The sequence below is a fragment of the Dermatophagoides farinae genome, chromosome 1 (genome assembly GCF_024713945.1).
Source record: "Dermatophagoides farinae isolate YC_2012a chromosome 1, ASM2471394v1, whole genome shotgun sequence".
NCBI classification, from domain to species: Eukaryota; Metazoa; Arthropoda; class Arachnida; order Sarcoptiformes; family Pyroglyphidae; genus Dermatophagoides; species Dermatophagoides farinae.
Window position 1 is genome coordinate 7,403,736 of NC_134677.1, and position 561,125 is coordinate 7,964,860.

Sequence of the window (561,125 nt, forward strand, 5' to 3'; positions counted from 1 at the left end):
GAACGCATAAGCGAAGCCCGTATTGTTATTTTTCGTCACTACCTCCTCGTTCTGAGAGTGGGTAATTTGCGCGCCTGCTGCCTTCCTTGGATGTGGTAGCCGTCTCTCAGGCTCCCTCTCCGGAATCGAACCCTGATTCCCCGTTACCCGTTACAACCATGGTAGGCACATAACCTACCATCGAAAGTTGATAAGGCAGACACTCGAAGGATATGCCGCCGGCACGAGGCCATGCGGTCAGCTGCAGTTATCCAGAGTCACCACCGTAAGGTGTTGCCACCTTTGGTCTTGGTCTAATAAATGCACTCCACCACGAGGATGAAGCTTTTCGGCATGTATTAGCTCTAGAATTACCACAGTTATCCATGTAATTGGTCAACATCCAATGAATCATAACTGATTTAATGAGCCATTCGCGGTTTCACCTTAATACGGTATGTACTTAGACATGCATGGCTTAATCTTTGAGACAAGCATATGACTACTGGCAGGATCAACCAGGTAGCAGCAAATGTTATAGACTTGCTTCATATTCAGGTAATTGTTGGTGACAATTAACCAGAATATTCAGCTGTCAAACATTGCTTGTGTTGTTGCAATAACAACACGACATGACGATTGCTTTGCACATCACTGCTTAGGTGGAAAGCTTAGCATATATCGATCATGCCACAAATCGTACAAAGTACGATCAAAACCCGTAATCTTTCGATTTCAGGCATTTTCGTCGATCTTCTTCAGCTTGTTGCAATGAACAACTGGCTTTTCCACCGTTTATCGGTACATTTAAGCACGAAAAGCAAAAACAAACCAAGTTCTGGATCCATCCAAAACGACCACGTAACCACGAATTCGATATGCGACCATCGAGCAGCTCCAAGTTGACGGGAATCTTCAGCAGTTGAGCATTTCAGTCCATGCCTTAAAGATTAAGGGGAGACCCAGAAATGCACGGCGCTGATTTGAGATCCAATACCATACACACTACATCCGAGTATGGATTAGAATCTCAAACGCCGAGACTTAAGCGAAAAACCGAAGCTTCTCGCTCAAGCCCTACGCATTGAAGCGCGTTAACCATTTGAATGTGAGAGACACCACGATTTCTCCGGTTAAGGGTACTACTGTGATAAGGCAAGCGTCAAAATGGAGAAAGCGCTTTGCCAAGCCGAAAACTCAAATTGCAACTGCAGCACTGACACAGCGCTAACAAGTTACAATCCTCGCTTGTGTATCAACTTTGTCAAATCGTCGATTTCTTTCGAACGATCGTCTCGCCACAAATATATCAAACCTTGACCACGATTCATAGTATAAGTAAAATGAGCATTGCATCAACTACGAAACACGGGATATTTAGTAGCAGTATATATTTATTCGTAAAAAAGTTGAGAGAAGCAGCAAAATCCAATGATACGAGAAAGATACACACATATAAAAGTAAAAAAGGCAGATCACAGTGATCCATTCGCGTAAGGATACATGAGTATTGTTACATTGTAGACATGCGCGTTCGTTTTCAAGTCAGGAAAATCCTTGCACAGTTTTACGTTCTTTTAACATGAATAAATTGCAGCAAAACTTTTCGGACACTTGAAGAACTTTGCCATTTTTCGAAATCCATCCATAGTAATCATTTTATTTTATTGCATTCAATGGTATTCTCAAACACTTTTCTGCATATTGAATTAGCTTTGAAAGTTTTTAGTTTTCCAAACCAAGTTGTTCATGATTTAACCACCATTTACGAAACTTTATTAAATTATTATTCACGTCAACACTACCAATTCAAAGTGAATTAATTCAAAGTACAAAAATCAAAGATTGAAAACCAGGACCATTTGCTACTTGGTTGACAAATTTAATTTAGAAATTCAAAACAATGATGACCAAATTCACAATTTCTTAGCTCAATTTTTATTAATAAAATGAAACAAGCGCCATAATGAATTAGATTGTTTGCCATTTATTGACATGTATCGTGATGAGCAATGTGTAGCAATTTCAACATTTCATCAAATATATCGAATCGAACATGACAATTATTTTGAATCAATGATAGCGCCACCTGAAAACGATTGTATGCAATTATATTTCATATGTGCTCATTGTGTGAATCATATGAGAATCAAATTCGAGTTTTCAAAAAATCATCATCAATTTTATTAATCAATTAAATTTGAAAAAAGAAATCAATTATCTACATTGTTGGTGTATTGACAGAGATATCTTCATTAATCGTTTCAACATATTCATTTGGATTGGGAAATGAATCCATCGAAATATTCAATTCCAATTGACGTTTTTTCGTATGCGGCAGCTTAAAATGTCGAATACGTATGTGTGTAATCAGATTGGTTTTCTGTTCACAAGCATAACTACAATGGGGCCATTTACAACGGAAACGTTTAAAATTTAAATGTACACGAACATGATCTTTCAAGGAAGTATTGTCGAAAAACGATTTCTCACAATCAGGCCATGAACATTGATATGAACGAATATTCTGGTGTGATCGTAAATGTCTTGTGTAATATGTAATGGATATATAACGATCGCAACCATTGAATTCACATTTTTTACGCATATGTTTCGATTGTTTATGTGTCAATAGATCACCGCGATAAGAAGTGAAAAAATCACATCCATCATGATCACAACGATAATGACCAGTATCATGTACAAGATAGATATGTTTCGATATTGCTTTACGGTTTCGAAAGTTTTTATTACATGAATTACATGTCAAGTATTCTTTCAAATGTTCCATTTTCAGGTGTCGTTTCAATTCATTTCTGTAATAGGCAAATGATTGATTTTTTTTACACATTTACAAATACTCGTCATACTTACTCATTCCGGAAAATTATTGCACATTTTTCGTTTGAACATTGGAAAATATTGTGAGATTGTTTCAAATGTTTTTCCAGATCAAATACCGAATCAAATTGCTCAGTACAATTATTCTGCAAACATTTATGCCGTTGACCACTATGTACAATTTGTTCATGTTTGTTAACTTTATCCTTTGATGTACTACGATATCGACAGCCATATGAACAGATGTATTTCATTGCTAATCCGAATAAATCATCATCATCATCATTCAGTATGGTAGAGTTAAGATTTCTGCTATTTTCCTTTTTCTCTGAGTCCTGATAACATTTTTTCTTGCTTGTCACAGGTGCAGAATCAGTTTGTTTACGTTTTTGCGTTGTTCTTTGACGTTGTTGATTGATCTTTGAATTTAATCCAAGTTTTTGAACCAAATCAATATTGATCAATTCTTCATGTGAACCATAATACGATTCAGTTTGTCGAATCAATTCAACAATAAACTTGTCTGGTTGATTCATTTTATCATCATCGGTGGATGTGATTTCACGGAAAATTTTATCACAGTATTCGAGATTTGCTTTGAAATCATCATCTTTTAATTCTTGTAAAAAATTATCAATTTCATTGGCATAATGTTTCAAGAGATACAAAAACATATGACGATACTGTAACAGAACTCGAATCAGTCGGCAATTATCTTTGTTTAGAAAAATTTTTGCCATTTTTTTGACCAGAAAAAAAATAAATGAATCAACAATAATTTTTGTTTACATTACATTCAATTAAATGTGATATATCCATCCATTCATAAATAAAGTTATTATTATTATTATTCAATTTAAAATTTCTCAATAATTATGTCTTATTTTTGGCTAAATAATAAATAGATAAGTATATAGATTGATCATGTGATAAATAGTTTTGTTTTGTCACAGAGAAAACTTGTCGTTGACAAACAAACGCCCAAATATTTTTTTTTCCATTATAAATATGTAGATAGATAGATGTTATATATTAAAAAATCAATCATGATCATCATATCTATTAAATGTAACTGTCTTGTCAGGCTAATATATTTAATATATATACAGTTGTCAGTTTATGTGTGCATGTGTGTTTTCTTTACATTTCATCATTTTATTATCATCACAACAACAGTAAAATAAAAAATAAAAATGTACACACAACATAATCTGTAGTACCTGAAATCAATCTCTTCTCTTTCTCTTTATTTTGTTGTTAGTTCATTCATTCCCTCAAAAAAAAACCATAAAACTGCTTGGCCCAAGATCATGGATCATTTCCAAAAACATGCAACGCACACATCTTGAAACACACATACACACACGCACACACATTTATTGAAAATTACTACATTTGGAAAAAAAACAAGCAAAATAGAATGAAAAAATGAAGATTATCCATTTATGGAAAACAAAAATAATTATTACACTTGAAATTTCTCCACATCACATCAGCATCATTGTAGGGGATGAACAAAAAATGAAAAAATGCAGTTAAATCATAGAAAGAAATACCATTTACTTACATTACCATTTCACTTATATAATTGTTGTTGTTGTTATTGCGATAATTAATTATTTGATGATAATAAACATACCAAAATGACGACAGACTTATGGATATATGCTTACCTGTGATGCGATTTGATAAATATCATCATCATCAATGTTAGTACTGATTTTGTTTGTTTGTTTGTTGTGTTTTTCTTTCCCATTTTCATCGAAAAAATATGGACCAACGGAACGAGTGAATTTTTTTTTTTTTTTTATTACAACCATATCGACCAAAGAAAATGTACGTGTGTATGGTGATCAATTACTGAATGTTTATCATTAAAGTCAAAAGCAAAAAAATTCTTTACATTTTATGATTTTGATTAAATGACAGTATTATCATGATAAGAAAATTATCCATTCTTTGCCATCTTTTATCTATTTTATTAGTTGTGATTTTTGTGTGTGGTCACCATTGATACCATTGATCGGATGTAATCAATTTTTGTTGATTTTTTTCTTTTTCCTAAAAAAATCACCCTCAACACAGATCTAATTTCATGATCTTTTTTTTCTTCTGTGCACGTGAATGTGTAAAGAACTAAAAAAATTTTTTTTTTGTTGTTGTTCTCATTCGAAGAATAATTGATTGATTGGTTGATAAAAAAAAATGATTGTAACAAAATTATATGATGAACCACCTGTTGATTATAGTGATGATGATGATGATGATGATGATGAATTTGATGGCAAAGAATATGATGAAAATCATAATTTTGCATCATTTAAATCATCATCTACATTTGCTGAATCACAGTCGAAACAATTTTATTCAATACCAATCATTGATTTTAATCAATTACAAATTGGAAAATTAATTGGACGTGGTGGCTTTGGTCAAGTTCATCGTGGCATTTATCAAAATGAAATGGTTGCCATTAAAGAGCCAATTTACCATCAACAGAAATCAATGAACATGATTAATAAATCTTTGAAAGAAGAGGCACGTCTACAATTCTATTTGAATCATCCGAATATTATCAAAATTCATGGTCTATCAATGAATCAGAAAAAAATCTATCTAGTTATGGAATACGCTGCAGGAAAATCATTACGAGAATTGTTAACAAAACATAGCTTATCACCAGAAATAATTATCAATTTTGCCAAACAAATATCCAGTGCAATGGAATATCTGCATAATTTTAGGCCAAAACCAATCATTCATCGAGATCTTAAATCATCAAATAGTAAGCATTATTCGCAATTTTTCTCTTCTGTACTTACGTTATTTATTTAGTTTTACTTGATTTACCTATTGGCACCGGTGGATGGCTGGACAAACAGATAAAATTGACCGATTTAGGTTTAGCACGTGAATTTACCGATTCAGTGTCCATGATGACACCATGTGGTACATATGCATGGATGGCACCGGAATCAATAGCGCATTCGAAATTTTCCAAAGCTAGTGATGTTTGGAGGTTTGTGGTCATGATTGGTTTTCTAACAATTACAAAATATACAACTAATCCAAATCTAAATCCAAATAATTACATAGCTTTGGTGTTGTATTATGGGAACTATTGACGGCAGAAATACCATATAGAAATATTGCCGGTGCAGCCATTGCATTCGGCATTGGTAATCGTCAATTAACCTTACATATACCGAAAACATGTCCTGAAGAATTGAAAAATATTCTGCAAGGTGAAATTACTTTTTGCTTTCAACAATAAATAAATAATTCTTTTCCATTTGTATCCGATCAGAATGTTGGCAACAAGATCCTAAATTACGTCCAAGTTTCCAAAAGATTCGAAATGACCTTGAACAATCATCATTCAATGTAATCGATATGGAACAATTTAAGCAGATGAAAAAAAATTGGTTCGAAGAAATATGGAAAAGTTTAAAGGAAAAAGAAAAAGAATTAGAATCACGGGAGGAAAGGGCTAAATTAATGGAGAAAAAAATGAATGAAATTGAACGTACATTGAGGGAAAAATCCGAACGATTAAATCAACGTGAAATCGATGTTGTTGGTCGTGAATTGAAAGTAATCTTGCAACAGAATCAAAAAACACGGAATAAATCACGGCGAAAAAAAATTCGTACAGCTGCTGGAACACCGCCATCGATTAGTTATCCAAGAGATTTTTGCCACAATGTAACAGTGACAAAAACTAGTCATGAACATTCATTACAGCCAAGTTTACAGGCAAAAGCTTTGAATCAAACATGTAGGAAATTTTGTCAATTTCTTCTTTCAAAATTTAATCTGATTTGATTGTTATTGCTATAATCACAGGGACACCTGGAACAAAAACACGTCCTGAATTACATACCGGTCTTTTTGTGAATGTTTCTCGAGCTAGTTCAATGTCACAAGGTAATTTTTTATGAAGAAAAAAAATTCGTACTTATTTTCTGATGATTACCAGAACCAGACACGGATATTGAATGTAATCTTCAAATGGAACAGCAGCAGCAGCCATCAACATCAAAGAAATCGATAAAACGCAAAAAATTTGGTCAATTTTGGAGAAAATTATTCACCATATCTCGATCGAACGTCAACGATGAAGATGATAAACATTCGATATTGAAAGTAGTCAACAAGCAAGATGATCATGATTGTGAACGCTCATTATTTCATGTTCATGTTGAACACGGTGATTGTGATAAAGTATTGGATGTGAATTATCATCGCGATTTATTCTCAATCAATCGCACCTATCATGGTCTGACAAAATATTCACAGAGAATCCCTTTTTGGGAACAATTTATGACTAGAGCAGAAGCGCCAGCAACAATAGAACAAGGCGACCAGACCAGTTATGACTGGCAACATGACGAGTATGATGATGACGATGATGATGATGATGAAATTTCATTTGATTTCGAACAACAGAATGTCAGTCATATTCCTTTCATTCCTATCATGATGAATCATGATAGGAATCAAAATCAATTCAACAATTATTGCCATTATCACAATCAAATGCAAATGGCTAATAACAATGATGACAACGATGACGACGATGATCATGATTTAACAAATTATTCGCAACATGAAAACAGTAATGTTGGAACAATTTTCATCAATCATGATGGGCCACCAATAACACCATCACAACCAACAATAATAATGATGGAAACGGATAAAAAAATTGATGATGATTTACGTCAAGAATTGGATCAATTTGAACAAGAATTCCAATCAATGAGATTATGATTTTTTCTTTCAACAATAATGTGATATATTTATGAAGAGACAGTGACAAATGTTTTAAATGATAATCATCAATCAAAAGTTATTTATTTATTTACAAAAACAAATGATTGTTTTGCACAGGGCTACAATTGTTTCTCTCTTTTGCTCTGTCTGGTAAACTGAATTTAAATGTTTGTTTTTGTTGTTGTTGTGCAAATGTTTTAAATGATGGTGATGATAATAAAAAACAAAGTTAAGCATATCGTTCTCGGTTCAATATTTCAAGCCGTCAACGTTAGGTTATAAATCATACCATAAAGATAATAGAAGAATGACAATAAATAGAATGCCAACTTAGCCCAACCTTCTTTCGTTGCCCGGGATAATTGATCAGCATTCATTATGGTTGTTGGATCATAAAGACCCGGTGATGACATTACAGGACGATTCATGTATCTATGTTGTGGTTGTGTTTGTGCGAGTAAATAAAAATACAATTAAAATAGACTTGATCACGATTCATCATAAAGACAGAATAAACAAACCTATGGATATGATAGGCGATAAGTGGAGCATTAATTATCAAAGTAAGCCTGTTATTGACAATAAAATAAAAAAAATTGAAATGATTAACTTGTTCGATTATGTGATTCTTTTATGGATAAAAAAAAAATCTTCAATTACCATTCTCCACAGAATAGAAACAAAAAATTGAAAAAGAAATGTATTCCAAATTCTGGCAATATAAGCTATTGGAAAATGAGATTTTTCAATTATAATTTGGCGATTTTTATATCAATTTATAACATACCGGATTCAATGTATTGCATTGTGTGATGGGATTTTTGAAATCATTTTTCAATTCATCAAATGCAATAACCTGTTATTTGGATCAATCAATCAAATTTTGAATAAAATGATGATTTACGCAATAAAACTCACATGGAAGACGGAGAAAAAGATGAGAAAGGCATCCAAAATTAATGCCAATATATAGGTGAATGCAGTGAAACCAAAAGCCATTACTAGAGTTGTTGTTGTTGTTGTTGTTTATTAGACAATCATGAAATGGAATGAAAATAATAATAATAATAATAAAAACAACCAAAAGTTCAAATGCCAAATTGGAATCAATTGCCAAATTTGGTAACAGTAAAAAAAAACTGCTGTGTTAATCTGCAGGATAAAATGCATGGTAAAAATCAAACGACAACTCTGTTCATAAAGGACGATATCAAGAAAAATTAATCGCAAATTCGCGAATTTTACCAATTTGTTTGAAAATTATTTAATTTAATTTAATTTATTGTTTTGACACTCTTTATAGAATTGATATAATATAATTAACTAATTCATTTCATCATTTAATGGTTCATTCATTATGTGATTCATTATTATGAGATCGTGTAACTTGATTTTGAGTGAAAAGGTCTTCAATCTCCTGAAATGATTTGCCTTTGGTTTCAGGTAGATAAATAATATTGAATATAGCACATGATAGACATATGAATGAAAACATCAAGTATGTGAATTGGCTACCGACCGTTTCAACCAATTTATAATAGAATGTAATGATAATGAAAGCACAAAACCAATTAAATGATGAGACAATGATTGATGACAGTTTTTTCACATTAAACGGCAATATTTCACCCATTATCAACCACGGTATCGGACCAAGACCCAATGAAAATGAAATGATGAAAAACATTAACGATACGATTGGTATCCATCCATAATGAACATTTAAGTCATTACCATGATGTTTATCAACAATATAGTAATAGATGATCATTGGTATTAAACTTAGATGGCCGCCAATACTGGAAATAATCATTAGGAAACGTCTTCCGAATCTATTCAAGAAAAAAAAAATTAAATTAAATTTCATCACAGATTAAACAACAAAAAACATACTTATCGGATAGAAAACATGCCAATAGTGTGGCCAATACCTGAATGAAACCAACAATAATAGTCGAATCGGATGGTGAAATTGATTCAAAATTTGAACTTTCAAATATGGATGTCATGAAAAAAATCATTGCATTAACGCCGGAAAATTGTTGAAAAAACATCAACGCAATAGCAATATATAATGGTTTATAGTATTTAGATAATGAGAATAATCGAAATTGTTGTACGATTGATGCATTGCCATTGATGTAAACACCATCACCGATACCAGCAGCAGCAGCAGAAGCAATGCCATTTTCATTCGAATCTTGTGGAATCACGTAAGTTGCCGGTATGGTTATATCGACGGCCACACGTCGACTACCTTCAGCACCATGTAAAAACATATTTGCTTCAGTTGCTTCAGATATACGGCCTTTTTTCAATAACCATACTGGTGATTCGGGCATGAATAGTATGGTCAATAATAATAACAACGGAAAAGCGGTTAGAAATAACGCCAAATCAGACCAGATGAAATATTTTCCAATTATATAGGTGAGTACAATTCCTAGTGTGACCGTCAATTGAAAACCGGAACCAAAAAACCCACGCTTAGCTGGATCACATGTTTCACCAATATAAACAGGAACAGTCAACGATATTAGACCACAACAGAATCCGGTAATAAAACGACCAATCATTAATGTTGCCAAGGAATCGAAGTTTCCAGAATATGCAATGAGAATCCAGCCGGATACAAATGGTAATGTTGTAAATATTAATGTTCCTTTACGGCCAAATGATTCAGTGAAGAAACCAGCACAAATAGAGCCAATAATTGCACCAAATGGCATAAGACTAGCGAAAATTGAATCAGTAAAACTATTAAGATGAATATGAGATCCTTGCTGTTTAAAGCTAGCTAATGCAGGTGCAGAATAACCAAGTACAGTTCCCATTGAAAATGAACCAATCCATGCGCTTAGTGCGGCAAGAAAATATTTCGGATTTCGATGATGTTGATCTTCAATCAGCAATGTAGTATCAGCCATATTGTGTTGCTAAAATTATCACACAAAAAGATTATTAATTAAACACTGAAAATCAATAATCAATAATAAGTAATAATTACCGATGATGAGGAATTTCAATCGACAACAATAAAAAATATAATAAAACCACCACAAGATTTATGAATGATAGACTCTAAACACACACCAACAGAAACAAAAACAATGGGCATTTATTTTTTAATATTGGAATATTTTTTAAACAATACATTTGATCATATGATTATCAGTTATAATATTTTTATTGATGATATGGGGCAATGTACGCGATTTTTTTTTTTTTTTTTGGTGCTGGAAAAAAAATCAGATCAACTTAACAGGTCTGGATCATTATGCTCGATTATGTCATCCTTGGATGATTTTTCTCAAGATTTTGATTGTAAACATGTTTATTATTATTACGAGCTAAACTATTCACACTTTTCTTCGTCACAAATCAGATACATCGAACTGAAGCTGAAATGGCGTTTTCCTTTATTATTTTGTTCTCTTAACAATTGTTATTGTTGTCATCGTCGTCTGTTTATTGTTACCTCGTTGATTATTGGCGTCATCTATTGTTTGAAGTTTGAGTTTAAATATTAATATTTGAATTTAATAATAATAAATTTCTTTAAAGAGAAAAACAGGATTTTATCCAAATGACAATAATCACATATCGGTCATGTTGATCTAAATTTTTTTTCAAATCAAATGACAGAATTGTGATCAGTTGAAATGTCAATCACATTCAATTAATTTCAATTTAAAGAATTTTCATGTAAACAATCGATACCGGTAATTAAGAATTCGATATCATGATCACAGAGAAAAATAGCCTCCTCATTTGAGGGTGAGAAATGTAAAACGAAAGTAAGAATTCCATTTTCAAACTAACAGCAAAACTATCGATATAAAAGAATTCTTAAAACAATTTAATGATATGCCACTAGCATTAACTGAAATATTCCTGTAGTAGTAGTAGTGGTGGTGATTATCATTAACAATACGGAAATTTTTGAACAGACAGACAGACAGACCGACAAACGATATTTGAAAAATTGCCCAAAATGAATCACGCAAGCGCAATTCGCGAGATCTTGATGTAAAAAAAATGTTTATTGATAGATATCAAGATTCAGACTATTGAGTCAAAATTGTATTTGTATGTCGGCCGCTTTTTCTCTGCTTATTCATTCATTCGTTCATTTCTTAAGTTTATTATATTAAATTTTTATTTTCATTATTTTTTTCAAATTCCATTCTATTCATTTTTAATTGTCGTCCAGCAATCTAATTTTATAACCGATTAAATCTGATTTTTTGTTCTGTTCAACCGCTGTTGTTGCCGGTTTTGTTTGAGTTATGAATTTTTCTTGATCTGGATTGGACCGAAAACAAAATGACCGAAAAATATCGAAACACACCCAAAGGTTAGAAGATATAACAATAATAATTTTGTTTACGTTTTTTTTTTGAAACAACAAATTCTAACAAATAACAAACAATTTAACTATAGGTCGTATTGCGCCAAATGGTTATCGTTTATGTGATCCATTACCCGAAGGACAAATTTTACTTGATAATGAAAAAAAACAATGGGTTATCGGTTAGTAATTTTTTTTTTTGAAATATAATGCACTAATAATCATTATCGTTTGAATCAGGAAAACCCATTGGTCTTGGTGGATTCGGAGAAATCTATCAAATCCATCCGAAAGATTCTCCATCCAAACAATGTGTCATGAAATTGGACAATAGCAAAGGTCCATTATTTGTGGAAGTAAATTTTGTATTACGTGCTTGTCAAAAATCACAGATCCAGGCCTTTATGGAATCTCGTAATTTGTCGTTTCTAGGAATACCTCGTTTCATTGCTTCAGGAACCCATAATGGTAGTTATCGTTTCCTTATTATGGAGCATTTAGGTGAAGAATTACAAAAAGTTCTCGAAACTAGACGTTTAAGTGTAAAGACAACTTGCAGGATTGCCTGTAGAATAATGGGTAATTAATCAATGGAAATGACATTCATTAAGCTTAATTAATTATAATTTGTTTAGATGCACTTGAATATATTCATGATCAAGGCTATATACATGCCGATATTAAAGCGCAAAATATTTTACGTTCGTTAAAGACAACAACAACCGATAATGATGTAACGAATAAACGAAAAACTGGCAAACGAACAATGGAGGATTGGTCCGATATTGATGAAGATGACAATTATTATCTTATTGATTATGGCCTTGTTGAAAGATATACATTTCAAGGTTCACATAAACCATATGAACCAGATAAACGTAAAGCTAATAATGGTACATGTGAATTTCGTTCACGTGATGCACATATCGGTGTCATATCACGTCGTAGTGATATTGAATCGTTGGGTTATAATCTTATACTCTGGTTCTATGGCCGTCATCCTTGGGCTAACATACTTAAAGATGCAGAAAAGGTATTGGCTAAAAAAAATTGGGCCATGTCAAATATAGATGATTTTCTCAAAGAATCATTCAGTGGTAAAACATTTGTTAATGATGAAGAATCGAATGATTCGAAAGCCTCGAAAACGCCATCATCCAAATCAAAATCGAATGCCAAAAAAACATCAGCAGTAGCAGCTGTTCAACAACAACAGGCAAAGAATAACATTCCTATATCAACTGTTGTGCCAAAAGGATTTAAAAATTTTTTCGATGAAATCAATCAACTATCACATGATGATCGTCCTAATTATGAAAGATATAAAAATATTTTACAAGATATTGCCCGATTAAATCCAAAAACTGGCAATAATAATCTATCCAATGATAGTCCGAAGCGATCTCGAGCGGCACGATCGAATAATAAACAAGAAGGGCCTAAAAAATCAAACAATAAAACGACGAGTAATAAAAGCAAAATCTTGTACACTAATGACAATTCAGAATGTCCATCCAACACTGAAAGTGATGATACCGAAATTGAAGATGAAGTAATCGATACAAGGATAACATCATCAAGAACGACGAGAACGCAAACGACAAAAGCAAATCAAAAACTATCGCCAACAAAACGAACGATTAAAAAACAATTAAAAAATAAGAAAGTTTTACCAGAATCACCTCAGACACCGAAATCAGTGATGAATCCACGTAGAAATCTTCGAAACCGTAGGAATAATATTTTTGATATTAGTCATGATGATGATGAATTGGATTCTATTAATGAAACAAAAAAATCACCCACTAATTGTAATGGAATGAATACTCGAAATTTACCACGCTATTCGACGCCGTTAATATCATTCACCCCGTTTGATGGTGATGATCCATTATTTGGTCCATTCGAACCGGAAGAAAGCCTTAACTATGTCACTAATAATGGCAACAAAAGAAATCAAACGCTCAGATCCACACCCATTATAAATGGTAAAATAAAACTTGGATCGAAAAATATGAATAGTATGAATAGTATTGTCAATGATGAAAATGAAACCGATAATACTAATAATAACAATACTAATAGAAGAGTCAATCAATGTCGAATCTATATCAATAATCAACGGTGTCGTTCACGGAAATCATATGATGATGATGATTGGAATCAAGCATATCAAATTGTGCCGGATAAACATAATACATCCAATGATAATGGTCCAATCATGAAAATAACCAATGGTAAATCATCCAAATCAACTATAACAATGACATCAACAACGACAACGACAACGACAACTGCCTCATCAAAACCAAATAATTGTAGTGCTAAACGTAATGTACAAAAATCGAATAATGTTTCATCAAAATTTGTTACACCAAATACCGATAGTGGTGTAACAGAAACGGCTGCAATGCAACGAATTCGATTAATGTTGCAGAATAAGAAGAAAAAATGATTGTCATTCAATTCAACTTTTTAAATCATTTCATCATTTACTATTATCAATCAATAAAATATACAAACAGAATTCGATATCATTGTATTTGTTTTTTTACATTTGTTTGTATTTGTATATTGAATGTGTTTTCTTTCGTGATGATCAACATGATGATAATGGAGATGGATGGATCAATCAATTTGTGATGCGAACCATTTTTAATGGAAATTTTTTTTCAATTTATGTCTTTTCTATTCACACACACACACACACACACATAGACTTTTTATTATGATCAATGTGTTTTTTATTCATTAAAAGTGGTAAAAATTTTAAATTTTACAACAACAAACAAAATAAACAAAAAAAAATTCATTTTTTACAATAAACAATGGAATTTATGTACAACAACAACAACAACAACCACAACAGTGGATTTTGATCACATAAGTGTGAGAAAATCAAATCACATAATCAAAACATTGATATAGTTTTTTTTTATAGATTCAATGACTGATCATCATTCGTTGTAGCTACATGCGTTAAATTGATTAGTTTATCAAACCAAAATGGCATTTTACCGGTTACATTTACAGATGAGTTATTATTATTATTATTATTATTGTCAAACATTGGTGATAATGACGATGCAGCATCGAATGATTCAACTTTTTCTTGGAATCTTTCCACAATCCCAACTAATGAGAAATATGTGCCAGTACATAATACCAATAGGCCAAATACTAGAATCGATGTATTCTTTATGATGAGCCATTTACGAGATAGACCACTTTTACGTTCAAAAAATGTAACCAAATGCAATACTGTTGGTATGATTATGGCAACCGATGTACAGGCAAATGCACCGATTAATTCGATGATTAGATCAAGTTCAGGTATGGAAGCGGCCAATACAACTAATACATTGAAGAGAAAATTCGATTCAGAACAATTTATAAATTGAATGATTAATTTTGAACTTTGTTATTCTAACAAAAACAACAACAACAACAACGATTACTCACATGTCAAAATAACTAATGACGAACGAAACATGTAATCAGACATGTTTACAATAAGTTCGGATTTTTTCCTTTCCATCAAATAATCACGTATGGTTGGCCACATTAAATGAATGGCAACATACATTTGTATCGGATATGAAAATGTGATGGAAAATGCATACATAAATTGTACGGCAATATATAATGGTTCATTTGGTAATGAAAATGTAATACTAGCACCAACATCTTCACCATATTTAAGATAACCTAAGAATCCTACAGATGAATATAATATTATGACAAATAATATGGCCATGTTAAGTACACCAAAAGGTTTAGCGAAATTTTCCCGTTTTTTCATTGAACGATATAATGGCATTGTCTGTTGTGTTATAATACAAGATTAAAATTGAAATTGAAATTGAAATTAAATTCATTCATTACACATCAATACATACCACTGTAATGCCTTCGAACGTAAATGCTGTTGTACTGACAAATTGTGGCAATTTATGATTGAATGGTTTACGATCACCAATATATGGAATATTTGTGACCAGATTATATAAAATGATCAATAAACTTGCCATTTGTACAACATTGGCGAATAATGATCCCAAAGATAGATGGTAAATACTTTTTATAAAATTCAATGCTATCATTATGGGTAGTAATAAACATAGAAAATAGACGACATCATCTTCATGCCAAAAACCTATCTCCAAATTGATGGCAAATTGTAGTAGATTTTTCGCAATAAACAGTGCATATGCACAACAGAATCCGGTTTGTGATAGACAAAGACATATGGTCAATATTTTCCTAGACATTTGACCGTATTCTCGTAATTTTTTTGGTCCATTCTCGAATGATAATTGTGCTAGCTGTTGTGATTTTGTTTTTTTTCAATAAATCAAAAAATAAAATTATTCAATTCAATTCTATACGTGATTGAATGATTCAACAAAAAAAATCAATCAATCAATCAATCATTTACCTCTTGATAATCATAGGGAATTTGTTCCGGTTTTGTAACCAATACTTGATTAATTTGAACGAGCATATGAATGCATAGATTACACAGAAAACCGATAAGAATGACACCAAGTACACCGAATATATAACCAGAATCAGCGAATGCTTTTGGCATTGATAATATACCAGTGCCGATATAACATTTAAGCAATGTCATCAATGCTTGCAATGTTGTTGTTTCACTCATAGATGGTCCGTGTGACATTTTCGAATGATTGCCAATTGTAATTGATGATGTGGAAAACCAAGAAAAAAGATATCTGAAAATGAACAAAAAAATCACAATACATCTTGACTGTTGGCAACAAGTGATATTTTTATCTGTCAATAGAATCAATTTACCAAAAGGAAACATTTTTTCTTATCATAATCATGAACAATTCGTTCGAATTACGTGGAAAAACAAAAAAAAATTGTAAATCTGAGAATTTAATTGAACGACTACGCTAATAACTAGTACGGAAACGGAATAAGAAAGTAATTTATTCATTACTTACCACTGAAATAATCACAATATATGAAAGTTTCGTGTGTGTGGATGAATGAATTCTTTATTTTCAAAAAAACAAGATTTTGATCAAATAACTTGATTTCTTCCAAAGCGATCTGATCAATTCAAATGAATGAATGTTAAGTGTTAAATATACGGTATATGACGAGATCATTTATAAATGTTTCTGGTCCATCAAATATTTGAATTTTAATCATAAATTATTATAATAAATTTTGTGCCACAAGATGACGATGATGATGATGATGATGGTTTCCAATGAAAAGAAGAAGAAGAAGAAAATTGCTATATGATGGTGGTGAGATAACGGTTTTACTAAATGTATCGGATGCCTTTTGTGTCACAAATATACACATACTTATCACACATACACACACATACAATGAAAACAATGTTATTGTTGATGAGATTTCTTTTTTTTTTCTTTTTTGTTTTATTTCATCGAATCCCCAAATGTGTTAAGTAGCAGTGGTACTTGATTGATGAGATGAAAAAATGATTTTTAGATAGAAACTATTTCTGTTCCACTAATCATTATGGACAAAAAAAAACCAAAGAAAATTCTTTTCAATTGTGGAACAAATGATTGGAATTTAATTAAAAGAAATTCCCAAAATACACAGTACACACACCTGACATATAACCGCCTTATTGTGATTTGTAACACTTACCACCATCACAATAAATTGACAAAATACATCTCTCTCTCTCTCTCTCTCTCTTGATATAATAATGATAATCAATGGAAAATTTTTTCATTCAATTAGAATGAAAAAGTATGCCATGAAATTTTGTGTGCATAGATAAAATGGCAATATTTGAAAGAAAGAAACAATTTAGAGAGACAGAGTTTCAATTTGTGTGTTAGAGAGCAAAAGTGAGAGGACATTTTCTCTTCATCCATCCATCCATCCATCCATCCATTCATCCATCCATCCATGAATCAAGATCCAGAAAAACTCTTTTTTTCCACCACTGTTTCCTTCTTCTCAATCTCTCCTTTCCCCACTTGTGTGATAAAGTGAAGAATAACAACAACAACAACAAAAAACGAAAAAAGTATGCTGACCTGCCAGTTTTAAAATTTGCCCTTTGAAAATGTTAAAAAGAAAAAGAAAAAATCTATTGGCAGATCCTTATCATTATTTTTTTTCTATTAAATTATATGAAATTTCTATCCCCTTCTCCTCCGGTCGATACAATCTCATCAAATTCGGTTGACCATATTATTCGATTTGAATAGAGCCATTCACACACATTGATTGTTTTTTTTCACTTTTTGTAATCGAAGAATATTTATCTCATAAAAAAAATTCCTTTATGATTTGATATTGATATTTTTTTCTCTGGAAAAAATCCAGGTCATTACGACATTGTTGTTTGTTTGTTTGTTTGTTTGTTTCATTGATAATTGCCATTATTGTTTTCTGAAATTAATTTAATCGATTAATTGTTGATTGATTGATTGGATAAATCATTGTTGTTAATGATGATATTGAAAACAAATTGAAAATCAATGTCAAGTGCATCAATCATTAATTGAATGGAAAATAATAAACAACATTGAGTGTTTTACATTGAATCTTTTGTTTCGAAAATTTAATCAGCATCAGCAATTCATTTAATGTAATTACCTATAATCTCATCATTGTTGCACACTTTGAAAAAAATAATCTAACAATAATTAGGCACAAATGTGCCTTGTATATACTATATTAGACAATTTACATGTTATTAGGTGTCTGTCACTATCATAAACACACACACACACACACACACACATCTATGGTTAATTAACAAAACATGTGAATAGTTTTTTTTATTATTCTTTCATTCCAAATGGCGTTATCATCCGTCCAACGAATGATACATCGAAATTAATTATAGTCCTATTAAGGTACATTCTTTTTTTATTATTGTTTTTTATTACAAATAAATTGAAAAACCATTCATCATCAAAATGGTTATTGATTTTTAATTAAAAATTACACTTGAAACCTGTGATTTGACAAGGAAAAATTAAATCGGTTGTTGCTGCAATCAAACAACAACAACAACAAAGAAAAAACATTCGACAATGACCTATAATTTATATATCTGTTTTGTTGTTGTTAAATGGATTTTTCTACAGATTTTCAGATAATTACCATGTTTTCCCCATCATTTTCCTTTCGATCGCCAGCCACCGCTCCACAATGTGATGATGCATCAATTTTATTATTTGGTTTTTCATTCAAATATTTGTATTGAAATTTTTCCACACAATATTGAAATGAATAACTGAAATATCACTAAAAACAGTCAGGTGATTGATCCATTTATTTTTAACGAGATTAACATTCTTTATGATGATAATTATATTTATATGTCATTATTATTGTCTCTTTATTATCACTGATGTGTGTGTGTGTGTATCTAATGTCTATTGTTTGACCCGAAAGCTTGACATTGGTGGTGGTGGCGACAACCACCGTGGAGAAACAAAATGGAAAGGAAAGAATTCAACTGATGATGATGTCAAATAAAACATTTTTTTCCATGTGATTCATTTGAATCGATAATAAAACATAAAAAACGAGAAAAGAGATAAAAATGGGTTTTTAGGAAAATTTTCCATTTTTTTTACCGAAAAAAATCATGATTGCATATCGTCGAGGTATTTTTTTTTTTGTCATTGGGAAGAGAAAAATTTCCTTAAAATAAAAAAAAATTCAATCATGTGGAAACCATCAACGGAATGACCGAAAAAATGAATGAATGATAATGCACATCTTTTGTTGACGCAAAGAAAAATTTTGTTCCAATTTTGGTTTCTTGTTTCAATTATATCATCATTTATTTTCATGAATGGAAATTATTCAGAAATATTAAAAATTGTAATGCAAATTACATTCATCATTATTCGCCTTTAATTTTAGCCAAAACGGCTTGTTTTCTTTGCTCAATTTTATTCTTACGTGCAGCCAATGTAAGTTTCTTGGCCTTCCACACTTTAACCTTTGTTTTATCCGATGGTTTGGTTCGTTGTTTCTTCGCCGGTGGTGATGGATCATTACGGATTGCTTCATGAGCTTTTTCATAGATGTTTTCAAGCTATTTATAAAAAAAATAAGAATCAATAAAGCTTTGTTTTGATTGAAATAAAGAAAAAAAAATACCTCATCGCTAGTGATACCAAGTTTAATGTATTGAGAAAATTGTCGTTTATATGCTTCTTCGTCTTCTTCCAAAAGTTTTTTCATATATTCGGCTACATGTTGACCGAATATATGATTACGATGAACTTCAGCATTAAATTCTTTGGATTCATTATCATATCCAGGGAAACGTTTGGTCGAATGAGGAATATCGATACCACCATCGGCTGCACCTTTCATAACACCGAATACACGTGCACCAGTTGTTGTACGTGCTAAACCGACATCCAAATAAGCACGGAAAGAACGTGGTTGGCCATCAATATTCTCCACTGTATATTGTTCACCATTCACTTCTTCAGTTCCTTTATAGATGCCGTCAAGTTTGTATTTTTGAAGCAACTAAATTTGGGAAAAAAATTTGGATAACTTGAATTCTTATTCAATTTTTGACAAATTACCCGACGAGCAAGCAACAACCCGGTACAATAAGCGGCAGCATAATTGGTAAGACCAACTTTGATACCATAACGTGGCAATTCATGAGCATAGGCAGCACAAACAATTTGATCACCTTCAATTTTAGCGTAGGCAATCTGACAAATAATGTCTTTGTTTGTGAATCGAACAATCAAACGATATTTCGGTGTATTGTATTTGTTCTTGTCTTGAACAACCAACCGACGGCGAGCATAGTAATCGGTTTTGCCCTCTAATTAATAATAACAAAAAAAATACAATTAATCAACTAAAAATTTTAAAGAAAATCATCAAACTATTATATACCTCGCCTCCTTTTGAATTTAACCTGAAAACGTTTGAAATAAGCTTTGTTCTTGACGACTTTGACAAAACCAGCCTAAATATCAGAAAATTAGTCACGTTAAAAATTCTTTTTCATCAAAAAAATTGACACAAACCATTTTTATTGAAAAAAAATTAAAAAAAGTTCAAATTTGAAAGCCGAAACAAAAACACAGACACACGATGAAAACGTGAAAGGAAAAGAAAACAGTTCCGTCTGCGTGCGTGTGTGAATCGCGCGTGCAGCTTTTTTTCCCCACCTTATGTTTGACCGTTCATATAGTACGTTTCACAATAAAAACATTCGATTCGATGATGAAATTGATTCACGCGCGTTTTTTCTCTGCAATTGGTTAGAAATTTAATTGTTTTTTCAAAAAATGTCCGATTCTGAATTGTTTTCTGAGGTATTTTTTCAATACAAAAAGACTATTTTTTTAGAAAATTTCATTTTATAGGACAATTGTGAGATCGAAGATTGTGTTCCATCGACTCAACTTGATGATAAGCTCATTTTCAAACTTTTGGATGATGATGTCAATAATGAAGAAACTCTTCTCGAATTAAGTCATCGTGATGATTTTCCCTGTTACATCTTGAATGCAATGCATTATAATGATGATTATCTCATTGGAATAACAAATCTAATTCGAAGATTGATGAAGATTGACCATGAATCGGTTAATCGTTGGGTCGGTTTAGAACAATTGGATGGGGATGGTGATGAAGTTGTTTCAATATTTTCTTTCTTTTTTAAACTTTTCGGTGAACAAACCGAAGCATTTGCCTATCCTGAAGTTATCGAATATAAAGATTTGTAAGTTGAACCAACTGCATGTGAGAAATAATTTTTTTTTTAATTTTTGTCAAATTTTTTCAATTTCAAAGAAAATTTAGTCTTTATGATTATGTTGCATCCATACTTTGCGCTTTCATTTTGACACTAAATGAAGAACAATTCGAAGAAGCTGAAGAATTTTTATTTGATAAATTATTCTCTTCGGATCCAATCAAAGCTTTAATGGCCTCGGATATCATTTGTTTCATGTGTCGAGTTTCAAAACCATTTGCATTGGACATGGCTGAAGTTTTGTTCAAAACAATGAGTGAAATCTGGTTTGAAGATGTCAAAACCGCCTCATCGGAACATCAATCGATACTGCAAGTTTTGCAATTTACCTATCAAATTTTGTTGAATCTATCGAAACGTATTTTTAAATTCATTGATAAAGCTCATTTTGATAAATTAGATCAATCATGTCCTCATCATACCAATCTAATGATTTGGAATAATTTCGATTTCAAGGATTGAAGATATCATTGTGCCGAAAAATAAGCGCGTTCTCTATGAAAAAATTTATAATCACACAAAATTCATTGACGTAAAACCCGATGATTCAATTATTTATTCATTGGTTAAAAATTTCTTCAATTCAACCAACGAATATGATGCATTGTTACATCTAAGACTTCTGAACAATATCAAGACCTTTTTGAGTTATTCCAATTTCAATAGTATAGTGTTTAAAATCAAAAACCTGTTGCTTTCTTCGAATCAACTATCCCAATATCGGTTGGAATTTTCCATTGGCTGTTTGAAATTGTTAAATGCTTTGGCCAATGCCAAAGATGAAAACTATAAAAAATCATCTTTCAACATTAATTTATATCAAGTTATTGTCGCTTTATTCGATGAATGCAACAACGATTTTGTGAGCAAACTTTATTATTTTGCCACATTACCAAACATTTTCCAAAATCCATTATTCGCCAATATTTTGGCTAACCTAAAAGATTCTCGAATCAAAACATATCTCATTTTTCAAATCAAATATTATCAAGATAAAAAATCATTGCAACAAGATGAAAAAGAAATTTATATGAAACAATTGTATAAAACTGATGAACTTTCTATACCATTCGAAGCTCGATACAAATATATCGATTCCGAAATCAAAGACATTCCAATCGATGAATTATCTTTTGATCATTTTAATCTCTTTCGAAGAAATGAAAATCTTTCAGTTGTAAAAAACGAACAATTGATTAAAGAATTTCGTTTGTTTATTGAAAAAATGAAAAATATCCATTTCGCCAATGATGAAGAACGGCAAAAATTTATGCTACTATACAATGAGTTGGGTGAAATTTTCAAACAAAAGTGATAATCATAATCAATCATCATCGTCGTCGTTTCGTAAACCTCCAAAAACTTCTTTTGGAACCATTTTTTGTTCAATTTCTGTTTCAAATTTAAATAAAAAAAATATGTCAAAGTTGATTTTGAATAAATAAAAAAAAATCCAATTAATTATAATTACCAGTCAATTTAGTTTTAGATGATTGTCCATTTTCGTCTTCATCACCATCGCTTTGTTCTGCATCCAAATCTTCATCGTCATCCAGATTTATTTCATCTGGATTGGCTGTATCGGTAATGATGATGGTTTCATTCATTTTATTACCATTATTCGTTGCTGAATCTGATTTGACAAATTGTACGGCATTTTTAATCTCTTGTTTTGTCTGTTGATTAGCTTCTGCAGCGATGTTTTCCAAATCATTCATTTTGTTATTCTGTTCTTTATCCTGTTGATGGAAAGCAGAAGCCATCATTTGTGCGGACATGAAATTAACTTGTGTATTGAATGTGGCCATCACTGAACGTTTTATTCGAAGCATTTCTCGTACCGTATCTTCATTTCCATGTTTTATCTCAAAATCTTTCCACGCATTCCAGAATGTAGTGGCCGTACGTGGATCACATATCTGGCTACAATGTGCATATATGGCACGTGCACGGTCAATTTCACCCAATTTTCGTTCGAGATCGGCAAATTTCAAACACATTTCACGTGCTTCAGCATCTGGCAACATTTCGATTGCTTTCTCATAGATTGATCTCGTATGTGTAACGCCAAACATTTCGGCTGCTTTACGAATAAAAATATTGAATACTTCCATTCGTTCGGATGATGGTACTTTTTTCGTTGCTCGATCATAAATAGTGGTTGCATTTCTAGCCAAACCATATTCTTCTTCACATTTAGCATAAAGGAAAAAGAAATGCTTACAATATGTTGCCGGACAATATTCTAGACATTGTTCAAATAGATCTCGTATACGTTCCAATTTGGAACCTTTATATCGTCGTAGAAATTTCGTTAGATATGTATTCCAAATGTCGAAAACATTTGGCCATCGAAACAATGCGATACCTTTCTCATATGCTTTGAATGATTCTTCAAAGTATCCGTTTTCCTCGAGGAAAAGGCCATAATTTATGATTATTTGCGGTGTGACGATTTTCAATTCAATTATTTTATCATACACTGCTTTTGTTGATTCAAATGTTCCAAAACTTTCCTCCAAGTCGGCATACATTGACCATATTTTCAATGATTTATATAAACGGTTCTGTACCGATTCGGATTGATCATAATATGATGTTTTTCTAGTTGGAATAGAAACGGCTCTTTGCATTAATTTTAATGCCGTTTCGAAATTGTTATTACGCACTTCCATTTCTACCCATTCACACCAAACATTGGCCAGATCTTCAACTTTTACGTATTCAACTGTGACGGCTTTTTCGAAAATTAATCTTGCATCTTCAAGCTGGCCATTAGATTCATAGAATTGGGCAAATTTTACCCACAATAAATAATACTTGCCGATTGCTTGTTTTGCCTGTACAGTTTGTACAGCATCACTATAAACTTCAACAATCTCGGCTGGTTTATTTTCCAACAGTTTAACTCTTTTCAACCATTCTTCAACATTATGTGGATTTTGTCGCAATGCAACATTGTTCAATAATAACGGTCGTCGTTCGATGATATCTTCATATCGTATCATTCGTAAATCCAATTCAATTTCATCATCTTCACTTAGATTCTCTTGATTCATACGGATCTGAATCAATTTCTCTTCACTTTGTGTGTAAGCATCGAAAATTTGTGAAAAATCACGAACAGTTTTAATGTTGGCCAATGCTTCTTCGAATATATCACGTGCTTTATCAAATAAACCGCTACGAGTATAATATTCGGCTAAACTAATCCATAGTTTTCCTTGTTGATCAACATATCGTTTTATGCCTTCACGAATAATTACATCAACATTGAGTGAATGAATTTCACCCGGATGACGGCATAGAATTTCGGCTAATTCTGTCCATAGTTGATGTTTAGATCGACCTTGTTTAGAAACGAAATGTTCATCATTTACAATTTCTGTCAATTTCAATGCAGCTTCATCCCATCGTTCTATCGAGATCAGATAATCGATAAAATCTTCAGCTTCTTCTGGCGATAACATTAGATAACGACGATAAACACGAATCGAGGTTTCGGGAAGATTATGTGATTTAACGAATTTTAAATATAATGGCCATATACGATTATGTTGAGTGATTGGTAACGCTTGTAATGCACGATCAAATGTTCGCCGTGTTTTGGTCAAATCACATTGTGAAATTAAAAATTGTAGATATTCGATCCATATTCGTGGCATTTTATGCATAAAAACCAATGAACGTTCAAAACAATTATTCGAATCCTTTACGAGTGGATCAAATATTGATAACGAACTTGTCTGTTTAACGCGAAGCTTAAGATAACTATACCATAGTTTATAACTACCAGGCATTAATTTCAAAGCTCTTTCATATAATAAATTGACAACATTGTTTGATGATTCTTTCTTATGATCAATATAACGCAACCAATGTTTGATTGAATAAGAATTTCGGAGAATATCTTCTTCGTGAGCCAGATCTTCTTCGCTCTGTGTGTGTGTGTAAAAATAAATTCATTGAATTATAAAAGTTTAACTTTTTTCACAACAATACTCACGATAACAATAGATGAATTTTTCTCCGTATCATTATCCATTATGATTTTTTTGAGATGAAAATTTAAATTTGATGAATCAAAGATTTTTAGCCGGCAAAAAATTCAAGCAACAAATTCGTTTCAAAGAATATTGTGCGTGTGTTGTAACTGAGTATATTTTGACACTAGTTAGACTATTCCGACATTGATTGTCCATTTTTTCGGGATTCACACAGCATGTATTTTAATTCTCAAATGGTGATGATGATGATTTGGATGGATCTTTTACTGTGATTTGTGGAATTATTTTAGTCTGCTTGTAGATAATTTAATATATCCAAAATTTCAAAAAAAAAAAACACAAAAAACATGGACAATAAAAAAATTCGACTAGCTAGTCCAAATACAGTGAATGAATCTAATAATACTTCGATCAATTCCAATCAATCATCAGTACCACCAATAACAACATCGAATTCGAATGAATTAATTTTTCCTTTTTTAAACAATCCACTACCGATCCCTCCTCATACTCATCCGATTGGATTATTTCCACCCAACATGGCCATATTTCCACATTTAAATCCATTCTCGTTTTCACCGATTCCTTTTTCATCTCCTTTCGGATTACAATGGCCACCACCACCACCACCATTTATTCCACCATCAACAACATCTATTCCACCAATGGCAAGAATATTGCCGCCACCGCCACCACTGCCTGCTTTCAATCGAATGACTACGACAACGACAACAACAATCATTGAAAATAATCCTAACAATGTTATACGACCACAAACTCCATGTTCAAATTCCAGTACCACGAATGTGATCAAAAACCAAAATTGTATTCATAATAATAATAGACATCATCATATTGTATCCAAATCTTATAGTCATCGAGATGATGAAAAACGAAATAATAATCGATCATCATCATTTGATCGTTATAAAAATGATGACACTCGAACAAGATCTAATCGTTTTAATAATGGTGGTGGCGATGATGATGATGATGAAAAATACATGAATAAAAATAAAATTCAAGAAATAATGGATCAAATTTACTCGAAAAAAATCATTTATAAACGATCAACACCATTAGAACCTTATTATAAACAAAAACCGTTGATTGTTGATAAAGATGAAATCATTCAAACTATTGAAGGCACACAACAATTGATCGATCTTAGAGATAAATTCAAAAATGAAATTCTATCACGTGCCGAACGTTTTCGATCATTAAAACCAGCGTTTAGTTTTCCAAAACGAAAAATCAAACTGAAAGCACATAAACATCATCATGGTAAGCTATTTATTATTCAAAAATTTTGTTCAAATTTAAATTTTTCTCCCACCCACAATTAGATAAATGCGGATATTCATGTGCAAGCGATGAAAGTGATTTTGATGATAGTAGTGATTTCAGTGATGATTCCGATGATGAAAATGAAAATAGTTCAATGAAAGAATTGGAGAGGAAAAAGTCTCATCCATATCGATTACATGAAGAACTTTGGTATAATGAACCCGGTGAAGTAGATGATTTTCAATGTTGCTTTTAACACAAATGATTCTATTAACAAATAATTTTTTGTTTTTGTAACCACAAATAGATGAATGATGGCCTATTATGTCGTTGTAGTTTGAAAGCACAACGTAGTGGCATCCGACATGGTATATATTTAGGTGAAGGACATTTACCTCCATGCGATCCAAATACGAATAATCGTCATCGGCTTTATCATTATGTTGTATCGATTAATCCGAAAATTAATTTTCTCGCCAATGCACCAACGAAAATCAAACATGATGATCATATTTATTATTTCGAAGGCTATTCATTATTCTCACATTTTCCGATACCGAATTCATTTCCATCATGTAAAATTATACGCTATAATATTGGCTATGAAATTACATTCGTTGAAGATGATTTTCCACAAAATTTTTGTGTCGGTGATCTTGATCTTATGTTTGATTATATTTTCTTGGAACTATTAGAATTGGTCGATCTTAATGTTAAAGCTAAAGATGATGATAATGGTTGTAATCGTTTCCATTTCATGCCAAGATTTGTTCGTCTACTAGAAAATGATGGTAAAGAATTACTTTCAATGAGTTTGGTACTCGAATATTTGTATCGAAAATCTCAACCATTAATTGATGACTCAAAATTAGACCACTATTCTCGTATGACCATACATGAATGGAATACATTTGCAACGAAACATAAAGGATATCTGATCACATGTCCATCAATGAAACCATGTTCGATACGTGTCGATCAAGTTGACCGTGAAAAAGATGATATCGTTGATGACGATAATAATCGAAATGCCGATCAAAGTCGTGATGATGATGATGATAAATTTCCCGTAATTGTTCACTTTGGAATTCGTCCACCGCAATTAAGTTATGCTGGAAATCCTAAATATCAGAAAGCATGGCGTGATTATGTGAAATATCGTCATCTATTGGCCAACAAGGAAAAAGTTACATATGATGATAAAGAAATCCTATTGCAAAAAGAAGAAAAACTACAGGAAATGCGATCAAAAAGTGATCTAAAACGTGATGTAACAGTGGTAGTTAGTAGTAAAGGATTCTATTGTACAGGTCTGCAATGTGACATTGTTCAACATTCATTGATCATTCCCGTATTAATTAGTCATTTAAGATTTCATTATTCCTTGCAACATCTCGAAAAGATCATTGGATATACATTCAATGATCGATCATTGTTGCAACTTTCACTTACACATCCTTCTTATAGAGAAAATTTCGGTACAAATCCGGATCATGCCCGTAATACGTTGACCAATTGTGGTTTACGTTATCTTGAATATGGTGACCGAAAGGTACATTTCATGAATACCCGTAAGCGAGGCATTAACATGTTGATCAATATTATGTCACGGTTCGGGTGTAATGAGGAGACCGTTTCGAATATCAACCATAATGAGCGTCTAGAATTTCTGGGCGATGCTGTCGTCGAATTTCTAACATCTATTCATCTTTATTTTCTATTTCCCGATCTGGAAGAAGGTGGCCTTGCAACATATCGTGCTGCATTGGTACAGAATCAACATCTGGCCGTATTGGCACGTAAATTACAATTGGAAAAATTTATGCTTTACGCTCATGGATCAGATCTATGTCATGATCTTGAACTAAGACATGCAATGGCCAATTGTTTTGAAGCATTCATGGGTGCATTATTTCTTGATGGCGGTATCGATGTTGCTGATCGCGTTTTTTCCTCTACATTATTTGATGGTGATGATGAACAATCTGGATTATTGCACAAGATATGGGTGAATTATCCACGCCATCCAATACAGATACAGTATCCGAATGGTGATCGTCATCTAATTGATAAGGTAAATCGTCTTCAGGAATTGGCAAAATTCGAACAAATGACTGGTATCGAATTTCAACATATCCGACTGTTGGCACGTGCATTCACACATCGTAGTGTTGGCTATAATAACCTAACATTGGGTTCAAATCAACGAATGGAATTTCTCGGTGATACTGTTCTACAATTAATTGCATCCGAATATCTTTATAAATATTTTCCCGATCATCACGAAGGACATTTATCATTATTACGTAGTTCATTAGTCAATAACAAGACACAGTCGGTTGTTTGTGATGATCTGGGCATTATCGATATGACACAATATAATTCGATAAAATCCGAATTAAAAACAAAAGATCGTGCTGATTTATTGGAAGCATTTATTGGTGCACTTTACGTGGATAAAGGTATTGATTATTGTCGTACATTTTGTGAGGTTTGTTTCTTTCCACGATTAGAACAATTCATTATGAATCAAGATTGGAATGACCCGAAATCAAAACTACAACAATGTTGTCTAACATTACGATCGGCCGATTGTGGGGAACCAGATATTCCTACTTATAAGTACATAGTTTTTTTTCCTAGAAAATGAAACTTTAATTTCAATTTGATTCTTTTCCAACTTTAGGGTCATTGATAGTAAAGGTCCAACGAACACACGAATCTATGAGGTTGCCGTCTATTTTCGTGATGATCGATTAGCCACTGGAAAAGGTCATAGTATACAGGAAGCTGAAATGAATGCCGCCACTAATGCTCTTCGATTATCCAAAGGTTTTTTTTCGAATTTTGCTAATTTATTCAATAATTTTTTTTTTCTCTCTCTCTCTCTGTTTTTGTTTGTTTGCAACCATAGAACTTTTTCCACATCTAATGCTGCAAAAACGAGTCATACAACGAAATATAATCAAAACAACGACAATAAAAGATTCACGTGATGGTGAAACATCATCATAATAATATGGATGATCAGATTGATGATAATCGATTTCATTTTTTAAATATCTAGTTTTTATTGAATTTTTTTTCGATTATTAATCGTTCTTTTTTGTGTGATAATATAATATAATAATTATTAAAATTAAAAATTGCCAAAAAGAAATGAAATTGTGTCCGATAATCATAGTTTTTTTCTTAGTTAACAGATGGTAGTACTTTCATAAATTGAAATTAAATACCTGCAACTTTTATTTCAAGTTCATTGAAAATAAACTCAAGGCTCAGAACAAAAATATCATTGATCAAACCAAAAAAAATTTCGATGCCACAAATGAATGTCGAAGATTCCAATCGAAAAGCATAAATCTCATCCTGACAAGTTGCCGATAACATCAGGCCGTACATCAAACCACATAGGTTTTGTATACAACAACAACAACAAACTGAAATCTATTTTGCAATATAGAATCTTCAAAATGTCCAATTCATATGAATTTTTTCTTCTTTCCGAGTCTTTTTGATGAGCAAGCGTAAAAGAAATGGAAAAAATGGCCGATTTTTTTCTTTTTTCGGCATAATGGCTATCACCAACCAAGAAAAAAAAGAAAAAATCTTCAAATTCATTGAGAATGATCGGTTCTGGTATACCCCATATATGGAGTGTGTGTGGATCCTTCAAGAAGGGCGGAAATTCTTACATAACATCGATATATAGTATTGTTGATTGAAGAATATGAATTGTAAACTATATGTGTGCGCGTGTGTACTTCATATATGATCTATATATCTTTTGGTATTCATATAATAATAGTGTTATTATTTTGGTGATGTTGGAAGTTTTCACTGATGATGATGATGATGATGGTGGTGGTGTCCACGATGATGGTGGTGGTGGCGGTAGTTATCACCAAAAACGATGACGTCAATTCATCCTGTTCGATCATTTTCTAGTGTAAATTGAGTTCTGGTAGGAAAAGAGAGAAAAAGAGTTTTATTTTTTTATCCAATTTTTCATTCATTTTCTGGATTATAATGATCACCATAATGATTGCCAGTGTATTGGATATTTGATTGTTGTTGTTGTTGTTGTTGTTATTGTCATCATTCAATACTATAGAAACAAAAATGATTCGGGTAGCCATTGTATTAACCATTGTTGTTTGGTGTCAAATATCATAATATGACTATGTCTAAGTTATTTTAAGTCATAACACATGCTGATTTACATATAATCCATTTATTTTTGTTTGTTTGTTTGTTGTTGTTTTTATTATTATTATTATTATCTCTATGGACGTGTCCATTATCATCATCATATCCATATATAATATATTATCAATCAACAATATTGTCATGTTTACTGTTGTGAAACTTTAATTTTCCAAATTTATGTTTATTTTTTTTTTATGGTGACATATGCCTGTTCTTCCTTTTTTGAAATTTATTTGATTCGATATTGGTTATGATAATTACAACATAACGAACTCATCGATTTATGAAACAAAGATTCATTTTTTTTTTGTAAAAAAATCAATTACCGAATTTTTCTCACTTTCTTTACCAATTGGTAACCATTGATATGAAATGAATCCATTAATCAATCATTTCAAGTTGAATTGATATAAAATTGTGAATTAAAGAATTTAAAAAAAGATGTGAGCTTCATTATTGTGAATTTTCATCGACCACCAATTCAATCATTTTGATAGTTTGATTTTATTTAGTTCCTTTTTATTCATTCATTCATTCATCATTGAGTCAATTTGCCACTCATCACAACCAAACAAACGATGAAACAAATTTATCTAACTACATGTTTGCTATTGTTGACTTTGAATCTGATCGATGCATTTCAACCACAACAACAACAAAGAGGTATGTGTGTGTTTGGTACTCGCATTCGAAAACAAAAAATTATATTATTCATCGAATTTCATTTCATAATAATCAAAAAACATCCAACTTTACTTATTCCCCCAAACAACAAAAACGTGTCATTCATTCCTTTTGATTAATTAATTGATTATTTGCCCAAAGAGGGAAAAAATCGAAAGAATTTATACCAAATAATTTTGGGTAAATTCACATTTCTACCACACACACACACACACACACATCAATTTTATATATCAAACAACAGATCAGACAATAGATAGATAGAGAGATCTGACATTGAAATTGAAATCATTATTATGCACATGCTCCAATCATCATCATATGAATGGTTTGGTGATACCGTTCCTTTTCCGTGGAAAAAAATTCCATTGATTATATTGTGATGACAGGAAGGATTTTTTTTCATTTTCTTTTTTTTCTGCTGCTATATATTCGAGTATAAGAATTGAAAAAGTGATAAAGAAAAAAGAAATTCATTGATTTTGTCATGTTGGCGTGTCATGAATTTGGCATGTTTTTTTTACGACGACGACGATAATGATAACAATTTATTGAATCAACAACTGTTGTTGTTTTCAAAATGGAATTTTTTTGAATTTAATTAGCTAAATGGAATGACTTTTTTATGGTTACTTGAAAATAATAATTATTATTCATTTATATTTCTGTCATTTCTGTTTTGTTTCGTTTGTGTTTAGTTAAACCGCAAAATAAATATGAACCATTTTCAACAAGCTATCTAAGAACACTATTACCATATGGTGGTGGACATAATAATGTTTATTATCGACGACCATCACAGCAACAAGAATTCGATCTTCGACGGCAACAGATTGATGAAGATCCATCCGAAACAGAAGCAGCAGCAGCAGCATCAATCCAACAACAATTGGCATTATTAAATGATGATGCTGGTGTTTTTCTCAATGGACCCGAAGGACTATTAAGTAAATATAAGAATTTAAATAGACCTATTTCTGTTGCTGCTCTACAAAGGAAACAAACATACAATCAACAAAAACAACCAATCAGTGATGAGGAATTGAATAGACTATTTGTTTCCATACAGAATATACAACCACCAATCGATGAAAGAAATGATGATTATTTGAATTTGAATGATGAAAATAGAGCATCCGAACAATTATTGGATTTTGCCAACATTATTGGCAACAGGCAACCCGCTGCTGCTGCTGATGCTATTATAAATGATAATATAAACTATGGAAATTCCGATTTCAATCGAAAATGGAAATTACAGAAACATTTAACATCATCATCATCATCATCATCACCATCATCAAATCATGGGCAACAGCAGCAGCAACACCAACAAGCTCCGGTTTATCGTGAAGAAAATATGGCAATACCATATGATGAAATTGAACAAACTAAAAAAAGAAAGGAAACAAAAAATGTCAGTGTTAACAATAATGGTGATGATAATCAATCATTAATGGAGAAAAAAAGGTTACAAGTACCATCGAATGTTATGAATAATGAACATTCGATACAAGCACCGAAATCATATCAACAATCAATTATTAATACGAAAAGTTCGATTCAATCAAAATTCAGTAGTTTATCGGACATTTATTTCATAGGTAATACAATTTTTTAATTGAACGAGCATTATCATCATTAATTTAATTCAATTTTTATCATAGCAATCGTTGCCTGTGTCAGCACGATTGCCATATTTTCAGTGATCGGTGCCGGTTATTGTTTCTATAAAGTACAACAAAGTAACAAAGCTGCTGCAGATGTGGATTTCCCTGCATATGGTGTAATAGGACCTGTTAGTCGAAATGATGGTAATGATGGAAATAAATGTACATCACCGAATAATGATCGTAAATTAGTGCAAAGTGCACAAATCTATCATTATCATCATCAAAAACAACAGATGATTTCAACCGAAAAGCAAGTGAAATGATTGATTGTTGAGTCCATTTTTTAATTTTTTTTTTTTTGTTAACAGAAATTCCAATGCACCAAAAAATAGTACTCTTGGTTCAGATATTGAATCAGATGAAGAAAATGAAGATGGTGAATACACCGTATATGAATGTCCGGGTCTTGCACCAACGGGTGAAATGGAAATTAAGAATCCATTATTTCAAGACGATATCACACCAATGTCATCCCCATCAGTAAATGGTTCAACAGCAACAAGTAAAGATACAACACCAAAAGATAATGATTCGAAACAATCAATAAACAATCAACAACAAAAACAATCACAAAAATTTGATAATAATCTAAATAAGAATGGAAAAACAGAGTAAAATTTCAGACATTAATAAATAAACAAATGTGATGTGTTTGTCCAACAACAACAAAAAAGGGTCAACAACACAACAACAAAAAATTATTCATCAAATTACAAAAATCATTCATCATCACAATCATCAATCAAACATCGTTTGTTTCATCTATCTAATGATAATTAACAAATCATAGAAATAAAGAGAGATTTTAAAGGTTGCTATGCGATGATATATATAATGATCACACACACACACACACATACACACGCTTACAAATTTACACCCAAGATAAAGACATTATATAACAAACGAAAAATAACTTTTCTATAGATACAACAACAACAAACACAAATATGAGACCTGACACACACCAAATACCAATAAAAAAACATAGGACACATTCAATGGAGATTCTGGATGAATGAAAAGTGAAAATCAAGAAAAAAAATGACCAAGATTCAGGAAATAAAGAAATGATTCGAATGATTGCAATCTTCAATGATTCTTCAAGGCAAGGATACACACTCACACACAGACACGCAGAAAAAACACACACACACAATATTGTTGTGGACAGAAACAACAAAACAAAAAAAAAACTAATCAAATATTTCTTTGTTACTCACAATTAGATGATAATAATAATGATAATGATGAAAAATTTTATTCTCGTTATAATGAAGCGATCCCCACCTATCCGATTACCGTAAACACCGTTTCATATAAATAAAACGTTTATAAATGGGCCACTTACGTTTTGTTAATGATCATTTTGTTTCGATATATGATTAGGTTGATTTGATGATTTTATTGACAAAATGCTATAATGAAAACTTGAAGAAAATTTTTTCGATCAAATCGAATGTTGAGAAATGAATTCGGATATCATCAAAGGCCATTCGTAGAGAATGTGTAAAACATTTGTTAAAAAATTTTATTAATTTTTTCCTATCTTTTTTTTGTCATGAATTATCCGCATTCACTTGTGAATTTATTTATATTTAATGTGTGGGCATCGACCGATAATAATAAGAATAATAATGACAAATGGATTGATTGGTAAATGGTCAATACGTTTTATTTTTCTCACTTGTAATTCTTATTAAAAAATTTATTTCGTTTTTTTTCAGGCTAAATAAATATAAAAAAAACAAACGAAATAACAGATAAGCAATTATGGAACTGAATCCCGTTTCGCATATCTGTGTTTCATTGTATATTTTTTTTCCAAAGTAAACATTTCAAAATGAAATTGTCAAGATCACCTTCAACGATAATGACAATAAATCTTTGATTGCCACCTGCAGACACAACAGAATGAAAAACAATTCTATTTGGAATGAAATCCAAAAAAAAACAATCATTATCATTTTGGGTATTGAACCAGGTCACATCGGTATCGTAACCATTTTACTTGGATGATTGAAAATCATGGAACCTTTGTTTTGTTTTTGTCAATCAGTCATATGGTTTGCATTCAAATCATATTCAAAAATGATTTTTCATTCTGAATTTATGATCACCATATTAATATCGTTATTTTTGTTTTATGATTCTTCCAACAATGTACAATATCCATCTCAAAGATTCAATATTCATAACAACAACAACAATAATGTAAAGAATCATATGGAACAACAATCAACATTGAATATTAATGAACATGAAAGAATCGATTCGAACCCAGAATCATCTTATCCAATGCATAATGTAACCGTTTTAATGTTAATTTCTAATCAAAAAGAATTACCCGTTCATTATGAAACATTAAAGCCAACAATGGAATTGGCTTTGGATGAAATTCGTACAAAATATTCGCATATAAATTTTAATCTAATCACCCGGCGTGATCATCATGATTGTGAATCAAATTTAATGGGCGCAATTGTGGCTGAACATTATTTCAATGACCGAATAGATGCATTAATCGGGCCAATATGTACGAAAGGTCTTGAACAGGTAGCACGTTTAGCATCATATTGGAATCTACCATTGATGACAGCCGGTGGTGTTGGTGTACAATTTTCCGATAAAACCATTTATAAAACATTGACAAGAGTATCATTTGCATTGGGTGAGCAATTCATTAATTTATTAATTATTAATAATGAATCTGGTTTTTTTATTTGTCATCAAATATCAGATAGAGTTGCATTATTTTTCATCAAAATACTACAGGATCATGATTGGCATCACATTTCAATGATTGTAGATGAAAGCGATTCACAAAGTTTGTTGATCAAGACGAGTATTGAAACAAAATTTAATGATATTACAGATTATGAAATCTTTTTGGACAAACAAATCCTATCTGATAAAATTCATCATGATGAAACATTATATGATAGGTATTTGTTACAGGCCAAAAAATCGGCTAGAGGTAATTAACTTGACTTTTTCAGTTTGTTTGTTTTCACCATCATTTCATTTCATTTCTTTTTGGTTCCAGTTTTCTTTTTGACCACAAACACAGAAATGACCCGTAATTTATTGATCCATGCATATGATTTGGATATGACAAATGATTATGCATTTTTTGGTCTTCAATTACTGAACGATGGTGATGAAAATTTCGGATGGTATAAACAAGGAGATAAAAATAATCGTAAAGCAAAAATCATGTGGGATTCATACATGACGATTAGTGTTCATGTTCCAACATCACCGGAATATAATCTATTTGTGAGCAAAGCATTTCGTAAAGCTTCCAATGAATTTGACGGCATTTCGGATAAAAACGTAAATGTTTTAACAATAGTTAAATGACGTTTGATTTAATTTCAATGTTTTTTTTTGATAATCAGATAAATCCACTTCTTGCAGCTTTATATGATTCTTTATGTTTTTATGCTCTGGCATATAATAAATCCATTTCATCAAATAGTAATGCCACTGACAATAACAATAGAATTAATCGTTATCTTTGGAATAATGTTTTTCAAAATGGTTTGTTTCCTTGGAAATGACTTTTTATTCTTTGAAATTGATTTGTCTTGAAATTCAATTAACAAAGGTTTAACCGGAGAAATGTATCTGAATGAAAATGGTGATCGTGAACTTGATTATACATTGAATGATTTTGATGCTGAAATGGGCATGATGCGACCAGTAATGACATTTTATGGACGTAAACGATTAATCAAAAGAGTCGATGGTATTCGTATTCGTTGGCCAAATGATTCGATAGCACCACCAGATTTTCCATTCTGCGGCTTTGATGGTAATGCTGAACATTGTCAGCATAAAGGTAGTTCTAAATGAATTTCTGTGGTGTTTTTAAGAGAAAAAAGATTGAGATTTTTATGGTTAATTTATTTTTGTCCAATATAAAAGTAGGACCATTGGCCATCATATTGACATTGTGTACCGTATTGGCAAGTTTTACATTCATATCCTCAGCAGCTGCTTACTTTATAATCAGAAAAATTAAATCCGAAAATGATTTGCATAGTAATTGGTGGCAAGTACATTACGAAGAGATTAAATTTCCCAATGAACAAGCGGGTAAAAAATCATCATTATCAACTGGAACATTCGAAGGTGATGGTACTACAAAATCAGATAAAACATCTGTAATGACAAGATCGGTCACACAAGTATCAGCAACGCATTCATTGAATAGTGCTTATGGACGATCAGGGCCAGTATTAGTTGGCCATTTTAGAGGCATACGAATTGCGTTTAAATCGTTGAATATTAAAAAACTTTCAATCGGTCGTAAGTTGCTCATCGAATTGACTAATATGCGTGATTTATTACATGAAAATTTAGTCAAATTTGTTGGCCTATGTATCGATGAGAATAATACCGGTGTGGTCACTGAATTAATGATGAAAGGAAGTTTACGAGATATTCTCGAAACGGAAAAAATACAGATCGATTGGGCATTTCGTTATTCAATCATAAGCGACATAATTGAAGGTATGATCTATCTGCACAACTGTGCATTTGAATACCATGGCCGTTTAAAATCGACCAATTGTTTAATCGATGGAAGATTTATGGTCAAAATCGGTGATTATGGTCTACGAAATTTATTTAAACAAATTGGAAAAGAACAAGAAGTCAATCCTCGGTCATTGTTTTGGACAGCGCCTGAACATTTGCGTTCAACTGAACCCTACAAGTGTGGTTCAAAAAAAGGCGATGTTTATTCATTTGGCATCATTCTTCAGGAAGTGATTACTCGATGTGAACCATTTGAATCATCTACGGAAGATAAATCTTGCCTGGAACCAACGGAAATTTTGGATCGTGTCAAAATGGGTGGAGAAGTACCGTTTCGACCGGTTGTAAATTGCGAAGATTGTCCACGTAATCTAATTAAACTAATGGAAACATGTTGGAGTGAAAATCCTGACATTCGACCAGATTTCGTTAAAATTAAACCATATTTTAAGAAAATTTCAAAAGGTCTTACTAGTACAAATTTTTTGGACAATCTCCTGAATCGAATGGAACAATATGCAGAAAATCTAGAAAAAATTGTCGAGGAAAAAGCGGCCATCGTTATTGAGGAAAAAAATCGTGCCGAAGAATTATTGTATCAGATACTACCACAATTTGTTGCTAATGAACTAAAAGCAGGAAGACACTGTGTACCAGAATCATTTGAATCCGTGACCATATTTCATTCGGATATTGTTGGTTTTACAACAATTTCATCACAATCGAATGCAATGCAAGTTGTTAATCTATTGAATGATTTATACACATGTTTTGATGCTACTATTGGCTATTTTGATGCATTCAAATTTGAAACAATTGGAGATGCTTATATGGTTGCATCTGGGCTACCTATTCGTAATGGCGATAGTCATGCCAAAGAAATTGCAATGATGGCATTGAAATTATGTAAAGCGGTAGACAAATTTCGCATACCACATCTACCGAAAACGAAATTAAAACTTCGCATCGGTATCAATAGTGGACCATGTGATGCCGGTGTTGTAGGATCGAAAATGCCTAAATACATTGTATTCGGTGAAACGGTTATCATTGCCACAAAAATGGAAAGTCATGGCGAACCGATGAAAATACACATATCGGAATCGACAAAAAAACTATTGGACACATTCAAATGTTTCAATATTAGTGAACGAGGAAAAATTAATATCAAGGTATGAATTAGAAATGAATTTTAGCAAAATTTCCAACAAAAATTGATTTCTTTTTCTTTCTTTCTAAAAACAGGATAAAGGTGAATTTTTTACCTATTGGCTTGATTCAACAATTGAACCATTATAATCATGCTGAATTGGTTTTTGGAATTCTCATTCAAAAAAAAACCTATTGTGGTCGATTAAAGATGAATTTTATTTTAATAGATCATCGTTATGTAAACTTAGAATATACATGTAGCTAAACATTGTTGGATTAATAAAAAGAATTATTAATTATTAATATGAAAATTTATATCCAATGAGAATCTTCATCTGTGGTAGTTTTATCATCATCTTTAATCATCATTGATTGTGATTTGATTGTTTCATTGGAAAATGAGCCTGATTTATTCACAATGGATTTATTTGTCATTGTTTGATTATGTTGTTGTTGTTGTTGTTGTTGCAATGACAACATAATAGGTTGACTTAATGACATTGAATCTAATTTTCTAGCAAATATTTGTCTTTTAATATTCGCATCGATTACCATTCGACTATCGATTGTATTATTACCATAGCTACCATCCGTATTCATTGTTGCATCACTTTCAATTGAGTCTTGACTTTGTGAAAATGTTTTCACCTTTTCACGTTTGGTTTCAATCATTTGTCGCCATCTTGAATGTGTTTTTTTATTCTGAACAAAATTCTGTGCCGTTCTATAGAATTTATTTTTTATCACACTTGTTGATGAACGAATTGATGTTTTCTGTGAATCGGAAATATTTGTCGAACTTTTGTCTTCAAAGTCTTCATTAATTTCGAAACTTGTCACATTTTCTTGATTATCATTTTCGACAATTGGATGATCAAAATTGAATCCTTTCATTAATCGCCTTTCACGTTGTCGGCTTTTCTTTCCCATGTGACAATTACTATTACTACCATTACTGAGTACGGTATCGAAACCATGTTTAGAGCGGCGATGTGATCCAAGCATTTCCAATAGGTCATAACGAAGTGCACTGACCTCTTGTTTAATTTCATTACAGTCATCTTCGGTAACACCACGTTGTCGTTCCTGTATCCGTTGTTCATTCATAATATAACGACGAATTAATGCACGTACCACTTTATGATATTTATAATCTCTTTCATTTGCGCGACGTTGTTTTCGCTATGTGATCAGACATCAGACAACAAGTTTATTTTATTAATAACGATTTTTATTTGAAAATTTTATCCTTACTTTGATTGTACGCATTGCTTCATTTTTACCACGTTTAGTTTTGCCTAAACAAAATTTTGCCAGCCATACGATCGTATGTAGAACGGTTTTAGGTGTCGGTATTATATTGAATGGAGGCGGGACAGTTGCACCATCACTGAAATAACTCATCCATAATTTACTTCGGGCAAATTTCCATTCCGTATCCGCTTGTTCCTGTTTTAATATTGATAAACAAAGATTGATTTTGATTTTGATTGAAAAAATGGTTGAAACTCACACTTATCGATTGGTATGAATGATTCATCATTGCTATGAGTAGATTCAAAAGAACGGCTACATTTATGATACTAAAGAAAAAAATTCAATTTTTCAAGTAAAAAAGAATGAAAAAACTTTTTTTTACCTATAAACACCAAACATTAATAAACCCCAGAATCTTGTATAGCTTTTGATGCCTATAGTGAAATACGATGAAATAACAATGGATTAATTGGAAATCACATACCGGTTAGTTCAAAATTATCCAAATCAATCAGACCAAACGTTGCCCAGAATAGTGTCTGTGTTGATTCAAATAGACTGTATGCATATATAGTGATGTGAAAATACATTGAATAAACATTGAACATTTGTACATCACATCCAATTTTTGAAAATGGCTTACTTTGCAAAACGTCTCCATGCTAAACAGGCATTTGGATGTAGAATTTCATTAATCATGGATTGTGATTTCATTGATTCATCCAATGAATTTGTTTGAACAATACAGCTCTGTTTTTCCATATCGGCATAATACCACAATAGCTGATTCATACCACATGCAAATGAAAACAATACCAACAAATAGATGCTAAAAAATTTCAAAATATCAATAACCATACGACCAAGCGAAATCTGTAATGGTCCTAGATATGGATTCACTGAAAATATATAGACCAATTTTAATGAACTAAATATGTTTGCCGTTGCAAATAGCCCTTCAGATAATAATATTGGATCAAAATCATCCCAATTCTCTCGTTGATATGCTAATGATGATACACCATTCATTATTTCTTTTTTCGTTTGATAATAGGCAATAATACGTAACGTAATTGTTGCAACATAGATGGAATTATTAATGAAATCTAATATATTCCACATATCGCTTAGATATTCACTTATGCCAAGATCCCATAGCTGTTTTATTTCACTCCAAATTAGTCCAAATACCCAGGCTAGAATGCATAATTCAATATATGATGGCAATGATCCTCTGTGATTTGTTGGTTGATTAGTGAAACAAAAGAATTGATGATTGAGTTTTCAATAAACAAAACATTCAATGTTCGAACCTTTTTGTCGTTATATTAATGTTTTCCACGGGATTGATGCCAAAAATGTTCGATTCAATACGTTGTGAAGCTAACATTAATAAAACTTGGAAAAACAAAAAAATTAAAACAAAAAATAAAATTAAATTTCATCTTTTTTCTGATCAATGATTGTCAAATTTTTTTTCTCTGCATGCGCACACACCAAACAATTGAAGATGACTGATTTTTTAGATTAACATTGACCATGAACTTACTCAAAAATGTAACATAACTAGCCGAATGGCATATGAATTTGATGAATGGTTTTTTAATAAATTTTCCAGCTGTTGAATATGGAGCCAAAATGTATGCAATGGAAAGCAATGGAAAAAGTATTCCAATGCCGATCAATTGAAAGATTTGTATGACGATATTTTTGCGCCGAAAACCAGGCAGACCTTCGTACCATATGGATGCTAATAATTGCTGAACACTGGCATGAGCGCAAAACATTTTCTGTTTAATTTGTATTGCCAATTTCAGTCTCGATAATTGTAAACGTTCTTGATCTTCAAGTGGATCACGATCTGGATCATAATCAAGTAATATTTCCAATTCTTCACTGGTTCTCGTATGATCTAAAAGCGCCGTAGCAAATAATTGACATTGTTTACGTAATTGTAGGTATTCATTCTTGAATTCTGGTTCAAGAAAACTTAATCGTCGTAATTGCCAGCTAAGATCGAATGCGGTAAGGATTGGATCTTTACTATGAAGTGCTATAAGTGATGGTGATGATAATGCTTTGAAAGCATTGATACGTGACCGTGAATGTCTTAGACAATCTTCTTTGCTAGCCATACGGCATTCTTTACATCCACATCGTGTACCATGTGGTATCGGTATCGGTGATATATTACGATCCAAGATAATTTTAACAATTTCATAATTATTTCGATGAGCAGCTAAAACCAATGGCGTAATGTCATTGGTGAATGTTTCACGTTCGAATGCTTCCCATGAATGTGGCTGACCCGGTATATGAATCTGATCTTCATGATCTAATAGTAACTCAACGGCTTCGACAAAATCTTCATTTATAGCATGCAGCAAAGCATCTTTCATTTCAACACCGGCCATCAATAAGAGTTTAATCATTTCAATATTTTCATTATCAATGGCCATCAAAAGACCACTTCTGCCTAATGGATCACGACAATTTATGTTGAATTTGTTCATTGAATTAATCTGGCAGATTATTCTGGTTGAATGAATGAAAAACAAAAACATTTTTTATTCAAATCCTAACCAATTGAAATGGAAATCATTAATTTTGTTGTTGTTGTTTTTATTGTTACCTTTTCACGGCCGGAAGATCACCACGTTCGACGGCAAGCAAAAATTTCTTCTCCATTATGGTCAATCGATTGGGAACATTGGTTTGGTGCATATTTTCCGGGAAATTTTCCTTAACAATATCCTCTTCGATTGATGTATGTAAATTTTCTCCATCGCCAATAGTCTGTTCAGAGTGATTGTCCATTTTTTTCTCTTTAATTAATCATTCATGTATTTGACGATTATTTTGATTATGATTGAAATATAAATGGAACGAGAAAAATTTAAAATTCTATTCAATATTCACAGACAATAAAAGATTTGGCAATAAAAATGTCAATAAAAAAAAGGCGAATGAATGAAGAATATGCGGAATGCAAAATCGAAAAATTCTATCATCATCACCAATATTGAATAGAAATGATTGCAGAATTTAATAGTCAAAATGATTATTTTAGTCTTTACATACACATCGTTCAAGTTGCACTTTTGAAGCATTTAATTTTTCAAGAATCGACAATTCGCTACGTCTTAAGGATCATCATCAATATTATGGCATATCGGCATGCGCTGATTTATTTGATGAAAAAAATGGCAAAATTTTCTTGTCTGTCCATATAGCAATTTATAATGTGTTTGAATGGAATTTGTTCATCGAAAATTTTAGGCGATAAACAAACAACAAATATTCATCATTGGTTTAGAATAATAATCGGATTGAATGATTGCCAAACAACAACAACGACGACAACAATAGTAATAAACCTTGAAGAAAAGGGAAAAAATGAACAATAATAAAATTGTCTGGAAAAAGAAAAAACATTATCCATGATGGCCAGAATTGAAATCCAAATAAATAAATGAATCAATGATTATTGTGTTTTGTGTTTGGGTTGCTTTTTCCTCATTCAGAAATTCTTCAAAATTCAGGAGGCTAAAATATTCCATCAGAATAGAAATGAAAAATAAAATTTCAAATTTTGAACCATCGCCGTACATAGACAACGTTCGTTAATGTTATGTCGCAATCGTACATTTTACGATGAGCAACAGAATTATAATTCTGTCTGTTGAACATTTTTTTTTAGATTTTTATTTTCTTACATAATTCGAATTGATGATTCTGAATTAAAAAAAGTGCCTTACAAAAAAAAGCAAGAAACCATGTCTAATTTGATTCAAAATCCATTACCGTCCACATCATCATCAATACAATCATCATCATCATCATCATCATCATCGTCATCGAAAATGAAACGAAAAGCGCCCGATGGAATTCCAGATTCGAACAAACGATTAGATGCTGAATTCATTTGGTAAATATGATTATTAAATAATCAATCCATTGATTTATTGTTGGTAAACTCATCGCGAATTCAATTCAGTCCGATATGTTTAGATATCTTAGAAGAGGCTCAAGTGACCAAATGTGGCCATACTTTTTGGTAGTTACAAATTATCATTTTAATCAATTTAATCAATTTTTTTTTTGTTTTTTTTTTAGTTGCAAATGTATTACCGATAGTCTTTCGGAAAGTAATAATCGTTGTCCACAATGTACTCATTTTGTCGATCAATTTTTTCCAAATTATTTATGTAAGTTTAGTATTGCATTTTTTTGCCCATTGTGATTTTCGGTTTTAAAATTTAAAATTTTTACATTAAGTAAATGAATTAGCAGTGAAATATAAACGAATTAAATCTATGGAACAGGAATTGGCCAAAACAAATGTATGATTTCTTTCTTTCTTTTTTTGGTTTAATGAAATATTTTGAATTTTTTCTATTTGCAGCCAGGTAAAGGATTAAATGATGTACAGAAAATGGTTGTTGAAAAATCCGAACAGCTTGACATTAAAGAAATTGATCAAATTTTAACCATACTTAATGGACGAAAAAAAGATCTTGAAACGGTATTTGAATTATTAGTTCTGTATCTGTCAAGAATAAACATTTCATTTTTTCCATGTGATAGAAAGCTCGAATTTCACAAAATGAACTACTCAAAGAATTCCTTACGAAAATAGCACAAAAGAAAAGAGAACAATGCAAATTGCTTCAATCTGAACTTTTACAAATTGATGATGATTATAAGAGATTAATTCAGGTGATGGAGAGTGAAAAAAATTCGTCCTCACCCAACATCAATGAACTTTCGGAAGAAAAAGGGATAAACAAAAAACAAACAAATTCACCCATTTCATTCAATTCAATAACATTTGGTGCTTGTTCACATCAACAAGACGATACCAGTTTCGATATGAATGCCTTATTCGAAATGCGACGAAAGAAAATGAATTTCTATTTTGATGATCTGGAAAAATGTTATCTAAATTATTGTAAACGTGACAATTATCTTGCCGACAATTTACCAATGGATAGAATGGATGAATTTCGAAAAGATCTCAATCAATTCACCCTTTATTCACAGATAAGACCATTAGCAGTATTGAATTATTCGAAGGAATCATCCAATATTGTATCAAGCATTGAATTCGATAAGGATGCTGAATTTTTTGCTATAGCTGGTGTTGCAAAAAAAATCCGAATTTTTGATTATGCTGACGTAATTAAAGAATCGTTGGGAACTTGTTATCCAATTAGTGATATTGATTTTACATCGAAAATAAGTTGTTTAAATTGGAATTCCTATCATAAAGCAATGATGGCCTCAAGTGATTATGAAGGAAATGTTATCATTTGGGATGCGTTTCTTGGCCAAAAATTGAATCTGTTCCAAGAACATGAAAAACGTTGTTGGAGTGTCGATTTCAACAAAATTGATAGTAATATTGTTGCTTCTGGTTCTGATGATTGTACAGTGAAATTATGGAGTACAAATATGGAACTTTCTATTGCAACATTGAATACAACAGCCAATATTTGTTCGGTGAAATTTAATCCAAAAAATTTATATTATCTAGCATTCGCATCAGCCGATCATAATGTTTATTATTATGATTTACGTACGACAAAATCACCATTATTAATATTCAAAGGACATAACAAAGCAGTATCATATGTGAAATTTTTGAATGAAAAGGAAATCGTATCAGCATCGACCGATAGTCAGATAAAGCTATGGACAACCGAACATTCGAATTGTATACATTCATATCGTGGACATTTAAATGATAAGAATTTTGTTGGTCTCACAACCAATGATGATTTTTTCGCTTGTGGCAGTGAAAATAATTCATTATATGTTTATTATAAAGGAATTGAAAAACAAATGCTTAGCTATTCATTCAATATCAAATCGGTCAGTTGTCAAAATTGTCAATGGATTTTGTTTAATTAATTTTTTCTCTCCTCTTTTCTTAGGAAAAAGAAGATGTTAATGATTTCTGCAGCGCTGTTTGTTGGCGAAATTTAAGTAATGTAATTGTTGCTGCAAATTCTCAAGGCGTCATTATGGTATGTAATGATAATAATAATATAATATATACATGTCATTTCTGTTGTGATAGAATCATCATAGAATCTGTAAAAATAGAATAGAGATATGTTACTATTCAAAAGAGAGAAAAAAGAGCAAAAACCATAGAATGATGTAGTGTATCATTCAATACATACAACTTTTTAACACACAATCATCGACTATAAAATATGTGTGCTATATGCACATACAAACACATACACACACACACACTATATACATAGATTTGTTCCAGAATTCTAAAGTAAAAAAAAAGACAAAATACGAAAGAACGAAAATGGAAATAAATAATGGATCGACCCCTGCGAATGGTTGTCGTCATCGTCATCATCATCCTTCGCATATCGAGCTGAATGAATTTTTTTTGTGTGTGTGTGTGTGTGTATTGGATCATATATTTCTTCACTGACTTTTTCAGTTTCAGTGAATCTATTTTTTTCCCGTTTCATTTTAAAACCAAACACACATACACGTACATATGGCAATAGTATCGGTTTTTTTTTCACTTTTTCTGACTCGATTTGATTCAAAATTCTTAATATTTCTCTGAATATCGGTGTTTTTCGTTTTCAACGTCTTGTTCATTTTATTTTCTTCGACAATAATAACAACAATATTCTGCCTGGTCTGATGTTGTTGTATATACAGACCGTTATATAACAGACAATTTATATACACAGAGAAAACAGAAAAAAAACATGCACACGAATCCACCAACCACACAAACATAGATACAGTTCCCGTTCCTAAAAATAATACCACATAATCATCATCGAAAAACTTGAATTGTCGACATGGTCTTTGTCGGTTAGTTGGTTGCTTAGTGGTGATTGTATGCGTCCATAAAATTCGTTTGATTTTTTATCTGGACTGTTTTCTCCTCATGAAAAAACTTCTATCATCATTATCATTCGACTAAGAAAAGTTTTTAGGTTTTGTTCCTTGTTCCTTGTATTCACTTTGTGTGTGTGTGTGTTCTTTTCTTCATGAGGCAAACCATTCAAAGTTGTCAAACAAACAAAAAGCGAAAATTCTTTGAACTTTAAGATTTTATCATCATCATCATCATTATATATCTATCTCTTTATGACGCTTACGTTTTATAAAATTTAAAATACTAAACAACATTTTGTTTCTAATTCATTCTGCATTGTGTTCAAATTTTACAAAAAAAAAAAAAATTTCTTTTTTGTTTTTCATCCAGATTTTGGAACTCGTATAACATACGTACATGTGCCAATTCTCTTTTCAACTCTCTTTCTCAATATAATTGATTTAAATTTTTTGCATCAAATTGAAATCTCAACAACAATGAATGGAAGAAAACATTAAGAAATTGGTTGCCTTTAAATATTCTCGAACATTTTGACGAATGAATAATGTATGAAATCTGATTGAAGATATATAATCGATAAATAAAATGATAAAGTTGAATTAATTACAAACAACTATATATATAGTTAATAATCAAAAATCTATGAATTTTTTTTCATTGAATGAAATAAAAAACAAGATCAACAATTGAAAAATTGATGCATGCAATTCGTTACAATCGTAATGTTTATCCTAATAGTAATAAGAATTTTGTTATTGGAAATTGTTTCGATTATTCACGCGATTCATTATTGAATGATTCCCATGATTATCATCATCATCATCATCATTCCATTCATTATAATCCATTACAATTATTACATCAAACAACAAATATGGCTGTCATTTCGGAGATTGAAGAACACGAAAATAAAATTGTACATGAATTTTGTTTATTATTGGAAAAATCACGACAATTATTTAATGGTTTAAGGTATGTGATTCAATCAATTCTAGTGTGATGAATATAAAATTTTGTCGTTTTTTTTAAAAATAACACTCAGAGATTTACCACCATATGGCCATAAACAATGGCAACCATATTTTGGTCGTACATTCGATGTATATACAAAACTATGGAAATTTCAACAACAACATCGACAAATATTGGATTCAAAATATGGCCTTAAACGTTGGCAAATTGGAGAGATTGCATCGAAAATCGGTCAACTCTATTACCATTATTAGTAAGTTGTGAATTTGTCATAAATTTTTTTTAACGTTATTTTTTTCATTCATTCAAGTTTACGAACAAGCGAAACAAATTATTTAACGGAAGCATTTTCATTCTATTCGGCCATAAGAGCGCGTGGTTATTATAGTAAAGCTAGTAAAGAAGAACGTGCTGAGTTGATGGTGAAAAAATTACGATATTATGCTCGATTCATTGTCGTTTGTTTATTGCTGAAAAAGATGAAATTGGTTCGTGATCTGGTTCGAGTATGTTGATGTTTTTATTATTGGAAAATCCATTTTAAAATATCTTTTTTTTTATTATTTCATTAGGAACTTGATAAACAAATCGATGATTATACACTCACCTATGATCCGGAAGATCAACTTGAATGGAAATTAGTTTTGGATGAAATTCGTTCGTTTATTGAGGTTAGTAAGGTTGGATTCTATTGGATATGAAATTTTGATGGAAATATTTTTTCCATTTTCTAGGCTGATAATGTACTTGCCGTGATTAGTATGAACAAAACGCCATTAATTCTATCACATAGAATGACTCCATTGAACGTACCGCCCATGGAAAAAGTTATGCCCAGTCATTTAGTTTTACAAGAAATATTAATTGTCGGTAATTGTTCGGACCAGGTACTTACTTTTTTTGTTTCATTATTCTCGGTAATCGTTTGTTTATGAGTTAACATGTTATTATCTCATTTTTTTTGTTCATTCAAGGTTAAATTTAGTGAATTAACATTAGACATGTTTCGTATGTTACAAGCATTGGAACGTGAACCACAAGAAGACGTCAATCAAATGCATGATACATCACCGGCACCTGGACGAATACCGAATGAAAATGGAATGGATTATCGGCAATTCAGACGTGAAAATCCACATAAATATCTACTATTCAAGCCAACATTTAGCCAATTTTTATTATTTTTATCGTCCGGTTTCAAAGAACTGCCTGCTAATGGTGTACTATTGATTTATCTTTCAGCCGATGGTTGTTTTATAAATTCCAAACAACCCGAAGATAGTAAGTTTGTTTTTGTTTTGTAGCATCATTAATTGATTGAAATGATAATTTTCTCATTTCCCGCCATAGTTGGTTATGATTTCGGTGGTGTTATCACAAACAGTAAACTACGAGATAATATGGATCCAAACATATTGAAACAACGAACCAGTAGTTCAATGGTGAAAGAGATACATTGCCTATATCCGGGTGATTTATATCCATTCGGCCGACGGCCATTATTCTTAATCGTTGATAGCGATAATAGTTCAGCATTTCAACATATACCAAGATATTTTGGCCAACCATTAGTGATATTAATGTCACCGGAAGAATATCCGGCACCATTTCATGATCAACAATGTAAAGGTTCATTGTTTACATTGTTTCTTCATTGTCCAATTACTGCCATTTGTTTTATTTCAAACATAATTACCTTACCGATCGTATTGTGGGAGAAAACACAACAAATTATTGATAGATTTTTCGCTGAAGCCGGAAGATTATTAGTACGATCACGATTAACCGATATGGCCTATATTCAATTCTATAGTGATGACTTTCTTCGGCTACAAATGTTACGATTCATATTCTGTTGTGTTGTCCTTCGTATGCATCGTCTTTTTCGGGTAAATCATTTTATGAAAACAGTAGTACCGTAATTATAATTTACTAATTTCCCATTGTTTTCAACAAATAGGTTCGACGAACATACATTCCTAAATCTCATCCACCAATTCCAGATAATGATATACTTGATGCACCAAGTTTACGACGCCTAATACTTGAAACATCCGTATTGTTGGACATACGCTCATTATTCACTGATAACGACGATGAATGAAATTCCATTCATTCAATCTTTATTGTTGTTTTTATTATTGTTGTGGTTTAATTGTCATTTTAAACCATTTGTTTGTGTGTGTGTGTGTGTGTGTGCGTGCGTTTGATTTTATTGAAGAAAAATTCATAATTCAAACTTGAAATGTTTCGTCTATTATATTTTCGGCGAATCGATTATGGATGTTTGAATTAAATCGTGAGCTATATTTGGAAATATAGAAAGTAATGGAGAGAAAGAAAATCAAGATTCATTTCATCTCTTGAAACAAAATCAAACACGACAAAATTTGATGGTCAATCTAATCAATTGAATTCAATGAAAAATTTCCAGGTGTTTAATCATTGTCATTGAATAAAAACAAAGACAACAAAATTTATATTTAGCATTCATCATCATACAAAAAATATTTATTGAATTTGTTGAACAGTTATTAATTTTTTAGTCCTGAAAAATCACATTACATCCATTAGATTTCAACGGCAGTTTATAGAAAAATTCTTGTGCAACAAAAAAAAAACAACAACAAAAATTATCGATCAAAACTATATCGAAAAAAAATGTTATAGTCATTACATAAAAAGTGAATATTTGTTGGTTTTAAATTATAAAATAAATATATAATAATTGTGTGCCTCCTCCTCCTTCTCTGAACCATGGATTGAAACCCAATCACACCCAGCTATCATAAACACCGTTTCTTCGTTACACATTTGTTTCAAAAAAAATTAATCAATTCTGTTCAGTTCCAGAAATATTTTTTTTTCGCCCCTCGCTTGTCAATGTTTGTCTCATCATCATTATTATTATTATGACAAAAGATGAACTGGATTTTTAATTAATTTTTTTTGTCTAAATTTAGTCCAAAATGTTTGAAATTTCTTTTTTTTTTTAGTTTAAATTAAATTATTTTTGCAATGATGAAAAATGTTTTCCAAACACACACAGAAAATCAATAAAATGCTTTCAAAACTAAAACAACAATGAAAGAAATGCGGTACTTTCTATACAACAAAGTAGGATCAATTTTATTTTATGAATTTTGTTTGTTTGTTTTCCAAGAAGAATTATTGTTTCTTATTACTATCATCAGTAGCACTGGTAAAACCAAATTCCGGTAGCTTAATATTTTTCATCAGATCAGGACCTGTATGGTTTTTTTAATTAATTGATTAAAAAAGAATAGAAAATCAATCATAAATGTTTGGTATATGTGGAAAAAATGGTTTGTCTTTTATACCTCCGTATTGATGGTATGTTTCGGAAATTTTGCTTTTAGCCAATTCAAAGCTAACTTCAGCATAATCACGAGCCATTTTAGGTTCACATGTTGCTGCTGCTGCACCGGCAGCAATCATAGCCATAAATGTACGACGGAAAAAACCACGACGTCCCAATAAATATCCAATGAATGCAGCCGATGTAATGAATGTAGCACGTACAGCTGCATTCTGTTCATCTCGAACTGTTTCGATTAATTCTAAGATTTTTTTTTGTACCCAATAACATGAAATGAATTTAAAAAAAATTCTAGTCAAATTTAGACAATATCATACCATATGTATGTGCTTTTGATGTGGCCATGATTTCACCGAAACGTTTAAAAGAATCGGCAAATTGTGGACCAATGAATGTTTCGATTTCTTTTCGAGCATCGCTCACATATGGTTCGAGAATGTTTGCCGGCTCTTCTTTCGGTGTTGATGCTCGTTTATTTTTACAACAAGATGTATAAATTGGCAACTTTATAGAAAAGAGAGACGAATATTAATATTGTGATTGAATATTTTCAAAGTTATTTATCTCTATCAATATACTTACATCAGTAATTTTAAACTTTTTATTATTATTATTTGGATTTGTTGATTCCATTTTGGATAAACAAAAAAAAAAAAAAAATAACGAGGTTATTCTTATTGTTAGTTTAAAAAAAGCCCAATGTCAATATCGCACTGTACACAGATAACGTGTGGTAAAAATTTTAAATTCTTGTAATATAATAATTTTTGCAACTCTGATTTTATTCAATTAACTTTAAAAATTAAATCAAATTATTATTATTATTATCATTATGTTTCGTTCATGAACAACAAAAAGAAAATAAAATTTGTTTTGGAATAAAAGAAATTCGATGAATTTATTTATTTTCAATCTGTTTATTTTATTTTGTTTGTTCTGCCATTTCCCAGTTTTTTTTCGGTAAATATGTATGATTTGATTTGATTTTTTTTTTTGTTTTGTTTTTGGTTTCCTATCCATTTTGAAAGTAATCATCTTTTACATGTCATCATTTAAATCTCGTTTAACTTTACTAAAATCAAAATCTTCACCGGTACCACGACGGAATATGTCCAATACATCGGAACAAGTTGTCTCGAAATGTGATGTAGCATCGAATGATGTTGAAATGAAAACCTGATTTTCTTTGCCATCATCTTTGGGCTTGTAAAGATCGCTTACGGTTACAAATCTAGCAAGAAAGGAAAATTAAATAAAATTAAATATCACATTTTAATTAACCCATCATACTTTTGTTTGATCGGTCCCAATAATGTTAAACCAGGTAAAATTTCTGCTTCTGGATTATCAGTCTCAACAGTGGTACTGACTAAAGCAATGAACCAATTTTTAGATGCCACTTGATGAGTGTATGATACCAACGAAATGTAGATATCTATCATAAATGTTTCATTTCATTATTAATCATAATTTAACACTATTAATCCAAATATAATAATTACCTGATTTACGGCCAAGCTGTTTTTGTGGAATGATAATCTGACATGAAAGTGCATTATTAGTGTTTGGAATCGGATGATTCATCAAACATATACAACGGATAACTTGGCCCAACTTTTTCCACACGATCAAGTACATATGATGGATCACAATAAACTTGTTTACATTTGACCGTTTCGGTACCGGAACGAACACCAACAGTACGGCCATTTTCAAATACAAGTTCATCAACCGGTTTATCAAGCATATAAGTTCCACCATAGATAGCGCTAAGACGTGCAAATCCTTGTGGCAATTCACCTAATCCATACATTGGATAAAGATATGGACTTTTTCCATACATTGATAACGAATCGCTATACAATCGAACACGATTGATTAGATCCAGACAAGGTTCTTGAAGATAACTATGTTGGATAAAGATGAATTTGTTTTCTATAAATAACAATCATGTGGAATACAATAATACATACTCATCATCTCGATACAATGCCAATGCATGACCAGTGAAATCGGCGGTATCTTTTTCCAGTTTATAATATTGATACAATTCAGCCGCGGTAGTTTTATGTGGATCAATATTGCTCCATGATTTTGGATCATCAACATTAAAATTTTGGACGAATAACAAAAAGCTACGGAAACGACGTTTCTCGAACATACCCATCAAACCTATGATTACACAATAATATAATAGTAATGATAATTATATATAAAACAAAAAAAATGATTGATAAATATTTACTTGAAGATAGTGCTTCTTTTTCATCAGCTGGTACTTTATAGATTTTTCCACCTTTATAAACATAACTACCTTCAATTGACTTAAATTCAAGATATCTTGTAACGCCAGTGTGAAGTAAAAGTTTAACCAATTGTCCTATGCAAGTTTTGAAAAAGGATAAGGCAAATTAAAATTAAAAGATAAAAAACAAAAGAACCGCCCATACCATTGGCCATTAAAAACTTTGGAATTAGGTCAACATTCCAATCTCTTGAACGGCCATATTCTTCCATGGGAATGTTGTTTGCAACATCGAAACCAAATTTAGTGAATAAATCTTCCATTGGTGTGATTGATGCACTTTCACCACCATAATATTTATTACGATCAATATGTAAAACTTTTTTACCCGATACAGATAGCATACCGGATAGGATACATTCCTATTATTCAAAACGAAAAAGAAAAACAGTGAACAATGCATAGATAAATCTTGATGTATAGACAAAACACACATCACTATAAACATACCTTTAGGCCAGTGCCCAATACGATAGCATCATATTCTTCATCCATTCTCTTTACAAATATATGTGTGTTTTATTCTATTTTAATTGATATAATTGGAAAATGTTTTTTGTTTATCGAAAAATTCTGGTCCTACGAAGAATAAGAAAAAACTATAATATTGGTGTGTCCCTAAAATTTGATAAACAAATGTATATGAACGGGGGTGGATAGTGAAAATTTAGTGGAAATGACAAAAGACTAAAATATCAAAATATGTGGATTTTTATAAATTGACAAGTTGTTGATGTGAAAATCATCAATGATGATGATATGATAATTTTAGAAAAAAGAGAACCTGGCTTGTTTGTTGTCCACGAACACACACACAGAGAGAGAGAGAGAGAGGAAGAAAGTGGGAGTGATGAAGTAGAGGAATATTTTGATGACAAAAAAAAAGCTAAACCAGTCAGCACACAGTGTCGGCGACATTAAAAATACCAGCAGCAGCGCCACTACACTTTCTACAGTTTTTAATATTTACAAGTGGTTCTCAAATTTTTCTCATTCGTGTGTGTGTGTTTGATTCTGTATTCCCTGTATATGTGGATTCTGCTTGATTTTGATATCTGAAGAATTTGAGAATCAATAAATTGTTTGGATGCAGAAAAAAAACTGGCAGTCTGTCTGTAATTGTGTGTGATGGTAGTAGTTGCTCATTCATGCAAAAGTTCATTGTTGGCTTGTTGGCAAGGTTACAACTGCTGCTATATATATGAAAAAAAAACTGAATGGATGAGTGATCACAACGAGGATGGATGATGAGGAGGAGGGGGAGGAAGGATTATTATGGAATTTTTTTGATTTTAATACCCTTAATAATAAATTAGCCACACGTAATCTATAATTACAAAAAAATGGATTAAAAAGTTTAAAAAACTTTGATGATGATTTTTTTTCTTGAGATGAATTTTTATTATTTGACAATTTCTAAATTTTAGAATTGAATGCCAATGCATTCATTTATTCAGCGCATTCTCTGATTTTTTTCAATTTTTTTTTTGCTACCAATTTTATTGTATTTTTTTTGATAAAAACATTTTTTTCTAAATGGATAAATTGATTTTTTCGGCTGAGAAAAAAAATGCAAAAAATAATTTCAGTTACGTCCTATATGAATGGGACGATTATGAGTGTTTTGTTGTTTGGTTTCCCTCCACAATTGTCAATTCAATTCGAAAATTTTTGTCTTAAGGCTGAAAAACAAAGATTTTTTTTGGTTCTGTTTTATACATCATTTATTTGTTTTCGTTTTAATCAATATTTGAATTTGAATAAAAATTTTTAATCATGCCTCGTGGACGACCACGGATAAGCCGTGATGGTGAACCAAATTATTCTTCAAGTTTTAATTCTGATGAAAATATAACAGATTATGTACCAGATGCTTCCATCACAAATGATGATTCAAATGATACTTATGACGATGATTTTCGTACACGAAAGCCACGAGGTAGACCTCGTGGTCGACCAAGGGGACGACCATCAGGTGGTGGCCGTACATCGACTAACCGTCAAGATTTGGATCAATTGAATACGAGTCGACCAAGTTTAGAAGAATCCGATAGTATTTATGAAACTGTACGACAAGGCCGTTCTGTTCTCCAATCTGTCGTCGATGAATGGATCGAAATCTATCGACAAGATCGTGAAAATGGTATCATACATTTGATGCAGTTTTTTATTCGATCATCCGGTTGCAAAGGAAAAATTACAACACAAATGCGACAAGCATATGATAATGCTCAGATTATTCGTGCTCTGGTGGATGAATTCGATGAAGAAACGGGTGATTATCCACTAATTATGAATGGACCTCAATGGAAAAAATTTCGCTCCAATTTCTGTGAATTTATTCACACGCTGATTCGACAATGTCAGTATTCGATTATTTATGATCAATTTTTAATGGAAAATCTTATATCATTATTGATCGGATTGTCCGATTCGCAAGTACGAGCTTTTCGTCATACAGCGACACTGGGCTCGATGAAATTGATGACAGCATTGGTTGATGTTGCCCTTACGTTAAGTATCAATTTGGACAATACCCAACGACAATATGATGCTGAACGACAGAAAAACGCCAACATGAATAAACGCTCAAGTGAACGATTAGATATGTTGATGAGTAAACGTAAAGAATTGGATGATAATAATGAAGATATCAAAACAATGCTTGGCTATCTATTCAAATCAATCTTTGTTCATCGTTATCGTGATACATTCCCGGAAATACGTTCAATTTGTATGTATGAAATCGGTATCTGGATGAAACGTTTGCCTGGAATATTTCTGGATGATTCCTACCTGAAATATGTTGGCTGGACATTACATGATAAGGTTGGTGATGTACGATTAAAATGTCTCAATTCTTTGCTACCATTGTATGAAAGTGAAGAGATCTCAAGAAAAATGGAATTATTTACGAATAAATTCAAAGATCGTATCGTATCAATGACGTTGGATAAAGAACCAGAAGTAGCCGTTATGGCTGTAAAATTGGTCATCAACATTCATAAACATCATCCTGATGTCTTGAGCGATAAAGATTGTGAACATGTCTATGAATTGGTATATGCAACAAATCGTGCAGTTGCACAAGCTGCTGGTGAATTTCTGAATGAACGATTATTTCAAGTGGATGAAAATGCAACGGCTAATTTGCGAACACGTCGTGGTAAAAAACGTTCCATACATACATTATTGATACGAGATCTGATACAATTCTACATTGAAAGTGAACTTCATGAACATGGAGCATATTTAGGCGATAGTCTAATTGAAAGTCATCCGATGATGAAGGATTGGGAATGTATGACCGATTTGATGATTGAAGAACCTGGACCTGAAGAAGAAGCTCTCGATGATCGCCAAGAAACATCATTGATTGAAATTATGGTCTGTGCCATTAAACAAGCATCCACTTGTGATTCACCGGTTGGCCGTGGACCACAACGAAAACAATTGACCTCAAAAGAACAGAAAACATTGCACGAAGATCGAATGAAAATATCCGAACATTTTATTCAAGTGTTGCCAATGTTATTGAATAAATATAAAACCGATCCGGAAAAAGTTGCCAATTTGTTGACCATACCACAATATCTTGATCTAAACGTTTTCTCCAAACAAAAAGATCAGCTCGAAAATCTTCTCCGATTGATCAATGAAATTGTCGACATTCATTCGGACAAAGAAGTGTTGGAAGTGGCAGCCAAAACATTTGAATATCTTTATGATGAAAATTTTTCCTTCAGTAAAAATGTCAATATTTATAAAGGCACATTGATCGATACGATTTGCACGAAATATAAAGACGCTATTGAACGTTATAATCAAAATCCATCTGGGGATGAAGAAAAATTGATGGTAAATTTACAGCTGAAAAAAATATCCGTTCTTTATGCTTGCCATGATTTGACCGGTTGGAATTTGTGGGATGATATTTTTGAACGTTGGATCAAAACGGCCAATCATGAAGGCGAATATATTCCGATTATGGCCGTAAAATTTTCCATCATATCATGCCATATGAGTCTTGTATGGGAATTACATCATCTTTCACAATCACGACAGGCAGTTGATCGTGCATTGATTGTCAAGAATAAATTGAATAATTTTATGCATGAAATTCGTTCACTATTGAATCATAATAGTTCAGATCTTGAAGAAGAGGTATGTTTCGATATTCTATATATGTGATATGTGATGTTGAATTTTTTTTTCTCAAAAATTTTTGTTCACTCTATTTCTTCATAGGCTTATGTATCGATATGCGATCTATTGGTCATATTTAGCCGTCATTTGGAACAGGAATCACCGGCTACCGCACATCTTGTATACAAACCGGATGTATTGCTTATCAAACAGCTTGAAAATTTCATTGCAACCAGAGTGTTTGTCGATAATGATGAAGGTAAAATTAATTATTTTTTTCATAAAATTGATTAATAATTGATTGTTTTGAATATCCAAAAACAGAATCATCCTTGAATGCAAGAAAATCCAACATTGAAATTCTACATAAACGTCGTCATTTTTTAGCAGGCTATTGTAAGCTAATCGTTTATAATGTTATACCGATTAAACATGCTGCCTGTGTAATTAAACATTATGTCAAGGTTAGTGGAAAACAAAACCAATGTGCTGATATGATTTAATTAATCCAATTGATTTTATCATAGTTTTACAATGATTATGGCGATATCATCAAACATACATTGGGAAAAATCCGTGAGATTAATAAAGTTTTATGCGCAAAAACAATGGCTGCAGCATTAATATCCGTATTCATGGATCTCCGTAGCGAATGTTCAAACAATATCAATGCATTCACTAAACAAGATGAAAATTTTCAATCACTGAAAGAATTAGCTAAACGATTTGCTTTATCATTCGGTTTGGATAATATGAAAAATCGAGATGCTATTGCGGCATTACATCGTGAAGGAATACATTTTACATTCAATACATTGGAAAATCCGGAAAATCCATTGGGACCACCACCGAATCTGCCATTCTTGGAGATAATCATTGAATTTTCCAATAAATTAATCAAGATTGATAAAAAGACAGTGTAAGTTTAGGATTTTTCAATTTTGGTTTGTTTGTTTGTTTCATTTTTTCCATCTCATTAGACTTTCCTATCTGGATCGTTATATAAAAACAGCATTGCCCGGTGTTCATAATGATGAATGGCAACCATTGATTAGTTATCGTGCTAGTTTACAACACAATGAATTTGAGGTACCATTAAATCGACAACCAGGACGGCAATATAAACCGAAAAAACATGGCCGTGATGAAGATGGTAATTGAAGAGAAAAATTGCTTAATTTGCAATTTATAATCATACTTTTTTCCCATTATCTTCATATTCAAATTATATAGGTGAAGAAATGGAAGGCGAAGATGACGAACAAGAGGATGTGGAAATGGCTGAATAAAAATAATCAGCAGTAAAAATATATGATCAAGTTTTTTTTCAATTCATTATTTCATAATCATCATCATTAATCATTAAATTATATGGTTTATAGCAAAATAAACATTTTACATTCAGGTTCACAATTTTTAATTTGAATAATAATAAACGGTATTCGATATTCGATTCATCATCATTTTTGTGTTAGTCACATTCATATTTATCTAAATAAAAATTTTTTTTTGCGTGTAAGATGTATCAACATGTTATGTAAAATTGGAATGATTTTGGTACCGTTTTTGTTGTTTTGTTTCATAAATAGATCATTGATTTTCATTATTGGCAACTTTGGTGGTGGTGGTGTGTATTATGGATGTTTTTATTTTTATTTTTTTTTTGGAAAAATTTCATTTTATAACGTTGTTGTTGTTCATCCCATTCGAATACTTTGAATGATTTGCAATAGGGCCGAACCACAAACGACAAATATGAACAATGCTAATAGCCATGGTCCAACTGGATATTTTTCATCCGATGCCTATTTTATAAATCATAATTTAAAAAGTATTGAGTTCAAGAAAAATCAAAAAATCAATCATTTGATACTGACCGCTGATTTGGGTACATTGCCACGAAGCACAACATTTTTCGATGCCTTTTCATTGGCCAAACGCATTCGTTGTGATTTTACCATTTTCTTCAACAATGAAAAAAAAATTCTTCAAATGAAAACAAAAGATAAAAATCTGCCACGTGTATAAGAAAAGCACTACTTTTCAACTTGAATGAATATGTTGTTCGTGTAGAGGCGCGATTGAATAAAAGAAGGGTGTGATGTAATCGCAAATTTTCAAAAGAAGAGAAAGTTGATCAACGCTTTAATAACAAAAATAAAATTACAACGCAAAAAAATAGAAATTTTTTGTCCGGTTTAAGTGGAAAAATCTCGATTACGAACTCAGCGTTACTTTTTATATCGTTTATATATAAACACCAGATCGATCGATAAAGAGACTGCCAACTCGACTGGTTCGTATTACGTCGACTCAACAACTATTTATCAAAATTAACCTGATATATACATACATGTAGCGTCATCTGGTGTCGATAATTTATGATTCAGTTTCTATTTTTATTCAATTTTTTTTTCTAATAATTACCGGCAATCGATAATTGGTTAATTGGATCTGATACTTAACCATGTGAATCATCACAAGATTAATATAACTCTAGTAATGGTCTTGTGACAAATAAATTTTTTAGCAAAAATTTTTTAAATCTAATTTTACATGATAAAATATATTAAATTTGATTAAGATTCAAAATAAAAAAATTCAACTTTCCAAACTAATATAATAAAGAAATGTCATCTCTGTTTATATTGTTGTCATTCGATATATATATTATATGTTATATTTTGATAGGGCCTATTGCAATAAATTTTTTTCTGTTTTCTGCTTATGACACGCCATCATAATCACATCACACGATAAAAGCAAGCAGCCAATTTTTAGATACAGCAAATCATGATTTGATTTTTCGGCTACACACATTATACTATGTTGCTACTATGGTGGTTTCATTCATAAACATCGTTACCGATGATGATGATAGAAAAATATACCGCTTCGCCTGGCTAAACAATTAATTCTAAAATGGAATGATGCACATTTGGTTGGGAGTGATATATTTGTTGTGTTTGTGCGTGTGTGTGTGTGTATATAATGGTAAACGGCATACGTTTTTTCTACAGAACAAACAAACAAACAAAAAAAATTCTCAATCATCATTTTCTGGTCATAGAATGTGAATCCATGCCATCATCATTGCATACAAATGAAGCCGCTTTTTCCCGTTTTATGCTGTGTGAAAAAAAATCGCTTTTCCTATTGATGTGCGTGTTATGTGTGAATCATTGTATCGTTTTGAATATTCGATTTTTCGAATTAAAAAATAATCAAATCCATCCATTAAATCAAATTCGTTTGAAAGAATTATAAAGACAAAAAATTCGCATACATTCAAATCATTTTCCTGTTTTTTAACAAGTTAATCCTAGTCATCGTTCTTAATTTTTTTTGTGTACAGTCAAAAGTTTTTAATTTTTATTCTGTTATTATTTAAAATTGTTTTAAATAAACATCAACACCAAATTATTTGTTCCAAATGGGAAAAAAATACATTTCCTGTTTGATTCTATCATTACTATTAACAATTACATATCAGAATTTTTGTTATGGACAAGAACATGATGAAACGGTAACTTCAGATTCAGATGATGATGGATCATCTGAACAACAACAACATATTGATTATGTAACACCGCAAATTGATGAACAATACTTATATGAATCATTTGATGATGAACAAAAATTTCAATTACGTTGGCATAAATCGACTGCACATAAAGCCGATTCATCTGATCTTAAATATGATGGTGAATGGGGCCTAGTACAGACACAGGATCGTCTTAAAGGTAAATAATAATATTCAAAGTATTCTTATCGTAATTTTGTTTCTTTTGCTGTTCGAAATCGATGCAAAATAAATAATTCAGATACAATGATTTAGTTTGTTGTCGTTTAACAACTAAAAATAGTGTCACATACATAGACATTTTTTTGTTTTGATTTTTTGGCTGTGTTCCCGATATATGAAACAAATTCAAATTATTATGTACGATGTATTTTTTCTTTATAATAGATGATTTAGCCCTTATAACCAAAAGTAAGACCCGTCATCATGCATATGCGGCAAAATTGGATAAAATTTATAAATTCAACTCGAAACCATTCATTTTGCAATATGAGGTTTGTATTGAATTGCATTGAATTGAATTTTAGAAATGAATCGAAATTTGTCTACTAAGGCTCAATTCCGAAATGGACAAGAATGTGGTGGTGCCTATCTAAAACTATTGGCCGTACCATCAGGTGATCTACAGAATTTGAATGATAAATCCAAATATTCAATAATGTTTGGCCCGGATAAGTGTGGTAATGAGAATAAGTTGCATTTTATTTTCAACCATAAAAATCCCAAAAATGGTACTGTTACGGAGAAACATTGGACAAAAGCAAATAGTGTGACTAATTTGGATGAGGTTAGTTGAGTTTAATTAATGATTTTCAATTTTAAAATTATTCTTTTTTTTGTAGGTTTTCAAAGATAATCGTTGGCACCAATTTCGTTTAGAAATTTATCCGGATAATACCTTTCAAGTTTCAGTTGATAAACATTATGCTCAAAAAGGTTCCTTACTTGAAGATTTTAAACCACCTGTAAATCCACCCAAAACTATTGATGATCCGAATGATTCGAAACCAGAAGATTGGGATGAACGTGAAAAAATTCCGGATCCAGATGCAGGTAAATGTTGTTTACTTTTATTATTGAATTTCTGATTATTTTTTTTTGTTTTAGTAAAACCTGATGATTGGGATGAAAGTCAACCAAGAAAAATTGCTGATCCAAATGCAGTCAAACCGGATAATTGGGATGAAAATGAACCAGAAATGATAGCCGATCCTGATGCAAAAAAACCTGATGATTGGGATCAAGAAATGGATGGTGATTGGGAAGCACCATTAATACCGAATCCAAAATGTTCATCATTAGCCGGTTGTGGTAAATGGTCAGCACCATTAATTGATAATCCTAAATATAAAGGCAAGTGGAAGGCACCATTGATTGCCAATCCTGCCTATAAAGGAAAATGGGTGCCTAGAAAAATACCAAATCCAGATTTCTATGAAGATCTTAATCCATTCAAAACAATGGCTCCTATCGATGCTGGTAATTATTACATTTGGAGAATATTGAAGGTGAAGTTTTTCTAAAAAAATTTTCGTTTTTTATAGTTGCATTTGAATTATGGACAATTTCGGATAATATTGCCTTCGATAATATATTAGTAACCGATGATTTAGACACAACCAACTATGTATCATCATTAACGTATCAGATTAAAAAAGAGATTAGCGATGAAGCAACCGATAATCTGGTGGTAAAAGCAATGAAATATGCCAATAAAAATCCATGGATGTGGGCTGTTTATCTATTTGTCATTGGTATACCCTTGGTATTATTCATTGCATTCTGTTGTGTGTCACCTGTGAAAAAACCCTCAGATACCCCAGCTTCTAGCCAACAAGATTATGATCCAGCATATAGTAAAAAAACTGATCATCCACAACCGGATTATATACCACCACCAGAAGATGAGGTAAGATGGTAAATTTTTAATATTTTATTTGAAAAATAATTTTCAAAATCCTGACTATAGCCTGAACAACAAGCTACAACTTCGATCAATAAAATAGATGAAGAAGAAGAAGAAGAAGAATTGGAAGAAGATGATGTTGAGGAACAAAAACAAGATGAAGAGGAAGAAGAAATTGAAGAAGATGAGGAAGAAGATGAACCAGAACCGGAGCCTGAAATCAAATTACGTTCATCACCACGACAACGACGACCACGTAAAGAATGAATGTTGAGTGTGTTGAATAGCAGCAACAGGAAAAGAGAAGGAGATGGAATAAAGAATAAAACCATTTTTCACACCCATAAAACAATAACAACAGTGAGTGATTCTCGAATTATTATTTCATCTCATTCACTTGGTGTCACACTTTATACAAACATCATTTTTCATATATATTTCAGTGACTTGATCTTTTTTTCCGTTTTATTTTATCATCTCTCTTTCTCAGTCTTTGTCTTCGAATATTACTCTTTTAGTATTTTACAATAAAAAATAAAATTTTTTAATGATGATTATGATGATGATGATTGATTGTGAAATGAAACCAATTTCAAATGATGATTGATTGTTGATATTCATAGCTTGATTTACCATCCTTGTGTCTGAAAATTTCGATTGACATTACGTTTAGATCCGAATAATTTACGTCGATATAATTCAATGATTGGCCATAATTTTTCAATTTCTTTCTGATTCGCCATTCGTATCATGTTATGATTGTTATTTTGATTTGATTGGTCATTTGTTTGGATATGTGATGCTAGTTGTGATAATGATAACCTTAAAATCAATTGCAAATTAATTGTTTGAATTTTTCAAGTTTACAAAAAAAAATTAACAAATTTTATACCTTTTCATGCATTCATCTTCATTATCATTGTTGCCATTATTCATACAATCAAGTTGTTCACTATAATGGCCAATGGCCAATAGATTCAAAACGATAAACAGCAATTTTGTTCGAAACATAATTCGTTTATATGGTCGTGTAATCACAATTGTTAATCGACAATAGACAAAATGAACATCAATTAGTCGTCTATTTATACCTTTTGTGTGCGTTTCGATGTTTGTTTCGACAACGGAAGTTTAGTTTGTCAATGTCAAATTTTATTTCCAACAATATTTTTCAATGTTTATTTTAGCATCGTATGCATCAACAATAAAATCTATTCTTAGATTACCGTTAGATAATGTATGTTGTTTTTGCAACATTGATCTTGATGGCAATAAACCAATATTCGATATTCGATTCGATTAATAATGTAAAAACTCATCATTTAAACATATTATGTAAACAATTTGTTGATACTATCTCATTATTTTATAAGAAATGATGAACAGATGTCCAATTTATGGTCAGAGAATAAAACGCCGCCGTTTTCGTTTTCGTTTTCGTTTTTGTTTCTTTTTCGTCGTCTGGGCTGACAATTCAAGCCTGTTTGTTGATGGCTATATAATACGATATTCGAATATTGAACCATTCTTTGGATCGTTCTACAATGATTGCGCAGAACCCGATCGAGTTCATTTCGTCGAGAGAACATTATTATTATATATCGCCCGACCGAGAGAATCAATCAACCATTCGAAAATCTCAAGAAAATAATAGAATGAATGAATAACTTCGAACACATCGAGCCAACTGAAATATTTGTCAATTATAAACCATGAAATTGTCTATCCATCAATGTCAATAAAAAAAACAAACAAATGGATCCCGATCACTTTCATCACTAATTGCCATCATATGTTGTTATCAAATCATTTGAATTATTGATCAAATTGCAAGCTTCCAAACAAATAAAATCAAATAATCGTCTATACAAAAATGCGAATATTACAATGCCAGCTTCGGGGAAATTTACTTTTCCTATTATTCCTGTCCATCTCGGTTTTAATTCCAATCATCCGATGCTATGAAAAAACGTAACTATCATTGTCATTGTTTTCGCAAATGAGTTTTTTTTGTGTTTAATTTTTTTTACAACAGCATCCAAGATATTGCCAAAAAATTTGGACTCCAAATGCTTAACATTGGCTATGAGAAAACTTGTTTCTCCAAAATAAGCGAGGTATTGTGTTTATCAGTATTTTTTTTTTGTATTTTTATTTATATGAAAAACCAACAGAATTTCCAGAAACATCGTTCCGAAGTTAAACAGATTGATGCATCCAAATTAATGAATGATATGCGACAAGAATTAATCAATATGTTCAGTTTGAAACAAGAAGCAGCCGAACGTATTGCAATTGAGACGGAAAAATTGGCCGAAAAATATGCCTATCGTAAGAAATTTATTTTAAATGATTCGTGTTTCTATAATCAATTTTTCTGGCTGATTATCTAGAGAAAAATGGCGACACTGTTGTTAATTATTATAATGTTAAACGAATCTATGATGATCGTTATGGTGAACCAAATGTACCAGATCTATACAATTATCAATCACTAGCCTTAAGTCATCATCCTAATTTTGAAGATTCAAAAGTCAATCTTCAACATAGCGCCATTCATGTGCCTATAAATGTTTATGAAGTAAGTCAAGTCAAGTCTTTTGTCGTTTCCTATTCAATCAAATTTGAAAATTCAAATTCATTAGCAAGCTTCCGATATACAAAACGATATACAATGGACCGAAACATTGGCAGAAACTTTTATCAATAATCTTGCTTATGATTCATCACTTTCATGGCAGTTTTTCTGCTCAAGCAAAGGATTTCTACGTGAATATCCGGGTAATAACAATGGATATGACTTTAATTTCACTCATTTTAATTTCATCATTAAGCATTTCAATGGAAACTTGCCGGTGATTCGACAACGAAAACACCCGACCTCTATGATTGTCGTATGCGACAATGGTATATACAAGCTGCAGCATCACCAAAAGATATTGTGATTCTATTAGACACTAGTGGATCGATGACTGGTCTACGAAAAAATATTGCACAAAATGTTGTATTCAATATTCTCGACACACTTACCGAAGATGATTTTGTCCAGGTTTTAAAGGTGTGTTTGGTTTATAATAGAAATTTTACAATTTTAAATTTCATCTCATCATACATACATACATTATAGTTCACAAACGAAATAAAATATGTCAACAAATGTTTTGATCGAATGGTTCAGGCTACCAAACGAAATATTCGGGTAAGCAAGAAAAAAATATGGATTCAAACATTTGAATGCAACTTTTCTCTAAACAAGGCAATTAAAAATCAATTGGAAGGTTTCAAAACTTCCGATATAGCCAATTTTACATTGGGTTTCATTGAAGCCTTTAAAGTGCTTAATAATGTAAGATTTTTATGTGGAAATTTCTTTTTTCAATCTAATAATTTTTCTGTTTTTTTTACAAAGTTTGAAAAACAAAAGAAAGGTGCTCAATGTAATCAGGCCGTTATGTTGATAACGGATGGTGCACCAGAAACATATGAACATATTTTCCTCAAATACAACCATAATGCTAAAATTCGTGTATTCACCTATGTGATTGGCCGTGAAGTTACACAGATACAGGAAGTATATTGGATGGCCTGTAATAATCGTGGATTTTATGCTCAAGTCGCAAATCTAGCCGAAGTTAGGGAACAGGTTCAACAATATATACCGGTCATGAGTCGACCATTAGTATTATCAGCTCAACGATTTTTTACATGGACACCCGTTTATGCACCAGTTTCGGTAATTAATCAATAAGAAAAATTCAAATTCAAATAAAAATTAAATTTGATTTTCTCTACATTACAGGAAATTCAATTAACCGATTGGATATGGGAAGAACGAGGTAACTTTGAAAATGCGAAGTTAGTTTTTTCAATAATTAATTTTTCCACACACACACACAAACACAGTAAAAGCAGTGAAAATGAAATTCCTCAAACAAATGCAACAACAACCGATACCGATACTTGAAGAAGAAGATGATGAAGAGAAAAAAGTGAATGAAACTTATGTTACCGAAGTGATTGTCGATGAAGATCTTCCGTTATCAGCGGCAGCAGCATCACATTTACAGCAAACAGCTAATAGCATCATGAATAATGTTGATATTCTTCGCCAAAGACGTTCGAATATTGAACATGAAATGGCAAAATTACCTGAAAGAAAAAAGGTTTATTGTTGATTGGTTTGATTGTATAATTGAATTTCATTAATGTAAATTTTATAGAAAATACCATTACGAGTAACATTATCGACACCTGTTTTCAATCATCGTAAATATATAGTAAGTTTGGTGTATGTTTTTCTCTTCAATATTGCTCATTATTTATTATTCCATTAGAATATTACACGAAAAATTTTGGTCAAAAATGTGTACAAAGATTCTGATCCTGAATCGGTATTTAATCTTGATGCATTTTTTTGATATAAATTTCTATAATCTATTCGGTTAGATACGAATCGCTCAATTACATGGCGTAGCCGGTATCGATGTTCCCATACGTGAAATTGAAAAAGCTGCTTCTTCTTATCAGGTATTTGGATTTTTTTTTCTCTTGTTGATTAAAAAAATTTCTTTTGTAAAAAGTTAGGAGTAAATGGATATTCTTTTATGCTGACCAACAATGGTAAAGTGCTTTATCATCCTGATTTCCGACCAATCGTATGTGATTTTACAAGACCACCATGTTTAATACTAATATATTTAATATTTCACAGTTCCAAGACATGCTGAAACCATATTATACATCAATTGATTTAAACGAAGTGGAAATTTCCAATGAAACATTCAAATCACGAGTAATAATACAATATTATGATTTTCACAAGCTTATCATTATTTATTTCGAATATTTATCATAGTGGGTGGATCCGATCATAAATACTGTCCGCAATGAAATGATTGATGAAAAGATAGGCCATCAAAAAATATTCATCAAAACACATCTGGATTTTATGGTGAGATTCGCTTATTTTTTGAATATAATTGATGTTTTTTTTTGTATTACAGAAACGACCAGTTTTCAAGTTGCAACATTATTTCTATGGAAAAATCGATAATACACCATTTAGTTTTGCAATTGTTTTGCCAGAACCATATGGCTCTTATCGATTTAAAGGTCAAGTGGATTTGAAAAGTGAATCAAAACGAGAAAATTTCACACGATTTTTTGAGGGAAATAATTGGCGTATTCATCCGGATTGGATTTATTGCGAAAGTCCTCATAAATTATCCGGAATTGTGCCTAGAACACCGGAAGATGCTATACTACAATTTCTCAATTATGATTTGGCCACTAATTCGTTCGTATGGAAAACATCGATGCCAATACCACGACGTTATGATAATGTTACATGTGAGGCATCTATTTTAAATCGATTAACTAAGGTCTAGAATTTCTTATTTCTAGGTGACAAGGATCTTATTCAAAGTTTAATATTCGATGCAAAAATGACACATACATTCGAAGAATGTAGTAAATTCAGCCTTCAATTCAATCAACAAGAGTAAGTATAAATCTGAAAAGATGCTTGATTTGTGATTGGTGATGGTCAATACTATTTTTGTTTCAGTCAAAAAACCATCGATATTGCCAGTGCATTCGTATCGACAAGAAGTGGAATGACAAGATTCAAAACAGTCGATGACAATGATATTGATAATAAGACAGATAATGATTTATTCTCACGATCAATCGATGAAGTTTATTATCGTAGAGCGGTCGATTTCTATTATAATGATAGTAAAGCATTCGTATATTCGATACCGTTTGAAGCCGGCTATAAAGAGCCGAATTTTCTTGTTACTTCCAGTCATGCTATATTCGTTGGTAGCGGAAAAATGAGTGCACCAGGTATGATTTTTTTTTCTGTTCAAATCGAACATTAAATAATTCTGGTTTTTAATTTTCGAAACAGTGGCTGTTGTCGGTGTCCAATATAATTATTCATCATTTTATTCAACATTTTTCAAAATTGCCGATCATTATAAATTGAATTGTCTTTCGGATGAAATCAATTGTTTTGTATTGGATAATAATGGCTTTGTTATTGTCAGTGACATTTATCAACATGCTGGCCTTTTCCTGGGTGAAATCAATGATGATCTGTTTGAGAATATGGTTCATGAACAAATCTATCGTCGAACTAAACTATATGATTATCAAGCAATCTGTATTCGGATAACACCGTTTTGGACATCGGCTTCAAATTGGCTACAAACACCGTGGAATCATGCTAAACAAATTTTTTCGTGGCTTGCAACAAACATCATTACTTATTTAACATTATTATTCAACAATTATTCATTGGCTCTAAATGACGACATGGCCATGAGTATGGAGGAAACGGATTATGAAAGTAAGCCTAAATCTGATTACGATGAATTCAGTATCATAATTTATTTATTTCTGATTTCTGATTTGCTCAACATACAGCCGATTCATTCGACATAAAATTCAACAAAAGTAATCCAAAACCATGCGATAAAGAATTCAATCTATATGAATTGATTAGCTTTAGTAATCAAACACGTAAATATTCCTATACATGTGAACCCGGTATCTGTACAAGGTAATTAGTGTATGATTCATCATTCATCGAATGATTATTATTAATGATGATTTTTTTTCATATATTCTATAAATAGGACATATTATGTGCAAAATATTCCACATTCAAATCTTATCCTATTGGTACTATTAAAAACATGTCATTGTTTTGAAAATTCAGCCCGTTTTGAACCGAAAGAATGTGAATTAACAGAAGATGAAGCATGTGAAATGTCACGTGCGGAAAAGTTTCGTAAAGGTCCAGATGTATGTCACAAAGAACATGAACAGGTATGATCAAATGTTTGCCTCTTTTTTTTCACTGTTATCATTTTATTAATAGGAAGAAGAAATCAAATATTGTGGCAAAGCAATAATGCTACAGCAATCATTCCCATTGATTTTATTGTTGGTTTCCGCACTACTTTACACACATTTAATATGGCAAGAATTGTTGTTTTGATCATCATCACTTGTATTTATTTTGATTTAATTCAGGTGTGATTTTTTTTGTCTTAATTGTGTGATTTATTAATAATTATAATGATAATTAATATATATTAAAATATACAATTTATTTCTCGCGTCTTTCGTCAAGATGTGTTGGTAAATGATAAAGATAAGACATCGTGTTTTTATCGTGTTTTAAATTTGTCTCGGGTTTGATTCCACTATTTCCAGCAACTTATCATCGTCAATCTCTTGAGGTCGGCCAGATCTGGAAAAAGAAGCGTTGAACACGATACGAACAGGAGAAGATGTTGATTCGGAACGAAAAACAGCATGATGTGGAATAAAGTAACTCTCAAGGTCATTTACTTCCACAGCTTGACCGGAAGAAACATATTTCATTAATTCGGAACGATATAATTCATAAGAATTTTGATCATGTAAACGATTAACCAATTTGTTTAGTAACAATAGAGCTTTTGGATAATTTGATGGAGGACGAATATCAGATATTCCCATTTGAGTGATTTCAATGGATCAATTTTTGTTATTCGTAGGAGCATATAAGATAAGATAAGATATAATAATAAGATCACAATGAGGAAGATTAGGAATCACATTAGCATCAATTGAAACTTGAATAACATCAGACTCAAGAACAACAGAGATTTTCTTATTTGACATGGTAACCGAGCCACCAGAGAAACCAGATAAACATATCGGTGGAGCAGAAACACAATCGTTTAAATTAACTAAATTATTTCGGATTAACGTAAAAGGCGAACATGTATCGATTCAGACCATGCATTTACGACCACTGAAATTAATAATGAATGCCGGACAACAGTAACATTAAATTATAAGACATCTATTAAATTAATTATATCAACAAATCAACAATTATTGTTTTTTAAAAAATTTTATAATCAACAATTATTGTTTTTTAAAAAATTTTATAATCACACGTACACGTTTTTGTTGTTCGAATATTAGTGCGGAAATCGGAAATGAAAAACATGATTGGCTTAAATGAAATATGTAAACAGAGAATGCGCTTGAACCTTGCGGTACACAGATGACATGATGAGAGGGGAATAAATTCTGATTAAACGATGATAAAATCAATGAGTCGCTAAACGTGTACACTGAATTAGTCGATTGTGTTCAGCAAGTCATTACCGGTATATTACAATATGTATTAAACTCAACACAAGACTGCTTCCATTTGCAAAGCAAATAAATTATGCTGAAACTGGAAAATTGTTTCGATTGTGGAACCACTAATTTTCCTAAATAAATTGTGGTCCTTCAAATGAGATAATGAATTGGCAAATAATTTGTCAATTCATTGTCTCATTTGAAAAATAAACTATTAAGATTAAGATAAAAAACGGCCATCAGATGAAACAACTTGGTTTTTTTTTATTTCAATATAAACATAGAAGCTCGAAGTGACCAAATCAAATGTCAACATCAACATTATTACTTTAAACTGGAGGCTTTAGCCCAAACATATGTATAATATATTTATAATGCACTTTCATCGAATCGATGACATTTTAATGGTGGTGTAACAAATCGTACTTGCGGTAGGCTTCCATGTATTGTTGATGATTTTAGCTGATAAATCATTTGATCGGTTCGATTGGTCGTATGATGACATAGTTTTGGTTCCGAATGACTATTTGACATTAGACAATTTGTCTCTTCGATATTTGAAATTAGATTCAATGAATTTTCATCACTCGATTCATTGAATGAAATCAATTCTGGTTGAGCTACTGATGCTTTTTCTCTTATTGTTATTGTAGTGGTTGCTGTCGTTGTCGTTGGCGTCAGTGTAGGTGTTGTTCGATTTTCATCGTGATCAAAAATCGGTGTTGTCGGTTTTGTTGTTGGATTTTCAATGTTTTTCAATGCTGATAATTCCGGTCCATCCGATTCATTATCGAATTGATCCATATATAAAAGACTTTGACTATTGGCTAATAATTCCATTTCATTAGTGATTGATAGTAATTCTTTTCCTTCTTCCTTGGAAAAAAATGATTTATCGATATTCGTTTGAATAATTTGTTTCTCATTACAACAACACATACATGGTATCGGTTCTGATTGATTGGTATTTGATTTTTCATTTTTCATTAATCTATATGCTTCTTGTTGTTTGTCGATAGCGTTTTTCTTGATCAATTCATTCAATTCAATCAATAAAGTTGATATTCTATCCAATCCTTGTCCCATTTGATATTCGATTCTATCCATGCGGCTAGAATCATAGAATTTGGTTTTTTAATAAATTTTTTGCATTAAAATTCATTAATGAAAAATTTACCTGAATAATTCTTCTAATTTTAAATCTGTTTTTTGTTGTGAACTGTGGCTGTTATGTAGAAAACAAGCATCATCAGTGGAATGGCCAGTGGTGGCAGCGTTCTTCATGATTGAACCATCAGGAACTGGATGACAATTTGGTGGTTTCGGATGATCCAAACTTAAGGCCGATATTTTATTAAGCTCGGTCATATTGACAACTGATTTGAGGTAGTTTTTCTGGAATGGTTTTTGTAGGTTACAACTGTTTGCAATCGATAATGTTCCTTGATTTTTAAAAGTGAAAATTTTTTATGGTGAAGATTTTGAGATTAAAATTTGAAATTCAAAACAATTTATTTACTTTCAAAATTACCAAAAGTCAAATCAGTAACACTATGTTTTAATTGATCAAGCATTCCTTTTGGATTAAATTGGAATTAGATTTTTTTTTCGTTTTATTCATAAAATAATTTTAAAATTTACCTGTCAATGAATTTCCTTCTTGTTGTTTGGATTTAGCTTTTGGAAAATTATAATTAGCTGGCGTAACATCTAGACCGGCTTTTTCTGGACTAAATTCCAATATGCCGATCCCGGGACCAGTTATACCGGTAAATTTCCGTTGGAATTGTCGTAAACATTCACCAGTTTCATCATAATCACCGGTAATTGGATCAATAACAACTTTACTTGAGAAATCTTCATCAATATCATTGGAATTTTGCATTGAATCAAAACAATTTAAAACTTTACAGTCGGTTACCGTTGCTTTACGATCCAACATACTATTCACACCCAATTGATTCTCATCTCTTAAATTAAAATTTATATTTAAATTTTGATTAAATGACTCGATAAATTCGGGATACATTTCTAATACTTGTAAAAGATCTGAACGAGATATTTTATGCAAATCACAGTATGTCAATGCACGAACATCACATTTTGATTTGCCCATTGTGGGCGTTTGTAATGGATTTTCACCAAAAATGTCATCTTTACCTATGGAAAAATCTTTGAAATTAATTTGAAACTATCAATACACTAAAACATACCTAATGTTTGAACAACAACATCGTCGATGAGAATTTCAATCGTACCTCTTGCAATGAAATAAAGTGCAACAAGAACATCGCCTTTATGAACTAATGTATCGCCCGGTGGAGCATGTGTAGTTTTGAACTAAATTTTTAAAAATAAATTATTAATTTAATTCATTCCATTAATCATAAAAAAAGTCGCAATAAGATTAACTTACTCGCATGGAAAAAGCTCGTAAACAACCTTGTGAAGCATCTGATGATTATCCAGAAAAAAACAATATAAATTGATGACCAATGGTAATGGTGAAGAGTGAATAATATTTACCTTTAAATGCGGCACAATTTTGCAAAAGATTACGATTCAAATGTAAACATATGTCGGCTTGTAAAAATTCGGGAAATCCTTTCAACACCATATTCATATCGATACCATTTGAATATGTCCATGCATGTTGGAAATATTCTTCCAATCGTTTACGTAATGGATTCGGTATCTGATGAAAACGAATGAATTCGCGCACACGTAATAGCTGTGTGTGATAACGTGCAGTTCCCGAATAAAGTCTTTGTATGATGGCCGAAACATTACCGAATATGGATGCATACATTAGTGCTACAAATGAATTGAGAATAGATTATTAGTGAAATTATCATTGATCAATGATTAATTTTGATTTTTGTTCATGAAAATCAAAATCAAACAATTACTTACAACCACAAAGCATGACTAGTATACAGAAAATTTTTTCCGTATTTGTTGTTGGTGAAACATTACCAAAACCAACGGATGTTAATGATGAAAATGTAAAATATAATGATGTAATGTAACGTGATTTGATCGAAGGACCACCCGAACCATCTGGATCTATAAGAGACAAAAAAAAGTTAATAATAATGTCAATTAACCATAATCAATTCAATTGTTGAAATGGGGCACCAATGGTAATAAAAATAATAATAATAATATTTACTGTAAAATTGATATGTAGCATTAGCTAAATGATCAAGCCAGCCAATTTTACGTTGTAACATTGGACGTTCAGCATTTCCTATTGCATACCTTGGTGGAAAAAAAAATTATCATGATTACAAATCATCAATAATTGAATGAATAAACCAATTACCAGATACATGCTAACCAATGTGCAACCTATAGTATTTTTTTGGACGATAAATTATCATTATTATTGGTTAAGTTAATCATTGATATCAAAATGGATTTTTTTTTGTATCATTTCAATTACCAATGCAAAACCGGCAACCAATAATATCAATACGGCTGCACCATATTCAGAATAGCGATCAATTTTCCTAGCCACACGAACTAAACGTAATAATCGTGCTGTTTTGAGCAATCCAATCAATGTTGTTGTCTTTTTTTTGGAATGAATGAACAAAAAAAAAACAGGAAAAATTACAAAAAGAACCGGAAATGTAATCCCAAATCATAATATATAATGTTTAGATTTGAATTTACCTCATCGGTTTGTGAGCCAAATAATAAAAGATCGAATGGTATGGCAGCAACCAGATCAATAATGAACCAACCTTTTAGATAATGTATAGCAATTTTACCTGGATGTATAACCAGCTAAATATCAAAATAATGAAAATGTATCAATTATGATTATCACTCAACTATTATCATCATCATCATCATGGTAATTATTATTTGATAACCAAAAATATTACATCTTATCTAAAAAACAAAAGTCTAAGTAATGGGAATTGTGTGTGCGTGTGTGAATTGAATTTAAATGTCAAAAAAAATGGTTGATCATAATGTGACCATTATCTAAATCAGAATTCCGGCTTTCTCTCTTGGAAATTCTAAATTCTAGTCGAGAATATTTTAAATGAAATAAATCAATGAGAGGTTTGAATCATGTTTATCTATTTCGATTCATAAACTACAATCATTTATGTGCGTGTTCCATATTCGTAGTGTTTTTTTTCTGATTGAAATCCGGTATCATAAAATACTAATACATGTGTGTGTGTGTGTATACGGTATGAAACAAGACAATTATTGCGAATCAGTTTAGTAATTTCTCTCTCTCTCTCTCTCTCCGTGTGTGTGTCATATATCTTTGTTGTTGTTGTTATTGTCAAATGAAAACCCGTTCATATGGAACTAGATTACAGAGAGAAAAAAAAATATTAAAACATTAAGTGAACACAAACACCAAGTGACACACCTAATCGCCGTAACCAGAATGAAATGAAATAAAACGAAATAAAACAACAACAACAACAACGACAACGACAATGTTGGTTAGATTATTGTATAGTTTATGGTTATGGCAATCATTCTGTGGTCGTCTTTTGTATTGTCTAACTATACAACTACCAATGTGGATAGAAAAAAAATGAGGCCGAATTTTTTCGGGTTTTGAATATGAAATTGGACTAATCAGATCGGGTCAGTTAGTTAGAAAAATAAATGTTATTTTCGGAATCGAATCCCGAAAAGGAAAAAAAATGTGTGTTGAATATTCTTCAATAATTAATAAGACATTATTTTTTTCCTTTTCTTGACTGATAATTTTTTTTTTAAATTTTCAAAACGATTGATTCATGATAATGACAGACAGAAAAAGAGAAAAAAGAATCGGACGTCATCATAGAAATTTGTGATTGGAATTTCAATCAAATTGTCAATCAAACAAAATGTAATCAAATGGATAATGATAATGGTCAGATGAATGGTGGAGTAGTGGTGTGATGACCTATCCATCATCAATTGCCAGAATTGATCATTAGCCATAGACCGAGTAATTAGCTTCAGATTGATTGAATGAATGAATGAATGGACTAATCATAATATGATAATTATTTGGTTTGTAATCGTGATCAACAATGAAACAAACTATCAACATTAAATCGAATGCTTACCTCATCTTTTTTATTAATATATGTTGTACGAAAATTGATTAAAATATCGATGATAAACATAACATCGACAAATAGATCGATGACCATTAATGAATTGGATCCATATGAATCTGAACCGATTGTATGATGATTATCATCTGATTATTAACCATAATAATAATAACAAAATAACAATAAGAAAAAGCATTCAGAGAAAAATAAATGCAACATACGTGAATTGGCAATGTTTTCATTGAGCAAAAATGCGGCTGAATATGGTGTGAAAATGGCCGTATAAATAACAAGAATTAAAATGATCCAATCCCATATTGCTTTGAATGGTGAATAATGTAATACTGTTAGACGTCTATATTTAAAATGTTTGATTGCATCACTTTTTTCATCTTCACTTAATAATGTTCGTGATTCATATTTATAATCCGGTAGATCCGTTCCTAATGATAATACCTTTGTTGATCAAACGAAAATGAAAATGAAAAATTAATTAATGGATTTATTTAGTGTTGGGTGAATCTATTTTTGATATAAAAACATACCTGCGGTATAAGACTAAATCGATGACGGCTTTCTTTATGATATTCTTTGGAATATTCTTTATCCGAACTACGGCGTGAATCACGACGTGAACGTGGTGCTGTAGCACAGCTACGTACTTCACCATTCGAATAAATGGATGAATTTATCGATGATTGTTGTTTAGCCCATTGTTGTTGAAGTTTTTTCTGCAACGATGGCGTGGTGGATGTTGATTCGAATGAATTGTTGTTTGTTGTTGTTGATAGCCATATGTTTTGTGAATTACTGCAGGAATTTGTTGAATGCTGTTGTGGCTGTGTTTGTTGTTGATGATAATTATTGTTGCTCGAATTGTTATTCGATGATGGCAGATCGACCGCTTGTTGTCTTATTATTCGTGGTGTATTATTTGAATTATTTGTCGAACTTGATGTTGGACTAATCTGTGATGATGGTGAAACTTTAATACTGATATCAATATTCGCATTATCCAATGATGATGACTGTTGTTGTTGTTGTTGTTGACGATTCATATGATAATTATGTTGATGATGATGATGTGCTAAACGTTCTTTATATTCATTCTCCACTGAAGAGATTTGTAATGACATTTTTGATGATGACATACATTAAGAAAATTGCGACTATATTAACACTTCTTTAGGCACAATAATTAAGAGCACATTGAATGGATTGATTTCGAATTTGATTCTGGCGGGATTTTCTTGTGAATTATTTCAGTCAGTTGAAATTTGTAAACAACTGACTGAATGGCGATGAAATACTATACTGGAATGATGAAAAAAAAAAAAATAAATGGACATTATTTTATGAACAAAAAAACAGTTAATTTTCAATTGTTGGTGACAAACACTATGCGCTATGATCACCATCACCACCACCACCAACAACAACAACAACAATCCAAATCATATGACCAAAGAAAATCAGGTCAATTTCCATGGATAAAATGAGATTTTTATAATGATATATGGGTGAATGATGATGATAGTGATTACCACAAATGAAAAACGTTCATATCAAACGGTTATTGTTTTCTGTTAAATTCGAAACAATAATAGCCACAACAAACATAAAAACAATATATGTAAAAATCAAAGACAACTGCATACACAACGGGTTAAACATAAAGGGAATATACATTTTTCGCTGTCTATCTGGTTGATTTAAAATCAACTTTGCAAACATTCATAGAATAATATAAATGTAGATAGAAACGACGATGATAAATAATTAACAATGAATTACCAACGAAACCGACGACTACTACAACAACAACGTTGTCATATCATGTGTCTACTTATAAGTGGATCACAAATGACCCTTTCTTGAAATTCTTTGTGAAAATGGAACAATGATGATGATCCAAAATGATTTGACGAGCAAATTTTTTTTTGAGAAAAAATTTTTTTTTTCTTTGTCAATTTGTAATGTAGGCGATGTCCGTTCGTCAAATGAAATTATTATCGTTTTTTTTTGATATTTCTGGTTTTTTCAACCAACAAACAAAACAAAAAGATCTTAGTTGTAGAATGCAACTATCATCGTAATATATGCCGCTATTCACAAAATGAAAACAACAACAAAATTATTGACAAGAGAGAGTTATTAGTGAGCGTAGAAAATCGAAAAAATTGACGACGACGACGACGAAGAATTTCGTGAAGAAACCAAACGAAAAAAAACCGACCATCAGACCAACAATATACCACCTTCATTATGGACTAGGTGTATACACAAGAAACCAATATAAACTTCAAATATACTTCACCTACCTATCTGATGACTGTCTGTTTGCCACATACACACACATACATTTCTCAACTACAAAGGTTCGATCATGATTTTTTTTTTGATTTCATTGTTTTCCACTGATCATCATCATCATCATCAATGATAGTCATACGCAGGTTTTCGTTAGAATACCTCAATATCTATCCTATACCTGACTAAATATCCAAAAAGGGAAAGAAAAAAAATCCGTTAATGAAATGGAACCTACACCACACACACACACACACACACACACGCACTAATAAAACAATCGTGGAGCGAAAAAAAACCAGGATCGAACCAACAACAAAAGTATTACTATCATGAAAGACTAACCATTTTTATACCTGTTTTCATTCCTCCCCTTTCTCACTATCCAATTCCCTTACTCTTGATTATATGAGACACGAATATCTGTAGTAACGTACACAGACACTAACACCCGTTATTGGTTAACCCGGTTGTCACCAATTCGCCTTGTGATTTAGATTTGGTAATCAAAAAAAAAAAAAAAAAAAAGAATGAATAATTTGTTCAATATGTTGCTTGTAGGTTGATGGCATTTTCATTTCTTTCTGGATCACATTACAACACTCATATAAAAAGAGATTTCCAGTTTTATCATTATCAAAATCATTCGAATCATATAGCGTCATCTAATGATGAATGATTCGAATAATTTCTTTTTGTTTTATAATCGATAATAATAATCGATTTGAAAGATAAAAAATGATGGTTCATTTTTGATCCAAATCGATCATCATCACCACTAAATGTCATATGAAAGGAAAGACTAATGAATCATAGGGACACAAAGAATGAAACTTTGGTCCATGGACTCTATTTGGATCAAACAAAATCATTTTTTTAAATGAAAAAAATAACTTTAATTTCAACATAATTTATTTCCGTTTGTAAAAAAAAATTAGTAACCATAGTAATCATCATCATTAAAATAAGTGTTTGTTGGTAAAAAAAAAATTTTTTTTGAACATTTTTGTTTTCAGTGCAAATCATACTAAGGTCATTATTCTTTTATCAGTCTCCTTTTTTGGCCCACTTTTTTTCTGTATTTAAATTAATCCATAACGAATCAATTTCGGTGGTTGTCCTCCTCGAATCTCTTTAATTCGTTTACAATGACGAAGACAGATCAATACTTTTCGCAATGTTGAGTCATTTTTCATCGAACTCAACTCTTTGATATCGTTGATGGTGACAAAATAGATGCCTGTGTAGAAAAAGTCGTGGACAATTATTATAGAAAAATAAAAGATTAGTCAATTTAGCCTTAATGAATTAATTAATCAATCAAATCAGATGATTAATTGGTGTCACTTTACCTTTTGTATCGGCATTTTCATGTGATTTATATTCTTGATAACGTTTATATTCCGTTTCTTTCGTTGAATGTAAATCAAATTTTCGAATAAACATATATTTGCACATTATCGAATGATTAAATGCATCAACCGATTCATTCAATGTAGAAAGAGTTAATCGACTCAACATATATTTTGGTATTGAATTATATTCTGCTTGGGTTAGATGTTCCATCATTGGAAATGGTGATGAATTTGATGATTTGGTTGTTGCCTTCGATGATGGTTTGGTCGCCAAATGGCCATTCTTTTTATCATTGGTCATCATAATATTCGATTTATTGTTTTTCTTAATCTTTTTCGTATCCATATTTGTATAGGTTACATTTCTTGAAATTGATTTATTATCCACTCGTTTTTCTTCAGCTGAAAAAAGCAAAAACTTTACTGACAAAGTTTTGATTGAAAATTTGAAAAAAAACTTACTCTTTAAAGCCGGTAAATTTGCTTCAATATGGCTGACATGATCTTCCAATAATTGCAATATATCTACACAACGTTTGGATTGTATTTCAAATTCATTTTCAGCTTCGTCCAAACATTGATCGATTGTATGCAATAAAAATTGAAGGCGACCAATGTTTGCATTCATTTCGATACATTCATTTTTATCGTTTTGATAATAGAAATCCAATAATGCCAATTTGGTACTGGAGTTGGAAATTAACTTGTCAAAATATTCAAATAAACCATTTAAATCGGGAGAATCCATAATGATTTGAATTTTGTTTTTTAAAAATATTGCTATAGCAGTAAAAAGAATATAACGATTTTTTTCTCACACCTTCAACCTTTCACGAAAAACGTTACACTTTTCGAATATTTTTGATTTCCGTTCATAGATGTCGCACTACTTTATTTATAGAATGTTTATGATTTTTAGCCAAATTCAAAAATTTCGATTTTCGAAATATAAAGAATTGTCTTTTGTAATTTTGTTTCTTTTTTTTGCCATGGTATAATAATTAATCATCATCAAACCGACGACTGAGAAGAGATGGTAATTTTTAGATTGCTTTTTTTTAAACAAAGTCAAAAAAAAAAATCTCATAATGATGTGAACCTAGCATGAAATTCATATTCTACTTGCTTAACAACAAAAACAACAACAACAACTAAAATTTGTTGAAAAATAATAATTGAAATATTATCCCTGGCCATCATTTTGAGGCTCGCGTTTAGCTGTTATGCGTGGTGGTGGTGGTGGTGGTTATTTGAGCTAATTAATTAATTTTTTCTTTTCTTTTCTTTTTAGTCGTCGTTGTTGTTGATGCTGTTAATTATGATCATATGGATGATTCACAAAGACCTAGGATAGACAGCAACAAACAAAAAAATAGATTTTTCATTGCGAACCGACAAAGGAAACCTGATCTTTTTGTTTTATATTGATGAAAAATGTGAACTTAATAATTATACTAAACAAAGACCGGATCATAAATCTGACATTTTGATGGACATGATTTTATGATTTATTCTCAACATGCATTTATTTTTTCTATTTCGAACAACAACAAGCTGATAATTGACAAATTCAAAAACATCATCATCATCATCATCGATGTTATCACACGCAATTTTACTATTCCATTCATTCGTCTTGATAGATCGATCGATTAATCAATATCAAGATCAATCCTTTTTTCATGTTGTTGATGTTTTGATAATGATCATATATAAAGTGTTGAAAATTGAATTGAATTGAATGATTTTGATTTCGAAAAAAACGAAAAATCTTGTTCATTCAAATTATCGATTCAATTGATTTGTTAATCGATTGGCTTTTTATAATTTTGCCTAATCATCATCATGATAATAATTATAATGATCATGATGATGATGATTATCAACAACAATAATAACAAGTGGCTATTCGACATCGACCTTGATCTTTGAGGTAAGACAAAATTTGATGATTAATTGAATTTCAAACAGCTATAATCACATCACATTGAATAATAATTATGGAAAAACACACGAATATACGATAAACAAGGTAAAAGTAAAACACCTTTTTTTCGGCTGCTGTAAGTTGTCGGCTTTTTTTTTGTTTTGTTTTGTTAAAATAATGACCAGAAATTTCTTTTCCTGCAGATGTTTCATCTGGACAAATTTATGATGATAACGATGTGAATGATGATTATCATTAGCCATCCTATTTATTCGAATAAATATTACCAATTTTTTTTCTTCTTTTATTCTTAATCATCATCATCATCATCATTACTAGTACTATGGTGGATAAGTAGCCTATAATCATCATCAAGATTATCCATTTAAACAACAACAACAACAACATTATTTTTCAGTTTGTTTCGAATACCTAACCAATTATATTTATGATATATTTAACAGTTGGCTAGTAGTTAATATTTACGTTTGTTGTTGTTGTTCATTTTTTTCCATCTCATTATTATAATAATAATATCTATATGTCTAGCTATTCAAGTGTCGACGACAAACATATACTCGTCACAACTATTTAGTTGCTAGTTAGTTTAATCATAATCGGATAGGTAATGTTGTGTAATGTTGTAATTTATTCCAATTTTTTTTCCCCACACATACTCTTGTTTTGTTGGCCTGAAAACAAAACAAAAAAAAATTAATGTCGTATGAAAAACAAAAAAAAAATTATAACATAAACATGGCATAAATTGGCCACCAATTTTACACCACCATCACCACCACCACTGTATACAATGATGATGATCGCAGGCAACACACATTTGCCGTGCGAATCATCATTAGATTTTGCGAATGAAAAAAAAAATAGTTGTTGTAGTTATGGTTAAGTTGGCTATATTTATTCCATTCATGATGATGATGATGATGATTATGATCGTGGCCATCATTTTCGATGATGATGATGATGATGATAAAGATGAAACTTGAATCATTTAAGAATAAATTTTTCTTTTTCTCTCATTCTAATTCATCTAACTTTGTGTATGTGTGTGTGTGTGTGTGGTGATGACTTTGGCTCATCGGCCAAAGGTGTCGGCTTTTTTCACACACACACACATAAACAAGAAACGATTTCTTTTCCTCTTCCAGCTAACAATTATGCAAATTTACAATATATATCGTGGGCTATTCCATCTCAAGAATGATGATAATGATGTTTAAAAAATGATGTTTTTCTTGCCTCTCTATTTCTCGATTAACCATCATCATCATCATCATTCACTTCACTTTACTTGTAAGATTTTCGTTTAAGTTGATGCCACTTTATCATCATCATAGTCATGATGATGATGGTCATGTTAATTCTTCAAAAACAACAACAACAACAACAACAACTTTAATAGCATAAAAATTCATCTTTTTCTCTCTTTTCTATTATACTATACTTAGTAGTAATACCCAGAATGATTCTAAAAGGGCAGCTGTCAAAAAAATCTAACTGAACTAACTAACTAACTAACTGACTAACTAACAACAACAACAACATAGACAGACAATAAGTATTGTTTATTAGTGTCCAAGTTCAAGTGTCATTAATAATAATGAGAATTAGTTTTTTGTTTTGTTTTTTGTTTTTTAAATGTTAAAACTTGGTTCAGAAAATTGGTATCCAAAAGTAAAAAAAAAATTGCCCACAATTTTTTGAAGAAATAAAATATCACTAATTTTTATCCAGAATGTGTCAAAATGTTTTTTGGTGTGAATCTCATGTAGTAATTTATCCCAAATAATAAAAAAATTATTATTATGCTGGAAAAAACACAAAGAATTTACTCAAATCATTGATCATCATTTACTCAGGCACACACACACACACACACAGTGAACATGATATCCGTTTCTAAATGCTTTTTTTTCCCAGTTTCATTCATTCAAATGATTACCTTTTTTTATTCACTTTGTTGTCAAAATATTTGAAATCTAATATTACAATTCAAAACAATCGTCATCATCATCAAACTGAACTGAACTGAACTGAACTGAACTGAACTGAACCAAAACATTAAAAGTGTTGGCTATAATTATGTTATTATTATCATCATTATAATTGTTTTTGTTGTTGTTGTTGTTGTTGTTGTTGACACTTATCATCATCATCATCATTCTGTACGTACACTTTACCATCAAGTGTGTGTGTGTGTGTATACAAATGGCAAATTGTTTCATAAACGTTCGTTTTATCTAATTGACTTTTTTTTTGAATATTTTGTTCTTTCTTTTTTAAATGATTGTGTATTGTATTTCTAAACGTTTTTTTTTCATTTTTATATCCGACAGACACACAATAATGATGATGATGATGATAAAGACGATTAAGCATAAAGAATATAAATATTTTTTTTTCTGGAAAAAAAATTGACAAATGCTAAATGATGATGGTTATTTTGTTACATAAACTAAAGTGAAAAGAAATTCCTTTCCAAATGTTCATGATGAACTTAAAACACACACACAGACACACACACTGGTTTTAAAAATTTTGTCTTGCCCCCCATATATATAACATAATTAAATTCAATTCATTAAATGGTGGATAATTTATATGAATTTATTATTCAATCCATTGAGATTAACAAAAAGAAATGGTAAAGAAAAAACACATTGATATTACAAATTTTTCTATTTTGAATATATATATATATAATATATGTTGAAAATAGTGGAACCGGAATCATTGTTGGTTGGTTATTTATTTGATTTCTTCCAGTTTCACCATTGTCAATAATAATTCATTGTATCATTCTATAATCTAATACCACACTATTTTTTTTTTTTTTTTTGAGGGGGTGGATTGATTTGATGAAAAATAATAATAATGATGATGAATTGAATAAATATAGTTTCTTTTGGGTTGGGGGCAAAAAAAAAAAGATTATCATTTATGGCCCATAGTTGAAATGCCAACCAATCAAAGTCTAAAATATATCTCTCTTTTTGTGTGCATGCTTTAAGTGTCTATTGTTTAGGATGAGAAAAAAAAATCATTGTGAAAAAAAATGTCGGTATTCTGTATACAATTGCCAAACAATAACAAAAAAAAAGAAAAAAAATGAAGCAAAAAACTATTTCAAATTCAATTTTTTTTTCAAAGGCATTCAATTTCATTTTAATGTCTAATATATCAAATTAGTAGGGAAATTTTTTTTTCGGGTAGAAAATTATAACTCTCCATATGTGATTTGAGTATCCGGTTTTTTTTCAGTATAATATTCAGTTCAATGTTAAAATTTGATGATTGGTCGTTTTTTGTTGTTGTTTTTGTTGTTGTATATATATAGGGTTTACTATTGTCATTTTTTTTTACAGTGCTGATGCAGTTGCTGTAGCCGTTGTAGGCGTTGTTGGATTTGTCAATGTATGAAGATGGTGATGTTGTTGTTGTTGTTGATGTAAATGTTGAGCATGTTGATGATGTAATGCAGCAACTAATTCTGGTTTTTTCAATAGATTTAAATCTGTTATATTCTCCAATATGCTTGTCGGCACACCATTCAATTTGGCTGCATCGACATCTTTTTTTAATTCTTCAACATCTCGTTTTAATTTTGCCCGTCTATTCTGGAACCTTTTTTTGCCATATAAATAGATTTAGTGAATAAAAATGAAAAATTTTTTGAAAAACCAAAAAATGAATTATATACTAACCATGTAATCACTTGTGCATTGGTCAAACCCAATGATTGGGCAATCTCATCACGATCAGCTGGTGATAGATATTTTTGATAAAGAAAACGTTTTTCCAATTCAAATATCTGATGATTAGTGAATGCTGTACGTGATTTTCTTTTCTTTTTAATCTGCGTATTACGATTATTGAATAGATTTAGATGGTCCGCCGTAGGATCTGTTTGTGTTTGTTTCGATTGATTCGATTCGATTCGATTTGATTCGAATGATTGAATGAATGAATAAAACAAGAGAGAGAGAGAGAGAGAGAGAGAGAGAGAGAGAGAGAGAGAGAGAGAGAGAGAAAAAAAAGAAAACAATAGAATTAAATTATCATCATCATTTTTAGTTGTAGTAGTTCAATGTGGTTAAATAATCGGAGGAAAAAAAATGATGAATGAATGTTTATCACACTGTTGAATGACAATTGATTTATTTTTTTTTTACATTTGATTGTGTTCAATTGTCGACAGCTATTTAATTTAATTTAATTTAATTTAATTTTAGCCATTTCATTTCATCAATTATCTTGGGATAAAACTTTTTTTGTTGTTGTTGTCAATTTCCTTTGTTTCCACCTGTCATCATTATTTTTTGGCATTATAATAGGATGACGAAAAGAAAAAGGCCGTGAAAATGATTTTTTTCTCTCTGCGTCTCGATTTTTTTTTTCTTTTTGCTTGATAGATCAGATTTGATGATCAGCATTTAGATTTTCTTGCCAACAACAAAATGAAATAAAAACATTGTGTTTCACATTTGATTGATTTCTATTTCGATATTTAAGGTGATCTCCAGACACACATCCAATCAACGTCAAATGTCAGATTGATGGTGTGTTATCAATTGATATTGATCATTGATATCTGGTTGTCTAGTTGTTGTTGTTGTTGTTGTTGTCTGTGTTGACAAATTATTAGAAATTTTTTTTTTTTTTTTGTAAAACTTTTTAAATCATTTGTCATACAAAATGAACTGAAATAATGAATATAATTGGTTTTCATGCTTTTTATTCATTTCATTTCATCATCATCATCATAATTATTTACAATAGATAATAGTGGTTAATAATGATTGTTGTTTGGCTGGCTGGTGTTGGTGTCATTAGATTGATAGAAAAGAAATAAACCCGATTGATCAACCAATTTCAGTCACCAAGAAAAAAAAACCCATCATTATTGAATTCTAATGGTTTTTTTTGTGTGTCTGTCATTGTTATTTGTAACAATGAGATTCTGTTGATTGTTAGATGGACTAATTAGTTGAGTTAGTGAGCTAGCATCATCATTATCATTGTTTGTTTGAGATTTTTTTTCTTCGTTTCATTTATTTCCACTGATAATAAATGTGTTTTTCATTATTATTATTTTTTTTTTGCTATAAAAATCAATTTTAATTTTAATGTAATTTAACAGAGATTGATTTATTCTGATTGATTGATTTTTTTTTGTGTATTACGTTCGTTCAGATAGTTATACCGGCAAGCAGCGTGTTGATATAAAATTGGTTGACCATTTCATTTGAAATTAATTAAAGTGATTTTTTTTCTGCTAATACTATTGATATATAACATCATCACTACCAGAAAACCAGAATATAAAAGTTTTTATTTTCTTCTGGACTGCATGGTGATGGTCGGTCGTATGTTGTGTGTTAATGAGAAAAAAAAAGATAAATAAGATTTATCTATTGTTTGGCAATCTCATTATTATTATTATTACCAAGGGCTAAATGGCCTTTATTTATTAAAAATCAACGAAAAACTATAATAAATCTCATGTGTGTGTGTGTGTGTGCGCGCAAAAAACACGTTGATTGATACAAATGTGATCTTTTTCCTGTCTGTTGTCCATTGTAGTGTTGTTATTTGCTTACACATTATTTTTTTTTTTTGGCTAAATTTTACGGACAAGGTTACGTTCGTATATTTAATTAAAAATGCCGCGTTCAACATCTTCATGTGGATGATTTCTTTTGCATTATGAAGACGGATGAACAAATCATCATTCTTCATCGTTAAATCTTATTCAAATAACATACACACACACACACACACACACACACACACACATGACTTGATGATAGGTGTTATTTCCGACATTTCATACAGCTATTGTTTCGGTTGTTTTTTGTTTTGTTTTTGTTTTGAATAATCAATTTTGATTCAGCTTGTCAATGACGGTGATGATGATCATGTTCTGAGAACCTGTCGGAAATGCGCATATAAATTATGAAATGCGACGAACATTTGAGAATTTTCAAGCCAAAAAAAAAATCAATATCGATCTTGATATTTATTTCTTGAAGCAATTGAATTAAATTAGCTTGAAAATCCTTGAAAAACTATTAACTTATATAATCCATATCTTTCTTTCTCTCTAGCTGTCATCATTAAGATGTTATCAAAATATAAAACTGGATTATATTTGAAGGGATTATCATCATCATCATCGATATGGCTACCGGAATCCGGTATTAAATTTGATCATCATTCGTTTGATTGGATTGTAAATGTGTGTGTTTGTGTTAATAATATAATAAATTCATTTCATTACATTTCTCAAATTTTCAATGATTTTTTTTCCTATCAATTGCTCAAAGCCAAAAACTTTGAAGGAAAAATCAAAAAAAAAAAAAACGAATCGCCTTTAGCCATTCATGTTAAATTAGTTTCTAATTAGTAAATAGTTTTTTTTCTCGTGTTTTTGTTTCGATTAAACATCGGCTTCGTTTCAAAAAAAAAAGAAAAATTATTATGTAGAGAAAGAAAGCCGCCGATCATCATCATCATCATCGTTGATTTTTTTTATTCGCCAACAAGCCCGCGGTATGAATGGTCAAATGGACACCGAATTTATTATGGATAGAATATATATATATAGAAAGAGAGATAGATGGATAAAAAACACATCAAAATCATTTTTTTCGATAATCATCATCATCATCATTATTTTATCACACCGAATTAATCACGATACTAATTACACTGAGATAAGTTAATGGTTGCTAGTTAATAGTTAATATCAATTGGCTTGATGGAATCATTCATTCATGGTATAGGTCATTTATTTTTTTTTTCCTTGCAAACACTTATTGCTATCCATCTTTAATATATGAATATTATTATGAACAACAACAACAACAACAACAACAGAAACAGCAACAAGCAGTTAATTAACACTATTTTAGACAAGTTAGCTGTTCTCTCAAAATTTATCTTCAATTGAAAATTTTCGTGAATCCAATCATTCATTTATGGATTGCCCCCTGATCGCTGTCTCTCTCTCTTTAATGATAATCAAGTTGTAAAAAAATCTTAATCATTAAGAATCATCATCATCAAATGATCATCATTTGTTTTACTAATGTTAATCATCATTAACTATTAGTGCAGCTAAATGTCGGTCATCATCAATAAATTGGATTCGGATTCGAATTCTGTCAGTTTTTTTTTCATTCGGTGATGTCGTTTTGGTTATCTTTTAATTTTTTTTGGTAAAAATTACAAAAAATCTAATGAAGATTTTTCTCTTTCTTAATTAACTTTTTTTTTATTTTAGTTTTGTGTGTGTATAAATGTGTGACGGTGTAAGTCTTGTAATGATGAAATTGAAAATGAAAGAATTATTTGATTCTAAATTCATGATGGATCCATTTCGGTAGCCAGAACAAGAAAATTTTTTTTTGTTGCTGTTTGCTGTCTAATACACTGCAGGCTTCAGGTTTTAACCAGCAGAAACCAATTATGACAAGCATCTTAATGTGATGTGCTTGTCAGTCAATCATTCATTCATTTATTCATTGATCTTGTTGTTGTTTTTATAATCATAAATAAAATTTCTAGCTAAACTAAATTATTAATATAATTGAGATACACAGAGAAAGAAAATTCTGGTTTTTTCGAAAGAATATATCACACACACACACACATGAAATTCAACATGGTAAACAGATTTTGACAACACAAAACAAAGCTACGCGGGGATACCAGTTTTAGTGTGATTGAAGTGATGATCTGAAACACTTTATGTTTGTATTTGGCTCACTCTGGCAATCAAATAGATTAATTTTCATTTTCATTTCACCTCATTTTTTTCAGTATAAACATTCATCGATGGAATGTATGATAACAAGATCAATATACTAACGTCTATTTAATAATAAACGATCTTGGTGATCACAGCTTGATCTAGCTTTGTTTTTCTCCCAATTCATGATGATGATGTGAGTTGTTGTCCAATTCTTAACATTTGATTTTTGATTACCATTCATTGTTTGATATCCAACATGGTTTCTATCATTACTTTTACCCGAATAACGATGATGACGATGATGATCTATTTATATTAACAGCAATGAATTTGAATTTTTCAATTTGTGATCATTTTTATTTACTCGATTTGTTTGTGATGATTTTGTTTACTTATCAAATCAAATCAAATACACTTTTCATTCGTATAACAAACTAACAGATGAAATGATTGATAATTAATTTCCATCATCATCATCATCATCATTCATTTATAAATAGAAAATTCATTTCAATTTTTGACAGAGAAATGTCGACAATGCATAATTTCAATTTTAGATTGTTGTCATCATCATTATCATTGTATATGATGATCATGTTACAACAAAATGATCTATCTATCGTGTATCGGTAGTTGTTTTGTTTTGACGTTGATTATAATAACCGAAACAAGCCTAATTAATATTTTTTCCGTATCAACATCAACATTCGATTAATTTGAAAGAAAGAAAGAAAGAAAGAATGGAATAAAGATTCTACAATTACACATGCACACATACTATAAATATCACTTATTCCTGCTTGAAGAATTGTTCAGGCATGCATGTCATAGCAAAGCAAACAAATCCCAATTTTTGGCTATTTATTTTTGTTTTGTTTTTTTCTTGTTTGATTCTTGACATAAAAGTGGCTTTCATTTTTTTTCTTTTGCCTTACAGTGATTAATTACGATCCAAAAAAAAATAACGATTATATTCAATAATAACAAGGATCACGATTTCCCGGTATTCATCAACAGAAAATTTTGCCATATCGAATGTGTTGTGTGTGTGTGTTTTTTTTTACTCATTCAAATATTTGTAAAGAATGACAAAAAAAATTGTCAAATGAATCGAATTGAATTGAATCAAATGGGCAATCATAGGAAATAATAATGAAGGGAATGATGATTTGATTTTTGATGATTGCTTAAACACGTGGAATGTCGAACACATTTATTGTTATTGTTATAACACTATAAACGACCCCAAATGGTTTTGATTTTTAATAATAATGGTGTGTTAGTGGATGAAAAATGGATAGCATCATTTTGGCTACAATTTTATAGTGGAGAATTTAGAATTTACTCGAAAGAAATATATCCAGTTATTATTCATTCCACATAAACAACACATGAACAAACTGGATGTAGAAGAATAAAGTTCTTTCAAAAATAAAAATAAAAAATTCTTTAACTTTTCCCCCGCTTCAAGCATTGATTCATTCATTCATTCATTCACATCACTTTTTTTCACATTTAACAATTCGGTTATGTTATCCGATGATTTTGTTTCCATCATCATTATCATCATCACATTCCTTTGTGTGTGTGTGTGTGTGTGTGTGTGTGTATGTGTATGGTGTATCAGCAAATTATTCAACAAGAAAATTTGTTATTTTTCACTAATCGAATATTGATTTAATGAATGCTGTCGTTGTGTATGTGTGTGTGTGTGTTTATTGTTAGCTTTTAAATGGATAGCTTCCTTATTCTTTTATTATACACAGAGCAAACGTTTGCCAAAAAAAAAGAAAGATTCATTATGTTATCTAATTGGCGTAAAAAAACTAACATTTTTTTTCGCGCTCATTTCATTCATTCATTTCTCACTTTTCATCATCATGATCACATTGCATTCAATGTGAATTAATATGAATAGGATAGTGTATTTTACAATGAGCAATAAGGGAAACGAATTGAAAAAAAAATTCCTGCTGTTCCGCCAAGTGGATCAAGTATAGAATACACATGAAAAGATTCTATATAAAATCTGGTTTTTTTCTGGTTCGGGTTGGAATGCATTTCTCGTTGCTATGCTTGTGTGTGTGTGTGTGTGTGTGTGTGGCTGGCTTGCAGGAATAACGATTTTTTTCACATTTACACTTGACACACACACACACACATAAGTTACAGGAACAGATTTTGTTTTTGGCATCATCATTGATAATTTTGAATCGATTCATCCGGTATAGTCATCATTAACCAAAAATAAAATAAACAAACAAACAAACAATGAATGTATTCAGCTTGTAAAATGTCAAAATAAAAATTTTAAATATAAAATCATGGCTTAGAATGGCCAAACATTTACTAATTTCAATCATGTAGAATTTTATTCAATTTTTTTTCACTTTTCGGTAACAATGAATATACACGACGACGATGATGATGATGATGATGATGACGGCATCGTGTTAAACTCATCATTATTAACATTTTTGTAACATTAATGGAATGTGAACGAGATAAAGAAAGAAAATGACATGACACACACACACACACACACACTCGCACATAACCACCATTATCCAGCCAAACTTTACGCGGACATCAATGAATCTTCTTTTTTTCCCATTCGTCCATTCATTCATTCATTCATTTCATTTTATTTAGAAATTATTTTCTGGTTGAAAAAATTTCATTTCATCTATCTTGAAAATGCTATGTATATAAAAGTATATATTATTATATATAGTTGACTTGTATGTATTTGTTTGTTGACTAATCGTTGTTGTGTAATAATAATAATAATAATACACAAATATGACACACCAGTACACAAAAGGGCCAGTTACAGGCCATCAGTAGTAAGGGTATCATCATCAGACAGTAGGCAAATTATTGAAATGTTTATTTTCTTTTCTTTTTTTTTAAAAAAACAAATTCATTTTCCATGTAAATGGATACAAAAACATTATTATTAAAGCATCATTTACAAAATTATTTACACATTTCTCTCTCTCTCTCTCTCTCTCTCTCTCTCTTTCTCCTTCTGCTGTTTATTTGTTTGTTTTCTATTCATTCATTTCATTTCATTAATAGTCTTTTCGACGTGTTGGTAGTTTACTGACATGCACAAGTTTTTGCTATTCATTCATTCATTCATTCATTCAATGAAAATTTTGGTGGTTCTTGTTCCTTCCCTCTACCCAAAAACACCATTTTCTCATTCTTTTGGTTCAGCTGTTTAGCTGACTTGATAGTGATGATCTAATATATTCAAATGAAAATTTGTTACGAGTTCTTGTTTTTTTTTTTGTTTTTATTTTTATTTTTGTCTTCAACATCATCATGACATTTGATTCGCTAGTAGAAGTAGTGATAAATTTTTATTTTCAAGATATGCGAAAGAAACATCTACCATTAATAGACATTATTTAAAAAAAAATGGAATCATTATCATCATAATAATCATGATGATGATGATGATGATGATTATAATATTAATTTGTCTATGCCAAGTTGTTTATATTACACATTCTTAAAGAAAGAAAGAAAGAAAATTTAAAAGATGAATAAATTGAATGAGAAAGAAAAAGTGTAGGAGTGGTCTAAAATGAATTTTTTGTTTTCTTTCATTCTTATCATCATCATCATTGTTGTTGTTGTTGTTTAGTGTTAAAAATAGAATTAATTACATTAATTAATGATTTGAAAATATATATATGCATTTTGCATCACGATAATGACGATGACGATGATGATAATGTGGCAAAGAATGATAATAAAGAGCAAAAAAAAACAAGACAATTTTTTTTCAAAAATGAAAAAAAACAACAACAACAACAACAATTATGATGATGATGATGATTAGTGAATATTTTATAAATTATATTTTGTATATATATATCAAACAAAAATTCAAGTTAAATTTCTTTTCTTTTTTTTTTTTGGCCACAATGGTGAATATTAATTGAGAATTGATCGATTGGTTGATTGATGTGAATAATGGGGGGGGGAGATTTCATATCAAAGTTTCTAAAAAAATTGGCAACAATTAACATTTTATCTCTTGTTTCTCTCTTTTTATAAGTTCGATCAATATAAGTGTTAATGAGATTAATCAACTTGTGTTCAAAGTATATATGATGATTATTATTATTTTATTTAACACTAAAATAACTAACTAGCTAACTAGCCAAAAATAAATTGATTGATTGATTGATTGAAACGCTATGAATTTTGGAATGATCATTTTAGCCTTTTTATTTTGTTCAACATTTTTTCTACTACTATTACTACTACTACTACTAAACTGCTAAGAATTTTCAAAATCCTTTCTTTTGTTGTTGCATATAATGGCTAAATTTGAACAATTTAAACACTTGTCGACAATGATTAAAAAGGGTGATTGGTTAATGAAATGAATTGGTCCAAAATAGATTGTTGCTTGTCATATCATATCATATAGAAATTGTTATGGATATGGTTAACTTGTTAGCCAGAAAAAAAAATTATACCAATCATCTTGGATCTTTCATTTTATTTCATTACTCACGACGTCGATTGTTCATTTTTATTTCTGACACTTTTTTTTCTGGCTTCAACTTTGAGACGAAAATCATTCGAACGGAAAAATTGTTGTTTTTGTTGTTGTTGTTGTTGTTGTCGAGGTGTTTTTTTTTTGACGGCCAATGGTGGTGGCCATACTTTTCATCTTGATCATCATCATCATCATCATCAAAAAAAAAGCCGAAAGAAGAAAAGAAGCCGACTCGTGACTTGTGTAAAAAGAGAAATCATCAATATATTTGAAAAAAAATGAAAATTGTTTTGTTGTTGGACCATATTAGTTCACAAAAGGTGCGAGCACTAAAGCGAGTTGTTGTGTATACACTTGTATATCAGCCGACAGTGTGTATAATTAAAACTGACACGCACACACACAAGAATGTGTGAGAGAGATGGAGGTGTGAATTGATGGAAAATGAATCATCATCATCATCATCATTCAACAAATGAAGTGTATAAACGAATTCCAACAGGGTCCACTATAGTCTATGGACCATAGTCTTGTTTTCCAAGGTTTTTCTCCTGTTTTTTTTTTTTTTTTTTTTTTTTTTTTTTGTTCATTTTTTCCACATTAAATCAATGGTGGTGGCAATAATCAATAGTGTCGGCAAAGCTCTGAAAAAAATGCATAAATTCTTACCAACGATGAACCAAATGTCTTATTTGTCAAGGAAAACAAGATGAAGACAGAGAAAGAAAAAAAAAGTTGAAGAAATTGTTGTTACTAGCCGAAAAAAAACAATAATAAACTAGCGGATCTTTATTTTTTTTGTTGCTTTGGTTATTTCACCATCATTTAATGATGATGATCAAGATGATTTCTATGAGGATGCCTGTTTTTTCATGAAATGTAATATCAAATTTAGGTGTTAATATTATTAACGTCATAACTAAACTATTACCTTACTACTACTACTACTACTACTAATATCACAGAACAAAACAAAAAAAATGTCTACAATTATCAAGTCGGCAAATAATCAAAGTAAAAATTGGTAAAATTTGATAAAAAAAAATGGTCAGACAAGCTAGAGATTTACCGCTTGATGGTAATACTAAGTAGTAGTAAAAAAAAACACATCAAAAAAGGTAATTATTATATAATATAACGCCTGGTAAACACTATTATCATCATTATCAATTGATCCATCCGATTCGTATAAAAAAAAATAACTATGATTGAAGAAATGAAATTTGAAATTGTCGGCAATCAATAATTTCTCATTTTCGAAAGAATCAAAGTTTGTTGGCGGCACACGAGCTGCAATATATTAAGTAATGACCACCACCACCACCACCACATAATCAAAGTGCCTCCAAGAAAAAAAAACAACAAAAGGTGAAAAAAAAAGTTTTTTCTTCACGATTACCGCGCCCAGGTATATTATATGTGTGTGTGTGTGTGTGTGTACGTTTGTGAACTCCCGAATATTTAAAATGATGATGGTTGGAAAAAAAAGAAGCCGACCACAGGTAATAAACATTTTGCTGGGGGTTTTTTTGTGCAATGAAAATTATTGAAGAATGGATTCGGCAAATGTTTGTGTGTTGATCATATAAATTGAATTCAATTCTTTTTTTTTCATTCATAAAAAAATATTTCATCTAGACAGTCAATCAAACCTACAAATTCATTCATATTGTCGGCATCGGTAAAATGATCATATATCATAAAGATAAGAAGAAAGATTAGATGAACAAATTTGATAAAAAGTTTCATTCAAACAAATGATCAATAGGTAATTAAGCTGAAGTTTGTTGTTGTTGTTGTTGTTGTTGTTGTATTCTCTATCTACGAAAGCGCTCGTACACACACACACATTTTTATTGTTGTGTTTATTGTTTCTTTGTACAAGTAATTGATAGAGAAAGAAGAAAAAAAATTGGGCGTCATTTACCTGTTTTTTTTTGTTATATTCATTATGTTTGATCAATTCAATCAGTCAATCAATCGAATAGTGTTTGATTGATTGATGCTGACAACAGCAGCAACAACAAAACAAAAAAAAACAGGCCCTTGTCAATCATTTTGATTATATTAATTCACAAATTGATCATTGAGAAAAAAAAATTAGCGACCTAATCATTCATTCATTCATTCATTCATTCATCAATTCTGTGAAAGACAATAAATTTTTTCACATTTTATTTTTTTGTTCAAAATAAATAAAATGAACTTGATGTTTATATGATGATGGGCTATGGGCATTCAGTGAATGGTGATGAATTTCATATTGACACATGGACAGATAGCAAGGATTGGTCATTTCAGTAATTTTTTTTTTGTGTATATGAATAGTACTAGTAGTAGGAAGGTTATTTTACATGTCAAAAAAATTATTATTATTTTCTTTTTCGTTTGATTTGGCTGCCAATAATATGTGTGATTATGATTATTATATTGTTATTAAGATGAATTTTTGTTCCATTCATTCGATTCGGGTATTTTGCCTACTATTTTGGATATATATTGATATATTGTATATATTTATTTTATTACAGAAAACATTTGTCCGACACTCATAGACACACACACACACACACACACACACAGATGTTTTAAGACGTCAATCGAGTATATACAGGCATTTAAGTCTATTTACTCGTGTTACCAAAAAAAAAAAAAAATTGCATAAATTATCAAATAGCGTCATCATCATCATCATCATTAAATCTCCGGAAAGCTAAGAATTTTTTCTATTCCTTTGAATAATAAGAAGCAAAATGATCCATTTTATCATTTGTATAACTCGTATTCGCTGCTAAATGTGTACACATTTTTTTCTTCTGTCTTTTGTTTTTGCAACAACAACACGATTGATTGTCATCATCGTCATTGTCGTAGTGTTTGATTGTCGGTTGTTGTCGTCACTGAAATTGAGCGCTTAATTGTATAAAATTAAATCTTGTGAAATTCATTTCCATTTGAGAGAAAAAAAGGCACATTGTAAATGTGAATGGTAATAAATTAAGCTTTTTTTTTCCTACACCGGGGTCCATCATAATGAACAGAAAGAAAAGTCTGTTATAAAAAATGAGAATTCCTTACATATTCATTCCACTGTGGATTGAGTGGAATCAGAGACAATCGAATTAAGATTTATTGTCTTTTCGTCTACAGATTTATATAGTATATATGTTTAAGTGTTTTTTTTGTGTGTGTGTGTGTGTGTAATGAATTGAATATATATGCGAATTTTATGCTTCCAAATTATCCTATTTTACTTCTTGCTACTACATAATGGTGCGGCAAGGATGTCTGAATATTTGATGATAATATCAGTTTTCATTTGATGACATTCTAATTTCATTGTGTGCTTAAATGATTCGATTTTTACTCAATTTACTCAACTACTCACTACGCATTCATATACATACGAAAAAAAAATCTGGATAGTGTTTGGTTGTTGTTGTTGTTGTTTTGACATTTGTCAAATATTTACAGATTTCAGCTTTGATTCTTTCTCTTTTTTTCTTTCTTTCTTTCTGTTGTGTCTCTAATGACATTTCACCAAATGTCTATACCGTAAATTATTGGTCTGTGGTGTTATTTAGGATTTTTTTTTTCTTCACTATCGTAAATAAAGTAAGATCTTCTTGTGAATTATAAATGTGTGTGTGTGTGTGTGAGAGTGTGTAACGGTATTGTTTTATTTTTATAATATTGATGATGATGATGATGATGATGATTTCTTTTGGGTTAATGGCTGCCCACATTAAGCGTTTGAGTACAATACAATACACAACACTATGTGTGATGTGTTTGTGTGTGTGTGTGTGTGTACTTAAACTTAATCATCACCCGAAGAATAAGAAGCAGAAGGACTTGCATAGGACAGGACAAAAAAAGCAATGTTTTTCATATAGATCATCACAATTGTTCATGTGTTTTTTTTTTCTTTTATATATTGAGTGCTATATATCTTTGTATTTTTTTTCTTCTTCTTTCCTATTTAACACTATCTATTCCTGTTTTTTTCAAAAAAAAAAACAAAAACGGAACCATAACAACGATAATTAAAAGCCAGAAAACTCAATTTAACAACAATAACAACAACAACAAAATGTTTGAATGAATGAATGAATAGAAACATGTGCCTAATTTCTTTAGCTGGTTGGCAGCAATAAAAAAAAATTTTTTTTTTTTTTGAGAAAAAAAAACACCCTTAACATTAACCATTGATGAGTATTAAAATATGATCTAATTTATGATCATTTTTATTTTCAAAATTCATTGAATAAATCGTAAAAGTAGCTGATTGTGGATTGATTCCAGAAGTTTTTCACTAACATTTTCAAATGTGTTTAAAAAGTGTCGTGTTCAAAAAAAAATAAAATAAAATAGAGAGAAAAAAAATTTGTTAGTACAAACCAGAAGATTTATCGTTATTTTCATTACGTTCGAATGCTTTACTTGTCATTTCGAATAATGCATCCAATGGTGATGATCCAGTATTATTGTTATTATTATGGCCATTACCATTTGTTGTACCGGTTGTACTGATTGGACTTTCAGGTGAATCACTTTCTGATCTTTCGGATATTTCCGATTCATCATCGGCTGATCTTGGCCTTCGATTTGTCATGATATTATTACGATGATGATGATGATGATGAGGATTATATGGATGATGAGGATTGGTCAATGTATTGTTTGATGTTAATGATGATGACGATGATACAGTGACATTTGTAGCAGAAGCTGAGGCAGCTGCTGCCGCCGCCGCAGCAGCAGCAGCAGCAGCCGATAATGCTCCATGATATGAATTATGTAATAATGCTAAATGATTCGGATGTAATGTACCGCCATTTAATGCAGCATTATATTGTATACTTTGTATGAATGTTGATGCCATATTTAATTGTTGTAGATAATTTGCTGGATTCATTGATGATGTTGATGATGACGATGATGATGTTGATGATGAATTATCCATCAGGACAACATTATCCCATGGCCTTATAAAATTCTGGCCCAGTGAACGTGTCATGGTTTCGTTTGTTATTTTATTATTCTTATGATTATTGCCACTACTATTTGTATTATCGAAAAATTCTTCTTTTTCATCATCACCATCATTATTATTAACATTTGGTGAAAGAATATCTTTGATTAGAAATGATCGAAATGGTTTGCACTTTTCATTATCGGATATAATCATTTCATTATCGGCCTGTTGTTGTTGTTGTTGTTGTTGTTCATGATCATTTTGATCCATCTTTTCTCTGCAATGATTACTTTTCAATTCTTTTGATTTTCGTCCATTTTGTTGCCTATGATGATGTTCATATTCAATTTTCATACGATTATAGTCATTACAAAGACGTTTATTTGGACTTGGCATTATCATTGTTGTCGTATCATCCATTGATGAATTAATCATATTTATTTCCGGTTTATCTTCACCTGGATCAATTATTGATGATGAATTTGTTGATAATGTTGATGTCGATGCTGATGACGATAATGATGATGATGATGATGATGAAGATGAACTACGACTAGTTGAACGTTCATGTTCCATAGTTGTGTTTATTTGAAATGTTGTTGCCATTTGATGTTGATGATGATGATTAAATACGCTTTTCAAATGATTATTTGATGATGTCGAATGTTGTCCAAAATGGTTATGATGATGATGATGTTTTCCGATTACGAATAACGAGTAATTCATTACATTCAATATGATCATTTGCCATTATGTGTGAAAAAAAAATAAAAATCATTAACACATACACACACACACACATACACGAAAAAAAAATTTAATTTCAAAATATTCAAAATTTCAAGATTCAGAATAAATTTAATATTTTGCTAATTGAAAAGTCAAACTTGAAAATGATGAAAACCGTAAACACACACACACACACACATTCAACATGATTGAAAGCAAACACTAGAATGATTATAATGATGATGATGACGACTACCAAGAAACTCAAACACAAAATTAAGATGATGATGATGATGGAATAATGAGAAAAAAGTAGGACTTAATTTATTCTACTTGTTAACTGTTTCTTGGTTGTTGTTGTTGTTGTTAATGTGTTTATTTCATTTCTAATAATTCAACATCATCAACAAACACAAATGCGAGCAAGAAAGCAATCATTTCAAAATGAATTGATTGGATAGTTGTTGAAAGAAAAACATTGAAGAAAATTGTGTGTGTATGCGTGTGATAGAGAGAAAGAGAGAAAAGAAACTTAAAATGATTTGAGAACGATAGAAAGAAAGAGAGAGAAGAGAGAGAGAATCATATCATTATGATCAAGAAAACCAACACACACACACACATCAACGATGATGATGATGATGATGATCGTGTTTTTTTTTTAATATTCAAGAAACAAAACAAGTTGATATTGAGATGAATCACAAACAAGGCATAGATCTAAGAAAATTGATCGAATATATAACAAGAATGAAATACTGCTTATTCTTTTTTTTTCTTCTTCTTTTTTAATTCACAAGATTCTCTCTCTCTCTTTCTTTCTTTATTGCTTCTCTATGTGTTATATATATATATCTTGATGTGTATAAAAAAGGCCTGGCCTAGCGCAATTGTTGTTGATGATCTAGTTGATGTTCAAAATTGAACTAAACAATTTCATTTCGCGTTTCGTATCCCAAAAAAAAAGAAAGAAGAAAAGTAGATATTCAACAACAACAACAACAGCAACATTAACAATATATATGTTCTAATTTTAATTAACACACACACACACACACACACACACACGATTCACTCGATGATTTACCATCGTAATCATCATCATCATATCTTCAAGCTCTTTTTTTTGTTGCTGCTTAGTTTTTTTTTTTTTTTTGACAACTTAACTTGTTTTGTCTATTCTATTCTACATACATAGACACATTTTCACCAATCATCATCATCATCATGATGATCATGATCATCGACATCATGATGATGATGATGTTCTTTCATTGTTTTGTGTATTATAACAATATATATAATATATATATTCAGTATATATAATAATAATAAACAAGCAAGGAGGTGCTTAGAATTTTCATTAGCATTACTATGTATATTATTGACTATCCAATCAAATTCCATTTTAGAAATGAATAGTATTGTAAAATGGGCGTGAATTATTTTATTTTCATGTGAACATAGAAACGTTTTTTTTTTTTTTTTTTTTTTTGGTTGCATATATAGCTCAACAACGTGTATGTTTAGTTGTTTTTTTTAACACTTTGCCGCTTGGCTGCCTTTTATTTCAATTCATTCATTCACTGATACAGACAAACCAGATATCCAAACAGAACAAAACAAAACAAAAAAAATGACATGTATAGTCGATGAAAGCAGACATTTTTCACAATTATTTTAGATTTAGAGATATGGCTGCTTTTGTAGTGATATAATCATCGTTATCGAAACAGAAACAGAGAGAGACTGCGTAGCTGATGATGAGTTTTTTTCCCAACGTTATTGATGTTGAAGTTAACGAAATAACAAGAAAGATAGTGCAAAGAGAAGAAGAAAAAAAAACGGATGCATTGCCATTTTTTCCATTTAAATATGGTTAACAAAGTTTTCTGGTTTGCTCATCTCTAACTTGTGAAAACAACAACAACAACAACTACTCTGCACCGTACCAACGCCAAACAATAATAAAGCAGAAGCAGAATGAGAGAAAAAAAAATGGCTGAAACTTGACTTCCAATTAATTTTTCTCAAATACAATAACAACACACAGCTAGATAGATAGAGCCAGAAAAAAATGCCATATGTTACAATAATATAACAAACATAAATCGTGTTCATCATAATCAACATTCATTTTTACCATGAACACAAATAGACACTAGGCATTCGATTTGATCTAGTCTAGAATAGAAAAGAGAAAGAGCGAAAAAAAAGCACATCCGTGGTAATCATCATCATTATCATTAAATGTTCATCATGTTAATGTTTCGGACACAACAGCTCATTGATGATGATGATGATGATGATGATGGAAAAATTGAATGAATTAGCATGAGAGAAAGATAGTGAGGTGATAACATTCTTGTAAACTAGCCAAGTTATCGCTCTATTAGATCATTCGATTGTGAATAGAAAAAAAAACAAAACAAAACAAAACACTCAAATATTGAAATCTCATCAATTTTATTGAAAAAAAAATCAATCAAATCAAAGAGTTAAATCAAATGAAATTAGATTATTTTGAAACCTATATAGATAGTAATAGTAATTTATTACAATAGTTTGTCATTGTTGCTGTTACTGGTGATGGTGGTGGTATGATCATTTCATTTTTATTACTTTCAGATTGATTTCAATTGAATACATATGTGATTATTGATTAGGTTACAGTCATATATAATGATGATGATGATGATGAATAGAAATAGAAAAAAATAAATGAAAATTGATTTCTGATTATGGATAATGAATATTAGTTAGCAATACAATTAGCAATGTTTTTTTTTTCTTTCTTTCATCTCATAGTAGTCATCATGATTATTATTATTATTGTATACTATGCAATCAATGAATGGAGAAAAAAAAACAGAAATCATCAGCCGAAATGTTAATCAATCATGATCAATTTGATGAGATTTTTTTTTGAAAAAAAGGGGCAAAAAAAGAGAAAAATAAAAAATCTTGTCCATTAATTTCATTTATATGCATCCCAATATTGATAACAATTTTTTTCTTCAATTGTGTCAATGATTATCATCTAGTGTGTTTTTTTTCCATTTACTTACACAAGATAAATCATCAAATTTGATGCCAATTCCATTTCAAATGTGAATATATTTATTATATGTTTTATTATTAAAACTAACAAAAAAATGCAATTGAAATTGTAACAGTATAGAAAAATAAACAAACTCAAGATTAAAGAATGAAAAATGATTGCGATGATTGTCATTTGAATGATGATGATGATGATGATGATGATGACAATGAATCATTTTTTTTTCTCCAGTTCTGAACAAAAAAAAAAATGATTCACATCAAGCTCGGATGTAATTAAGCCAAATCATTATGGTGTGTATGCATCATTATTTACCACCATCATCATCATCATGATCATCATCATCACTAGATACATAAAAAAAGGGATAGATTTATTAGTTGGACAAAATTTAATGGAAAATGAATGTAAATGAGAGAAATATTTATTATTTTTTTTTCAAGATCAAATTGTCATTTCTTTTTTATTATCATGTCTGTCAGTATGTTTATTTATAAAAATAGATCACAGACACACACACGGTGACTGAATTTTGTATGGTTGCCAGAAAAAAAACAACGATGATTTTTTCCTATTCTTCCAACATTTTCTTTTCTTTTTTTTTGATGAATTAAATATAATTGAATTTAAATTTTTCACCATGAATGAATCGTTGTTATCGTTGTTGTTTGTGGTTGTTGTTGTTGTTGGTCATGCCTTTGCTCACACCTCGATCGTCTGGACAATTGAATTTATAAGTTGGAAATACTTGCATACATTTGGTGTGTGTGTGTGTGTGTGAGTAACTTTATTTAGAAACAATTCACAATCGATGACATTTGACTTTTAACTTTTCACAATTCATAATCCTCATCATCATCATCATCGTCGTCATCATAATTCAACCAAACAAAAGTCAATTTGTTTCACCATCATCGCTGAATCTGTGACCATTTTTTTTTTTTTGGAATGGAACAATTCGTTTCGGTCACCATTCGTTTTTAATAGGTCGAATGAATAGTTTCAAAGATAATGATGATTATAATCAAAGAAAGGTGAAAGAGATTTGCGTTCAATTCATTGATTGAATTCAGCAATGACATTGTTCTTTCAAATGTGTGATCTGATTTGATCGTTTTTGATTCGGTTTGAAACATTTTCAACACACACACACAGGAACCAATCGAGTAAATGTTTTAACTGCCCACCTTTTTGCCTTTAGTTTGTGTATCACACCAATTCAACATCTGATAAATGAAAAGCCAATTTTTTTTAATGAAGTTGTTGTTGATACATTAATCGATTCTTATTACTGCACATTTTTTCACACTATTTATAGCTTTTCACACACACACACACACACACACACACACACACACTTTAAAAGTTTAGAAAAAGAAAAAAAAGAATTGCCAATTAAAATTACCGGACAGAATGTGAATGAATGAATGAATGAAAAACGACGACAACCAAACTGAATGAATTGAAAAGGTGAACGAAAAAAAAAATTAATAACCACCTTTTTACCTGCTAGTAAAATAATAATAATAATGCCGCGAAACGAATCGTTTTGTTCACAAATGTCGATTGATTTTTTTTTTATTTTATTTTTGGCGAACAAAATCGAAATTTTCATCTCAAGAGAAAAACAACAACAATCAATTGAAAAAGGAAGGAAAGAGAAAGGAACTAAACATTGAAAAACTTGTCAAAAAAAAATGCTTGATTCAGTCACACACATTCTGACTGATCGATATTTTTTTCCAATCAATTCTTTTCCTTATGATGATTGTTCTAAGCAAAAAAAAAAAAAAATTCTCATCATTCAATTCAAGTATACGTCGTGTGTAGTTCAAATGAAAAATGAACTAAAAGTTATTAATGAGAGAAATGGTCATGTCGACGAGAGTCAGTCATTTTAACAATAGACTTATTCAACTAACTAATGAGCCATGTAAAAGAGAGAGAGAGAGAGAGAGAGAGAGAGAGAGAGAGAGAGAGAGAGAGAGAGAGAGAGAGAGAGAGAGAGAGAGAGAGAGAGAGAGAGAGAGATTATTTTTTTTTCTTTTCTTCGAATCAAATCCATAAATATAAATGAAAATTATATATTGGCAATTTTGCCATCATTGGTTTTTTTTGGTCATCCAAGAAAAATTTATGACCTATAGGCAATTGTAGCACAATGTGGTCAATCCATTCATCCATCCACCACTGATGGCGATCAATTTAGTCCCAAATCAGTTGATTATCATTATTGATTGATTGATTATCTGGATAATAGTAGGAAAAAAAATCATCTAATTAAAGCAATTATGTTTAGCCCAAAAAAAAACACAGGGCAATAATTATCGGTTTTCAATGTGGATAAAATTAAAACAGTTTTCCTTTCCAACACCCTGTTTTTTTTACAAAAAAATTACAACTCATTCTAATTGAGATATTAAAACGTTTTATAATTTAGTCTAGTAAAATAAAAATGGACACACACACACAGCTGATTGATACTGAATGAACAAATAAATGACGACGACGACGACAAGCGTGTTAAATATAGTTTTGTTGCCCTTTATCATCATCGTTATTGTCTAAAATTATTGTCATTGGCCCCTAAAAGGCGCCTTTTTGTCGTCATTTCATCATTTCTATTTTATTTGTTGTTATTTGAATCTATTCAATTATCATAATAATAAAATCTTTATCTTTATCGAACCAACAACACAATATCGTCATCGTCATCATCATTTAGATATGCAACATACACACACAATGGCATTTTATTTTTCTAAATTTTCTTCATCTTGATTTAGCATACACACTTGAAACGATAACAAACGACCATTATACCATGACCAATTTTTTTTTTTTGGATTTTTCCATTCTCGGTCTGGTTCTGGTTTTTTTTCTTTCTATAGTTTTCGTTTTCATTTTCGGTTTCAGTTTCGGTTTCGGTTTCGGTTTTCGGACCGGATAAGTTATGATTTCTTCAGTGTTTTTGTGTGTATTCAACACTTATCAATTTGTTATTCAATTCAGGCCATGACTTTTTACTTCTCCTCGTTCTACCCTCCATAAAAAAAACCGGCCAAGTTAGCAACAACAACAACAACAACAAAAAGGTCAAAGTATAAAGGGCAATGTCACCAAGACAAACGAATATATTCATAGGTTGTGAAAAAAAAACAACAGTTATTCCTCAAACACACACACACTCATCATAAGTGCGTGTGTTTGTGTGTGTTGGTAACCATGACAAAATTGGCGACGTCGGCAATGGGGCAATGCCAAGAAATGATGATCATTTATTTTTCATAATATAAAAATACAGTTATCATAACTGTAATGTTTTCAAATGTGAAATTTAAATTGAAAAACAAAAATGAAAATTTTTGAAATTTGAAAAAAAAGTATGCAACATGAAACCCAAATAATAATGATGGTGGCTTGACTTTGAATTTCACCGATTTGTAACCAAGATTTTCGAGAGAGAAAGATAGAAAAGAAACATTTCAAAAAGCAAATCATTTTGGTCGTCGGTCAGTCGTCAAAATAATAATGATGGCAATGATGATCATTGGCCATAAATCCAGACGACAACAAATACAGATAAACCAGACTAAATGGTTGATTGAATGACACAACAAGACAGACCTATATGAATAGTGGGTGTCAATCGATGATGATGATGATGATGATGGCAAAAATGACAACACAACGATTATTATTGTGTTGACAGTTTTTTTTCTGTTGTTATTGCCAATCATATCGATAGTCTCGATTTCAAATCAATCAATTAAGAAATTTAGAAAATTATTATCAAATCAGATAACAATTATTGTTGTAAATTGAAAAATTATTTTATCTACGGATGTTTTGTTTGTCGGCTTTCTTTTTTTTTCTTTTAGAATGAAAATGAATGGCCTTTATAAAAATTTGATTGACCGTATAAACAGCAACAACAACAACAACAACAACAACAACAACAAAAGGAATGTGTATTTTGAGCATCATTTGTGAAAAGGGGCCAAAAAATTTAAAACAGAAAAAAAATGAAATCATTTTTTTTCCACGCCGACAAACCGTTCAAATCGACCATATCATCATCATCATCATTCAATTTATGATTCATCCTCATCATCGTCTATAAACTCTATAGTCAAGTCATCATTGAAGTAAGTCATTTTATGATACTAAAAAGTACGTCAAACAAAAAAAAAATTGTTCAATTGACTTGTCGACATATCAGTTTACATAAAATTGAAAAATTGAGCTTTTTTTTTGTTGAACAAAATTTTATTTGATAGAGTCTATATAGCCAGATTCTTCATTTTTTTTTTAAATGTCTATTATGAATGATTGATTCATGACCAACATTCATTCATATGCTGTTGTATATAACAGAATTTTCATCATCATCATCATCATCATCATCAATCGATGTCAGCTGACGACTGCAAAAACACATTGAATTATGATACATTTTAGTTTCAACGCAATTTTTTTTTATATCAATGTTCAAAAAAAAAACTAATGAACTTATTGTTGTTGGTGTGGATAACACAATTTTTTTTTCAAACAAAATTGTTAAATTCGTTTGAACATAGCCCGACTATACGACTATATATGTGTATGTGTGTGTTTGTATGAGCCAATGCGGTAGTAGTAGTTGGCCGGTGGTCAATTTATTGGCGGCAAAAATTCAAAGTCAAAAAAGCCCGAATCATCAACAACAACAACAACAAAAGACTTTTGAACGCGTCCGTGTATACACACATACATACATACACGGTATTGAACCATTTTCTCTCTTTTTATTTTAATCATTATCATTGAAATTGATATTACCTATTTAGAACAATTTTAGACAAGTTATGATGATAATAACAATAACAATATGTTGATGATGATGATCATCATCATCATTTATTCGAAGACCGACAAAAAAAACCGATTATGATGATGATGATGATCGGTAATAGTTTCGACAACAACAACAACAACAACTTCAGAAAATTCATTCAATTTATCCATACACACACACATCGTAGTTCGTAAGTGTTTAGTATAATGGTTTTAAATATAATAATCGTTTAAAAAAAAAAATATTTCATTCAATGTTCCCAGTGTTTATGTGTGTGTTTAGATTCGTGCAAATTTTTTTTTCCTTTCTCTTTGCCATATTCTTCTTTTTATTCGTTTCGATAATCATTTTCAAATGAACGATAGATGAAAATATTGAGAGACAACACCTAAATCTGTCGTGTATCACGTCCGATTATGTTTTTTTTTTTTTTTTTTTTTTTTTTTTTTTGGTGTGGTTTAATGTATGTTTGTTGTGAGTATAACGATATTGGTATCAACTTGAAAGTTTTTTTTTGCATTGAATTTTTTTTTTTTTTTTTTTTTTTTTTGGTTGGTTATTGTAACCATGGAAATTGGCTTGTAAATTATATTTTATTATTATTATTATTATGAAAAAAAAACTACAAACATGTTAGCCTCTAATGAGGAGGGGGTGGGGTGGGGGGTAATCTTGTATCAAGCTAATCATTTTGGTCGTGGTTGTAGTAGTGGTGGTAAATATTTTTTTTGTCGGCTGTTGTTTTGATCAGGAATTACAATTTTTTTTTCGCAAATAAAGTCATTAATAGGTCCAATTGTGTTGGGTTTTTTTTCCTCAATCAAATGGCTAATCGGTAATGATTCAAGGTTGCCAATCCTGTAAACATCGGTTTAATCTTTTTTTTTCTTTTCCGGTTTCAATCAAACAAACACACGTTGTTGGTGATTGGCAAATTGAATTTTTATTCAATTTTTTTTTCGTTATTCTTGAATTTGAAATTAAATTACTCGAAATCACTATCATCATCACTCACTCACTCACTGACTCACTCACCCAGCAGCAGCAGCAGCTAATCTTATTCATGTAATGTGATTATTATGTTTCAATCAAATGTTGTTGGTAGGTTGGTTGGCTAGCTAGCTAGCTATATTTTGGCTAATTTTTGGCTTCAAGCAGCTGCGCTCTGCTTGAAGCCGAAATCTAATCACATGTTAATCATTGAATTTATAAAATTTGAAAAAAAAATTATCTCGATAAACAGCTCAATTCACCCGAAAAAAAATATACAAGCCTCTTGAAGATGATGATGATGATGATGATGATTAAAGACCACCACCACCACCATCTGACCAGTTGAGCCAGTAAAAATGACCGGACAAAATGGTGAAAATTAAGTTATTAAAAACAAAATATGTATTGAAAAGGCTTCCTGGATTTTTTAAACATCTTTTTTAATGAACAAATTTTTTTTTCCTTTTAACAAGTTGTTTGATACGCTTAATTATCATGTCTTTAACGATGGTAATGTCTTTGAAATCCATTTATTCGTGCTTGAATTTTTTTTTCTTTTATAAAAAAAATGAAGATTTCGTCTTTTATTTGCAAACGGGCACATAAAAAAAAATTAGAATTATTATTGCAGTTCTATTGAAAACAAACAAAAAACCTCACAAATTATTCCACACAACACACAAACTATTAGGCCGGTTGCACTTTATGCGACATTTGTTACTTTTGCCTTTTTTTCTTTCAATCATCATCAAATAATAGTATATTTGTGAATATTAATGAAAAAATCAAGAGATCAAGTAAACTGAATTAAATCAAAAAAAAAAAAAAAAATTGGGCGTGCTGCCATTTACAATCATCATCATTTCTACAACAAAGATTAACTAGAATGAAAAGATCATCATCATCGAGTATCTGAATTGAATCTGAATGATTGAGTGTTTGTGTTTTGTATGGGCGAATTTAAGAAAGAGAAGAAAAAAAATTCATCATCATCATTACCACATTGACTTATTCAATGAGAGACTATTTCGTTGTTGTTGATTTGTTTGCACGCTTTCGTTGTTGTTGATTTGTTTGCACGCAAATATTGTATATTCACAGCAACAACAACAATAATCTCGACACCTTTTTTTCGATTTTATTATTTATTCTCCGGTTAATTTTTTTTTCACTATTTCATTTTGATCTTAGTTTTTACCGCCTTAATAATGATGATGATCGTCGTCATTATCGTTTATGATCTGATTTTTTTTCTTGTTGGCCACCAAAATGTTTTCGGAGTCTTTTTTTCGCTGTTGTTGTTGTTGTTGTTGTTGTTGCTGTGAATGCAACGTTTGCAGATTTGAAATTTAAAGCGCAAAAAATGGCAAATGATGATACAATAATGAATTCATTTCAATTTAATAGCTGTCTATTTTGTGTGAAAATCAAATTTAATTTATCATTTAATGTCACATAAATTATTGGTTACCAACAATTGAAACAATCATTTTGGATTCATCAAATGATGACACTGTTTCCAAGTTGTAAACCAGTTATGTTTGTATGTGATATTCAAATCAAATTTGATTAAAATAAAAAGAATATAGATCTATACACTTTATTTATAACTCCGCCTTTTAACCTGATTCTGCGAAGAAAAAAAAATTCAATTTTTTTTGGGGGGGATGTGTGGCAAAATACGATGATATCATAATGTTGCAAAAAAAAAAACAATTGATTCAATCATCATCATCATCATCATCAATCAATAAAATTGGTTATATGAAGAAAAATGAATAAATCTCATTCACATTCAATTTTATTTTCTCCCTTCACTCCCCCCAAAAAAATATGGGCGGCAATTATTTGTGATACGATTGTGGTCGATCGATTTACGAAATCAATCCATGATTACACACACACATACACACATAGCCACTGATTATGATATCATCAATGCAGCTATAGAAAAATTGTTTGTAAATCATCATGTATGTGAATTCTCGAAAAAAGAAAAATTAAATTGATTATATTCTCTCTCTCTCCAAGTTGTGTTTCAGATGTGGGCGGAAACAACTGAAAAAAGAGAATTGTTTTTTTGTTGTTGTTGTTGTTGTTGTCACTCATATATTTTGTTATAGAATAAAAATTACTCAGCCGAACAACTCAATTTAATAGAAAACACTTGACAACGCACAATTTCATTGCTGATTTGATGACCTGGTAAATTATGATTTTCATTCAATTGATTCATTTATTCATTCATTTTCAATCATAGATACACACACACATTGAAGACAATTTCTCAATTATGAATCAAATTGAAAACAAAAACAAAAACAAAAAATGAAATGAAATGAAAATGACCACTATAAAACACAATTGTCAATTGGTTTGGTGACATTTTGCTGTTTTTGCTGTGGCTGATTGTTTTTTGTTTTTTTCTTGGATCAGAAACTAATTTTCTCATTCATTCATTCATTCATTCACATGTATCTCATTCAATTGTAATTGTGCATAGACCATCTAATTAGCTAGAAAAGGATGAATTATTATCATGTATCATGGATTCAGCTTGTGTCTATGTGGATAGAATATCTTTACAAAATTTGATGATTTATAATTGCAACTCACAACACACTCTGTGTATATATGGTTTCATCCCAAGCAAAAAAAAAAAAATGAAAAAATATTATGATTATGATGATGGGATTGGGTGGTGGTATTCAAATTTTTTATTTTTTTCGTTATAATAATGATTATACAATCACATAATAATTATTTTTGTTTCGTTTTGTTGTATATTAATGTGTGTGTGTGTGTGTGTGTGTGTAATATGAAAAAAGTTTGTTGTTTTGTTGTTGTTGTTGGTCTCTCTTTCTCTCTTTTTGCATTTAGCTAAAGCAATCAAATTGGATCGGATAGGATGGCTGAATGGATAGGCTGACTGGCCCAAAAAGAAAAAAATTATTATTACTAACAATAATTATTTTCATTTTTTTCTTTCTCTCTCTCTCGAAAATTGATATCTTTATTATCATCATCACGATTATTATTATTATTATTATGTGAAACAATCATATTGAGATAGGAAAAAAGTGTTGGTCAAAAAAATGACAAATATCAGTTGTGTTTATTAAAAAAAAAACAACGACGATGAATTCAATTTATAATTTAAAAAACACCTATATCATCATCATCATCATCACAGAATCGGTCGATTGACCAACCGAATTATTATCATTTTCGATGATAATTCAATTATTATAAGAAAGTAAGAAAAAAAATGATTTTTAGTTTGTGTGTAGACGATGTTTTGATTACGGAGAAAAAAAACACACACACTTACATACACACGTCGTATATAATTCTGATGGTCCATGAACCGAATAATTTTGGTTCAATTTTTTTTCTCTAATTCTATGGTTCTAAATTTCCAAGGTTTTTTTTCTCTATGCTGATTGTTATTAAGATGTTTTGGGTTTTTTTTTCTCTCTCTCTCATGAGTCAAAGTGTCAATTTTGTATGTTTCGTGATTTGATTAAATTTGATTTTTTTTTGTCGCTTCTGTTATATTTTTATTTACTTATATGGGACAATGATACCGTGATCCACCCAAATAAACAGTAGCCAACACTAAAATTTGATGGCGGTTTCGTTTCATCATCATCATCATCATCGATCGATCGATCCGGATGACCACCATTACCACCTTTGTCTATTGTATGATCGATAATTTAATAGTCCCATATATATTGTGGGTGGATAGTTTTTTTTCTCTCTCTCTTTGTGTGTGTGTGTGTGTGTGTTTTGGATGCCGCCGTCATTGAAAATTATTAACCAAAAGTAAAAAAAAAGAGAGAGAGAAAAAAAAAGAAAATATCGGTTATGTAGAGGAAAATTAAAAAGCGCGAAATCTAGATTATTATAGAGTATGTGTGTGTTCATAATAAAGTCATAATGATAATAATAATAAAATTTCTATTTCAACCAAATAACCAAATGGTGGTTCTCTTCTCACACACCCCTCTCTCTATTTCTACATTATCTATTTGAATAAAAAAAAGCCGAATCCAATAACTAAATGTAGATCATCGTTGGCATCATCATAATAACGATTATCATCATGCCCAATGACGGTGGCCTTCCATGATGATGATGATGATTTTCATCCATTGTCATTTTTTTTTGTTGATGTGATATGGATCCATTCCATTATCACCATTATAATAACCACATAACCACAATCATTATCATCATCATCATCACCATCACGATATTGAATCGTTTGACTATTAAATCGAAAGAATTCACAGCCACAATTGAAGAAAAGCCGGTCGGTATGTCTTTTATTTTTTTTTTTTTTTATTCATTCTCAGAATAATTTCTTCGTTCAACATTTAAATGAATTCAATTTTCATGGCAATGGGCAACCATCAGAAAAAAAAAATTCAGTTAAAATATCTGAATTGAATTAAAAATTCAATTTAATCTTCAACCAAAAAAAAAAAAAAAATTCTCTCGATTCTCGATGTGAAATAATGTGTTTCTTCCATCGTAACAATGACAACAACAACAACAACAACAATCGACAATCGAATGGAAATGAACAAAATAGGAAAAAAAACGATTTGAACTTTGAATCTGATCTAGTCGAAACGAAACCTTTTTTCTAAATATAATAATAATAAGGTTGTTGTAATAATAACTTTATTATATTACAACAACAACTTTTCGGACCATGGAATCATCGATGTGGTGGAAAAGAACAAAAAAAAAATAACATGAACATGATCCATGTGTGCGTGTGATCATTCGATTTTTTTTTCTGTGGATGGTTCATCATGTCGGTAAATTTGTCTGTGTATGTGTGTGTGTGTGTGTATGATGAGATACATAATCATTGGGTTTGTGACGCGAAATAATTCAATTTACCCCTGAAATATAATTCAAATGACGAATTTTGAATATTTCATTCAGTGTGTGTGTGTGTTTCATCGTGATCGTTTTTTTTTCTTGTTTGGAAATTGCGGTCTTTGATCACATACACACACACACACATTATAGAGAGAAATAATATCTTTGAAGAAAGAAAAAAAAGAAACAACCTCTTGGATTGCATACAAAGTCCATTGTCGTTGTCGTTGTGGTTGTTATTTCACAATCAATAATTTGTATATAATCAAATCAGATTAATTGAAAATTCGTTCTTTTCGTTTGTCGATATGAAAAAAAAAACTTGTTCAAGCAAAAAATTATCACCACCAATATACAATATAGCATAAATTGATGATTCTCTCACCAGATTTTTTTTCTTTTTCTTCTTTTTTTTCGTAATGAATTTTGATTTGCATTACAAGTTGGTTTTTTTCGAAGATACAAGATGAGAAAATAATCGACAAAAATTTAATCAAATCAAAATATTTTCATTTTACTGTTGGTGTGAATGAAATGTGAACAAGAAAAAAACAAACAATTTAATTGTTTTTCTTTTTTTTCGCTTATCAATCGATATAAAATAATTATATCATCGAAAAAATTGAACATTTGATTTGGTTTTTTTTCTGGATAGCAGATATTTTCGTTTTTGATCATTTGATTAAAACAAACAAACATTATTATTTTTTTTTATTATTTCGAACCTGATAATCGGACAAAATCAATTTGTTCTCGATTTGTTTGTCGATTGCGATCGACAAATAGAATCAAATTTTGATACATGGTTCAAATTTCAAATTTTTTTTTCACAAGGAACCGTTCATATAATCTGTTCAAATCATATGTTTTCGCCAAAGTTTTTTGAAAACAGTGATTTGAATCAAAACTTGTTAAATAAAATCAACGATGCTTCTATCTGGAATTTAGCAATCCTAAAATTCAAGCAAGTAAAAAAAATATGGAACAAAAAAAATCCACAGCGAATGATGATGAAATGAGTGCATTGGAATGGATTGAATTGCAGAAAACCATCGATGATTATAGTAAAACGGAAACATTTTTCCAAAAAGCTAAACGCCGAACATTGGAAAATCCTATCGCACCACTTGGTTTGTGGCAAAATTTTATTCTTTAAAAACAAATTTATCAATTTTAATTACATCCAATTAGGTTTTCTCGGTGCTTGCGGTTTTTTAACATACGGTTTACGTGCATTAAATCGTGGTGATTCTCGTCAACAACAATTAATGATGAGAGGTCGTGTCATTGCACAGGCCATCGGAATCGGTTCGATTATGATCGGTTTATGGTTAGCGGCTAGAAATGAATCAAAATAGAAATCCTCCATATATATTATTTGTTTAAATTCATTGTAAATTTCGTTGTTTTATAATTGAAAAAATAAGACAATTCTTTAATTTGTTTTCTTTAAAAAATGGTTATTGTTTTTTTTTTTTAAAAAACATCCAAATTAAACAACCGTTATAGTTCCATCTTGATTACCGAAATATACTTGTGATGCCATTCCGATAAAAAGTCCTGTTTCAACAACTCCAGCTATGTTATTAAGTTCCGTATTTATTCGCGGCCATTCTTCAGCTGGAATTGTTGGAAATTTCCAATCCAAAATGAAATTCGAATTATCCGTAACCAATGGGCCAGCTTTAGCCTGTGCCATTCGTAAAGTAGCTTGACCACCAAACATTGATTCAATTTTTTGTTTAACCAACATATAACTCATTGGAATGACCTCGATCGGTAAACCTTTTTTCCATCGTTCGCCTAATACAATTGCCCGTTTATTAAAATCAGCTACAATAATTAATTTTTTCGCTGCGGATGCAACGATTTTCTCCTGTGTCAGACATCCACCTCCACCTTTAATAAGATTTAATTTTTCATCCACTTCATCGGCACCATCGAATGCAACATCCAATTGTGGATTACGTTCAAGATCACTCATTATCAAACCATGTTTGGTGATTAATTGTCGTGCCTAATTATTTAGTCAAAAAAAATGAATGAATGAATGCAAAAACAGATAATTACTTCATGATTATTATTACCTGGAATGATGTTGGAACACAGGTCACAATTAAGCCATCATTTTTGATTTTTTCAGCTAAACGTTCAACGGCATAAACAATGGTTGATCCACTGCCAACACCAATGGCCATATTATTCTAAAGAAATAAATATTCAAGAGCAAAAAAAAAAGAATAATTATAACCATTGTTATTTTCATTGTCCAAGGATTCTTTTCAAAAATGAAAAACCTTCAAATGATCATCAATAGCTGCAAATGCGGCCAATTTTTTTGCTTCTTCAACCATTTTGTTGTTGTCAATAATAATATTTGAATGGAATGAAAATAATTTTCGATCAATCAGGATGTTACTGAATCGGCCAATTCGACGTAATGATATGACAATCATTCAGTATTCATCAGTAAAATAAAATTATTGTGGTTGATGATTGGCTGTAACGATATGATATAGACCAATATATGAGCATTCAAAGCTATAGAAAAAAAAGTCCTTTTCGTTGACAAGGTTATCATATCGCTATATTGAATCATAATCATTGAAAAGAAAAATTTGAATATTTTATTTTAGTTTGAAAATTATATATTTTTTTTTTGTTTATATATAAATAACCATCATCATTTTATTTGTGAATTAATTAAAAATTGTAATTGTCCAGATATTTCAGACATTTTCTGTAGATTATCAATCTCATCATCAACACGTTGGTTAAGTTCTTTAAACAATATCCTTACTTTTGTTACATGTCTTATATCGCTCGTATAAATATTGACCAATATTAATGAAACATCTAATAATATTCGTGAGAAACGAATATCTGACAGATGTGTAATTATGAATTTAATTATCCGTTTTAAATCGGTAACATTTCTTCCGGCCAATGCGGATTGTAGACCATTTCGTCGAATTAATTCTTGCATAAAATTTACCACTTTTTCAGGATCATTATTGGCAAATTTTCTCATCACTCTATTCAACGCAGCTGTATATTGGAATTTTCTTAATAATTCTTCTTGTTTTTCTTGTCTTGGTCGATTGATGATATTGTTGCTTGCGACATTCGGAACGATAAACATATTTTTCTTATCCAATTTTACTGTCTTTCTTTTTGGAATATTGCTGAATAAAAATTCGTTGGCCATTTCTTCATCATCGTCAGCATCATCTTGTTTTCGAATTTTATCACCACCATGTTGAGCTGAGCGTCCTTTCGTTGTTTTAGGTTGTGGTGAAATTTTATTAATCGATAAAATTCCATTATTAGTTCCAACGGCCAAATATGATCCATTATAATGGCATGATAATAATTGTGATGGTGTATAGCTGAACGATGCGATAACATTGAAATTAAAATCGAAAATCTTTAAATGTCCGTCGATGGATGCCGTTAGCAGATAGGTACCATAATTATGTACACAAGTTATTGTTTTATGATGTACATTATCCAATGTTCGCAATGTTTTACCGGCAACAACATCAAAGACTTGTATGGTTGTATCACTGGCCGATATGACCAATAAATCTCGATTTGTAACCGATTCGATTGCATGTTTATGGCCATATTGATAGCATGAGGTTTGTGGTGATCTACTGTCCCATATTTTTACCGTATGATCATATGATCCAGATACGAAAAGTGATGCACTTTCAATTAAACATGATGCACGAATATAATCGTCATGAGCAGATGAACTATCACTATTAAAATTATACAGGATTTTTTCCTCGATAAAATCCCATAATTTAATCTGTTTATCATCACCACAGGAGAAAAGCTGATTTAAGCCATTGAAATTGACTCGATGAACAGGTGCCGAATGTTTCAAGGATTGGGCATTATCATTATTACCCAGCAGACGCAATGGTTTCGATTTTTTACATTCCCAAATTCGAACGATACCATCGGCGGCACCTGTGGCAAAAATTTTTTGATTTTCACGGCGAAAGTTACCACCATAAAGTAATGTATGATTTGGAGATTGAAATGTACGTTTCTTTTCCGATGATTCTGGATCATAGAGTGATACTTTTGTTGCCGAAGTAGTAAGAATCTGATTATGTCCATTTATATCGATCCAATTGATTGCATTAAGCTCACGATAAACTGTTGCTGGATTTACATTATTTTTCCAAAATTTTGCCGATTCTGATAATGGTTCAATAATGGCAGGTAATGTTGATACTGTAGTCGGTTTAAATGTAGTCATTATTTGTTTTTTTTGAAATTCTGATCCAAAAATTTGAATAATAAATTGTTAAATTCAATTATTTTGAAGAATCTCGGCGAACCCACGTGAATTTAATGAACCATCAATAAACAATGTAACATTTGTTGTGATATTTTTTTAGGTTTGAAAAAATGTTTTTTCGAAATTGGTATCGTTATTTGAATATTAACCGAATTGAATCGAAACATTTTTCCACTTTAAGAGCTAATATTGCATTAAATATATCGAAAAAATTTGAAAATGTCTCGCTCATCAATTTTCCATTGAAAAAATCCCCAACATTTAATCTATCCGAATTTGTCGATATTAAAAATGCCCATAATCGCTGCCATCAGGAACATTTGGATGATAATCCAAATTATTATCCGAGCGTTACTGCGATATTGAATCAAACATTATCACCGGAATCATTGGCGGCGTTGAAAAAATGGGAAACTGAAAAAATCAAGTGAGTTTAAATTGAATTTTTTTTTAATGATGAATGAAAACTAATTTTTTCCATTTCATCAGGCAATTTGGTATGGAAGGATTCGAAAGATATCGCAAAGAACTATTACTGCGTGGACGATGGTTACATAATAATATTCGAACCTATTTAGAAACGAATGATACGTCTGGTTTAAAAATCTCGACCAAAACACAAGAAAATATGTGGAAAAGTATTGAAAATGTTTTACCAAACATCAATCGATTGTATGCATCTGAAATGGTCGTATATCATCCGATATTAAAATTTCGTGGAATTCTCGATACAATTGCTGAATTTCATGAAATACCAGCTGTGATTGAATGGAAGACATCGGAAAAATTACGACCAACAATTGCACATACATATGATAATCCTTTACAAGTTGTTGCCTATTATTCCTGTCTACAATTCAATGATGATTTGAAATCGAAAAATCAAAATACCAAGATTGCAAAAGAAATTCTATTGATAATTGCCTATGAAGATGGTTCAAAAGCAAATGTTCATATTATTGAACCATCATTACGTATTGCGATTTGGCGTAAATTTCTACAAAGACTTGAACAATATTGGATTATGGTTTCAAATCAATCGAATCAATAATTTTTTTTTCTATTCATTAATTGTATAAATGAATCTGGTCTTGTAGATATTGTTTAAAGGAATTGATTCATTTTCAAAATAATCAAATTAAAATAAAATTGCTTAAAAGCCAGGCAACTGGGAATGGTGAATTTCAATTTTTAGTTTTGTTTGATAAAGTTTAGTGAATTTTTTGCTTGTTTTTTTTGAAATTAATTTTTGAATAGTATTATTAAATGGACAAACGCAAATATACGATTATGGCAGCCGTTACCGCAGCCGTATTTGGAGCAATCGGCTATTACTATTATCAAAAAGAGATTCTATTGATGAGGCGTTAAAAAAAACGGCCGATACGATCAAAAATCAAGCCGATGTGGTGAAACAAAAGACCGATAACGCACAGAAGAACATCCAGGAAGCAATGAAAGAATTGGAGAAAAATATTCCGGATAAAAGTCAAAAGACTCCAAAACTTTCATCAAAAAAATGAAATGAATGTTTTATTTAAAATTTTAGTCAGCAATTAAAATTTATTTATTTTTGTTTGTTTAAAATGTTTTTTCTGCTTGATTGTTTAATTAACAATAACAATTGTTGTCATCGAATCAATTCATAATGCATTTGAGAAAGATGCCGGTCAAATTTTTTTCAATACTAGATGGCGCAGTTTTTTAGCAAATTTTCTTTTTTCTTGTTACCATTAATTCTTTTATAATAATGATGAGTGTTGTTCATGCGTGTTTGGGTTTCTATTATATGATGATGGCTGAAAATAGATTCCTTTCATTCATTTCAATGGTGTTTCGTGTAACTGTGTGTGTGTGTGTATATATTTATGTGAGAGTCTTGAACACACATTGATATAAACTAATAAAAATAAATTCTTATAATGAAAAGAAAGCTTGAATTTTGTAGTGAAGAAAACGATTCTGCAGATAATAATAAAACAATTATCATTAATAATAATAATAATAATTCAAAAACAATGAATGATACATCAATGGTTTCAGATGTATTGATGGAAAAAGAAAACATTATTAAACATGATGAACGACGATCAAATGTGCATGATGGTGATAAGATTAAATTTGTTGAGAATAAAAAAGGTATCGAACGTTCGACACAAATTCAACGAAATAATGTGGCCAAAAAATTGATTATTAAAAATTTTGGTAATTCTTTTGTTATTGTTTATTATGATGAATTTTGTTTGATGACATTCGTTTTTTTTGTGCCATGAATTTTATAGAAAGTCCAAAATTACCTGATGATTATCTTCAACAAACATGGGCCAATCTAGAAAAGGCAATCGTAGCCATACAAATGTCAAAATCGGTTAACATTTCCAATGAAGAATTATATCAAGAGGTGCAGAATTTATGTTCACATAAAATGTCATCAATCATTTATCAACGATTACGTTCATTGATTGAAACATATGTAAAGAATAGTGTTTTTCAATACGTCGAACCAATCAATGAGAATGTGGCATTTCTTAAGATGCTTGAAAAATGTTGGAATTCTTATTGCGACCAAATGGTATGAAATGAATGCAAATATTAATTTTCGATCATTAGTAATGGATATATTTTGGTTATATTTTTTTCAGATAATGATCCGGTGTATATTTCTCTATTTGGATCGAACATATGTGCTTCAGAATGCACAAATTTCATCGATATGGTAAATTTTACATTACTAAAAAATTAATTTTTTTTTTCATATTGAAATTTCATTTTTAAAGGGATATGGGCCTGGAAATTTTTCGTGAAAACATGACAAATAATAATGTAGTCAAAATGAAATTACAAGATTTTCTATTGGAATTAATAACCCGTGAAAGAAATGGCGAAAAAATTGATTGTATTCTCATCAAAAATATTCTACGAATGTTGATCGATTTATCAATCTATATTGATTTATTTGAAACGAAATTTCTTAAAGAAACGCAACAACTTTATCTTGTTGAATCGGAAAGAAATATATCAACAATGGGAATCAGTGAATATCTTTCCTATATTGAAAAACGATTGAATGAAGAAAATGAACGTTTAATGTCATATCTGGATCATTCAACATCGAAAAAATTGATACCGATTGTTGAAAAAGAATTGATTCAAAATCATCTGGATAAATTATTCAATATGAATTTCGAACAATTAATCGATGAACATCAACTTGATTATCTACGTTTAGCATATAATCTAAGTTCACGTGTTCCGGATGGTTCGAATAAATTATGTAATCAATTCAATCAGTATATCAAGACAAAAGGTAGAGCAATTGTGAGTGCTTCACCGGAACGTGATAAAACTATGGTTCAAGATTTATTAGATTTCAAAGATCGTATCGATGAAATTGTCTGTAAATGTTATTTGAATAGTCCAAAATTCATCAATTCAGTCAAAGAAGCATTCGAATGTTTCATCAATCAACGGGCGAATAAACCGGCCGAATTGATTGCCAAATTTGTTGATTTAAAACTTCGTGCCGGTAATAAAGAATGTGGCGATGAAGAATTGGAAAGATTATTGGATAAAGTGATGGTATTATTTCGTTTCATACATGGTAAAGATATTTTCGAAGCATTCTATAAAAAAGATTTAGCCAAACGTTTATTGATTGGAAAATCAGCATCGGTTGATGCAGAAAAATCGATGCTTTTGAAATTAAAACAAGAATGTGGCAGTGCTTTCACATCAAAACTGGAAGGAATGTTCAAAGATATGGAACTATCGCGTGAATTGATACCCAGTTTTAAACAATACATTCATAATGCTATGCCCGATGCTTCGATCGATATGACTGTTTATATATTAACCACTGGCTATTGGCCAACGTATCAACCAATGGACATACTTATGCCACCTGAATTATTGAAATATGAAGAAACATTTACCAAATTTTATCTATCCAAACATATGGGCCGTAAACTACAATGGCAACGTAATCTTGGACATTGTGTATTGAAAGCTTATTTTGCAAAGGTTAGTGGTCGAATTTCGGTCGTATTTCGTATATTTATCGGTTTTTATTATAGGGTGCCAAAGAACTTCAAGTATCATTTTTTCAGGCAATAGTTTTGCTATTGTTCAATGATACCGATGAAGAACTCAGTCTAGAACATATTCGAAATAAGACTATGATTGAAGATAGTGAATTACGTCGTACATTACAATCATTAGCTTGTGGTAAAGCACGAGTGATTACTAAAATTCCCAAAGGACGTGACATTGTTGATAATGATAGATTTGTTTTCAATAATGAATTTATAAATAAACTATTCAGGATCAAGATTAATCAAATTCAGCTAAAAGAAACGGTAAATTTTTTTCAAGTAAAATTCTTTTACTCACAATTTTAATAATTATTCTGTTGAATTTTTAAAAATATAATTCTCTATATCTATAGCAAGAAGAAAATGAAACCACACAGGAACGTGTATTTCAAGATCGACAATATCAAATTGATGCTGCTGTGGTGCGAATAATGAAAACCAGAAAAAAATTACCACATAATTTACTCATATCGGAGATATATAATCAGATTAAATTTCCAGCTACGGTAAACAGAATGTTTTTTTTTGTTTTTTAATTTTAAAAACTAATTTGTTAAATTAACGTTTTTTTCTTGATAAATATTAGCCTTCTGAAATGAAAAAACGAATCGAAAGTCTAATTGAACGTGATTATCTAAATCGAGATCGACATTCATCAAACATTTATAATTATGTCGCCTAAATATTTCGAAAATTGGTGTGGAATTGGATGTCAATCCGAAGGGATTTTTTTCTCCCGAATTTTGTCTGTAATTTAAATTGCATTAAATGAATTGTATAAAAGTTGTAGTCACATGAACCACTGAATAAAAATGAATCACAAATTCACATCTTTGTTTTTGTTTATTCATTTATTATTATCATTATAATAAACGATCATCATCATCATAATCATTTATAGACTAAAAGTTATAGATTTTTTTTCGGTTTACAAATAGTTCGAGGCTACTTCACTTGTTTGTGTTAGCAATAAAAACATTTTTTTTCATTTTTGCTCCCAAAATTTCTCAGCTGGTACCGCTTTGAACCAGAATCCACATTCACATCGTTTTGGTTCATTTAAATGTAGCCACATATATTTGATTGCAGAAGAATCTTCTTCACATTTACAGCCAACCATTCGTGTACCGGAAAATGTTTTTACTATGTTTGGATTATCTATTTGATGAAATAATGTTAGTTTAAATAATTTTTCAAATTTGAATCTCTACCTTTAGTTCCTGGTCCACGAACTTGTTCTTGAAGATCGAATGGATCTTTGTTGCCTCTAGCAATGGCCATACGAACTAAACGTTCTTCACCAGTAGCATGATCATCATCTTTTGGAAAACGAACCTTATCTCGTCCAAACCAAAATGTTCGCGATGATTGAATGAAATGTTTGGATTCTGGTACTCGAGCAATTGAATTCAAAGTCGTTCTCAACATGGACATCTTGACGGATTATTTTCGGTATTTTTTCGTGTGATCAAAAATAATAAACACACAGAACGAGATAGAAACTGTGAAAAATACCAATGAGAAACACAAATGAAGGTGATCGTCGAGACAGAGATGAAAGAGGCAACGTTTGATCGTTAATTCATAAACAACGTTATCGATTGTTGGAGCTGAAAAATTTTTCGCTGATTCACTGGATTGTTTGAGTGTGTAAATTTGCTTTGCAGTGTCCTTATTTTCTGTCAATTGAATTTAAAATTGTTTGATTTTCGAATTCATTGAAATATATTTCATCCGAAAATTATGGAGACAATCATTGGAATCCGTTGTAAAGATTGTGTTATTATTGCCACCGATCGAGTGAATGCTTTTAGCATTATAATGGTCAAAAATGATATGAATAAAATCTATCAGTTGAATGATAATTTGGTTATGGCAGTTAATGGTGAACCTGGTGATACCGTACAATTTGCCGAATATATTAGTAAAAATATTCAATTGTACAAAATGCGTCATGGATATGATCTATCTCCAATGGCTTCGACCACTTATGTTCAACGTAATTTGGCCAATTATCTTAGATCACGAACACCTTATCATGTTAATTTGATGATGGCTGGCTATGATACACAGATGAAAAAACCACATTTATCTTTTATTGATTATCTTGCAACCACTGTTGAAGTTCCATTTGGTGCCCATGGTTATGGTTCTTTTTTTACAATGGGCATTCTGGATCGTGTCTATAAACCGGATTGTACGGCTGATGATGCAATGGAAATGTTGAAACAATGTATCACTGAAATACAACGACGTTTAGTGATTAATCAACCTGTTTTTCAGGTGTGTAAAGTTGATGTTAACGGTATTGAACATCTGGATGATATTGTCGTTAATCCGGATAAGGTTCTTAATTCAGAATTGAAACTACAAAAACCCACGGTTCAACCAATGATTCATTAAAAAAAAATTGTTTACAAATTATAATTTCTGATTTTTTTATGTCTCAAAAAAAAATTGAATTGAAATTCCAAATGAATAAAATTAACACTAAACTTGAAAATTTATTTAACGATAATCAATTTTTACTGATCAAACTATTATTGTTATTATTCAAGAATAATGGACATAAATTCTTATTCTTTATTTCGATGATGGTGATTAAAAAAAACCACATTGATCAACACACATAAATACCCATCTTGGAAATGGATCACCATCATAATGATTATCAATTGTTGAAAAAAGAGAGAAAGAGAAAATAATTGCCAATAAATAGTAATTTGTGACAAAAAAAAAAAACAAAATTTGAAATAATAAAAATGATACAAATACAAATTACAAACCTAATTTGAAATAAAACATTTTGAAAAAAAAATCAATCAATTAATCGAATAATTTACGCAAGGAAAGAAAAATGATGATAATGAAAAAAAATGAATGAAAATTTCGAAAATTGTGAAACAAAACTTGAAATATTATGATATATACCACAGATTATATTGGGCGGGCGTGGATAATGAGGACACAGATTTGACAATGCGATGGGTGTGTTCGTGGTGGTGGGTGATTTTGTGTAATGAAAACAGAAATCAATTTGTAATTTAAGTATTTTTTTTCGATATTGAAAAAATTGATTTGTGAATCAATTTAAAAAATGTTTGCATATGTTTCTGTTTTTTGGTGTGTTTAAAACTAATTTTTTAAGAAAAAACGTGTGTAATGTTGAAAACTCTCATTCATAATCGGGAGAGAATAATATGATATATTTATAACCATCAATTTTGACAAAGATATTTTGCATTTGTTCAAGATATTGTTTTCATATTTGGATTAATTTTTAAACAAATACTTTAGCCAAACCATCAGCACCGGCCGATGCAAAATAAGGCTTCGATGGATGAAATGTAACATCAAAAATTGCTTCATCAAACTTTTTTCTATGTGATGATATTTCCTGTACACAATTTTTATTATCGAAATTCCATAGACGAACACTACAATCATGACCTATTTTTTTGGAACGAAATTGAACAATTATTTTTGAAAAAGAATCATTCTGCCACTTACTTCCACTTAAAATATACCATCCATTAGGATCACAATCGACCGAAGTAACCTCATCCAGATGAGCAACCATTGAATGAATACATTTGCCTTTGATGATCATAAGGAAAACAATTTTACATTACAAATATTGTAATTGTAATAAAAAAATATTTGATAACTAACCAGTATTAATATCCCAGAGTTTTATCAACCGATCTTCATCAGCAGTGATCACAATCGGCATTATTGGATGTACAGCTATTGAAAAGATGCTACCGGTATTATTATCGGTTGACTTTTCAAAAGACAACAATGGACTGGCTGATGAGTTACCACCGGAATGAGCTTCAATATCATACATGGCCATTGAACCATCATTATAAGCACAAATTAATAATGGTGATGAGCTAACGTTTTGATTCGTATTTAACGATCCAATCACAGCGATATCGGTTGGCGTTTTATCTATTTAGAAATTATTTTTCAAAAATTAATCGATTTTCATTTTAAATTTGAAAAATTTAATCATCACCTTCGCTTTCGATGCTTTTCATACAAATCGAACGTGTTGTGTCCCATATTTTTACAGTTTTATCGGCTGATGATGAACAAAGTATATTCGATTGTGAATTAGGTGATGTCAACGATGATAATGACCATATGGCATCATTATGAGCTTTGGCTATAGTGTTTAATTGTAATTTATAATCATATGGATCATATATGTCCATATACATATTATTAGATGGTATCGCCCATGATATAATTTCACCATTCTGTGATCCAGAATAAAATTGATTTCCATTCACACATAATGATAATACTCGTGATGAATGGCCACGATAAGTATAGATTGGTTCCAGATCAATTGCATTTACCGTATTGATTGGCTGTTTATCTGTTATGAAAAAAAAACAAATGGATGATAATCGAAACCCATAATTAATAAATCAACAAATCAATGTGAAATATTCTGTTAGGAAAACATACTTTTAGTTGACTGTGTTTTATTGATATTCCATAATTTAAGTGTCTCATCATCCGATGCTGTTATCAATAATGGTTCGGTTGCATGAAAACGTAGTGAACGTATACAATCATAATGTGATCTGCAATCAACATCATTAGAAATTAATAAAAGTCCAAATAAACTATAATAATGTTTTTACTTGAGAATATATTTTTGACTCCATGTTTTTCGCATTTCCGACGAGGTATTATTATTGGTTGATGCATTGCAATTATCAATCACATTATCCGTTTCGGTTAGCGATGCTAATTCACCAAGTATGAAATTTCGACGTGCTGAAAAAAATCCCGAAATGATTTCTATTAAAAACAAATTTTCCTATAAAAACAAATTCAATTACCATTAGGACAGTTCCAATCGGATCTTTTCTTTTCTAAATCATAAAGATTTTCACGTTGATTATCCACACGATTATTGAGTATCATATCAAATTCATTTAGTACTTCTTCAGTTTCATCATTATTCATTGTTCCTCCTGATCCATCACTTAATGGTTGATCAATAACATCTTCATCTTCAACATCAATATTTTCAAGCATAGACATTGATTCATGATCATTTTGATTATTTAAAAATTCAAATGTTGCCAATACACTTGATTCAGTATCGTTGACCATTGTATTTGTTTGATTTTTTATGTGTTTATTTCTTCGACGAACATAATCAATATAATCAGGTGATGATGATGATGTTTCATTATCATTATTTCCACCGCTTATATTAGCAACAGTATTCTGATTTTTTTTCTCTAAACCAATTAATTTTGATACAGCTTGTTCACTGGTCACTTGATCATTAATGGAAAGTCCTAATAATGCTCGTACACGATTTGAACGAACATCGATTATTGTATCCGTATAGCCAATCTCTTGAAGATAAAGACGTAATAATTGACGACCCTATTAAAATCAAACAAACAAACAAAAAAAAAACAAAACATTATATTCATCAATTGATTAATTATCGATGATGTGTTGCTTACTTGTTTCCAATTTAAATTTTTCTGATCACCATCATTTTTATTATTGTTATTGTTGACATTTTCATCAAGTTCAAAATTTAAATCATTCAATTCATCCGTCGTATCATTATTATGATCAGGTGGATCGGTACCATATTTTAATTTATGATATTTAGCTCGTTCTTGTTTCAGACAATATTCCAACATTTTTATTCGTCGAATAAGATCATTTTTTAGATTTTCTTGGCCTTTACGTTCACCTTGTAATAATGCAATACGAGCTTGTAACTCGGATTTTTCCACCTTTGGAACATTTTAATCGAATTAATCAAAATAAATATAAATGAATCCATTATTATCAATCATTTAGACTTACCTCCCATTGTTGACGATGTAATTCAAATTTTTGCCATTCATATTGTAAAAATTGTACAATTCCAGCGATCGTATATGGCAGATTAGATCGTGGATCTGAATTTGAATTTAAATTTTGGCCATTATTGTTGACATTATTAGTGTTATTATTATTAGAGTTATTATTATTATTATTATTATTGCTATTCATTATTGATACATTATTTGTCATCGCCATACGTCCATTCGTTAACGTACAACCATTATTTGAATCCATTGCCCGTTACACTTTAGAACGATAAGGGAAGAAATTTCTGGATGATCGATATGAAATAATGTGACAAACAAGGAGTGGAAAAATTCGGATGCACGAAAATGAATCGAGAATAAAAGTGAAAATTTTTATTTTCTTTTTGCGATTCTAAAATGATAAAATTTTCATTGAAAAAAAATTTATCGCTGAAAAGTGTCGGCTTTTTTGGTCAAAATTTTGTTAGCAGAATCACACACGCACACACACACACACACAAAGATAATAAACACATTGAAATTGAAAAAAATTATTAAATTATATCAGTGAAAAAAAATATAAATAATAACAATAACAATCAAATAAAAAGATTGAAAATAGAATCAAGACACATCGCATATTCACAGTGTGTATGTCTTGTATTGAAAATGGCAGACACTCGATATATCCCGATACGATTGATGTGAGAATGAGAAGAGGGTGAGCAAAAAAAAAAAAAAAGAGACAGAGGGGCAAAGTGAAAATTACAGAGACACGCCTTCAAGAAACACAATGTAATATATTCTTGCCGGTAAATGACGCCATCTATGATTGATTATTGATATATTTAATTGTTGTTTGATGATGATGATGATGATTATGATTTTAAAATTTGTCATCAAAATGAAAAAAAGAACGATTATTTTGTGTTTGCAATGAATTTCTTAATCCAAATTTTAAATTTGAAAAAAAACAAAGATTGAATTAATTATCAAACATTTAAAACATCAAAAAAAAAATGAATAAAAATCACTAAACACTAGAGGGCGGGAAAAGCAGTGGCTGTGACCGTTGAAATAGACGTTCGACGTCATAACAAAAAAAAAATAAGAAAACAGATCACGTGACCTGTTTGACAGCTGTTTGTTGTTATATTATTGCTACTATCATCAATTATAATGATGCTTTTGTTGCAAAATTAATTTCTCCTTTTTTAATGATTATATTTCACGACGACAAAATTATTGAAAAAAAATTACAATCAGTTTCCTGAAATATTTTATCTAAAAAAAAAAAGATTTTTAATTAATTTTTGGCCAATCAAAAACATTCTGGTCATCGTGTTTGATTTGTTCATTGTTGTGAATTACAGATAATATAATAGATTTAGATATTATTAGAGTAGAATTTTGTCATCAATAAAACAAAACAAAATCATTGAAACAAACAGATAAAAATGTCTTCAGCATTTATTACAATACCTGCGAATACGATACAAGCATTGAAAAATATTGGCTATTCCATCACTACAACCACCAATGCTAATATAATACCAAACGATTTCAGGTATGAATTTCATTTATTATTCCGTTTTGTTTTCCAAAATAATAATAATATATTCATTTATAATTCTATATAAACAATACAGCAATAATAATAATACGATGATGATGAAAGATAATGATAAAAAAGTTGAAGTTCGATGGCTAGACTCTGAAGCTGAATTATATATAAAACAATGGCGTCGTAGATATCGACAATTAGAAGCAATTGATAATAATAATGATACAAAACGTTTACATTCATCATCATCAATATTATGGCCACCATCAAATCAATCATCATCATCGTCATCATTGGATGATTGGTATCGGACGGCTCATACCATATTGGATTTGGATGTTTCCTATCTGAATTCTAAAGAATATCATAAATATAAATGGAATGATGAAGGTTTTGATCTCATATTCAATAATCGATCCAAACCATTCTCATTGTTTATCGATGATGATGATAATTATAATTTCAATGATGATGAGGATTTATTAACATTTCATCAATTTACACATCAGCAGCAGCAACAACAACAACAATTTTTACCATTCGAAGCGATGATTACATTGGATCCAACTATACCAATTAATCAAGAATTTTTAGCTGTATTAAAATCAAATAATTTGATGGTGAAAAATGGTAAACTATTGGAAAGTATGTATAAGAAATTAAATGAAAAACGAATTTTTTTTTAATTAATTTGATTTTTATTTATATATGTTCCAATAAACAGAAGAAAATATTGTTTCCACAAAAGATAATCATCATCATCATCATCATCATCATAATAATAATAAAGTTTATGAGAAACAAACAACGAGAAGAAATCAGAAACAAACCGCTCACGCACCAGCACCACCACCCCCACCACCACCATTAGTACCAACAACACCGATAACCAATGTAATTGAACCTTTGTCATCATCAACAGCAACAATGGCAATGATGAATATGAATGAATTACAATCCGCGGCTGCAGCAACGGTATTAACAACACCGTTATTAGCAGCGACAAATATTACCCCATCACCATCATCACAAACAAATCATGGTGGGAAATGTAATAATAGTTCAAGTGGTAAAAGTCAACGAAATAGGAATCATCATCATAATCAGAATAATAATTCAAACCAAACGAATAACAATAATAACACAACAAATAATAGCGGTGGTGGTAAACCACGTAATCGTCCCAGTTCAACACGAAGACAGATGTACATATGTGAATATCCAGGATGTACATATCAATCGGATAGGAATTTTAATTTTCTTCGCCATAAACGTACACATATTAAACAAAAAAATGATTCAGATTCTGGCCATCAAAAACGTAATAGTAATAACAATAATAATAATAATAATTCATCATCAACATTAACAAATGTAACGGCAACACCGACGACGACATCATCGTCATTGGTTACATCGAATAGTTTTCCGTTCAATACACCGATACCACCAAATGCAACAAATTTAATGATTATGGCAAATAATGTTCCCCCAACATCATCTTGTTTTGAATCACCAACAACGGCGGGTATAGAATTCAATCATCAGAATGGTTTAATCATGACCACTAATCTACACAATGATTCAACATTATCAAATACATCGCCATTATTACCGAATGACTTCAGTATAGATCTTGGCCACCACCACCGTCATCATCCATCAGCATTACCGACAACAATTTCGACGACACCAGCAACAACACCACGACAACAACAACAATTGAACATTGTGGCAACGGCAACCAATGTTGAATCAACAATAAATTTACCAACAACAGTTAGCATTACAGAGAATGGACATCCATTTATATTGAGTACCGGTAGTAGTATTGATCATGATAATTATCTACAGCCGCATCTTCATCATAATCATCACCATCATCATCATAATCATCATCAGAATATTATTATGAAAGATATTAATAATTTTGAGCATTTGTTGGCTGATAATCATCATTTTTCAACATTAACATTGGATCAATCATTTTTATCCTAATTCATTCCATCTTTACGAATTATAAACCAAATTCAAATTAACTAGCTTTTGTGGCAAACGGTAATACAAATTAAAAAAAAGTACAAATGATCATTAATCTGGAATTTGTTTCGTAGAAAATTTTTCGGTGTAGACCATATACCTTTTTTGGTTTCTGTTTGTGTGTGTGCTGTCCATTTTTTTTTTTTTAGTAATACCAAAATTTCCCGGGAAAAAACAATTCAATTTGTACAGAACAATAATAATTCTGTCATTGTCAACCGCGTTTTATTATTATCATTATTATTATTATCATCATCATTATCCAATTTTCCTTTTGCTTATTTATTCAAATATCGCGAATCTCTATCATTAATCATCTAAAAATTTGAAATAACCAAACATAACATCTTATTTGGTCTTTCATTCATATATTCGAATATAATATAAACAAAACAAAAGATTCTGGTTTCATTTATGTGAGTATGAGAATGATATAAAAAGGATTGTGAAGAAATTTTAACAATCATTTTTAATCAATTAAAAAATATATAAAATTGTCAACATTATCACCATACATGCACACACACACACACACACACATTCATCATGTTTGTCATTTTACATAAAAAAAAATATTCTTCACCATTTTATTCAAAACCAACATTGAACATGTCAATTTTTCATAAATATTTCTTGAAAATCTTGAAATTTGTATAAAAAGACTGTTCTACTTAACACAAACACACACACACACACATACACATTCTTAGCATGTTTTTTCTTTTTATTATTCCATTAAAAATATTGATACATCAATCGATATACCATCTTTATCTTTTTTTTATTGCTTCTTATATTTTGCAAATCCAACATCGATTTTTCCTTCATTTCCAATGGAACAATTTTCTTTTGAATTTTTCAAAATAAAATCCTTATTAATAAATATTCAATCAAAGGTAGAATCAGATTATCCACATGTTTTGTAAATGTTTCATATAGACAACTAATGGTGGATAAGATTAAAATTCTGATGACTAGCTGAAAATCAAAAATGTTTAAATGATTTTCACCATTGAAATAATAATCAAACAGAATTAATGATAATGTATGTGAGAGAAAAAAACCGAATGTACCCAAATAGGTTTTACGTGATTTTGGCCATCGTCGATTGCCATATGTAATTCCAACAACGGAAGCAATAGTATCACCAATACCAATGGCCATAATTCCGGATGCAAGTGATATTTGATTCGAATGGTGAAGATTATTGCATAGCCATAATGGCGATGAACAACCAACCAATAGATAAATGTGTGATAATGTAAGTATACCGGAATCTTTTTCATCACGAAATCGATCAAATATAGTGTTTATAATTGAAATAATCACCGGTATATTGCTTAGACGAATAATCTATAATAATCGGAAATCAATTAGAAAAAAACCATTATATGAATGAATCATGTTACCTCAATGAAAATAAAAATAAATAGAATAAGTTTGGATGCAAAATCGAGCAAGATGACATCATATTTAATTCCAGTAATATAGACCAATGATATGGCTAGATGAAATATTTTTCGTGTTGCCGTTGTTGTGGCTCGATGAACTGTATGAAATGTATGAATGTAAGCAAACAATAATGTCAACAAAAGAACCAATGACCAGAATAGAAGTAAATAAATCTATGTTTAAAAAAAATGAATTCATCAAAGCTGAAAAACAAACTGAATATATAGTTACCCTAGTTTGATTGAATGAAAGAAAATTGAAGAACCAATATAATGGTTCAATGTGAAGAAAATGATACAGAAATCCATATAGTGATAATGGAAACGAGATCAAATAAATTATAGGATCTAAACCAGAAATTCGAATCCATTTGGCCACTATCCAATGAAAGGCCAATGTTGAATAACAAATCTATGATGAAATTAAGAATCATTCATTTTGAAATCTTATAATAAAGAAATTCAAATATTTACCAAACAAAATTTATCAAGTTTTCGATAGGCCGTGAATTCGCCATCAATCCAATATTGCCAATTAAATGTGATAATTGAAATTAGATAATAATTAATACATTGAAAAACAATGGCAAATTCGGCAAATGTAAAACATTTGGAATATTTTCTTGCCAATGTTCTCAATGTTTTCAATGCGATAACATTGAAAATTAAGAGAAGAAAACCAATGGGAAATAAATTAAACAACGTTTGATGTACAAAGATGAAAATGCCAACATTGAATAATATAAATAAACTAAATGAAACATTGAATCTATATGCGAACAAACCAATGCTTGCATTGATCAACAGATAGTATGGAAAAAGGTGAGACTTTGATCCTGAATCATCGCTATTCCAGAGTTCATATGCACCTATCAAAGGCAATAAAAGAATATACTTGGAATCGGCAATATTCTCACGAAAATTTCTATCGAATTCCAAATTATTTTAATAATTAATAAACATAATTTAAAAAAATTGAGGGTTAAATTCTTACAATGGATTAAATAAAGCCATTTGGAAGAGGGATTCAAAATTGAAATTATGATGTCATCCGCAAACGAAACGACAAGGCACATTTTAAATGATGATTATGCAAATAATTTGGGATCAATCAATTAAATCACAAGGAAAAATTGTTGATGAATTAAATTGATTAAAAAAATATAATCTTCTATCGATTGATAAATTATTAAGGCCATCTATCGGATCGAAAATGCATGAAACATCGGTTATTGGCCGCCGAATAATAAAAAAAATTTTGAGCAGGCAATTAACGAAAGCTAGTTTTATTCATCTTGCTTCGCGAACTCGAACGATATACACATACGCGCACTCATCATTTCCACATACCACAATTTTTGGGCTCATCCCATTCGATTTTGATTCGATTCATTTAATTTTGTTCATGTTTCGATTGTATTAAAGATAACTCTTAAAAATCTTGTTCATTTTTTTTTCGTCATTCATAAATTATCTGTAATTTTCAATCCAGATTACCTCTCCAATTCATCTCTTATTCCCACACACTTGGATACAGCTACGAATTGCATTAATCAAATGTAAACGATCGTTGATTGTTCATCATTACAATCATTAAATTGAAATGAATCTTTGAATGATTGTGTGTTTCTTTATTTCCATTCAAATTATTTAATGGTACTCTCACGACCATAATATTCAAGATCATCCTCATACGAATAATCAACATATTTGATCCATGTTTATGTAATATGAGTTTTTTTTCTTCTTCAACACACTTTTGTTGTTGTTGATTGTTACGTTCGAACATCCATTATAGATTGATATCGATCAAGATATGGGTAAGTATATTTTTTCCTTTGAAATTTATTTAATTCTTTTAATTAATTGATTTAGGTAAAACTGGTGAAGTAACCGTTATTGCTAAATTTGATTATAAAGCACAAGGAAGTCAAGAATTGGATTTGAAGAAAAATGAACGTCTCGTCTTGTTGGACGATAGTAAAAGCTGGTGGAAAGTGTTGAATTCAAAAAATCAATCCGGATTTGTACCATCAAATTATGTGAAACGAGAAAAAACATCCATTTTTGATAGTATAAAAAATCGTGTAAAGAAAAAAGATTATAAAAATTCACCGGTTTCATCACCATGTTCGAATAAAGCGTTTATTAATATTGACATTAATAATACAATACCGACAACGCCAACAAATTCACATCGAAATAATAATATTGGTGATGCTACAACATCACCACCGCCGCCGCCAATCACATCATCCGATTCACATTCACCATTAATGATAAATGAAATATTGAAAATTGTTACAGCAAAATATAATTACGAGGCACAACAAACGGATGAATTGACTCTAGTCAAAGGCGATAAGATATCGGTGCTGGAAAAATCATCAGATGGTTGGTGGCGTGGCCGTACACCAAATGGTGAAACCGGATGGTTTCCATCAAATTACGTCCAAGAACAAGATGATGTTCTGAATAATAAAACTACAAATAATAATCCAGCAGATCCAAATGGACAAAATTTATATCAAAATGATGAACTACAAAATATCGTTTCATTAAGCCAGAATGGATCGCAGAAAAATTATTTTACATTAGATTGGGTCATTGCATTGTATCCATTTCAATCACAGAATAATGAAGAGTTAAGTTTTCAAAAGAATGAAAAATTAGAAATTGTCGAACGACCTGAAAATGATCCTGATTGGTGGAAAGCACGTAATGATAAAGGTGAAATTGGTTTGGTTCCTAAAAACTATGTGAAAATCATCAAAGACAATCAATTGATTGATTCATTGAATAATGATTTTAATCGTTTGGCTGTGGAACCGAATTTTAATGGATCATTAAATAATCCGAATCAAAATGATCTTAGTCATCAAATCTGGTACTATGGTAGCATTTCACGTGGTGATTGTGACAAATTATTAAATGAATATGGCCAAGATGGTGATTTTCTCATACGTGACAGTGAAACGAATGTAATCTCAAATTTTTGTAGAATAAAAAAAATCATTCACAAATTAACTATTTTTTCTTCCATTCTCCATTCTAGATTGGCGATTATTCTGTTTCATTAAAAGCACCACAACGTAATAAACATTTTCGTGTACATTTTAGCGATGGTATCTATCATATTGGTCAAAGAAGGTTCAATTCATTGGAACATCTAATCGAACATTATAAAAAGGCACCAATCTATACTAGTTCTGATGGTGATAAATTATATCTAATCAAACCATTTTTCAAAAGATAATCTCAACAACAGAAACAAAAAATTTTTTGGATCTTTTTTCTACTGGACAAACACACACACACACACACACAAAGAGAAAATTAAATGAAATTCGGGCTGCTATTTAATTTAATATAATGACATACAATCGTACTTCATCTTCGATTCCATTCTTTTCGTTGTACATAATTTTATCTAGTTTTCTTTCTTTATTCTTCTTCTCAATACTTACAACACAGACACTTGAATTTTTTTTTATTACCCATATTTTTAAAATCGCCGGCAGTTTCTCTTAATACTCAGTTTTTTTTTGCTTTTAATTTTTTCTGTTTGTTAAATTTACATTTTTTTATTTAATTGATTATTATTATTACACATAAATGAAATTAAAAACAAAAGAAAATTATAGCTGAAATCGTATTGGCCATTGATTGGTTGTATGTAGATTGGATGTTGATTTGAACAAATTACATTCATCGAAATTATTTTATTTTATTCTCATTATGATCATTCGTTTGTACGATGAGATGAAGCTATCGATTGATTATGATGATGATAATAAACACTACTGTAAAATTCTACTAATCGATCATCTTTATTCTGACAGAATCCACGAAAATCTTGCATAATTTTACGCATTGAATTCTCATCACCAGTTACATTTGTTTTCCAACGTTTCGTTATTAGATAATTCCAACACCAAAGAAATCCAATCTATTTTGTAAAAATTTCAAATTAATTGAATGGCAAGATGTTTTTTCCGATGACTTACTTTTGCATCAATATGAGCATCCTGACCTTTTAATTGCATTCCACTAAAATGTCTAGTAATATATTCTTCATGTCCCATTTCTTGTCTATCGATACTCTGTGATACGAATTCAATATAAAATAGGAAATTATTCAATTAATCATCATTCTGAAATTGATCCAAAAAATACAAACCTGTAAAAATTTGCCACGTTTATTCAGATGTTTCTGTGCCGATGTAGTATTCTTTCTTGGTATCATAACAAATATACTACCGGATACATGGACAAATTGTCGTTGATTTTCGGTGGTCGGATCATGAAATGGTATGAAACCGAATTTGACTAAAATTTTCTCTTGAAAATTAAACAATCGTTCACCTTCCAATATTTTGAAACAAAGAAGACAATCAATATTCAATGATATATAGACTGGACCACGAAGTGGATCTGAACGATTCGAAAATGGTAATGCAAACGGATCCCATGGTATCGGAACAATATGTAGATTAGTTCCTTTCGTACGACTCCATGTTGAAACTTTTTCCGGTATAGCATTGCCGGTTGCAACCATCCATTCCATGATCATTTCAAATGCTTGTTCTGGATCATAAAGACTATGATATTTAACATTAACCCATTCTACTCGATCAGTTTTGCTATCCAATTCTACTTGAAAATTTTTGAATGTAAATTCTAAACAAATTTATTAGTAAAAAAATTAACAATTCGAAAATTTCATCCACAAACCTGGAGCTTGATTCGAGATAAGTTCATCTTCATATGCCGTTACCGTAGCAGTATTTTCCAATTCTTTTGGATTATGTTGTTGTACGATACCAACTTCCATCCAGGCACGTTCAAAATATATCCTTTCAATTTCATTTTTAGCAAAAAATTGTCGATTCTGATCAGTCATCAGGCAATAAAGATGGAATCCACGTTTAAAATTTACTGACATATCACCAGATGCATGTCTAATAAGATCTTTATTTCGAAAATTCTGAAACATTCGTTCAGCTACAGTTTCATTCGGTATATTTTCCACATGTTTAACAGCCCATTCGATCGCTTCCAAACTGATGAACGTATATTCAGGTAGATTACGAAATTTAATCGTAAACAAATTACTTGATTGTTGCATAAAGTTGATGATTTCATTCGGTAATGATTCGATGGTGATTTTATCAGAAATTTGTTCCGGAATAGAATCACATGTATCATGGCTACCACTATCAGCGGATGATCGATTTAATGTGGATGTTAATTTTTCATGTTTTATTGTACGATTTGATGATGATTCATTGATCGATGTAAGCGATATAGGATCATTCGAAGAACGAAAATGAGTGTCAAAATTATCGCCAATAGAATTGGCACTATTAGGTGTTTGAATCGATGTTGAACTATTTCGACGAATCAATGATGATGATGATGACGATGATGATGTTGAACAATTTTTACATTCAATAGATTTATTCGTATTTATCAATTTAACACCATTGATTACTTTCAATAGTTTGATGAAGCCTTTTTGTAATTGAATTTTTTCTTCGAATGAAAATACATCATAAAGATCACAATTAAATTCATTATCACCAGACATATAACGATCGATAATTTTTTTCGTTTTCGAATGTTGTGTAGGCAAAACAAGTAAACGAAATCGCCAATATTTAAGGCTTTCAATCAATGGATATTCAGTGTAATCACCACGTAGACAGATATAATTGTCTAGATAATTCCATTTATATGTTTCTAATTTTTCACTTGTAAATGTTACCCAACTAACACCATATGTTTCATTATCCGGTGTACGAATTCGATAACAATAACATATATTATTTGCTTTATATGGATGTCTTGGATGATAATTTATAATCGATATACGATTCTCTTTATGTGCTAATTCATGATAAATTCTTCCAATACTCAATATGAACGTATGTTTATTACCGGTACGATCACTGAATGTATAACATATTTTATTTTTTGGCAATAAAATTATCTGAAATCCTTGTTGCAAACGTTGATTGATCAATTCATTATAGAATTGATCAATGGTTAACATGTTCATTTTTTTATGATTATTACCACCACCATCTTCATTCGATTTCATATATCGTTGTTGATATAATTCATTTGCTTGTTCTTCAGGTAATAGATCATAAATATGTGTTACATAATCTTGTTCTAATGTACGTTTATCCGGAAGAAAATCGGTGGTTATCGGTAAACAAGCGGGCATCACTAATGATTTCCAATCAACACCGGTTGTTATGGCTGGTGTCCATTCTTGTTCACCTGTTGCACCCCATGCCCACAAAAGACTATTATCAGTAAGTAATAAACTACGTTGTTTCAGATGAATATCCGATTCATTCATTACATTTTTCTTTTCCAATTCAATCAAGGCATTCGATCGAGATTTTGTGAGATTTTTCTTTAAATCTTTATCCACATTTTTCATAAAGCCATCAATTTGATCAAACGATGTACGTTTAAAATTTTTATCTTTCGATAACACTTCTGTAGAATCATAGATGATATTAAAATCATCTGAATTTATTCGATTCTGTGGTATAGCTTGATAATGATGTTGTTGCATAAAAATTCCAGTTGGTCCAAGCGGAAATACATGTGTCCATCGACGACGATTTGAATTCAATTTAATCGTTACATGTGATGGATCAAATGGATTGATCAATGCTTTTGTACGATGTAATTGATCTTTGAATTTATGAACAATAATATCATCTTTTGATTTGATCTTAAAATGTCCTTCATTATTCACTTTATTCTCGACGGATGTTGAAAGATTGTGTGAAAATGAATTATTTTTTGGCCGCTGTAAAACATTTATACTACCACCACCACCACCATCGACTATATCATTATTCTTTGGTGATTGTGATAAAGATAATTTTGAGTATGCTGAACGTGATGGAACCACTACCGATTGACGACGTTTTGGCCGTTGTTCATCTAATACCATTAAATTATTTCCATCATCTAAATTTCGATTGTAAGACATCATCATTCTTTGTGAATGTGTAGGCTGATGAAGATGATGATGAAAAGAACCATGTTGATTAATCAAAAATATTGATGATGGTTTATTCGATGCGGATGTACGAAATATTTGATTATCATATTCATCATAATCAATGAATGGTATATTTTGACATGATGTTAAATCGATGCCATTTGAACCGGATTCATTGTTTTGGTTACCTTTTGAATTTGAATTATGGCTAATGAATGGTGGTAGATTGAGATTGGCGGATTTTTTGACAGGACTTTGTCCCTGTTCTGGTGGTGAAATGTTTGGCATTTTAATTCGTGGTATAAAATTAGACGAAGGAAATCGTTGTTTAGATGAGTAAAAACTAAGATTAATCCAATGAGGCATATTGTATTCATCGTTTGACATGTTTGCACGTCTTGAATTGAACTATAATCATCAAAAAAAAATTAGATTAGACATTTTGTATATTTGTATTACTGAAAACGCCTAAATTTATTCATTCAATTTATTACCTTAAATAATGGCACAGCATGAAGAGGTTGTTCGCCCAAACAAACCAGATCGCTACCAATACCTGCATGCACACAATGGATAATCATTTATTAGAATTTTTAGAAGACAGCTCAATCTCATTATATATACCATTATCAATGATTCGTTGTTTTGTTATGTTGGTCAAATCTAAATCCACTTCATATACACCAACACCGGGTGATATTACAACGGAAAGTTGACCGGTCCGATCAAAACTACGATCCAGATTATGTCGTTCAAAAACTGTTACAAAATCAAACAAAATCAGACGATAAATTGTCATTATTATTGAACTTACCATTAAGAGACATGTTTAAAACTTCGAGAAAATTTCCTTGTGATGCTGTCGAATTATATGCTTTAACACCTTTCAGACCTCTTTTCTCATGATAATGAATCACTTCTTCTTCATAAAGATTGAATAATTCTCGTAAATATATCAATGTCGATGACCAATCATCGAATCGTTCATTTTGAACAGCAACACGATAATAATCTTCATAGAATCGTTTCTGATAATCTTGTTGTAAACATTCCTGCATAGATTCAGGAAATTCATTGATATCACTAGCTAGATAGAAGGTTCGTGAAAACATAACAATGGTTACATCATGACTACAGTTGAATGTCTGTATCAAAAAAAAAATGTAAATAAATTCATAATAGATAGAATTTTATATTCACCTTCCATTTATTGAAAAGATCGGATAGAAAACCTTTGACAGCTTTCTCAAAATATAGATCACCATTAATATCATAATCCCACATTTCTGAACTCATCTGTAAGAATAGATAAACCATACTGGATGCAGATCTAAAAACTACTTTTGTTTCTTCATTGATATAACCACTGGCCATACGGACACCATGATGCCACATTTCAAATACCTGACATCGGATATTACTAAATTCAATCTTTTTATTCAGATAAACACAAGTGTTGGTTATATGTTTTTTTAATCGCCACATGTCACTACGTGCAAGATATTGATCTTTGAAGAATAATTCTACAGAATCTAATGCAACAATATCTTCATCCACAACGTTCATGACAACATCGCTAAAATTTCTTAGCTGAAATGTCATTGCAATCGAATGTTCGATTGTTATGGTTGGACAATTGGCTTTCGGTTTATCAACATTGGTTATTTGTAATACCAAACGACTAAAAAAAAGTTAAAGCAAAAAAAAAAATAAAACGATTGTTTTGTGAAATTGTTTTCAATTGTTATTTTTTAAAATTAAAATTCAAAATCAAACCTAAAGTTCTCTTCACTGGAATAAATTTCAACAATATCACCAATTTTAATATCGGAATAATCATTTTGACAGATGACAATATCATCATGATAATGAGTACGTTGATGTGTATTCAATTTAACGGTGGGCATTGTTTTATTTTCTATTATATTCTGTCTGAAATTCTTTAAAAATTTTTAAAAAATTCTTTAAAATCATTTCACTAAAATGTACGCATAAAATGCATGAGTGTTATGACAAAATTGTCTACAATGCCATCTATAATCATTTTATCGCAAGACTTGAAAAAGAATTTTTCAAATGGAAAAATTATGCAAAAAAATTATATTAATTTTTTTTTATTTTTTATGAAAAAAATCGAACATAATTTTGTTGAATGAATTTTTAAAAAGAACAATCTTATGCCGTGGTTGCCATAGCAGCATTTTCTTCCAGAATCTTTTTCCGAGATGCTTCTTTCAATTGAGCAGCAATACGATTCATATCTTTGCAACCTTGACTTGTCAAACGACGACCACCGCTGTTGGCATCCTTTTCCACCCAGTTGACGGCTAAATTGAAATTAAAATTAACAAATTACGAGAAAAATCAATTTTTTTATTGGGGGAGGGCTGGAAATGATACAAACCTTCCAATGCTTGCAGGGATTTACGAGCAATATTCGAACCACCACGGCAAAAATGCGATGGACGTACACCACGACGATTTCTACCACCATAGATTTTGGTAATGGCACCAACACCTGAAATTTACAAAAAAAAAATCAAAACAAATCAATTTTGAAAACGAAATAATTCAACTGACCAACTGGGGATCGATGATACAAATGACGGGCAACCGAAGCACAACGTGTGTAGAACCAATCATCATCATATGGAGCCAATTCTTTATACACAGCAGTTTTGACCAAATCACTCCAATCCGGCACTTTTAATTTACCCGATCTATTATCAAATAATAACAAAAAAACGAAAATCAATAAGTTGCTTTCGTGATGACATGTGGGCTAAAAAAACATTAAATTTTCAAAAAATTTACTTTTTAAGAAAAGCGGCCAATGCAACAACAAATTCACTTTGATCAACATCTTTAACACTGACCGATTTTACATTCAAATTCATTTTTTCTGAATGATAATTACTGGAGAAAAACGTCGAAAAAACCAAAATGAAAACACGAGGCAAGCACAACAGTGAGCGAAAGGAAGAGAGGAAATACAGTGTACGTACACGCGTGATTCACGGAAAGTTTCTTGTTGTTGAAAAAATTTACGGGAAAATTTTGAAAAATTTTTATTGAAAAAAAATTTATATTTAAAAAAATCAATTTAATCAAAAAAAGAAATTAATTAATCAATTAATCATCCTGATCATCCGTGGATTCTTCTTCAGCTTCCTCAAGCCATTTAATGAAAAGGCCCACTTCTTTTGATTTTCGTAATGTTTCCTGTTCACTGGTGACATGATCCGAAAGACTCTTTGGCTTATAAAACCATTTTAAAATCAAATCTTCTTCAAGTACATTTTCTTCATATAAAAATTTAATTATTTTGATCAAATGTAAGCTGGTAACCAGTTCCTTGTTTTGTAGTTGAAATTCTTCAATAGAATAGATACAATCATTTTGTGATGAAATACTTTTGATATAATTTTGAATTATAGGTAGACCATATTTTAGATTTGATTTAACAGTGGATGAAAAATTTCCATCACTATTCAGTGCTAAATTTAGAACGGCTTTGATTACCAATGAATTCACCTCGTTCACCGGAACATTATATGCATGTTTTGATGAATTGATCTCCAATATAATATTCTCTGCGATGGAATGTTCTTCAATTCCTCGTGAAACACTATCATATACTTCATTGTAGAATGCTGCGATAATGATAAATAACATTAATAATGAAATTAAAATAGCAACAAAAAAAAATACCAGAAAGAATCTAACCTGAATACTCATCACCTAAACTATCATAACTATCGTCGGAAGCATCGGAAAATTTTGTACTATCTGAATCACATTCATCATCATGATTTTCGTTCATTTCTTCATTATGGCCAGAATCAGAATCCAATTGTAAACACTCAATATTTTCATCATCAATATTAATATCACTAACACGACCATTCGGAACAATTGGATAAACGAACCGTTGCAATAGGTCACGACTTATATTACGATAAGCTAGAATACTATCGACACGAGCAGCATAACCTTCTTCAAGAATTTCCACATGAATATGATGACAAAGCAGCTGGTAAAAAATAAATTAAAATATAAATTATGAAATTCAGTGCATAGTTTACCACTCACTTCAATATCAGCCAAAAGACCATGAATAAAATTTTCACGGGTTTCAAAATCAAAATTGTCCGAAAAATCAGGTGGAACTTTTTCCGAACAGATAGCAATTTGAGTATCAAGTAGATCATAATGAATCGAAATACAAGAGTTTCTTTCAAATAAATCCTAAAAAAATTGTATGAGAAAAACAATTTGAAAATTTTTGTAGAAAAAAAAACAAACCGTTGGTATTTCGGCGCGTTTCTTCATGGATTTTTCAAACAAAACTATTTTCTGTTGAGAATCCAAAGCTATCATTGTCTTTTGATTTGGCGATGATCTAGAACGATGATTTGGCCACACTTTACGAAAAATACAAGTCATTACACAGCCAGGATCTTTTTTTATATTTTCCCTGTATGTATAAGATAGAAAGCCAAAAAATAATTAGACCAACACAACCAATTGTTGATTCATCCAGTTTTGATTACTTGTGTTTTTCAATCATTTTGTCCAGTCTAAGATTTCCTACACAATCACCATGTATTAGGATAAAATTTGATTTTATTATTCCACGAGAATACAGATCTCTCATCACCGGTCCAAGGCTTGTGTAATCTTCAGAGAAAAATATTTGAATATTCAATTTGACATACACTTTACGTTTATAGTCGCTATAAAAAGTGATAAAATAAAATTAACTAGTTTTTCAATTCTATTAAAATAATAATTAATAATTGAACTTACTCGATGAATTTTTTAATTTCTTCAAAAAATTTACCACAGAATAGAAAAATTTCATCAATATTTGATAATGTCAACATATCGATTGTGTATTGCAACATTGGACGATCGACTAAATTCATCAGAACTTTTGGCTTGGATAGCTCAATAGGAGCAAAATGTTCATCATTATCGATCAATACGACCGCTTGATGAATTTCTTTTTCCATTTTCTTTATATTCATCGTTAATTGATTAAATGATTTTTAGCAGCAAAAACAATTCCAAAAACATTAAATGAAGAGAAAAATAATAAAAAAATTTATAAATATAAATTCCACACACACACACACAAACAAACACACATTGTCAGTGGCTTTTCACATAGTACATATACAGAAACAACAATTTCAAGTTTTTTATTAAGAAAATTAAAAAAATTTCAAAGAAAACAGATGACAAAAATGATATTTACACATATATAAATATTGTTTGATACGTGTTATTATATTACAAATTTTTTTTTTGAGAGAAAAATTGGTAAAAATATTAATGTTTAAAATGTAAATTTAAACGTATATCGACCACCGAATGGATCGAATCCTTGTGTAAATGGATGGAATGCATTACCATTCTGTTGTTCAGGATCTAATGGATCTTCTCCATTATCAAATTTTTGTCGTTTTTCTGGATCGGTTAACACTTCTTTGGCTGCAGCAATATCAATAAATTTATCCTCTGCCTTTTTTTTCTCATCACCTTGATATTGATCGGGATGCCATTTACTGGCTGCTTTACGATATGCTTTCATTATATCTTTTTTCGTTGCATGACGTGGAACGCCAAGAATTTTGTAATAATCACGTTTTTTCGATTGTTTTTTCAATCTTTCGGCTTTATTATAGCCATCTTTGGCACGGGTCATGTTTTCGTCGATTTGTAACACTTTTTTATAATCACTTGATGCTATGTTTGTTGTAAGGATGAAAAAAGGATGAAATTTTAATTTAAATTTATTATTTGCTTACCATCATCGTAATTTTCAAGATTAATATATGAATCAGCTCTATCACATAATGCATGGATATCGTTTGGATGTAATTCTAATACTTCTGTGCAAACTTTGATTGCTTGCTGGGCATCTCCTTTCTAAACAACAACAACAACATATATCGGATACAGAGAAAAAATAGAATTTCATTTGAATTTCATTCAAAATCCTAAATTGTAATTTACATACCAGATTTAAACAATGGCATAATTTTGATTTGAAAAGATGAACCAAATTCGGCATCTGATTTTCCAATTCTAAAGCTGCTTGTAATTTATCAATACAACCTTGATGATCATGTTTTGAAGCAAATTCTGTCCCACTTTTATAAAGATTGGCCAATTTTTTCACTTTTTTATAATGTTGATGACATTGCTTATGATCGGGATCCAATTTCAAACATTCACGTATTGCATTCAACGATTCTTCTGGTTCACCAATCTGATAATGAAGTTTACTTAGCTTTAGGAATCCATCGGTGTTATCGGATTTCATTTTTGTTAATGCACGTAAATCGTTTATTGCATTGATTATATCGCCAATATTTTCAAAACAATGTGCTCTCATTTCACGTAGTTCGTAGCTCCAATACAATTCTTGGCTAAGTTTATTCAACAACGGTATTGCTTCAGAACATTTACCGATTTCCACCAAATGTTCGGCAAGATATTTATCACTTTTTAAATGTTCAATCTGCTCATAATAATGATGTGCATCTGGATGATGTGGATCAACATGTATGATATATTCAAATTCTTGTTGTGCTTGATCAAGATTTCCTTGTCTATAAAGAACGACAGCTTTTTGTAATCGTGCCGGAACAAAATCTGGATTCAATTTCAAACATTCATTCAGATCATCCAATGCTGATCGATAACGACCCATTGCTTGATAAACGGTTGAACGTTTGAAATAAGTTAGATAATTATCTGGATCATTTTCTATGCATAAAAATTTGTTTTTGTTGAACAAATAAAAAAACGATTAAATTAATTAACAATTCAAGTATTAGTTTCTATATTTATTATCATACCAACAGCAAGATGATAATGAGATAAAGCATCATTTAGTTGTCCTTTCATTAATAGCTCCATTCCAAGTTCTAGATGCGTATCGACATCCGAACCATAAACACAGTATACTGTATAAAATTGAATAAAAATGTTAAATTTCAATTTGAAAGAAAAATTTTTCCAAAAATCACTTACAAAGATTAAAAACAATATCGAATAATAATGGAAAATAGATTTTAGCCATTGGTGGCATCTTGATTACCATAGATGCTTGTACCATTTTTATTTTGGACTTTGTTTCAGATTGCCACTCGAATGTAAACAAAACAAAACAAAAAATTTTGATCCAAAATCCAAAATATGGTGATGACGTATGCCAATCAATCAATAAATTACTGGCTGGTCAAACGATGCAATTTTATTAATTTAATTATTAATTAAATTAGATTCAATTTAATCAATGACCATATGAATGATGCAAATAGTAATTTTCATTGAAAATGAATGAATGTTTCTATGTTTGGCTTTATGTGTGTGTTGTAATAATCAGAACTTGCATGCAAATAACAACGAAAAAAATGCCATGTATCGTGTTAACATGTGATTGGCTAAACCAAAAAGGGGAGGATAAAAACATTCGGATTACGCATGCGCATTATCAAATTTATAAAAAAAATTTTAATTATTAATCATTTTTTTTGCTGATTAAATTCAATTAATTAATAATGATGATTGTGGATTGTGGATATCAAATTAATGGTACTTATTATAATATCTGATATTGGCCAATAGATTATAATCGATAAATTGACATTTACTTTCAAAAATGAATGGTATGCTAAATGTACGTAATATATTTGGTGATCGTTTTTGATCAAGAAATGGTAATGATTTAATTATTATCCATGATTCTGGATGTTTAGAATATGGATAATCACGGCCATAATAATCTGGATAATCTGAATCAATAATATAATGACAATCCTTTTGAACATTTTTGATGTAGCGTTCGGTTTCTTCTTGATTCATATCATTCATATGATCAGGTATCGTACGAGTTGGATATGTGACATTTGTATCAAAATGTTTAGGTAATTGTCCACGAAATTCCGATGCAATAAATTCAATTCGAAATTTAGATGGAATGAAAAAATTACTTGGAAATCGATGCCATTCTTTGCCTAGGCAAATAATTCTTGTTGTTGTTGTTGTTGTATTATGTAAAGTCGAATCGATAATCATGTTTGGTTCCCAGAATTTATGATAGATATTCATTGATGAATAATATCCTTCGTATAGTGCAGATATTCTAGCAGTGCTGAGAATGAAAAATATTGAAAATGATAAACCAATCAATTTTCGCATAAATGACTGTAAACGGTGGGAAAAACAGGCGACAATCAATGTCAAATTGTTGAATGTCAGAGATGTTGTCAAACACAATAAAGGATAGATTGGATACATAAAACGTTCTTCTTTATGAGCTTGATAAAAGAATATCATATACCAGAGATGTAATGAACAATTTAACAAAAATTGCTTAATCCAATTCTGGTTTTTGATTGGAAATTTTATACTCATAAACCATGTGATCATCTATGGATGTGTAATTATTTTGAAATTATTTTAACGATTGAAAAAGAAATCTACTCACCAAAATCGGAAAAGATGTTAAAGAAATGAAAAAGAAAATGTTGAAATTAAGGAATAAATTTCTTATGTAGTATGAAAATGGTTCAGTTCCATAAATATTTGGACCATGTTCACTGAACACATTGTAAAGGATAATGTTCAAACTGGCAAATACAAATTTACCATAATAATATGAATCGATCGCAATAGTTGGTATTAATATTATCAAAGCCGAAATGCAAGACGCTTTAATGAATTGTTTCGGATTTGACAGAAGAATAAGTAATGCCATAGGGATTCTAATTGGTTATGAATTTCAATTGAAATTTATTAATAAATTTGATTGGAAAAAAATTCTTTGAAAATCATACCCAATTACCGAAATGAATGGCCAACCAAGAATCGACCCAAAAGCAAAGAAAAAGATAAAAAGCTGATCATTGTCACGAAGCCAAAAAGCCAATGATAAACAAACAATGTAGATGGCAAATGAACTTGGAAGAAATGTTGTCATCGAATTGAACATACCGGCAGCCAAACAGGAAGTAGCACAATAATAGACTGCAGTTTGATTACCAAAATATTTTCGAATTGATCTAAATCAAAAAAAAGAAATTAAATTTTTTTCAATACAATCATTACTAACATGAATAAAAAAGTTTCGATAGAAGCCGAAATCATCACCATATAAAAACGGGTAATGTAGAAGATCACAATTTTACTAAAAAAAAATTTCAACAATTTAGCAGGTAGCATATAAAGCCATAGATATGCATATGATCGGATAGCGTATTTGGGTGAATATTCCCATGTTTGAAATCCATTACCATAGATTAGAAAATGTGATGGTTCCCAATAGTTAAATGTTTCATCACAATCATTAATGTTATTCCATAAAGCTGAACAAAGACGTGCAAATAGAAACCAAACGAATATCCATTTAGTTGATATGTAGGAATGAGTGTTTGTTTCCGATTGCTTCGTACAATCTTGATCTTGTTGTTCATTTTTTACCCGCGGCGGTAATGATGGTTTCCGCTGTTTGCCTAATCGACGTTTGGTCGGCATTTTGGTTGATTGTTAAAAAAAAAAAAATATTTTCCACAACCAAACATCTGTTGCCAAATTCAATATTACAATAGATAATGACAATAACAGATGGCGTAACATTTGCATTAATTGTTGACAGATTTGTTTGATTCTGTTAAAAAAAAAGAATCGGGTGTTGTCAAATAAATGTGATTCTTATTCAATTCAATACGATGATAATGGATTATCTATTTTGTTTGAATCGATGTTTTGGATTTCAATCAACACGATTAACACATTTTGAACAATCATTTAATGAAATATGTTTGGATGGAACAAGTGTTGGTTCGTTTTTTCCAATCTTTAAATTAAATGTAATTGGCGCTTATCAATTGGTTTAGGGAACGATGTGGTTATCATTAAAAAAGGACGTCGAATATGTGGCAGTGGTGGTGCTATAACCAATTTTCCAATCGTACAAAACAAAGCCTATTTCGAGGCTAAAGTTCAGCAATCAGGTATCTAATGGAATTTGACAAATGAATTGAATTCATTCGATTTTTTGTTTTTCCATATTTTTTTTTCTAGGCAATTTTGGTATTGGCCTTGCCACTAGTAATGTAGATCTGAATACAATACCATTAGGTACCGATAGTCAAAGTTGGGTATTACGACAAGATGGTACGATTGTACATGATAATAAAATCTTATATCAATTAGGCAATGATATCCAAGAAGGTGATATCATCGCCATACTTTATGATCATGTGGAATTACGTTTTCATATCAATAATAAACCAATCGAATATGAAGTACGTAATGTAAAAGGTTCAGAAATATATCCAGTTGTTTATGTTGATAATGGTACAATAATTGATATGTATTTTTCAAATTTCACACATCAACCACCATCATCATTTGATGCTATACTAATTGAAAAAGCATTACTTTGATGACCATGTGTCTGTTTGTTATCATTATTTTTTTTCAAATTGTTTTGTTTGTTTCAAAAAAAAATTGATTTATTCATTATTAATCAAATATTTACATTATTACAAAACTTACATGCACACACACACATATGCACATATAATATCTGGTATTAATTAATTGATGAAACAAAAAAAAAAAAAAATTTCTTAAATCAATTATTCGATTGTTTTTGTTTAATCATCTCTTTGAATTGTGTTAGAATTTTGGTTTCACGTTTTGTACGTTCTTCTTTATTAAACATTGCCAATGCACGTTTTTCATCTGCACTATAGATTTGATTTTCTTTACGTATACGTACAGCTTCCATACGACGATGACGACTACCACTCATTACATAGCCAACTTCTTCAAATGATTCAATTTGATCGCTAGTCAAACCGATTTCACCACGACGTGGTATACGTTTACCTTCGTTAACAAATGCAGCCATTGCTGCACCTTCACCTGGTAACAATGCTTTACCGAAATCACGATTATTCAACTCTAATGTTTCAATCGGTGCTGGTCCAACAATATCACTTTCATCGTTTTCATCATGTTTTTCATTCAATTTACGTTTCTCATTAAATTCACGGACAAATTGTTCCTCTTCAGCGGTTCGGAATTTTATTTCATCATCATTATTACATTCTGACGATGATGACGGTGATGGTGATGATGAATGTCTTCGCTTTTTATGTTTATCTTTTTTTCGTTTTTTCTTCTTTTCCTTTTTCGATTTATGTTTGCTACTATGTTTATGTTTACGTTTTTTACGATCATTTTTTCCATTCATATCATTAATATTTTCAAAATTATCATCATCATCATCATTTGATGTTTCACTATTATCCGTAGGTATTGGTGATGTATTCCAAATATAACCGACACCATTTCGGCCAATCGATTCACGTTGTTTTCGTCGTTTTATCCAATAATCTCTGAATGAAATGAAAAATAATGAGAATATAATTGAAAAATCAATTTCAAATCAATTTACCTATTGTCTTTATGGTCATAATTTCGTCTATCATATTTATCATGTCTATAATCAGAATGATAATAATCATCATCATTATTGTGACGGTTATGATGATGATGATGATGATCACGATGAATTGTTGACATTTTTTAAATTATTAAAAATTTTAAAAAGAAAAATGAGCAACTTGTAACGATACGTTCTGTATGCAGGGAACAATGCTTGTTAAATTTATCAAAATTCTAATCAACTTGCAATGTATGAACAATGCATAGAAAAAGCCGCTTCCTTTATATGTACATTGTTGTTTTTTATACTCATTCAGTTCAACGTGTTTCCTTGTCTTTTTTTTGTGTTTATGAAGTAAAGATTTTTTCAATTTCAAATAAATTTTCATTTTTCCAGAATCAAAAATGATGGACGATCATGATTCCGATGATTATGATGATAATGGATCCGAATATGAAAATGTTCCCGATCAAATTCAAGAATTTATTCTCAATTTAAGAAAATCTATTGTTGATCGAAATGTTTATGAGATTCAAGCTCTTTATGAAAATAATTTCAATAAATTGACCGAAATGTATTATAAAAGTGAACCATGGCCAAGTGAAAATGCTGTCAGAATGATCATCGATTCAAATGATAAGGATGATTTCATTTTTCTCATTCTTTACAAAGATCTTTATTTTCGTCATTATTATTCATTGGATGCCGAAGTACCGACCGAAATTCGATTGAAATCATTTTTTAATTATTGTGAATTATTCAATTATATTCTTTCGAAAAACACTGAACCATTGGAATTGCCCAATCAATGGCTTTGGGATATAATCGATGAATTTATCTATCAATTTCAATCATTTACAGCTTTCAAAGCTAAAGCGGCCGAATTATCACCAGAAGATAAGGAAAACATTAACAAACCAAATGTTTGGAATGTTCATGCCGTATTGAATGTTCTTTATTCATTGGTGGATAAATCAAACATTAATCAACAGCTTCGTGAATTTAATAATGGACGTGATCCGGATCTTGTTGCCGGTGAATATGGTCGTCTTATTTTTTACAAAATGCTTGGCTATTTTAGTTTGATTGGCTTACTAAGACTTCATTGTATGCTTGGTGATTATTATTTGGCCATTAAAGTTTTGGAAAATATTGATTTAAATCGTCAACAATTGCAAAGTATGGCTATATCACGTGTATTGGCTTGTCAAGTGACAACATTCTATTATGTTGGTTTTGCCTACATGATGATGCGTCGATATTCCGATGCTATTCGTACGTTTTCAAATATTTTGGTCTATATGCAACGTACAAAACCGATTTATAATTATCGAACATTTCAAATGGAAATGATTGAAAAACAAACTGATCGTATCTATCGATTATTGGCCATTTGTTTAGCATTACATCCACAACGTATTGATGAAAGCATTATGAATCAGGTGGAGGAAAAGATGCACGATTCATTCATTAAATTACGTTCTGGAGATATTAAAGAATTCAAAAATGTTTTTAAACAATCATGCCCGAAGATTGTATCATTTATGGCTAATAATATTTCGTATCGACATCAGATAAAAATTTTCCTGGAAGAAGTAGAACAGCAACAAAAATTATTGGAAATACGTAGTCTATTAAAATTTTATACAACAATGACTATTGAAAAATTGGCAAGCATCATTGAAATACCTGCGGAAGAATTGAATCGTTATCTTCTTTGTTTCAAACATAAAATGCAAAATTATTCATCATCATCAAAACAATTGGATGAATTTCAATCCGGTTCAGATGTTGATTTCTATATTGATAAGGTTAGTATTTTTATCATTTGTGTTGTTGATGATGATGACTAAAATTAAAATTGAAATTTTCAAACTATTGATGAATTAACTATAGGACATGATTCATATTGCTGACACAAAGGTGGCACCACGTTATGGTGATTATTTTCTACGACAAATTTATCGTTTTGATGAATTAAATCGAGTCGTTAGCAGCATTGTGGTTTGATGACACAACACAACCATTAATTTCATTATTTGTGACATGATCAATCGGAAGAAAAAAAAACTTGATGGAAATTACATATTTGTGATTGAATGAATGAAAAAAAATAAATTCTTTTTTTTTAATAATTTGAATAATAAAGAAATTGAGAAATCACAATTGAGATAATCATTTCAATCAAAAATATATATATACAAAATACAAACAAATACACACATACATTCACACACACACACACACAACGCATATGGCCTAAAAAATATTATTACAAATGATACAAGTATTCCCAAAAAAAATACAGGAAAATAAAATCAGCAAAAAAAAAAAATGAAATGAAATAAATCACAGCAAATCAATCAATTAAATGATGATAAAGGAAGGAAAAGATGGGTAAACGAAAGAGAAAGAGAGGAATCATCAATAACAAGCAAACAAATAATTGACGATAATTTCATTGATATAGCCAAAATGTCAATAATGTTGATGAAATAATAATTAGGATTTGTGAATTGTAATTTGGTCGATTATTATGTCCCAATGATCCAGCCGTTTTTGTTATATCCAATGTAATGATTTTTGTTGTTGTTGTCGTCGTCGTCGTTGTAATGGGAGTGGCGGATTCAGTTGAATCGAAATGGATGTCATTATTAGATGATGATTGATTTGTTCGTGGATCATTATGCTGATATATTGGATTTTTATTATGTTCATGTTCGTCGATGGAAGATGAATCAATAAAACCGCTGCCATCGTCGTCGCCCGATGATTCACCACTTCCATCATCGGATATTTCATCATCAATTGGAGCATCATTGTCAGTATCAACTGTATTAATGGATTAAAAAATGAATTAAAATAAAATTTTTTATCCATAAAAAAAAACATCTGGTTTTTGTTTCATTTTTTTTTTTAAAAACATACAATTATTTTCAAAATCCACATCCAAACCATTGTATGCTTTATTCAGATTGAATGAAATTAATCGTAATGTTGAGATCTGTTGATTGATGATTTCGACATTGTTTCGATCACGATAATTTGGCTCATCTGAATTTCTGTTTTTTTTATATATAATGGTGAAAAAAAGAGGGGAAAAATAAAATCCTTTTCAATTTTTTTAACTTTAAAAATTTCACATACCGAAGCGTCTGATTAGCAACACAATTCGCACTGGTACTATAATATGAACATAATTTTCTTGGCAAATTTGACCAAAAATTTTTAAATGTTTTGAAATCATTTGTCATTGAATCGATTATGCTGTCAATATTTTGTTGTTGTTGAAGCTGCTGCTGCTGCTGTTGTTGTTGTGAAAGTGATGATGGTAATTGCCTATGAGAATTGTTCATTGTATTTGGTATTCTTGGAAATTGGTATGGCTTTCCAACATTCGATGGTTGTTGTTGTTGTTGTTGATGATGGTAATGATGATGATGATGATGATTATTGTATGGTTGATTTAGTACTGGATTATCATTTCGTTTTTCACGTTTACGATGAACAGGTCGGCCACATTTGTTAAATAGCTGTGTGCATGTATGGCAAGCAAAAATTAATTAATATCATATAACTAATATCCAATTCATGATGATATTTTTATCGTTTGTTTGTTCATGTGTGTGTGTACAACATGAATAAATTACTAATACTTACCCTCTGTGAAATAGTACGGCCATTTTCCTGGAAATTCATAATTGCATCCGATATTTGTATATGAATAGGGCTAACGATATGTTCAATATTGAATGATGTTTTCAATCGACTAGCTAATCGTATCATATCGTTGAGATATTTATTCCATTCTTTATTGAGATTATTATGACATTGTAGACAACATTTTTCCAAAAAATTCATACATGTTGATTGACATATGACATTTACATTGTTTGCTGTTGAATGATGACCATTTATGCATCCATAACAATAGGATAATGAATGTAGACGATTTTCACAGGTCGTACTTGTGGGCAACTAAATTCAGATTGAAATTGAATTAGAAAAAATTATTTTCTCAACATTAATTGATTACTACTAACCTCGATGATTGTTTTCAATATATCACTACCATATCGAAGTGCCTGTACAAATGTACGAATAGCAACAAATGAACGTCGTACCTGTACAATTAATTTTTGTGGCAATTCACCAAATGGCATCATTTCTTCCATATGTTCTACTGTACAATTAAGATAATTTGCATCAAATGCATATTGTGCATTCAATTCTTCAAACATTTTTTTATATAAAAGATTAAAAAATTCTTTCATTGCCACTGTAAGATCTAATTGACCATCATTGTAATATTGTTCAAGATTATGAAACATATTATTGAATATGAATGAATGACGATCATATAATATTCCATATGTATCGGAAAACATTCGATGAAAATCCGCATGTGACATGGTTAATACATGGCGAAAGAATGCTGTGGAAAAAAAATTAATAATAATAATAATTCATGAGTTCATAATTCATAATTCATAATAATAATAACATAACAAATCACAGTAAAAAAAAAATATTCGTCAAAAGTTTTTTTTTTTTTTTTTTGTTACTTTGGTGTGTTATATACATTCACATTGTTGAAATTCCATTCCATGTACACACACACACATAGTTATAATATTGGAATTTTCTTTAAAAAAAAATATTCGTGAATTCTCATCATTTTTTTTCTTTATTTCTTTTCGATTGATTATTATATTAAAAATGGAATCATCATTTTGGGTGAAACTTACAAACAACAGCAATTACAATAGATAAAGCTGGATGGATAAAGTTAAGAATTAAAGCGAAAATGATTGAAAATCATTTGATCACGATTTTTTTCTTCGATGTTTTGTATGTGTGTGTGTATTTGGTCATCATCATCATAGCTTGTATGAATGAACCAAACGAAAATAAAATTATTGTTGCGTGTTGAATTGAAATATTAATGATGATGATGATGATGATGATGAATAAAAGCGAAAAAAGTGGGCTAGATAAGAAGCCATAAAGAAAAGATAAGAAGCTTCGGTCAGAGAAAAAAAAAGAATTTTTCCATGAAATTCGTGTCTATGTTAAATGTGGTGTTCATCTTTATCTGCAAAAAATGATTTTTTTTTTTTTTTTTGAAAAAAATTTTAAATCGATAGTGTGTGTGTGTGTGTGTGTTTGTGCTTGTGTTTGTTCGATTTACTCATTCATTCAAAAATCACTTCAAAAAAAAAAACATAATGAATAAATAAATCGATAAACAAAAAACGACAGGCAAGCAGAACCGAATCATTAGTGGCTTAATTCGGATTAATGATGTACGTACATACACATCTTATCTAAATGAACATCAACCATCTGCACACAAACATATATTGATGATGATGATTAAAAAAAAAACATTGATCAATAACACACACACACACAAACAGGACGGGTATTCGTTCAATTTTTTTTTCCTTTCATTTATTTATTATTATTATTATCATCATCATTTCTTTTGATAATCAATGTCGGCATCCAATGATGATGATCATAATGGCGTCCATAGTTTCTCTCTCTCTCTCTCTCTCTCTCTGTGTGTGTGTGTGTGTGTGTGGAATTCTCCACCTTTTAGCACACCTTAGATATTAAATGTTTCGTGTATCGCGATGTGTGTTTCGCGATCGGCAATGTTCATAGAATTTTCTTTTTCTTTTGTTATTGTTGTTGTTGTTGTTTTTTTTTGCCGCCATTTGATTTGTAGTATAGAACAACAACAACAAAAAAACTTCAATGATGATGATGATGATGATGATGGTCATCGATTTTGAACCACTGAATTTATTTTATTTTCGATAAAAAAAAATATGTGTATGTTATATGACTATGAATGATGAAAAATTTCGCTTGATCACATGCTGTGAAATGAAAAATTTATTTGGATTTTGTTTAGTTTTTTTTTCTTTTTTTTTTGATAGATAAACAAAGAACACCAAACAACAACAACGACAACAACAAAAAAACGAAATTTAAAATTCCAAATGGCAAATCAAGAATTTGTTGCTTTACTTGGCTTTTTCTGTTTTTTTTGTGTAATAAGTTTTCTTAGTGTCGAACATCTCGAACAAATCCAAAATTGTATTGAATCTTGTTGTTGATGTCAATAAGAATCTTAATCAAAAGAAAAAGCTCACACATATCGGTAGTAATTAGTAAAGAAGATTATCTATCAATCAATAGGCAAAAAAAAATTAAAATCTCACATGAAAACGGTCATTACCTACACACATTTATATCACATAATATAAAATTATTAACGTTGATTTTTCATTTTGACCATTTCAATAAAATTCAATCTATCTAAATCGTTTTTAATGATGAAAAGTTGGAAAAAAAAATTCGAATGTTTTTGTGTTTGTTTGATGGAATGTGGACACACAAGTCACCACCACCACCACCACCAACATACTATTTGCACACAGACAGGTAAATCGAATGTGGTCGTTCGAATATTTTTTTTTTTTTTTGAAAATGTTGATAATGTAATAAATTTTTATATTTATTTTTTAAAGAAATTTTTTATTTTTCGGGAAAAAAAATTTGACGATAAAAAAAAAGAGCGCGACCAACCATTTCATCATCATTATCAGAATGAAAATTAAGTGCATCATCGCTCTATCGTACATCCGGAATCTTTGATTTTTTTTTTTATTTTTTTCTGTTTCTATCTATCATTTTTCTGTGTCAACTCCACTTTTAATCAGCAATTTTTTTTTCTGTGCAACATTTGCCCTCAAATTTTAATTTAGAAGAAATGACAAAATGATTAAATTATAATTTCTGATTGATCGATGATATGACAATCGTGATCAACCAGATTAGAGATGATATTTTTTTTCGTTTGTTATTGTAATTGATTGAGAGAGAGAGAGAGAGAAAATTAAATCAAAATCAATCAAAAAATCAGTTCACTAATCAATGAGTGTTTATGTTGTTGTATTATACCTGTTGTTTGTGTTATTTCCATATAATGTCATCATTTTTATTTTCCAACAACAAGTGGTAAACACTATAGTGTGTGATTTGAATGAATTTAAAATGAAAACGATGATGACAACCGATGATGGTGATGATGATTATTTTATGTATCGGTTAAAATTTGATTGACAAGTGTGTGTGTGTGTTTTTGTGTGTATTTAGTTGATGAAAATACAGATAAATTGTATCTGTGTCTCGTCGTTAGTCATAACAATGATTTTTGAATTTTTTTTTCTCAATTGTAATATAAACATTGAAATAGAAGAAAAAAAATTCTTCATCACTAAAATTGTGTCACTGAATTTGATGATGGTGGTTATTGTCAGTAAAAATTGAGAATAGCTGATTATTTGAATCCAGTGTGTGTGCAGGTATTAAGCGTAATTTTTTTTTCTCTCTCTCTTTTATGATTAAAATAGACAGGTAATATTCAGTAAATAATAATGTTAACTATGTTTATTTTGAATATATAAATAAATACGGTAAATATTTGGCTAATGATGATAATCCTCTTTTTTTTCTAAGAATAGACGGGGGGCTTTTAATGATAAAAATATTATATTTCATAAACATGATCTGATGACATTATCAACAAACCAATCACCAATCATCATCATAATCATATTTGACCTCATGTAAGTAGTTTTCTCTCTCTCTCTCTTTCTCTTGACAATTATCATTTTTTTTATAATCATATTTAAGGAATATACAAATCCTGAATGTATATTATCTGAAAGAAAATGTGATAATAATATCGTCATTCATTACATACATGCAAACATACACACACATTTACAATTGTTGTATGATGGACAATAAGGTAATAATTCTATCAAAAAAAAAAACCTAGACAGGTATATGTCTTTTTTTAGGCTGGTGACAATATTCACTAAATTAGTTTTTCAACAAAAAAAAATGAACAATAACATTCATGTGCATTTAGACCATTAGATAGATAATTTGAACTTTGAGTTTGTGCGTGTGTGTGTATATGATAGGGTTTTCACATTTTTTTAGCTATTCATTTTCGGTTTAAATGCTGAAAAAAAAAATCTTTTTTTATTTTTATTTTTATTGATCTTTTCTTATTTTTCAATTCCATTCTTCAAATTGTTTCAGTTTTTTTTTCAACTAGAAAATCAGTCAAATAACAATAACAACAATGATGGCAATAAAGGCTTAAAAAATCGACAATCCTAAATGACGGTATGTACCATGATGATGATGATGATGATTACAAGGTTATCATCATCATCATCCTCATTTTTGTTGTTGTTGTTGAAAAATATATACATGGCTACAAATATAACAAACAAATAAACAATCCGAACAAACAAACAAACAAATAATAATAATAAAACGGCCATTGAGCTATTTGAATATAGAAGGTAGCAAATATAGGCATACACACACACACACAAAATCAATGGTAAGCCATTTTTTTAAATATTTCTTACCTTTATGATATGTACCCACTATACACACTACACTTTCAAAAAAAAAAAAAAAAAAAAAACAGCAAGGTAATAGTGTTTTTTTCTGGGGTTTCAAAAGCAAAAAAAAAAAATTCCAATTACAATGTACAATCCGACTAAAGTTTGGCCACCATCATCATCATCATCATCATCAACGCTATCACCACCGCCACCACCAGCACCGCCAGCAGCAATAAGCGATTCTACATTTTCATATAAAAAAAAGTCAAAGTCTTCGATATTGATGGTCGTCGTCGTCGTCGTTCGTTCGTTCGAAATAAAAAAGAAAATGAAATCAATGTATATATGAACGAACGAAATGAATATTATAGAATGGAAATGGACAAAACCAAAGGTGAGAAAGAAGAAATGTGTGTGTGTGTGTATACAAGTCATCGTTTAATATTTATAATAATACCCCTCATACTCCCCCACCCAGAAAAAAACAGCATAATAGCATGATATCGAAAGCTATGTTTCTTTCACATACATCAAGAATTCTGTTTTTGTTGTTGTTGTTGTTCAAAAGCTGAAAAAAATTTCTGTTTTTTTTTTTTGTTTTGTTTTGTTTGACGAAGTACGAGGTCCAATCATCGGACCAAATCTCCGGCAAAAACGAAACAAGAACGATAAACGAAACGAATATTTAAGCAACAACAACAACAACAACAACAACAACCAAACTTAAATGAATGGTAAAAAAAAACTTGTTTTAGTCTTTGGCCAGATTTTGTTGTTGTTATTGTTATGATTTTTTTTCTTTGTTGTTATTTTCGATTATCATTTTTTACAATTTTGTTTTTTCTTTCTCGATTAATGGATTCTGTAGGCAAAACATTTATTTGTCATTTCAAAAAAAAAAAATTGATTTTTCCCCCAAAAAGAATGAATCATCAATTGAGAAACCGGAAAAAAGTAATTGAAAAAAATTAATTTTTTTTTTTGCTAATGTCATAAATATTTATATATTTCATTTCACAGGTTGTTTTGTTTGTTCCGTTATTATTATTAATTTACTAAAAAGTTTTTGTTTTATTGCAACTTGTTGATCACGATTGATTGATTGATTTGCGATTGTCATTGAAAAGAATAATTACACACACACACACACCTACACTATATATACATTTTCTATGTCATCATCATCATTATCAATTGGATTGGAAAATATTTTCATAATTAAAATGATGGATAGCTAAATGGCAAATCAAAATGATAATTTTTTTCTGATGAATCAAACAAACAAACAAAAAAAAACACGAGAGCCGATGCCGCCTAATCTATCGAACAGGATTGATTGATTGATTGATTGATTGATAGATTGAACATCGAGGTTCTTGTTGTTGTTGTAAATCAATGTTTTCGTTTTTGTGTATTAGGCCTACGCACAACAATCATCATTTTTTTTATGGTTTTGTTTGCTCATTACTCTCTCTGTGTGTGTGTGTTGTTCAAGCTTATTTATTGATTATTGATTGATTGTACATACACATAAACACACACACACACACATCTTGAACATTTGAACAGGTGATGTTTTATCATTTGGTTTTTTTTTTTTTCTTTGGTTCTGGTTTACATTGTATAAACACACATACACACACACAAAATTATCCAGACATACAAAAATTCTTTCAACACACACACACACACACAGAACAAGTTTTTACTTACCATCAAAATTATAATGTTGTTTAATAAATATTGTTCGTATCTCATTAATCGATTCTTTATAAGCATTTTCGAAATTAATTCTTGGATTATTATTATGATGATAATATATTGATGATAATGATGATGATGATGATGAAGATGCTGCGGCGGCAGCAGCAGCAGCAGATGATGATGATGATGGCTGTGAAGAACGTTGATGATTAGAAGGATGTTGTTGATAAGTATAGGTACCAATCACAGGTGTATACATATTATTATTATTATTATTGTTACTAATACTACTACCATGAACAATATAAAAATTATTTTGATTTTGATTAAAATCAATGGCAATTATGTATAGCATCATTATCATCATAATTATTATTGATGATAATCGATTTAAATAACAATAACGGTATGTATGATGATTCATCGTTGTTGTCCATCGTTGTTGCCACCACCACCATGATGATATCGTCATCATCATCATCATTATTATTAACAATGGATACATTTTTATATTAATATATTAGATCAACGACAAATGATTTCAGATTCTTATCAGATTAAAAATATTGGTTATATTATCGTTGATTAAGTGTCTGCTTTCGTTGAGAAGGTGGTTTTGGTGATTGGTGGTAGAGGTGTGTGTGTGTATGGTGTGTATGGTGCGGTGTGGTATGTGGTGTGGTGAAAAGATTCATTCATAAGATTTTTTTTTCTATTCATAAACACACAAACATGTATTGTTGGTTGAGATATATATATGCTGAGAAAAGGCTATTGACATTTACATGACGAAACAAACAGAAACAGAAACAGAAACCGACATACACATCGATGACATTATTATTTTTTTTTTGGCAGACATTTTTTTCTGGTGTAGCTTTTCTTTCGGTAACGATATTAGAATTAATGATGATGATGATGATGTTTGATGGCCTCGTTTTTGTTCGTGCAAATTCAAAGAAAATTTAAATTTCCGAATGAAAAAAAAGTTTTCTTTTGAAATCAAACGAAATATTTAGAATGAATGGATTTTTTTTCGAAGAAAAATCTTATAAGGTCAGAGAAAAAAAAAACTCCGACAATGTTTGATCACAAAGGACAAAGAAGCATATGACCGTTGTTGTTGTTGTTGTTGTTGTTTATACGAAAGGTCATATGAAATGGCCAACAAATGTCAACTTCCGAATCGTTTTTTTTTGTGTATCATATGACCGTATTTATCAGAGATACAGAGAGTAAGAGAATCAGAAAATGTAGAAAGTCAATGTGATCCAATGATGATGATGATGATGATGATGATAATGGTTTTCCATCGTAACGAAAATGAAAAAAAAAACACCATACAACCAGTAGCAGCAACAGAAACAGTTGTTGTTGTTACTAAAGTTCCAAAATACTTTTCACGTTAAATTTTCTGAAACTGTTGTGAATTGGTCCAAAGTTTTCTTTATTTGAGTTTCATGATTTAATGGATCATCAATCTTCATGGAGAAAAGAAATGAGAAACAGAAAAAAAATAACAAACATGGATTTGGAATTTAATAATGATGGTCCCACACACACACACACACAGATATATATGGAGAGATTGCACAATAAACTATATATATGGTTTTGGTGAATGAATGACAAGGACAAGTTGTTGTTGTTGTTGTTGTTATTGGAACGAATGATCCATAATTTCTCGAAAACTTTCTCTTTCTAAAGCTCCATTTCTGGTTGTGGATAAATATACAAAAAAAGGCACACAACTATACGATCCTTAAGAACCACATGAATTCATAGAAACCGATTCAAGACTAGTACCAGTACCAGAAATGAATCGGTCGAGAAAAAATTTTCAAGGGCTTTTTCCAGTACACACACACACACACACACATATATAAACAAACATTTGATAAAAACTTGAAAATTCAAAGACACAAATTCTATATATTTAAAATGGTCGATCCGATAGCACCAGAATCTAGAGAAAAAACCGACCAACGAATCAATGATGATGGTTAATGGCAATCACAGAGAATGAACCAACAACTATGAATGACTATCATCGACTGACTGACTGACTAACTGACTGATCGACAAGGCATTTTTTAGCCTTAGTTTTTTTTTACCGATTTGGAGGAGAATCAAAATCCTATGTTTATGTGTGTGTGTGTGTGTGTAAGTTGGATGTGGCAAGAGGAGTAGTTGTTTCACCATACCAACGACAACAACAACAACAACAAATCATCATTGAAAAAAAAGGAGAAAAATAAAAACCAACCAATCTACCATATGTAATAATAATATGTATTTTACATTTTTACCAAAGCAAGTTAAGTGTGTGTGTGTTGTATATCAAGGCTCACACTATACACACAAATTGTGATATTGATATATCGAGAAATGAAAGCCGGCTTTGACTTGAAAGTTTTTTTTTATTACGGATTGAAGAAACTAAGGTAGAAACACGGTGGTGGTGGTGGTGGTTACAGTGGTTCTCTACCGATTGATTTACCGGAATGAAAATGAATTGAATTGGAAAAATGAAACAAATTTTTTTTTTCATTGGGTTTCACAAAATGTTTCATGATCATTTTTTTTTTGTTTTCTTAAAAGTCGCGCGCCTCGTCATTTTGATTCAATTCATGATATTCACTAATAACCACCACCACCACCACCACTGTATGTTTGAATATAGTCGTCGTCGTCGTTTTTCATTCTTTTTTGTTTTGTTTTGTTTTGTTTGAATAAAATAGAGCCGCGATCATCAGTTATTGATTACACACACACACACACACACTCTCCAGGTGACAACACCTGAATTTAAATAAATATGACCCTTTCGTTTATCGTTAAATATCATCATCATCATCATCGTTTGAATCGCAACAATCTTTATGATATTGTCAAATTTGACATTTTTTTTTCTCAACAATAAAAACGAAGAAAAGAAAAAGAAACCGTTTGTCGAGAAGAGTGGTGAATATATATCTTTATTATTATTATCACCCGATGGAATGGAATGGAATGAATGAATGGTAGAAAAGAAATAAAAAGAACCAAAAACTCAAACTCACTTGATTGAATTGTAAAATATTTTCAAGTTTTTTTTTTGGCTTTTACTTAATTCTTTATCATTCATGACCTTTTTTTTCTTCGTTACAAATTGGCCATATATAAGATAAAAGATCTGATTGCTCGGTAGGTCGGTAGTACCAATATTTGTCCAGTTCTCAAAAGATTAAAATCTTTTTTAAAAATTGATCATCAATAATAAAAATTGTCTAAAAAAAAATTACCTGTGTAACTATGAGTTGAGTTGTTTTTTATTTGAAATTTGTAGGTCATTTTTTTTCTTTTTCTTCTTGGCGAAAAAAAACAAACTTTATTGAATTCTGTATGCCATACACACACACACACCACTTGTGTTCAAGAAAAAAGATGTTCAAATATGATAATTATCGTTCGTTGTTTGACCAGTTGTAAAGCTAATAAAGGGTTTTGTTGTTGTCGAACAGGATATATTTCGTATCCCGTAAATTGAATTTGGATTTTTATTTTCTCACCGAAAAAAAAATTCGGAAACAAGTTATGTTGATGAGTGAATCAGAAAAAAAGGGTCGAAATATTGGTTATTTTCTCAAAGTTTTCAACCTTCCTGGTCGTTCGTATGTCTTTCTCTCTTTAATTCGATCGTTGATCTTGAATGTGTATGTGTGTGTGTCTCTCTCTTTTCATGTTTTTTTCATCATCATCATCATCATTTTAAATATAAACTTCCATGGTCAATTCGTAGAAGAAGAAGAAGAATATGAAGAAACGATGTCATGTTATATCATGTCAATGTTGTTGCTATTGATGATAATGGTGGACAACAAATCATATCATTCGTATCCATATGATTTTTTGGTTTGCTGCAATATGACGATGATAATTCGTGATTCAACATTAATCATATGGTGGTTAGCAACAATATTTTGGATAATCATCGAAATTCGTAGCCAATCATGTGGTCCACGTATTAGTCCAAGATTATTAAAAGAAAATGTGATACCTTGTGATATAAATACAAATGGTTATTGTACAGAACCTGGTCAAGCATATCCATGGAGTTCAATGAGACGTTTTATATTTGAAAATCAAGGTTTTGTTAAAAAAATGTATGGTGAACAGCGGCAAAGTCAAATAATTCATGATGAACTTGAAAGATTAAATAATCTTTATCAAGATTCATCGTCGCGATTATCATCAGCATCTAGACGTCATAGTAAACAACGACAAAATTTTGGTAAATTAAATTCCAATCACAATGTTGATGATGATTCGAACAAAACCGGTGATGATCGTTTTCAATCGAAACATAGTCAAGCAACAACAACAACAACAACAATAATGATGACGGCAACCACCGATCATTATGAACAAGATTTAATTATTAATGAGAATCAATCAATAACTGATAATCCGATCATAAATGAATCACGTTCATTATCATCATCCAACGAATCTACGAATATTTTGGTGGACAATAAAAATATTGATGATGATGATAATAATAATAATAATAACATCGTTATTGATGATAATGTGACCGATGTTGAAGATGAAAATTACGATGATGATGATTATGGTGGTGGTGGTGGTGGTATGACGACCACAACTACGACAACGACAACGATGACAACGGTCAAAGGTTATAATGCATGTCCAATTACTCAAGAAGTGGTTGCACCATACTGGGCAAATAATACCCGTGGTGAAACATTAGCATTATTAAATGTTTATCCATTCGAACAATATATTCATTGGGAAAAATGTACGAATGAATATGAACAAATGTTCTGTAGAGATGGTTGCCGCTGTGAACAACAATATCGGCTACATCGTCTATTAGCATTTGATCCTAAAAATGAATGTCGTGGTATTTTCGCAGATTGGTTTCGTTTTCCTGGCTGTTGTGTTTGTATCTGTTATGATTATTATCATGACAATGATCAACAAAATCAACAACATGAACGGATTAATAATCGAAAAGCTCGTCTTTGAAACCGATTCGAAAATTCATATTCAATCACTAGCACTGTATTATATATCAATGAAATTTACCATTTTTTTGATGAAATCGAAAATCAAATCCAAAAAAGCACTGTAAATATCAATAATCAATAATTTTTGAGAATAAAAATTGAATTGAATTGAATAAAATTTTAAAAATCAAAATAAAAAAAAATTCTTAATTACAATCATAGACAATAGATGGTGACATGGTCGTTTCTTAAATTTCACGTGTTTCGCCACTATAAACGCTGAAGCAACTTCCACAAGTCAAGACATATGTGACTCGCAGTGTGTGTATGTGTTTAATAAAAAAAAAATGTTCGGATTTCATACATGCACGAGTTGAAAAGAAATCATCATCATCATCATTTCAGCAGCCATCGTAATCGACATCATTTAATATATCTTTTACAATAAATTAATTTAAAAAAAAAATTCAACTTTTTCATCTAAAGATATCCACAGAAAGAAAAACAAAAATAAAATGGATGAACTAAGTGAATTTAATCAATTATTGAACAATCTTCTCAGTACGGAAACTGAATTTCGGCAAAAAGCCGAAGTAAGTTGTTTATTTGGGTTTGTTTTTTTTTGAGATAAATTCGATTAATTTTTATCATCAATTTTAGAAAATTTACAATGCGATTCCATTGAATAATAAAATTCGTCTATTGTTCATGGCCATATCGGATGATACAAAATCTGAAGAGGTAAAAAAAATAATGTCATTTTAAACCATATATAATATATAATATTCATCGACAATAATTTCTTTCTATAGACCAGACATTTGGCAGCCATTTTAATGCGTCGAATTCTATTCAAATCAACAATGGAAGAATTATCGAAAGAAATGGATGAAAATTATTTTACACAATTGAAAAATTCCATCCTTGCACTCGTGCAAAAAGATACGATTCCTATGGTGTTGAGGAAAAAAATTTGTGACATCATTTCGGAATTGGTTACGAAATTTATCGATGATGATGGTAATAATCGTTGGCCAGAATTGTTGAATTTTATGTTTACTGCAGCCAATTCAACGAATCTTGAGCTAAAAGAATGTTCATTAATCATTTTAAAGTAAGTTTGTTTTTTTTCCTCATTCACTGTTTTTATCATCATTTTTTTTCCTTGACAGCACTTATCCGAATATTTTCGGTAAAGAACAGAATAAATATCTGGATTTCATTAAAAAAATGTTGCTAAAATGTTTGGTAGAAGAATCGAATGAACAGGTAAAATTGGCCGCATTAAAAGCAACCATTTCGTTCATATTGGACAATAGTGAAGATAAAACAATCATCAAAATTATGAGCGACACAATTCTACCAATGTTGCAGATAACGAATACAGTAATTGAAAATGATGATAATCAACCATTACTTTCATTGATTGAATTGGCCGAAAAATGTCCACAAATATTACGTCCGAATTTTAATCTTTTAATGCAAATTTGTATGAAAATTATAACCAACAAAGATTGTTCGGAAAGTTTACGACATTCAGCCATTGAATTAGTGGTTAGTTTTGCTGAAAACGCGGCTGGAACTTTCAGAAAACGTGGTTCATCATATCTAATTCCATTGGGTATGTTTTTTTCTGTTGATTTTGAAAATTTTTACGAATGAATTCAATATGTATTTTTCTTTGCAATCAAGTATCACAATTTCTCATGATGATGACCGATCTTGAATATGATGATGGATGGTCACAACGTGAAGATAATGATGAGGATGAAGAAGATTCAAATAGTGATCATATTATTGGAGAAACGGCATTGGATCGATTAGCCTGTGCACTTGGCGGTAAAATTGTTTTTCCATTGGCCATCAATATTATATCTCAAATGTTACAGAATGTTGATTGGAAACAACGTTATGCAGCATTGATGGCCATTTCGGCATTAGGTGAAGGATGTAATAAACAAATGTTACCAATGTTGGATCAAATTATCACTGCTATTCTACCATTTATTGGCGATGCACATCCACGTGTACGATATGCTGTCTGTATTGCTATGGGTCAAATGGCTTCGGATTTTGCGCCAGTTTTTCAACAACAATTTCATGATAAATTCATTCCCAATCTATTACTTTTATTGGATGATAATCAAAATCCAAAAGTACAATCAAATGCTGCAGCTGCATTTGTGAATTTTTTCGAAGAAGCTAAACAAAAAATTATTCTCCCATATTTGAATGCTATTGTTGATAAATTTGAACAGGTTCTAAAGCTTAAAATTGACGAGGTATGTACCAAATCCGAATTTTTATATTTTCTAATAAATAATAATTTCTTTAATCTTAGCTAATGAAAAATGGAAACAAAAAACTTGTTTTGGAACAAATTGTGATATCGATTGCATCGTTGGCTGATTTAACTCAAGAATTATTCATCAATTATTATGATAGATTTATGCCTTACCTTAAATTTATCATTGAAAATGCTAATCATAAAGATCTTCGTCTACTACGTGGTAAAGCTATCGAATGTGCCAGTTTGATCGGATTGGCAGTGGGAAGTGAAAAGGTATTTGTTTGATTCTTTTTTCTTATGATTCAATAATAATTCCATGTCTGTCTAGTTCTGCAATGATGCCTCTCAAATCATGAATCTATTACTCAGGACACAAACTGGTGAAGTTATTCTTGAAGATGATGATCCACAAGTAGGTTTCTGAATGAATTGTAAATTGATACATCATCAATGTTAATAAAATGATTCATTATCAATATAGTTATCTTATATGATTACATCTTGGGTGAGAATATGTAAGCTTTTGGGTCCAAAATTTGAACCCTATTTACCAATGGTAATGCCACAAGTGTTGAAAACGGCATCAATGAAGATTGAAATGGCATTTATTGAAGGTGATGTGGATTCATCTTGTGAAAATAATAGTGATTGGAAATTTTTCAATATCAACGATCAGGTACAGATGACAATGTACATTTAACAATTACTATTTTTACAATTCTTTAATTTTAATTAGCAAAATTTCGGCATCAAAGTATCATGTTTGGATGATAAAGCGACCGCTTGTGAAATGCTTGTCTGTTATGCACGTGAATTGAAACATGGTTTTGTTAATTATCTGGAAGAAACAGTCAAAATACTTGTACCATTACTCCGTTATTACCTTCATGATGGTGTACGAACAGCTGCTGCACAAAGTTTACCATACCTTTTGGATTGTGCGAAAATTCGTGGTGATAATTATGTTTATGAATTATGGAATTATATACTACCACATTTATTGTATGTGCTGGATCAGGAAAGTGAAAATGATGTTCTCATTGAATTACTTGTATCGTTGGCTGATTGTATAACAACATTAGGCATGAATGCTTTTAATGAACAACAAATGGAAGAAATGATTAAAAAATTGGATTTTCATTTTAATGAACATTTTGAACGTTCAAAAGAACGGCAAGAAAAACGACATGATGAAGATTATGATGATGGCGTAGAAGAAATTCTTAATGATGAAGATGATGATGATATTTATATATTAACAAAATTGGTGGATGTTTTGCATTCATTGTTTGTTTCGTATAATGAAAAATTTTTACCATATTTCAATCATTTATTCAAACATATTATCAATCTGGCTGTAAGTATTATTTATTACAGTAATTTTATTTTTTCCAAATTGATCTCTAAAATAATTTCATTTATTTCAATCTGAATCTGAATGAAGAAACCGGAAGCACCTGTAAGCCATCAACAATGGGCCATTTGTGTTATTGATGATCTAATTGAATTCACTGGTGTTAAATCGATTGATTATAAAGATTTTTATCTACCATTATTGATGAATAATCTAAAAAATCCACATAGTGAGCTAAGACAAGCGGCTGTCTATGGTATCGGTGTTTTAGCCAAACATGGTGGTAAAACTTTTGAACAATTTCTTGCCGATTGTATACCTACATTGGTTGCCATAATTCAAGATTCAAATAGTCGTAATGCAGAAAATATTTTTGCAACTGAGAATGCCATTTCGGCTGTAACAAAGATAATTGAATTTAATGGTGGAATGGTATGTTTATTTTTGTTAAATTGTTTGTTTGTGAATTCAATGGAAATTGATCACATCTTTTCCATATAGGCCGGTATCGATTCATTACTACCATGTTGGCTTAGCTGGCTTCCAATCTGGGAAGATGAAGAAGAAGTTATCTATGTTTATAGTTTTCTATATCAATTATTAGAAAGAAATCATCCACAAATTCTTGGTACTGATAATTGTAATGTACCTCGTATTGAATCGATCATATTGGAAGTGTTTGCACGTAATGTAATTGAACATACTAGTGAACTTGGACAAAAACTTATTTCATATATTAAATTTGTAAATGTAAGTTTGTAATAATAATGATGATGATGATGAAAAATCAAAAATCTATATTGATTGTTTTTCTTTTTCCACATATATAGCTTGACAAATCGATAACGAGTACATTTTCATCAGAACAGCAACAAGTTTTGGAACAAATTGCCAATTTATAAGAAAACAAAAACAAACAAATATGCTAGGATATATAGGAGCATATAGCAGAAAAAAAATTATTTTGGTTTTTAATTTGGTAACCACATTTAATTATTAATTAATAATTATCAACAAAAAAGAAATATTTTGAACGAAATGATTTATTTTTTTGTGTGTGTGTGTATGTGTGCTGATTCAAATAATAAAATAATTTGTATTTGAAAATAATTTTCATTTTTTCATTTAATTTACATATTTATTTATGAATATACGATATTATTGAAGTTTTTATAAAGAGATTATTTTATATTTTAAAAAAATCCTAATCGCCTAAGCATATATGTCCTTTATGGATGTCACATAATAATAGTAATATAACAGTAATATACTGTATTAACACGTGTAATTACACGTGGTTATGCTGGTTAATCGAAAAGGCATGGAAGAAGCTAGATATGATATTTTCCTACCTGTAATTAAAGATTTAAAATTGTTGCTATGTCTGAAGGAATCGCAATAAATTCAACTTCAATTCAAAATTTTGAAAATTTCAACCGATTCGGTTGAAAAAGTCGTTAAAACGAAATTTTTCAAGAACGATAGAGTCAAGATCTGTGGTTACAGCGATTCCGCCAAATTGAAAGGAAAAAACTTCAAGCCCAAAGGAACCACTGCATCGGTAATATTTTATTTTTTTCCATATATTCAACACATTAGTTTTTTTCATTTACAGAAATTTGCATTTTTCATCCGTTTGGAAGAAATTATCACTCAAATTTGAAGTGATTTCCAAACTCACAAAACGACCTTTGCGCTAAATCAAGATGAAATCTTGAAATTAAAACAATGAGCAAAGAACATTGTTAACATTTATGCTACAATCCCAAGCTGCAAATTAACGCCTAAATTCCACAAAATTTTACATTATTGGGAAAATGCATTGGAATTTGGTCCGATTTACAGACATTCATCATATAAATATGAAAGATTTCACCAATTGAACAAACGTTCAATTTCGACATCGAAGAATATGAAAAACCCATCATATTCAATGGTGAATTTCATTCAAAAAAAAAATTGCTCTTACACTCACGAAAGAAAATTTTTTTGAACAAAATTTCTATGAAGATTTAGAGTAAAATCGTTTGGCAAGAAAGACCAAATAATAGGCAAAGCCGCGCAAGTATGTTCCCTTAATCACTTAAAATAACTTAAAAATAAATTTAAAATTATTGAAATTTGATTTATTTAGAAATTTGAATTTTTTTGCCGGTTGATCGAAATTTTTCCAGAGTGGCTAACTGATCCGCCCAAGATTTTTTATTTTTATGATCTCCTGAGAAGGATGATCGGCTTGATGTTTTCAAAACCGACAGAATCCGGATTGAAAGAGCTGATCAAATCATTCCAACAGGTAAACTTTGACATTTTTGTTGATTGTTTACTGATATTATTTTTCTATAAAATAGGAAATCAGAAAATACGATTTAATCACTTCCAAAACGCATTTCCTCTCCCATTATCCCTCCCTTATAGAATTTTATGGGTGTTTAACTATTTTCTCTACAATGGCCTGGGAGAGAAAACATCGCATGTTAAAAGTGTTAATGCAACACAGCAAAAATTTCAAAAATGTTGCTAAAACTTTGATGATTTTACACAAAGCCAAACTGGCATGCGAATCGATATCCAGTAAGGATTATATGATTTCAAACAGGCGGTTGTAATTATGTAATTTTCTTTTTAAAAAACAGAACCTAATGAATGGCCATTGGATAAAAATATTGTCCGACAAATCAATGATGAAAAATCAAATTTCATCCTGGCCAAGTGTTTTATTAAAATTGGCAATAAAATAATGTCAATAGGTGGCGACATAGGTCATGGAATTTGAAATTTAAAAAAAGGATTATAAAATGAAAAATGAATTGTTGCTATTTTATAGAAACAAAACAAATTGAAAATAAAATTCCAATCTTTTTCATTCGTGAATAACAAATTATTTATTATTATTATCATTATCATCACCATAAATTGTTTTCTTTGCTCTCTCTCTCTCCCTCTCCTCTTTTTATAGTAATCAGTTTGTTTGATTATATAATCGATCAATCAAAATGAACATTCGATCATGATGATGATAATCATCATTTCGGAAATTAAAAAAAAAAATAAAATAATCATTACAAATGATCACGATTTCTTTTTTCACTTGTTCAAACACAATGTAATGATAATAACAAATGATCAGTATTTGAATTGACAAAGTAGAAGAAAAAGTAAATTAAAACTTGATTGAATCATTACCATTATTACATACAAATGATTACGATTCTATTATCTTTATCTTTGTCTTTGTCTTTGATTTAATCTGGTCGGTTTATATATTATAATATAATTTGTTATTACAAATTTTCCATGATGATGATCGGAGCCAGTTCCTTCTTTTTTTTCTTGTTTTTGTAAATTGACAAATTCATCTAAACGTTTGCTTTATTCGATCATAATAATACAGGATGGTTTTGTAAACCTTTTGTTGTTTCCCATTTTTATTTTTGCCATTAGTTCTTCTAGATCAAAACCACTTCACAATGATGATGATGATGTTGTTGTTGTTGCAAGTTGATGACCAACCATTTTTAATTAATCTAATTAAACATTCACAGTTAATAGGTAGATACTTTATTTTGATTAAAGAGAAAGAGATAATTTCATAATAATATAATAGTCATTCAAATGAAACGAAAACATTAAACAGAATGCCAAAAAAGAGAACTGAACTGAAAAAACTAAAACCAAAAAAAAAAAAAAAAAAATAGCCAAGCCATAGTGATAAATGGCTCATATAAGCCAACTCTATCAACCAACCACTGAATGATAACAAATAGAATATTCTATTCTGTGTGCAAAACATTCACAATTCCTAGATTCTATTATAAGCCATTCTAGTTGATTAAATTATTATTCTTATATTTGATTAGCCATTATATATTTAACGTTCTTCGTATAGTATGATATGGTGTGTGTGTGTATGTCTGTATGCAATGGAATGGAATGGAATCTAAAACCAGGCACGTATATCATTTACCCATCACGCGTATCATATTATTCTATAAACCAATTTTAATTGGTTAACAATTACAATTTGGATAAATCGACCGAATAAATGGCAAAAAAGAGAGAAGAAGATAATACAGTCATTTTATTCACATGAACACAGGTGAATGGCTTGATTGTTTGTTTGCCACAAAAATGCCAGAAAATGGTTCACAATTTAGTTGAATCGATTTTTTATTTTTTTTTCACTCGAAAAATATTAACTACCACCACCACCACACACACACACACACACAGACAAGCTGCTTAATTCATGAAATGAATAAATGATTACTCTTGAGATTTAATCATTATCGATTGGATAGAAATGGAAATGAAACAAAAACAAAAAAAAATTTTAAACCCTACTTACACCGAGATCACTCAAATAAAACGTCGCTTTATCTTTTATACATTCATAGACGCAAACATTTTTCGATTAATTTCCGATCGTTTTATTTTTATAAAAAAGAATCGGATGACATAAATGGTGCAGAATAATTATCAACCAAAAAATAAAAACCGATCATTCACATTTGAATGATGGATGAATGAAACGCCTCACATAGTGATTTTATTATCATTCCAACAACAACAACAACAACAACTAGTAAATGAAAACCAAAAGAAAGACATTCAAACATTTTTTTTTTGATCATTAAAAGTAATTTTTTTTTCTTTCTTTCAATTTTGGCTCTAATTTTCATTCATTTTATTCATATTCACGTGATGAACAACACAATGAGCGACTAACGAGGTCTTTTTTTTGATGATGATGATGATGATGATGGTGGTGGTTAATTTAAATAATCTATTACAAGTTACACTGTGACAATACTATTCATTTTTTTTTATAAACCGGTAAATTCAAATATCTATCTGTATGTCTCTTTGCTGTCATCATCATCGAAAAAGAAAACCAAGTAGCTGACCAAACCACAATTTGGTTATTATTGTAAAATAATAACCAGAAATATGAAAACTTGTTTAGTATGCAAACAATGTTTCACCATATCCATATCAGAATTCATTGAATAATCATAATAATCATCATCATTGACGATGATGATGATGATGATTATGATTATTGTTGCTTAGGTAATTTGTTTTAATGGCATTATGGCGTTGTCTTCACATATATATGTTTATTATTATGTTTGTATGACACATACATGTAATTGTTGTTAATGTTGAACAGAACAAAAGAAAAAAAATTCCAATTTCAATAAACTATATTGCCAATACTGGACATATGAATGAAAAAATTTTCTTTTGGTTGATAATGAGAATCGTGAACTGAGTATTGTATCATTTTATTATTTTTTTTTTTTGAATTCCATATGATTTATTATCGATTATTGAATGAATGAATTTATCAATTTATATAGCAATTAATGTTCGTTTTTTTTGGTAATTGAAATTTTTGTTTTTTTTTTAAATAGACCAGAAAAAAAATCCTACCATTTATCAACATATGTATTGTGTGTGTGTGTGTGTGTATAGTTTGATTACGACTTACACAGTTTATTGTTTAAATCATCATGTTTTGTGTATGTGGTGCCAAAATTCAGTATTCAAATTTGGTATACAGAATAAAATGTGTTTGTCTGTGCGTGTTTAGTATGCAAAAAATGTTTGCCCATATATCTTGTGTGTGTGTGTGTGTGTGTGTGTGTGTATATCCACTCGATTGGATATAAAGATCATCATCATCATCATATTATATATATACAATGTATATGTTTAGAAGAATAATTTAATTTATATATGGCACTCCATACAAACAATACATATGGAGAGAATATTCTGTACAAAATAATGAATTATGATATCATCATTTTGGAAATAAAATACAATCAAAATAAACTGTCTTTTGGATAATAAACTTGATGATGATAATCTTGGACTTGGATGATGAGAGACTAGATAAATGGATGGTTGGATAATAAATCTATATTATTAACACACTGTACTAGTTGGTATTGGAAATGATGATGATAATCTATCCGTTGTTGAATTTGTTGATGATGGTGATATGGTTGCTGTTGTTGTTGACGCTATCGATGCTGTTATCATCGAAGATGTTGAAGAACCTATACTATGGCCAACACTACCACCACCACCACCACCATCATGATGATGATGATTACCCCATGGTTGAAGATTTTGTAATGCATGTAATGAAGATGCATTCAATAATAATTGATGTTGTTGATGATGATGATGAAGATCACGTTGTGAAAAAGCTGCTGCTGCAGCAGCAGCAGCTGCGGCTGCTATTGATGATGTAATTGGTCCCACCGTTTGTTGTTGTTGATGTTGTTGAGATCCAACAACAACAGAATTGATTGGAGATGATGATGATGATTGTTGTTGTTGTTGATTTGATGCGGGTCCGTGATGCTGTTGATGTTGATGTTGATGATGATGATGATGTAATGCAAGATCAACGGCCATTTCATTTGTTAATGTTTGATTATTATTACCATATAATGATTTTGATACAACTTCGGCCTGTAAACTCATCATTAATCTATTTGCAGCTTGTCGTTCGGCTTCACGTTCTTCGGCTGTTTGTCGTCTAATAATAATAACAATGAAAAAAAATAAACGAAAATAAAATTACCATAGTTAAGAGTTTCATTTTTAAAACTAAATGATAATGACACTTGTCTCCATTTGATTCGATCAACAACAACAACAACCTCGCTATTATTTGTGGTCAGAAAACAACAACAACAACAACAAAAAGTCATTTTACCGATTCAGAAGAAAAAAATTGACTGATAATAGACTGACAAAATGAACAAATTATCTAAAGTCGGATCTAAATGGATGGTGCACCACACACACACCATACAATCAACCGGCCATAGACACAAATTAAACATTTGTTAGTTGACCAATGTAAAACCATGTAATCAAAGGCGAAACAAAAATATTTGTGCAAAACATTCATAAAATAAGCGACTATTGTGTTATTACTAAATGACCCAAATGATATTTTTTTTCTGGTTCGTCATTTGACCAACAAAAAAAAATAACAGCAACAACATGGAAAAAGGAACAACAATCGGCTGTTCAATGATCATCATTTAAAAAAAATCACTGAATCGATCAAGTGAAAAAGTTCTGTAAAAGAAGAAGAAAAAAGACAATCAATTACTTTAAACTGTGTAATCTTTAACTAAAAGTGAGATTATTATATGATGGCGGTAAGTAAAATTTACTTGAATTTGTTGTTGTTGTTATTATTTTCCCAAGTCTAAAATATGGTAATGATGCCATGATTGGACCCAGACAGTGGTTATATGTGGCGACATACAAACAAAAAAAAAAAAGAACCGCAATTCACAGACCCCGCATCACTTATCATTATGTGATGATGGTGGAACAGTAAATATGCCACACCAATCAGTCATTCATTTTAGCAAGTCAGTCAGTCAGTCAGTCAGTCGATCTGGTCAATGATTGTGTGTGTTTTTGCCAAACAACTACTAACTAAAACGAAGAAATTGATATTCAAGGAAAAAACTATTCAATGGAATAACCTTTAGGGCATTTTTAGATCAAAAAAAAATTATGATGATTATTGATGAAATTTACTGATTTAAATTTTTTTTCAGAAAAAAAACTTTAGTATTAAGGTTTGGTTCGAAAACGTTGATTATTCTTCTGTTCATCTTCTTTTCTAATAATAATAATAATCATCATCATCATATCTAAATGCTGGTTCATTTAATAAAATAAAAATGCGTATGATATACAGACAATTGTTATTGCAATTGCTTGATCAGATCAATTAAATTCATGTTATAACATTTCATTTTTGACACAATCGTTCATCATAATCATTGAAACAATCGCTTAAAGATCAATTAGTTAATGATAATTATGATCGTTATCTAAAATAGCCAAATAATTTACATATAAACAAGATAGGTGTTTGTGTTTGTACATGTGAATGAGAGACTTACCTCCATTTTGTTCGTCGATTCTGGAACCTAAATATTGGAATCGAAATAATTTTTTTTTGGTTAAAATAAAATGAATTCAACATTATATAAATCATCAACATACCATGTTTTAACTTGTGCATCGGTCATTTTTAAATTTTTTGCCAATGTTGCACGTTCAGCTGATGCTAGATATTTTTGTTTATGAAAACGTTTCTCTAATTCACATATTTGCATTCGTGTAAATGATGTTCGTGGTTTTTTACGTTTCGGTGGCGTACGATTCTGATATGGATGGCCAATACGACGTGCCGGTAATGTTGGATAACCGGCCGTTGTAAATGGAAACGATACTGAAAAGAAATTGAAAATTATAATCAAAATAAAATGAAATGAATAAAATAAATCATGCGCATCATAATTTGGTAAATTAAAATTCTAATATTAAAAAATTGTAAGCTATCATTAAAATAAATAGCCACAACAGTTGTTAATCATCACATTTCAATGTCTTAGATTTAACTTAGCAACAACAACAACAACAGGAAAATTCCAATAATGTAAATTATTTATATTCAAATTAGCTAAATGTTTCCACAAACACACACACAGACACACAACAAGAAACAAAACAAAAAAAAACGAAAATGATAGACTTGTTCTTCTATCTCTTTTTTTTGCCATTCTAAGAGTTTTAAAAATTGAGTGATTGCACACATTTAAATTACAATGATGATAAACAAAAAAAAATGATACAGTCGATTAATGATGATAATGATGACGACGATGACGACGACGACGATGATGATGACGATGTTATAATAATAATGATAATGATGATTGTGATCACAATCATCACAAACATTTAAAATCTATATAAATGAATGAATTTAACTTGCTAAACACATATCCATGAATTGAACATGAATTCCATTCAATTAAATCAAAAGAAAGAGAAAGAGAGAGAGAGAGAGAAATCTTTTCTTTTACTATTTGAATGTAATATAACTTATAATAAATATATATATAAATATTATCGAAAAACTAAACGAAATGATTATCTTAATTTGTATCGTTTAAGTTAAAATTCGTTATTTTTCGTGTTTTAATCATCATCATAATAGTAATAATAATATCATTCAATCGACATTCATCAACATCATCATCGTATGGGCAGCCAAAAAAAAATTGGCGTCAAAAAGTCGTTTTTTTTCTCATTCAGCGTTTGCATAATCATCATCCACCTTTTTTTTCCTCTGATAATGATAAATAATGATGAATAGTTGTGTATGTGTGTGTGTGTGTTTTTTAGACTCATCATAGGCCACGATTTTTGTTTTTTGTTTTCTTCTTTGAGATCTTTGAATATGATTATATTGACAGTGTATTTTGTAGACACGAATACGATATGAATCGTTGGCTATTAGAAATTATAAGTGATCATCATTCGACTGCCAACAAAAAAAAATGACACGATTAACAAGAACAACAAACATACATATGTCACCTTTTTTTCAATAAAAGTTGAGGGGGTATAAAGTAGAAAATGATAATCGGTCGTCGTCATCATCATTTATAGACATTTTAGTTGTTGTCGCCAATTGGTATTTTTTTTTCTTCATTTTCAAATTTCCGATATATAATCTATAATCATTTTCATTTAACATTTAAAAAAAATGAAAACGCCCAAAATTTATCTTTATGGTGTTTTTTTTAAAAGAAAAAAAGACAAATGCGCTTATTCAATCGATTTTCACCATCATCATCATCATCATCATCAAGGGTAAAAAGTTTTAATTTATTTTCATTCAAACAATTTTTTTTTGTTGTTTTCATTCACCTTCCATAATTGTTCCTGGTCAGATTGTTAGTTAGTTAGTTAGGATTTAATGATTGTTTTTGTATGAAAATTTTTTTTCTTTTCATTCATTTGAATATATATGAATCATAAATATATTCTATATATTATAGTACTCCATATTCAAATTCATCTATCACGCCAATGATTCATGTCCTGATTATAATGATGGCCACCATCGCCATCATTTGAATAATGATCAAATGCAAATCAATTGTCAAAAACAGAAACAAAAAACATTACACCTGCTCATAATGATGAAATAAGACGATTGGAAAGAAAAAAACTTTCCAATAACCTCCAACACCCTATATTTTATATTTTGATGATGAATTCAATTAGCACAATAAATAAGAAAATTTTTCAAAAAAAAAAAAAAAAAATTGCAAATGAATTTCAAATGAAGTGAACAACAAAATATCATGCTTGTATTTTTTTTTCTTTTTTCAAAAAAAGAAAAATCTTACTTGATAAACCATCTTTGATTGCGAATGGTGTTGAAGTATGATGATGATGATGATGATGTGGATGTGGATGAGTGGTCAACCATGGATAAGTAACCGTATATGGTGGTGGTGGTTGTGGTGCTATTGCTGCTGTTGTTATCGAGTTTGAATTTGTTGAAGTTGTTGTTATCGTCGTTGTTAGTGATTGTGGTGATGAATTATGATGATGCTGTAATAATTCCGGTCTTTGTGCTGGCACTCTTATCACAGAATGTTGTTGTTGTTGTTGTTGATGTGGATTATCTTTTGTTTCATCATCATTATCATCATTAGTTATAATCGTTAATCCATTGGTCGTTGTTGTTGTTGGACTATCCAGATTACGGTCCAATGATGATGTTGATAATGATGGTGATGGTGATAATGATGGTTCAGATGAACATCGATTATTATTATGATGATAATTCGATATATCGATATTTCGATGATATGGTGATAAATTATTAGGACTTGTCGTTGAAAAGAATCGATTCTGTTGTTGTTGTTGTTGTTGATGGTGATGATTATGATGATAATTTTTAGTATCAATAGGTGAATCAATCGATGATCGTTCAGATTTAGGTGAATTTAGATGATGATGATGATGGTTATTGAATTCCGACGAATCTTTACCATTTTGCAATTTTTTACCATTATTATTATTCAATGATGTTGACGATGATGATGAACAATGATGATCCAACAAACGACTAATGCTAAATGTTAATTTTTCATTTTTCACATTAGTAGTTGTTGTCATTGTTGTTGATTGATTGTTTCAGTGGTTTTTTATCGTTGCCACCATCATCATTATTACATTCATTGACATTATTCAATGATGGAGAATCATCACAACCATCATCATCAATATCAATATTACTACAATCATCAGAATCATCATTAATAATATTGGCACTAGATCTGGATGAATGGGACATTTTTTCAAAACACATTTGAATCAATTATAAAAAACAAGAAATCAGCAAAAAAAAAAACACACAAAGGTAAAAGTGAATACACAAATTGGACAATGTTTAAACGAAAATTGAATTGAATGATTTTTTTTCACTTGTTAATCTATTCGCATCATTATTATTATTTTGTGTAAATTTGTTCAAATCATTTCTGTCGTTTGTTTGTTCTCTTTGGTTATATCGTCAATTTAACGATTGATTTTTTTTTCATTCATTCATTCTTTTGAACCACTTAACTTTATCGACATCAAAAACACACGAACAAACAAAACAAGAGAAATAAAATGCGCTGAAAAAAACATACAAACACAAGCAAGTATACATATATGTACACCAAAAAAAAAAGAGAAAGATGTGAAGAGAGAGGTGCGGCCACACAGAATATTTGGATCAGATTAACTTTACAAAGGAAAAGAAAAAGACTTGCAAAAAAAAAATAAAAACAATTGGCTACACACAAACACAGACACCAAAATAGTGAACATGAACAAATTGGCTGAGTGTGTGTGTGTGTGTGTTTGTGTGTATTAACGACAACAACAAACATAAAATGATAATATAAGTGATGATTGCTGTTGATTTTCAATTTGTTTTTCATTCATTTTTTGATGTGTAATATTCTCTCTGTGTGTGTGTGTGTGTGTATTTACCAAGGACAGCCCATTTAAGGCGTGTTAAGTAGCTTGATTGATTGAAAATAAGTATAGTTAGCTAGACCAAATACACCAAATATATTACATGAATGCCGTACATACAATTCGTGGAAACAAGTACAACTTTTTTTTTCTCTTTCTCTTTTTTTTTTTCTATTCTCAGTTTTTAACATTCATAAAAGTCTGTGTTTTTTTTTTCTTCTGTCGAAAACAATCCAATCGTCACATGCACTCTGAATATACAACATACACACACACACACATCTACATATCTTTTGCTTTGTTTGTGTGATTCTACAGAATCTTTTTTTTTTTTTGTTGTTGGAAATATTAGACAATTTCCAGCATTCATTGGAACCAATTATTCATGATGATAGTACAGAATAATTGTTAGAATAATGATGATTGTCAATAAAGGTAATGTTCATATCGATAACCATAATAATAATAATAATCATATATATGAGGATAAAACCAAAATGAACATTATTTTAAATGGGCAACCAATTAAAAAAAAAAATAGTAACGTTTGTGCAGCACACACACACACACACATGATGATGATGAGAAATGAAATAAACATCAAAATGATGATGATGATAATTCCAACTACGACCATCATCATCATCATCATTCGATTTGTGCTAATTTTTCTGTATGTGTGTGTGTTTGGAAACTATCAGAAAAAAAAACGACAACGATGAAACATTTTTTGTTTTTTGGTGGAGTAAATTAAATGTAATTATAGTTGAGTACTACAACAAACACAGGTACAAACATAGAAAGATAGAGAGACAGAACATCATTTTGAAATATAAACATCATCATCATCATCATTGAGAACCTGGCGTCATGCGTATACGTGTGCATTTTTCAAATAATTGTATTAAATGTAACAACACCAACATGACGACTAAATATCCGATTCCATTATATATGACTCTAGAATAATAAAAAAAAAGATACTCATGTTTAATTGTTATATAACATAAATGGATAGATACAGATGAACATTGATAGACTAAAAGAAAGAAGCAGAATATAAATTAGAAACATTTTGAAAAGAAAAAAGGCAATAGAATAAATTGAAAATTAACCATTATAACCTGTGTGAAGAAGATGAAGAGAATTTTTCGACTTGACTTTCTTTGCTTGTTCAATATAATCGAACGATCTGTTCAATGTTTTTATTTTTTTTTTATTTTTTTCGGATGTTTTCGTGTTCATTTGTTCGATTAATCGATCAAGTTTAATTAAAGTAACAAGCAAAAAAAAAAAAAAACAAAAAACAAAAACCTATACCAAAATGAAGCCAATTCACACAATGAGAGAATCACAAAGATGGATTGCCCATCGGGTTTAATTTTCGAAATAAACAGAGAAAAAGAGAGAGAGAAAAAAAAGAACAGAAAATTCATTCTACGATCATAGAATAATTGTTTTTAATTAACTGAATGGTATTTTTGTTTCAGCTGAAAATTGAATAAAACCATTAATATTTCTATACCCAATGTTGGATGCAATGTCTGGAACCATCACTAGAAATGTGATTATATTATTCATCTAATCATTCAGTGGAAAAAAAGCTTCAAAATTCGAATTGAAATTTTTTTTTTTTTTTAAACATTGATTATATCAGGTCTAGCCAATTATTTTCAAAACAGAAAATCTTTCAGGTGTTTTTTTTTTTTTGCTAGCTTTAAATATATTATATAATTCATTACAGCATTGATGATTATATATTGTTTTTGTTCATTTCGATAATGTTGATGATAATTGGCAAAATGAATGATTTTGATTGAACCTTGAAGAAAAGGGGGCTAATTTTTTTTCAACCTTTCATCTACCTTTATTTTTAAAAAAAAGGATGGCATCATTTAACCAGTCAATGGTTGTTTTTTTTCGAGCACAAATTAACGATCGATTGATGGAAAGAAAAACATTGCATTTTTCAAAAAGGATTAAAAAAACAACGACGAAATTTCACATCTTTCCTTCGATAATATTTCGACTTTTGTGAATTTTAATTCTTTTCTCTCTCTCTCTCTCCTTTAATCCTATTTATATATCAATTGGCTATTAACAAGAGAGAAAGAAAAAACCCCAATAATGATGATGATTTAACGATATTAACAATCAATCAATCAATTGACTATTAAACGCGTATTGAAATTATCAAATTTTCTCTCTCTCTCTCTCCTTCTCTCTCTCTCATCAACAATTTCACAATTTATTCATTAAAGTTTTGAATTTTATAATGGAATTGTTTTTTCTCTCTTTCTCTCTGTCTTTTCTCCATTATCATAATCATCATTGTGATGCAATTTAATTTGGGATAAGATGTGAATCACACACACACACACACACACATTTAACATCGATGTTTTCATCATCAGTGGAAGGAAATAAAAGGAAACAAAAATTTAATAACGACCATTTGAATAAAGATTCACTGGATTCATTTGATAGTCAACATCAATTGTGTAATAATAATAATAATTATTATTATTTCTGGAAAATTGCAAACTTGACGAAAAAAAAAAATACAAGCCATGTTATAACATCAACAACAATAAAAATAATGACAACAGAATCTTTTTCCAGTACCAGATCCATGATATGATGGAACACGCGAACTGGGAAAACTAGGATTACAAAACGAAACGAAAAACCGGGGGCTGATGGTATACACACGTATTTACATTATGAATTTTTCTTTCATTGTTATTGTTGTTGTTGTTGGATCTTTGAAATCCCAAATGCACATTGCATACACACACACACACACACACACACGCTACAAAACAACTAAACTAAAATCAAAAATGTTAGTCTGTCTGTCAGTAATAATAATTGTTAAACACACACACACACACACACACAATATCTACCTATTCTAATTCAGAATTAAATAGGAAATACCTTTGAGATTTCATCATTTTCTCATTCACAGTGTATGTGTGTGTGTGTGTGTGTGCAAAACGACAAAAACATTGGAACTTGTTGTTGTTGGAAAGATAAAATCGACATAGTTAACAACATGCAAGTAAAATGAACGGGACCCAGGAAAAAAAAAGACTTGTGGGACCTAGAGAGAAAGATTGTTGTTTGGCATCATCATCATCATTCACATTAATGTAAACGTGTGCCACACAAACACATCAACAACAACAACAAAAAATTCATTACATTTTCCCATTGTAATTGTGATGAATTTTGCTTGCTTGCTTGCTTGTTTTGTTGCAACACTACGAATTGGTCAATTCAAAATGAAAGATCTATCTATCTATTCTATATATTATATATAAAATGAATGGGAAATTTTTTTTTCTCTGTGTATGTGTGTGTTGTATGTTTATATTTTAATTAACAATAAACATCAAAAATACAAAACCGTAAACGTGTCTGTAAATTAAATTATAAATAAATTAACTTTTCGAAAATTGATTATTGTTATTATTTTCAAGAAAATTTCCCATTTCAAAACCCAAACATCCAAATAATATAGATAATAATAACCGTAATACATCAAACGCCATTTTCATTTATGAATTTTACATTTTCATTTTCGATAAATATATTGACGGTTGGCATCTGAACAAAGTGTTCCAACGAACAAAAAAACATTGAGAATTTAATTGAAATTATGGCAGCACACACACACACACACACACACACACACACACACACACACACGTTAGACCAAAATAGATAAAAATGGAACAAATCGATAAAATGCACAAAATGATTTTTTTTGTACAAATCATTTTAGAATAAATGTTTTTTTTTTCGCTATTATCATCGATGATTATCATTATGATGATGATGATGATAATTCGTGATCAACCATGATGATGATTATGATTGAAAAAAAAACGAAACAAACAAAGATTTGAAATGAAATTTTAGCTATTAAATGGTGATTAAGTAGTGGTAACAAGTAACCTTGATCATGATCATGATCAATAAATGAATGAATGAATGAATGTATGGCTGTTGTTGTTGGTGATCATTTGCATATGGACATGAACAAGTATTTTAAATATCATCATCTTCATTTAAATTAACCTAGGATCCATCATATATATATATATCGAAATCATATACCATTAACCATGTTTGCGATTTGATGATGAATTTAAAAGAAAGAAAGAAAAAAAAATATTCATTTGAAAATCACGAACTTTTAATGTATATCATCTTGGATAGATATTATTTGTTTATTTATTTTTTGTTTGAAAAAAAAGTCACGAGTATCAAATTTTGTCTCTCTCTCTGTGTGTGTGTGTGTGTAAGTAGTTTTTTCATTCTATTCACTCATTCATTAAATGATCCATTTTTCTTGTTGACCACAATGAACAAAATAATGACGACGACGACGACGACGATAATAATGATGACAATGGCAACAACAACAACAACAACAACTGGCTAGAAAATCGATCCAATCAAATTGATGAAATGAAATTTGATTGACATGGCAATGCCAATTGTATAACTTACAAATGATAATAATAATAAACAAAACAGGACATGAACAAAGTTAACTTTGTAATTAAGCTAAATTGAATGGTAAAAGCCGACGAAATAAGACAACAACCACTGACAACTTTCAAAGACAACGACTGGTACACAGATTAGCTTGCGGCTATCTTTATATTTTAAATAATAATCAATGTATTTGGTTGTTGTTGATGATCATCATATCATCGTGATCATCAGACACATTTTACTAATTGAAACCATAACTTTTTTTTAGTGTTTGTGTCCTAATTAGTTGGGATTTTTCCCAGAAAATATAAATATTACGGAAAATTTCGTCGAAAAAAAAATTTCGTATCGATTGATTTGGAACATATTTTGATATATATGAAACAAAAACAAAAAAACAATAAAACTCTATATCATCATCATAAAATAATCGATTTTGGCTGGCCAGGTGCCTATATTGTAAAATTTTTTAAAAAAAAGTAAGATATTTCTTCATTCAAACATACACATCTTACAATTATTTATGATTATCATCATTAAATATCAGCAGCAACCATGATTATTTGAAAATTTTTTTTTGTTCAATGACTACAATAACAGAAAAAAAATGTTTGACCACGATCAATGGGCTGTTCAATGCACGATTTTTTTTTTGTTCTCTGTGTTCATCATTCATTCTGTTTATAATAATCGTAGAAAAATTGAAAACTCTGTTCAACATTATTAGGCTGATTTTATCCAATACAAAAAAAAATCAGTTTCAGAACATATGATGATGATGATCATCATCATCATCAGAAAAAGAAATAAATGATTCAGATAGATAGCCAATCAACGTTGACCAGTGGCCAAAACATTTATATTTAACTTTAACTTATGTTTGCACAATTGCCCCTTGTGTGTTTGTGGTATATTTTTTTGGGGTGCTTTATAGTTTAAAATTTATTATTATTATTACAGACAACACCTCTTTTATTGTTATTTTGATGATGATTGGTAGTCATCATTTTATTCTCTCCCTGCTTCTGCTGCTGCTGCTGCTATTGTCTCAGAGCAAAACATTATTAAAAGCATCAAACACATAATGTAGTCAATAAATGTAATGGTGTAATTTTTATTGTTGTTGTTGTATGATCGCTGCCAATTTTTTCATCAAACAAAACAAAAAAAAATAATCGATGTTAAGTGTGGCAGTGTGGTGTTTGTGTGTTTTCAATCAATTTTTAATATGATAATGATCATCAACATTATCATCATAAATGATTTCTAACTAAACAAACCAAAAAATAAAAATTCACAATTCAATTCAATTTAAACGATATTTTTTTAGGCTAAAAAAAAATAGAAAGAATCATTCGTCATACTATATACACATGAAACAACATTGGACAACTAAAGTTGACTAAGTGATTTTCATCATCATCATCATCATCATTTTTTTTCTCTTTCTTTTAAACAGTGTAGAATGTGTATAACCAATATGATCGACTATAATCAAGTAAATTGAAAATTATTTATCACGTGCCACACGTTTGTTTGTGTGTGAGGGTATATTCTGGATTCTTGACATGTAATATATGTGGTATAATAATAATAATAATAGCAAAAAGCAAAAAAAAACACCACTTCTCTTTATCTAAAAAATAATTTTGGGGAGGAGGGGGGTTGTTGGCGAAGGGAGAGTAGAAAAATAAAGTTTTTTTTTTATTTATTTATAAATATTTACCTCGTCCTCCTCTTTTTCATAGCATTTATGATTTTTGTTGTTGTTGTTGTTCTAAAATTATTTTCATCATTTATATTTTAGATTCGATAATAATAATAATAATAATAATAATTTTTTTTCAAGATAATCACTTACCACACATGATAATAATGGGCCCATTTTATAAAACGAAAAATAATGATGAAGAAATGGAATATGTCTAAATGGAATTGTGATGTGTAGTAATAGTATAATACACACATAACATACACATTGAACATCATCATCACAAGTATATATTTTGTTTGGCTATATAATGATAATAATAATGATAATTGAATATGTCTTCAATGAGAAAAACAGAAAAAAATATACAGACAACAGACACTTATTTACAAAGTGTGTGTGTGTGTTTGTGTGTTTGTGTGATTGAATATGTCAGATGCCTGTCGTTTGTTTTTCGTTTTCAACAAACAATGTTTATTTGTCGGTCTATTGTCGGTTGGTTGATGATAATCATCATCTTGTTATGGCTGCTGCTGCTGCTGTTGTTGTTGCTGTTGATGACAGATCCCTTAATAGACACAAACAAACAATAAAGATGATCAAGAATGAAAGAAATGAAAAATTCAAATGTCAATTATGGCAAAAATCTCTATTTTTTTCAAATTACATACTTAAGCGGCCATTATTGAATGGATGATGATGATGATGATGATGATGATGATGTAGTATGAATGTTATGTAATGTTATTCAATGTATTAAAATGGACTTGTAACTATCGATTTGAAACGATTCACGTTTGATTGATTGATTGATTGATAATGATTTGAATGTATATATCTGGGATAGTTTAATGTGGATTTTTGAGAAAAAAAAATCAATTTTTTTTCTCCCATCTTTGTTTTGATTACATTTTGATCTTGTTTTTTTTTTGCCGAAAATTTCTTTGTATTTTGTTGGGGTAATTTAATGTTGCTGTTGTTGATCACATCAGTTTAAAAATTTTAAATTACTTAATACTGCTGATGATGATGATGATGATGATGAATCCACGAAAAACACTGACATTGATGAGTCTTTTCGAATGATCAAAGATTCGAATCTTGAATTTTGGTGCAAAATAGCCGCCCATTCATGGTCAGATTGACATAAACACGGTCTATTGATCGATGATTGGATTCTAATCAAACAAACAAATTTTGTTCTTCTCTCAATCAATACATGAATTCAATTTGAACGAGAAAAAAGAATTCAATCAATAATTGAAAATTGGCAATTATTCAACCGTATAAATTGTTTGTTTTTTTCAATATTTGTTTCGTTTGTCGCAAGTTTGCACCCAAAATTTTCGTTTATTTATTTTTTCATTGAAATTAAAATTTTCAAATCAATCGAATTCTTTTTTTTTTGCTACTTTATAACCATGACGATGATGATTGGTACAATCAATCGACCGATCGATGCAATTCAAATAAACACCCGATTGACATTATCATCATCATCATCATCATCGATTGATCGGTTGAATTGTTGTTGATTGATTTGATTTGATTGCCAATTTTTTTCTTCTTTGATTTTTATTTATTTATTTGATCGTATTGCAAAACAAAAACGATAAGATAAATTACAAGATCATTTCGGCTGAATAATGATGATAATGATTGAAGCAATGAGGCGTGGTTGAAACAACAACAAAATTCAAATTCAAATTCAAATTTCAATTAATCACAAACCAAAAACAAAGAATTTCCAAAATTTGTGAATTCGAAATTCCAACTGCCATCTTTTGAGTGAAAAATGTAAACATCAAATGTTTTGATTATCCACAACGATAGATGGCAGCCATTTTATGATCAAAGTTTGTTAGTAATTTTTCAGACAAAAATCGATCAAAATCATATCGTTCACATTTTAGGCAAATCAACACATATGAATATGCTTTTTATCGAAATAAAAAAAATCCATCAAATTCTTGAATCGAAATATAATCGGATTTCACATTTACTTACTTTGTATACTCTCATGTAAGATTATCATTACCATTACTTTTACTTAGTTTGATTGCTTTTTTTGCACAAATACAATGAATGAATGATGAAATGGTTTTCCCATTATCATTATTATTCTTATGTAATATGGTCAATATTCGCTAACAACACTTATACCTTACATTAATATAAGTTTTGTCACTGTGTGCTGATACTACTCACCCATCATCATCTGCATTAAGTAGTGTATTGCAAAATGGCAATTATCGTAATTGTTCGATGACAAATCTTATTTCTTGAAGAGAAAGAGAAAAAGAGAGAGAGAGAAAAGGAAACGAAAATAATCGAATGTTTTTTTCTTTCATTTGATTTGCAATGATAAATTTAGAATTGATTTGGACTGATATTCTTTTTTTCGGATTCAATCGAAGCTGGTCCGTGTGTGTGTATGTGTGTGCGTTTTGATTCATTCAAATCGATTTTGAGCGTGACAATTGTGAATTGATTTGATTCAATCAAAACAACAACAACAACAACAACATATGACACGTGCCATAAAGATAGGAAATTTGTTGTTGTTGTTGTTGTCGTTGTGGTGGTGGAAAATCCAAAACACGAAAAAATTCCATTCAAACACACACATATAAAATCATATCTATTATTTTAATTGAAAAGTGAACAAAAATGAAAAAAAAACGATTTGCAAATTATCAATATAGAGTTGAATTGAATATTGATTGATTGATTGATCGAATGAATGAATGAATGAAAGTGTGAGAAAAAAAAAGAATTTTTTCATATTCTGTTGTTGTGCTTCTTCTTTTTCACAGAAACCATTGCGAAAATAAACCTCTAGTGGTGAATCGTAATTGATTCACATCATCATCATCGTCATCGACTACATTATTACTACCACTATTATTATCATCATGGAAATCAGTGTTGATAATGTCGAAATGGCCACTTTTAATTCCAATTTGGCCATTTTCATCCACATGGTCCTCGTTAACATCGTCATCGTCATCATCATCATCATCATTATCATCGACATCGACATCGACATCAATTAATAAATTTTGTGAATCATTTGAATCCGGATTCATTGATGATCTTTTTCCAATCATCATTGTCATTGCTGTTTGCGGTTGTATCGTTATTGTTGTTGTTGTTTCATCATTATTCAATGAATCATTTCGTAATCGTTGTTGATGGTGTTGCTGTTGCATGGACGATTGTTGTAATTTCCGTTTCGTTTTATATCGGCGATTTTGGAACCTTTTTATTGAATGCAAAAATTAAATTCATTTGGACAAAAAAAAACAAAGACAAAAACTTTTTCGCTTACCATATTTTTACTTGTGTTTCAGTCAATTTTAATGTTCTCGCCAATTCCGAACGTTCCGGTCCGCTTAGATATTTTTGATGATTAAAACGTTTTTCCAATTCATAAACCTGTGCATGTGAAAATGCTGCCCTTGATCGTTTCTTTTTCGTTTTCGGTTTATTCAATTGATTATTTAGATTATTATTACTATTATGTGATTCTAACGATGGACGAATTTTATTATTATTCATACAATGTCGGCCACTGGTCGATTGATTTCGATGATTAAAATCGGTGGTCATATCTATTGAAAATCGAATGGTAAAAAAAGAAATTTTCATCATTTTAAGACAAATCTAACCTTTTATTGATAATGATGATGATGTTGTCGTCATATTCTCAGCTTTCAATTCCAACGATTGTTGCTGTGGTTGTTGTTGTTGTTGTGGTGAAGAATTTTGTTCATTGAAAATGTGAAATTTTCTCAATAAATTACAATTTTTTAATAATCGATTATCATTATTCATAAGGAATTTTTGACTATTATACAATGACGATGACGATGATGATGATAACATGTATTGGTGATACATTTCCAAAAGATTTTGATGATGATCAACTATTGTTGTAGACGTTGGTGGTAATGTTTGTGTTTGATGATGATGATGATCGTTGTGATTTACCATTACCGGAATCGATGTTGTTGCCGTTGACCGATGATGAATCCATGAATGAAAATTTGAATAAAATTGTTCAGCAGCAGCTTGTATTGCAATGTTGAAATCATCATGAGATATAATTGATTGTAACTGATGATGATGATGATGAGAATGAACCGATAATGTTCGATCGGATATGGCGATAGAATTCAATGATGATGTATTATCGTTAATTATTGTTTCATTTAACCCTGTCGTCGTTGTTGTTGATTCAATTAATCGAGCAATTGGAATTGGATTTAATTCATCATTACCACCTGGTTGTTGTTGAGATAATTCAAGTCTTGAATGATCACGATCATCATCTTTACGTTTTAATAATGATGATATTGAAAATGGATTGGAATTCAAATTCTGTTGTTGCTGTTCATGCATCATATTTCGAAGTGGAGAATTTTTTCAGAAATTTCAGAATTATCACTGACTTGTTTGTGTGTGTCACACACGCGCCACTTCAAATGGAAACTCAATTTTTTCTTGGAAAATTAAGTTTTTTTTTGTTTCATACAAAATTTCATTGATTTTTTCTGGTAATCCATGTATGTAAATAAATTTCGTATTTTTCTTCTTATTATTCTTCTTCTTTTTCACAGTTCTCAATATCAATAACATCCCTCTTTACATAAACATACAAACAAACACATCTCTTTACTGTGTATTGAGATGTGATTGACTACTTTTATTTTGAATGTGAAACACACAACAGCCATTAAAAATATTATTACACTGAAAAAAATAAAATTGTAGGCGGCTTTTACCATTGAACAAACTAAACTGTGATATTTACTCTAAATGTTAAACGATAAAAAAAGGGCGGGCGTCAATCAAATATGCGCCAATCATATACACTTACATAAACATCACAAATGTTTTTAACAACAGTAGTAGTAGTCTGAAACTTATTCTTCCTTGTTTGTTCAATGTTAATATCGGATGTGTGTGTGTGTGTGTGTTTGTGACACATAAAGGGCGCTACTACTACTCGTCACCCAAAAATGAAAAACTTTATCTGAGTATTAAATAGTTAAGTGCAAATGAAAAGCTTCCTTCATGATTTTAATGGATCCTAAAAGTTCACAATCATCCTAAAAATTTTTAAAAAAAAGGTTGAATTTTTTTTTATCTTGGGAGAGTAAAATAAAAATAAAAAAAATTTAATTCGAGAAACAAGAATTCATCAATAAATCATTGAACAATCATGTTTGTATCGTTCGACTTTGTTTATTTTATCATCAATTTTATTCACTGATCTTATTTCGAATGAATTTTGAATTTAAATCTAACTAATTATTATTATTATCAGGTAAGGTAGCTCGATAGATTGATCATGACCATGAATATGAGCCAAAAAAAAAAGATGGTGAACAATGATAATACGATGATGATGAAGATGACATCTTTATCGGAAAAAATATATAAGAAAATATGAAATATTAGAAGCGCGAGAAGAAATTGAAAATTATTAACTTGAAAAATAAAACATAACATTCATATCAAATGACAGCAAATGGTGGTGATAATGATGATGATGATGATGATGATGATGATGATTATGTGATTAGTGTGTTTTCTTATGATGATGATGATGATGATGAAGATTTACCATTGTGTTTGATTTGGATTAGCTTAGTTTACCTTTTTGTTGTTCAATGCTTTAAAGGAAAAAAAAATCTTTCATCCAAACAAACAACCAAGAGAAACGATAAGGAGTGTCGTTCATTTTAAGACGATAAGATCGATGATCATCATCATTAGGAGGAAATTTTTTTATTCCAAAAAAAAAGAAAAAAAAATCTTAATCATTATCAATTGATTTGAAATGACAAACATTTGTTGACAAAAAAATAAAAAAAATTAATAAATGCATGTTGTCGCCAAATAAATAAATAATTGATAATCATCATTAATTGCAAAGTATGTATGTGTATATATATAAAGTAGTCTAGCTGATGAATAAATCATCAAATGTGAAGAGACGAAGAGAATTTATTTATTGAATACAAATCAGAGAGAGAGAGAGAGAGAGAACTCTGAAATCTGCTTATCATCATTATTGATCACCTGTGTGTGTGTGTGTGTGTGTGTGTTCTCGTAAATCAATGGATAAAAAAAATTTTCTCTCCCACTCCTTGTATTTATGAAAAGAGGCTTCAACAACTGTCAACAAGAAAAGAAAAAATTTGTAAATAATTGTTTCATAGTTGTATTTAGAAAAATTTTGGTTTATCATATTATCACATTATCGACTTTTTCACTCATATTGACTAGTCAAAAAAAAAATAAGTAATTAATTAACGATAAAACTATGCTTTTATTGTGATGATGATCAACGAAAAAAAATGCTCATGTCGTTGTCGTTATTGTCGGCGTTTTAATGTTTTGATGTGTTGATGACATTTATATTTGACCATATTCGAAAATATGTATTTTCCATCCTTATTATTTGGTATATGGTTAGTATGATAAGGTGAGGTTAATGTGCGTGTGTGTGTGTGTGTGTGCAGCGTCGATCCTTGATCATTGATGATTATTATATCCAGATATCCAAACTTTGAAGAAAATGAGATGATGACAGGTGGCTATAGTAAGCTTTTCATTTATATTTATATATGAAATGAAATGTAATTGATTTGTCAACATTGATCATTTTTGACTTGAAAATAGAAAAGAAAATTCATCAACCAAAAAAATCATCAACTAGGTGCGTTCTTTTTTTTCTATGATGAAGAAAAATCAAAAATCCAGAATAATTTCAGATTTTAGAAATTGTCGATAGAAAAATACATGGTTAACATGATAATGATGGTGGTCCACATCACACGATCTCTATAATCCGGTCTCTTTACGGATTTTTTTTCCGTTTAAAATGATTGACTTTAGTTGATGATGATGATGATGATGATGTTGACGATGATGACGACGACATTGACATCAAACCAAGGCTTTTAAATTTATTTATGCTTACTTAATGTATACATATATTGATTGTATACAAATGGATTCGTGTCAAAAAAAAAATTGAAGAACTGCAAATTGGATCATGTTTCAAAAAAAAAGAAAAAAAAAATGTGTCGGAACTAATATTTACCCAGCCAGATATTTTAAATAGCTTAGTGTGCGGTATTTGGAACTTTTCTTCTTATTTTGTCCATTTGTGACCAGAAATCGCGTTCCTTCAGACGGAAAATGCTGCTAAATGCTTGATGATGAATGTTTTTTTTTTTTTTTGTACACATTCTAATTTGTGTTTTATGGATTTTTCTTTTTTTCTCTCTGGATTGATGGTGTTTGTGTGTGGCATGTAAATTGATGTAAATAAATGTTTAAATAAAATACTACTACTATAGTTTGATGGGGTGACTTATATAGTTTGTTTCTTTCTTTCTTTCGCTCTTATGAACTGTAATTTAAGCCTTCGAATGAAGAAAAAAAAAATTCAAACAAATGATGAAAGGGAAAGTCCAATTATATTATTCTTATTATTCATTGACTGACAAACAGACTATGAATGCATTTGATGAAGAATAGAGACATATAATAATCGCGAATCGACTAAAAAAAAATGAGAAAATCAGTCCATTTTCAGTAGCTAATTTCCACTGTATTTGAGGCCACCATCATCAGATCTATCTATAACAAATGGAAAAAAGAAAAAAAAATAAATCGATCAAATATATACACACTTGTGACAGGCACATTTTTACTATTTAATGATGTTGATCAATGACAGGGATTGTTGTTGTTGTTGTTGTGTTCATACAACAACAACAACAACAACAAGGATGAATACATTTCGGAAAAGCTGCTATACGATTTATAATATAGAAAAAAAAATTGGAAATTGAATACATCGTGATGACAAACAAGAAGCATTTTATCGTCTTCGTATTTTTTTTTCTATTTAGAAAAATAATTCGACACTAATTCGTCGCGACGTTCATCATAACCATAATCATCATCATCATCATCGTCAATCGAATATGGTTCGAATCGTTATTTTTTTTTTTTTTTTTTTTTTTGCAAACATTCGAATCTAATTCAACTCAACAATATATGAAACACACACACACAACTCTTCGATACAAGATGATGATAATTCTTGATGGTTTGAAAAAAATGGTTGTTAAAAAATGTTTTAAATTCAATTAATTTATTTTTTTTTTTTTGTTCGTTTTGAACGCTAATTTAAATATATCAATTATACAATGACACAATTGTGTTAACATTGATGATGATGATGATTTGTTTATGCAATATTTGATTTGAATTTTTTTTTATTTATTAGTGACGACGAAAGAATTAGTGTTTTATCAAGAAAATCAAGAATTTCTTTTACATTGAAAAAATTTCCCGTTAAATAAAGATGAATTTTTTTTTTAATTACCCTAAAGAAAGGAAAAACAAAATTTCAATTCTAACACAAAAAAAGTAATGATGATGATGATGATGATGATGATGAAAATTCTTTGCCCGAAAACACCAGAAATTCACCAGAATTATTGCCCGATTTGGCGCGGCATTTTACTATTTCATGCGCGGTATCTGTTTCATCCATTGATGGTGATCATGATGATGATGATGATTTCAGAGCAATTAAATTTTTTTTTTTTTGTTCAACATCAAAGAACGGCTATGGAAAACGGTACCGATGACGACGACGACGACGACATTAGCTGTCGGTTTGATCAAAAACAAAACAAGAAAAATTTCGAAACAAGAGGTCATACAGAACGATTTGAGTCGAGCGGCATTTTTTTTCACACTATATTTTTGTAAAAATGCTCTTTGGTCATTGATGTGTTGAATATAAAATAAACAACTGCTGTTTTTTGTTGTTGTTGTGTTGACCGACACACGCACACATTCAAAGAAAGCAGACACATTAAACATCAATACAATATAATTATTCGGACCACACCATCATCCGGATATTATTGTTGTTGTTGTTGTTAATTATTCCGGTTATTATTGTCATGACCAATGACAAGTACAAACACACATAGATGGATGAATGTGAAAATACGAATACAAAGTGTGTTAATTAATTCACAATTCAATCGATCGAAAAAGAGAGAATTTCAATAACAAATCCAATTAAATCAATACGAATGGTGATCAAGAAAAAAAAGAGGTCAAAATCAGAATCATCACCATTTGTGTTCGTTCAATCGATTTTCGCTCCTTTTCACACATGAAAAGAGCTCTTATTCCACACACACACACTCATCATTCGAACCAGAAACCGAAATTAAAGAAAAGGGAAAAAAACATTACTAACGAGAATGAGAAACTATTCAATTCGAATGTTAAACCAGCCACATATACAATACACACACACACACACACACACACAAGAAAGTATTTGGAAATGATTTTCTGGTGAAAATTCAATTGAAATCAAATCAAATCAAATCATCTTCATTTTACAAACAAAGAAAGTTTTTTTTTATTTCAATTTATATAAAGCAATTTTGATTACAACAATCAACAACAACAACAACAACAGAAAAACATTTAGTAATCAACAAATCTCAATTGAATGAATGAATGAATGAGTGAATGCTAGACAATGATTGCCATTAATTGACAAATAGATTTTCTTTTTTCTTTGATCACGAGAATCATTGAATTTTTTTTTTTTTTTTTGGTTCTTGTGGAATTTGTGTGTATATAATTTTGTTCTTTTTTTTTAAATAAAAAATTTTCCAAATCGTTTTTTTCGGGTTAACTGTGTGTGAAGAATTAACACTTTATTCAAATGTAGAACGATATGTTTTACATTGTATATGATATTGATAACCTAGATATAATGGTATTAATAAAAGAATACTTCCAATCGTATATGCTGTTTCGATTCCAAATCTCCAGAATACTTAAAATGGAATAAAAAAGTTATTTTAAAATTTAAAATAATCTATATTTACGCTTACTGAACGACATTGTCATTGGTCCACATGCACGAGCTAATGCACCGATTGAACGAAATATACCTAATAGGACACCTTTTTGACTTGAATTACCGAATGATGAGAATGTAGTCGATAATGATGGTATAACGATTGCCGATGAATATGCATATGGTATTAATCCTAGATAAAGTCCGGTAATGGTTTGTGCATATCCAACAATGATAAATGCAGGTATGACCAATAATATTCCCTACAAAAAAATGATAATAATCATCGATTAATTTGAATATGAACAAAGTTTAATTTAAAGAGCTAACCGATAAAAGAAGATGATTGTAATAATTATGATTGATACGTCGTAATAAAACACCTTGTATCAGAAACATTTGAAAACCAACGTAGAAAAATAATTTTCCTTGATCCATACTATGACAAACAAGTGGTGTGGAAGGGACAGAAAAAAAGAAGAAAAACACAAATTAATTAAAAATTAATTAATTAGTTAGAAATTTTCAAATTACCTAGTAAAATTGAAACGAATAAATGTTAGAAATGCAAGTGTAAATTCTAATCCAGAATAGATGAATAAGAAGGAAAAATTGACAAATGCACCATATCGGAGGATGGATTTTTCTGTATAAAGAAGACGAAATGTGTTAATTAACTTTTAATCTTTTCATTTGAATCAATTCATACCTTTGGTATTTAAATTTTTAACAATTTTAAATGAAAACAATGACCATGGATTAATATAATGGAATGCATCGACAAGACTGTTACAAAGTGATGTAGCCTATAGTAATTTTGGATTGAATGTTTGTTAAATTAAAATTTACACCGTCCAAAAAAAATAAATTACTTACTCGTTTATGAGGCAATAATGTTTCAGGTAAATAATGATATGAAAAAATCATATTAATCAAAGATAAAATAAATGCAAATATTGGTGGGAATAATTGAAAACAAAATGAACCGGTGCCATCTGGTGGTGACCAATGTAATTTGGATAATATTGCACCAATCATAGGGCCAACCTGTTGATTGAAAAATCAAATTAATTATTTTGAATGAATTGAAATCAGTAGAATTGATTGAACATACAATAAATCCAATGGAAAATGCAATGCCAATCGTTGCGAATCCTTTACCACGTTTATTTTCCGTAGTAACATCAGTTACAATTGCTGTACTAAGACTAACATTTCCTTTGCTTAAACCATTCAGGATACGAAATAATACAAATATTCCAAAATGATTGATAGAAATTGACCAAAAAAAATAAGATATTGAAATTCCAGTTAAACAAATAAGATATAATGGACGGCGGCCATAAATATCCGAAAGCATTCCAATGATTGGCATCGAAATGAATTGAAGAAATGAAAACAATGAACCCAATAGACCACCGAATAAAGCTTTTATTTAAACGAGGAATGAAAAAAAAAATTATTTAATTGAACAAACAAAAGAATAATGATAAATTATCCACATACATCTATTGAACATTTGTGGTCCACCGATCCATTGTTGAGTTGATTGTATAAAATTATCCACATAATTATAAAGGCCACTCTGTACAAAATAAAATTGAAATTTTAAAATCATCAAGAATCAAATGGAATCGGAAAAAAATACCGTATCTTGTTTAGCAAAACATTCCAATAATGATGGCAATAATGGTAATATCAAAGTGAATGCCAGTAGATCGATAAGTAATGAAATGAATATGAATCGATTGACATTCATTTTGACTACAGACACACACACACACAAAAACCGATTGATTGATTGAAAATTAAATTAATCGAAGCTTTCACTATGATGAGAATGACCGAATAGAATCAAAGAATAATTTTTGTGTATTATTATCAAAGGATCATTGTGATTTTTTTTTTTTTTTTGATTGTCGAAAATTATGATGAAAAATGTGCAATTACTGGAAAAAACTTGTCAAACAACAATTTCTATTCAGTTGTGTGTGCAAATGTGTGTGTGTGTGGCCACATCAGCAGTATTTCTTTATTAGTTTGTTGTTGTTGTTGTTGATTGCATAACAAACAACGATGAAGATACAATTAAGCTAAAAAATAAAAATAAAAAAAAATGTAGAGCAAATCGAATTTTAATCAATCTCAGATGACGTGTCCATTTTAATAATTGTTGGTTGTTGTTGATTTTTATCTTCTTTCGGTTTCAATATAACACGTTTCATAATAATTTTTGAAAAACTTTTATGAATTTCTTGAATAAATTTATGATTCGGTTCATATGCAAACAGAACCGATGTTTGTTGACGATTATCTAGATGGCCAAAAAAGAATGAATCACCAATACGTATCAATAATTTTCCATCATGTATGCCCAATATTTTACAATCATCAACACTATAACGTAATAATGGATGTGAATCTTCATCAAATTGTAGATGAATTAAAAATTCTTCATCATCGCCACCGAATTGAGGTTGTTGTGATGTTTGATGATTATTATTAGTATTGGAATTTTCATCATCATCATCATCATCAACATAATTATTATTGACAATTGGATTATTTAAATTATTATTATTATTACTACTACTGCTACTACTACTTGTTGTTGGAAGTGAATTTTCCGTTGGATTCATGATGTGATTGAATTATTTTCGTTAGAAAAAAAAATAAAAAATACTTTCACACAATTCAGACACACACACACCTGATTCGAATCGAATAAAAAACATTCAGGTCCGTTCATAAAGTACATGACAAAATGAAAAAATTCAAATAATGTATACATTGGTTTTTTTGGCAATGATTTTGTTTGTTTTTTTTTTGAGCAAAATTTTTTTTTGTTTCCCAAGAAAATTTAATTTAATCAATTTATTAGAAAACTATCTAAATAATAATAATATATAATACACACAAGGATTTAAAATGGATTGAACTTCATTTATGATTGGTCCAATACAATGGACATTCTGTTGTTCCGTTTCATGTATTATTAACGTGATTAACGGCTAAATTTTCTAAGTTGTTATTATTGCTGTTGTCTTTTTGAGTTGCGGTAGCCATCAAATGATTTGCATGATGATTGAATAATGCTAACTGTCTAATTAAATCGGTCGATGATGATTGATGTTGTTGTGTGGATGATTCTGATGTTGTCAATGAATTCAACATTCTGGTATGAGCCAAATTGGCTATATTTGGAATAATCGATGGATGCATACCACGATGATTGACCGATGATGATAAATGTAATAATGAACGTGAATTTAATCGCAATTTTTCAATCTCTGCTTCTTTTAGCCGTTTTTCTTTGGCTCTACGATTCTATCAATTGTTTTTTTTATATATATAAATCATAATTGTTTTAATTTTTGAATTGCAAAAAAAAAATTTTCGTTTACCTGAAACCAAATTTTCACTTGTGTTTCGGTCAAATTCAATGAACTACAAACAATGACAACAAAAATTTTTGATTATCAAAGATATCATGTGTGTGTGTGTGGGTGTGTGCATGTTTATCATTGTATTCACATTACCTGGAAAATTCTGCACGTTCAGCAATGGATAGATATTGTTTATGATGAAATTTTTTCTCCAATGCCAATAACTGTTGTGTGGTGAATGGTGTACGTGGTTTACGATTCGATTTATGACGTCTTAGTTGACATTTAACTGGACCTGTTTACAATTAAATTTTTTTTTCCAATGAATCAATCGGACAGATTTTAAAAATGAAAATCAATTAAATAAAAAATGAGCAGCACATTATATGTACACATAAACACAAAATAAATTCATCAATAATTTATATTCTGGCAATAATAATGATTTCATTGATTGCGTGCAATTAATCCATTGGTTATCCAATCAATAGAGAGTATAAATACTAGGTGAACACAATAATAATTAAGTTATTATCGCTAATTACACCAAAAAAAAAAAAAATCAAAAATTAAAATGAAAACCTCAAATATATATGGTGAGATCTTTTTCTTTGTCCGCCTTTATATAGCTAAAATATTTCAATGATGATGATGATCATATATTGACTTATAGTATTAGTGTGTGTTTATCCGCTTGATCAATTATTATCTTTGATACATCTGCCCAATTTTGATGAAATAATGATAAAATTACAGTGTTGAATCATAAGTTTTGGTGGTTATTTAGTGTTGTTGTTGTTCACAATTCAGCCAAATAACGACAAAAGTTGATCAAAAAGTCACGCGAATGGAATTATCAAACACACACACATACACACACTGTGTGTGTCTTGTGTTTAATCAGAAATCACCAAAATTTTGGTAATAAAAAAAAAATCTGCCGATTTTTTTTCCTATCCAATTGTTAATTCATTGATTTCTGTTTTGTTTAGATTTTATTATTATTATATATAGTCATCAGACACGAATCATCATCGAATGTATTGTATTGTCAATGAAGATTCGGCAATGGCATGATTTAGGATGATGATGATGATAATTATCAATTTGGCTTCAAATTCCTCCCCTAATCATTATTTTCAAATTTGGTTACATTGATTTGATTTGATGGATAATTATTGCTTATTTGATAGAAAAATTTATTTTCTATTACAATTAAATTATCAATTGATAAAAATGACACATAGAGAGAAAAGACAATAATTTAGCGACTTAGAACTAACGAAATTTTAAAAAAAAAGTGTTAACCGGTGATAACCGAATGTCATAAAGGCCATTTCAATTTGATTTTGGGAAATTTTTCCTTTTGATTTTTTTTTTGTTGAAAACTTACTATTTGGATTCATTGATGAATGCTGTTGCTGTTGTTGTTGTTGTTGTTTGATCAATTGTGTATTGAGCCATGTTAAAGATGATGCTGTTAGCTGTAATTGATTATGATGATTCAATTTGATCAATTGATTATTATTAATTTCATTCGATAAATATGCTGGATGTCGATGATATATATGATGATGATGATGATGATGTTTGATTTTGTAAAAAATTTGTATCGAAAATTGTTCGTTGTTGTGGTAAAAACAATTGATTAAAATTTGATTTCGGCAATGATGATTGATTTTGTTCCAATAAACGATCAATACTAAAAGGATGACCTATTTCACCGTTTACCTGTGTAGATTCAGTTGATGTAGTGGATGATGATGATGATGATAATGCTGGTGAATGATGATGATGATGATTTTCAACGTTCATTTTTTGTTTTGTTTTTTTTTACAAGAAACAAATTTTTCGTTTAAACAAATTAATAATCATTTTATCTGATTATATTCAAGATTAAAATCAAAAATCAATTGAAGAAAAAAAAAGAAAAACGTAAAACATCGTGTTTATCATCATCTCCATTGAACGGATGAAATCGGAAAAATTTTCGCAACAAGAAAAAACGATAAATAAAAAAAATAGAAAGAAAATTGGCCACGCCTAAATGGGTGGTGCTTTGCTCATTGATAACATCATAATTCACACACACACACACACACAATGATATAGCAGTAGGAAAAGAAAGAAAAAAGCAGCCAATCAGCCATTGTAATTACCGATCGACACCAAAACAGACTTACCGTTAGTTGTAGATAATTTAATGAAAAAGAAACGCCTTTTCTTTGCGCTCATAGAAATAAAATCAATTGAAATCTCAACACTTGCTATACACGTGTTTTTTTCATCATCATCATCATCAACATCATTATTATTATAAGCCTAATAAGCATCATGATTTGTCTGCATGATTAGCGTCATCATCATCAACAACAACAACAACAACATAAATAAAATACGAATTTTCTTTTACAAATAAAATTCAAATTAACTTATAGTTATAATATTGAAAACATCGGGGGGTCGGCTAGAGGTGGGTGGAAATTTAACAAAAAAAAGAATTCAGCCAAAAATTCAATGGTGGTGACATGTCTTCATCATCATCAACATTACACACGAATGTCGAGACAATGGTTGTTACACATATATTTGATCACATCACATCAGTGACATCACCACACCATAGATATCAAACATTGATAATATAACCACTATATGAAATGGAAAATTTTCATTCTATCTTTGATGAATTAATGAGAGCATCATGAAATAAACCAAATTATGAATAATGGTTATTTTTGGGGTTTTGTTTTTTTTTTTTTTTTTTTTTTGGCTGATTTTCGGTGACAAACACATGATATTTTAATTGTTTGTTTTTCTATTTGAATTTGAATTCAAATTGTTTTGAACAGAAAAAAAAACATTTTGTTTATCATTATGATCATATCAATCAAATAATAATGATAACAGTGTGTATATATATCATTATTATCATTCGGATCATTCTTCATATTATTCTTGTGGTTTTGGATTCGTTTGTTTTTTTTTTCTTCACCGACACACACATACACACATTTACACAGAGTATCTGTAAAGTGTATGGTGAACCAAAAATAGCCTGTTAATTTAAATTCATCTTTGTCAGCAAATTTTATCATTTCTTTCTATATAAAATAGAGATGATGTTCCGTTTGTTTTTCTGTTTTTCTTTGGTGTTGTAAAAAAAAATTTCCCCACATTTTTTTTCTCTCTTTGAATTATTGTTATTATTATTACAATGATAACGATGATGATGATGATGATGATTGTTGTTTGATAATAATCACATTTAACAGATGAGGCGAGAATCCGGACGGAATTCACACGAATTTTCTGCTTTTCAAAAAAAAAATAAAATAAAAATATTTCACATTCTTTAAATCCAATTATCATCATCATCATCATCATCGATGACAGATCGAATTAATTTGAATTTGATACGAGCTGTAATTATTAATTGAATTAGATTTTTTTTTCTAATTCATAATTAACACATTTAGCAATGAGTGACGGGAAAAAAATTTAAAATTTTTAAATACTACACACATGCATATATAGACAAGAAGACAAGACAAATGTTTGCTCATTATTAAAAATTGCAAATTGAAGAAACTGAGAATCTTTGCAACAAAAAAAAAAGAGAAAGAAAAAAAATATTTGAAATTTGATTTTCTGTTGTTTGTGTGACAACTTTGTTTACACGAAAGAATAGATGGAAAAAAAATGATAAATATTTTTGACAGTTTTTCTTTTTCTATCATCTGACGGTCGGTCTGTGTTGTATTTGTCTTTATCTGTTTGGGGTTGGAAATTCGTTCAACACACACACACACACACAAACACACACATATGGCAGTTGATTGTTTGGTTGGTGGAAAGAATTTTTCATTTCATCTCATCATCATATTTATTATTTGTTATGACAGATAAATAAATCAATAATAAACGGTGAGCAATAAATTTTTTGTTTTCTTTTTTCGTTTTCGTTCCATACCAGTTTGTTATTCAAAATAAATTCTGTTGAATATATCGTTAATAATAAAAACGATGTGTGTGTGTGTGTGTGTGTGTTGTTGTTGTTGTTGCTAAACATTAATCAATTGACAAAATGATGATAATTATTATTGTACGAAAACGCACACACACACTTGGCTTTTATAAATTAACATACTCAGTGATGGTAATGGTAGCTTCTTGAAATGACAGGTCATTTATGGTCAAACACATATGGATGGATCTTCATCATCATTGATCATAATTATTGCTGACTTTGGCCGATTTTGAATTGGTTTGTTTCTAAGTTATTTGATATGTTTGCTCAAGAATAAATCCAAAGAGATGATAAATATCGGGTCAATTCATTTCAATTTTTTTTTCTCTACTCATTTATGGGTCACATAAATCAATCGTCGATATCGGATAACAAATATTTTCAGCAAGAGTTCCGAGTTGTTGGTTTTCAAATTTGAATTTTTATTACAAAAAGCGCGAAATTTGATTCTGTTTTGTTTTGATACAGACACACACATTCGACTATTTAAACACTACAGTGTTTTTTGTGTTGCCTATTTCGTCATGTTTATATTGCATGCAAAGTTCAGTGTGTGTGTGTGACATTTTAAATGAATCATATCTTCTAATTTAAACTTTCTTTTCGTTTTTGCCCGGTCAAAATTTTGATATATGCTCGAACACAAATGGCTAATCAAGAATCAACAGCTCATGAACAATTGACAACTGAAATTTCCAACGATGACACGGAAAGAAAACAGAAAATTATCGATTTGAAAATAGAAGGTAATCAACAGTTTAAATTGGGTAATTATGAAGAAGCGATTCGATTTTATCTAAATGGATTAGATATCTGTTTGGCACACGATCAAGATGATGATGATAATCGGCAAACAATGGTAATTTTATATTCAAATTTGGCTGCAGCCAAAGATCATCTACAGCTATATGATGAAGCAATCGAATATTGTGATAAAGCATTGGCAATAAATGATTCACATTCAAAAGCTCTAATACGACGTGCTCAACTTTATCGAAAAACCGATAAACTTGATGAAAGTGTGGCCGATTATAATCGTTTCGTCGAATTGAATCCCAATGATAAAAGTATTCTGCCAATTATTCAAGAATTGAAATGTCAAATCGATGAACGAAATGAAAAACTAAAAGCCGAAATGTTAACCAAACTAAAAGATCTTGGCAACGTTGTTCTCAAACCATTCGGTCTTTCAACGGATAACTTTAAACTTGTAAAAAATCCCGAAACCGGTGGTTATTCAGTTGATTTTCAAAAAAATCAATAAATGACATTGAAAAAAAATAAATTGATTTTTTTTAATTGTAAATTTTCAAATTAAAATTTTGATCCAATTCCATTGGCAAAATCATAGACTAAATTTCCAACTTTTCGAGCCAAATTATCGGCCATTTCTTTTGTTTGAGCTTCAGCATAAATTCGAACAACATCTTCAGTACCGGATGGTCGTATGAATGATCGTGCCTGTGGACCAAATTCGGCCACCACCTTATCGATTGCCATTTGTAATCCTTCTGGTTTTACGCATTTACGTTCAGCATCAGTTGTCGTAATTACATTACGATCTTTAACAGCCACTTTCAGTAATTTATTCGGAAGATCCTGATAGAATGAATCCCATTCATCAATGGTTAGATTTAAATTATCTAAAATTGCTTCGACAATCAACATGTCGGATATTGCATCGCCAACAGTCTAATAATAATAATAATTAAAATGAGTCCGACAATTAAATCAATATACCTGATTAACTAAATCAATAAAATGTAAAAGTTTTTTGGCATTTTCATTCGAACATTTGGCAATCTGTTTTTGTACATTGTCCGAAAACAAAATCGTACCATGACCATTAGCTTCGAAATAGATACCAATTTCTGATTGTAATGCACGATGATGTAAATGTTTAACACCGGTAGGTACACAATCACTGATCAATTTAAGTGTATCACTAATATATTTAGTTGAATTTCCATTTGCATAAGCTGTTTGTACGACAATCATTTCTATGTTGTTTAGACCGGATTCATTCAATAATTGTTGCAAAAATTTAGCCACCAATGCGGAAATTTTATCACCATCTAATAGATGAAATTTACCATCTCGATCGTTTCGATAATAGAAAACAATTCGATCAGCATCACCATCGAATGATACATAATGTTGATTAGATTTTAATTCGATTGAATCAGGTTGTCGTTGATTAACTTTGACAAAATCGGCACCACAGCCAAGATTAAGTGTACCATCACCAATGTTTATCAAATCGAATGTAATTTTTTCTATAAGATATGGAGCCATCAATTTCATTTTTTGGGCACCAACTCCATTAGCACAATCAACAATTAGATGAAGTTTTTGTTGTTTTGAATGTTCGGTTAATCGAAGAAATGCATGACTTAATTTTTCATAATAACCTTTTTCACTTGGTTCACCATATTGACCATTGGAATTTGCACATCGTACAATATAATGTAATTGTGGTGTTGTAAGCAATCCAAAGTCCTGAAATTCACCATGACAAGCTTTGATTCCATCCATTAATGCAATACTTAATGATGGGCTACTTTTTCTTGTATCACGTGCAAGATAGACTTTAGCCACGGTATCTTTAAGGTTTATGTTTAATTCTTTAACCATATCGGCAATGCATTGTTCAAGATTATCATCCGGAATATTAGCAATTTTTGTTGCTAATTTTTCCCATGATTGTTCCAACATTGATCCATCGGGTTCAATAATTTTAAGGCCATTATCTTCTTCAGGATTATGGGATGCCGTTATCATTACACCAATAATACCATTGGTAGATCGTGAACGTAACGTTGCCAGAATACCGGATCGAAATGTTACATGAAATAATGTATCAGCTCTGTGGATATAATTGTGTTTATTATATAATTATTAATAGAAAAAATTTTCATAACAACATACTTGTTCCGAAAACCAGCCGTACCATATTGTTGAATAATATCCGGTCGTTTATTCGGATATTTTTTCATATAATCATCCAGATTATTTAGTAACATTTTTTTTTGCCTTTTGTTTCACTGTGAAAAATGAAAAAAAAATATCATAAATCACATATCTTGTCTAGTTTTTATTTCGTTTCATGAAATACAATAGGATTATATTTTGATAGATAGATACCAAGTTATTTGCAAAAAAATTGATATTATCACAGAGAAAAATCTATGGTTTTTTTCCAATGATAAGGATTATCTTATCATTATCGATGAAAAGCAAATCAATCAATTTGCACTTGATTGAAAGGTTGATTATAATAATAATTTTAAATGGAAAAAGTGAAAAAATTTTGAAAACATTAAATTTTGTAAATTCTCGCGGAATTCATGAGGGTAATGAATGAATGAATGAAAAAAAAATGGAATAACAATGATTAAAACATTGTAATTTTGTGTGTTATTCATGCGATTGTGCAAAAAAAAAAAAAAAGAATGTTAGAATCAGAATCGAAATGGCCCAAGACAAACATTTCATAGATATTCGTTGTTATATATTTCGAACGCCAAGAAAAAGAATTCGATGAATACACAAACATTCGACATACACACACGCACACATCCTAGACACACTAGATATAGAGTGTTAGCGCCCAAATGCTAGGACCGAGAAAATTTTTTTTTCCCAACATTGATGATGATGATGATGATAATTATTATATAGAAAAATAGAGAGAGATATAGACCATCAAATTGACATCATTGTTATTGTTGTATTTTATGGTTGATAAAGTCTACAACGAAAATTTATCTATCGCCTGATCTGATCTGAATATCATCATCATCATAGCTAAAAACCAAATGGATTAAGGAATCTAATTTAATTGAAATTCATTTACAATTAAACAAAATGTTACCAAAACAACAACAACAACAACCAAATAGCAATATAAATCAATTGTCCACACCAACAACATCATCAACAAATGCCACAAGAATAACAAAATGTTCTCAATTACAGATACCTGGACAAGAATCGAAAAGAATTTCACCATCACCATCATCATCGTCGTCTTTTATAATTACGACAACAACAACATCAAGTAATACGAATGATAATTATAACAATGAAAATCAAATAATAAAAACAATAACAACAACAAAAGCCGGAAATTTAATTGATGTAAGAGATTTTTTCGATGATAATTATAATCAAGATAAATTGAAATGTTATACACAAATTATCGATGGTCATCGATGGATTCGTATGAAAAGTTTTTCTACAGCCGATATAATGACAGCGAATAGTGGTGGTGGTGGTCAAATTTGGGATAATAATAATTTTATTATTAATCATCATCATCATGGACCATCATCATCATCATGGTGTTCATCACCACCACCATTATCATCAATGATTAATAATAATAATAATAATAATCGAAAATATCTATCCGATTGTAATCTAATCGATTATTATCGTTTCATCAATATGAATGATAAACAATGTATAAAAGACTATATAACATATTCATGTTCAACATTGGCTATTTGTGGTGATACGGTAAATTCATCACAATTACCATCACCACAGGCACAATCATTTCGGCAGCTAAATTCATCGTTGATATTTTCCGATCTAGATCTAGCCAAATCAATGAATCGTAAAGTTATTAATGATGCTATCAAACGACGATTGAATGAATTTATCAAAGTGATTGGCAATCAACAAACATTGACTGAAACCGAGTTAACAAATATTGATGAAATTAGTTCAGATATAATAATGAAACCGATTAAAATGATGAGCTATGATTATCCACCGGAAGAATATACAACCGGAGACATTCTAATCAATGTTGTTAATTATGAACAAAATGAGGTTAAATTTACGAAAAAAGATAAAGAAAAATTCGTATTGAATTGGTTACAAACAGTCGAACCGACGGGTATAATGGAACCAAATTGAATTGTTTGTCTTTTTTTCTTGGATTTTTCACACACATACACTTTTCTTGAAACATTAACTGTTGTAAAATGAAATTATTCTTCACTACTCTTCTCTCAATAATTTATCACCAAACCAAAAAAAAAATTGCATGACGTTTGTAAAGCCCAACCATCACCGCCACTAATTACCACAATTACCAAATAATGATAATTTAATCAAACACAAAATATACAATTTGGTCCACAAATATTGAATGTTGTTGATGTTTTGATGATGAATTTTTTTTTCTTTTTTTTTCGTTTTTTGTATTTAATCTTCTCTATTTCTGTGTTTGTCTTTTGTGTGATTTTTTTGTCACTTGTTAAACATTGATTAATAATTATTTGAAAAAATCTTGTTTGCTGAATATTAATATGAAATAAAATAAAACTTTGTTGTTTGAAAGTGATTTGATTACTTGATTTATCACTGGTTGAAATGTGATGATTGAAACAATTTTTTCAAAAATTAAAATTCCAATTTGACAAGTTGGCAAACTCGACTATTTCGACTCGTTTCGGCTCTACCTCGTTGTTTGTTTATTTTTTTTTCTGGATGATCATCGTTTTTTCGCTATTTTATTCTCCATTTGATTCAACGAAAAACAACAATGTCCGATGATCTTTTACTCGATCCCGATATTCGGGTATGGGTGTTTTTACCCATTGTTATTATTACATTTTTTGTTGGCATTCTACGTCATTATGTATCGATATTGCTTCATTCAAATAAAAAAATCGAATTACAGCAAGTAGTCGATAGTCAAGCTATGATTCGTAGTCGATTGCTAAGAGAAAATGGTAAATACATTCCCAAACAGGTAAGTTATTCGTGGGAAATTTTTTTACAAATATTATATTCTAATTCTCCTTATTCTTAGTCATTTTTGATGCGAAAACATTTCTTCAATAATGAAGAGAATGGCTATTTTAAAGAAGGTCAAAAAAGGAATTCGACACCACCAAATCCAATGACCGATCCATCAATGATGACCGATATGTTGAAAGGAAACATAACGAACGTATTGCCCATGATATTGATTGGTGGTTGGATCAATTGGACATTTTCTGGTTTCGTTACGACCAAAGTTCCTTTCCCGTTAACATTACGTTTTAAACCAATGTTACAGCGTGGTATTGAACTTTTGTCATTGGATGCATCATGGGTATCTTCGGCATCATGGTATTTTCTAAATGTATTCGGTTTACGTTCAATTTATATGCTAGTCTTGGGTGAAAATAATGCTGCCGATCAAAGTCGTATAATGCAAGATCAAATGTTTGGTGCCGCAATGTCAATGCCAGCCGATTCTAAACAGGCATTTAAAGCCGAATGGGAAGCATTAGAAATCTGTGAACATAATTGGTTATTAAAAAATGTTGATAATGAACTCATTGCTTTTAATAATAATAATAATAATCATAATCTTCATAATAATCTTCAGTCAATCAATAATAATTGAATTGAATTTTAATAATTAACATTTCAAATTCATATATATCATTATCATTATTATGTATGATAATCTAATCTAATCTAGACCTAAAAACAGCAATTTATGTGAATTATTATTGAATAAATTGAATTTCAAATTTTAAAGTACATTTTTGATATATATTAATTGATTGCTTTAATAATGATGATGAACAAAATTGTTGAAATTACGTGTCGAACGCAATTGTCTCATCATACGTTCTTGATTGATATTGAAATCGGCGCTTAGATCCGGTACGGCACTATTACCGAAATGTTTCGATTTTTTACCTTCATTTATCGTGATAACTTTGGATTCTTTTTTCTTAAAATACCAATATTCAATGACTAATGTAATGCAAGCCAATATAACACCGATAAATATGACAATGAATACGCCGCCAATATTTTTGATACTGATACCATCGCTTTGTCTTCGTGAACCTTGACATTCTTTTTTCACTGCATCATTATTATTCCACCAACTTTCTTTTAGGTTTTCCAATCGTCTTTGATTCAATAATTTTAATATGGCGCTACTTAGCTTATCTTTTAAATCTGAATTCTGTTGAACAGCCAATGCAATTGGTTTACGGCTAAATTCATTACCAACACTTTGTAGCTCACAATTGGTCATGACAGCATATTTTACCAATGTTGATTCAGCTTTTTTTCAAAAAAAAGAATTAATTGATTTCCTTAATAAAGACAAGTGATGAAACTTACCTATGAAAGCAAATGATTCACCACCTGTATCAGTTTTTTTCACACGTTCAATTGCTTCGGCAAATGTTGCTGGCATTCCAGCCTCAATTATCTGTGACCAAATTTTCGTATATTTATCGCTTACCGGATAATCCCATACGGCCAATTTTGCACGTTCATCATCGCTAAGGCTATCATTTAATGACATATCTTTCCATATTCTTATTGTATGATTTGAGGATCGGCGAAATAAACAAACAAGAAGGTAAGAAGTTTATCAATTTTCAATTTGTTTTTCATACATACTCATAAAATTTTTCCTCAATTCCGGCCATTCGTTCGAAATAAGTTGATGTGGCTGTGCCTGATTGTGGTGCATATTTAATTTTATATTGTCTAGCTAAATCATCAAGATTTTCAATTGGTGAATCCAATCGAGATACGGTCAAAAAGGCAGCCAAATTAGCTGTATATGAAGCTATAATGATAAATCCAAATAGCCACCAAGTGGCAGCAACTAATCGACCGGATAGATTTCTTGGTGCCTCACCACCACCTTGTGGTGTCAATGATGTCATACAAAACCAAAGACATTCTTTCAACGTAAATTCTCGTTGTTCTTCATCATTTTTGTATTTTTCTCGGTTATTATGAAAACTGTATGGGCTAAGTCTGTCGAAAAGATACATTAAAAAACTATAAACAAAATAGGTGATAATTTTGATTTCTCTAGATTTAAACATTCAATTTTTTTTATGCTAACCTTGTAAAAAAATATGCGGCCAAGATGCATAACCAAACTTTGGTTTCGAGTACGGTTAAAAATTTAAATAAATGTGATTTCGTTGTAGTTTTCTTCATGAGTATAGTTATACCAACTAAATCATAATATGGTACGGTAAAATCGACAACAATTTCTCGTTCAGCCATTACAGAAATCGGTGCCAATGCTATATCGGCTTTTTTTCGATGTAATTCACCAATCAAACCGGTCCATTCACCGTTTTCATTTTTATGGCCATACATTGCATCATCAACCACACGTAATGTATAATCAAATTTGAAATCACTACTATTGACAATTTCTTTCAATAAATCAATACAATAGCCATAGAATCTATCATTTCCTGTTGTTTGATTATCATCTTTTATCATTACAAATGGTGCTTCCTATACACGAAAATTGAAATAGATAATCATTAGTAGATCGATTACTAACTAATCGATTTGTTTGTCCATATAAAAACAATTTACCACTATTGTAATAATCTCATAATGAGGTAATCCATCCTGTTCTTTTCGTTCTTGTGGTGATGTAAAATATAATCGACCAAATTGTCCTTCGAATTCCCATTCGGCAACTTTTTTCACCTGTTTCACTTTACCCATTTGAAATTCAATTTCATTGATTCGCATACTTAATTCTTGATAATTAAGTTTAGCATTACGATCGAATATGAATTGTCCAAATAGGCCATACATAAATCGTGTAGCTAATGTTTCATAAAGATTTAAATTTCGTCGTTCATTCAATTGTGGTTCATTCAGATGTTTACCACATGATGGATAGGTAATTTCATTCGATAATAACTGCCTTGTACTCTGTAACATATGATCAATTGTTTCCGCATAGAAACGTGAAAGATCATAATAGAAATAATTATCTACAATATGATGAATATCCGATGTTAGATTTTCCGGTGTATCATATTCATAATGATGTAGATGTGATTTTATTGGTTGTGAAAGGAACACCTTTACATCATTACAATTATCACATTGAAATCGGCCTTTTTCCTGGTCAGGCAAAAAAAGAGAAAGATCATTTCATGAGAGTATTTCATTAATTGATTTTCATAATGAATCAATGAATTACCTTGGAAATGAAATACCATTTTCGTTGTCCACGTAACATTGATCGATGATGAGCCTGTTATAGAAAATGAATTTGATTCTGTCTTTGAAATCTTCAGAACATACACCCATACACACACACACACACATACCATTTGTACAAGTCGGTTTAACATTGAAATGGAACCTAAAATGAAAAATGTTTCCCCATATTGATAGTTATATTTTAAATCATCCAATGTTTTTTCAATCGTTTTATTATTAATCATTGATGACCAATAGATTTCTTTATGTTTTAGATTTTTAAATACATGACCACCAATGGCTTTCTCTATATAACGAAACAAAACAAAATGACAAATGTTAATAAAAAATTGAACCAAATTTAAAATTCTCAATTTGCTTACTGAATGTTTGATCATAAATGATGACAATATGTTTAAGTTGAAATTGTTCAGATAAATCTTTGATTAGCTGTAATATGGTTGCTTCTGGTGTGAGCACCGAAACATATAGATTTTCTTCAATTTCATTCAAATTTTTCCATGCTAAATTATCCTGTTGTGCTTGTGCCCAGGTACCGGCTCGTAAACTTGGTATACCCATTTTTCGTGCCATAATCTTACCGGTAATCGATTCACTTAAATCAAGACCAAATATCGGTAATCGATAATAGTACACAGATTGTGATTGTATCGATGTGGCGAACAATTTTTCACATAATTGACCATCATTCATACCCGATGATAATTCAATGATTTCTGTATCAAAATTTCCATTTGCTGATTTTAATCCTTCAATACTTGAAACGAGTTCGATTATTTTGTATATCATCACTAATGATAACTGATAATAGAAATTTTATTATAATTTTATCAGCACACACATAATAATACTTTTTGGCTTACCAATTTTAAATCGATTCGTTTTAGATGTATTAATCTTCAATATAAACACCAAAAGGATTAGAATCAATTTATAATTTGCAAACATTTTTGTCGCACCATTTCACAATAGCTGTGTTATGAATCGTACAATCTCCTAATGAAATTCTGATCACTATAACATTGAATTCATGTATTGACAATTGACAATCAATAAATCGTTCAAAGTTCCGTCCATGAATTCGAATTACAACACACACACACATTCACACAATCGATTAATATAGATCGATTTAATCGATTCAATATATCTAACATTTTTAATCATATTTTTCTTGTAAATGGAACATGCATTCATTATATTCAAATATTTTTTTTTCTTCAATTAATCAACATAAATGTATTTTTTTTTTTTTTTTTGCTATTTTGATAATATAAATCAATATTTTTGTGTTGTTGGTTGTTTTCGTGAATATGACATTGGATTTCTTTTGGGAAGGTTATCTAGATTTTTCTGGAAATAATACAATTTCTGTTGACGACGAAAGGTTTTATTCCATTCTTTTCTATATGATGATGTTGAATCACTACTGTAATCATTTAGGTTACGATTAAATTGGTCACGAATGATATTATTGTAATAATTAGTATTGTAGGTAAAATATGCTGGCCGACCAATTGCTGCTGTTGGTTTGACCATCATCATCGATGTCATTGGATCATTGGCTGATAATTGTAGTGGTTGTTTTGGTCGATCCAGATCTTCATAGAATCCATTACGGAAACCATTTTGTATTTTATGAAATAATGAACGTAATTTATTCATATTCATCTTATTCATTAATGATGTCGATTCTTTTGCTTTCGGATTATTTTTTATTGAAATTGGTAGCTGTCTTTGTTTGATCATTTCGACAATCAACACAGCGATACCGATGATCAAACCACATCCAAGCAGAAAGAAACAATCGATCATATGTGATAATTGTATTTCTTTACCTTGCGAGTTTCGCATGACTAATGGATACAGGCAATTATTACCCTTAACATTGTATTTACGATTCCATAAGGTAACCAATCCGGATTTAGCCATACGACCCATTCTAATTGATTTTAAACAAATTTTAAAAAATTGTGCGAAAAATAAATCAAACTTACTCATGATTAAGACGAAGGACAAAATTTTCTTCCAGATTTTTTCGTAATAAAAATGAAACTGGTTTAGTTGTCAATGGTTCTTTTGCTATGCGCAATTTACAATCCTGATAATTAGATTGTTGATATTCTTGTGATATTAGAAGTTTAGCCTCTTGATCCGGTGATAGTAGAACCAGTTTCAAATCTTTAACCATATTGAATACTATTTGAGTTTCGGAATCTTCAAAATATTCCAGATTATCGGCCAACATTTGAATTCGATTTTCCGGTGAATCAAGTATCAGATCGGCTACACCACGTGATTTAAATACACCATATTTGATGCTGCCTTTCTGTGACAAAAGATCATCTAGATTTTCTATTGGATTAAATATCTTCGGAAACGTAAGCAAAGCAACGAGATTTCCACTATAAGTCGTATAGATTACGATTACAAATAGCCACCAGAATGCTACCAGAATTCTACCAGAAATAGCTAATGGTAGATAATCACCACCTTGATTGACTAATGCACCATAACAATACCAAACACAATTTCCCAATTTGAAAAGACCACGACCATTTTTTAGTTTATAATATTCATAATAACAACTTGAATGATGAACAAGCCAAAGTGTTGGTCCAATCATTATGACAATCATTAATAAACATAACCAAGCCTGCAACATTAACATTTCAAATTTTTAAAATTAAAACTTATTAGATTAGATTTTAAAGAAAAACTTACATCCCATGCAAATGGTGCCAGAAATAGAAATCGATGATCTTCATCAGTTTTTCTCACTACAATACTAATATCTTCCATATCGTATGGATAGGTGAAATCAGCAATTTTAAAACTAGCCATTGTTTTCCAATAACCATTTGCTCCTATTTCTACTTCACCTTCGCTTACTTTTTGAATTAAATTTTTCAAAGAATCATTCTGGGTTTGCAATGATCCCATTGTATCGTATACGGTATAAACAGGTGTAAAATTCATTTTTGCCGCAATCACAAGAATCATTTCATAATTTGTTCCTTTTATATCTTGTGTACCGTTCACCATTGTTATCTGTACATATGGTGGTTGATGTACGATACCGATTTTAAGTGGTCGATTTTTATAATCAACAACAGCCGGTATAAATGGGCCATCACGGCCATCAGTAAGTAAACCTTTGAATACATTCCATGTACCGTGTGTTTGTGTATGAATTTCATATTTAACACCTTTATTATTGATCTGTACGATGCCTTTTTGTTCATCCACCAGATCATTAGTACGATGACGAAATAAACTTTCCACCACATATGTATGACAATCTTGACCAAAATCACTTGAATCTAATGAAATCTGTAAAAAAATAGGAAATTTGCCTTAAAATATGGTCGTATTAATTTGTTTGAGGTTTTACCTTTATATCGGACATTAATCGATTTTTTATCTGAATCCTTTTACTTGCTGTACCATTTATGAATGTATGTATAGTCTTTGGATCGAATACATTTTGAATACTTTTGTTTATCACATGTAGTATATCGGTTTGAATATAATCATTCATACGTGAAAGAAAACATTGCCTATTTGATTGATTGTGTATGAGAAATACATCGGAAACGCTAAGTTTTTCTCTTGTTTCCGATGACATATCGATGAATGTCGTATCCACATTATTACTATTATTTTTATCAACATCTTGATTATCGGTGATAATAAATGTCCATTTATTCTGACGATTACTCAATGATGATAATTTTAATGTTCGAATTATTTTTTCCAATAAAATCATTCGTCCAATAACAATGAAAAATGTTGGTGAATCAATATCGACGTTGAAACCGTTGATAATTTCTTCATTTGATCGTGTTAAACGTTCGTTAGTACCGATTTCTGGTTCCAACCTGTATTCTAAAGTTTTCGTTGTCATTGATTTATGAAAATATCGATGAAAATCATATAAATCTATATTTGGTTAATAATAATAATAGAATCAGTTAATTGATCATTCGAATCGAATCATACCTAGATTATTTTCATACAAAATGATAATTTGTTTCGATGATTCAGGCAATACTAGACCAACATCATAAATCAATGGTAAGATTTCATTTGCCGATCGAATATTCGGTATTCCAAATCCAATATCTTTTGGTGGTCGTTCACAGATTGATTCAAAGAATGTAAACAGGATTGATCCATAGCAATGAATTCGTAGATGACGATATAATTTGGAATTTTGTTCACATGATGCCATTGCCATTACGAATGAATATGGACAATCTATTTGCAATGAGAAAATCAACGATCACATAACACATAACAAAAATCATTATCATCATCCAAAAACCTGTTTCAGTTTCATTAACAAATTCATCCAAACGATTATAGTAATCAAAATTGAATGAAACCGTTTCATTGATTGGATTAAATTGTCGTAGTTGATGTTCAAATTCCACCATTGTTGATGAATTTGATTGATCAAATATGAATGCTATTTAAAAAAAAATAAAAAATAAATAAAAATTCAAAAAAAATTATCAAAACAATTACCGTATAACAAAACATACCAATTCTCATTGTAAATGATGTTGAACCTGGTAGATCGATCATTATAATTATTAACAATGATATAATGATAAATAATAAAGATGACGATGAATGACCCATACTGGCCGATGGCCAGTTTAAGGTTTTCATTGCGAAACCCAACAAACAAAACGCTAGAACAGTTCTGTTTGAATCGAATATGTAAAATTTTTATTCAACATGCAATGTATTCACAAATAACTGTTATTGAATTTTCCTTCATTGGTCGATTGATTCTTATCGATTTTCTTTCCTGTTCTTAGGTGTCTAACATAGTTGATCCAAGAAAAAAACATTCATTCATTATGTAATCACAAAATTGGAAACAACAACAACGACCCAAAAAACGAATCGTCGTGAGTTTTTATTGTCAAATCAATCGATTAATCAATAATTTTTCTTTTTTTTTATTAATAAAGGTCAATTGATCTAAAAAACCGAAAACAAAAATTTATTAAAAAGAACCAAAAAAAACCTCAATCGAATGATACGATGGGCGTTTTGCATGTCCTTCAAAGTTCGTCTAAAGATAATTTGCCGTTGAAGAAATCACGATCAATAAGATATTCACCATAACCACCATCGTTACCGCCAACCGATCGTAATAATGTTGCCAATTTCATTAATTTATTAATCGATGAAATTTGTTCTTCAATGAAATCATTTTCCAGAAAATTCATCAGCTAAATTTGAATTATTGAAAAAAATAGATTAATTAATTGTACCCAAAAAAAAAACAACAAATCAATAGCAATTTACATGAACATCTTTGCAGGTTTTTTCGGCAATACGATGTATACGGATAATTTCATTTGTAACAAAATGTTCCAATTCGATTGCATCTTCAACCGCTTCCAATGCTTTAGACCATGATGTTTTATGTGGCATCTATTTCGGTAGATTCGATAAATTGTTGATAATTTACGATCATGAATCATCAAATATTACCGTTATATTAAAACTTCCGATTGTAGCGCCACGTAAATCAATATATTTGATGAATTTATTCGAATGTTCATGTTCTTCAGTGGAATGATGTTCAAAAATTTTTGAAAATCCAGGTCTGGCCATTTTTACGCTACCAAAATGAAATGCCATCTGTTTATAGACAAGACTAGCATGTTTTTCAAGATTCATCTGTTTTCGTAGTTCAATTAAACATGAATCATGAAGTTCATAATTATTAACACTACGTGGTAATGAATATCCTCCAAGATCCAAACCATCTGTGAATGCATCTATGATCATTGGGAAAAAAAATAAAAATTCATTCATAAACCAGATATGGAAAAATTAAAAAAAAAATACATACCAAGAATGGCCAAACAGGAACCAGAAAATATGAGCAAAAATATCGACGAAAGCAAAATGGAACGCATTGTATTTTTTGAGGCTGGCTAGATTCGAAAAACTAAAAACTAAAAAAAAATTATGAGAAAAAGAAAAAATTATTTTTTTTTTGTTCAATTTGGCAGCGTTATAGCGACTGTGAAATGAAAAATGATTCGAATCGATAATAATGGATGTAGAAGCCAAGAAAAAAAAACCGAAACATTATCATTGAAGACAAACAAACGCCATTACCAACAATAAAATGGATATGGTTTCCAATCAATCAATTAAACATAATCAATTTTAAATTGATCAACTATCACCATCATACTACATAGATTATCATGTTAATTTTTTTTTTTCGATGAAATGTTATCATCATCATGTTCGACGAATAGACACGAACAACACTGACAATTTAATTTGATAATAACAACTAAAACATGTTGTTCATCACATCAATTCAATTCGATCAGCGATAAAAAAAAATTGCCACATTTTTTTTTCTTCAATTGGCTTGATCGATTGATTCGATTAGATTAGTTGATCTCATCATCATAATTTCGTTTCTGCTGATGCGGTCAATATAACTTATTATTTTATTTTTATTTTTTTTTTTTTTTTTTGCTTACGTGATTCAAAGTTCAAAGTTCAAATGTTTGAAAATGGGAGAAAAAAATTTTCTCTCACAAAAAATGTATCACACATTGAAGCATGCTTCACATAAAGAGATGTGAAACTTGAAAATGTTTATTTTTTACTTTTCTTTGTTCTAGATTTTTTAATTACGCATTAATTTTTCAAAAAAAAAGAAAAAAAATCATTGTTTTTTGAATCATGGCCAAATCTTAATTCTAAATCGGATCAAAATTGTGTTGTGTCATTATGTTTGTGTTATGCTGACGCTTTTTTTTTCGTTCGAATTATGCATTTTGAAACCAGAAAAAAAAGAAAATAAAGATTATATTAATATAATTAAAATTGAAATTAAATTTTATTCAAAAAATTTTTCCTCGATCATTTTTAATGACCTGTGCATATGGACAATCATTAATCAATAGATGAGGTATTTGTTGTTGTTGTTGTTGTTGTTGTTGCTGCTGTTCAATTAGATTTGATTTTTGCCGATCGTTTTCATCATCATCATCATCATCATCATTGATGATTGTTGACGATTCGCAGACTATCGGTTTATTCTTGTCTTGGCGTTGTTGCCGACACAGCAAAAGATGGTTTGATAATGATGATGATGATGATGAACATTGTTGTTGTCGTTTTGCATTATTATTATTATTATTATCATCATCATTGACAACAACAATCAAATCATCATCGGCAATCATCGACGATGATTTCTTTTGTCGTTTTATCCTATCAATATTGTTGGTAATCTGATTGTATAAAATTTTTGATTTTTTATTACGAAATATAAATAATCCTTCACCAGTCTGACATTTAGATCCGGCTTCAAATGATATACTATTACTTGTATAACCATAACGTCTTACATATTTATAAGGCCATTCAAACAATACATTCAATCGATCATCATCCTTATTATTATGATCAGCTTTCAATTGTAATTGATTTGATCCAATAATTAAACGATATATGGTGAATGGTTTAAGGCCACAACGGATCGATGCATCTGTTTCAATAACTTGAACATGATATATTTGGCTTGTAATTGTTTCTTGGTTGTTATTTGACATCTTTGATTTCTTCGAATATTTGTTCACATCTTTAATTATGATGGGATTATTAAATAATGCACTGCAACAAATTGGGTTGGATGTACTAAACTTTGTTGTTGCTTAGTATATATTTTTTTTTAAAAAGGAAATTGAATATATAGCAAATGTGAATATAAATTGTCGTCATTAATGCTCATGATGATGATGATATACAATTGTCAAATGAAATTTTATCATTTCGTCGTCCATGATCATAATTACATGCATGCATGTACAGCGGAAACGATGAATGTATAGTGTATTATAGCGTATGTTATTGGTAACCAAATGGCATCGAGATCAATGTAGTTTTGCCAGCAATCATTCCTGATATATCATTAATTGAAAACAATGAATTGAATTAGAGAATGAATAGAAAGAAAGATAGAATGATCATTACCTCTTGATGTTAAATAAATTGGCTCATGATAATGATGTTCAATTAAATCGGCTATCGTTCGAAATGTCTAAATAATTATTATATTATTAATATAATGGATAATTGATGAAATGGAAATTTTTTTTCTTACCTTTTCTTTTAGTTTTTCAGTTCCTAATGCGAATTGTTGATCAGGCCGTATACGAATATTTAAATGAAATATACGATGATTAAAATATAATGTCAATGTGTATGGCATACAAATGCCGGCACGTTTACTTTTTCGTACCAGAAATCCACCATTAATATTACATCTACGTAATAGGATTTCTGATTCATCACGTTCAATATCCAGAAACCATGGATGATTTTTAAATATATCATCATTTTGAATGTATTGATATCTCGGTATCGGTGGTAATGGACGATCTGTCACTAATTAATAAATTATTATTAATATATTAATTTTTAAAATGATTATTCAACATTTTACCCGATGTAATATTTGGACTAGAACGAAAACCAGGTTTAATCTTATCACTTGATCTTAATGGAATGTTTGGCATTAGATAATCACTATTGTCAATGATTTGTGAACAATTGTCCATCTTTGCCGATAATGTTTCATAGAAATTATCTTTTGAACTTGTAGCTGAATTCAATAGTATGGCCTCTTCCAATAAATCTGGAGGTGGGCATTTTGGTAATGGTGGTGGTGGAGGATCCGAAATTGGTCGTCTTGTATGTCTAATTGATTAAATTATTTTCATTTTGACAAATTAACCATCATAATCAATCGTATATATATGATACCTTGAAATGGGTGATGTTTTGAACATTTCTTTGTCATTTTGTTCATTGAATTGTAAATCATCCTACAAACACATTCAAGACATGGGTATGAATCATTGTCAAAAATCAATGTTCGCTTTACCTGATTCGAATTTGTTAATTTTTCGATTTCATACACTCCTTCATCATCCACAATTTCATCGTCAAAATCATCATCATTATCATCGTCATCAAAATCGGAACCCCAACCAAATTCATAATCACTTTCGGAATGTTTGGTAAGAGTTTTCGATGATGAATAACCACCGGTCATCAATGATCGTTTCATCATACGATTAATTGTTGGAATTTTACATTTAGCTATTCTTCTGTTGTAAAAAAAAATTTTTTTATTTTTTTTCAGAAAAAAACATCTGACTTGACTTACTTTTGTATAAACTGTTTCATTTGTGGTAGGCTAGTCGATTTTATATTATCCAATTGTTCATGAAAACTATTGGTCAATGTACGATGGCGATTCATCATCATATGGGTCGATTTTTTTCAAATTATTGTCTTTGTTGAAATGCAAATGTAGTATTAGTTGACCAGATATTAAAATGATTGATATTTACATTTACTATCCTTTTATAACAAAAAAGGATGATTTTCGGTCATTCATCATCATCATCATCATCTGGTTAAATAACTGTCGGTTAGATAACTATATAAAGACGGAAAAAATTCAAAAAAAAAACTAAAGTCAATCAATGAAATCAAACAAATAGAAAGATAGACATACTTGGTGTAGAATGAATGAAAGAAACAAAAAACACAATCCATTCGTATACGAAACAATAAATGTGAAAAGAGATGGATGATAATAATAGTTGTGTGTGTGTTTGAATATGAAAGAAAAATTAAATGATGAGAAAAAAAATGTCAAAAATTACAAATAAAATAAAGTTTACTGGTGACAACAATATTCGGTCTTACTTTGGCTTATTATTGATGATGACGATGAACAGATATCAACAACAACAACAACAACAAAGACGATGAAGATGACGATAAAAATGGCTCAAATGAAATCAAACACGAAATGCTATGACATTATTTTAATGTGAGAAAAAATTATCAAAGAGAAAGTGATTCACAACAAAAAGAGAGAGAGAGATCTCCTGAAATTTAAGAAATGAGAAAAAATAAATGTTTCACATTTTCTCATGGTCCATGATAAATGAAAATCAAATCCATGTTACTTACGTGCGTGTCTGTCTGTTTTTCTTTTCACGATCCAATAATTTCGATGAAAATCCACAACTTGTTTGTTTGATACGTCGTCTCTTTTTTTTCGTATTGAAAATAATTGTTGTTTTCGTGATTGATGCGAAAAAAAGACTTTTTTCTTCATTTTATTAGGTGTTCAATTACAGACTTTTCTTATCATCATCAGAATAAAATAAAATGGAATGGTCAAGTGAAAGTGAGCCATTCGCGACGAAAGGGAAATGGGATTTTTATTGAGCAAAATGCGATTTTTTTTTTATTTTGAAAACATAATTAAACTGACCCCATTTATTCATCATCATGATGATTATGGTGGCGGTATTTATAATCGTATTCATTTTAATGATCATTAAAAAAGACTGAATTTAGAAATTAATCAAGACAAAATTAAAAAAAAAGATGTGATGCCAAAAATATATTGCAATTAAAAGGTTGCGAATTTTTTTTTATTGATTAATTGATGGCGCCAATATATGAATCATGATAAACAGATAGACAAACATTCGATCAGAACCGTGTGTTGTAAATGCATGCATAAAAACACACACCCTGTTAATTATGTTATGGCCAATCGCGATAGAATCGATATTTTTTTGCCATGAGAGTGAAACATATTCTATTTTTAGCGATTTTTTTTAAGATTATTTCCTTGTTTTTACAAGAATTCTTAAACAACGCCTTTCTGTTTCGTTTCGGTGTGAACACATTTTTATTCGTTCATTTCTTAAATTCTTAAATAAAATGGTATGCAAAATTCTGTTGTTGGAAAATTTGATTGAATTTGTTTTGTTTTTATTTTAATATCCATAGGAAGATACTGAATGGACTGATGCATTGAAAAAATATGGTATTATTAAAGATGAACCAAAAGTAGAAGAAATTGAACCGGAACCAATTGTTGAAACGAAAAAATATGAACCATCCAATAGTGATGATGAATTAGAATGGCTTGATGAACATGAAGATGATGATGATTTTATACGAAATTATCGTAATAAACGTGTTATGGAAATGCAACTACAAGCATCGAAAAAATGTTTTGGTGAAGTTTTGGAAATAACCGGTGCTGATTATATTCAAGAAGTGAATAAAGCTGGTGATGGTATATGGGTTGTACTTTTATTATATCGTCAAGGGTATTTTTTCACTACTATATCATTCATCGAATTCAGCATTTAATTACAACCAATTTTATTTATTTGATAGGCATCCATTATGTCGACAACTACAAGATATATTCAAAGAATTGGCATCAAAATTTATCGAAACAAAATTTCTAAAAAGTATAGCCACACAATGTATACCAAATTTTCCGGATGATAATTTACCAGCCGTTTTTGTCTACTTAAATGGTCAACTAGTCAAACAATTAATTGGACCGATTGTATTTGGCATGGAATCGATCACCAAAGAAGGTAAATGAATTTTTTAATGATGAATCAATTGATTTGATTTTTTCCAACATTACAGAAGTTGAATGGATTGTAGCCAAAACTGGTGCTATAAAAACAACATTAGAAGAAGATCCCCGTAAACAAATGTATGCATCAAGAAAATTTTATCAAAAATATGATTCAGAAGATTCGGATTAGAAAAAAAAAATACAATTGAAATTTTTTTTATTTATTTTTTCCTTTAAAAAATGATAAAAATACAAATTGATTTTCTAAATTTTATCAATCAATTAAAAATATAATATTCACGCCACATATGTGTATACTCTTCTGTTTAAGAACAAAAAAAAGATGAAATTAAAGACACGTGATTATAATATAAATTCGATATACGTACTTATCATCTGGTGTTTTGGCCAAATATTCACGATCTATTAAGCCATCGATTCGTTTCCTAATTGATTGTGGATCTGGAATGAATCGTGATTTCAATTGTTCAGTTACTTCGGCAACAATATTAGCAAAACATAATTTCTTTCTAGCTTTCATTATACGGACGATAGCAGCCTCAATTTCGTGTTTACGATCTTCATCAATTTTTGATCGTGTTTCACGTCGTTCTGGTTCGGATTCACCTTTCGCCAATACTGTACAATAATGTGGATACAAAATTTATATAAATCAATTTTATACAAGTAAACAGATAACCCTCTTACTTGAATGAATTCTGACTCGGAAAAATTTCGATGTAAATGAATCATTCACTTCAAATTCATGATTGGGCTCTACATGATCATAATTATTGATTAATAAGAAAAATTCATTTAAATTAGTTATCGCGATATAATTACCAATTTCTTTTGTCTTTGGATTTTTCAACAGGACACGTTGCGATGATTTACCAACTGCCAATGATTGTAGAGCACGAATAAGATCTTTTGGTGGAATTTCAGTTTCATTTTTAATATCTTCATATGTTAATTTACGACGATTATTAAATAACATTAAAACGGCCATCTGATAGGTTGATACATTCAGTATATGTTTTCGTGGCTTTATTGTACATTGTGTCGATGATGATGATGATGATGATAATCCATTGTTTACATTTGCATTTGGTGCCGATGATGAAACAGTATTGTCCAATTTGGCCACAACATTCTTATTCATTTCATCATTATTGTTAGATTTTTTCACTGATGTATAGAATTCGGCATTCAAATCAACCCAACCAAGTTGTGGTTGTAATGTCAATTTTCTTCCATTATGTTTGTTCAGATAGAAATTATCAAAATGTTTAAAAGCTTGTCGAGGAATCATAGGAATATTGCATTGGAAAAAATTTGATTGTGTTGGCCAGAAACCAGTGGTCAAAACACGTACAGTAAGGTCAACACCTTGAAGATTGAGCTAGTGAATGGAAATGGAAAGAGAAAAAAAATTACAACATTGAATAGTTAAAATAAGTCAAGTTAAAAATTGCTTACTCTATGATTGAGAACATGATTTTTGAATTCATCATTCAATGAATTTGATAATGATATATCTTTAAACATTCCTTCCAATTTCGATGTAAATTGGCAGCCACATTCGGTTTTAAGTTTCGAAATCATACTTTTTTCCAGATCATCCGATGAACTTTTGTTCAATAATAATCGTTTAGCCAAATGTTGTTTATAATAACGTTCAAAGATATCCTTATCCTGTATATATCGAAATAGTACCATTGTTTTGTCAAGAATTTGTTCAATTTCATGATCGGCCATTCCTTTAACAACTTTTTTCAATTTATCATCAATAAATAATGACAGATATTCCGGTGATTTAGGATTTAGATTCAAAAAATGTTCAAAATCTTTGCCAATCATCTTAAGAAATTCTTTGTCATTGAAAAATGAACAATTTAAAAATATGTCATATTTATCCTTTAGATCGAGAAGAGCCTAAACCAAAGAAAAAAAAGAAAAATTAATCTCAAAAAGTAAAATTTAAATTTTTTTTTCAAAAATTACAGTAACAAATGCAATAGGATCTTCTTTGTTTCCATCATCAGTGACCGATGATTTTCCCTCTTGACGTAGATGATTACTGACAGCCGCAATTATTGTGGTAAGACCATTATCAACACGGCTAAAAAGTTTATACATTCGTGCTAAATCTTCAACTTTTTGATTTTCCAACATATGTACCACACCAGAATGTTCCATTTCAACAATGTTTTTCATATGTCGGCTAATCAATTCTTGTTCCACAACTTTAACAATGACACTTTCGGTTGATGCATCCAGATAATGACGTGCACGTTCAGCTTCTTCGTTGATACGTTGTTCAACTTTACGTATATATACTGATGCACTATTTTCAGCTAAAAATTTTTGACTTTCAACTTTATAAAATTCTGCAGATTGTTGTAGGAAATGTTTTTCAAAATCTTCCTCATAAACCGTACGATGTGAAATACCCAAATGTATCAACATATTACAGGTATTTTTTACGGCCAATCGATCGATCAATTCACCATTACGTTCTTTCATAACTAGATCCAATAATGTTTCACGTATCTGATCACGAATAGGTCCATAACGAACAACATTATCTCGAAATAATATCAAACCTAAATTATATACATTGTCAACATTATTCTGATTGACATAGACACGATCCTAAATAATGATAAAAAAGAATTAAATTTGAATTTTAATGATGATGATCATGATTTCAACATATCCAACAACAGCCACTTACCATATACATGAGTATATCGCGTATCATGGTCATCGATATTTGATGGTCATTCCACTTTTGATTTAAAACTTGTAGAAAATTATTATTTGGAAGTGCATTAAGAACATCCACTCTAATCTATATAAATTTCAAATAATAATAAATAAAAATATATAATTCATTTATGGTAAAAAAAAATTCCAATGTTAAAACAAAACAAAAAACCGAACCTGGCTAACCAAATGTTCTTTGACTACATCACGAAGACCAGTGTAAAGACGTTCACCATATTTATGTAGAACCAATGTATATGCATTACGATATAATTCTTCAAAACTTAATCCACTGTTATTCTTTTTCTGTATCTCTTGTATGGCCGTCTTTAATCGTATCCAAATAGTGTTGACAAATTTTTCGTCCATAGTTGTCTATCATCATATTTATTATTGTTTCAAAGAGAAAAAAGTAATTAATTAATTAAATTTTAGATCAAAAATTCCAAAATACATACAGGAAAAGATCGAATTCTCATTTTTACGTCTTTTTGTTGCTTAAAGCTCATCATACGAATCAATCATCAAAAGAATATAAATATGATAGAAAAAAAAACGCAAACAGAAGAAAAGCTAAACTAAATTCAATCAATCACCAAAATGATAATCGATGTGACCAAATATCAGAATCAGATGATGAATCAAACCAAAACAAAAAAAAAACACACACCAAAAAAACGAAAGTACAAATTGGTGTCCAAAATACAATCTAATTATAATCGAGAATTTGGTGTCCAAAATACAATCTAATTATAATCGAGAATTGTTATAAAAAAAAAATTATCATCGATTATCACATTTAAAAGTAGCAAAAAAAAAGATGACAGAAAAACCCGGAGACAAAAAAAAAATGAGTGCTCGGGTAAAGTAAAAAACAAAACAAACGAAGGAAAAAAATAACAACAATGCAAAAAACGAAAAAAAGGAATTACAGACGGCTGTATTTGGACACACACACACACACACACATACATACATACATACTACTACCTCGTTTGTTAGTGGATATGAGAATAATTTCCAAAAGGTAGTAGCAACAAAAATTGAAATTAAAAAAAAAAAAATCTCAAGAACATTGACGACGGAAAAACGAAAAGATTGACATTCAATTCAATATCGTGCATGATGCATGCATGCATGCATGAGAGTTATGATAAAGGCCAACAACATTGAGCTTGTTTCACGCAATCGCAGTGCAGTTGTTGGTCATCATTATAAATGTGACGTTGTCATTCGGTCTGGGCAAAAAAAAAAATACAAGATTCACTCTAATCTCTATCAACAGATGGCGATCATGACTTCATTGGGTTTTTATTTGTTCGAAATTAATAATTTTTTTTTTGTTTCGAACCAATGGATATGATCTGCATCTGATGATGGTGGTATTCAAGAATTTGTCCACCATCCGCCATTCACGTTTATTCGTTTGTTTTGATTGAATTTGGATAAAAACAATCATTATGGAAATGAACGAATTTTACTGTTATTTTATCGCTTGGTGGTTGGTAAATAATTTAATTGAATGATGAATGTGATTAAGTGCTAAATCATGTATTGATTCTTCGGCTATAAACATGTAATATTGAATTATCGATTACTTTTTTTTGACCATTAAATCGAAATGAATTGTAATGTACAAAAACTTAATGTCCTTTTCTCTCACTCACTCACTCACTAATTAAATTGATCTTAAAAAAAATTTGGATTTATTCAATTTTACGCCGCCTTCGTATTCATCCATCAATCGACATGAAAGGAAAATATTCCAATTACGAATGGCCAAGAATTGGACACACTTGCACAGGATAACTTTATAATCACAATACAATGAATTAATAATGATGATGACAATCGAATCATATCTCGAAGGAAGAGAGAGAGAAAGAAAGATAGGAATTCGAATGTTAAGGGCAAGAAATTGGAAAAATATAAATCAATCATATGGTTGTCGAAATAGTAATAATCATCAAGTGAACAACAATGAAATTACCCATGATACCCAATCGATCGATCGATCGATCGCGTTTTATTTCACCTTCGAATTATCATCAACTATACAACAAAAGTAAAAGGTAAAAAAAGTTATAAATTATCATTATGATCCCCCCCATTGAATTTAGTGTTTTCCTGGACCATTACTGGAACAGTGATGATAATGAAGAAACAGAAGACCAAAAAAAAAAAAAAAAAAAAAATGGAAATTAATAAAACCGTCAACCACCATTCTGCCTGGTCCTGATTATTCATGACTAATTTTCATTTCGTCTTTTTTTTCTCTTTTGTTTCATTCATTCATTCATTCATTTATTTTCATTCATACATAAGCCAATGGTCTCTTCATTTTCTTGATGATTGTTTAGCGTTCATTCATTCATTCATTCATTTATTTTTTTTAATTCATTTCATTTTTAAATCATTTTTCTCATTTCTCTTGTTTAAAAATATTGTTTAGCACAATTGTCTTTTTTTTCCACACACACACACACACGCTTCTATAGTTATTTTTTGATTTTTTTTTTTGTTTCTTTCTTCAACCAACAACCAAACCGAATGATGATGATGATGATGATGATGATGATGACGAATAATAATATTCTCCATGTAGATATATATGACTTTGTGAAGCTTGATCCTCATCAATCATTTTTGTTTTCATTTCATTTCATTTCGTTTCGTTTCGTTTCGTTTCATTCATATTCTCTCTCTCTCTCTCCCACAAAAAAAAATTTGCAATTTTGAAAGTCACTGTGTATGTGTGTGTGTGTGTGTGTGTGTGTTTATATGCATGAAGATGATATATAGCAACATTTTTTTTTTTTTAAATTTTGTTTTTCATTTGACTGAATGATGGTGGTTGGCTTTTGTTTTTGGCTGCAAATGGTTTTTTTTCCTGTTGTTGTTGCATTTCATTGTCTAATATTTTTGCCTATTATTTTTTTTTATTTTGGTAACAAAAAAAAGTTGTTCATGTGGGTGGAGAATGAGAAAGAAAAAAACCATAGTGATATTTTATTAAAGCTTTGGTGTTATGTGAGAATTTCTTTTTTTTTTTGTTTTGTTTTGGTTTTCATTCAAGAATTGATATTCTATAAAAAAAATGAATAGAGAAATGAGATTCTGGTGTCGAAATAGTCAATGGTCTTTTTTTTTTTGATTCTAAACAATTTTCTTTCTGGAAATAAAACTGATATATATATGGTGGGCGTGTGTGTGTGTGTGTGTGTGTGTGTGTGTATCAATTGTTTACCACAAATCGACTAATCAACTAAAATTTATTGGTCCGTTTGTATATATTTGTTTATATCATCAATATTATCCATTTTGTGTACTGGATACATTTATATATATCATTCAAATATATAATCAAATGGATCAATGTCGATTTTAGACCACTTACTGTGTGTATTGTCCGTTGTTGTTGTTGTTGTTGATTAACACCAAAATTTCAATCCATCACATCATCATATCACACATTTTGGCTACATTATACATTTCATTTCATTTATTAACACAATGGACATTTGTACATTTCATAGTTTCAATACAGAATGGGAGAGAGAGAGAGAGATTTGACATTAGATCCGGCTTTTTAGATTTTTTTTTTTTCGTTAATATAAATAGACTATATTGTAAGCACGGTACGTGTCCATTTTTATTTTTATTTACGATTCAATCACCCATCATCATCATCATCATCATCATCCATATTCCATACTATATCGAGTCATCATCATCATCATCATCATCATGTGTATATAGAATGAGAATTTATAAAATAAAATAAAAAAAAATTTTCTGTTGTTTGAAAAATCAATTCAATGGATGAATGAATTTCGATTTTGATGAACAAAGGCGATGACCATTTTTTTTTTACATTCACTCAAAACAGGATGCAAAAAATTTACTTTTCTATCCATCCATATTCTATCTGATGACTAATAAACAGATATACACACAGATATCAAAATGAAATTATTTGAGGATTAGTTAACAAATAAAAAGGTGAAATGAAATGAGTAAATATTGAAAAAAAGCTACATTCTATCTATTAATATATATATAGTGGCTATAACCATTTGATTTTTTTCCCAATTTTTTTCCCGCCAACATCCAATCTATGATGTGTTTGTGATTATAAATATTAAAACGGTACGGTTATTATTTTTTTTGATTTCTAATTTGTCGACGACAACAACAAAAAAAAAATCTCTAGAATCTCTTGTTGTTTGATATTTATTAAATAAACAATCAATCCTGTGTTGATTATAACGGATCTACGCTGTTATTTTTAAATTGATTGTCAAATTGTGTGTGTGTGTGTGTGCACGACTAGTGTGTTGATTGCAATAAAGTCAAATTTACATTTTATTAAATTCTATCTACTTATATCCCAATAGATTATTCATTCATTCATTCATTGATGTCATTTATGAATGTTTTATTGGATTTTTTTTTCTCGCTTTCTTTCAACATCCAGAAAACAGATTGATTCAAATGACTTGTGTGTGTGTGTGTGTGTGATGTGGTGAGATATTAAAAAGTTGCCAATTTGATCGTTTTCGTCATTTTGGGTTTGATTTTTGTATTTCCCGTTTTTTTTCCGCTGATCTTATAAATTCAACTGAACGAGTCACTATATTTTTTTTTTTTGATTCTGATTTCGGTTCTATTCAATAACCGATACGACCTTCTCTCTCTCTCTCTCTCTCTTCTTTCTGGTACGGAAATGAGATTAAAATGTGTTTCGTTTGTGTGTGTGTGTGTGTGTTTGAGAACAACATCATCACTGAAAATGAGCATCAAGAATCAATGTTTATATACATTCATATATAATCCATCCATTGGTGGGTCTAATATTTGATTTTTTGGGTCTATTTCATTCATGAACTTTTTTTTTTTTCCAAGGATCGTTGAGCATCAGTATTCCAGCAATATTAACTTCAACTAACCTATTACTATACTACTAAAAAGGCTAGTCTGTCATTGGCACTTTTGTTGTTGTTTGGTATTATTAATATATGTAGCTAATATATTTATTTATCTTAAATGTGCTGGATCGAGACACACACACACACATCGAGAGAAAGAACGATCGATGACAGCGTTTTTCAGTTATAAATTACAACCAAACAACCAACAGCAACAATCCAAGTCACGAAATATGACTGTGATGGTCGCTTGGCATGTAAATCGCGTTTGGTATATATTATAATAATAATTTCGTATATATAACTTGATTAAATGGAGAGAACAAAACTAAAAAAAAAAAGACACGTGCAACACAAACACACAAAAGAAGAAAAAAAAACCACCAGCACAAAAGTAATCAAAAGTCAAAATCCTCGATCAGCTTATTGTTTCACAGTCAAATAGTAAAAATTATCATCCTGAAATCCATTTAGAGAAAGAGGATTTATCATCAAAGATTTTTATATTAAAAAAAAAAAATTAAAACTTTATTCGCTAATTGAATATAAATAGGAGCCATGCACACGTACACACGTACCCACACACACACACACACACACACACAGACATTTGCCCAAATTCATAATGATAATGATTTTGAAAACATAGAAATTATTAATATATTTGTGAGGGGTTACTCTCCCTTCCCCCTCCAACAACAACAACAAAAAAAACAAAGCAAACAAAATGAATTTGTGTCAAATATTTGATGCCCTTGTGTGTGTGTGTGTGTGTGTGTGTGTGTATGTGTGGTTAATGTCATCATCAATCTTGTTGTTTGGTTAGTTATAGTTGATTAATCACTGTGATTTTACATTTTCGATTATTAAATATGTCGTTAGTTGTTTGGTTGACAATTTTTTTTTATTATTGACAATACAATGGATCAATTAATAAATAATTTTTTGAATGAATCAAATTGATTGAAATTCGATGAAAATTTTTTCCTATATTCCATCATCATTATGTGAATGAATTTTTGTTGTTGTTGAAATATATTTTTCTTTTTGTTTTATTGTAATGAATTGTAACGTTTTCGCCTCCCCCCCACTCCCGAAAAAAATGGATGCATATAATCGACATATATTTTTTTTTTTTTTAGAGACTGAAAAATCTATTATATTTCACAAAGTTTAATTTTCCGGACATCATGCTGTGTCATCATCATCATCATCTTCGTCATAATCCTCAATGATGATGACGAAGAAGACACAAATTCATAAAAGATGAAGACGAGGATGTATATTGTAAATTGATGATGATGAGATACATACATACATTTTTGGATGTATGAAAATGAAAATTCAAAATTATTCCATTTATTTATCGTATCTAGATTTAGATTCAAAATTTCGATCGAATAATACAACAACACAACACACAAACAACGTACATGAATTTTAATTGAAGAATATCATCATCATTAATATAAAATCACACACGCACACACACCCACTTGCCTTAAGCTTCGTTTATTTTTTTTTCTGGAGAGAAAAAAAAATCAATTTCATTCAAAAGAATTTGAAAAAAAAAAATTTCTCTTTCTCTTTCGTTGATCATTCATTCATACATTTCATTATGATTGGTTTGAATAAATTACACATTGACGTTGTTTGTATGTCAATGTTTTAGCTTATTTTCATTTTCATTTTCGTTCTTTCAATTTCATTTCACATCTCAACATCTTGTATGGATGCATTTATCATCACATATGTAACGACGACCATCGAAATATTCTGCATTGGGCTAGGCCTGTACACTGAGAACCAGTAATGAGAATGAAAATGAATGAATTAATGATCATTCCTTGAATTTTAGGCAATTTTTATTTTTTTTATTCATTCATTCATTCACATTTTAATTTCTATATTTCAAACCAGAATTTTTTTCACTCTCCCACAAACCACACATATTGTATATACTAGTCAATAATTTGTTTCAATTATGGCAGGAAAAAAAAACAGAATTGAATTGAAAATCTGGATCATTTTGTTGTTGAAAATTACGATGTGTGCTGTATGCATGCATCCATGTGACAATAGAATCATCAGACAATAATAATAATAATGATGTGATGTGATGTGAATTGAATCGAAATTGATGCACGCACGCGCCTCGTAAATGTTTATGATTTTTGATTCAATTTTTTTTTCTTTTTTCTTTAGAATTTCGTTTTGATAAAATAATAATAATGTTGTTGTTGTTGTTGTTGTCGTGGATCATTGTGGTTTGATTTGGTTTGGTTTTATTTTGAAAAGAAAAAAAATTCTGTATATTAAAACCACCACCGCCACCACCAGCAGCAGCAATATTGCAACGAAAAGGAAAATTGTAATTGTTTTTGTTGCCTTTTTTTTGTCTGATGATAAATGATCTTGGATTCGGTCTGATCCATGGATTGTTGTTGCCATTATAATGATGATGATGATGATGATGATCGACCCATTTTAAACACACACACACACACACACACACACCACACATAATAAAGTCAGAATTGTCACTCACACGACACACATATTTTTGTTTTTTTTTTCTTTTGTCGCTGGTGACAACAAAATCATTCAACCAAAACAAAAACCAAACTAATATCGATATAACTAAGCTGTATGATTATTTATTAGTGAAGGCACTTGTGTGATTTACTGTGAAAATCATTCACATCTTCATTGTGCGTGTGTGTGTGTGTGTGAAAAGTTAACAAAAAAAAAATCCTTAAGACATTCGCATGACATTTACAATGATTCTGGCGATGATCATCATTCTCAGAATTCGAAAAATTCTTTACAATTAATGAGATGAATATAATACTCAAAAACTCATTATTTCCATTATTCTTTGTATGAATAAAATGACAAGTCACAGAAAATATATTGCGATCCAACCGAAATAATAATTGTTCAGTTTTCTTTTGTTTCAAACAAAACCATTTTCATTTTTTTTTGATGAATATAAATCGAATACATTATACTCGATTATTCCAACCGAAAGTAATTAGTCTGATTTGACATTTTTCGTTTCCAAATGTAAATTTTTTTTTTTGTTTCGTTTAATAATGATTATTAAAATGATGATGATGATGATTTGGACCACATAAGAGGTCCATGATGGAAAAAAAATTGGATCGCATGGTTTCTGGAACCTTGCTGTGTTTTGTGTTTTGTTTTTGTTTTTGGTTTGCCATGAAATGTACAATCCAAAAACAATATACAAGTTGCTATGGTTGACCATTATATAATGAGATGAGAGATCCATTAACACAATAGAATTCATTCCGAGAATGTATCCCATTTGTGGTGTGTTTTTTTTTCTTCATTGTTTATGTAATCAAATACATTTTCTAGTGTCAAAATATTGATTTGTATAATGTAATTTTATAGATTGATGTGTTTTGGGTTCACCAATCATCATCATCAGCATTAAGTTCTAACCATACTAAATGGAAAACTGTCATCTGCTGTTGTTTAATGGACATATTTTTAAAAAATTTTTTTCGACAATCATTTTGGATTGGCATAACGAAAAATGATTTTTTTTTTCGCTCATCAAAGTTTTTTTCATCATCATTATTATCAATATATGGAGCTTTAATCCTCCACAAATAAAGCTTCTTCACACTTAAACATACACACACACACACATCATATATATAATGATGATGATGATAATAACGCCCACAGTTTTTACTTTTTTTTTCATACGCACGCTCCATCAATGATCCATGATAGTTGAAACATGTTCTTTTACTTTCACCATTCACCACCATATGGATATGGAAATGATCCATTTGAACAATTTGGATGAACAAAAAAAAAAATAGTTTAGTTTTTTTTATAGAGAATCCTATTAACCGAATAGAATATAGAATATATATGGGTATAAATAAATGGTTCCAGATGAAAAAAAAATCTCTGGTTTCTGCGCAGAATGAAAAAAAAACTAGTTCATTTATCAACCAGCAAAAAAAAAAATCAAACCAAACTCAAACCAAAAAGTAGTGGTGGGTTGTACAATACAGTGAAAAAAATAGGAGGTACCAGTTAGAACTCAATCAGAATAATCTACATGCAAGTGAATGGGATTAGGCCACACCTGTTTTTTTGTTTGTTCTTATGTATGTACTGATGAATAGAGTATAGAACACAAAAGGTAGACTGTAAAAAAAAAATTGTAAAGAACAAATGAATATTTCAACTTGGTGGAATCAACAAAAAAAAAAAAAAAAAAGATAAAAACACGCCTTTTCAATAGAACAGAAACAGACGTGAAAGAAAAAAAAATGCAATAAAGAGGATTATACTTTTGAACATTTTATATACGCATTGCATACACACACACACACACACACAAAGAGAATTGAATTTTTTTTTCCTTTTTTTGCTTCTGCTTCTTCATCTTTCAATTTCTCGAATTTATTATCCTCATTCGTTCGTTCGTTTGTTCGTTTGTTCATTGCTCAGCTACACAACAACAACACAGACACACACACACACCACGAATCATATATATATACGTTAATAACGTAAACGTGGCCATCACCAAAATACCAATAACAAAAAAAAAAAAAAAAAACGCTACCACACCATCACAACTACAACAACGAAAATAATAAAAACGAAACAAAAAAAAAACAAAAGTTCATATTGGCCCCACTCTCATATAATCATCATCATCATCAATATATATTCAGATCAGATCATCCAGATTCACAGTGGGTTACCTATACTCTTTCTTCTCTCTCTCTCTCTCTCTCGCTCTAACACTCTTTTTCTCTCGATGTATTCGTTTGTTTTGGTATGGTGTGGTCAGTTTTTGTAACCAGCAATCATCAAAAAAAAAAAAACAACAACAAAACAAAACCAAAACAAAAATACGATACTTATATCATCATCATCATCATCAAACTCAGTTCAAAGATTCAAAATTACAGAAAATTTTTTTATTTTTTTTTTGAAATCGAAACCTGGGTGGACAATCGAATAATCAATGTGTGTGTGTGTCGGTGTCGATGTAAGTGAAAACACAGCAAGATAGATAGTGAGAAAGAGAAAAAAAAACTGTTATAATTTGTGCTGTTTAATAATAATGATCATCATCATCATCATGATGATTTCAATTTGATAATAATATTCACAGCGTGTGCGCCTAAAATCATCAAAAAAAAAATGATTGTTTATCCGTTTTTTTTTCTTTGTTAATATTCTTTAAATTCTTCTGTCTTTAACTCACTCAGTGTTTGTGTATATGGATCTGTGTTTTTTTTTTCATAATAAATCCTTTGAATGATCTTGAATGGATCATCCGATGATGAATCTGGTTGTTTAATGAAAAAAAAATGAATATTCATTTATTCCATCCAACTCCATTTGTGTCTTCAAGAGCTTAAAAATAATTTTCATCTTTTTTTTCTGGAGCTTTTCTGCTTCTTTGTCATAATTTGAATCAACGAACGAAAAAAAAAAATGAAATTCTGACCTTTGAAATTTTAATTTGTCAATTTTCTTCGTTTTCTGTTATATTGATCTAATTCTTATCATCATCATCATCATCATCATTATAAATGTGTGTGCAGAAACGTGTTCAAGTATCGATTACAATTTTCACACGCACTAAACACTAACGATACACACATGTACACTAATTACATTTACGGCCAATATTGATAAGTGAAATTTATAATTTTTGCACCGTAGCTGATTAATCAAGTTCATCATCATTCATTCATTTACTCACTTTGTTTATTTGTAAAACTGAATTTATTTTTTTTTTGTCGATGAAATTATTGTTTTTTTTTCTTGCTTCTGATCATGATGAAAGATGCTTAATCCTTTTGTTCAAAATATTTTAATAACATCATCATCATCAGCATCATCACCACCGCCACCACTACTACCACCATCTGCATCATCGTTTCATCATCATCATCATCAACAATATCAATATGAACGACAACAGCAACAACAATTGAGAATGAATTATTTTAATCAAGAATCATTTCGAATTAAACGTGAAATATTTGATCAATCAGATTCAATGTCAACAGCAACAACAACAACAACCACATCAATATCACCATTTTCATCATCATCGTCATCTTCGTCGATAATTAAACAAGAAACACAAACAAATACCGGCGATATTGTATTACAACAGCAACAACAATCAACAATTGATCGTACAATGTTTTTACAATCAATTTCTGTTCATCAACAAAATTTAAAAGCAGAAAATTCAACAATGATATTCTCATCACCATCTACACAAAATTCGACAACAACAACAACAACATTCGATGAACAACATTCACATGGTATGGATGATCTTTTACAACAACACCAACAACAACAACAACAAACATCATCATCGGAATCATCATCAACGATAACAAAAACAACGACTACATCGACACCATCGATAGTTAGTGCGGCTACTGTAACATCAATGTATCATCGTGCTGCGGCAGCAGCAGCGGCCGCTGCGGCTGCTGCCGCTTCTGTAAATGTTGGTGGTGGTGGTGGTGGTGATCATCATCATCATCATCATAGTCATCATCAACATTTAAATCATTTAAATACAAATTATTCTTCATCACATCATCCTCATCATATTGCACATCCACCACATCATCATCAAACAATTGATTTTAATAATACAACAGCAACAGCAACAACTGTTGTTGGATCAGCAATGGCTGCTGCTGCTGCAGCACATGCTGTAAATCATCATTATGGACATTTAACAGCAATGAATCCAATACATCATCAAAGTGCTGCATTATTTCGTTATATGTGCCATAATAATAATAACAACAACAACAATTCATCATCAACATCATCATCACCGACAACTATGACAACGATAATCAATAATAATACTAATAATAATAACAATAAACAAGAATTGATTTGTTTATGGATTGATCCTGATCAGCTATTGAAAAAACCATGTAATAAAACATTTCATTCAATGCATGAAATTGTATCACATATTAGTATTGAACATGTTGGTGGTCCTGAATGTTCCAATCATACTTGTTTCTGGATCGATTGTCCAAGAAATGGAAGACCATTTAAAGCAAAATATAAATTAGTCAATCATATACGTGTACATACTGGTGAAAAACCATTTCCATGTCCATTTCCAGGATGTGGTAAAGTATTTGCACGTAGTGAAAATCTTAAAATACATAAACGAACACATACAGGTAAGTTATTCTATACCAAAAAAAAACATTTAAAACAAAACAAAAAAAAACTTTTGCCATAATTTAAAAAGAAAATTTGTTCGTGTTTGATACCAATTTTGAGGTTAGGAAAGCAAAAAAATTTTTTAGACCATTTCTTATATTTATTTGTTTTATTTGTGTGTGTGTGTGTGTGTGAAACCAGAAACAACAAAATGAAACTCATAAATTAACTAGCAAAAAAAAAAAAAAAAAAAAAAAAAATGGAATAAAAACACACACCAGACATTGGACTACATTTGAATTTTTCATTTCATTATGGCTACTACTTTGAAAGGATCATATCATATCACATATCTCAGCATCGACTAATAACATGTGTGTGTGTGTGTATGTTTTTCTAGCTTCTTTACTTTTACTATCGATTTGTATTTTTTTTTCTCTTTCGTTTTATAAATGCCTTTAGGGGTGAATAAATATTTACGAATTTTTTTTTCTTTTCAATTCTTTTTTTTTTTTTTTGATCATATTGAAATTTTTTTCTGTTGTTGTTGTTGTCTTGAAGAAAAGAAACACAAAAAAAAAATGATGATGATGATGATTATGGTTCTTGAGGGAAACAAATTTCATTTCTGTAAGTTTTTTTTTTTAGTTGAAATTAATACATCTGATGATTGTGTGTGTGTGTAAGTGTGTGCGAGCAGCATATATTAGGTACATCTTTTTTTTAGGTCCATCATAATATAATGATGATGATGATGATGATGGAAAAAAACGAGAAAGAGAAATGAAAAATTCAAGTTTTCACTTGAAATGATGATCAATGTTTTGTCGTTGTCGTTGTTGTTGCTGTTTTGTGTTATTTTTATTATTAAAGCAATGTTGATGATTGCTTCATTGCTATAAAGCTAAAACCATGGATGAATGAATGAATGAATGAATGAATGCCAAGGATATATATGACTTTAAGCATAAAGATTTTTTCTTGATTTTTTTTTCTTAGAAACGAATTTTTTTTCCCCATAAAGAATCTCTATAGTAGAAAGAAAGTTATATGACCACTGTGTGTGTGTGTGTGTGTATTTGGAATTTCATCTGTTTTTTTTTTCGTGAATAATTATTGTATCGACAATTGGTCCGAAAATTTTTCGTTTACAGGCCACTGCCCATCTGTTTTTTTTTTGTTTTTGTTTTATATTATCATTGTTTTCCGTATGCTATATAGATCATTGTTGATTTTTTTTTTTTTTTGTTGTTGAATACTTTTATTATAGTTTATTTTATTTTATTTGTTTGTTTCACCCACCTTTATGATGATGTGATGAATCATTCGAAAAAAAAGACCAAAAAAAAAAAAAAACTGTTCATCAAATGATTCAGGATTCATTCATTTACACAGTCTTTTTTTTCCCCCCATTACAAATATCCAATCCATTTTTCATCAACAATCTTTCATGATTATACATCTTGTAGTTTCTTTCTTTCTTTATTTTTCCAAGTATGTTTGATGGATTGTTTGATATATGTAATGTAATGTAGTTTTTTTTTTTTTTTTTGAAAAAAAAATTTTCAATTGTCTGTCTATGTGTGTGTGTGTGTGTTTGCATAACATGTGTATGAATAATGATTATTCATATCCGATTTTTTTTTCTTTTTTTTCATTCCATAATTGTCTGTCTGTGTGTGTGTGTGTGTGTGTGTGTGTGGTTTGTTTGTTTTGTTTCATTTTTTTTCATCATCATCATCATCATTATTATCTACTAGTTATTGTTTATTATACAAGATTTTTTTTTTTGCCATAAATATGTGTGGACACCATGTATATTAGCAAAAGCAACCAAGCAAAAGTCAACCTGTAATTGATATATTGTAAAGATGATATACATACATACAACATAATATCATCGTTTTTTTTTCTCTGAATTTCAAAAAAAAAAATCTGTATATATGTTGTATGTCCACCACTACACAACCGAAACAACATAGCCGAATGACAATGATTTATGATTTATAATGTAGTTTTAGTTTTTTGAATTTTTTTTTTGTTTTGTTTTGTTTTTTGTTCGACCAAAAGAGAGAGAGAGAGAGACAATATATGTTATTGGGCGCGACTTGATTATTGATAGCCGTCGTTGCCGTTGTTGTTGTTGTTGTTGTTGTTGTCAAGCATTGTTAAGAAGGTCCAAGAACACACACACACACACACAGATATACAAAGAGAGAAACGTAAACAAAATATGGGACATAATTTTTTTTTCTAACAGAATGTCCAGAGAAAAAAAAAACAATAGCCCAACTTTAACTTTAGTTCATCAATCAGTCGTTTTTGGTTGTTGTTGTTGTTGTTGTTGTTGTCGTTGAATTGATGAATTTATATTGGTTTTTGTTTCTTAGTAGAAAAAAAAAAAATAAATAAATGACCACATTCTGAACAACATGTTCGTACACAAAGACAATACAAAGGAAATAAATAGAAAAAAACTTAAACTAAACTAAATGAAATGAATCACTTACAATTTGGTTTGGTCATCATATACAAAAAAAAAAAATTCAATCCACTGGTGTCACACCTGAAATTATTATCATTATTATTGCCAGGGAAGGTCATACAATTCATTTTATTGATTATTGTCAAATGAATGATTATACCTGATGATGATGATCATCATCATCATAAGTGACACCAATGACCACCAATCATAGTCACATGATAGGTAGCTAGGCAAAACAAAAAAAAATACTAATTGAAAATTTTGTGAACCTTATCGACCAGAAGAACAACAGATTCATGAGACAAGAAAATTCGTAAAATTGATTCGATATGGTTAGTTTTTTTTTGTTGTAGAAGAAAATTTTTCATTCATTATCAAATTCATTTTGAAACACATGCACACACACACACACACACACAAACAGAATATAGTGCATGACAAACTAAAGAATTCTCTCACCCCGATTACTTTTACCTTGAACCTATGAACATTATCATTGTCTATGTAAAATTTTCATATACATTGTATACACACACACACACACAGGAAATTCTTCCTATTTTTACATTATTCTGTTTGACATTTTTGTTTATTTATTTGTCATCATGTCCACTTGTAATTTAATATAATTTTGAGCTTTCATCTTCTTATAATTGTTTATTTATTTTTTTTTATTAGTTGAAAAATTAATTGACTTTTATTTCTGGCTACCTTTTCGTCTCAATGTTTTGTTTGGTTTGGTTTGGTTTGGCTATAGCCACACTTTCTCATTCTTTTAAGGTTTTACGTTGTACGTTTATTTATGATTTGCAGAAATGATTAGTCCAATTTCAATTACCTTACTTTTACTTTGAATGGTCTCGTTTTACTCTAAAGATACCCTCAGTTTTTTTTTTGGTGGAAAATCCACTTCATCTTCATCAACTTGATGATGATTGGCCACAATTTACTTCTTTGATACACACACACACAAACACAAACACAAACACTTACCACAAAAGTAGGCAATTAATTCGTGACTAGCTAATATTTTTCTTTTCGTTTAATTGTTTTTCTTCCATTTTGGTTGCTGTTGCTGTGATTTTATATTCAAACATCTGCATTTGGCTTTCATCATTTTTTTTTTTTACAAACAAAATTTTGTCCACTCTCATTTAATGATGGTGTGATGATAACTCTCATCATCATCATCATCATCATTGAGTATCAATTTTTGTGTTGAAATTTTTGTATTTGAAAACAGAGAAAAAAAATCTCATGTTTTGATTTCCTTATTACTCAAAAAAAAAAAAAAAAAAACAAAATTTTTTTTTCTAGGGCAAATCTAATTCGTTTCTAATTGAATGTGTGTGTGTGTGTGTGTTGATGATAGTATGATGCCATCATCATATTATTAAAATGGTAACTCGTTTTTTTTACTTTTTGAAATAAACAATTCCTGAACAAGAACATAACCATATTTCACCAAATAACATCTCTCTTCACACATACACAATTAATCGATTTAGTCATTATCATCATCATCATCATCATCAAATTCTGAAAACTTTTACAAGTTTTTCATCATTCATCCATCGTTGATTTCATTATTGCCCATCCACACACACACACACACACAGAGAGAAACACAAAACACACCCATCTTCATCAAATGATTTTCAGAAAATCAAAAAAAAAAATGAAACGCTGAACAAATATAAAAAAAAACATTTGTGAAAAAGAATATATATATATACTACACATAGGAAAGTGAATAGCAAAAAAAAAAAACGTTTCAAATGCAGAACAAAGTTTCATCATCATCATCATTGATTGAATGAATGAATGAATGGTAAAAAAAAATACATGAAAACTGTCATAAACAGAGCAATATATATATATACAATCCACACATATTTACTATTGAATTTTCAATTGAAATTATTGTATTTCTGTGTGTGTGTGTGTTTCTAAATTGTGGCAAAATAAAAAAAAAAAAAATGCGACCGACCGCATGCCGTGAGACCATCATCATCATCATCATCATCATTCTGTTTTTTTTTGTTTGTTATTATTCAATTCTATCATCATCATCATTTACTGTTGTTGATGATGATGATGTGTATGGTTCCAGTGCTTATATCAACCAACAATACACACACACACACATAACAATCAAACAAAAATGAAATATTTTTTTTTCCAATCTCCCGATGATGATGATGATGATTATGACGTATGTTTTTTTTTCTTTCTTTCTCAAATCATCATCGTGTTACCACCTCTCTCTTGGTTTGGTTCGAATACACAAACACACCCAATTTTATTTTATTTTTTTTTCACCTTTAATTTCAATTTCATTAACAGATTCATGAATGAACAGAATTATTATTATTGTTGTCTTATTTTTTTTTCGCTATTATTTACCAACATCATCATTATATATTCTGATGATTTTGATGAATAATTGCCTTTTTTGATTATTTGAATGAATTTTTTTTTTGTTTTGTTTTGTTTTTAACACATCCGAAGAATTTCTTTTATTTTCTTTATTATCCTTGTATTCATTCAAAGATTATTTATGATTATTGATCGATTGTTTTTTTCGTTGTTTCGGGTTTCCCTATTGTGTTGTTTTGGGTGATGAAAAAAAAATCAGTTCATCATCAAAAATATTTCATTCGAATTTCCCCTTCGTATTTTGTTCATTCATTCAATTTTTTTTTTGTTAAAAATTTCAACCAAACCAAACTAAACTCAATCACCAATTTAGTCGATCGATGTTTGGGGTTCGTTTATTCGATCAATCAATCAATCCATCCATCCGTCCGTCCATATATCTATCAATCAACCAGACACATTTAGAGGGAGAATTTTTTTTATCATCGCACACTATGGGCACATTTTTTTGGTTGAACAAAAAAAATTGTTTGGAAATAAAAAGATTACTCGTTGATTTCGTTATTGCTGTTGTTGAATAATTTTTAACTTTTATTACAAGCAAAGAAATGAATTCTTTTGCTGCATTTTTTGGATCAAAATAATTTTTGTCTAAATCCGCTTTAAATTTGTTTGTGTGTGTGTGTGTGTGTGAAAATATAAATTGATCATCATTTTCATAGTCAGATCCATTAGGGAGATTATAAAGACAAGTGGAAAAAAAATTAGATAACTAAATTTTGCTATCATCCAATCCTTTTTTTACAACCAACCAAACATTGACCAATAATTCCAAAATGGTACAAAATACATTTTTTTTTTCATTTGCATTATTATCTTACCTTGTGATCAATTTTAGTTGTCATTTATTCTTGTGTGTGTGTGTGTGTGTATGTGTTTTTTTTTCTGTTTGAGATTGTGATAAATCCAGAAGACAACAGAGTAAGAAAAGTGAGAAAAGTCACAACTTGTGTTTTTTTTTTTTTACTTATTCTAAAACGAACGAAAGAATTATGTAGAAAAGTAGAAAATTGTGAACATTCCATTTCATACCACCGACAACAATCAAAAAAAAAATGTGAAAGTTGTGACATGAAATAAAGGAGAAAAAAAACAACGACAACAACAAAAATATTCATTGAAGCCATTTTGGGTTTAGGGTAAAAATGATAAAACCAAAAAAAAAAAAAAAAAAAAAAGAAAAAAAACGTTAACGAGTGAAATTTTGAAGACAAACAAAAAAAAAAATTTTTTTTGCAGGTGTTTTACAGGTGCCCTGAAGGCAGCTTGATTAGAAAAAAAAAGAAAAACTTATTCTTTACCTGAACAAAATATCTTCTGGACATATAAATAAAAACGACCAGGATAAATGACCACAACAAACAAGAACATAATTCTTTTTTTTTCTTGTCGTTGTAGAAGAGTTTTGAATACTTGTTGTTGTTGTTGTTGTTATTATAACAAGAGATTGAAGATTGTAATCTGGAATGTTTGTTATTATTAATTTATTTGTACTTGTAGTTTAAGTTGTTGTTGTTGTTGTTGTTTTTCGATCAAAAAAAAGAAGAAATCTATTGTGTGTGTGTGTGTGTGTGTGTGTATTGGTAAATTTAGATTACTAAACGATAGATCTATCTAACACATGAACATTTATCACACATTTTTGTTTTTATTTATTTCGAATAAAAAAAAATACATCTTAATTATGGATCTTCTGATAATTATAAATAAAAACACATCGCACTTAAGCTATCTATCTCTACTCATATGTTTGTATTTTGTCCGTTTGAAACTTTCAAATGTTTACATGATGATATGGTTAATAAAATGTTTGATTTTTCTAACAAATTAATTAATTTACTTTTTTTTTCTCTAATTGATTTCTTGTTTTTCGTTTTTTTTGTTGTTGTTTCGTTCACAGGTGAAAAACCATTCAAATGTGAATATGATGGTTGTGAAAGACGTTTTGCAAATAGTTCGGATCGTAAAAAACATTCACATGTACATACAAGCGATAAACCATATAATTGCAAGATAAAAGGTTGTGATAAAAGCTATACACATCCAAGTTCATTACGTAAACATATGAAAGTACATGATAATAATAATAATAAACCACAATCATTATCATCATCATCATCATCAATGTCACCAATGTCACCAACATCGTCATTAAATAATAATCATAATAATCATATGTCAATAGATAATAATAATTTGGCTCGTAATAATAATAATATTGATCAACTATCATCATCGATAGCTAGTTCAAATAATGGTTCTGGATATGATAGTGATGGTGGTGGTGGTGGTGGTGGTAATGATCATCATATAATAGCCAATGCATCAAGTCCACCAATTAATAATAACAGTAATAGTAGTACGGCATCACATAATTATCAACAACAACAATCGCAACATCATAATCATAATCGTTTACTTACAACAGCAACATCTACAACAAATTCATATTTATCAGCATCATCATCATCATCATCACCGCATCATCATCAAGGTATTCAACATCATCAAACAAATTTATCACTTCATAATCAACAGCAGCAACAACAACAACAACAACAACAACATCACATGAATCATCATCAAATTAATACGAATAATAATCATCAAATAATTTCAAATGGACTATCATCACAACATCATCATCTATCTCATCACCATTATCCACATCATAATATGCATCAACAACAACAACAACAACAGCAACATTTACATAATAATCAAAATATAAATCAAAATCAAAATAATAATTTCACAATGTCACCACCATCACCATCGACAACATCAACAACAACAACATCATCAATGTTATCAGCATTAGGTGATCAACAAAATCATCTTCATCAACATCATAATCATCAAACACATCATGGACCTACACCACCACCACCACCACCACCATCACATGGACATCATCATCAATGGTATCATACAATGTCACAAACAAATACAATGGCGCCACTTGGACCTGGACATGGACATGGTCATCATCATGTATCGTCTTCAAATAATCATCATCCTCATTATGAGACAACACACTTGAATCATCATCATCATCCAGCATTAAGTCATCATCATCATCATCATACGGCATTAACATCACCATTCCATCATCATCCTCATCATCATCATCATCATCATCCGCATCTAAATGCTGCAATCTCATATTGATTCAGGAATTTTAAAATTCATTTTTTTTTTTGGCTTCATCATATTCTGAAATATATAAATTATTTATGTGTACACATTAAGATTCCTAGTCAACACAACACAACACACACACACACACCATGTAACAATTGCACTGTTTCAAATTTCAATCAAAAAAATACACACAAACAAATTTTCTTGATTAATTGATTGTAATTAATTAAAATCAATTTGATGCTGACTTTGGCAGAAAAACAACAACCAATAACAACAACAACAACAATATTCTCTCACTCACTCAATCTCGATTTTTTGTGATAAAATAATAATAACGATATATATTATGATGATTACTATTAATTACTGACATTGATAAATTCGATGGAAAATGAGAATAAAATTTCTGAATACTTTTGTTTATCAAAAATTGAAATTGAAAATTTTTTTTTTGTTTTCACTTATTTTTAAAATAATTTCGTTTTTGGTTTCACATTGCAAAAAAAAAAAAAAAATTTCAATTTCATCCAGAAATCATTTTTTTGATGGCTGTCAGATTGTTTTTTTTTTCCAAAACGATTGGATTATTGATTGAAGATTGACAAATATTTAGACAAAATGTTGTGGTGAAATAGTGGACAATCATCAATGATATATAAAGTGTTTTTGTTGTGTGATGAAATGTTTTTCATTTAAAATTCACTCTATACACACTAAACACATTTTGATTCATAATATTTTCAAAAAAAAAAACAAAATCCATTTTCATTCAATTCAAATTTTAAACTCGATAAATAAATCTAGATCATCATCATCATAATATAGACAATGTGTCAGTCATCATCATCAATCTGAATCGACAAAAAAAAAGAGAATGAGAAAGAAAAAAAAAAGTTTGGACAACAGTCATCATCATCATCATCAAATGGGGAAAAAAACCATATTAAATGAATGAATGAATAATCAGCAGGCGTTTTTATTTCAAATTCGATTCGATTCGCATCCAATCTTATTTTGTTTTTGTTTTTTTTTTGTCTTTCCATTTCTTGATTTGTCTTCAAATCAAATTAATTGTTTTCTATATTTATATAATAAATGTGAATGAATGATGTTTCTTTATGATTTGTGTGTGTGTGTGTACTATATGTCCATCACACAAACAAAATTTCTCTTTTCTCGTTGTTGTGGTGGTGGTTGTTGTTGTTGTTGTCCATATTATTACATCCGTTCATCAACAACATCGACAATCATCTGAATCTCAATCCAGTCAATCCATCTATCCATCTATCTATCGTATAAAGAAGAAGAAGAAAAAAAATTTTTAAATGTGATTGAATGACGTTTTGTGTATACAATAATTGTCTGTATGTGTGTGTGTATGTATGAGTAATTCAAACAATCAAATCAAATCTTTCAAATAAATCGATGAAGTTTTTTTTTGTTTTCTCTCTGCTGTTGTTGTTGTTGTTGTTGTGGATGAAATGTAAAATTTGAATTGAAATGAATAAAATCCTGACTTGTAATGAAGCAAAAAAAAAAAAATAAAACGGATGTAAATGAAACAAAAACAAGCAAATAATGATAATAAATATAGTATAAATGGACAGTCCGACAAAATATTTTATTTTCTTCTAATAATAAACAACAACCACCACCACCACCACCATCAGCAGCAGCACAAATTGTTGATTATCATTAAAATGAAATGAAAATTTTTTTTTGTTTTTGCAAATGTTTCTCTTTTATTCGATGCATTTTAATGCTGATTTATCGCTAATAAATAACAAAAATTTTTTATTCTTGAATCAAACAACAACAACAACACAGAAAAGTTTCATTAATTCTAACACATTTGAATTTTCATTTTTATCTTTGTAATTATCATCATGGCAATTAACCATGAATAAATGATGATGATCATCATCATCGTGTATGATTTTTTTTACGCATCCAAAATATCACCAGTTGATTATTGATTTGAATTTTGGGTGAAAAAATTGCGTTTTTTTCCCTTCTCTAGCACTTTTTCTTCTGGAATGCCGACAAACATACATACACACACACATTCATACGCACTGCTACTGGATAATTACAAGTTTTACATTTACCGTATTGACTAACTAGACAAGCTTTTTTTTCTTTGATAGTTGATATCGTGCTGGTGTGTGTGTGTGTGTGTGTTGGTTTAACCAGTTAATTATATATATAGTTTTATACCCAATTATTATCTGAATTAGTTTCTTAAATATACGGTATCAGCACCTTTAATTTACACACACGCACACACGAACAATCGAAAGAGAGATTGATAGAGAGATAAACAAAACAAAACAAAACAAAAAAAAAATCAATGATTTGCACGTGTTTTCATCATTATTTTATAGTGTTTTTTTTGTTAAAAAAAAATCTCCAAAAACAAACAAACAGACAACTTGAATTCCACTTGAATTGATAAAATATCGAGATAAGATAGATAAATGTAGATAAATAAACAATCAAAAATCGATACATCATCAATGATCAAATCTGTAAGGAAAAAACAAAAACGACGTGGATTACGATTGATAATGATGATGATCAATCCAACAAAAAAAAATCTTTTGAATTCCAATCATTGAATGAGAGAGAGAGAGAAATAACCACAAAAAAACGAAGAAAAAAAATTATTGCCCGAAAAAAAATAAAGGTCAACACAAAATGAATGAATATAAATAAATAATCGATTTTTTTTCCTCCTGAGCTCATCATCATCATCATCATCAAATATTTCATTTCCATTTACAAAAAAAAAACAAGATAGAGAGGTACGCGCTTTCGTTTTGTTCGGTCATCATTGTGAATGTGACCGGGGCCCGAAAAAAAAAATTCGTCCGAAATTTTTTTTCTGTTTTATTTTAAACGTCGTCATTATGGCCTTCCAGCTTTCCATGTTCATTCGTTTTTTTTTACCTTGATCATCATCATCATCATCATCATCATTTCAAAATGTGATCTGCATTCATTTTGACATTTTAATAAATTAGATTCATTGCATTCTTTTCGTTTTTTTTCTTTTCTCATAAACTGCCCAGGCCAAGACAGGCCAACAGAGTGTCCTGTTCTTTTTATTTTTTTTTTTTTTTTTTTTGTTTCACTTGATCAGTATTGGCTTTTTTCTTTCATTTTTTTTTTCTCTTTCTTCTTTTTTTTAAAGAAAATATATAAAAAGTAGGACGATGAAGATGATGATGATGTCTGATGATGAGTACCCACCACAACCACCACCACCACCACCACAAGAAAAAAAACCACAATAACCATAACTACAACAACAAACAACCATAACGACTTTGGTAAAACGATCGATCTATCTATCTATCTATCTATATATCGTACAGTTGATCATCGTCAATAACGATATGATGATGATGATGATAATCAATCTGGACACGGTATGTGAACGATATTGATCTCTCTCTCTCTCTCTCTTTTTCTCTCTGGTGGTTTTTTTTTCTGGTGGTCACCTTACTTCTCTTTGTGAACAAACGAATAAAAAAAATGATTGGCCCAATCAAATGGAGATTCTTATCTTGGCCTATACCTGTTGTTGTTGTTGTTTATTGTCGATGTTGACGATCAATTCGTTTGGTTTTTTTTTGTTTTGTTTCAAGAACGTGTCCAAGAGATTTACAGACATGATTTTTTTTTTCTTCTATCTTTTTTTTTTTTTTTTTTTTTTGATTGTCAAACACATAAACACAATAAAAACACACACACACAGAGAGAGAGAGAAAGAAAGATAAATAAACAACAACAACAACAACAACACAAAATTGATACAAAAATCAATAACAAATTCAAGCAAAATTCAAGTGCCAAGTTTTTTGTTTTCTTGTATTTGTAAGATCTACACAAAACAATTTTTGTCTTTTTGAAAAATGAAAACATTTGTTTCGATCTTTTTTTTCACAATTTATGATAATAATAATAAATAATATAATATAATATGACCAAAGGTCAAATGTAAAATTAAATTAATGATCATTTATTATTATTTTTTGGTTTTGCCATATCAATTACCGTTATTGCAATTCGACACACACACACACACACTCTTGAAAAAGTCAATCAATTTATTTGTGGTAGATGACCACAAAATATCATAGCCATATGGTCCTTGATATGAATAAAATGATGATGATGATGATGATATCATGTTTCATACAAAACAGCAGTAATCCAGGAAAAAAAATGGAAGAAACACACAGATATTATCAATATAAAATGGAAAAATCCATCAAGATAAGCCGATAAATTGGTAGGTAAGTGGTTAAATAACAATAAATCGTCTCACCTTTCACATGAACATACACACACATACATGGTTGATCGAATTTGATTTTGATTTTTTTTTTTTTTTTTTTTTGATTATGATCACCATATAATATGACTAGATGAATGAAAATTCAGTTCAATGAACATCAAGAGATAGAGAGAGAGAGAGAAAAAAAAAATAGTTACCGGCTTGTGCAATATTTATGCCGGTAACAACAACCAAAAAAAATATGTTCCTGAATAACAGCAACAACAAAAAAAATGATTTTGGTGTAAATAACGTTCGAAAATTTCTTTTTTTTTCCACACACACACACACACACATCATAATCATCATAATGAATGAATGAATGAATAATAATGTCTCACTTTTTTTTTGAATTTGTCTCAATTAGAGAGTACTAAATAATTGGAACCTATTTTTCTGATGTTAATGTTGATCCATTGAATAATGTCTGTGTGTGTGTGTGTGTGTGTGTGTGTGTGAATGATCGAATGAATGAATGAATGTGAATTGAGAAAAAAAAACTAACATTGTCCTCTTCCTACATTTTTATTCATTCATGTTTTGGATCATTATTTTTCATTTGGTAACAATAACAACGAAAATCGGTCCTTCAATTATTATTATTATTATTACGGTCTATATGTGTGCTGGTGTGTAATGTCAACAATTTACAATTCACACATCAAATGTGAATGAATGAAAGGAAAGAAAAAAAATTTTTTTTTCAATTTTTTTTCTGAATGATCCACATAGATATAGAATGAATTTCCTACATCGACATCGTCCAATAGATAATGTTTTCAAATGAATAATTTTCATTTCTCTCCCTCTTTAGTTGTTGTCGATTCAAATCCTCCCATTAAACCATGTCAAATACACACACACAGACAGACAAGTCGAGTGTCCAATCTCTGCACTTTAAATTGATATTCTATTTTGCCTTTCTCTGGCCAAAAAAAAAGAAAAAAAAATTGAAAATGTATTTGTGTGTGTGTGTGTGTGAACAACAACATAGCCGACAAAATCGATTTGTTTGTCAATTGTGTATTTGTGATTATTTAGTGTGGTAGTTGGTAAATAGTCATTGAATCTTTGACACACACACACACACACTCGAAAATGTAAAGGACTGTGTGTGTTGTGACGACTATGTCAATCTCTCTCTCTCTCTCTCTCTTTAATGTTCTAGGACCCGAGAAAAAAAAGAAGGTTTTTTTTTTGCTGTTGTTCGTGATGTTCAATGTGGTTGTCGTACAACAACAACAACAACAACAATAACACAAGCATCATCTATTCAACAATCACATACATATTATATATGCAGGACCCAAGTGTATGTGTGTGTTTTTTTTATGTTTTAAAAATCGATTTAAATCATTGAAATCTCTTTGAATAATAATAATAATACTCTATATAATATAAGTCTATCGATATAATGTTTTTGTTTTGTCTTCAAATGTGAATAGCTTTATAACAAAAATATTTACATTTCTCTAGGTCTCGGGTCCATCTCTTTTGTTTTGTTACACGGATGACAACAACAGTTATGGCACACACACACACACATAGAAACACAAACAAAAACGAGTGTTATTATTGTTGCCGACAAGCTTATAACGGGATTCAAAACAAAACAAAACAAAAAAAAATTATTTCCTCCCTTAGTCTCTTTTTCACCCCTCTTTTCGATACGGATTTTATACCGTTCCTGGAACATTTGTTGTTGTTGTTGTTGTTCACCTACATTGACATACTGTCTCTCGGTCAATGACGACAACAAATAAAGCAAATTATAATATTAAAATTGTCAAATTGTAATAGTGGAAAAAAAAGACAATTGAACATTAACAACAACAACAACAACAATAAGAGAAGAGCGGAGCAAGCCATTGTCATCATCATCATCATCATCATTTGTATGTATACCATATGTATTTAAAATGAATGTTAGAGAATATTATTCAAATGGAAACAAAAATCGAATAAAAATTATCCAAATTTTCAATCCAAAAAGATTTCGACTCAATGATCATTTTCTCTCATTTTTGCTAGTGACCTTCATCAAATACACAATCGATAGGATCGATATTTTGATTTTCAACAACAACAACAACAACAACCAACAACAATCTAAAATGATGAAAACACCTGAATTTTTTTTCCTCATAATGAAAATGGATAGAAAGATTGGCAGGCCAAAATTTTGAAATAATTTCAACTTTGCAGATGGTCCATGGTTTGTTGTGGTCAATGTTTTTTTCCATTTCATGAATGAATGAAAAAAAAATGAAAAAAGAAAAAACTAATTTCATTAATGAAAAAAAAAGAAATTCATCAACAGCCAGAAACCAATCAAAAAAAAAAAATTAATTTAATAAGAAACAAGAAACCGAAATAAAAATTGCCATTTAATATCGAATGAAAATGAATTTTGGTAATGTAAATCAACAGATATGGCCAATATGTCAGATGATGACTTTTTTCATGGACAGAGAAAATATTCAGGTTCGTATCATGTACTTTATTTTATTTTATTTTTTTTTCCAAAAAAAAACAGCAAAAAAAAATTAAATCGAAATCGAGAATCTGTTCACAAGTTTCAAAGAAAATATTGACTTGTATATGTGTTTGTGTTTATGACCCGAACAAACAAATTCTTAACAAAATCAACAACAACAACAACAACAACAAACTACCCGATCGGGACAAACATCAACAAAAACATCAAATGGTAAGTTTACAATTTTTTTAAGGAATTGTGAAATTTTATGACATAACTACCCCTGTCTCTTTCATTTTAGGTTTTTTGCCATATAAACACTAGAAAAATATTCGAAAGTAAAAGAAAAAGAAAAAGAAAAAAAAATTCAAGAAATTCGCGAAATCAGGAGACTGCTTGGCGACTTTGATGATGATTTTGATCTTTTTTTTTCATTTCATTTCGTTTCTTTCATCATCGTTTTCGAGAAAATCACCATTTTCATTGCTTTTCCTCTCTCGTTTTACGTTATACATTTCTTGTTTTTTTTTTGGTAGTGTGTGTGTGTGTGTGTTTGATTTCGATTTTGCTGACCACCAGCTGTGATCGATATTTGTCCATCGTCAGTCTATAGGCTGAACGTTGAACGTTGAACGCTGCTGCTGCTGCTGCTGAACAGAACTGATGAGATCGACCCGAGAATAAACTAAAAAAAAAAACTCGAATTTTCAAATTCAATCACCTGAAATCTGGATAGCAGAAAAAACGAAATGAAAAAAAACAGAAATAAATATGTTTACCTCAAACACACACACATTCTCATTCTCAATGGTGAATCATAACACAATATTATCATCATTTGATTTTCTGATCTATCAATCTCATCCTATCTATCTACATCTGTATCTGTATCTGTATGTTTGTTTCATTATCACCATTTTTTTCAAATCTTTAGATTCACATTCAGATTATGATGATGATGATGATGATGACCAGAAAGCAGAAGAAAAAAGTGCCAAACAAGTAGTTAATTGTCGGCTTACGAACACACACACACACACACATGAGAGAGTGCAAGAAAGAGATTTAAATTTGAAATGTAAAAATGCTATGGCCTCATCACACATTTTATTTATATTTATTTATTTATTTCTATAAGCAAAACATGAAGATGAAGAAAAAAAAAATTCTTCGAAAAACATTCATTCCATTCCATTGAATTGAATGTTTTTCCAAATGAAAAAAAAAAATTTTTTTTGTTTTTCAATTTCGTAATTTATGACTTTTAATAATAATAATAATAATAAAGTTGAAAAATGGTTTTCATTTTCAAATTGAAATTCTTTATTTGCAAAAAAAAAAAAAAATTCCATTTCAAGAAACAAAAGATGAACGGTTAATGGAACAGCAACAAAGAAAAAAAAATGAAATTAGAATGACAGAATGAATCTTTATGTTGTCACACACACATGAAGACAATCATCGATCGATCGATTGATCGCCAAATGATTATTGATTGGCTTTTCGTTCGTTCGTTCGTTTGTTGTTGTTGTTGTTCATTTTGGGTGTTCGTGTTTCGTGTAAATGCAAATTTTTTTTCATTCGATGATGATTATGACGATGACGTTCTTTTTACTTTTTTTCTGGAATTTATTTTTTTTCCATTATTCGTTTATCGTCGACTGACAACTTCAACTTTTTAACGTTTTTTTTTTGTTTCGTTATTGAGTGAAGAAATGATGATTAAAATTTTTTCTCTGTCTCTCTCTCTCTCTCTCTCGCGTCATTCATTTCATACATTCACCAGGTTTAGTTTAGTAAGTTTGTGTGTGTGTATGAACACAGTTGTGTGAACACAGGTGTTCTCAAATATCGAAATAGAAAATATCTTCTCCCCCAACAAAAAAAAAATCCAAAATGAAAATGAAAAATGTTGTAAATTGTTTTTTCTCTCTCTCTCTCTCTTTCATTGCCACTTAATTTACCATTTCCAATTCCAATTTTATTTTTCGAATGTTGTAGAATCAATGAATGAATGAATGAATTACAATAAACCATGAAGTTTATTGGTATATACTACAAAAAAAATAATGATCATTGGTTTCACACACACACACACACACACACACACACACAACCAAAATGATTACGAAATTGAATTTTTTTTTCACATTTCAGAATTTGATTTTGGTTCCAAATACCACCATACACACACACACACACACACACACACACACACACACACACACACAAACAAACACAAATGACGATTGACGATTGTTTTTTTCCAGAGAATTTTTGTTTTTTTTTTTGCTACAACCGAATTGGCCAAAAAAAAAAGTAACCAATAATGAATGAGAATGAGAATAGAATACTAAAGACGATAAATGGGTGTTTCTCTGTTTCTTTCTGGGCTAAAGTTTTTTTTCATATATAAAATTTGAGAAAAAAAAGAAATTTTATTTCATTTGAAACAAATAAAAAAAAACAATGAAAACAAATTACGAATATACAAAGAAAAAACAAAACAAAAAAAAAATTTGATGAGAACCAAAATAAAAAAAAAACTATAAAAAAAATAAAAACAACAAAATTTGCTGGTTTTTATTACACACACACACATTTTGGTTATATAGAGCAAAATGAATGTTTTGTAATGATCCAGCCTCCATTGAAATATTCACACAATATCATTGTATTCCATTTGATTTGATTTGATTTAAATTTCAATCCAAGAACGAAAAAAAAGAAAAAAGAAATTTTAACATTAACGAATGGAACATCATAATGTGTGATGATGATGAGAAGAAAAAAAAAACATTGACAGGTTCCAATGATGATGATGGACCAAAAAAAAAATATAATTTTTTGACATTTGATGATTCTAACGAATTAGGCCATTTTCATAGTGTGGGGTATGCCTGTGATAAAATGAAAACGCCCCATGGTATGCGGACTATTTATTTGATGATGACCAGTGTGTGTGTGTGTGTGGTGGTGATGGTAAGGTAGAAGGTATTTTTCTGTTTTAATTTACCTAGATCAAGAATGTGTGTGTATGATGATGATGATGATGATGAAAGAAATTGGAAAAATTGATCGAACAAAACAATTTCAAACATTTAAATGAAAAATTTTTCTTCAATTCATCATGTGTTCTATTTTGAAATATCATTATTTTTTGTTTCATTATTTCTATTTTAATCGATCGATTGTTCAAAAATCGACCGACCTTGTCGAAATTGTGGTCGTTATCAAAATATATTCTATGTTATGTTATTGATTGATTGATAGATTGATGTTTATTATTTATTCATTGTTGCAATGTTTCTCGATATCTGGCCAATTCGTCTTCTGCTTGTGCTTTTGTATAGAATCGAATCACCTGATCAGTATCTTCATAGTTGATTGTCTGTAGAAAATTTGCAGCCAATTTAAATACCGTTCTATCACGAGCAACATTTGCAAATTGTATTATTTTATCCGATTGGCCGGTACGAATCAATGCTTTTATAGAATCCACTCTTTTACCGATTTTATTATAAAGTTTTGCTGCCAATTGATAATTACCTTTCTCTAAACATAATTCAGCTATTGTATTCATCAAAGATTGATTATTTGAATGTTTCGAAACAAATTGTTCCAATTTTTCCATTATCTGATCATTTAAATCGATACCAAATTGATGAATCAACTGTGTGATTGAATCAAATTGTTCTTGATTCGACGATAAAAGTATTAGATCAATTACAATATCAACAATACTATTATCTTCGCGTAGATATTCAATAATTAAATCGATTTCATCCTGTCCACTGATGAAACGTCGTTCATCTTTTTCCAATTCTTCTTGCAGACATCGGCGAAGAAATGGCCATAAACGATATTTGATTGCAAACAATATTGCCTGTTTAATTAGGTCAGCTTTATAATAAAGCATTGCCATATTTTCTTCACTGACCATTTTATCTTGAAAATCATTTTGTAGTGGAAAATATCGTTTAATTATATTTCTACATTCATTCATCGTAAGATATTTGATGGCAATCATAACCAATTTATCATAATGTTCATATGCAATACAAACACGTATTGCATGTCGTATGGCTGAACAGTGTAGATAATAATCAATCGATTGTAAACTATCAATGGATTCAAGATGTTTACCAAGAAATAATATGGCACCTGTCATTTCAGGCGTTTCACTGCCACTACCATCATGATCATCATCAATATTATCATTCAATTTTATTTCATCCGATCGTTGTTGTAGATAATCATCAACCAATTCAATGGCTTTATCTTTTTGTCCTAAATGACATAATAATCGTACAAGATTATAATGATCATTTGCTAGACGATACATTTCCAATGCTTTTGAATGATCACATTGACTTTCACAATATTGACCCCACCATGAAACTAATTTCGTGTCATATTTTTCATTCTTCTTTTTTAGACAATAATTTTTCAAATCCACTATATTTTCATTTTCAAACAACATTCTTACAATTTCGCCAACATTATCAGCACGTTCAAAATAATTGATTGAATCCATAATACGATTTTCCATTTCCATTTGTTTACCATATTGATAATGAAGATTTTTCAATTCAATTTTATCTGCACATTCAAAAGCTTTTGGCCATTTTTCTTGCAAACAATACAATTTACATCGTTGTGATGGTTCAATTTCCAATAATAATTGTTCAGATTCTTCAATTAGATCCAAATGTATCATCATTAGGAATAGAACAATTTGATGATGACCATTTTGTGTTGCCATCTCTTGTCTTAATGTTCGTACTAAGCCAACATTACCCATTTTTGCTAAACAAATGAATGTCCAATCAATATTTTTTTCCATTACACATTTTCTTGCCATCAATCGCCATAATTCATAATTATCTTCATCATCATCATCATCATTCTTTGAATCACAATATAAATATTTTCGAAAATGATTTTCATCATCTGAATTAATCAACATATTTTCAACATATTCACGTTTATTCAAATAATATTGTTGATGTTTATTTTTAATAATGCAAATACCATTATTATTGTTCATTTTGAAAATGTATAAATCAGGTATTTTATATGCAACAAGTTGATTTACCGATTCCTCTGATTGTTCAATGCTATTGTTTTTGTTATTGTTTTCATTGTTGATAGCTGCTATCGAATCATATCGATAGCATCGTCCATTATTTTCTGGTGAATAAAAACAAAAATGAAATGTTTGTCTTGTCGATACACAGAATGAATGGTGATGTATTGAATCGAATTCAATTGCTATTATCGGTGATGATGATGATGATGATGATGACGATTGTATGGGAATTTTATATTCAATTATACGATGATGGTTATCATTCAAATCGATTATATTAATCACGTTGCTGTTGCCGCCGTTACCACCACCAATGGTGAATGCAATCAATGTATTATTCCAATTCGTCTGTAATGATTGTGGATTTATTTTGCCACCTTCACCATCATAAATTGGCCAATGATTTTTTCTTTGAAGATCTCTTGAATCAAGTATTTGATAATGTATAATTGAATTTTCATTTTCATTTTTAACATTATTATTATCTTTTTTCGATTCAAATATACATAGAAGCATATCTTTGTTTACATGATAACCACATAAATGATAATGATGATGATGATCACTTGGAACCGTCAATGACATTTGTGAAAAATCATTAATTTGTTGTATCTGAAATTCTAATTGTCGATTATTATTGTTATTGTCCATTGATTGCTGCATTCGTCCTGACCACAATGCACCTAAATGTATAAATAATAATTCGAATGATTGAATCAATTTCATTTGATTATGATGTTCAATACGACGATTTAATGTTGTATCGTAGAGAATAATTTTATCATTATCATCCAATATGATGGCCATCAAACAATCTTTTTCATTCAATGTAAACATTTTGATTGATGAATCACATGTAACAACAATCTGTTCATTGTTGTTGTTATCCATTTCATGTTTCTTTAGATCATCAATTGTCACTTGATTTCGTTCCGACTATATATATATTGTGTTTTGAGTTTTTGAAAATGAACATTCGAAAGAAATTTGAAAAAAAACGAGATATTGATATTGGAAACGAAAGAAAAAAAAATAAAAAATTTAAATGAAAAATGATCAAACAAAAACAAACATGTCAGTCTTTGATAATCATCAATCTATCAATATGAAATGAATTATGAACAAACCTTAAAGGCTACTAGATTTCCTGAACGTTGAGATGTTCGTTGTTGTTGTTGATGATGATGATTTTTAGCCATTTTTATTATTTTTTTTTTGTTTTGTTTTTGGTCTTTGTTTTCGCCTCGATGAAATCAAAAAAAAAAAAAAAAAATGATCATTCATTCATTCATGAATCGCTGCATGAATCAGATGAAAATGAATACATGATACGATATACATTTCTTTCCATTGTTATTTGTTTATTTTTTTTATCAAAAAAAAAAAATTCGTGAAAAAAATCCGTTGTCATGGAAACAATGAGTGAGTGAAAAAGAGAAAAATTCAGTTTTTTTTTAAATAATTGCAAATTTGAATTTGTTAATTACAGATTTGAGCATGATCGATCATTAATTCAATTAGTTTGAGATAATGATCATATGATGAAATACAATACTGATAAATAATAATAAAAAGTGTAGATGATAAATAGATGAATTGATGATGATGATGATTGCATGATTTTTACTTTGACAATCCACAATCGACATGGCAGTCATAAATTCATGTCCCAAATATTGGCGATAATCACGACGATTATCCATTATCGATTTGAGTTTAACAGTTGAATCTTGAAATATAAGATTCTTATATTTTGGTTCCGATACAAACATTTTGAATGTAAATTCATTTGAATATTTAGATCCATAAAATTGTTGTGCATAAACAAATAATGTAATATAGGCTTCTTTCTGATAGAATGGTTTAAATCTATTCGTTACGATTGCATTGTTGGCCACTTGTCCTAGATTGCAGCCACTATAATCTTGTACTTCGGCTCTTGATCCATCACGACATAATAGCTCAAAATCATCTAAATATTTATTACGTGCCCAATATTCAGGATTGATACCATTTGTATTTTCAAAAATGACTGTATGTTTTGCAAATGCAACATCACCACCACCTTCAATCAGGCATTGAAATGCACCATTATCACCAAAAAATGGTTCCGATGAATCACGACGACAATAACGATATGAACTACCATGACAAAGATTGCAAAGATTATTATATTGCCATACTGATGATTTACTGGATTGATGATATTCTGGTGCTAATACACCGGGTATACAGGATTTGGAGAAAAATTGGGATGCTGCTTTCACAGCATTACAACGATATGAACGCATACGTGAATTTGATAATAAAAATGCCATCGGTATAACCCAACCGGCAGCTGTACGATATCCTGAATGACAAGATTTTCGACCCTTTAAATACAATAGATCAGTATCAAGATCAGCTTTTTTGGCTATAGCCACTGCATAATAACTGTCATTTAGATTATTTTGTTCAGCCATTATTGGTTCAATATTGTATTGTTGTCCGGCCATATAAATATCTGCAGCATCCAAAACGGTTAGATCGGCTTGTCCTTGTTGAATTTTTTGCATACAATCAACTGTATTCGATCCTTGAACACACAATAATTGTGGTTGTAACATATTCGTACGAAAAGCAGATTTCATTTTATTACATTTTTCCCATTCTTTATTGGAAACGACACATAATTTTGCATTCGGTACATTACATTTTCTGAGCTTTTCAAATAAATTTTCAATATCAACAAATGGATTGAATAAGCTAAAATATCCACGAAATGTTTGCCGATAACGATCAACAGGTGCTAATGAAATGGTTTCTTCAGAGAAAATAAAATCCATTCCACCATATTTGAATGAATCAAATAAATTGAATGATGATGTTGTTGTTCTTGATAATGACATTGGATCCATTTTATTTAATGAAAAAATTCTTGATGAATCCAATAGAAATTGTTGAATTTTATCCCTAATTTCGGGTAATATAACCGATGATACAAGAATAGCATGTGGTGGTACATAGCCCCAATTACAATTAAGATAATTTTCCACTGAAGTACGATCACCATTTGGACAAAGTAGCTGATAATCTTGTCGACGAATACGATGAATTCGTGATAATTGATCAACCACTGTATGTTTTACGAATGCAACATCACCTTTGTTGCGGAGACAATTCAAGGCACCTTCAAAATTGGCATAGAAATCATTTCCAGAACATTTTTTCGATTCACAAAGTAAACAAATTTTCTGTGGATTCGTACCGATTGGATTATTTTTATCAATTAAAGCATTTGGTGCACAACTTTCATTGAAAAAATTGGCAGCATTTTGTATGATATTATTACAATCAATTGTATCGATGAGATCCATTTCTAATAATTTTATAATGGGCAATATCCAACCGGCCAATTGTCCAACACCACTGAAACAGGCATTTTTATTTCGTAAATCTTTTGGCTGTTGAATGTATGTATAGGAATTAGCTTTGACAACAGCAACGGCATAATATCCGGTTTGATTTGTTGGACCATATTGTTCATAAACAATCGGTACTAAACTATGATATCGTCCAGCAATATAAATTTCACCAGGTTCAGCACTAACCAAATGTGCTCGCTGTGTTTCAATCAATTGCATACAATGATCTTTATTATCAGCTTCAATACATTCTAGACGGAAATTGAAATCGATAATTATCATCGACAGCACGTGACCAATCACGACATTTATTCAATTCATTATTATTGATTGTACAATATTTTAATGTTTGTTTCTGTGTAGATGCTGTTATTATTATAAGTAATAAAATTAAAAATCAATCAGAAAAAAAGCAATACCAATTAATTACTTACCTGTTTGAATGATTAAATGTAATAGGAAATAGATGATTTGATTCAAATATTTTGGCGACATAGTCGACATTTTTTTTTAAATATTAAAAAACCATAATCTGAAGTGGAAAAAATGGAAAAAACTAATTTTTGTTTTTTTTTGTTTATGACTCACAAATAAATCTGAAAAATCTGTTGTTATAGCAGTGTACCTGCAGGCCAATGAAACTTGATTCTTTTTGGTTTTTCATTTTTATGTTCAGGTAAAACCCTGTTCACTATCACATCGTATAAACTGGGCATTGTTGATATTTTGGATTGCCAATTTTGTATGTTGAATGTGGTGTTCACACATGAACATTTTTTTTTCATTACGTGGCTAAATGTCATTTTTTCATGTTTTGTTTTTGAAAAATTCATCAAGATACTGATTACAATATGAATCGAATTTATATCATTTTCGGTTTATCATTATTATATCAAACAACATTGGCATTATATTTTCATATTGGTGAAACGGAAAGAAAATGTTTCATTGAAGAAGTTCCCGATGAAACTTTGGTTGTCGGTAAGTTTTAACTTTCGGTTAAGTTTTCGGTTTTTTTGGTTTCTTCTCAAGAATGAATTTTTTATTGTTGAATAGGAAATTATAAATGTCAATTATTCGATCCGAATACTGGTGGTTTTATGCCTTCTAGTCCCGGTATTGGAATGCATGTAGAGGTTCGTGGACCTGAAGATAATATCATTTTGTCGAAAGCATATTCATCCGAAGGCCGTTTTTCATTCACATCACATTCACCTGGTGAACATGTTATTTGTTTGTATTCAAATTCAACACGTTGGTTTGCTGGTGGCCAGCTTCGTGTACATTTAGATATACAAGTTGGTGAACATGCAATCGATTATCAGAATATTGCTCATCAAGAAAAATTAAGTGAATTACAATTAAGGATACGACAATTATTGGATCAAGTTGAACAGATTACTAAAGAACAAAATTATCAGAGAGTAATATAACCTAACTAAATCATTTTTTCAAAAATAATTGGTACTAAAAACTAATTCTTTTGTTTTTGTTTGCCCAATTCTTTATTTCAGTATCGTGAAGAACGATTTCGTGCTACTAGCGAAAGTACATATGCAAGAGTATTATGGTGGTCATTATTCCAGACTGTAATCCTGTTGGGAATGGGAATCTGGCAGATGAGACATTTGAAAAGCTTTTTCGAGGCTAAAAAACTGGTATAGAGATTGATTTTTTTTTTATACAATTATCATGAATTTTGAGTATTGATGAATAGTAAAAAATGATGAATTTTTTTTGTCAAAGTGAAAGAAAAAAGAATTTTTTTTTTAATCAAATGTCAATATGACAATGAAAATGGTATATAAGGTTCATGTAAAGTAAATGTTAAATATATCTGATTAATCATTTTGGTTTAGTTTCTTGATCGGAAACTTTTCTTATGAAAATAGAATCCGGTGGTATATCTTTAATATCATTGGTTTCAGCTAGATTTGATGATGCAATGGCTAAATATGTATCATTCGGTGAAAACGATAAAGATGAAATACTTGTTGGATATTTATGAAATTGACAAAGACGTTTTTTGTTGAAACCATCCCAAATATTAACGAAACCATCTGATCCACCAGTAGCGAATGTATTGTAACCAGAATGAAAACTTATTGAATTAACAGGAAAAATATATTCCAATCCAGTGGCCGTATCTTTATTTCGATGACATTTGAATGCATATTTTTTCTTCTGTATATCTGGACTAGGATCCAGATATTCAACGGCAACACGACCTTCCACCGAACTAAGAACAAAACCTTCTTTGTTACTAAAACATCGAATAAATCTTGTTTGAAATTTTAGACTCGATTCTCGTCGTTGTTGTGGATAAGACATATTTTTTAGATCCCATACGAGTACACGACGTTCTGCAGTACCAACGACAATAGTATTTCCACAAACATCAAAAGTATATATACGGTCCGGTTGGATATATGTTCCGATTGCATTCGGTGATCGTCCATCCCATAATTTAAGTTGTGAATCCCAACCACCAGTGATCATTAGATTATTATCAATAGAATGTTCTAAACATCTAATCGGTGAATTATGAAAGCCGACAATTGTTTCGGCATTTGTTTGCAAATCAAACATTCGCACTTTTCGATCAAATCCGACGCTCCAAGCATGATTCGAATCCTATATATTTACATGTTGAAAAGAATCAGAAAATGCAAGTCAATTGAATCAAAAACGAACCTGAAAAGCACAATCTAAAACCGGTGCTGGATGATCAAATTTTAGGCAAAGTTTTTTATTAAAAATATCATATAAACGTAATGTCAAATCCCATGAAGCGGCTAGTAAAAATTGATCAGAATGTTTACCAAATTTTACACTCTGTATACAATCATTTGGAACATTGTCCAATTTAAATTCATTGATCGAATCGGATAGTGTCATGTTTTATGATTGATTGATTAATTCGTCGAAATAATGATTATCAATCAAAGATATTCAATTATTCATCGAAAAAACATTTTCATATGAAATAGAAAAGTCAAAACACACACACATTCAAGAATTTAACCGACGTCACATTCATAGATGAAATGACACTCGTTTAGAATCACATGACTGACGACTATATTTACTCAAAATGTTTAGCCTGAACGGGAATTTCAGGCATGCACAATAGTGTTGTGCTACTGCTTTCGTGTTCTTTATAATTGCTTCACATTCTTCAAAACAGTTACTTCTGATAAAGAAATTATGATGAAAATATCCGAAATAATTGCCCAAAATGTCAAAATCAATTGACTATTTTTATAACAAAATTTGATTCAAATATAATTGGAAACTTATTATCGAAATATTCGTATATACGAATTTTAATGTATTAATAATAATACCTAGAATGTGATTTAGAGTTATTTTTATCGAATTAATCAATTTTTATCTTGCTAAAAGTACAATTTCTTTTGGAAATTGAAATCCGAATTTTTCTGAATCATATTTTTGATAAAATTTTTTTTTTATCCAATATTCATTCGAATGTGAAAACAAAACATTAATTCCACTATTGGGAAATTGCATAATCATCATCATCATCATCATCATCATCATTATTTCATATAGAATATTCTTATCTTATGAATTTTTTAAAAGATCATTCCTATTTCATCGACGATGTGTGTGTGTGTGTGTAGCGATATGATCGAAAATGGAAGATCAATTTTCATGAAAACAAAAACGATTACAAAGAGATAGCAGAAAGGAACAGCAAATTTTTTTTTTTGCTTTCATCAATTTGATTGATTCGATATTATTTTTTTTTTTCATTTTATTGTTGTTGGTATAAGAAATTTTATCCACAATTTTTTTTTCTTTCTCTTATAAAGAAATCAATTATGTAATAACAACAACAACAACAACAACAAATTGACAGGGAGAGAAAAAAAAGAACAAAAAAAAATGTTCGACCATCGACCGCCTACATTCGACATCATTGATATGGTAATGATATTAATTTCTTATATTATGTACTATATTGGTAATTTATATATTCGACGAAATTCATTAATATCAACAAGAAAAAAAAACTTTACCATACCTGTGTATGTGTTTGTCTTGTTGTTGATTTTCAATTTATATTGATCGATATCATGAATGATAAATAACACATGGATGTATTTTATTATCATTCATTCATGTGATTCTATTATGTTTTCTTACTTTTTTGATTGGGTTTTTTTTGCAAACAGCCACCCACCTACACACACACAAGCAATTGCGTAATAATAATCATCAATTATCGAATGAATTCGTATATATGATAGAAATATATTGAAAATAATAAAAGTTACAGGAAATTCATATTTCAAAACTATAATTAGATTAATTGAAAATTTTTCGTTGCTAAATCATTGTCATATGATCACACACACACACACACATATCATATCATATCAGATTGTTGATTGATTGATTAATCCGATCGGATGAAAAATAAACAGAAAAATTTTTTTTTTGCGACAACCATGACTAATATATTTGACATTTGAAATTTTATTATTTGAACAAGAAAAAAAAAAATTTTTTTTGCCTATATATAATAATCGTGTGTGTGTGTGTTTTTTTTCCCGATTTTTGATTGAAATTTGTCCTTTTTTTCCTGTTTTTTATTTGCTTCAGGGTTTTTTCCGTTTTTTTTTCTCTCTCTCTTTTTGCTTATTCCCTCATTACCGTCATCGCTTGTTACACACACACACACTCATGTATTTGTCAACGAATATTTCAGAATAGAGAAAAAAAAACATATGTCATTATTATCAAACAACAACAACAACAACAAAATGACCGAAAAGAATGAATGAGTGAATGAGATTCTTATGTCTAAGATGTTTTTTTGTTGTTGTTGTTGTTGCTTCATTCAACTAACAAACAAATTGAAAATAGACAGAAAGAAAAAAAAATATATCGATCTCCTTATCATTTTTCTTCTTGTTATTTATCGTCTCTCTCACTTTCCAACCAAAAAAAAAGTAAAAGTAAAAAGTGAAAGTGAAATAATAGTATATAAAATGGAACGTATAATAAAAATACACACACACACACACACATGACATTCGACCGATTCCAATATTGAATCCAGATGCATATTACAATGTATAACAAAAAAACAAACAGAATAGAACATGTGAAATGAAAACTATAGAGAAAGAGTGAAAGAAAATAACATCAATCTAAAAAAAAAATTCTTTAATTTATAGTGCACATTAAATAGTTTTTTTTAGGTTTGTTGTCGTTGTCGTTGCAAAATTCGGTCGATTTTGGTCTTTATGTTGTCGAAATTGAACTTTTTTTTTTAAATCTCATTTTGTCTTCTTCTTCCAGGTTGTTGTTATTGTCAATGGTTTTGGTGATGGTGGTGGTGGTGGTGTTAGGAGTGACAACAGACTACTACCACTACTGTTAAATACTATACAATTTTTTTTCTTTTTCCTATTACATTTAACGTCCGGTTAATAATCGGTCCTATCTTGTATGGTGTTGGTGGTGGTGGGCGCCACACAATTCTGTGTTGATTTAGGTTTTCCACTGATAAATATAACCGATCCATGCACACACATTCGAACCCAAATTTTTTTTTGTTGTTGAAACAAAACTGAACTGAATTCTGATGATGGTTGCTCCTCCTTGCTTCTTCTCCTCGTATTAGGATAGAAAATTTTTTTTCAAACCCCAAAAAAAGGAAAAGCAAAGAATAATGCAGAAAGAAAAAATCGAATACTGCTCCATATCATCCAAGGATCTGGAACCAAGAAGAAGAATCTGGATATATTTTATTTTATATTTTATTTTTTTTGTAGTAGAATTCTCTATGTATGCTGTATGTTTGTTCTGATTCTGCTGTCTGTATATTTTATTCTGTGCTTGAACACACACACACACACACACAACACAGAGATAGATAGAGATGAGAAGAATTCTGGACATGAAAAAGTGATATTAAGAAAGAGTGTTTGTGAGATAGAGAGAGATATAGTTTTCTATGTATGTTTTTTTTCTGTTTTTGTTTTTCTCTGAGCTTAATATATTAATAATAGTAATATCAAATGAAATGATACAGAAAAAAAAATCTATGAAGATAGATAGATAAATAGATCTTTCTATTTATCATTTTGTTACTTTTGTTTGTTTGTCTGTGTATCTATCAATCATTTTTTCATCATTTGAATCTTTTTTTTTTTTGGTTGTGTTTCACATCTCTTTCATCACTGTGTTTTTTTTTCTTGTATGTGGTTGTGACCAACGACGACGACGACGAGGAGAAACAAAACAAAACAAAACAGAAAAAAGGATTGTCATTTTGTGTGTGTTCTGTGTTGTGTTTCATATATTTTGTTTTGTCGTTGTTGTTGTTGTTTTCATCTCCAAGCCTAATATTCTTTACATCTCATCATCATCATCACCTGTCATTCATCATTGCCAAATATATTCATTCAAATTCGAACAATCATCATCATCATCATCATCATTTGTAAACCTGGGTTGTGCTTGCTGTGTGTCCAAAATAAAATTCTTCGATACAAAAAAAAAATTTGAGTGAAATTCTCATTCTTGCCATTGCTTGTTGATAATTTGATATTTTTCTTTTCAATTGCCATTTTTATATATATTTGAATGTTTATTTTTTTCTCTTTCGAAAAATTTTCTTTATATGACATTTTGAAGAAAAAAATAACAAAAAAAAAACGATCAAACGATCAAATTATTGGTGGTCTTCTTCAAATCGAATCAAATTTCAAAATTGTAAAAAACAAAAAGCAAAAAAAAAATTCGTTTGTTTCTTTCCTCCATAAATTTCTTTTTTTTCGTTGCAATCAAATAACTCGTTATTCATCTGTTTTTTATGGTCATCATCGTTTTTTTTTTTCGTTGGACATCTAAAACAGCCAATTAATTGACGTTTTTTTAAAGAAAAAAAATATTGTCATCATCACGACGACGTCAACAAAAAAGTTGAAATTCAAAAAAAAAACAAATCAACTTTTGGTTTTCAGTTTCGCCAAATTCAAAGTTTATCACCTCAAGCAATTTTCATTTTTGTTGTCCGAAAAAAAAACTATTACTACAACAACAACAAATATCGTTCGTTTGTGAATTTTTATTTACAGAGATTAAATGTATAAAGATTTCTATAATAATAACAATGTATGAAATGAAGAACATCATCATAATCATCATATCATTATTGGCTATGCTGCTGCCTTTTTGGATTTTAGTTACAACAACAATAATAGTCGATGCTCATCCAATTAATCATCATTATAATAATAATAATAATAATAATAATGGTCCATATGTATCAACTGGATATAATAATAATAATAATAATGATGATGATTCATTATTAATACAAACATCACGTGGTATGGTACGTGGACAACGTGTACGTTCATTAAATGGACGTTTAGTTGATGAATTTTTGGGAATACCATTTGCTAAACCACCTATTGGTGAATTACGTTTTAAACATCCACTTCCAATAGATTTTTGGGATGGTATATTCAATGCTACACAAAAACCTAAATCCTGTTATCAGGTAGCTGATCATACATTTGGTATGAATTTTTTAGGTACCAATATGTGGAATGTTGATCAGACTAACCTTGATGAAGATTGCCTTACATTGAATATATGGGTACCATATCCAAGGCCTAAAAATTCTGCTGTATTAGTATGGATATATGGTGGATGTTTTTATTCCGGTTCAATATCATTAGATTTATATGATGGAAAATTATTCGCTACAGAAGAGAATATTATATTTGTCAGCATTAATTATCGTCTTGGTAATCTAGGTTTTCTTTATTTTGAAAATACCAATGATATTGTTGGCAATGCTGCTATGTTTGATCAGGTAATGGCATTACAATGGATACATACAAATATTGAAAAATTCGGTGGTAATCGTCATAATATAACATTATTTGGTGAATCAGCCGGTGCAACTAGTATTGCTTATCATCTATTATCACCATTAAGTCAACATTTATTCAGTCAAGCCATATTACAGAGTGGTGCACCAACCGTACCATGGGGTTTGGTTGATAAGAAAAAAATTCATCAACGTGGCTTAATGTTAGCAGAATCGGTTGGTTGTCCATATGATGATCAACAAATTGATCGAGTACTTGATTGTTTACGACAAACAGATCCGGCATTATTAATGCAGAATGAATCGACTGATGCATATGGTGTTGTTGAATTTGCATTCACACCAATTGTTGATGGTGTTTTCTTGACTGATTATCCGGAAAAATTGATGCAAGATAAACGTTTTAAAAAGACACGTTTATTATTAGGAAATAATAAAGAAGAGGGTACATATTTTATTATCTACAAATTGAATGATATATTTAAATTTGAAGAAGATGTCTATCTAACACGCGCCGATTTCAATAAGTCAGTCAGATTATTAACACCAAATATGCATCCAATAGGACAATCAGCAATCATTTATGAATATACTGATTGGTTGAATCCAGATGATCCAATTAAAAATCGTGATGCTATCGATAAGATTGTTGGTGATTATCATTTTGTTTGCCATGTGAATAAATTCGCCGATCGTTATGCATCGGTTGGTAATGAAGTTTATATGTATTATTTCACACATCGTTCAACAAAAAATCCATGGCCAAAATGGATGGGTACTATACATGGTGATGAGATTCCATTCATATTTGGTGAACCATTAAATAAATCGATTGGTTATACACATGATGAAATTGTTTTAAGTAAACAAATGATGAGATGTTGGTCTAATTTTGCTAAAACTGGGTATGTTCAATCCATATCAATCAATCGTATTTATTGTGTGATTGGTTTTTTTTTTTTGATTGAAATTGTTTGTGTTTTTTTTCTCATTATAAAACAAAAATAGCAATCCAACAATGGATGAGAATGGTATATGGTCACAATTACATTGGCCTTTATATACAGCATATAAAAAAGAATATCTTACATTTTCAACAAATTACAGTATTGGACAAGGAATACGTACCAAGCAGTGTGCCTTTTGGCAAACCTATTTACCTCAATTAATGGACAATCTAAGTAAGCATGAACATTAGACATAATATAATGATTGATATTGATATTGATATTTTTCTATTGCTGATGATTAATTGATCATTTGATTAATTTTTTTTTTATTATTGTTTTCTCTCTTTCTCTATTTTTTCTCTTTGTGGTAAATATTTAAATGTGAATGCAATAGCTTTACTTGAAGAAAAGATTCACATGTGCCATAATTCGGCCATATCATTATTCAACCAACGATTTAATATGATGATGATGATCATCATCAACATTATTATTTCAACAACAACAATCATCACCGTTGTCGTCGTTTAATCATGACGAAAAAAAACCAAGTGTTTACCAAAATAGAGAAAAAAAAACAAAATTCATCACATATTCGATATTGGATTCAATCAAATCCAAAAATTTGGAGTGAATGAAAAAACAACCCGATCAAACGATGACGACTAATAGAAATGTTCAAAATTGTAGCTGTTATTATGATGATTCTATCAATTTCAATCAATAGATTTAGCGCTCAGCAACGAATTCATCCATTCTCGACAAGCAAACAAACAAACAAACAAACAAAAAACACTCCAGACATAATCAAAAAAAAAAATTGGAATTTATTTGGATTTTTTCCAAATAATAATGAACTTTTTGCGTCGCATTTTGTTTTTATTTTGCTGGTTCCATTTCTTATTATGTTTTTTTTTCGGTGCTATTAAAATCCATCACCATCATCCAACAATCTGTGTTTATACTTTCTGTGTCAATTTAGGTGTTTTTTTTTCTGTATTTGTTGCCGTTTTTTCGTCGTCGTTTCGTTTAATAATTAGCTTACATGAAATATCAAGGCTTAATTAATCGTCGCCACCACCATCATCATCATCATCATCATCAAACATCGAAGAAATAAAAAAAAAAAAATACCAGCGACAAACATAGAACAGAATTAATTGATCGAATCAGTCAATACTTGCACACACACACACACACCATCATCATCACTAAACTATTCTAGAAATTCTTTGTAAAAACATCTCTCTAGATTCTAGAATATCAAGGACAATCTATAAAAATATAGCAACAACAACAACAAGATTATCTCTTCTTTCAAATTTAAATATATTTACTATACGTATAAATTATATACATGTAAACAACACAAAACACACACACACACACACCCAACACCTCCTCCTCTCCTTCTTTATTTCAATCACGCTCATTCACCATTTTTTTCTTTCCACATTCGCAATACCATCGGTTCCGTTTCCAGTTCCTTTTTCTCCCTCCTTACTCCTTTTCACTTTTTATTGTCTTATTTCTATATATATACTGATTACTATCATCATCAATAATTGATAACTAACTAAATAACTATGGTTGTGAATTAAGGTTGCATTATTAATGAAACAAAACAAAACAAAACAGAACAAAACAAAATAAAAAAAAAATTTCTCTTCTACTTCTTCTTCTTTTTTCCTTGAAATCTCACTTGAAACTAACTTGAAAACCTGGAAAAAAAACTTGATTGAATCACATTCACATTTTTTTTTTGTTGATTATAATTAACTAACTCACTCACTTCAAATTGCTTGCTTGCTCTCTCTCTCTCTCTTTCATTCATAAAAAAAAGCAAATTCTTTGTCGTCTATTTATATATTCTTATTATATTATATTATTACTATTGGGAATTTATTGATCAAAACAAACAAAAAGAAAAATTTCCATTCACTTATTTATTCTCTCTTTTTCTTATTCTTATTATATAATTCAATATATATTATAATAAAGCAGAAAATGTTAATGTTAATTTTAACTTAATACGAGACTGATTGACTGACTGAATATCACTGAATATTCTGTAATAATGAAATTACATTCACACACACACACACACAAACACGGCGAGAGAAAAAAAAATTCACAATGTAAAATGCCTTTGTAATTGGGTTATTATTCTTATCATCATCATCATCATCATTATTATTGTATTGATGAACATGATCAACAACAACAAGAAATTGTATTACATAATGAAATGAAATGAAAACTTGATGAATAATCAATATTCGAACAACAACAGCAAGAAAAAAAAACAGAATGACCAGCCTAATAATTTTTTAATAACAACAACCAACCAATCAATCAATCTATCGATCAATCATATGGTGAAAACAGTGAATGGGAAAAAAAATGGCAAACAATTAAACGAATATCACATATTGTGATAAACACACCCGATACAATTATTGACACGCCTATCAATTTCCAGTGAATATTATCAATCAGATCATCAGATGTCCATTTAGATACAGAACAATCAAACACAGACATTAGATACATTAAATTAATTGTTATTTTTTATTTTTATTTTTTTTGATGGTTGAAAACAACACGAAATGAATCATATATGAACACTGTGTTTGTTGAGTGTGTGTGTGTGTGTGTTTGAAAACACATTCACTATACATTGATCTAAAATAATCGATACCATCATCATCATGAGTAACCATTTTTTTTTGTTCATTTTCATTTCATTTTTTTTCTCGTTTTGTTTCCCTGGTTTTATATTTTTTTTTCCATCCCACCATAATTGGTAATTGTAATCTACTCTAATCTAATTAGAATGTTGTTGTTTTTTTTTGTTGTTGTTGTTGATATTTGTGTAATATGAAGAGAAATTTTTTTTTCTGTTTTTAAACAAAAAAAAATACTAGTAGGTATTTTTTTTATTTTCACAGTTCAATGGTTGAAAAAAAATGTATACCTGAATTAACAATCATCATACACAGATGAATGAATTTGAATTTACATTTGGAATTTTTTTTTGTCTTTCATTTTCTGGTTCAATTCGTTTAATTATGGTTCAGTTTAGTTTTTTGTTTTACAGTCGTAATAATTCTCATTCATTCATAGTGAGTTTTTTTTTCGTTTTGTTTTAATACCAATTCTAATTCGAATAATTTATGATGTTTCCACACACACACACACACACACAACCCACACACCTTACCTAATTCATATATTATTTATTCTGTCTCACTTACTTACTTCAATTAACAATCAGCTCTATTATCTCTTTTATTCTCGATCTTCTTCCATTTAATATAAAAATTACATAAATTTTGTTATTTTTTCTAACGAATAAAATGTTGTATGATTTAACATTAAAAATTAAAAATTAAAAACTGTATTTAAATTCAAAAGCAATATATAAATAATGATGATTAAAAATAGGAAATTGAAATTATCCAAATGTTTGTTTTGTTTTATTCTGTGAAAGAATATTCTTTTATTTAAATGCGGGAATTTCACATCGAAAATTCGAAAAAAAAATAATATTATACCGATGTTTATGAATGGATCCAATGTTTTTTTTCGATTTTTTTTAGAATTTCATCAATTTTTTTTTCGTATTTTCGTCTGAATTTGTTTCGTGAGTTTTGATTTATATATATAAATACGATTACCATTTATTTGTTCTTTGTCTCCAGGTTAAAACAAAAAAAATGCCAAAAGTTTTTCTAACCAAAGAGAATCGTCGACTAATCCGAATCATGTTACATTATCGTCATATGTTTTTGTATTTGATGAAACATTATGCCGATGAAATTGATGATTTGTTTGAAAAAGATTCGGAAAAAGATAATTTCAAAACGACTGTAGAATATTGTGATAAATGGTTCGAAAAAATTACTTCCAATGCTGAGGATAGAATAAATCAGCTAAACAAATTGATTGTTGAATTAATTGAAGAAACTGAATCATCTTATGGTTCACATCGAAAATTGATGAAAATTGATCTAGATCGACAAATTATATCGAATTCAAAAAAGAATGGTAATGGAAAAGATAAGAAAACAAATTCTAAAAAACGTAAACGACAAGCAGCAGATTCAGAATCTTCAACAAAAAGCAACAAGAAAAAATGTCTTAATCTAGATTCGGAAACGAATAATAATTATAATGATGATGATAATGATAATGTTGAAGAGAAAAAACAGACGGATAAACAATCTGATCCTGACACACAACAAGATAATAACATTGGCATTGATAATGATGATGATGGTGATACAACCTTCGATATATTTGGCATAGCAATGCAATATACTTGTTCATTGGGATGTAGATTTCGTAGTACATCGATGAAAAAAATCAAAAATCATGAATTATTAGTCCATAGTGGTGAAAAAAAAGTTCATAAATGTTTATATAAAAATTGTGGCGGACAATTTAAAACGATTTATGATCTTGAAAAACATTCAATGAAAATACACGAAATTTTCAAATGTTCCTTTGGAAATTGTGAATCAGAATTTGACAGCGAGTAAGTATGATGACTGATCTTGTGTCAATCTCATATTAATCATTCTTTTTTTCCGTTTGAAAAGGTTTTATTTAAAAAAACATTATAGACTGAAACATGAAAAGGAATCGGTAATATGTAAAGAATGTGATAGAAAATTTCCAAATTGTACTCGATTACGTAAACATATCTATTTATTCCATGAATATGATGATTATCATTGTGATTATGATGGATGCGATTTTTCTACAACACTTCGTTTGGATTTATTCAACCATAAACGTACTAAACATTTGCACAAAAAATGTGAATTTGATGGCTGCAATAGTATTCTATCCATAAGCGGTTGTTCTATACATAAAAAATTACATACAAAAGCTAAAACATATCAATGTTCATGGCCTGATTGTGGTAAATGTCTTTATGATTCAAAATCATTGAAAGATCATATTCGTATTCATTTAAATTTCAAACGTTATCGTTGTAAATGGCCAGATTGTGGTTATGCTTGTGAACAGAAAACCAATATGATCACACATATACGTATAAGACATTTTAAACTACCACATACAAAAAAACGTCAATTAGAATTGAATATTTCAACGGATTCATATCCAAATCCAAATGAATATATTGAAACGGTTAATGAAGATATCTATATGAATAATCGAGGAAATCACTAATTATCATCTATCATCTACGTTAATTTATAAATTTTTTTTTCAATAATCAAAATTTAAAATTTTCATTTTTTTGTTTCTTTTTCACAATAAACACGTGTTTCACCCCCTAACGACCAAAAAATTTATTAAAAATTTTGTCCACTTCAGTATTTCATCATTGAAAAATTTCATCAAGTTTCAATTGTGAATTTTTTTTTGATCATTTTTTTTTTTTTTGATAATGGAAAATAATAATTTAATATCTCAATATGGTGATGATTGTGGTAAATCAGTATTGCCTAATAAACATAAACGTCAATTAAACCACAATAATAATAATGATGATGATGATGTTGATGATCCAACTACAAACAAACGAAATCGAAAAACTATCACTATCGATGACATTATTGATGGATGTTATGGTTTTTTCTTAAACGAAATACCCGATCGACCGGATAATCAATTGAATGGTTTTCATACAATTAGCCTAAAATCAATATTATCAAATGAAAATGGAAAGATAATCGAATCTATTCATTTTAATTTTTTATACAATCTTGAATGGTAATTATTAATTAATTAATTAATTGATTAGCATAATATATTGATTTTTTTTCGTTCACTTTTCTTTTATTCAAAAAAAAATAGGCTTATCGATCACTATCCAGCCAATTGTCGTAATTCTCCCATTTATATTGTTTTTGGTAATAGTCCTCAATCAAGAATTGAATCATGTTCATATTCAAATGTAAAATTATGTAGCATTAAATTGAATGGAATTTATTCTTGTCATCATTCGAAAATGATTATATTACATTATGAAGATGATTCCATTCGGATAATTATTCTTACAGCTAATATGACTCCATTGGATTGGTATACTGTTACACAAGGTATATGGATTAGTCCTAAATTGAAAAAGAATAACTTGAAAGAAGATACATCAAAAACAAATTTCAAAAATGATCTGATTCAATATTTAAAGGCTTATGAACATAAATCTATTGTAATGTGGATCAATATTATCCAAGAATACGATTTTTCACCCATCAATGTATTTTTAATTGGCTCAATTTGTAATTCACATGGAAATGATGATCGTGAATCATTTGGCCATTTGAAAATTCGAAAAATATTGCGAACAAGCCATTATGGACCTACCAACGAAATAAAAAATTGGCCAATCATTTGCCAATTTAGTAGTATTGGATCATTAGGTAAAACACCACAGTCATGGCTAACTGCACAATTTTTGGCTTCGTTTTCAGCCACATATAATGATTTCAATGGCATTAAACCGGAATTAAAATGTATTTATCCGACTATTGAAGATATATTGAATAGCCTGGATAAAAATGGAACTTGTTTTCCATATATCAAATCAACGGCTGATAAACAGCCATATTTGAATGATTTTTTCTATCGATGGAAAGCATCCATATCTGATCGTAATAATGTCATGCCACATATAAAAACGTATGCACGTATATCACCGGATAATAGAAAAATGGCCTGGTTTTGTCTTACATCGGCTAATCTATCGAAAGCTGCATGGGGACATTTAGTTAAAATTGGATCAAAACTTCGGATTTTGAATTACGAACTTGGTGTACTGTTTTTGCCAAAATTGATGGTTTGTTGAAAATGGTTTTTTTTTTCTTTCAATTAATTAAATTAAATTTTGTTTTAATCTTTTTTTTTCTTGCAGATAAATCAAGATTCATTTAGTATTAGCCAAAATAATCCACTTTTCTTGCCTTATGATCTTCCATTGGTTAAATATGATCCAGAAAATGATAAACCATGGATCAATAATAATAATATTAATACTTTCACGGTATGAAATTGTTATTCGTTTATTATTATTGCAGAATATTGACACGTGTTTTCTTTTGATTCTTCAGAAATAGATCATCATAATATAATAATAATTCTCATCATTTCTTTCAACCGACAAAATGTCTAAAAATCATCCTGCTGTCTATGCTGAATCCGAATTATTTAATCAAATTGAAAATAATATTCAAAATTTATCAAAAATATTTAGAAATATATCGAATGGACATATGACCAATGTTGATGTCAATGATTCGATGACATTATTACGAAATTCAATCGCTTCAGCTGCCTCTATTGATGATGTTAATTTTCGCTGCCAATTTTTTCGTATTATCTGTGATGAAAAATATTTGTTCATCAAAGCTATTCAATCATTTTTTGATCGACAATTTGATGATCTATATACTAAACTTGTATCCAATTCCATTGTTGAAAACGATGATGTATCATTGATGTTTATGTTAAAATCACTTCAATTTTTCTTTAATTTATCCAATCTAAATCCACAGCAATTTGAATTTAAAAATTTATCAGAATTTCATTCATTTATTTTGAATAAAAAATATTACAAGTAAGATTTGCTTATTTTTTGATCATTTTTTTTTGATTTTTAAAAAATATTTTTTTTGATTCCATAGATTTTTAAATTTTTACAAACTTGAAAAATCATTGAAAAATGATCATATCCAATATTTATTGAAAAGACTAACAATCGTTTATACTGCTTTATTATTTCGTTGTCTTTCAAATGACACCGTTCGAATGAATGGAATTCTAAACGAAACAATGATTGATACAAGCTTTTGGAATTCATTATTCGATCATATTGAATCTGAATTATCCGAATGGTCATTATGGATATTTTTTCTTGTGTTGAAAGATGAAAAATTTGCCAAAAATTTATTCTGCACCATAACAACAAAACGACAAATCATTTTTCTTGATATCTGTATGGAATTTATTGATGATGAATGCCGAAAACATGAAAAAATTTCGTTGAAAAATATTGAAACTATTAAACCTGATGATTGTCTTAATCTTTTTGATTGTCAATTATGTCCGTTACCAAAAGAATTTATTGAATTTATTAATCAATTATTTCATCATCAAATCAATGAATATTTTTTAAAATCAAATTTTCGACGATAATTCTCATCACGATGATTTGTCGGTTTTTACAAAAATTTCGTCATTTCTTTTAAAAATTATTTCATTTCAATCATATGCTGAAATTTTGAAAAAACAGGATTTATTTGAAAATTTACTCGATATTTTATCATGTTTTCATACAATGAGCAATGATCCTGAATCCATATTCTACACACAAGATCTTCGAACAAGTGGCCAGCAAAAATCATCATGGTTGAAAATCAAGCAATTTTCGGTTTCAAACGAAATATAATTGGATTAATTGCAAATTGTCTACACGAAAATTTTCATGCACAGACACAACTGAGAACATCAGGTCGATTTATAGCTTTATTAAATTCAACCAAAATAGATCGTAATAATCCATTCATTTTACAATGGACAATATTTGCCATACGTAATGCATTGAAAGATAATATAGCAAATCAAGAATTCGTACGAAATCTGCAAAAACAAACGGAAATTTTTGATAATGAAATTTTCGATAAAATTAAATTTATTCGTTAATGTTATTAAATAAATAAAATTCGTTGGTTTATTATTTAAATCGAATATTCATTCATACAAGTAATGTTGTTTGGATTGTTTCAAATCGAACGGAAATGTCCAATAATCAAAAAATAAATGATTCATCATTGAATCATGAAACGAAATCATCATCATCGCAACAACAAAAACAACAAGATCCATTATCGGATCAATTAACGGAACATCCTAGTACAACGAGCCTTGGATTTGGAACCGAAAGCAGTATCACTGTCGTTGTAAGCTTAGAACAAGATGGTATACCTAAACAAACACCGGTGGCAAGTTTTCCATTCGATCAGAAACTTTTCAACAATGATGATATTTTTGATTGTTACCTGATTGCATTCGAATGTAGCCAACATAAACGTCTAGCATTACAAAAGATGTCAAATCAATGTTACTTTTTACCGATCATTAAATTTAACAATGAAAATGATTCATTCGATAAAATTTTCAAAGAATTCATTGATTCCAAGATAATTGCATTGCCTAAAGGAAAAATTTCACCACCCAAATTCATTGATCAATGGCGTGTACAACAACCAAAAACCGAACAATTTTTTGTTCGTTTCATCGTAAAATCAATCATTGAACCAAAAGAAAAGTGTTGTATTGATAGCGATACAGTTCGTTGGCTGAACCAAGATGATCTAAAAAATCTATTGAATCCAATGTCAAAAAATCTTCTTATCTGGGGCCTGGAACCGTTCAACATTCTTAACACACAACAACAGCGTAAAAGTGGCAATCTAAGAGAATGTCAATTTGAAGATATTTTACGATCTAATGATCAGAATATTAACGAATTAATTGAATCGGCGGTTGATTGGAATGAAGATGAACGAAAAGCAATCTATAATGAATATCTTGTCCATTGTTATCCATCGGAAACGATGTCATTCCCGGCATTCATTAGTTTTGCATTCAAAATATCCATACTGAATCATTTTACACCGAATGAATTACGAATGATGTATAAATCATTTGATCGGAATCATAAATTTGCCATTGATTTTCAGCAATTGATCATTGGCATCATATTGATGATGGATGATAATGATATTAGTCATCGTAGCCCATATTGGAATGAACAAAGATTCATATCATTATTTCATTATTATGATTTAGATGATGATAATCGTATCAACAATGAAGAATTGAACAATTTATTTAAAGATTATTATGAAAAACTTGACACATTTCTTGTTGATCATACAGTGATTCCAGAATGGATGAAACAAGAAAAAAGTCGTGATAATTTTGTAATCAATATGATGCAAAAATATACGGATAATTCAACAAACGTGACGGCAACACAATTGGAAAAAATTGTGAAAGAATTTTCACAATCATATTCACAAATACCACAAATGTGGCAGCTATTATATCGAATGCCATTCAATGTTCTGTCATATGCATCGGTTACGTTTTGTTATCGAAAAACATTTCAATCATCTTATTACGGTGATTTGTATTTGAATGGTGATTACAAACAACAACAACGATGGCAACAAATTAAATGTCAGAATTGTTTACGAAATCGATTTGCTCTTTCAAATCAAGTAATTTGTCTATCACTTGAAGGTGAAATCAGTGACATCATAAGGCTGGAACCATTTTCCCCAAAATCAACATTATCATTCATTGTAGATATACCGGATGATGATATATATCTGTTGACCATTGATGTTTTAGTTCGATTACAGCGTTTATCATTATTTTTATTTGGCAATGAAAGATTTAAAGCTGCTGCTGTTAATAATAATGAACATGAAGAATTGTTGAGAAATTGGTTTTTCCCATCACGAATGGAAATGTTGGAAACGATACGAATCATTGTGCAGACTACGATGGAAATATTTGCTAAAGAACGGCGTTGTATTGAAATTCAATCACCATGTTATGTATTTGGTGATTTACATGGTAATTTCAAAGATCTTATAACATATTCACAATATTTTTGGAAATGTTCACCATTTTTGAATACTGGCAAATATCTCTTTTTGGGCGATTATGTTGACCGTGGTGATCATGGTATCGAAGTGGTTATATTTTTGTTTTGTTTCAAAATATTGGCACCAAATAATTTCTATATGATTCGTGGTAATCATGAAATACGTGATGTACAACGGCGATTTACATTTTTTGCTGAATGTGAAAAACGTCTTAGTGTTGAAATCTGGGACCTGATTAATGATTGTTTTGATTGTATGCCATTGGCTGCCGTTATTGATGATTGTATTTTTGGTGTTCATGGTGGAATTCCGGCAACTATTTCGACTATTAAACAAATTTATGATATTCCAACACCGTTATCGAATCCATTACGACAAAATATTGCTGCATGGGAAATGCTGTAAGTTTTCCAGTTTATCCAGAATCCAATTTTTTTTAACTTAGTTAATCATATATTCTAGTTGGAATGATCCAATCAATAATGAAGAATTATTATTACTACCGAAAGAACAACGTAAATATCTTACCGATTCAGCAAAAGGATTTGGTAGAAATTTTAAACGTGGTACTGGATATTTATTCAGTGAAAATGCTTTGAAAAAATTTCGAGAAAAAAATGGCATCGATTTTATTATACGTGCACATGAAGTTTTCGCTGATGGATTTTATCTCTATTCGCGTGGAAAAATTATTACTATTTTTTCTTCATCCGGTTATTCATTTCCATCGAATTCGGCTTCCGTTTCGTTAATATCGAATAATAAGATTCGAATAATAAAAATTTAAAAAAAAAATCTCTCGTGTATGTTGTCATCATGTATCATTGACAATTGGCAAACATTCAGCCATGGCAAGATTGAAGAAAAATTGTTCAACATTTGGTGAGGAAAATTTTTCCTTTAATCTAGATTTTCTTATCACTGAATTATCATCATCCACCAATGACGACGAAGAGTACAGGTTATTTAATAATTCATTGGTTTTTTTTGATATTTCATCCACAACATCTTGATCGGTAGAGCTTTGCTTTTCAGCTACACGAACAAATGTGATAGCAACATCTTTATGTGTTTTGGTCATCATGAATGTTTCTTTTGCTCTATGTGAAATAGTTATTTCGATTGTAGCTAGATTTATATAAACATCATAAAGATCTTCATGTTCTTCAATACGTGGATCATTAAATGTTGATAGAAAATTTTCACGACATTTCAAATCATTAATCTGTTCTGGACATTGTAGATCAACATTCGGAATGAATTGTTCATCGAGCATGTTTAATCGATGTTGTATGAACAATGGTAATGCCATAACAAATTCAAATAATGTCCGTGTATCATTTCCATAGATTATGATTCTTTTCTTCAACAATAATGCCGTGTAAATGAGAATCACATCCAATGAAAACATTTTTATAATTGACCGTAATTGTGATTGTAATTTTTTCATATCAAATTCATTTTCAATACAATTGTCACGTTGAAAATAAAGTATTCGTTTACCATCATCACCATTATCATTGATCATCACTTCAATACGATCCATAATTATCAAAGTTAGATATTCATTCAATAATTTTTGAATAGAATTTTCAGTCAGAAAAATTTCAGCAAAAATTTTTAATAATTTTTGATAATATTTTGGATAGAAATCGATAGTCAACAATACAAAACTGAATCTTTTCGATTGATTGGTAAGGATGTAGATGAATTTTTCACGTATTTTATAGAAAGTAAATTTTCCTATTTAAAATCAATATAATATGCAAAGAAAATTTATATATTTAAATTAATTATCATCATCATTAGCAAATGTTTATCACCTACCATAGTCATATGTGAATATTGTTGACAATGAGGACGATGATGATGATGATGATGATATGGCTAAACGTTTTTCAATAAAAAAACGTACATCATTATCAATAGATGGATAAGTCCAACGCCATAAATATCGACTACTACCAATTATTTCAATTTCATCAACCATAAATTCATCAACATCATCCATTCGTTCTTCAATCAAATGTATTGACAATAATGTTTCATATGATTTTAACATTGTGTTTTTGTTGTTGTTGAAATTATTCTATCTTATGACTGAATTATCAATGAAATTCATTATCCACAAATTCCTTGTTGTTGTCATTGTTTGTGAATTCTATTGGCACGACGAAAAAAAAAATTCCGGATCATGCGCTACGATTCTGTTGAGCAAATACTAACGAAAAAAAAAATTGGAACACTAATTTTGGCGCCGATTCTTTCATAATTGCTGTAACTGGTTGGAACTATTGTCAGTGGATATAACAAAATTATCATTGAATTCAATGATTACAAAGACCAAAAAAAAAAAAATTTCGTACCAGACACTCATAATGTAACCGATAAGATTATCATTAATGTAAATATTGTCTTTGTGTTTTTTTTTTTTTTTTTTTTTTTTTGATTTGTTTCGTTCGATACTATGTTTTTGGTCATTTTTCTTTATTGTAGAAAATTTTGACGATTTACTTAAATTCGACTTTCATCGAGCAAAATCTTTTCATCGAACAACAACAACAACAACAACAATGCCATTCAATATAACATTTTTACGAAAAAATTGTACAGAAAATGAAAAAACTTATAAACAACGTAAATCATTTGGTTAGTGCAATCATTAAAACAAATTCAAACTAATAAATTTTTGCTCTGTTCAAAATTCATTTATAGCTATGCGCCGTGAAGAAGTATTGGGAATTCGGACAAAATTTCCAAATAAAATTCCGGTAAGAATTTAAAAATTGAAAATGGATTCAAATGAAAAATTGAAATTAACATTTCTATATTTGAAGATTATTGTTGAACGTTCACCAAAAGAACGATCATTACCACGATTGGATAAGACTAAATTTCTTGTTCCACAAGAATTATCAATGGGAAAATTTATGACTATAATCAGGTAAAATGGAATGAATAAAAATTTGAAAAATTTTACGATATAATCAATTATTATTATAAACCAATACAGAAATCGAATGAATTTAAACACACGATATTCAATGCATTTCATGATCAATAATAAAACAGTAGCGGTTGGAATGACTCGTACAATGAACGAAATATATAAAGAACATAAAGATAAAGATGGTTTTCTTTACATAACATATTCATCGCAAGAAATTTTTGGGTAAAATTTTACACCCTTCAATTTATTGATCAAGAAAGAATCCAAAAAAATGGACATTATGTACATATTGAAAAAATCATAATAAAAATTATAGTGAAAAAAATACGACCCAAATCTATTATCATTAGAATCCATATTTTGCTCTTGTCTGTGATTTCGATAGACGATTCTGTGCCCATTGATTTTTTAATTCTAATTCACGTTTTTTAGCCTGATAAGCAAGAAATGTAATCTGATTCTTTCGTTTGGCCGTTGAATTTGGTGCTTTTGCTTCCAGTGCTTCATCTACGATATCTTTTTCCAATGAAATATTTTTTAACCAATCTTTGTTTTCTGACAAATGTTGATTAAGATTTACATCGATAATTTTGATATTCTCAGTATTATCATCGAATTTTGATGCAATGTATTTTTTATATGTTATGTCATCATTTGGATCAAGATAATGGATCGATGATTGTTCTTCTTGTTCGATTGGTTTGGATGGGCCATAAATTGGTGCCGATATTTTTTCCTTTTCAGCTTGGTATGATGATGAACAGGGTTCAGGTGGATAGTTGAAATCCATAACTGTTTTATTATTCGTATCTTCTGTCAGCCAAGGTTTTGGAATCATTTTGATTTTAACATTATCATCATCATCAGCATCATCGTCGTCATTGTCTGAATCAGCGAAAAAGAAATTTGAAACACTTTCTTTTTCTACCGTTTTTAATTTTGTAGATAATGAAGTTTTTTCAGAAGCTTTTGTACGATTCGAAACAGAATTCGGAACCAAAGAAACTAGAGAAGAGGTTGTTGATCCATTTGTGGTTTGTTTATCGCTGTTTATGATAGTTGTTTTAGGTTTAGGCAACATTGATATCAAACTTGAACCTTTTTCCGAACGTTTCATGCGTTTTCGTGCACGATTATCTTCATCATCGGAATCACTATCTTGTCGATTCGTCACTAAGTCATCATCAAAAGCTTTAATTTGTATCCGAGAATTCGATGTGATGAAATTTGTTGGTTTTGTAAGACTTTTAAAAGTTAATGAAGAAAGTGATGATGATAATGATGGACGAGAATGAACATTTGTGGATTTTATATCTGAAATTGAATGAATCGATTTCTGTTCATTTGATTCGGATGGCAAAGTTTCTGAAATTACATCGGATTCATTTTCATCATCATCATCACTAGAACCATAATTAACCAAGGACATTTTTTTCGGCTAAAAATTGAATGAAAAACGAAAATTTTCAACGATAAAATTTGGTGAGCCAGAATAAATGTTTATGTCAACGTTTGGTGCGCTTCGATCGCTGTTGTTTTTCTTTTTTTTTGGATACGTAATCATCATCATTCGAATGAATTTGAATAATAATTTTTCGCTCTAGTGATAATTCTCATTCCATTTTTAAATCAAAACAAAATGGGCCTTTGTAAATGTCCTAAACGTAAAGTGACCAATCAATTTTGTTTCGAACATCAAGTGAATGTCTGCGAATATTGTATGATTGATGGCCAACATAAAACGGTAAGCTGAATGTTTTTTTTTATCATAAATTTAAATTTAATTTCATTCATTATTTAGTGCATTGTTGGCCCGTATATGAACTGGTTGGATAATAGTAGCTATGAAAGTCAATGTAATCTATGTCGAACAGATTTGAATACAAGCCAATGTGTTCGGCTTTGCTGTTACCGTATGTTGTTGATTCTTTTTAATTTAAAATTTACAATAATCTTGCCCTTTCCCTAATCATAGATATTGTTCATCTTGAATGTCTTGATAGATATGCCAGTAAATTTTCGCCGAATACAGCACCGGCCGGTTATACTTGTCCATGCTGTATGAAACCAATTTTTTCATTTACATCTCGTACACCGATAACCATACAATTGGAGCAATTACTTTCATCATATGCATGGGCTAAAGAAGGTATTAGCCTTCTAAACAGTGGTGAAAATTCACAATCATCGGCTATGAATGGTCAGGCAAGTTTTTCATCATTACTTGATGATTCTACCAAAATTACTATGCCATCAACATCAACATCAACAGCGATAGAAAATCGTCAGGAAAATTTTCAGCCAAGAATTCTACACAATTCTTTACATACGAAAATGAATTATTCAACCGCGGCACCAATCAATGTAAGCAATGTGACCAGTTTCATATCAACAAATAGTGATCTAAGTTTTGGTTCAACATCATCGATGAGATCAAAATTCGATAATGAATCACGTCGTCCGTTACTTTCAAGTGTAAATGAAATAGCCGAAGATAAATATCGAACCAAATCACCGGTCGAATTTTTTTCACGTTGGTTAAGGTAATTGATGATGATAAATGATAAGCTATAACAAAACTAATAATTTTTAATTTATTTCATAGATCAAGATCTACATATATAAAAAATCAACGTACAATGTCCAGCTTGAATCTGTATAAGAAATTCATTATCTATGGATTTTTGGCGTTCCTATTTCTATTCATTGTTATTCATTATTTCATCAAATATGGTCGACAATCGGCCGAGAATGATCCATTTCTTAATCCAGAATTTGATCCAAACATTCGTAATCATGAAGATTAATTTTCAAAGTTTTATTCTTTTGAAATCAAATATCCAGTCTGTGAATAATAATTGATTTATTGGAAAAAAATATTGAAATAAATTTAACAGATTTTATAATGACAATCAGATTCATCAAACATTTGTCTTAGACGATGATAATTTGGTTTGTCCCCATCGATCAGATCACAAACATAGGTAATTTCATCGAATACTGTCGAACGACCGGATTCAATGAAACCAAATATTTCGGTAAACATACGTTGTGAATGAATATTGGATGTTTTAATTTTTGCCTGAAATTTTTGAATACCCAGAATTTCGTGACCAAATTTCATCATTAACATTGTCGCTTCACGACCATAGCCTTTTCGTCGTGCACTTTGTTCGGCAATCATAATTTCAATTTCAGCCATCGGTGCTTGTTCATTATCATTATCATCATCATCATCATGGCAAATGTATAGATTAACATCACCAATCATTGATTCAATTTCACATTCAATTGGATCATTCGGCAAATTTTTCTGTTTCATTTCGGATTCATAATGTTTACGATCTAAAATGATGAATGTACATTTCTCAGGATCATTATTCCATGATTCAAGCATTTTATATTCATCTTCTAATGTTAATGGTTCAGAACCGGTCAAATATTGTAGTTGTGGATCTTGCATCCAGCTATTATAACGTGATACATGATGTGATCGATAGGGAACCAATATCAAACGATTGGACCATATTTGATGTTTCTGTTTCATTTCGACGTTTTTCACTAACACACGTTCGACGTTGGACATTTTGTTTTATATTGTGTTGAATTAAAATTTAAATTTGAATAAAAAAGAATTGAAATTTAAAGTTGCAAAATGAATGTTTATTTTTTTTGAAGCAAAAGTAACTTTTACATTTTGTTTATAAAAGAGGAAGAGAATATATTTAGATTTCTTTCACTTGAAGTCCTGGTGGTAGTGATTGTTTCAATTTTTCTGCCTTTTCCTTATCATTGATGACCAACGTGTAAAGATATTTCGAACAACGAACCTTGAATTTTGTTACGTTATCCTTATTCTTCTTGATTTTCACCGATTTTGCATCTTTACGACGAGCAGTAAGAAGAAAATCTTTTATTTCTTTGATTTCTTTAGGCATTTTGAAAAAATGTTATGCACTACCTGATTTAGGATAGAAGAAAAAATTAATTTTGATCGTAAAACATGAAGAAAATCAAATAAAAATTTACCAAAAAATTTTTGCCAAATCACAATGTGGCCTGAGACGAAAGAAAGCGTGAGAGGAAAAGGAAAAAACAGACTATTTCAACCAAAAAAGTATACCCAACCGACTTTTAGAATATGGATGGCGCTGCATTCGCCATATTTATAATAATAATTTTTTTTAATTCTGACAAGAAATGGGAGTTTAATTCAAAATTTCAAAATTAAAATTCATTTCGATTCATCTTTTTTTTCAGCCTCAGTTGATTGTATCATGGTCTTGATTATCTTGCTGTTTTGAGTTGAGGAAATTTAGAATATCATGATGAAGCAATTTTTTCGATTCTTCAGGATCAATCGAATGTAAATGTGGAAAAAGTTTTCGTTCCATTGTATCATATAGATTCGAATTAGTTATGGCCGTTGAAATTGGATTTTGAGTTGAGCTATCATCCTCTTCGGGTATAGAAACCGTATCCGAATTTGTTGCACAAAAATCAAATAAACCATCACGTTTTAATGCCAATTCTTTAAGCATCTTTTTCGCTTGTTTATCCGTTCGTTGGACATTGGAATTCAATTTTTGAAGGCGATTTTCTAATAAATTGAAGACAATAAACATTTGTTATTAATTTATGAATTGGAAAATGAATACTAACCAAGATAATTTAGATATTTTTGTGAATCTGGTAAACAAAGGCCATTTTCATTCAATTCACCATTTTTGGACAAATCAATATCGAAATTATCATCGAAACAATGTTCCGATTTTTCCACATTATTTTCATTCGAATTCAACCATGGATCATTCATATTATCGGCTGATAATTGTGATTCAGACGTTAAAATCGTTGTATACATTTTCATTGTTTACAAAGACTTTCGTTTGACAAGTCCAAAATAAAAATGATTTAAGTGATTGAATAATAAGACGAAAGATGGAAGTAGCATCGAATAGTTAACAATCGAATTTTTACCAGTTAAATTTCAATGATGATTTTCACAAAGTTCCTGATTGTTTTGAAATGAAATTTAACGATTCATTCGGAGAAAATTCATTCGATTTGGCAGGAATTTCCATATTCATCGAAATCATAAACATTGTCATTTATTTATTCAATTTCTTGTTTGTTGGTGCTCTGCTCTATCTGTTATGGCGTTTTACGATCTATATGGCCGAATTAATCTATGAAAAGGAATATTTTTTCTCAAAGAAACGAATTTATTACACTAATCTTGCCGATTAAAATTGAAAAAATAAATTGAAATTTTTTTATCAACCGATTATTTATAGCGCGTTTTTAACTTTGATTCTGAAGCCAGTTTGGGTGAAAATAGTGAGCAGTTTGTGATTCGATTGATTGATTCGATTTGAATTTTTTATTCTAATTTGTTTCAACGCCTACAATTATAATGGATATTGAATTTGAATTCCTGATTAATTCGTTGAATATTTCATCAAAATATCCACCGGTAAGTTTTAAATCAAATTGTCTATATGAAATTATCATATTATTTGTTTTTTTTATGAAGAACAACCTACACATAGATTTAAAATCTGATTTATGGCTAAGATGTCAACAAATCATAGCGAATCTGAAAAAAGATTCCGAAGCATTTGAAATACTACAGGAATATTATATTTATAATTATCGTTGCTATCTGACCTATATGCTCAAAGAATATTGGTCAGATTTCCTACAGAATTCATCGAAATACAAAGAAATTGTTCCATCACAACATCGATTAATTTTTCATAAATTCAATCAACTTAATGATTTCATTTCAAATTGGCTTTACCAACCATTGCTCGATTTATTATTCGATTCCAATGGTGAACAGACTCGAAAACTTAATGAAATTCTATACACCGGATTGATTGCCGATATGCCATTATTGTTTTCCAGTTTTTTATTCAATACATTTGCATTTTCATTCGCAGTTCTAGATTATACCGTCGCGAACAAAAAGAAGGAAACGATTGGCCATGAACAATCGAAATGTAAAATTTGTCGATTCAAACGTTCCGATAATAATGATAATGAAAAGGCTTGTTATTGTGAAAGTATGAGCAAAGGTTTCATTCCATTCCTGAATGTACTACGTAAATTGGGCATATTTCATCAGCTTTGTGATGATATCATCAAAAGTGTTTTATTCAAAATGATCGAACGACAGATTTGGAATCTTTGTAAAGATAAAAATTTCGAACTAAGTTGTTTAAGTATAACATGTTCATGGCTTGAGAACAGTATAATTGATTGGATGAAGATTATCTACATCATTAAATCAACGGATGAAAATGTTCCCGATATGTTTGTTGCACTCGAACAATATAATACAGCGATAGCAGCGGTAGAAGATGAACCGATGAATAAATATAATAATACTGGCAGTGGAAATGAATTGAATACTCTTTTTCTCAAAAATAGTAGCCTAACCTTATTCGATCAAATTGAAAGTTTAAATCTAAACATTATTCGCAGTTTTCTCACGAATACCTATATTTTTAATCGAATGAAACAATTATTCGACATAATCATCGATTATCCATATTCTGAACCGGCTATCTATGATCTACATGAGTGTATACAATTGGAACCATTTTATCGTGAAATATTTACACATTCATTGAAGAATGCATTGGAAATACGTTTATTACATGCCGGTGTTGCTACCAGTAGTATAATTGAAGCATATCTAACCACAATCAAAGCATTACGTTTATTAGATCCACAAGGTATCATCCTACAGATTGTTTGCGATCCAATTCGTAATTATTTGAAAACACGTGAAGATACTGTTCGTTGCATAATAAACATTCTTACTACTGATAGTATTGTTAATTTCGATGATCCTGATCATTTTAATAAGCTAATTAATGATGAAGATGAATATGTAATGGATACATGGCGTTCATGGGTACCACAAACAATTGGTGTTTCAAAAATGAGTAAAGATTTAGCCAATTCAGATATAATATCAATGTTGATCAATATTTTCGATAGTAAAGATTTATTCGTACAAGAGTATCAACGTTTATTGGCACAAAAATTGATTCTTACACCGGAAATTAATCTTGAATCAGAATTACGAAATTTAGAATTATTATCATTAAGATTTGGTGAATCTGAACTTCATAATTGTGAAGTAATGCTTAAAGATCTTAAAGATTCTGAACGTATTAATCAACAAATTAATGGATTCGATGAAATGAAAACGGCTAATCTGAAAATGAATGGCCTAATATTATCTGAACAATTTTGGCCTGATAATCTTGGATTTACTAGTAATGAATTTAAAAATTTTCGTCTACCCGATGAAGTACAGCAAGTGTTTGATAATTATAAAAAATTTTTTGAAACATTAAAAGGAAATCGTACGGTTAATTGGATACAACAGCTAGGAATGGTAAAATTAGAATTAGAATTCCCGAACGGTAGTCAAGAATATTCGGTTCGTCCAATTCAAGCGGCAATTATTCATCTATTTCAACGAAAAAATCAATGGTCCACGACTGCAATCGCACAGGAATTGGATGTTTTACCATCAGTCATACGGCGAAATTTATCGTATTGGAAAAATATTGGTATCGTAAAAGAATGTGATGGAGAAGATGATTCGCATATGATAGTGGAAGATTTACCACCACCATCATCATCAGTGATGAAACAACAACAATGTTCAGGTTTAAATTCACAAGAATTCGATATGATGTTCATCGATCATGATGATGATGATAATGATCATGGTACAATGAATAATCAGCAAAAAAATGAAAATAATCTGCATTTATTCTGGAATTTTATTGATAATATGCTGAAAAATTTACATGCACTTTCATTAGATCGTATATATTCAATGTTGAAAATGTTTAACATGCAATCACCGGAAATTGAAAATCTATCCATGCATGAATTACGTGAATTTCTTGATCGAAAAGTTTATGAAAAAAAATTAATCTTTATCAATGGCCTATATGATTTGAATAAATCGGATGGTGAATGAAAACAAAAAACAAAAAAAAAATGATTCATGTGCAGATGTGATTTTTTTTTTTGATTTTGATTTCTATTGTTTTGTTGCTTTATTCACACAAATCATAATAATCAAAATTTATTTGCTGCCAAACATCAAATTCATTTTGTTCATTTATTTCAAATGTTTGCTGTAATGATTTATTCGTATCGTTTCCGTGTGATATTTCGGCAAAATATGATTCTTGTTGTGTGAATAAAATTTCATTTCTTGAATTTAATTCAATTTCATTATTATAGTTGCCACCATTGGTCATTGATGACAATGTTGTTATGCAGAATGTACAAACTGATCGTTTTTGGCTACTACTGCTGCTGCTGCTACTGCTATTCTGTTCATGTTCCAAGCGAGAACAAATGTTTTCAATCGGAATTTCTTGTGTTCTATGACCGGAATAAATAAATAATAAAAAAAAATCATAAAAATCGAATGTTGACATAATTTAATAATGATAACATATAATTACATGGCTAGGCAAACATTATTCAAATGTTGAATATAAGATGTAGCTAAACGAAGAATTTCAATTTTTGATAATTTTCGATTCAATGGAATTGTTGGTAATAAACGACGTAATCGATTGAATGCTTTGTTTACCGATTCTGTACGATTACGTTCACGTTCATTTGCAATCATACGATGATAAAGTTTTTGATGTTCCTGTTGTTGTCGAAATTCGGAAGATTTTTCCGGTCGTCGTCTAGAAGTTCTTGTGATCGGCATGTTTGTTTGTCAACTAATGATCATCATCATCATCGATGACGACGACGACGACGACGACAAAGATGAAAACATTTTCTTGTTTCACGCTTGTTTCAACACTAATGACAATAACATATGAACAGCCATAATCATCGTCATCGATGATTGATGACTATTGTGGGATCAAATTTTTTTTTTAGCTTCCGATTTTTTGTCTGTTTTTCAAGGCACACACACACACATTAATTATTTTTATTTTTCAAAGATTTAAAAAATAATTCATTTCTTATAAATAAACATAATTCAGTTTCGAAAAAATAAAGAAAAATCAAATGACAAATAGCAACTATAGCATTGATTATTATGAATATAATTGCTTTTGACCATAGGAATGTATGAATATCAATGAGATCTAACCAACGATACAGTGTTGAAAGCCCAATGAATATGATAACATATGACAACATTGTATGAATATTTGGTCGTGTTTGTCTTATGAATATCCATAGTGAATAATTTGGATAAACATTTCCGATAAACAGTAGGCTAATAATGATTCGGGTCATCATATTCAGACAATTAGCCATAATGAAACCAATACTACCAACATATGAAGTGATTATCAATGAAATTGCCGTAAAAATGATCGATGTTATCATTAGTTTAACATTGAATCGATTCAATTGTCCAGTATTCATCACTGCAAATGAATATGATTCAAGTATACCGTTAATGGCAATAAATATAATGTATATACAATGCCATTGAAATAGACGAATGGCCAATGTTCCATATGTTCCATGTAGGAAATTTGAACCACCATACACGGATAATACAATCATTGCACCATGATATCCATATGTAAATAATGTCAAACCAATTATTGTCATCAATTTCGTTAGATTTGAACAGATTGATAATGATTTTACAATTTTTGTCGTCTGTTGACTAGCATCCAGATCACGTTTGATAAGGCTTGAAAACAATATGTATCCATTTTCTTCGATTTGTTGAAATATAATCCGAGCCGGTAATGATCCAAGATTATTGATTACATCATATACACCTTGTTCAGCAAAACTAATGACCGAAAACATGGTCATTATATAACGTTCACCTTCAGTAAGAAATTGTTTCAATAATGAATTGTAGAAAAATGTTAATGATGTTTTTAACAGACTTAATTCATCTGTTTTCATATTATAATCTTCATCATTTTTTTCACGAAGAAATCTTGGTAAAAATGTTGTCATTGGTATTTTCATTTTCAATAGAAAATAAATATAATAAGTAAGAGAATAGATTGTCGAAGCAACAAGTTGAGCTATTGCAAAACCAAATACAGAATGTTCAGGTGAAATATAGACAAATATTGCTAATAATGAACAACGAACAGTTTGAAAGATGCCTTCAACAATTACTTTCAATCGAATATAATCATATCTTTGTCCATAGATGAAAAATGTTTCAGCCATGGATTCGATAATTACCGAAACATAGATCGACATGATTGCCCATTGATATTCTGAAAGTAAATGTTCAGGTCTTTCGAAAACTTTATACCATATTATGGAGAATGTAAGGCCTGTTATAAATGATAATGGTATGGAAAGAAATGTAATATTGACCACCTTAGACCAGGCTTTTTGATTCATTGATTTTGATACATTGTGATCATCATCATCAACCGAATTGTTTGGTGCACATGTTCGCCGAAATGGTTCTCTAGTGGTGAATTGTATTGTCGTATATAATAACAATAATCGTACATTGATTATGCCAAGTGTTTCTTTAGTGATGAATCGAAGAATAAAAGCATTGATTATAAAACTAAAAATACGAAGACCAATTTGTAAAACTATATTATATGCCGTCGATATTGTTGTTGTTTTCAATTTAGATTTTATCCGCGGAGAATCTCCGTCATCGATTGCGTTTGGTTCCATAATATAATTTATTTATTTTCAAAAAATTGAACATTAATCAATACAAATGATTTGAAATTTTCATAATTTTCGGGGATTAGTTTTTCTGGAACAAAACAAATGATAAAAAAAATAATAAAAAAATTTAATTTCGAACGTAAACAGAATCTATTTATGGTTCTATTCATAAATGATGTAATGAAAATATTTTGTTTTTCGGATTTGACAATTAAAATTGTGCCATTAATTTATTCTAGTCAAAAAAAAAAAAATTTCTGCCAAAAAAAAAACAAATACCACATGAAAACCATTCAAATGTTTGGCAATAAAATCAACTGGAAACATTATCCATTAATAGTTTTATCATTATTTATCATATTCTTGTATATCGATGTGGTTGAATCAAGTGATAATCATCAATCGTCGCCAATCCTGAATAACAATGGAACTTCAAATGAAACAATGAAAAGAAATGAAAAGACATTTAAACCATCAGTATTGGGTAAATGCACTCGTTGTCGATTGATGAGTAATTCTTTATTCGAGGTAAAAGATTTGATTTATAGAATTAAATTGAAATCTGAATTTTTTTTTATAATTCTAGATAACTCGATCATCATTACTTTATGATGATAATGATGCTCAATCAATGAAAAAAACCAACAACAATTATGATTTCTCAAACATTTGGAACAGGCTTTGTTTCGATATTAAAGCCGGTCAGGATGATGTAATTAAATCTTTAGAATCTTTTTCTCTTTATGCGACACTAATCGATCGATGTTGTTTATTATTGTTTACTAAATTATTATTATAGTGCCGATCATATGCTGAAGAAAATTATGAAAAAATTCATCAATGGTGGAATGATCATTCATATGATATATTGGATCAATCTGATTTATCGTTAATCATCGTGAATGGATTATGTATTGAATTTTTAAAAGTTTGCTGTCCAGATGGACATTATGGCCATGAATGTAAACAATGTAATGGTTATCCTGATCGAATTTGTTCGAATAATGGAAAATGTGCTGGTTCAGGTACACGTTTAGGTAATGGGAATTGCCTCTGTAATCATGGTTATACAAATATGAATTGTGATTCATGTGCAAAAGAATTTTATCTAAATCAAACAATATTCCAACTGAATGGTACTATTCAATGTATACCATGTGATTCATCATGTTCGGGTAGTTGTTTTGATTCGGGACCAAAAGGTTGCCATGTTTGTCGTAATGGTTATTATTGGACAATTGATAATGGTTGTATCGATATCGATGAATGTGAATCATCATCATTAACAATAATGGGCAATAAAGATCCATGTCCATTAAATTCATTCTGTATTAATACTGATGGTTCTTATCATTGTTATCAATGTGATCCAGCCTGTAATGGTTGTGATGGTGATGGACCAGATTCAGTAAGTTTTTTTTTAAAAGTTTGAAAAATCAATAATTCATATTTTGCAAATTTAAAAAAAAACAGTGTTTAAAATGTGCTGACGATCATATATTGAAAGATGGTATCTGTATGAATCCTGATCCAAAACCATTAATACAACCATATGCATCACCGACACGTTATGCAACATATTTTGGTCTCTGTATTGTTACCTGTATCATATTTCGTCATAATATCTATGTTTCATCTGGTATTGGTTTAGCTGTAGCCCTTTATATAATGGCATCGGAAAAATCATTAGAAACCGAATATGGACGTACATTTGATAAATGGTGGAATAATGTATTTGGCTGACGATGATGATAAACGAACCAACGAATGTACAAGCATTAGAGACAACAAATTTTCAAGCACAACAAAACCAAAGTGAAAAAAAAACTTTGATCATTTTTTTTTTTCATTCTTATTTTTATTTATTTATTTATACATAAATTTTCAAACATCAAATTTCATCATTGATGACGACAAAGATTTTATTACATTCTACAAATTCTAGTCAACTATATAAAATGATCTCCAGAATATTCTTTGTCTTTTGATGATAAATATAAATCTCTTATTATATACGCATTTCTTATGAGTTTTTTTTCCGCTTTTTGCGCACCACTAAACTTGAAGTTTTTTTTTTTTTTTGATTTGATAAATAAAAGTTTCATATAATATAATAAATTGTCTCATACACACACACACACACAGACGCATTTTATTTACAAGTGAGAATTTATTATTATATAATATAAAAAGAGGACAATAATCAATGGAAAATGAAAACTTGACAATTTTTTTTTTGTTTTGGTTTTGTTTTTGATGATAATAATTCAATAAATAAAAGCAAAAGTTTCATCAATTTCATGATTGAAAACAAAGCAAAAAAAAAATTCGCTTATACAACAATTATATTAGCGTTTTTTTGATTTGTTTAGTTTTGTTTGTTTGTTTGTATCGCATATACAATACAAAACAATTGACGATTATAATTGATGATGATGGAATTGACTCATACACACATATATAAATTACCAAATAACAAAACAAAAACGACTGGATTGTTTATTGTGTTGATTTTATTTTTAGTGACGAAAAAAAAAAAATCAATTTTCATTTTTTTTCTTCTATTGGTGCAAAAAAAAGTGTTAATCATCATCGTGTGTTGATTTTGTTGTTGGAAATGTTTTCAAGATTTTTCGATTATATCAATAAAAAAACGGCCAACGATGATGATGATGATGATGATGATAATAATGATGATGATGAAGATGGTAATGGTAATGATGATAATAACAATGAAAAGCAAAATTCTGATTCAAATCAAAATGGTATGTGTGTGTGTGTCTCAATCGATATTGATCGAGATATTTCATTGATTTAATTTTTTTTTTATTCTTCTTCTTTTTTGGATTGTCATCATAATTATTGTCATTACTGTTTAGTAGTGTCTGAATCGAATGAATCTTTGAAAAAAGAAAATTGTCAAACAAAATATGCCTATTTGGATAATGTCAAACAAATTGATTTAAATGGATTGATTTCAATGGTAGAGTTGATTGATTGATTGATTGGTTTTTTTTTAATTTTGTAAAACCAAAATTTTTTTTTTAATCATTTGATGATTAGTCGGATGATTTACGTTCAAATGTTGAAATACTTAAAAATTCCTATCTAGCTATTGTTAATTCATTGGTCATATTGAATGAACGACGACGGCAACAGCGACGACGACGACGGCGACAACAACAACGAAAAACTTCCAGTCAAATTCGACAACAATCAAGTAGTAATAAAACTCGACGTTCTTTGGAGAAACAAGAATCTGTTCAACAACAGCAACAACAACCAGGAAGAAAATTATCAGATCAAGAAATTTACAATGATTCAGAAGTGATGATGATAAAAATGAACAACAACAACAACAAAATTGATAATAATTACAATTTGATTGGTGAAAATTTTTCTAGTACGAAAAAACAAACAACGACAATGGAATGGAATATTGAAAAATTTTGTGATCCAAAAACTCGTGAAAAGGAATTCCAGTGGTTATTTGATCAAGTATATATATAACTTTATTATTATTATGGTATTTTTTTCATAGAAAAATTAATTTATTTTTTTTTCTTTTCGAAAAAAAAATTTATTTTGTTCTGGAAATGTTTGATTCCACAAACACACAATCCAAAAAGGCTAAACAATTTCAACAAACAATCCAACGTTTTCGAATCGGAAAAGAATCGATCAATATGGATCGATTTCGTGATCTTGTCAAACAAGTAAAGAATTTGAAGAAATTTTTTTTTTCATTGATTAACACTTTTCTTTCCATTTCTTTTTTTTTGTTTTTGTTGTTGTTGTCAAAAAAAAATAGGGCAAAAAACTATTACAAATCACTGAAATACTTAAAAATAATTATAGTAATAATTTTCTTGATATTTTTCGATTATGATAAACACAGTGGGTGGTGTTTTCTGGTGGTGGGCGTGTATAATCTTGTCACGAATGTTGGATATTTTGGTGGTTGAACTTTTTGATGGAGAAAAAAAAACAACACGCTTATCGCGCATATACTTGATAATAAAGATAATGAAAAAAAAGTATTCAATACATGATGATAATGATACATTACAACACCAACGCGACCATTTTTACATATTATGAATGAAGCAAGATAAATGACATGAATTTTTCTTTTTTTTATTATTCTAGAAAAAAGTTTGAAATTTGACGAAAAAGATTCAAACTTACTTATTCACTAGTGTGTCACATTTATATACAAACACAGAGTGAGAGAGAGAGAGAGACGGAAATGTGTGTTAACTCTTACTTATTTGATATTTATTACTTAAAAATTCTTAATAACATCTTTCATCATTTATTATTATTAATAATGATGTGATGATGATGATAATGAGGTTTTCACTTTCTTTTTTTTTTTTTGCTGGTAGTGGGCCGTTGGTAGGCGTGTGGTGGGTTAGTTATGAATGAATTTTGTGCTTTTTTTTCATTCTGAAAAATAATATTTTCTTAAGAATCAGAAAATTTTTTTTCCTGTATTAAGTTTTATGGTTGGATTTTTTTTTTCGTTTGTTGTTACATTGTATGCCGGACAACGACAACAACAACAACAACAGCAACAGCAGAGGCGGATGATGATGATGACAACTCAATGCAAAGAGAAAAGGGGAAACAAAATAAAATTTCTTCGTTGACATAACACTAATGGGAAAAGAATTCGATGTTTTTAGCATTTTTTTTTATGCTTGCTTGACAGCTACAGTACAAAATGAAAATTTACTATTCACAAAATGATCTAGACACACATAAACATGTTATAATATAATATAATAAATTCATTCAATCGGGCAATCGGGATGATTTCTGATTTCAGATTCAAAATGTTTGTTATTTATGATTTTAAATTTCCGCGCTTTCGCCCATCATTTCTTTGTTCGAATGTTGTCCATAATATTCGAAATGTTAATTTGGCAATTTGTACCCCAACCACACAACATCCCCCACCCATATCATGTACAAACATTCGAATTTTGAATTGTAATTGACATTATTATTATTATTATGCATTTTATCAATGTGTGGATGTGTCAACAATGAATTTGGTTAATAATTTTTTGGTTGCCAACAACAACAACAATAACCACACAGAATAACATTGATAATGACAATTTTCATTTGAATAAATCCATCCAAATAATGATAATGATATGTAGAGTGAGAAAGAGAATCCAATGAAACTTTGTCAAATTGTCATATTGATTGATATGGAAAACAACAACATGCATGAATTTCTATATTGTATATATGCATGGTCATCATTCATCATCAAATTGACATTGTTATTCACCACAAATGTATCGATGGTGTTAATCAATGATTTCAAATGATTTGAAATGTAAATGTTTGTGAAGAATCACAAGAAAAAAAAAAGTTTCTTTCGTTTTTTATTATTATTATTATTCTACACATGATTCATCTAAAATGTTCGAAAAAAAGGCATGAACTCAGTAAACAAACATGTAAATAGAATCCAGGAACTTTTTTTTTATTCTTTTTGGCTCGAAGCCACTAAAAAATCAAAATTTTTAGCAGAAAAAATAATATATCAGGAAGAAGATGAAATTGTAAAATATTGTAAAATAGCGGAATATTTGCCTGTGTTGAAAAGGAAGTTTTTTTATTTAATGATGCAGCATTTTTTTTCTAATACATTGTTGAAATTTTTTCATGTGCACGCACATGTACAAGATGAAAATATTTATTTATTTAATAATAATTTTTTAATTTGATCGATTTTATTCCCATCACCATAATAATCGATAATATTTGCGAATGTTTGTGTGTTGTTTGTGGATGTGTATTATTATTATTATTATTTTTATACCGGAAATAATAATAAAATTTTTTGGCATTACTGATAACAAAACTGTTTATCATACGTGTATTTAAGTGTTGGAAGTTTCCGTTCCAGCATGGCTTTGTATGTGTGTATGTGTGTGTGTGTGTGAGTGTTTCATTGGAAAAATGAATTCAAAATAAACTTGCAAAATATACCAAAAAAGAACTGTCTATTTGTGTGTGTGGGTGTGTGCAGGCTGATGGGTGTGAATCGAGTGCAACAATGGTGGTAGTGGTGGTTGATATTATTGAATTGAATGTTATGATTATTTCATTTTTAATTAATATAAATATGACAATGAAAATTGATGACCCAAACAAATAAACAAACGAAACGAAACGAAACGAAACAATGATGATGATAATGGTCATCATTTTGTTTGTGGATCATAAAAAAAAGAAAGAAAATGAAAAATTCGATGACAATAATGTTATTTTTCTCTCTCCGTTTCGCTTCATTTATTATTGTCATCGAATTGTTGTTGTTGTTGTTATTGTTGTTGTTGTTGTTATTGTTATTGTTGTTGTTGTTGTTGTTGTTGTTGTGTATTTGAAAATGAAACAGTCGTGAAACAAAAAAAAAAAAAATAGAAAAATTCAATGATGATTATGCTGTGAACCATGAATGACAATGACATTTTTAATTGTTAACAAAAAAAAAAAAAAAAAATTTTCCATCTTTTCCATGATTCTAATGTGCTGAAACATGAAAATTTTTTTCATCATGAAAGGATTCATTTCTTTTTCTGTTTTTGACTTGTTGTTTTCTTCTTGGATGTTCAATACATTCAATTTTTGTTTTATATTTTGGTTCTATTCAATTTAGAATCTGTCCATTGCCCATTTTATTGCAAATGCCGGATTTCGATATCTGTGTGTGTGTGTGTGTGTGTGTGTATGGATGATAGGTATGGAAATTCTTTTTTTTTCCCAAATACCACTACCGATTATTTTTTCGATGAAGCGCATAGCGATATAAGAAGAGAAGAGAAGAGAAAAAATTTTTTGCACAGACATGGTAAGTCGAATTTGGGCATTTTTTTTTTTTTTGCTTTGTTTTATGGAACACAAACAACAACAACAACAACAACAACCAGACTGGAACAGAACAGACTATACCAGACAAAATGAACCATTTTGTAATGATGATGATGGTTTGGTGGTGGTTGGCATATAGTATGTGATGGAACTTCATCATCATTCATATAATAAAAACTTTTATTTCGCGGTAAAAGCGATTTTCATTCTATCTTTATTTTCATCTCATTTTGTCGATTGGCGCGATGTGGGTTAATCGTTGTTGATCATCATCATTTGCAATCATTTCTCATTGTGTGTAGTGCGTCGATTTTTTCAAACCGCATTTTTTCAATTCAATTCAATTTTTTTTTGTTTTGTTTTTCGGTATTTGAAATCATCACCAGTATCTAGAAAATGAAAAAAAAACTATAATTTAATTCATGTCAAAAAAAAAACTGAATAAATGAATAAATGAAAACAAAACCGCTGAAAATGATATTCGAATCTTGTACGATTTTTGCCATTGTCCATAACGTTTGTGACATCATTCACAATAACAGCAACAACAATTCTTAAAGAACAAAAAAGACATCTTCAATTTAAAATTTTTGATAAATTCTCAATTGGGATATTGCCAGTGAATGATTTCCCATGATGATCATCACTTTTTATTTTGTTTCCAATGACAAACATTTAACCATAAATGATTCTATTTCCACATGACTATTTCGACACTATTTGTGATCAGCAAATAAAACGCTATCATTTGATTCTATAATTTTTTTTTTTTTTTTTTTTTGATTGAAGGAATTATTTGATAGAAATATTCAAAGAATTTCTTCCAGTTTTTTTCGTCGTTGTTGAAAAAAAAATTCACCATGGCATTTTGTTGTTTTTATCCATATTATCCAAGCACCAATTTACCAATTATTTATCGAGCTTTTTTACCAAAATTGGCTAAATACAATATTTTTGATGATGTAAAAATTGTCAAAAATTTTTACATTCATCATGAAGAACGTGTATTTCTGATAACGATGATGATGATGATGATGATGATGATGATATATTTTGTGACAAAAATTAAAACGAAACAACAATTGACATTGTCAACAACAACAACAACAACAAAATGCAAAAATCGAAATATAAAACATCATTATCATCATGAAATATGGAATTCATTCATAATAATCATTATTTATTTATTCGTGATAATCAATCTATCCTACGCTAATATAACGTTTAATGGAAATGTTGAAAATGTTACTGTTATGACAACAAAAATGCCTGAAAAACGATCCATTACAACAGCAAAAAACAACAACAACAACAACAAACACTGTATCATTGCTCAATCCATCATCATTGATGAATCCAACACGAATAAAATCAACACAAAATCCAATGTTGATTGATACAATGATTACATCGGACATTTCAAATAATCAATTTACATCGTTCAATAATAATGAAAAATTGTCGGTCCTATTTGATGATGGTCAAAATATATCCAAATTGATCACATCATCATCAACAAAAAAACCACTATATGTAAGAAAACCGAAACTTGGTTTTGGTAATTTTCATTATTCAAATAATAATAATGAAATCGACATTAATGATGATATCGATAGTGATATTGATGATGGTTATGATGTTTTCAATGAAGAAGATTATGATGAAATGATTGATGGTAATTATGAGAATCAAGAATTTAAGAATTTAAATCATACTACTAATCATATTACAATTGATAATCATGATGATGATGATGATGATGATGGGAATCAATCGTTCGTCGAAAATTTTTTAGATCAAAATCTATTATTTGATCTGGATTATTTGACAAAAGTACCGAAAATAGATCGTATACTTATTGTTGGCGATCCAGAAAAATTGCCCACGATCGATAATTATCAATTGATGATGCAACAACAAGCATCTACGCATAATAATTTAGATTTTTTCGGTTGTTATTGTGATCATCCTTATTATACTAACAATCATGATAGTGATAATAATTCTATTCAACAACATAATAATGAAATTTCTTTACCACAAAACCATCACCGACAACAACAACAACAACAACAACAACAACAACGACAACAACATCGGCATGAACTGCCAATATTTTGTAAATGTTTTGGTGAAACTGTAACGGAAATTCCAAAGAATTTTTCTCATTCTGTACAAAAAATGTAAGTAAAAAGCAACTTTGATTTGATGTCATGCAGATTGCATTTCTATTTTCTATTTCAATTCCAATCAATTCAACTCTAACGAAGGAAATTTTTGTTTCGATGAAAAAAAAATATCTCTCAAAGGAATTCTTTTTTTTTCTTCTTCATTTCTTTCTTATTATTATTGAAATGAAAAAAAAATAGGAATTAAACCATAAAAGGATTCGCATGTTTCACATTTATTCAATGCATAAATTTAAAAAAAAATAGTTTCCAACAACAGTTTTCAATGATTAAATCTGTTGTTGTTTTGTTTTCTTTTTTTTCTCGTTTTTTTTTGGGTTTCGCTTGAATAATAAAAAAAAAAATCTTAATATCACACAGTGATGAAAATGAAAATGAAAACAAATTTTAGATGAAAATTCCTAAATGGATTACTATATTCATGGAAAGAGCACGAAAAAAAAACAACAAGAGCAAGAGAAATAGAGATTGTTGTCTTTGATTTGTCAACTTTTTTTTTGCCTTTCTCAAATATTTCGAAACTTTAATATTCGATTATATTCTGGTGATCAGAATTTCTTAGAATTTTCTTCATTCATTTATTTCTGATTCACACAAACAGACCAAATAGAATCCAAGAATGTATGAAAATATTGCCATATTTTTAATGTGAAATCAAATAAATGACCTTTATCGGAATTATGTGTGTGTGTGTGTGTCCTTCGATGTTTGATAAACTGATGCCCACACAAATATTCACACACAAACATACTCCAAGAGAGAGAGAGAGAGAGGGAAAGATTTTGGTATTCATACTTTGAAGTTTGTTACGGATTGTATGTATGGTATCAATTTTTAATGTAGCTCAAGATGAAAAGCAAACGAAAGAAAGAAAAAAACATTAGTTTTAATTAAATCCATGTTGTTTGTGACATCCATCCACACATACATACATGCATAACAAATTGATGTAAACAAATTTTTTTCTCGATTTTAATGCTGATTACACACATTAAATAAATTACTTGCCAATCAAATAATGATAATTTTCTTTATTTTCTTCATTTTTTTTGTGAAAAAAGTTTCCGGTTTAATATCAATTGATATTCAACATAATTTAGTTGTACCGGAACCAAATCTTTTTTCTTTGGATATTGAAAAAAAAAATCATTATCATTATTATTATTCATCAAATTTACGTAAAAATATGAATATTTTGTTTTGAAACACAACAACAACTTCCAAAATGATGATCGGTGATCGTTTAGTTTGTCATCCAATACCCGAATTGACTACCTTTTTTTTCACCATTTTCATTAATAATAATAACCTGATTACATACGTAGGCAAAAAAAAAAAATGAAAAAAAAGTACTCTCTGCCTTTGTCTTAGACGAGACACAATCTCATCATCATTGTCCCTGTTGGGAATTGTCAAAAAAAAAAAATTCCGCTTTCTCTTTTTGTTTTTTTCTGGTTCTCTAGTCTCACATCTATTTGTTCCACTAAATTCTTTTCTGATGAATCAATCAATTTTACCTCATTGTATAATTTTCTTTTATTATTAATTCGATTCATATATTTGAATGAATGATGTGAATGCATAAATATCAGTGTGTGTGTGTGTGTGTGCCATTCTCTGATGATTTCAAAATTGCTAAGAAAATGCATAGTTTCGTTTGATTCAATTCAATATATTTTTTTTTTGCCCATTCAATGTGTACGTAATTGATTGATTATAGATTGATTACAAGCTCTATTATTTAAATGGTTTATTCTGAAATTGTGGTCTTATTCATTACGGTTTTGTAGTTTTGTAATATAAAAAAAAAAGATAAAAATAGAATTTTTTTTGTGTGTCCACTATTTTTTTTGAAATCAAAATCATTCATTTTAACACACACTTGAAAATGATTATAAACAGTCAATGGGGGGAAAAAATGAAATAAATCGTTTGGAAGAAAAATCATGGTGATTGATTCATCTTTGATTATCATTTGATTGTACAAGTAAAAAAAAAAATAAATAAACTCAAAAATAGCCAAAATGAACTGGTAGAATCTTGTGGATGTTCATGATGTTCAGATTCATGGATGTAGAAAAAATTTTGAAAAATTATCTTTTTTGTTGTTGTTGTTGTTGTTGTATTTTTGAATCCCATTTTTTTCAAGTGTTTTCATCGTCATAGTTGTTTTCCAACCAATTGAATTTGTTTTTCTATTTTCATGTCTTGGATTTTTTTTGTTGTTGTTGTTGTCATTTACCATTTCTTATATACTAAGAGATAAAACTAACGATAAAATTGAAATCGTGATTGCTATTTTTTTTTTGATCTGGTTCCAGTGGTAACAGCGGCGATGATGATGATGATGATGATGGCTGTTGTTGTTGTTGTTGTTGAACAACAAACCAATGTGTAAACTCACACTTAACACTATAATTGATTTTTGTGCGTTTTTTTTTCTATTCTATGGTCGTTTAAACCATTATCATCTGGAACATTTTGTTTCCATTTTCTTGGTTTTTCAGTATTATGATGATGATGACAACAACAACGACAACATGAAACAATTTTTTTTGTTCTTTTTTTCTATTAATTTTTCTTGTCTGATGATGATATGTTTATGCTGTTTTCAGCAAGATTCTTTTTTTTTGGGGGAGGGGAGGGTGAGAAGAGGCTAAAAACTGATAATGTTCTATTGATGTTGTTGTTGTTCAATTTATAACATGTTTTTTCTCTTTGTGGCTACAACATTGTAAACTTTGAAAACGATGTTTGTACATGTCAACCAATGTGGACCATTTAAACCACAAATACACAGGCAGTTAATCATTTCATGTTTTTTTTTTTACAAAATTCTTCATTTTTTTCCCACTCTTTTTTTTTGACATCATGGCCTTCATGGTAATGAAGAAAAAAAATAGAAGAAATTAATGAATTATATGTCCACTTTGTGGTTGAATGTATATATACATGTATATTGTTCATGTTTTGTCTATGGAAATTTTAAACACATGTTTTTCGTTGTTTTAAAATGCTGTGCATTTCATATCCGTATCGTTGAGATATTTGTAGACAGCAATCGGTAAGAAAAAAAAACTATTACAATCAATGAATTTTAGAATTTCAATGAATTTACAAATTTCACAATATTGAATCTATTGGTTGATTACAGATCGATGGTTATTGTTTTTTTTCCCACCACCACCACCACCACCACATCACATTCATACTGCCTGTCGATTCATTTTGGATACTATATTTTCCATTTGTTTTTGTTTTGTTTTTTTTTGTTTGTGTGTGTGTGTGCTTTTTCTCGCTCTTTAGGTAAACATCATGATTAAATTAATTTTTTTTTTGTGTGTGTGTGTTCCAAAATTCTTGGATTGGAACATTTACATTGTTTTCTTTATTTATTTGTGTGGTTTTTTTTTGTTTTGAGATCTATATATGTGTGTGTGTGTGTGTGTGTACAATGATGATGATGATGATGTGAACAACAATAGCAAAAAACAACAGAAAGTAGGTTTGTAAACAAAATTTTTTTTCTTCTTGAAATACTGTTCATTCTCACTCATTTATTAGGATTATTTTTTTTTGCTTCATTTACAGATTTTTGTTGTTATTGTTGTTGTTGTATGAGTACGATTCATAGTTTTGACATACAGAAACGTTTGTCTTCGGACAGATGTCCAACGCGACAGCGGAGATAACGTGTGTAGGAAATAATTCATCTAACGCTGTTGTTGATGATAAAATTTTTTATATGACCACACACACACACACATGTTGTGTTGGCCATTTAAATTCAAGTCTAGCATCGGATTTTGATTTTAAATTTAATTTTGAACAAAAAAAAATTGATTCACAGATATGGTTGGTGTGTGTGTGTGTGTGTGCTTGTCATTGCTGGGATTTAACAGCATTTGGACAAAACAAAAAAAAATCAATTCAATTCAATTTTCATAATAATCATTGATTTTGTTGCCGCTACACACATAATGAATTTAGCCACGCAGATGACGAACGGAAAAAAATGTGAAAAATGAAATATATCGAATATATATAGAAAAATTGATAAATTTTTTTTTGTCTTTGGTCGTTGTGCATTCGGCTATTATACCACCACACCCCATCCATCCACCATATACATGTATGTATTTCGATTTCTTGTAATTGCGTGATCAATGGGATCATCATCATCAGATTTATTTAAGTTCGAAGTGCGTACACATTCCAACAGATGATGATGATGATTTTATTTATTCAATTTTCCTGTTGTCACATAATGAATGTTGTTGGTGGTCGTCCCTGATATTGTTTTTTTTTTTCAATAAATTCTTATTTTTTTTCTACTTTCATTATTTATATGGGCCATAAATGATATTATGATGACATGTTTATAATAATAATAAATAAAACCATAATGAACGTGTTGATTGAATAGATATGTGTGTGTGTGTGTGTGTGTGTGTATTTGACATTCGACAATTTTAAGATACATTATATTACACCATGCATGATAAGTAAAAGTGTGAAATGTTATTTCTTTCTTCGGAAACATTTTTTTTTTTTCGCTTTCCACAGTACAGTAATAATAATTGAATTATTGTCATTTTTATGAATTTATCGAATTTTGTGTTTCGTTCGTTGTTGTTGCACTTAAGAAAATGAAAATTTGTCCATTTAAAAAGGCTAACATTTTTTTTTTTGATTTTGTTTTGCCTGTTACAATGTTTTATGATTATTATGAATATGATGATTATGATGGTGGTGGTGGTGGTGGTGGTGATCATGATGATGAATCATCGCATAATAATAATGTCCTTTTTAATGGTGACGATGCTAATAATAATAATAATGGTGGACAAATTGTACTAATGAAACAATTATTACCAGTTGATGATAATGATGATTATTATGGACAATCTGATCAAACTATTTTTAGTCGATCTTATCTTAAACAAGTACGATTTGAAGCATCACAATATCATGATTATGATGATGATGATGATGATTATAATAATAACACTGTTGTTTCTGCAACTAAAACAAAAACAAAAACAACAACAACAACATTGAAATCAAATCGACAACAACCATCGACAATAATGTTAATAAATAATGAACAAATGAACAACAACAACAACAACAACAACATTAAATTTCCATTACAAGATTCGGAACCAGAACCAGAACCACAGCCACCAGATTTAGATGTAGAATTGGTAACAAAAGTTTTGAATATTAGTAATAATGGAAATAATAATATATGGACATGTAATAAATTGATACGAAAAATTTTATACAATTTTCGCTATGCACGTAAATTTATTCAATGTTATCGTGAACAGATTCAAGAAAATTGTATTAATATTAATACTAATAATATCCATGATGATAATAATAATCATCATCATCATCATCATCATCACCATAATGATAATAATAATTTTAATATTGCCAAAGCAATACGTACAAAACAATGGTGGCTACAATATTGTTTTGGTTATAATTGTGGTAACAATGGTGATAACAGTACTAGTAGCGGTAATGATGACGATGACGATGATGAAGATGAAGATGACTGCTATGTTGGTGGTATTAGTGATTTTCATCATTTCATGAACAATAATGGACAACAACAGCAACAACAACAAACAATAATCGATATGGATTTGAAACAAATTGAATTTATTGAAAATATTCTATGGTCAACAACAACAATGAACATTGATAATGGTGATTATTTGGATTCTTCAATTATTCAACGCAACCACCACCACCAACAACAACAACATGAAAATAATATGGATGCCTATACAAATGGACATTGGCCACAGATTACATTCTTAGCTGAATTAGATCAAATGGAAATTATTAAAGTTTTACGTTTATTAAGACGATGGATTAATCGTAATGATGATGATAATAATCATAATGAACAACAACAACAACAACATTCAAACATTGGACATTGGTTATATTGTTTATTAACATTATTAGATCGTATACAAACAGCCAATGTTTATTATGAATTACGTTTATTATTTCAAACATGTAATAGGCAACGTATAAAAATTTTACTTTTAGCAGCTAATAGATTAAAGAATTATTATTATTGTTGTTGTGGAGAAAATCCAGATCATAATCATCATCACCATCCACCACCACAACAACAACAACAACAACAACAAAATGGACGCCGAAAAACCATGATTTATTGGCAGCAACAAAAAATCCAGAATGAAAAAAGTCGTCGGCAACAAAAATCACAGAACAATAATAATAATAATAATTTTTCATCAACATTTCATCAACAGCAAAAAATAATACATCCATTAAAGGATCAATATTGTGCCCATTGTTTGATTATGATTATTATTATACATTTTTTTGGTCAAAAAGATCTACTTGATTCTCTTCATTGATACAATAATAATATAAATTGACATTAAGATTGTTATCATCAGAGAAAAAAAAACCACTACCACCGTCATATCATTATCACTACCGTTGGAATAATGCAATGACATGACATTTACATTTCAAGACACATCACTAATAACAGCAGAAGCAGCAGCAGAACCCTCCAGTATAAACACAGGCAAATAGGTTTTTTTCTTATTATATGAAAAAATAAATAAAATTGAACAAAAACTGAATGTGAATGAATAATTCATCATCATCATATATCAAACATGATTGAATCGTTGTTTTTTTTTTTGCTTTCTTAATCTTGTCTCACACAAAACAACTTAGACGAGAAAAAAAATCGATTCTGATTCCAAAAAAAAAAAAATGAAAAGAGAATGAAACGGAACATATTCGGCATTTATATATAAATAATTAATATTGAATTGAAATGAACTTTTTAAGCAAAAAAAAAGCCGCTATTCCGTATTTTTTTTGTAAGGGCAAATAAAAATGAAAAATACAATAGATATATAGATTATATATAAAGATTTTGAAGTTTTAACACGATATAACCAAGAAACAACATTACACCAATAGATGTGTTGTTGACGTTTGAGATGATGCTCAAACACACACATACACGCAATTTTATGTTGTAATCACTGACGATATTGGTTAAATTTTTCATGATTCGTCAAAAACTGTGTGTCAACACAAAATTAGAAATCATCTGCTTCATCATCATTATCGATAATGATGATGGTTCGAAATTCAATTGGCGTCTCTGTAGTTGCCTTTTTTTTTGAATAACATTGATCTCTCATATATCTATTTCTTTGTTCTGTTTTTCAAGCAGAAAATTTTTTTTTTTTTTTGCAATTGAACAAGCAATTGTCTGTTGACAATGGATATTTTACCCAACTGTTGAACATGGTGCTGCTTCAGAGATAATAAAAATAATTATAATATATGTAATATACCGAGAATTGAATGGATATCTGGTATTTTTTTAAAAATCTTTTGTTCAATTTGACATCTTCAAGACAGAGATTTCCTCCTCTTGTTACTTGTTTTCAAACAGGAAAAAAAATTGGACTTGAATTATATTAGACTAAAATTCGTTCTAATGTTTCGACATTTTTCATTTTTTTTTTTCTTTATTTTATAAATATTCTGTACAATTTTTACCCGGTATTTGTTGTTTACAACATCTCAAAACACAGTCATTTAAAACGGATTGGCATACAAGTATTGCGAAAAAATATCCTGCAGCTATATCATAATCTAACTGAAATGTAAGTTATTATTTGTTGATGGTTTAAGAATGAAAAAAAACTATGTCGTGTTTTCAATATGAAAAGAAAAAAAAAATGTAAACAAAAAACAAAATCTTTATGGACTTTACTTTACTTTATATTTTGTGTGTCTGTGTGTGCGATATATAGATATATGGAAGCCATGCATCAACTTTATTCAATAGAACCGGGGGCATTTTCACAATTACCACATTTAATGTCAATGTAAGTATAAATTTCAGCTGTATTTTTTTCGCTAAAAAAGAAACAACATGCAATTCACAATATTCATCCATTATTCGATATATATTGTTGATATATATTTCACTAATTGATTTTTTTTCCTATTTCCCATTTCATTTCTATATTTATTGGCAAACAAAAAAAAAGATATATAAAAATAGCACCAAAACTTCAATCTATTGTTGATGGTGTATTCACCAGTAGTTCAATGAATAAATTGATGCATTTGTAAGTGATGGATGTGTATATAAATAAATTATTTTCATTTTCATTTTCATTTTTTTTTACCCACTGTAGGAAGATAACACATTCAGGTCTTGAACGTATACCGATGATTAAACTACAACTACAACAACAACAACAACAACAACAACAGCAGCAGCAGCAAAATGTTGATCAAATCATTTCGACTATGTAATTATCATTGTTATTGGCAAAAAAAAACAAACAAACAAAATTTTTTTTTCTAATTCATTTTAATGGAATCATAATTTATTATCATCATTTTCTAGTGATTTTGACAATAGCCGTATACGTAATATAACCAAACGTTCCATTATGGTCAATGCTGAAAGCCTGTAAGTATTTTTGTTGTTGTTGTTGTTTATCGATCATATTAATTAATTTATTTTGTTCACTACACGTGTAATATCAATCATTTAGTAATATTGAATATAATCAAATTGAATTCATCAGTAATCATGCATTTTATGGATCTAAAATTGAAAAATTGTAAGATTCTGTTTATTTTTTTTAAATATTGTACTGACTAACTGATGTGTGATTTGTTTATTTGTTTCAGAAGCCTTAAAGGAAATAAAAATCTTGTCCATCTGGAAGAATTTGCATTCGCTGGTCTTTATCTTCGTGAACTGTAAGTGATGTTTTTTTTTATAATCACACATTTTTTTCATTCTTTGTCCATTGAATTTAAATTTAAATTTGCGTCATTTCATTAAATGTAAGCCATTCATACACACACACACACACAATTACAACAAACGACATCCAACTATGATTATACAAATCCTATTTATTTTTTTCTTTTCCATTGATTTTTCATAAACAAAAGAACGACAAAAAAAACATTTGCTAATACCGTCTTAGTGCAATCATACTGCATAAATTGCATCATCATCATCAACATCATCTGGACTTGATTTTTTTTTTTGGATCCAGAAAAAAAAGAAAATTAATGAAAATAGATCAAAAACAAAACCAAACACAAAAGAAAAATGAGAAATAATAATAAGATTTTTTTTGTTGTTGTTGTTTGCCTCTCGTCGTTAGAAAACAATGAATAAGATCCGGAAAAAAAAATTTATTCCAAGATTAGTGGTGATGATGATGTTGGTGTATTGTGTGCAGTTGTGTTTAGTCAGCCATCATGCATTTGTTTCTTCTCTTTTCGTTTTTTTTTTTTTTTTTTTGATGTCAACAAAGAAATCAAACTTGAAAATGAATGGCCAAAAAATAAAAAAAAGCACAGAAGAAGAAATCCTTTCGTTCGATAAAGACAATGGATGATGATGATGAAACACATTAGTGTGTGTGTGTGTGTGTGTGGGAAATATCGATTACTTGATCCAATATAATGTTCTTTTCCTAGATTTTGTTTTTTTTTTTCGGTCTTTTGAGATCGTTTGATTATGTGATGTTTGTGTGTAAGTCATGTTTCGATCGATTAATACCATCAACAACAACAACAACAAGATTGAAGATTTGCAGAAAGAAGAAATTAAAAACAAAAAGATTTTCTACACTGCATCAATAATGAGAGAGGTCAAAACGAATAAAACGAAAATCCCAACTCCCCCCTCCCGCCTACAAATAAAACCACTGTTAATGCTGAATGAATAAATGAATTTTATCCATTTGTCAAGTTGTGATGATTCAAGAAGCAGAAAAAAAAAACATTTCATCAGAAAAAAAACATCCCATAAAGTGAAAATCATGTTTCAAAACATGAATGAACATTATGAATGTTTGAATGAGTTAGTGAGTAAGTGAATGAGTGATGATGAGAAGAAAAAGAAGAAAAAAAAATTTAGTTCTGAATTTTTTGTCTATGTATGGCAATGAAAAGGAAAAACTTTTTTTTCCCATTTTATCATTCATCAGCACAAAATTGATATGTTTTTTTTTGTATGTGAATAGTTTGCTTTGGTTGCGTGATACATTTATTCAACCGCGATCAGCAAACTTTAGTATATTACACACCATTACTGATTTTTTTTTGTTCATTTTCATTTTTCAAATATTCTCGTATAGTGTTTTTTTTAAGTGATTTTCAACCATTTTTTTTGACGATGGTGGTGATGGTGGTCATTTTTTTCAAATGCCCAGTCCATTATACACATTACTCGTTGAGGTTTACCGAATTTTGTTTTGAAAATGTTTGGCAACCACTGTCTGTGTGTGTGCACGGTTTTTTTTCAATTCAACACACTATTATCGCGTATTTAGAGGAAATTGTTATTGGATTTTTTTTTCATTGTTTCGATGGATTTGACTTTATTTTCTCCACAGAATCACATTCATCAATCGGTAGTATTATTTGGCATTTTTTTTGTTGTTGTTGTTGTTGTTTCCTTTACACATTTAGATTCCAAAATGATTGTTTTCTATTTCTGGTTCTGAATAAATTGTTATTTCAAAATTTGCTATTTTTGATTATTACAATGGCCATATGATAAGATAAGATAAGATAAATGGATGAATAAAATGAAAAATAACGAGAATCCAAATAATCTTGATGAAAAAAAAGAGACTTTTCGGAAATTTTTTTGTTGTTGTTGTTTTTCTTCTGTTTATTGCAAAATTTTCTCTCTTTTTTTTCGTTTTTCTCCATCGAAAATCGATTAATTATTTTCTTATCCACCCAAAAAACAAACAAACAAAGATAAACACACACACACACACAGGCTGAACTTATCTCTTGTCTTCATTATTGAATTTTTATTTTTCTTTATTATTTATTCTATTCTATTCTATTTATGTTTGGTTAACCAACCAGATTTTCTGATCTTTTTCTGGTTTCATTGCACAAAATTGCAAATATGCAAATGAAATTAATATACACACAAAATTATCATATGACTTTGTCATGGTGTTATCAAACCATATATTAATCATCATCATCATCATCGTAATCAATTCTTTTTTTCAGCTTTTATCATTGATAATAATAGTAGTAGAATATTTTTGGGGAAAAATTTTAAACACTGAAAAAAGTTTCTCACAAATCATTTTTTTTTGCAGTAAAAATATGCTATAGCAACAACAACAACAACAACAACAACAACAAGCACTTGTTTTGACATTTGTAATTTAAAACATCGAAAACAACTGCAAAAAAAAAATAAAGTACATTTGATCCTGAAAGTGAATATTATTACAGATTACAGAATTTTGTTGTTTAAATCCGATTTATGTTTTTTTTCTGGTTTTTTTTTCTAATATTTTTCATCTTGACAACAACAAAGTCTTTATTGCACATCGTTTGAATCGGATTGTAAGTGGGCGAGCCGGATGGTGTTTGTTAAATTCTTTTTTTTTCTTATTGGAATATACTTTGTTTTAATTAAATTTTTTTTTGTAGTGGTGAAAATCGGACATAATTGACATTTACAGATATTTTTGTGTGTGTGTGTGTGTGTGTAAGATGGACAAGAAGAAAAAAATTTGTTTCCTTGGCTGTCATAATCAATTTTGATCATAATTTTGTTGTTGTCGTTGTTTTTTTTTCCAGTGCAAATGTCTAATCTAATTTTGAAATGACCTGTTTTTTTTCTCTCTCTCTCTCTTCATTTTTTTTGTGATTTTATATTTAGTGATCTATCAGAAACAAGCATCACAAAATTACCTACAAATGGCCTGTCCACATCACTCGAAATATTACGTATAATCGATACATTCACATTGAAAGAGATACCATTTATTTATCATTTTGAATCAATGAAAGAAGCACATCTTACCTATCCATATCATTGTTGTGCATTTCAATTTCCAGCTAATCATGATCCAATTGAATATGAACGTATTAAAAATCTATTCAATACAGATAAGTATGTTTTGTCCACATACACAAATACCATTGTTGATTGTTGATTTTTTTTTAAACGTATAGATATTGTTTTGGAAAGAAAAACAACAACAACAACGATGACAACCAAATAAACTCACATGACATTGATATTTTGGTAAACTTGAATGTTTTTTTTTTTTGCTCTTTATCAATGATATATATACTATGAATGAGTTGATTTTATTTTTTGTCATTTGTTCATTTCTTGATTTTCTATATATATAGACAAAAAAATCATCACAGTCAAAAATGCCATTAGTTCGAATTAGAAAAAATGTCAGCATTGATGATGATGATGATGATGATGGCAGCAATGGTGACCATGATAATATGCCTGTTTATGGTGTAAGTAAAAAATATTGGTTCATTTTTTTTTCTCCAAAAAAATAATCATTAATTATCGACGCTTGTTATTTTTCATTCAATTCCAATTTATTTTTATATGAAAATATAATCTCCTTTTCTCACTTTCAATTAAAGGTTATGGTCTATTCTAATAAACATCCAATTATTAATAGTGATGATAATACTAGTAGCCAAATACTGAGACCATTTGAAATATTTGAAAATAAAATCAAAGATTTGGTGGTCAATATTTCGGCTGGTACATTTTTCAATGAAAATCTTTATAAATTCAATCATAATACACAACAACAACAAAAACAAGAAGAAAATAAAGAATCAAAATTGAAAAATAATGATCTACCCGGTGAATTTGGCATACCACATTTATCAATCAAATCAAAACAGGTTTGAATTTCGTTTTTTTCTTGCCAATGATTATTTTGGAATTTTTATTCTACAGGAATTCTGTGGTAGCATTAAAAATCGTATGCCAATCGTACGTTGTTATCCAACACCTGATGCCTTTAATCCATGTGAAGATGTGATGGGAAAAAATTATTTACGTTTTGTTGTATGGTTGGTTGCATTTGCTGCCGTTTCCGGTAATGTTGCCGTCATTGTTGTTCTTATGAGGTAAATTTTTGTTTTTTGTTCATCAATTTTGTTAATTTATTTGTTTCTGTGTGTTTGTGATGGTCAAAATTCAATTTCAAATTGTATTTTGATCAAAACAAAACAAAAAAACAAAAAATTACTAGTGAGAACTATATATATGTTTAATAATAATAATGAAAAAGTTTAAAAAAAACTTTATAGATATGAGATTCTTCTTAGAGAAATAAGAATGATATATACTCTAGAGAGCGAAAACAAATTCATTCATTCATCAACAACAACAACAAAACCGGATGAATGGAAATTGTTCTGTCAATTTCAACATTTTTTTTTTTGTTTGACTCGAGGAAAAAAAATGAAAAAATTTATTTCATTTAGGTGATGATGATGATGATGATTATGACAATCGTTTTTTTTCTATTGTTTCGTTTGCAGAAACAAAAAATGAAAATGAAAAATGAAAAATAAATTCTCAATGCAATTCACGTTTCTTCTTTTGCTATAATTGAATGTTAGCTTCACTGTAATGCTTTTCTTATGCTTTTTTTTGTTTTGTCGTCGTTGCCATACATACACACACACACAGCACACGGATTGATCATTATCGATGATTTTTGTTTCTATTGCATCAAATCATATTAATCATGAAAATATGGCACGACAAGCAAAAAAAAAAAACTTTGAACCTTTTAAGTTATTATTTCTCAATTTTTTTTTCTTGTCGTTATTATTCGTGCCCTAATCGGACATTTGTTTTCGAACAAGGAACTTGATTTTTTTTTCTCTTGCTGTTTTGGGTGATAATATCCGGTTACAATTTTGTAGAAATCAAATTTCGTTTGTTTTTTTTCATGTTCCATGTCCATAGATAAATAAACAACAAACAAAAAAAGACATTTTGTCATCATCATCATCATTTCCCTCGTCTCCGGTTTTGTCTCTGTCAATAACGACATTCAGTGATTACCATGGTAATGTGTTTCACATCATCATCATCAATTTATGATGATAGGATTATCAGTGTTTTACCACTAATAATATACAAACATTATTCTTTTTCGATGGTAAATATTCAATGTGATTGAAATCTCATTTTGTTTTGCAACGAGAATAAACAAACAAACAAACAAACATGAATGAATGAATGAAAGGCAGAAAATCCTTTGTAATTTATATTTAATAACGAAAAATAATAACCAAAAAGTTTTTGCTTTCTGACGAATTTTACTAAATTATTTAAATTTAATTTTTTGTTTTTCCACATCAAAACCGATTAGTTCGCGATTTACATTCAATGTAAGCAAATTCCTGATGATCAATCTATCGATTGCAGATCTGATGATGGGTATGTTGTTGTTGTTGTTTTCAATTTTGTCAAATTTTTTTTCCTTGGAAATTCAATTTAATTTCATTATATTCTATTTTCAAAAAAATTACCATTGTTTTTCGTTTTTTTTTCACCATCAGGCGTTTATTTATTCATTATTGCCGTTGTTGATTTACGTACCCAAGGGGTTTATTTCAACTATGCAATCGACTGGCAACATGGTTAGTTTGTAGTTGAATTTTCGTTTTTTTTTTTTGAAACAATTTTTTTTTTTTTGCAAATCGATAATGTTTTCATTGGAATGGCAATCATCTCACCATTTTTGTTGTCTATTTGGTCTCTAAATAGGAATCGGTTGTAAAATAGCCGGCTTTATCACCGTATTCGCACAATTATTATCCATTTTCACATTAACTGTGATAACATTGGAACGTTTATTTGCCATTACATATGCTATACAATTGAATCGTCGGCTAAAACTTAATTTAGCCGTAAAAGTAATGATTGCCGGATGGTTTATTGTTATATTGTTGGCATCATTACCATTGTTTGGTATTAGTTCATATTCAAAAACAAGTATTTGTCTACCAATGGAACATCGTACTATTGGCGATATCATATATCTAGTATTATTGTTGGCCATTAATCAATTGGCATTTATTATTATTTGTGCATGCTATTCAAAAGTAAGTTTCAAATGACATTCATTACTATTTTTTTTCCATTTTATCATTAAATATTGATTTATTTTATTTTATTTTTATCTTTCATCATCATCATCATCATTATCATCGCAAATTAATGAATAAATTATGATTATAATTACAATAATAATAATAATAATAATAATGATGATGATGATAATCAGATGTATTTCTCAATTATAAGCCAAAAAACTCGTGCTACAATGAACGATATGACTATTGCCAAACGAATGGCGTTATTAGTATTCACCGATTTTGCTTGTTGGGCACCGATAGCATTTTTCGGTCTAACAGCTATTGCCGGTTATCCATTAATCGATGTGACTAAATCGAAAATTTTATTGGTTACCATTTATCCATTGAATTCATGTGCCAATCCATTTTTATATGTTATATTTACTAAACAATATCGAAGAGATTTTTTCATACTTGTTTCAAGATATGGTTTATTCAAAAATAAAGCATTACGATATAAACCAAGGAATAATATTAATAATAATAATAATAATAATAATCACCATTATCATCACCATCATCATCATCATCATCATCATCGACATATACGTCATCCGGATTCAATGCCAAATACCAGTGATTTATTACATAAATCTAATAATCAATGTGTCATCAAATCTATTCCCGGTATTTATTCATTCATATCTTTCAATTCGATACTTATCTTTATTTTTTTTTGTCTTTCATAACAACAACAACAACAACCACACAGGATCATCATCTTGTATTGATTCAGATTCAAAACATCGAAAACAATGTCGTATACAGCAACAGCATAATAATTTCTGTGTACAATATCATAATAGTGGTGATCAATCAGTAGTAAATCAATGTTCACAATGTCATTGTATAATCAATTATCATTGTTCAATGGTTAATATGCAAAGTGATCATCATCAACATAATAATCATGGAAATGGTATTGTATGTGGTTGCTCAGAAACCGATATTCCTATTATTAGAAATGACAATCAATGTTGTAATAATAATGATGACAATGAAAGACAACAACGTATAACAGCAACAGTGGTAACAGCAACAACAACAACAACAACCAATGTAATACAACAACAACAACAACAACAGCAACAACAACAACAACAACAACAAGGAAATGTTAAATTATGCGGAAGCCTTCATCAAATCATTGCACAAGAATTCCATAGTGATAAGAATAATAATAACAGTAATAGTGGTAATAATAATAATAATAAATCGATTATTACTTCATCAATTGATGATAAACATCGAAAACATAAACGTTGTCATCATTATCAACAACATTGTCGTCATCGATATAATAATAAACATAATAATCAACAACAATGTGATCAATCGTTATCGAATTCTTATAGCGATACAAAACGCCATCTAGATGGATCCATACGAAATGATTCGAATGATAGTAATCATAATAATGAAAAAGAATGTTCTTGTGGACGAATAATGGTGAATAAAAAGAATATGATTGAAATGAAATATTTATCAGATAATCAACAACAACAACAACAACAGAGTTCAAATGATCTAAATTCATCACAATCTTGTGAAAGGGTACATTTTGTACGCAATAATGATGATCATCATTGTCGGACATCATCATCATATGGCTTGTTCAGAAATGATGATGAATGGAAGGGTATTATTTACACGACATAAAGATAATGATCATCGCCATGATCATCATCATCATCATAATGGTGGATTGATTATACAATCAACAATGGGTAAACAAACAAAATTGAAACGAAATAGTATTATTACAAACTTTTTACATCGTCTATCAATATCTAAACATTTCATACGACAACAAATGGCAACAATATCAACAAAATCGAATGAAAGTTCAACTTGTGCATTACCGGATAATGAATCATCTGAATCTTGTTCACCATATTCATCAACAAATTCATTACATCGTAATCAACAACAAAGAAATCGTAATAATAATCAACATTGTCATCATCATCGTTGTTATACATGTCATTCACAATATCGTAAACCATTAAATCATCATTCACAACAATCGAACAATGATTATCATTCAGAGAATAATAATGTAAATATTAATAATAATGAAGAACCATGTAATCCATTACCAATGGAAGAACAACGTGAAATATTACGGCAAGCATTACAGGAAACAACTACTATACAAGAAGCGGTTGCTGTTGTTGAAGAATTAAGTAGCGGTGCACGTGTATCACATGGATCATCATCGAATAGTTCAAAGAAAACCTGAATATATTCCATTTCTAATAAATAAGATCTCTCTCTCTCTCTCCTTTTCACAAATTTGAATTCAGTATTTTTTTTTTCTTCAATAATGTGTACCTTATAATTGTCATTAAATTTCATCATCATCGTCATAACTGTGTTAATATATCTGTAATACAATAATAATAAAGAATAAAAGATAATGTTAATGTGCTTGTGGATTATTTAAAAAAAAATTAATTTTTTTTATCATCATTGCCATCATTATCCTACTTACAGTTACCATCTGTTTTGAAGAATAAAGAAAATTAAAAAAAAAGAAGAAATGAAAATTGAAATAAAAACGCAGTATCGATTATAATAATGTGTGTGTGTGTGTGTGTTTCCTTGGTTCTTGAATTTGATTAGAAACACTTTTTGTTGTTGTTATTGACTTTTTTTTGGAATCATGTGATAAATTCAATGGTCAATGATAGAGTGGGGAATAGACGGAAGAAGAAACTGCGATTTTGCGTTTGTTTGTTTTTTTTTTTTTTTTGATTAACATTTTGGTTTTGTGTGTATGCGTATGTTTGGCCTGTCAAATATATAATGATAAAACGTATTCGCACATTAATACACACACACACACACACACACAATTCTTATATTGACATATAGGATAGAATTATTGTTTGAATTCTGATAACAAGGAATATTGTGTGTGTTTTTTTTTGTTGATTGTCAAATATAAATAATTGTACACCGAATAATAATGAATTGATAAATGAAGGGATGGAATGGGGGTTAGTAAAAAAAAAAAAAAAAAACAAAAACGAAAAACAAACCAAGAAACACAAAGAGCAAACACAAGAAATTTAATTTTTTTTCCATATTTTCTTTGATTTTCATTTTATTTATTTTTTATTTTATTTTATTTTTTATTTTTTTTGGTTGAAAATTCATTTTTAATGGGTGTTTTTCAATCAAGTTTTCAAAGTAATCGAAAAAAAGGTAATTTTTTGTTTTGTTTGCAAATGCAATCAAGTCACTGAACGGTTGGAAAAAAAATAATTAAATTCAAACCGAAATAGATGGCAGCACGTGGCCAAAATGATTATTTATCATCAATGATTTTCAATTTAATTTCGTTTGTTATTGGCGGTAACTTGTAACTTGATTCGATGGCCATATCAGATGATTATATAACACGCAAACATACTCGATGGTTAACCAATTTATTATTATTATTATGATGATGATATTGAAAGAAACAGAAAAAAAGGCTAATTAAATGAACGAAAAACAAAACTAACTGAACTTTTTCGATCATTATCAGTGTGTGTGTGTGTGTGTGTGAGTAAATATTTATTCAACATGAATTTTTGATTCGTTCGTTCATGACATTTGTGGCTAAATATAATAATAGTAATGTTTTCAAGTAGTTGCCAGTTGATTTTTATGATTCAAATTGATGATAAAGTACGATATAAACACACATATATATATTCTTATAAAGATATCTTAATCTAAATTGAGTTCATTGAATGAAATTATTAAATGATATATATCTAGACCTATTTTCTATTCTATGGTCAACGATTGTATTGAATTTTAATCTTTCTCTTTGTGTGTGTGTGTGTGTGTGTGTGTGTGTGCTTGTTTGTGTTTGATTTTCAATAATTCTAGTTCAATAAGCAATGAAAAGAAAAAAAAATTGTGAAATATGGCCATTGTGAATATTGATGAATGAATGAATGAATGAATGAATGATAAATGTTGGTTTTGTTTTCACCATCACCATTTAATGATTGTTTTTTGTTCATTCCATTTTTGTTTATTTTTAATACGACAATAATTGATGAGAAAATTTTTCAAGAAATCGATTCATTTATTTCAAATCATCAGATCAGATTAGATTATTATTAACAAATTAATATAATTAAGTCAATTAAGAATTTATAATTAATAATAATAATAATCAAATGGAGATGGACAATATCGATAATAGATTCAACAGATTGTAATTATAATTTTAACTGTGTGGGGTGTGTCTTTTGGTTATTGTTGTTGTTGTTTCATCTAAAAATATTATCTACATTCATCACCATCATCATTATTATTAATCATACCATCCATTGATAACGATGATGATGATTGTTCCGTTTCATTATCATTCTTTTCATCATCATTATTATTTGTTGTTGTTAAGATTGAATTAATTTTCAATGAACCAAAATGATCATCATCATAATCGGACAAAATCGATCCATGTTGTTGTTGTTGTTGATGTTTTCGAAGATATGATTGTTTACGAAATTTTTTACCACAAACATTACAATTATATGATTCATCATTGTTGATTACTTTTTTGTTTGTTGTTGTTGTTGTATTAATATTTGCCATTGATGGATTGTCCAAAATTGTCGTTGCTTTTACCATGATTTTTTTCGATTTTTTTTCGCTCATTCCATTGTCGTTATTAGATTTACAATGATCAAATTGATTCCTTGGGCTAGATTTATGATGATGGTGATTATGATTATGATTGGAAATCTGTAATGAATTTTTTGTTACCATTATTGTCGTTGATGATAATGATGATAATGATTTTGGTTTATGCCATCGTCTATGTGATGCTAGATTTGCTGGACAATTGAATACTTTATCACATTCTGGACAACGATATTCAATATGGACAATACGTGAACAACGATGTTGTGCTAATGCAAATGCATCAACATAATATTCTTTACATAAAGCGCATACATAATCACCGATTTTATTATCAATTTTTGCAATCTCAGCTCTTGCTTCTGGTGTTATGATGACAATATTTAGACTTGGATCAATATCACCTGAACGTTTTACGGCACAATCTTGGCGCATTAATGCAGTGAATTCTTCTTCATTATCTGAATCCAATATGAATGTACCAGAAACTGGTGAAGATTTGTGTTCATCAAATTTAAATTTTCTCAATGTTTTTACTCTTTTATGATTGTTGTTGTTGTTGTTGTTGTGGTTGATGGTCATTTTTTTGCCACCACTACCACAATCATTATTACTACTATCATTCAAACGTTTTTTACCATTCGATGATTTTCGATTGTATCGATGATTTTTTTTTAATTCTGAAAACGATGATTTTTCTTTTTCCTTTTGATGATAATGATGATAAGAATCTAGACTAGATTGAATCGATAATGATGGTGAACATATAACCGTATTTGAACGGAAAAGAATTTCATTCAAAGATGATGAATTCTGTTCTGAATTTATTTGTCGATTTGGTATTCTAATATTTAATGGCTCTTCTTTTTTCCTATGACAACGTAGATCAAGTGCTTCATCATTGAAATTACCTTCACTATTATTATGGTTACCATAACCATGTCCATCATCATCATCATCATCATAATTGTCATCATCATCAGCGATTCGATCTTTCTCCTCTTCGTCCTCTTGATCAACATTCTCATCTTCATCACCAAAGTTATTTGGTTTAATTTTCAACGATAATGATGTTCCCTAAGTTGTTGCAACAGTAATAAAAAAAAATAGAAAAAAAATGATTAATTCCCATTTTGTTTTGTTTTCGATTCATTTATTATTATTGCTATGGTCGCGGATATTTTTTTTATCGCTATGTGAAAATCATTTGGCCATATGTGCGTGTGTATTGTATAAATATTCTGAAATTATCATCAATTGAGTACATTCCCATTGAGAAAATGGAATTGAAATGAAATAAATGCGTTTTTATTCTCAATGATCAGTGAAAAAAAAATGAGAAATAGAACAAACAAACAATCAAACAAACAGAAAATGGCAAATGAAAATAAAATCATGCCGATAGAGTAATTATCGACACACCAACCAACCATACCATCAAAACCCCCCGCAATTTCCATCAACTACCATCACAACAAAACAATGGTATGTGTTATCACAATTCTAAGCATATCCGGTCGAATTAGAAATCGGTAAAAAAAAGTGAATCAAAATAGCCATCAACATTGATTATTGATATATAATATATATACAGAGAGAGAGAGAGAGAGAGAGAGAGAGAGAAAATTGATCAGAAAATAATTTTTATTCGTTCGATTGATGATGATGATGATCATCATCATTATAATTATCATTGAAAGAATGAAAATTCTACTAATTGACAATAATAGGTTTTTTCTCTCTCCAATAATCAGTGTGTGTGTGTGTCGCAATTTGAAATTTTGCTCATCATCATTATCATCATCTATTGGGTAGTATATTTTGTTTATCATCATAATTGAATCATCAAATTGAATTAAATTATTTGAATTTTAGTGTATTATGGGCCAAAAAAATACATACAAAACGATAACGACAACAACAATTTTCACTTAATTCGACCAATATAAAAAAATTCGATTGAAATTATTGTGTCTTTTTATTGCCCATATATATATATAGTGATTTACCTATAGTTTGATTGGCCTTAATGATGATTACCATTGACGATAAAGCAGTAGAACAAACAAACAAACAAACAAAAAAAAGAAAACTTAATAAATCTTGTAATGTTCATCATTCATGCGCATTATATACAACCAAAACAAACTCTTGCTTTTTATAATTTTTTCTTCCTATTAACATTTGTAATCTAGAATTCCATAGAATAAATTGATTGAAGAAAAAAAAGCGAAGGTATCGATGTGTGGCAACAGAATGGAAAAAGAGAATTGTGTAAAATGGGAAAAAAAATCGAACATTTTGAATATTTTTGGATATCCCATATTAAGCGAATTTTTATATGGCTTCAAATGTATTCAATTAACAAAAAAAAAATAAGTAAATAAATCATCTCCCTCTCTCTCTCTCTCTCTCTCTGAATTGATCTTGTCACAATTCTTATGTCCTTTTTTTCAATTCGTTCATAATAGAATTTTACCTGGTAAACATTTCTTTCTTTCTCATTTTATTTATTGATTATGCATAATAATTTTCTCTATTACTCTCTCTCGCTATCCATAACCAAAACAAATAATAATGATGATAATAAAACAAAAACAGAAAAAAAATGAGAGACACATGCAAATGAAATAAATTTTAACATTGTTTTTTTTCTTCTTCTTCTTCTTCTTCAAACAAACAATATTAAAATAGGAAAGGAAAGTAAAAAAAAAATCAATTTTTTCATTCGTTAATTCGAGTAGGCACACACACACCATACACAGTTAAGAAATGCTCTCGTTATATTTTATTTTATTATCGTGAAATCCACAGAACAGAACAGAAAAAAAAACAAATTAAATTTCATGGATCGAACAACAACAAAAGAAATGTCACATTTTCACATAATCATATTGTCGTTGTTTTGATTATCATTTGTCATTTGTGAAAAATTATGAATAAAAAAAAATAAAATAAAATTTTTTTTTATTACGGGCCCACCAAACCAACCATGTGCTGTAATTTTATTTCTATTCTTCTGTTTTCTTCATAAATTAAATTATTATTGAATTTTTTCTAATTCATTTTTTGGCTACCATTGTCCAATCTCTATGAAATATGTATGTATGTATGTATCACATAAACAATTAACCTAAGCATATTCGTAAATAATAATATTTTTATTCACCATAGTGATAGATTTGATTTGATTTGATTTGATTTAATATACACACATGAACGATTTTGAAATTAATTAAGCTCTAAATTGATTTGCTCACTCTCTCTCTATATATATATAGCTATTATTATTATTGCATAGATCTCAAAAAAAAATCAATCAATATCGATATATTTTTTTTTTTTTTTTGATCGATGAAAGATTTTCATACAGGAAGAATTTTATATTTGTTTTTGTTTTTGTTTTTGTTTTTTGGTCGTGATCATTCGTTTATCGAAAAAATTCCTATGATTGTGGCATGGGTAAATGCAAGTGTAAATTTTTTTTTTTTAAACTTACATTTGGTAATGATGAATGTATTAATTCTTCAGTGATAATATTACTACTTTTATAATAATATTCAAGAATATTATTCTTTGCAAAACATAATGCTGCATTTAATGAACAATCACGTTGTGTTTGTTCAATACGTTGTTGTTGTATGGTATCAATATTTGCCTGGCCAAGCATATACGATATTGCATTCTGCATTGGTATGGTTGTTTTATAAATATCATCAACAATTTTGTGTTTAACACTATGATTATCGCCATTGGAATTATTTTCTTGTTTTAAATGACCTGTTTTCTCGATTTAAAAAAAACATTTGAATGAAATAATGATGAGAAATCGATAAATTTAATCAAGTTAAATCAGATTTCTTTAATTGATTCATATCAACTTACCTGGTGAAACAATAACGGATGTTTGATTACGACGTTTAACCATTGGTGCTTGTTGTTGTTTGGAAAAACAATGATTATCAAACATTGGTTTAATTGAAAATGATTTTATCAGATCAGATGCCGAGGATGGTAATGGACATTGATAATGATTATTAGGATGATGTTCTATTGTTGTTGTTATTGATGAATGATTCGATACTGATGAATCATTTTCACATTCATTCAATTGGATTTCATCATCATCTTCTTCATCCGCATCATCATCATCACCACCTTCACCATCATTGATGTCAATTCGATTAGCCTGTAATTTTGATTTTGATGAATCGAATAATTTTGATGATATACCATTAGGATTTGTATTGTAAAGTATCGATGATAAATGTGACGATAAATGGCCACTTGTACGTTCATAAACTGATGATAAATTCAAGCCATTTGTGGCAGCGTGCGATAATGTGGACATGATTGATTAATAATAAAAATTTTTAATGTGTGTGTGTGTGTGAATGACTAGCTTGTGTAGATAGATATTGAATTTAGTGAAAAAATTTGTTGGTTTTGTTTTGTTTTTTTTTTTTTTTTTTTTGGTGCCTTAAATTAAAATTTTTTGTGTATTTTATTGTGCAAAAAAAAGGTGAAAAATATTTGTTTATTACGTCAAAGGAAAATTTTTTTAAAATTGACGATAAATTCTTGGTGATCAATACAAAATGACTAGATTGTTCACACTCGATTCCTGAATTGAAATTTATAATTATTATGATGATTAATATAAGAGATACAGTAGCGAACGGGTTAATGGATGGTAATGTCACGTGTTGAATATTGCTTTAACAGAATTTTTTTGTTTGTTTGTTTGTTTGTTTGTTAATCAAATGTAAATGGCCAAATAAATAGATCACGTGAACAGGAAAAACGTTGATTATTGGAATTTTGTTCACTAATTTTGTATTTTATTGATTAGAATTATTTTTTTAAATTAATTAAATTTTTTTAATGAAAAAAACGCTTTCAAAAAAACTTACTCAGATTGATTTTGGTTGATTAATAATGATAATAATGAAAAAACGGACGGAAATGATTAGACATTTGTTGATAACAGATTGATTCATTGATTATTAAACACTAATATAAAGAAACATAATTTGACTAGAAAGAAAAAAAAACATCTAGACTAGAAGATGTTACGAATTTATGTGGATGAACGTGGTGTTAATTAGGTGATTATGGAATTCATTTGTGTGTGATTTGATAATTAACCCATTTGATGAGTGAAGACTGGGATGAAGGATTGAAAACGACCATAGTAAACTCTTTATATGATGATGATCCACATCGTTTTTTCTTTGGAACGTCTTGATTGTATCAAGGTAGATGATCAAATGAAATCCAAATCCAGATGAAGAAATAAAAACGACAACGGTTTCAATCCTCACGTAAAAAAAAACTATGGTAAGCGCGCCAATCAAAGTAAAACATGTAATATAACCATAATCAAAATGATGATGATGATGATGATGATTAGACGCAAGCGCTATTTTTTTCAAGAAAATTTTGTTTTCAATTGAATTATACTCATAGAAAACGACAATGGAACAAGCCAATGAAATCAAACATAAACTATTGAAAAAAGACCGTATACTATTGTGTGTGTGTGTGTGTGTAAGGTTTGTCGCATAACCGAAAATGGCAAATAAAAATATTATCGACCAGGAGAAATGATCCAATAAGCCACCAGGATATTACAAACCAGGAGGAGAGATCCTCCTTAGTTTGTTCAGTGACAGCTACTAGGATCAACAACTAATACTTTACAGTTTACTATGTGTGTGTGTGTTTTACCAGAAACCAGCAAAAAAAAAAACGGAATAACAATGGATCCAGAACAAATCATAAAAGATAATTCAACGGATCTTCAAACAAACTGGTTCGTTCGCGTGTGTTACTATTACCTATAGTTTATCACACCGATAACCTATGACCATTGTGTGACATACTGGTGGTGATAGTGGAGGTAGGGGGAAAAAAAGATCCACGAGCACAATGTTTTTGACCTTATAATAGTAATAATAATAATAATAATAATAATCTCAGACATTTGCACACACACGCGCGTGCTAGCTTGTTAGCGCGTGCTTATGATTCAAAATAAAAACTCGATCAACAGTTCTTTCTGTTTCAACCGATGGTTGAATATTTTTGAATGATGATGATGGAAAAACTTGATCGTTTTTTTTTCTTTTTGTTCAATATATTTCTATGTGCATGTATGTAGTGTATCTATTGGTTCTCATGACATGGGGCCAGATGCCAGTCAATTTTATCCTGAGGAAACAAAAAAAAAGAACACCGTTTGTGTTACCATTACACACACACACACACACAAACACATTCATACATCGAAGAGGATAATGCACGCACATTGTGGATTCGTATGCGAATCATACCATTTGGAACCATAGTTTTCATACACAATTTTTTTTTAATGGCCAAGCCTATGTAGATATATGTAGATCGCGTAAAATTGAACAACATAAATGATCACTGAATGGAGATAGAAACCTAATGATGATGATGAATATATGGATCGTTTGCTCGTGATATTTGTCTTTTTTTGTTGTTGTTGTAAATGTATTTAACTGTGTAAAAACGCGCGCGACTCGCTTACTCTGGTTATTTGTAATATTTCGGCATGTATGTAAAAGCTCGTGTGTATGTTTGTGAAGCTAAGAGAGAAACCGATGAACTTTATGCAAATTTATCGATAGAATAATCAATCAAATTGGAAAAAAAATTGATTGATTGAATTTCAAGAAAAAATGCTTGTTTCAAAAAAGATGTTTATTTTCATTCAACTGAATAATTAACACTTTGGTGATGGAATCAAAGTTTTTTTTTGTCAACAATTTCTGGATCTAGTTATGGGAAATTTTTTTTTTTTTTTTTGGTTGTCATTTGGATTTTACAACGGAATATTTTTGGACTATTTATTTAGATCAGATTCGTTGTTGGTTGTTCTCGAGACCGAGACAAAAAAAAACCGTCGTTATTCATTAAGATTGGAAAAAATTCAGATTGAGTCCTGACCGTTGACATAAAAGCTTGCGCGGCCATGGAGGAGGTATTAGCAAACGGGGACCAGTAATGTACACACGAACTTAAACCGAATATATATATAAATCGATCGATCGTAATAAAATCTCACGCTGTGTGTGTGTGTGTTTTTGTGTTTCATTCATACAGAAATATTTTCAAACGGATCTCGTGCCATTATGATGATGAGGACAAAAGTAAAAGTAGTAAGAAGCACGTGCCAATAAACGACTACGAAAGTATTTCGGTTTTTTTTATGTTGTTTTTGTTCACCGTTAATAACCGTTAAGATTTCAGTAGAAGACCGAACGTTGTCAATGATTTTTTTTGAATAAATAATAACGGTTTCCGGCCCGTTATTATCCAAGATCAACAACCATTCAAATCATGTCAAGGCATTTCATCATTTTATCAATATAAAAAAAAATGGTTAAACGGTTTTTTTCTGAATCGTGTGAACGAAAAAAAAAGAAGAACAACAACGGTATTTTTTCTCTAAAAAAGAGATCCGTTGGATTTTCTTGAATTGATTTAAAAATCTAAAAAATATAAAATCAAACGGATTAGCAAAAAAAACAACAACAAAAAACAAATGAATTCAAATTAAGATGACAAATGAAAAATTGAATTCAATTGTACCGTCAACAAACGATAGATGGCGCCAGCGAATCAATGTGAATTTTTAAAAATTCAGAATTTTAAATTCAAAAAAAAAAAAAATAAATAATGTTAAACAAACTTTTACGAATGAATTACATCATTTTAATCAGAATGATTATATTTATTAGTAATAATAATAATAATAATCAATTATAAAGAAATAATGATAATAATAATTAATTATGAGTTATAATATATTCATTCATATTTGAAAAAAAAATTAATTTCATTTGGATTGTGGTGTGTGTGTGTGTGTATCGGCTTTTGCATCATCAACATATATATTGTATTGATATTGGTGTTGTTTGATGGATGAATCAAGAGAGAGAAAAAAAAATCAAGAGATCGGCTAATTATTTATATATAAATAATAATAATATTATATATGTATGTATATACTCGCGAGAAAAAAAAATAAACAAAAAGACAAAAAAAAAAGAAGAAAGAAAGAAAGAAATAAAAATATTCGAGCACAAAATTATATCGATGACATCGAAATTAAAAATCGATTATTTTGTATATATATAAATAAATAATAATAATGGATCGTTTATATCGTGTTATTCATTCGTTTTTCGATCGATATATTTTTTTTTCTTCTGTCGATTTCTTGAATATATATAGAGAAGCAGAATGTGTATGTGTGATTGACATTTTGAGATGATTTTTTTTTTGTTATTGTCTGTGTGTGTGTGTGTGTATGTAATGAATGTTTCATCATTTGGGAAAAAAAATGAAAAGGGATAATAATTATTGATGATAGTAGAAAGAGATAGATATTTATATTTATATAATAGAAATGGTCATTTTCTCTCTGGTTATTCATTTGTTTTTGTATAATGTCAAATTGCGGTAATCTTGTTGTTGTTGTTGATGATGATGATGATGATGATGATGATGTGAATAGAGAAGAGACCAAAAAAAAAATGTTATACAACTAATTTGAAATGATGAATAAATGACAAATGAATGAATGGAGACGTGTAGAATTCGTAGGGCATTTTTTTTGTTTTGTTTTGTTTTTGGTGATAATCAAGAAAATAATAATAACAAGCAAACAGGGAATAGAATGGATATGAAAAAAAATTCTTTTCTTATCCTGATGGACATGCTCAATCATTCAATCAATCATTTTACAATCATGTATTGATTGATTTCAAATTTGATTCATCTCAGGTTAACTAGTCGAAACAGAAACCGTTACTTGTTGTGGTTGTTGCTGTTGGGTTTGTTGTTGGCTATTAACATCCGATTTGATTGCCTGCATTGTTGTCGTTGCTGTCGATTGATTATTAGTATTTACTATGGCCGTGGCATTCGTAACAACTGTAGCTGTTGTTGGCTGTTGTATCGTACCGGTCGTATTATTAAGCACCGGTGGTTTATGATGTGAGAGCATATGTTTTCGTAGACCTTCACGTGTTTTGAATTTCTTTTCACAATTATAATAATCGCATGCATATTTACGTTCATCCGAATGAACGGATTTATGTTTGGCAACATTTGTCGATTTATATGAACCATAATCACAACCAGGCCAATCACATCGATATGGTTTCTCTAGGATTGTATGCCTGATCATATGATCTTTTAGATTACGTTTTAATTTATATGCAGCCGTACAGCCTTCAAATTCACATTTAAATCGTGCCAATTCAGGATTACGACTTCGTGATTTTGGTGGTGCTGGTTGTGTTGGTGGTGGTGGGGGTGGTGGTGCAGCCGCAATCGCATGTGTCACCTGTGCAGGCGTCGATATTGGTGCATGTGATTTTACATGGTTGAGATAAGCGCCCTGTGAATCGAATGATTTACCACAGTTCATCACTCCGCAGATAAATTCTTGATGGCCATCCGGATGTTGGATCATGGTTCCTGGAGCAAAAAATTGTTGCGGTGCATTAGCCACGACTTGTTGTTGTGGTGGCGGCGGCGCTGCATTCGCTGTTGCTATAGTTGTCGTATTAGAAGCATTGTTTGCAACATTCGGATTATGATCTTTATGTGCACGCATATGCGAACGTAAATAGCTGGAACTGACACAACGATACGTACAATTAGGGAATGAGCATGCAAATGGCTTATCCGGTCGATGGGTGTGTGAATGATCCCACAATCCTTTGCGAGTTTTATATCGACGGCCACAGTTCTCCACCGTACAAATGTAATTCCGTTCACTCGAATGGGTAACTTTGTGTTCGTTTAGCTGAGTCTTGGTCAAAGCAGAATATTCACAATTAGGAATGTCGCAACGAAATGGTTTTTCTACCTTGCTATGTTGCATCATATGTTGCTTGAGATCATATAATGTGCTGAACAATGAACTACAATTCGAATTGTTGCAACGAAACAATTGTGTGTTGATCATCGCATTCGTTCCGGCCACTGCAATCGCTGTCGTTATCGGCTGTGGTTGAGTGCTGGGTACGACCACTGATGTATTACCAACATTTGTCCCTACGGATTGTTGTTGAGCCACGATCGTTTTATGCGCTATAGCTGTTCCAACATTCGATGCAGGCGGTTGTTGTAATTGAATCAATGTCACCTGTTGTCCACTTGGTAATTGGCCAGTTATTTGGGTCGGTTGTAGCGTAGCTCCTTGTTGTCCTTGGGCATTGGCCGTAATTATCTGAGCAATTTGTTGATGTTGAGGTTGTTGCTGTGAGACCACTGTCACTTGTTGTGGTTGATTTGTTTGCTGAATTTGTTGTTGTTGCTGCTGCTGCTGTTGTTGTTGTTGTTGTTGTTGTACGATTTGAACAGTTTGTTGTTGTTGATTCTGTTGTTGGCCACCGGATTGATTATTCTGTTGCATTGTGCCATTTTGATCATGTACAGAACGATGGCGAGTTAATTCATTGATTTTTGAGAATTCTTCATTACAATCAGGCCATTCACATTTGAATTTACGTTCCATATGTACACGCATATGTGCTTTCAATGAAGCAGGTGTTTGTGAACGAAATTCACAGCCAGGCCAAACACATGGATATGGATGATCAGAATTATGAACGGCTGCATGTTCATTAAGCTCTTCTCGTGTTTTAAAACGACGACCACATTCTGGAAAACTGCAATTGAATTCTCCATCACCAGTATGTACCAATTTATGATTATTGATATGACGTCTAGATGATGTCTGATATTCACATGATGGCCAGCCACAAATATAAAGACCATCACGATATGAATGCATGACCACTTCGGCTGCTGCAATGGCCATCACATCTTTCTTTTCACCAAGATTATTATAATTGGAAGCATTCATATTATCAACCGCTTGTTGTACGGTTGCTGTTTGTGGTTGTTGTACAATATAAGCTTGTGTGACCGTATCTGATTGGTCCATATTTGGATCACAAAATGTTTGTAATGCTGTTGAAAATTCTTCCGTCGCCCAATCTTCCTGTAGATATCGTTGTAATAATGCTTCATTACCACGAATTGTTTCCTGAAATCTTTGCTCAATTCGTTCATATTCATAACGTAATTTTTCATCGTTGATGATATTCGATTCATTATATAATTTTTGTACATAATTTTTATATTCCAATAATGCATGTAAACATTTACGAATGAAATCAAAATCAAATAATGATTCATTCGTCTGTAAACAGATGATCTCTGTTGGTTTTATTTCTATCGCATCCATAGTGGTAGATTTTTTTTTCTTCTCTTTATTCACTTGTTTTTTTTCATTCACAAATATACACCGCTTCGTTTTTTTCCTATTTGTTGGTTATTGTTGATGATGGTGTGGTAGTTGTTAGCCGGTTACTTGAATTCAAATCGCTATGTTGTTGTTGTTGTTATTTTTACTGTTGCTGCTGCCGATTTTGCGGACGCAACACACACACAATACAATAAATGGTGTGAGAGAGAGAGAGACAGTGGAAAGGTAATGTGGTGGTCGTCGTATACGGTATTAACAGTCAATGTATGTGCTTCGAACTATGATGTTGATGTGTTTATAGAAGACGGGAACGATATAAAACTGGAATAGCGTCCAAGTTTTTTTTATTTACAAAATTATAGTAGCCAAATTCAAAAGAAGCGGTTTTGTATGTGATGTTGTTGATGATGATGATGATGATGATGATGATGATGATTGTAGGACAAATACAACAACAGCAACAACAGAGCTAGATATGGAGAAAAAATGAGAAAAAAAAAAAAAAAGAAAAGAAAAACGAAAGTTAAAAAAATTTTGCTGTAACCAAACTATATGTATGTGTATGTATATAGTATAGATATAACTGTATATCTAGTATCGCCTTGTGTATGTGGTGATATTTTTTTTTTTTTTTTTTTTTTTATTCACAATTGTACATCGTCATTGTCGTATGATGTGATGTGATGTTGTTTTTGTTGTTGTTGCAAAGCATAGCACAGCACATACACACACACAAGAAAAAAAAGTAAAAAGAGAAACAAAAACCACCACTATATCTCCAAGGCAAAAAAAAGGGAAAGTTTTCATTTGTTCTTGTTATATCAAGCTATATATATGTTAAAATTCAATGATGATGATGATGATGGCTGCCCTCATTGTTGCTGATTCGCTCCCAATTCTTGTATTTGACATTCATACAATGTGTGTGTGTATGTTGGAGTATACTGCTATATAATAACTGTACATCAATTTTGTATTGTGTAAACCTATTGGATGAATATGGCGCCACTACACTAGAAAAAAAGTTTTGGATCCTTGGTTATATTATAGAGAAGTACAATGGAAAAAAAGATGGATTTTTTGCTGCTGATGTTGGAGTTCTCCATGTTACCACTAATTCGTTTGGAAGAACTAAGAAGAATCATTTCATCACTTACTACTGCTATTTATTTGACATGAATTCTGTGTGTGTGTGCATGAGTGTCAAAGGCTATCAACCTTTTTTTATTCTTTGAATGAATTTTTGTCAAATATTCTAAACCTGTGTGTACGTACACATGTCATTGATGTTATTGTTGGTATTATATTATTATTAAATAAATGTAATCCTGAAAGATGAAAAAAAAAATTTTCAAAACAGAAGTGGTTAATTTTAGCAGCAGCAGCAGCAGCATAATAGAATCAGTAATAGCAAATGTATAGAGAAAAAAAACACAAAAACAACTAGGAATTTTCAAAAAAAAGCAAAAATGGCTACTATTACAAGATGTATGTGTATGTGTGCATAGCATCCCAATATATAAATTATTGTATAGCAAATTAAACACAAACACACAGACCAAGCTATATAATATAATGATGAACACATCATATGTGGAATTCAAATAAGAATATTCATATGTACGAATATATTTGTGTATACTTTGATTTGCATGACATTTTTTTTAATAAAATTAATAATTTTTTTTCTACCTTTCTTTATGTGTGTGTGTATGCTATTTGTTATGACTTTTTGACTGAGAAAAATATATTAAGAAAAAAAAATTAAAATTGTCATCAACAAGGAAAAAGAACATTAGATATATGTCTATTATTTGTGTGTTTTTATTATTTATATATCATGACAAAACACTAACCAGTGATGATGATGATGATGATTGAGAAAAAAATGAGGATGATGACGGCTATCGATGTTAAATGTGAATATATCGAAACAAGAAAAAATTTCTTGGCCTTGATTTGTTGATGAAATTATATTTTCTTCGTTTTTTTTATTGATTGATCAGATCAGATGATAGTGAACAACAACTTTTTTTCTGAACATTCAAACAGACAGAATACAACACCAGATGGATCTTTGTTTCGATTATTACAGACCCTAAAATATCAGAAATCAGAAAAATATGGAAATTAAATCAAAATTTAAATTTCAATTAGAAAAAATGTATCAAATTCAATAAGGTTAAGAGTCTTATTATGGTATTACTGCTGCTGCTGTTGCCTTCGCCATTCAATCAAGGTTCAACATGATGTCAATCAATCAAAATAACCGGCAACAACATTTTTCTTGATGTATGAATGAAAACCGGGATATGTATGAAATGGACGGTGGTTCTGAAGCCGGTGGTTTCAAATTAATGAAAACCGAACCGAATCGCCGGTATTATCGGTTCACCGGACAACAGACAATTCGAAACAATACGGTAAACCGCCAAAAAACGCAATGAACATCTCAAATCATCATCACCCATGTGATTATTTGTTGTCACATTTGGATATTATTATTTTTTAGTTTTTTGGTTTGGTTGGTTAAGCATTAGCAGCAGCAGTTTATACCATTTTCTCATTTTTATTAACATTATACATTATTTTTCGGTGGCGGTCAAGATGTGTGGTGGTACAATTTTCAAAATAAAAAATTACATACACTACTCTTTATTATAAGTATGAGTGGTGTGTTTATGAGTTACGTACGTTTCATTTGGCGAATAGAAAATTGGAGAAAAAACAAACGAACGAACGAGTAGGAGATCTTTATTTTTGCTACACACAACAACAACAATTTAGTGGTGCCTTTCTGTCGACAACAACGACGATGTGATGATGATGATCGGATAGTTTCGTAAACGATAGATCTTTGTGTGGTGGTATAGTGGTGATGATGATGGCGTGGAACAAACAACAAGAAAAAAAATGCCAAAAAAATCGAAGAAGTTGATGATAATGATGATGGTGGCTCTCTCTCACACAACAACAGCCAGAAAAAAAACCGAAACCGGTGGATAGACCAAAAACACGATCAAACGATTTGTGTGTGTGTGTGTGTACGGATTGTGGTTGGATCTTTCTGGATTCAATTAGGGGTGGGTAAAAATGATATGATTATGATGGTGGCTGTCGTTTTTGTTGTTGTGGTGGTGGTGGTGGTGGTGGCGGTGAAGAAAGAGAAAGAAAATAGTCAAGATTTAGAAATGAAATCGAACGATAAAACAGGTGCAGAAAATGGGAAAAAAAAAGTCAAAATTATTGTCGAACAAAATAAACAGCTTGCTAGAAGCAAACAAAAAAATCAAAATGGTGAAATTCGTTTCATTTTTCTTTTCGTTCTAAACGAATGTTTCCAGCAATCATCAGCACAATTGAGGGAGAGGAAGAGGGAATGTGTACGCAATCAGAAAGTTGAACTAGGTGTGGTAGTATCATAATGTGTGCGTGTGTGTGATAAATGCGCGCGCATTACTATAGTTTTGCTGGCGGTTAATGCCTGTTTGCTGTTTTTTTTTTTTTTTTTTTTTTTTTTGGTTTTCCTCCTGCCGCTGCCATTTATTGTTGTGCTGCCAATTGATGGCCAATTCATAAACGACGTTTTTAGATTCGCGCGAAATTCTAATAAATTTGATTTTGTAATTTTATTTTTTTTTCTTTTTAATTTTTTTTTTCATCACATTGATTCCAAAGGTTGTAGACCAATTAATCGCATACATTGATTAAGAACATTCTTGGCACAGATAAACAATGATAAACGTGTTTGTTGAATTTGTTGTGTTTGTCCTTTGATTGTTAATTCTTGATTAGCACGATTTATGGCCGTTCTATAGTAAAAAAAAAGTTATGAAGAAAATTTTACATTGAACAAAAAAATAAAACTTACTTGAGATCAAACAAATAATTGGTCAATATGCTTGGTTCTAATTGATCATAAGCACGATCGATCATTTCATCAAACATTAACATTTGATTGATTAGATTTCGGCCTTCCATAGTATCGATAGCAGCCATATCCAATGATGATTCTATTTCATCATCATCAATATTAAAATTTTTAATCAAATTACATAATCTTGCATGTGTATATTGTAATGAAATTCCTGTATTTCCATTCATTTTAAGTGCACGATTCCAATTGAAACGATATTCTGATACACGTCGATTCGATAAATCATTAACAATGATGGCCGTAACACCCAATATATCGGCTATTTGTTCATATAGTTCATTAGGAATTTTTGTATCTATCACAAAATTAAACAATAATAGATTTTGAAAACCAAAATTAATAATAAAAATAAAAATTTCAAACTACTTGGACTAGTTTTGATTGCTTCCAATGCACGATTTTTAGCTTCATTTAGTACATCGTCCAGAAAAATTGCTTCACCTTTTCGAGTACTCATTCCCAATATTCGTCCAAATTTCAAATGTTTCAAATCTCTAATAATGACCAATTGTGGAATAATGTTTTTTTTTCCAACAATTTAGAAAAACTGAAAAACTTACCTATAAACAGGATCATCAAGTGAAGAGAAAATGCTTTTTAAATTATTTTCTTGGATTTAAATTACTTCGGCCACTGTTTAAACCTTTTTAAATTATTAAAATGTTTTGATTGACTACTATCGACAACATAATACAATCGATTAAAATTGAATTGTTTTCTTCGATTCATTACAGCAGCTAAATCTCTGGTAAGATAAAGACTTGTACCATCATTTTTCAACAATGGTATGGAAATTTTTTTCATTGGATCATTATGATCATTTACTTCGGCCACTGTTGCTCCATCAACCGTTTTGATTAATTGTTGAAGCATTTTGATAACATCTTTTACCGATTGATCACTATACATTGATTCACTTTCATATTGATCAAATCGAATGCCTAATCTTTTATATAATTTTTCCAATTCTTCATAGCTTAATTGACGAAATTGATACCATTGTTTATAGACTTCACTGGAATCATCATTGCGTGACTTAGAAGAAACAATTCACTAAAAATTGTTTTTCTGTTAAAAATTTTAAATTTAATTGGATTTTTACAAAGATATCTTAGGAGAAACAATTCACTAAAACGATGATGATATCGATAATGATCAAGATGGTCATCCAATTTAGCTTGATTTTTCCAATCACTATTCAATTCACATTGTCGATTACCTTCAACATAAACATTGAATAAATGTTTTAATGGTTCTTGCTGTAATTGATTTGGATCACCAAATTGATCAAATGCTAAGCTCAATATAAAAATCAACATTTTTCAGAATTGATATATTTTTTTCACTGAGTACCATCTCATTCTGGTATTATTGGCAATGAATTGGCTGACCAATATATAAAAGTGTACCCCAATCACCAAGATAATTCATTCGTATAACATCATGTCCATGGAATTCTAATATATTTGCCACACTATTACCAATGATTGTTGATCGTAAATTTCCAACATGAAATGGTTTAGCAATATTTTTTAAAAATTTATAATTTATTTTCTTCCCCCATTGAGGTGATGAATATTCGACAATAATTTTCTCTTTATCTCGATGATCAATCAATTGTCGATGTTCAATAAATGATTCCATTAGATTTTTCTTTCTTAGATTTTTGAATAAATGCTTTTTTGTTTGTTTACAAGCAACGAACAAAACTCAACGATTGTCAAAGACGGTTGTCCTCATTCGACTTTGCGCTATGTTCGTGATCATGTCGTGGTATTTTTTTCATTTTTCTCTATTTTAACGTTTTTTGCAGTAAATTTTGGAACAAAGAATTTAATCGATTCATCATTAAATAACCAACCGACTTTGACTCAGTGTTTCGAAATCAATTTCCAACATCATAATATTTGTCGCCAATGAATTGAATTCGTATTATCGGACCAATTTCTAACAATTTTCCTTGTCTTTTGAAGCATAAAATTTTCATTGATGATCAATGATCATCATTAGACATAAAATTGGTGCCGTCTTTATAAAAACGATCATGGTAATGATGCCGAACATTGCAAATTTATTGGTGGATATCTGGTCATCATCAGGTAACTTTCTAATTTCGCTATCAATGATTCTAACACTTAAAAAAATTGAATTGCAATAATCATAAAGATTAAGGTTTGTTCCTGAGACAATCATCATAAAATTCGATTGATGATTATGTTTTTCGTGCTCACTTTAATTCAAAAATCATCGTTTAGGAACGACATGATTGAATCTTTGGAATCAATGAAGCGATCGAAAACATGATTATAAGTCGAAGATTCATGGGATGGAACACATACTTGAAAATGATCATGGTAAGCAAATGAATAGATTAATTGAACAAGCAACTAATATTTATCTTCACTTAGGATCGCCGGCGAACAATTTGGAAATTGAATTTCGAACCATGGATAGAATTTGGACATTGTCTTGAAACAGGCATTATTTTGAGCATTTGTGATTTTTCCAAATTCAATCCAATCCGTTTCAATTGCGTAAGAATTTCTCGTTTGGAACATGGACAGCGAATTATGGATCTATTTCAAACGGGACAATTAACGTTGTATGGCGCAATTGGGATGTGAAATATGGATGTATTTTATTATTTCCAATTTTTATTAAATTAATATTTCAATAAAATCAATTAAATTTCAATATATATGGATTAAATTAATATGGGGGGTAAAGGGAATAAAAGGGGGTCAAAATTGCTGCAACAATCGTGATGAACGACACTATCGATAGTCAAAAGTCGTTTACTCAAAAATTCTCCAAATTTGGAGACTGGTCTCCAAATTTGACGATTTACGCATTACGCCAAATTTGGAGACCAGTCTCCAAAAAAAAACACATGATTCATGTAGAAGGGAGCATGCGCGCATTCACTAAATGATGTTCGATTTTATTTTCGATAAAAATACACAAAGATTATTCTGGAATAAAGCTTTTATTAATATTCAAATCAATTCAATAGATCATTTATACGAATTTCTGATTTTTTTTTGACGATGTGAAATAGGTTAAAAGAAAAAAAATTCGATTGTTTTTTCTATAGAAATCATTCTTGACTATCTGGAATATAATGAGAGAAAGAAAAAAAAACGAAATAAAAATCACAAATGAATTTAAATAATAATAATTTAAATCAATGAAAGATGGCGAACAATTTCATTTTGCACACACACACACAAAAACACACACTATTAAATTGATGTTTGTTTGTTTTTTTCCATGGTTTCATTTCAGAATATTGGAATGTAATTATCGATACGTGCTTTATGTTTCTGTGCAACACATTCGGCGATCCATATGATATTTCGACATTCTTGTTCTTTCAGTTTTAGATATGCATAAAAGATTCCGAAATGAAATTGTTGTAGGAATGCATTGATATTCAATTTAACTTCATGTTCAAAAAATTTATCTTCCAATGTTTTATTCTCGGCATTTGATTGTGATTCAAACAATACACGATAATCGGCATACATTTCGGCAACATTACGCACTTGTTCATAATCATCGGCCATTGCTAATTGAGCCAAACCATATGGATTTAGTTTACCACATGTTGGATACAGCTTTGAACGATCTTCTTTACTTAATTCTGTACCAAATGAATTGATTGTAATCATAAAAGCCCGACGATCAGCTTCGAATGCTACGATTTTCAAGATTAATGCTCTTTTCTAGATTTTACAAAATATTAATTACATACCGAGAATTTCACACATAACTTCAGCCGTAACACCACCAAGTTCTTCACAAAATTTATAAAATGATTCCAGATATGCTTTGAATACCGTATTACGAATAATTTCAATATTCATTTCATCCAAATCTTGTTCACCGATACAATTGACAAAATATGGTGCCAATGGTGTGTCGACTAGTACAGCATTATATAGATCAGATGGTGTCGATGCAACATGAATAGCTTCCATTTGATCAAAAGAACCTAATGGATGACATTTCGGTATCAATTCGGATAATGGTCGTTGATGCAATGTTCCTGATAATAATAATAATAGAAAAGGTTAAAAGTATATTTTGCAAAAAATTTATTAAACTAACCAGTAATCAAAAGAATAATATTATCAATCATATAATAATGTAGAATGTAATCAAGAAATGTCGATAATGGTTCAACAGCATGATTACGAATATGTTGAAATTCTGCAACCAATTTTTCTTTCAATTTATCATCGATAACCGAAACATTTAATGGTGATGCTTCATTAGCCAGAAAACCACCATAATCCGTTGATTGTAGATGAAGTTTTAGATCTTCCAATGTTTCACATTGTACAAGATTTAGATAATCAGTTTGTTTAATTATACCACATTTAAAACCACGTACAAGTCCTTCAAGATAGCCATTATCAACATTAAAGATGCTTTCCAAGAACATTTTGGTTTGTTTATGTTTTTTTTTTGCTTTTTAAAATCCCAGAAACAATGAATGAATTTTAAATGAAGAATGATTTCATGTATATCCACAAACAACAATACAACAATATGGTAAAAAAAAGAAAAAGATCAATGAGAACCAGAATCAAAAAAAAAAAAAAACAAGAAATAACAACAACACTTTCAAAGACGCCCACCACAGCTCATCAGACAAACACAAATCATGATTAATTTTTGGATGATGCGCTCTTTTTTTTAGTGTTATATTTGTATACGCGTTCGATATTTATGAAATAAATGAAAATCATAAACATTGAGATGCCATGGCGACATCTATCAAATAGATTAGTCATTATTTTTTAAACATTCTTGTTATTTAATGATCACGATAATTAATAAGAAAATTATTATTGCGCATTTTATTATTGATTTTGACGAAAATAATAATTCTTTTTTTAATTTGTTATTATTACAATGAGAATTTTCACAATGAGTTAATCGAATTTCTAAATCGATATTAAATGATGTTCTTGAAAAATTCGAATTCAACAAAAAAAAAATATTTCGCGGGATTCGGACACTATGAATAGCCCTTTCATGATTTTTTTTTTTTTTTGAAAATATGCCGCTACCTCTTAAAGATTTGGGATTTTTGAGTGTATACACCACTGTTGATTGTTGTGGCGCTATATTGCGGAAACAACCTTGATCAAACATGTCATTACCACTACCACCGCTAAACACACACACACAGTAATAAACAAAACCGAATCGGAATACTGAAAAAAATGATCCGAAATTTTCATTGATTTTTGTTTGTGTGTATGATCCAAAATATTCTACGCGTTTATTTGGCTCGTCTTATTCATTATCGTTATTTACCGTATACGGTATGTATGTGAATAAATATTAAATTTCAAGCAAAAACTAATTAAAATTGTATGTGAATAGATCTTATATTTTACAGAAAAAGAGAAAAAAAAATTCGATATGTTGAGACAAATTTTTTATCGATCAAAATCGATACCACCACCGGTATTGGCTCGATTATATCATGAAAAAGTAATTGATCATTATGAAAATCCCAGAAATGTTGGTTCATTGGACAAGAATGACAAAGATGTTGGTACCGGTTTAGTTGGTGCACCGGCATGTGGTGATGTAATGAAATTACAAGTAAAAGTTGATGAAGATGGTAAAATTATTGATGCACGATTCAAAACGTTTGGTTGCGGTTCAGCCATAGCATCAAGTTCATTGGTCACGGAAATGATTAAAGGAAAAACAATCGATGAAGCTTTACAGATAAAGAATACTTATATAGCAAAAGAATTATCTTTACCACCGGTCAAATTACATTGTTCAATGTTGGCAGAAGATGCTATCAAAGCTGCAATCAACAATTATAAAGTTAAACGACAATCTTTGGAACAAAGTGGTGGCACCATTGAAAATTGATTGAAAAAACATATATGAGTGAGGAATGTTTTTTTTTGTTCATCAAGTTTTCAAGTTTTATTATTGTTATTGTCAATATCAATCAATCAATCAATCAATGTTATGTAATTATTTAATGTAAAATCAACCTGTGGATAAATCTTGCTGTGTTTTATCAAAAATCGATTTAAAAAAATTTGATCAATCGTATTTATAATTAATTTATTAATATTATTACTTGTACGTTTAAGATCAAAAAACTATAAACTATTGAATCTTACTTTCTACTGAATAATGAATAATTAATTAGATAATTAGATCATCAGATCAGATATAAATAAGTGAATTTTGTAAACAATCTGAAAATGGTTGTACTAATGTTGATGTTGAAAAATAGAAAATAAGACCAAAGGCTATTGAAATTGGTAATGCTGGTAATGCTTTACGAAAAATGGCCAATAATAATAAAGTGAGACAAAGACCAATTAGAATGGCAACAAAACAAGCTACGGTGGTATTCCAATCACCATATGAAGATGCTTTTCCTACCAATACTGAATAGAATATAAAATCACCAAGACCTAATTTAACGCCACGTTCTTCATCTTCACTATCATTATCATAATGGCTATTACTAAAACCAGATGATTCATTGATATCTTGATTTGATGATTGATTCAATTGTTGTGATGATTCTGATGATGGATTTCTTGTTGTTGTTGTTGTTGGACGATGATGTTGTTGTTGTTGTTGTTCAGTATCGGCCATTGTACCAACCGTATAATAGGCTACTGCTGATGAATAAATTAATGCTGGAAAGATTGATTCATTTCGTTCTTGAGCTGTTTCAACTAAAATCCGTAGTGGTCCTTTTGGACATAAAACTGCAACAAGATCCCATACAGATATGACACCTAGCACTACCCAAACGGTCCAATCTGGTAAGAATTTTATAAATACCAATGCCATTAATGCTGATATCATAATCAAATATCCTTGTTGCAGTATTAATGGCCCTTTCCAATGGATACAAATCATGCCAACAACACCGAAATTCCACATGAATAAAAAAATTGTATAAATATCGATAGGAATGTTATAGGCTCGTAAAACTTCACTTAAATACATAAAAGTGAACAAAAATAGTAGCATCAATGAAGACATGATCAACCATCCATGAATCACTTTGTAACAACGAAATTTATATAAAACGATCAATATTGTTGTCATTACAATGATGAATCCAAGAAGAATGAAAGCATTAGCAAATGATTGCCATATTTTTGTCGTAGGTGCTACAGTTTGATCAGTAAATGGTGTATAAACCATATAAACATTGGTGGATCGATAAAAACTTATCGTATTCATTGTGACAACCACCACCAACATACACAACGATACCGGTATGAATAATTTGATAACATGTTTGGCACCATATTTAAGTTCTTCTTCATGTTCCGCATCATCATCATCATCGTCATCATCTTCATCATCATCGATGCCATCGCCATCAATATCAAATATTCTATGAGGAACGTTGTGTACACCACCCTCACCACTGCTGCCACGATATGTTCGACGATTACTACCAGAAATACCAGCATCGTTTCGTGGTTGAATATGTTCATTTTCAACTAAACGTTGAGGACTTTGGCCTGAAATCATGACCGGATCATTTTGTTGGACAGGATCTCGAAGATTTGATCGACGAATTTTTCGATTTTTTCGATTAGAATGCGTTGATTCTTTACCACTACTGCCACCATTTTGATTTGATTGGTGGCTTGGCTCTACGTCGGTATTCATCTGAGCCAGCTCGATCGATTGGAACTATTTTATGATGAAAAAAAAACCCCACAACAAAACGTTAATGGATTTTAATCATTTTTTTTTCTCAACTTACTTTAGGATTAATAATGCTATTATTCATCAAAGCAAAGATAGGGTTATATTCAAATGATAATGAAAAAAAAAGATAGATTTGATTTTTATTATCAGCAACAGAAAAAAACCACTAAAAGAAATTCTTTAAAATAAAGCTTTTATCAAATAAAACAAAAAACAACTGACAGCATTCTGAGATCAATGTGGGCGGAATTGATAACAATGCCATCTACAATATTTCTTTCATTTTTTTTTTCGTTTGTTTGTTTATATACACCTGATTTGATTTCGATTCGATTCTAGTTCTACGCGTAATGTTCTGTGGTAAATGATGATTATTTTGATTATTATTATTGACAATGACTGAATCATCAAAGACAAAAAAGAAATTATCGAAAATTGATGAAAAATTACTGGACACATTGAAACATTATGATTCTTTGTATGGATTTTTTTTTAAATTATATCATGAATCAAATGCATACATTTAAGATTTTTTGATATTTTATAGCTATGAAAAACCACCGCCTGGACTTTTCAAAGAAAATGATGAAGAAAAACCAGAGGATGTAATACCGGATCTACCAGAGAATAAAGCTGCAAGAGAATTTTTGGCCAAAGCACCAACCAAAGGATTATGGATGCCATTAGGTAAAGAAGTAAAAGTAATGAAATGTTGGCGTTGCAAAATCTATGGACATCGTAGTGGCGATAAAGAATGTCCATTATTCATGTCCGGTAATCGTGCTATGGAAGAATTTCGACATGCACATGAAGATCCAATGTATAATTACATTAAAGAGAATGAATTTCGTGAAAAAATGAAAAAAGTTGAAATGTTGAAAACATTGTTACAACAATCTGATGATGATGATGATGATGATAATGATAAACATGGAAAAAAGCGAAAAAAGAAACAATCTACATCATCTTCTTCTTCTTTGAAAAAGAAGAAAGAAAAAAAAGATTCACGTCGTAATAAGCATCGACGTAAAAAGTTATCATCATCGTCATCGTCTTCAGATTCTGATTCACCATCATTATCATCATCATCATCATCCTCGTCGTCGTCGTCAGATGATCATCACTCAAAACGTCATAAGAAAAAGAGAAAAAAGGAACATAGTAAAAAGCATAGAAAACATCATACATCGAAAAAGAGATAATCGATAGGAAACAAAAAATTCAAAAATTCTATATTGCCATTTATCGTTTGCGGTATACCGTTGAATGTGAGGAATTTCCAAATTAGCACTTGAACAACGATTAATATAATCTTAATATTTATTATTGATTAATGCAGATATAGATCTCTTGTTCTGATTTTCCATCACTGTAAATAAAGTAAAAAATTCCATTACTGAATAAAATTGATTGATTGGACATTCAAATTGCAAAAAAAAATAAATCATGATTTTCTAAAATTCCGAACAAAACACCTATTCAACAATAGATGGCAGCATCATTGAAAACAATAAGGTGACGTGTAGCAGATTACCACAAAATTCTTCGGCATATTTTCTTGTCTCGTTGTCGGCTTTTTCTCCTTATCAACAACAACAACAACAACAATTAGCAATAACGAATACTTTTTTTCTATAATTTGTAACGAAAATCATCTGATATATAATGGAAGAATATGTCGAATCGATGGAAGATCGTGATGGTATTCGATTCAATTGGAATCGTTGGCCACAAACTAGAGTGGAAGCTGCTAAAGTGGTACTTCCATTGGGCTGTTTATTTACACCATTGAAAGAAACTCGTCGTGATGCTGCACCATCATCGCTCCAATATGAACCGGTTGTTTGTGCTCGGCCAAATTGTCGATCCATTTTGAATCCATATTGTCAGGTATGTCTTGTACAATTTTGTAATTTAATATATAAAGAAGTAATTGGAGTAATAAAATAATTTATTTATTATCAAAGGTCGATTATCGAGCTAAAATTTGGGTTTGTCCTTTCTGTTTGAATCGGAATTCGTTTCCAAACCATTATCATCAAATTACTGAAACATATAAACCTGCTGAATTGGGTCATTCTACTGTGGATTATACGATTTTACGAGCACCAATTAGTACACCGCCAATTTTTCTTTATGTCATTGATACTTGTATCGAGGAAGAAGAATTGAATGCATTGAAAAGTTCCATTCTTAATTCATTGAAATTATTGCCACCTAATGCATTAATATGTTTGATTACATTCGGTCGAATCATTAGCTTATGGGAAATCAATACAAATTTACGGTCTTTTGTATTTAAAGGAAGCAAAGATTATACAGCCAAACAATTGCAAGAATGGTTGTGCATACGAAATGCCGTACAACAAGTCCAACAACCAATGCCGCAACATCCAAATTCACCAATGAATGTCAACAAAACCAATATGGCGCATAAATTTCTTCAGCCAATTTCACAAGCAGATTTCATTCTTACCGATATTATCAATCAGATTACTCGTGATTCTTGGCCAACTCCTCAAGCTAAACGTCCTCTTCGTGCTACTGGAGCTGCATTATCGATTGCTATCAGTCTATTAGAGATAACTTATCCAAATTGTGGTGCTCGCATAATGATGTTCATCGGTGGACCTTGTACCACTGGTCCGGGAATGATTATCGATGATGATCTAAAAAACACGATTCGTTCACATCATGATATCGAAAAAGATAATTGTAAATACATGAAAAAAGCTATGAAACATTATCAAGCGTTGGCTCAACGGGCAGCCGTAAATGGTCATACAATCGATATTTATTCTTGTGCTCTCGATCAAACTGGATTACATGAAATGAAATATTGTGTCAATTCCACTGGTGGTCTAATGATTATGGGCGATTCATTTGATTCGAATTTGTTTAAATTGTCATTCACACGAGTGTTTGCAAAAGATAAAGAAGATCGTTTAAAAATGGCTTTCAATGCTGTGGTCGAAATAAAGACTTCTCGGGAGCTAAAAGTTTCCGGCTGTATTGGATCATGTGTATCGATGAATGTTCGTAATCAATATGTTTCGGATACAGAAATCGGCATTGGAAACACTGCACAATGGAAATTTTGTTCGTTGACTTCAAGTTCGACAACTTCATTTTATTTTGACATTGTACAAACGCAAACGACCAATCAACAACAATACGGATTTATTCAATTTGTCACTCAATATCAAGGAATCGATGGTTATCGCCATGTACGTGTAACAACAATTGGACGTGAATTCAGTACGACTGATTTTGCATTTGATCAAGAAAGTGCATGTGTTTTATTGGCTCGTTTAGCATGTCATCGGGCCCAAACCGAAGCTAATGGACCAGATGTACTTCGTTGGCTTGATAGAAATCTGATTCGTCTTTGTCAACGTTTTGGTGAATATAACAAAGAATCACCCGAAAGTTTTCGATTAGGTCCATTATTTAGCATGTTTCCACAATTTATATTTCACCTACGTAGATCACAATTTATACAGGTTTTCAATAACTCTCCCGATGAAACATCATTTTATCGTCATTCATTATTCCGCGAAGATGCCTACAATTCTTTGGTAATGATACAACCGACATTACTTGCATATTCATTCAATGAGCCTACACAACCAGTGATGTTGGATACTTCGAGTATCCATCCTGAACGAATTTTAATGATGGATACATTCTTCCATATTGTTATATTTCATGGTGAAACTATTGCTGCTTGGCGTAAAGCAAACTACCATCAACAACAAGGATATGAAGCATTCGCTCAATTACTTGGTGCACCGGTTAAAGATGCTCAAGATTTAATGTTGAATCGATTCCCATTGCCTCGATACATTGTTTGTGATCAAGGATCATCGCAGGCACGTTTCTTGTTATCTAAAGTGAATCCATCACTTACCCATAATTCAACAGCTGGTTTCTATGGTGATCGTGCACAAGCACCAGTTTTGACCGATGATGTTTCATTCGAATTATTCATGGAACATCTTAAAAAATTGGTCGTTTCATCGGCTTCAAATTAATGTTTTTTTATGGCAATTATTCTGAAAAAAATGATGATTATTGTGTTTGATTGGAAATGAATGATGATGAAGTAAATGTTTTTTTAAGATGATAATAATTTTTTTATTTTATTAAATTATAAAATTTTCATTAATTAGTAGTAATAGAGTTTGTGTGTTTGCAACAAGTGGAAAAAAAGATAAAAGTTTAACAGATGGCAGCACTTTCATAAATTTAAATTAGATACACCAAATCAAATAGGCTTTGTTTAGTAAAATTTTTTTTTAGTTTATAAAATAAATAAAATTCAAATTACAATATTTTTGACGATAATAATAGTAAAATAGGAAAAATGCAACATTCAAATTCGGTATGTTGTATGTGTATGTGTATGTGTATTATGGATGGATCGAATGTGGTGTTTGAAAAATAAAATGATGATGAATGAAAATGCAAAAATTGAGAAAATGAAAAAAAAAAACATAATCAACAAATGAAATATAATAAATTGTTTAAACTTTTAAATAGGCGTCATGATGATGATGATGATGATGATGATCACCATTAATAGGTAGTAGATTTGTATTGTGCTGTGTAGATTTTTCTGTATTCGATGAAATTATCATCATACCACCACCACCACTACCACCATCATTTGAATTATTAGATTCTAAAATATCCATAGATAATGGCGATGACAATGAAAGTTGTTGTGGTAACCATAATGTATTTTTATTTGTTTCTTTATCTAATGTTTTATATAAACATGATGACGATGATGATGATTCCGAAGATTTATTCAAAAAGTTAAAACAATGAGATTTTTTGAATAAAAAGTAATCAACAACAATCACCTGTAAACAAACAAAAACAATGAAATTGAATTTCAATCACGAGCAGTAACAACATTTTTTTACCTCTAAAAATATAGCCAAAATAAAATGTGCCAATGCAAGAAGTAGCATAGTGATTCTAAATTCCAGGGTAACATGTTTCATGAAGAGTTCGAAAAAATTTGCTATAAATACCGGTGGATAGACAACCAAGATAGCAGTCAATATTGTCATTACAATGAGCGAAAGAAGAAACAGTTCTAAAATGATATAAAAAATTATATTAAATTAAATTATGATTCATAATTTATGGATATTGAATAATTACGATTCGTATATAAAGGCTGTCTGTATGGTTTGCCTTTGGAGAAAACAATGGCCAATGTAATATATTGAAAAACGGATGAAGCGAATAATGCATAATTATCATGACTGGCTAAATCATCATCATCAGCATTGGCTACATGTGGCTGATACCAAGGTTGTTCTTTCACGATCATTATCGATAGCACTTGCATGATGGTGACTAAAATAATTTGCAATACAATGGAAGCCAATGGTGTTAATCCAATCAACGATGAAGGCGGTGGATTACGATCCAATCGATCAAATGCTCTATTACGACCAACTGTTGCGTTTTGAAATAATAATTCATATAAGAATATAGAGTATACTCATATAAATTTCGAATATTGGATACTTACACAACATGACGAAAAGAGTGATCAAAAATAGATCGATGTAAAGGAATTCCTTGTCGGTTAAATTTGAATAAAACTGAAATGCAAAAAAAAACAATCGATTAATGAATCATGAGAATTTATGAGAATTGTAACTAACCGTATAAAGAATTATCACAGAAATGAATTGAGTGAGACTGTAACAAGCCATATATTTGAGAATGCCAAAAGCAGTAACAATTGAGGCTCGACCTTCTCTTATCAAAGTTGGAATACAGGAAATGTTTGGCCTTTTCGATGTGAATGGTGATGCAACTGAAGCTTCAGTTTCTGATAATGATACACCGGCATGAGCTATTTTGTTTGTGAATGAATTCAAAGATTAATAATTGAAAAAATTGTAGAATAGAGGTTTTTTTTGCCACAAATACCTGCTTTGAGGGCGCCACAATCATTGGCGCCATCTCCACACATTCCAACGTAATAGCCAATTTCTTGAAGCAATTCAATCAAGTATTGCTTTTGTTCAGGTGACATACGAGCAAACACAGTACCTCGAACGGCAACTCTTTTCAATATGTCAGGATAATGTTCACGTAAAACATGAAATGTTTTACCACTAACAGCAACGTGTGTTTTATCACGTTCATCCATTGATGACAATTTATATTTAATAGAATCAGAAATATGGGCAGCATTGGCAAATTTCCAATAAAGTTTCGGTACATCAGCGGTAACCGTTTCTGGATCAATTTCCAAAAGTATAACTTTATGCCATGGTTGTATCATGGAACATTCACGTGCAACGCTCAATGCTGTTAACATATTGTCGCCAGTAACCATAACAGTTCTGATGTTTGCCATAATCAATGTTTCAATAACTTCAGTGGTCTCTGGTTTCAACATATTTCCCATGACTAGCAAACCAAGAAATGTTAGGTTTTTTTCCAGATCTTCGCGAGCTGCTCGTTGAATTTTATGATAATTCAATGATGTAAGAGGTCTATAAGCAAGTCCAAGAACCCGATATCCTTTTTCTGTATATTCTTGAAGCGTACTCGTATAATCAGAAGGCAGTGAAGTAGGATCACACAACGAAACAATCATTTCTGGTGAGCCTTTTGCATGCAATTCAAATTGTGTTCCATTGATTTGTCGTACAACCACACTCATTCGTTGAAGACTTGATGAGAATGGAAATTGTCGAATAATACCGACTTCTTTGTTTTCATAATCGGATTTAGGTCTTACAACGCTTGGAGCCAATAAATCGTATTTGGAACTATCATTCACATCTGGTTCTTCCAATATCCATCCAGTAGCTTCAAACATTTTTTGATCTAAAGGATCACCAATCATTTTGCCTTCAATCAATGTTAACGAATGACACGATGCTAGACTAATTAACAAAGGCCCGTATTCGAGATCAGCCAAATCAATGATTGAACTGCCAAATCGATTTAGCGTTTTATTTATTGGAACAATCTCAGAGAAGCTAAGATCATCTTCTGTTAATGTTCCGGTCTTATCGAAACAAACACAATTGATACAACCACTAATATTGATCGATCTTGGTGAAATACAAAATATTTCTGATTCACGTAAACGTGATTGAGCAAACACCACGCCAATGGTCATTGCAGCAGGCAAAGCTGGTGGTATGACAATGGTGATCAAATCCAGAGCCTTAATCACAATACTTTGCCAATTGACTCCACGTTGAGTTTTCAATACAACTGTATAGATGAAACCGATCAAGGCCATCATTGCCAGAAATCCAACAAATTTATGTATATGACGATTTAATTTGAAATCAACTGGTTTTGGAAACATTATCGAACGAACTAGCTCTCCTTTGGCTGTTTGATAACCAATTCGGATGACAACAGCACGAACTTTGACATTATTATAATAACGTGTTTGAATCACTTTGGTTCCACAGAACAATGTATGTTTAGCATGTTCTTTAGCATTATAGCTCATTTGTAATGAAGTACTAGGCAATGGTGTCTTTGTTACTGGTACACTTTCACCTAAAGTAAAATTTAGTTATTAAAATCGAATCAATAAAAAAGAAAGACTTACCCGTAAGCATTGATTCATTAACAATAACGTTTCCAGAAACAAGCACAGCATCACATTGCATTGTACAGCCAAATGAAGGTACTTCAATAATATCACCGGGAACAAGTTGTGTTGATTCAATCTTTTCATAAACATCATCTTTTGCTCTACAAACATTTACCGTATCGGTACCTTGAACGGTATCACGTAATTGTTTTTGATTTCTTCGGGTCTGTATAACACTGGAAGTAAGTGAAAGCGCTGACATAACAACAATACAAGAAGCATAATAATAGTAACTATCACAAGTCCAAACAATCAAGCTGAATACTTGGAAAATATAAAATGGTTCGAGTACTTCTTGAAACAATATTTGCATAACGGTTTGCACTGTCACTTCAATTTCATTCAATCCATAGATTTTCCTTCTATAAAATTGATTTTTGATTAATGTGGTTGATTCTTTTTTTGATGCTGAATAAGAAAAAAATTCTTACCTTTGTTTTTGTTCTGAAGCAGTTAGACCTTTTTGATTGTAAAAATATGTGCATTTAATATCTTTGTCAAGGCCACGTACTTTATAAAATTCTTTCGAATCATTATCCCAAACGTATCGAACTTTTTTATTCTCAAAATAAATGATTGAATCAACATATTCAAATTGACCATTTGCTTTTGGTATTGCTGACCAACCGGTTGGATTCGAATTTCCAATTTGATGATACGACAATTGATCATTCATAATATGTACAACATTTTCGGTAAATTTTTGCATAAAATGGTCCTATATAATATATGATGGTAATTGATGATAGTGTGATTAACAAAATTGTATTACTTACAATTAGCAAAACTTTTTTAGCATTCTCCAATGAACATTTATTGTGCGTACAGAACAACATCCAATGAGGTTTCCAATGAAAAATAAGCCGTAAAATTCCACAGGTTAAAATGATGGCTGCCCATGTAACGAAAGTTTTCAATGGATTAGGCGTAAAGCCATAGATTTCCTGTAAATATATATAAAATTCAATTTTTCAATTTTTGTTTTTATTTCTTCTAATTCTTACCATCTGATCTTCATCTTCAGCATTTATATATCTTACTCCGGGTCGAATTGGAGGTGGATTTACTTTTTTCGATTTAAATGCATCTGTTTTAGAGGCATAATGTTTATTAGTAGTTTTTTCAACATTATTATTCATGATTGTGGAAAAAAAAACCATACGATGAAATGAAAATCAAATCAAATCAAATGAGTTATTATTATGACATTTATTTTACGAAACAACCAACCAGCCAAATGAGAAATAAAATCACCGGTCTAGCATCATTATTAATTAGATAGATGTTCCAGATGTTAACAGTTCTCAACCAGGGTCAATACACAAACACTCACACGACAGACTAATTCACAAAAAAAAAATCAATTCTCCACTACTAAAAACAATCGTCCAAACACAACAACATTTGGCATTGATTTCCCACACACACACACAGTTATCACAGTCATCAATTAGATTGAGATTGAATTTAAATTAAAAAATAAAAAATGTACAGGAAGAGAAAAATCATCATAATAATAATAGTGTGTGTGTGTGTTTAGGGGGGGCGAAACAAACAACAAATCTAATCAAATCAATATAATGATAACTAATAGTATGCTGATTATATATTGATGATGATGACAATGATACTTTTTTTCAGTTGTTTACAGGTATCCAATTAATGAAAATGAAAATATATATAGTTCGTCCGTATATTTCAACTATGAATAGTAATATATTTATTCAGATGAATGAATAAAGTATCAATAAATCAACAAAAACAAAACACACAGAGCTAAAGCTGAAAAAATGACAAATTGAATTATCATCAGGCATATTTGTATATGATACGTTTTGAAGATTGAGAAGAGAGAGAGAGAGACAAAGAGAGAAAACAAATCACATTTGCTAAGTGATTATTATTTAGCAGGTGAAACTAATCTAAATCTACAACAACAGCAAACTCATTTGTGATTATGAATTCAAAAAAAAAAAGAAAACCTAATTATTTGCTTTCTTTGGTCATGGCGTTTTCATTTTTCATTTTTGTTTCAAATGAAAAATCTAGATAATTTTTTTTATAGCTTTTTGTGACCGGTAAAGAGATCATAAAAAAAATAAAATTGTTGTAATGATCAATGTGTTTAAAAATTGACAATACACTTAATCACACATGTATTTTATATTGACAGGAAAATTTTTTTTTCTAAACAATAATTAAAACTATGCAGAATGTTTACCTTTATTATCTCTATGATTATTTGTTCCTTTATTATTGAAGGTATTGTATAATTTTGGCTGAAGAAGTTCTCTTTCGTTTGGTTGTTGATGATAATCTTCATCTGCTTCGAAAACACTCATCCGTTCTTTTTTTTATTATTCTATTTTCTTGGTCGTAGGGTCAGTTCAGAACAGCAAAACTCTTTGAGCTTAGTGAATGAGGGTGGTAGGTGTTTGTTTGTTTGCCAGAAACTCGATGATGATGATGATGAATATGGGTTGTAATTTGATGCAAATGAATTGAAATTATCTTTGATTGAAACAAAAAAAAAGAAAGATTAGAAAAAAAAATTTTCAAATCAACAAACAAATACAAAATACCTGATCACACGAATAGAAATGATGATTGATGAAAATGAAAAAAAATTGCACTTGAATTTAAATTTTTTCTTTTTTTTTGAAGATAGAAACGAAAAAAAAATTGTCAACAGTCACCAGGCGTCGTCGTTGTCATCATTTCGTTCGAATCAATATATCAAACTTTGGCTTAGTGGTTGATGGTTGATTTTGGATTGATTACGTGAATATAATAGGCCAATTAGACAGACAAACAAATACGACAACGATAATCTGTGTGTGTTTGTGTCAATAAATAAATGATGATGAAAAAATAGATTAATATTGTTTTTTTTTAGAAAAAAAAACAAAACTCAAAACAATTAACAATTACTAATCATCATCATCATCATCGTCATCATCATCATCATCATTTTTGGGTTGATAGACCTCAACAAGAAAAATTTTTACAACTTTCTATTTTGTACATGTTTGTTTGTGTATCAGGCAAACAATCTGATATTGCATAGAAATGAAACAAATCTATTTTTTTTTTTTTTTTGTTGCTGCCGATGAAATCTATTTTTCTACCATCGAATATCGATTTTAGAAAAAAAATGGATCATTTTAAATATCAAAAATTAAATACTTTGAACTTTAGCCTTTGGATCTTGTTGCTTTCGATTATAATAATGAAAAAATGGTGCCTTTAACGATGATGATTGATTACATTTTAAAATTAGCAAACCAGAAAAAAAAACTTTCAATGTGCGTGTGTCATTTTTTTTTTTTTTTTTTTTTTGATGACGAAGAATTCAATTTTTTTTCTCTAGACACATACAGTATATCGTTTTTTTTACCGGAGCAACATTGAATTCACCAGAGAGAGAGAGAGAGAGATATGGAGAAAAAACGTGAGCATATCATCTGTATGTATGTTGCATTCTTTTCTTGATTTCATTTGAATTTGAATTTCATACCATCATGATCATAAAAATTGTACTTGGTTGTCGTCACACACACACATACAATATGATGATGATGATGAAAGCATGGCAAAAAAAAAGAAAAAGAAATTCACGGACAAAAACTAAAATACCAGAAAGAAGAAAAGAAAAAAAAAACTTACTTGAATTCAAACGAAATAATAACGATGATGATGATGATGATGATGACGATAAGATTATGATTTAATTATCATCACACATCATATATATAGAGAAGAATATATATCGTAATTAAAAACAAAAACGAAGGCAATCATCGAAGGATGTGCCTGTATTAGGATTTAACGACAACAACAACAACCAAAACACATTTTAACATGGTGTGGTATTCGATATTCGAGTGTATGTTACATATACATCCACATACATACATTCGGCAACGTTGTTGAATGTTTTTTTTTCTCGTTTCCAATTCTTCTGCTTCTTTGTTGTTAGGTTGATGTGGTGGTTGTGTGACAAACAAACAGAATATGGTGTTTTTACACAACAAAAAAAAATTTAAGAACTAAAAAAAAAAAAATAAAATATAAAAACATACGACAATAACAAAATCATGCTCTTTATACTCCGCAAGTTTATTTATTTATTTTTGTTTTTTGTTCAAAAAAAAAATACGATGTTTGATGTCTCTGGTGTGTGTGTGTGTGTGTGTGTGTGTTTGATATTTTCAATAGACAAATCAACCACATCTTTTTTTTCCAGTTTATACATTGGCGCAGCGGCATTCAAAAGTTTTCCCGCATGCTCAGACACACACACACAACATACACTGAGTAGCTCATACTGAATAGTTATGTTTGTACTGAAAATAAGCAAGAATGGCCGGCTCACAATATTGGCTTCATTTTTATACCACTACCATGCATGCATGTGCATGTACACATACGGTATTTGTTCCAGTTATTTTTGTTGAAAAAAAGTAGATAGATTAATTTACATCGTATGAATTTGGTAATCAATGTGCGCGCGTAAATTTAAATTTTTTGTTTTTTTTTTGTTTGAAAATTATACGAAAAAATAAATGATTATTATATTTATTCATCAATGTTTTTAATGCATAATATTTGAAATAAAGCGATGAATTATAATTGGTGAATAATTTCATTGTAAATGAAAATGTTCGAGTGTCAGTGTGTATGTGTGTGTGTATGGTAAGTGGAATAAAATAGCAGATCGTAATTAGATTGTAAATTACAAAACATAAAAAATGTTCATCATTTATCTAAAGAACTAACACTGCTTGATGAACTATGTATTAGATCAGAATATTCATCAAATTGTTTTTGTTTTTGTCGTACATTCCAATGTAAACATTCGGCCAATGATTCAAACCAATCACTAATTTGATCTTCAGCACAGATTGAAGGCACCGGATAAATTGATGTTGTTACACGAACACTATCGCCGACTTTTATTTCTTGTCTATTACGACCATCGAATGATACCCATGCAGAATTTCGTGAATCAGGTGATACACAGATTTTTAGCTCAACACCGGCCGGTACAACAATTGGACGGAATGATAATGAATGTGGACAGATTGGTGTTATCATCATGGCCGGTACACTTGGATGAATCATCGAGGCACCAGCTGCAACAGCATATGCTGTACTGCCGGTTGGTGTTGATACAATTAATCCATCACCTTGAACAGTAGTGATACGTTTACCATCGATATATAAATCAACATTAGACAGATATGGTGATGGTCCACGATCAACGACCATTTCATTTAATACTAAATGACAATGATTTTGTGGCTTAATCATATTGTTCTTATTATTATTATCATCACCATTATTCATGAAAATATTGTCGCTATCACGAACAATATTACATCGTAGACGACTACGTAATGTTAAAGCTGCATTTCCTATACATTGTACCCATAACAAAACAAAACAAAAAATGAAAATAATGACCATCAAAGATTCATATTCCAACCTTTAAGAACATTATTGATTTGTTGTTGAAAATCATCAAATTCGAATGGTGTAAGAAAACCTAATGAACCCATATGGAAAGCCATTACAGGTGGAACGCTTTCCTGTGTGTTGAAAAAATTAACAAATTGAATGAATGAACGATTGTCTTTATATTCATACCTGAAATAATGACGATGCATATAGTAGGGTACCGTCACCACCAAGACATACAATAAAATCTACTTTATCTGTAAGATCTTCGGTACCATCACGAAATGTTCGAACCTTATCTTTTATTGATAAAAATAATGGATTATTTTTCAGATGAACATCTTCAAGTACACTGGTTTCAATGAAAACTGTCATATCTTTTTCCTATGTTAACAAAAAATGAATGAATAAATGAAACAAAAACAAACAAACAAACAAAAAAAAATCTCAATACAAACCCAAATTAGCCATTGAACTAGATCTAAAAATGGTTTAATAATCAATGAATCGTGAATTTTTTTTATCACTAAAACACTGGCTGGTGTTTTATGCCAAATTAAATGTTGGCTAGCAGGATCTTGAATCGTCCTTTTTTTCCATAACAAAAAAAAAATCAAATAAAAATCAAAAACTTTTTACAAACATTCTATTTTAACTTACATGACCATAGCAGGATTTCTCATAATACTTCCACATGGTCCAAATTGACAACACTGATTCGGTGCATTCAATGATCGTGTTCGGCTATTTATAATCAATAAGAAGAAATCATTTTAGTCATATAGGTGAAAACAAAATTTTTTAAAAAAGAAATGGTATAAAGAATCAATCGATTCGACAATCAGTTTTTCTTTTCTTTTTTTTTGGTTTCAACACTTGTTGTTGTTGCTGTTGTTATATATGACGAAGATAATCTCTATAAATGTTTGGCTATATAAATGGAAAAAAAGCTTAAGAGGCTCGTCTTCGTCTATTTAAAAAAAAATTTGAAAAAAAGGGAAAAAAATGATCACGACGACCACCACTACTACCGACGCCGCCACCACCATCACCATCATCATCATTATCGTCAATAATCATATTCAAAATTGTGGCCGGACGCCATTTAAAATGAAATGATAATAATGGCCTTTTGATGATCACGAACAAAAAAATGATGATGATGATGATGTTTGAAAGATTTCATAGTTGTTGGTCAACTAATGATATGAATCATACGATGAATTGAATAAAGCAAATGCACACACACACAAACATCTCTCTATGGATCGATCAATCAATCAATCAATCATATAACCACAACAACAACAACAACAACATTGGCTTTATTTTTTTTCTATTCTAAACAAATCAAGGTGAAGACTTTGAATTTTTTTTTTAAATTTTACTTGTTCATCATCATCATCATCCTCATTTTTTTTCTTATTCAGAAAACCTTTCTACTTTTTTTTCATTAATCGTTTAGCGGTAATTGCATTCATTGTAATTGTGGTTATTGTCCAATGAAAAAACATTGATGATGATGATTATAATCTGCAGAGACACAGACAATTTGTTTGAAACAAGAAGACAACATAATTGTATGGTGTAGTGTTTGTGTGTATCAAATTAGCTTTTTAAAACAATTTTCAAATATAATGGAAGGGTGATGATAGAACACAAAACACACATACAAACAAATAAAGAATTGACAATCAGCAACAACAACAACAAATAAAAAATTCGATTAAGAACCATCATGGTAATCGTGGTAACCAACAAACGATAAAGAATACAGAATATAGATAAACTAAACTAAACAACTACTACCTTGTGCACTACAAATGAAAAACAGTGAACCGTAAGAATCAAAGATTTCAAGGTAAAAGTCATATGTAATTATCATTCATGAATATGAATGAATGAATGGAAAATCAATAATTCTGGTAATTGTGTTTAGAATTTTGTTTCTTGGAATTTTTCTTTTTTTTTTATCAAATAAAAATTCATATGAAACGTATTCATTTTTATAGCTCTATTCTGATCTGACGCAAAAACAACAACAACAACAACAACGACGACGACAACGAAAACGACGATGAAAAAAAAACATGAACCAACAAGGACATATATTATAATTAAATCATCAATAAATTTAAATTAATCATTACCCTCGAAATGAAATGAATAAATCAATGACAATGATAATAATAATGATGATGATGATGATGATGATGATGGTGAATGATGAATAATGGCAATGATGATAAACAAAATCACGTTTTTTGTTCACTGTCGAACCTAATCAAATCAAATCAAATCAGAACATGCTGAACTGAAAAAAAATGATGCTGATGATTATGCTGCTGTTGGTGGTGGTGGTGGTGGTGAGCTAAATATTGAGTGCGGGTAAAAGTTGAAATTGAAGTTTTGTCAAAAAAAAAAAAAGTTCAGCCGTAAAACAATAATAATAACAACAATGGAAACCAAAACAGAAGTTTCTTCGTTGATTGGTCGATATTTATTGTTGAAAATTGGTGCTACAACAACAAAATTATTATTTTTAGCCAAACAACAACAACAACAACAACAACAAGAAAAAAAATCGAAGAATTTTGACGTGAAAATAAAACAAACAGGATATTTTTTTTCAAAAATAGGATATATCTGCCAAAAATAATACCATTACCAATAATGTGAAAGAGAAAAAAAAGAAAAGAAAAGAAAAAAATTATTGTCAAAAAAATAAAAGTTTCAATTTCAAAAGAGAAAAAACATCATCATTATGTATGTGTGCGTGTGTGTTCCAAATGATTGGCTTGTCATTGGCGCATTCAATTAAAAAAAAATAGCCAGAAAAAAAACAAAATTCAAAAAATTAGAGCCCATTGCCGATATTGAATCTTTTTCAGGTCAATGTTAATTGATTTTGACAATTATTTTCTACTTTTTTTTGCACCAGCAACACTAGTAGTAGTAGTAGTAGTAGTTTTTCGTTGTCTTATCCATTTTTTTTTGGGATGATGATCATAATCATCAGCACCAACGCCAATGATCATCATCCAGATTTAGGAGAAAAAAAAATCATCCTAATTGAATGGTGAATTTTTTTTTCGTTGTAAAAATTAGTTAGTTCATTATTACTAATAGTCAAATATATATCGTAAATCTTTCGAATCATCAGCATTACATAAGTCACTTGAAAAACATTCAGTCAGTCAGTCAGTCAAATCATCATCATCAGTCAATTATAATTGGGCTTTTGCCGTTGTTTCGGTAGGTTTTGTGGACTAATTTCATATTTTTGCTGTTGTTGTCGTTCCACTATTTTTTTCCATTTTTTTGTTGTTGTTGAATCAATTATCGGGCAGAGAAAAAAAATTACAACTTTTTTTTTTGCTCATTATCACGATAATAATGTGTAAATGAATGGAATAATTTTTTTCCGAAAAAAAAAATAAATGGTAAACAGTTTCCAAAAGTGTGTGTCCCAGAAATTTCATTTCATTGAAATGAATACAAACAAAAAAAAAATTCAATTTCACATAGCGTGGGTGTGTGTGTGTGTAAATTGGCAAAAAAAAAAATCAATCAGCATATCATCATGAGAATTTATGCAAATCATCATCATCATCATCATAGAAATTATCGTCATCATCTAAGCGAAAAAAAAACATATAGAAAAAAAAATGAAAAACTTACTCAAATTCACATGAATTTGAATCTATTAACGATGATGGCAATAATGGATAATAATAATCAACTGGATTTATTGTTGAACAACAATGTCCATTGCTAATCTGTTGCTGTTGCTGATGATGACGATGATAATGATAATGTTGATTTTGGTGTTTTTGATGATGATGATGGTGGTGGTGGTAACTATTATTTGGTTCCAATGTCATAATTGTTGTTGTCGATATACATTAGTCAAACGAATCAAACAAACGAAAAACAGAAAAAAAATTCTCATAACAAGTTTATTATTGGGTTACAAAAAAAAAAAAATTTCTGGTTGGATTAACAAACATTTTTTTTTTTTGCTTTGCTTTACGAACACGACCTAATCAGAAGGAAAAAAAACAAACATTCATCAAATTCGAATTTAAAGTTCAAAATTCGAAATTGAAATGAAAATAAAAGAAAAAATTCGAACAACAACAAGAAAAAAAAACGATGAAAAAAATTGATGACCATGAAAATTAATTTTTTTTTTCGCTGGAAAAACTTTAAACTTTGATGAATGCGAACAACAAAAATGATATTGTGACGAATCTTTTAAGGAAGAAAAGTGTTTCATTTTTTTTTACAAAGAAAAGAAAAAAAAACCAAAACGAATCAAGTACAGTACAAACGAACAAAGAAGGACGACCAGAACAAAAAAAAAAAATTTTTTTTGTCACATATGATAAATATATGAACATCCATTGGAGGCTATTGAATGAATGAATGATGGTAAAATATAACAATCATTAAATGGCAATGAGTGTGTGTGTGTGTGTGTGTTTGTTTGTTTATTTTTGTGTGTGTGAAGCCAATGACCATGATTGGCCCCGAAAGAAAAAAATGTAATAAAATTTCCTCATGTTTCCACAATGACGATGTTGACGGAAAAAAATGAGAAAATTTTTTTGTTGTTGTTGTTGTTGTTGTTATTAATGGTAATCATCATCATCTCTTTTATTATATTGATCGTTGTTCAACTTACCGAAATTTTGATCGAGCTAATTTTATGGCATTTGTTTTTGCAATAATTGTATCGATTTCATCTTCATTTTTACTTGTTGATGATTGTTTTTGTTGTTGTAGTTGATCATTTTCATTGATCGTTATTAAATTCATATTTTTATGAATGAATGATGATGATGATGATGATGAATTATTCGTTGTAGTTTCTCCACTAAAATTATCATCATCACTTGAATATTGTGTTTGATATCTGATTAATCGATGTAATCTTGTGGATTTTTTCATTTCAGAATTCATCATTATTGAACAATGGCTGATTGATGATTTCGGTTGACAATGTTTGATGTTAATGACGACAAACGATGCTAGTCATTATTTGAAACTGAATGACAGCCACAGCCATCTGTTTTTAAATCAATTGATCAAATGAATGAAAAAAAAAAAATTTCAAATGTGAAAAAAAAACAATTTTATTTATATGATGATCATGATCATACTTTTTCTTTTTTTTTCGATGACGTTCAAACGAAGATTATTTACCAGAACTCACAAACTTGTTTTGTCATCATCATCATCATCTGAGAAATTATCGATTTTCACACACGCAAAAAAAAACGCACAGACAAAAATCATCATCACATCTTATTTGGATGTAGTGGTGGTGGTGGTGAGAAAAAAAAATCAATTTACATTCGGAAAAAAAAGGAAAAAAAAAACTTTGAGGTGAAAATGGGAAATTTATTTCTTGTTTTCAATAAACAATTCTTGATTGAAAAGAATTTTTTTTTTCTTTGAATTGTTGAATGCGGTAATACGATGCTACAAGAGTGATTGTGAAAAGAGAAAAAAAATCTCTCTCTCTCTCTCTCTCGCGATTCATCAATGATTTAGCGATTAACTTAACTGAAAAAAAATGATGATGATGATGATGATAAGTTATTTTGGCCGGAAAAATTTTTTTTCTGTCGAATCGGTTGATAAGATAAGAAATCAAATGAATATACACACACGCACACACATACAAATATAATCAATCCAATGTATTACAATACAGTGGTATATGCAAACTATGAAAAACAAAACAAAACAACCGAACCAATATATTCGATATAATAATAATAATCGATATTTCCATTTCCATTTAAATCGAGGAAAAATTTACAAAAAAAAGACGAAAAAAAAAATTTTTTTTTTGTCTTTTTAAATACATGTTTTGTTGGGAAAAAAAAGAAATGAAAACAAATGAAGAATGAAATGGAAGATCATCAAATATTAAATTCCAAGCAATTTAGTTGGCAACCACTATTGTGGTGATGATGATGATGAATAGACCATTTTTTTTCAGGAGATACAAATTTTTTTTCTGCCCATTCTAATCATCATCATCATTTGAATGTTTTGGCCTCGAACTAAAACAAAAAAATAGAAGAAGAAGAGCCTTTAGCAACAAAAATTTTTTTTTGCTTTGCGTTCTTTTTGTTTTTGTTTCGCCAAAAAAAAAAATGGCCAAAAATCGAATCAATGAGTTATTATTTCTTTTTTTTTTTTGAAAAAAGTCTAAATATAGATAAAACGAATGCAAAAAAATTACAAGTGCAAGATACAGTAACAAACAATGATGAAAACTGAAAACAGAAACCAAAAAACCAAAAAACCAAAAAAAAAATTCTTCATTCAGGTGACCAGAGATCAAGATATCTGGACAACATTGGAAATGATTATCGTATATAGTTGCTTTTTTTCCCGAAAAATTCAAACAATTATCATACACAAACAAACAAAGATCTTAATCTCAAATAGGAAAAACAATTTTTTTATTAATTTCGTTCAACAGGATTGTTGTTGTTGTTGTTTTATCAAATGAAATTTTTTTCCCGTTTTTTTTGTGTTTCCTCATTTATAAACACCGTAATAATTTGAATGTGCAAACACTTTGTGCAAATTTTGTTTTTTTTTTATAGATCGAAATAATAATAAAAAAAAGTGAAAATGATTTTGTCCCAATTATAATTATCAAACAAAATCAAAAAAAAAAAAAAAAAACAACGATATTTTCACACACAACCATAAAACGCGGATATGACAACAACACCTTACGGGAGAAAGAAAAATAAATTTTTCGTATTCAAAAATTTCCAAAAATTCATTTTTATCTGGACCATGGTAGTCATATATATATGACAAAACAATTTAGATTTTTTTTTCCTCCAGGCTAGCTGCTGTTTTGTTTTTTCGTTCATATGGGTTTTACTCAAAATAAACATTGAAGCTATATTTATATATATACTGGATATTTATTGAAGAAAATGGATTCTAGAATTAAAAAAACAACAAAAAAAACAACAAAAATTATTGATAAAATTGTCAATTACATCATCATCATTATTATTATTATTCACATATAATGAATGTGTGTGTACTACACAATAGATCCAATAAAATAGATGATGATAGCCAATTAGCATTTAAAAATAGTATGGAATGAATAACTTGTTGTGTTTGCCTTAATTTTTTTTGTTGTTGTTGTTGTTGTTGCTGTTGTTGTCCATTTGCTGCTCTCATTTTAATGATGATGATGATCATCTTCATATATGCAAAAGAAGAAAAAAAAGGAGAAAAAACGAATGAATGAATGAATGAATGAATGAATCTAGATATAAACCGTTTCATTTATTTATTTTCTCTGGATCAACGTCATGAGGATTGGAGAAAAAAAAGAGTACATTATGGAAAGTAAAAAAAAAACAAAACAAAACAAAAAAAAAAATATTCGCTTTAGAGACAATAACAATAATAATAACCGACAACGATTATCGCGGGTATATATTCAACGTTCTAATTTTGTATTGGCGTATGCTTGCCCGGTTTTGTATATAAAAAGTGATACATTTTTTGCATTTCTTTTCTTCTTTGAATTTTTTCATAATTTCAATACACACAACATGTATAATGCTGATGATCGAATCAAAATATCAACATTGAATCATCAACAAAAGCAAAAATCAACTAAAACAACAACAACAACAACAACAACTACAATAACGACGAAAATATTACAACCAAATATTGTTTTAAAAATTAAAACATTGAATCAGAATAATAATTTAGCACGAAATATTCAAACAACTAAGACGACGACGACGACGACGACTACATCAGAAACGGATAAGAAATCGGACAACAACGATTCAATCGATATTCATATTGCAACAGCCACAAATGGTAAAATTCATCATCAACAAAAAGTGAATCTAATATTTAATACGAAAATTCATCATCAACAACAGCAACAATCAATGATTCTAAATGGTGATCAAAAACAATCAAGGCCAATGGCTACTAAATTATCAACAACAAATAATCTGACAACTACAGCATCATTGACAACAACAACAACAACAACTACAACAACGACATCATCTAATTCTTTGCCAAAATCATCATCATCAAGTTTAAATTCTTCAGATAATGAGAATGATATGGAATTCCATGTTACACCATCATCGTCATCATCGTCATCATCAACAACAAGTATTAATTCATCAAATGATAGTGAACAATTATTATCAGCTGAAATTGTTACCATTAATAAAGCGTTGATTGCAGCTAAAGAGGGAAATTTAAAATTATTACAGGTAGGTTATAATTATTTTGATTTTCAATTTGACGAGATCATTCACCTAATATATAGTAATAATAAAATTGTAAAAATTGGAAAAACCAAGTTTAATTTAATTGTTGGTCATTGCACGATTATGGAAATTAAATGCAAAAAAAAACCGCCAATTATTTTGAATTCTAAACAATAGATGGCATGACTAGATTGAATTTTAAAAAAATCTTTTTTTTTTCATAGTCAATGAAAAATGTATTGGAAAAATCACGTTATATTGAAGGAACATTTGGTGCCAATCTTGTACATTATGCAGCACGAAATGGTGATGTTAATATTCTAGATTTTTTAATCATAAAATGTGGCCTTAATCCATTATTACGATCCAATGATAATAATGGATATTTACCAACACATGAAGCTGCATTATTGGGTAAAATTGAAACATTAGCATGGCTTTTAAAGATGACCAATTCATCATTAATGGATCGTGATTATTATGGACATACATATCTTCATTTAGCGGCAAGGTAAGTGGAAAATAAAATCAATGAAATTTATCGTGATTTTGGTTTTTTGTTTCAAAAAAAAAAAAAAAATGATTGCAAACACACAATATCAATTACACATTGTGTGGACAACAACAACAACAACAAAAATCCATATAGATCCAAAAAAAAAAATAGATATTTTTAGCATACCTCACCGACACCAAAAAAAAAACACGAAAACAAATGCGGTAAAATGGTCAGCACAAAATTAAGGTTATATACATCATCATGTGTCATAAATTTTCGGCCACTTGTTTGATTGGTTTTTGTTGTTTTGTTCAGAACAACAACAACAACAACAACAAAAAATCAATTCTCTTTCAGTTTCAACTTGAATAATGATAATAAATAAATTAATTGAAAAAAAAATTGAAACAACAACAAAAAGAACAAAATGATGAGGTTTTTTTCTGTTTGGGTGAGAAAAAAAAAACAGAAAGTTTTGCCGCTTTGTTTCTCTCTCTCTCTCTCTTTCGTTCTTTCTTTCATCATTTTTTTTTCAAATAAGTTACAGTGAAATGAAAAATCAAAAACCAAAAACTAGATCAAAATGAATGATGAATCATTTTAGTTTGTTGTGTAGTCATTTGTGTACTACTATTTTTGGTATTTCGTTTTTTATTTTTTAATTTTGTTTTTTTTCACTTAATTTTATTTTATGTGTTTGTTTTATTTTTCTTCGTGATTATAATCATCGACTAAAACAACAAAAAAAAAATGATGAAAAGAAATGGTCATTCATCAGTAATCAATTGGCTATTAAAAGAGGCTAAAATGTCCACAATGGATATAAATAAAATGGGTGCATTACCATTACATTATGCAGCAGCTAAAGGATGTTTAGAATGTGTACGATTATTAATAGAATCACCATGTCAGAATCTAAGGTAAGAATCAATTTCTATATTTTTTTTTGCCAAAAAAAATCAAAATTTTTTCTCTTCTTTAAAATAGTGCAAATGCACAAATGGAAAACAATGTTACACCGGTTTATTTGGCTGCACAAGAAGGACATCTTGATGTTTTGAAATATTTAGTCCATATGGCCGGTAATGGTTCATTATTGATACGAGCCAAAGATGGTATGACACCATTACATGCAGCTGCACAAACGGGTGCATTAAATTGTCTTAAATGGATGGTATATATGTTTTCATTTTAAATGAATGAATTTCATTTAATTTAATTTTCACTTTTTTTTCAATTACTATTATCCATTCAAGATTGAAGAACAAAAAATTGATCCAAATATTCGTGATAATGATGGTGCAACAGCCATACATTTTGCTGCTAGTCGTGGCCATATTGAAATAATAAAATATCTACTCGAACATAATGCCTATTTGATTCATGATAAATATGGCAAAAGTCCATTGAATGATGCTGCCGAAAATGAACAAGTAGAAGTGAGTGTGTTTGCAAAAAAATTTTCTTTACAATTTCATTATTCAAGAAATGGTCTAATTTTTATTTTGTTTTCTGCCACATTTTCACGGAAATAATTTAAATAAATATCTAGTGTTTAAAATTATTGATTGAACATCATGCTTGTAAATTATATCCAACCACAACAACAATGAAAATGTTACAATCAGATCGTAATAATAAAATGACAACGATTGCAGCTAATTCGATTCATTCGGATCAAAATGGATCAAACAGCAGCTGCAGCAGCAGCAGCAGCAAAAACTTTTTGACCAATGATCATCATTGTCATTTATCATCATCAATGGTATTTATTTAATTCAATTTCAATGATTTATTTTTTTTTCTTTATTCCATTTTATTGATTGATTAATAGTCATGTGAATTATATCCGGATTCAAATCAACAACTACAACAACAATCAACAATGGCGTCAAAACAACAACAACAACAACAACAATTGTGTTGCCATTCTTATTGTGGTCGACAAATGTTATCAACAACCTGTCTAAATGATTATGATAATAATGATGATGAATCTACAACTATAGCAAAAATAGCTACACCGACATCAGATTGTTGTTGTACCAAGTGTTGTAAAATTTCGACCAATCATAATATTATGGCAACGAAACGTAAATCTAAATATAAAATTTATTATCCTGAACATAATAATAATGATGACGGTAACTGTATCATTGGTGGTTTGCATCATCATTTGGAATTAAAAAATCCATCTGTACGTTTACCGTCGTCGTCGACAAAGACTATCCAATGTGAATGTTTTTATAATGGTGGTCAATATGATTATTGTTGTTGTTGTTGCCATTCAACGGTTAATAATAATACGGAAATGTCTCAATATCCAATATCCGCAACATCATCATCATCATCATTCCGATCTTTTAATAAATGTCCCACATCCTCATCATCATCAACATCATCATCAACACCATCATCATCCACATCATCATCATCATCATGGACATCATTCATTATTACAATGTACAAAATCGTCGAAGAAAATTTTTCTTGAAAAACGGAAATTATGTCGAAATAGTAATAAACAGCAACAACAACATCATCATCATAAAATGAAAATCGGTAATAAAAAATTTTTTTTCTGAATCGAGAATCAAATATTTATTTATTTTTTTTTTAATTTCAGCCGAAATTCATTCAAATTCCGATCAAATAGATGATTATACAAATCATGAAATGAATGGAAAACGAAATCTACAGAATTCCGGTAATACAAGCCCTACGGATGTTTATAGTAGTACAAGTACCGATGAAGGAATCTATCAAGAATTGGATGATGATACTGCAAGCAATGAGGAAACGATGATGATTGCAAGTGAAAGAAAATGTAAATATCAAACGATTAAACCGGAAAAGGTAACATCTTTATCATCATCATCATCATCGATTCCACCACCGCCGCCACCTCCACCACCACCAAATTTTATGCAATCATCATCATCATCACCATATCAGCAGCAATCATCATTTTCATTGCGAAAAGCAACAATAAATTCGACAAACAATACAGATTCTGAAAATTCTGACCAGAATAATTCAACATCATCATCATCATCAAATGTTCATCATCAAACACGTTATATTAAAAATACGAATGGTAAAAAAACCATCATGCAACAATTATTTATACCGCCACAATTTAGTTCACCACCAACAAATAATTCAAATATTAAACCATCCGAATATTTGAAACGTATTGTGGCAACAAAATCAATTTCAACATCATCATATGTTTCGAATACAAATCATATTCGTAATAGTAATAGTAATAATAAATATGAATACATTCATGATACTGGATTTCTGCAACGAAGTGCATCAGAAAATCATCTATTGGCCAATATTAATCGAAGTAAATATGATTTTCTACATCGTAATGATGATGATTGTATGAATAATCGTATCATGATGATTGATAAATCAGAAACTGAATCCAATATTGATTTATATTCGGAAACAAACAATGATGGTGATGATGATGAAGATGATGATGATGATTATGAAGCAACGAATAATAAGGATGATGATGATGATGATGATACATTTTCCGTTAAAAGTAAATCATCAAAGAAAAATGCTGTTCCATCTAATCAGATTGGTGTAATGTCCAAGATTGCCTTTTCTAATGCTACATATTCGATAACGAATGATCAATTGAAAAACATTATGCTTAAATCAACAACAATGAATAGTAATAATAATAATAATAGTGCTCAACGGATTGATGATGATAATTTAGTCAATAATAAAAATGATTTGATTCAAGAATTAAAAGTGGCTAAAAATCTTGATGGTATTAAAAAAGTGAAAGCAAATCATCGAAATCTTAATGAAGTAATTTACTTTTCATGTATTCAACACAGTAGCTTTTTTTTCTAATTTCTTGTTTTTTTTCCACTCTTGACGAACAAAACAAAAAAAAATTAGGTCAAAAATAAAATCGCTCAATTGGCACAAAATTTTACGGTTGAAGAGTTTTTAAAAACAATACCAGAAAAAGATCCAAAAGGTAATGAAATCCCGCCATGGAAACGGCATATGTTGGCGAAAAAAGCAGCGGAAAAAGCCAAAAAAGAGGCCGAAGAAGCAATACGTAAAGAATTTGAGGACAGAAAATCTCGTTCAATACCAGAATGGAAAAGACAATTGTTGAAAAAAGAATGTAGTGTTGATTCATCAATGTATAATCAACAAAACAATGGCAATTATATCAGGTATATGGAATTTTTTCCCTTTATAATCTAATGATTTTGTTTTTATCAATCTATCCAACAGAATCAATTCAGTAATCCAGATGAATAATCCGTATCATCATCATCAATACAATGGATTAGCGAGACAACAACAACAACAACAACCACCACCAATAAAGGAATCAAATTCGAATGATAAATATTCTGGACAGAATATTGATAGTAAACAATCATCATCATCATCATCAAATAATAATGATGATAACATTAATAATAACAGCCATCAAAATATTTTCAATTTTCGTTTAAGGAAAACAAATTCAATTTATTGGTGAAAAATGGCCGAGAATTTTTGTTGATTTATTCGAAAGAAAAACATTCTCATTTTTCTGGAATTTAATAATATAATATAAAATTCGAGTAAAATTACAATGTGCTTTTGTCGTGTTTTATTCAATTTTAGCTTTTTTTCCCGACAATTTTTTTAATCAATAAATGATATTTTTAATTGTTAACAATATAAAATTACGTATTTCGAATTAATCAATCAATGGGTGATGAACAAGGAGAAAGAAAAACAGCAACAGATGTATATTTTATGTAAACTTTCATCAATAGTTTGTGTGTGTATTTGTAATTGAGCCATTGTGTGTGTGTGTGTGTAATAATTATTGAAAATTTCATCATCATCATCATCATCTTGATCAATTATCGACAAGTCAAACCAAAAAAAAAAGTAAATTAAATTACCGAAAAGTTATTCTTAGTATATCCATTCGTATTTCATTTGTATTGAATTATTTGTGTGGCTTAGGTGTGTGTGTGTGTGAATTCAAATGAATGTGAAAACAGATCAATAGATTGATAGATAGATAAATAGATGCGATTCAGTTGTTGTTTTTTTTCTCAAATTCAATAATAAAAGAGAAAAGAAAATCAACAATAAAATGACAACAGTTGACAACGTGATTACTACTAAATTGGAAATAATTTAATGGTGAAAATTTTTCAAAATTTCCATATATTCAAATAAGGATAATATATAGGCTCGTTAATGATGTGATGAAAACAGGTGGGTAGTTTTATATTGTAATTTGTTGTATTTTGTATTGTAAATAATCGATAATTTTGTTATTTGTATTTTTTTCTGCTAAATTACGAATTATATAATGAATTACTGAAGACAGACAGACATGAATTGATGTATATTCTATGCTCTCAAAATGTTTGGTTGTTGTGGTTGTTATATTTATATATTGATGATCTTGATGATGAATAGATAGATATATAGAAAAAAAAAGATTTATCAAAAATAACGTCTTTCAACTTCAAACTTTGATTTTTTGTCCATTTATTTGTGATTTTGGTGTGATTTTCAAAAATATCCTGGATGTTCCATCAGTGAATAATATTGGCCATTATAGACAACACCAATCTCTCTTAACATATCGCCTTTGATGATAGCTTTTATAAGCCAATTATAACAATCGATACTTTCTTTATCTCTTTCCAATTTATCAATATCGATTATTTTCGATTTTAATCGTTCCAATATAATGCCAATATCTTTAATGCTTAAATGTTTTTTATGATTAGCCGATAATTGATCAACAAGCATTAGATAACGTTCACAGAATTGTTCATCATCATCATCACGTTCGGTTGTTTCGGTTTCAGAATCATCACTAGAACTAACATTACCATCAACAATATGTCCATTGATTAGACCCATTAACGATATGTTTCGTTTGTTAGCTCCGTTGAATGATGTGCAATTTGAATCGATACTTTTCTCGATGTCCATAAAACGAACATGACCTTTTTTCGCTTTTGATTGAGCAACAATATTGGCATCAATTTGAGCTGATGATGAACCTTTTTCAAAAGGTGATGTCGCCTTATTGGTTGTAGTAACAGTTGGTGAAATCGTACGACTAAGATCAAGTATTGGTGATGTTCCTACGGATTTGCTAACTTTGATTGAGCCACCATCACGATGTAATGAAGAACAATGAAAATCACAATAAGAAGTGAGATCATGAGCTGAGCTAAAATCATCAATTGCTCGATCAATGAATGAAAAATCATCGGCAGATAATGTTTTATATGGCAGTGCTGATCGATAGGCTGCTAATGTATTTAGATTTCTTACGCTTCTCAAATATGATTCATATGATTTGGCACGACTAGAATTCGGTCGTGGAAATGTTGAGCTATACACTTTATCGCCAAATTGAGCGTATGAAGAAGGCTGTGAAGACAATTTCCAGGAAGGCTCTTCAAAATCACTTAGATATTTGAATTTATTATCATGTTCCCATTGTAATGTGACAGTGATGAATCCTTGATCATCTTTGATTGACCAAGCTGGTGATTTATTGGCTAATTTTAATGTATTGATAGTATCACAAACAATCTGTGGAATAGCGGATAATGCTGAAAAAAAACATTATTGTTAAATGCAATTCAAATCAGAACGAAAAAAAAACTCAAAGAAATTACCAGATTTAAGTGCATCCATTCCTGGTGGTAGCCAATTTTCATCATCACGAAGTAATAGAAAAATTGTATCCTTTTCAGCTGATTGAAAATATGAATCATCTTCCACTTCTGTACCATCATTTTCAAATACAACACGTAGATAACGATAATTTTCATAGCCCAATTTTTCAGCTCCACGAATCTTGAATTCTTGAAGATTTGAGGCAGTTATTGATTTACGTTTCTGTCGATCTGATGACCAAACTTTATATGGTCTAGGTTGATTTGAATGCTAATGAGAATTAATATAAAAAATTAAATCAAACAAAATTGGAAAAGAAAAATGGAAAAAAATTACCGATCGAGACATGGCAATACAGTACAATATCGATTTTCATCAATCGATGTTGTTGTTGTTGTTGTTGTTCATTGCATTTGATCACAAAATTCAACTTAGACATTGCTATATTGTAGAAACATTTTTGTTGTAAAATAATTTTCTTGAATTGATTGATTTGGCAGTAATTTTTTTTTCGCTATTAATTAATTTTATTATTATTATATGTATAAACGGAAGCCAAAAAACGAAAAAAAAGTGGCTATGTACACAACATTAATACATGATGATGATGATGATGATGGTGATAAGCTTGAAGATTGAAGAAAAAAGCACTGGGGCGAAAATTAAATTTTCAAATGATCGAAACAAACAAACCAAAGCAAAAAAAAAAAAACAATGGAACAAAAATGTAGCAGAAAAAAAACAAAACAAAAACAAACAAACAAAAAATTAGAATAACAAAATTGACAATCACAAAATCAAAAACAGGAAAAAAAATTTTTATACAAAGACAAATGAATGATGATGATGATGATGGTGATGAGAATGTTGATGATGATGATGTTTATGTCTATCAATGATGATGTTGATGATGATGATGATCATTGAAAGATGTTCATGTTTCGATTTTTTTTTTTGCTCTGGTTTTATCTATCCATCCATTGGATCTATTGGTCTAATCGTAGTCGTTTGAATGACCTAAAATCCGTTGAATCAGTTTTTCTTCTTCTTCTTCTTTCTGTCATTTTTCTTTTGGCTTCATTTTGTACTATATGATGGAACAAGAACAATTCTATATAGTTCTTTTGGTACATTTAAAGTATTTGAAAACATAGAATTAGATGCATATAGCCATAAACAATCATGGACAATCATCATCATCAATATTATTGGCCTACTGTGATCTACCACTACCAAAAAAAAAGAGAAAACAAAACAAAACAAAACAAAACAAAAAAATAATCTGCAGTGTGATGCGTATGGGCAATAATTTTTTTTGAAGAAGAATTTTGTTCCAAAAAAAAAAATAAAAATTTTGCGCAAGATTCGAATTGTTGCTGCCATATATACAACTTGGCCAACTTTTATTCTTATTCACTCTCATCTTCATTCGGCATTTTATTCTTCTTCTTCTTATTATTCTATACCATTGATAAATGTAAAATGGAAAAAAAGTAGGTCTTTACCGAATAAGAAGAAAAAAAAATCCGACTTTTTTTTTTGCTGTCTGTCTGATTTACTTGATGTGTCAGTGTCGTTGATCTATTGATGAAGAAAAGGATCTACGATGCCAGAGCAATGTCCAGCAGCAGCAGCAGCAGCATACTGATATATTGATTGAATTTCATTTCATTTCATTTTTTTCGACATAAGAATATAAATTGAATCAATAATTTTTGCTTGATCGAATTCAATATATCCAATTTTTTTGATTTTTTTTTCCTAATTTTCAAATGAAAAACTGACAATTGTTCATCATCGGATTATACCATGAAAGTAATGTTCAATGATACTTACATCGTATATCGACAATGATAATTTTCTTAAGCTCGTGATCATTTTTTTTTGTTATTATTGTTTTCGATGATGATTGACAAGATACTTTTGGTGAATTTTATTTGTTTTATATAACATATATATAAAAAAGATCAAAGAATCGAACAATGGCAACCGAACAAGTAGTAAGTTTATGAATGTTATTAAATAAATTGATTAAAAATCAATCTGTTTTTTTTTTGCTCTTGAAATCTAAAATAAAAAAGTTGACGGTTATCGAAAATTCGGCTAAAACAAATGTATTGGATCAACAAAATGGAAACAATAGCAATAGTGGTTATGTAATGATACGAAAATATTTAATCAATTCAGCTGTGAATTTTTTGCAAAATTCTCGTCTCAAATTATCTACAAATGATGCAAAACGTACATTTTTACTTGACAAAGGTCTAACGGCTGATGAAATTGATTTGGCATTTGAATTGGCCATACGAAAACCAATGAACGATGAAACGATTCTAAAAGAATTGGACATAATTTCCAATAGTAACATGTCATTGATTGGTCGATCATTTTCTATGTTTTATCAATTTTTACTTTGGACCGGATTCATATATGGATCTTATACGATTTATTGGGAAAAAATACATCCATATCTGTTTGAAACAGCAAAAAATGATCGTCCTGAAGAGAAAATTTATGAAAAAATAGAAGAACTCAAAACACAAATCACCGAAATGAACACAAATCTATCAATAGTGCATGAATTCATTACAACATATTGTCGGCTAAGAGATGATTCGACAATGAAAATGAAAACTGAACTATCTTCAATCAAAGCTTTACTTGTTAATCGTCATCAATTTCCATCTGTACCCACAATACCTAAATGGCAACTTACGAATGGCAATAGCAATGGTGAATAATCGATAAAAAATAAACACCAGTGATAAATTCAAGTTAACTATTGTTTTTTTTTTTAATTTTTATTCATATACAAAGTAATATATTCTATTTACATCTTATTTTTTACATTATCATGAATAAAATCTGGGTATAAAAAAAAATGAATGTTTCAATAATAAAAAGGATACGTGAATATATGTACAAAAAAAGAAGAAGAAATTTAGAGAGAAAAATATTGTAATTTAGCATTGTTGTTGTTGTGGTTGTTGTTGTGGTTGTTGTTGCATCAATTGTTTAATTTGTTGACATGTTTTTTTATATTTATTTTGCCCCACAAATGATTCCATAATCAATGTTCGGCTTAGTGCAAAAAGCATGGCGATGAAAATGATTGCAATGACAGCGAATACAATAACTAGTATGGCATTTGCTTTCCATTGTTGACAATTATTGTGATTGCTTGATAATTTTGATTCTACTTTTATTTCAATGTAACGATCCGATCCCATTGATTCCGGTAATGATCCATCCAATGTAAATTGTGAAAATAATTGAATCATTCGTTTGGATATTTGTTTATCATTCATGTTCGATATGAATGGATTTTTAAATGCCAAACCAAATGCCAAAAGTACATCATCACCATGAATGGATGAATTTATAAATTCCGGTGCAATCGAAAATGATGGTTTATAATCGACTTTATATTTGAAGATATTATGTAATCTATAATTTTTACTGTAATAGATTCGTTGCAAAATGGCATCATATTCACGCATATGTGATTCGATCAATAATTCTGAACAGAATTGCATATAATTATCTCGATTGGTAATGATATCGGCTTTATAATTATCGAAATGAAAATCATCACCATAAAACATTTGTAAATCTTCACGTATTATTCGTTCAAATTCATTATCGCTGATATTATTACGAATAAGTTGCCCATAGAATGATTCATCCATAGCCAAATGTTTAAGTAGGCAAAGACTTCCTTCGTATTGATTAGTGCCCAACATGATGCTTTCAACATGTTTGGAAAATTTTCCCTTTCGTAGGGCATTCAATGGTTCATCAACGATAAAATCATTGTCGATAAATGGTTTCCAGCCATGTCCGCTTTTATCTAAAATTTGCTTAGCTGGCAACATTTTCAAACATTCGATATCATTACAGCCTTGACTTTCAATGACTTGTTGAATTTTATCATCATGTTTGTCATCGAAAACCCAATTGCCAACAGCAATGCCGCTCATAAGAATGGCTCGATTAAATAGCGTTACTGGATAATCAATAATATGTTGTGAGCTAAGTAAAATTGATATCGACATTGAACCGGAGAATCGACCGAATACAGTTACATCGTCAGGATTTCCACCAAAATTAGCAATATTTTGATTAATCCATTTAAGAGCTGCCAATTGATCCCAAAGACCGGCATTATTTTTGAGAAAACCAAAAATACCCACTCGATATTGTACAGTGACAACGATTACTTTTCCAATTGAAGCCAAATAAGTACCATCAAATTGTCGAGCATCGGCAAAATCATATCCTTCACCTGGTAGCCATACCATTACTGGTAATGGAGAATCTTGTTGTTCCACTGCTGGAACATAAATATTCAAATAAAGACAATCTTCTGAAATCTAGAAATAAAATGAGTTTAAAATTTGAATTCAATTCATCATTCTCAATACATACGTTATGAATTTGATCCAAATCAAGAAGTGGATTAATTGCCTTGGCCAAATGTTTCATTTGCATACATGTTGGTTTCAATTGTTTAGCCATTAATAAACGTTCACTTGCATTGGCCAATAATTCTTTTGGTCTCTCAAATCGATTCACACCAATTGGTGGCTGTGCATATGGAACACCAAAAAATTGATATATTTCATCATTATTATTGATCAAAGTTTTTTGACCAATCAATCGTCCTGATGTAGTCGATACGATAGGTTCCATTTGAATGGAATAATCACCAGCAATGACCAATGATGGACATATTATAAAAATTATAATAAGATTTGATATTTTCATGTTTAAAGTATCGATAAAAAGTTTTTTTTTCTTAAAAAAAATTGAATGAAAATTGTTTAATCAAGTTCAAAGTTATTCTCGTCAAAGTCGTTGTTGTTTCGAATGTTTGTTCGAAATGATTTGGTCCGAAATTCGCGGACCATCTTTCTTTATATACACACACAAACGATGATCAAGATGGGCATCAAACATCTATTTTTTTTTTGAAATATTTTATCTTTATCTTCTTGTTCTTTATTTTTCATTCATTAACTTGCCACTAAACGATGTAATATATTGATGAATGGCAAAAAAAATGTGGCGCCCTTTTTCTATAAAGCCAATGAAGTAATGGTAGGAGTTAACTTTATTTTTCTCTTGTTTCTGGTAACGAATCAAAAATCACCGTCATCATCAGCAAACATTGATTTCACTTTTTTTTTCTTATGTGCAAAAAGAAATGTGCACCATATATAAATTTTTTCTTTTACGTCAAACACACCATTTTTATTATTCAATTGTGGTATATAATAATAAATTATATGAAACTACTATATCTCATGATTTTCATGCACACACACACACACACACAACCCATCGGATGTCTTTTTTTTTGTATTTCGTAAAAAAAAGAATGATAATCTTCTGAAAAACGGACAAGTTGATTGACCTGTTTTGGTTTTTCAATGATGACGGTGGTGATGATGGTGATGGTGGTGGTGGTGGTGGTGGGGGTTGAATTTTGCTTTCCATTTTTTTTTTCTCTGTTTCACTTTCATCGTTTCATATCATCAGAACAGGATCTCATTGCCAAGGTGAATTCATATACGATGACGATGAAAATGAGCTGATTATTATTATTATTATTATATTTTTTTTCGCTTCTTTTTCACATGAATTTCATAGGAAAGAAACCAACGAGAGAAACAAAAAAAAAATTCTTTCAACGAGAATGAAATATTGATTTGTTTTTCTCGTTTTTTTTTCTTTCTTTTCCAATTGGTGGATCATTAATTTGATTGATCATCATTTGATTTATTTTGTCTTGTATGTTTGATTGGTTTTTTTTTCTTTCTGATGATCATTATCGAAATTCGTGATCAAATGAATGTTTTAATTTTTCGTCATGGCCATGATCTTGTTTGTGGAAAATAATCATAAACAACAAACAAACGTACAAATGAACAAGCGGATATGTTTGTAATGTCCGTTGAATTTTTGTACATCCATAGATAGATCGTATATTTTGGTGTGTTTGCCATACACACACACACACATCGTCCACGTGTGATCCACATGTTTTTTTTTTTGTTAGTTGGTTGTTGTTAGACATGTTTTTGATGATTTTTTTGATTTTTTTTTTTGAATGTGACACTTGAACTTGAATGACCGAGATTATTTTTTATTTCTTTCTCATAGAAATAAAAAACATTGACTTTTTTTATGATAATAACCTCATAGGTCATTGGATGAGAAAGACAACAACAACAACAACAACAATTTAGCCTAGCCATTCATTGATCTTTTCAATGCTGTTTTTTTTCTGAAAAAAACCAACATATCTTGCTAATTTATCAACCACGCATACAAACAAACATTAATTATTATTTTTTTTTTTGGTCTCAGGTTATTGTTCGTTGAATTTTTTTTTGCATTTCGAAAATGAAATAAACAACATTCTTTGGAATTTAAAAAAAAATGTTCAAATCCAGTTTTTTTTTATTAACACAAACGACCCTAGAGTTCAACGACGCCCCAATTATAAATGTTAAAAGTGAATTAATGAAAATGTTTATGAATGATGATGATGATGATGAGGTTTATTATCAAAAAATTGTTGATGATTTTTTTCATTCGCTTCAGGTAAGTGAATGTACCAATGGACAATCAACTTTCATTTATCGTGAATTTTTTTGTTTTTTTTATTTTTTTATTTTCTGGTATCTAAATCATCATTAATTGTTAATGAGTGTGTTTGTGAGTGTGTTTGTGTGTGTGTGCAAATGTTTGCTCTGCATGTATGTACATGATGTTTAAATGTGTCTTATCATTTCAATCAGAAAAAAAATTGCCTGTAATTCGAAATAATAACAATAATAATAATCGACAGTCATTTTATTTTTCTAACCATAATTATTCAAACGGAATAATTATCAACAACAACACCAGACATTCAGATATTCATGACCTTGTGCGCGTGTGTGAAGTGATGAACAATGTTGTCATAATCATCAAATTCTTTGAAATGAAATGAATGAAAAATGATGGCCTATTTATTTCTGTTTTGAGATTCTTCATTTGAATTGAATAAATTAAAAAAAAAATTCTTGTTGTTTTTTTTTTTTTTTTTTTTTTGGTTTTCATTTGCTGATGTAATCACCAAATTACCATGAACAAATCGAACGATAAAGAATAAAGAATGATGATTAATGATTGAATCTTTTTTCATTTAAATCATGATCCTTTTGAGGGTTCATTTTGGGATTAACATTTAAAATTTCTCTGACAGATTGGTTATTTATTTATTTATTTTATTTTTATTTTTTTTGGCTAAAATTCAATGTACTTTTTTCTGGTTTGTTGTTGGTTTCATTTATTCATTCATCCATTTGGTCATTTCATCACCATCATATTGCCTCAAGGAATATCTGATCTAAAATTTTTTCTTATTTATTTATTTACATCAATCGATAATCTGATCTGAAAATAACAACAAACACAACAACAACAACAAACGAATAAAGATGATGATGATGACCGCAGTGGTTGAAATCGTCCTTGAAAAAAAAATAAAATTAAAGGGTGAATATCCGTCAATGTTGTTGAACGGTAAAGGTGGTTGGATGAGATTTTTTTTTTTACTTTCATCGTCGTTGTTATTGTTGTTGTTGTTGTTGTTGATGTTTGATCATGAACTCGACATTGGCCAAGTACAAATGGAAATTTTTTAATTTTTTTTTTTGTTTTTTTTCTATTAGCCACTTTCAATGTTGTTGTTTTTTAGTGTTTTTGGTTGATTCGAGAAAAAACATACGATCAACTCTGAACTTGATTGCATCATAATTGCAATGGTGATGGTAATTATCATCTACCCTCTATTTCTATCATGACCTCGAAGATATTTCACCATAGTTACGTCATACTATTTGTAGAAAACAACAACGATATCATGAATTTTTCAACCATTTTCACAAGTCTTTGATATCACAAGATAATCATGTGATGATGATTTCATTTCATTTTCGGTTATCGCTTTCATATCCGTTTTTTTTATTGCAAACTAACCTTATCCATACATGAATTGAACAGATAAAAAAAATTGAATTAAATTAAATTTTAAAATTCATGAAATTCATAAATGAATCACAAAAAAAAATCAATATCGAGCAAAACAAAAAAAGAAAAATTTTCCGCTAAAAAATTGAATAAATTTTCTTGACGACCTTGTCATCTAATTTTGTAACTAAAATCAAGATAAAAAAAGATCTTTGATTTTTTTTCATTTCGAATGATGAAAACTAAACGATCAAGAAGAAGAAGAAGAAGAAGGAGAAACATTTCCACCACCATCCAAAAAATGACTTTGAAATGAAAATCATGATTATGTGTGATATCAAACGATGATTTCCAAAATATTTGTTGATGATGATGATTATCATCCCGTCAACCCGAAAAAAGAAAAAATTTTTTTCTTCTGATAATTGCCAATTATTAATTTCTTCTTGTTTATTTTCTTTGTTTCTTCATTCATTCATTGATTTATTCATTGATTAATGGAAAAAAACACTCTCTCTCTCTCTCTCTCTTTTTTTACATTACATTTGATGAAATGATTCAATCTACATTCGATTTTAGATAAAGATCTTTATAAAAAAAAATTTGTGTCACATTTTGTTCTAACCTTCTTCTTGTTATTGTTATTATTTATGCATTCATATCAATTATATTTCATTTTTTGTTTCTATCGAAATCATCATCATCATCAACATCAATATTGATTACTTATCGAATGGTTCGATCTTGATCATTCCATTGATGCAAACATATCATATTTGATTTTTCTTTTTTTCTTCTTCCAAAAAGATGATCATGATGATTATGATTTTCAAGGAACAAAATAGCGCCATTTTTTTCTGATTATCAACACAATAGATTATGTTTCGGATGGGAGGGGGAAAAAATCCGGGTTAATGAACTAATTCGAATGGAAAAAAAATGTTGATTTGATATTTTAATCAATCATTCGATCTTGATGATTTTGTTTGATCTATTCAGTTTTTTTTTATTGAAAAAAATCATAATCAGCAAAAAAAATATATTCCAAGTTGGCAACGAAAAATTTGTTTTTTTCCAAAATTGAATAAAAAATTGATTAAAATTTGTTTACCAGGCAAATTGACGTCGTTGTTGTTGTCGTTGTTGTTGTTGTTGTTGTGGTTTTGTAATTATCAAATAATCGATTATCGGGAAAAATAATTGTACCAGTTTTTTTTTATTTTTCCATGAAAAATCATTCTAATGAATGAGAAAAAAAACAACAAATTGAAATGATCGGGTTCAGATAAATGATTTTTCTGGGTGAATCTGTGTGTGTTTTTTTTTGCTCATTAAGAAAATAATGTCAATGTCATAAACAACCAAAATTTTCGGCATAAATGTCTATGTGCATATTTTCCTGACCTTGAATGTCAATAATCATCAATACATTTATTTAGTTTAGTTTATAATAACCGTCATCATCACCGATTGCGGATTATAAATTATCAAACACACCAGAAACTAATCAAATGAAAATTATCGGAAAATAATGATAAAATTGGTTGGATAAAATTGCAATGATCAACATCACAAGATCAATTTTTTTTTATTCAATTTGGTTAATATTTTTAAAAGAAAAAAAAAATATTGCTAAAAACTGAAACTTTGAAAATGGAAAAAATTGTTTGAAAAATTGTTCATTCTATAAATCGACGACATTCACCGATAGATGGCATTGGTATTTGTTGTGTTGTAATTTTTTTAAAAATTTCTACAGCCCATTCCTAATAGATCTTTGATTAGGAAACTTTTCTTAGCTTTTATGATCGATTTTTGCTTTGAAAAATATGCCACACTATTATTGATGTCATTTTTGTATTTCTTTTTAATCATTGTATTCGTTCGTTGTTCCAGATTCCAATTATTGTTGTCTATTTTTGACGGTTGTTCCGATTGTTGATGACCATTATCATCATCGCTATGATGATGATGATGATGACAAGAATTCATATATAACCAATCGATCCATTGATTTTGCACATACGATTGATTGATTTGATTAGCATTTCGGAGTATACGATTGATTGATGAAATACTTGGCAGATTATCTTGTGAACAAATTCGGTCATGACGAAGTTTTTCACGTATCTCCCATGCATACAATGAATTATTGGCCAATTTGTATTCATAGATTTTTTTCGTTACCAATGGTGTTGATACTCGTGGTTTGCTCCCTCCTATTCATAAAATTAATTATCATATTGATGATAATTATAATTCATAATCAAATCAAAAGAAGAAAAAAAAATCAATGTACCTATTGTGCCTGGCAATATCGAACCAGTCTTGTGAAATTTGGCCAATATCTTGCTGACACAACCATGTGAGACTAATAATCGTCGAGATATATCGCAAGGTCGATATCCTTTCAATGACATGGCCAATATCTGTAATCGTGAATCGAATGGCAATGGTTTACCATTACTGAATGATCCACCCAATTGATTAGTACTGATATTGTTCATATCAACAGCAGCAGTATTTGAAATTTTGATCCATTGACACCAAAGATTACATGAAGCAGCAGAACATTCATGATCAATAATAGAATGTTGATGTTGTGGATGTTGATGATCACACGATTCGATTGACTGCATGATGATGACTGTTGACCAATTCTGTATGGTATCCAAGTATTTAAATACTTGGAACCGTGAGAATAGAACAGGTGACATGATGATGATGTTTGGTTGATTATTAGGCCATGGTTTATTACATTCTTTACTGAAAAACAGTCATTTCAATTTGGTATTATAGCATACACACACACACATGTACCTAATAAAACAGATTTATAGTCCGATACATTGATCATTTGGTTCAATAAATTCTCCGTATACACAAACACAAACACAAACACAAACACACACACACACACACACACACACGCATTTACAGTAACAAAACATAATTCAATTGTGTAATATTCTTGACCAGAATTGAAATTTATACAATCGTTATATTCGATATTCGATATATGCATGATAATAACCACAAAACAAATCAAGATGGCAATTTAATTTATCGGATACTTACGAACATGGTGATAAATATATCCGATTATTTTTGTGTAAGTAAAAATAAATAGGATAAAAAAAATCTCCATACAATATATTTCAATGTGAATGTATTTCTGTGTGTGTGTGTGTGTGTGTTTCAGGTGGTTTTTTTCCGTTGGTTTTTCAATATTCAAGAATCAATTTCCGATCATATGGTTTTTCCGATATATTCCAATATATTCAAAAAAGAATGATTGGCCATAATAATACCAAAAAGTGAATCCTATTATTATTATTATTATTGTTCCGTTCAGAAAAAAACAAACAAACAAATATCAATCAGTGATAATAAAGAAAAATTGACAATTACAATTCCATTTTTGAAATATTGAAAATTTATTTGAAAAAAAAAATTTTTGTCAAATTGTCAAAAAAAAAAAAAAAAAAATAAAAAATTGAAATACTAGCTCTTTTCTCAGCCAACAGATGGCAGCACAAATTGAAATCAAATACTGGTAATTTTTTAAAAATTTTATTAATTATTAATTTTATTATAAATGATGATAAATGATTAAAAACTGGAAAATTATAAATTCAATGATGACTCGGTTTTTTTATTTCGAGTTCATTGAAAATAATAAACTATTAAGATAAAAAAAATAATGGTTCAACCACGAATGAATGAGAGTGAATGGCATTTTTGTTTTCCTGCAATTATAGAATATATATATTTTGATAGAAATGCAAATTGATGAAGAAAAACAACCAACAATAGTAGTAGGAAATTCCTATTTACAACAAAAAAAAACGGAATTCAAATTATAACTAAAAAAAAAAAAATACACAGTTTTAGTAATATTGGTAGTAGTTAAAAAATAAAACAACCAAACGAGCGAGCTATGTGAAAATTTAATATGAAAAAAAATTATTGAGGTGGTGAATGGGTGTGTGTGTGTAGGTGTGTGTGGGTGTGGGTGTGGGTGTGAAGGGTATATGCCAGATTCATATTCATGTAGTGTTGCAAAAAAAACAGTGAAGAATGTGATCAACAATGTTGAAATGGTGAAACAAAAAAAAAAGTGGCCCCATTGAAACATACACACAAATAAATCATCACAAATTGATTAAAAAAAAAAGAGAAAGTGAAAAAAAATTACACAAATATCATCTACATCTTTATAATGATTAGGAAACGAATAAAAAAAAACAACAAATTATTCTTACAATTGTAAAAGAAATGATGATTTGATCAATCAATCGATTGATTGAAATTTTTTTTTTTGTTTTTGTAAGTGTGTAGGAGTTTTGTGCTACAAATGATTTTCCCGAATAATAAAACCAAATTATGATCGGATGAAAAGCCAAATAGAAAATATGAATGAATGAATGAATGAAAAGCAAAAAATAAAAATGGTGGGCTGATTTAATTTGACATCCAAGAAAAGGCAGCGATTAAAATAGATTAATATGATGATGATGATGATGATCAAATGATGATGGATAGAACGATGATTGAAATTGTATGAAACATTCTTTCATTTCATTTTTTTTTTGTTATTTGTTTCTTGTGTATGTGTGTGTGTATGTGCGTATGCAAAAATTGATATTGGAAAAAACAAAAATGAATGGAATAAGATAATTGATCGTTTCGTATAAAAGTAATTTGGTTATTAAGCCTAGGGAATAATAAAAAGAAAAATCGAATGATTTGTTTATGGATAATGAAAATCACCACATCATCATCATCATCATCATCAAACAAATAAATATCTTCGTTGATTGAAAAAAAGGGGTCGTCATATGTTGAAAATTGTGAAAAAAATCTAAGTTTCGATAATTAAATGTCGATAATCGATATGTGTGTTTTGTTGGGTGATGGACAACAAAAATTTAAAATTATCCACGAACAAGAATATTTTTACTGCCAACAACATCGGCCAATTGTCTTGAATGGAATACGACGACAATGGTTCGTGATCCAGGACGATCCGGTACTAATCGTATCGTATTCGTAATCGTTTCACCTGGCATTATATTTCTAGAATTGATTCTCATCTGTCTATTTAATCCAGGTCCTTCCACAGAGAACCAACAATCTTCAAGCACTCGACGTATTGGATTAGTTAAACGAATTTCTAATGTAAATTCACGTCCAACTTCAATAAATCCTCGAGTATATAATTCCATATGAGGTTTTTCAATGGAGAAATCATCTTCTTCGGACCATGTTTGTTGTGTTTCTTTCACTGTAGCGACAGCATAAACTTTTATCAATGAATAATCAACAAGATTATCTAGATATTCTTCGGGATTCACGCGAACTCTTAATACTTCCTCTGTAAAATATTTTGTTTGAATAAATGAAATTGAAATTGAAATGAATGATGATTAAACATTTATAAGAAAAAAATTACTTTGATATGGTTTTAAGCGGACAATGTGTCGTTCATTTTTAATCTTTTTAGCCAATATGCCGTTCGGGAAAAAGCTATTAGCGTTCAATGATAATGTGATCGTTCGTTGACTTCCAACACGATTGGCCATTTCAACTTGTATGTAGAAAGGATTGCCAACGACCACTTTTTCGATGTCTAACAAATCAAATTCGACCTCTTCTTTACCGGGTGCAGGGATTTCAAATAGAAAAGACAAGCCAGCACCTAGAAAACAATGATTATGAAATAGAATGAAATGAAATGAAAATAAAAATCAGTATCAGTATAATTAATTCAGTCAAATGGAAAGAAAAATTCAATCAAGCAATCAACCAATCATACCTCTAGCCGCATTCAATACGGCCATACGTTCTTCTTCTGTGCCTTCTTTGAATTTATAAATATCGGTAATGTCTTCAGCATCGTTTATGCCATTATATTCGGCTTCCACACCTGCCCTTTTAGTGAATAATTTTCGGCCAACACTGAAATCATCATATATTAATGATAATGATAATGATAATGATGGTGAATAAATAATCAGTTAATTATTGCAAGAAAAAAAAGAAAGAAAGAAAAAGAAAACTTACTGATATCGGTTTGTTTTGATTTTTTTCCATCCAAGTTCACTTGATTCATCCAATTGCCAATGTACTACATCGGAATTGACTTCGGCAAAAACAAATGCCACATCATATGGTAAGCCAACTTCACCTCGTTTTATTGCTTCCACAGATGCTGGTCCCATTTGATAAAGGCCACTAGCATCACTGGATTCTTGTGGTGTTGCATCAATCACCTGCCAACCACCATATCCAGGTGGTAAATCAGGTCTACAAAACACATATAAATTTCAATCGATTAATCAATCAATAATGGATGATTAAAAAAAAAACACTAATAATCACACCTTGACATCCATACATCTGTCCATACATGAAAATTCCAAATTGAATCTGAATTAACATCAGAAATAGGTTCACCGGTTTTACTGAAAAATTTGTCCACAGTTAAACTATCATCAGTATCATGAGCTGAAACAAAATTAGTGATTGTTCGTGCAGGTATGCCCAATGTACGAGACATTGTTGTTGTTGAACCAGCAAACACCCAACATTGACCGAATTTAATTGGTTCACCATTTGAACGAAGATATTGTTCAAAAATTGGCGCACTACCAGTCCATTGCCATGGTGCATTACCATCATGATAATTTCCAGACCAATTGCCAACTAATAGGCCATTATCATCGTGACTATTGACTAGTGCAGCCACGGCACGTACAACTTTAGCCGGATTGGCACGAGCTGAATAATCGAGACGAGATTTATCCAACAAAAATACAGCAGCAGGAAGCACAGATTCTTCGAACTATAATTGTATGGAAAATATAAAACAAGTTGTGAGTATTTTTTTTTATTTATTCATCTCGATATTGGATTCATTCTCATTTACCTGGCCATAAACCCATTGTCTTCCTTTTGGTTTTGAATGTGAACCAATGTAAATCTTACCGATATCATTGAGTACATATTCTTGACGACGAACTTCATCAGATAAATATACAGTGTCATCTAAAATATAATGAGAAAAATAATTAACAAAACTGTTGAACATCTGTTTTTTTTTCGCACCAACCTCTATTCCATGGATTGAATAACAAAAATATTTTATTATGAACTTCAAATGTTTTAATATTTCTTGAACCTTGTGGTTTTGTTGAAATACGTAAACGCCAAATACCTACAGCTGTATTGGCCGGTATTCGTACTTGTAATGTAAGACGATTGCCATCAATATTTCTAATTCGTGCATCCCATTTTTTTGGATCTTTAGTAAAATCTCTATTCTGTGTGATTGGAAGATATACTAATGTACCTTTGCCAACCTGTGGATTATTACCTGTTTGGTTTTACCCAGAGAAAAAAAAACATGTATGTAAATAAATTATTAAAAACAAACAAACAAACAAACAAAATGGAAAATAAGAAAAACAAAAATGATAAATTGACATTAAATAAGCAAGATTACATTTATTCAATATTTTTTTTCGTTTTTTTTTTTTTGGTTTGTTTGTTCATTTACACGATTATATAATTTATGAATTTTTTTGAAAAAAAATGATTGCAAAGACGTGAAATGTTTATTTGTTTGTTTGTTTGTAATGTTGCAATCAAGCCTAAAAGTGCCAAATTTTTTTTCTCTCTTTTGCTGTTTTTTTTTACTTTTATTAATACGATTATTGATTGATTGGCATTGGATAATTGGATCCATTGTCATGGGGATATAAAGAGAGAGAGAGAAAGAGAGATTGATTAATTAAAATTGAATTTGAGGATAATTCATTAAATATGTCTATGCCGTATAGATTAATGAATCGTTTATTTTTCATCGAAAAAAAAACCACCACTATTATCACTGTCAACGCCCTATAAATATTCGAAAAGCAAAAAAAAATAATAAAAAATTCTAATCTCCATAGAGACAAAAAAAATTGGCCAAAAGATCAAACATTTTTTTTGATTGATCAAAAAATAATGATACAGGATTTTGACGTGATTAATTTATCGATAAATTTATTATTTTTTCATCATCAAAAGGTATTTGGGCATTGGTTGCAGGATTTTTTTTTCTTTTTCTTCTTCTTTTTGTTTGCTACTGTATGTGTTTGATGTCCATTGCAAGATCATTGATCGATGAATTTCGAAAAAAATGAATGAATGAATGCTTGAGTTGATTTTTTTTTTTCTCTCTCTCTCTTTCTTCACGTTAATGATGATGATCATTATATCCAAATGAATGAATGAAAAGTTTCTCTCTCTATGTGTGTGTGTGTGACAATATTTAATTGATCAATCCCAAACACCTAACATTTTGGCCCATGTAAATGTATAGATGTGTGTGTGTGTGATGATTATTGCTTTCAAGGATAATGATGATGATGGCAAAGAATCTAAATTATTATTAATGATAAATAAATTGAAAAAAAACAAATCTTCATTTTCATCTTTTTATTTACCACCATCGCCACCATCACACACACACACACACAAATTTTATATGAAAATTTAAAAAAAAGGAATCTACGAATATTATGAATGATTATGATCATCATCATCAAATTAAAATCAAATTAAAAAATATTTTCATCATCCTCATCATCTATTCTTTTTTTTCACTCTCAATCTCGTTAAGACAATGCCATTGTCTCCAGTATGTGTGTGTGTTTTTTCTCTCTCACCATACTATATCGTGCTGAAGCGTGAACATCACACCACCATAATGACAATGATCAGATCGGCCAATGTCGAAGACCTATTGGACAGGATTTTTTTTTTATTGATGAATACCGAAATTAAAGCAACAACAACAAAAAAAAAGAAATTCAAATTGCCCATCATCATCATCAAAATCAAGCAGAGAAAACAAAAATCATTGACATTGAAAGTTTCGAATTACCGGATTTCAAAAAAAAAATGACCTATGTTGTTAATACATGTAATGAATGGACAGTCCGATGAACAGAAAAAAAACTAGTGACCACCACCATTTTGTGTGTGTACGTAAACTCGTTCAAAGATTGATCGACAAGATTTGTTTTTTTTTCAAGAAAAAAACCCCAATACATATATATAGTGTGAGTGGGAGAGACAAGACCGTCCATTCAACCGAAAATAAATGAAAAAAAAATGGCAAAATTCAACTTACCGAATAAAAATTCCAGCCTTATCTTATTATTATCTTGATCATAAACATTTCGTAGCTGTATGGCCAAATAAAACGGATCACCACGTCTTATAACTAATGCTGGATTCTTTTTCTCCAACAATTCATATTTATATGTTCGATGTTCTTTAGCATTGTCACGTTGAAATAATTCTACACCGATCACATCGTTTGGCAGTGGACCTTTTATTTTTTTACAATTATAATAATAAACACAATCATTAGTGATTAATAATAATAATAATAATAACGAGAATAATAAATGAATGGAAAAATTCATTATTATGGAATCGTTGTTGTCGTTGTTTAGTGGTACAATTCTGTTGAGTTGAATAAAGTTTTTTTTTTTTTTTTGGATTCTTCCAAAAACATTAACATAACATAAACATCTGAATGGTGATTTGATCACCATTTCATAATGTTATTCTTATTTTTATATACATCCAATTGATAATTGATATGCTCAAAGAAAAAAAAAATTTACCTGTTTTTTTTAATAATCTATCTCTCTAAAGAGAGATAAACATTTTGACAATGAAATAGAATAATAATGAATGATAAACAAAATGGCTTGCGGTCTTATTTATTATTATATTGTGGTTCATTAATTTTATTCAAGGATTCACACGAAATGTTTGAAGATGTTGGAAAAAAACAACAATTTATTGAAAACAACAAATGAACAACAGTCACACACATACAAACAAACAAATAATGACCCCTACTACACAGAATTTTTGTTTTTGTTTTGCAAAAATAAATACATTTTGAATGAGTGAGGTTAAAACGAACAAACAAACAAACAAACAAAAAACAAAATTGAGGAAAACGAAGCGAGAAAAAAAAAACATTCAAATTCAAAACAAATTTTGTGCACTCAAAAGATCTAGGTCTTTGGCTTGTTTTTTTTCACTAAAAAAAAAAAATGCATCCGGTTTATATTGACATTGATCAGATCAAAACAGATGATGATCAGCTTAATGAGCAGCATCATTAATAATGGGCAAAAAAAAATTAACCTAGAAAAAAAATTTTATTTTTTTCCCTCTCAACGTTTAACAAGTTGTTTTTTTTTCAAAGTTTATATAAATTTTTATATAAATTGATGAACCGATTGATTAACCAAAAAATGAATGATTTTTTTTTTATCCACAAACATGGAATTAAGCATCAACTACTTTGAGCATCATTAGCTAATTGTGAATACAGACGAATATGAAATGAAATGAAATGAAAAAATTTTTTTTTTGTGCAAATGGAAATGATGTAACTATGTTATTATATCATCATATAATACTTGATGGTTAATATTGTTAAAATGAAATAAAAAATTTAACTTTATGTCTATTGTTTTTATTCGGAAAAAAAAACTTTACAAATACGAAAATGATGATGATGATGATGATGATGATGTTGAAAAAGGCTTTTTTTCGTTTCATTCAGTCCAGTTAGTCAAAATTTGTTTTAGGACTCAAAAATTTTTTTTTTTGTTTCAGCATCCATCATCATCATCATCAGTTACAATAATCACATTAAATACATATATATACAAAAAGGACACTTGTTGCTTTTATCTATTCTATCTGTCTCATTTATAATTTCACATCACTCACTTACTATCGTTCCATAATTCCGTTCGTTGTTTGTTAACGTTAATGTTTTGCAGCAATGAATATCCCGTTTTCATATTTTCTGTGCTTGTGTGCGAGTGTGTGTGTGTGTGGGAAAATTATGTCACCAAAACACATATGTGCTTTTTGACATCCAAGAATGGCTTTTTTCCCAAATTTGTCGCAACAACTATTACAATCATCATCATCATACAAATATGTAATGGTAAGCAGGACACAAAAAAAAACAAAAATCCAAAAAAAGTGAAAAAAAACCAACGCATATAATATAAGTGAATAAGTGGTCGTTTCAGTTTTTTTTCCATTTTGTCATAATGGAAAAAAATGAAAATAAAACAAAAACATTTTTAGCATCATTTTTAGCCAATGATGATGATATGATATGATGTTATCATTCAATTTTCATCAATAATGCCATTCAATTGTACATTTTGTCCCGTTTCTGGATCGTTGTAGTTTTGTTCGTGTTTTTTTTATTGCTGCCACATTCAACTAACTAACTGACAGAAAAACAAAACAAAACAATACGAAACAAACAAATATGGACAGCGACAACGGTAAAATAAAACAAATCAAATGATAATAATAAAAAACAAAAAACAAAAAGGTCAACCTGTTGATTTCACTGTTGTTTTTTTTCGTTTGTTGTTGTTGTTGTTGTCCCCTTTTCCCAATCCATCGCGGATCGGTTCCAATTTTTCATTTATTACATAACATCAACAAATAGCGCTGATTGTGTCCGTGTAGTTTTTTGTTGTTGTCGATTGAAACAATCAACAATTTAGGCCTACAAAAAAAAACACACACACACACACACTTAACTGGACTGATGGCTTTTTGTTTTGTTTTTTTTACCGTTGTCAAGTTAACAAGAAATAATTTTCAGGAAAATTTCCCATCCGTTTTAACACATGGTTAAAAAAAAATAAATCAGCAACAAATAGCATCGAATTCTTTTTTCTTTCATTTCCATCATTTGTTTCCGCTTGTTGGGAAAAAAATTGAAGAAAAAAACATTTTTTTTTCTGTGTGTTAACAAGGAACAACAAAAAAAAAATAAAAGAAAATACTAATAACAAATCTAACCCTGAGTGAGTGAATAATTGAATGAATGTGTAATGTGAGATTGTAAGTGATCATCATCATCATCAAAAAACAAAAAAAAAATATTTATTATGCAATGTACATGTGTTGTATCATATTTGATCAACAACATCGAACCACAAATGTGAATGATGAATGGAATTGAATCAATAAATAAGATGGCGAGAACAAAAATTGATTCCAAACATATAGCAACAGAAACAACAACAACAACAGAAAAATAAACATATGAAACATGATCATCATCATCATCGTCACCTTCAAAAGAGCTACTATTATATAGTCAAGGAAAATGATGATGAATAAATAAAATAAAATGAAAATTGTAAATTGAAATACATATTTCATCATCAAATCATTTTATAACACACAGATGTCTCCTGTTGTTGTTGTTGTTGTTGTTTATTTTTCTTTTTTCTTCTTAAAATAATCATCATCATCATCATGTATATTCAAAAGAAAAAAAACGGTATTTGTTGCATACAAAAACAACAACAACAATAACCAAACTTTAATTTGAAATCCAAAAAAAAAACAATCGAAATTGACATGTATCTGTATGTATATATAACATACAAACGCCCATCCATCCATCATCATTCAATTTAACATATTGACATCATCAAATAGACAATTTCACACACACACACACACACACACACACACGCAAACAATGAGCTTAATTCAATCAATCAAATTGGAAAGGGGAAAAAAATTTTGAAATTTAAAAAAAAAAAACATTCAAATGGATCAAGGTCAAGAAACACACACACACACCTATGTGTATTCTTCTTTTTCAAATTATTTTACATGATGATGATGATGATGTTTTTTTTTGTTTCTTGTTTCCACTTAAATATCAATAAATATTCAATGACAACAACAAGTGATAATAATATAAATAACAAAAAGAGAATCAAAAAAAAAAAAAAATACCTGTAGATCCTTGTAGAAACTCTTTATGAAACAATGGATAATGTGGATAACGGTATGGCACACGTAATGATTGACTCGGATATGGAATTATTGACAATATTATCAATATGATTAACATATGAAATATGGTTTTATTGTTGATTTTTATTTCAAATGATGGCGGTGACCATGTTGTTGTCGATATTAACACAGATTTGTTATTATTATTATTACTATTATTACTATTATTATTGATCAATGATTGATGGCAACAACAAATGTCATCATCGTCATCAACAACAATTTGTTTATCGGCAAAATTAATATTTTCATTTGTCAATGTTTTCGTAACAAATTTTTTCAACATTAAATATTTATCATTTGTATGTTGTCGTTGTTGTTGTTGTCCAATGAATTGTTTCGGGCAATATAAAATCATCTTTTGATGAATATTATTATGGCTGACTAGACGATTACGATAACCACAACCACAACGACATGTTGTTTGTTGGCGTTCCGGTTTAATGTTTTCCGAAAACATTGACGATGGACTAATTTTTTGTTGTTTTTGTTGTTGTTGTTGATGATGATGATGATGATGATGATTATGATTTATATGACAATTGACGATTGATGATGGTGATGATGATGATGATGATGTATGTGACAAGATGTTATCTAATCCATTATCACCATCATCTTCCTCATCATCATTTTGGCATTTATTTCTATTAGATTTAGCTAAATATTGTTGTATGTACGATGAATCTTTATTGTCATAATGATGATGATGATGATGATGATGGTGATGTTTTTGGTGTTGATCATGATGATCATGAAGATGAAGATGATGATGGCCATCAACATTATTTTCATCGAACCTGGCCATAATTTTCATGATTGGAATTTCGTTTTCGTAATTGGATTTTATCAGTTTAACTTTTTATTCTTCTTTTCTTGAACAAACACGTTTGTCTTGTCTATGTGTGTGTGTGTTTGGAATTTGATTTTTGTTTTCCTTTGTATGCCAAACACGCTTCGTTATTGTCGTTCGTTCAGTTTTTTTTGTTTGTTGTTCGGTTAATTTCAAAAATATGTCTTTCACTTTCACGTTTGTTCCTTGTTGTTTTATTCTATTTTTTTCGCCAATACCAATCAATTTTTCATGGGTTCAGTCAGTCAAAAGATGAATGTGAAATGGTGAAAAAAAAACGGTTTTTTGTGTTTTATTTGTCTGAAGAAGATAATAATGATAAAGTGGCAGCTTGACGATTATTAACCAATCGATTTTTTTGAAAAGATTTTTTTTTTTTTTTTTTTTTTGGTTAGAGTTTGTTATTTGTTGTCCATTGGAGACAACAAACAACAACAGGTGGTAAAGTTTTTTTGTTGTTGTTGTTGTTGTTGAAAAATTAATTCGATCAAAAATATGAATGATTCAATTCATTAACACTAAATGGCGTGACAAGTTTCTTCATTCATTCATCATTTTTTCGATTCAAATCAATTGATGATCAACAATGTGATAATCATTTATGCAGAAAAGAATGTAACACACATTTGACACACACAGACAATTATATGGTGAACAAAAAAAAAAATTCTAATGATGATAATGACAAAAAAACTACACACACACATTAATAAAAGTGCAACTTCTTCAAAGATCAATGGCAGTTTTTTTTTGTTGGTCAATGTTGTTGTTGTTGTTGTTGTTGTTGTTACACATTAATCATTGTCGAACAACAACAACATCAACAAGCAATGGTCGATTACATTATTCGAATTACAGGTAATTTAATCGGTCTTTTTTTTTGAATGACAATTTTCTCTTTGGTTGAATGATGCAAGATAATCACACATACACAGACAAACACAGTGTTATCGATGTCGATAATGATCGCTTTTATTTAATGAAAAAAAAAACTTTTTCTTCCGTTTTTTTTCATTTCACAATGTTTTATATTAAATGCACACACACACACCCACAAACATAATAGTTTTGTTTCCGATCCATATATACCATACTATGTTGAGATCAAAAAATGATGATGATGATGATGGTCAGAAATTGAAAGCTTTTTTTCGTCGTTGTTTTTTAAAAGGCAGTTATAAAACAATATATATGGATGATCACAGTTGTTTTTTTTTCTTTGAATATAATTGATCTATAATGACCAACAATGGGAAAAACAGATGACAAAAAAAAATTTCCATTAATTATTAAAATTTTGGAAATTTTTTTACAAAATTTTGGTGGTCAGCGGTTGAATATTTTTATGCGAAATAATGGACAAATAAAAATGAAAATTAATTTTTCTGTAAATGGAAAATTCCGTATTGTGTGTGTGTGTGTGCGTTTTTGTTGTTGTTGTTGTTGTTGTTGTTGCTGTTGTTGTGGTCAATATCACAAGTTTAACATGTTTTTTTTTTGGCAGCCGTTTTTTCCTCGTGAAATTACAATCCTACAAAGTTATCATTATTATTATCATCAGCATCGTGGTCATTAAAATTTTCGAGATATCGCAGCGTAATTAGAACGACAACATCATCATGATATTAATTAATTATCAATAAATTTTTATGGTCATTGCTTGCTGATTGATTGCGGATTGTTTGTTTGATCAAAAAAATTATCACCATTTGATGAGATGAATATTTTGTTGTATTCATTTCAAAAAATAAACGATGAGATTTTAGTTGTTGAAAAGATGAGAACGAGTGATAGAATGAATGTATTGGTTGGCTGATGATTTTGTTTAAATTTGAATTCAAAGTCAAAAAAAAAATATTAATCAAATCAAATCAATTGAAATTGATGCTTCGATGTTTGATTCTTTTTTTTGTTTTTTTTTTCATTATAAAATAATGATGAATTCATTCAATTTATTTAAATGCTTTTTTTACGAATAATTTTGGATGCGTTTGCGTGTGCGTATGCGTATATGTGTGTGTGTGTGTGTGTGTGTGTGTGTGTGTGTGGATACCACCACCACCACAAACACCATCCTCATCCTCATCAATTATCATATAACATCATCATGATGACCAGTACTGAAGATTCATTCTATATTCTTTCTACACCAAAAAAAAAGTCTAAATGCAATGATGATGATGATCAACAAGTCACTGAGAGATGTTTGATGGTTGAATACACTGACATTTACACAAACACACACACATACATGCATACAAACTATGGATATGTGGTTGTTGTATCAGTCGTTAACAAGTCGTTTTTTTTCTGCCGAATCCAAATTCAATCAAATACACTTGAAATAAAAAAAAAGAATAAGAAAGAACAACAACAACAAAAAATAACGAATAAGATGTTTGGCAGTTTGAAGCAGGAAAGGAAAAATTTACGAAAATAAAAACCGTCACCTTATTTGATTCAATAAAGTGAAAGAAATGATAATGATGATGATGATGATGATGATTTTCATCGATTTTCTCTTCACATAGAGAATAACATTCAATGGAGAGAGCCAAAAAAAAGTAAAAAAGAGAGAGAGAGAGAGAGAGAAAGAGAGAGGTTTATATGAAAAATGGTAATATTTTAAAAAAAAGAGTATAAATGCATCTTCAGGTGTGTGTGATGTAGAAATTTTTTTTTATTTGATCGAATGAATGAAAAGAAGAAAAAAAAGAGACAAACATCCAATGTATTGCTGCTTGTTGTTGTTGCATGGTTGAAACATTCATTCTCATTCATTTACATTCATTGTATATACAGTGAATCTTGAATTTTGAAACATTCATTTGTATTTTTAGAGAATAAATGAATGAATGAATAAGCAACAAAAACCTTCTACACATCGACCCTCTCTGAATATTTTTTTTTTTTTTTTTTTTTTTTGACAAAAAATTATCATCGTCATCCTCATCAATTATCAATATCCGATCGGAAAATCTTTGCGAAAAACAAACAAACAAACAATTTTTGGATCAACTTTAGTTAATCCGTTCTTTTTTTCAATGTTTCTTATCAACAAATCTAGTGTATCATCAAAAATCAGGATCAAGATTTTTTAAAAAAAAAATGACAAACAAAAAGTAAATCATTTTATCCTCCTTAGTGATTTTACCTTGCTTTTTTGGAATCACATAGGTACACAACACACACACACATCACAAGACAGTAACACCTTTCAATGGTAATGATTGATGTTTGTGTTGTGTGTGTGTGTGTTGTGTGTAATGAAATCATTTCAGGATGGACAACACACACACAAATATTTTTTTTTGATAAAAAGAGATTACGAATTTGATTGAAAAAGAAAAGAAATAGAGAAAAAAAATGGCCCACTCTTTCACTCTCATTTGGTTGTTGTTTTTTTTTATTGGTCCACTTTTTTTTATTTAATATTTATCTACTAATATCATCATCAACAACAACAACAATCAAAATGTCCGATAGATCGATATATGATATATCCGGGGTACAGGCATCAATTATAATTGTTGTTTGTTTGGTTGATCAATAGATCACAATAAACGTTATTGATTTTTTCCTGTATTGAAAATTTTATGTTTCGTTTCTTTTTTTTTTTTTTTTTTTTTGCTTTCAAATTACAAAAACAAAATGATAAATTTATCAATCAAATGAAATGAAATGGAAAAAAAAATCTTATTATCAGCGATAGCAAGAGTGAGACAACTCTGCTACATTGAAATTAATGATGATCAATTTGATAAACGAATGATGATGATGATGATGATGAAAAAAATGTCATCTTCAAAAGAAGAAAAAAAAATCACTTGATCCCAATGATCGAATTCCTCATATATTGAATGCTGTCAACCATTAAACATTGCCATCATCATCATCAACGTAATTCTAAAAAAAAGTAAAAAAAAAAACAAAAAATTCAATGAAAAAAAATGTCGATGATGATGAAATAAATATCATACACACACACACAGAGACAAAAAACAGAAGGAATCTGACAATGATAAATGATGCCATAGGAGAAAAAAAACAAAATCAATCATGCTTCACACACACACACACACACACACACACACACACATACACAGAAATAAACTCATCATTATGGAACAAAAAAAAAAAATTTAAACATATTTCTCACATCCAAAAGAAAAAAAAAACATTGGTTGTCAAATTTTTATTTTATTGTGTACGTGCAGCACACACATGCATATATGCATATATATATATGTTTTATTTGTAATAGATGTATAAATGTGATTTCCTGGAGTGCCCATATATTCAAAACAAAAATATAAATATGTAAATTGTGTTTGAATATAATGACAATAAATCAAATCAAATCAAATCAAATCAGATTTTTCCAAAATCATTTATCATTTATTATTTGTTCCAGGATTTATTTTTGGTCATCATCATTTGCCGTTGGACACGCACGCACGCACGCGTACACACACACACTTTCAAAGGTCATAAATGTGAGAAAAAAAAATTTCCAAATTTTAAATCCAAATATACTTTTGTTGTTGTTGTTGTCAAACAAATTTTAGACAATTTTATAATGTTTTTTTGTTGTCGATATTTTTGGATTATATCATCATCATCATCATCATCATTGTTCCTGGAACGATTCAATCCATTATGTCAGATGTATTGTAAACAGCAACCAACAGATTTACACTAAAAATGTCTATGTATGTGTAGAGTGAAAAATAAAATGAAAGAAATGCAAACAATTGTTTACTGTTTGAATGATGATGATGATGATTCGATTATTAACAATTTGATGGCCAAATATAATAATTCACGATATAAATGAAATCGTGCCATATTTCAATCTCATTACATGTGACGTGTGACTACGATGATGATGATCAAGGTATCTTGATTTGGTTTTTTTGATGATTTGCGTCAACAAAATGTGAAAAAAAGGGGAAATAATTTAATTTTTTATCGAATTTAAAAAAAAAAAAAATTTATTTCCAGTATACGGTCAATGTCATCATCATCATCATCCATTATTATCATCATTCCGTAAATAACTTTAACAACAACAACAACAATTGTTGTTGTTGTTGTTGTCATTGTCACTCTTGGGTCGCTCTCATCGCACATTATTGATAAAATTTTTTATTTTTTCTATGAACAAAAAAAAAATTTCCTATTTATTTAAGTGGATTATTGCACAAACATGGAATATTTACTCACTATTATTCATCCAAGATTTGATCCATTTGAATAATTTTCGATGATGATGATGATCAGACCTTGTTTATTTTTTGATTTCTTTTGAAATTTTTTTTTCAACGAAAAAAAAATCAAAATTAAATTGAGAAAAAAAAACAGTTGCGTGTTTATGTGTTTTCAAATGTTGAGGGTTTCGTCTCTCTCGCTCTCGAAAAATCGGAAATTGAGAAATATGATGATGATCATTATGGATCAATGCTGGCTCATCATCATGTTTCTTGTTTGTGAGGAAATATTATTATTATTAATGGATGATAATTATATTTATCACATTTTTTTTCAAAAAAAATGATGCTTTGACAAGAAAGGAAAAAAAATTCAAAAAAAAAGAAGAAGAAAATTCACCTTGTACTCAAAAACAGCTACTGTTGTTGTTGTTGTTGTTGTTGTTGATGTTTGCTTGTTTATTTTTGACCCTGTTGTATTTTGTTTTTTTTTTCTCTAGAATCTTGAAATTTACAGCTACACACACACACACACACACTTGACTTATATTTAATTCTTTCGTTGATTGAATGAATGAATGAATGAACACGTGGAGACAATAATAATGACGATGAGTAATTGTCGAACATCAAGAACACAAACGAACAAACAAACAAAATAACAAAAAAAAAGAAAAAAAATGATGAGCTAAACTATTGTTGATGGCAATGATGTGTGTGTGTGTGTGTGTGTGTATTGTTGTTTGCATTGTGATCACATAAATCACCGATATTTGTGTGATCAATTGAAATTTTTTTTTTTGTTTTGTTTTTGATGTTCATATAAAACATGCACAAATATCACAATCAATGGATCAATCGTGATTGGCCTTATATATAAACCTTTATTTATTTATTTATTTTTTGTTTTCTGCCAAGATTTAAATGCCATCCATGTCATATGAACAATGTCAAATTTGACAATCAGAATAGAGCCTCATAGACCTACAAGTAAAAAGAAAAAAGAAAACCTTTCTATTGATGTAAATCAAGAATCAGAAATTGTTTCCGGTAAAAAAAATTGAAAAATTCCCCAATTTTTTTTTCACCATTCACAAAGTGAGAGAAAAGAAGTGAAAAAATAACTACATAAAGAAATTGAAGAATTTCCCAAAAAAAAAAAAAAAAAAAAAAAATAGAAATTGGCAAAAAGTATTAGTAGATGTGGAAAACAAAGAAAAAGAAGAAGAAAAAATTCATTCAAGTATTTGATAATAATGATTACAATGCATCATTCTCATCACATCAACTTCATCAGATATATTGTAAATCAACATCAGACGGAAATATTATCATCATCATCATCATCATCGTAATTCAAGGTTATTTTACATATGAGCATCATCAATTTTTTTTTTTTGCTATTTTTGGTCGAATATATTATTAATATTATATGCGATTGGACATTATTAAGCACATTAATAGACAAAAATGGAATTCCTGAAATTTGGAAAAACCAACCTTTATTAAGCACGTACACACACACACAGACGCAACAATCATTGTGAACATTTTTTTTTTTTTTTTTTTTTTGATTGACAATTATCCATTTCCACTATATATCACCTAATCAATTTTTTTTTGTTCTTTGATCAATCGATAGTATGGAAAGAATATTTTATGTAAAACTTTTGGACAAACATACAATTAATGTCGGATGTGTGTGTGTGTGTGTGTGTGTGTGTGTGTGTGTGTGTGTGTGTGTGTGTGTGTGTGTGTGTGTGTGTGTGTGTGTGTGTGTGTAGACGCATGTGTCTCATATGTATCATCAATTGATCAATTATCATTGCGCCTATATATAATTATTATAATCGTCGTCATTATCATCATCATCATCATCATCACAGATCAAGGATCAATGACGTTTTTTTTTCTTTAAATTACGTGCATCAAACACACAATGTACAAGTAATCAAATATTTTTTTTTTCTTTAGAGATGAAAATAGATAGAGATTCGATTTTGTTGATTCTCTCTTCGTATCATATTTTGATTTTCATCATTTCGAATTCCAATCATAAGAATCTTAATTGATTAATTATGAAATTTTAATAATTATTGATTCTAATAGATTGATATTGCTGCTCCTGCTGCTGCTGGCAATCGTGACTTGAACTTATGTATGCATACACAGTGCAGTGTTGATTCTTTGATTTGATCATTTTTTTTCATGATAATCCGACCATGATGATGATGATGATGATGATCCAATGATAATGGGATATATAATCATAATCATGGATCACAAATGATTACTGATTTAATAATTATGACGATGCTGATGAATATATATGATTATATTATGTTTATTTCCTAATCATTATTTATTCATTGTACGTACTAACTACAACATATATCATGGTTATTAATCGATATTATTCATTGATTGATATGTATGGTTATAAAATATATTTGCGATGATGATGAAGAAGAAGAAAAAAAAATTTCTGCTTAATTGAATATGATGATCATTTGATCCATACTATATATTGAATAATAATTGTATTGGAAAATTCCAAAACACGGATCAATTATGTTCAACACCTTTCTTTTTCATCTGATCAAGCCGGTCAAATGATTGGATCAGGATTGTTTCCAAAAAAAAATAAAGAAAAAAAATTGAAAAATTCCATTACTAATATATGGAAAAAAAACCTCCCTGATCATCATACTATGGTAATTGGATAAAATGTCTTTTATTTTATTCATTCTTATCATTATCATTCATTCATTCTTTTTTTTTCTTAAATTACACTGACTTTGGATTTCAAGGCCATTCATAATAATAATAATGATTATCGTCATCATCATCATCCTTATCCTGGCACCATCTTGTACATAAACACGCACACACACACACACACACACACACGAAAATGATGATTTGCATGTATTTTGTATATTTCTTCAATTAAAACACCTTCATCATGAATGAAAGGAAAATAAAAAAAAAACACCCCATCATCATCAAATAGCAAATAATGTACATCATGAAACATACTAGGTCATACATATTAGAATGAAAAAAAATCTTCTCATTTCATCATCATCATATATCTGCCCTTGTGCTTTACAGATACAGATGATAAGATCCAAGCAAAAAAAAAAAACTTCATATACATAAAACACACGTATTCAATACCGGAACAATGGATCATTTTGTTTCGTATCAAAAAAAAAAAAAAAAAAAAACAATCGAAACAACAAAAATCTGTATATGAAGAAGAAATTTACAAAAGTAACAAAATATTCAAATATAAATCGATAAATATACAATGTTCATGTTGCTATCATCATCATCATCATCATTATTATTTAACCGGCCTTATAATGGTCAATCACACACACACACACACACACAATCGGATTAGTATTTCACAGTTTAATTAAATTGATGATATAAATGCACTGTGTAATTTCATACGATGGATCCTTCATTATATCGTTATTTATTGATATTTCATTTATTCATTTGAAATATGCAAAACTAATAATGATATATTCGATATACGAAAACAACAAAAGAAAAAAAAACACTGATTGATACATTTGTCTGTTTGGATGTCAATGTTCCGGAGAACGAAGAAGAACGAAAAAAAAAAACGATTGTCGATTTTTTTTTCGTTCTTGGCCAGTTAGAAGAAAAAAAATTAACAATGACAACATTTGTTTGTTTGTTTGTTTGTTAGTGCATTCTACGTCCATAATTGTTATATGTGTAGTTTCAACAGCTATTCGACCGTGTCGTATCGTGTTGTTGAATTCAATTATTCAAAAATTGAATCAATTTAAATCAATTGGAACCTAGAAGAACACAAAGATGATGATGATGATGATGATGATAAAGAATGAAATGTACTGTGGATTTTGTTGTTTCTAAATCAATTATTATTAGTGTGTGTGCGCGAGTGGAAATGTTCATCTCAAGATATCAGGTCATATTATATATTGTTATATTTCCTATTTTTTTTTCTTGTGAACAACAAGATTGTTTCAATGGACAACGAATATTTTTGCTATGGATGAAAAACAAAAACAAACAAACAAATCAAATTACTGTGAAATATATAGTGCACTTTCAATGATATTGAATTCTTTTTTTTCATTTCATTTCATTTTTAATTAGCATTTAGCACATCCAATTTAAAATCCATTAAGGACATTTAAATATTCAATGAAAAAAAATTTTTTTTTTTTTTTTTGATAAAATATTCATAGGAATAGCACACAAAACGCACACATTTCCTTGACATTGTTCATTTTAATTTTATTCAATTTGAATTATTCTCAAGTTTCTCAAGTAATTCATTGGTTTTTTTTTCGTTGTTGTTGTTGATGGAATCTCAAATTATTCATGTACCATGTATCAATGTTATCCGGTACGTAATTAACAAGGAAGAAGAAGAAGAAGAAGAAGAAGAATGTTTGCTATAATCTATCAAATAAAATTGTGACATTGAAATTGTTGTTTTGTTTTTCATTTTCAATTTTTTTTTTCACAAATGTCAAAAAATTTGGTGGACATTTTTATTTTTATTTTGCTTGTTGAAAATTGAAAATAAAATTCATCCGGATTATTCCGGTTCACAATTAACAATAATCATGTGAATAAAATCAAATGAATGAGTGAACACCAATCAGATCAAATCAACATAATAATAATGAAAATAATTGCAACATACACACACACACACGCAGCTACAGGTAAATTTTTTTTTTTTTTGTAAAAAAAAGTGTGAGTGACCTTATCTTGATCATAAGGAATTTTTTTATTTTATTTATAATTCACAAATAATCAAAAAGGTCATTCCACCTTTCTGGTCGATGATGGTGATTGGTGGCGGTTTTAAGAGAAAGAAAAAAAAATTCCCAGATTCTCATCAGGTCGTTGGATGGTGATCATATTGAGCGTTGTTGATTTCTTTTGGTAAATGATTTTGTTTTTCTTTTTCTTTTTTTTGCATCAAATAATAATGAATAGGATGGTGATGATGATGATGATGAAATCCAAATTCATTTTCTTCAATTATTGGCATCTTTTATTGCGTGTAAATTGTAATTTGTATGTATAAACAAATTTGATCATTGAATTTTTTTTCAATGAGAAAAAAAAATCATCATCATCATCCAAATCAAATTGAATAGGAAAAATGTGTATAACGCAATACGATCCTCTTGTCACATGTCATGCGTGTGTGTGTGTGTGTGTATGGTGATTGAAGATGAAAATGATGATGATGATGAAGAAGAAGAAAAAAAAATTCCTTGCCTTGACTGTCCACAATCATCTTCAGTGTGTATTTCAAATTATTAACTAATAACATACAATAATTTTTATCACATCATGATATTGATGAAATTAGAAAACGAAAAAAAAAATTTTTTTATGAAAATCAAGAGTATTTTTCCGTTAATCCTCATGTTGTTGTTGTTTTTCAGTTTTTAATTTTCCAACAACAACAACAACAACAAAAAAAAAATACAAGCAATCATTACATCGATATGAAGCTATTCAGAAGCGATGATGATGATGATAATGACCACAATAGCTGAATCATTGTAATTGTAATGAATTATAAATTGAATATATGTCGTGTATCAATTCAATTTAACGACAATATATACATTTATGATGGTTATTGCGTGTTATTACAGTTGTTGTTGTTGTTGTTGGATTTTTTTTTTATAAAAATTTTCAAAAATATGAAAATTTCATATTTCAATTGAAAAATTTTTTTTGTGTATGTGCTACAATGTCATACAAAGAAATTTTTTTTTTGTTGTATCGTGAAATATCATCTTGGAACACACACACATTTGTGGCTAAAAACACCTTGAGATTTGGATTTTTTTTCAGTTTTATAGCCAAGAAAAAAAATTCTGGCTAAACAAAAATGGACTATTTATCAGTATAAACGAAGAAGAGAAAAAAAGAGAAAAAAAAAGAAACGAAGCCCTACATTGATTTGATTGGATTTTTGTTTTTTTTTTCTCATATTTTGACTCATGATTATTTAATTTATATTTTCACAATCTTGTCCGACTTTTTTTCGTTTGTCCGATAATTGAAGGCTGTTTCCGGTGTTTTGTTTGTTTGTTAGCCCGGCATTAAATGAAAAGCAATCAATAAAATGATTGTTGAATGAATGAAAAAAAAATTGATTTCAATTTCATTTTTTTTGTTTTGTTTTCTTTTACCATGCCTATTTCTCCACCTACTTATTATTTTTTTTTTTTTTTATTTATTTTCGTTGCAATTTCATCACTACCACTTTCATTATCCATGTAGTTATTTTTTTTTCTAATAATTCATATTAAATGTAATTGATTGTCGATGTATTTAATAAAAACTAAAACTTTTCATTGAACATTTATCAGCTCGGATTTACCATGGATTTCGAACAGTTAGCAATTATCATCGATATGATGAATAATTTTGAACAACTATCCGGTAATAATATTTTACATGGTAAAAATCAACAACAACAACAACAACTTATCCTCAAGGTTTATGTATGAAGAATTTTGATGACAAAAAGTTGAAGAATTTTTGTTTTTCCCCCCCCCCATTTTTCAATTATATTTGCACTTCATATTCACAGATTGATCATTGTATGCACGTGTGTGTGTATATATAAATATAGTAATCAGAAGAAATGAGAGAAAGAGAGAAAAAAAATTTCGAAATTCAATTTATCATCTTCACAAACACGTGTTGAATTGAATTGTCATTCTTTTTGGCAACAACAGCAGCAACAACAACAAATTTAGCGAATATTCAATGATGAATGATGATGACTTTTTTTTGCTAAATTAAAAAAAAATTGAATGATTTGAATCGAATTGAGATGATGATGATGATGATGGACCATACCATCTTTAAGGTCATGAACAATTAATTTTCAACGCGTATTTTAAAATTGCTTCAAACTAACTGAAATAAATGAAGAGAAAAACTGAGAGAATAAGAAAAAAAAACAAAATTAAATATCCTTGATATGCTCTGTGTTAATTGTCCACAACAAAACAAAACAAAAAAATTATTTGACAATTGTTTTACAACAAAAGAAAGAAAATTAATTCGACATTGTATGATGATGATGATGATGATTGGATTTAAATCCTTTACAATTGTTGATTAGATTTCAAACAAACTTGAATGATGAATGTTCACCTGAAATACACCAATGATAACTGTGTTACCTAATCCCAGGAGACAAAAGTGTGAAAAATAGTTTTGATTTTGAATTTGAAAAAAATTCCATATAATTTTTTTTTGTTGACAAATTTTTTTCTCCAATCACTTGCGCATGTCTATTTTCAAAAAAAAAAAAAAAATTAAGAAAGTACCGTATTCATTTACTATTTGATTGGAAAAAAAAACAATAAAACACACACGTGTGCACCAAACCAAACAATAAAAAACAAATTCATCATCATCATCAACAACATCATCATTTCAAGCACATCTTTCCTCATCCTCATCGTCAAATAATAGAATTCAAATTTTTGACATGAAAAAAAGAACCATCAGGTAAATTACGTATTTATATACTACAGAAATAAAACTTGATGACTTGATGAATGCACTATAATTAACCACATGAATGGATGATGAATACAAAAGATTGATGTGACAATCAAATATTTTTTTGTTTTTTTTTTGACCATTTCAATTTCGTTTGTTTGTTTGTTCATTCTTTTTATTTACGCCATGTCACACAATCGCCAATTTAAAGGGACTATCAATCTTTTTTTTTTTTTTTGTTAACGGTAAAATTATTATTATAACTAATTAATGATGATGATGATGATGATGATAATTATCAGTGTTGAAAATCTTCAAAGTCGTAGTAGTAGTAGTAGTAGTAGTAACAGTGGTAGTAAAAGTAGTAGATAAAAAATATAAACAGGAACACCAACGCCATCATTTATAATCATCATCATCATCATCAAACTAATGGCTTTATTATCCTTGATGGGTGTGTGTGTGTGTGTGCGTTTCAAATGAAATGAAAATTTTTTTTTTTTAAGATTTGAAGGTTCATGGTTGTTATCAGAAATTTTTTTTTTTTAAATTCTAATTTTCTCATCACACCACCACCAACAACAACAATTTTTATTTTAATCATCAACAATAGAAAAAAAAGAGTTATGTTTTTTTTTCTGGAAATTCCCCAATAGATTTATAGATTTATCAATGTGAATGAATGTGATGATGATCAATCAAAATAGAAAACATACACACACACACAGATTTCAACAGGTAATCAATCAATTCAATCGTTTCCGTTTGTTGTGTAGCTAAAAAAATGATTTCTTTTTTTGAACATTTTGAACAACAGCGAAATTGTGGAAAGTTTTTTTTTGTTGAATGCTAATCATAAAAAATCTTGTTTTTTTGCTCAGGTGTGTGTGTGTGTGTGTGCAGAATATTGATTACATTGCTCTATACTTTCACACCTCACACACACACACACACACACACACAAATATATACCCTACATATAATTTACCAATTACCATTTAAAGGGGTTGCAAAACTTTTTCTAATTTTTATGTTTTTCCTAAATCAATCGTATTAATTCGTCCTCTTCAAAATGTTGTTTTTTTTGCTCTGGGTTTTTTTTTCTCACTTTTTCTATTTTGATTTTTTCATGTATCAATGAGATAATATTATTCTAATGAATGGTAGCTAAATAAATTTCCATGTTTCCGTCGCCCATTGATGACAGGTAGCCAGGGAAAACACACACATTTTTTTCTGATAATGGCTTAATTTCATTTGATTTCATTTCATTTCATTCAGAAGAGAGAAAAATAAAAAAACAAATTTTTTTTTTCCCAATCAATTCAATGAAAAACTGCATTCTTATTCATGGCCAATGCGGAGGTTCGAAATTTTTTTTGTTTTGTTTTGTTTTATCCTTTATGCATAGATTATATACGACACTTATCCAAATGATAATCGTCAACATCATCGAATACGTTGGTTGATTGGAAAAATTTTCAATGAATAAATGAACGGATGAATAAAAGAATGGAATCCCTAATAAGTCCTTAACATTGAAATGGAAATTTTCTCTATTATTTTTCATTTTTTTTCTGTCAATGTGTGTGTGTGTGGATTGTCATTATATAGAAATTGTCGACATTTTTTTCAACATTTCATTTCACAATTTGATTCATTCATTGAATAATGATTTTCTAATGGCAATATCGATCGTTGAAAAGATTAATTATTGAAAAAAAAATATCCATCGATATTCGATTGTCATAATCATCGATGATCATGATTAACTAACGTTAATCTTTCATCAAGAACTTAATAGAGATATATCTCGCCATCATCATCATCATCATCATTAATATTTAAGACTAAAAATGATGATTACTAACGTCATCATGAGCATAAACATTATCGACGATCAATATATTAATAATAATAATAATAATATATACAGGTATTAAACGTTACTATTCAATAATTATCATCGATTATATTGATGATGATGATGATAATCGATAAAAATAACAGAAAAAAAAATTCATCAATCATGGAAAAAAAATCAATATCTAACATGGATGAACCTGGAAAACTTTTATTTTCTGCCCAGTTTTTTTTAAACACTTTATTCGTGCGTGCCCGCGTGTGTGTGTGTGTGTGTGTTATGGAGGAAGAAGAAAATTTTTATCTCAATCATCGCAAAGAAAAAATAAAAATTTCTAACACGATGAGGATAAAATTGGTTGATTTTTTTTTTTGTTTCGTTTACTTGACGGAACTTTTTCCATAAAAAAAAACTTTCATTTGTCGGCATATTTGCCACCAATATTTTAAATTCTTTCGACAAAAAACGCGAGAAAATCATTCTCACCTTGACCATAAATAAAATGTGATTCACTGCCGTATATATGCGATATGTAATGAATTTTAGTGAACAATCAGACAAACGCATTGTAGAGAAATGTTTCAAACAAACAAACAAACAAAAAAAAAGACATTGACTTTGATCATGAAAACAACGACAACAACAACAACAAAAACTGTTTCATATATCAATGATTTCTGAAAAGTAAAAAAAAAAAATTTCTTGAATAAATTGGTCCTGTAAATTTATTATAATCACAGAAAAAAAAACAATTCGATTCATTACAATTTAACAAACAAAACAAAAAAAAAATCGTGATCCTTTTCTTTCGTAATTATTTGACTGACCGACAGAAAACAAACAATACAATATAACACAATAATTATAATTCATCCTCTTTTTATACAACCATGGACTCCAATGATGATCATCTTAACGAATGAAGATCATTAGCGAGAAAAAAAAATGAAAAACAAAACTCCAAACTCGTTATCGACTAAAATACCAACCACTATATATATATTTATATCTATAGCGGTAATGATATTTGTAGTCTTTTGTTTTTATTTTCACGATTTTTATCATTATAGAAGAGATTCATGTAGCAAAAAAAAAAAAAAGAAATCAACATTAAAACAAATAGCTTAGCTAAAAATAAATATTCGAGGTTAAAATTTGATGATCATGATCATCATGATTCCTTTTTTTTTTATTTTGACCATCAACATAAATTTGCATGAAACTTTTATGTGTTATATACGAAAAAAAAAATAATAAAAAGTACTGATCATCATTCATTAATTTTGAATTTATAATTCTACATTTGAATATAGTTTTGAAGAATAATTTTGATTTTTATCCACGAAAGTGTTGCCATCTTTTGATCGAGCACAAAACTATATTTCAACAAATTCACCTTTTTGTTGGATTTTTTGAAATGAAGTGTATGGTAGGAGATTGTCTCATTTTTTTTCTATGTATATAAATAGATTACGATTGATTAATTGAAACAGAGAAAAAAAAACACTGAATACATGCCCTATTGTTGCCATTGACTTCCACACACACACACACACACACACATTGCACATTGATCAGATTGGAATTTGAAGATCCAGATCACATCAAGATTTCAATGAATGAATGTCAAACAAACAATAAAGGACAGAAAAGAAAAAAAAAATCATTTTCAATCGTGAAATGATGATGATGAATACTTTGATGTCGTTACTAAGTGACGATAATTTTTTTTTTTGGTTCCAAATGCACATACACACACACAGTTGAACATCATTCATCGATTGGTAGGCATGTATCCATACCATGTATTAATACAACCATTTTTACAAGAAGAATTTTTTTTTGATTAACTCAATTTATTCACCAAGACAAGAAAAAAAAAATCATTCCCCGGTTATCACCATCACCATCATCATCATCATCATCATTTTTGATCGCATCCTATTTGACTTTATTATTAAACACTGTCCCCTTTCTCTTTTTCTCTTCATTGATGGGAATCACGATGGTTCGTTTTTTTTTTTTTTTTTTTTTTTTTTTTTGGTTAACAATATCACACATCTGATAATGAAGACAACAACAAGAAGAAACGAGAAGAAGAAGAAGAAAAAAAATTAATAATAATGATAATGATCCAAATTCAGGGCATTTGTTATTTTATTCTAACGATTTTTCAAAACGTCAATAATTGAATATATAAGAAACAAAAAGAAAAAAAAATTGAACAATTACGATTACGTTGTATGTGTGTGTATTACTGGCTGTATGATTGTTATTAGATGTCATATAAATTGATATATAATAATAATAACGAGCATTTGAAATTGTTGTTATTTATATTATGGATTTTTTTTTTGTTTCTAGTTCCAATGCAGTAATGATGATATATTCATAGACTAAATGAAGAAAATTGAAGAACAAATGAGAACAAAAAAAAAAACGAAAAACTTAACAAGATCAGGGTTCATAGATGGATAGATGGATGCAACAAACACACGCACAAAAATTGATCATTTTAAAAAAAACAACCTTGAAAATTAATTGGTGGCTTGGGGCTGGCTTGTTGAACAATTAGATGCTACGACAGAATACATAATCTGAATATATCATTATATTTACAGGTAATCAATCAATCAATCAATTTTCAGAATCTATTCTATCATTGACTGTGAATGTGTTTGTATGTAGAATTTAATTTATATAAATTTTATATTTAGCTATTAATTAATCATTTTTTTGTTTGTGTGTGTGTGTTAAACAGAATCGCCCAAATTATTATCTAATTTTTGTTGTTGATGACCATTGAAATCATCTTCATCATCACCATCACCATCATCATCATCATCATCATCATCGGGGAAATTTGTCATTTCAGCTACAACTGTTGTTGTTGTTGTTGTTGTTGTTTCATTTGTTGATTTTGTCATACCAAATAATGTGACAATTCTGCGCCAAACACTTTTACGTTTATGTATGATATGATAAATAGCATATAATGGTATACATGACAATGATGATGATGTTATTATCCATCCAACATTAACCGACCATTCTGGATAGATGTATTCACCTAATTTTAATGGCTCTTTATTGATTAAACTGGCAAATGCAATGAACTTTTTTTTTGTTGTTGTTGTTCAAGTACAAAAAAATATAACAAAATCAAATGGCATTTTTGATTATATAAATCATTGATTTAGAAATTAAGAAAAAGAAAAACTTACACCAAGAAATATTGGACAAACACACATCCAACATACACGCCAAAATATGTTCGGTTTATGTCCAATCATTTCGTTAATCTGTTGGGAAATTTTCTCTGTTCCTAATCATCATAATAATAATAAAAAAACGATATGATGGATCATAACTTATACAAAATAAACCTTACTGACACACATTACTTACCATAGAACCAACAAATGGCCATTGTCTCAATGAACACAACAAACAATACGGAAAGTGCTGTACCATGTGTATCAAGCAATGTAATCAAATAGTTTCCACCCTATGTATGTTGTGATGAATTTTGGGAATATGAAAAAGAATGAAAAAAAAATTCATAGATGAATATTCGAGGATTATTTTTATTTTTTTTATTTTTTTTTTTAATTACAAATGTTGTTGTCGGTAATGCGCAAAAATAAATAAAAACAATGAGTATGGCAACAAATATTTCTCGATGTCGTCGTAATAGATTTGGATAATTGTCACATAATCCAGTGATCATTGCTTCAAGTCCACCAAACTGATTTTGTGTTGTTGTTTTTTTTTTGTTTTTAGGTAAATGAAGAAGAAGAAAAAAAAATATTGTAATCATCATTAAAAAATGAATGAATGAATGAATAAACTCGCTCTCTTTAGCTCTCTTTTTTTTTTGCTTACCGTTGAATCAAGTCCCAATGTAATTAACATTAGAAAATAAATTATGGAGAAAAAAACCGAACCATACATTGTGGCTATGGCTTCTGGATAGACAATAAACACTAAACCAGGACCATCGGTAGCTACATTTTCTATATCTTTATTCAATTTTTTAGCCATATATCCAAGTATTGAAAACGTAACGAAACCGGCAACAAAACTAGTCAAACAATTAATACTGCTAGTGATGATTGCATCACTGGTGGCGGTGACAGGGAAGGGGGTCGAGTGGAAATGACCAAAAAAAAAAAAAAAAATAAAATGTCAAGAAATCAATAAATTTTTGCTTTCACACACACACACACACAAAATGATCAATTTGATTTATTACCGATAACAGTTGTTATGAAATTTATTATACGAAGCTAATGCCATCAAAGTACCGAATCCAGGACCTAATGAGAAAAATATTTGCGTTGCTGCATCAATCCATACCTAGGTGTTTTTTTTTTGTTGTGTGCGTGTATGTGGGTGTAATGTTGATGTAATATCAAACAAATGATTTATTTATATTACGATAAAAACAACAACAAAAACATTTGTTTTATATTACATTGATCGAATAAAGATGTTCCCATTTTGGTGATAAATAAAAACGTATACCATCGGCTGCACCATCCAATGTTGTTCCACGAATTAGTAATACAAAAATGACAAAATATGGAAATAATGCCGTTACCCAAACCGCCTGTATGATTATGTGTTTGTGGAGGTGTGTATTTGCGTGTGTATGTGTGAAATAAAAAACAAAATAAAAATGTTCAATTGATCATTCATTCATGGTGTTCATCATTATTATTAACCTTTCCAGTACTTTTAACACCTTTCCATAGAGAAAAATAGACAACCAGAAAAACAATCATAAGGCAAATTGCAAGTGATGGCCTAATCGTTCCAAGTGAATCGATGCCTGATGATGCATCAATATGAAGAACATGGTTACTGGTTGGATGGAAAAAAAGAACGAAAAAAAATTGGATAGAATCAAGATTTTTCAAAGATGAGATTTTTTTTTTAAAAAATCTTCCAAAACCAGACACAGAAGATTCATGATGATGATGATGATGATGATAAAATAGGAATAAGGTATGTGGTTTGATTATGTATTCTAATTTTAGATTTTTTTTTTTGAAAAAAAACTGATGAAATGCTAAACTAAAAAACATTGGGCTACTCATCTTTGCATCATTCTATGATAGACCAGAAAAAATAATGTGAAGCCAAAAAAAAAATTATCAAGGACTTTTTTTCGGGACATTTTCAAATTCGTACAAGGGAGTGAGACAGAGAGAGAGAGGAAAAAAAAGAATGAACAAAAAAAACTTCAAATCGATCAATCTGACTGGGCAATGAATCGATGAATCTTTTTTTCAAATATGAAAAAAAAATTCTTTTCACTCACTTTGATAACGAAAAAAAAGGAAAAAAAACAATTTGGCCAGAATAAATAGAATCTATTTAGCATAGATAAGACACTAGATTTTTTTTTTTGCTTTCTTTCACTCGCTTTTCTTTGGGAAACCGCAATCAAAAATCAGAAAAAAATGACTCAACAATAATAATGTGTGTGTGTGTGTGTGTGTGTGTTGCAAAGATTTTTTTTTCTCGCTCTCTTCAAACATATGCCTTATCAATACATTGAAAACAATGGAACACACACACACAATGAATAGAATATTCTTTCAAATACGGATTCATAGAATATATAACAACAGGATTCATGGTCATGATGATGAAAAAAAAATGTTGAAACATAATAGTAGTGATGATAGAGAATCGAAAAGAATCTCAATCATCAATTAATAGACGATGATAAAAAAATAAAAAAAAAAAATTTTTTTTCTTTTTACTTACAAAAAATATTCATGTGCCGGACTAACCAATGTTAAATTGGTTTTCGGATCAGTCATATTATTGTTGCCCGATGACGACGACGACGATTCAACCAGTCGACGATGTTGCATTGTACGACACATTGGTGTATTCCATTCATTGTTACAATTTTGCCACGGTAATTCCATATTAATCAATGATCCAATAGAAATGAAGAAATAATAAAGTGCCCAAGCTATGATGGTATTATAGTACATGGCCATATAGATGTCAATTATACAGATGGCATATCCAAGACCTGGGAAAAAAATAATTTTCGTATTTTACAAATTTTATGTAAATAAATGGATTTCTATCTTGAGGCAATTCTCATTCTGTAATGGCGCTACAATTCTTATTGACTTAATTTTATTGTGTTAAAAAACAAAAACAAAAAAATTTACCTTTCATGATGGGACAAAGATGTTTCCAAACGGTTAGACATCCACTACTATAATATTGACCAAGTGCCAATTCCAGATAGAATAATGGTAGACCACCAAATATTAACATTATACAGTATGGTATGAGAAAAGCGCCTAGGTTTTCAAAAAAAACAAAAAAAACAATCAAGAATGTCAAAAGATAATTTTTTTTTTAAACAAACAAAATAATAATTACCACCACCATTACGATAGCAAATGTATGGAAATCGCCATACATTGCCCAAATCGACAGCAAAACCAATGACAGCCAATAAAAATTCAATTTTTTTATCCCAATGTTCACGTTCATTTTTATTTTCAATCCATATCTGATGAAGATGTGGATTATTACTACTACTACTACTAGTGGATGTATGATGTTTCTTTTTCATATTATGATGACCATGTTTATTATTATTATTATTATTATTTTGATGATGATAATATAAATGTAGATGATTTTTCGATTTCAATAATGATGCCGATGAATTTGATATGATCATTTTGGAACCACTATGGTTATTTGATGATTGTTGTTGTTGTTGTTTATTATGATTTGTAATAATCATTTCATCGTCCATTTTTTCTTTAGGACAAACATACAACAATTCTGTTGTACAGGAAATACTTTTACATACATTTGATTTTGGTTGAAGATTTGAAGATAACAATTGGCCAGAATCTTGATTATCATCACCATCATCATCATCATCATCATTGATTATTCGTTGTTTTTCATTTGAATATTTGTTGGTTTCTTTAGTAATCTTAATATTAGCATCAGGGAAATGCTGATGTTTGGTGGCCGAATATTGATCATTATTCATCATTATTGATTATTCATAAATATCGTAATATTACACAAACACATTAACAACTGGTCATCAATTAATTTTGAAGATATATATGAAAAAAAAAACAAATAAAACACTGAAATGACAAACTATTACACCACAAACTTCCAATTATACATAGATTTCAGTGAACAAAATAAAACACAAATCATCATCCGAAGATGAGGATGCGGCAACTGAGCGACCATCGACTTTCGACGACACTATATTCATCATTGTTCTGTTCTTTTTTTTTCTATTTGCTTTATTATTGTGGTCCATCATCTATATCTTACAGTCGATAGTTAATACAATGATAATCAATCTGTTCTAGAAATCATTCTTTTCGATGATGATTCTGTCCTATTCATTTATAGTTTAATATGATGATGATAATGGGCGTGGTACACGTTAACTTTTTTTTTACTATTTCAATTGACTTTTCTTCTTTGAAGAATGGTTTCAACTATGTAGTGATGATAGTGATGAAATGCCTCAGATAAATGTTTCCACCAAAGAAAGAACGAAAGAAAATTTTCATCAGCAATCAATTTTGAAAGTGCAATATTCAATGATGATGAAAAAAAAAAATTTTTTTTTTTGAACAAAAATCTATGAATATGAATCACGAGTTTCGTAAACTCGAAAACGTAACCATACGCAGAATCGTTGAATTGAACCAAAAAAAAAAAAAAAAACAACAACAAATCGCTACAGTTAGCGGTGATGATGATGATGATGATGATGACAACCAGCCACCAACCATTACCGATGAAAAAAAAATGAATGTTGACTGGTTAACTTGTGCGTATGTCCTACTAAAAAAACAAAACTACCACCAAAATGGTTAAATAATAATAATGTACTGTAGTTTTATTTCCTTCTCAAACAAATGAAAAAAGATTGATTTTATCGCAAAATAATTAATGTTTACTGCATAAAATTTTTTTTTTATTTAACATTAAGAGAGCCACAATTTTATATAAAATAATAATTAAGGCTTAAATTTTAATTAAATAACAGATAAATTAAAAAAAAATTCGTTTCTGAAGCATTCGATGTTTCTGTGTGTGTGTGTGTATATATATATCTTATTCTTATTGGTTCGGATTTTATTTACAGAAACATTATCCTCGTGATCCTTCTTCATCATCATCATCATCATGGTCGTAGAATTTATGGCCATCAATTTTCGTTGTTTATTGCTAAATAAAGTGAGAGAGAGAGAGGCTAGTGAATTTATGTACAGATTCTTCAAAGTAAATCGTTTTTTCTTTTTTTGATATGATCTCTGATCATAATCATCATCATAATCAACACCGATTGATCGACCGACCATGATGATGATGATGATGATACAGCAACAAATAATAATATTTGGCGGTGGTCCTCTGTAAATTGGCGCCTGTTTTTTTCCGAAAATATTGGTTCGTAACGTGATGTATGCGTTTTTTTTCTCCTTGATGAATATGATGAACGATAAATGATGATGATGATGATAGAGATATGAATGGCTTGGAATTATAATATTTACAGATTCGCCAATCATCTCAATGATTAAACAGTATAATTTGATTCAACATAGGCTTTAGATTCAACTCTGGTAAATGGTGAAAACCAGGCCATACTAAAACCTTTTAGACCAAATACGGCTCGCATATTACGCCATCGTTGTCGACGGCTCCAACGTTTATTTGTTTCTTTTTTCAACTGTTCAATACTGGTCTCATCATTCCAAATGGCTTGCATTTGTACAGCAAACATGATTAATGTGAATATAGCGAATAGCAAGCCTTCGAATACAACACATATCAATAGTATAATGTTGATCGGTGCCGGTGATGATGACATGACGAATCCAGTTTTTGGATCTTTGTATGTTGTACCACATAATGTTGAATTTGAATCAACTAATGTTTTGTGGATTGATTAAAAAAAAAATTTAAATTAGCAAATTTCTTTTCTTTGAAAAATACTTGAATCTTTTTTTTCTGTATTCACACATACGTTTCCATTCATTGTCCAAACATTTCATAAAATGATTGAATACCATTACCAATGCATGTATTGAAATGATGGCAATATAAAACTATATTTCAGTATAAAATAATGATAAATTCATTAACAAACAAACAAACAAACAAAAAAATTCAAATCATTCATATGCTTACAGTGAAAAGGACGAAAAATTTTTGATTATTTTCACCCACACAATTATTAACCCATGGACAATGATGATCCATTTTCGATATACATCGTTGACAAACTGAACAATGATGTGCACGTTCCGGTTTGATACATGAACATTTCGTACATTTATAAAGAACTTGGCCATCGATAAGACCTATTCAGATGATGATGAAGAAATAGGAAATATAATTATTGATGATTTCATTATTGTTTCAACAATGTTTATGTGATATGATAAACAAAATTAAATTATACCTAGTTGTTCAATCGCTTCTTTCGTTGCGGTTCCTTTAGGCACCGATCCCTTTTATTCACAAAAGTCGGACATGCATTGTGTGTGTGTGTCGAATAAATAAATGAAATGAAATATATTATTGTTTTGTTTTGTTTATAAATGCCATAATAAACTTACCGGGTCAGTGAACATTGTTCGTAGGTGAGCAGCGAATGCAAGGAAAACAAAAAATTCAAATACAACTATATTGATCATTTTGAGAATCGTATTCTCTTCTGGTGACCAAATAACCGTAATCAATACATATTGAGCGAAAATTATTAATATGTAACTGGTGTGAAAAAAAATTTTCATTTTCATTTTTTTGGGCATAAACTTTGAAAATTGATTATTTACTTACGAAAATAAAGCACAAATAATTCCGCATACATCTTTGACAAACCATGTTTCGTTATGTTGTATTTTATGTCGCATATTTTGGTCATCTTTCATTCTTTGTTTTATTTATTATCATAAAAAGGAATGTTGTCGTTGCTGTTGTTGGTTAAAATTTCGTCAAATTATATCATATATATTGATTGATTGAAAAAAATTCTGACGACAATTATTGCTGTTGTGTTGTGGATGATGAAAATAATCGTTAAAACGATTTTGTTGATAAAACAGGTTAGGTTTGGTTAGATTTACATCATTTAATGATATATACAGATTATTATATATTTTGCAACAGCCAAATTTTTGTTTTGTTTGTCTATTTTGTTGTGTGTATACATACAATCTGTTTGTTTCTATATTGCATGTATTAGATTCGATAGTAGTGGACAACTAAATATCGATACTATCGAATATGAAATTTTTTTTTTGTTTTTGTTTTGAAATTCCATTTTGGTTTTTTTTCATTATTATCATTGACTAGATACAATCTAATTGCATCATAAAACATCGGCATTAACATCATCGGAAATTGTTACAGTTTCGTTTAATATTTGACGTTATCTTCAAAACACACAGAGGACAACATAGCAAAAAATCCGATAATATAGTTAACCGATCTATGTGGAAATAAGAAGGTAAGACGATGCGGAAATTTATTTAATTCAATTTTCCTTGTTTTTTTTTTTGAAGAAAAGTAAATTTTTTCTGTGTTGATACACACACAAATCAAATATGAAAAATGATACGTGTGTGCATGATGGTGTGACCATTAGAAATTTTGCAAAAATCTGACACATTTGTCAGTTGTTTGATGCTGACAATGATAAAATCTGACTTTCATATAGCCTACGGTTAGTAAGAGAAAAAAAAATTCCTACGCTATTAGCCTGCGTGATCAGCTTCGGTTCTGTCAACCCTACAGGACCATGCGCTGTGACCAGCCTGGGTTGCCATGCTTGTTGCTAGGTCCCGTCAAAAGGTCAGCATGGTCACATGGTGACATTTTCTTGGCTCATGAACAATTTGAGCAATGATAATTTAGAGGTTTACACTGCCTCTTATTTTATACATAACATATGTATTTATTATATTATTATAAAAAATACCAGCGCCATATATAATAGCTGGTCGAATTATTGATTTGTGGTGACGTGGTGATATATTTATAAATCAGAATTCGTTTCTTAATTTAATTAATTTCAAAATTGAAATATTTCTATTTTTCATCATTAATTCCAACTATCAACATTGATTTGATGTTTTTTTTGTTAGATTTGTTTTTTTTTTGTTTACTTGTCAACAAACACAATCATGAAACGATCAAACTCGGAAAATCAATTGCCAACTTTTTCTCAAAGTTATCAGCGACAAAGATTTTTAAATAAACTTCAAAAAAGAAATGAAAAAATGATAGATTTTGTAAATAAAGTTTTAAATTTCAACGATCCTCAAGTCACTGAATCACGAGTCTCTGAATCACATTCTTTTATTGAAAATTCAGCTGAAATTAACAATGTTGATAAACCAGGAATTATATTCGATAATAAAAATGCCCTACAAAATTATGCATCTGATAGCAAAAGCGAAGAAAATAATGGTGATATCATGCAAGAACAGGCAAAAAATGAAGAAATTGAAATTGATAGTCCAGATGAAGATGAACAGTGCCAGTGCCAACATTCTTGTTGCGCCAACTTAAAAAAACAAATTAAAAAATTAACAGATAAATTGGAAAGAATTGAGTCCTCGTTTGAAAATGAAATGAAAAAAATCCGTCGATAATAGATTATGCCGTAAAAAACGGTTTGACAATTGGAGCCAATTATCAATCCAAAAAAAAAGTAAGTCTTATATATACATTATGTGAGCGTACTTATATTTGATTTTGAATTTTTTTTTTACAAAACAGAATTGCCAAAACAACATCCACATTAACCCAAAATCTATCCATCCAATTCTTATGAATTAAAAGCGTTTCATTCTACGTTTAATTAGCTTTAAAATGATAAAACAGTATTTATGTTATTAAATAAATATAATTTTTGTGGAAATCAAAATATTTATAATATTATAATACTACTACAATTGAATGACCTGAACAAACAAACAGATTGATTGAAATTTACCATCATTGACCAACATTTTTTTTAGATGAAGAAATTCGAATATTAAAAAACAAAAAATAAATAAATATAAAAAAAATCCGTGGAAAACAAATCAATTTTCACTATCACTGTCATGAATTTTTTTTTCTTCAAACTCCAAAAACAAGTTTTTTTTTTGCTACAAGTGGATCATCAACATCATCCACAGTTCACACACACACACACACACACACACAGGAAGTCCAAGTCGTTCGTCGATAAAAATTGTTTTCGATTGTTTCATCATCATCATCATCATTAAATAATGATGAAAAATAAATTTTTTTTTTTCGTTTCAAAGAAAAATTTATCGCAACCGAATCGATTACACTTGTTTTTGTTGTTTCATTTCATTTCATCGTCATTATCTCGTGAATGCATGGATAGATTGATTGATTGAAAAAAAAACGATGCACAAATCAAAGGTCGGACTGATCTGAACTTGAATCCGATATTTATTTTTTTTTTGTTAATTTTGATTTTTGTTTTTTTTTCGTTGTAATCTTAGTGGATTGATCAGTAGTTGATTTCTACCTGGTTTTTCTGTCTCTCTTTCTCTCCACACACACACACACAAATGATTTTGATCTCCATATAATGCTAATGGTGTAGGTGAAAGTGTGTGTGTATGTGTGTGAAAAAAAGACAGGATATGAAGAAAAAAAAATTGAAATTTTTTTCCAATCGATGAACTAACAGACTTTTTTCCGCCTGTAGTTCTCATCGAAAAAAAAACAATCATTATTGTCGAAAGAGAAAGTAAAATGGAAAACTTGTCCATGTTGTTGTTGTTGTTGTTGTTGTTGTTGAATCAATCAATCGATGAGAGAAATATGGATGTGTTGTTGTGTCTCTCTAGTATTGTCAACTTTAATTTCATATAATTCTCACATTGATTTAAAGGAAACTTTGTATTGTAGTTGAAGAAAAAAAAAATTTAGTGATGATGAAAAATATAGGCCACGTTGTCATCACGATGTTGATGATAGACACACAAACGCGTGTACGGTAAACATGAAAAGTTCATAAATTTTTTTTTTTCACCTTATACAGGTGAGAGACACTATTTTTTTTCTGGTCCATCGTACATCATATTTATACATTCTCAATTCTTTACACACGCATACACACACACACACCATTATGAGTTATTGCTCTTTATTTATCATTTTGAAACATTGAATTGAATATCTGAACGGGGGATGAAATTATTATTATTTTTTTTCCAACATGCTCACATTTTTCTCACTAATAATACTGATCTCAATAAATCGGTATATATATGAAATAAATTCATAAATTAGAAATTCAAACATTCATTTTTTTTCCACGGTCGAGATCATCATTTCAACATCCAACAAGATCATGTATTGATCATCATCATCATCATCATGTTTTGATTTAAAAAAAAATTCACTTCGTCCATATAAAGCTTGATCGTTTTTAAGTTTTTCGTGATCTTTTGGATTTCCTGTTTGTGTGTGTGTGTGTGTTCATTTTTTTTTTGCTGTTTGCCCGTGCATTTTTTTTCAATTTTTTTTTGTTCTTGGATTAATTAATCGAATATGTTTTCGATTGATAAATCATTAATTTTGTTCGGCGTGTTGACCGTCGGTCAATTTGTACGTGCTCAATATGGTGGAGGTGGCGGTGGTTATGGTGGTGATTCTGGTGGTGGTGGTGGTGGTGGTGGAAGTGGTTATAGTAGCGGAGGAAATTATGGTGGAGGTATGGGATATGGTTCATACAAACCAGAGCCGCCAAAACAAATGCGACTCAATTTGGGCATTGCAGGTTTGTTGAATGAAAATTTTTCCATTGTATCTGAATTGCTAAAATGAAAAATTTATTAAATTTTATTGAATAAAAAAAAACAAAACGGAAAACAGTTCCTCCAATCATTCTCAAGGTAAATCAAGAAGAATCATAAATCAACACTTTTTAAATTTTAATTCATCAGATGCCACGTATGGAATTTCCACAAATGTCCATCCGAGCCAATTTTATGAAACAACCGTATGCAAAGTAAGTGATTTATTCTTTCTTGAAACGTGAATGATTCATAATTCTTCATTTGTACAGACCATTAGAAGTTAATATGCCTCCGCGTGAGTATTTCTCAACATGATATGGTAGTATATATCATCTAATTTATGATGAAATTTCAATCAAAAAATTCAGCACCACAAATTCAATTTGGTGATGATAAAACTTACGGTACCGGTGGATATAGTAAAAGCTCAGGATCAAGTTACAGCGGCGGAAGTGCTCCAATGACATATTCTGAACCAGCAGGAGGATACAGCGGCGGAAGTGCTCCAATGACATATTCTGAACCATCAGGAGGATACAGCGGTGGTGATGCACCAGCTCAAATGGGTGGATATAGTGGTGGATCTCCTCCCGCCCCGCCACCAGCTCCAATGGGTGGTTATAACGGTGGACCACCACCAGCTCCTGCTCCAATGGGTGGATATAATGGTGGACCACCACCAGCTCCAATGGGTGGATATAACGGTGGACCACCACCAGCTTCTGCTCCAATGGGTGGATATAATGGTGGACCACCACCAGCTCCAATGGGTGGATATAACGGTGGACCACCACCAGCTCCAATGGGCGGATATAGCGGTGGACCACCACCAGCTCCAATGGGAGGATATAGCGGTGGATCTCCTCCAGCCCAAGCCCCTGCACCAGCTCCCATGTACGGCGGAAATCCAATGAGCTATGGTGGCCTGTCGCCTTATGGTCCAATGTATGGAACAATGTCAAATGTTGGAATTGAGAAAACGATTACTGTAGGCACTGATCCCAGTCTAGGAAACCAATATGGAGCTCAATATGGAGCTAGTCACACTTCCCGCTATACTCTTCCAGTGCTCGAAGCGAAAGGTTCGGGAGCGAATGCGATGCCAAGCATGACCATGGCTACAGCATCATCAAACACACCACCAATGATGCCAATGTTGCCACCAATGCCTATGCCCGTACCGATGGTTCCACCACACATGATTGTACCACCACCACCAATGGCAATGTTTATGCCACCACCATTTCCGTTGCAAAATGGTCAGCCATTTCCATTCAGTCCATACATGCCACCGATGAATCCTCAACAACAACAACAACAACAACAGTCCAAAAATTAGACATGGACTATGAACATGGAAAAAACCAAATCTTCAGATTCAAAGAAAAAAAAATTCAAAAACTGAAAAGCTGGTCTTTTCAGAATGGAACATAACCATTTTTATTTTCATTTTTTTTTTGTTGATTGGAAAAAACTCTTTTCCATAATCTTTACCTACATGATCATGATGATTATGATGTTTGATTGTATCATATATAGTGAGATTTGTTTCTCGAATGAATGAATTCATTTTCTTCCTGTAATGTATAAAAAAAAACAAAATGAAAACACAAATTCAATTATTTATTTATATTTTAGTAGTTAAACATTAAAAAAAAAATTCAAAATTGACTTGTATCATTCGGTACTCTGTATGTGTGTGTGTGTGCGTTGTTTATTAGAAGAAGAAAAAAAATTTTCAACTTTTGGATGGCCATTCATAGGCAGATAAAAAAAACGATGCGGAAGACAACAGGTTAACAATGCAACAAGTATGTTTATCATCATCGTCATCATCATCATAAAATTGTTATAAATTCATCAATGATAGACAAAATAAAATCAATAAATTGTTTGTTGTTTTTTCTATTGCCGTATTTGAATTTATTTCAAAAATTTCCATTCGATTTTGAATCATAAATCATCATCAAATTAATCCTTTAAAAGGTTAAATTGACACATTTATTCAAAGGTCATGTCTGTCTATGTGTGTTGTGTGTGTGTGTGTGCGTGTTTATGAGATTTAGATCAAGTGATTTTAATGGTTGAATGGATCAAATCAACATAAATACCTTTTGAAAGATTTTCAGATGACAATTGATTATGATTACTGGCTGCAAAAAAAATCAATTTTATTATTATTTACTATTAACCGACTTCCTAGATAATAATTATGATTTTCAAATTGTTCAATTGAAATTTCAATTGATAATAATGTTGATGTTCATTCATTAGAAACACACACATGCACACACACACATTGACAAAAAATTTGATTTAAAATAATTTTTTTTCATAATTTGAAACTTACATTTGACCAATTCAATTTGTTGACGATGATGATGATGATTTGATCGCTGTGTTCACACACACAATGAAACGTTAAATTCGAAATATTTTTTTTTTTGGATTCACTCAGATCCACCACCATCACCGTCCGACCAATTGAACAAACAAACTGGTAGCGCTTACATTTACTGATAACCTGATTTTCCAGATTTTCTTTTCCATTAATTAACAAATTTTTAAACCATCATCATCAAGTAACCATGTTTCTACTCTTTAATCGATAGTGTTTCGCCAATAAAAAAAAAACTAGGAAAAAGAGTCGGTAGAGTTTGTTGCATCATCATTATCATCCTCATTGGATGAATGAAAAAAACCAGGTAGCATTTTATTTAGAAAAACAACAACAACAACAATCTAAATCGGAAAAAGGGATTTCTTCCATTTTTTGCAATGGCTGATCAATTTATAATAAAAATAGATTTATCATAATGAATGATGATTTTCAAGTAATGATGCGATGTCTTTGAACGATTTAAATTCAATTCGTTCATCAGAATCATGTCAACAAGTGCAAATATTTTTGAGTAGAAAAAAAATCGATCGTTCAAACCAAATTCATGAGGAAAAAAAAACACACAAAACTATTATCAAATCGGATCAACGGAAAAAAGTAAGGAAAAAAAAATACTTAAATCGTGAGATTACCGATGGTGATGGAAAAAATTGTTGTCATTTTTTTTCTTCATTTTTTAAACTTTGGAATTAAATCGGAAACATCATCACCTTTGTGAATACAGGAAATATTGTCCGATTATGATGATCGTGTTCGTGTTTTGAACATTACACAGACAGGTAAACATTGATTAATGATTTTAGAGAAAAAAAATGGCCATAATCATGAATCGATTCCAAAATTGATGATGATGATCGTGGGAAATTTTTTTTTCTTTTAATTAGAGCAATCATCATTATCCGATCATTTTTTTTGGGTGGGTGGGTGGATATTAATAATCGATTATTTTTTTTCGTATTTATCAATTAGAAATGGTTTAATCAGATTAAGTAAATTAAAAATATAAAAAGAAGGAAAAGGATCATTTCAAAGATTTTATCCACAATGGAAGGAAATGAAACCAAAAACAAAAACATCTTCAGGACTAATCAATGATGATGATGAGTTCCTGTTTTTCTTTTTCTTTTTTTGAAACTAAAAAAACGAATTATTTCAGTCTACAAGTGTCAGTGAAAGCGAGCAAGCCAGAGAGAGAGAGAGAGAGAGAGAGAGAGAGAGGGAAAGTTGTTGATGATGATTACAACTTTAGTTGTTTTTTTTCCTTTCATCGATTTTTGATCATTCGACCAAATATAACCTGTCCAAATATAATTGATATTTACTTCATTAAAATGATGGTTCGGTGTTCTAGAAATAGAAATTCTCTCCGTCGGTGATCAACATCAATTGTGAAGGCAAATATGTTGTTGTTGTTGTTGTTTTTTTTTCACCAAACAAAATTTGAGACAAATTTCTCTTTTTCATCATTTTTTTTTTTGGTTCATGGCTCTAGTGTTTCTTTAGGTGGTGGTAGCACCAGATAGATCAGTGTGTTTGAGAGAATCTAGAAAGAAAAAGAATGTGAGAGAGACGACTGTTGTTATCTATGAACCATCTATGAATATTTCATCATCATTCGGTGAGAGTATTTAGGACAATTTAACTAAAAACAAATCGTCTTAGTCGTCGTCGTCGTCGTTGTTTGAATGTTATTTTGGGTAAAAATGAAAAATACGATCTAATTGGAACTAGCTGCTACTATTGAAATTGAAAATTGTCGTCGTTTCTTCTTCTCCAACAGCACTCATCAGGTTGTTTTTTCGTTTTCTATTAGAAAAAAAAGATGTTGATCATTTAAAATGAGATGATTTGATTTGATTCGTTTGGTTTGTCATCATCATTGGTATATATCTCTTCACCATTTTTTTTTTGGATTATAGTGTGAAATAATCTGTTCGTTTGATGACTATAAAAATTTCTTTCATTTCTTCAAGCATTAAGATTTTAAATTTGGTGTTGATTTCACACGTAAATTCACATTTGGCGTGTGAGGATTTTTCTTTTCTTTTTTTTCAAAAAAAAACTTAATCTAAATTTTAAGCATCATTTTTGATTGTCATCATCAACAACAACAATTGAATAAACCGGGTATTCTTTTCTTTCGAAGAAAATGGCTGTAAGTATTCATTTTTCGTAGAAAAAAATTTCATTTTTTTTTGTTCATTTTCATTTTTTTTGTCTGAATATAGCTATCGAAAAATAATAATAATTTATCATTATGGCCACAATTGATAATGATGATGGCTACAATCGTTTTTGTTTGCCTATTATCATCACCATCAACAACAGTATTTGCTCGAAGCTATTATCCACCAAAATATGAAGATAATCGACAAAGCCGAATTAAATTGAATTTAGGTCTTCATGGTTAGTACGATGATGATCATGATTATTCTTATTTTTATCTTCATCATAAAATTTTGTTTGTATCTTATTTTTTTTTGTCCACCACTAAAAATTCCAATATTTAGTGCCACCAATAATTGTTAAACTTCCACGAATGGAAATGCCACAATTGGTCATTGGAGCGAATTTGATTAAAAATCCAAAAGGTATGATCCCATTATCCTTTTTTTTGCATGATCGAAATAATAATCTAATCAAATCTATCAATTCAAATTGAAGCTAAACCATTGGTTTTGAATATGCCACCACCACCAAGTATATCATTCGGTGATAGTAAATACGACGGAGGTGCATATGGCCATGCTGGATACAGCGGTGGTTATCAGTATGCAGCATCCGGTTCAGCACAAACAGAAAATGTCAAAACATCGCCATCCAATAATAATGAATATGGTATGGATTTGAAAGCCTATAGCAGTGATCAATATCAGAATATGATGCATCCATCGGCTGGTGCATCTGTGTCCGTTCCACCGCCCCCACCACCACCAGTTCCTGTTCCGATGGTTTCACAATATTCACATGCACCACATTATTCACATCAACATCATCATGCAATGATGCCACCACCACCACCGCCACCATCACCATCAATGCATTTTCAACATGAACATCCTGATCTTGAACCAAAACCAATGCCACCAATGATGCCACCACATATGTTACCACCACCACCACCACCGATGGCTAGCCCAATTCAATCATATCCAATTCAACAACCACCATACTATGGAACAATAGAACATTTGATGCCACATTATCCTGTCGAACGAATGAGTCTTTCTTCATTGAAAGCTGAAGCTGAACCAGGAATGATGATGGCAATGTCAACGAATCAACAGCATCATCGAATATTGCCACCACCACCATCAGCATATAAATCACCATTTCAATTGTTAAAAAGCTCTGGTGATGATTTTAAATTTCGTTTGAAACCAAATGCCGAAATTTTCGATAGTGCACAAATGTATTCAGCCATCAATGATGATCAACAAGATAGTGATACAATCAATGAAGATTATAGTAAAGATTATAATGCTGCACCAAAAATTTCGATGCCAAAATATCAGCAAAGAAATTAGATTATTATTATTATTTTTTTTCAATCAACAAGTGTGTGAGCCATTTTACACAACCACCAACTCCATGCTCCTGTGTGGTGAGCAAGAAGGTGCCAATTTATATATAAATGATACACAAATCCAATTCGAAAAAAATATCAAACCAATCTCTTTAGTCAGATACCAAAGAATTAGTGGTAGAAAAAAGTGTGTGTAGGTAAAAAAAAAAATTTGTTTGACACAAAAAAAAATTCATCTTTTTTTCCACAGAATCTCATTTCACATACAAATTCCTTATACACTTGACAATTGACACACAATTATGTTATGCCCATTACGATAAACACACACACACACACACACACACACACACACACACACACAAACAAACAATTTTTTTTATAAATTTTGTATTACAGGTCAATTTTCAATAGGAAAATTTGCCTTTTTTCTTCTACTTCTTTGAATTATGAACATGATTTTATTGAATAAATAAACGAAATGTGACAACAACGATCCCGATGTCGATATCGATTTCCATCTATTGAGTAATGGTCATAAATTGGGAATTATCCGTCTGGATAATAAATATACAACACATTTCGGAGTGATGACCCAAACTTGTCTGTAACTTGTTTTTTACACTGCCACGAAAAAGAAATACGAAAATAAATTTTTTTTTTTTTCATGAAAAAAAAACCAAAGCATCATGATGATTGATGATTGATTTTAAAAAGATAAAAATAATAATAATAATTGACTTTATTGGCTGATTTTATTTATTTCAAAATTTGATTTCTGTCTGTCTGTTTCTGTGTGTGTGTGTATGATGGTCATGTTTTGTCATGTGATCTGTTGGTTTTTCAATTGAAAAAACAAAATGAAGAAAAATAGACAACCCTAAAGTCACTCAGTTAAAACAATTCAATTATCAATCAATTCAAATTGAAATGACTAGCGACAATATGAGTACGAGGGGTGTAGGTGAAAGAAATTGTGTGACAATGACCAAAAAGAAAAAAAAAATTTTTAATTGTAAAAATTTAGATTTAAAATTTTTTTCCCCAAGTATTTGTCTCATTTGTTTGGGACTGTGGAAAATATTTTTTTTTTTGTTTTTGTTTTTGTTTTTGGAAGAACAAACATTCAGTCTGTATATATATTGTTGTGTGTTTGTGTGTGTGAATGACAAAAAAAAAAAAAAAAAAATTTTCAGTATAATCAATAATAATTCAGGTAATTTTTATATATGTAAATAAACATGTGATAATTATATATATTTATAAATGAAAAACAAAAGAAAATTGTGTTTCTGTGTGTGTGTGTGTGGATGTGAATTTTTATTTTTCATTTTAAAGGGTTAAAAAAATTTTGCACTTTAAATCAAACACACAAATCACACGCAAAAACACAAGAAATTTTTTTTTTTTTTTTGATTATGTGGGAAAAAATCTGAATCTGGTCATCAGTTTTTTTTTGAAATGGTGAATCCAAGAGTAAGAGAAAGAGAGAGAGAGAGGCAAGAAGAAGAAGAGCGAAAACATTTGAAATATTTTTTAACATCCATAAATGTTCAAAATGTTATTATGATTCATTAGTATTTTCGTAAATTAATAGAACAAATAAAAGTCAATCAATCAATCAATCTATATATGATGATAATGATGGTGGGCGTATGGTGGATTTTTTTTTTAAATCTTGTGTGTATGTGTGTGTGACTTGAAATATATAGCTATATATTTGAATGATAAATTGAAATTGATCATAACAAAAGCTATGCGAGCGCAATGGTGACAATGATGAAGATGGCGAAGATAATTTTCAAAAAACAAATATCTTTTTTTTTGAAAAAAAAAATGATAAATTTAACAATGGGACAATGTGTGTGTGTGTATGTCTGTGTGTATATGTTGGTGATGATTGTTGATGTTAAGAAAAGAAACGAAAACGATTCTTGGCTGCAAATATGACAAAGTGTACAAATGTGGATTTAGGTGTTTTGTTTGTTTGTTTGTTTGTTTAAACATCGGTAGATGGTAAATATCTGAACAAAAAAATTGTATACAATACACATTTATAGCTTTTTTTTAGATTTATCACGGTCATTATTTGTATGCATGTGTGTTGTATTGTGTTTCTGACAAAAAGTGATTATCACGTTCGAAAAATCATTAATGATAATAAGAAAAAAAAGTGTTTGAAAATATCAGAACAAAAAAACCTGCACCTGATAAAATGATGATGATCAATTTTTTGTTTCATTGTTGGTTGTTTGATCAATATTGTTGACGAGAAATGGAACTAAACTTGTTATTGGCCAACATTAAATCTTGGTGCTTACTACTTTGTTGATCATTGTTATGATGATGATGATGATGATGATGTTGATGATGATTATGATTATGAACAAATTCATTGCCTGTATGGCTATTAATTGATCGTTTTGATCCAGAATTGTTTGGTTGTACGCTATTATTATTATTATTGGCCGACGATGATGATGATGAATTATTGCTATGTAGAGTATCATAACGTCGATAAAAAAGTAGATAAGGCACCAAGTTGCCTTCACGTTCCGTTCCGGTGAGTACTTTTGATAGTGAGATCACTTTTATATTTGAATCATCACAACGGAGCCATTGATTTAGACCAAGATGATATACATCAGTAATATAATGACCGTTTATCACTTCGGTACCGTTGTGATAGACAACTGAACAAAAAAATGTATGTGAAATTATAGAAATCACAAAAATGTTTAAATTGAATCACACATAATCAATCAGTCACTAAAAAACATACCTGCCAACAGTTTATATCGTCGACAACGATGATCAATTTTTCCAGTCACGCATTCACGTGGAATTTCAAAATTTTCATGAAAATCAATCGTTTTTAGCAATTTTTTGCTGGCACCCGTTTCAATTTCATAATCGAATAATTTTAAATGTAGTATCAATATGGGTGGAAGATTCTCCAAAAACATTTGACTACTAGCATCGACAATTTGTTTGGTTTTCGAACATGTATAACCATGAATGGTTTCAGATTTTGTTTGCCAACGAATGGCATCATCCAAAGTTTTGATAGATGATGGCTAATTAAATGGATGACAAGCAAAGCAAACAAGATTAGAATTCAAAAGTTTTTTTGTTGTAAGGAAAATTTTTACTTTAATATCAAGTTGAAGAGTGAAAAATGGCTGTCTATTACCACAAGAATCTTTGTCTTTGTTTACAGTTCGGATATCCAAAGTTGATCCACCAAATATTTCAGTAATTGATGTTGAAAATATTTTAGCCTAATTTTCAAACAGAAATAGATAGATTATCAATATTTTGAAATGGTCATTGAAAAAAAGTCACGAACCGATCGAGTGGGTAAAGATCTATGTTTTGTAGTGCCAACTTCATGCCAAATATCATTGGATGAATCCTGTACACCGTCATCATCATCAACATCATGACAAAGACCAAGTTGATCATCGAGCTCAAAATCGAATGATGTCGATTTATTACTCAAACCAAATCCATTGGTTTTATCTACACTGGATATTTTATCATTTGTTTCTTCTAATAATTTTGATAAATGTATCATCTCTTCATTCAAACCATTAAGAACTGAAGATAGAAATTCTTCAGCATCTTCTTGGTGGCCACGTTGAGCATCATTTTTGATCATACCACAATGTTTTAATGTATCATAAATGAATGTAGGTTCGAATGGATCAGTATTGAGCAATTCTTCAAGATATGAATTGCCCACATTTTTCATCTGACGTTTATAATCGGTTGGCAAAAATTTAACAAAATAACGGGCACTATATTGAAAGTGAAAAAAAAACAATTAAAACATTGATTTTAAATTTGAATACAATCAAAATAAAAACTATTTACAAATTGTCGATGATTGGTGTCGATGTAGATTGACGAAATAGGCCAGGCGTTTCGGAAATTTCACGCATTAAATTATAGAATGGAGGACAAGCTAACAATGCTTGCATAGTCTATCGATAAATAAGATACCAATCAATCATTTGTAATCAAAATCAAATCAAATTGGACTTACAGCATTTACATAGCACCAATTTCCTCGATTAATCAATCCACGTGGCATGATAGTTGGAAGCGAATGTTTTAAATGAATATTATCGCGTAATCTTTTGGCTAGTTTGAAAGCAATTGGATCATTTTTTATAGGTATGACGGTCATATTTTTCAAATTATTATCATCATGATGAACATTTGATGATCGTCCTGAACGTCGATTACTTGAATGGTGATTTTTAATAATCACATTTAATTCGGGAAAATCGCCATTTGGTTGTAAACTCGGTGATTTTAATTCTGATGAGACTGTAACCACAAACGAATTGGTTGTAGAAATGTCTTGGATTACGTTGACTTTGGATTCTTCTCCATCATTATTGTTTGAATTCGCCATTTGATTTTCAACATTATTCAGGCCAGTTGTGATACTTGTAGGGAAAAGTCTGGAAGCCCATGTAGTAGGTTTATTAGAAGACGGATCAGATTGTTTGTTATTAGTAAATTGTTCAGCGGCTGCATCATCGGTTATTGATTCTAATTCAGTATTTGCTGCTACAGTATTGTTATTTTGGATCACGGCGGGAGTTTCGATTTGATCAGAATCTTTTGTAATTGTTGTATTGTCATCATCTTTGCCAGATGAATCGGAGATATTCAAACAAAGTTTAAGATAATCTGAAGCCTGGTTAACATCAGTAGTTTCCGGTGATGATTTTTCGGAAACATTTTGATTCGTTTTGATAACTTCATCTTGAATGGTTGACTGGGAAGGCACATTTTGATCTATCATAGAGTTTTTGTCATCCGATGTAGACATGGGGCGATTTTTTTGCAGCTGAAGATCGGAAGGAGATGACTCATTAGGTTCATGGTTATTTGATGATGATGATGATGATGATACACGTGTTTGAGCATCAAAAACCGTAGTCTCCTGACCCGAAGTATTATTTTGATATGGTGTTGTCGAAGTCGATGATATTGATGATGTAGATATCGACGAAGAAGAAATGGTGGTAGTAACCATAGCTGCGGATGGGATCGATGAAGACGATGAAGCCGGTAATTGAGGTGGTTGATTAGTTGATGTTAGTGGTATATTCATCGATGATGATGTATTGATGAGGTGAGCAACGGGAGGAATCGGTGATATATGCGTCTGTGGTGGTTGAATCGATTGATATTGTAAAAAGCTTTCAGATGTAACATAATAAAACGGTTGATGAGGAAAATGATGCGGAAAAGATAAGGCATGTGGCTGAAAGGCATAAGGATTGGCATAAGAACTTAGGTGATGAGCAGGCATGGCCACAGTTGCCGTTGAACCACCGTTAGAAACCAATATCTGATCACTGATATTGCCTCCACTTTGATCACCTGTGACTGATGCATTCTTGAGACGTTGATTGACATCAATTATTTGTCGAGTTGCCTAAATATGAACAAGTGAATTTTGTTTATTAAACAATAAAATAGGAATGAGAATTAGACAAAAACTTACATCAGAATACTGAGGAGACATGTAAATGTTTGAAGAGTTACGTATATCACAGATAGGTGAACTATTGACATTAGAAGGATTCTTTGAATTTTTATTATTCGATGATGAATGTACGCCAATATTTTGCATTGTCGGCATTCGTTGATGTTGTTGATTGACTGAGGCGGCGGCCGCTGCGGTTGGATGGACTGGTTGTTGTGATGCACCGAGCGGTAAAGTATGGATTGCATATGGATGATTTGGTGGTGGCGGTGGATGTGGATAATAGGCTGGATGTGCTGCTCCAAATATATATGGATGTGGTGGATGTCCATGTGGTGCAGCAGCGCCAGCTGATTGGGCTATATTTGTAACCAAAACGGTTGAATTTGGTGGTTGTTGTTCATGATGATGATGATGATGATGATGTTGATTTGATGCTGATGTTGTGACCGCTGTTTTTGTAGGCGTTGTTGTTGTTGTGTCCCATTCATTATTATGATTTTGATGATGATGATGATGATTAATAAAACGGGGATGTTGTTGCTGATGATGATGAAAATGGTTATTATTTTGATGATGATTATTATGATGATGATTATGAGAACTTTCAAATGAATGATTATTCTGATGTAAATGCTGTTGTTGTTGTTGTTGTTGATGATGATGATGATGATAATGATTGGTTTTGTTTGATGTTGCTATTGTTGTTGTTGTTGTTGATGTAGAATTTTGGCTAGACGATAATGGTGTATGTAATAGTGTAGCTGGTTGTGGTTGTGGTGGTGTAGACTGAATATCACCACCATTCATATGAAATGATGATGATGATAATTTTGAATGTTCATTTGGACTATTAAAATTATTATTATTATTACTGATAATTTGTCCAAGACGATGAGTGTTGTAATTTAAAAGAAACTACATTTATTTCAAATAAAAAGAATTAAAATTTGTTTGAAAATAATAATCAGCAAAAAAAAAACGACAAACCTCAATGCCAGAAGATTCATATTTGATTACATCCAAGGCTTGAGCTTCTTCATTACTTATACCAGTGGAATCGAAAAATTCCATGATTCTGTTTTTTGTTTGTTTTATTTTGCAGTTTTTTTCTCTTTTGTAATTGTTGTTTCTATGTAGAATCTTTTGAAGATAAAAAAAAATTGGAAATTAAATTTTTTTTTTTGAGAGAGAAAGATGATTTCATCAATAACACAACACATACACAAATGGGAAATAATTTAATTCAGATCATTTGAATAATACACTCATACAAAAAACTTTTTCAAAACTGTTGCTGCTAATTATTTCAAAAACTGATGAACTTTTTCTTCTCTTTTCCTATTTTGCCATATATAACTCTTATATTTTTTTTTCTTCTTGCTCATTTGTTGATTGAGGAAAGTAAAAAATAAAAATAAAATTAAAACTATCGATGATTATGATGACGACGGTGTGCTACGACGACGACGACGACGATCATCAATTGCATACACACAGACATACACAAGATACTTTGCCATAGTTGTCGTCGTCGTCGTCGGCTAACTAAAAAAATCGGCGTGGATCATCATCATCACCATCATCGACGAGTGATATTTCCATTCACAATTCATGTAATGTTGGAGTTTGCGCTCTTTGTGTTTTTTTTTTTTTTTTGGTTAACAAGAAAAAAGAAAAAATCTTTTAGCTGGAATCTCTTTGTATATTTTAGTATGTTATAAATGTGCACAAATTTTTCTCAACTTGATGATGATAATAATGATCATCATCATCATGATAATGTATGGTGATGGTAAAAAAAAAATCAAAGCTCTTTGTATATAAATGATGGCCATATATACCTACACACACACACATATGCAACATGCTGATATTATTTTATCGAGAACAGAAAAAAAATGGGCAAAGAGAAAAATAGATGGGGAGGAAAAGAGGGAAACATTCAACAAACACATCCAGATACACCGATAACAAATAGTTTGTGAATGCAACGTGTCAACGTTACAAAATTTTAAAAAATTAAAAAAAAATCAATCGATTCAATGGTAATTTCAATTTAAAGAAAGTGAAAAAAAAATTCTGTTTTGTATAACCGAAAATGATTTCTATTTTACTTGGTATTTTTACTTTGATCTATTTTTTTCCACATAGTTCACACTCATGGTGTTATTTTATGGATAAACGAAAGAGATGATGATATAGGAGGCTAACCAGCACCAGATATATATAAACACACACACACTCCACATTCACATACAAAAAGTCGACAGTAATCGAATATGAATCAGCAGAAAATTTTAATCAAACGTTATTATATTTGCATTAGTGGTGTGCGATATATTTGCCTTAAAACTTTGTCAAAGTTATAGCAAATGGATATGTGTGATCATCATCATCATCATTCATTTATTCATCCATCTGCTATATTTAAATTGAATCGACTAAAATAAATTAATCAATTGATTGATTGATAAATAAAGGTGAATAAAGACACAACCACACACACACAGATCGATACAAATGATATTTTGAAGAAAAAAAAGAAGTGGCTAATTTTTCAAGTTGATTAACCGTAATCAGCCTTGATATACTAGTGGTTATTATTCATCAGTTTCACACATTATAAGGATAAAAAAACTATTTTTTTCCATTACTAAATGACATGACATACCTTTTTATTTTTTGCTGGATGAAGCCAAAAAAAAAACGAATTCCAATGTTAAACACACAAAACGGTTATTCAATTGAATAACATTTCAAAATGTTTTGATGAATTATTCTGATAATATATACTAAAGACAAACGAAAATCAATGTTAGAATTTTAATATTTATATTAATAATCGCCATTATGGAAACTTACTTGTGTAATTTATAAATTGAAATCGATATGAAACAAGACAACAATCTCACATGATATAAATTCATCAATCTGGTGTTTTGTTATTGTTGATTGGTGATCTGTGAAATCGAAAAAAAAATGATTACTCAATTGAACAACAACCATGAACAAATAATAATAATCAATTTAAATTGACAAACATACAGAAACTTTTTTCGTCTCACACTATATACTACTTATATTTATTTTTTCATAATTAAATTGTCTAACAAGGAAACAAAATGCAACGAAAACAAAATTTCATCCATTTATCCAATCAATCGATCCATGCAAACAAACAAACAAAAAGAAAAGAAAACATAATAATTTTACCTTAGATGAATTTGTTGTTGTTGTTATCGTTGTGTTGAAATCGAACATATAACAAAAACGTAGGATATGATGATGATGATAATTTGTGTGTATGATTGCTAGGTTCAAGTATTTTTTTTACCTTCAAATAAATTTGAATTTGATGACTAATTCTTTCGACGACAACAACAACAACAATATAATGACAACGAATATGAAATAAAACACATCAACTGCACAAACAAACAAAAAATTACATATATCACACAACAATAAAACAAAATTGAACAAAATCGAATTGTGTCGATCAATGTGTTTATTATATTTTTTTTAAAGATAGAACGAAAAAGTTTCTCAAATATAATGATGATGATGATGATGGACAGTTCGATCACCAATCGAAAAAAAAATCAAAACAAAATCACATAATCAAAACAACACCGATATGTGTAGCAGCAGCAGCAGATGATGATGATGAATATTTACCAAAAAAAAAAGAAAATTCTAAATTAGCCAAAATGAAATTCGAATTCACACTATGATGGACTGAATTATAAATATTTTGCTTGGACTTATGATGATGATTATGAAAAAAAAAATTAGAATTATCGATGATAATTATAAAAATGTTGAGGATTGTTGTTGTTGTTGTTTTCTTGAGTAAAATTATCATGAAATTATAAAGAAAAAAAAAATTTTCGACCAACAAAACCGAAACGAACAAATCAGCTTAAAACACACATATACACACACAATTGTGCACAAACAGCAGTAAATGGCTCGCAAGCATAAAACAGAGTATGTCCTGTTCATAGAAGATAGTACAAAAAAAACACAGTGTATATTTTGTAATTGCAAACTCATTTCATCATCACGACGATTGACTGCAGCAGTATACTACACTACACAATGATAGTGAAAGTTTTATACACACACGGGGGAAAGGAAGCTGCCTACACCGCTGCTAGCATTTTTACCAATACATACGCATGCTCTTAATACATGTTTTTGTTGAATAACTGGCGCCATCTTTTATACAAACAAAAAAATAAACAACAACAAAATATTACATTGTATTTGATTAGGACTTTTAATCTTTTTTTCAATTTAAAGTTTGTTCGGTAAAAATAAACAAAAAAAAAAAAAAATCGGAAATTGAAAAAAAATTTAGATATTCCAATATTGGAAATCTGAAATTTTTTTTTCATCGTATCTCTATTTGGATTCATTTTTAATGAAGTTATAATAGCCGGAATATATGCTGCCACCATCATCATCATCATTATTCTTGTATTTATATAGAATCCATGTATCCAAAAAAGAAAAAAAAATTAGTTCAATGTCTGTCGGTTTTATATAGAAAAAAAATCACCAATACACCAATTCCTTCATCATCATCAGCTGGTGTATAATCATTTTGTATTGTTGTTTATATATTCTTCATCAACGCACACACACACACACTTATTCTTGATTCTTGTAAATTCTTTTGGCTATTTAAACATTTATATATATTATATCAATCAATCAGTCACCCTATAACAAACAAAAAAAACAAATCCATTTTTTTTTCGGTATAAAATTTTTTTATTATGCTCGGACATCAACCTTGTGAAAAGTGAGATTTGTTTTTTGTTTTTGTTTTGTTTAAATTTTCAATTTGTGCAATAATAAATATACACAATTCTTCTGTTCACGGTTTATAAAAAAAATCAATTCGACATTGCAAAACATTTTTTTTTTATTAAATTTATATAGGAGGATTTCATCATCATCATCATTCAAACCAGAAAGGAAATTTCTTTTCCTTTCTCTCTCACACACGCACATACACATCTTCATTTCTCACTCGCATGCATGTTCTGTCTGTTATATATATAGAATGATGATGATTCTTCATAGAGTGTACATGAATTAAGCTTGAGCACGTGCTTCATTTGTGTGTGTGTGTGTTTGTGTTTGTGTGTTTATTTGCGGTTTTTTTTTGTCTTCCAATGCAATAATAAACACACTCAGTTTGTGTTTCAACAACACAACATAACAAACAAAAAAACCGAATAAAAAGATAAACAACAAGAAAACATATAATCAAATCAAATTATTTTAATAATATTCGAACGAAAAAATCATTTTCATTCATTTAAAATCAGTCAATTCAAATTTATAAACGTCAAACCGAATTATATTTTCTTTATCTTTCTCTTTCTCTCTGGTGAATCATTCCATTTTTTTTTGTCTCATCATTATTTATCTTCAGGAAAAACAAAAATGTCTAGCATGCAAGAAGATTCAATCTATTTAAATGGTGATTCATCTCCTGACCAGATTAATGGTAATGGTGATGGTCATGATCCACATGAAGATTCATTTTTATTTGCATCAGAATCTGTTGGTGAAGGACATCCAGGTATTTGTCATTTTTTTCTGATTTTATTTAATAAATTAAATGTTTTTATTTTTTTTTGTAGACAAGATGTGTGATCAGATTAGTGATGCCATTCTTGATGCATATTTAACAGTGGATCCAAATGCCAAAGTTGCTGCTGAAGTGGCCACCAAATCAAATTTGATATGCGTATTCGGTGAAATAACATCATCGGCAACTATCAACATTGAAGATGTTGTTCGTAATACTGTCAAACGAATTGGTTATGATTCAATTGATAAAGGTTATTTAATTTGATAACTGAGTTGATGATAATTTGTTCTCTTTTGTGTGTGTGTGTCTGTATCACTAATCACTAATCCTTTTTTTTTGTATCATCATTTTAGGTTTTGATTATCGTACTTGTGAAATCAAAATGGCTTTAGAAAATCAAAGTCCAGAGATTGCTTCGGGTGTTCACGTAAATCGTCGTGAAGAAGAATTAGGTGCCGGTGATCAAGGACTCATGTTTGGCTATGCTACCGATGAAACAGAAGAATTTATGCCTTTAACGGTAGTATTGTCACATAATTTGAATAAAAAAATTGCTGAACTTCGTCGTAATGATGTTTTTCCATGGGCTCGAGCCGATAGCAAGACTCAGGTTACATGTGAATATCGTTTTCACAATGGATCAGCTGTACCAATTCGTGTTCATACGGTTGTTGTTTCGATTCAACATTCTGAATCAATTACATTGATTGAACTTCGTAAAGAAATCCTGGAAAAAGTTATCAAAGTGGTGATTCCTTCGAATTATTTGGACGATGAAACTATTTATCATATTAATCCATGTGGAAATTTTATTATTGGTGGGCCAGCTTCCGATGCTGGTCTTACTGGTCGTAAGATCATTGTCGATACCTATGGTGGTTGGGGTGGCCATGGTGGTGGTGCATTTTCTGGCAAAGATCCAACCAAAGTTGATCGATCAGCTGCTTATGCTGCTCGTTGGGTAGCTAAATCACTAGTACATGCCGGTCTTTGTCGAAGATGTTTGGTACAGGTGTCATACGCAATTGGCATTGCACAACCATTGTCAATAACGGTATTTTCATTCGGTACATCTCGTTTGACACAAAAACAATTGGTACAAGTTGTCAATGAAAATTTTGACCTACGACCTGGCATCATTATCAGGTAACTGATTCAAAACATACATTCAATTCGGATTTATTAACCTAATTATCACATTTTTTTGTGTTTATATCTCTATAGAGATCTTAAATTGAATAGACCAATCTATGAACAGACATCTTGTTATGGACATTTTGGCCGTAAAGAATTTCCATGGGAATGTCCAAAACAGCTCAACCTAAAATCAGTGAAATCATCATTGAATGGTAATTATCCAACAAATGGAAATGGCAATTATAATCATCACTGATATCTAATGATGATGATTAATGTTTACGAGAAAAACGAAAATGAAATTTTTCAGCATATATTTAGGTCATCTTTGAATATTTTATTTCAAACAAAACAAAACAAAACAAAAAAAACATGCACTCAATTATATTTACTAAACACATAAATGCAAAATGCACGTTTCAATTTAGACATATTAAACAAAATGAATGAAATTTGATGGGCATTTTTTTTCTCCTTCTTTCAATTCAATATATATTAACAATAAATAAATATTGCATTCGATTCATATATATTTTATGATGATCAATGATTGATTTGTAAAAAAAATTAGAAAGAATCGTTTATCAATTGATTTGAAAAAAAAAATTAAAAGAATTTCATGTCAACTATTTCATAGTCACTGTGTAAATAGTTGACATGATGATTGGTTTGCTTCATATGATATCAACATCCAAGCGGTATACGCGTCAACGTTACGTGTGTTAAGAGAGAATTTTCTTTTCTTCTTTTTTTTACATTAAATTTCTTTTTTTAGAACCATTAAGTCTGGTCCAAATTCTATCGATTTTTTTTCTCTTCTTTCTTTGGCTTTTCATGAGTTTGGGTTGAACTTTTCCAAATTATTATTATCTAAATGTTATGAAACATTCAACTTGATAATAATATTTGTCATCCATTTGTCGAATTCATTGTTGTTGTTGTTGTTGTTGTGAATATACGAAACAAAAAAAAATCATGAATGACTTTGACGATCCATCAACGAATTCTGGTTCATCGTCCAAATTTTTCGTTACATTAAGCCGGGTATTATCATCATCATGTTTTCTATCGCCTTTTTTTTGTTTCTAATCATTTTTGTTTTCTTTCTTGATATTTAAATACAGAAATATCAAGCATTACTTGATTATTCTACGCCTCATGTTGCATATCGATGGGTTAGTAGTCCATTTTTTTTGTTGTTGTTGTACTAACCAGAATATTCTCATTGTTTTTATAGGTATTTACAGCAATCCTATTGTTAATTTTCATGTGTCGTGTGATTATTTATCAAGTATGTGGAATTTTTTTTGTTGTTGTTGATTATAAAAAAGTGACCATTTTTAAATTACAGGGATTCTATATAGTTACATATGCATTGGGCATATATTATCTCAACATGTTAATAGCCTTTTTAACTCCAAAAATTGATCCTGCTATTTATGATTTCGAAGGTAATCTTTCATATTGTTGTTGTTTGATGAATGAAACAGATTCTATTCATGTTTTTTTTTCTCATTTGATCAATAGATGAAGGACCATCGTTGCCCACATCGGCTAATGAAGAATTTCGGCCATTCATTCGACGTTTGCCTGAATTTAAATTCTGGTATTTAGTTTTTTTTCTAGTTAATTATAATTTATGAAATTGTAATATATTTTTGTATCACACACAGGTATTCATCGACAATAGCAACATTAATTTCATTGATCTGTACGTTCTTTGAATTTTGCAACATACCAGTATTTTGGCCTATATTGTTGCTCTATTTTATCATATTGTTCTGCATAACAATGAAACGACAAATCAGAGTATGGATAAAAAAGTTTTTCTCTCTCTTTCTGATTTTAGTTTATTGATTAATTCAATGATGTGTTTATTTTTTTCCATTCATATATTCTTATAGCATATGATTAAATATCGTTATTTGCCTTGGACTCGTGGTAAAACTCGTTATACGGGCAAAGAAGATACCGGAAAAGTTTATATAAAGTGAGCGACATTGAATGAAAAAAAAATATGTTTTGTGTAACCTTGATGTATGATGGTGAGATTTAATGATTCTTATTATTATTATTATTATTGATGATGATGATGATGATGATGATGAAAAATGGTTCGAGAATAACTACTACCTACCTACCTATCAACCTTTCTGCTACAACTGTTTCATAAGAAAAAAAAAATTGGAATATTTTCCTGGTTGAATAATATTCCTTATCCGGTTTACTTTCAAAAACTTCGCTTGTACACATAAACAGACACAATTAATCAAAGTGATCGAAAAATCAAATGAAACTCGAAAAAGAAAATGTACATTATCTGTCCATATATGTATTTGTTCATTCAATATCCAATTGTTTTAGTGAATAGATTTAATCTATATCTAACCATTGTAGTTTTTTTTTAAATAAAAATATTATGTTTCCATTAAACAAAACAAAACAAAACAAAAAAAAGGAGTTAGCGTAATTGGCAAAAAAAAATCAAAAATTTTCCACCCACTATATACCATATTACGATTGTTACATTTTACAACTGAACTAATTTTTTTTTCTGTTTTCATTCAATTTCTTCTTCTTCTTTTTTTTCTCATTTTGTCAATATTGACATTGATCAATCTATCACAGTAGCAATTCATCATCCACTGCACCATTGATCAACGCGGCAATTCCACCGGCTGTCTTTCAACCAATTTCAAACAACAACAACAACAGCAGCAACAGCAACATCAAAATAATTCCAACCGATTAAACAATGTGAAAAGGTGACCATAATGACCATCAATTTATTCATTCAAGGCAACAAAATTATCACAATCATCATCAACATAAGCAATTTAAATATGAAGAATAAATATAAAAACGATCCAAACCGGATGAGATTATATTTAAATTCAAATTATTAATTCTTCAGCCCCCCTCAAAAAAAATCAACATCAAACATCAAACATAATTTATAATAACTATAACTATTGTAAATTTGAATCCAATTCTTCTTTGTTTTTTAATGCGAAAAAAAAATTCTAAACTTCCACCACCACCACCACCACCACCACCATCCATCGCACACACACACACACACACACACACACACAAGAACACTTTTTTTTCCTACCCATTAATTTTCTTAAAAATTTCGGCTTTTTTCACACACACACACACACACACAAATTCATCAATATATAGTTGATTATCATAGAAAATCTTTTTCATTTTTAAATTTATTTTTTATTTTTTATTTGTGATTAAAATTTATCTTCATCTTGTCATTTGAATTTTTCGTTACACATCGTGTGTTAATATGTATGATGATGATGTTGATGATAATTAGCGCTTTAGGCTTGTTTGGCTTGTTTGTTTGTTATATGGATGGACCACCCGAGAAACATATTAATAAATGTGTGTGTGTGTGTGTGTGTATGAAAACCAATACCGATGCGAAATGATGATCATCATGATCATCATTTATATTAAACCGCCAACGTTGTTTGGCGGGTTGTTCCTTTTTTTTCTTTCATTTTTTTTTACAGAATCTTCATCATTTTCTTCTTCTTTCTACTTTGAACATATCGGTTTCTTTAGTGATGATGGTCAATGTTGTTTGTGAATTATGTAATAGATCGAATAATAATTGTCATTATTGGTAAGAAGAAAAAAAAATATACGAATAGGCCGCCAATAAAGTAGAGAAACGTTTCGAAAATTGGCTTTTTTTTGAAAATTTATGTTTGGTCATTTGTTTAGTCACTCTCTCTCTCTCTCTCTAACTTTTTGTTCGTTAGTCGTAAGTAAATGGTAAATATCTCTTCTTCATTGTGTCATCGTTGTCGTTTTTCCTTTTTTTTTGTTTGTTTGTTTGTCTGATATTCGGCTATTTGTGAATTATATTATTATTACCATACATTATTATTATAGATTGAAATCCATAATCTATCCATATTGTATCATCTCTCATCTCTTTCTCAAAAAGAAAAAAATGAAATGGAAAAAAAATTCTGGTGGATCTCCTTTTTTTTCTCTCTCTCTCCCTCTCTCTACATTAAACATCTTTATCATCATCATCATCATTGAATAATGAAAAATTAAAATTACACGCACACACACACACACATACAAATGGAATGAGTGAAACATAACAACAACAACAACGGCGATGATTATGATTTTCATTTTTTTTTTCTATCATTTCATAATGACCACAATAGTGTTTTGTCGAGTGATAATAATAATAATGATAGAGTTGTAATGAAAGACTTTGATTTTTTTTTTTTTTTTTTTTTTGGTCACCGATTCATTTCGGTTACATAATTCTGTTTTCTGTATGTGTGTGTAGTGGCCATGAATGAAATGAAATGAAAATGGAGAATAAAATAGACAATGCACACACGCACAAACATTTCCATTAATAATAATGCCAATACAGTAATAATAATATACAAGGATTGATTAAGATAAACGGCCATTCGACAATAGACAATCAATGCGGTAAATGGCCATAAAAGTTTGCCATTTATTATTACATTTATAAGAAAATTTTTTTTGTGGATAATTTCGATTGATGACCATTTTTTTATTATTATTATCAACACCATTATCATCATCATCATCATCATCTATATCGTTTATTTATTTTTACGAATGAAAATCATATCATCATCATCATCATCTATATATACTTTGAATGTATTGAACGGATTGTGGAATAGTCGACAATTCGTTTGGTTTCATGTACCAGATTCTAGAATTCAACATCACACACACACACACACACAGGAACACTAATGATGACATATGACGAATATAATATGATTTTCAATGTAATTTTAACAAAAAAAAAAAGAAAAAGAAAAAACATTTGAAAATCCAACATTATATATGGTCAACAATATTTTATTTCGAACGTGTGAGTGTGTGTGTGTGTGTGTGTCTGTGTCGTATCCTGTCGCCGTTTGTGTCTACATCATAATCATCGTCATCATCATCATCATCATCATCGATTTTCGGAATGGACAATACGTGAACATCGTCAATCTTTTTCTAATAAATCGATTATTATTTTGTTGTACTGGTGGTGGTGGTATGTTTGTCAATATTGTTGTATCGCGATAAAGCTTGATCCTAAATCGGATAAAAGACAAGAGAGAAAGAGAGAGAGAAAAACGTCAGATAGTTTGCATTAATCGTTTTTTATTATCATTTTAGAGAAAAAAAAATTTCGTATAAAATACGTGTCACGCAAAGATGAAATATATCTCTTTTTTTTTGATTCTCACATTTTTTTGATTCTTTCATTTTTTTCATGTTGTTGTTGTTGTTGTTGAATTCTCGTTTATTGGCTGTGGAGAGAAAACAGAAAAAAAAGATATTAGGTATCTAAACAGAAAAAAAAATGGAATAGAATGGAATTAGAATATGTTTCAACGTTACTGAAATATAAATGATGATGATGATGATGATGATATCCGACGACCAACGACCAACAACCAAATGACAATGGCATTCATATGGATTTTTTTTTACGGAAATCAAATTGAAACAAATTGGTTAAAGAGCCTTTTTTTTATTTCGTTGCCTGTTTCCAAAACTATATGTATATTATTCTTCATAAGAAAATAACGTCGATGTTGTGATGATTATTATTATTATCCAATTATGATTGCTGTTGTCGTTGTGCTGTTGTCGTTGTTGTTGTATAAATTTTTATTTATGAAATTGTCGTTTTGGTTTTGAGTTTTTCTTCTTGGTTAAAGTTTTCCCCCCCCCCAATTCTACTGCAATGCAACCGTCGGACATTACATATCCATCGAAAATATCGGACACAAACATTCAGCCAATTCATTTCAGCCATTCTTTTTCATGATGAAACATGACACGACAGCCAATATATTCCAAATCGATGGATTCAGTTTTCATTGTATGTGAATCATCATATAATAAATTTTGATATTAATAAAAAAATTTATATTTATTGTACATACAATTTATAAATGTCTAGAAAAGTTTTTTTTCTCTTTGATGTCCGAATCATAGTTTGTACGATATGAGAAAAAAAAATCAAATGATAATGATCCATCCCATGAATCGATAATTGTGAAAATAAAATAATGATCATGATGATGATCATGATGATATTGTGGAAATAGCCACCAAAAAAAAATTTATGACCATTTCGACATAAATAGTCGAGTTGTGTTCAAAAGAGAGGGAAAAAATAGCCAAATCGAATATTTACAATTCTTTTCGTTTTTCATTTCGTTTTTGTTTGTTTGTTTGTTTGTCATTTGAACATTGAAATTATTCACGATATATTTGATGATGATCATATATACTACTGGTACCCTTGTGGCCTTTTTTTTGGTGTATTTATAAATCATGATAAATCAAATGTGCCATTTACCAATTTTTTTTTTATTTTTATATCGAAAATTTATGATACCACCACCGTCATCATCATCATCATCATCGTGATCATGATCACATCAACATAACAACAATGGCAATTCGATTTTTATTTTCATTTTTCTTTTTTTTTCCTGATGTTCGACAGTTGACCAATTATTCTTGTTGTCGTGGTGATCACAATCACCATCACCACCACCACCACTATAGTAGTACAATCATCATTTTATTAAAAGAAGCCACCACTAACAACAACAACGACAACAACAAAAACAACATCCATACATTCAGAACTCATTCATTCAAAGAGGTATGTTTTCCAATAATAATGATATCATCATCATCGACAACAATGAAAATGACAAAAAAAAAATCCGTACAAGAATCATTGTAATAAATTATCTCAATTTTTTTTTCCAACACTGTCTCTGTGTCTCTGTTTGTGTTTATTCGCTTTTCACAAGATGGACACATTTTTCATATTTTATCAAATGATGATGTTGTGCAATATAGCAATAATAATAATAGGTTCACGTATTTTTTTTATATTTATGGGCCATCTCTGAAACCATTGAAATAATAATAACGAACAACAACAACGACATTTACACACGATTGGAAGGCCAAAAAAAAAATTATGATTATGAATATAATATATAGATGTAGATGCATGTATTGAGATATATCGCAATGATGATGATGATGATGATGATGACCATTCGATTTATATCGGTGGCTCAATATCAATATCAATATATCCATATCATTTTCAAAAAAAAAAAAATATCAAAAACGAAATGTCTTTTATGTGTGTTGATTTATGTGTCCAGATTAGTGGACATTTGTGTGTGTGCGTTTGTGTGTATGAGAGAATAATAATAATGAAATCGAAATTGCCACATTGGATTCTATCGGATTCAATTCTCAATGTATAATTTCGATTGTGTGTGGGTCTAGTGGGATCCATATTTTGGGTTTTAGTTTCGTTTCATTTCATATTTTTTTTCGATATATAATATATCTGTATATTGTCGATTTTTTTTTTAACGCGCGTAATAATTTCAACCACCATTTCAAATGTTGGATTTGCCTTTGGTTCATTTATTTATTTATCTGTTTTTTTTCCAGCCACAATATATCTTGAATTGAAATGATTTTGTTTTCTGGTTTCACCATGGATTGAAAATCACCATGGTCCATAGGCGGATTTTTTTTCGTTTGTTTGTTCATTTCAAGTTTGAACATTATTGCAAAAGTCAATTTGAACTTTTTTTTTGTTTGTTTGTTTGAAAACAACAAAAAAAAGTGGCCATCAAATTAATTTCCACTGGAAAGCAAAAATTATTCAAAAATTGATGATGATGAGCAGATCTGGCCCAAAAAAAACATCATTTGACAGTTTCAAGTGGGATTTTTAAATCCCGAAAATATGTGCAGTTTTTTTTCTACTCATTTTTAATATCAATTTTTTTTTATGTGTGCGTATGGATTTTAAAAAATTCTTTTGAAGAATACTTGATTTTGTGTGTGTGTGTGTGTGTGTGTGTGTATGTGATTCGTATATATGATAATTTACTGTCCAGTGGACGATGAAATGGACCAAAAAAAAAACAATAATATTAATGACAAAAAAAAATAGAATATAGATTGCCACCAACCATTAAAAACCACCAATATGTGTCAATATTTTGAATGTCAAATGATTATCGATGGATTTTTGTTTTGTTTTTTTTTGTCATTGAAATTGAACAAAATCCATATGGTCCACCACCATAATAATAATTAGCATTTCTTGGTCATCATCATCATCTATTCGATTGGCATTTGAATTTCGAATAAAGTAATTTAGTGTGTGACCTCCCATGACGTTTTTCAATAATAAATTTTCCATTTTAAAATGATTTTCAAAATAGAATTTCATTTTTTTTCAATCTCTTTCTCTTTCTCTTTTTTTTTTTTTTTTTTTTTTGATCAGAATCTATGGTTTTATGAACTTTATGATTTCATGAGTTATAAAGTGAGATGGTGGAAAAGAAAATATAGAATATAGAATCACATCATTTATGTGATTCATTTTTTTTGTTTTTTGTTTGTTTGTGTGTGTGTGTGTTTGAGTGGACAATGGATGAATATAATGAATGAATGAAAAATGGCATTCATCCATTATTTTAAATAACGTTTTATTTCATTTTTTTTCGTTTTCAGATTCATTTATTGAACAAGAATCTGGAATTGAAATGCGAAAGAGAGAGAGAGACAGAGAAAAGTATCGTGATTTTTAAAAAAATTTCAAGATTATTTTAATTTTTCTTTGTCGTCGACAAAGATGAAAAACAAAAACAAAAAAAAAGGCTCAAGAAAGGTTCGTTCATCCATGACCATTTGGATCATTTTGGTAATAGCCATCGTTTTTGAATTTTAAATCAAAAAATTTTTTGTTTTGTTTTGTTTTGTTGCTGGAAAATTTTTTTTTTTAAAGCTATGAAAAAAAATTAATTTACTTTTTGTCTATGGGGGTAGTGGTGGACAATCGACATTTGGCATAGCGTGACGTATTATGTGTGTGTGGGTAATGATTTTTGTTTTGGCTCTCACAAAATGTCCAATGATTCATATCGATATTTGTTTTCATTTTCATTTTTGGTCCGTTAGTCATTCGTTTTGTTAATCTTTTTTTCTCAATAAGTCTTTATTCGACATTTTCTTTTGTTTTTTTACTTTTTGTGTGTGTGTGTGTGTGGTTTGATCTCATGATAAATTTTTCATAAAATTTTTTTTTATCCACGAAAATCATTCCGTATGAATGAATGAACAAAATAAAAAATTTTGAATAATTTTTTTGTTCACCAATATTGCCGATAGATGGCGGATAAGCGTCGTTTTTTTTTCTTATTCAAATGTTTTATTATTCACATCAACAATGAAAATATAGCTGACCATTCATTTTTAGATGAACTGATGGGTGGGTGGGTTGTAGATGATTATCATCATTCAATTTTCAAATGAAAAATAAAACTTTTGTACCGCATTTCAAAAAAAAAGTCTGAAAGACATGAAGATTTTTTTTTGTTGTTGTTGTTGTTGATGATTGAATGTTGTGTCATAACAACAAATCGAAAATTTGACAATTTTTTTTTTTACTTTACAACAAGAAATTTTGTCTTTTTTTCCCCTAGCTCATGTCAATGGTTGTCTATCATATGCAATTTTTTTTCCAGAATTCAAGTTTTTTTTTGTCTATGAAGAAAAAAAAATTTTTTTTTCATTTCAACTTTTTCTAAAACTTTGAATGACAACGATTCATACATATGACATTTTGTCTGATGTTGATGAGGACGATGATGATGATGATGGGTGGCCCATTTCCATATTGCCCCATCGTTTGTTTGTTTTTTTTCTGTTGTTGTTGTTGGAATGAATTGGATAATTGAGATGTCATCTCTTGTGTGTGTGTGTGTGTGTGTGTTGGCTTGATTGGATTGATGATTCTATACGAACAAACGAACGAACCATCCATCCATCCATCCATCTATTCATTCGTTCGTTCATCCATTCATTTTTTGGCATAAACACACACACACACACACACACACTTGAATGATTAAATATCAAATTTTTCATCATCATCATAATCATCATGATGAATTTATGATTCTGAAAAAATGTGAATATTTGAATGAATGAAGTGAACGTGGTGATGGTGATGGCGCTTCTTTTTCATTCTATACTAATCCGGCTTTTGTAGACATAGAGAGAGAGAAAAAAAAATATTCTTCATTTTATTTATTCGTTTTTGTTTTGACACAATGATGATGATGACGAGTGTGTGTGTGTATGCATGTGACATAAAATACATGCATAAAAAAAACGCGGCCGGATTTTTCCCTTTTCTAATTTGAAATAGTTCAACCATCCAGCCAGCCAACCAACAGATACTTTTTGGTACTAACTAGCTATAGTAGTGGAATGGTGTTATAAGTTTATGGAACAGTACAGAAAACAAAATGAAAAAAAAAATTTTTTTCTTTCTTTCTTCATTTTTTTTTCATCTTGTTGGAACATATACATACATACAACTGTCAAACCTGTCTGTCACCGATTTGTCTATTTTGCCATTTCATTTTTGTTGTGTGTTGGTTGGTTGGTTGGTTGGTTCTTCATCCATAAAACGTTCTGTGTATGTATGTGACATCTACATTATTCTCATAAAAGGCCTCTATCTCTATTTGGATCGTCTTCGTCTTCGTTTTTTTTTTTTTTTTTTTGGTTATGATTAGGTTTGATTGTATTAATGCCAGTCGTCGTCATCATCATCATCATCATTGTTGTTGTTGTTGTTGTTGTTGTTGATGTCGTAATAATCGTATTACTAACAACAACAAACTGACATAAAATACATACACATTCTGTCTGTTGTCATTCAAGTGTCATGTCGATGAGCAAATAAGAGTGAGAGACAAGAATCCTTCCAGAAAAAAAAACAGTGAAAATATAAGAAATAAAATAGTGAATGATGATTTTTATCCAATCCAAAAAATGTGTGTGTGTGTGTGTGAAAGAATTTGCTTGAATATAAGATGTTGTTGTTGTTGTTGCTTCTATTCTGTATTATCGATCATCATCATCTTCATATTTAGCTCTCAAGTAATGATGATGATTATGGTGATAATACGAATAGACCAAATCGTAATTCATTTTGGTACAAGAAATGATGTATTTTTTGACTGAAAAAAAATCAAAATTTTTTTTAAAACGTCGTTTTTTTTGGATCTCACACCCTCTCACATTTGTTTGTGGATTCGTTCCTTTGTTTTTGATAAATTCACGTTTTTTATTTTTATTTTCACTCTTCGTATGCACATTATATACCACACATTTGGAATTGGTACTACTTCGTTTTTTTTGATGACGATTATTATTGTAAAGAAACACACACACACACACACACGATTCTTTCATTCATTGTTTTTCATTCTAATTCTGTTCTATTTCATTTTGTCGTTTCTCACTACTCTCCTCTTCGTTGTCATTGTCACTGTCATCGTCATCGTCATTCTGTTGTTGTACATTACTACTCAACACAAACTGTCAAATCCAGTGACAAAACTGCCAAATGTCAAGTTAGTTTCATTATTTTGGAACACACACACTTCATTCTGGTTTTTTTTCATTCTTATTCGTTTCTTGTTGTTGTTGTTGTTTTTTATTTGTATTCTCAATCACTATATGTGTATGTGGATGTATTCTGATTGTTCTTTATCATCATCATCATCATCAGATGCTTATATGCATTTATATCATCACCAGTGTTTATCCCCTTTATTCTAGAATCTAGATAGATAAAAAAAAGAAAGGAAAGATTATTTCTCATCATCTTGTCATTCATTGTCAATGTCTTATATGTATCTTGTCATTTATATATCGTTTTTTTTTCATCCATCCATTAAAGACAATGTTAATGATGACATGTTTAAGCGAGAGGCAGCAAAAATTTGTTGTCATCGCTTGTCATCAAATGTTGCTGTTGTTGTCGGGTTTGGTTGTTCCATTCTTTTTCTTTAGATTTGGTTTGTTCCTCTTTTTCGTTTCGCTACACAATTTAAATACATTGCAAATTAGATTTCATCAAAGAATTATGATGAAAACTAAAAAAAAAAATTAGATTGTAATCTACCATTTTTGACACATAATACCATCATCATCGTCAATGAATCAATCAAATTTTTTCTGCCAATGGATTAAAAACAGTTCAAAGAGTCGCTAACTTTGATTTTCATTTTTTTTATTATTCACATTTGATTTTGATTTTGTTGCCGTAGATTTTGCACACCTACACAAACAATTGATTCTGGCCATTCGGAATCTATATACTATACGGCAATATTCAATGATGGACGTATTCAATCGAAAAATTTCAAATGTCCAGTACATTCATTCATTCATTCATTGTAGATCAAAGAAGAATAAATATTCAGCATTTTTTTTTTTTTGATTCTTGTTGTCGTTCAATGTTTGATGAAAAGGATGCTGCCATTATATCATACATATTGTAGTATTTGTTCAATTTTTTTTCTGAATTCTATATAATCAACATTTTCATTTTCGTTTTTTTTTTTTTTTTTTTTTTTGGTTATCGTCCAGCACAGATGGACAGATATATGATTGTTTTGAATTCTTGAATATCCATCCATCTCTATATATGAATGGAATGGAATGGCACGATCCAAAACGATGCCGAACGAACGCAAGCATCAAAAAAAAAAAAAAAAATATCACTGACGTTTGATGTGATGTGTTCAAGTTTTTTTTTCGTTTTTCTGTCTTTCGGAGGGTTCTAGAACACTACCAATAAAATGACATGGATCAATCACAAACACACACACACACGCATATATTCCAGATGCACACACACACACACACACAATGAAAGAACAATACATTTCAAGACAGACAGATAGATAGATGGATGTGCCAACAGAAAGATGGACGTTGATAATAATAAATGAAAAGCTTCTCAACGGGTATATTACCATTGATATAAAACAACAACAACCAGAGAAATACGCATGTCAATCGCCCTAGCCCTAGTCAAAGTAGATCCATCCATCCATTTTGGCAGTCAGTCAGTCAGTCAAAATCGATTTATTTTTTTTTCTTCTCGTTGGCATCATTTTCCTATTGTATGAAATTTATTTGTACTTTAATCTATGATTTCTTCATTTTTTTTTTTTTTTTTTGCTTTATCGATTCTTTAATTAGATTTTTTATTATTATTCTACTACTACGAATCAATGACGATAGATAGATCAATCGAGAATATATTTCAATTTGAAAATGAAAACTTTATTTAGTTTTATTCTCTCTCTCTCTCTCTCTCTGGCTTTTTTTTCTCTCGACGAACAAATGAATTGAGAAAAAAAAATTCTACTTTTTAATTGCAATTTTCGACGTATGATGGCACCAGTTGTAGTCGTTTTTTTTTTTGATTTTTTTTTGTTTGCAACGGAACTATCCATCCAACTTGATAATAATAATAATAATAATTCCATTTCCATTTCCATTGAATTGTACAACAGCAGCAACAGCAACAGCAATAGCAACAACAACAACAACCAAGACCAAAGTAAGCAAGCAAACAAGTAATAAAAGAAAAAAAAATTGAAATGGCAATGCTCAAAAATCATCATTACACTGTCAATCAATGTTATTAGAATTGAATTCCATTGGCCATATTAGCCATGTACACTAAACACTAACTACATACAACTATTTGGCCTGTCATGTCACATATATATAATACATACATACATATATATATACAACATTCATTAATCATTATAATATATATAAAAATCTTGATCAATCAAAATGAATTGAATTGAATCGAAGAAAAAAAAACCAAAATCAAAATGAATTGAATTGAAATGAAATGAAATGACGAATGTGAACAAAATAAATGTAAATGGAAATTGGAATTGTTTATGTATTAGAGATAGATAGATGTAGATTGATGATGAATCATCTTGGCACGACATACACACACACACACACACAAACCCTGATAATGATGACGATTGATGATGATTATGATTATGATTACTATTATGATGGTGATGGTAATGATGATGACAAAAAAAATAAATACCTGATCATCATCATCATCATCATCAAAAAAAAAATCGTCATATCCGATCTCTAAATCTGATTTGATTTGATCTGATTTTTTTTTCTTCTTGTTCTTGATTTGATGAATGATGATGACCATGATGATGATGATTTTTTTTTGTTGTTGATGAATGTAAACATATATCTTGAAATGATAAGAAAACAGTGGCCGATGAATTCTTTGCTTGTTTTTGTTTGTTGGTTTTATGAGAATTGTATTTTTGGTTGCAACAACAAAAAAAAACGGTAGTGGTACTGAGATATATAAATTTATCAAGGTTCTTTTTTTTCATTTTTTTTTGTTTTTGTTTTTTTTTTCACAACAACAATATTCATGCTTGATTTCTATTCTTCTTAGCTTCTCACTTATATACACCATCATCATCATCATCATCTTGGCCAGACATATTATTCGACAACAGCCAACAGAAACAAGAAGAACGAAAAAAAAACGATTAAAGCAAACTCAAATGAATGAATGAATGAATGAATGGAAAGAGAGAAAAATGATTGATTGAGAATTGTCAAGTTTGATCGTTTCGTTCATATACAACAACAACGAAGAAAAAAAAACAATCATTCTGTGTGTGTGTGTGTGTCGTTTTTTTTTTACCATACACATTCCAAACAGATTGGTATATATGCACACCATACACACCATACACATACTACATATATTTATGATTGATGACCGATATATATGAAAAAAAAATATTGAAGATAGATAGATAGATGGATAGATGGATGGATAGATAGATAGATAGATAGATAGAAGGGGAGAAGTGGTAGTAGAAGAGAAAAATATATGTATTTTAATGCCTTTCTTTTTTTCTTCTTGTTTAATTTTGCCAAAAAAAAAATGAAATAAAAATCAACGAATTTCTTTTCTTCTTGTTCTTGTTGTTGTTGTTCGCCCTGAATAAAATCCAATCATTGCCATTGATAATAATGATGATGATCATGATGATGATGATGATCATCATTATTTAGGTGGGTTTTTTTTTCTACTAATATTATCGACATATTCTTCTTATACATGTATGTATTATTTCATCTATGATGAATGATTGATACTTGTCTTGTCGTTTTTGACAGTTAGTCATTTGATAATAATAATAATGATTTCGAAAAGAAAAGAAATAATAAATGATGATGATTATTATTAAATCTCTCTCTCTCTCTCTCTTTCTTTCTCTAGAATATTACCACTACTATTGTAGTAGAGACTAAATATGATTCATAATTTATCACATAAACTTTGGATATATATTACATGCACACATGAAAAGAGAGAGAGAGAGAGAAAGAATATTTTTTCCTTTCAAACAATACACACACACACACTCAAAAAATCACTTTTCATACATTTATGATGATGATGATGATGATGATGATGATGGGGCCCATAAAATTTGGGCTGTGATAGAATGGAATCAGATTCTTTATCGAAGTGTTCTATTAGGTGTGATGAGTTTGCGCGTATATGCGTTTTATCAATTCCTGTTTGAATGTAGAATAAATCGAATCTTCCATTTTTGGCTCATTTTTTTCTGGTTCTTCCTTTTTTTTTGTTTTCTAAATTTGGTTCGAATAGAATTTTTTTTTTTTTTTTTTTTGAAACACGTCAACATTGATTGATGCATTGTAACTTGACAGTTGATGATGATGATGATGATGCTCGTCGTCGTCGTCGTTGTTATGTTCGTCATCATCATTGGTTTATCTCCATTTTCAAAAGCAGCTGCGATTCTTCTCTGATGATTGTGATGATGATGATGGCAGTGGTGGCAATGTAGTGGTCTAAACGAATGAAAGAAAAAACAAAATTTCTATCTGATGCGTCCATTCATCCCAATAATGTTGTGTATTGCATCTCAATTATATAGCAAAAAAAAAAATTCGGGAGCAAGTGAAAGTTTAATGTCCAGTTTTTTTCATTGTTGGTCGGTTGATTCAATATATATTCTTCTTCCTTTCCATTTTTTTTTCACGAATTAATGATTATTGTGCATATACGTCGACGACGACGACGATGATGATGTTTAGGGCGATAGTAAAAGTGATATTGACGTTGTTGTTCAAAATGGCGTAATAACCTTTTGTTGTTGTATTGTATTATATGATGCAATTTGAATGAAAGTTAAGTGTGTGTGTGTGTGTGTGCGATTAGGAGTGAGAGAATGTAGGAATTTTTTTTTTATTTTTCCAACTATTTTGACACAGACAAACGAAGACCGATGGACGATGATGGATGAATAGATTTTTTTTCTGTTGTTGTTGTTGTTGTTGTTGTTAACGAAAGAATATGAAATGAATTGAATAGATGGATAGACGGGTGAATGTATTCAATCAATCAATCAATCGAGAAAAAAAAAAATTCATAAACCAAATTCACAATATGTGTGTGATTTGGGAATTCTGCCTATGAATGTGTATGAAAGTTCAAATGAAAAAAATTCAATCATCAATCATTAATTAGTGAAAGAGAGAGAGAGAGAGAAAGAGATGTTGTGATGCGAGGGTGGGGAGGGAAATCAATAATTTTTTCATCCAATTGACGATCGATTAATGAAAATATCTGGATTAAACTGATTGAAAACTCTTTTTTTTTTGATTTTCAGAATTTCAATTTTTTTTTTATTTTGAAAAAAATACAGGTAAAACAAAAAAAACTGGTCACAATAAATTATACGTCCGGTGTTTTTCGATCATCATCATCATCATCATCATGATGGTGACATTTATCTAGTCGAAAAAAAAGTCATACAAAAGCTAGAAGAAAAACGATTGAAAAAATTTCTTGTCAACGATTCAATTACATATGGTTTCATTTTTCGTTTGTTTGTTTGTTTGTTTGTTTGACAGAAGCAGTGTGATGTGGTTTTTTTTGGCTGTTTGTTTCACACATTTTTGTTTTGTTTTGTTTTGTTTTGTTTTAGTGTGAAGAATTCAAACAATGACAATGACCATTTGATTTATTTTCAGTTTGTATGTCTTTTTTTGTGTGTGTATGTGTTGTATTTACGTAATTTTTTTTTATCAAAATTTTTATAAAATCTTTGATATTCTCGTTGAGTGTTTTTTCTTGTCACAATTTTTTTTCTTGTTGTTGTTTTTTGATTTTTTTTTGTCATTGTTGTTATGTTGTTTTATTCACCCCCAAAAAAAAATTCTTCCACTTTTTCCAACGTGGATTCATCTTGGATTTTTTTTTCCTATTTTGAACGTCATCATCATCATCATCAGTGAATGATCATTCGTAAACAACATACACGTTGTTGTCATTTTTGATTTATATAGATGAATATATTCGATGAATAATTTTATCATCAAGACAGACTATTAGAATATTTTTGGATAGCAAATCGAATCGAATCCAATGAATAACAAATAATCAGAATCGATTGTTTGAGAATAAATTCATTCACTCATGAATATGAATATGATGACAATCATCAATCGATATCGAAAAACAACAACAAAAAAAATGGGCAGTTTGGTTTGATTTGGGTTCATGTCCTCTTTGAAATATAATAGATTTCTCTCCATCTTGGTTTTTTTTTCTTTATTTCCTTTTTGGTCGATGTCATTTTGATTTATACTACCATGTTGAAAATGATGATGACGATGATGGTAATCAGTTCTGTCTTTTCTTGTCTTTCTCTCGCTTCATCCTAAAAGCTTGTTATATTCAATAAAAACAGAAACATGAATAGATTTTGTCGTTGATTGGTGAAAATGAAAAATCTTCAAACTGGCATCAATCAATTCTGACATTTTTGACATATTATTTATATGTGAAGACATTGATGATGATGATTCGATTGTCTTTCAAAGAGGAAAAAGTTCATTCGATCTATACATCTATTCATGAGATAATTGCAATCATTCATAGAACAGGATGGTTCTATGGTCAATGAAATTATTGTTTTTCGTGTGTGTGTCTGTGTGTGTGTGTGCGTTTGTTAAGATCATCGCCACCACCACCACCATCATCATCATCATCATCATCATCATCAAAGATAGTGTCAGATATATTTTGGATGGATAGCTGAAAATGGTCTTGTCATCTCGACCAGGTTTGACAGCCAATCTATCCAAATAGGATTTGTAGATATCTGTTGTTGTTGTTGTTGTTGTTATTGCTTGGATCTGCTTATTATTTTTTTTATCTCTTCTCTGGTGTTGTTGTTGTTTGTACATTTTCATGGTATGTGCATTCACATTTTTATATATATTTGACATTCATCTGTCAATCGTGTCATTCGTCGCCGTCTTCGTCATCATCATCATCATCATCATCATTTGAGTTTTTCTTGCTTGTCATTTATATGCATACAGTGGTAGTTTTTTTTCTAGCCTGTCTATCAAATAATGTTTTGAAACGAAAATGTGACAGGAATTGAATTGAAGCAAAAAAAAATGTATGTGAATGTAGAGGGAAAAAAATGTAGTCGCAAGAGAATCAATCAATCAATCAATCAATCAATCCATCAATCAATCAATCAATCATCTATCAATCAATCAATCATTTCATTTCATTTCATTTTAAGCTTAAGCAACTAATCATACAGAAAAAAAATGAAATGGAAAAAAACTTGATTGCCAACAATCGATGATGATGATGATGATGGAAGATTCAATGCCATTTTGATGAAAAAAATAACGAAAGAAACAAGGAAGGTACAAATATGGATGAATAAGCTCACTGGTTGGCTTGGCTTGCATATGTTGGTTTTCATTTGTTCGGGTTGATTTTTTTTTTATTTTTATTTTTATTTTTTTTTTTTTGATGAAAATTAATAACAACGATTTCCTTTTTGGTTATTTATTCGATAATAATTTTCATTGATCATCATCATCATCATCATGTGTTCACCACCGCCACATTGGCTGTCATTTTTGATGATCAGAAACAAAAATATATAGAGAAAGCAGAACGAAAATTATTCCTTGTATGCGTGTCAAATTTTTTTTGTCTTCTTCTTCTTCTACTACCACCAATTTGATGATCAATGATCGTTGATCGTTGATCATTGATGATGATGATGATGGAAAAAAATTTATTCGAATGATGATGATGATGATGAATGAATGATAGATTACAACAGATTTAGAATGTGTCCGAATTTTTTTTTTCATTCGTTTTCTCTCTTTCTGTTTTTTTTTCTGGTGTTTGACAACCCTAACCTATGGATAATATTATTTAGTGGAAACGAAAAAAAAATTTTCAGTTTCGTGTTTGTTTGAAAAAGAAGAGAAAAAACGAATTTCAAATAATAATAATCATCATCATCGTCATTTTTTTTTTTTTTTTTTTTTTTTTTTTGGTTGTTGAAATAAAACATTGATGATGATGATGATTCATCAAACAATTCATTTGGAAGATTGATGGATTCACTGTGTGTGTGTGTGTGTTTGTGGATGCAATGTGATTTTCAAATGTTCAAAATGGCCAATTCAACTATCACAAATTATTACTCGTGACTGATGTCTGTGTGTGTGTGTGTGTGTGGAACTATACTACTATTGAACATCTGCTCAAATTCATTCATTTTCTATTGTACATAGTGATGATGATGATGATGGTTTGATGATAATTAATCTAAATCTTTTGGATATTTATTGACAATTGTAGAGAATGAGACAGGAAAAAGCTTATGACCATCACATATATCAATTGTAATGGAATAGAGAAGGCGTTTGTATGTAATATCGATGGTTGTTTTTTTTTTTTTTTTTTTTTTTTTTTTTTTGGTCAAAATCAAATGAATTGAATGTTGGTTATTATCATCAACATCATGATCATTAGTGTTTTATTTAGTTCCATCATCATGATGATGATTATAATCATAGAGTATCATTTTTTTCATCGTAGTCGTCGTTTTTGTTGTTTTTGTTTCACCCAATATAGCTTGACAGCTGATTGATAATTAATAGTGTAGTACCATGTGTGTGTGTGTGTGTGTTTTTTTTTTTTTTTTTTTGTTGTTGTTGTTAATATTGATGATTCTTTTTTTCTTTTTTACAATTTTGTTGTTGTTGTTGTTGTTGAATTAATTTAAAATTAATTGAATTAATCAATCTGTTTGTTTCATTCATTCATTTCGACATTTTTTTTTGTTTTTGACAAACATTTGATTGAACATCATTTGATCGATCCTTGATTTGATGCACCTTTGATGTGATGACTTGTTTTTTTTACCTTTCTTAATTTATGATGATGATGGAAATCTCATCAAATCTTTTGGGACTTTTCAAAATATGAAAAAAACTTGTACAATTTTTTTCTGGACATTTTTTTCCGACCAAAAAAATAAAAATAAAAAACGATATGATCTAATACACTATGAAGATTTAGAGTTTTTTTTCACATTCAACTTTTTTTTCTATTTTATTTTGCCCCCATTCCATATAATCGTGTGTCATTCTAAATCTCATCAATCTTCATCTTTCTTGTGTGAATTAGAAGAAAATCCAAATAGAAATAATAATGAAAAAAATATAAAAAACATTCATTTCCAATCACACACACACATATATATATAGACATTGACTAGTTGCCATAATCATCATCATTTTTGGGTGAATTTATCAAATATTTCTCATCATCTTATTACAAGACTGATGATCATTATTCACACAAACACACACACACTTGGATTCTATTCATAAATTCTCAATTTGTGTGTATGTGAATTCATTCAAATTTTTTTCTTGACATTTCATTGCATCCATCCATCCATCTATCCATCAATACACCCAACCAATCTATCGATTCTTCGATATTTTTCATTGTCTATTGTAGATGTCGATTTATGATGATGATGATGATGATGATTGTAGTTATAAAGATTTTCTTATATCCAATAACAACAACAACAACAACAAGAACCGATAATGACAACCCGAATTGTAATGGGGGGAGAAAGAGAGAGAGAGGAAGAGAAAAAATTATATAATACCCTAAAATCGCGACCATAAGACCGAAACTATCGAAATGAAGATATTTTTGTCCATAAAGTAATTATATTGAAAAAATGAGACTATCAACATTTTTTTTTGTATAACACGCGTCTTATAGTCATGATTTTAGGGTAATGTTGATGATGGTAGCAGAATTTCTTTTTTTCTCTTGCTCTCCCTTCAATTTCATCTTTCATATAACTAATATATATTTTTTTTTGGTTCGATAAAAACATATCAATCAAATTTGAATGATGATGGCTGTCTTCCATCGTCATCGTCGTCGTCGTCGTCGTCATTGACTTGCTTTTCATTATAATAGATGGATGGATGGATGGATGGATGGATGGGTGAAAAAAAATGACGAAAAAAAAATTCAAAAAGAAAAAAAAATCGAATCGAACAAGAATGAATGAGAATTGTGAAATGGAACAAAAAAATATCGATAGATGGATGGATGGATGGATGGATGGAATGAAATGAAATGAAACGCAAATGTCATGTCAAGTCAAATCGAAATTCTTTGTTGTCGTCAATGTTTTTTTTTTTTTTTTTTTTTTTTTTTTTTTTTTTTTTTTTTTTTTTGATTCTCTATAATTTTTCGTCATTCGTCGATACTCATAATTCGTTCAATTTTGTTTGATATTCATTCGAACAATAAAAAACGATAATTTTTTTTTCAAAGTTTTTTCCAGTTATGGTAGTGGTAGTAATAGTAGTGGTAGCAGCAGCAGCAGCAGCTGCAATAACATTATCAATGCATGTAAAAAAAAATTGATTGATTCATTCATTTTATGAATGATTGTCATTTTTGAATTTTTTTTTATTTCATTTTCGTTAAGTTTCATCGTACTTAAACTTTTCGTTTTTTTTTCTTCTTCTTCTTTTGGTTTTCCCATCATCATCATCATCATCATCATTATTGTCGATTCCCTTCACTGATGATGATTGTTTTCTTTCTTATCGACCAATAGATTGATTGGTCGAATCGTTTTCGTCTTCTTTTTTTTTGTTCATTTGAATCTGTCAAATAATGATCGATTCTTTCAAAAAGAAAAAAAATTCCATAATGTGTGTGTGTGTGTGCGTATATGTCTCAAAACATGGAAAACGAGAGGCAAAATATCACATATTATAAAGAATAAGATGATGATGATGATGAAGAAAAATAATGACAACGACGACGACGAGACGAAAAAAAATGTCTGCAATCACAATTTTGTGTTTTTTTCTATTCTATTTTATTTATATTTGAGTGATAGATTTGATAGATAGACACAGATAGATTTACATACACAAACACACACACACACAGAGAGAGAGATAGAAAAATCGATGATCAATCCTTCACGTTTGTCATTGTTGTTTGGTTGTTCATTTGTTTGTGTCTTTTTTTTTTTTTTTTTTTTGTTCCTATTGGAAATGAAAAAAAATGCCATCCGTTATATTTATTTTCCACTACTACCGCCTTTTCTTCATTCATTCATTATCATTATCAATCTGATTCTTGTTCTATAAATGCCATCAATATAGAATGATAATGATGATGATGATGACATGAAAACTTTCACTTATCGTTTTTTTTTCCTTTGTTGTTCTTGAATATTGAGTGTGGGACGATATAGACGGCAGTAGTATTCGATCAAAATCAAAAACGTATGTGTTTGCCTGTATTCGGTAATTATGAATAACATATAATATATACATTCACATTGGAAATCTAAAAACTTGTCGACAAAGACACACAAACAAACAAACAAACAAACAGATAGACAGACTGCGCGAAAAAATTTTTATTTTTACAAAACAAAATAAAACACGATGATAGAATTTCATTAATTGTAATAAAAGTTTTGAATGAATAAAACAACGCCTCTGTCCACCTTATTCGATTCATCAATCCATCAGAAACCGTATGGATTGTCTTTCTCTTTCGTATGATCAAATTCATTCCATTGATGAATTACAACAACAACAACAAAAAGTGAAAAAAAAATCAACAAAATTAATCAACAACTTGGCCGAAAAGATTCCATACACACACACACACACACACACAGAAAAATTGTTTGTTGTGTGTGGAAAAAAAAATCACAGTGATGAAAACAAAACAAAAAAAATGTTTTGGATGTCATTGTGTGTGTGTATTTTTCATACACTTGTCTTGTTCGTGTTCATTTCATTGGAATTTTTTTTTTCTCTCTCTCTCTCTATACTTCTGGAACAAATATTACACACCACAGGTTCTCAATTTGATGATGGAACCTTTTTTTTTGCTAGAATCATGTGTATTCTATGACTAGCTAGCTTGCTGGCTTATTTCGTTGTTGTTGTTGTTGTTGTTGTCGTTGTTGTTATTTAGGATAGAATGTCAATGTCAAAATGTCATTAATTTGTCGAGTTTTTTTTTCTCCTTGCTAGATTCCATTTTATTTTTATTTTTTTTTTGTCTTTCACTCATTCAAGATGATTTAGTTTTCGGAAAACGAAAAAAAAAAATTCTTTGCACGCTTTTCATTTTACACAGACATGCATTGACTTGTCAAATTGAAAATCATTCATTTATAGTTAACCGGCAATAGAAATCAAACAAAGTGATGATGACGATGATGAAGATTTACAGGATTGATTTGATGATCAACTATATATGTCGATGTTATTCGCTACTGGATATAATACAATTATTAAAGATCTTGGAGAAAAGATGTGAAACAAAAAAAATTCTGTCATTGTCATCCATATAGAGATGGATGTCAAGTGTTTGTTTGTTTGTTTGTTTGGTTGAAAATTGGAGAAAAAAAATTTTTTTTTATTATTTCATTTTTTTCATCATTTATAAGTGACCATCACCATTTTTATATAATTTATAAATGAATGAGTGAACCAAAATGATGTTGATAATGATGATTGTTATTATTATTATTATTATTGAGTACAAAAAAAGAAAAATCCATATGTTTGAAGCAATTGATTTCAAATGAAAAGAATGTCTTTCGATCCAAACAAACAAACAAACAAAAAAAAATAATTCTATCAATGACATGTTTGATGTTGTTGTTGTTGTTGTTGTTTTTATTATTATTTCTCGTTGATTCACTCAATTCATGTGTTTGAAAAAATCGTTTCAAAAAAAAAAACAAAAAAAAACCAAACTTGATGTCGGCGCGCGTAAAAACAAAAAACTTTCAATTTCATTCTATTTGTCGTGTGTATGTCATAAGCATACGATAATGGCAGCAGTTGTGTTTTGATGCGCTTGTCATATGATTTTTTTTTTTGCTTTTTTTTGGATCGATTGGTCGTGTTAGAATTTTTTTTTTGTTTTTATTTTACAAATAAAAACAATAACTGAAGAAAAAAAAAGCTGGCCTTTTTTCTTCGTTCTTTACCCTGCTATTTCTCCTTCAAAAAAAAGGATATGTTTTCTCTCTCTCCCTCTCACTATCTGTCTGATTGTCTGTCGCCGTAGAGAAAACAAAACGGATACGAATAGAAGAAAAAAAATTCTGCTTCTGCTGATGATGATGATGATGATGATGATGTTGATGTTTGTTGTCATAATATGTTTATATATGTTGATCGTCGGGCGTCAAGATAGAGAGAGTGAGAAAAATTTATTGAATGTCTACTATCATCACCATCATCGCCTATCATCATTGAACATTTGTTTTTGGTTCCATTTGGAATGACATATCAAAACAAAAAAAAATGATGATGATTATGATTATGATGGCATGTCGATGATGTCAAGTGTGTTTATTTGTGTATATGTGGATTCAATTTGACAATCTAGATTCTAGAATCAAATTTAGATATTCTAAGATGATGCTTTTCGAATACCGATTTGGTTTGGATTTCTGTTTCTGTTTTTATTCTTATTATCGATTCGTCTGTGTTGTTGTTTGGTTTATTTAAATTATATTTCCAGAAAATTCTATATTGTCGATAAAACAAAAACAAAAACAAAAAATGAATCATGAATGTGATAATTAGAGAGAGAGAGAGAGAGAGAAACTTTCAAGTTAATTACTCGATTGATCCTTGGCCATATCATCATCTTTATCATCAGAATCATCCGAAAAAAAAGAAGCGACAGCTTTATTTTCTAAATTCTATGCACAGAATTTCGATGATGATGATGATGATGATGATGATTGTGGCAAAGATCCACATAATCATAATTATCATCATCATGATCATCATCATCATTAAAATTAATAGCGATAATGGAAAGTTAATTAACTTTTAAATAGTGGGACCAAAAAAAAAACCAATATATAAAGTTAACCAAATCAACAAAACAAAAAAAAAATTTCGCATGTTCATTACCGATTATTTTTCCAATCACTATGAATGAATGATCGAAAAATTTTTTTCTCGATTGCGATCATTGTGTGTGTGTGTGTGTGTTTGATGGCCCTATGTGATTAAATTAGATTAGATTGAATATATATAAATATTAAGCTTATCATTTTGGTAACGAATGCAATTATGGCCATCTTTATTCTAATTTTTTCTTTTGTTTCATTTTTGCAATGATTTTTAATCCATGATTTTGACATTTTTTTTTTCTCATTTTGTTCATAGACTAATTTTGTATTGTGATGAAATTGAAATGTTCAATATTGTGTGTTTTTTTTATCATTCAAAGAAATATTGATTAATGTCAAAATCAAAAAAAAAGAAAGTTTTTGCATCAGCCAATTTCCTAATTTCTAGTTTTTTCTTTTTTAATTTCTTCATCATCGACCATTTTTTTGTAAAAAAAACATACAGAATTTATTTGAATTTTTTTTTTAATTCAATTTATTCTAGTCGAGTAAAAGGAAAGGAAATTTTTTTTTTCTTCAAACACCAATCACACATTCTTATCTAAATGTGTTGTGTGTATGAGTGTGAATCAAAAAAAAAAAAAAAAAAATGACCGAAGGCCATTTTAATTTGTTCGAATATTCTATATTTATTTTTTTTCTCTCTCACTCAAATTCTTTGCTGCTGCTGCTTTGCAATCATCATATTATTCAATTAGATTTTTTTCCTTTCGTAATTTTAGTTTCATTTTTTTTATTCCATTGATTTTCATGAAGAATTCAATTGAATTGAATGAATGAATGAATGAATGAAAAAATAGAAACGGAACCAATCTTGATGTTTGGACTTTGGTGATTTTTTTTTCTTTCTTTTTTGCATAAAATGACACAAAACACACATTGATGATGATTAGATGTACATGATATGTGATAGTGTGAGTGAGTGAGTGAATGAATGAAAAGAAAATTGATATTTTTTTTCTGGACAAACGGAAACGGAAACTTTTTTGTTGTTGTTGTTGTTGATATGTTTAATGTTGAAAATGTTGAACCTTCAGGCTCGATATTTGATAATTTGAAATTTCAATTTCAGAATCATAATAATCAGAAAAAAAATGTTCACAATTTATATCTGACCTTTTGCAGTGAATGAATATGTTGAACGTATTTCAAAATCACGTGTGTCTTTCAAATATATATATATATATTAAATGACATTGGTCATCATCATAGAAATCCATATTATTTGAATATGTTCGCCATTAAAAAAAAACATGAAACGGAACAATATCCGATTTCTAGATTATCAGACAATAATTTTGTTATTTGATGTTTAACAATTCTATTCTATTTACTTTATGGCAAAATATACTGTAATCCTCTTTTCTCATTATATTTGATGATGATGATGATGATGTTTTTCATTTGCTTTTCATCCGACATACGAATATGGTTACACAAGAATGAAAAAAAATGGCGAAGAATCACACTCTTCTTTTCTTTTTGGAACAGGTATTTCAATTCGTCGAATTGGATTCTTACATCACATTGTTGTTGTCATTGTCATACATTGTGTAAATGAATAGTTGAAAATTATCTAAAAAGTCTGTATTTGTCATCGACTTCGTCGTCGTCGTTGTCATTTCTTCTTTTTTTTTGTCGTTGGTGTCGTTTCAGAAGAAAGCAAAAAAAAAATGTTGCCCAAAGCTCTATTTTCATTTTCATTTTTTTTTGTTTGTGTCGGACAATCGTTCGAGATATATTTGCTAATAATATATCCTCATCTTTTTTTTTCTTCATTCTTCTAAATCATTGGTGATGTCTCAATCTCTTTTTTTTTTGGTTTTTCATTTTTTTAAAACTTTTTTTTTTATTGTTCAAATATGTGTATGACACACACACACAGATTTTATCCTTGCTTTATGTTGATTTGTTGTTGTCATAATCATCAACAACATTAATTGATAGATTCTGTACGTAGATGTAGAAAAAAAATTGAATCTAGTCAACAACAAACAACTAGGAAACGTTTGAGAATTTTTGATTCTTGTTTTTTTTTTTTTGCTTTTCTTAATTTTTTGTCAGTTTGTTTGCTCATCTCATTATCTTTATCATCATCATCATCATCAATGAAAAATGCCTAATCATTTGGATCATTCTATGGATTCATTGTTGTATGGACTTTATTATTCTGACACATCCACATCCAAACACACACACACACACACACATTATTCTTACTCGTTCATTTTTACACACAAATATTGAGATTTTGAGAGGCAAAATAAAGTCTTATTTGTTTATATTGTTGTCACCACTTTATATATAGTAAAGTAATGTGTGTGGTGATAATATTCTTTTTGTGACATTACCCATTGTCATTGTCATTGTCATTGTCATCAACAACAACATCATCATCATCATCATCATCAGTGATCTTTTGCTTTGTCATTTTTGTGTATTGTCGGTAATTTTTTTTTTGTCCTTTTTCTCATCTTTTCATATGGATTTCATTCTGGTTTTACTGGAAATATCTCTCTGTCTCTAATTAGCCTTAGGATAGATTTTGTCAGAATAAGACATCCAACAACAACAAGACGACGGCGACGACAACAGTCATATCTCTTCATTTTTTTTTCTTCTGGTTTTTTTTTTGTTTTCATATATCTTTAGGACACTTTGTGTGATATTATTATGACACATGTCTTTGTATTTCTGTCTATGTGTGTGTGTGTGTGTGTGTGTGTGTGTGTGTATGGATCTGTCACATTCACTTTTTGGTTTTATTGTTCAGGACCTTATTATTATTATTATTATGGATCCTGTCTATTATGATGTCCATATGTCTTTATAATAGATTTAGATAAATGGTGACTATTTTGACTGTTTTTTTTCCTCTCTATATATATGGCTATATTCTATTCACATTATTTTTTTTTTTTTTTTAGTTCAAGAATTCCAATTTAATAAAAAATATTTTCATTGAAAACGAATTCAATACAATCTTCAATCTAATCAGATTTGAATGGGCAAAAGATTTGAAAATCACACTGATTCTCACTGTTGTGTGATGTGTTAAGAGCAATTTTCTTTTTTTTTCAGTTTTGTTTTTGTTTTTAGTCAATTGATACCATTCTTATGTTTATTATTGGCTGCAATTACATCAGTTTTTTTTCATTATTTGTGAATCCAAAAGATTCATTTCATTCGTAAAATTTTTATTTTACATCTTCATCATCATCATCATCATCAAAGTAACTGTAAAATTTTTCTCCATAAAAGTGACGACACTAGCATTTCAAACAAATAAATGAATGAATCAAGTTGTTAATGTTGTTGTTGTTGTTGTCATTGTAAATTTTTTTTTCTCGTTGTTGACATTTACTGTGAATCTGAAAATCGAATCGAAATTGAATGAATGAATGAATGAATGAATGAACGAATCAAAATGAACAATTCTGTCGACTTCTTAATCACAACGGCAAACGACGTCTTGACATTGTCATCTGACAATTTTCTTTTCTGTCTCTCTTTTTCTTTCTCTCTCTCTCTAGTTTGTCTGTTTTTCTTTTTTTTTCTTTGTTTGTGCTCGTGTTCTGTTTTTTTTTGTGTGTTGTAAATGGTATGCATTTCTTTATGCATCTTTTTTTTTGTTTGGTTTGATTTTATATATTCATATACACATTGGCTGTAGTAATCAAGTGTCACATCAATTAAAATATAATTGGCACAATTTAAACAAGAAGAAAAAGAAAATATAAAAAAAAACCAACCAAAAATGACAATGATAATGCCGACTTGCCACACACACACACACACACACCGACACATTTGCTTCGTATACGTCAACTGAAATAATCCTAAAAAAATTTCTCTCTCTGTGTGTGTTTATTTTAATTTTTCTCCACATCTTAATTTTTTTTTTTTTTTGAAATCAAACTCTTTTGTCACTCAAATTCATTTCATTATATTGTTGTCCAAAACACACACACACACACACACTGATATTTTAATTTTGTTTTTTGTTGAAAAAAAAAATCAAAGACAGAAATCAAGAGAGAGAGAGAGAGAGAGAGAGAGAATCATGAAACCAAATGAACTAAAACCAAATCTTTCACTGTCATGTCATGTCATGTAATGTCATTCATTCATTCATTCATTTAGTGATTCTGCCTGTCTGAATAGTTTTTTTTTGTGTGTTCCAAAATTTCTACACATTCTTGATGAATTTTTTGTTTGATAATTTTAAATTTTGCCTAAATAAATTCAATTAGCAAAGAAAAAAATTCTGTAGTTGAAACACACACCGTAACGCCGAGAATGAGTGTGCTAATTGTTCCAAAATTGATAAAGATGAACAATAATTGTAATATGTTTGTATTATTAACCTTTGACACTTTTTGTTGTTGTTGTTATTACGGCTGTCGTTTGCAGAATTTTTTTTCCTTTTGCTTGTCTTTGAAGTTTTTTTTTTAGTTTTGATAATAATTTTACTAAGATTCCATTGATTTTCATTTTTTTTTTGCCTTGCCCAAATTTTTCATTTTTTATTGTGACATTTGATTATTCATAGCATTCAAAATTCTGTATTCAATTCCTTTTTGTTTGATGATGATTTGATGGATTTATGTTTTTTTTTCTTGTTGTTGTTTGAAACAAAAAAAAGACAAAACTTTCACGACATTTGTATCATCATATATGTGAATGGAGAAATTAAAAACTTTTGTTCAATGTTCAACGCTTGTTTGATGCATACCAACTTCATTGCTCATTTGCTTGTATATCTGCAAATGAATCCGATACATCAATTAATTACAAAACATTGAAAATTGATGACAACCAAATGAAGTGAATGAAAATGAGAGTGGATTGAATGAATAAATAAATGAATGAATGAATGAATGAATGGATGGATGAATGAATGGATGGATGGATGGATGAAGTGATGAAAAATAAAATGAAAGGAAATGTGCAAAAGGGAAAGGAATTTAATGAAAAGAGACGATTAATTTGGACAGCCGTTTATGCCCCAATGACGTTGTAAACATTTTCATCATCATCATCAACAACAACAACAAGATGATGATGATCAATGTATTCAAAATAAATGAATGAATCTTAAGCAAAAAAAAAACTATAGCTGACACACACACACTAATATTCTATATTCAAAAAAAAGAAGAATCTTTACTCATAAAGATCCATCTTGTTTGAGAATTTTTGTTTGGGGATTCCCAAGGTTGGGGGGCTATGAAATGATTTGTATACGACGCCAATCTGTCTTCGTTATGTCTGTGTGTATGTGTACTCAACCCTCTAGTATGTAGAATCTATGAAAAATTCTATGAAAGTTTTTTTTTCTCTGTTCCATCAAGTTTCTATCGACCGATGTGATCCATCTGCAAAAAAAACCTGTGTATGTGTGTGTGTGTGTGTGTGTGTGTGGATATTTTCCTTTGAATTTTTTTCTTATTCATTTCCAGAAGAATATTTAGTATATTCTTGATGGTGGAAATTTTTTTTTTGTCACAATCTTGTCATTTGATGGCAACAATAATTGATGGATGGTTTGGATAGATGGATGGATGGATGGATGAATTCATTGTCAACAGACCTTTTTCTTTATCTTCATCTTATACAAATAATTATTTCTGTGTGTGTGTGTGCATTATTATTCTCATTTTTCTTCTTCTTCTTCACATATTTCTAATTGATTGATGAAGGCTTTTACGAGTGAGAGAGAGAGAAAAAAAAATACTAGAATCCAATTGATCAAATTATCATCCACACACACACACACACTACATACATTTAAACATATTTTGAATAGTATGTGTCTAACTAAAGTTTGCAAATTTGTTATGTTACATCACACATCATGTGCTGCATAAATTCACCCAAATGTACAATGAGTGTGTAGGATGTAAAATGTGATACTCAATCACACTGTTGTTTGAATTTTTTTTCTGTAATTTTTTGTTGTTATTGTTTTTGTATATTTTAGATAATAAGAAAAAAAATTCTTAAAACACGCACCATTCGATTCTAATTCGTCAATCAATTGATAATAAATTCTTTTTGAATCAAAAAAAAAAAAATTCTGGGAAAATGAATTCCTAGATTATTGCAAAAGCCGTGGAAAAACAGAAAAATTTTTCTGTTTTTCGTTTGTTCGTTATACCATCACCGTTTTTTACCGTTTTATTTGGCAACTTCAACCATCGACAACAACCGGAACTTTAATTTACCGAAAAAGGAAATTGTTTTTTTTTCGTTCTAGCTTTTCTGTTCACAATTGAACAACGGTGAACAGACAAAAAAAATACAAGAATCTATTTCATCAAAAATCAAAATCACCACCATCATCATCAGTGGTTATTGTTGTTAGCCTGTTATTTTCCTATTCTCATATCAATTATCATTCATTTTGCTTGATGGCAAAGAAAAAAAAAATTTCTCTCACTATTTTTTTGTGGAAACAGAATTTTTTTTTCAATTCTTGCCATTTTTTTAAAAAAAGGAAACATAAGGAAAAAAGTTTCATTCTCGTAATCATAACGGCGACAAACGACAAAAACATCATCAACTGGTCATGATGATGATGGATAGAAGAGAATGAAAAATTCGATTCTTGTCGATATTGAATTTCATTCATTTTTTTTTCTTTGTTCGATTGATTCTTTTATCTTTAGATAATCGATTAGACAATCATCATCATCGAAATGATTCAATAAATAAAAAAATTTTTTGATTTTTTTTTTTTTGCTTAAATTGGCAATTTGTGTCGTAATTTGAAGAGAAAGTGCAAAACTAGATGACAATATCGGCAATCTAATCCATCCATCCATCCAAATGTCGATACCAAAAAAAATAATAGCTATATTCGCGGTCTATCGAATCTATAATTTTTTTTTTCGTTTGTTTGTTTGATTTAGTTCGAATTTTTTTTTTTTTTTTTTTTTTTGCTTGATGACAATAAATGAAAACTTTTACTATGGCTGCAAAATGATTTAAAAGTTTCACATGAATTGTGGGAAACAAGTAGGAGTTGAACAAAAATATCGAACGTCAACGGTCCCTAGTTTCATCATAATAATCATCGTCATCATGATTAAAACTAAATGTTTTAACCTTGTCATCGTCGTTGTCGTCGTCGTTCATCGATCGATCGATAGATTGATTCATTGGAAATCATGTATCCACAAAGAGAGAGAGAGAGAGAGAGAGAGAGAGAGAGAGAGAGAGAGAGAGAGAGAGAGAGAGAGAGAGAGAGAGAGAGAGAGAGAGAGAGAGAGAGAGAGAGAGAGAGGATAATTCTCAAAAAAACCGGTGATGATTGGTTGACATTGGCTGATGGACTGTTGTCGTTTTACAATTTTTTTTTGTTTTGATCCAGAATTCCTGGGTATCGTATTGTTGTCGAGGAAAGAAATGGAAATGGACAATCAAAAAAAAAAATACCGTTCATTCATGCAGAAGAGGTGTGATTATCATCAACACACACACACACACACACAAAGAGAGATAGAAATATCAAAAAAATCAAAGAGAGAATCAAACAACATAACTGATGATGACGAGGAATTTTTTTTTTGATGAAATTCTATAGCCACATCGAAAAACAGAAAAATATTAGGTGACATTTTCATTTTCACATTTTTTTCTGTTTTGTGCGTATGAACCGGTTTTTTTTCCATTTCGCTAATTCAATAATCATTTACTTGAAATTAATTTGAAAACAGAAAAAAAATTTTCCCACTTTATTATATCGATCATTTTAAGTTTTTTTTTTTCTTTTGATTAAGAAATTCATCACTTACATCACAGTAATCGATCATCATTGGAAACAAAAAATGTTTTTCTTGTTAATCAGATTTGATTTGTTTTGTTTTGTTTTTTTGTTCGTTTGTTTGTATCATGGATCGGCTTGAGAAAATTAGATTGATTGATTTTACCCATTGATTATCGTTGTTTTGATTTCCTTTCATTTGATGAAAATCAAACCTGTATTTGTGTGTTTATATGTGTGTGAGTGTGTTTTACATGGATAATCTTGATGGTTTTGGTTTATATTTATTTTTTCTCGTGGTTTTTTTTCGGAGCAAAGATTATCGTGTGTGTGTGTATGGGAATAAACAGGCAAACAAACGAACGAAAAAAAAAAGAAGATTGATTGACATCAATCTATCGAGTTTCAGGCGATCCATTTTTTCCAATTGAAATTTATGTCCATTTGTGTGTGTGTGTGTGTTTGATTTTCGCAAAAAAACAAACAAACAACAAACAAAATATTAAGCTGAATCACTTCATTATCCATCTCAATTTCAACATTTTTTTTGCGTTTCGTTTCTTAATCAGGCAAGATAGATTTATATATCTTTTTTTTGTTGCATATATAAATATCTTATTGTCAGTAAGATTTTTTTTCCTTTATTCTCTCAACAACAAATGATCCACACACACACACACACACAAACATACCTATTAGTTATCAAGATATTAACTTTTGTGTGTGTGTGTATTAGTCGATATTGATATAAATCTCTACTAGTTTTCTACCCTTTTATTCTGCGCCATTAATATTCTTTTTTTTCGTTAGATTTTCAAATAATACAGATTGTTTTTCATTAACCATAATGTTCAATTACTCTCTAGAGATAGTGGAAGAAAGGGTTTACTGTTTTTTTTGCTACTGCTGCTCTATTATGCATCGTTTACAATGGATGAACATAAGAATCAACTATAACATTTTATCATTCGTCAGAATCGTTTTATTCATGTCCACACACACACACACACACACACAAGACATAATGTAGTTGTTGATGTTTTAGAGATGATCATCATCATATCATGATCTTTTTGATGTTGTGTCTCAATTTCCAATTATCATCAAAGAAAAAAAAATAGACACACATCGTTGTCACGAAGGCAATCATCATTGTAAAGATAAAATCGTTTAATGATAATACATTTGTGGTAGATAAATTGTTTGGACCAAAAAAAAAAAATTCTGGTATACCTAACAAGGTTCCAAAATTTATGGTACACATACGCACTTAGTGTGCTGACTTAATCAACGACAAAGATCTAAATCAATGTCAATGACAGCGACAGCAAAGGCAATATATAAGAAAGTGTTCAATCTGATTTAACCTTTAACAATCGTAGAAATACTGCAATCATTTTCAATTCGTTTATTCTTTCTGATGATTTTGATGATGATGATGATAGTTCAACAAAACAACAAATTAAACCAGATAAACAACTCATCAATTCTGTGTCTTTTTTGTTTTTGTGACACAAGAAGAAACGAAAAAAAAAATCTCAACTAAACTAAAATGATGTCGACAATGATGATCATCTCTCTGTTTCTCTCACACTCTCATTAGTGTGGCCATCATCATCATTTTTTTTTATTTCTCCTTCCACTTTATCGATATCGATATCGATTTTTTTTATTCTGTTTCCATGTTCATCATTGATTCATTGATATCTATCTATATTCATCTCAATATTAGAAATGGCTATATATTACAGCATATATAACATTAAAAAGGGCAACAAGAAACAAAACAAAACAAAAAAGAAAGAAAGAAAGAAAGAATCGAGAATCCATGTTGTCTTTATCGATTGAATACTACACACACACACACGCACACATACTACTCAATACTCAATATTTATTGCTTGGCTTAACTTGTCTATTCTATTTCTTTTCGATTCATTTTCGTTTACGATAAACGATGGTACGATACTAATAATTCACCGACTACGACGACGACTATTTAGCCATAACAAAAAAAAAAAAAAAAATTCAGTGACATGGACCATAGCATGAGATGCTATGATTACATTGATGATATCACAAAAAGAAAAAGAAAATGAACATCACCAATACTCAGCAGTCATATAATAATAATAAGAAGAAGAAAAATCAAAAGCTCGCTAATCAAACTTTGCTTTCTAAATTTTCATTCATTCATTCATTCATTCATTGACGTTTATTGACGGTGGATTTTCTTTTCTTTTACTATTCTTGAAGACATTTTCTCATATTTTGATCTTTATTTGGTTTCTTTCTTTCTTTTTCCTGTTTGATCACAATGATCATCGATGTTGATGTGTGTGTGTGTGTGTGTGTGTGTGTGTGTGTGTGTGTGTGTTTAAATTTGTGACGATCATCATTATTTTGTTTGACATTCATGATTTATGACGGTGATTATTAGTCTTATTATTATTATTATTAGTCTGTATCATTTATTTGATAGTAGTAGTAGTAGAAATAGTAGCGGTATCAAATAATGATGATGATGATGAAATTGACAGCGACAATTGAGCCAAAAAAAAAAAAAATTAAATTCTGTATATGTCCATTCTGTGTATAATAAGATTCGATTGTTTTGGCTGTTGTTTTTGTTGTTGTTATTGTTGCTATGAACATCTAAACACACCCACCACCATTTCATCAAGTTTGTCGTATTTTTTTTTTTTTGATTATTTTTCATATTCTTGTTTTTTGTCTTTTTTTCATTAGATTTATGGATCAATTTTTTCTCATTTTATTTTGGGAAAAAATATGTGTCTATCTAATTCAAATCGATGATGATGATGATGATGATTCCAAATGTGTTGTTCAAGATTCTATGACTTTTGATGACTTTTTATTTTTGGATCGAACACGCTATTTCATTCATATATAAATGAATGTTTATCAAGAATGCAAAAAAAAATTTTGAGAACGAAAAACACTTAATTTCAAATAGATGCTGATTATGTTTCCGTTTACAGACAATGGGGCGGGGGGAAAAAATATTGATGTGTAATTTCAAATTTCAAACATAACTAGAATATAGAATAAATAGCAGCTGCAGCTGCTATTTATTGAGATATTGTCGATTCTTAAAAGTCTTTATTATTATAAGAATCTATCTATCTGTCTGACTGACTGAGTGAATGGTTTGAAATGAAATGAAATGAAATGAATGGATGGATATATTATAATGATTATTATAATAAAAATAATATGTACATTGATCTAATGAGTTCTGTCAAACGTAATTTATGTATGGGTATGGGTTTTCGTTTTTCTTTTTTTTTTTGCGCGCGTAAAGTTCATATTATTCTTCAATGTTAAACGCTGATTCTAGTTTTTTTTTGCCTCATTCATTACTGTTTTGTTGTTCTCTCTGAGAGTTTTATTTTTATATTATGTTTGTTTCGTTTGTTTTTTTTTTAATTTAGTTTTCCTATTCATTGTTTTTTTTCGTCTTCTTATTTCACTTTTCATTGAATTGGTGAATTTAGACGTGTGTAAATGAAAAACATGTTATATATATATAGGTTTGATTTGTGTAAAAAAAAAATAATAATGATGATGATCATCGTCATCATCATCATTGTTGTCATTGTCATCAAAAATAAATTGAAATTGAATATTAGCAATGTGACTATTCGAAAGAAGATTGAATGATGATGATGATGACAAACTTGAAACTTTTTTTTTTTGGTCATTGTGTGTACTGTAATGTCTGCTACTAATTTACTTTGTTTGATCCTATCCCCTTGGCCAAATAATAGAATATAAAATTCTGGTGTTTTTTTTTCTTCCACTTCTAGGAATCTTAATTGTTAATCGAAAATTTTTCAAAACAATCTTTTTCAATGCTTTTATTGATTAGTTTTCTGGATTTACATTTCAATTCTCAGTTCTTTTTTTCTAAATGATTTTTATCCAATAAATTGGACTTGATTCGACAAATAATAATAAATAAAATTAAGTTCATCAATGTGTCCAGATAGCAGAGAAAAATTTGTGAATGTATATACATTGTTTCCGGTTATTTTTATTTTCAATATTTCATATTTTTTTTCCTCATAGTAGTTATCCTCCTTATGATGAAAAATTGCCCGACAGAAAAAAAAATCCAAAGATTTATTTGATTTCACATTTTTTTTTCTCTCCGTTGTTGTTGTATGTATGACAAAAAAAATGAGGCAAGATAGTATGGTGAGAAATTACATTATCATTCCATATTGAGCGTTGGACACCATAATACCCTCATTTGTTGGTGGACAAGTTGGTGTGTGTTGTGCCACCAAAAATGTCAAATTAAACCAAAAAGACAAATTTATTTATTACTCTAATTATTCAAATATTCACCTTTTTCTAAATGTTGTGGTTTTGAACTTTGAACCAAATGTTTCCTCTGCCAGCAGGCAACAACGAATTCGGTATTGCTACTGTGTGTTTTTCATCGTATCAACATGTAGCCGTTTAACGTAACGGGAATTCATAATTTTGGTGGCAAAAAATAATTTTCAACCAAAAAAATGAATAAATGAATGAAATCTAAAAAAAACGGTTGCCATTTCCAATTTACACACAAAAAAATAAATAAATAAACGCACGCGCAAACACAAACAACCTGTAACTTTTTAAATTTTATTTTTTTTATGACAAATTCATTCACAATAATCAACTCTGTATACAAATCATTTGATGTTGATGATGATGATGATAATCTTTGTTTTGTTCTCACCATTATCATTTTTATATGGATTGAATAAAATGAAAAATATCACCGAAGAAAACTGTGTTTTACATACACTCACACCGAATCGGTCAAATTCAATTTGGCAATTTGAATCATTTATTATTGTGGTTTTTACAATCGGATTAGATTGATTTAAATCATGTTATGATGATTTTTACTTGGAAAAAAAATTATTTATTGCTTCAATCGATGGATTTTTTTTTCTCTCTGGCTTTTGTTTGTTTGATTGTCAATAAATTGTACTTTTTGTTTTCTTGATTTGATTTATTTCCAGTTGTCATTCGTCAATCTCATCGTCGTCGTCGTCGTTGTTGTTGTTGTTGTTTTTCACATACAGCAATAATAATAACAAAATACCACACATGATGTCATTGATGATGATTGTGATGATGGTGATGGCCGTAAATCATCAAGTTGTCGATAATTTTCTCATTATTATTTTTGTTGTTGTCGACACATCAAAAAAAAAAAAAAAAAAATCTGCGTGTTATAAATGTATCAATCCTATTCAATTTGATTTGACTAGTTGGATCAATATATACTCATCCGGATTTAATTTTGATTTCTCCCATTCTATTCCATTCCATTCCATTCCATTCCATTTGTTTGTTTGTTTTTGTTTTTGTTTTTGGTTTAGTTTATTGAGATTGATTTTGATTTTGAAATTCTTGATACACACACACACACACACACACACACACAACACATCATTCATCTCATCACAATTTCAATCGGAAAAAAAAATTTTGGCAGAAAAATTAAGAATTCTTGTTTGTGTGATACATTTACAAATCAAATGTTAAAAGTTTTGTGAATGAATTGAAAACATAATGAAAACACACAACAACAACAGCAAGTATATAAAATTAACAAATGTAGAGTGGTGTGTGTTGATTCAATGCGATTTGATGAAGGCGCAATTTTCATTCATTTTATCTCATATATTCATTGAAATGATAAATTCAATTCAATTACCATTGCTCATTAGGTGGTATACAATTTTTCTTTTCACAAAATTGATCTTAAATCCACCAGAAAAAAAAGAAAAAAGAAGTAAAAGTAATGTTATCAGGTGATTTTTGGTAGCCAAAAATAATACTAATTTGTACAGAATTTTTTTTTTGTGTGGAAAGAAATTAAAAACAAAAAATGAACTATAGTCACATCAACATTATCATTGTTGTTGTGTGTCCTGTCAATTATTGTGTTTTTCAATTTCTTTTTTTTTTTTTTGGTTTGATATTTTCTTTATACTTGTACGATTGTTGTTTGTTGTACAAAAACAGTAATAATAATGACAACAAACATACACACACACACACACACACACACACACACAAGACAACGAACAAATATTTTTTTTCATTTTTTTTGGTTAAAAATTTCTCTTTTTAAATTAAAAAGAAAAATATGGTGAAACAAAACCATGATATGAAGAATTTTGTACTGAACATTTTTCTTTCTGGTTGATTCTCTTCTTATGATGATTTTGATGAGCAAAAATGATGATGATGGTGATGATGAAAACATCCTTCAAGCAAGCATTTTCTTTTTGTGATTCATGAGTAGAATTTTAAAATGTTAAATTCAACCACACACACACAGAAACACACGTATGAAAAGTGGACAGAGTGTGTGCTACCGCAAAAAAAAATTTGTATTTTCTGCTTGATCATCATCAGATCATGATTCCATAACACACACACGAAGACATCTCTTATTTTTTTTTTTTTTTTTTGAATTTTGATTTGTAGGATGAAATCTTGAATTTCATTTTTTTTTTCATTGGTTTGACTTTTATTTTATTTTATTTTTCGAGCCATCCATATCGATGTAATCAGAATTTGTTCTAATTTTTCATTTTTAATTTTTCTAATTCATTTCTCTTTATACACAAGACAGTGTTTGATTGGTTTTAGTCATCAAAAATTGTGTGTGTGTGTGTGTGTGTGTGTGTGTGTATGTGACATTTATTAACGATTGATGATTCTGGATTTTTGTTTTTCTCTTCTATCAAATTGCTTTCTACCCTATTCCCCTTTCCATTTGGTATCCACCATCGACCTCATCACCTAATTTCAAATGAAAACGACGACAACGACGACGATGATTTCATTTTTTTTTCTTTAATTTCAAGTTTGTTAAAGCTTGACGAGCTCAGCGGAAAAAAAAATATTTTTTTTTTGTTGACTTTTACTCTCTCCATTTTCATTGCATTCGAATGAAAAGAAAAAAAATTCTCCAAAGAAATTCATCAAACAACAACATTGGCGACAATAATAAATAAATGAAATTATAAATCTTGTTTGAAAATGAAAAGAAAAAAAAAATTTGTCTTCTTCAAGAAAAAAAAATGAAGAGAAAATTTCTTAATGATCAAAAAGTTGATCATCATCATTGATGACAATTTATTTAAATTACGATTCCCTTTTTTGAAATTTTTTTTTCGTTCATTTTCATTTTCATTAATTAATCCCCCATTGCCCCATTCTAGATTGATTTACAATAATAATAATTAATTGATTAATTAATTCACATCGTCAAAACTTGTACTCGTCAAACACATTTGTCTATTGGCCATAATTTATGTATCCGGGATCATACACACATACACACACACACACGAAAGATGAATCGGTCAATATTCTTGTTGCTGTTGTTGATGATGATGATTATGGTCCACAATAGTCAACATCTTGTGTATAATCAAAGATAGCCTGTATGTGTGTGTGTGTGTATGTTAGAGGATGTGATGTGGTGTGGTGGTGAAATTTATTATTTTTTTTTCCAGCTTGCATCATCATCATCAATCGACACGAATTGGTAATAAATTAGGTTTATGAATGAATGAATGAATGAATGTGGGAATACCATGGTTAAATTTTTCAATTTACCAATTTTATTTGACTGACAGACATACTGAGATGAATCGTTATCCATACGTGTATAGAAGGTGGACAATGAAGAACAACAACAAAAAACCAATCATGATATATAGATCAAATTGATTAATAAATGAAAAGAAAAAAAACGTTTGTGGCCTAAAACGAATTAATGATTTATGATGATAATATGAATGAATCAATCACACACGATGTGTGCATATATGCATTGGAGGGGGAAAGATTAATGCCAATAATAATAGCTTCTTGATTCTTTATTATTATTATTGCTCTATACACTATAGATTGGCTAGTGAATTTTCTTCTTTTTCATCTTGCTTTATTCATTGGTCGTCAACAATCACGATCATCATCATCATCATAATGGTAAAAAGAAAAAAATTTGTGGCTACAAAACAAAAATCAAAAATCAAAAAAAAAAAAAAAAAAATATTTCAACCTTCCACTGATGTATCTAATTTTATTTTAATTTTTCTTTTCTTTTGTTTTTAAATGTGCGATAATAATGATTATATTATGATTATGAAGATGGTGATGGTGATGATGATAATGATCACAAAAAAAATGAAAATGATGATCATCGCACACATATCATTTTTGTTTCACAAGACAAAGATTTTATTTATGAATTTTTTTTTTTGCAGGATGTTAGACAAAAGAGAAAACAAATCATGACACAAACCATTTTTTATGTCTCCACATCACGAAAGACACACATGCACACACACACACACACTTGACTGATTGAATCAATGAATATAAAATATTGATATGACACACAAATCTCATAAATTCGATATAATTTATTATTGAGAATCACCTGTTCTTTTTTTTCAAATGATGATTGTCGATATATATCGTCTTTTGTCACTGATTTATTTTTTTTTTTTTTTCGTTGCTTCATACCTTCATACGAATAATAATTGGATATTCATCATCATCATCATGATGCAGTCAGTGTGTAAATAGCCATCATTTATTGTTGAAATGACGACGATTGATGGACAACGATCAAAATTCAATGATAACTTATGAGTGAGAAAATAAAAGGTGAAGAAAAAAATTATTATCATCATCATCGTCATTGCCATTATTCATTTGAAATTCATTCAAGCCATTGTTTTTCATATGTTCCATACAAGAAGCGAAAAAAAACGAATAAAAAATGAAATTCGTGGTAAATGATGATCGATATTCATCATCATCATCATCATCATCGATTATGATGGACCATTATCATCATCATCATTATAATCATCATTTTTTGGTCCTTATTATTTTTGCAATTTCAAGGCAATTTTTTTTTTTTTGATTTATTTCAATTTCGTGCTAAATGAGCGATGAGTTTTTTATGCGCGTGTTTGTGTTCATCATGGAATGAATTTCAAATGAAAAAAAATGAAATTTTTTCAAAAAAAAACATCGAATGAATTATTTGAGTGTGCGTGTGTGTTTTATTTCATTGAATTTGCATAAGAATCTACAAGTGTTTTCAGTATATTTTATTCGATTTAATAAAAAATTAAAAATTCAGAAATTTTATCCACTACTTTCCTATTATTTAGGATGATGATGATATAACAAATTGCTCTCTTTCTCTGTATACATTGTTGTCGTGGTTGATGATGAAAAATTTCATCACGAGCAAGGTGATAATTTACAATTCAAACAAAACAAACTAGACAAACTAGACAAACAATGACCATCAATCTTTTATTGCTACACACCAATTCATCTATGTCTTTTGTCTTTTGTTTGTGTGTGTTTGTGTGTGTGTGTTTTATATAGTAATTTCAATCCAAACAAACAAACAAACAAACAGAAAAAAATTTCGCACAAAATGTAACAAATTTTTTTCCCTATTTATACATGATTATTATTTTTTTTTTGTTTGAATTAGGTTAACATCTGTTGTTGTCGTTGCTAGTTTTTTTTTTCACCTTAAAATTCATATATATGTTTTATGTATAATTATTTCTCTGTGTGTGTGTGTGTGTTTTGCACCAAAATATAATCATCCTGATCATTTAGCCATAATTCAGATACTTATTGATTTTTTTTTCATATTGCTACTAATATTTTCAACGACAAAAAATCTTGGATAAAGCGAGAAAGGATGGATAAAAATGTGTGTGTGAATGAATGGAAATGAAAACAAAATTTCGGATTTTCCTAGATTTTTCTTGTGTTGACAATGTTGTTGTTTTTGTTTTTTTCTTCACTTTTTTTTGTTGATTTCCTTAATTATTTAATCTGCCATTGCCAGAATGTGTCATTTGTTTTGTAAAGTTTTTTTTTCTGTTTCCAATATCATCAGATTCATATATGAATATATCGTGTTAAATCTTGTTTTTTTGTTGTTGTTGTTGTTGTTTGAAATTTCGTTTTGATGTTATTGATGTTTTGTTGTTGTTGTTGTTGTTGTTGCTACATTATCCCACCACCACCGCCACCACCGCACTTTTTTTCAGTGGTATTTTCGTCTGTAATTTCTTAAACAATATATATACTCATTTTTTGTTCTTTAATACTAAATTGACTCATTTATGGGCATCAAACTTTTTTTTTTTATTTTTATTTAACCACATCAGAAGCAGCAGCAACAAGAAGCATCACTTACACACACACATACACACACGAATCTTGTCATTAAACGTCATGAGTTAATCATCATCACCACCATCATCCACATCCTCATCATCATCATTAACTATTTAACGACAGTATTTTTTCAATGTTGTTTGCATGATGATGATGATTATCATCAACATTGTAAGAAAAATAATATCATAATAGAATGGACCACGAATCAAAAAAAAAAAAAAATGGTTCGTTGAGATTCTATTTCTTTTCGATCATCATCATCATCATCATCATTATCATCACAACACGCACATTTATCACTTTATTATTCCATTACTTCCCCCTTCAATTTTTTCTTGAAAATAAAACACAACACAATACCGCCATAAATTATTCGTATTGACGTTTGTATATCGACAACAGCAGCAATTCAATACATACGATGATGAACATGTTGATGATGATGATGAGACATTGATTCATAAGACAAATGTTTTTTTTTTGTTTTTTTTGCATTGGAAAAAACGCGCCCACTTTTTTTCCACATTCAAGGGTTTCTTATTATTTTTCATCATCATTTTTATTATGATAATTTTTTTTTTTTTTTTTTTTTGGTTTTTACTGATTGAAAGTGATTTTTCATTTCATTTCATCATTCCATTATAAATATGATGATCATGATGATAATGCTTGCCTATTTTTTTTTCATTCATTTTGAAAATGGGGGGGGGTGTAGGCTTGAAATTTTTTTTTCATTTTTTGTTTTCGTTGTTACAAATAGATCATCATCATCATTTATATTTTTGCTGTTGTTGTTGTTGTTGTTGTTGTTATTGTGGCTGAAAAGAAAAAATGGCCAGGTATATTGATGATTGTTATTAATTATTATATTATCATTATCATTATTATGATTGTTTCGATTATTGAGTATAATATAAAATAGACACAAACAAACAGAAAAAAAAATAAAATTGTATATATACACATATACACGAATAATACATAAATCTTCATGTCAAAACGATAAATGTTTCAACCATTTTGATGATTTATACATGTCTAAATCAATGTATCCATTCATCCATCTATCTATCTATGGTACATTTTTAAAATTACTCTTGCAGATATTTCGTTCATTTATTTGATTTGATCATTTTCTCCCATTGCTAAACAGGGACTGTGATTTTTTTTTTCTTTGAAAAATGATGACTGATCAGTTTTCAGTCAAAACTATTTTCTTTTTCTTTTCAAATCAAAAAAAAAAGACAATTATTATGACTACCTTCCTGTTGTTGTTGTTGTTGTTGTTGTGTTTGTTAGTCTCTCTCTCTCTCTTTCTCTCTTGACGAATATAAATGATGAATTAAAGATTTGAAGACGAAGAAGAAATAAATCTAACAACCAAAAATAATAATAATAATAATAATAATCATCAATTGAAAATGATCGTTGTCGTTACATTGGTGTGTATATATCAATCCATCTATCTAAATGAATCCATCTTTTTTTTTTACTGCCGTTGTCGTTGTTGTTGTTGTTGTTGTTGTTGTTGTTCATGATCATACCATTGATTCATTCATTCACAGATGACATAATGATAAATTACCTTGTTGTTGCATTGCATACATATATATATAAATTTTTTTTCCATTTTTTTGCTAAATGTGTATGCAACATGTTGATGATGATTATCAACGACAACGAATTTGATTTGAGAAATTGAACTTTTGTTTCGTTTTGGATGAAAGAAAAAATTTTTTTTTCTTTTTCTTGTTTTTTGTTTTCATCAATACATTATGTCTGTGTTTATATAATAGCGATGACCATATTAAAATATCGATATGTGTGTTTGTGTGTATCGACATCATCAAACACCATCAAATGATAATGATGATGATGATCATCTATAATAAAAATCATCATCATCATCATCATCATCATTTGTCCATTTTGATGAACGATTATGATGATGATGATGATAATGATGAAATTGAAGAGTGATGCAGAGGTGTTCAGTTTTTTTTCTCTCTCTCTCTCTCTCTTTCTTTTTTCAGGCTGAAAACGATCATCATTTGGTCGATGATCAACCATAATGGCTTGAGCATGTTTTTCACATATATTGGTTATATAATGGTCCAGTGAAATAATTGTTTCGAAAATGCAGCTGATGATTTTTGTTTTGTTTTGTTTTTGGTTTGGTTTTGGTCATACGTTTTTTTTCTGTTTTAAATCGCAAAAAAGCTAATTAATTTTATTTTTTCGTGGCGACAATAAATTATTAAAAATTTTTCTATTTTCCCTCCCATTTTTTTTTTTTTTTGATGATGAATCAAAATGTTTTGTGGTTCAACGAAGTTTATATTCAATTATTTCATCAAAATGAACAAACAAAAAAAAATCCCATTAACTAAGCTTATTAAGTGAAACATGGACACCGTTTATGATGATTTTTTTTTTTTTTTTCTTTTTTTTTTGCAAAATAAACTTGAAAAAATTTCATTCGAAATAATAATAATCTCTATACATACTGGAGAGATGGATTGAATCGTTTCGTTTTTCTGTTTTGCTCTTTATATCCTTTTTTTTTGTTTTTTTTTTTTTTTTGTTTGACTGATTGATTGATCGATTGATTGTTGTTGTTGTTGTTGTATTTTCAAATGATGGTCATAATCATCATCCATGATCCAACATTATTTTTTCTACTTTCTCAATAATTTAATGTAATAATGATGATGATGATGATGGTGACGACTATACGTGTAAATTCATCATTTTTGACACTTTTTTTCACATTTATTCAATGGGAAAGAAAAATCAACCAATCAAGGTGCATATAATTTCAATGACCGATTCTATCTATTTAGAATCTAGCTATATTTATCTATCTACTATTCGAATGAAATGAATGGATGGAATAAATTTTCATTTCAGTATAATGACTATGACTGTGAATGTGAATTAGCTACGATGATGATGATGATGATGATTACTGGCTGACTAGCTGACTAGCTGACTGACTGAATGATTGTCTGATATTGCCGCCAAAGTGAAGAAACCAAAATGAATAATGAAAAGTTCCTGTCATGTTTCTGTTAAGTTATTTTTTTTCCACTTTGCTTTGCTTTGTTTTATATCGTTTTTTGTTGTTGTTGTTGTTGTTGCTTTCATTTCAAGTGCACCAACAAAGTTGTCATTTTGGTACTATCTCTCTCTCTCTTTTTCTCTGGCTCACACACACAAACATGAATATTTTTTTTTTTCATCTTCTTCTCCTTTTCTCCAATTCGTTCTTTATTTTTCATCATTTCCATTGCGAATTCATTCATTCGTTTGGCATTCAAATTCATCATAAATCAAACATTATTTATGTTCATGTGTTTGTTTGGTCGGTATTCGTTAGTTTATTTTTATTTTTTCTATTTTTTTTTCATCATTTGTGACCATAGTTATATAATGCAGGTGCTTGCCATTATCATTTCTTAGCAGCATTGGATGTCGTTGAACAAAAAAAAAATCATCATCATCATCATCACTTTATGAATGTAAACGTTTGACAACCTAACCAAATAATGATAATAATTTTTTTCTATTATCACCATCATTTTTCTTCATTTGTTAATCAACAATTTGTTAGACTGACTGATTCGTTTTTTTTTCATCATCTAATCCATATACCCCTTCCTCTCACTCTTCTCCCCCCTCATTCTAGAGGTAAATTATCATTTCTTTAAATTCATCTTTTTTTTCTTTTGTTGTTGTTTGAAAAAAAGATTCATGATGATGATGATGATGATAATGATCATGAATCTTCATGGTAATGAAAAATTAATGCACATATGATCTGTTTGTGTGCGACAAAAAAAAATGAAAGGTTTATATGTCCATTTCTTTTCTCATTCAATTATTTACAGGTTCATCACCATTTTGCAAAAAAAAAAAATGATGCAGACATACACACACACACACACACAATCAATGCCATTGGAGATGAATGGTCTTTCGGTGGTGTTTGTGGTGCCCATACAAATTCAATCACAACCACTACTATTGTAGAGATCATGAATGAAATTCAAAAAAAAAAAAAAAATTATGACCATGTTATGTGTGTGTGTGTGTGCATGTTTTCGCGATGTATTCGTCACCTGGTTTATTTGTTTTGTTTTATTTATGGGTCGTCGTTTATCCATGTCCAAGACAGAACAGACATGACCAACAAAAAAAAAACAGATGGACAACCCTTGTCATCATCGTTATTATTATGATTATTATGACCAGACAGGATAGAATGAAGAAGAAAAAAAAACGATAATAATAATTGTGAATCATATACATAAATCAAATTGGCATCAAACACGAAAAAAAAAACTTTCAGTGTTTGTATGAAAATTAAATAACTGACCGTATTGGTTGATGAACTATAGTTCTACAACAACAACAACAACGTTTCATGTTAGCATATTTTTTTCAGTCAAATAAACCTGAATATGGCACTCTAATGTTACGGATTTTCTCTTCTTGTTGTTTTTTTTTGTGGAATTGTGAATTTTGTCTTTAGATTTTTGATTTGTTTTTTCTTTTTTTTACTTGGACTCTGCTCCTCCTTCACATAAACACACAAACAATATAGATATTTTGCCGACGATTTTTAAATAGGAAGAATGAAAAAAAAGTAACATCCTTAAAATTGCCGCCAACAACAACAACAACAACAACAACAATATAATAAAGTTTAATAATGAAATATTCAACAACAACAACAACAACAACCACAGAATCAAATTCAAATGTTATCGGTGGTTGTTGTGAATTAGATTTCATAATAATAATATTCTATAATTTATGATTCTTATAAACACACACACACACAGCACAATATTAGGCATATTTTTTTTATTTATTATTATTACCTTAATAATCTTAACGAAATATTTGATTTCTTTTGTTTCTATTTATTTATTTATTTTTTAATCAAAAGGGTTCAATCAACCATCTATTGGGTTTCTATTTCCATTCAATTCAATTCAATTCATTTGTCATCATCATGGATGGATTGATAACATAACAACAACAACAACAAAGTTGTTGTTGATGTTTTTATTGGTCCAGGTTTTTTTAAAGACTTGTTTTTTTTTCAATCAAACACCCAGTGAGAGAGACAGAGATATTTATGGAGAAAATCCATGATCATTCCGTGATCATTCTCATCAACAACAAATTTTTTTGGATTTTGACGATTCAAATTTCAACAGAAAAAAAAGAAGAAAATACACATTACACATTCCGTGTGTAACATAAAATCTGTCATTCTGTGAACAAACGAAATAAAAAAAAAAACGTTTGTTGTCAGTTTCGTTGTTGTTGTTGTTGTTGTTTCACATAAAAAAAACAACAACAAAGTTGATTTCTTCTTCTTCTTCTTCTTCTTCTTCATTTTTATTTATAGCCACAAAGCAATAGTGTCTTTTTTTGGGGATTTTTTATTATTATAAATTATTATATTAACATCATCATATTCATATTCATTTTTTTCTGTGGCTATAACAACAACTACAACAACAACAACAACAATAATCTAGATTTACAATTTTTGCCATAATTCGTATAAAATACAATAAATTTCCAGTGTGAAGAAATAACAAATTATGTACTTTGTATACATTCTGCAACAGAAAAAAAAATTTCAAATTTATTTCATTTGTTGTTCATTGACTTTGAATGGTGAATATGAAAATCATTTTTTCATTTTTATTTTATTTTATTGTGACTTATCAGTTGCCTGTGTGCATGTTCTGTTTTTCATTTGTTGATGATGATGATGGTGTGAAAAAAAAACAAGAAGACAAGGACAAGACAACAAAAAAAAATTTTTTTTTTTTTATTCACACAAAGAAACAAAGCTTCAAAAGATTATTTTCATCACCATACGTTGAATAATTGCCCATAAGATTACCATGTATATATCATTTTATTGTCTCTCTTTTTGTTTTTTTTTCTCATCTTCATCTCTCATCACATATGATGACCAAAAAAAAAAAAAAAAAGTGACAAAATACACCATTATCCAAAAAGATTTTTTTACAACGTGATAATCAACATTAAAAATTAGATGGAGATAGATTTGATTTGTTTGTTTCTTTCATATTTTTTTTCCTGGTGATCAAATATACAAGTCAACTTGTGTAAACTGATCACTATCATTCAAGAATGAGTGAATGAATGAATTATTTTCATTGTTTTTTCATTTTTTTCTCCATTTTTCCACGAATTGTGTCCATGTGGACAAGACAACGACCAACAACAACAACAATAACCATCATTTTTATTTTGTTTTTCCGTTGATCTGATGAGTTATGTATCCGCATTTGATATTCATTTGTTGTGGTCGCGTTGTTTGTTTCAATTCTTATTGGTCATTATTATTAGTGTGTGTGCGTCCATTTCATCAGTTTCTTTGATGATTATTGCCTGTTATTGTGTGATTCGTAGTGGTAGTTTTTCTTTTTTTTTCAGCTTGTTATTTTTAAATTCAAATTTCATTTGTCAACGTTTCTTTTTCTGTTTCTTTTCTTTTTTGAATTGTCAAGTTGACAATCATCATCATCATCATCATCGTCATCAACAAGCGAAAACGATAACGAGTTGGAGAAAAACGCTTGACAACTTGTTGTTGTCACAGTCCATGTCATTATTGTGAATGAATAAAGCACAGAAAAAAAATACCAAACACAAATAAACATTACCTCAACATTGTGTGTGTGTGTGTAATAATATAATTGAAATAATTAGCATTTTCTCAGTTATTTTTCTCTCTCTCTTTCTCTCTTGTTTTGTTTTATATGCTGGCCAATCTTTGTCACATTGTACGATGTAATAATTTTTTTTATATATTCAGCTTTCACTCACCAAACCCGTATAGATATAAATAAAAATGTCCATTGAATGAATAAATTAATCAACTTGACAACAACAAGAATATATACGTAATATGTGATGAGTAATTTTCATATAAATATAAATCACACCTGTTTGATCTGTATGATAAGGTTGATGATGTAACATCATTTATGAACAAAAATATTTGTCTCTTGTGTTTTTTTAATGTTTTTTCTTTTTTATGTCATTATAGCAGTCAACTGGCTGCGCATACTCCTGCCTATTGTAACCCTCTTCCTATTTCGACCGAGAATGTCGGTGAGAGAAACGATCATGTTTCCAACCGAAAATTCCGAGTTCCGCATTCACAATCACACACTCGAACAATGTTACATTATGTTATTTTTTCTCTCTGCAAAACATGAACCAAAAATCAAAATTTAAAATAAAATTAATCTTTAAAAATCGATGGTGGTTGGTGATGATTGGCGACGCAACCAGACGATCGAAAGTGACGCTGTGGAAGTGAACGACCGAAGAATAATTCATATGGAGAAGTATCGCCATCCTTCACCGATATATTGTTCAAATATACGGCTGCCCCCATAGTTTCAACACAAAGCTAATCAAGGAATTTAAACTGAAAAATTATCAAAATTCTAAAAAAAAATCGTTGGCGGCAATAAAAAACGGTTCCTGATAATATATAGTAACGTTCTCTTTGAACGGGACGGGAAAAAGAACGGATGGCTCGAGTGGTTACGTGGACGGTGTGTTATGTTTTGTGTAAATCATTTTTATTTGTTTCTTAAATAAAAAGTTGTTTTCCATCGTGTCACTCACCATGTCTGTTACTGGTGCCAAGAACAGATTAGCTGTAATTCGAGGGGCGATTACCAAATTTCATCATGTAGTGGAATCCCGAACATTACATGTCTGTTACTACAAAACAGAATGGCTGTACATTCCAGTGATTTGGCATCATCTATGATGCCAAATGATGATATTAAAGGCATATGGCATCTCTGCAAAACTATATATTAAAAATTTATTAAAAAATTACACAATGAAAAAATCAAAAAGAAGGAAAAAAATCTTCATCATTATGAATTATCACATTTTTTGGCATTTTTTGTTTGTTTTTTTTTTTGATTTATGATTAATGATTATAATTAACTTAATTTTTTTAAAATAAAATGATCAAAATATGAACCAGATAAGCAGCGGATATGCAGAATATGAGAATGATTTCGGAAATTTATTTCATTCAGGTGAAAAGTTCCCTGTAAATTCTGGATGATAATCTTGGATAATTTTGTTTCAAATTCTCTCTCTCTCTCTCTCTCTCTCTCTCTCTCTCTCTCTCTCTCTCTCTCTCTCTCTCTCTCTCTCTCTCTCTCTCTCTCTCTCTCTCTCTCTCTCTCTTTCGCTCATTTTCTTTTTGTCACCTTCACGATGTTCGCTTGAAATTCAAGCCATTTTCGGGGTATTCGGCATTTTGAGAGACCAACCATCTGATAAGATGAAGAATAAGAACACGAACAAGAAAGTAAAAAAAAAGTTATTTATTTTTTTTGCATAGATTATGGCCATCAAAGATTTCCGTTTCCATTGGTCATTATTTTTCGTTCACATTTATTTTAATTGATCATTCAGAATAAATGGATTTTTGAACACAAACACACACACATGCATAATAAATCTCATTTTATATTAGATATTGCACAATATTGAATTGATTAATGTTTAACCATATTTATTGTTAAAAAAAAAAACAAAAACAACAACACTAAAAGTAGCCACAATATGGATATTTTGAATATGAATACACAGACACACACACAAAAAAAAATTTCAGCTATTTCTCCGCCTTATGGCCATGGTAGTTAGTTAGATTCTATCATTCTAGTCATTTACATATTTATATATCAATGTGAAAAGAAAATGGAGTGAAAAATAGAACCAAACGGATCATCAACACATTAATTATCAAAAACGAAATCATAATCATTTATTCACATGATTATGTTGATGATGATTATCATGATGGCTCCAAAATAAAAGTGTCGATAAACGTGCTGAGTTGATTTGAATATATATTTTTTGTCTTGTATTTTAGTAGTAGTCATGACATTTTTTTTTGTTCTGGCTCTCTTGATAGCCACCACATAACCAACCATAATCGGTTATTGCAATAATTCACTCGATTATTTTCAATATATATGGTCCACACACATAACCCATCCATAACATGCGTAGATTTATGGGCTAGTTATGCGAATTTTAGCTTTAATTATCTCTTTTTTTGTTTGTTGATTCGAAAAAATATATTCAAAATGGATTCATATAAAACTCAGGTGTTCCTAGCGAAAGAGTAAAACGGGACGAAAAAAAATTGATGGCAATATCTGCTGTGTGTGTGTGTGGATGTAATTTTTTTTTTTTTTTTTTGGAACCTTTATTTTCGTATGCGTCATTTGTGACGAAGATATTTATGCAGTTTAACCATGTCTATTTATCTGTCCATTTTTTTTTTGACTTTGCATTATTCGTGTGTTGATATCTTTTGGTTTAATCTTCTATTTTTTTTTTGGCTTTGTATTCTCATTCTTCTCATTAGTTCTATGTGCAAAATATTTGTTTGATGATTTATTGAAATGGTTGATGAAATGAGTAGTGAGAGAGAGAGAAATAAAACAAATGACACACTCGTGAACATGTCAACCGATTGGCAAAAGATTCATATTCGTCCGAAATTTTTTTTCTGCTATCTATCTATCTATCTATCTAATGGTGGTCCATTCTTTGTATTTTTCTCGCCATATTTGTGTGTGTGTGTGTGTGTGTGAATGATTGCCATAAGTTTCATAATTCATCGGTCGAGAAATAATAATAATTGGTTTGAATCTGGTTTTGTTTTCCACTGTTGTTGTTGTTGTTGTTGTTGTGTTTATGTGAACCGGTTTAGATTGAAAGTTCTGGTGGAAGAATTTTTTGTTTCCCTCATTTTTATTTTCATTTTCATCTTCTACTACGATAAATCAAATTCTATAGAATCATTGGCAAAAATTTCAGTTTCAGTAGTAATGCCAATCAAATCTTTGAAACAAACAGAAACAAAAAGACAGAATACATTCAATGTCATTTATTTTATCGAATGGTTGATTGGTCGGACGTATGGATGGATGAATAAATAAATGAATTTAGTGCGTGCGTAAATTTCATTTTCTTGCGTTCCAAAAATTATTATCATCATCATCATCGTCATCATTGATGATGACGATGATGATTTGTTCCATTTTTTTGGGGGGGGGCAAGTGGGGTGGAGATGTAAGTCTTGTAACCATGAAAATTAATGATAAGATCAGGATAATAAATGGTCATCAATTAATTGCATATATACTCTATTGACCATTGGCCATATATGAGAAAAGCCGCAGTTATCAAATTCAGAAACAATTCCAGAAAATTCTCCTGTTTGAATGGAATAAAACGAATGTTTGAAATGTTTGCCACGATTTTGACATTTCGTGATGTGATGAGAAATGATGTTCAATGTGTTTTTTTTAATACTGTGATTCTGGTTCAAATTCTGATTGGCGTCGGTGGTGGTATATATGTGAATTGACCATCATCAAAAAAAAAAACTTGAAAATGGACACATGCTATTCTTTTCCTTGTGTATTTCTCGATAAAAAAAAAACAAAAAAAAACCATCAGACTGACAGATCTTCGCATACATACGTACAACAACAAATCCGAATCAGTTTTTGCTACCACCACCATCATTCACCACACACATCAATGTGTAATATGAATCTTTATTCGTTCGATACATTTCTTCACCATCAACTATCATCCACCACCATCATCATCATCATCATCATCACCACACACGATCAAAGAAATCCAATGTTGAAAGAAAATGTTCCAATAAGTGTCCATGTCATTCGTTTGGGCCAATCATTTATTATCATTTGCTTGTATTTGGTCCATTCATTCATTCATTCATTTTATTCCCTTTCACAATTTTCTTGACCACGTCCATCTAGTCAGCATTCTCTATTTTTTTTCAGTTGTTTGTTGCCTGTCTGTTGACCGCCAAAAAAAAGTATTGATGGATAATAAACCTAACCATACATTCAAGCCACACACACACACACACACACACACATTAGAATATTGCTTCAAATAACGGTGCATTGGCTGTTGTTGTCCACCCAATAGAAAATTGCAGTAACATCAACGATAATAACAACAACAACAACAACACGGATTGTATGTATGTATGTAATGTTGTCCATATTGAACGACTTAAATTTGACAGCAGAATCATTACTCTCAATCAAACGACAACGAAAAACAACAACGTCGACACACACACACACACACACAAACTTCAGCCAAAGCAATATAAACCCCAAACCCAGAAAAAAACCATCAGAAAATAAAATCGAAAACCATCAATCCAATATCATCGTGAATTCAGGCATTTAGCAGAGAAAAATTATTTTTTTTTTTTTTGACATTAATGTTTACTGGCTCTTTGGGTTTTTTTTTGTTGGATTCTTTTGACATCTCTCTAACTTGAATTTGTGATTTATGTCATTGCATATTGGCCTTGTATGACGTCCCTATTTTTTTTCAATATGATATGATAACTGATGCAAAAAAAAAATACGAAGACTAATTTTTCTTCTATGTAATCATCATCATCATCATCATGATCCATGATCATCATGATCGTCATCAGAAATAAACGATTTTTCTTCTTATTTTTACATAGAACCATAACTTTTATACATGCACATTATTATTATTATTATTAGCTTTGATTGATGAATTTGGCGGTTGGTCGATTCGATCCAGAATTTAGTGTGTGTGTGTGTGTGTGTATGCATGTGTATGACTATAACTAGGATAAACAGAAATGTAATGATGGTGGTGGTGGTGGTGGTAAAGTTGGAAGAAAAATATTATGTGATGTTCTAGAATCTGTTTCTAGAATTTTTTTTGTACCGAGACAAACAGGAATTGATGATGAACAACAATCAACCAAACCAAACCAATCGACCAAAAAAGCAAAAAAAAAAAATTCTACGATAAATATGCTTCGGATCATTTATATTTGTCAATCATTGGATCGTTTTTTCCAGAATTTTTTTGTTTGTTTGTTTGTTTTTTCCCTTTTCAAACTGTTTTTGGTTTCAAATTTATCATTTTGTTTACCTTTCTTTCTCTCAGATATTTTTCGATCCATAGTGATAGCGATTTTTTTTTTGATTGTTTATTTGTTTTCAGAATTTGAAAATTGAGAAATATGAATCGAAAAATGGAAAAAAAAGTTGTAATGGAAACAAATCAAAAGGATTACAATCACCAGGGTAATTTTTTTTTTGTGTGTGTGTGTCTTTTAATTCGTTTGATGTCTTATTATTAGACTGTTGATTATTGTTTGTGGATTCTTTTTTTCATTTTTTTTCTGGTTAGTTTCATTCATTCTGGTTGTCGTTACTGTCTTCCTGTTATCATAATCATTAATCTTTGAAAGTAAACGAAAGAATCAAAAAAAAAAAAAAAATCTTTATAGTATCATTGTATCTCTCTTTGTATTTTATTATGTCTTTCTTGTTGTTGATGGAATGGTGGTGGTGGTGGTGGTGGTTATATTCATACATTGATGGTATTGATAATGATGGTGGAGGTGGATCATGTTACAATCCACTTGAAATGTTTAATGTTTTCTTTTTTGTTGTTGTTGTTGTTCTGTTTTGTTTCTAATAGTAGACATCGACGAAATACAGAAAAAAAAAATACAAAAAGAAAATGATGAAAATAAAGAAGAAAAATGAAGGACAAATCAAAGATTTATTGAGTGAAAAGAAGCAAATAACAAACTGCCAAGAAAGTAAATAGTGATCATCATCATCATCATCGTCGATTGTTTTAAAAAATGAATGAAGAAACGAGAAATAGAATCTGAAATGGAATGGAAACAAAAAAAAAATTTTGATCATATGGAAATGTTTGATTTCGATTTCTTCTTTTTTCCTTCTGTTGTTCACTCTAAATGATGATTGATTGATTAACAAGATGTTTTTTTTGTGGCATATAAAAAGAGAAATAATCTCTTCGTGTATGATACTATTATAGAATATGGAATGAAATCATTTCTATTTTCACAAGTGTGATGTTGATGAAAAAAAAAAAAATTTGCATTCGCTAATTTCTTTTTCTCATTTTCAAATTTGAAATAGTGTGTGTGTGTGTGTGTGTGTGTGTGCGTATGGTATTTGAGCTTGTTGTAAATAGAAAAACCGATAATTAATCTTGTTCGATGTGATGTGATTGTGCATACCGAAAATGAAATTATGGAAACGACAAGAGAAATTTTTTTTTGTTTTGTTTTGTTTTGCATAACGAAAAAAAAACGACATAGAAATCTTGATTTTTCTTTTGATATTTTTTTTCCAATTCAACCAACTCGTTCGTTTGCCAAACAATCACCACCACAATAGGTATATATATAGGATGGATTAGATTAATTTATTACCGGAAACACTTGATTCTTTTGATACAATTATTGTTATTATTATGGCCAAGAATCGTGTATCATTTTTGTTGTTGTTATTGTTGTTGTATGATGATTGCAATAATTTTAACTCAAGGCTTTTTTTTCCAAATAATGATGATGTTGTTGTTGTTGTTGTTGTTGTTGTTATTGTCGTAGTTATCATTGTTATTTAGAGGCTAACAAAATATAAAAAAAAAAATTTCAATCAATATCCATTTGATGGTGATGATCATCAACATCATCATTATGATGTGATGGTAATGATTACAATTTGCACATTTAATTGATTCATTCATTCAAATGAATGAATTGATACAACGAAATACTTCTTTTTTTATTTATATATAGAAATAAACAATTTGATTTACGATTTTTATGATGTTAGTGATGGATATATATAATATTTATATATGTTTGTCCATCGCATCAATATCTATATCTATTACATTCTATAAATTCGATCACCATACGTCAATAAATGGCGAATCATTTTTTTTTTGCAAATATAGAAATAATATATTGATGATGATATTGCCATAATAACTGACAAACAACAGCTTATGTATGTTTGTGTGTGTGTGTGTGTATTTGATTTGTTTGATTGAACTATTCATTGATCATCAAGTGGAGCCATTTATATCAAACGGAAAATAAATAAATAATCATCATCATCATTACAAACATTGAATGAATGTCCGGCCATTGCATCTTGATTGCAAATATTTTTTCAAACAAACAAACAAACACCCACAATTTTTTCATTTCAATTCGATCCTCATGATGTATATGTGTAATTATTGAATATAAAATGCCAAAAAAAATGAAAGAAAGAAAGAAAAATTGAAAACGAAAGAAACTGAAATTTGATGATCTATAATGGCATTATTTTTTCGGTTGTTGTTGTCCATGTTTGTTTCGGATTCCCTGTGTGTGTGTGTGTGTGTGTGATTCACGGTTGATATTATATTATCCATCAATTTATTGGATGAATAGATCATTTTGATCATCATCATCGAAGATCAATTGGTAAACTATTCGTTTTTTTTTTTGATTCGAACAACAACAACAACAATAAAAAAAAGGCAATTTATCCGGCATAGCTAAATCTTAGATTTTCAATCTAAATGATTTTTTTGTATTGGTATGGTGTGTGTGTGTGCATGTAATTGTCTGATTGATCCATGATATGTGTGTTGTGTTGGCCTCGATCGTTTATTTTTACTATAGCTATAGCTTGTTCGGTTGTTGTCATTAGCAATAAATCAATCAATTGAATGAAATTAGAGTCATATTTGAAGAAATAAATCATTTGAAGTGGTGGTGGTGGTGGCGCCGGTGGTGGTGAAAATAAAATGCAAAAGGATAGAAAGAAACGTTCATTTTTTGGGATGGATGGATCAATTTTTTTTTCTCCACCATTTTTTCTCTGAATGACTATTGATGGAAATCTTGTGATCGTGTTGGATGGTTGGTTGGTTGCTGTTTTTTTGTTTGTTTGTTTGTTTGTTTGTTTGCTAGCTTGCATTTCTGATTATATTTCATCATCATTCACATTCAATTCGATCATCGATCAATTGATTGTTGTTTTGGGTCGAGATCATAGTCAGAAATATTTTACAGAAAAAAAAATTTTAATTTTTCTCTTGCTTCAACTCTGCAGCAAAAAAAAAACACACACATACACACGCACAGAACATTGACTTTCGACAAGCTTGTTATCCACTAATCCTAATCATCATCATTATCATAATCAATCCGATTGATCATCATTCGGATTATTTTTTTTTTTTTAATTTTCACACAAATTTTTTTCTCCACATTCATTTATGGCACAAAATTATATGAACGAAAAAAAAGTTGTAATAATTTAAATGGATCCAGATATATTCTAATCGTGTGTATCAATCGATTGATTTTATTTTTTTTCTCGATTTGTAGCCAATCATCATCAACATGGTCGTTTCGTCGTCGTAGTCGTCTCTCTCCACCCTTTTTTTCGTATTGAAAAAAAACAAATCATAATCATAATCATCAAAATCGACAACTTGTTATAAGCGCGATTATCATCATCATCATCATCATCAATAATAAATCCGTTGTCTTTTCTTTCGTTTCTCAAAAAAAAAAAAAATTGGATTTACAAAAATGAATGAATGAAATGAAACGAAACAAAACAAACGTAATCAAAATGCATACGAAAAAAGTCATCAATCGATAGTCATATCAAACAATCTTAGATGGATAGATTGATTGATTGATAAACGAATTGGGGAAAAAAACATACCGATAGGCAAAGAGAAAATAAAAGTCAATGTTCATTCAATTATCTTGATTCAAATATTTTTGTTGTTGTTGTTGTTGAAGAAAATGATAATGCAAACAACAATTACAATGATAACAACAACAACAACAACCAAATGAATTGAATTGAACGATCGATGTTTTTGTTGTTGTTGTTGTTGTTGAATTCTAATTAATTAATTTTGTCACTCTGTTTTTTTTCGTTGCTGTCCATGTCTAGTTTTCGGTATTTCAATTGGTTTTTTTTTCTTTTCGTTCGTTCGTTTTTTTGTTTGTTGGTTGATGATGATAATGATGATAATCGATCATCGGTTTTTCCTTCCATCATCATCAACATCACGTTTGTTTTGTTCTTTTTTTTTGGCCAATCCGTTTCTTGATGATTATTACACGATGATGAGGAAACGTAATGATTTTTGCCAATTGAATTTGAATTCAAATGTTTTGCCTATTCGCATTCATCGATATGTAATATTAGTGATGATGGGATTCGGTCATTCAATTTGATTTTTTTTTTTGTTGCATTACTTCTCGATAAGCTGTCGATACGTATTTCAATCTAGTGATCAAAATCAAGAGGAACGATACGCCATTTTAGATCGATCGATCGATCGATTGACGATGATAATGATTGAATGTGGTGAAAAAAAACGAAAAGAAATTCATTGATCAATTGTGTTCAACACAATAATAAAATTGTGAAACAATGAATGGTGAATATAATCGTATTTAACATCGTTATTCACAATTCATTAATTAATTTAATTTAATTCATCATCATCGATTGTCAATTGGTATTTATATTTATATTTTTCAAAATAAAATTAATCGAATCAGAAATGTTGGATTTTCTTTGCATCATTCAATCAATCGTGATTGGAACGGCAAAAAAAACAACCACCCCCACCGCCACCATCACCACCACCAGCACAATGTTATTTCATCATCGTCATTTTGATTTATTATGAATAGAAAAAAAAAATTAAATTTTGAAATGAAAAAAAAATTCGTTTGAAGACCACCAATATTTATGTATTCCAATGACATTGCATGATGATGGTTCATCATCGTTTTGGGTTTGTTTTTTTTTCCAATTCATGAACAAGGAACAGATACACACACACACACACACATATATATATAATCATCATTGGTTGATTGGGACAATTTAACCAAAAAAAAAAAAAAAAAACTACAACTTTGAGATATTGGTTGTGTGCATGTTTTTTTCATGTGCAATACGGTCAATCATTTTTTTTTTTTTTTGATTCATTCACATTCTTTTCATAATTTCATTTCAGTTTTTCATTCAATTCAATTCAGTTTCAATGCTGCTGCTGCTGCTGCTGTTGCTGCTTTGAGCTATGAGCTCTGCGTGTCACAATCCAATTAATCATTTTGTAGAGATCCATTGGACCCATCATTGAGGGTTTTTTTTATTATTATTATTATTTGTGTGCCATAGCCATGACTATCATCAAACAACCAACCAAACATTCATTTACGATACACACATAGAGAGAAAAAAACTCATATATCTATTCCATTACAATTCTTTTTTTTATGTATGTTGTTGTTGAAAAGAAAACAAAAATGACGTTTGACATTCATCATTTGTCATCGTCATCATCATCATCATCATCATCATCGTTGTCATTACTTGTTGTTTTTCGACATACACACACACACACACACACACAGAATTTAATTTTTGCTTTTGCTTTGCCTTACACACTGTCATTATCATTTTTTTTCCAGGAAGAGTTTATTAATGTTTTGTTCCAATAGCTTGATGATGATCAAATCAAACCACCACCACCCACCACCACCACTCTGTATCGTTAACCTAGAAAACAAAAACAGGCAAAAACTTTTTCTCTTGAAGAATAAAATTCTTTTTCATAGAGCTTGTACGTTGGTGTTTTTTTTTTGGTCATTTCAAATTTTTCTGAAATTTTCTTCACCAAATCCAAACCAAGTTTGATGTATCAATTTGTTCTATTTTTTTTCATTGAAATGAAAAACGAAAAACGGAAATCAATTTACGGTCAATTTTTCCATTGTTTTCTTTTTATTTGTGTGTGTGCATGTGTGGCCATCATTAATCTGGTGGTAGTGAAACTTACCTTGGTGTGACATAAGACAACAAACGAATGAATGAATGAATGAACGAAAAAAAAATGACACCACAAAGATTGATTATTAATTGATTAAGAATAAATGGTGAATGAATAGTGTGTGTGTGTATGTGTGTGTGAAGAAATTTTTCAATTAGAATCGCTTTTCATTTATATATAGCCTGATTGAATTGTTGATTAATTGATTGTCCACCATCACCACCACTACGACCACCGTTTACCATCATTTTTAGTCATTCAAAAATTTTTTTTCTCCTTATTTTTTCTTCCATCCATGTGTGTGTGTGTGTGTGTGTATGTTTTCCTGTTGATATCAATGAACGTGAAAAAAAAATTCGTCCTTATGACATGTGAACATTATATTTTGTTTTTTTTAAACCAAAGGTAGTGAAAACACACACACACACACACAATGACAAATTTGTCTCACCTGAAAAAAAATAAAATTTTAGTGTTCGATTCAATTTTTTTTTTTAGTTTTGGATTGATTGAAGATTGATCGATCCAGAGAAAATAACGATTTGATGTGCAATCGAAACCAAACCAACCAATGACCACACCATGAACATTTTTTTTTATTATTCAAAATTGACAAAAAAAAATTGAAGGAAACGATCATTATTGCGATCACATTGACGCTCGTGTTGATTTATGATTTTCTTGGATTTTTTTTTTAATTTTTTCTCTGTTCCAATCGTTGTTGTGTATGTGTGTGTGTGTGTGTGTGTGTAAAACTTTTTTTTTCTAGCCACAAATTGATCTTTGAGTTTTTTTTTTGGAATCGGTCAACGGTGGTCAATACTGTGTGTGTGTGTGTGTACATTATGGTTTTTGTTGTTCAATAATAATTGCCCTAATTGAAAAATACTAGCTCTGTGTGTGTGTGTGTGTGTATGTATGGAATGATTGAATGATCGAGTGAATAAAAAGAGAAAACGAGACCAGAAAATGATACCAGAAAAAAAAGAAGAGTGATTTTTTTTTTTTTTTTTTTTTGGTGGACAATCAATCAAAGTTCATTTCATGTGGTGGCTTCAAATATATGAAATGAATTCATTCAATTGAAATGAATGATCCAGTATGATTTTGGTTCTTTTTGGCTTGGTAATAATAATAATAATAATAATCTTATAAAATATTGCAAATGGACAAATTTATCGTCATATTTCAATCGAGATAGTGTTGTGTGTGTGTGTGTGTTTGTGTGGTCACAACATCTGTCCACACAATCAAAATGTGTCCACATCTGATTTGTAATTTGTGTGTGTGTGTGTGTGAGTCCAAGTGTCCGATTCTTTTGGTTAAATCAAGATCAATCGATGATCATCACTGGTATGTCATACCACCATTACCACCACCAACATATGTCAAATGTAGATCCATCAGTCATTCTACTGCTCAGTATTTGTTTGTTTGCATGATTATTGGCCGGTTGTGATTGTGACAAACAATTAATCCTTTGAGTTTTTTTTTCTTTCTTCTCGACACTGTTCCACAACATTCTTTAAAAGTTAAAAAAAACCACCCACCACACACACACCCCCCATACAGAACAACAAACTGTCCAATTGTCATTGGCCATAATGATGAATGGATTGAATCAATGATTGATCATTTCAATCCGTTTTTATTTGTTTGAATTTTTTTTTTTTTTTTTTCGTCATCAAATGGTCATCATCATTGATTCAATTGGCCAAAAAAAAAAAAAAGATTTTTCACCATGACCTTGTGAATGTGTTTTAGCCACGAAAAAAAAAAATTTAAAAATTTGATTTGATCAAACAATCAAACAAAAAAAAGAGGTGTGTTTGTGAGAGTAGGCTGATACTAAAATGAAAAAAAAAATTTTTCTCTTTGTGTGAATATGAAGAAAACCACTTGTACTTTGTTGCATTTCATTTCTTTTTGAATTTTTTTTTTTATGTGTTATAGGCACCAACATTTACACAAAACATAGTCATGATTTTATTTGGCTGTCTCTCTGTGTGTGTGTGTGTGTGCATGTGTTATAATCTGTCAATCAAAAATTTGAAAAAAAAAATTTTTCTGTAGATACAAAAAGACAAACAAGAGAGAAAAGCCAAACACCATGTACTTTGATTTCAATACATAAATCGATCGATTGGGTATATATTATCTTCTAGTGTAATTTTGGTCGTGGTCAAAAGAAAAAAAATTTTTTTTTCTCATTTTTCTTTTCAATTATTATTATTTATTACGTACACTATAAAAAAGTTTTTGTTTTGCAATTTTTTTCAGCAAAAATTGTTCATCTTTATGAATTTTTTGAACAATTTTATGATGGAACGGAATTGAAAATGCAGAAATTATTTTTGTCGAATCAATCAATCAACGATCGGATTGAATAAATCTTGTGTTGTTTTTTTTTTTTTTTTTTTTGGGCGCCAAAACAAAAATCTAATAATGTTAACGGTATAACAATATGAATGATATATACAAAAAAAAACAAAGAATACTGCTACAACATGATTATTTTACCACTACTACAACATAATGTGGTGTTAGTGTAGCAACCATAACGAAAATAAAAGCGCGAATTTTTAAATTCTTATCCATGCGCATTCACTGATCATACAAAACAAACTAAATCGAGACAACGATGGATGATGAGTATGATCTGATGTTGATGTTGATGATCATCATCGATAATGATAATTTCTATATATCTGGACAGAGAAAAAACCTGGTAATAATTACTACTAGACAATCGATATCATTCACTGGGACATTCACACACACACACAGTGAATAATGATAATGGTGAAACAAGAAATTATTACATTACTGACAAAAAAACATTCTTTTGGAACAACAACAATATATTAGCATTATTATTAGCTTATGATGATGATGATGATTATTATTATACACCCAGTCAGCTAGCCAGCCAGCAAACCAACCAACAAGTTCAAGTCATAAATAATTTGTCTTGATATGTTTCGTGCTATCAATTTTTTTTTTGTTTTGTTTTGTTTTTCGTTCGAATTATCATCATCATCATCATCATCATCATCATAATCGATATCACAAGTCCATATTATTATTAACAATCATCATCCCATGATGATCATCATCGATTTGACAGTAAGAACAAAAAAATAAAAAAAAAAATAAAATGATATTGAAGGACACAACAAACAACAACAGCAATGGTTTTCTTTTTTTTTTTTTTTTTTTTGCTTTGCTTTGTTTTATAATTCTCTAGGTTCCTGTTCGTGCTATTTAAACTTGTCTGGCGAAAATTTGTTCCACACACACACACACACACATTAGGATAAATTCAAAAGAATCACTAAGACATACATTTAAAAACATTCATCAATCACCGATCATCATCATCATCATCATCAATCAATCAATCACAGCCATCAATCACTTGTCTTTCTTGTATCCAACAGAATAAAAGAAAAAGAAAAAAGATAGACATGCAAGACAGGACAGGACAGGACAGGACGCGACCAACAACGATTGACGAGCGGACGTCATCCACACACACACACACACACACACAGAAAAACAGCCATGGTTGGCATTTTCCATCAAAAAAAAAAGAAAAAAAAATATTTCTTTGTGGAATATAATCGACTCGAGCATCAATATGCTCCACCTACCTTCATCAATGTTCTCTCACCGACACACACAACATTGGATACATTTTTTTTTTTTTGCTATGTGCGTTGCGCACCTTGAACAGATAGCACTAGCACATTCACATCAACAGGCTTGTAGTGTTTTATGAATGTAGTATTCAAAAAAAAAATAGATAGTAGCATAAGAAATAATTGTTAACAAAAAAATAGTAGCAGTATTATCAAAGATCAGATAGAACAATATTTGAAAGTAGTAGCAGTAGTAACAGTAGCAAGTCATCAACATTTATTCAATGATACAGTAAATTCTCTTTTAGAAAAAACATTTTTTGATCACAATAATAATAATAACCATATGGATAATACACTGTAAATATAAAAATATTTTTCAGTAGTAGTGGTGATAGTAGTAGTAGTAGTAAGAAAAAAAAAGATATCAATTGACAAGAGTCCATCAACAAACGACAATAACAAAAAAAAAACAACAACAACAACAATTTGACACGCGCATACACATTAATACAAAAAATTCACACCAATTCGTATTTTCGGCTATTGCCTGAATGAAAACATGCACAACACACACACACAAGAAAAAAAGAAATGAATACGATCCGTCGGTTTCATCTTGTCGTTGTTGGCAGATGATGATCATCTCATTCAAACATACACACACAGCATACAGCATACAGGGATCATCAGATCATTCAATTTTTTTTTGAAATTCACAATTTAAACTACTCAAGTCAAATATCAAGTCAGTCAGTCAGTCATCAGTGGTTGAGGTGTATGGATGGTTGGTGTTCTTTTTTTTTCTTTTTTTTTTTGGTTTGTTTGTTTGCATAACATTTCCAACCAACTTTTAATCATGATGTAATTTTTTTCTGGTTTCCTGGTCTTTTTTTTTGTTTCACAGTTCTTTTGATGTTTATATAAATTTATATCACGTGTGTTTCAGTGCATGTGTATGTGTGTATGTGTGTTATGTTTATTTCCGTTTCATCTACTACCTGATGACTTTATCAGGCTAAAACATGTTTTTTCTGTTTGAAATCAAATGTGTGATGATGTCCATAACAACAACAACAACAACAACAACGGCGACGACGACCAAACTCAAATGAAAATCATATCATTTTTCATTTTAAATACACGAAAACTATAAAATAATGATTCCCGGTGTATTATAATAAAATCTTTGTTAGAACAACAGCCAAAATTGTGGTTATTTTTTTCCGGTAATTTTTTTTTTTTTTTTTTGAAACCCTCTTTATGTTTTAATCATAAAATGACAGTATTGTTAATGAGCTCAACAACAACAACTACAACATCAACGACAACAGTGACAACGACGACGAAAACCAATGATCAATCTACATTAACCGCAGAATCATCATCATCATCAACGACGATATCAACATTACCAATAATCAATATGACCTCATTGTCAACGACAACATTAACCACCGATAATTCTACAACAACAACAACGACAACAACAAGTACATCATCATCACAGAAACCACCTAAATCATCGATTGATAACGGAAGTGAAGAAAGTGACAAAATCAGTAATAATAATAATAATAATAATGATGATGATGGTGATAAAAAAATGAATTCATCAAAAACCACCAACAACAATAGAAATCATCATCATACAAATGATGATGAAACCGAAGATGAAGAAGATAATGATAATGAAAATATATCAACATTATCATTGAATAATAATAAAAATAGGACTGAAAATTCCGATACAAATGCAATGACAGCCAATGATGATGAACCTGATGATGATGATCATCATCAAGATGATGATGATGACGCTGATGATGATTCTTTAGTCGAAAATAATAAAAAAAATCTTGTGATTGATAGTGAAAATTGTAGTGATACAATCCAAACATCATCATCATCATCAACGTCATCAAATAAAACAGTGCAACAGTCAATAACATCATCTTCGAATGGAAAACATGAAAAACGTGAAGATTCAGATAATGATTGTGATTCAAAACAAGAACAACAACAACAACAACAACAACAATCACCAATGAAAACCACCAATGATAATACAACTAGATCGATAAAACAACAAAATAAAAAATCAATCAGTGATAACAACAGTAATAATAATAATAAAAGAGTTAAAATTGATCAATCAATTAATCGATCATCATCATCATCATCACCATTGAATCATACTCTATCAACACAATCATTTGAATTACCGGTGAATAATGATAATGTTGATGTTGCTGAATTAGCACGTTTAAAAGCTGCTAAATTCATTCAAGAACGTACGAAGATGGCTTGTTTATTGCCATCATCATCATCCACATCTGCATCATCTCCTGATGGTAGTGGACGTTCATCAACAAATCATTTATTTTCATCATCATCGATACATTCCTCTTCTACTTCTGGTCAACAATCATCATCATCATCATCATCATCATCATCAAGAAAACGTAAACTTACTGTCAAAGATATATTGGTCTCACAAAGAAATCGTAGTAGTAATCAAGATCATCAAGTAAATCTTGTTCATAATAAACATCATCGTATACAGAATATTGTTGATAATAATAATTCGACAACATCGACAATTCTTCATCATCAATCACAAACACAGCCATTTGTTGGTCATTTACAAGGTTTTACCAATCAAATGTTTGGACCATTGGCTGGAATTCTTGATCCAGCTAACGCTGCTGCTGCTGCTGCTGCTGCCAGTATGTTGCCACCACCATCCTCATCATCATCATCGTCAGCATCAATAAATGATCCAAATATTAATCCATTGGCAGCTATTTCGGCAGCAATAGCTGCTGCAGCAACAAATTCCGGTAGTGGTGCTGCTTCTGCCGGCATAATTCAAGATCAACAACAACAACAACAACAATCAGCACATGCATACATATCACAACTTGCCTCAACACTTTCAGCAACAAATCTACAAACAACAAATCCAACGGCTGCATTTGCTTTGATGGCTTCAATTAGTGCAATGATGCAACAACAACAGCAACAGAATCTTACACAAAAAGAATTGGATCATCAATCGACATTATCAAATTCTACGGCCAATAATAATAATCCATTAAGTCAATTAACAAATTCATTGATTAGTCTAGAATCAACATTATCATCTGTCAACAACAACAACAACAACAATGAACAACAACAACAACATTCCAATCAAAACGATATTGGTCATGATGATGATGATAATGGTAAAATGACCAATGATATGAGTCCAATGGATTTTAGTTTTAAAAATTCAAAAAGTTCCGATTTACTGTTGTTGAAAAATTCATCAAGCATTAAACGTAAATCAAAAAAGAATTTAATTGCCAATAATAACGATAATAATAGCCAAACGAATGAAGATGTAGAATTTCCTTTAGATCTTACTGTTTCACAGAAACCTAAGTCATCATCATCATCATCATTATCTGATCATGAAGCATTGATGGAGAATATGGCTAAATTATCGAAAAATAATCCGCTATCATCGCTGGTATCACAGGTATCTGGTTTGATTGATAATCATGGTTCATCACCATCATCATCATCATCGGCTAATGTTCAGGGTCCGAATCAGGATACAACGAATTTTGCAGCTATGGCAGCTGCTGCTGCTGCTGCAGCGGCAGCCGCATCATTCACACCAAATATTCTAACAAGAATGGCCGCATCTATGGCAGCAGCTGGTGGTAGTGTTAACAACAATCCATGGTCACAATACGGAGCATTACAGCAAGGTCTCAATACAGCCAAATTAGCACCAAATGATGCAGCGAATTTACAAGCATTTCAGGCATTATTTCAACAAGTCACTGGTAATCAACAACCACCACCACAACCACCACCACCGATGAATGCACAAAGTCCCACAATGATGAATAATAAATCGTCAAATCAACAGCAGCAGCATCAGCAACAACAACAACAGAATCAACTATTAAACGCCAACGCATTGTTTCAACAATCGTTTCCTGATCTCTATTCATGGAACGGTGGTGTTGGAAAAGTTTCAAAAACGTCGACACCATCGCCATCTTTTGGCCCGTTAACGAGTCCGACACCAAGTTATACTTCTTCCCGCCATCATCATCATCCACCGCCACCGGCTGCTTCGCAACCGATGCGAACAAAATCTAGTAGTGGTCGTCAGAATCCATGGCAAGCACAATGGATTAATCGATCTAGTGAACAAACACGTGATGTATTCACCTGTGTATGGTGTAAAGAATCTTTTAAATCATTGGCTGAAATGACCGATCATATGAAACGTTCACCAAGATGTGGTATGGCCGGTATGCAACAACATCATGGTGCCGCTAGTGGAACAAGTAGCGGAAGTAGTAGCTCAAATTCTAATAGCGGTGGTGGCGGTGGTGGTCATCATCATTCTCATCATCATCAAACTACGACAACAACATCAACAACAACATCTTCAACGAATTCATCACAACAACAACAACAACAACATTCTAATTCTGGTCATCATCATCATCATCATCATCAGCATCAGCAACAGCAGCCAATTTCTAGTAATGTTTTGCCATCTGGTGGTAATAAATCGGGAATTTCGTCCATAACATCATCACCATCATCAACTTCAATGAATTCACCATCTATTTCCGGTCAGGTTAATAATAAAGATACGAATATCGCAAATTTATTCACAAATAGTAACACCTCTACAACAACAACAACAACAACATTATCAACAACCAACAATAAAAATATTTCGGCCACCACCAATAATAATAATAATCAATCAAATAAATCTTCAACTACAACATCTGCGGCTGCTGCTGCTGCTATTGCAGCGGCAACTGCAGCCGCTGTAGCCGCATCATCTTCATCGACAACCATACAATCAACACCACCACCGCCACCACCACCACCACCACAATCATCAACAACATCGACATCAACATCGTCATCATCATCATCATCAGGTGCTGTGAATATGCCAAGAAAATTAGTACGTGGTCAAGATGTATGGCTAGGTCGAGGTGCCGAACAAACACGACAAATTTTAAAATGTAAGTTAATCATACATAAAAAAAATTAGTGGTCATTCAGTCAATAGTAATCCAAAAAAAACAGCAACAATATTATTAGCAGTCGACGTATTAACTCTCAACGGCATTTTTTCATTTTTTTTTTACCAAAAAAAAAAAAAAAAAATTTTTAAGTTATAAATTATGTCTGTTGTTCATAATTTATCCTTTGAAATATTACTTTTTATTTCTTTTTTCAATGGGTGATATGGCCATTCGATTATTTTCGTTTTTGGCCTGTGTGTGTGTGTGTATGTGTGTATTAGTGTGATTTACATAAATTACGTATATATGTGTGTGTGTGTGTGTGATATTATATAACCGAAAAAAACCAATTTTCAAAAAGAATGGTTAGATAGATAGATAGATGGACAACAAACAACAAACACCATATATCAAGACAAACAACACACACACACACACACACACACACACACACACAGTATGGTTAGAAGAAAAAGAAGAATTTTCGGCTTTTATTCATGCATTGAACATTTTTTTTTTAATTCAGAAAGAAATAAGCAAATTTATGATTATAGCCTCCGTGTTAAAACTTTTGACGACCACGACGACCATCATGTTGATGATGATGATGATGATGATGATGATGGCGACGAATAAATAGAGAATGTGTCATGAAAATAGTGATGATGATGGTGAATTCGTTATTTTCGGGTATGGCTGGCTTTTTGAAAATGTGAATTAACGTATAAGAGAGCTAGAGAAACAATCACACACCGACCGATCGGCCAAAACCAAAACTAAACCGACGTGATCATAACCATAAATCATGATCCATATATATCTATCTAATATCTAAAACTATCCATCTATCGTTTGAACAAAAAAGTCAGGACGGTTTTTTTTTCTAATGTTGTTGTCGATAGTGAAACACAGGCCTGGCCATAATGTAGCTAATAAAGCAAAAAATCTATTCATCACAGTATGGTATGGTATACCCATCATACACACACACACACACACACACATTTTTTTTTGTTTGGTCATTTATTCAATGATTAAATGTATGTCCAGCCGGCTGCTGTTATTTGGAATTTTGGTGTTTGTGTGTGTGTGTGTGTTTGTTTCATGGATCCATCCATCTTTGATACAAATATACAAAACACAACAACACTGATAGAGAAAGAAAGAAAAGGTCCTAATCATGATGATTATAATGATGATGATGATGATGATTATAATCATCAATTTTTTTTTCTTATCTGGCAACAACATTTACCAATGACCATGGAATGATGATTATGATGATGATGATGATGGTTTGCGTTACATGTCTTCATAAATCAATTTCTCTCTCTCTCTCTCTCTCTCTCTCTCTCTCTCTCTCTCTCTCTCTATCTCTCCTGTTTTTCCCTCGTTTTCATATCATATCACATCAGACAAACTGAACAATATATTCTATCTCTCTCTCTCTCACTTACTCACTCAAATATCATAAATATATCAAAAAAGCTATAATATTTTGTGTGTGTGTGTGTGTTTGTTCAATTCTTCAAATCTCGATAAATATGGTTAGATTTTTTTTGTTGTTTCAGTTTCTACTACCACCACTAACACCAACACCACCACCTCTTCTTTTAATATGGTTATATTCAGCTTGCTTGCCATTTCTATCAAAATCAGGCTTGTCCAGCCTGTTTCGATTGACAGCTGTCAACATCAACCAAAAAAAAAATCAACCAATATGTATCGTGTTGTGTGTGTGTGAATGCAATCATCATCACAATTTATGAATTTCATATATTCATAGTATTTTCTATATAGTGTTATAAAATAGGCAAAGAAAAAAAAATTTTTTTTTTGCTGTTGTTGTTGTGCCCCCTCCCTTTATGACTATGTAATATGAAGGTTAGATATTTTTCTCGCTGTTTGATAGATTGATTGTATAATAAGATTTGATCAGATCAGTGATCAAAATCAAAGATATGATTTGTGATAGTAAGAAAAACATGAATACAACTTATGGACATTTAAAATTGATTTTTAAGTTTGATTTAGTTTAGTTTTGTTTTTGGTAGACAGGTAGGTCATCCAAGTTTTCTCTCTTTTTTTTCGCTGATATTGATCGAGATTAATATCCGAAAAAAAAAATTTCTGATAAATGGCAAACTGATAACTGGATTGTGATGATAATGGAAAATTTTGTGAATAAATTCAATGAACAAAAAAAAAATTTTTTTCACATGCCAGATATCATCATCATTTGAATGATCTTGCAAATCAAACGCACAAACGCTCACACACAAACATTTGGCAATGGTTATTGATAAAATGAATGAATTTGGTATCGATCGATATTCTTTTAATATATATTGAATATAGATGATAAATGAAGAACAATAATACAAAAAAATTTTTTTTTTGTATTTTTGTACATTCCCATTTTTATTCATAATTACTTCAAATTCATTCATTCATATAATAAACATGAACACTTTGATAGATGGATAGATAGATTCTCTACATTTATAATGATGATGATCATTATCATAAATCATGTCCTATGTATGTATGAAATAGTAACAAATCTTCATTCGTTCATTGGAAATGCGTTAATGCCTATCAATTTTTTATTATTTCAGGTTTTTGAAGAATATTATTACACACTCACACACACACACACATAGTCATTATTGTGTTATTTTTTCTTCTTTTTTTGAATTAATTAATAAATGCCAGCCATTGCACCATTTAATGATTTTGTCTATCATATTCATAATGATAATGATGATGATGATGATGATGATGGAAATTGCTTTCCCCGAAAAACAAAACATAAAAATGTTGTTGTTCATTCATCTAATATTTTGTTTTTGAATTTGATTGATTTGATCGATCATTCTCATCAGTATTGGCTTTTCCCCCTTTCATAATAGATTGATTCGTTCATTTTGATGATTGACTAATGAATTTTTTTTTTGTTTTTTGTTTTTCATTGATTATTCATACAGGTATGTGGTGTGGCCAATCATTCAAATCATTAGCCGATATGACTCAGCATATGAAAGTTACACAACATTATACGAATATTATATCACAGGAACAAATTATTTCCTGGCGTAATCCTGAAGAATCATCATCATCATCGAAATCTCAACATCAACAACAACAACAACAACAGCAGCAGCAACAACAACAATCACAACAACAACAAGTGTTAACCTGTAAAGTTTGCGATGAATCATTTACAACATTAAAAGAATTATCAAATCATATGGTAAAAAATTCACATTTTAAAGATCAACAACAAAATCCAAATTCATCATTGGATTGTATTACGTCATCATTATCACCATCACAAAGTAATGCTAATACCGGTAATAATAATAAATCATCAACTTCAGTCAACAATAATAATCGTAATACATCATCCGGTACCGGTAATAATGTGAATCAAAATGATCGAAGAAAAAAATCATTACCTGTACGTAAATTATTAGAAATGGAACGTGGCAGTGGTAGTGGTGAAAAAAAATCCAACAATTTTATCATTGATAATGATGATGATGACTATGACGTTGATGATAATGATGATGATGATGACGATAATGACGATAATGGTAATGAATCTGGATCAGAAAAACCGAATAAACAATTGATTGAATGTGATGATTGTAATGAAAAAATTGAAGCTCGAAGTTTTTTACAACATATCAAACAATGTCGATCAACAAAATCCAGTAGTGCTTCCAACAACAACAGTAATAATAAAAATATTTGTGATCAAATTGGTGATCATTCAATGAAAAATGGTGGTGGTGGTCAAAAACATAGTGATTCTGAAAGTGAATCATCAGAAAATCGTCATACATCATCATCGAATATAATCAATCCTTTTGATTCGATTGGTAGAAATTTGATGAAAAAATCCGGTGATGATAATAATTCAAAATTGTATGAAAATGATGTCGATGATGATCATATAGATGATGATAATTCTGAACGTAATACACCGGTTATGAATCATAATAATAATAATAATAATAATAATAATAATAATAATGATGATAATAATGCTGGTGGAAATGTATTGAGTGCATTGGAAAAATTGATTGAAAAAAACTTTGATACAAAATCACGACGATCTCATCAAACAGGTATACTTCAACGTTTAGGTATTGATGAAGAAGTATTTCCGCCATGGCAAAATATGGCACCTAGTCCAATTTCTCCGGCATCAATGATGGCCGTAGCTGCTGCTGCATGGAATCCATCAAACGGTGGTGGCAACAGTGGTGGTCTAGTTGGTGATTATTCACGTAGCAGTAGTAGTAATAGTAATCATAGTGGTAGCCATCATCATCATCATCATCATCGTGGTATTATGAATTCCGGTGTTGGTGTTGGCGGTAATTCATCAGCCACAATGGTAATACCACAGCTACGATATCGTCGTAATTCATCATCAAGTCATTCATTTAAAGACAAATATATAAATGCAGCTGCATTATGTAAAACGATAACCACCGAAAGTAATGGATCATTTAGTAGTTCACAAGAAACTGAAGAAGAATCATGTGATGATTCTAATTCAGAATATGGTAATAACAATAATAATAATCTAACTAAATCTAGTAAACGAAAAAAGAATTCATCACCGAAAATGACAGGAAAATCATCCACAAATAATAATCATCGTGGTAATATTGGTTTTAATTTTCCCATATCATCAATGTTAAGTTCACCAATACCACCAGCACGTCCAACATCAGCTTCATCGACTGCATCGTCATCGATATCACCATCAGAAGCACATTCCATTGGAACGTTGAATTCAAATGCAATTAATAATAATGATCTTTTGAATCGATTAACACCAAATAGTAGTAGTCATCGTAGTGAAACCGATGATGATCAAGATCAAAGTCCATTGAATTTATTCAAAAAAGCTAAACTAAGTAATGGCACCTTGAACAATGATGAAACCGATGATGATGAAGTGGATGATGATGGTGAAGATGGTGAGAATCGATCAAGAAATGGTGACACAACAACAGCTAAAGCGGCTTCACATCATCCACTAATGCAATTACAAAAATTATTGGATAAAACGGATAATAATACCGGTAGAAGAAAAAATTCATCACATCACCACAATCATCAACGTCGATCATCACCATTTAATCAAAATTGGAACGATACATCAAGTGTACGATCACCGGCTGGATCATCAATATCCGATCATCAACGGTCATCACCACGAACATTGACACCGAATCGAATTGGATCACCAGCGTCAATAAAATCCAATACCACCGAACAAGAATCAAATGTTGCGATGGCATCACCATCATCATCACCAACATCGAACTATTTACAAATGAAATGTGCATTCTGTGCAACGCCGATTTCATCACGCAATGAATATCGTGTACATTTAGCTAAAATACATTTATCTATGCGTGATTCTGCAGATATTTCAGCCATATCCGATGAAGAATTATTGCTATTAGTTTTGGCTAAAAGTTCTAATCTTCCATTGGTCAATAGTTTAACAACATCGGGTAAAAATCCAATGGCTACTACCACCACATCATCAACTATAACAACAACAACGTCAACAACAAAATCAGCCAAAGAATCACGACGAAAATCATCACGTACATCATCATCATCATCACATAATAATAATGTACATGATGTTGATTCAGAAATGGCAAATGTTGCCGCTGCAGCTGTTGTTGCAGCAGCAACAGCATCAAAATCAAACGCATCATCATCATCATCATCATCACAATCACCACCGATAGAAACATCGCAATCAAAATTTTTAAAATATACAGAATTGGCTAAACAATTATCGAGTAAATATGTCAATTAAAAAAAAAATTCTGGTTCATTTGATGATTCTAAGATAATCATCAGAATAAATTCCATTCAAAACATTCCAATTATGCAAAAAAAATGATGTGCATGTGTAAGATCCCTTTTTTTTCTTCTGTTTGGTGCTAAAATCAATTTTACACTATATTAATTCAACCTACACACACACCCCCTTCACACTCTCACACACACACAGTCGCCATATCAATTCCACTTGTTGTCTATTATGATTATGATTATTATTATTATTATTATAACCTACTGCTCTCTATTATTCTGTCTGTCTGTCTGTTTTTTTTTATCTATCTAAAAATACTAAATATCTTTCTCTTTCTCTTTATATTATGTATTTGAAATTCGGTAACTATAACCGTTGCTGTTGCTGCTGCTGCCGCCCCCTTTTAAAACGACAGTATATACAATTCAATTCATTCCACACACACACACACACATACAGAGATACACTTTTATAGAAAAAAAAAGTTATCCATCATATATAGCTGTCATCTCACAATCTCCATTGTCATTTCTTTTCTCTTTTTTTTGTTGCTGATTTTTTTTTTTTTGATTCGTTCCTGGAACATTTCCATGTGTGTGTGTGTGTGTGTCTATGTGTCATTGTGCCATTCCCCTCGAAAAAAAACATACACAAGTATTAGTGTGGTAAAAAAAAGTGGTCCAAAAAAAAAATTACATAGACAGACACACCCATTTACATATTTGATTCAATTTTCTATTTATCTAGTAGAGATACATATCATCTATATATATATATTGGAAATTTTTTTTCATTTTTTTTTCTGCTACTGATTGGTTTGATCAATCAAATATCATTTCTATTTTATAATAATTAATCGATGATGATTCAAATTTTTTTTTCGTTCGTTGGAACATGAAATGATTTGTAACAACAACAACAACAAAAACCGGAAATTCTCATTCTAAATTCTCAAAACACACACACACACACACAAATAATTATTGATATTATGCATTGCTCACACACACACACACACACACACAGACAAATTCTCAATAATTCCAAATTCGGCATCTCACACAGTCAAAACAAAACAGAAAAAAAATTCATTCATTCAATGCACAAAATCATTATCTTTTTTTTTCTTTCCTGTCAAATCGATTGATTGATTTTTTGTTTCTTTTCGTTTTTCTTATTGTTTGTTTTTCATTTTTTTTTTAAACCAGTGATGATTTTTTTTCTTCGGATTTTATTGATTATTAATATACCAAAAAAAACAAAACACACACAATACATAGACATTTGATTTGATTTAATTCCTTCCGATTGATTGATTGATTGATTATTTGATGAATCTCAATGTTTTTTTTTTATCATTTTCGTTTCGTTCTGTTTTTTTTTCATTTTTCTGTCTCTCAAACACACACACACACACATACAACGAAACAGAAACAAATTCTTGGCCAATTTTTTGTCTTTGTAAATTTTTCAATTATTGATTATTGATTATTTATGGAATAAATGTATTTCTCTCCATCATCAGTCATCAGATTCCATCGCTATTATATCTCATTATTGTTTATATTATCAAAAAAATTTTTTTTTGAGTAAAAAAAACTGACCTGAATGACGTAAAAAAACTAAATAAAGAAAAACAAAATAATTATCCAATTGATTGGTGATGATTATAATCGATAATGTGCTGCTGCTGCTGTGAAAACAAAGTAATAAAAAAATGAAATCTTTACACAATTGCGTGATTGGTATCATTTAAATCTGATCATGAAAATCAAATCAAATCAAATCAAGTCGAAATTTTGAATATAAAATTCAAATTAAATGGTCAACAAACACACAATCCAGTTTGGATGAATGAATGAAACCAATGATGCTTACCTTCAAAAAAAAATGAACAAATTTTGCAACTATTTTAATTGTCCACATGACCAAGTAAAGAGGACCACTGTCTTTCGTCCTAAATATGTTTGTGTGTGATTAAAAATTTTGTTTTTAGTTTTTCTTGGCTGGTTTATGATGATCATGATGATGATGATGATACACGCATACAAACAACCAAAGTTAATAAATCAAAAAAAAAAAAAAAAAAAAATAAAAGAATTCTAAATGTCCGATAGACGATCATTTATTGAACAACAGTTGCAACAACAACAACAAAAACGTTTTATCGACTTAACAATTTTAAAACATTCATTTTTGTTGTTGTTGTTCGATATTATTTGATGTTGTTTAATTTATTGACCAAATACACATGATCCAATTTACTTTGTATTATATATGCGTATTTATTGTCTGTCTGTGTCTATGATAATCATCATTATAATCTGCTTTTTTTTATATTGTGTGTCTGTGTGTGTGTGTGTGTGTGTGTCAAATTGTAACACTTCTTTATTGCTTTTTCTTCTTCTTTTATGGATGGTGTGAGAGAGAGAGGGAGAGGGAGAGAATCAAAAAATAAAGAAAGAAAGAAAAAAAAATTAAGCCAATTCTTTATGAAGAAAAAAAAATTATGTTCGAGTGATGATGATGATCGGTGATCGGTGATCGGTGATTGATGAATGTTTTTAAAAATGTATGTCTTAGTGATTCTTTCGAATTTATCCTAATGTGTGTTTGTGTGTGTGTGTGTGTGTGTGTGGAACAAATTTCGCCAGACAAGTTTAAATAGCACGAACAGGAACCTAGAGAATTATAAAACAAAGCAAAACATTGCTGTTGTTTGTGTCCTTCAATTTCATTTTATTTTTTTTTTTCTTACTGTCAAATCGATGATGATCATAGGATGATGATTGTTAATAATATGGACTTGTGATATCGATTATGATGATGATGATGATGATGATAATTCGAACGAAAAACAAAACAAAACAAAAAATTTTTTTGTTGTTGTTTGATAGCACGAAACATATCAAGACAAATTATTTATGACTTGAACTTGTTGTTTGTTGGCTGGCTGGCTGGCTTGCTGGGTGTATATAATAATAATCATCATCATCATCATCATAAGCTAATAATAATGCTAATATATTGTTGTTGTTCCAAAAGAATGTTTTTTTTCAGTAATGTAATAATTTCTTTGTTTTTTTTCTTGTTTGACCATTATCATTATTCACTGTGTGTGTGTGTGTGTGAATGTCCCTGTGAATGATATCGATTATCAAGAGAAAAAGAGAGAAAAAACCTGGTAATTATTACCAGGTTTTTCTCTGTCCAGATATATAGAAATTATCATTATCGATGATGATGATGATGATGATTCAAATGATTACTTGAATTCATTTTGAACGCAAAAAAAATATATATATAGAGAGTGGCTATTCTCATTTCATAAATTTTTTCGTTTCATTTTGTTTTGTTTTGTTGTTCTCCTGTCTATAATAATAATACAATTTATCATCAAAACAAATGAAATGAGATTGTCCATTTTTTTTATCCATTCATTTTTTTTTCAAGAGAATCATTATAAATATCATATACTTTGAGCCAATAACCATAGATCATCATCATCATCATCATCATCGATTCATAGATAGTAAATAGATTATAATCATAATGATGATCATGATCATGATTAGTATGGGCCCAAAAATCTTGTCCATTGAATCTATTGTTAGGAACCTGATTCAATTATGATGATGATCATCATTGTTGTCTTGTTGTCATTTGGGCCCGAACATTTTTGTTTGTCATTTTATTCCACTCTCTCTCTCTCTCTGACTCTCTAGCTCTTATATATCGGTAAACAATCATTAATCTTCTTCTTTGGTGTGCCAAACTCACTTTTTTCCTACTATTTTCACAATCTATCGATATATGAATTTATTTAGTTCATGTCATTCAAAAAAGTCAAAAAATGAACCAATTTGCTTTCTCTCATTCTCTCTCTCTCTCTCACACACATTCACATTTTTGTGCATTCATTTCAATTGAACCATTTGGAAAAGAAATGTGGAAAAAAAACTAAAATCCTATGGTCCTATTGTTTTGATGCTTTTTTTCCATTGATCGGAAAATAAAACACAAAATTCAAGCCTATTTAGACTTGTCCAAATGTTTATTATTATTATTATTATTATTATCACCATCATCAAAATGCAAAACAAAAAAACTTGAACTTCAAGGTTCTTCTTTCTGTTTCATTTTTTTCATTTTTTTGGTGCTTGAGGCCTATAGAGATTGATTAATATACATTTTTCAATCGATCGATTTTTTTTATTTTTTTGGTTCTCAAAAATGATGACTGAATGGTTGGTCCAAATTTTTAGTGTAAAAAAGAAAAAAAATTCAGTTTCTCTCTCACAGACACACACTCATTCACTTTTGTTGCTGCTACTTAGGACACATCAATGATTAATAACCAATCTATTCTTTCAATTCATTCATTTCATTTGCAAATTCTCTCCCTTTTTTCTTTTCTCTACTCACTGACTGACTGACTGGCTGGCTGGCTATGATTAGCGCTTGAAGCGAGCATTATTAATTTGGATATATATTACATATATCAAGGCCATTCATTATGATTCCATATCATTTGTCATATACATTAAGTATTGGAAAAACGAAGAACAATGAAATAAATCGAAACAAAACAAAAAAAACTAATGATGATGACGACGATGACGATGATGATCGTCGTCAATTCAATTCTTATTATTTTGACGTGTCAGTTTTTTTTTTGGATATGAGCAGAAAAAAAAACTATAATTCATTCATGTCAAACAAGAGAAAGAAAGTGAAACAGATATGGAAAAAAAAATCCATGAGATTTGATGCCATCATTATCATCATCATCATCATCATCATCAATGATAATCAATGGCAATTCATTGCATCTCATATCGACATTTTTCTTTTTACTTATTCAGCTTCTTATTTCGTGAATCGGAAGAAGCAATGGCAATGGGTAGAACAAAAAAAAAATTCTGGGTTTTTTTTCCATACACAAGACCAGAAATCAATGAATTTATGATGATGATGATGATGATGATGATGATGTTTGATGTGCTCTTTGGTCTCTATTGTTTTGTTTTGTTTTTTTACATTTATCTTTGTGATAGTTTTCTTTTACTGATGTATGTTTCGTCCATTTTTTTTTTACTTGTTCACTTCCATTTCTGGTATTACACACACACATAACTCAAATGTGATTGATAAATGAATCAGAAACCAAAAAGAGAAATAGAAAAAAAAACGATCACATTGGTTATTTCATTCATTCATTCATGGCAGCTACTGCTACTACCCTCCTCACATCATGTTCATCATCATCATCGTCATCATTTGCTTCTGTCATATTTTCATTATATATATATCAAACCAATAGTTATTTTCGATTGGCCGATTTGTGTTGGTGGTACCCAAAAAAAAAAAAGACGAAAAATGTAAAGCGTGCGCATACATATCAAAACTTTTCTCATCTATATATGTCTATTCACTCGCCCATTTTTTTTTCTTTCTTTTTTAAATGTATCTCTCTCTCCCAGTCTCTTTATTTCAACCAAAAAAAAGGTTCAGATTATCATCATTAATAACTTTGCTGTCCGAATGAAAAAAAATGACAGTCTACCAGAAAATTTTTTTTTAAAAAATAATAGACATTTTTTTGGCATTTTTTCATCATCATCATCATCATCATAATCATTGAACGACGACATTAATCACTCTCACAATTTTTTCAAATATAATATATACATGACAACAATTGATTCTTTTTTTCTTTTTTCCATTTTTCTTGTCGTCGTTGTTGATTCATTCATTTTAGTTTCACCAGATTCACTGTATATGTGTGTTTGTGTGTGTATATAATATCTGTCGAACCTAGGAGAGCAAAAAAAAAAAAGATTAAAGCCTAGGTTTTCTCTTCAATTATGACACATATATTTTGTATGGCAATCAAAATAAAAAGGCTAGGGCCGGTAGCAAATGTTTATAGCGAATAAAATTGAGGTGTGTGTGTGTGTGTGTGTCTGTGCGTAGCTGAACTGTTGCTATAGGTGTTCGTGTTTACCCTTTCAAAATGACTTTAGTTCAGTGGAGAACATGAATGAATCGATTGTCCATAGTTTCACACAGTCATTTTTTTCGACATTGGGTACGCTCCTAAAGCAGGCAAAAAAAGAAATTAATGAATTTATCCTCGCCAATCCAATCCAATCCAATCATTCATTCATTCATATTCACAAGTGGCTTTTATTTCAATTATCATTTGCTCTCATTTCATTCTGCATTTTTTTTTCTACATCATCAAGAGATGTAGATAAATTCATTTACACCTTTCGAATGACTATGATGATGATGATGATGGAACCAAAATAACCAAAGCGGTTTTCTTTCCCCATATACCAATTGTTTTCATTTTTTTTCACTTTGGTGGTTGGTTATAAACACGCACACAAAGTTGACGCTTTTGTTTTGACATTATTTATTACCCTTCAAGAGCAAAAAAAAATAAAAAATAAATGTAAAACACCAACAACAACAACAATGACAACAGTTTCATTGGCGTAACAAAAATTTGAATTTTCTGATTTCCACTATGAAAGGTGAAACAGAAAAAAAATCAGTTCAAACGAGAAATTTAGACATTTTTTTTTGGTTTTGGTTTTGGTTTTTTGGTGGTGTGATTGATAAATGATCTGAAAAAAAAATTTAAGAATTCATTCCATAGATTGAATGATTGACCGCATGTCTAATTTAGAGTCATTTTTTGATTCTTTTTTTTGGCGAAATTTCTTTTCTGTGTATGTGTATTGAATGTGAATGTGTAAAGAATCCACATGATTCAATTGTCCAGTTCACATACCCATACAACAACAAAAAAAAAACATTTGTCAATTTTTTTCTTCTGGTTCACCTTTGGTGTTTATTATTATTATGTGTGTGTGCTTGTGTGCGTGTGTGTGTATAATATTTTCATTCACTCTGTCGGTTGATCGGTATTTATTTACCTTGATTTATTAAAAAAAAAGTTAAATTTTTTTTTTATTTCATTTTGTAATTTTAGTGGTTTTATAGCTTGTTTAGTTTGCTTGCTGGGTGTAATCATAAATCTTGTGTAGATTTTTTTTTGGCACATTTTTTTTTTTTTTTTTTGGTCGTTCAAATCCATGTGTTGGGTTATAACTGGATTTTTGGTTTTCTTTTCTCATTCGGTTAAATGTGCATGAAAAATGTATGTCACACACACACACACACACACACACACAAATTTGACTTTGACGGACAAATGTATATGATATACATTCTTCATGGTGATTTTTGGTTTCTTTTTTTTTCCTTTTTTTTTGTTCCATGATATATGGATATTCATCATCAGCATCGTCATCATTATTGCCACCGCCACCATAACCATCATCAACACCACAATGTCAATGGTTGTGTTTGACAAATGAAAAATTGCTTCAAAACGAAACAAAACAAAACAAAACAAAACAACGAAACAACCAATGAAAAAGTGAAAAATTTTTTCAAAACCCTAACCGAATTTGTTGGTGTTTGGATCAACGAGTGAATTTTTATATTATCACACAGAAGCTCAGTGTGTGTGTGTGTGTATGTGTGTGTGATTGACTGAATTACTCACTAACTTGTGATTTACTGAATAACTGTTTGCTTGACTGACTGACTTGACTTGATTTGATTTTTTTTAAACTTTTCACTGGTTTACCATCAGCCAAAAAAAAAGGTTTACCATGTTTTTTGTGCGTGTGTGTTTGTATCATGAATTATGTTTGGCTTCCAATGTCATATTTTTTTTTTTATTTTGTCAATGACAATTGTTGATGAATCATTGTTGTTGTTTTTTACATTTAAAAAGGTATTGTTCTTGTTGGTGATTTTTTTTTTAAAAAATTCCATTTTCTCGGAAAAAAACTCCTGGCCTTTGATTTATTGGTCAATTTTGGAATCAGCCTATGAAAAAAAAATCTCCATAATGGGCCCATAATAAAAAAAATAAAAAATTTTCATTTCAAAGTTTTATGGATCCCGGCTGTTGTTGTTGATGTTATGATGTTATGATGTTGATGATGATGATGATGATGATGGCCGGATTTGTGATTGAGCAGTAGTTTGTCGTCATTGTTGTACATGAATAATTTTGTACACGTATAAAATTTATTGTTTGGAATGAATGAAAATGAAAACAAAAACAAATCCAAAATGATGATTATGAAAAATTTGATACCAGATTTTGATATTCACTAGATTCTGGTCATTTATGAAACAATGAAAATAAAACTGAAATAACTTCTTTTTTTGGCCTTCTGAATGGTTATATTTTCTTAAATCAATCGTCGTTTGTCCAAACAAACAACGTGTGTTTGTATTCATAATGATATTTATGACAATTTATATATCCATTCATTCGGATATGTCACACACACAGAGAGAGAGAGAGAGAGAGAGAGAGAAAATTGAGATTCATTTGAATGAATTAAATGAATGAAAATTTTTTTTTTATTATTATATCATTATATTTGGTTCGTTATTACTGTTCTTCTGGATATATTGTGTGTGTGTGTGTGTGTGTGTGAAATATAGCAAACAATTTTTTACAATTTTCGTTTTTCTTTTTTTTTTTGCAAATAATAAATGCATTACATTATATATAACAGCAATAAAATCCTGGCCATGTTTTTTTTTCTTTCACTATTTTTTTTTTGACATGTCTGTAACATGTATATATGTATAATAATAGATTGGCGGCCACTTAATTTGGAATTTATATTCTGCCACATTCATTCATTCATTCATTCATTTTTTTTTGTATTCTGTTGTTGTTGCCATAAAGCCATTTCTTATTTATTATTACAATAATTCTATATGGCTTCACTCGATTCTGATTCTTTGTATTCTTCTTTTTCGTTGTCGTTTTTTTTCATATTTTAAATTTTCATTTTTTTTCTTCATTTCATTTCATTTCTTCAAACATTTTCTCATTTTCTCAAATGTCCATGTATCATGGTTGTTACATTCCGTTATTCATATTTATATATATGTGTTTGATTGGCCGATGCCATATTGTTGTTGTTGTTGAAAGTTGTTGTTGTTTGTTTATGATTCTATCGTTCAGTCTCATTGTTGTTGCATCAATTCTATTTTTTTTTGTTCATTCTTATATATTCATTCCTGTTTGTAATTTATTGTTATTATTATCATTATTGTTATATAACTTTTTTCTTTTTTTTATTTCTCGGTGAATTTGTTGTATGTGTGCTGGGTATGGGGAGGAGAGGGGAAAGGAAATGTTTCATTCACTCACTCTATGTGTTTTTTTTTATATACATTGTAACGGAATAGAATTTTTTTTTTGCTCTGTATCACTCTGTGTGTGTGTGCGGGGGTGGATGAAAAAAAAAATAAAATAAAGTGTCACATACATTAGCATCATCAGATAAATATATTAACAGACAGACAGACAGACAGACAGACAAACAAATTCATTGACGATTGATGAAACAAATTCATAAATAACGTATAAAGTAATAATGATCGAAATAAAACGAAATATATAACAATCAACAATCAACAATGATAATAATATGAGAAAAAGATCATTGATCGTTCTATTATATTTATCGTTTAATATAGTTTTTTTTTGGATATCAAAAAACAACAACAACAACAACAACAACAACAACGATCCATTTCAATATCCGTATCCGTATATAACAGCTATATTTTTGTTGTTGTTGTTGTTATTGTTGTCCTATATAGCTGAAAGCTGTTTTGTTTTGTATTTTTTTTTTTTTTTTTTTTTTTTGCTTGCTTTACTATATCTATAATTTTCACTCATCACACACACACACACACGCACAAATCTTTGCTAACAATTTTTATTTTCTCTTTGATTATAGAATAAAGTAGTAGTTGTTTGATGTTTGAAAAACTCATATATATATATAATGAAAATGGACGACAACGATGATGATGACGACGACGACGACGACCAAATGAATGAATATGAACGTGTCAGCAGCAGCATCAGCAATAGAATCCATGCACACACACACATCAAACAATAACAAAATATCCAAAGCATCAGCAGTCAGTCAACGATCTTTCCATCCATCTATCCATCCAATTTGATCCATTCATCTGACACATCTACACACACACATGCACACAAACATCAAAATGATTGTTGTTTTTATCGTTGTTGTTGTTGTTGTTGGCTCTATGTGTATGTGGCATCGATCCATTCCATAAAGTAAACGTCCTCCCGTTTTATTTTTATTATATAATACACACACACATTATTATAAAATCTATAAGGAATGAAAGGCAAAGAATCCAGAATGAATGACATGGCATAAAATGAAATGAAATGAAATGACGAGCATTAGCTGTGTGTGTGTGTGTGTGTGTATAGAATGAAAAACAACGAAATCATCAACCAAAATAACCGACACACAGTGTTTTTTTTTCTTTCTTTTCATACCCGAAATAGTCGATCCAACAGAAAGAAATGAAAACTGTAACAACCAAGTCGTCAGTCAGTCATTCAATGTGTCCATTCAAAATGATTCTTTTTTTGCTTGCTTGATTCAAATGAAAATAACACACACACACACACACACACACACATAAGGTGTTATTGTAATTGATGGCTGGACGTAATTTATGGTGCACAATTTTTTCACTCTCTATAGACACCCCTTTGCAACAAAAAAAAACAACACATTGCATAGCCAACAAAACAAATAATAAACATGTGAATGTGAATAAGCTTTGGGTGGTGGTGGTGGCGGTGGTGTTGGTGGAAAGGGCGATAGATTGGTTGTGTAACGGATGTGTCAAATGTTTTTGTTAGGATACTTTTTTTTTCTTTTTTGTTTATTTGTTTGTTTCGTCTAATTAGTTTTTTTTTTTCGTTTTCTCTCATTCGTACATTCATTCATTCATCCATTGAATGTCTGATTCTTCCATTCCAAAAACAATAATAAATTGAAACAAAAGCAAAAAAAATGCATAACGATTCTGTTTTGATGGGCATTCTTTCTCTCTCTCTCTCATTGGAAATTTATTTTCCTTGTCAAAATCATGACGATGATGAGAAAAGGAATTTTTTTCAACTGAAATATTCCTTGGGATTCTATTCAAACACTTTTACACTTCCGTTACAAATATAATGATGTTCAATGTCATTGTGTGTGCGTGCGTGTGTGTCCAGCTAGTTTGTCTTTCATTGTTTATGATAATAATAAGTAAATTTATGACCCTAAAATTAAAACTCACTTTACTGCGAAATCATTATGCACAGACATAGTGTTTTTTTTTTGGTTTTGAAATCGAAACCACCACCCCCGATTGTTTATGTAACAGATAGATAGATAGATAGATGGTCGAATGGATGGATGGATAGATTTTCCATCAAAAAAAAATGAAATGAAATGAAATGAAATAAAACCAAACGAATTTAATCCTCAAAATGTTACTATTGGGAAACATATTAAATGTGACATTTACGATATATGCGTGTGTGTGTGTGTGTGTCCATTTTCATACTCATAGGTACATTTTCCATTATTGTTATTATTGTCAGGAGAAAAAAAAACTAAAATTTAAAGACAAACAAACAAAATATACGCGGTTTGTAACGAATCTTAAATATATATGACATTTTTCTTTTTCTCCTATGTATGTCAATTACAGTCAGGCCTCACAAAATTTATGTCCGTCACATGTCACATGTAATATTTATTTTTTTTCCTGTGCTAGTGATGGTGGTTTCATTCGTTTGTTTCGGTTGGTTTTCATTTCATTTCATTTCATTTTTCCTGATAATGATGATGATTATTCAATGATGGTGATCATCATACATGTTCACAAGGAAAGACCATATCATCATCTTCATCATCATGATCATTATATCCATCTGGTTTAATTTGGATGGTCGATGTAAAAATATTTACCCTTGTCTTGTCTTGTGGATGAATATACATTTTTTTCTATTATGAATCCGATTGATCCAATAAATCGATTAATCACTTTGTGGAAAACGATACGAAAAAAATAAATAAAATAATTTGTGATATACGACTTGTTGTTGTTGTTGTTGTTGTTGTTTTCGTTTTCATCCATTTCGATCAATAATCGATTTGAGATCTCATTCTTTTCCCTCTCTCTCTCTCTCTCTCTTTTTCTATACTACCTGGTCATAATAATATATCAAAAGATCCATGAATTAATGAAAACTGATCGATAATGAAATATAATGATGATGATGATGATGACGAAGGTTACAACCCACCCGAATAATATTTATGTATACAATCTTTATGCTCAAATGAACACGTGTCCTATCCCCCATCCGTATATCTATCTATTTCACTATATTTATTATTTCCAGGTTTAAATATATTACATTTATATGAACCTTACAAAGAAAATTTCATTTTATTTGATGGTTACGAATTGAATTTTTTTTTTTTTGTTCACTCATTTTGGATCAAAGGCTATACTAACCAAAACAAAACCAACCGATACCATATAACCGATTTATAAAAAAAAAATGAACCGATCCTGCTTGCCTGCCTGCCTGCCTGCCAGTCAAATGTTTTGGCTGTCAATGACAAGGAAAAGGATATTTATCATTTTCTTCATCATCATTTTATATATAGTTTTCTAGTCTTTTCATTTTATTTTATTTTTTTTTTTGTTTCCACTGACGTCAACGTCATTCAATTCATTTTTTTTTTTGTGATTCACATAGAGCAATATGGTTCATTGAGTGTGTGTGTGTGTGTGTTTGCATAATAGCTCAAACTTTGATGTATATCTCAGTGTGTGTGAGTGTATATAATTGTTTCATCATCATCATCATCATCATAATCAATGAATGTACCACCGAATTTTTTTTTATTATGAGATCCATTTTTTGGTCATAACAATATTTCTTTCTCTTCGCAAAAAAAAACGAAAAAGAAATCTGCAATATATGGACGTGTCATTTTTATACCATGTTTATATTTCTTTCCATCTATATGGGCTATTTGTCAAAAAAAAACGATAACAATTGTCCTTCTTGGTCATAATGGCTAAAAATGTCAGAATCATGTTTCAGAAATATAAATGAATAATAACAAAACAGAGCAACAAGAAAAAAAAATCAAAACAAAACGTCCATACTGATCTATAGGTTTCAATGAAAATGAAAAAAAAAATTTTTTTTGTTGTTGTTGATTGCGCATGATTCATTTGAATTTAAATTTATTCAACCTTTTTTTGATTTGATTTGACTTGATTTGGTTTGATTTGATTTGATTTGATTCGTCCAATTGAAACATCAGCAATGGCATCAAATCATCATCATTTACATTATTGTCATCCTAGGGCATCATCATCATCATCATTTTTTCCATGGCCCTTTATCATTTGATGGCGTGGTCCTAGGGCTTTTTTCTGGTTCGTGTGTTTGGTTTAAAGGATCCATGAAGAAAAAAAAATTGATGAAAAAAAGTGTAGATTTTCTTCCTTTTAATCTTTTTTTTTCTTTCTTTTTTGGCCAAAAAAAGGACTTTCATTCATTTTCGGTCGTTTTCATTCTTCTAGTTATAGCATAGGCTAAGGCTGCTTTCATATAAATAATGATTGGCCATTAATAATGATAATAACCCAATGTTTCTCTCCATGTGTATGTGTGTGTATGCCTGGGCCCTTTTTCCTTTTCCTTTTTTTTATTATTTTGTTCATTTCGTTAACATTTTTTTCTGGTTGAAAATGAGTGAAAAAAGAGAAAAAAAAATTGTTTAGCCTTAGCCATATATACAATACACACATACACACACATACATACTGTAAGTGATGCCTGCCTGTCTGAATTTAATGACGAGAATGTCAAAATTAATGTATATTTGCCTGCCTGGCTGGCTGCCTAGGTCTTCTTTGTCTGTATGTGTGTGTGTTTGCATGGATCCATTTGGTTTTTGTGTGTGTGTGTGTGTGTTGAATTTATCCACATCCATCCATCCATCTATCGTTAGAATACATATTATTATTACACATATATATATATGTATGAATCTAAAATGGTAAATGTTATGAAAATTTCACATACACACACACACACACACAAGGTTTTTTTTTTCTACACCAAAAAAAATAAATAAATGAGTTTAACGTATATATTTGTGTGTAATAATATAATAGTCTCTCTCTCTCTCTCTCTCTCGCTCTCATTTATCTTAAATGTTTGCATGTTATTTTCACGACTAACTAACTAACAAACTAATATCATCATCATCATCATCATCATCTTGATTCTATATTCTTACATTTCATTTTCTAATGTTTTTTTCCTTTATTTTGTCTCAGAACAATATATATATAGCACATGAACAGAGAAAATATTTACCCCCCTCTCTACACGAAAATTAATTACAACATTTTTGCAATAAGAAACATCAAGAATCATTATAATAATAATAATCTAAATAGAATATTCTTTGAATTTGAATTTTTTTTCCAATTGTCACACACACACACACACACACTTGAATTGACACTTTTTTTTGTTACATTTTAATAAAACAGATAATTGTTGTTTTTTGTTTTGTTTTGTTTTTGTTACCAGTGTTAAGAAATGTGAAATTTCAGAATTTTATAATGATGATGACAGGTCCATTTTTTTTGTCAAAAAAAAAAATTTTTTTTTTTCATCACCAAAACTAACGCCACCAATTGAGAGAATTGTGAACAACAACAGGATTTGAATCTACAAATCTTAATGAATTGAAAGAAATGTGGTGGTGGATGTTTGTTTTTTTTTTTATTATCAATTTTTTTTTTCGTAGTGGCAAGAATAATTATGTGACCATTTTAGGTATTCGCACATGCATACATGCCATCAGTCCATATCATTTGAATCACACACACAGACATACCAACGAAACTTTTACAATTTTTTTTCCTTCTCTCCGACAATAATGATGTAAATGTGATTCATTTGGTCCAAATCTTCATCATCATCATCATCATCATCATTTTGATGGTTGGCAGTTGGATGATGGTAATGATGATGAGCCTCAAAGTGTATGTTACTCAAATGGAAAAAAATGATCCTGAATTCTATGATGTTCATTTCATAACCAGAGAATTTTTTTTTTTTTTGATTTTGGAATTATGAATGAAATAAAATGAAAAAAAACGAATGGAATGAATGAATGTTTCCAAATGTATGGAATGGAAAATGAAATGAATGGCATACATACATACACACACACACATCCTAGTATTAAAGAATTGAGCATACACACCAATGATGATGATGATGAAGAAAAAAAAAAAGATAAATTATTAAACACACACACACACACGCCATATATGAATGAATGTATATTTATGGAGACAAAGAGAATGGTGGTGGTGGTGGTGGTAGGAGGGAAATTGTTAATAATGGGTCCTAGAATTTTTTTTTTTTTATTATTTCGCTACACGACACATGATGATGATGACCATTTATCATTTATTACGAATTTATATATGGCCTATGATATACGATTAAGTGAATGCATTTGTGTGTGTGATGCATCTATGAGTGACAGGATAGAATTTTATCATCATTAAGTTGGTTTGTTTGGTACGACGAATCATCATCATCATCATCATGGATCACGATCTGATCATTCTGATTGACTGTTTCCATTTTTTTTCATTTTTTTTTTTGGTTGAAAAATAAAATGAGTAACCAGAAAAAAATGATGCTGATTCCACATTGTACATGGATGGTATTCAGGTTTTCGGGTTGTTCAAAAAAAATTTTTTTTTTTCATTCCTACCCCCTATTTGTGTGTGTGTGTACCGTCAATAAATGAATGAAGAAAAAAGTCATTTATTTTCCTTTTTTTTCTGTGTGCAGTGTGTGTACACCGATGCTATATGCAACGTAAAACACAAAACAAAACAAATGTCGCCCCTATTTTGATTTTGCTTTAGTGGTTTAATTCCATCCATCCATCCATCCATCCCTATTGATAATTTTCTTTGATATGTTCGTGTTGTTGTTGTTGTTGTTCCATTTGAAATCATTTAACATCAACATAGCATTCATTCAATTTTTTATATATAAATGAAATACAAACACACACACACAAACACACTGGTGTGATAGATCGAAAACGATTACTACAATAAAAAAACGTGATGGCTGAATGGCTTGAAGATCGATGTCTGCCATTAATGACTGGCACGTCGTATTGTTGTGTGTGTGTATGTTTTATACGACGACCAAAAATTTTGCATCATTTTTTCAAATCTTGTTGTTCCATGTTGGATCATTTTTGATGATGCAACCATGATCATGATGATCAAGATGATGATGATGATGATGATGATGATAAACATTCGTCAATATAGATGAAAATTCTAATATTTTTCACTGCTGCTATTTTGTTTGGAGTGGTAAAAAAAAAGAAATCCAACCTGAATTGCCTGAATTGTGGTAGGGTGTGTGTGTGATTATTATGAATTGAGTGACATTATTACATACAAACTGTCAATAATCATTCTACATACACACACACACACAATGAAATCATCAACAAAATTTATTTTAACCATTCATTTTGATTTTGTCAGACAAACAAAAACATCCCCACTATACACACACATGCATACACAAACAAACCTGAGCCTCAATTCAATATCCAAGATTCCATTCGGTTTTCATTTTCATATTGGTGTCTGTGGGATTCTTTCCATTCATTCATTCATTCATTCTAACACCCAAAACATCAAATATATTTTATCGTTTTTTTTTCTTTATGGTTCTCGATTATTCATCCCTATCATTGATTATGATGATGATGATGATGATGATGATGATTGTTTGGGTTCCTCTTTCTCTCTTTTTCATTCATTCATTCATTGGTTATATAATAAAATAATACTGATTCTCCCTGTCAGTTTTGTATTTGGAACATTCGAAATGTTTATACCACATCACACTATCATCCTCATCATCATCATCATCATATCACCAACGACGGTTCTCTTTTTCTGGTATATGTTTTAATGATAAATTGTTATTACCGTCATTATGTTTTGTGTGTGTGTGTATGTGTTTATATGGATTCTTGGATCCAAATCACACGCACACCAGGGCCCTGATGCTGTTGATGATGATGATGATGGCAATGGATAATGGTGAATAAGTAACGTCGTCGTCGTCGTCGTCATCGTCAATGATGATGATGATGATGATGATGACGACGTTAATCCTGGACACTCAGACACTCAGCAGGTTTAGATAGGTCCACAATTTTTTTTTATATCTGTGTGTGTGTGTGTGTGTATTTGTTTCAACCTTCAGTCGTCATCATCATAAGGATACCGTGTGTGTGTGTGTGTGTATTTTCAAACAAGAGTTTAATATTGACATTGGTATGGCATTGGCGTCGTGCGGGGTATAATATCTGTTTTTCTTTCTCTTTCTTTTTTTTGGCAATGTTCATCTTGTTCATTTCGTTGATTTGATGATGATGATGATGATGATTTTTTCATGTCTATCTATCTATCTTTCATCCACATACACACACGAAAACACAAACAGAACTTTTTTTCTTCTATTTGATTCATCTAAAAATTCATAACGAATAGCCAGCTATTAAATGACTTAATGAACAACGAAAAAGTGAGAGAGAGAGAGCGAAAAAAATAAATTCCGTGCATCATTTCAATATTTTAATTCATTAGCTTTTTTCTCTGCTAATGATAATAATAATTTTCTTTCTTTCTTTTTTTGTTTTCTCCATTGATGATGATGATGTTTTTTTCGCTCTCTCTCTCCCTCCCTCGCACATACACACATACAGACACATTATGATTTCATTTCATTCAAAAAAAAAAAAAAAAAAAACCAACCAACTAACTGATACAATCGTCATTAATTATATCAGGAGCCAAGAGAAATGAAAAAAAAAACGATGAAGAACAAACAAACAAACAAACAGAGTGGAGAAAAAAAAACGAAACACATCAAAACATTACACCACACAGTCACAAAACGTAAGTATAGTATTCATACATTGGATCATTTTTTTTCTGGCTCTTTTGTTGCTGTTTGGTCGGTTTGTTGGTTGGTTGGTTGGTTGATATGTGAAAGAAAATATGAATCCATGGAATTCATCCATTCTCATTGGTCATTATATTTAATGCCTTTTGATATATTCTCTTCTTCACTTAATGATTCTCCATCAAATTTTTTGATGTGCTTTGGATGGATGGATGGATGGATGTATGGTTGAAATGAAATGATGATTATAGCTTCGTCGTTGATGATGATGATGATGATGTGATCCATATCAGTGTGTGGATCATTCCATCATTATGGAATGGTTAAAGTTTGATAATAATGATGATGAGCATGATATTTAATGATAATAATTAAATTTACCATTTTTTTTCTCTGTCTTTTCCCTCAAAAAAAATATTCATATAATATCCAAATGGATCCGAAGAAGAAGAAGAAGAAGATGAAGGTGTATTTTGTTGTGGATGATTCCATTTGATTCGATTTATTTCTTCATTTTTTTTCGTTTCTGGAACCAATTTTTTTTCTCATCGTGTCCATAATTTTTCTCGTTTTGTCTTTTTTTTTTGTTTTGTTTTGTTTGCTGTGGATACTTGAATACAATGTCATTTTCTTTACATTAGTATTACATGAATGAAAACAAAAATGAGTAGTAACCCCAAACGAATTTATCATTCCAAGTGAATTGGAGTCAAAAGAAATCAAAAGTCATAAATCACACACACACACACACATAACCCGAATGAAATATTCTTTTGGTTTTTTTTTGTCTTTTTTACATCATCATCATCATCATGATTCGGATACCAAACGAAATAATAATGAAGACGATGTTGATTTGGAGGTTTTTCCAAAGAGAATTCTTTCTGTTTTTTTTTTGCTTTGATGTTTAGAATTGGATTTTTTTTTTTGATTTTTTAGCCATTCATCCATTCATTTATAATCATGATGTGGTTGGTTGTGGTCAATGATGGTCAAATGAATGAAAAGAGAGAAAAAAAATGTCATAAGAATAGAATATCGATAAATCGACAACATCTATTATATATGGATGAATTGCATCATCAACAACCAAAACAACAACAACAACCACAACAACAACAACAACAACGATTGAATAGGCGGAGAGAAATATGTATTCTTGGCCATTCAAGAATTTGAGATGGATTATTCATTTTTTTTTATTCATTCTTCTGATTCTGTTGTTGTTGTTGTTGTTGTTATTATTGTTCCGTTTTTCATTTTTTTTTTTTTTGTTATGAATGAAAATGTCAAAGTGAGATAAATTGTCTTTGATTTTTTCTTTTTCTTTTTTTTTTTGCATTTTTTCTCATATATATATTCAGTTCACTTGATTATCTGTCAATTTATTTTTCATTTTTTTTTTGGAATGAAAAAGAAAAAAAAGACGTTTATTCGTATTATTATTTGTGCATCCTTATGCACACACACACACACACATGATATGTCACATTCGAATACATGTATCGGGTTCATAAATTTGAATTTTAAAGAAGAAAAAGAAAAAAAAATTCCGTTTGTTAGAATACGACACACACACACACACACAAACAAATATGGATAACAAATGACATATGACACAAACACACACACACACACACAGAATTGATCGTTGTTGATATGAAAAATCGATGATTTTTCTATAAAATTTTTCTCATTTATTTGTTCAACAGAAAAAAAAAATGTTTTCAATTTCGCTCATCCCATCATCATCATCTTATTTCGACATTTAAATTGCAAGAAATTTGAATTGAAACACTATAATTATCACAATGAAATATTATACACGGATTTTGTTCGTTTATTACATTTAACCATATATATAAATATATTCCATATTAATTGTTTTTTTTCACATTGCAAAAAAAAATAACTACCGACAAATGACAATTTTTTTTTCAAGTAAAAAATATGGAATCGAAAAAAACATATGAATGTATATAGATTGTGTACAAAACAAACGATTGAACAAACAACAAATTCACAATTCTTTTCTTGGTTTTTTTTCACTTACTCATTCACCCACTCACTCACTCACTCTTTTTTTTCCTATTCCTTTTCTTGTTGTTGTTGTTGTTGCTGTTGTTCATATAACTCATTATATCTCATTTCTGTTGGTGACAAATGGACTGGCCATTAATTTTTTTGACTGTTTCACCAAGAAAGATAACAACAAACTGAGAAAAAAAATAGAAGAAGAATAACGACGACGAAAGAAACCAGAATCCAACTATAGTATAAAATGATCAACCAGACAACAAAACCAACCAATGGATGATGTTGATGATGGACGAATATTAGTTTAGCAAGTTGGTTGCAAGCAAACCAATTTATATAACCATCATGTATGTATGATAGATATTATTATTAACGAACGAATATTAATTATAGACCAATGTATCGTACAAAATGCATCAATTATCTTGGTGAAAGTGATACACATGAACAGATAGACTTTCATTTTTTATTCTACAGTTTTTTTTGCGCTAAAAGAGTTTTTTTCTGATTTTTTTTCTTTATGGATCATCATCATCATCGACAAAGAATGTGTTGCCATTCATTTCATTTTGTTGTTTGATTAGTGTGATGATTTTGTTGTTGTTTTTTTTCATATTCTGGTTTTTTTTCATATTCTAGGAGGTTCCCAATAACAACAACAACAAAATGGTAAGAGGAGGGCAGAAAGAATTTTCCGGTTTCATAGTTTCAATTACAAATTTTTCAGCACTTTTTTTTTCTCTCAAAATAAATATATGGATATAGATCTATCGTTTTTGTTTGTCTTGACTATTCCCGTAATAAATGACATTCCATTATAAACGATGTGATGATGATGATAATAATAAAACGCTTGTAATCAACAAAAAACGAACAATGAAAATGAAAAATGAATCAGTTTTTTGTCACACTTCATTTTTTTCTTTTTCAACTTTCTTTTTTTTTGGTATCATCATTTTATTCTTTCGGTTTATGACAAATCGACAATAAGGTTTTGACACATTTTTGTTATTTTTTTTTGTTCTTGTTGTCTGCTTGCTTTTTCATTACTGAACCTAAAAATACTGGAAATTGGTTGATGATTACAAAAAAAAAACTGAGAAATGAAATGAAATGAACTGGATGAATCGATGATGACACACACACACACACACAATGGAATCAAAGTTCAATCATTAATTTCTTGTCTTTCCCTCTGTGTATAGCTGACCGATTACGATTTTTATGAACAGCGATTTTTATTTTGGTTTTCATGAAATTATTTTTTTTCCATTTCCAAAAAAAAAAACGTAAAAGCTAATACCTGATTGAAGAGAAAATAAAACCTCCATATATATTACCGTCAGACAGTTTTTTTTTTTTTGAATTCACATCTCAACGACGGTTTTTAAGTTTTGACAAATCCTAAACCAGTGATAAATAAAATGTAACTAAAAGAAAACGGAAAAAAATAGATCAAATTGATTGTTGTTGTTGTTGAAAATGTTTCATTCTTTAACATTCAGTAGTTGGTTTTTTTTCCAAAGAAATGATGATAATAACAAAACAAAAAAAATTTCCAGATGGAATTATTTTTGGTGTTTTATTTCTATTTGTGTGTGTGTGTGTGTGTGAATGTGAATTTAAATTGAAAAAAAATGAAATGAAATGAAATAAATCAATGAACAACAACAACAACAACAACGACGACGACAGAAAAAATAACTGCCATTTATTGAGATCAATAATAATCTACCCGTTTCTTTGGAAAAAAAAATGATGAAAAACGAGTAGATTTTTTGTTGTTGTTGTTGTTGTCACCAGAAAAAATTGACAAAACAACAACAAAAACCTTGATTTTCATCATATTTCACATGTATATAGTGTGTGTGTGTGTTAAAAAGAGAGAGAAAAAAGATTTTTCTCTATATCAAAAGTCGATATGATTTATTCCTTCCTCTTTTTTTTTTTTAGTTTTTCTTGTTGTTATTATTATTCTTTGTCGATCATGATCTTACAATCATCATCATCACCATATTATTTTTGATGTTGCATTGTCGGTTCATGACCATTGAACTTGTGTGTGTTTCATCGTTGTTGTTGTTGTTGTTGTTGTTGTTGTGGTTTGATTTTTTACACCGCATTCATTCATTTTATTTCAATCACCAAATGTAAATTGACATGAAATATCCATCCTTGAAATGATAAAATATGAGATACAGAAAGGTGTTTATCGTATCGTTCAATAATAGGCCAAAAATAAAATATATTGTCGCTGCGGTGTGTCAAAGAAAGAATTATTTGACAAGTTTGGATTTTCAATTTTTTTTTTCATTTGCAAATACATTTTTTTTTTTGGTCTTGCTATTATTGTCTGGCTAGTGTTTGTGTGGCTAGTTATAATTTTTTTTTCTTCTTCTTCATAACAACAACCAAGCCAGACAATAATAATCATCTCCTCCTTCAATTTATTCCTCCCCTTTTTTTTGCCTATGTGAATGAATGATATGTATATGTTCAACAAGCAAACCACATTTTTTTTTTTTTTTGGTTTGGTTTGGTTTGGTTTGTTTGTGTATGATCTATTGGATCAGATTTGAAAAAAATAAGTAATAATAAGTATGATATGCTAAATGAAGAATGTGTCTGTATATATTGTTGGTGTGACAGAAAACAGACAACAACAACAACCAACAACCAACCATATCACATTCATTGATTTTCACATACATACACACACACACACAAGGCTACCGTATATTATTTGTCTATTTGAAGCATATAAAACGTTACACACACACACACACACACACTTGTGTATTATATATTAGTTTTATGATTTATGTACCACTATAAATTATAGACCTCTTTTGTTTGTCTGTTTGTTAAAACGTTTTTGTATATCACAAAAAAAAAAAATTTCGGTTTTCTTGTTTGAATGATTTGATTTTGATTTTGATTTTTTTTTGGCTCATTTTTCCACCATCATTCTCTTGTCTTTGGTTTGGATTTTTACATAATTTTTTTTTTGTTAGCGATAATTATCATCATCTATGAGATTTATTTTTTTCTTGATTATTAATAATGAGAAACAAAACAAAAAAATGATGTGAATGTTGTCCGGTTATTTTTTTTTCGGTTTTTCCGGCTCATCATATCAGATACGGTAATTTGTGATTCGAACAAACCAAAAAAAACATCTCGTTGTTGATATGATGATGATGATGATGAAACTACCGGATACTTATATTTTCTATCTATACATACAACATCGACGTATATTAAACCCCAAAATAAACCCAAACCAAAACCAAAACATCATGCCCGAACAGACAAGAAAAAAGAGAAAAGAAAGAAAAATAACCAACATGAATATAGAGAGAGTTTGTGTGTGTGTGTGTGTGTGTGGGTTTTGTTTTGGTTTTTCTTTTTTCGCTCTTTTTTTTATTTGATAACGATATTTGAAGGATCAAAAAGAAGAGGATGTGCTGAAAAAGCCCTCGTTGACAATACCGGTGTCTATGGTGTATGGGACAACATCGATTTGTTCAAGCTTAAATGAACAAATACAAAAGACACACACACACACACAAATATCGGTTACAACAACAACAAAGTTTTCGGTTCCCTTGTTGATATAACTTAAGTTTAGTTGTATAGTTAGTTATTGGTGTGTTTGTCAAAATCGGATGTGTGAATAAATGAATGAATGAATGAAGATGATAATAATAAAAAAAAGGAGAACAAAGGTCTTGGAGGTCAAGTGTCATGACAACAACAACAACAGCAACAAGACCTTGTTGTTGCTGTTCATCATCATCATCATCATCATTATATATTGATTTTTAATAAACCCAATGATCAAATTGTATGCAAAGTCCATTTGAATTCAGAATTGTATAATTGATCAAGATTATTTCTTGTTCAAATTTATTTTCCATTTGTTTTTGTTTATCTTGTAAGATTTGAACAAACAAACCATCACTTTTAGTGGCTAATAATAAATTTCTACTCTAAATACAGTAAGCAAATAATTTATGAATGTTAATTGTGTGTATGTGTTTTTTTTTTTTTTTTTTGGAATCAACCAAACAAAACTAACCAAACCAATGGGTTAAATATATTTATGTGTGTGTGTGTGTGAGTGTGTGCAATTTGTTATTTATCCCAAAATGATAATAATGACGGCCACTTTGAACAGAATTACTTTTTCCAAATTTTTTTTTCTGTTTTTCCTAATCAAATGTTGATATACTGGTCGTTGCTGTTGCTGTTGTTGCTATTATAGTCACATTTTAGACACACATTCATTTTAATTCATTTGTACATACACACACACACACACACACACACAGACAGACAGAACAAACACATTGACATTGATGACGATGCAAAATCCAAACTACAATACACATACACACACACACACAATTGTATCGTCAAGATTGATGTTGAAATGTATGATTGTGAGACAATCAAAAAAAAAAAAAATCCTGTATATATAGTGTTTCAAACAACAAACAAAAATCCACATATTTGAAGAAAGAAGAATAGTTTCGTAAACAAATTGTACGCATACAATGTTTATGATCAACCAGGGAAATTAATTCTATAGTATTCTTTAGTCGCATTCACACACGATATGAGGCAATCCTAATAATAATGACAGGCCAGAATCGAACAAATTTTTTTCATTATTCTATCCACAATTACAATTTGAAAATGAAAATGAAAATGAATGAGAATCATCATTGAAATTATTATCATCAAATGAAAATGATGGTTTTTCTGGATTTTATAAATTCAGATTTACGTTTTCAATAATGCAAATCACCAATTCAACCAATGTATGGTGCTGATTTTAAGCTGATTCATCGAGAAGTAAATTGATAAAAATTGATTTGAATAATGCAAATGATGATGATAAAAAAAATTCACTGAATTTAAATAAAAACAAAGCAAAACATCTAGAATTCTAGACGAGATTAATATTGTTGTGCTGTTATTCGCAATGGTAGTTCCAATGACAAGAATAATCCATTCTTTTTCTTGCCACCTTAATGGCGGGTCTAATTTCCACTCACTTTTACCCACTAAACACAATAAATTAAATTAGATCATTCTCTATATTTCTCACCTAGCCAGATTCTTGAGTTTATTTTGTTTTTTATTCCGTTGCAGTGAGTGAAAAAAAAATCGAAATATTCATTTTCAAACCAGACAAACTAAAGAATCGTTTACGTTTCGTTTTTCGTGGTGTGTGTATGTGTCAAAATTCCGACACCTTGATTTATATCTAGATTTATACACAAGAAAAAACCAAAAAAAGGTAAAACATCAAGGAAGGGTATGTGTGTGGGTTTGATATGTATATGTCAATTGGATGGAGAATGCGAAACAGTAAGAAAAAACAAATCGAAACAATTAGATTAAATCAAAGTCAATAAATTTTACTGTACATTGAATTGAAATAAAAAATTGACTTGAATGTTTGATGTGTGTGGCAACATGATTGTTGTCGTTTCCTGTTGTTTTTGTGTGTGCGTGTGTGTGTGTGTGCTCAAACATTTTCCTTGTAAAAAAGAAATCAATTCTGATTTTCAAATACCAGAAAAAAAAATTACACATATCACAATGTGTGTTTGTCTTGAAGAAATTTTTTTCAAGTTCTTTAAATTGAACTTGAAACATCCATCCATATCGAAGAATTAGAATTAGAAATACAATGGATAATAGATTAAAAATTAAAATGTGCTTACGTGTGCGAATTCGAGGTTTTTTTTCTCTTCGAGTGTCTAAATGAATGAATGAATGAATGAATGAATTCAATTTCACTTTTGATTTTCATCATTCGTTTTTTTTCCTATTCATTCATTCATTCATATCATAGCCTGTTTGCCATCAAAAAGCAATCGTAATTGCTTCAATAGAAGAATGATCAGACCAAAAAAAAAAAATTACTGGCAACGATAATCCATTTGTGAAACCTTATTTTGCCTTGTTTCTGTGTTTCTGAATCATTTTATATTTATATATATATGGAACATGATCTCATTCATTGATTTATATCGGTATCAGGATTTTTTATTTTACTATTTTTTTTCTGGCCATATAAATCAACGTGTCAAAAACGTTGATTTTTTTTGCCCTTTGTACAATAATAGGCTATGGTCTTTGTTCTTCAAACTTTGGAAACACATGACCAGAAAAGTAAACCATTTCAATCAAAGCAAAAAAAAATTTATAATGCCCAGATATGATAGATATATGGATATATCGTAATTCAACGATTGAATAATTTCCAAAAAATGTCTCCATTTTTTTCTGTTTTGTTTTGGTTTTGCTTTGTAACTCATCCGTGAATAAGAATTTGAAGAATAAAACGTACGTGTAAATAAAATATTCTGTGGAAAAAAAACAAAAAAAAAATTTAAATTCCAAATAAACAAAAAAAACAAACTCAAATTCAATGTTAAATGATTATACATGTATCACGTTCACCATTCTGCCATTCAACCAGAATATCTTCATTTGATTTCAATGTTAAATGCAACGAAGCACAAAAAAAATAAAAATAAAAAATTTTCAGACAATTTTCATTTGAAACAAAAACAGAAAAAAAAAATTACAATCTCACATCTCATTGCCTATCAAAATGGTCAAAATGGTTTGAGTCATGTTGAGTCATGTTGTATTGGTGTGTCCAGAATTATTGTTATTTGAATCAAAATTTTAATTAGTGTCACCCGTTTCACAGACAGACAGACAGACAGACGGACTGAAAACTGTCTGATTAAATTGTATGAAAACAAAAACAAAACTAAAGGAATTTAAAAATTAGCCAGTACTTTCAAAAAAATAAAGATTCCAAGTTTTCAAGTTATTCATTCATATTGTCAAAATTATTACTTGACATATGAATGAATGAATGAATGAATGAAATTGAAACAAACCAACCCCCATAAACAACAACAACAACGACGACGACGATACTGATAGAATGATAATTTATGTTTCACTGTGACTACAATGTTCTTTGAATAATAATAATAATAATAATGATACATTTTGAAATGTACAACAGCATGAGTAAAAAAATAGCCATTTTCAAAGTTTCACAGTTCCGGACGGACCATGAAGATAAATATTCACAATCATCATCATCATAATCATCACAGTAATCATCACGATATATAATTAATAAAAAAAAAATAAAATTTATGACCATGTTGTTCTTGTTGAATTTGAATTTTGAATCGTGAAATTGATTTGACCATTCTGCCGTAGCTGCTGTTCTGTTGCTGTTGTTGTTGTTGTTGTTTGTTATTTTGTTGTCGTTATGAATAATAATAATCATATAATGATAATGATAATAAAACATGAAAAACTAACTGACTGACTGACTAACAGACTTGTATAAGTCCCAAATAATGTTGATGTTGTTGATTACGTGTTCAAGTCTAATTAATTTTGATCATCATAATCATCAACAACAACAACGACAACAACAACAACAAAATATCTTTGTCGTGTTGATTATATCGTTATGAACGAAGGAACAAATAAAGTTATGAATTATGACTTGGGCTGACTGAATGACTTTTAGCATTCAAGATAGCCAAGATAATGGCAACATTTATAGATGTTAGTGAACATTTTGGTAATTATTTGAATTTCAATTTGTTTTTTGTGAACCCAATTTTCAAATTGACCATATATTGTTGTTAACACTAGTTTATCGGTTATTGACCAATTGGTCAATAATAAAATTTTATGTTCTTTTTTTTGTTCATTAAAAAAAAGAAAAAAAAATTGAATCATTTCATTTGGATTGAAACAAACAAATAGAAAAATTTTATGTTCCCAAAGAGAGACATCATCCAATCAATTCATTCATGTGCGCTCGTTTATGATTGAAATTCTTGATATTGAAAAAAAAAACATTTGTCAAGAATTGAATTTTACAGTGCAGAAAAAAACACCAGAATTTTTTTTTCATTGATCAAAAAAAAAAAAAAAAAATTCAATTCCCACTTGTTTTATTTGTAAATGTTTGTGAGTGTACAGCAATTACGACTAATTATTCTTTTTATGTGACATATTCTTTTTTTGTGTGTGTGTGTGTGTGTGTGTGTGATTCTCGAGTGTGTACACATTATAATGATTATATGATATTCATATTTTTTTTCTGGTTGTTTCCAGAAACAAGTGAACACACACACAAACAGAGCGAAACAAAAAACAATTAATTATTTTCATGTTTTTTCGCACTTTGCACTTGCACTTTTCTGTTTTTTTTATCTTAGTTGTGATTAATTAAGTCATTATGATTTTTTTTTCTCTCTCTCACACACACACTCTCACTCTGGTTATGTTGATGATTATCATGATTTCTCTGGTTCTGGCCTACATTTAATCTGGTGAAAATTGATTTTTCTTCTTGTTCGTTTCAATTCTTTAATCTTAATAATTGACTGGGAAACACACATACACACACACACACACACACACGGACAAAAATCATCATTAACAACGAAAAAATAAAAATAAAAAAATTCTGTTTATACGAAAATTGAATGAAAATCTTAATTAATTGAGCATTTGTTAATAACTTTGTACTACAGTTTGACAATCATTAAGAAATAATTATCAAAAAAAAAAAATTTATGAAAATTGAAAAAAAGTTTTTAATTTTTTTTCAAAAAAAATGTACAAGTTTTATCCACGAAAAAAAATATCCAAAGTGTCTGCGTGTGTGTGTTGATTCATGTGAAAATTTTTTTTTCTTTTCAATAAAGAGTTAATGCAAAGAAAAGAAAGAGAGAGAAAATCTTGTTCATAATTTTTTCGTTTTGTTTCTGATTAGATGATGGTAAAAGACAAATTCATTAATTTTGAATTAATTTACGCTGATTTTTTGTTCTGTATTTTAATCTCTTCTTAGTTTGTGTGTGTGTGTGTGTTTGTATTTGTGTTAAATGTTCCTGAAACATTCTTCTTGTATGTAATTATCGAGATTTAAAGTTATTGGCTAGTAAAAAAAGAAAAGAAAACTAATAGAGAATGTGCTTAGATCGACATAAATCCGTTACACGCACACACACACAAACGGTGAACTTTGATCTAAATCTTTGGGTTTTTTTTTCTTTAATTTATTAATTAATATTCCAAAACGACAACAAAACAGTTTATGTTTATGTTTTCGGTGTGAATCCCAATCAATTAGCAAACAGAATAATAACAAACAAGCAATGGAATGATAAAACATCAACACAGTCTAAACGTTTTGTGTCACATATTAGAATAACAATTGATTTCATCGATTCATCCATTATGGATACTTGGCACGTATATTTATTATACGCCAAATGATTGTTTCCATCATTATCATCATTTAACAAGACAAAGACAACGAAATGAAGAAAAAAAAACTTTAACGATAATCGTTTGCCGGTTGATCCAAATTGAATCAAAAGAATGAAAGAAAAAAAAATCAAAACTTTTGTGTGTGTGTGTGTTTTTTTCTTGGATCAAACAAACAAACAAACAAAAAATTGTGCAAGTGCAAATAAATAATTTACATTAAACAAAACAAAAACCAATGTCCATGATGATGATCCAGATGAAATTTTTTTTTTGCTGAAAATGCATTCTATTCAAAGAGCGAAAAAAAATGAGAATAACCAATATTTGAAAACATAAATAAAAAAAAAAGAAGAAGAAGAAAGGAATTCAATTCTAATTCTGTTCTCTCTCTCTCTAGATCTCAGTTGCTTCACTGGTTTTACAAATGGAATTTTTTGTTTTCTTGAATTCAGTGACAAAAATACGAATAATTTTCGATTCTCATCATCAGATTTTTTTTTTCGTTTTGTTTTTAGTTTTAACGGTATTTTGTTTCGAGTTGAATAGATCGGTTGTTGTTGTTTTTTCTTCTCAATTTTAGATGACAAAAAAAAATCTATCGATTCAGCTCAATCAGAGAATAATAGAAAAAAAAACATAATCTAGACAAAAACGAATCGAATACCAAATAACCAAATGATCCAAATACAATTGATTGTTTAGACGATTCATTTGGTTTTTTATTTTATTTTCATCGATTTCGATTTGGATTCTATTCATTTTTTTTTGCATTGCTTATTCGTCATCAAATGAAATGAATGTATTTCGATTTAATTAACTACAATGAACAATTGTGATATTGTCGTATTGGAAAAAATCGATCGCAAATTGGCTTGCTGGGTTGCTGATTTGATTCCGATTTTTGTTTCAGCGCACATTTTTGCATATCAATCAATCGATTGTCAATCAATTTTTGTTTGTATTCAGATTTTTTTTCTTAGATCAAGTATCGATTTTTGTTTTTCAACATTATGTTTTCAAATATTGATTTGTTCAGTTCCAATGGGATGATGATCTTGAAGAAAAATCAAATTAAATTGGCTTTTGTGGAAAAAAAATTAGTGATGACACAAATTTTATGAACAACCACCATCACCTCCGTAATCATCATCATCATGTTTCATAACACTTCAATTACAACAAAATCAATTTTCATCAACTTTATATATACGATCGTTCGATAATGATGATGATGTTAATTCACATCCAATTATCAGATACAAGAAAAATGGCTTTTTGTTTACTTAAAAAATTGAGTGGGAAAAAAAATTCAAAAGTTCATGCCCGAGAGAGAGACCATCGGGAACCATCATCATCATGGGGCCATATGCTACTACTACTACGTAGATCATCATCATCGTTTAATTTTTTTAAATGGTTATTTTTCATTTTTTTGTTGTTGTTGTTGTTGATTGTCGAAAAACTTTAATTTTGTTCGTTTGCCATCATCATCATCATTATCGTCATCGATATTGTTATGGTTATTGTTTTGTTTTGTTATCGATTTCAAACCTAATCTACCCGTTTACAATATAGTTTTTATTTGTGTTTTAAATTTAATTTTTTCTCTGTTTGTTTGTCTATCTATTAATAACAACAACAACAACAACAACAACAAAAACATTTAATGTATCAGGGGTGTCGAACAATATCTATCCATCTATCAATACCTATGGTATAGTATACTGATGGATGATCATGATTATGATACTGATGGCCAAAAAGTGTTTCCATGTGGATCTTTTGTCTATCCACCCATTCACCATATGAATTTTGTTTGTTTGAATGAATGGGATGATGAAAAAAAACTGTGAAAAATGAGTAAAATTGAATGATGATCATGATGATGATGATGATGATGGGTAGTGTAATGAAATTTGAACCATATATACAACACACAACATTGAATGAGTTTGTTTGTTTGTTTTGTTCATTCAAAATTAACCATTGATATCACAAAGATTGTTGTTGTTGTTGTAAATGATGATTATTATACTATGATTGAATTGAAGTATTTTTATTCTTCATTTTAGAATTTTTCTACTATTCTGTGGTTGTTTTCACGTCAAATTTTTTCTTTTATTTTTTTTTGTGAAAAAAACATCTTTCATTCATTCAACTTTATGTTGATTTCTATGAGTGGAAAAATTCGTAAAGAATTTTTTTTTCATCAAAAAAAAAATGTTTGCAGATAACACAACAAAAGAAAAGAAATATGAGAGAAAAAAAAATAAACTCAACCAAGAAGACCATCCATTCATTCATTCATCTATACAACTACAAAGTCCATTTGGATAATTTATGATTATTACTTTTTGTTGTTATTGGTGAAAAACACTAGATGATGATGATGATGATGATGATGGAAAAAAAAAGATGAAAAGTCATATTGAAACGGTTAGAAAGATATCATGAAAATACACATAGACAATACCGTTATATATCATTAGAAATGCTCATCGCACACACACATAAAAAACACAAATTTTCATCATCATCATCAAACAAAACAACTGGCTTTTTTTTATCGTGGAAAAAAAACTAATCATCATCATCATCATGAAAACATTTCAAACAGACATACATCATCATTTTTATCTAATTTGTAACAAAATTTGAAACAAAACAGAAAAAATAACAACGACGATATCTTGAATTTTTTTTTTTTTTTTGAAAAATTTTTTTCTTTTAACCAGAACCAAACAAAAAACAGTACCACATATTGAATTACAATTGCAATTGAACTGGCCAATTGATCAATGGAAATCAATCAACAATTATGATGATTACTGAATACTGTGAATCTGATAGTAGATAATGATGATGATAATTATCAAATTTTTTTTGTCGTCATCATCATTTTTTTCTTTCTCTCTTTCTCTGTCTCTCTTGATTTCATTGTTTGGTGATAGATAATTTATCGATAGATAGATAGATAGATATTCTGTGACTGTGCTCTTTGCTACTCAAATTTATTTTGCATTCTTTTCCACATTTCATATTGTTTTTTTTTACTGATTTCTCTGCATGTTTCACATTCGGTTTTCATACACACACACACACACACACACAAGATAAATTGCTTCGGCTATCAAACACATTCGTTTTTATTTCTTTTGGGTTCCAATCTGATGATATCTCCATGATGTTTTTTTTCCCCTTTTCATTTTTTTTCTCACTCTTTCGATCATCTGAAACATACATTTCTGTGAGTGTGTGAACGGGTGTAGAACCATCATCATCATCATCATCATCATCGACTAATAGCCTTCGTCATCATCATCATCATTGCCATCATCATCATCTTTGTCTGTCTGTCTGTCTGTCTTCGTTTGTAGCCCATTCATTTATATATTCTTTTCTATTTATGTAATGATAATAAGTTTAGACACATTATTTTGACATGTGAGATATGGATTTAGAGACATACCATGCACACAACATTTATAAAGAATCAGAATCAGATCAGAATAAAAGCTTGTATGTTTGTGTGTGTGTGTGTGTGTGTGTGTGGAGACAAGGACGACTCATTAATTCTATATTGAAGCTATGTGTTTCATTTTATTTCATTCATTTTTATTTTCATGATTTTTTTTGTCTGTTTTTTTCCATTGTATAAATGTGTGTGTGTGTGTGTGTGTGTATTGGTGGTGCCAATTTGATATGCCAAATTCTGTTTTCTATTGTATTAGAGAGAAAGTGAGATTGAATGAGAGAGAGAGAAAAAATGGCAAATGGCTCTCATCATTCATTTTTCAAATTTATTTCACCCTATACACATTTATAATAAATAAATGTGTAGCATTCCTATTGTTTTAGATTCTGTTTTATTTATTTTTTTTTCGGTCATTCAATTCCATTCACTATTACCTCATTTATTCTATATAGAACATACATATAAACAAACGAACGATTTCAATTCTTTTCATCAATTCTCAATACAATGCAACATAGAATGGTCATTTGATTGATTGAAAGCCTTCAATCAAATGACCCAAACATTTTTTTTTTATATAGAAAATCGGAAAAAACAATTACCGTCAAATTAAAATACGAGAAATATACATCAAATAACAACAAATAATGGAATAATAAAAATGAAACGAGATTAGAATTGTTTGTTGAAATGGATTTTTTTTCTCTGCTTCATTGAATGATCAAAAAAAAAAACAATCACAATCGATTTACAATACAAGTCGTGATATATGGCAGCTATCAATAACATTCATGTCAATCTCTCTTGAATTTGGATTTTTTGTTTTCGTTTTCGTCGTTTTTTTTTGTTTGCCAATCAAACGAAATAAAAATCAAAATGAAAATGGTAATGTCATTATTTGTCAACAGCCATGGGTGAATGCGAGATTGCTTTTTTTTTTTTTTTTTGTTTGTTTCCTAATACTTTTACAGACTTGAAAGCCAGAGAATGAGGGAGTTTTACTTTATTACTTTGGTTTATATTTTGTCAGACAAATCAATTGTTTTTTTAGTTTTCTGTCACATAAATTATTGATTTTTATTGTCCAGATTAAAATGAATGAATTTAAAACTTTTTTTTTTGTTTTATTTCTCTTTGATTTTTGTCCTGATTGATTGATTTGAAAATTTTTGTGTTTGAAATGATTATGTGTGTGTGTGTGTGTGAATGTGAAGAAAAAATTTAAAATTTTTTTCCAAACAAATACTGCCATCTATCCATGATTGGTGACACTTTTTTGTATTTTGTATTTTTTTTTCTACACATTGTGAATTTGTTGTTTGCTGCCACAAAACATTCACATCACATCACACACAAAGATCATCCAAAAAAAAAAAAAAAAACAAAAACATGTATTTTTTTCAGTAAAAATAAAACAAAAAAATGAATGGCAATATTAATGATGATTACATTTTTTTTCTCTTTTTGTTTGTTTTTTTGTTTTGGATGATTCTGGCAATGATGATGATGATGATGATGAGAATTAGAATCGAAGAAGATTCCTGCCTGCCTGCCTTGTTTTTTTTGTTATTCTTGTTCATTTTCTTTTCGTACAGAGATACATAATTCTTTTTAATAAATAAAAATTACATACAAAAACTTAACAGAAAAGTGGATGAGAGAGAAAAAAAGTGTAAAAGTTTTGTTGTTGTTGTTGTCGTTTTTGAATGAATAGGGAAAAAAATTTAAATAATTTAAAACTTAATTTATTAACCCTGTAGCAGTAGTCTGTATGAACAACAACAAACAGATATTTATACAAATGAAACATAACTGCTGTAAACAAAAAAAAAAAATTTTTTTTTCCTTCTATTTCCTGACTTTTATTTGCATTTTTTTTCTGGTTCGGACAAAAGAAATGTATGGCATACACGCACACACACACACAAAAGTTTGGACCATAAGATAGAATATGGAGCGTAGAGAGAGAGAAAAAAAATCTGATGATGATCATCATCATTATAATCATCATAGATCACACATTGGATGCTTCATATAATGATGATGATTATGATGATTATTATTATTACAGAGATCCAACACTTGGTTACATTCATCCATTCTATCTATCTTTTTTTATCCTGGTCTCTGTGTGTGTGTGTGTAGAATTTTTGTTCAAAAAAAAAGAATTAGAAAAGGGGGATATGATGATGATGATGATATTGGTGATGGTGGTGGTTCAAAACAAACAAATGAATGGACAAGGGGATGAAAACAGTCATGGATACAACAACAACGCCACCGCCACCACCACCACACCAGAAAAAATACCAACAACAACAACAACAAATGATTCACTCTCATTCTCTCGGTGTGACATTTGAAATATGAGTGTTATTATTTTTAATGACTTTTGGCACCAGAATAAAAAAGAAAAAAAATTCATACATTCAAAATACACATCTTCAACACCACCACTATATATATATTTATGTTGTGTGTGTGTGTGTTATATATCGCCTACATAAGAATGAATGGCTTCAAATGTGAATCAACCCCCCTCCACCACCACCAGAAAAAAAATAAATAATATAAACACACACACACACTATACAACAAATGAATGTTGATGATGATGATGATTTCATAGAATGAATGAATGAAACCACCAAACAAATAACCAGAAAAAAAACAGCAACAAACAACATGGCCAAAATGAAAAAAAAAATAAAGTTGAGAAATGAGAAATATGAATATTTTTTTTCAAATATTTATGTCATTATAAATTTCAATGATGATTATGCTGGTGATGATGATGAGAATTGTTCAAATAATTTTGTTCAAGAATAAAAAAGTGAACAAGGGGAATGAAAAAATAGTCTCAGTGTCTGTCTGTGTATATTTGATAAAAGGAATCCTTATTGTTAAATTAGATTTGTTTTGCTTGATTCTATCTTCCATAACAACAACAACAACAAAAAATTAGTTATGATTCCAAGATTCTTTGTTGAACCAAAAAAAAAAAGAAAAAAAAAGTTTGAAATGAAATACTAAATTCTTTGCGAAAAGTAAAGAAATACGATCATCAGTGGAAAAAGTTTCTGTATTTTTTTTGTGAATTCTTGAAGAAATTTTTTCATTTTGATATGATTTTTTTTTCGCTCCATCAATGAATTAATCATCAATTTTGAATATTTTGGAAACTTTTTGCCCATTTTTGTTTTCTCTCGAATCTCGACTATTGATGATGATGATGATGATGAATAATGAGTAGAATTGGTGAATGGAAACGAAATCATTGGTTTTTTTTTCTCACATTGCATGAATGGATAAATGATGATGATTTATAAATCGATTCACAAAACAAGCAAACAAAGAATAAGACCAAAAAAAAGGATTCAATTTCATATGATTCCGCCCCATCATCGTCATCTATATTCCGAATTTTTTTTCTTTTTTGGTTTCAATCTAATGAAATGATGATGATGATGATGGAATAATAACCAACCAAAAATTGTCCAAAAATTTTTGTCATTGTTGTTTTGCGATCGGATTGTTTGTTCGTTCGTTATCAGCATGATTTTTGCACCAATAAACAAATCTTTTTGGTTTTTTTTGTTTGGTTTGCGTTTGAATCGAGAATAATGATTTTTTTCTGTCTTTACTCATGATGATGTGACTGATGCATCAATTTGTTTCCTCCAGTTTTTTTTCCAGCCATAAAAATACCAGTTCCTAGGTCAACCAATATATAATAAACATCAACCAACCAACGAATCATTATTAATAATAATAATAATAATCATGTACATCGTGTATATGTAAATTGATTGTGATTGTCAATTTTTCTTTCTTTTTTCATTCATTCATTCATTTGACAACAACAGTAGTTGTGTGTGTGTGTGTTTTTTTTCTGAATTTCCAGGGTCGTCGTCGTTGTTGTTTTTTTTTCTCATTGGCCAACCCTTTTTTTTCGTTGTTTGTTTGTTTGTTGCGATGCATACTGCATCCGCCATTCTCATCATCATCATCATCATCGTCGTCGTCGTCGTCGTCGTTTTACATCCACCCATGGAACCATCATCATCATCATTGTTTCCGTGAGCGATTCCGACAACAAAAACAAGAAGAAGAAAAAAAAATCCGAAAATCATGTATAGCATGTATATTTTTTTTCTTCTCTTTCTCTCGGGTTGGATGATAAATGATTTTCACTTTCATTTTCATTTTTTTTTTGCTTCCCTTTTTCAAATAAATGTCGAACGACGATGAACAACGAAATGACCCTTTTTTCGATTTGGTTTGTTTTTTTTTTTTTTTTTTGGTTGATTCCAACAAAAAACAAAAAAAACAACCATCGTCACCATTAATCCAAAAAAATGAGATTAAAATTAATTCATTTTTGTTTCACATGTTACGGTACGGTATTCTTATTCTCGGTATTATGATGCAAATTACCAAGATTTACATAAGGATATTGTAGATGATTATTATGTAGTGAAGAAAAAAAAATTCATGCATTTCTCATTCATTTTCTATTCTTGGTGAAATTCTTCTTTTTTTTATCTTCAAACAAAATATAAATCACAATGTTCGTGTTTAATATCATCATCATCATCAACATCATTGTGTTTTAACATTAACAAAAAAAAAACAACATGATGATGATGAAGATGAATGAAAGAATGTCGAATTATTAGACGGATGGATGAATGGAACAAAAACATCACGAACTTGGATGAAACAAACAAAACAAAACAAAAAAAAAACAAATCCAACATTTTTTTTCACCTAAATTGTTGTTTATCACGAATTGAATAATGTTGTAATCAGTGAAAGGTCCACATGAGAAGAAGAAGAAAAACTTTTTTTCCCGTTTTGTTTTATTTCCCGTCTGGTATCAATGTTCCCCACACACAACAACAATGGCAAATATGGAATTCATCTGAAAATCCATAGGTAAAAAAAAATAAAAATAAAAATAAAAGGAAATTCACAAAGTCAAACAAACAATTTATCATAAATTGATTTTATGTAAATAAATGCAAGAGAGAGAGAGAGAGAAATTTAATAATAATTAATCGTAATTTGATATGGTCGTCGGTAAGGAAAACCCTCTCTCTCTCTCTCTGCAATAAAAAAAAATGTATCGATCATTTATCGATATGCATTTTGTTTTCTCATAACCGCGTACAGGTTGTGAGAATGTTAATGACATGTTTTTTTTCTCGGCTTTTGTATAAAAAAAAGTAAAAGTGAAAAACATTTTGCTTGTTTTAACCAAATGTAATTTGATACTGGACAACATTTGTGGCAAAAA

At 29.9% G+C, this 561,125-nt stretch overlaps 107 protein-coding genes, 3 long non-coding RNA genes and 1 other non-coding gene across 161 annotated transcripts in view; 48 read left to right on the forward strand and 63 right to left on the reverse strand.

Moving 5' to 3' along the window:
* LOC124493229 (small subunit ribosomal RNA) overlaps positions 1–504 on the reverse strand; it is a 1,818-nt gene extending 1,314 nt beyond the window's left edge. The window contains exon 1 of the ribosomal RNA XR_006959105.2: positions 1–504. This exon is cut by the window's left edge and continues 1,314 nt beyond it. This is a non-coding gene — a ribosomal RNA (small subunit ribosomal RNA).
* Positions 505–2,133: 1,629 nt separating this feature from the next.
* LOC124493195 (uncharacterized) lies at positions 2,134–4,368 on the reverse strand. Its single transcript, XM_047056273.2, has 2 exons — positions 2,854–4,368; positions 2,134–2,795 (listed from the first exon to the last, which is right to left on the reverse strand). Exons 1-2 carry the CDS (start codon positions 3,558–3,560, stop codon positions 2,201–2,203), a joined length of 1,302 nt encoding a protein of 433 aa, XP_046912229.2. The 5' UTR covers positions 3,561–4,368; the 3' UTR covers positions 2,134–2,200.
* A 7-nt stretch (positions 4,369–4,375) lies between these two features.
* slpr (mitogen-activated protein kinase kinase kinase slipper) lies at positions 4,376–7,832 on the forward strand. The gene is made up of 6 exons (XM_047054500.2): positions 4,376–5,605; positions 5,656–5,839; positions 5,917–6,065; positions 6,128–6,598; positions 6,667–6,747; positions 6,800–7,832. Exons 1-6 carry the CDS (start codon positions 5,026–5,028, stop codon positions 7,591–7,593), a joined length of 2,259 nt encoding a protein of 752 aa, XP_046910456.2. The 5' UTR covers positions 4,376–5,025; the 3' UTR covers positions 7,594–7,832.
* On the reverse strand, positions 7,646–8,730 carry cni (protein cornichon). Its single transcript, XM_047056276.2, has 5 exons — positions 8,515–8,730; positions 8,384–8,452; positions 8,257–8,321; positions 8,118–8,165; positions 7,646–8,028 (listed from the first exon to the last, which is right to left on the reverse strand). The coding sequence occupies exons 1-5, from the start codon at positions 8,593–8,595 to the stop codon at positions 7,854–7,856; spliced, it is 438 nt and encodes a 145-aa protein (XP_046912232.1). The 5' UTR covers positions 8,596–8,730; the 3' UTR covers positions 7,646–7,853.
* A 114-nt stretch (positions 8,731–8,844) lies between these two features.
* Positions 8,845–11,049, reverse strand: LOC124493193 (trehalose transporter 1-like protein). Its single transcript, XM_047056271.2, has 4 exons — positions 10,751–11,049; positions 10,604–10,677; positions 9,490–10,532; positions 8,845–9,428 (listed from the first exon to the last, which is right to left on the reverse strand). Exons 3-4 carry the CDS (start codon positions 10,521–10,523, stop codon positions 8,945–8,947), a joined length of 1,518 nt encoding a protein of 505 aa, XP_046912227.1. The 5' UTR covers positions 10,524–10,532; positions 10,604–10,677; positions 10,751–11,049; the 3' UTR covers positions 8,845–8,944.
* A 578-nt stretch (positions 11,050–11,627) lies between these two features.
* LOC124493188 (uncharacterized) lies at positions 11,628–14,477 on the forward strand. 2 transcript variants are annotated; one of them, XM_047056266.2, is made up of 4 exons: positions 11,628–11,953; positions 12,040–12,129; positions 12,188–12,526; positions 12,583–14,477. In XM_047056266.2, exons 1-4 carry the CDS (start codon positions 11,923–11,925, stop codon positions 14,400–14,402), a joined length of 2,280 nt encoding a protein of 759 aa, XP_046912222.1. In that variant the 5' UTR covers positions 11,628–11,922; the 3' UTR covers positions 14,403–14,477. The 2 variants fall into 2 exon arrangements, with proteins under 2 accessions (XP_046912222.1, XP_075588510.1); XM_075732395.1 differs by having other exon boundaries at positions 11,661–11,953; positions 12,188–12,514.
* Positions 14,478–14,667: 190 nt separating this feature from the next.
* Positions 14,668–17,589, reverse strand: LOC124493194 (proton-coupled amino acid transporter-like protein acs). The gene is made up of 5 exons (XM_047056272.2): positions 16,921–17,589; positions 16,386–16,683; positions 15,847–16,272; positions 15,410–15,770; positions 14,668–15,301 (listed from the first exon to the last, which is right to left on the reverse strand). Exons 2-5 carry the CDS (start codon positions 16,626–16,628, stop codon positions 14,883–14,885), a joined length of 1,449 nt encoding a protein of 482 aa, XP_046912228.2. The 5' UTR covers positions 16,629–16,683; positions 16,921–17,589; the 3' UTR covers positions 14,668–14,882.
* A 2,155-nt stretch (positions 17,590–19,744) lies between these two features.
* On the reverse strand, positions 19,745–21,129 carry RpL5 (ribosomal protein L5). Its single transcript, XM_047056274.2, has 5 exons — positions 20,992–21,129; positions 20,858–20,930; positions 20,533–20,783; positions 20,093–20,473; positions 19,745–20,027 (listed from the first exon to the last, which is right to left on the reverse strand). The coding sequence occupies exons 1-5, from the start codon at positions 20,992–20,994 to the stop codon at positions 19,833–19,835; spliced, it is 903 nt and encodes a 300-aa protein (XP_046912230.1). The 5' UTR covers positions 20,995–21,129; the 3' UTR covers positions 19,745–19,832.
* Positions 21,080–23,835, forward strand: LOC124493192 (uncharacterized). Its single transcript, XM_075732446.1, has 4 exons — positions 21,080–21,157; positions 21,233–21,282; positions 21,334–21,692; positions 21,764–23,835. Exons 2-4 carry the CDS (start codon positions 21,256–21,258, stop codon positions 22,185–22,187), a joined length of 810 nt encoding a protein of 269 aa, XP_075588561.1. The 5' UTR covers positions 21,080–21,157; positions 21,233–21,255; the 3' UTR covers positions 22,188–23,835.
* fand (Pre-mRNA-splicing factor SYF1 fand) lies at positions 22,918–25,897 on the reverse strand. The gene is made up of 3 exons (XM_047056265.2): positions 25,732–25,897; positions 23,197–25,663; positions 22,918–23,117 (listed from the first exon to the last, which is right to left on the reverse strand). The coding sequence occupies exons 1-3, from the start codon at positions 25,768–25,770 to the stop codon at positions 23,050–23,052; spliced, it is 2,574 nt and encodes an 857-aa protein (XP_046912221.1). The 5' UTR covers positions 25,771–25,897; the 3' UTR covers positions 22,918–23,049.
* Positions 25,898–25,957: 60 nt separating this feature from the next.
* On the forward strand, positions 25,958–30,179 carry drosha (ribonuclease 3 drosha). The gene is made up of 5 exons (XM_047056262.2): positions 25,958–27,016; positions 27,079–27,248; positions 27,327–29,641; positions 29,706–29,851; positions 29,934–30,179. Exons 1-5 carry the CDS (start codon positions 26,080–26,082, stop codon positions 30,032–30,034), a joined length of 3,669 nt encoding a protein of 1,222 aa, XP_046912218.2. The 5' UTR covers positions 25,958–26,079; the 3' UTR covers positions 30,035–30,179.
* LOC124493200 (uncharacterized) lies at positions 27,012–30,766 on the reverse strand. The gene is made up of 3 exons (XR_012832316.1): positions 30,256–30,766; positions 27,868–28,250; positions 27,012–27,797 (listed from the first exon to the last, which is right to left on the reverse strand). It is a non-coding gene; the product is annotated as an uncharacterized LOC124493200 (long non-coding RNA).
* A 176-nt stretch (positions 30,767–30,942) lies between these two features.
* On the forward strand, positions 30,943–39,585 carry LOC124493184 (atrial natriuretic peptide receptor 1-like). Its single transcript, XM_075732376.1, has 11 exons — positions 30,943–31,891; positions 32,611–33,516; positions 33,580–33,835; positions 33,894–34,048; positions 35,795–36,256; positions 36,326–36,562; positions 36,632–36,921; positions 36,987–37,128; positions 37,196–37,429; positions 37,519–39,302; positions 39,376–39,585. The coding sequence occupies exons 1-11, from the start codon at positions 31,807–31,809 to the stop codon at positions 39,427–39,429; spliced, it is 4,605 nt and encodes a 1,534-aa protein (XP_075588491.1). The 5' UTR covers positions 30,943–31,806; the 3' UTR covers positions 39,430–39,585.
* Positions 39,485–43,546, reverse strand: LOC124493185 (transient receptor potential-gamma protein). Its single transcript, XM_047056264.2, has 9 exons — positions 43,172–43,546; positions 42,089–43,074; positions 41,853–41,937; positions 41,183–41,773; positions 41,024–41,097; positions 40,922–40,973; positions 40,796–40,865; positions 40,537–40,731; positions 39,485–40,464 (listed from the first exon to the last, which is right to left on the reverse strand). Exons 1-9 carry the CDS (start codon positions 43,354–43,356, stop codon positions 39,595–39,597), a joined length of 3,108 nt encoding a protein of 1,035 aa, XP_046912220.1. The 5' UTR covers positions 43,357–43,546; the 3' UTR covers positions 39,485–39,594.
* A 512-nt stretch (positions 43,547–44,058) lies between these two features.
* Positions 44,059–48,035, forward strand: LOC124493190 (E3 ubiquitin-protein ligase COP1). Its single transcript, XM_047056268.2, has 8 exons — positions 44,059–44,467; positions 44,537–44,596; positions 44,656–44,747; positions 44,818–44,882; positions 44,945–45,064; positions 45,127–46,413; positions 46,476–46,568; positions 47,795–48,035. Exons 1-8 carry the CDS (start codon positions 44,316–44,318, stop codon positions 47,810–47,812), a joined length of 1,887 nt encoding a protein of 628 aa, XP_046912224.1. The 5' UTR covers positions 44,059–44,315; the 3' UTR covers positions 47,813–48,035.
* On the forward strand, positions 47,795–51,476 carry LOC124493189 (protein SCAI). Its single transcript, XM_047056267.2, has 8 exons — positions 47,795–48,397; positions 48,468–48,650; positions 48,708–48,903; positions 48,970–49,068; positions 49,132–49,284; positions 49,372–49,678; positions 49,748–50,286; positions 50,358–51,476. Exons 1-8 carry the CDS (start codon positions 48,123–48,125, stop codon positions 50,499–50,501), a joined length of 1,896 nt encoding a protein of 631 aa, XP_046912223.1. The 5' UTR covers positions 47,795–48,122; the 3' UTR covers positions 50,502–51,476.
* Positions 51,477–51,496: 20 nt separating this feature from the next.
* Positions 51,497–52,458, reverse strand: Mic26-27 (MICOS complex subunit 26/27). The gene is made up of 4 exons (XM_047054398.2): positions 52,320–52,458; positions 52,055–52,241; positions 51,739–51,978; positions 51,497–51,645 (listed from the first exon to the last, which is right to left on the reverse strand). Exons 1-4 carry the CDS (start codon positions 52,368–52,370, stop codon positions 51,566–51,568), a joined length of 558 nt encoding a protein of 185 aa, XP_046910354.1. The 5' UTR covers positions 52,371–52,458; the 3' UTR covers positions 51,497–51,565.
* Positions 52,459–52,501: 43 nt separating this feature from the next.
* On the reverse strand, positions 52,502–55,204 carry LOC124493011 (GDP dissociation inhibitor). Its single transcript, XM_047056045.2, is given in 8 exon segments — positions 52,502–52,968; positions 53,028–53,172; positions 53,240–53,348; positions 53,350–53,644; positions 53,711–53,909; positions 53,983–54,117; positions 54,188–54,404; positions 54,493–55,204. Coding segments are annotated over 8 exon segments (1,338 nt in total). The 5' UTR covers positions 54,538–55,204; the 3' UTR covers positions 52,502–52,775.
* Positions 55,205–55,684: 480 nt separating this feature from the next.
* Positions 55,685–59,601, forward strand: SA1 (stromal antigen). The gene is made up of 6 exons (XM_047055521.2): positions 55,685–58,206; positions 58,291–58,447; positions 58,513–58,652; positions 58,716–59,107; positions 59,169–59,341; positions 59,422–59,601. The coding sequence occupies exons 1-6, from the start codon at positions 55,819–55,821 to the stop codon at positions 59,475–59,477; spliced, it is 3,306 nt and encodes a 1,101-aa protein (XP_046911477.1). The 5' UTR covers positions 55,685–55,818; the 3' UTR covers positions 59,478–59,601.
* On the reverse strand, positions 59,589–60,457 carry LOC142597641 (stress-associated endoplasmic reticulum protein 2). The gene is made up of 2 exons (XM_075732519.1): positions 60,066–60,457; positions 59,589–59,993 (listed from the first exon to the last, which is right to left on the reverse strand). Exons 1-2 carry the CDS (start codon positions 60,147–60,149, stop codon positions 59,886–59,888), a joined length of 192 nt encoding a protein of 63 aa, XP_075588634.1. The 5' UTR covers positions 60,150–60,457; the 3' UTR covers positions 59,589–59,885.
* A 376-nt stretch (positions 60,458–60,833) lies between these two features.
* Positions 60,834–64,231, forward strand: Cnx99A (Calnexin 99A). Of its 2 annotated transcripts, none has more exons than XM_047055522.2 (7): positions 60,834–61,931; positions 62,159–62,265; positions 62,325–62,558; positions 62,614–62,824; positions 62,879–63,250; positions 63,316–63,680; positions 63,741–64,231. In XM_047055522.2, exons 1-7 carry the CDS (start codon positions 61,622–61,624, stop codon positions 63,942–63,944), a joined length of 1,803 nt encoding a protein of 600 aa, XP_046911478.1. In that variant the 5' UTR covers positions 60,834–61,621; the 3' UTR covers positions 63,945–64,231. The 2 variants fall into 2 exon arrangements, with proteins under 2 accessions (XP_046911478.1, XP_075588613.1); XM_075732498.1 differs by having other exon boundaries at positions 62,936–63,250.
* Positions 63,694–64,845, reverse strand: LOC124492594 (uncharacterized). The gene is made up of 2 exons (XM_075732513.1): positions 64,570–64,845; positions 63,694–64,499 (listed from the first exon to the last, which is right to left on the reverse strand). The coding sequence occupies exons 1-2, from the start codon at positions 64,686–64,688 to the stop codon at positions 64,307–64,309; spliced, it is 312 nt and encodes a 103-aa protein (XP_075588628.1). The 5' UTR covers positions 64,689–64,845; the 3' UTR covers positions 63,694–64,306.
* A 349-nt stretch (positions 64,846–65,194) lies between these two features.
* LOC124492589 (voltage-dependent calcium channel subunit straightjacket) lies at positions 65,195–70,802 on the forward strand. Its single transcript, XM_047055517.2, has 24 exons — positions 65,195–65,648; positions 65,713–65,794; positions 65,852–66,008; positions 66,071–66,258; positions 66,323–66,458; positions 66,512–66,735; positions 66,805–66,876; positions 66,934–67,023; positions 67,087–67,410; positions 67,477–67,513; positions 67,581–67,840; positions 67,898–67,954; positions 68,012–68,068; positions 68,124–68,204; positions 68,258–68,332; positions 68,389–68,469; positions 68,533–68,628; positions 68,681–69,026; positions 69,081–69,177; positions 69,244–69,524; positions 69,589–70,029; positions 70,107–70,242; positions 70,319–70,511; positions 70,564–70,802. Exons 1-24 carry the CDS (start codon positions 65,551–65,553, stop codon positions 70,681–70,683), a joined length of 3,729 nt encoding a protein of 1,242 aa, XP_046911473.2. The 5' UTR covers positions 65,195–65,550; the 3' UTR covers positions 70,684–70,802.
* A 1,268-nt stretch (positions 70,803–72,070) lies between these two features.
* sei (potassium voltage-gated channel seizure) lies at positions 72,071–79,095 on the reverse strand. The gene is made up of 16 exons (XM_047055519.2): positions 78,710–79,095; positions 77,461–78,229; positions 77,137–77,371; positions 76,925–77,061; positions 75,507–75,620; positions 75,274–75,402; positions 75,154–75,179; positions 75,001–75,089; positions 74,742–74,894; positions 74,355–74,642; positions 74,245–74,282; positions 74,042–74,168; positions 73,470–73,988; positions 73,348–73,404; positions 73,006–73,270; positions 72,071–72,939 (listed from the first exon to the last, which is right to left on the reverse strand). Exons 2-16 carry the CDS (start codon positions 78,064–78,066, stop codon positions 72,198–72,200), a joined length of 3,525 nt encoding a protein of 1,174 aa, XP_046911475.2. The 5' UTR covers positions 78,067–78,229; positions 78,710–79,095; the 3' UTR covers positions 72,071–72,197.
* Positions 79,096–80,096: 1,001 nt separating this feature from the next.
* Positions 80,097–81,377, reverse strand: LOC124492593 (uncharacterized). The gene is made up of 3 exons (XM_047055523.2): positions 81,043–81,377; positions 80,578–80,982; positions 80,097–80,465 (listed from the first exon to the last, which is right to left on the reverse strand). The coding sequence occupies exons 1-3, from the start codon at positions 81,326–81,328 to the stop codon at positions 80,308–80,310; spliced, it is 849 nt and encodes a 282-aa protein (XP_046911479.1). The 5' UTR covers positions 81,329–81,377; the 3' UTR covers positions 80,097–80,307.
* Positions 81,378–85,109: 3,732 nt separating this feature from the next.
* Positions 85,110–101,609, reverse strand: LOC124492067 (uncharacterized). 2 transcript variants are annotated; one of them, XM_047054847.2, is made up of 3 exons: positions 99,205–101,609; positions 86,230–86,428; positions 85,110–86,149 (listed from the first exon to the last, which is right to left on the reverse strand). In XM_047054847.2, the coding sequence occupies exons 1-3, from the start codon at positions 100,523–100,525 to the stop codon at positions 85,885–85,887; spliced, it is 1,785 nt and encodes a 594-aa protein (XP_046910803.2). In that variant the 5' UTR covers positions 100,526–101,609; the 3' UTR covers positions 85,110–85,884. The 2 variants fall into 2 exon arrangements, with proteins under 2 accessions (XP_046910803.2, XP_075591491.1); XM_075735376.1 differs by having other exon boundaries at positions 85,110–86,142; positions 86,226–86,428.
* Positions 101,610–115,125: 13,516 nt separating this feature from the next.
* LOC124492811 (HIG1 domain family member 2A, mitochondrial) lies at positions 115,126–115,814 on the forward strand. Its single transcript, XM_047055806.2, has 2 exons — positions 115,126–115,430; positions 115,492–115,814. The coding sequence occupies exons 1-2, from the start codon at positions 115,280–115,282 to the stop codon at positions 115,656–115,658; spliced, it is 318 nt and encodes a 105-aa protein (XP_046911762.2). The 5' UTR covers positions 115,126–115,279; the 3' UTR covers positions 115,659–115,814.
* Positions 115,707–116,665, reverse strand: Rpi (Ribose-5-phosphate isomerase). Its single transcript, XM_047055803.2, has 3 exons — positions 116,598–116,665; positions 116,388–116,504; positions 115,707–116,317 (listed from the first exon to the last, which is right to left on the reverse strand). Exons 1-3 carry the CDS (start codon positions 116,652–116,654, stop codon positions 115,793–115,795), a joined length of 699 nt encoding a protein of 232 aa, XP_046911759.2. The 5' UTR covers positions 116,655–116,665; the 3' UTR covers positions 115,707–115,792.
* A 252-nt stretch (positions 116,666–116,917) lies between these two features.
* On the reverse strand, positions 116,918–118,673 carry LOC124492806 (U3 small nucleolar RNA-associated protein 15 homolog). Its single transcript, XM_047055800.2, has one exon. It carries the CDS (start codon positions 118,571–118,573, stop codon positions 116,984–116,986), a length of 1,590 nt encoding a protein of 529 aa, XP_046911756.2. The 5' UTR covers positions 118,574–118,673; the 3' UTR covers positions 116,918–116,983.
* Positions 117,741–119,797, forward strand: LOC124492807 (mitochondrial genome maintenance exonuclease 1). Its single transcript, XM_047055801.2, has 2 exons — positions 117,741–119,042; positions 119,105–119,797. Exons 1-2 carry the CDS (start codon positions 118,726–118,728, stop codon positions 119,664–119,666), a joined length of 879 nt encoding a protein of 292 aa, XP_046911757.2. The 5' UTR covers positions 117,741–118,725; the 3' UTR covers positions 119,667–119,797.
* Positions 119,798–120,433: 636 nt separating this feature from the next.
* On the forward strand, positions 120,434–123,534 carry LOC124492805 (cullin-4A). Its single transcript, XM_047055799.2, has 7 exons — positions 120,434–120,820; positions 120,898–121,187; positions 121,258–121,331; positions 121,393–122,635; positions 122,689–122,970; positions 123,060–123,212; positions 123,293–123,534. The coding sequence occupies exons 1-7, from the start codon at positions 120,538–120,540 to the stop codon at positions 123,386–123,388; spliced, it is 2,421 nt and encodes an 806-aa protein (XP_046911755.2). The 5' UTR covers positions 120,434–120,537; the 3' UTR covers positions 123,389–123,534.
* On the reverse strand, positions 123,531–124,280 carry LOC124492810 (cytochrome c oxidase subunit 5B, mitochondrial). Its single transcript, XM_047055805.2, has 2 exons — positions 123,918–124,280; positions 123,531–123,864 (listed from the first exon to the last, which is right to left on the reverse strand). Exons 1-2 carry the CDS (start codon positions 124,138–124,140, stop codon positions 123,692–123,694), a joined length of 396 nt encoding a protein of 131 aa, XP_046911761.1. The 5' UTR covers positions 124,141–124,280; the 3' UTR covers positions 123,531–123,691.
* Positions 124,281–124,449: 169 nt separating this feature from the next.
* Positions 124,450–125,213, forward strand: LOC124492809 (proteasome subunit beta type-2). Its single transcript, XM_047055804.2, has one exon. The coding sequence runs from the start codon at positions 124,450–124,452 to the stop codon at positions 125,107–125,109; it is 660 nt and encodes a 219-aa protein (XP_046911760.1). The 3' UTR covers positions 125,110–125,213.
* A 57-nt stretch (positions 125,214–125,270) lies between these two features.
* Cka (Connector of kinase to AP-1) lies at positions 125,271–129,227 on the reverse strand. Of its 2 annotated transcripts, XR_012832319.1 has the most exons (10): positions 128,563–129,227; positions 128,208–128,489; positions 127,566–128,124; positions 127,365–127,500; positions 127,186–127,304; positions 126,728–127,093; positions 126,379–126,660; positions 126,217–126,303; positions 125,493–126,156; positions 125,271–125,347 (listed from the first exon to the last, which is right to left on the reverse strand). XR_012832319.1 is itself a non-coding variant. In XM_047056098.2 (9 exons), exons 1-9 carry the CDS (start codon positions 128,815–128,817, stop codon positions 125,987–125,989), a joined length of 2,256 nt encoding a protein of 751 aa, XP_046912054.2. In that variant the 5' UTR covers positions 128,818–129,227; the 3' UTR covers positions 125,271–125,986. The 2 variants fall into 2 exon arrangements, 1 of the variants encoding a protein (XP_046912054.2); XM_047056098.2 differs by having other exon boundaries at positions 125,271–126,156.
* A 439-nt stretch (positions 129,228–129,666) lies between these two features.
* LOC142597644 (uncharacterized) lies at positions 129,667–132,913 on the forward strand. 3 transcript variants are annotated; one of them, XR_012832324.1, is made up of 4 exons: positions 129,722–130,116; positions 130,199–130,758; positions 130,838–132,171; positions 132,228–132,913. XR_012832324.1 is itself a non-coding variant. In XM_075732570.1 (3 exons), the coding sequence occupies exons 1-3, from the start codon at positions 130,007–130,009 to the stop codon at positions 132,109–132,111; spliced, it is 1,944 nt and encodes a 647-aa protein (XP_075588685.1). In that variant the 5' UTR covers positions 129,667–130,006; the 3' UTR covers positions 132,112–132,913. The 3 variants fall into 3 exon arrangements, 2 of the variants coding, with proteins under 2 accessions (XP_075588685.1, XP_075588680.1); XM_075732570.1 differs by having other exon boundaries at positions 129,667–130,116; positions 130,838–132,913; XM_075732565.1 differs by having other exon boundaries at positions 129,743–130,109; positions 130,168–130,758; positions 130,838–132,913.
* A 2-nt stretch (positions 132,914–132,915) lies between these two features.
* Dolk (Dolichol kinase) lies at positions 132,916–134,803 on the reverse strand. The gene is made up of 5 exons (XM_047055941.2): positions 134,599–134,803; positions 134,079–134,529; positions 133,837–134,016; positions 133,563–133,778; positions 132,916–133,506 (listed from the first exon to the last, which is right to left on the reverse strand). Exons 1-5 carry the CDS (start codon positions 134,616–134,618, stop codon positions 133,012–133,014), a joined length of 1,362 nt encoding a protein of 453 aa, XP_046911897.2. The 5' UTR covers positions 134,619–134,803; the 3' UTR covers positions 132,916–133,011.
* Positions 134,804–134,805: 2 nt separating this feature from the next.
* Positions 134,806–137,254, forward strand: LOC124492920 (SH2/SH3 adaptor protein dock). Its single transcript, XM_047055942.2, has 3 exons — positions 134,806–135,424; positions 135,480–136,585; positions 136,660–137,254. Exons 1-3 carry the CDS (start codon positions 135,421–135,423, stop codon positions 136,858–136,860), a joined length of 1,311 nt encoding a protein of 436 aa, XP_046911898.1. The 5' UTR covers positions 134,806–135,420; the 3' UTR covers positions 136,861–137,254.
* Iml1 (GATOR complex protein Iml1) lies at positions 137,135–142,683 on the reverse strand. Of its 2 annotated transcripts, XM_047055939.2 has the most exons (9): positions 142,411–142,683; positions 141,835–142,315; positions 141,449–141,779; positions 141,259–141,393; positions 141,129–141,190; positions 138,339–141,042; positions 137,785–138,284; positions 137,612–137,707; positions 137,316–137,553 (listed from the first exon to the last, which is right to left on the reverse strand). In XM_047055939.2, the coding sequence occupies exons 1-9, from the start codon at positions 142,539–142,541 to the stop codon at positions 137,347–137,349; spliced, it is 4,647 nt and encodes a 1,548-aa protein (XP_046911895.2). In that variant the 5' UTR covers positions 142,542–142,683; the 3' UTR covers positions 137,316–137,346. The 2 variants fall into 2 exon arrangements, with proteins under 2 accessions (XP_075588707.1, XP_046911895.2); XM_075732592.1 differs by lacking the exons at positions 137,316–137,553; positions 137,612–137,707 and adding an exon at positions 137,135–137,248 and having other exon boundaries at positions 137,960–138,284.
* A 49-nt stretch (positions 142,684–142,732) lies between these two features.
* Positions 142,733–143,620, reverse strand: LOC124492921 (small ribosomal subunit protein eS19). The gene is made up of 4 exons (XM_047055943.2): positions 143,449–143,620; positions 143,215–143,354; positions 143,039–143,152; positions 142,733–142,961 (listed from the first exon to the last, which is right to left on the reverse strand). The coding sequence occupies exons 1-4, from the start codon at positions 143,529–143,531 to the stop codon at positions 142,810–142,812; spliced, it is 489 nt and encodes a 162-aa protein (XP_046911899.1). The 5' UTR covers positions 143,532–143,620; the 3' UTR covers positions 142,733–142,809.
* A 65-nt stretch (positions 143,621–143,685) lies between these two features.
* On the reverse strand, positions 143,686–145,814 carry eIF2Bepsilon (eukaryotic translation initiation factor 2B subunit epsilon). The gene is made up of 6 exons (XM_047055940.2): positions 145,444–145,814; positions 145,188–145,370; positions 144,940–145,111; positions 144,727–144,882; positions 144,361–144,667; positions 143,686–144,287 (listed from the first exon to the last, which is right to left on the reverse strand). Exons 1-6 carry the CDS (start codon positions 145,662–145,664, stop codon positions 143,767–143,769), a joined length of 1,560 nt encoding a protein of 519 aa, XP_046911896.1. The 5' UTR covers positions 145,665–145,814; the 3' UTR covers positions 143,686–143,766.
* Position 145,815: 1 nt separating this feature from the next.
* On the reverse strand, positions 145,816–148,043 carry P58IPK (dnaJ homolog subfamily C member P58IPK). The gene is made up of 5 exons (XM_047056041.2): positions 147,679–148,043; positions 147,504–147,611; positions 146,660–147,411; positions 146,448–146,568; positions 145,816–146,385 (listed from the first exon to the last, which is right to left on the reverse strand). Exons 1-5 carry the CDS (start codon positions 147,761–147,763, stop codon positions 145,976–145,978), a joined length of 1,476 nt encoding a protein of 491 aa, XP_046911997.2. The 5' UTR covers positions 147,764–148,043; the 3' UTR covers positions 145,816–145,975.
* Positions 147,881–150,248, reverse strand: LOC124493006 (alpha-1,2-mannosyltransferase ALG9-like). Its single transcript, XM_047056039.2, has 4 exons — positions 149,762–150,248; positions 149,487–149,711; positions 149,138–149,414; positions 147,881–149,079 (listed from the first exon to the last, which is right to left on the reverse strand). Exons 1-4 carry the CDS (start codon positions 150,181–150,183, stop codon positions 148,237–148,239), a joined length of 1,767 nt encoding a protein of 588 aa, XP_046911995.2. The 5' UTR covers positions 150,184–150,248; the 3' UTR covers positions 147,881–148,236.
* A 66-nt stretch (positions 150,249–150,314) lies between these two features.
* On the forward strand, positions 150,315–151,097 carry LOC124493010 (SPRY domain-containing protein 7). Its single transcript, XM_047056043.2, has 3 exons — positions 150,315–150,489; positions 150,546–150,662; positions 150,733–151,097. Exons 1-3 carry the CDS (start codon positions 150,378–150,380, stop codon positions 151,095–151,097), a joined length of 594 nt encoding a protein of 197 aa, XP_046911999.1. The 5' UTR covers positions 150,315–150,377.
* A 188-nt stretch (positions 151,098–151,285) lies between these two features.
* LOC124493009 (uncharacterized) lies at positions 151,286–152,298 on the reverse strand. Its single transcript, XM_047056042.2, has 2 exons — positions 152,117–152,298; positions 151,286–152,057 (listed from the first exon to the last, which is right to left on the reverse strand). Exons 1-2 carry the CDS (start codon positions 152,242–152,244, stop codon positions 151,289–151,291), a joined length of 897 nt encoding a protein of 298 aa, XP_046911998.1. The 5' UTR covers positions 152,245–152,298; the 3' UTR covers positions 151,286–151,288.
* Positions 152,299–152,401: 103 nt separating this feature from the next.
* eIF3l (eukaryotic translation initiation factor 3 subunit l) lies at positions 152,402–154,273 on the forward strand. Its single transcript, XM_047056040.2, has 2 exons — positions 152,402–153,918; positions 154,004–154,273. The coding sequence occupies exons 1-2, from the start codon at positions 152,512–152,514 to the stop codon at positions 154,115–154,117; spliced, it is 1,521 nt and encodes a 506-aa protein (XP_046911996.1). The 5' UTR covers positions 152,402–152,511; the 3' UTR covers positions 154,118–154,273.
* LOC124493133 (glypican-6-like) lies at positions 154,203–164,321 on the reverse strand. Of its 2 annotated transcripts, none has more exons than XM_047056207.2 (6): positions 162,265–164,321; positions 156,151–156,542; positions 155,768–156,085; positions 155,255–155,640; positions 155,036–155,169; positions 154,203–154,939 (listed from the first exon to the last, which is right to left on the reverse strand). In XM_047056207.2, exons 1-6 carry the CDS (start codon positions 162,758–162,760, stop codon positions 154,566–154,568), a joined length of 2,100 nt encoding a protein of 699 aa, XP_046912163.2. In that variant the 5' UTR covers positions 162,761–164,321; the 3' UTR covers positions 154,203–154,565. The 2 variants fall into 2 exon arrangements, with proteins under 2 accessions (XP_046912163.2, XP_075588720.1); XM_075732605.1 differs by lacking the exon at positions 162,265–164,321 and adding an exon at positions 156,856–157,435.
* Positions 164,322–166,065: 1,744 nt separating this feature from the next.
* spz4 (Spaetzle domain-containing protein 4) lies at positions 166,066–167,425 on the forward strand. The gene has a single exon (XM_075732653.1). The coding sequence runs from the start codon at positions 166,078–166,080 to the stop codon at positions 167,284–167,286; it is 1,209 nt and encodes a 402-aa protein (XP_075588768.1). The 5' UTR covers positions 166,066–166,077; the 3' UTR covers positions 167,287–167,425.
* Positions 167,426–167,489: 64 nt separating this feature from the next.
* On the forward strand, positions 167,490–172,021 carry Karybeta3 (karyopherin beta 3). Its single transcript, XM_047054426.2, has 12 exons — positions 167,490–167,860; positions 167,928–168,008; positions 168,080–168,381; positions 168,440–168,888; positions 168,960–169,549; positions 169,609–169,830; positions 169,886–169,969; positions 170,039–170,233; positions 170,294–170,914; positions 171,002–171,343; positions 171,413–171,661; positions 171,742–172,021. Exons 1-12 carry the CDS (start codon positions 167,783–167,785, stop codon positions 171,811–171,813), a joined length of 3,285 nt encoding a protein of 1,094 aa, XP_046910382.1. The 5' UTR covers positions 167,490–167,782; the 3' UTR covers positions 171,814–172,021.
* Positions 172,022–172,222: 201 nt separating this feature from the next.
* On the forward strand, positions 172,223–173,775 carry LOC124491733 (uncharacterized). Its single transcript, XR_012832493.1, has 5 exons — positions 172,223–172,472; positions 172,527–172,976; positions 173,046–173,207; positions 173,263–173,485; positions 173,548–173,775. It is a non-coding gene; the product is annotated as an uncharacterized LOC124491733 (long non-coding RNA).
* A 2,410-nt stretch (positions 173,776–176,185) lies between these two features.
* LOC124491805 (uncharacterized) lies at positions 176,186–182,668 on the reverse strand. The gene is made up of 4 exons (XM_047054502.2): positions 181,168–182,668; positions 178,967–179,195; positions 178,864–178,890; positions 176,186–177,467 (listed from the first exon to the last, which is right to left on the reverse strand). Exons 1-4 carry the CDS (start codon positions 181,943–181,945, stop codon positions 176,846–176,848), a joined length of 1,656 nt encoding a protein of 551 aa, XP_046910458.2. The 5' UTR covers positions 181,946–182,668; the 3' UTR covers positions 176,186–176,845.
* A 9,110-nt stretch (positions 182,669–191,778) lies between these two features.
* On the reverse strand, positions 191,779–193,476 carry LOC124491434 (uncharacterized). Its single transcript, XM_047054070.2, has 3 exons — positions 192,686–193,476; positions 192,346–192,628; positions 191,779–192,275 (listed from the first exon to the last, which is right to left on the reverse strand). Exons 1-3 carry the CDS (start codon positions 193,419–193,421, stop codon positions 191,825–191,827), a joined length of 1,470 nt encoding a protein of 489 aa, XP_046910026.2. The 5' UTR covers positions 193,422–193,476; the 3' UTR covers positions 191,779–191,824.
* A 4,988-nt stretch (positions 193,477–198,464) lies between these two features.
* On the reverse strand, positions 198,465–201,665 carry LOC124492944 (major facilitator superfamily domain-containing protein 10). Its single transcript, XM_047055971.2, has 9 exons — positions 200,588–201,665; positions 200,446–200,524; positions 200,054–200,367; positions 199,816–199,986; positions 199,649–199,745; positions 199,474–199,585; positions 199,270–199,378; positions 198,974–199,202; positions 198,465–198,915 (listed from the first exon to the last, which is right to left on the reverse strand). The coding sequence occupies exons 1-9, from the start codon at positions 200,696–200,698 to the stop codon at positions 198,794–198,796; spliced, it is 1,344 nt and encodes a 447-aa protein (XP_046911927.1). The 5' UTR covers positions 200,699–201,665; the 3' UTR covers positions 198,465–198,793.
* LOC124492945 (uncharacterized) lies at positions 200,926–201,578 on the reverse strand. The gene has a single exon (XM_047055973.2). It carries the CDS (start codon positions 201,576–201,578, stop codon positions 201,075–201,077), a length of 504 nt encoding a protein of 167 aa, XP_046911929.2. The 3' UTR covers positions 200,926–201,074.
* A 133-nt stretch (positions 201,666–201,798) lies between the features above and the next one.
* On the reverse strand, positions 201,799–203,801 carry LOC124492946 (homeobox protein MSX-2). The gene is made up of 4 exons (XM_047055974.2): positions 203,719–203,801; positions 202,479–202,620; positions 202,344–202,386; positions 201,799–202,266 (listed from the first exon to the last, which is right to left on the reverse strand). The coding sequence occupies exons 1-4, from the start codon at positions 203,729–203,731 to the stop codon at positions 201,925–201,927; spliced, it is 540 nt and encodes a 179-aa protein (XP_046911930.2). The 5' UTR covers positions 203,732–203,801; the 3' UTR covers positions 201,799–201,924.
* Positions 203,802–206,920: 3,119 nt separating this feature from the next.
* LOC124492167 (tetratricopeptide repeat protein 1) lies at positions 206,921–207,654 on the forward strand. The gene has a single exon (XM_047054978.2). The coding sequence runs from the start codon at positions 207,002–207,004 to the stop codon at positions 207,617–207,619; it is 618 nt and encodes a 205-aa protein (XP_046910934.1). The 5' UTR covers positions 206,921–207,001; the 3' UTR covers positions 207,620–207,654.
* On the reverse strand, positions 207,629–255,107 carry nst (phosphoglucomutase 3-like protein nst). Of its 7 annotated transcripts, none has more exons than XM_075732735.1 (4): positions 255,104–255,107; positions 209,284–209,381; positions 208,096–209,221; positions 207,629–208,047 (listed from the first exon to the last, which is right to left on the reverse strand). In XM_075732735.1, the coding sequence occupies exons 2-4, from the start codon at positions 209,376–209,378 to the stop codon at positions 207,670–207,672; spliced, it is 1,599 nt and encodes a 532-aa protein (XP_075588850.1). In that variant the 5' UTR covers positions 209,379–209,381; positions 255,104–255,107; the 3' UTR covers positions 207,629–207,669. The 7 variants fall into 7 exon arrangements, with proteins under 7 accessions (XP_075588850.1, XP_075588825.1, XP_046910929.1 ...); XM_075732710.1 differs by lacking the exon at positions 255,104–255,107 and adding an exon at positions 211,321–211,803 and having other exon boundaries at positions 209,284–209,399; XM_047054973.2 differs by lacking the exon at positions 255,104–255,107 and adding an exon at positions 211,461–211,802 and having other exon boundaries at positions 209,284–209,399.
* LOC124492168 (uncharacterized) lies at positions 209,645–211,707 on the forward strand. Its single transcript, XM_047054979.2, has one exon. It carries the CDS (start codon positions 210,223–210,225, stop codon positions 211,279–211,281), a length of 1,059 nt encoding a protein of 352 aa, XP_046910935.2. The 5' UTR covers positions 209,645–210,222; the 3' UTR covers positions 211,282–211,707.
* Positions 211,812–212,901, forward strand: EMC3 (ER membrane protein complex subunit 3). The gene is made up of 2 exons (XM_047054974.2): positions 211,812–212,122; positions 212,183–212,901. The coding sequence occupies exons 1-2, from the start codon at positions 211,913–211,915 to the stop codon at positions 212,762–212,764; spliced, it is 792 nt and encodes a 263-aa protein (XP_046910930.2). The 5' UTR covers positions 211,812–211,912; the 3' UTR covers positions 212,765–212,901.
* On the reverse strand, positions 212,755–216,327 carry LOC124492163 (ionotropic receptor 25a). Its single transcript, XM_047054972.2, is given in 10 exon segments — positions 212,755–213,441; positions 213,502–213,701; positions 213,787–214,176; positions 214,244–214,650; positions 214,735–215,277; positions 215,357–215,410; positions 215,487–215,665; positions 215,742–216,141; positions 216,143–216,180; positions 216,243–216,327. Coding segments are annotated over 10 exon segments (2,805 nt in total). The 3' UTR covers positions 212,755–212,932.
* Positions 216,594–220,144, reverse strand: LOC124492161 (uncharacterized). The gene is made up of 7 exons (XM_047054971.2): positions 219,927–220,144; positions 219,707–219,850; positions 219,382–219,639; positions 218,774–219,321; positions 218,104–218,712; positions 217,377–218,035; positions 216,594–217,321 (listed from the first exon to the last, which is right to left on the reverse strand). Exons 1-7 carry the CDS (start codon positions 220,054–220,056, stop codon positions 216,658–216,660), a joined length of 3,012 nt encoding a protein of 1,003 aa, XP_046910927.2. The 5' UTR covers positions 220,057–220,144; the 3' UTR covers positions 216,594–216,657.
* LOC124492166 (soma ferritin) lies at positions 220,265–222,020 on the reverse strand. 3 transcript variants are annotated; one of them, XM_047054977.2, is made up of 5 exons: positions 221,910–222,020; positions 221,258–221,363; positions 220,894–221,183; positions 220,705–220,833; positions 220,265–220,628 (listed from the first exon to the last, which is right to left on the reverse strand). In XM_047054977.2, the coding sequence occupies exons 2-5, from the start codon at positions 221,322–221,324 to the stop codon at positions 220,458–220,460; spliced, it is 657 nt and encodes a 218-aa protein (XP_046910933.1). In that variant the 5' UTR covers positions 221,325–221,363; positions 221,910–222,020; the 3' UTR covers positions 220,265–220,457. The 3 variants fall into 3 exon arrangements, with proteins under 3 accessions (XP_046910933.1, XP_075588911.1, XP_046910932.1); XM_075732796.1 differs by lacking the exon at positions 221,910–222,020 and adding an exon at positions 221,534–221,761; XM_047054976.2 differs by lacking the exon at positions 221,910–222,020 and adding an exon at positions 221,530–221,752.
* On the reverse strand, positions 222,256–222,989 carry LOC124491863 (uncharacterized). The gene has a single exon (XM_075732774.1). The coding sequence runs from the start codon at positions 222,987–222,989 to the stop codon at positions 222,276–222,278; it is 714 nt and encodes a 237-aa protein (XP_075588889.1). The 3' UTR covers positions 222,256–222,275.
* Positions 222,256–225,978, reverse strand: LOC124492170 (uncharacterized). 3 transcript variants are annotated; one of them, XM_047054983.2, is made up of 10 exons: positions 225,427–225,978; positions 225,157–225,341; positions 224,796–224,869; positions 224,609–224,736; positions 224,324–224,549; positions 224,203–224,264; positions 223,883–224,136; positions 223,541–223,824; positions 223,411–223,477; positions 222,256–223,337 (listed from the first exon to the last, which is right to left on the reverse strand). In XM_047054983.2, exons 4-10 carry the CDS (start codon positions 224,707–224,709, stop codon positions 223,285–223,287), a joined length of 1,047 nt encoding a protein of 348 aa, XP_046910939.1. In that variant the 5' UTR covers positions 224,710–224,736; positions 224,796–224,869; positions 225,157–225,341; positions 225,427–225,978; the 3' UTR covers positions 222,256–223,284. The 3 variants fall into 3 exon arrangements, with proteins under 3 accessions (XP_046910939.1, XP_075588875.1, XP_046910938.1); XM_075732760.1 differs by having other exon boundaries at positions 224,609–224,869; positions 225,427–225,957; XM_047054982.2 differs by lacking the exons at positions 225,157–225,341; positions 225,427–225,978 and adding an exon at positions 224,963–225,084 and having other exon boundaries at positions 224,796–224,884.
* On the forward strand, positions 226,029–227,152 carry viaf (viral IAP-associated factor). The gene is made up of 4 exons (XM_047054984.2): positions 226,029–226,194; positions 226,261–226,586; positions 226,657–226,865; positions 226,921–227,152. Exons 1-4 carry the CDS (start codon positions 226,192–226,194, stop codon positions 227,040–227,042), a joined length of 660 nt encoding a protein of 219 aa, XP_046910940.1. The 5' UTR covers positions 226,029–226,191; the 3' UTR covers positions 227,043–227,152.
* Positions 227,053–230,530, reverse strand: Cul3 (cullin 3). 2 transcript variants are annotated; one of them, XM_047054980.2, is made up of 9 exons: positions 230,080–230,530; positions 229,799–229,996; positions 229,590–229,706; positions 228,857–229,507; positions 228,332–228,787; positions 227,696–228,254; positions 227,561–227,629; positions 227,242–227,491; positions 227,053–227,174 (listed from the first exon to the last, which is right to left on the reverse strand). In XM_047054980.2, exons 1-9 carry the CDS (start codon positions 230,131–230,133, stop codon positions 227,150–227,152), a joined length of 2,379 nt encoding a protein of 792 aa, XP_046910936.2. In that variant the 5' UTR covers positions 230,134–230,530; the 3' UTR covers positions 227,053–227,149. The 2 variants fall into 2 exon arrangements, with proteins under 2 accessions (XP_046910936.2, XP_075588812.1); XM_075732697.1 differs by having other exon boundaries at positions 229,590–229,701; positions 229,794–229,996; positions 230,080–230,525.
* LOC124491865 (uncharacterized) lies at positions 239,263–250,280 on the forward strand. The gene is made up of 2 exons (XM_075732682.1): positions 239,263–241,793; positions 248,604–250,280. The coding sequence occupies exons 1-2, from the start codon at positions 240,407–240,409 to the stop codon at positions 249,872–249,874; spliced, it is 2,658 nt and encodes an 885-aa protein (XP_075588797.1). The 5' UTR covers positions 239,263–240,406; the 3' UTR covers positions 249,875–250,280.
* A 4,407-nt stretch (positions 255,108–259,514) lies between the features above and the next one.
* On the reverse strand, positions 259,515–262,986 carry rempA (intraflagellar transport protein rempA). Its single transcript, XM_075735457.1, has 3 exons — positions 262,891–262,986; positions 262,270–262,699; positions 259,515–262,218 (listed from the first exon to the last, which is right to left on the reverse strand). The coding sequence occupies exons 1-3, from the start codon at positions 262,960–262,962 to the stop codon at positions 259,964–259,966; spliced, it is 2,757 nt and encodes a 918-aa protein (XP_075591572.1). The 5' UTR covers positions 262,963–262,986; the 3' UTR covers positions 259,515–259,963.
* Positions 262,987–263,103: 117 nt separating this feature from the next.
* Tsf2 (transferrin 2) lies at positions 263,104–265,879 on the reverse strand. The gene is made up of 2 exons (XM_047055741.2): positions 265,602–265,879; positions 263,104–265,533 (listed from the first exon to the last, which is right to left on the reverse strand). The coding sequence occupies exon 2, from the start codon at positions 265,447–265,449 to the stop codon at positions 263,281–263,283; it is 2,169 nt and encodes a 722-aa protein (XP_046911697.2). The 5' UTR covers positions 265,450–265,533; positions 265,602–265,879; the 3' UTR covers positions 263,104–263,280.
* A 38-nt stretch (positions 265,880–265,917) lies between these two features.
* eca (transmembrane p24 trafficking protein eclair) lies at positions 265,918–267,059 on the forward strand. The gene is made up of 3 exons (XM_047055743.2): positions 265,918–266,148; positions 266,224–266,591; positions 266,682–267,059. Exons 1-3 carry the CDS (start codon positions 266,019–266,021, stop codon positions 266,829–266,831), a joined length of 648 nt encoding a protein of 215 aa, XP_046911699.1. The 5' UTR covers positions 265,918–266,018; the 3' UTR covers positions 266,832–267,059.
* On the reverse strand, positions 267,013–268,068 carry Bub3 (mitotic checkpoint protein Bub3). Its single transcript, XM_047055742.2, has 2 exons — positions 267,862–268,068; positions 267,013–267,801 (listed from the first exon to the last, which is right to left on the reverse strand). Exons 1-2 carry the CDS (start codon positions 268,063–268,065, stop codon positions 267,013–267,015), a joined length of 993 nt encoding a protein of 330 aa, XP_046911698.1. The 5' UTR covers positions 268,066–268,068.
* Positions 268,069–270,619: 2,551 nt separating this feature from the next.
* LOC124491867 (acetylcholinesterase) lies at positions 270,620–275,634 on the forward strand. Its single transcript, XM_075735330.1, has 3 exons — positions 270,620–273,951; positions 274,055–274,227; positions 274,391–275,634. Exons 1-3 carry the CDS (start codon positions 272,318–272,320, stop codon positions 274,525–274,527), a joined length of 1,944 nt encoding a protein of 647 aa, XP_075591445.1. The 5' UTR covers positions 270,620–272,317; the 3' UTR covers positions 274,528–275,634.
* Positions 275,635–277,573: 1,939 nt separating this feature from the next.
* LOC124491646 (uncharacterized) lies at positions 277,574–279,372 on the forward strand. Its single transcript, XM_047054325.2, has 3 exons — positions 277,574–277,642; positions 277,701–278,536; positions 278,601–279,372. The coding sequence occupies exons 2-3, from the start codon at positions 277,716–277,718 to the stop codon at positions 279,196–279,198; spliced, it is 1,419 nt and encodes a 472-aa protein (XP_046910281.2). The 5' UTR covers positions 277,574–277,642; positions 277,701–277,715; the 3' UTR covers positions 279,199–279,372.
* Positions 279,373–279,378: 6 nt separating this feature from the next.
* On the forward strand, positions 279,379–281,590 carry gkt (tyrosyl-DNA phosphodiesterase glaikit). The gene is made up of 4 exons (XM_047054324.2): positions 279,379–279,744; positions 279,829–280,813; positions 280,889–281,017; positions 281,085–281,590. Exons 1-4 carry the CDS (start codon positions 279,419–279,421, stop codon positions 281,088–281,090), a joined length of 1,446 nt encoding a protein of 481 aa, XP_046910280.2. The 5' UTR covers positions 279,379–279,418; the 3' UTR covers positions 281,091–281,590.
* On the forward strand, positions 281,139–282,715 carry LOC124491647 (uncharacterized). The gene is given in 4 exon segments (XM_075732854.1): positions 281,139–281,590; positions 281,658–282,159; positions 282,200–282,370; positions 282,373–282,715. Coding segments are annotated over 4 exon segments (1,428 nt in total). The 3' UTR covers positions 282,676–282,715.
* On the forward strand, positions 282,653–285,446 carry LOC124491642 (uncharacterized). The gene is made up of 2 exons (XM_047054322.2): positions 282,653–285,052; positions 285,114–285,446. The coding sequence occupies exons 1-2, from the start codon at positions 282,771–282,773 to the stop codon at positions 285,436–285,438; spliced, it is 2,607 nt and encodes an 868-aa protein (XP_046910278.2). The 5' UTR covers positions 282,653–282,770; the 3' UTR covers positions 285,439–285,446.
* LOC124491648 (DENN domain-containing protein 10) lies at positions 283,850–286,757 on the reverse strand. Its single transcript, XM_047054327.2, has 3 exons — positions 286,479–286,757; positions 285,180–286,394; positions 283,850–285,109 (listed from the first exon to the last, which is right to left on the reverse strand). Exons 1-2 carry the CDS (start codon positions 286,711–286,713, stop codon positions 285,466–285,468), a joined length of 1,164 nt encoding a protein of 387 aa, XP_046910283.2. The 5' UTR covers positions 286,714–286,757; the 3' UTR covers positions 283,850–285,109; positions 285,180–285,465.
* On the forward strand, positions 286,633–287,928 carry LOC124491652 (microtubule-associated protein 1 light chain 3 gamma). The gene is made up of 5 exons (XM_047054331.2): positions 286,633–287,055; positions 287,148–287,300; positions 287,367–287,422; positions 287,489–287,595; positions 287,665–287,928. Exons 2-5 carry the CDS (start codon positions 287,225–287,227, stop codon positions 287,825–287,827), a joined length of 402 nt encoding a protein of 133 aa, XP_046910287.1. The 5' UTR covers positions 286,633–287,055; positions 287,148–287,224; the 3' UTR covers positions 287,828–287,928.
* LOC124491649 (uncharacterized) lies at positions 287,817–289,099 on the reverse strand. The gene has a single exon (XM_047054328.2). The coding sequence runs from the start codon at positions 289,028–289,030 to the stop codon at positions 287,948–287,950; it is 1,083 nt and encodes a 360-aa protein (XP_046910284.2). The 5' UTR covers positions 289,031–289,099; the 3' UTR covers positions 287,817–287,947.
* Positions 289,100–289,131: 32 nt separating this feature from the next.
* On the forward strand, positions 289,132–291,563 carry LOC124491650 (zinc finger protein-like 1 homolog). Its single transcript, XM_047054329.2, has 4 exons — positions 289,132–289,345; positions 289,403–289,514; positions 289,577–290,144; positions 290,207–291,563. Exons 1-4 carry the CDS (start codon positions 289,241–289,243, stop codon positions 290,406–290,408), a joined length of 987 nt encoding a protein of 328 aa, XP_046910285.2. The 5' UTR covers positions 289,132–289,240; the 3' UTR covers positions 290,409–291,563.
* On the reverse strand, positions 290,453–291,187 carry Mnat9 (microtubule-associated Nat9). Its single transcript, XM_047054330.2, has one exon. It carries the CDS (start codon positions 291,185–291,187, stop codon positions 290,492–290,494), a length of 696 nt encoding a protein of 231 aa, XP_046910286.2. The 3' UTR covers positions 290,453–290,491.
* A 1,050-nt stretch (positions 291,564–292,613) lies between the features above and the next one.
* On the forward strand, positions 292,614–295,857 carry mr (anaphase promoting complex subunit morula). 2 transcript variants are annotated; one of them, XM_047054323.2, is made up of 2 exons: positions 292,614–293,077; positions 293,138–295,857. In XM_047054323.2, exons 1-2 carry the CDS (start codon positions 293,018–293,020, stop codon positions 295,610–295,612), a joined length of 2,535 nt encoding a protein of 844 aa, XP_046910279.2. In that variant the 5' UTR covers positions 292,614–293,017; the 3' UTR covers positions 295,613–295,857. The 2 variants fall into 2 exon arrangements, with proteins under 2 accessions (XP_046910279.2, XP_075588946.1); XM_075732831.1 differs by having other exon boundaries at positions 293,026–293,081.
* On the reverse strand, positions 295,692–296,365 carry LOC124491654 (transcription factor 15). Its single transcript, XM_047054332.2, has 2 exons — positions 296,109–296,365; positions 295,692–296,025 (listed from the first exon to the last, which is right to left on the reverse strand). The coding sequence occupies exons 1-2, from the start codon at positions 296,363–296,365 to the stop codon at positions 295,692–295,694; spliced, it is 591 nt and encodes a 196-aa protein (XP_046910288.2).
* Positions 296,366–296,572: 207 nt separating this feature from the next.
* Positions 296,573–298,453, reverse strand: LOC124493207 (man(5)GlcNAc(2)-PP-dolichol translocation protein RFT1). The gene has a single exon (XM_047056287.2). It carries the CDS (start codon positions 298,288–298,290, stop codon positions 296,587–296,589), a length of 1,704 nt encoding a protein of 567 aa, XP_046912243.1. The 5' UTR covers positions 298,291–298,453; the 3' UTR covers positions 296,573–296,586.
* Positions 298,454–298,499: 46 nt separating this feature from the next.
* LOC124491454 (protein disulfide isomerase Creld2) lies at positions 298,500–300,282 on the forward strand. Its single transcript, XM_047054092.2, has 4 exons — positions 298,500–298,815; positions 298,874–298,999; positions 299,087–299,695; positions 299,761–300,282. Exons 1-4 carry the CDS (start codon positions 298,570–298,572, stop codon positions 300,028–300,030), a joined length of 1,251 nt encoding a protein of 416 aa, XP_046910048.2. The 5' UTR covers positions 298,500–298,569; the 3' UTR covers positions 300,031–300,282.
* Positions 300,283–300,737: 455 nt separating this feature from the next.
* On the forward strand, positions 300,738–302,583 carry LOC124491683 (uncharacterized). Of its 2 annotated transcripts, none has more exons than XM_075735238.1 (5): positions 300,738–301,052; positions 301,167–301,270; positions 301,351–301,785; positions 301,917–302,003; positions 302,099–302,583. In XM_075735238.1, exons 1-5 carry the CDS (start codon positions 300,905–300,907, stop codon positions 302,174–302,176), a joined length of 852 nt encoding a protein of 283 aa, XP_075591353.1. In that variant the 5' UTR covers positions 300,738–300,904; the 3' UTR covers positions 302,177–302,583. The 2 variants fall into 2 exon arrangements, with proteins under 2 accessions (XP_075591353.1, XP_075591354.1); XM_075735239.1 differs by having other exon boundaries at positions 301,170–301,270.
* Positions 302,584–306,962: 4,379 nt separating this feature from the next.
* Lgr1 (Leucine-rich repeat-containing G protein-coupled receptor 1) lies at positions 306,963–324,695 on the forward strand. Its single transcript, XM_075732951.1, has 18 exons — positions 306,963–307,367; positions 314,993–315,064; positions 315,215–315,289; positions 315,455–315,535; positions 315,605–315,721; positions 315,820–315,885; positions 315,971–316,039; positions 316,110–316,181; positions 319,141–319,374; positions 319,437–319,509; positions 319,620–319,739; positions 319,875–320,144; positions 320,200–320,372; positions 321,632–321,699; positions 321,822–321,902; positions 322,030–322,367; positions 322,550–323,027; positions 323,113–324,695. Exons 1-18 carry the CDS (start codon positions 307,090–307,092, stop codon positions 324,057–324,059), a joined length of 3,612 nt encoding a protein of 1,203 aa, XP_075589066.1. The 5' UTR covers positions 306,963–307,089; the 3' UTR covers positions 324,060–324,695.
* A 1,900-nt stretch (positions 324,696–326,595) lies between these two features.
* On the reverse strand, positions 326,596–328,107 carry LOC124491690 (insulinoma-associated protein 1b-like). Its single transcript, XM_075733056.1, has one exon. The coding sequence runs from the start codon at positions 327,630–327,632 to the stop codon at positions 326,688–326,690; it is 945 nt and encodes a 314-aa protein (XP_075589171.1). The 5' UTR covers positions 327,633–328,107; the 3' UTR covers positions 326,596–326,687.
* Positions 328,108–334,770: 6,663 nt separating this feature from the next.
* Positions 334,771–341,694, reverse strand: LOC124492839 (uncharacterized). 7 transcript variants are annotated; one of them, XM_075732981.1, is made up of 4 exons: positions 341,062–341,692; positions 340,224–340,465; positions 336,961–338,836; positions 334,771–336,903 (listed from the first exon to the last, which is right to left on the reverse strand). In XM_075732981.1, exons 3-4 carry the CDS (start codon positions 338,344–338,346, stop codon positions 335,869–335,871), a joined length of 2,421 nt encoding a protein of 806 aa, XP_075589096.1. In that variant the 5' UTR covers positions 338,347–338,836; positions 340,224–340,465; positions 341,062–341,692; the 3' UTR covers positions 334,771–335,868. The 7 variants fall into 7 exon arrangements, with proteins under 7 accessions (XP_075589096.1, XP_075589108.1, XP_075589100.1 ...); XM_075732993.1 differs by having other exon boundaries at positions 341,015–341,692; XM_075732985.1 differs by lacking the exon at positions 341,062–341,692 and adding an exon at positions 340,574–340,933.
* A 217-nt stretch (positions 341,695–341,911) lies between these two features.
* On the reverse strand, positions 341,912–343,829 carry ArgRS-m (arginyl-tRNA synthetase, mitochondrial). The gene is made up of 7 exons (XM_075733042.1): positions 343,705–343,829; positions 343,427–343,616; positions 342,948–343,319; positions 342,865–342,897; positions 342,671–342,798; positions 342,239–342,599; positions 341,912–342,179 (listed from the first exon to the last, which is right to left on the reverse strand). Exons 1-7 carry the CDS (start codon positions 343,733–343,735, stop codon positions 342,029–342,031), a joined length of 1,266 nt encoding a protein of 421 aa, XP_075589157.1. The 5' UTR covers positions 343,736–343,829; the 3' UTR covers positions 341,912–342,028.
* A 1,442-nt stretch (positions 343,830–345,271) lies between these two features.
* VhaAC39-1 (V-type proton ATPase subunit VhaAC39-1) lies at positions 345,272–346,974 on the reverse strand. The gene is made up of 3 exons (XM_047055841.2): positions 346,415–346,974; positions 346,059–346,352; positions 345,272–346,001 (listed from the first exon to the last, which is right to left on the reverse strand). The coding sequence occupies exons 1-3, from the start codon at positions 346,749–346,751 to the stop codon at positions 345,586–345,588; spliced, it is 1,047 nt and encodes a 348-aa protein (XP_046911797.1). The 5' UTR covers positions 346,752–346,974; the 3' UTR covers positions 345,272–345,585.
* A 513-nt stretch (positions 346,975–347,487) lies between these two features.
* Positions 347,488–348,404, forward strand: IscU (Iron-sulfur cluster assembly enzyme). Of its 2 annotated transcripts, none has more exons than XM_047055842.2 (2): positions 347,488–347,640; positions 347,702–348,404. In XM_047055842.2, the coding sequence occupies exons 1-2, from the start codon at positions 347,575–347,577 to the stop codon at positions 348,206–348,208; spliced, it is 573 nt and encodes a 190-aa protein (XP_046911798.2). In that variant the 5' UTR covers positions 347,488–347,574; the 3' UTR covers positions 348,209–348,404. The 2 variants fall into 2 exon arrangements, with proteins under 2 accessions (XP_046911798.2, XP_046911799.1); XM_047055843.2 differs by having other exon boundaries at positions 347,492–347,644.
* Positions 348,237–350,274, reverse strand: LOC124492835 (presenilin-2). The gene is made up of 2 exons (XM_047055840.2): positions 350,091–350,274; positions 348,237–350,017 (listed from the first exon to the last, which is right to left on the reverse strand). The coding sequence occupies exons 1-2, from the start codon at positions 350,115–350,117 to the stop codon at positions 348,515–348,517; spliced, it is 1,530 nt and encodes a 509-aa protein (XP_046911796.2). The 5' UTR covers positions 350,118–350,274; the 3' UTR covers positions 348,237–348,514.
* Positions 350,275–350,347: 73 nt separating this feature from the next.
* Positions 350,348–351,431, forward strand: LOC124492948 (retinitis pigmentosa 9 protein homolog). Of its 2 annotated transcripts, none has more exons than XM_047055977.2 (2): positions 350,348–350,513; positions 350,583–351,431. In XM_047055977.2, exons 1-2 carry the CDS (start codon positions 350,431–350,433, stop codon positions 351,235–351,237), a joined length of 738 nt encoding a protein of 245 aa, XP_046911933.2. In that variant the 5' UTR covers positions 350,348–350,430; the 3' UTR covers positions 351,238–351,431. The 2 variants fall into 2 exon arrangements, with proteins under 2 accessions (XP_046911933.2, XP_046911932.2); XM_047055976.2 differs by having other exon boundaries at positions 350,375–350,513; positions 350,564–351,431.
* Positions 351,432–351,534: 103 nt separating this feature from the next.
* Positions 351,535–354,203, forward strand: Sec23 (transport protein Sec23). Its single transcript, XM_047055975.2, has 2 exons — positions 351,535–351,925; positions 352,003–354,203. The coding sequence occupies exons 1-2, from the start codon at positions 351,701–351,703 to the stop codon at positions 354,067–354,069; spliced, it is 2,292 nt and encodes a 763-aa protein (XP_046911931.1). The 5' UTR covers positions 351,535–351,700; the 3' UTR covers positions 354,070–354,203.
* Positions 354,204–354,312: 109 nt separating this feature from the next.
* anne (polyamine-transporting ATPase anne boleyn) lies at positions 354,313–361,947 on the reverse strand. Of its 10 annotated transcripts, none has more exons than XM_075732921.1 (14): positions 361,803–361,947; positions 361,359–361,741; positions 360,275–360,523; positions 359,914–360,203; positions 358,697–358,779; positions 358,469–358,636; positions 358,124–358,410; positions 357,648–358,054; positions 355,994–357,595; positions 355,723–355,916; positions 355,587–355,659; positions 355,211–355,510; positions 354,967–355,142; positions 354,313–354,903 (listed from the first exon to the last, which is right to left on the reverse strand). In XM_075732921.1, the coding sequence occupies exons 4-14, from the start codon at positions 360,032–360,034 to the stop codon at positions 354,562–354,564; spliced, it is 3,753 nt and encodes a 1,250-aa protein (XP_075589036.1). In that variant the 5' UTR covers positions 360,035–360,203; positions 360,275–360,523; positions 361,359–361,741; positions 361,803–361,947; the 3' UTR covers positions 354,313–354,561. The 10 variants fall into 10 exon arrangements, with proteins under 10 accessions (XP_075589036.1, XP_075589042.1, XP_075589056.1 ...); XM_075732927.1 differs by adding an exon at positions 361,090–361,231 and having other exon boundaries at positions 361,359–361,947; XM_075732941.1 differs by adding an exon at positions 360,879–361,231 and having other exon boundaries at positions 358,469–358,584; positions 361,359–361,947.
* Positions 361,948–362,254: 307 nt separating this feature from the next.
* On the reverse strand, positions 362,255–369,226 carry LOC124492356 (NAD kinase). Of its 4 annotated transcripts, XM_075733016.1 has the most exons (7): positions 368,318–369,226; positions 367,840–368,223; positions 363,813–363,896; positions 363,611–363,740; positions 363,342–363,536; positions 363,181–363,283; positions 362,255–363,109 (listed from the first exon to the last, which is right to left on the reverse strand). In XM_075733016.1, exons 2-7 carry the CDS (start codon positions 368,118–368,120, stop codon positions 362,451–362,453), a joined length of 1,452 nt encoding a protein of 483 aa, XP_075589131.1. In that variant the 5' UTR covers positions 368,121–368,223; positions 368,318–369,226; the 3' UTR covers positions 362,255–362,450. The 4 variants fall into 4 exon arrangements, with proteins under 4 accessions (XP_075589131.1, XP_046911183.2, XP_046911184.1 ...); XM_047055227.2 differs by lacking the exons at positions 367,840–368,223; positions 368,318–369,226 and adding an exon at positions 366,834–367,264; XM_047055228.2 differs by lacking the exons at positions 367,840–368,223; positions 368,318–369,226 and adding an exon at positions 365,303–365,793.
* A 1,403-nt stretch (positions 369,227–370,629) lies between these two features.
* LOC124491869 (uncharacterized) lies at positions 370,630–376,594 on the forward strand. Its single transcript, XM_075733083.1, is given in 11 exon segments — positions 370,630–371,455; positions 371,677–371,963; positions 372,713–372,871; positions 372,939–373,125; positions 373,208–373,390; positions 373,504–373,716; positions 373,786–374,310; positions 374,312–374,513; positions 374,578–375,785; positions 375,879–376,165; positions 376,227–376,594. Coding segments are annotated over 11 exon segments (4,197 nt in total). The 5' UTR covers positions 370,630–370,762; the 3' UTR covers positions 376,480–376,594.
* On the reverse strand, positions 376,479–379,830 carry Drep2 (DNA fragmentation factor-related protein 2). 2 transcript variants are annotated; one of them, XM_075733038.1, is made up of 4 exons: positions 379,473–379,830; positions 378,984–379,297; positions 378,647–378,917; positions 376,479–378,580 (listed from the first exon to the last, which is right to left on the reverse strand). In XM_075733038.1, exons 2-4 carry the CDS (start codon positions 378,993–378,995, stop codon positions 377,520–377,522), a joined length of 1,344 nt encoding a protein of 447 aa, XP_075589153.1. In that variant the 5' UTR covers positions 378,996–379,297; positions 379,473–379,830; the 3' UTR covers positions 376,479–377,519. The 2 variants fall into 2 exon arrangements, with proteins under 2 accessions (XP_075589153.1, XP_075589150.1); XM_075733035.1 differs by having other exon boundaries at positions 379,347–379,830.
* Positions 379,831–380,491: 661 nt separating this feature from the next.
* Positions 380,492–382,376, forward strand: Pex14 (peroxisomal biogenesis factor 14). The gene is made up of 2 exons (XM_047055231.2): positions 380,492–380,647; positions 380,729–382,376. Exons 1-2 carry the CDS (start codon positions 380,630–380,632, stop codon positions 381,386–381,388), a joined length of 678 nt encoding a protein of 225 aa, XP_046911187.2. The 5' UTR covers positions 380,492–380,629; the 3' UTR covers positions 381,389–382,376.
* On the reverse strand, positions 381,514–383,692 carry LOC124491870 (carboxylesterase 5A). Its single transcript, XM_047054585.2, has 2 exons — positions 383,076–383,692; positions 381,514–383,020 (listed from the first exon to the last, which is right to left on the reverse strand). Exons 1-2 carry the CDS (start codon positions 383,412–383,414, stop codon positions 381,611–381,613), a joined length of 1,749 nt encoding a protein of 582 aa, XP_046910541.2. The 5' UTR covers positions 383,415–383,692; the 3' UTR covers positions 381,514–381,610.
* A 4,720-nt stretch (positions 383,693–388,412) lies between these two features.
* LOC124491871 (paired box protein Pax-1) lies at positions 388,413–389,308 on the reverse strand. The gene is made up of 2 exons (XM_047054586.2): positions 388,969–389,308; positions 388,413–388,888 (listed from the first exon to the last, which is right to left on the reverse strand). The coding sequence occupies exons 1-2, from the start codon at positions 389,306–389,308 to the stop codon at positions 388,413–388,415; spliced, it is 816 nt and encodes a 271-aa protein (XP_046910542.1).
* A 983-nt stretch (positions 389,309–390,291) lies between these two features.
* LOC124491557 (hemocyte protein-glutamine gamma-glutamyltransferase) lies at positions 390,292–401,936 on the reverse strand. The gene is made up of 9 exons (XM_047054221.2): positions 399,543–401,936; positions 395,854–396,054; positions 393,784–394,047; positions 393,601–393,719; positions 393,056–393,516; positions 392,736–392,978; positions 392,488–392,630; positions 392,125–392,370; positions 390,292–392,046 (listed from the first exon to the last, which is right to left on the reverse strand). The coding sequence occupies exons 1-9, from the start codon at positions 400,417–400,419 to the stop codon at positions 391,607–391,609; spliced, it is 2,994 nt and encodes a 997-aa protein (XP_046910177.2). The 5' UTR covers positions 400,420–401,936; the 3' UTR covers positions 390,292–391,606.
* A 15,302-nt stretch (positions 401,937–417,238) lies between these two features.
* Positions 417,239–422,631, reverse strand: LOC124493074 (sodium-dependent serotonin transporter). The gene is made up of 11 exons (XM_047056132.2): positions 421,513–422,631; positions 421,296–421,430; positions 420,874–421,150; positions 419,823–419,961; positions 419,573–419,707; positions 419,351–419,454; positions 418,981–419,218; positions 418,712–418,843; positions 418,504–418,603; positions 418,320–418,420; positions 417,239–418,211 (listed from the first exon to the last, which is right to left on the reverse strand). The coding sequence occupies exons 1-11, from the start codon at positions 422,144–422,146 to the stop codon at positions 417,849–417,851; spliced, it is 2,358 nt and encodes a 785-aa protein (XP_046912088.2). The 5' UTR covers positions 422,147–422,631; the 3' UTR covers positions 417,239–417,848.
* Positions 422,632–423,078: 447 nt separating this feature from the next.
* Positions 423,079–425,643, reverse strand: LOC124491966 (palmitoyltransferase ZDHHC3). Of its 2 annotated transcripts, none has more exons than XM_047054707.2 (6): positions 424,975–425,643; positions 424,752–424,905; positions 424,595–424,643; positions 424,321–424,493; positions 424,157–424,238; positions 423,079–424,059 (listed from the first exon to the last, which is right to left on the reverse strand). In XM_047054707.2, the coding sequence occupies exons 1-6, from the start codon at positions 425,064–425,066 to the stop codon at positions 423,707–423,709; spliced, it is 903 nt and encodes a 300-aa protein (XP_046910663.1). In that variant the 5' UTR covers positions 425,067–425,643; the 3' UTR covers positions 423,079–423,706. The 2 variants fall into 2 exon arrangements, with proteins under 2 accessions (XP_046910663.1, XP_075589228.1); XM_075733113.1 differs by having other exon boundaries at positions 424,971–425,643.
* Positions 425,644–427,979: 2,336 nt separating this feature from the next.
* On the forward strand, positions 427,980–430,637 carry LOC124491965 (uncharacterized). Its single transcript, XM_047054703.2, has 5 exons — positions 427,980–428,947; positions 429,043–429,062; positions 429,114–429,178; positions 429,236–429,261; positions 429,335–430,637. Exons 1-5 carry the CDS (start codon positions 428,719–428,721, stop codon positions 430,303–430,305), a joined length of 1,311 nt encoding a protein of 436 aa, XP_046910659.2. The 5' UTR covers positions 427,980–428,718; the 3' UTR covers positions 430,306–430,637.
* A 2,010-nt stretch (positions 430,638–432,647) lies between these two features.
* LOC124491529 (uncharacterized) lies at positions 432,648–435,388 on the forward strand. Its single transcript, XM_075735122.1, has 5 exons — positions 432,648–433,249; positions 433,448–433,522; positions 433,596–433,773; positions 433,878–433,958; positions 434,032–435,388. Exons 2-5 carry the CDS (start codon positions 433,517–433,519, stop codon positions 434,892–434,894), a joined length of 1,128 nt encoding a protein of 375 aa, XP_075591237.1. The 5' UTR covers positions 432,648–433,249; positions 433,448–433,516; the 3' UTR covers positions 434,895–435,388.
* A 1,026-nt stretch (positions 435,389–436,414) lies between these two features.
* Positions 436,415–444,370, reverse strand: Usp10 (ubiquitin specific protease 10). 2 transcript variants are annotated; one of them, XM_047054765.2, is made up of 11 exons: positions 443,619–444,370; positions 443,268–443,365; positions 443,077–443,197; positions 441,393–441,545; positions 440,421–441,320; positions 438,942–440,351; positions 438,770–438,879; positions 438,243–438,693; positions 438,046–438,174; positions 437,676–437,970; positions 436,415–437,586 (listed from the first exon to the last, which is right to left on the reverse strand). In XM_047054765.2, the coding sequence occupies exons 4-11, from the start codon at positions 441,474–441,476 to the stop codon at positions 437,150–437,152; spliced, it is 3,816 nt and encodes a 1,271-aa protein (XP_046910721.2). In that variant the 5' UTR covers positions 441,477–441,545; positions 443,077–443,197; positions 443,268–443,365; positions 443,619–444,370; the 3' UTR covers positions 436,415–437,149. The 2 variants fall into 2 exon arrangements, with proteins under 2 accessions (XP_046910721.2, XP_075589235.1); XM_075733120.1 differs by lacking the exons at positions 443,077–443,197; positions 443,268–443,365; positions 443,619–444,370 and adding an exon at positions 441,628–441,996.
* A 394-nt stretch (positions 444,371–444,764) lies between these two features.
* Positions 444,765–447,681, forward strand: LOC124491507 (S-adenosylmethionine synthase). 2 transcript variants are annotated; one of them, XM_047054160.2, is made up of 5 exons: positions 444,765–445,215; positions 445,855–446,004; positions 446,066–446,266; positions 446,370–447,162; positions 447,241–447,681. In XM_047054160.2, exons 2-5 carry the CDS (start codon positions 445,866–445,868, stop codon positions 447,407–447,409), a joined length of 1,302 nt encoding a protein of 433 aa, XP_046910116.1. In that variant the 5' UTR covers positions 444,765–445,215; positions 445,855–445,865; the 3' UTR covers positions 447,410–447,681. The 2 variants fall into 2 exon arrangements, with proteins under 2 accessions (XP_046910116.1, XP_046910117.1); XM_047054161.2 differs by having other exon boundaries at positions 444,765–445,076.
* A 172-nt stretch (positions 447,682–447,853) lies between these two features.
* LOC124491508 (protein RER1) lies at positions 447,854–450,422 on the forward strand. Of its 5 annotated transcripts, none has more exons than XM_047054163.2 (8): positions 447,854–448,197; positions 448,278–448,328; positions 448,391–448,444; positions 448,505–448,604; positions 448,681–448,759; positions 448,827–448,962; positions 449,058–449,143; positions 449,785–450,422. In XM_047054163.2, exons 1-8 carry the CDS (start codon positions 448,129–448,131, stop codon positions 449,903–449,905), a joined length of 696 nt encoding a protein of 231 aa, XP_046910119.2. In that variant the 5' UTR covers positions 447,854–448,128; the 3' UTR covers positions 449,906–450,422. The 5 variants fall into 5 exon arrangements, 3 of the variants coding, with proteins under 3 accessions (XP_046910119.2, XP_046910120.2, XP_046910118.2); XR_006958959.2 differs by having other exon boundaries at positions 447,855–448,197; positions 449,058–449,198; positions 449,782–450,422; XR_006958960.2 differs by having other exon boundaries at positions 447,855–448,197; positions 449,058–449,198; positions 449,785–449,972.
* A 1,523-nt stretch (positions 450,423–451,945) lies between these two features.
* LOC124491657 (uncharacterized) lies at positions 451,946–453,245 on the reverse strand. Its single transcript, XR_012832488.1, has 4 exons — positions 453,132–453,245; positions 452,581–453,002; positions 452,427–452,489; positions 451,946–452,271 (listed from the first exon to the last, which is right to left on the reverse strand). It is a non-coding gene; the product is annotated as an uncharacterized LOC124491657 (long non-coding RNA).
* A 59,358-nt stretch (positions 453,246–512,603) lies between these two features.
* Positions 512,604–524,488, forward strand: LOC124491872 (uncharacterized). 2 transcript variants are annotated; one of them, XM_075735333.1, is made up of 3 exons: positions 512,604–512,829; positions 512,950–517,096; positions 520,087–524,488. In XM_075735333.1, the coding sequence occupies exons 2-3, from the start codon at positions 513,322–513,324 to the stop codon at positions 522,954–522,956; spliced, it is 6,645 nt and encodes a 2,214-aa protein (XP_075591448.1). In that variant the 5' UTR covers positions 512,604–512,829; positions 512,950–513,321; the 3' UTR covers positions 522,957–524,488. The 2 variants fall into 2 exon arrangements, with proteins under 2 accessions (XP_075591448.1, XP_075591447.1); XM_075735332.1 differs by having other exon boundaries at positions 512,604–517,096.
* The last annotated feature ends 36,637 nt before the right edge of the window (positions 524,489–561,125 follow it).

Excerpts from the sequence above, each read along its gene's own strand:
- LOC124493195 (XM_047056273.2), bottom strand. The coding sequence starts at position 3,560 with ATGGCAAAAATTTTTCTAAACAAAGATAATTGCCGACTGATTCGAGTT. Across the intron at positions 2,796-2,853 it reads GCAATAATTTTCCGGAATGA|AAATGAATTGAAACGACACC; the intron begins GTAAGTATGACG and ends TGCCTATTACAG.
- slpr (XM_047054500.2), top strand. The coding sequence starts at position 5,026 with ATGATTGTAACAAAATTATATGATGAACCACCTGTTGATTATAGTGAT. Across the intron at positions 5,840-5,916 it reads AAAGCTAGTGATGTTTGGAG|CTTTGGTGTTGTATTATGGG; the intron begins GTTTGTGGTCAT and ends ATAATTACATAG. Across the intron at positions 6,066-6,127 it reads ATTGAAAAATATTCTGCAAG|AATGTTGGCAACAAGATCCT; the intron begins GTGAAATTACTT and ends GTATCCGATCAG.
- cni (XM_047056276.2), bottom strand. The coding sequence starts at position 8,595 with ATGGCTTTTGGTTTCACTGCATTCACCTATATATTGGCATTAATTTTG. Across the intron at positions 8,453-8,514 it reads TCTTTTTCTCCGTCTTCCAT|GTTATTGCATTTGATGAATT; the intron begins GTGAGTTTTATT and ends TCCAAATAACAG. Across the intron at positions 8,029-8,117 it reads ATCGCCTATCATATCCATAG|ATACATGAATCGTCCTGTAA; the intron begins GTTTGTTTATTC and ends ACCACAACATAG.
- LOC124493193 (XM_047056271.2), bottom strand. The coding sequence starts at position 10,523 with ATGGCTGATACTACATTGCTGATTGAAGATCAACATCATCGAAATCCG. Across the intron at positions 9,429-9,489 it reads GCATGTTTTCTATCCGATAA|ATTCGGAAGACGTTTCCTAA; the intron begins GTATGTTTTTTG and ends TTTCTTGAATAG.
- LOC124493188 (XM_047056266.2), top strand. The coding sequence starts at position 11,923 with ATGACCGAAAAATATCGAAACACACCCAAAG. Across the intron at positions 12,130-12,187 it reads AAAAAAACAATGGGTTATCG|GAAAACCCATTGGTCTTGGT; the intron begins GTTAGTAATTTT and ends CGTTTGAATCAG. Across the intron at positions 12,527-12,582 it reads GATTGCCTGTAGAATAATGG|ATGCACTTGAATATATTCAT; the intron begins GTAATTAATCAA and ends TAATTTGTTTAG.
- LOC124493194 (XM_047056272.2), bottom strand. The coding sequence starts at position 16,628 with ATGTCACACGGACCATCTATGAGTGAAACAACAACATTGCAAGCATTG. Across the intron at positions 16,273-16,385 it reads TTCCCTATGATTATCAAGAG|CTAGCACAATTATCATTCGA; the intron begins GTAAATGATTGA and ends AAATCACAACAG. Across the intron at positions 15,302-15,409 it reads GTCATTAGTTATTTTGACAT|TTGTATTGGCCGCTTCCATA; the intron begins GTGAGTAATCGT and ends TCAATGTATTAG.
- RpL5 (XM_047056274.2), bottom strand. Across the intron at positions 20,474-20,532 it reads GGTTGTTGCTTGCTCGTCGG|TTGCTTCAAAAATACAAACT; the intron begins GTAATTTGTCAA and ends TCCCAAATTTAG. Across the intron at positions 20,028-20,092 it reads TTGGTATCACTAGCGATGAG|CTTGAAAACATCTATGAAAA; the intron begins GTATTTTTTTTT and ends TTTTATAAATAG.
- LOC124493192 (XM_075732446.1), top strand. The coding sequence starts at position 21,256 with ATGTCCGATTCTGAATTGTTTTCTGAG. Across the intron at positions 21,283-21,333 it reads ATTCTGAATTGTTTTCTGAG|GACAATTGTGAGATCGAAGA; the intron begins GTATTTTTTCAA and ends TTCATTTTATAG. Across the intron at positions 21,693-21,763 it reads GTTATCGAATATAAAGATTT|AAAATTTAGTCTTTATGATT; the intron begins GTAAGTTGAACC and ends TCAATTTCAAAG.
- fand (XM_047056265.2), bottom strand. The coding sequence starts at position 25,770 with ATGGATAATGATACGGAGAAAAATTCATCTATTGTTATC. Across the intron at positions 25,664-25,731 it reads AAAATTCATCTATTGTTATC|AGCGAAGAAGATCTGGCTCA; the intron begins GTGAGTATTGTT and ends ACACACACACAG. Across the intron at positions 23,118-23,196 it reads ATCTAAAACTAAATTGACTG|AAATTGAACAAAAAATGGTT; the intron begins GTAATTATAATT and ends AATTTGAAACAG.
- drosha (XM_047056262.2), top strand. The coding sequence starts at position 26,080 with ATGGACAATAAAAAAATTCGACTAGCTAGTCCAAATACAGTGAATGAA. Across the intron at positions 27,249-27,326 it reads GGTATAATGAACCCGGTGAA|ATGAATGATGGCCTATTATG; the intron begins GTAGATGATTTT and ends AACCACAAATAG. Across the intron at positions 29,642-29,705 it reads CCAGATATTCCTACTTATAA|GGTCATTGATAGTAAAGGTC; the intron begins GTACATAGTTTT and ends TTCCAACTTTAG.
- LOC124493184 (XM_075732376.1), top strand. The coding sequence starts at position 31,807 with ATGAAACAAATTTATCTAACTACATGTTTGCTATTGTTGACTTTGAAT. Across the intron at positions 36,922-36,986 it reads ACGGCATTTCGGATAAAAAC|ATAAATCCACTTCTTGCAGC; the intron begins GTAAATGTTTTA and ends TTTGATAATCAG. Across the intron at positions 37,129-37,195 it reads GAATAATGTTTTTCAAAATG|GTTTAACCGGAGAAATGTAT; the intron begins GTTTGTTTCCTT and ends CAATTAACAAAG.
- LOC124493185 (XM_047056264.2), bottom strand. The coding sequence starts at position 43,356 with ATGGACAATCACTCTGAACAGACTATTGGCGATGGAGAAAATTTACAT. Across the intron at positions 41,098-41,182 it reads GCATGGAGACGTTTTGCAAA|TCTATTTGAATCAACACAGA; the intron begins GTAAGCCATTTT and ends ATATGCATACAG. Across the intron at positions 40,465-40,536 it reads AAGCAATGCGTACAATCAAA|CGAAAACAACGTCGCGCAAA; the intron begins GTAAGGATAAAA and ends CTGATCACATAG.
- LOC124493190 (XM_047056268.2), top strand. The coding sequence starts at position 44,316 with ATGTCTAATTTGATTCAAAATCCATTACCGTCCACATCATCATCAATA. Across the intron at positions 44,748-44,817 it reads ATTTTTTCCAAATTATTTAT|TAAATGAATTAGCAGTGAAA; the intron begins GTAAGTTTAGTA and ends TTTTACATTAAG. Across the intron at positions 45,065-45,126 it reads GAAAAAAAGATCTTGAAACG|AAAGCTCGAATTTCACAAAA; the intron begins GTATTTGAATTA and ends TCCATGTGATAG.
- LOC124493189 (XM_047056267.2), top strand. The coding sequence starts at position 48,123 with ATGCATGCAATTCGTTACAATCGTAATGTTTATCCTAATAGTAATAAG. Across the intron at positions 49,679-49,747 it reads TTCCAAACAACCCGAAGATA|TTGGTTATGATTTCGGTGGT; the intron begins GTAAGTTTGTTT and ends TTCCCGCCATAG. Across the intron at positions 50,287-50,357 it reads GTATGCATCGTCTTTTTCGG|GTTCGACGAACATACATTCC; the intron begins GTAAATCATTTT and ends TTCAACAAATAG.
- Mic26-27 (XM_047054398.2), bottom strand. The coding sequence starts at position 52,370 with ATGGAATCAACAAATCCAAATAATAATAATAAAAAGTTTAAAATTACT. Across the intron at positions 51,979-52,054 it reads ATCAAAAGCACATACATATG|AATTAATCGAAACAGTTCGA; the intron begins GTATGATATTGT and ends AAAAAATCTTAG. Across the intron at positions 51,646-51,738 it reads AACATACCATCAATACGGAG|GTCCTGATCTGATGAAAAAT; the intron begins GTATAAAAGACA and ends AAAACCATACAG.
- SA1 (XM_047055521.2), top strand. The coding sequence starts at position 55,819 with ATGCCTCGTGGACGACCACGGATAAGCCGTGATGGTGAACCAAATTAT. Across the intron at positions 58,653-58,715 it reads TAATTAAACATTATGTCAAG|TTTTACAATGATTATGGCGA; the intron begins GTTAGTGGAAAA and ends ATTTTATCATAG. Across the intron at positions 59,342-59,421 it reads ACATGGCCGTGATGAAGATG|GTGAAGAAATGGAAGGCGAA; the intron begins GTAATTGAAGAG and ends CAAATTATATAG.
- LOC142597641 (XM_075732519.1), bottom strand. The coding sequence starts at position 60,149 with ATGGTAAAATCACAACGAATGCGTTTGGCCAATGAAAAGGCATCGAAA. Across the intron at positions 59,994-60,065 it reads GCAATGTACCCAAATCAGCG|GCATCGGATGAAAAATATCC; the intron begins GTCAGTATCAAA and ends TTTATAAAATAG.
- Cnx99A (XM_047055522.2), top strand. The coding sequence starts at position 61,622 with ATGGGAAAAAAATACATTTCCTGTTTGATTCTATCATTACTATTAACA. Across the intron at positions 61,932-62,158 it reads GACACAGGATCGTCTTAAAG|ATGATTTAGCCCTTATAACC; the intron begins GTAAATAATAAT and ends TCTTTATAATAG. Across the intron at positions 63,681-63,740 it reads TACCACCACCAGAAGATGAG|CCTGAACAACAAGCTACAAC; the intron begins GTAAGATGGTAA and ends TCCTGACTATAG.
- LOC124492594 (XM_075732513.1), bottom strand. The coding sequence starts at position 64,688 with ATGTTTCGAACAAAATTGCTGTTTATCGTTTTGAATCTATTGGCCATT. Across the intron at positions 64,500-64,569 it reads GAAGATGAATGCATGAAAAG|GTTATCATTATCACAACTAG; the intron begins GTATAAAATTTG and ends ATTGATTTTAAG.
- LOC124492589 (XM_047055517.2), top strand. The coding sequence starts at position 65,551 with ATGCGAATATTACAATGCCAGCTTCGGGGAAATTTACTTTTCCTATTA. Across the intron at positions 65,795-65,851 it reads GTTTCTCCAAAATAAGCGAG|AATTTCCAGAAACATCGTTC; the intron begins GTATTGTGTTTA and ends AAAAACCAACAG. Across the intron at positions 67,514-67,580 it reads TTGGATATGGGAAGAACGAG|TAAAAGCAGTGAAAATGAAA; the intron begins GTAACTTTGAAA and ends ACACAAACACAG.
- sei (XM_047055519.2), bottom strand. The coding sequence starts at position 78,066 with ATGTCATCATCAAAAATGTCATTACAAATCTCTTCAGTGGAGAATGAA. Across the intron at positions 75,621-76,924 it reads ATATTAATAAAAAAGATGAG|CTGGTTATACATCCAGGTAA; the intron begins GTAAGCATTCGA and ends TTTGATATTTAG. Across the intron at positions 75,180-75,273 it reads TGGTTGCCGGTTTTGCATTG|GTTGCACATTGGTTAGCATG; the intron begins GTAATTGAAATG and ends AAAATACTATAG.
- LOC124492593 (XM_047055523.2), bottom strand. The coding sequence starts at position 81,328 with ATGGATTCTCCCGATTTAAATGGTTTATTTGAATATTTTGACAAGTTA. Across the intron at positions 80,983-81,042 it reads AAATTTACCGGCTTTAAAGA|CTGAAGAAAAACGAGTGGAT; the intron begins GTAAGTTTTTTT and ends TGCTTTTTTCAG. Across the intron at positions 80,466-80,577 it reads TGAAAATGCCGATACAAAAG|GCATCTATTTTGTCACCATC; the intron begins GTAAAGTGACAC and ends TTTTCTACACAG.
- LOC124492067 (XM_047054847.2), bottom strand. The coding sequence starts at position 100,525 with ATGATCATATTGAATGTAATGAATTACTCGTTATTCGTAATCGGAAAA. Across the intron at positions 86,429-99,204 it reads AAATAACGATAAATCTTCTG|ATCCTACGGCGGACCATCTA; the intron begins GTTTGTACTAAC and ends AAACACAAACAG. Across the intron at positions 86,150-86,229 it reads AATGCACAAGTGATTACATG|GTTCCAGAATAGACGGGCAA; the intron begins GTTAGTATATAA and ends TGGCAAAAAAAG.
- LOC124492811 (XM_047055806.2), top strand. The coding sequence starts at position 115,280 with ATGGAACAAAAAAAATCCACAGCGAATGATGATGAAATGAGTGCATTG. Across the intron at positions 115,431-115,491 it reads AAATCCTATCGCACCACTTG|GTTTTCTCGGTGCTTGCGGT; the intron begins GTTTGTGGCAAA and ends ACATCCAATTAG.
- Rpi (XM_047055803.2), bottom strand. The coding sequence starts at position 116,654 with ATGGTTGAAGAAGCAAAAAAATTGGCCGCATTTGCAGCTATTGATGAT. Across the intron at positions 116,505-116,597 it reads CTATTGATGATCATTTGAAG|AATAATATGGCCATTGGTGT; the intron begins GTTTTTCATTTT and ends TTATTTCTTTAG. Across the intron at positions 116,318-116,387 it reads GTGTTCCAACATCATTCCAG|GCACGACAATTAATCACCAA; the intron begins GTAATAATAATC and ends CTAAATAATTAG.
- LOC124492806 (XM_047055800.2), bottom strand. The coding sequence starts at position 118,573 with ATGACTACATTTAAACCGACTACAGTATCAACATTACCTGCCATTATT.
- LOC124492807 (XM_047055801.2), top strand. The coding sequence starts at position 118,726 with ATGTTTTTTCGAAATTGGTATCGTTATTTGAATATTAACCGAATTGAA. Across the intron at positions 119,043-119,104 it reads TGGGAAACTGAAAAAATCAA|GCAATTTGGTATGGAAGGAT; the intron begins GTGAGTTTAAAT and ends CCATTTCATCAG.
- LOC124492805 (XM_047055799.2), top strand. The coding sequence starts at position 120,538 with ATGAAAAGAAAGCTTGAATTTTGTAGTGAAGAAAACGATTCTGCAGAT. Across the intron at positions 120,821-120,897 it reads ATTGATTATTAAAAATTTTG|AAAGTCCAAAATTACCTGAT; the intron begins GTAATTCTTTTG and ends TGAATTTTATAG. Across the intron at positions 122,636-122,688 it reads TGAAAGCTTATTTTGCAAAG|GGTGCCAAAGAACTTCAAGT; the intron begins GTTAGTGGTCGA and ends TTTTTATTATAG.
- LOC124492810 (XM_047055805.2), bottom strand. The coding sequence starts at position 124,140 with ATGTCCATGTTGAGAACGACTTTGAATTCAATTGCTCGAGTACCAGAA. Across the intron at positions 123,865-123,917 it reads TCGTGGACCAGGAACTAAAG|ATAATCCAAACATAGTAAAA; the intron begins GTAGAGATTCAA and ends TTCATCAAATAG.
- LOC124492809 (XM_047055804.2), top strand. The coding sequence starts at position 124,450 with ATGGAGACAATCATTGGAATCCGTTGTAAAGATTGTGTTATTATTGCC.
- Cka (XM_047056098.2), bottom strand. The coding sequence starts at position 128,817 with ATGGATTCAAATAATGGTTGTACGTTAACGAATGGACGTATGGCGATG. Across the intron at positions 128,490-128,562 it reads TACATCGTCAACAATGGGAG|GTGGAAAAATCCGAGTTACA; the intron begins GTAAGTCTAAAT and ends AATGTTCCAAAG. Across the intron at positions 128,125-128,207 it reads AAAATTTAAATTGGAAACAA|GGTCGTCAATTATTACGTCT; the intron begins GTAAGCAACACA and ends TGATTTTAATAG.
- LOC142597644 (XM_075732565.1), top strand. The coding sequence starts at position 130,007 with ATGTCTTCAGCATTTATTACAATACCTGCGAATACGATACAAGCATTG. Across the intron at positions 130,110-130,167 it reads TGCTAATATAATACCAAACG|ATTCATTTATAATTCTATAT; the intron begins ATTTCAGGTATG and ends TAATAATAATAT. Across the intron at positions 130,759-130,837 it reads AAATGGTAAACTATTGGAAA|AAGAAAATATTGTTTCCACA; the intron begins GTATGTATAAGA and ends TCCAATAAACAG.
- Dolk (XM_047055941.2), bottom strand. The coding sequence starts at position 134,618 with ATGGCTTTATTTAATCCATT. Across the intron at positions 133,779-133,836 it reads TTTCATTCAATCAAACTAGG|ATTTATTTACTTCTATTCTG; the intron begins GTAACTATATAT and ends TTTTAAACATAG. Across the intron at positions 133,507-133,562 it reads TTATTTTTATTTTCATTGAG|ATTATTCGTCTAAGCAATAT; the intron begins GTAACATGATTC and ends CGATTATTATAG.
- LOC124492920 (XM_047055942.2), top strand. Across the intron at positions 136,586-136,659 it reads TACGTGACAGTGAAACGAAT|ATTGGCGATTATTCTGTTTC; the intron begins GTAATCTCAAAT and ends TCTCCATTCTAG.
- Iml1 (XM_047055939.2), bottom strand. The coding sequence starts at position 142,541 with ATGCCCACCGTTAAATTGAATACACATCAACGTACTCATTATCATGAT. Across the intron at positions 141,780-141,834 it reads ATCTTTTCAATAAATGGAAG|ACATTCAACTGTAGTCATGA; the intron begins GTGAATATAAAA and ends TTTTTGATACAG. Across the intron at positions 141,394-141,448 it reads TTTAAACATGTCTCTTAATG|TTTTTGAACGACATAATCTG; the intron begins GTAAGTTCAATA and ends ATTTTGTAACAG.
- LOC124492921 (XM_047055943.2), bottom strand. The coding sequence starts at position 143,531 with ATGAATTTGAATGTAAAATCGGTCAGTGTTAAAGATGTTGATCAAAGT. Across the intron at positions 143,355-143,448 it reads TTGGCCGCTTTTCTTAAAAA|ATCGGGTAAATTAAAAGTGC; the intron begins GTAAATTTTTTG and ends ATTTGATAATAG. Across the intron at positions 142,962-143,038 it reads ATCCCTGCAAGCATTGGAAG|CCGTCAACTGGGTGGAAAAG; the intron begins GTTTGTATCATT and ends ATTTCAATTTAG.
- eIF2Bepsilon (XM_047055940.2), bottom strand. The coding sequence starts at position 145,664 with ATGAATATAAAGAAAATGGAAAAAGAAATTCATCAAGCGGTCGTATTG. Across the intron at positions 145,371-145,443 it reads GAAATTAAAAAATTCATCGA|CGACTATAAACGTAAAGTGT; the intron begins GTAAGTTCAATT and ends CACTTTTTATAG. Across the intron at positions 144,883-144,939 it reads AACGCGCCGAAATACCAACG|GATTTATTTGAAAGAAACTC; the intron begins GTTTGTTTTTTT and ends CAATTTTTTTAG.
- P58IPK (XM_047056041.2), bottom strand. The coding sequence starts at position 147,763 with ATGGTACAAGCATCTATGGTAATCAAGATGCCACCAATGGCTAAAATC. Across the intron at positions 147,612-147,678 it reads CGATATTGTTTTTAATCTTT|TATACTGTGTTTATGGTTCG; the intron begins GTAAGTGATTTT and ends AATTTTATACAG. Across the intron at positions 146,386-146,447 it reads TCTTGAAAATTACGATGATG|CATCAAGTGATTATAAAAAA; the intron begins GTAAGCAAATAA and ends CAACAAACATAG.
- LOC124493006 (XM_047056039.2), bottom strand. The coding sequence starts at position 150,183 with ATGCCGACCAAACGTCGATTAGGCAAACAGCGGAAACCATCATTACCG. Across the intron at positions 149,415-149,486 it reads CCATTCATTTCGGTAATTGG|AATCCCTATGGCATTACTTA; the intron begins GTATGATTTTCA and ends ATAACCAATTAG. Across the intron at positions 149,080-149,137 it reads TAACATCTTTTCCGATTTTG|ATGATCACATGGTTTATGAG; the intron begins GTGAGTAGATTT and ends ACACATCCATAG.
- LOC124493010 (XM_047056043.2), top strand. The coding sequence starts at position 150,378 with ATGATAATGGATTATCTATTTTGTTTGAATCGATGTTTTGGATTTCAA. Across the intron at positions 150,490-150,545 it reads TTTGGATGGAACAAGTGTTG|GGAACGATGTGGTTATCATT; the intron begins GTTCGTTTTTTC and ends CAATTGGTTTAG. Across the intron at positions 150,663-150,732 it reads GGCTAAAGTTCAGCAATCAG|GCAATTTTGGTATTGGCCTT; the intron begins GTATCTAATGGA and ends TTTTTTTTCTAG.
- LOC124493009 (XM_047056042.2), bottom strand. The coding sequence starts at position 152,244 with ATGTCAACAATTCATCGTGATCATCATCATCATCATCATAACCGTCAC. Across the intron at positions 152,058-152,116 it reads TATGACCATAAAGACAATAG|AGATTATTGGATAAAACGAC; the intron begins GTAAATTGATTT and ends CATTTCATTCAG.
- eIF3l (XM_047056040.2), top strand. The coding sequence starts at position 152,512 with ATGATGGACGATCATGATTCCGATGATTATGATGATAATGGATCCGAA. Across the intron at positions 153,919-154,003 it reads TTGATTTCTATATTGATAAG|GACATGATTCATATTGCTGA; the intron begins GTTAGTATTTTT and ends AATTAACTATAG.
- LOC124493133 (XM_047056207.2), bottom strand. The coding sequence starts at position 162,760 with ATGTATCCATTGTTAATAATAATGATGATGATGATGACGATATCATCA. Across the intron at positions 156,543-162,264 it reads ACAACATTATAATTTTGATG|CATTCTTTCGCCATGTATTA; the intron begins GTAAGTAAAAAC and ends TTTTTTCCACAG. Across the intron at positions 155,641-155,767 it reads GCCGTACTATTTCACAGAGG|CTATTTAACAAATGTGGCCG; the intron begins GTAAGTATTAGT and ends ACATGCACACAG.
- spz4 (XM_075732653.1), top strand. The coding sequence starts at position 166,078 with ATGTCAATGTTGTTGCTATTGATGATAATGGTGGACAACAAATCATAT.
- Karybeta3 (XM_047054426.2), top strand. The coding sequence starts at position 167,783 with ATGGATGAACTAAGTGAATTTAATCAATTATTGAACAATCTTCTCAGT. Across the intron at positions 169,550-169,608 it reads TAAAGCTTAAAATTGACGAG|CTAATGAAAAATGGAAACAA; the intron begins GTATGTACCAAA and ends CTTTAATCTTAG. Across the intron at positions 170,915-171,001 it reads AACATATTATCAATCTGGCT|AAACCGGAAGCACCTGTAAG; the intron begins GTAAGTATTATT and ends ATCTGAATGAAG.
- LOC124491805 (XM_047054502.2), bottom strand. The coding sequence starts at position 181,945 with ATGACAACAACTACTAATGTGAAAAATGAAAAATTAACATTTAGCATT. Across the intron at positions 178,891-178,966 it reads GATGCACAAGTTAAAACATG|GTTCCAGAATCGACGAACAA; the intron begins GTATGTTGATGA and ends TCCAATATTTAG. Across the intron at positions 177,468-178,863 it reads AATCGACGAACAAAATGGAG|ACGACAAACAGCCGAAGAAC; the intron begins GTAAGTCTCTCA and ends TATTATTATTAG.
- LOC124491434 (XM_047054070.2), bottom strand. The coding sequence starts at position 193,421 with ATGATGCATGAACAGCAACAACAGAATTTGAATTCCAATCCATTTTCA. Across the intron at positions 192,629-192,685 it reads ATCATCATTATCAATAAAAG|ATATGACCACCGATTTTAAT; the intron begins GTTAGATTTGTC and ends GATTTTCAATAG. Across the intron at positions 192,276-192,345 it reads GAAACACAAGTAAAAATATG|GTTCCAAAATCGCCGATATA; the intron begins GTAAGCGAAAAA and ends TTCAATAAAAAG.
- LOC124492944 (XM_047055971.2), bottom strand. The coding sequence starts at position 200,698 with ATGAATGTCAATCGATTCATATTCATTTCATTACTTATCGATCTACTG. Across the intron at positions 199,586-199,648 it reads TAAAAATTTAAATACCAAAG|AAAAATCCATCCTCCGATAT; the intron begins GTATGAATTGAT and ends TTCTTTATACAG. Across the intron at positions 199,379-199,473 it reads ATTCGTTTCAATTTTACTAG|TATGGATCAAGGAAAATTAT; the intron begins GTAATTTGAAAA and ends TGTTTGTCATAG.
- LOC124492945 (XM_047055973.2), bottom strand. The coding sequence starts at position 201,578 with ATGAATCCAACGGAAAATTCACTTCCAACAACAAGTAGTAGTAGCAGT.
- LOC124492946 (XM_047055974.2), bottom strand. Across the intron at positions 202,387-202,478 it reads GAACGTGCAGAATTTTCCAG|TTCATTGAATTTGACCGAAA; the intron begins GTAATGTGAATA and ends CATTGTTTGTAG. Across the intron at positions 202,267-202,343 it reads AAGTGAAAATTTGGTTTCAG|AATCGTAGAGCCAAAGAAAA; the intron begins GTAAACGAAAAT and ends AACAATTGATAG.
- LOC124492167 (XM_047054978.2), top strand. The coding sequence starts at position 207,002 with ATGGCTAATCAAGAATCAACAGCTCATGAACAATTGACAACTGAAATT.
- nst (XM_075732735.1), bottom strand. The coding sequence starts at position 209,378 with ATGTTACTAAATAATCTGGATGATTATATGAAAAAATATCCGAATAAA. Across the intron at positions 209,222-209,283 it reads ACGGCTGGTTTTCGGAACAA|AGCTGATACATTATTTCATG; the intron begins GTATGTTGTTAT and ends TTATATCCACAG. Across the intron at positions 208,048-208,095 it reads TTATTGATTTAGTTAATCAG|ACTGTTGGCGATGCAATATC; the intron begins GTATATTGATTT and ends TATTATTATTAG.
- LOC124492168 (XM_047054979.2), top strand. The coding sequence starts at position 210,223 with ATGTTACCAAAACAACAACAACAACAACCAAATAGCAATATAAATCAA.
- EMC3 (XM_047054974.2), top strand. The coding sequence starts at position 211,913 with ATGTCCGATGATCTTTTACTCGATCCCGATATTCGGGTATGGGTGTTT. Across the intron at positions 212,123-212,182 it reads GTAAATACATTCCCAAACAG|TCATTTTTGATGCGAAAACA; the intron begins GTAAGTTATTCG and ends CCTTATTCTTAG.
- LOC124492161 (XM_047054971.2), bottom strand. The coding sequence starts at position 220,056 with ATGAAAACCTTAAACTGGCCATCGGCCAGTATGGGTCATTCATCGTCA. Across the intron at positions 219,851-219,926 it reads ATCATTTACAATGAGAATTG|CATTCATATTTGATCAATCA; the intron begins GTATGTTTTGTT and ends TTTTTTAAATAG. Across the intron at positions 218,713-218,773 it reads GATTAATGTCCGATATAAAG|ATTTCATTAGATTCAAGTGA; the intron begins GTAAAACCTCAA and ends ATTTTTTTACAG.
- LOC124492166 (XM_047054977.2), bottom strand. The coding sequence starts at position 221,324 with ATGCGTTCCATTTTGCTTTCGTCGATATTTTTGCTCATATTTTCTGGT. Across the intron at positions 221,184-221,257 it reads TTCCTGTTTGGCCATTCTTG|ATGCATTCACAGATGGTTTG; the intron begins GTATGTATTTTT and ends CAATGATCATAG. Across the intron at positions 220,834-220,893 it reads TCGGAAGTTTTAATATAACG|ATGCCACATAAAACATCATG; the intron begins GTAATATTTGAT and ends CTACCGAAATAG.
- LOC124491863 (XM_075732774.1), bottom strand. The coding sequence starts at position 222,989 with ATGTCAAATAACAACCAAGAAACAATTACAAGCCAAATATATCATGTT.
- LOC124492170 (XM_047054983.2), bottom strand. The coding sequence starts at position 224,709 with ATGATGATGAATCGCCATCGTACATTGACCAATAGTTTTCATGAACAA. Across the intron at positions 224,137-224,202 it reads AAAACATCACCCATTTCAAG|ACATACAAGACGACCAATTT; the intron begins GTATCATATATA and ends TTAATCAATTAG. Across the intron at positions 223,825-223,882 it reads TAGTCCAAATATTACATCGG|TGACAGATCGTCCATTACCA; the intron begins GTAAAATGTTGA and ends TTTATTAATTAG.
- viaf (XM_047054984.2), top strand. Across the intron at positions 226,587-226,656 it reads CTTTTATTATATCGTCAAGG|GCATCCATTATGTCGACAAC; the intron begins GTATTTTTTCAC and ends TTTATTTGATAG. Across the intron at positions 226,866-226,920 it reads GGAATCGATCACCAAAGAAG|AAGTTGAATGGATTGTAGCC; the intron begins GTAAATGAATTT and ends CCAACATTACAG.
- Cul3 (XM_047054980.2), bottom strand. The coding sequence starts at position 230,133 with ATGATGAGCTTTAAGCAACAAAAAGACGTAAAAATGAGAATTCGATCT. Across the intron at positions 228,255-228,331 it reads ATCATGTTCTCAATCATAGA|CTCAATCTTCAAGGTGTTGA; the intron begins GTAAGCAATTTT and ends TCCATTCACTAG. Across the intron at positions 227,630-227,695 it reads TCCAAAGACAAAAGAAATTG|AGCCCAATCATGAATTTGAA; the intron begins GTAATTATATCG and ends ATGATCATGTAG.
- LOC124491865 (XM_075732682.1), top strand. The coding sequence starts at position 240,407 with ATGCTTAATCCTTTTGTTCAAAATATTTTAATAACATCATCATCATCA. Across the intron at positions 241,794-248,603 it reads ACATAAACGAACACATACAG|GTGAAAAACCATTCAAATGT; the intron begins GTAAGTTATTCT and ends TTTCGTTCACAG.
- rempA (XM_075735457.1), bottom strand. The coding sequence starts at position 262,962 with ATGGCTAAAAATCATCATCATCAACAACAACAACGAACATCTCAACGT. Across the intron at positions 262,700-262,890 it reads GAAATCTAGTAGCCTTTAAG|TCGGAACGAAATCAAGTGAC; the intron begins GTTTGTTCATAA and ends ATATATATATAG. Across the intron at positions 262,219-262,269 it reads AAACAAAGATATGCTTCTAT|ATTCAATTATACATTATCAA; the intron begins GTATATTTGAAT and ends ATGAAAATGAAA.
- Tsf2 (XM_047055741.2), bottom strand. The coding sequence starts at position 265,449 with ATGATAATTATCGATTTCAATTTCCGTCTAGAATGTATTGAAGCTGAT.
- eca (XM_047055743.2), top strand. The coding sequence starts at position 266,019 with ATGAATCGAATTTATATCATTTTCGGTTTATCATTATTATATCAAACA. Across the intron at positions 266,149-266,223 it reads CGATGAAACTTTGGTTGTCG|GAAATTATAAATGTCAATTA; the intron begins GTAAGTTTTAAC and ends ATTGTTGAATAG. Across the intron at positions 266,592-266,681 it reads AAGAACAAAATTATCAGAGA|TATCGTGAAGAACGATTTCG; the intron begins GTAATATAACCT and ends TCTTTATTTCAG.
- Bub3 (XM_047055742.2), bottom strand. The coding sequence starts at position 268,065 with ATGACACTATCCGATTCGATCAATGAATTTAAATTGGACAATGTTCCA. Across the intron at positions 267,802-267,861 it reads TTTTAGATTGTGCTTTTCAG|GATTCGAATCATGCTTGGAG; the intron begins GTTCGTTTTTGA and ends GTAAATATATAG.
- LOC124491867 (XM_075735330.1), top strand. The coding sequence starts at position 272,318 with ATGTATGAAATGAAGAACATCATCATAATCATCATATCATTATTGGCT. Across the intron at positions 273,952-274,054 it reads TCTAATTTTGCTAAAACTGG|CAATCCAACAATGGATGAGA; the intron begins GTATGTTCAATC and ends AAACAAAAATAG. Across the intron at positions 274,228-274,390 it reads TCAATTAATGGACAATCTAA|CTTTACTTGAAGAAAAGATT; the intron begins GTAAGCATGAAC and ends TGAATGCAATAG.
- LOC124491646 (XM_047054325.2), top strand. The coding sequence starts at position 277,716 with ATGCCAAAAGTTTTTCTAACCAAAGAGAATCGTCGACTAATCCGAATC. Across the intron at positions 278,537-278,600 it reads GAATCAGAATTTGACAGCGA|GTTTTATTTAAAAAAACATT; the intron begins GTAAGTATGATG and ends CCGTTTGAAAAG.
- gkt (XM_047054324.2), top strand. The coding sequence starts at position 279,419 with ATGGAAAATAATAATTTAATATCTCAATATGGTGATGATTGTGGTAAA. Across the intron at positions 279,745-279,828 it reads TTTTTATACAATCTTGAATG|GCTTATCGATCACTATCCAG; the intron begins GTAATTATTAAT and ends AAAAAAAAATAG. Across the intron at positions 280,814-280,888 it reads TGTTTTTGCCAAAATTGATG|ATAAATCAAGATTCATTTAG; the intron begins GTTTGTTGAAAA and ends TTTTTCTTGCAG.
- LOC124491642 (XM_047054322.2), top strand. The coding sequence starts at position 282,771 with ATGTCCAATAATCAAAAAATAAATGATTCATCATTGAATCATGAAACG. Across the intron at positions 285,053-285,113 it reads ATTGCTGCATGGGAAATGCT|TTGGAATGATCCAATCAATA; the intron begins GTAAGTTTTCCA and ends CATATATTCTAG.
- LOC124491648 (XM_047054327.2), bottom strand. The coding sequence starts at position 286,713 with ATGTTAAAATCATATGAAACATTATTGTCAATACATTTGATTGAAGAA. Across the intron at positions 286,395-286,478 it reads AATATTCACATATGACTATG|GAAAATTTACTTTCTATAAA; the intron begins GTAGGTGATAAA and ends GATTTTAAATAG.
- LOC124491652 (XM_047054331.2), top strand. The coding sequence starts at position 287,225 with ATGCCATTCAATATAACATTTTTACGAAAAAATTGTACAGAAAATGAA. Across the intron at positions 287,301-287,366 it reads TAAACAACGTAAATCATTTG|CTATGCGCCGTGAAGAAGTA; the intron begins GTTAGTGCAATC and ends ATTCATTTATAG. Across the intron at positions 287,423-287,488 it reads AATTTCCAAATAAAATTCCG|ATTATTGTTGAACGTTCACC; the intron begins GTAAGAATTTAA and ends CTATATTTGAAG.
- LOC124491649 (XM_047054328.2), bottom strand. The coding sequence starts at position 289,030 with ATGTCCTTGGTTAATTATGGTTCTAGTGATGATGATGATGAAAATGAA.
- LOC124491650 (XM_047054329.2), top strand. The coding sequence starts at position 289,241 with ATGGGCCTTTGTAAATGTCCTAAACGTAAAGTGACCAATCAATTTTGT. Across the intron at positions 289,515-289,576 it reads TGTTCGGCTTTGCTGTTACC|ATATTGTTCATCTTGAATGT; the intron begins GTATGTTGTTGA and ends CCCTAATCATAG. Across the intron at positions 290,145-290,206 it reads TTTTTTTCACGTTGGTTAAG|ATCAAGATCTACATATATAA; the intron begins GTAATTGATGAT and ends TTTATTTCATAG.
- Mnat9 (XM_047054330.2), bottom strand. The coding sequence starts at position 291,187 with ATGTCCAACGTCGAACGTGTGTTAGTGAAAAACGTCGAAATGAAACAG.
- mr (XM_047054323.2), top strand. The coding sequence starts at position 293,018 with ATGGATATTGAATTTGAATTCCTGATTAATTCGTTGAATATTTCATCA. Across the intron at positions 293,078-293,137 it reads TTTCATCAAAATATCCACCG|AACAACCTACACATAGATTT; the intron begins GTAAGTTTTAAA and ends TTTTTTATGAAG.
- LOC124491654 (XM_047054332.2), bottom strand. The coding sequence starts at position 296,365 with ATGCCGATCACAAGAACTTCTAGACGACGACCGGAAAAATCTTCCGAA. Across the intron at positions 296,026-296,108 it reads AATAATGTTTGCCTAGCCAT|AACACAAGAAATTCCGATTG; the intron begins GTAATTATATGT and ends TTCCGGTCATAG.
- LOC124493207 (XM_047056287.2), bottom strand. The coding sequence starts at position 298,290 with ATGGAACCAAACGCAATCGATGACGGAGATTCTCCGCGGATAAAATCT.
- LOC124491454 (XM_047054092.2), top strand. The coding sequence starts at position 298,570 with ATGAAAACCATTCAAATGTTTGGCAATAAAATCAACTGGAAACATTAT. Across the intron at positions 298,816-298,873 it reads TGAGTAATTCTTTATTCGAG|ATAACTCGATCATCATTACT; the intron begins GTAAAAGATTTG and ends TTATAATTCTAG. Across the intron at positions 299,000-299,086 it reads TTAAAGCCGGTCAGGATGAT|TGCCGATCATATGCTGAAGA; the intron begins GTAATTAAATCT and ends TTATTATTATAG.
- LOC124491683 (XM_075735238.1), top strand. The coding sequence starts at position 300,905 with ATGTTTTCAAGATTTTTCGATTATATCAATAAAAAAACGGCCAACGAT. Across the intron at positions 301,271-301,350 it reads TAAATGGATTGATTTCAATG|TCGGATGATTTACGTTCAAA; the intron begins GTAGAGTTGATT and ends TTTGATGATTAG. Across the intron at positions 301,786-301,916 it reads TCCAGTGGTTATTTGATCAA|GCTAAACAATTTCAACAAAC; the intron begins GTATATATATAA and ends CAATCCAAAAAG.
- Lgr1 (XM_075732951.1), top strand. The coding sequence starts at position 307,090 with ATGATGCAACAACAAGCATCTACGCATAATAATTTAGATTTTTTCGGT. Across the intron at positions 319,740-319,874 it reads ATAATATGCCTGTTTATGGT|GTTATGGTCTATTCTAATAA; the intron begins GTAAGTAAAAAA and ends TTTCAATTAAAG. Across the intron at positions 321,700-321,821 it reads GATTGCAGATCTGATGATGG|GCGTTTATTTATTCATTATT; the intron begins GTATGTTGTTGT and ends TTTCACCATCAG.
- LOC124491690 (XM_075733056.1), bottom strand. The coding sequence starts at position 327,632 with ATGACCATCAACCACAACAACAACAACAACAACAATCATAAAAGAGTA.
- LOC124492839 (XM_075732957.1), bottom strand. The coding sequence starts at position 338,346 with ATGGATGCGATAGAAATAAAACCAACAGAGATCATCTGTTTACAGACG.
- ArgRS-m (XM_075733042.1), bottom strand. The coding sequence starts at position 343,735 with ATGAATTATCTTGGTGATTGGGGTACACTTT. Across the intron at positions 342,799-342,864 it reads CTTGATGATCCTGTTTATAG|AGATTTGAAACATTTGAAAT; the intron begins GTAAGTTTTTCA and ends GGTCATTATTAG. Across the intron at positions 342,180-342,238 it reads AATTATTTGTTTGATCTCAA|AACGGCCATAAATCGTGCTA; the intron begins GTAAGTTTTATT and ends TTTTTACTATAG.
- VhaAC39-1 (XM_047055841.2), bottom strand. The coding sequence starts at position 346,751 with ATGTTCTTGGAAAGCATCTTTAATGTTGATAATGGCTATCTTGAAGGA. Across the intron at positions 346,353-346,414 it reads TATTATTCTTTTGATTACTG|GAACATTGCATCAACGACCA; the intron begins GTTAGTTTAATA and ends TATTATTATCAG. Across the intron at positions 346,002-346,058 it reads AGTTATGTGTGAAATTCTCG|CATTCGAAGCTGATCGTCGG; the intron begins GTATGTAATTAA and ends TGAAAATCGTAG.
- IscU (XM_047055842.2), top strand. The coding sequence starts at position 347,575 with ATGATCCAAAATATTCTACGCGTTTATTTGGCTCGTCTTATTCATTAT. Across the intron at positions 347,641-347,701 it reads ATCGTTATTTACCGTATACG|ATCTTATATTTTACAGAAAA; the intron begins GTATGTATGTGA and ends GTATGTGAATAG.
- LOC124492835 (XM_047055840.2), bottom strand. The coding sequence starts at position 350,117 with ATGAATAATAGCATTATTAATCCTAAA. Across the intron at positions 350,018-350,090 it reads ATAGCATTATTAATCCTAAA|TTCCAATCGATCGAGCTGGC; the intron begins GTAAGTTGAGAA and ends ATCATAAAATAG.
- LOC124492948 (XM_047055977.2), top strand. The coding sequence starts at position 350,431 with ATGACTGAATCATCAAAGACAAAAAAGAAATTATCGAAAATTGATGAA. Across the intron at positions 350,514-350,582 it reads TTGAAACATTATGATTCTTT|CTATGAAAAACCACCGCCTG; the intron begins GTATGGATTTTT and ends GATATTTTATAG.
- Sec23 (XM_047055975.2), top strand. The coding sequence starts at position 351,701 with ATGGAAGAATATGTCGAATCGATGGAAGATCGTGATGGTATTCGATTC. Across the intron at positions 351,926-352,002 it reads TTTTGAATCCATATTGTCAG|GTCGATTATCGAGCTAAAAT; the intron begins GTATGTCTTGTA and ends TTATTATCAAAG.
- anne (XM_075732921.1), bottom strand. The coding sequence starts at position 360,034 with ATGAGTGTTTTCGAAGCAGATGAAGATTATCATCAACAACCAAACGAA. Across the intron at positions 358,780-359,913 it reads TAATCATAGAGATAATAAAG|ATGCATTTAAATCGAAAAAA; the intron begins GTAAACATTCTG and ends CCTCTAAAACAG. Across the intron at positions 355,511-355,586 it reads CACTCTTTTCGTCATGTTGT|TTGGTCGTAATAGAGCATTT; the intron begins GTAAGTATCCAA and ends AAAACGCAACAG.
- LOC124492356 (XM_075733016.1), bottom strand. The coding sequence starts at position 368,120 with ATGATGAATTCTGAAATGAAAAAATCCACAAGATTACATCGATTAATC. Across the intron at positions 363,537-363,610 it reads TAGTTCAATGGCTAATTTGG|GAAAAAGATATGACAGTTTT; the intron begins GTTTGTATTGAG and ends TTGTTAACATAG. Across the intron at positions 363,284-363,341 it reads ATGCATCGTCATTATTTCAG|GAAAGCGTTCCACCTGTAAT; the intron begins GTATGAATATAA and ends TTCAACACACAG.
- Drep2 (XM_075733038.1), bottom strand. Across the intron at positions 378,581-378,646 it reads AATGGATGCACTTAAATCTG|CATTATCCGCTATTCCACAG; the intron begins GTAATTTCTTTG and ends GTTTTTTTTCAG.
- LOC124491870 (XM_047054585.2), bottom strand. The coding sequence starts at position 383,414 with ATGAAAATATCAAATCTTATTATAATTTTTATAATATGTCCATCATTG. Across the intron at positions 383,021-383,075 it reads ATTTGGATCAAATTCATAAC|ATTTCAGAAGATTGTCTTTA; the intron begins GTATGTATTGAG and ends TTTTATTTCTAG.
- LOC124491871 (XM_047054586.2), bottom strand. The coding sequence starts at position 389,308 with ATGCAGTCAATCGAATCGTGTGATCATCAACATCCACAACATCAACAT. Across the intron at positions 388,889-388,968 it reads GATATTGCCAGGCACAATAG|GAGGGAGCAAACCACGAGTA; the intron begins GTACATTGATTT and ends TTTTATGAATAG.
- LOC124491557 (XM_047054221.2), bottom strand. The coding sequence starts at position 400,419 with ATGAAAATTATGGCCAGGTTCGATGAAAATAATGTTGATGGCCATCAT. Across the intron at positions 396,055-399,542 it reads GTTTCTACAAGGATCTACAG|GTCCACTGCCAAACGATGTG; the intron begins GTATTTTTTTTT and ends AAAAAATAAAAG. Across the intron at positions 392,631-392,735 it reads ATCAAAACAAACCGATATCA|TGTTGGCCGAAAATTATTCA; the intron begins GTAAGTTTTCTT and ends TGATGATTTCAG.
- LOC124493074 (XM_047056132.2), bottom strand. The coding sequence starts at position 422,146 with ATGATGAATAATGATCAATATTCGGCCACCAAACATCAGCATTTCCCT. Across the intron at positions 419,455-419,572 it reads AACATCTTTATTCGATCAAT|GTATGGATTGATGCAGCAAC; the intron begins GTAATATAAAAC and ends AAAAACACCTAG. Across the intron at positions 418,844-418,980 it reads CATTGGGACTTGATTCAACG|TTTGGTGGACTTGAAGCAAT; the intron begins GTAAGCAAAAAA and ends ACACAAAATCAG.
- LOC124491966 (XM_047054707.2), bottom strand. The coding sequence starts at position 425,066 with ATGAAAGATGACCAAAATATGCGACATAAAATACAACATAACGAAACA. Across the intron at positions 424,644-424,751 it reads GAACAATGTTCACTGACCCG|GGATCGGTGCCTAAAGGAAC; the intron begins GTAAGTTTATTA and ends TGTGAATAAAAG. Across the intron at positions 424,060-424,156 it reads TTTGGACAATGAATGGAAAC|TTGATTCAAATTCAACATTA; the intron begins GTATGTGTGAAT and ends ACAAAACATTAG.
- LOC124491965 (XM_047054703.2), top strand. The coding sequence starts at position 428,719 with ATGTTTTCGATTGATAAATCATTAATTTTGTTCGGCGTGTTGACCGTC. Across the intron at positions 429,179-429,235 it reads ATGAAACAACCGTATGCAAA|ACCATTAGAAGTTAATATGC; the intron begins GTAAGTGATTTA and ends TCATTTGTACAG. Across the intron at positions 429,262-429,334 it reads AGAAGTTAATATGCCTCCGC|CACCACAAATTCAATTTGGT; the intron begins GTGAGTATTTCT and ends CAAAAAATTCAG.
- LOC124491529 (XM_075735122.1), top strand. Across the intron at positions 433,774-433,877 it reads ATTGAATTTAGGTCTTCATG|TGCCACCAATAATTGTTAAA; the intron begins GTTAGTACGATG and ends TCCAATATTTAG. Across the intron at positions 433,959-434,031 it reads TTTGATTAAAAATCCAAAAG|CTAAACCATTGGTTTTGAAT; the intron begins GTATGATCCCAT and ends TTCAAATTGAAG.
- Usp10 (XM_047054765.2), bottom strand. The coding sequence starts at position 441,476 with ATGGAATTTTTCGATTCCACTGGTATAAGTAATGAAGAAGCTCAAGCC. Across the intron at positions 441,321-441,392 it reads ATGAATCTTCTGGCATTGAG|TTTCTTTTAAATTACAACAC; the intron begins GTTTGTCGTTTT and ends AAATAAATGTAG. Across the intron at positions 440,352-440,420 it reads TGTCTCCTCAGTATTCTGAT|GCAACTCGACAAATAATTGA; the intron begins GTAAGTTTTTGT and ends GTTCATATTTAG.
- LOC124491507 (XM_047054160.2), top strand. The coding sequence starts at position 445,866 with ATGTCTAGCATGCAAGAAGATTCAATCTATTTAAATGGTGATTCATCT. Across the intron at positions 446,005-446,065 it reads TGTTGGTGAAGGACATCCAG|ACAAGATGTGTGATCAGATT; the intron begins GTATTTGTCATT and ends TTTTTTTTGTAG. Across the intron at positions 447,163-447,240 it reads CGACCTGGCATCATTATCAG|AGATCTTAAATTGAATAGAC; the intron begins GTAACTGATTCA and ends ATATCTCTATAG.
- LOC124491508 (XM_047054162.2), top strand. The coding sequence starts at position 448,129 with ATGAATGACTTTGACGATCCATCAACGAATTCTGGTTCATCGTCCAAA. Across the intron at positions 448,198-448,277 it reads TTTTCGTTACATTAAGCCGG|AAATATCAAGCATTACTTGA; the intron begins GTATTATCATCA and ends ATTTAAATACAG. Across the intron at positions 449,144-449,781 it reads ACCGGAAAAGTTTATATAAA|TAGCAATTCATCATCCACTG; the intron begins GTGAGCGACATT and ends AATCTATCACAG.
- LOC124491872 (XM_075735332.1), top strand. The coding sequence starts at position 513,322 with ATGACAGTATTGTTAATGAGCTCAACAACAACAACTACAACATCAACG. Across the intron at positions 517,097-520,086 it reads AACACGACAAATTTTAAAAT|GTATGTGGTGTGGCCAATCA; the intron begins GTAAGTTAATCA and ends TTATTCATACAG.